This window comes from Euwallacea similis, chromosome 1, assembly GCF_039881205.1.
Source record: "Euwallacea similis isolate ESF13 chromosome 1, ESF131.1, whole genome shotgun sequence".
Taxonomy (NCBI): Eukaryota; Metazoa; Arthropoda; class Insecta; order Coleoptera; family Curculionidae; genus Euwallacea; species Euwallacea similis.
Window position 1 is genome coordinate 8831968 of NC_089609.1, and position 560403 is coordinate 9392370.

The window sequence follows — 560403 nt, forward strand, 5'->3', positions numbered from 1 at the left end:
CTTGAAAATGAGGGAATCAATCGTTTAAATTGGCATGCTCCGTCTCCTGATACGAACGAACATACTTGGGATATGCTCTCAAGAGCTATGAATTTTCGAAGAAATTCTCCCAGAACCATTCAGGAGCTTGATATTGCTGCTGCAGAAGAACGGCAGCATGTTCATTAAGATCGTATAGTTAACTTTGTTCAAAGCATGCAGTGACACCTTCAAGCTTGTAGTGATGTCAGGGGCGGAAGTACACATTGTTAATTTTTTTTTGCTTTAAAAATGTTGAATGAAAATGTTCTTTTTTTGCCTTTAAGAATTGTTTTTATCGTTGAAAATTTAATAGTAAAGTAAATATGGTAAAAACGAATTGATTTTTAATCAAAATTCACTAATTAATAAATAGTTCATACATTTTTTGCACCACGCAATAAAATATTGAAGAATCAAGGTGATGCAAAATTTTTGAAGCTATGGTTTTTTAAAATTGTTTCGCGTATCGTTACCGTGATTTAATCGGTGAGCTGTACGCTTGCAAAAAAGTGGTAAAGTTTTTTGAATATTTGGAAGCTATTGTATCATTATCATCCAATTTACGTGTCTAGTATTTTTGCGAAAGACAGGCTGTAAAATTTTTTGTATATTTTTGTATCGATATCGTTTCTTAAGTGATTAAGTCGAATGTTAGCCTGGTGACAAACGAAATATGTATTTGTAATCTGGAGTTAATATCGGGGTAATTGAACATTCTTTTCGTCCAAAGATTCGTGAAATACATCGCTAAAGTAGTTGACATTTAGTGACAACGTGGATGTCGTGTAGCTAATATTTGCTGCCTGAAAAAGGGTATCGTGAAACTAATATTTTGTGAGCGAAAGTGCAGGTCGTGCAACTGTCATGTAGTAGTATCGTGCGTTGTAGTGGGTGTCGCTACAGACTTTTTTTTCGTTTTGTGGTAAATGTCGAAGTTGAGGTGCTCGGAGGTATGTTCCTCCCGCAAGGCTAAGTAAAACGAAGTCTTCATCCGTGCTCTCTCATCTTAAACCGCCACATTCAACTGAGGCTTGATATGGGAAACTGCAATAGGATGTAAGGTCTAGGGCCTTGTTGGGGGAGCTCCTCTGAGTGAAGATATACCGCCGTTGGTGACCCCGCGCACAGAATGGGGTGATGGAAATAGAAGATCGGGGTAAGATGTGATTCAATTTTAAACGGGAAAGTCTTTATTGTTGTTAATTGTTGTTTACAGGTGAGTTTTCACAGGTCAACGAGAACGACGTAATTGGAAAAATGTCGTTGGATGTTGCCGAACTCACGATCGGGCATGAGAGTATAATATCGAGGAAAGGTGGGGGTTGTACTATAAATTAAAAGGGGATGTTCTGATTGTTGTTCTTGAGGTGTACGGTAAATTTTGGCAAGGTCATCATGAGAACGACGTAATTGAACGTTCTGAAGATGTACAATTCTAGTTCTTTTCACATATTGCAGGATGAAAACAAGCAACTTTTGTATAACGCAAGTTTAGCTGAATCGCTCTATTTTTTTTGTCTTATGGAACCCAATACCAATAGTTTTTGGAATCCCCTGCATGTGTCACATTATTCTATGCCTCACATCTTAGTCGGATTATATGACACGCCTTAAAATTGATAAGATAAGTGTAAGTTCGTAGAAAGGTTTGTGATTTCAGTGTTCTAGGAAGTGCAGTTAATGTGCTTAAAATCACAGGGAGCCTGTGCAGGTAGGTACTCATTCTTTTCCCTGTTCCTCTATTATTTGTAGCTTTCACTTATTTGCACCTTAAGTGTGCTTACCGTAAGCAAATTTTACAGTGAAAACGAATTCTGTACTTGCAAAAGTATTTCTGATTTTGTCCTTAGAAATGCTACATATACAAGAACTATGGCCATTCTTCGATAATTTAGTTATTTTAACCAATTTTCTTTGTAATCATAAAGGCTCCAGAGATACAAATAACTGTTATAATTGTTGGAGATATATCACGTCCGTAATCTTAAAAGCGCAATGGGAATCCCGCTGCTTGGTTCGTTTGCGCTACTCGCATTAAATATATTTACATCATTAGCCAAATTGGAGGGCGATAACATGTGTCTCAAGATAGTAAAGTAAGTATAGACACTTGTACTTAAATAAATTAATAAATAAATATGTCTATATCCAGTTATCCTGAGGAACAAGTAGTTGTAGACGAATTCCCATATGACGAAAGGATTTGTCCAGAAAATTCCTCTACCTGTGTGAAAATAGAAAATCGAACAGTGAAAAAAGTTCAACATATAATTAGATGGAAAGAAATTATGGATTGCTGTGAAGGATATAGTAAAAATTTAGCGGAAAATCTTTGCGTACCTGAATGTAATAATGGCTGTTTCAATGGTAATTGTATTGCTCCCAATAAATGTCAATGTAACCAAGGTTTTGGAGGAGAGAACTGTGATATTAGTAAGTGTAGAGGCCTATGAGAGTTTTATGTATGGTTCAATAGTGCATATTTAGCTTGTCCTAATGGACGCTATGGTCAGAATTGCAGTAACATCTGCGATTGCCCCGTTCAAGCTCACTGCGACCCATTCAATGGTAATTGTCATTGCAATCCAGGTTTTACTGGCAACTTTTGCGAGGACCAATGTGTCTCGGGAACTTACGGCATCAATTGTACTGAGAAATGCAAATGCGAAAATGGGTATTGCCATCATGTGACTGGTAGCTGCCAGTGCCATCCGGGTTACACAGGATATTCGTAAGTTTCCAGTCTTATACACTGGCGAGTTTTACTGATGACAATTAGAATGGTTAAATATTGTGCTACACCACTGTCAAGTGGGTTTACTCAGCTCACTTTAATTGGTTTTCTCTCTGATATTTAAATATATCCAAGGTCTATTCCCTAATGGTTCTCCAAATGTTTGGTTGTAAAATCTCCTCTTTGGAATGAAAAAATCCAAATTAACTCCTCGAGACACCATATGCAAAATTGTGCGCACTTATTTCCAATATATTTTTCAAACACTAGACGTAATGAAATAAAAACGCATTTTTTTCGCTAAAAACTTCTTGTTAAGTTGAGGAGGTTTGTTCAGGATATAGTTAACTTTAATATAGGTTAAGTTGAATTGCGGAAAAGTGATCAGTCTGTGTTTTTTTGGAATTTTAATTTTTTTCCTCGATAACCAAATGTATTTGCAGGTGCGACAAACCTTGTCTAAATGGATATTATGGAGAATACTGTGGGTTAAAATGCAACTGTCAGAATAGTAATGAAACTTGTAACCATATAAGTGGCACCTGTATATGTAACGACGGTTGGATTAAGTCAGATTGCTCCCAAAAATGCCCGAAAGGCTTTTGGGGAAAAAACTGTATTCAAAGATGCCATTGTTCGACTGGGTTTTGCAACCATAATAATGGTACTTGCATATATAGCCCTGGATGGGCCGGAATTCGTTGTTTGGAGAGTGGGTTTGTCTATCAAATTCATGAAACGGTAATTAATTTAGCTGCTTCTAGAGTGTGAGGAGTGTACCGGGCTTAAACTGTGCGACCCTGGGGATAACTGCAATATAGTAAACGTATTGCTGCTTGCGATAATTATCGGTTGTATTGTTCTGGTTGTGATTAGTATTATTGCAGTTGGATGTTACTACATAAGGAAAAATGGTTGGGTTGGAGGTAGAAACGTTGGATGTGTTCCAGGTATTTACAAGATAAAGCAGAATGTGGGCATCAAAGCTGCCTAAAGCTTCTGAACATTTCGTTAAACAGTGAACATTACACAGAACTCCACGGCAAATAAAATACGGACGAGGCTACAGACGCAGCTTTAGAAACCGGTTCCCAAATCATCTCTGTTCGGCAAACAGTTTCTAATATTCCCGTTACTTGTCGGTTTTCCTGTTTCTAAAAGAAGATTGACAATGGCAGAAAAGACATGGTCATATTGTTTTCGTAGACCCAGAGAGTCTTAAAATTTCTATATTTAATGATCTTTATGTATTGATTTACTCTATCTATCCTAAAGATAGAGATAGTTAACAATGTATTCTGATACAGTTTTTGCCATGTAATCCGGTGGTATCTTCGTATTTTCGGCACTAATATGGCTGAAAATGGGCTGATACCCCTTGTACTATTAGGTATTTTAAATTGTCGGTTCAATACCTTTCAACAAAGCGTATTATTTCTTTTTGAAAAAAAATGTGAAAAAAAGGTTTTTTGAAAGGTATTGGAATTCACCACAGTTCACATTTTTATACGAGATCTTTTAATTTTGGTAAATTTAATTGAATATTTTTTGAAATTATTCAAAACTTTTTGAAAATTAATTTTCGGCCATACAAAACAAATCGTCCTTGTAAATTTTAATTTTTTTCGAACTTACTAAGTAATAGTTACGTTAAAACTGACAAAGTCAATTGCTTTACTAGAAAAAAACAACTTAAAACGAGTACCATGTCAAGAGTCTATTTTTGGAAGTAAAAAGGCGACGAATCTTCATAAAATATTTGATAAGTCATCTACATCAGAAATACGATAAAACTACCAATTTAAAATAACATCGTTATGTGATTGATAAATACACATATTTTATTTTGATAATTGTATTTGTTATGTTAATATCGTATAATATTATCTTTAACAACTGATTTTGTATCTCGTAGCTAGCAATTTTATGAGAAATCTTTTCCGGTTCACTAAAAGAGAGAAAGAATCATTCCAGGATCAGACAAGGATTGAAGGACAGCAAAGATTATCAATTCAAAGTAGCAAAGTAGCGACAGTTATAACATTTGTCGAAAATTCACAGAAGAATAATGCTCCCAATGATATTATTTACTCGGAAATAGAGCCAGAGTATGATAATTCATCGGGTAAGATATTAATAAACCTCCAACACTTTTTTTTAACTGAAATAATCACATGCCGCAGTATATTGTATTATAATAAGGAATGTGATTTTTTCGCTATTTAGAATACGAGTGCTTAAACCATACGGGCCCGATTAATCCATATAACTCTGCTCGCTATATGCGCCTATAATTGGAAGAAAATAGAGCTATTTAATGGAAGCTGGCAAATAATAATAAGTATAACTATAAGTTAATTTTTAGTTATAAATAATCGATTAAACTATTAAAAAAAAACACAGTCAATTATTTCAATAATTTGCTTTATTCACTAATAAACAAGCTTCAGATAACCTTACTTTAATAAAGAATAACGGTAACTCAAAGCGATGTATAATAAATACATCTGGTAAGTCGTCTGAGGCATCAGACGCGTAAGACCTTCCATTGCTTTCGCAAAAAAAGAAAATAAAAACAGACAAATAATAAGTACAGCTTACGTTATTAATAATTATCAGATTTACATTATAATGACTGTGGCATATTTTGCAACAAACTGGATCACAAAATATAACTCCTTTATGCAGACCGATCTTGCTGCGGCAGAGGAGAATTGGGAGTGGCCAATAAAATGGTAACATTCTCTATAATAGTTTCTAGTAATTTGTTTGTACAATTATAATAGTCTCGTCCGCTTCCGTCAAAATATACTACATATCACATCGAGTGTAAATTTGATCTGACTTTTTACGGCCTTACCAAAAAAAATATACAAAAATTTCACAAAACATAAAATAAATACAAAAAGTGAGTCGTTTATATGTGACTTTATACTATACGTCTCGAATAGAAAGGATAGCTCTATTATATCAATAAATTTAAAAACCTTAAAAAGGAACAAAGTTTTGTACACATACTTGGTTGCACTGGTAACTTTTACGTACAAAATTGGCATTCATACGGTTAATACGACAACAACGATAAAATTATATGGACATTTCTTTTGAGTCGCCTTCAATACAATTACGTAATAAATTATAATAATACAGCAGATATATACACATTACAAATATATTATATAAAATGTACAAAAAACGGTACAACGTACGAAAAAGTCTTAAAAATGGGTTCGTTTCTTTGTATCTAAAACGGCAGTGACGTGTTTCGAATTAAGGTAGGTAGGCATGGGATTAGTAGGTATAATAAGTATACTCGTTATTGTTTTGATTGCTATGTTTCGTGAATAATTATAACAACGTTTGGAATTGGATTATTGGATTATACCTAAACATCGGCGCAAAGTCAAGGGAAGATTCTGTGGGTCAAAATGAGATGAACAAGTTCGTATGAACATACATATATATGGAATGAGTTTATTTCTGAAAAACACTATGTTGAAGTTTAAGTAAAAAACATGGTTTTTTGCTATTTGGAAAAAAGTTCTTAGGGCTGATTCAAATAGAGTTCATCCAGGTATTTCCGGAGCGAGCCCACGAGGCTTGCCTGTCGGAATTTTATACTATAATAGTAGGGCCCAAAAGAATCTGCATTTTCCGTATCTATTTCGAATACAACTAAAACTACAACTTCTCTGTCCCTTGTATTTAGTAGTATAAAACCTACAAAAATGTTTTAACATGTATACCACCAACTAGGATACATAAATCTAATATTTTTCGAAATGAGTGCGAAACCTTTTCGAAAACACCAGAGTTGTTCTTTAAACACCCTGTATTTCGGAAATGAAGCGATTTTGAATATACATACATATGTTTAAAGTAACTTTTATTGATGGGAAGGAATGTCCTCTTAACTTCGCGCCCTGTGTTCTGGAAACACTCTGTATTACGAATAAAATGTCCAGTTTTTGATTAAATAGTAAAGAAAAATGTGAGGTAAAGAGAGAATTGAAGCAAGAAGGCAAGAAAGTTGAAATAAGAATAAAGTAAGGAAACAAATAAGATAATTTTAGGCCTCAAAATCAAACTATTAAGGGGCTGATAAGTGCATTAAGAACTTAAAGGTTTCATGGAATTTATACTCCTAATAGAATTAATTAAACTTGTATAGTTTGGGCTTTAATTAAGACAAATTTATTACATTTAGAGAACTCTTTACCTCAATCGTGTTAAAAGCCTTGGAAACTCTGATCCTAGATCGGTTTGTGGTATATTTTCCTTAATTATGTAAGTCCACTATGAGCTACGTGGTGACTCATAGGGGTTTTGAAACCGACTAGAGCGCTTTCTGTACTTTTATTGGTTAATTTCAAATTCAAATATATTATTTGCCATATTTAGTTCACATTTGTATTGGTTTCGTATAATTTTAGACAGACTTTCGTCAAATTTCTACGACTTTGCTATTTTATACACAAAAATCATGTTAGGATTAAGTTAATTTACAAAATCGCATTCGATTCATAAGCGTATCAATTTAAGGTCTCTATTTCCAAATTATTGCATGTCTTAATGTCTAAAATAGTCACTTACACTCTCCAAGTTCTCTTACAATTTTGCTCGTTTTTAGAAATAAAAAACACCACAATTTAATTTAAAGAAAGGTAACAAACTAAACAAAGGTTTGTTATTTGTTATTACGAAATACATTTGCATAGAAGAACAGAAGAAACGTAAAACCCCAGAAGCGTAGAAAATAAAGTTTTAAAGAGAAAGAATAAAAAAAATATACATTTTTCAAATATCATATTATTCAATTAATGTTATTTATACTGGAAACTACTGTAAATACGTCTATGAGTCGTATAAAAAATGTATTAAGTTGTTCATAGTCATTGCGTATTTTTCCATTTACTGGGTTTAACTGTCTTAAATTGTGCTAATTTCATTTGGATCTGTCAATTTGTTGTATGTCATTTGACAGCAATGTTAAAACTTCGGTAGTGTCAAATTTCAATCTGGCAATTTTGATGTCAAATATTCGATGCACTCAGGAAGGCTAAGGCTAAGCGAAGTTGATGCAGACAAAATGAAGGCTTTGAAGAATCAAATCATCGATTAACCATACAGGAGATTGCTGACAACCTAAATGTATTCAACCAATGAAATTCAATCAAGATGTAAATCATTTGAAAGAGATTCGATGCATTAGTAAACTCGATGCATGGATACCATAAGAACTTAAGGTACTCTATAAACGAGAAGAAAACTACCTGTTTTTGAAACGCATAATAGGTGACGAAAAATGGATTGTCTATAACAATGTCGTACGTAGAAGATCTTGGAGCAGGCGTAATGAGTCAGCTCAAGATACTCCAAAAGCGGGTATTCACCAAAGAAAAGTTATGTTATCCGTCTGGTGGGATTACAAAGGTGTCATCAACTAGATAAATTGGATAGCGATAAAAGGGCTCAGGATTGATAACTCCTGAAGGTGTTATGTTTCATCAAGATAATGCTAAACCGCGTACAAGTTTGATCACCCGCCAAAAATTGTTTATGACTTAAATGGGATGTTTTGCCACCTCCACCTTATTCCCCAGACATAACATTATCGGATTATAAACTGATTGGATCGCTGCAAAATGCCCTTAATGGAAAAACCTTCGCAGATGATAAAAAAGTAAAAAAGTATTTGGGCCCGTTTGTTACCAAAAAGACCGTACTATTTTTATGAGCCTGGTATCATGAAATTGCCCCAAAGATGGAGAAATGTTATTGAACCAAACGGACAACGCATACTTGAATAAAGTTATCATTTTTAGTGAGAAAAAAAATGATCTTTCGTTTACATTGTGAAATATGCAATGACTTTGTGGACAACCCAATAATAGTATTTTTTTCACTCATTATCATTACAGCAATATTTATGTGAGCGTAAAGGCCTGCTGCACATGAATTTCTCAAGGAAATGAACCGTGAATTCATAATGGTGTTGTTTAAGTGGGGAAAGGAGCAGAAAAAGCCAAAAGTCTAGTTTAATACCACTGACCTTTCGCAATTTATTATTGCATGATCAGGATGATCTAATTAGATTTCAGTTTTTCTTATGCTTTACACGTAACGTTAACTTCAAAGATAATGTCAGTTTAATACGTGAAGATTAATCTATACGTTTCGTAAAATCTGTAGCAGTATTTACGTGCTCACGGAGGCGTGCTGTTTCAAAACTTAAAGGCAAAATAGTTAAACCATAAAACCAATCAATATGTCGATTTTACATCTGCAATCTAATAACCCATATTGGCTATTAATTTATTAAGAATTCAAGAGATTTAAGTTTTCTTTACGTTTCCTGAAATTTGAACAAGATTGACATAAACACAGAGCCGTACGGTATGGAAATCCTGTAAAGAGTTAGACCATGAAACTGGTCGATACATAGATAATCTAATATCTGGAATATCGTTCCGAGATGTTTTAGTGAAAATGTAAAGCATATGATGTTCAGAAAGCACAAAAAACCGGAAGGAGGAAAAAATAATTGTCTTTCATACAATAATTTCGGAAGTACCAGGCACTATACTAATTTAAATAATGAAGAAGTTAATCATCACGATAAGCCACACAAAAATCTAAAAATTGCAAGCAGTAATACATATCTATGACGGTCGACAACACGTACAGTGGTTCAGAGAAGTGCATATCTTTAAATATCTCATGTTGGTCTAAAATTTTAATACAATGCCTTTCTTATACAGTTTTTTTTATTAAATACCTTAATAAATATGTTTTTTTTTAAATTAAAATTCCCAATTGTATGCCGGCAGTAGCTTAAAAGTTTGTGGTAAAATGAAATCTCAGGATATTCCTGAAGATGAAAAAACTGTATCTGGTGAAAATAGCAGGAATAGTAGAAAATCACCTCTGATAAAAGATGCTAAGGAAATTTGACTGAATTGAATGTACATATATATATACATATATAATCCACGCTGGATTATCAACTGCAAAAGTCAATATTCCCAAAAAGTAAATGTTTGGTGTGGAATAATCTATGACAAACTTATCGGTCCATTTTTTCTTGAGGGCAATATGAATTCTGCAAGTTTTTTAGAACTATTGAGAAATGAATTATCCAATGCGATTGACAATCTTCCACTATTATACACAAGTAACATGTACTTTCAACTTGATGGAAGTCCTATACATAACGCGAAAATTGTTCGGCAGTGGCTAAATACAAACTTTCCCAATCAATGGATCGGACGGAATAGTCCATTAATACAATGGCCACCCAGATCACCGGACCTGACCCCTTTAGATTTCTTTTTGTGGGGTACTCTTGGGCAAAAAGTATATAAAAACCGCCCCAGAAATAGAGAAGAACTATGCATAAGGTTGAGACGCGCCTGTGAAGAAATTACTCCCTTATCTCTCAGAAAAGTAATGAGTAATACTAGAAGAAGATACGAGAAATGTATCCAGTTGAACGGTAGCTTAATCGAAGCAAGTGTTTTTTAAAATGAATTAAATCTCTTTTCGTTACAATTTTTTTTTCACATTGAATCATTAATTAATTTAAATTAAATAAAATTTAATTGTTCTACAACTTTTTTATGGATAAACATTTTTTAACGAAATTTGAAATACAGCCATTTTGAATAATTCTAAAGTTATTACTGAAGCTAAATTTAAAATAAAAAATTCCCTAATGTCTTTTCTTAAAATTTCGTCATAAGAAAGGGGCAAAGTAGACCTTAGATTTTAAGCGAGCGTAACAAGAACTTGTCACAAAATAGAGTTTTTGATGCCCTACAACATATAAAAAAATGATCAAAATCGAACCACAAATAAAAATTTTACAGGGGTGTCCCGCTCTTAAGTGGGTCACACTGTATATGACTTTTTACAATTTAACGACAGCTGTGACCCACTGTAATGGGAAGATGTGTTTACCTACAAATATTTTTTGTGTGATCTATCGTGATGACTAATTTCTTCATTATTTAGATATAATACAGATATCTTCCTGATTTACATATTATATGAAATTTTACTACATACAATTTTATATATAAAAACCAGAGACGTAAAGAGCGGAGGTTTTTAAAAGCTTTATCGAAAGACAATATTTCTATTCAGGCCATCAAAGACATCTTTATCAAACATTTAGTAAAGGCCAATGAATATTTATTCTTTTACTTCGATTGTGTGTTCATGTTCAATATTTATTTGTTAAATATGAATACATTAACATTGAACTTGACCATTGGGGTTCACTCACAATTGTTGATCAGAGATTTTGAGAAGAAATATTGAATTGATTGCCTTGATACCTCAATTATAGGTGTTTGAGAATCTTGTTTGAGTTGGTAGCTAATTAGGATTTTAGAAGTTTGACATAAAAACAGCATTTCTTTATGACTGTCTACCCGAGAAAACGTATAGGTTGATTTCAAAATGGGGGAAATCTTTCTACCAACAAAAAAAGCACTTTTCCGAAATATCAATATCCTAAGGGAAATACGTAGCATTACAGTTTTATTTAAAAAATGAAAAATCTTCAATTTATCATAAAACAAGCAGATATCTTTCCAAGATATCCGCTTGTTCATCATTGTCTCAAATCTTCATGGGTGGAAAACTAAATAGTCTTATGCATAAAGTATTTCCCGATTTTATATAAGAAATGACTAAGAAATAATAAAAAAGTGTGCAGAATAAACTTAGATGGGTGTTTAGCAAGGGCGATTCTGGGTGTTTTCGTTCTTATCGTATCTTATTACTTCAACGGTGATTGAATTTGCAAGATCATTGAGCTATAAGTTGAGGAGACCGAAAGGGAATTGGTCAAGAGGTACACTATTTACTTTAACTCTTGAGGCTAGATTCACCTTTCTTGCATGTTCATGGGTTGACTTTTTTATGATTATTATTTTAGTTGAGTTGGAAGTTAGTTTGTGAAGATTAAGAATGAACCTTTTGTTCTTAAATGGGAGTTTTTTTATTACTATCAAATCACAGTTAAAAAAAGATCAAAGGAAAGAACTCAAAGTGAGATAGAAAAAGATACTTGCAGGGTGTGCTACAAGGGTTCAAGACGAACAGAATTCCCTATAACTCAGTACTTTACAATCAAATTCCAAACTTTAGTTAAAAATTATCACATATTAGTTTCCACGCATATACACGGTGGTCAAATGAATTAAACAATAAAAATCTTCTAAAGGACACCGCTGTGCTTTAACGATCTCAACAACGCACATTTAATAATCGTTTCGTGACCACTCAGTATACAAACTAGACTAAAAATCGAGGAGTCTGTCCATATAATCTTGGCAACGTGCATCATCATTTACCCTTCACTACGCTTTACTTTTCTTACCCTTTTATATATTTTTTATGTAAATATATATCCTTATATTAGTAATTTTTGATGCGAGATGCGCACAACAATGGCATTGTAGTCTCATGGGGGAGATCTATTGTATCTAGATGGGCAGTGCTTTGACGCATTTCAGACTTGAAAACTGGCAGTTTTGAGTAACAATTGTAGCTGCTGAGAAAATGATGTGATGTGCGATAGGGCAACTACAATGCCATTTCTCGCATAAACAAGGCAACTTACTCAGACTTATGTAGCGGGAATCCGCGGATAACTTTCGTGACCACAGGAATCGATTCCTGGACATTTTTTACCCAGCTTACTCACACAAAGGTTTCACCGCATTAATCATCATAATATGGCTTTAGTTTATGATCAGATTTGTACTTCATCGTGTTCAGATGTCTGATAAAAACAATTAAGTATAGTTTGAAAATAAGTAAACTGGGCGATACGAAAAATGCATTCGTTTGGAAGTCTTTTCTCCTAAATTAAGGGAATATGAAGTCGTTTTCATTATTAGTACAATGAGGGGGAAATAATAACAAAAACGAATTTATACATCCAAGAAATGAGAATTAATAACCATTACTATCTTTTATGAAACGTCTCTAATTTAAACATCAGTCTAGCGTAACAGGGACATTCGAACAGCAGGCCACTTCCGAATTTTCGTGTAGTAAGTCATGTATTTACAATATTTGAGTCGTTTTGTTTCTTCCCTAATTTTGTTTATTAACATTTACCTAAATTCCAGCTCAATGGCGCTACTACCTCTGAATAGCCGAATTAAGTAAAAAAGGAACGTAAAACATCTTACTCTCTAATAGTAGGGCTGCTGCAGACTGTATCTAAAACATTTATGAATTTATTTATCAACTCGGTCCTTTACTACTTATACATACCTCTGGTAATCTAACTAGTAAGTCTTGAAATCTGGTCGTTTGTTGAGGATACATGTGTTGCGTGTAAACGCGCAGGCAAGTCATGTACCGTTCATGGATCGTTTCCAGTTCATTGCTACTCGAACCGCTGGCAGGTTTAGCTGGAAATAACATTCTAAATTTCACCCATCTCTGCTAATTAGCCTTTTCACCTTGATTAAGCATGGTAATAACTTTAAGGCACACATACTCCTCCATGGTGAGCTTGATCTGGCGAAACATGAGCGTTACATGGGTGATTTTCTCGATCATCAGGCCCACGTCCTGTCTTAACTGCTCCATGGTTATCTCACGCCCCATCATGGACGTCAGGCAGTTTTGGAGGGTGCACAGATTCGTTTCCACCTTGAAAAATTATAAAATGGCAATCACAGAACGTTTATAACTAATGGTCATCAAAATGGTAATATGAGTCTGCCCACAGACCTTCGATGACTCAGTGAGAGTGGAAAAAGTGAAACTTCTAAGGTCGTACCGTTACAACCATCAGCCAACCAGCGACGCATATAATTAGCCGGTGGCAGAAAGAAGACTTTTACTTTCAAAACATCTAGATGTGTTGTGTTAGAAACGAGCGATACCGCCGATGCCATCATCAATTAAGCTGGTTTTCAGACGTAACGGTACCAATGATGGGAATTTTGCTGCATATATTGAACATTTACAGAATAGTCTGAATAAAACGTTGATGTTTTGTGTGTTTTTTGCTTGATCAGGAATTTTCCATTACCTCAGGTCATTTCATCTAAGCTCTTAGTTTGTCTGCCTGCCATTATTCCATACAATCAAATTTTATTTCTTGGTAATATTATTTTTTATCATTCCACGTAACTGGAACATATTGTGCTTATCTAATATCTTAGATTATAGCTATTCTTAATAGATTCATTTCTATTCAACCTTACTCTTATTGCTTAACTCGCTTTATTAACACTTGGTCTTGTTCCAACAGACAATAGCAAAAGAGAAAGTTCTCTAACTATCAAAAAAGAAATTAGCCTGCTACGACGATTGCAGCATGTTTTTACCATGTGAAAGGTCAGGATTGAACGTAAGAATTTCATAATTATTCCAACCACATTATTATCTCTTCCATTGTGTTTTTTTCGACCATATGACGGTGTGTAATGGGAAAATTAATCTAAAGTTGAAATACACATAGTTAGCACCGCTCTAAAAAGGAATAACATCATCATGGAGCCATTTCAGGGGGCAATAATACTCTGAAAAATAATTTTAAAAATTCTAATAAACCGTGGTCAAAAACGCATAATTTCCGATATATACGATGGCAAAATTCTTTTAAAAAAATTATTTGTTTATAAGCATCCAAAAATATATATGTATAGTGTTCTATTTGAAACAATTGAGTTTTGGGTAGTGAAAGCTAACAACAGTAAAATTCACATTTTTTGTAAAATTGTAATGAATCTCTGAATCCTCTTCAGGCTTCATAATTACCTGAAAATGGCCAGAGATAAATGTCCAAAAACATACTGGGCATTCTTCTTAAAAAATAAAGTTCCGTAACATGAGATTGTTGGACAGTGGAAAATTTTAAGTATTTCACTACTTAAAGTTTTTTTAGTTTTCATTTATTTCCGCAATTATTAGCCTTCTCCCTTCTCTTGTGTTTATTGTTTTTTTTATAGCTTAAAAAGTTAAAAAAACAACCCAGTCATTCCACATTATATTCCAAAATTCGAACTCCAAATGATACATATTGGGTATATTCAGAATAGGTGATTACGCTACAGATTACTTAGATGCATAATTAGAAATCTTTCCTCAGGACTCAAATCATTCCAGATATTCGCAAAACTTGAATTTTGAGTTGTATACAAATTTAAAACATACATGAATTTTTAAAGGTGCAATTTTCCAAAATGTCTATTTAATTTTTTCAATTTCAATATTTTCGAACTTTTCTAGATTTTTTAATTTAAAATGTGAACAACAATGAACCGCTTTATTAACTCCTTCCGACCTTATTAGAAATGCCAAGAAACCAATTTATTAAAGCAACTATGGCCCTTGAAGGGGGTATGATTACATATTTATGAAACCATAAATTAAACATGTCATCGCAGTTAAAATTTCGAAGTGAATGCGTCCCCAATAAACGACCCAGAAGAAGTGCATTTACCCGGACGTCGTCCTACCCTACGACGAAGTAACCTTTAACCCAGTTTCCGTAAACTGCGACCTTATAATCCGCTTGCCTCTAGTTTGGATTTATGGAGCCCTTAGTTCCAGTTGAACTTTCTTCTTTAATTTCAAAAGAATTAAAAAACTATTAAGCCTATATTTCAGATACTCGACAAGAGAGCTTCTTAAGCAAGAGATACTCGACAAGAACAATACTCCAAATCCTTAAATTTAGGCGTAACTACTCAAAGTTAGTGAAACACACACATTCCTAACGCACCAACGCACCTCGTTATGGAATTTACATAAAAAAGGCTTCTCAGAGCTTTTGCTAATTATCACTGTCTTTATTGGTAATACGCAGCGCCATCTTTCTTCCATGAATCACTTTTTTTCTTTCACCACCCACGCCGCTGCATGGAGCCACTTGCAGCATTGCACCGCATGACTGAATGCATTTTGGCATAAAGCGATTGAGTGGACAGATCCAGATCCATAACTCTCTGAAACGGGTTTCCTGGACGCCGCTGCGTTGCATAATGCACACGCCGACGATTCCAGCAATAGAAAACAGGCGAGACGTGTCCTCAAACGAGTGCGTTTACCCCGACGGCGTGGTTTCTAGGACGTAGACGTTGACCCAATTCCACTCCAAAGCTACGTCCAATTTAAAGTATCTAACGGCCATTTTTATGCCAACGTATACGCTCGCTTGTTCGATTTGCAAATAATAGACGATGATAATTCGAAAATGTAGGTCACGACTCACAAGGACTTGTTTATCGCCCAGCCGAAAGGTGAATAACAGATAATTAGGACGAATCGGAGGCCTTGGACCTCAGATTCACGTTGTGATGCGCTTGGGGAAAATAGAGAGGTATATTTTTTTAGTGGTCGATTATTGTTTACAAAGCAGATTTCGTGGGGAATCTGGACGTTGCATCGATAGTCCTGCTCATTCTTAGCAATGAGTTAATTGCAGCCGGGATAGTGCCTGAGCGCATCGATAACTAGGTCGAACTGGAAAGTGCGTCATTTACAAATACGTATAGCCGTAAGCGTTTGCCTGCGTTCTTTAAATAGTTGCATTTCAGTGGCGTAACTACCGGTGTTCCGTTCAGATGAGTCTACATTACACTGAGAATGCACACGATACTACATTACTTTTCAAAGTATTGATATTTATAGAGATTTCGAAGGCATGGAAACATTATAATTCGATATTTTTCCGGTATCTGTGGTTATGACTTCATATTTATGGCATAATTATCATTTGCCATTCAATATGTGATTAAACAAAGTACCAAGGGCGTAGTTCTATAGGGACATGTGAGAGTGAATTTTTGTACAACATTTTTTGTCGCCAATTTCTTGTACAAAATTTTCATTTTCACTCTGACCGGTTGCTATAGAAGCAGGCCCCCGAGATGTTCCATCTAGTTAGCGATGTTTGATTGATATGTATTCTCATGATTCAACTGGGCGCCCTAGAAGAAAAGGAGCCTTGTTTTGCTCTCCCTTTTTGGCAAATGAGACACTAATCCATGGCAAAATTGAAGATAATGCCTGGGACTTCTTGTATATACGAATACTTTCTCACCTTAAAATCGAATAATTCAACCAAAATAACACTTGTTTATTCAATTTCTAAGTTAGTGTTATTGTACTGGGCGGCTGTATCAAATGACACACGTCAAACCGAGTGACAGGAGGAAGACTCTGTTTTTGCTTTTCCCTAACCTCACATGAACAACAATTAGGACTATAATATCAAAGAGTGGTTCACGTTGTATGACAATTTTGGCCGTGGTTGAAATTGCAAATTTCGACGGACAAAAATACCTTTTAAAGTTCTTATAAAACTGAGAACCCCGCTTAAAAAACTTCACATACCTCCTGATTGAAATCGGGCTCAATGATCGTGGTAGCCATCTGCACTTGCTGCTCCGAGGCCGCCTTTTGGATTGCTTGATAGGCAGAGGTGGTGAGGACTAGAAGCTCATGCCATTTGTGCGTGAGCAGTCGCGTGTGTACTTCAACAGGAAGCTCCAAATAGAACGGTAACCTAAACACTCGTCACACGTGAAGATCAATTGTGCAAACACACTGACCCAATACCTCTTGGTCCACTGCACCAACTTGTAGACGATAGAGTCGCCGATGTTGCACAACTTTTCGCTGAGATCAGTGTTGTGGTCGAGCAGCTCATCCAGATTTCGCAACGTGGCAATATCCTGGAACTCATCACAGTCGATCAGGGTTTTTATCATTGACAACGCATATTCCACAGAGAAGTTGCGATCTCGCGAACTGGACACTGCACTGTCTAGCCGCTGACGCAGCCGGATCACCTCGCTAGGGTTAGTTAGGGCAGTTTTCAAGATGGTGCCATTCACTATTAAATCCTTCCGTGAAAAATGACGTTAAGAGAATTTAAATTTGACAAACCTAGGTTGGAAGGTATCCCTGCTGGTTGCTGTTGTTGTTGCTGTTGCTCGTTCTTGAATTGCTGTAGTTGCATTCCCTTATCCTGAGTCCTCGCCACCGCTTTGCTGGTCTTTTTATGCTTCTTATATTTGACTTTGTACAGATTATATACAGCTCCGCTATTTCTTCCTCCGGGCATTCGGTCTTCTCGGACAGCTGCAAAATGCAACTTATAGCATAGCTTATAGTACGTTACTCGATTTCGTTCAAGGATATGTAGTGCAAAATTCTTTTTTATAACATGGTTTAATCTATCGAACGCCTCGGACAGGTCCAGGAAAACTACTCTCTCTCCGACAACGTCAACAATTGAATATTTTGAAGATTTTTCTTTGGGCTTTACCTTTTAAGTTGTGTTAATTTCACAAGCCTTGAAAAGGGTTTTATAAGGTATTTCAAAGATCTCTCTTAGATTTTATATTTTTTCGAGTTTTTCGAAATTTGCGGGAGCCTCAGGATTCCAAGATACATTTAAAGAACTTAGAACCTTCTTAGAATTTTTTAACTTAACTTTTAACATAAAACTTAGAATTTACTTGAAATCTACAGAAAAGCTTTCTTGAAATTTCCATTCAAATCTGAAAGGAAGGCTATATACAGGATGATTAAAAATATTGTAGGTTTGCAATATTTTTCCAGAATAGGATTTTTTAATTACATTTTTTTAGTAGAAAACTATGTTCTATACTTATCTCCAATGGTTTTTGAGAGAATGGCCAGTATAAATTTAGCAACATTGCCATTGTCATCATTAAATCTGGCTAATGATCGAGAAGAACTGGATATTGCAAACAATAATTGCCGACATCACTCTAAGAGTGGGGCAATTTTTAACCGGAAAGCCGCCATGTATTAGTGTCTCTATGACGATATTTTTCGATTTCTACTCTTCGAAGAAGCATCATACGCAATCGGTACTTATAAGACATAAGGTGTTAGTGTGAAAACACTACAAAACTATATAAAAAAAACGATGCTACATCAAGTTCTTCTAGATCATTGAATCGGCCATTACGTCATCTAATCTCTGTAGGAAATTTGGTAATTTTTTGGTAACTTAAGCTGTTTCTCGAATATTTGACCGTTCCCATGCTTTTAAAAGATACAGTATAAAAAACTACAGGGTGGTCCACTCTATTCGAGAAAGATAATTATTGCGGAAAATCTTTCGAACTTCTTGTTATAATTTATGAAGAAGCGAGAGGCCGATAAAGGCACAAACGAAAATTAAATGCGGTTTTCATATTCAGACTATTTATTAGTTAGTTTAAACCTTACCTTGCAAAACCATCCCCTGCTCGATGCATTTCTTGAACCGACAGTACTGACACCTATTCCTCTGCGCCTTGGTGATTTCGCAGTTTCCATCTGCCACACACGTATACACTCTCCGGTTTTGAACTGTCCGTTTAAAGAACCCTTTACACCCTTCACACGTAATAATCCCGTAATGCAGCCCGGTGGCCTTGTCCTCGCAAATCATGCAAATCATCGGCTGCTCCTCCTCCTCCCCTTGATCTGGCTGGTCACCGGGGGGCGGCGCGGTAGACTCCCCCAGCCCCAGAAGCCTTAAAGGGTCAGAGGTGCCCGGAAATAAGCTGGGCGGGGCCAACCCAGTGGGCGAGGTAAGATTGAGGGCTTGAGTCTGCTGGGCCAGAGGAATCTGACGTAAATCTCCTGCCCAGAGCCTCTCCATGTTTAATGGAGCTGTAAGGGATGAGGATTGTGAGGGTGGCTGGGGTGAGAGCAAAGATCGACTCACTGGGAGTCGCCCCAATCGATTGTCCTGGCCTAGATTTAAAAGCATTTGCGCTGCACTCTCCTCTGGATTGCTTAAAGGGCTCCCGCCAGGGTTCCAATTGGAAGTAGTAGGAAATAAAGGAGGTTCCACTCCAATTGGAGAGGTGGGGGTGGTACACAAGGCAGGCTGCGACCAAATCATCGTCCTCACTCCCCCAGCCTCTCCCATGATCACTGTAGGCGTCTGCCTCACTGGGGTAGTCCTCGCCATGGGACTTCCAGGCGACCTTAATTCCGGCATGTGAGGTGGAGAGGTAGTAGCGCCGAAACTTCCTCCAATAAGCTCAGGCTTAACTCCGTTTATCCTTTGATGTTTGAGCCATAATTGACTCTGAACTAATTGCGATTGCTGACTGATGATCACCCCTCGTTGGCGACTGGAAGTCGACGGAGACTCCGCCCCTAAGGGTGCGATATTCCTTGGGGGGCTAGGCGTGGTCGGGTGTAGTAAGAGAGGCGTATGTTTAATCACAGGACTAGTGTTGGCAGGTCGACCTGGAGAACTATGAGGGCGTGGCGGCTGGGATGGACTGAAAGGGGGAGCAGGCCGTAATGCGGGAGGGCTCTGGCTCCTCAGACTTCGAATCACGCTAGCGGTGGTGGGTCCAGAGGATATACCGCCCCCATCGAAAACGCCGGAATCCTCTAGACGGTTTGAGACTTTATCCAGCGTCGGCTCGGGCTTGACCATCGAGTGGGCAGGAGGCGTGGAGTCGGGGCTGGGCGGGTTGAGGGCGGTTTCCGACATTTTGGGCGACGACGGAATGACGAGATCTGGAGACGACGTGCTGGTATCGGCGACCGATTCGCCTAGAAGCGGAGAGAGTCATTGCCTAAAAGGAAATTTGATGATGGCTGCCTACTCTAGTTTTGTGAGCAGTGTTGCTAAAGTGTCTTGGAACCAAAAGTCTGCTTACCGTCACTGCTGCATCTTGAATCAACCTTTCTCCTTTTCAGCTTCAGATCTTGGAAAAGGCTCATCTTGTCGAGCTCACACGGGGTACGCGTAAGGGTCATAATTCCTGCAACAAAATTTGCAAAATGTTGATCGATACTTGAGACCGGCCCTAGTCATAACTAATGCGTTTACAAGAAGTAATTAAATCTAGCCTGGTTAATTTGACATTGAAGATTAAGGGGAATAACTTGTTACAATGTCAGGTTTTAATTATGTTTCAACATTAGACGTGTATATTGCAAAGGTCAACCAGTCAAGAAATTGGGAAATATGTAGTTACATACGTCTATTTTCGATTCTTTGAGAAAGACCTACAGAGAGAGATTCCTTTAAAGAATTTAAAACTCATCAAATCAAATAACAATAATTCATTTTGAAATGTTCGCTCATAATTTAAATCGACCGCGATCGATACTAACTTGACCATCAATGCCGCCATGTTTGCATCGAGTACAACCTAACCTTCAATACCAACATAAAATAACCTATACGTTGGCCTAGGTTATTATTTCCCACAATGTCAGACAAGCTTCTATGAATATTCTGAGAATTTCAGACTCATCAAATAGCTATGCAGTGAGTTTCGTATACCATGGGTCCAAAAAACTCGTAAGATAGTAGGATGATTCAAATATGACCATGTATTATTGTGAACTTGACAACCGGAACAAAATGGTGAATATAAAACTGGTCATCCTATAGAAATAAGTTTTCTCTTATTTACAAAATTTGCAAACAGTCATTTTGTTAAATTTTCTGAAATTTAAAACGGAGGTCAATTCCAGTAAAATGGTTGCCATGAAACGTACGAAGTTTTTCACATTCAAAGATAGTGTTATAGCCACAAATTCGCGATACTCTTTTTAGAAAATTTTCTTAAAGCCTACATGGGGTCGACTGAAACAAGATGATGTATACGAAAAGTATAAAGATACTTGAAAAAAAAAACCGTGGGATTTTTGTCTTTTTGATATTTGCGGCAGATGAGCTGCAGTGTTTCATGAAAAATAAACAAAGAAACGACGGCCAACAAATCAAAACATGCCTTCCGTAAACTTTTATCACTAACCAATTAACAATCAACCTTAAACATATTCCCTTATTTGCAAAAAAATCATCAGCCTTGCTCAAAAAAAGTCAATTGGATATAGATCTGGAGGCCTTGACGGTCAGAATCTGAATAAGTAGGTGAGCGAATAAAATCGTTAATTAATTATTTGTAATAAAGGACACTTTTAACCGAAATTTCCAATAATTAGGCGTTCGTATGAAAATCCTAAAGCGTTAACTGAGGTAAAAATATAGCGAAAAAACGAAACAAACAGGGAACGAGTCGCTATTTGGGTTACCTTGTAGTAGTAGTTTATTCCTGTTCCCCGGTCGTTGATCCGGGAATAAATGGGTCAGCCGTGCGGTGAGGAAGTGTAGAAGGCACTTAGTGAACCGTTGGAAAGAAAATCATACTTCTACCGGGGCGGTTGGAAAACTTGGAATCGTCAGTTATGGAACTAATTAGGAATTAAGGACAAGACCATGAAACCGTGACAATCATCAACCAAAAGCTATTTGAAAGCGCGACCGTCAGCCGGTCAAAGCACCCGAACCTTTTGCGCAACCACAGAGGTAATTCGAAATTTTCGGGCACAATAAAGTAAAGCGCCCCGCGCGGGGCCAGTGCCGAACTTTCACTTTTTTGCATCACACGCATTTCGTAACGGTGCCCGAAACCGAAACCAAGCCGATTTTGGCAATATCAAGGTTGAACATTGACTTTGCCAGTTTCGAAATCGTTTCGAAAATCACATTTTGTTTTTGGACAAATTTGCAGCGTTGTCGGCTTATGTTTTTCCTAAGCCAGGAAATGTGGTTGGCAACGCTGTCGAGCATGTATACACAATTTTTACTTTCACCTTAAGGTCGATGACATTTCAAGCCAATCTAGGACAAAGGCAAGTGGCGTAATTTTTTTTATTTTGTCTCTGGATACCATAAACAATGTCACTACAGGGTGGCCAAAACACGATAATTTTCCTGTATGTATTCCATTATGTTTCATCGTTATAGTGTGGATTTAGTTACGCAATTTTCTATTCTACATTGATAAAATAGAAAATGATGAAACAGAAAGATGGCGATGTTTGCACTTACTAGTTGTGTAATAGAGGAAAGCTGTGGAAAGTAAATAAGGCAGGAAATTTGTTTCACGCGTTTCTTCTGTAGAATTGTTCCATCGTTGTTCTCTAGGATCGTAAGAAGGCTAAATAGCTTCGGTTTATAATTCTTGAGGAGGCTATATCACCATTCACGAGAGAAAAGTTGAAGATACCTACTAAGAAGATAAAGAAGTAATAACATACAGATCAATCTGTCGTATGCCATGCCTAATGGTTGGAATTCCTGAGGTCGCTTTGTCAACAGATCTGCAGGAAGAGATTGAACGCATTCAGGAGGGACAGATCTACACGATCAACGTGTAGATTATACTTTAATTCAGAAGATAGTCCAACAGTTGAACAGAAAGTCTTATTAGCAAAGAGGTTTCTGTGCTTTGATTTTGGTAGATATTCGAAAAGCGTTTAACTCAATTTCTTGGAGCGGCTTCATTCAAATCTGAAGTAAATAAAAATAGACTCACTAGATAGGAATAACAGTACCACAAGTGCAAATAATGCAAAACATTTGAAATGTACGGTGTTCTCAAAGGCTCCGTCTTGGGTTCCACATTATGGTACCTCTATTACGACGAAGTATCGAAACTAGACATGGATGAACGTGTAAATCTCACACTTCCTATGCGGATTATCTGGCAATAATCCTAGTAATAAAATATGACTGAATTGGAGGACAAATGTCCAAGAACAGTATCTTTTGTTTTATAGATTCTAGAGGACACTGATATAAATGTAGTTGTATTGAAGCCCAAGCTGATGAGAGTTCTTGCTAGATGGCATACGACCAAGGCAAAAACTCAAAAGGAAAAGGCGGAAAATTGGAAACAGAAAAGGTGTTGAGGTCTGGAAGCATGGTTAGATAAGAATAAGCGCGCGATTACGTATATTTCATAATCCGTAAAAAGAGGGCATACAATTATGACCCATACGATAAGGACATTGCTGGAAGTCGGAGGCTACAAATACTCTAAAATTAAACGAATGCCAGACTTTTCTTGTGTAGTATTTTTTAATATTTCGTTGCCTACTATAGACCCAGTGGCGGTACTAAACTATTTCTTCTTTTTCGCCTGAATCATAATTCATACTTCAAATTGCACAAAAAAAGACGAAAATAATAAATTTGAATTAAATCGAAGCGACACCTCTCATCTTGGCTAATTGCAAAGACCAAAACTGCGTCATGAAAATTTACAATTTCGGGTTTATTTCACAAAATCCACAATCGTAGAAATCGAGTTTCAAACCCCCAAAATATGCAACATTTTTCTTTCTTGCATTGCTTTTTTCAGTGCCTTCATTGGGGTAATTAAATCCCATACAGGATCTATATCTCATAAATTTCAAACTTTTCAAAACAATTTCTAGAGGAAATACGAAAGTTTAGCCATATTTCTAATTTTGAACGCTGGTATGTCGGGACAGTTGTAGAAAAAAAATACTTTAATTGTTTAGATGAGCTCTATTAGACCAGACAAACAGGGTTGTAATATCGACGTAGTTCCTAAAGTACAGAGGCACTTTGACACACATTTTAGAAATAGAAAATATCTACAAAAACCAATCCGAACTAACCTGAACTGACCTTATATAAAAGATACAGACTCAATATAAAATGTTAAGTCGATTGAGCTCAAAAAAAGCGAATTCAGAATTTCACAATTTTCCTGAAAATTTTGAAAAAGGTGGAGGTACTCTTTGCTTACTACTTTTATGTAATATAAAAGGCTGTATCATGTACGTCTAACTTCCTCCTAAATATACTAACATCGATACAAGTGCCTATTATATCATCAAATTGCATAACGAGTAATTATCCGCGAGTTGCAGTCATCTAACGCGGCGTACTACAAGTGCCTGCATTGCAAATCGGTGACGTAACTAATGAAAGTATCCAATAAGAATGCAGTTCCAGCTATAAACCAGAAAACGAATGCATTTGCAAGCAATTTCACCCATTATGTAAGCGGTTAATGGATAATAGATAAATAGATGCAGTGCCGCTGATCTACTTTCCGCACGGCGGCCGATCACCTTTCAAGATCTAGTGCTACTTGGATTTTGTAACGTGTTACGTGTGTAGTAATGAGAATGTAATTAGTTGGAAATATTTTTTGACTGTAAGGAAATGATTATAGTAATCTGCTTGATATAGTTTAAAGTATAAAAGATAATACAAAACTAGGATTCGTTGCAAAAACTAGATTTATTATTTAGTGAGAAATGATACTGCAAAGAGAAAATGAAAAAAAAATCGAAGCAAATGAGCCATTATGACCAATTGATCTTCAATCGAATCAATAATTGCAGGGTCAAGAAGTCAAATATTTATTTGCAAAGAAGTAGTTCTAGTTTCAACAAAACCGTTCTGGTGAAAATCTTCCCTGTGTTAGAACACATATTCAAAATTTAGCTTTTAAAAGTTGGGGAAGCGCTATCTGTTAACAAAATAGTCTAATCGTAAGGGAGGTTAGGAAAATAATAAATGACATATGACATACAGAAAATTCATATGGAGTAAACACATAAAATAACAAGATAATGATATTTTAATAAATAAATGTTTTTTAATAAGTTACGCTGTTTATTTAATTAAAATAAACTATAGTTCCGTATAAAACAAACTAGTTCTTCTAAAGAAAAAACAGTACAATACTCTGAAATTAGCTCATTTGCATTAATGTTAAGTTATTAATTAGTAATTTGTCTGAATTAAATTATCATGAACTTACAGTAGCGAAATATGTAAACAATGCATTATCCGAATCTTTCTTATTTTGTTACCTTAAATATGAACTACATAAATGTAATCAATTTTAAGAATATACCTCCATGCAAACTGTCACCGTATTTTTATATATGGAAAGTATAGTCCCACAATATGCGAAATTCGCACGTGTGACTCCGTCGTGAACGTGAAGGTGATGTTAAACCTTTATATTACTAAAATCTGAATTATTATTGGAAACTACTTGAAATTTGATATATAGGTACGACCAGCTACAAATCAGGTTAATTATCGGAATCACTCAGAAACTACAAAAAAATCAAAACATACGGGATGACGAGTGAAATGTGATGTGTAAGAAAAATTATTTGCTGCCCTGAACGATATAATATATGCCCGTTTTCATTAAAAGATTTTAAAAGTGAATTCCGGCAAACTTTCATGTTATGTTATGAAATCTTAACCCGACAATACTCTAATCTAAAAGTACAAATATTCTAATCTGAACTTTTATGCATCAAAAAGCTATTTTGCAATAAACTCGTATCTCTAACGGCTTTTGAGATATTTTCAATTTAGTGACTCCGTGTATTTTCAATATTTATTAATATGAGAAAATCTTTGTTTAGTTGAGTAAAAGTGATCATTTACAGATGTCTTTAGTTACCGTGTACTTTATTTAACAACAATGTCATGCTTAATGCTTAATTGCATAGCTTTATCTACATCCTGAATATTTAAAAAAATTAACTGAAGTATATTTTTCAAATGTTAACCAAGAACATCAGACTTTTCAAGTCTTAAAACAAAATTTTATCGATATTGTTATTAGTATTATTATTCAACGTTTGTCCGTCTCAAGTTGTTTTAACTGAGAAAAACACGCAATTTCACCCCTACTTGTGTGCGAGGCCTTGTTCCCAAATAAAATAAAAAGAAAAAAACAGATTGTTGCTTAACAATCTTAGATAACACATTTGTTTTACAACACGCTCATAAAACTTAATTCGTTAACTATGCCACTGACCTGGCGAGCCACTGTACTTTTCAAGGTCTATTCGAAAATCTCAGCTCGATCTTCATTTTTGGCTTGGTCCAGGGACCTTCGATATGACGCGCTAACGATTCACAATTGTTTGTTTGCAGCCATCTCGGTGTTCCAGAGCCACCTTCGACAAAACTGCCGAAATAATCCAATGTGAGAACATGCACAAAACTGCAGTTATTTCCATTAAATGGAAATGCAACACCTTTCCATTCAAAGCTGTTTGACTTGAAACAAGTTGTATTAAATCTCAATCATTACAGAAAAACCTTTGGAATGATTAGGGGATCGAGTTCTGTTTAATCACGTAATTATTGCGGGAAAACCTCTGGAATTAATAAGAAAAATGTTGATAATAATCTCTTTGATTATATGGAAACTCGGAAGTCTGTTGTACGCTTATTATTGATACATTTTAATTTGATACCAGACGTTAGACTTTGTTTTCGTAAATTACGACTATTAAACATCAAGGTATGTTTTATGATTCGCTAATCTACTGGATTTATTTAAAAAGTAGGTTATCACTCAATGAACCACAATTACGAATTGTTGATTTAAAACTCGAAACAAATGGTATAGGCAAATTTCTTCTCAGATAATGACAATTAACGGTCGTTACTTAACAGCAAATAGTAGATTATGGTGAATTTACATACTATACCCGTGCAATGAACCTCGGGAATTATTACTGATCCGGAATTAACTGGAACACGCGGATTTTTGGCGCAATAAACGTTAGAGAGACGTCGATTTTTCAGTGCACCAACATTGAAAACACGCTCAAGGAATAATCCAATAATCCACTGCATGAACACGAACTTAGTTTTTCACAAAGAAATAAGTAAACATTTTATCGATTTGATACATTTCCGTGGATTTGTCGTGGCAGCCGAGAAGATTCACTTGTTATTTATCGTAACGAAGCTCATTCAGCTTCGAGGACTGAAGTACATTGGCGAGATGAAAACATAATTAGAATCCCACGCAAATAGCGAATAGTTCAACAATAGCCCACTGAGTGCAAAATGAATCATTCGAAGGTGCAACAGCAGACGTACAACCACCAAAATTCTTCCACTTACCCAACGAAGACATCTTTTTCCATTTATCGAGAATCCCGCCAGACCTGGAACGATGCTCAATTATTGCTCAGTCGTTGCATGTTTGGCTCAAGACCCATAGAGGTGTGACGAACGAAACAATCGCGAGTCGGCCGTGTAATATTCCCGCGTAAATTCTACTACATAGATGTGTCTGTCAGATATAAATAGATCGCACTTGGCCAGTCGGCCGACGACGGTAAGGTAGAGCGCTATAAAATCGACTACAGCGACAAGAAGTCGCGGAATGCACATCCGTAGCCGGCTGCGTAACGGTAAAGTGTGTACTATGCTGTAGAGGACGGAATAACAAAACAAAAGCGCAGCGCGCTACCTCAGGTGCAAAGTAGGCCACAGACTGCAGCGTGCGAGGCTGATGCGAAAAGATAGTTAGTAGAGAGTGAAACCGGCACGAACACGCTGCGAGTGGGGTACCACCGTCATCTTCCTGCTTTCTGCCAGCTTATGTGGGAGGTTATGTTTCCTTTCTATTTCGCTTTACGTAACGGCTCTAATAACGTCCCGATCGCCACTATATACTTTCTATAGACTCCTGTTACTAAATGGTCTCGAAGATCGTGTAAAACAGAGATTTGGATTTTAAAACGCCCTCTATGAGCAAAAACAAACTGCGGACTGCAGAAACGCAGATTCTGAATTTTAGAGCGATTTTTATAGAATATTGCAGATTTCATCAAAGTCACTTCGTTAACCTTTAAATTTTGTAAATTGAACACTGATGAAGGAGAAAGAGAAGGGACGTATGGAGTATAGATTGGAAAGTTTAAAACGCCCTCTATAAGCTGAAGCAAACTATAGACTACAAGACCGAACATACTGAATTTTAGAGCAAATTTAATTGAAATATTCCAGTTCCTTTCAAAATTATCTAAAAAAAGTCAAACAATTTTAGATTTTTTGACAACACCACCATTTAAAAATGCATTATCTGAGCCTTGCCAAACTTGAACAAAAAATGACTTAACTCTAACAAGACTCCAAATACTCAATACCCAAAGATACCAGACACAATCCTCATGTCGTGCATGACAAGTCACAACCACTGCATGTTTTTCCGGAATGCTCTACAAATTTGGTTCTTCCCATAACGACCATAAAGAATATTTCAATACTCGGACAGAGCAGAAAATCAACCTTCGAAGAAGGAAACAAACAAGAAAACTTATGATCACAAAGATGGCATTTTTATAATGGCTCTAACCACGCCGAAAACGATATTGAGCTCTGTTTCATTTTTAATAAAATCATTGTCATGAGGCGTATTTTGCTACTACGCCCTGGCTCTAAGTAACGTTTTTCGGTATGCTAGTAGAATTGTTTTATTACCGCAATTCGAATGACAAGAGAAAAGAAATATTTTTCTCTTTATCCAACATTACATGATAAATAGTTATAGCTAAATGATTATAGTTGACATTTCGGGCTATGGATGCGATGGCAGGTGAACAGGCAGTAAAGGCAATTACAAAGTTTCATAGACAAAACGATTTTTTAATTAATTTGTGAGATTGATCTTTAGAAGTGTTTACCTCATTGCATATACATATTACAATTTATCTAAAAGGTTTCTGTTACTAAATAATGATTTCAAGGGGCAGTTTACTGACCTTACCTTTGTTAAACCGATAGGTCGCACACTAGAGATGCATGAGTCATAAGACATAGGACGTGTCTTATTCCTCATGCTGTATTCATATACTATTGCTTGGAGACAATAGTGCGAATCTATTCAATTTAAATAGATGATGTACGGAGTACCATATATCAACAATCCTCAGTTATTTTTTAACGCTTAAATGGAGAAGCTTGTAAGCATTGTGCAATGGACTTTTTTGGAAAATAATTTGTTGTTGTTGGTTGAGAATAACCTCACTTTCTGAAGCTGTCAAAAATTAGGATAACGTCAAATATTGAGCATGCATCCATATTGAGTCTTCCCGGGGACGCACTATGATGGTGATATTGAAAATGATGGTGATCATTAAAAAAAACTAGTAATAGATGGTGAACTGTAAACGTAAGAGTTAAAGTTGCTATTTATCATCGAACATCTGACAACAGATTGATGAGTGAACACATCCAAGACATGTTTCTGACATTTCAACACCTGCTTTAGTGTTTTTTAATGATCACCCATTATTTCTTTTCAAGAGTGATTTCCACACTAACAACGCCCTTACGAGATTGGTGTTGCATTTTTCTCCTTAAGCCCACTAGATCAGTGTACCAACGACTTTACCTGAACGATAATTTCCATGCAAACCGGGCTACTGACCAATACGCTGTCTTTATTCCAACACGTCCATGGATACTGATTTCCATGAATCCTGTTAGCAAAGGACACTGATCTATTGGTTCTAATGAATTTGCCTTCCTTTTAGCAGTTGACAGAGGCTTACCTTGTCTACATGGACTTACCTGAAACAAAAAACAATTTGACAAAATGTCATTGATTACATTTTGAAATAGTAAAAATTACGTTAACCGCTAATTTATGATGGCGCTTAGACGACACCAACAAAAATGTGCAGCGATACGTTCGCCCCTTTACGTGCGTGCGTTATCAAATAAATTGAGATAACACGACGAATTGCCGGAAAAATATTTAGCAGACGATAGTTTGTTTAAAAGCTGATATCGAGGTCTATTTTTAGATTCTCGCCGCCATTATTACGGATCAAAATTTGATGACACCTGTTTAATTTATCTATTATTAGTCTTGTGTTAAATTAAGGTGCCAGTTGGCGTAGACACCTATCGTCTATTAATTTGATTGGTGACATTGACACTGTGAGAAGGATGATAAGAAATGACAGGAATTGTGACCACATGCAATAATTTTTCTATTTATTTCCTTGAGAAATTATGTTAAATCGCTTAGGTCACATTTAATAAACCTGGTAGGAAAATTGCCAACATAAGAATGCGAATAAGAGTTTTAATATTAAATAAGATAGAAAATACTATTTGAGAGTATGACTTATTGCTCGTCTGTGAAACTGGAAATATGTGTTCAATGTTCGCAGATTTTCGAGTCAGCTAATAAGGACTCTGGTCACAGTTTGCTGGCACAGTAGAAGAGCTTATACGTCATCACAAATCAGCCTAAGTTCTAAATTAGTATCTTTAAATTGCCGCTGACGGCTAATCTCACTAAAGTCGGTCCGAAGTGAGAGTCAAAGTCAGTGTTACTGTCAATATCGCTTTGGCAGGAACAAGAAGAAAGTCTGTAAGATGTTTTAATAAAAGTAAACCTTTGTGAGAACCCAAATCACCTAAATCCAAAACCATTTACTATCTCGACTCAAGACGAAAACAAGTTGTTTTCTATCCGGTACGTCAAGGTTTGGCCTCAAGCCTTGACACCGCACTCTATACCAGTTTTTGTTCTATTTTTTAAATTGTTTATTTGTTAATTTGTTAGGGAAAATAAGTAGGGAAATCATCGTTTTCGGAACCTGCAAAAAAAGTTAAAAAAATAGAAATTAACAGTATTAAGGAACGTAAAATATGTAACGCTGATAAAACACTCTGTAATTTTTTTTACAGAACCTTATTTTATATTCTTTTACAAAAAAAATGTCTTTCATCGTCACACAGAAGAGATGCTTTTTGTCAAGAAGACTTTGGAAACGAAACAATTACGCTTCGGTTGGCTGTGTTATTGGCGTCTTCGCGTTTCCTCTCGTTTCGCTTGGAAAAATTATCAAATTTTGACTGAAAATGTGAAAAAAAAAATTAGAAAAGTTTGTGCGCAGTTGAAGGTTAATTAAATAGAATTGTAATGAGTGTTCGTCCGAGATTGTACCCGGCTGAAAACAAGTAAGACCTCGAGAGAGCTCTGCTTGTTCTTCTCTATCTCCTATACTTGCTGAGATGTCCTGGATAAATATCGAAATTCGCGTAAAAATACGGGGGTCCCTATTACATACATTACCTTCAATCAATCTCTTAAAATTATGATATGGCTCATGTCAAGAGTTGTCATTTATATTTTTTACATCTTTTTTTGTGTATGATGTGTCGCATACCGGGAGGGATTGTTTGAGCAGTGAAATTGCACACTACCCTCGGTTAAAATTAAGCTAAGAATGACATTCACCCTTAGTTAAGGGCTCCGACGAAAACCTTTGTTAAAGTTTCAGTGCCAAACCTGTCACCATCTTCGGAGCCTAGGAAAAAAGAGTAGAAAAGACGAAAATAAACAGTAAACTGAAATGTGCGATACATTTCAGTAGTGTCACACAGATTTATCATCGAAACCTTGACAAGGGTGCGCGTCCGAGCCCTTGGTGAAGGGCGAAATCTCAGTTTTAACTGAGAATAATGTGCAATTCTACCTCTACTGATATTATACTTAATCAAAATAAAACAAAATTAACAATCCGCCTCAAGCGTATCATACATATTTATATGTCGTACCATTGCATCGTACTTGCCACTTTATTTGTCTGTATCGCGATTGGCCCGATTTCAATGCAAGTTTGCTCAAGCCCGATACGGATTTCCTGAAATTTAGGTCGAAAAATGTTGGGCTTTGATAAGAAGTTTGATGCGTTTGATGTGCGTTCAAGGCTTAAAAATTATACTTATTGTTGCTGCTTGATAATGAAGACCTTACGTTTCATGGTTGTGTAACAGTCGCCATTTTGTTTCCAGGGAAGTGGAGGTTAAATCAGAAAATAAAGAGCTGTTCAGTTGTTAGAGAAAGAACAAAAGAAAAAACAACGGTATTTTTGTGTAAGAGTATGGCAGTTATTGAATTTGACATGCGCTTTAGTCCTGTCCTAGATGACGGTTAACCTGCCATGACGTTTTCTACTGAAAGTGAATCAGTGAACTTTAAATAACCGAGGATCTCACAGCTCTTTTGTATGCAGAAAACGTCCATTCTCTGTCTTGTGTTTTACATTTCAGAACATGTACAGAACAAGAACGGAATGCATAAAATCTGGAGAACCACCATTGATAGGTGCTTCAATGACAAGGACTTGAGATGTTTCACCCCAGAAACAGGAACTTGAGACACAAAATCGCGGAATGTTAAACCCACTATGAAAACAAAATAGCAGCTTTTTCCTATATCAAGCAAGCCCGGGCCATTCTGGTTTACATGTATTTATTACACTTCAATTGGAATTCTGAAATAATCTCGCAAACTGCTTATTATTCAACATCATGAAAGAATGTCAAAATTCCACAAAAAGTGTCTCTCTATTTAAGAATTTCCGAATCAGATTCTTTCACTTTTAATTAACCTTTTTCCACCTTAACCACCTTTTCTAATGAACGATTTTGCGGGCTGTTATTTATTATTTCCGACCACTTCTTATCCCAAAATCTTTACTTTTCTCCCTAGTTATAACATTTCGTCACCGCATTATAATTTTTTCACGTTGAAATTAAAGTGCTATTGACTCTACAAAAATTTCACTTCGCTTTCATTGCCATCACGTTACGACACTGAAAATTGTTTATTGTATAGGATTCCTGCGCACGTGTATGAAAATGGGGTTAAATTCGTCGTTATTTTTGACCAAGTTCACCATTATGCATATTTTTGTATTCATTAACTGATTATGATTCAATTCACGGACAATTCCAGAATGACAGTTATGACTAAGCGCATGTTGAAAAGTTGTTCCAATAGAAAAATAAAAAATAAGATAAGACCGAATTAGTTGAATGTGAAATAGAATAGATGATGTCAAAGTATGCCTCAGTAAGCCCGAAAAATCTCAAAATGCCCCTGCGGTGTAACCATGTTACCAAGCTTTTTTTACTTGGAACAAATTCAGCGCTGTCCGCTCACTTTGACATTGACAATGGAAACTGCTGAAACCCTCGTTTGATGAAATCTTGCGCATATGCTGTTTATATCATATATCATATCATTTATATCATAAATTATCCATCTAACCTTCCCAAAATGTCAAATTCCACTTCGAAGCAATTAATAGGTCTTTAACCCTGACTTTTTCTTTTCCCAAATCTCCGTATGATCAGAGTGGATGGGGCGCTTGCCCAATCATCTCATTATGAATCAAGGAGCGAATTTCAAAAACAAAATCTTGACCGTGCCTTAAACCTTGAACGCGACGGTACCATCGGCCATCCGAGTGGTACCACTGCCGGTGCCCACTGCGATGTGGGTCAACTTTCTCCTCACCGGGTGAAGTGAAACCGTTCTCAACGGCGGCGGCAGCACCGGTACCCCACCGTGGTACCAATTTTTTCGCGCAAAGTTCAGGTGAACGACCCCGGTTCGTATTTGCACCGAGCGTTGCGTAATTTCGTGGCCTTCCTGATACTTATTCTAATCGCGCGGTTGGCGTTTCTATTTTACTTTTAAGTAGGTTCGAACGCACTTTGTATGGTAACAGAAATGTTGGAAAATATCATATAAAAAAATCCCCCATCTTGGACAGGCACTTAATTGGGAGTTGAACATTTAGACCGCTCATTGCAGTTAGAATAGCCAATCATGCTCGGTGATCGATTGGAAATATACATAGGTTAGATATTTACCATGTGAATGACTGACGCTGGTACATGGTACCACATCAGAAATGCAATTCTTAACCATAGTTTCAATGCTGGTTTAGCAATTTAAAGTTTAAATTATTTTATTTTAGTCCTATGATTATCTAAAGTGGCACAAAAGCACTTTTCTCATCATCACATCCATACATTAATTGCATCATTGTTTCATCAATCAAGAAATCAAGAAACAACTTGTCCAATCAATTATTTCTATACACGATCTAAGCTGGGCAAACAATAGAAAAAGTTCCCCTTGAGATGAGTAGGAAGGTACCGCAGTGCCGTCAATAGTGCCAAAAAGAGAAAGCAGGAAATGGCTGTTCTTGAAAGTGAAAGTCGCTCAACTCGGTTCAGTAGCTTTCACTAACCCGAACACTTCCTATAAACACACTTGTGTGTTTTTAATAATGCCCGCACACGATTGGTAGCCCCGCAATCTTGCCCGCATCCGATTGGCTGACGAGGCATGATACTAGCGGATACATTGCACTTTGGTTGTATAACCGTTTTAATCTTGCCCTAATAAAAACAAGCACCATGTGAGAGTGAGTTTACGTAATGATAGGTTGTTTGTCTATCAAGCATTATATTGGAATGACGTAATGCTTTCGATTTTAAGGTTGAGAGAACTTAATGATTAGGATTGTACGGTAGCTTGGTGATAAAACCATTATAAACCATTATGGTAGTTATTGCGACCTAGTTGAAATGCTTCACAGGAATTGATACTCTTGCATCCCTTATAGATCATTTCAGTTTAAGTTGGTTCAGGTTAGTTGTTGAAATTAAGGGTTAAGTGGTAAGAAATGGGCAAACCTAAGCATGCAAACATATCATATTATTTGCCTGTTAAATGTCAAAATAGACTAGTTCTTCGTTAAACATGTTAATAGAAAAGTACTACAGTCAGTATGTTGACACTGAGGTGAGCGTCTCACTTAGCTCACGCGCCTATGCATTCGCTCAAAAGAGCCTTGCTCATTTGAGTATGAGCGTGAGTATCGCTTGACCGATACTATGAAATAGGTTAATTTAGAAAAATAGCTGGAGAGGGTTACTTCCTTATTGGACTGTTCATATTACTGCGAAAATACAATTATAGTGCCACTTATATCGAACTTTTACCAAAAAAAAAAACGTATGTCAGAGACAGTTTTGATATATTCCACATCTATTAGAAATGTGAAATGAGTCAATGTCAACCGTTGTTATTATACATACGGTCTTAATTGGTAATACACAACGGAACTATAAATTTCTCGTAAATAATAAGAATATGCATTAAGGTAAAAAAGTAACTGGAACATTTTTTGCTAAGTTTTTTGCCAAGAATATAGTACCTATCTATCTCCATTCGAACCTGAAAATTGAGTCTCAATTGACATTATTTAATACAGTTTTTTTACAGGGCGATCCGCATGCCAGGGCTATCTTTTTTGTTGTTTTAGTTAAAATTATCGCGTCATAATGTATATTATGAATAAAGTTTTTAATTTTTATGAATTCGTACCAATGATCTAGCAACAATGCATGAAGCAAATAATTGCCGAAATTCCATTAAACGTAAAGTAATTTTTTGACCGGATCACCTCTGTGTCCTTGTGCCGTCATTTTAAAGATTTGTCATGCATTGATGCATACAAGATGTGAAGGGTCCTGACAACGTGACTTCGTCCGATTTTGCAGGCTTGGATTTGCCAAAAAGGGGCGTTAAAACGATATTACGTCCAGTTCTTCTAGATCGTTGTTTTGCTCCAATTCTTATTTCCTCTTAATTCGAGATATGTGTAAATGCTATCAATTGTCAGAATCGTCAAATTAGTAACTGCACAACCCAAACTAACCTTAAGACCCAAATGGCCAGCCTCGCTTGAATGTAAATGTGCATGATACTTCCAAAAGTGGTGTTCAACCTTTTCTGCATGGCTTTGTACAACTTTCAGCAATGTCAATAAAAATTGTATAATTTTTTTCTACAAGGATGCGATAATATGGCTTTACGGCACGCGTTTGCAAGCTGAATATAACGATTTACCGCACATGTGCGGTAAAAAATTTTATCCCACATAGTGCATAAAATATCTCCTGAATGCGGATGTTTTTCACCATTAAATTTTTTATCGTTCCCGCTCTTCGTCACCATTCTTTTCAGGGACGCACACACCTTCTGTAATGTTCAAATCAGACAAATTAGAAATACAAGAAAATGACCAGATACGTCGATTATTAGTTATAAAAAGCCCTATATATACTCCATTTTAGCTTAATATTCTCATACACAGTTTTGATTCAAGGTATGTCTTTACATCTGCATTTTATCCACACGTTCCTTCTCCGCACGAAGTCTTAACACTGCCATAGACATGTTCCGTTTTACCTTGATACTTTGAAATTGCGCATGCAAGTATCAAAGTAAAAATAGAGCGTGTGTAGAGCATTTTTTAAGGGGAAAGAGCATCCCGTCAAATTTAATGTTTTCGGGGTGCTACTATAGAAGGGAGCTAACCACACTGCCAACTCCCCTGAAAAGTTAAATGGGAAGATGAGACGTGCAACGGCTCAAACTAAAGATTTTAATACGCTCTAAACGAATTTTCAAAATAAATTTTACTAATTACGCCACTCCATATTTGATCACTGCAAAATGCAGAATTTAATATATCGTTTCCCAAAAATTCACATGAATCAGTGGCGTTTGAAGTTAAGGGCAAGTTGGCAAAGAAAATAGGTACTAAAACTGTTTTTAGATCTGCTCTCAAATAAAATGATCCCATAAAAGTTACAGTTTAGGATTTTGCATTATTTTAGAGGGACTTGGCACTAATGCAGTACAAAATTATAACCTTTGAAGGGTAAATCCAAAGAAGTTTTAATACCACTGGGGAGCGTTCACAGTGGTTATTGATCGCATGCCCAATCTAGTCGGCGGGTAAATTGAATCCTTTACAGTGATTATCCTCTATTTACTTCGTTGAGCAACGGATTCACCAGATGCATCAGGCATACGCGTGATATCGACAGTGAATGCGCCTTTGGACTATACGACAACCCAAAAACTCCTAGCTAAGTAATAATTCACAAACTAATTTTAAGATATTCTTGTCGACGGCCCGCGTTCATATGAATCATGTCTCTGTTGTTTATGTCATTATGACATTAAAGGCGAGTTCGATTGCTCTGTTTAGTATCTGTCATTTCTCTAATATAATATATAGTGTAGCTCGGATAAGTCCTGGCAAATTTTGATTCACTTTTCTCTATCGTTCTAGGCGCGTTGGAGTGAAATGCATGCAATTACTGATCTCGGGTTGCATAAATATCACTGACAGTTTCAGTGACACTGACACGCATTTGAAATATAAAACTCGGCAGTCGTCAAGATCGTCATATAGTTCTTTTTATAATAGACAGGCGATTGTGTGCTTCGTTTGAGAATAGATTAGAGAAATGACTTTTATGGAGATTTGTGGGATAAAGTCTCTTTAAGTCCTCTCATAAGAGGCTGCTGTCGACTGGTCCGAATAATGCAAGAGCTGATATCAAAAGTTGAGAAGTTGATTAAGGCCTATTGACGATGATATAAAGGCCTACGGCTTTATACCTTATTCAAGTTCTGCGTGCAATTAACTCACCCCGAAGACCGGTTTTGACCCTATTAGGTCTTGTCAATTCAGTTTATCTTGAGACAACGTATGCAGAAATTGACCTGCAAGAAAAATCCTGCCAGCGCCACCTCCTTTTTGTTGCATCTAGACTAAATTTTCGAATATTCGATATAGCAGATGGCGCTTTTAGATCTCTCTGCTACAGACACAACACACTTGCCATTTATATTGTTGATTTCTATGCCTGCGTCCAATTGACTGAAGCTCTATTTTTCAATACAATGTTATTTTATAGTTAGTGTACTATAAATTTTCCTTTTAACTCCATTTTATGTCTTCTTTCCTTCATTCTAAAGCGGTACGAATTGAACGTTCTTATACCGCTTCCAAGCTACGCTACTGAAAGTTTCCGACACGAAATAATTATCAATTAGACAAAGATGGCGACAGCCTTGTTATTCGTCTAGATATGAATGGGAAAAAATGAGGTATATACTACGTAAACGAACGCACGTTCCCGCTTTGGCCAGTGGGTTCTCTTTGCACCAGCCCATTAGCTAAAAATATCTCGTAGGCCTTCGAATTAAATTTAAGTGCATCATATCATCCATTTTGTTTGATGCACGACTCCACACGTACTTGAATTCCAATTATTACGAAACAAAACTATTGCTACCAGTGGCGGTGCAAGCGACTGAGCAACTTTCACTCTTTTATTTATTTCGCCATAACTTTTATTATTACCGTTACACAATGCTTTCACCGGTACTTTTCAATGTAAAGGTCAGAGATTCAGCTTTAGGTCAAATATTGCGCAACTTATCACGTTAACAATAGAAATTCAATGTAACATATTAGGTTAGAAAATCAACAAATCACATGTCATTTGTTAGATTTGTCTGCTGTCATTGTCAATTACATATACAGGGGAGGAGGCTTGATTTTCTGAATTCAAAGATTTTTTGCCTTTCACGTCACCCATCCTCAAATCATTCGCTGTAATTTACTGTCTCATGTGTTTCGCCTTCTTCATCAGCTTTCCCAGAACAATTTTCTACAGCATGAGGTTTAAATTTAAAACCGTATGCACAGCTCATTATTGTTCTAACGAGCAGCGTTCTAGGTTCTAACCTAGTTAGAGGTTAAGCTAAAGTCGAGGTTACGAATAGATTAATATGGCGGCATAGACAGCGGCTATTTACTACTTTTTGTGAGCTATTTTCATAGACAAAAAACTGTAATGAAGGATTTTTTGAATGGCAATAGATGGTTGAAAGCGGGGCTCAATAAGCGCTACATGATGGGGAATGTGAAGTGAATCTATTATCCCACTCGACCTTCCATAAGTATTCGATTTCAATGAGAACGAACGTTGTGCCTGCTCTCTCACTCCCATAGCAATGACCTGCATCTAGGCCAAATGTTGCAACGCGGACGCCATTATGGAAGATTATATTATTTCTAGTCGTACATAGTCGTGTTGCAGTCCTAGTTACGTGGACTGTTCAATAGGCGATTCGTCTTACAAGCTATGACCAATTCTGACTTAAGACGTAATACGAGTAGACTTTGATCATATAATTGACACAATAATTAAAGCAAAACGCGTGACCTAGCCCTTTTAAATTCTCTGCTCCCCTAGGCAGATCCAAAAAGGATAAATATAATCCAATTCCGCCACGTTGTCAGTTCCAGCTAAATATTTTCAACGAACTGTGGCCTTCTACAAAACTGATTGTAATTAAAAGTGACCTTTTTGGGTATCTGTTCAATCAACACCCTAGAAAAACATAGAAAACAATTGTGGCATTTCACTAACCGAATGTTATTCTTTAAGCAGAATGTCGCCATGCATTAGTGTCTCTATGATGTCATTATGTCGTCGGAGATGTGTCATGCGCTAACGGATGCATAACACGTCTTAATCTTAACAAGACGTGGTGACGCCATTTACTTCGATTTCGCCGCCACGGATCAATTTCATCCCTCTATAGTAAGCTTCTTATCACAGTGGAAAAATGGCTTCCTTTGGGAAGATTGAGGCCTGCAAACAATAGAGTGGTCTGCCTAGTTATTACATCATGCACTCAGGGCCACACCGAGAGCGGTGCTCGACGCCTTGCTGGGGCTGCCGGACCTTCCAATTTGAATCGACAAGGAGATGCTGGCTTCCCATACGAACGTAATGGATCTCCGAATAGCAAACCCGAGAACGAAACACGAAGCAATTTATTGTACTGTTAAATAGTGCCACTTTACTCAGGTTTACAAAAGAGAGGAACTAAGTTGACGAAGTCAACGCGACAATTTAACCAAGAGGGTGTGGAAGAATCTGAGCAATATCTTGTATCTAAGAGTCAGGAGAGAGTCCTAGAGACCGATTACAAATTGCAAAGTTTTTAAATATTGAAATAAAGCCTAACGCTCATAGGCGTCCTACAGCTAAAAGGGTGTTGTCGGTTAGATCACTGTTCACCCCGCTAATGCGTAACATTTATATGAATAGCAAGACTGATTTGTTAGAGCGATATTGCAATTGAGCTGATTTAACGAGACTTAATCATACCCAAACTCTAGTACCGACAAAGAAAGGCGGAGGAATTTCCATTACACAAGGCAACCTTTATCTGAAGATAATGGTCATCGAAATTTAGCTACGTTAAGTGTGTTATAAAAAAATAGTGACTCATATAGGCTTAGCATGAGGGTACATTATACGAAGATTCAAGATTGCGAATACTAGGCGAAGCTGGTTATCATGGATTGCGGGGCTCGTTCGACGGGACATTGAAATCCTGTAGGAAGAAGGCTCGAATGACTGAAATAGCTGTTTAAAGGAATGTTTCAAAAATAATGGAACTTCTTTAGTCGTCATCGGATAACATACATTTTTTATATATTAATACATCAGGAACGACTGATATAGAGTGACCTGGAGTAGGGGTATACAAAGTTGGTCGCCAGAGGGGCGAATTCTTTCCCTTGGGAGACTACACAACGGTCCTCTAGGCCAAAGTTTTTTTTGAAATAAAACAAAGAGCGCGACGAGAAATTTACATCTAATTCGACAGTCAAGCGGTCCAACGAGCTGTCAACAGAAGCAAGATTAGCTCAAAGCTCGTTGACGTTCTTCAGGAACTAACGATTGACCTCAAAAAAACATTACGCATTTTATATGCATTTATACTGACGCAGTCAATAACGCATTTGGATCAAACGTACGCACCTGACAAAAAAAAAATATTGAGGCCACGCATGTGCTAACAAGTGCTTATAAGGAACACGGAAAAAAGCACCTTTTCCCTTTCCGACAATTCAATTTATTTTATTAGAATTTTACGATTGTTATTCCAGTCAGGCTAACCTTTGCCTGAACCTTGAATCAAACGCAGTGCATTAAAATGTGGGCGTTAATAGTCAATAATAACTCAGCGACCGTGCAAGATCGTGCATTCTTTGTCAATGAAACAGATATTGTTCAGTTCATTATTATTAGCGATGAAGAACTTCCTTGTTTTACTTCTTATTTGGCTGCATTATACTCACAACACAATAATTCTGTATTTGGCCTGATGTTAACGTGTCTTTGCGTAGAGAAAAGTAAAGTTTTGGACATTGCCCGGTATTAAAAAATAACGCTGAAAACGCACGGCCGCGGTAGAGGACGTACATTGACCCCGTGCTGCACTGCATTGAGACGGTTCACCGGAGGAGCTCGGGCGTAAAATGATGACGTAATCCAAATACGAGGGATGCAAAAAATATACTCCTAGAACATCATCACACGTACTGATGATCATCAAGAATAAGCAATAATAAAACATATTTCAATAGGACTTTCCTTCCGTTTCAGGGACAATATCGTCCTCACGTTCAAAGTCAGATTTGAGACACCCAATACCTATACAAAAAATATCAGATACCAAAAATGAATGAAATAACCTAATAAAGTTCTACAATAAATTACCGCTAGTGAAAGTCGTATTACGGCGACCAGATGGAACAACCATGAGAAAGTGCTCGAGTCATTCGTTATCCAATGGCGACAGCCGCCATTTCGTCTGCCCACCATTAGAAGAACTAGTGAAAGCATAGCGGTTCTAATACCGATCGTTGCCCTCGCGAATTTCCGTTTTTAACGCTAAAATTGACACTTCGGTAAAGAAATGAGAACCGTTTTTTGTTCCAGAACGGATCAAAAAATGATGTGGACAAAAAAATGTTTTGAGCCACACGTTTTTTCTCACTCTTCTGTTCCTTAGTTCATTAAAAGATATTTGTACATTATATAGGTATAATGTTATATATAGGATCTTTTTACGAAAACATGGCTCTTTTCACATTTTCACGAGGGATTATGAGGTTGAAGTTAATTAAATTCACGTAATATAAGGTAAATAGAATTCCCTGTATATCATGTGCTAAATGAATTTCTTCAATTAAATGATTTTTAACAGAAATAATGTTCAACACTAATCTTCCACTGTTTATTTTCACACCATTTGCAAAATTGTTCCTCTTTTACTGTTTAAAAGTCGATTTTTTCAAATAGAACGCCCTATATATTTCCCGTTATCCATAAACATGAATTCAATTGAATGATTTTTAATATATATGTACGTCCAATACTTATCTCTCATCATTTCGGAGATTTAGATCGTTATCAATTTGTTTCTTTGAAAGTGACCAAACTTATGGGCAATGTTCGCATCCATAACGTCACTAAGCCTGTGGTTTGTTTTGGTGTCGATTAATGTAAATATTTCCCTTCGCTTCCCTAACCGAAAGTCTGGTTCAGGGTTTATCGGTCACAACAATATAATGTAATTTTTATGGCGGTTCATTATCTTTTAATATTATTAATCTGAGGGAAAGATTTACAGGCAGTTTAAAAAATGTACCTTTTCGAAGCATTGAAACGCAGTTTCTTAGTATGTAACATTCAATTTATCATAAAAATTAACCCTGATTTTACCCACCCTGTACATAGGAATGAAATTATCTTTTGCGTCCTCTTCCAGAGTACTAGAGCAATTTCATTTATTGAATATCCCCGGTAGACATGACAACAATAAATAAAATTCGAAAATAAACAGTTAACAGAGTTTAACGAACCTTTTCGGGACTTAATCAGTCCACAAAAATGTACCATGGATCAATGAATACGTTAGCATATTATCAAAAATAGATTTAGAGCATTTTAGCACATACCTTGATGGCATCGAAAATTACCTCAACTACTGATTCCTTCTAGCGATAAACCACTGGGGTCTGAGGTGATAAATTACATTCTTGAGGTTTGAAATTAATAGATTGACCCCCGTATATAAACCGTTTTGCGATTTTTCCGGCCGAAAAGTAGGCTGAGCCCGGGCCGGGAATTTAAGAAGGGCCAACCAAACAAAACACAATCGACAAGGTCAATGACACCGCCGATAACGCGATCCACATGTGCCGCGTCTCTATCGTCGTCTCTGTCGGACGCATGGATCCAGAGTGCGTGCGTCCGGTCAAACAGCCGACTATCGGTTATTAACTTTTTCTCTCGGCGCGAATCCGACCGTTGACGTTTTGGCTTATTTTCGGGAATATGAAATTTGCTGAATGGAAAGATTTTATAATTGGATATTGCGAGTATAAATAGCTGGGATTTATTAGGATGTAAAAGCGCAATCCATCGTAGGATATTCGAGAATGTAATGGAAAGGAAGGGTGAACAAATAAAGACCGTTGGTAATGCCTTTTTTGTTGATGCTCAGACATCAATTGAACGGGAAATGACAGTCATTTGGCAACTTCAAAATCAAAAAAATAAATTAAAAAATAAAAGGAAAAAAAGCAATAAAAGAAATAAAAGATCGTAGATTAAGTATTCCTAACCCACCCGATGCCCTAGCGAGCGAGAGAGAGATTACCCCTGAGAATTGATAAAGATTGATAGAGGCAGCTAACACTAACATGATGACAGTTGACACAGATATCTTCTTACCACCCTGGTACGGACAATGATAAACGCTACTGGTAATACCATATTCTCAGGGTGCCCTTAACAAAGTAGTATTATTTTCTTATTTTCAAATGATAATAAACCTTAAAAATTATTTTGCAAATTTTCGTATTTTTTCAGATTTCTTGGGAATCTCTTCTTACATTTCCCTTTATTCCGAATGTTTTTTCTCCAATTATATAGCTATCAGAATTTTTTGTCCCATTCTTGTCTTTCGATTCTAAAAGAAAAATATCACATAGAAATGTTCAGTTCTCTGACCCCTTTATAACTTCGTAAATTATTTAGGTCATGGTACCTTTCAACTTATAGAAAATGTCGCTTTTTTCCTTCCTCCAACATCCATTCTTCCAAATAAGGCAGATTTTTATTCTAACCCTGCATTCAACTTGACAAAATCTTTCAGGAGCACCACTATGAAACCATCTTAAATCAAAGCGGAAAAGAACTCTCAAAGGTCTAAATTCGCATCCATTTGTCTTGGCAACCCAATGGGTTTTAGATCCATTAACCAGCTGAGTTTTGCAGCACTCGATAATTCATCTTCATAAAGTGCTATTCTGTAAAAATGGTGGAGAATCTTTGAGAAATTCCTGGGTGATGAAAAAAATCACTTTTATGTATGATCTTCAAAATCACTCCCATTGCCCTTCAAGCGAACCCTGGAAAGAACCATTTTATTAAAAAAGATGGAGGAATATTTAGACTTCTTTCCAGGGATTTTAGGACCTCTCGTACTATTTCTTTCCATATTGCTCAGTTATCAGAAAGGTTTGAATTAGTTCCAGGCCTATAATTTTTCGATTTTTAATAAAAAATAAAAAAGTGGTAGTATTATATAAAATTTTCTGAATTATTCAGGGCGTTTCCAGTTCTGAAAAAACGCTTGATTTTGTTCTTGAAGTCCAAATTATTAAAAATCTTGAATATTTATTCCCTTTTCAGCCGCCCATACGATTCTCGATGGGTAGGGACCCATTTCGAATTGAAATAAATTTTAAAGCCTCTTATCATTGTACATTCACAAAATTCCATATTGCACTGTGCCCCACATGTGACCAGCATTAATTTCTTCTGATTTATTGTCAAGATTTCAACAAAAAAACGTTCAATTTAAAGTTCGCTTCTAAAATATTTATTCGGATATGAACTTTGCCGACTCGAGAAATAATACATTGCATTTGATCAAGGAGCATATCTATTACAGTTTCGAATACCCCACTGGTCAACCTCGAGTTTGGGACACATTGTATAGGGTGTCTCATATAAACTTATCTATAGGCTTGAATACAATCCGTAAAAAAATTGTCGGTCAACTGTATCTTTTCTTATGTCCACTAATTCGATCGATTTCTAGCAGAGACAAGATAAACATCCTGCTGAATTTTATCAAAGGAAACGTCGAGTTTTAAATCGGCCGATTGCAATCGGTCGTTTATACTGATTGTACCCAAATCTGTACGTAGTTTTAGCGTGTCATTGGATTTTGTTGCTAATAGATGAATTTTCTGAGGATTTCAATGGCCAGGTTAGTTAACTTACATATTTTGGTATTAGTGCTGAAGAATCCGTATCTAAGCAACTTTATCAAGGCATTTCTACGAGGATTACCCCTATATACAATAGTAAAAATGTTGAAGTAACGGCAGATACCTTCTGGATAAAGTTGTTAGGATTTTGATTCATAAGCTCTTAATAATGTCAATTCTTGCGTGTGTTAAGAATTTTCTTAGTTCTGACTAAAAGTTTTTTATTTCTATTTTAGTGCTATAAGTTTGTGAATTTTCCATGAAATTACCTTAATCTTTACTGGCGGCAGCTCAGCAGCCCCAAATCTCAATTTCCACCTCCTCATATTCACTCAAACTCACTACCACTCACTATTAAATCACAACCTTTTTTGAAACTAACAAACTTCGGTGTACAAGAGGAAAGCATCAGTGACCGTTTGCAATCGTTTTCACGTCCACTACACCGCATATCGATTTCAGCGGCTTTTTCAAAGTTCAGCGAAAACCCTTCTTCTTTCCAGTTCGGGGGGCCTTTTCCCAACCCCATCCAACAAAAAGCCGAAATTAGGTCAACAGCACCATCCACCATCAACCTCGCACGTATATTCCCCGTGGAGACAATTACTTTGTTTCGTGTTACACGATGCATGCGTACTCGTTTCGGCTTTTTCTATTGGGAGTAAACTAGAAGGGTCCTCGTTAAAAACCAGTTCTGGACCCTGTATTATTATCTAATAGGGCGGTGCTGGTTTTTCCAAGATTTACCCTCATTTCAATCAGCCATAACTGACAATTTCTGCATGGGAAATTAAGAATTGTTTTGTAGTACCGCCCCCCATGAGAGAGAACAGCTTTTACAGGAGCGTTACCATGAAACCGTGTTTTATTATGACTTAACCACATAAATCATAAGTTACGTAGTTTAGCAAGCCACAAAAATTTTCAAGTTCATTGCGAGATCGGAGCAGCGGGACAAAAGCACTTATCGTTTGGCATTAAGTAAATGTTCCAGATAGTACTTGATATGCACATTACGTATAAAAATAATCAGAGTCAATGACCTTCTCTCACTTGTAAGAAAAATAAGATAATTCCGTTCATTTTGAGATCGTCAAAATAACGCGTCTGTGTCTAAAAATTAGATGGATTTTATCATTTTTTTACGACACAAGTTTCTCTTGATTTAATATTTTATTTGATCCAAATGATGTCTACTGCATTCGACATTAAAATTGAACGCTTTAGATGTTCAATTTTTAACCCCAAATCAGGGACAAACCAATGAAAAGTAAAAGAAATCTATTAGTAAATCCATCAGTGGAAGATTTTTAAGAATCACCTGATTATTTGTAAATCAATTCAGTAGCAATACTTTTATTATTCGTATATTTCGGATTTTTTGAAATTGCCATTTACCTTTATTATCCGAAACCGCTTGAAAGTCATATTACCCGCTAGATTCGGAATAGAATAATAAGATTAATCTAATTTTCCAGTTTATTAAAGAATTCAATTCGCCATGGAAAGCAGATGTCCTGCCTCTGATTGAGTAAGGTTAAAAATTATTAAATTTGTTGAATTTTTCTAACCTCATTCATTTGTCAAATTCGGCTGTCTTTGCTATGAGGGCGTTTCGAAACCTAAATAAACCGAGGAAGTAACAAATCATAACCTCAAATTGCAACACATATTACAGATATATCGAACTAAATGCCACAATTACCCGCCCTGTGAGCTTCGCATTTTGCCCACCAGAAGCCGCATTTTTAGAGTTTTCAATTGAGCCAATGTAATATGCCCCCTGGTTGCTTTGTGTTTAACTTTTCTCGAGTATATAAACCTGAATTAACCTGGCAGTAGTGTAATTATAGTGCTTGCAGAGAAGTTATGGTCATAATATACATAATTTATGCACATTCTCAATTATCCATAAGGTTTTTCCAAGGGTTATTGGGCGGAAAAATCCAGTATTAACAACGGGGTTTAGAGGAAGAAGTTTTGTTTTCATTAATGCATAAGGCCGCAGTGGGTACCAAACTCTAATATAAACAATGGCACCGTTGCATTTCTGAATTATTTTGCGATGTTGGTACAGCTTGCTTCTTAGTGTCATAAAAATACATAAGGAATGTTGGAGTATTTTCACACAATCGACTGACTGTTGGTTGTTGGTAGGTAGAAATCAATAGTAGACAGTCTACGTTTCTGTGCACCATTGCTGGAATTTCTCCTGACAGGTCCCCTTAGGGACATTCTCCTGGTGATGAGGCACAAGAGAAAAATGTCTGGACCTTTAGGGTCATTAAGGTGTTGACAGCCTCTTCCTTTGGAATGCGTTGAACTGCGTATATTCAAACCATGACATCGGCAATTTAATACCCTGTCTTTTACTAATTGAAAGTCATGGTATTTAATTTAACTTGGAGCTCATATCGAGGCTCATATACAATTACAATTCTAGACAAAATCCTTGATTGAAAATTGACTTGAATACACCTCGAGATTGGGAATCCCACAGGTTCCACGTTCTCAGTATGGTAATGTTATGTTGAGCAAATATCTTTTTTTGTTTAACATTTCGGTCTCTTTGTGGTCTCTTGGTTTGGTGTATGTTTGTATTAAGAAGAATCCACTCGAAAGCACATCCCATAGTTTAAATACGAGGACATGTGAAGTAAATGGAAAGAAATATGGAAAAAGTTGTCCCTGACGAAAACAAGAGTATACGCCGAAACTACCCTTTCATAGTCTGAGGAGTATTAGATATCAACATACTCTTTTCCCTCGTTTATTTTGGCACAGAAACGATGTTTGTTTGGAAAACTGGTACTACGAGCCCCACGTCCTACCTCCTCCTGTAGGTTCCCGATGGGATTGAGGTCCGGCGATTACGCCGGCCACTGCAAAACTTGGACATTGAGCTCGTAAAACCTCTCTTAAACAAGCTGAGATTATTGTTTCGGATCATTGTCCGGTTCAAATACAAATCGTAGTGACATCTCTCACTCAGCATAGGGCAACGTACCATCTTGGAGTGTATCCCTGTATGACAGTCGATCTTTAGTCTCGTTTATGAAGTGTAAGGGACGTGCCCTGATACACGAAAAACAGACCGAAATAATACAATATCCATACTTCACTGTTGAACGATACGCCTCAATCTATCGGAATTGAAGATTTTATGTTAAGATTGATCGCTAAATAATGTGTTTTTTCAATTTTTAACGGTTTAAATGTTAAGAGGTGAATTTCCATATTAGGAGTTTCAACAAATCTTCTCGAGACAGATATGCACGGATCTCTTTGAGCCATTCTTCGAATTCTTCCATTTAATTCTTCTTAAATCCAAAATGCAGTTTTTCGAGGGTTTGTCAATTTCGGCAGAATTTCTATATGATCTTTTGCATTATGACACTCAATAATTTCACACGCACAATTCGTGGCCAAAATAAACTGCCTGAAATAGGAATTCATACTTTTTCCTTCCAAAAAGGCATTCGCTAACAGGTTTTTAGTTTTATCTCTTGAAACACTACAAAACTTTCTTTTACTATAAAAAGTGCTTTACTTTTGTCCGATATTATACGTCCACATTTGCTATAACCCCGGGTATAAGTAGGATAATATAGTCTCGCATATAACATGTCTAAGGTCCAAACTATTATAATAACGTGCCGTTAAGTTTAGCATCAAGTTAGTTTCTATAGAAACCAAGAGTATTACTAATATTCAGGTCCTATTTCAACATTTCTGTAGCAATTAGCTTTCAGTCAAAGTTGACGGAGCATTAATAATTTGGCCCTAAAAGAAAAAAACTCGATGGAAGCAAAACTTTGAGGAAAAGTTCTCCCGTGGGGTACCTACCAGAAAGCTTACTTTAATGGCCGCCTTTTCTTTCATCTAAATATATAATATTTTCCAAGAATTTTCGTTGCTAATTTATATTAACACATTTATTTATGATCACCCAATATGGGCAATAAAATTGGCTAATAATGCTTGCAATCATCATATTATTATAGTTTCGAATCGAAAATACCTTGAAAACCACCTATACACGTAATGGTTGTAATGACATTTGGGCGGTCAGTGCGCAAACGTAAGCGCCGCCCACCATCACTGACCTACATTACGCGGGGTCAATGGCCTTTCGCTGCCAGCACACGGGCGACATGTATACACTATCCCATTATCACTATACCTTATTATAACCCATCTATGTCCTACTATTAGATTTAAACCACAATGCTACGTTATTGATGGCAGATGGGGTACTTACATTGTTTTCGGAAGGTCAAGGAACTTTATCTGGCCCAGATAATTGTTTGGCGAGATGTTGGTAAGCCCGCAGGAGACAGTTTTCCAGATGCCGATGTTCTGAACATCCCAGGAAATAAAAAAGGTCGCATTTTGAGTTACGCCTAAAAAGAGCCACGCACTGTGAGACTTATCCCGAAAAATTGCATAAAAATGTCCTGCAAGCGGTCAGAGTCAGCGCACCAGCCCGAGTGTCATTATTGTCATTTCGCAATAAACAAACGAAAGTCACTGCCGCCGCCAGTTCACTTTTCTTCTTCGGTTTCACTATTGTTATTATTGTCGAGTGGCCTTTGGCCGCGAATCCAGCGCCTCCTCGACCGTGGGGGTGCGTGCTGAAAGGTGTGTTTTCCGCACTAGTTTGTTATTTTTCCGCAGGATTTTTTTAGGGAGAAAAGGAGGTTTTTACGAAAAACACCGTGCACTGTGTGAAGAGTTGCGAGTACGTAGCTGTGTTCGGCAGCCGGGACTGGGTGCGAGGTGAATGACCTGCGGCTTACGACATCAACGGGAGGTGGTGGGGAACACGAGAATTTCGCTGCCGGCGCGCGGTCGCTCACTTTACGCTACACGTTGCATCTTTCGTTTCCGCTTTCGTAACGGCGATCCCGGAGTCACTCCGGATGGATCACGATACGAGAGATCCCCGAAATCAACCCCCAAGACAATTCAAAAAAGCTCTACCTTCCATCTTCGAGAGACAGAGAGCACCACGAATAGAAGTCACAAAGATCTTCTGCATTTAAAAAGCATTGAGAGTTGTGACGTCATAGGGGGAACGTAACGGACGATCCAAGGTATCGTCGAATGACGGATGCATGGAACTGAAACTGCACGCTCCTGGCCCGTGCATCCGTCATCCCACGGTGCGTTGGTTCGAAATTAAATGTACAATCATCAAAAGCGTACGGACACGGGATGCAATGTATAATACGGTACAAGAGCATAATTATAAACCGATCGGAGAAGGAACTTGGCGGAACCTTTGGCAGCCACCTTGACATTTTTTCCATTGTTTCTGGAACCATCGGTACTTTTTTCCACTCCACAACTAAGCCAGCCCCGTATCTTTTATTATAGCTAGATCCAATTTGAACCAAATAGGACCCCAATGGACAGATTTTCTGCTAATAATCGTATTAGAACATAATGCAATAAAAGTTATGTTCGTGCATCTGTTATGCAATGATTCGATATCGCAGGTGAAACATTTTTTTCCTTGTTGACGGTATCGACGTTTTACATTATTTGCTTTTGGTTATTTTTCAGTCAATTCACGTTAAATTCAGGCAGTTACAGTAATTTATAATTTTCGATTGTTGGATAACTGATATGTGTAACACACAGTGTGAGAGACAGAAAAACTAACTTTTAATGCTGGTTAAGATTAAATTCGTTATTGTCAACACCTCGTCTTCCTTGGAGCAGAAACTTTTATAAATTTGCTGTAGTTCGACGTTTTAGATCTTTCTGACCTTTCCAGATAGTCATTATAAAATATAATCAATTGGTAAAATAATTAATAATGGAACGCGCCCGGTGAACGCTTACCATCCCAATCATTGCGCCAGAGCAGTTAACAGGAGGAGCCGCTTGCGTAAAATGGGGCATACTGGAGAAATTGAAAAATTAACACACGTTTTATATCTAATACCAACAAATTTTTATGTTATTATTAAACGTAAAAGTTTACAACCGAAGCTTTCAAAACATCTTTCAAATCGAATTTTCATGTTCCTCATCATCCCTTCTCTGAAAGGCCTTACTGCTCTCGGACAGCCGCCTGGTTAGCTCCCGAAACGCCGAACTTTTATTGGTGAAACTCGGCGCCAGATACAGCAAATTCGCCCTGTGCACTTCGCTCCTAAATCTCCTCCCTTTCGCTTCGAATTCCTTTATGTCACTAATGCTAATCTTCTTAGACAAATTTTTGTCCTCCGACACTTCAAACGGTCTAACAAACTCGAGTTTCAGAGTTTCAACCTCAACGCTCTCATCAGGCTTCATTACTTGTCTAAATTTCTTTATTTTTTTCTCACCTTTTGAGGCGCTAAAAAGTTTGCGCAGCTGCGCTTTGAATTTCGGTTGAGTCATAGCGTAGAAATAAGGATCTACAGCACTTGCGGTTTTGCAGAACAAGGCTGGAACCATGGACACCAGAGGGGTTACTAAGTGCTTCTGACCGGAAACCCCTAGAAACGCTACAACTGCATAAGGACTCCATGAGAAGAACCAGAGGAAAATTACTACTAACACTGTAAATGCCAGTTTTAGTTCTTGCTTGCGTAGGTGCTCTTCCTTCATAAACCTAATGGAGTTTATATCCTTGAAAACTTCCTTAGATCTATTCAAGACAACATTTACAATCTTATAGTAACTGAAAGCGATGATAATCATTGGCAGAGCAAAGGCTGCTAGGAAGAACACAAATATGTATGATTTAGTAAGGAGGTCTTCAGTCAAATAGGCAAAGCTGCAGCTGATCAGGTAGCCCTCGTACTCGTACTGGTCCAGGCCGATATTCAACAGGGGTGCTGTAGAGAAAAGAAGAGCATTGACCCATGAAAGCACCTGAAGATATATTTAGTGCTTTGTCGCAAACTTATGACAAATCTTAATATGTATATGATACCTACGATGCAAATGTAAATTTTGGAACTAGAAATTCGTCGAAGGGGGAATCTGATTGCCTCATATCTGTTATAAGAAATTATTGATAAGGTACCTATGGAAGCTGTGCCGCTTAGGCCTCCAATAAATCCATAGACGTTACAAGCTTAAACATTCGCTAATTTTCATGTGTATAAAACCTAAAAGTGATACTCACCGAAATCTCCTAAAACTGGGCTGCTATGAAAGGCGTTGTAGATAAAAATTGGCATTTTCAGCATCATTAATATGTCACTTACAGCCAGATTGACCATAAGGACATTGGCGCAAGTTCGCAGGTTCTTATACCTAAGTTTTATTAACTATAACAAACATTTTTACATGCACGGTTATACATGTACGTACCTAAAGAACATAAAAATCACTATCCCGTTTCCGAAAATTCCTACGAACATTATAATAATATACAAAATTCCTAAAATTGTAAAATTTGCTTTTAGAGGTGGAGGAAATTGCAGCCAATGAGGGTTGATTTTTGACATGATCAAATTTATGAAATGTGTTTTTTTAATCTTTTTGTATGACACACCGCATTTACTGTAATAAGCTCTTTGACATTTGTAATATTATTCATCGGTAGTGACTAAAGTACTGGACAGATAAGACTAAAAACATTTCATAATTTTTAAGTAAAATATAAAGTAAATCCACAATTTCCTTAAAAGGATTCCGCAATAATGGTCGATTATCTGACCCTCCCCAAAGAGTTTAAATTAAAGTGAAATGTCCGTTGGGATATGTATGTCATGCACGTTTTTCAATGTGATCAAATTACCATTAAATTTTTGAAAAATATATTAATAAAGGTTTCATGCAGGGCTTAGATGTAATTGAGCATAATGTGACTAATTTTTCTTCACCATACTATCAAGAAGTGGTAAATCTAGTAGAGTAAATGTATATTAAAATAAGTGATTCTAGAAACGATCTTAAATTTTAATTAAATTTGCAATAAGCCAACATAGCGTGATTAAACTAAATAATGCTAACTTATCTAAATTAATAACATGCTGTTCTGATGGCGTTAAAGAGAATCCATTAAAATGCAAAGCTTATTCCATTAGGTAATGGGCTAAACAAAGACAAATTTACGTGGAGAATTGTCCGCAAGAAAGAGAAATAGACGTACATCAATTTGCGCTTATATAGGTTGCACAAAAACTATAGTTATTTAAGAGTATTTTGCATGCATGACATTTCTGAAACAACCTGTGGCACAAAGTTAGTAACAATAACCCGAACTAAGCTAAACTAATTTGAACCAATCTGAGCTAATCAATAACTCTTCTGTGTCGTGCTCTGTATACATGTTTAAATATGAATACAGAATGTTCTTCCTATTTATGCCCATGCAGCATTGAATTGCTGCAAAAATACACGTAACTGGACCTAATTTGCAAATGATGGCAATAACACAGTCATCATCAGGATTAATAAAAAGAGATAAAATTAGTTCAATACCGGTCAACAACAATAAGCCGGTCGACCCCATGTTCTCCTTGTTAAACCGTAATAACACATACAAGAGGGGGACCTATAAAAAACCTCCAGTGTATCAGGTTCATGAAACAGAGATCAGTGGTGGTACCTGCTTCTTCGAAACCCCGTGTCCATCATGAAGTTTTACGTTGTTCTTTTGGTCGTTCTTGGTAAGTGAGATTACTAGGGAGGTTTCTTTTTGTTACTTTGAGGAAGGAAAACATTTGTTTGATGTTTTTTTAGACTTTGATACTCATCATCTCTAATAATCATCTGAATTATCATCATGGTTAGCGCAGCAGGCGCCGGCTTCGCAATACAAAACAATTACCGAACAAAACATGCGATTTTAATGATCTATTTTTAAGCGATTACATATTCCATTCTTTTAGCCTTTGCATCAACTCAGCGATGTGCTCAAACCAAGTTTGCTCGTGTCACATGTTTAGACACCAATTTTTCCGATCTAAATCCTTAAACAATTCTAGGATCCGCTGATCCAGTCATCATCATCGAATTATCCAATAAAATGCTGCAAATTATAATCATTTAAACGTCAATCTGCGACGTAGTTATTTATTCGGGGTATTACTGGGAGATCCTTTTCTAGGAGATCATAATTGTTCTTCGTTAACTTTTATTCTTTTATATTATATAGCTCTACTGAGCCTTGCACATGGAGCACCGTCCAAAGGCTCCACAAAGGCTTCGCTTAAAAAGAAGCAGAGCTGCGTTAAGGACTGCGGAGACACCTATAAGCCCATCTGCGCAGGTGACGGAGGCAAGAACATTAGTTTCGGCAGCGAATGCGTTTTAGCCAATTACAACTGCGAAAATCAGAAGGGTATGTTACACCACTTAAATAGCTTAGTTTCTTTGGGTGGTGGGTAGGATATTATGGAGGGTTATTTATAGCGTGACGCCATCTATACGCAATTAAAAAAGGTGGTTCTGAGAGAAGTTGCGGTGGACTATCTTATATTGTAAACGTTGCAAACTCACATAATTATTTTTGCAAATCATTTGAATCGTTTTACGTTTTCCACGTAATTTTTAAGGTCCCTATACAGAACCAACGGAAGTACTGCTGTTAGTCTTAACGCTTGGTTTAACATTGAGTAATTTCTAGATCAAGGTTGTTTGAACGTTATTAACGACGATTTTAATAAATGCATGTTTCCTATTTTGTGTTATTTCATAATATTGCGTTTTTCCAGATTTGAAGTTGGTTTCTCAGGGAGAATGTCCAGGAGGTGGTGGAGTGCGCCTTTCTTAAACGATCTATATTAAGTTTATGAATTATTTGTCTTCCTGTATTTTATAGCAAATTTATACTCTTAATGACATATATAAGCTTACATTATTATTACACAACATATGTACCAATTTAGGGACGTCATTGAAGAATAGCAATATTTTGTCTATGTTATGTTAGTTTTACGGGATTTATTTTCGGATTTCTTGTTGATATAAACACTCCTAATTGGCTCATTAAGCGTATGTACAAGGTGGCCATAATGTTTCTGCCAAAATGGGCTGATTTGGAACTATGCTAGATTTCTTACTATCTGTTGTATGTTTTACTAACTAGAAATATACGTAGTTACAATTTTTTTTTGTTTTTTGCAAACAATTGTTTGTGTAAAAAGGATTTTGAAATCTATCATTGGCCACACTGAAGACTCCACAACGTTGTTGCTTATAGATTTGTATAGTGTTATTAATACGTGCAACTAATTTTGGTTTGCCAGATAAGAACCAACCGAAAACGTGATGTTTATACAAGGCGTGCGGAAATAATGTCGAAATATGCTTGGAGGTGATTTTAGAGATTCAAATATAAAGAAAAAGATCTTCTAAATATACCCCAAAAATTGTTTCTTAAAGAGGGTGAGAACCCCTTAAAGGGGGAACCCTGAAGATGTTTTTTTCGCAATATTTTCGAAACGGTTTGAGCTAAAATTATAAAATTTGGTATACTTTATAAAGAGGGATTGAGGAAACATTTTTTGTGTTAACAATTACAGATTTTAGTTAGTGGCGTCACATAAAGGAGGTCTCCTACGTAAATGTTGCCCTAATTTTATTGTTGCTGACATTTCTTAATTTGTGAAATAAAATTACTGAATCGCAAATATTTTTAAGTGAAAAAAGCCCTTTTATTTCGTCTCATTAGGATAGACCATTTTCCATAAAAATAAGTTTTTATTAACCGATGTGCTATTACATAGACATCGAAATGCATCTTAATAAACATAATAGGCATCCTTGTACTAGTAATATCTTTTTATTAACCAGCAATAACAAGACTAATATTATAAAGGATTTAACACTCATTCACAACAAATGTTGAAAATGGCGTTCGTTCGTCTCAGTGCGTCCTCTAATTCTTTTCTTCATAGATTTCGATATCAGTGTAATCGTGCATCGATTTATAAAATTAAAAATATAAAATTTATAAAATTTTTTGGAAAACGGCCTACCCTAACACGATGAAATGAAAAGACCTTTTTTACTTAAAAATATTTGCGGTTCAGTAATTCGATTTCAAAAATTAAAAAATGTCAGAAACCAAAAAGGGGAATATCTACGTAGAAGACCTCCTGTTTGTGATGCCCCTAACTAAAATCTGCAATTTTTAACACAAAAAAGTTTTCCTGTTTCAACTTATTAAAGTATACCGGATCTTATAACTTTAGCGCAGATCATTTCGAAAATATTGCGAAAAAAACATTTTCGGAGTTCTCCCTTTAAGAGGTTCTAACGCCTTTAGTGAACAATTTTTTAGGTATGTTTAAAAGAACTTTTTTTATTACTTTACTCTCTAGAATTACCTCCCAAAATATTTCGACGTTATTTTCGCACACCCTGTATACAGAGTAGACGATTATAACAGCAAAGGCGCAGAATTATTTCAGATTGAGAATGACCGTTATTTGATTATCCGAGTGACCATTCCAATTTAGGCGCATGATCCTTCTAATCAGACGCCTCAGAAATTCAAAAAATCTGACTATGGTCACATTCTAAAAATATCGAATCATCGATTGTGTTCCAAGCGAATTTCGAGGCAGTAAATAAAAGTGTGTGTCGTAATAAATCAATCAATTCGTCGGAATTGGTGCAGGCCAGCCATCTGTAGTAAGTACCAGCGGCATTAATTGCCGGACCACCTAGAAGTGTCGTCGATTTGGTTCCGATAGTGTTTCAGATTCGGTATTTAGTGGGGCTGGGGCTTAATTTGGTTGCTTCCTTTGGACACAGCAGACTTGAGAGTTTCATTGGGAGTTTCGAGTAATTTTCGGTTGCTTGGTGACACCACTGCATTGCTGTTACCAAGGTTTTTTGCGCACCCTTTTCAATCTGTGGTACCAAATTTTTTGGGGACTTGATATGAAGAGGATCGTTGTGGCCTTAGTGTTTTTGAGTAAGTTTTTTATTTTCTTTTTAATTTTGAAATAATTTGTCGGTAAAAAACACCCACTTTAGGGAAACTAAAAAGGTATTCTCCCTGTGTAACTGAATAATACGTACATCGAGACGTTTTTCAAGATAAAGTTCATATTTGGTGATAAAGTGGATTACGTCATAAAGGTCGTAGTGTAGATTCGCCTTAATGACTGGTTACACTTAAATGGAGAATAACATGAATAACACACATAAGACACATGAAATGTATTTATTCATAAACGTGGGCGCACATCTTTAAAATGAAAACTCTCTCCCAGGTGCAACTCTCGTCACCATTGGGGAGGCAGCTCCTCGAGGAGGTCGAGGTCCTGCAGTAAACTGCATGCACGCTGTAATGGACGATTGTCACCTCAATGGGGGACCAGTGTGCACTATAGACGCGTCTGGGATTGCTGAGACCTTCGAGAATAAATGTATGGCCTATGTTATAGCCTGCCAAAGAAACACATGTAAGCCTAACTACCTTAAAGTGCAACCATAAAATAGCTAATGTTTATGATTTCTAGTCTTCGTTGAAGTGAAGCCGGGGGAATGCTGAAGAAAACGTCGCCTCAGATTTTCTGTACAATAATATGTAGGTAGCTAAAAATTAATAGACCTCAATGTGCTCAGACAGGAAAAGATACTCCGTACAGTATTTATGTAGCTTTATGCCTTTATTTTATTTCTTGCAGTACTTATATTGTATAGCATGTATTTTTATATAATTTATGTTACAGACTAAGAGCTTACATGTAAACCAAATTATTTAAGGAATATTCAATATAGAATAAGAATAATATGTAGATAAAATTATCGTTACATTTATCCTTCACCATTCTGTCATGAAACTACGAGGCTACCCAAGTACTAATTTTTTAATGAAATTTTAACATATTTTATTGAATTATGTATTGATACATCTAAACCATTATAAACAAAACTATAAACATATCACTATAGTACTTATGATACAAAGTACCAACTTTATGTCTTTAGCACGTAGACCGCAATTTATTCTCACAATCAATCACTGCCAATTGATAAAAACTATACAGGGTTCACCATTACTCCGGCATCGGTTCCTGGTACCTTTATATAAATTTCAATATAAAATGTTTAGTACTGTACTTATTTATATTGGAAAACTGCATGTTTTAATATTTTTGTTTATACAGGATGTTCAGTTTTCTGTAGGAAGCATAAAGCTATATATTATAATACTATAAATATAACTTTATAATATATGATACTTTTTTAAATAACAACCCATAGTATAATAATATGTGATTTTATGTTTCCCAGTGAAAACTGAACACTCTGTACAAACAAAAATAGTATTAAATCATGTAGTTTTCCAATATAAATGAGTACAGCACTAAATATTTTATATTAATATTTATACAAAGGCACCAGGAACAGAGGCCGAAGTAATGGCGAACCCTGTATTTTTTATGTGTTTTGCATTTACTATTCTCATCAACAGAAGGGTTTTCCCATTTCGATTTGCATATATCCTTCTCTTAATCATTTTGAATTAAACCAGTTACGACATCGAGAGCGGAACAAGAGAAGTATAGTGGTTCCTTCCCCCATTAATACTAGTCAATCGAGTTTGAATATTGATTGGTGCCAGTGGGCTATTCAATAAATGAAGCATTTGATTCATCTACAATATTTGAAAAACAAGTACAATAAACAACGCTTTTCAAGTATAGTTATTCTGATGGCCAATTGAATGGATGTAAATTCATACTAGTCATGGTTCAACTGTTTAATTGAATACCTCTTAAGGTTTACCCGTTTCGCTTTATAAGTCGGAACCTGTATCTGAACATCAGGTTAACAGAAGAAGATAGTGGGGCCGCAAGATTGAGCTTTTTAGTGGTGAAACTGTGCTTCGTTATGAGGGTGCTATTGTATGGTAAGTTAGTCTTAAGAAATCAGGGAATGTTTGTAGTTGCAGGAAACTCATTCAGTTTTTGAGATCTTAAGGCGAAATTTCTGTTAACTTTAAGCTATTTTCCGTATAAACGTCGTTAAAATAGAGAAAGAGACAGAAAGAGTTATAGCGTTGATCAGATTCTTGGTTTCTATAAAAAAACTAGCTTGCTTTTAATTTATGAGAAAAGCGGGAAATACCCCAGTTTTACTTAAATTCTAACATTATAACATATTACAATAGGCTGAAATCCCTAAGAAGTAGCTGATAATATATTGAAATCGGCTGAAATTTCCCTAAAGAATGAGGGTTTCCTCCCACTGTGTAATATGTATTGCCCCCGAATGACGTCAGCACCTGTTTAAAATTACATTTATCCCGAAGGGGATGTCTCGTAAGTAACATACTTATCTGTGTAGGCAACCAGGTATACTCACGCAAATAAAAATTGTGAAAAATTTAATATGGCAGATAATGAAAGTTAAATTTTGGGCACATGTGATTAAGCGAGGCTTTTTCCGACCACAAAAAAAGGAAATTCCACTCATTTAAAAGACAATTTGATATGTTTCGGTAATTAATTCGCTTTAGTTTAAATTAAATAATAGATTTTGCGGTTAAAAGCTGATGATTCAGGATATGATTCTTTTAGCAACGGTGCAACCTCTAAATATAAGCAAAAATCCCATGTAAACCCGTCATGGCTGCTCTTAGTAGAAACATGTTTTTCCCATTAATCATATGATGTTTTTTTTTTCTTGAAAAGGTCGTTAACGTTCTTATTTTGCATAATAATTTTTTAGCTGTGTTCGTGGCATTGGCCAACGCAAGAATATATCCAGTTTTCCTAAGTAATCCCCAGAGTTTAAATCTCTTTGGCAGATACAAGAGGCAATCCCCAGGGCTTGAAAATTCCGGTAAAAGCGTTTCTGTTGATTTAAATCGTGAAAAAAATAAAAAAATTTCAGGAAACGGCATATTTTTTGACAACGACAATGTGTTTAACGACTTCGTCTCCGAAACTAGAGGAAGGTTGCGACCATCGAGGCCCAGATCGACCACTCCTCGACCATCGCAAGGTGCCCGCTGTCATATTCATTTTAGTAAATGCATAATAATGAGTCGCTTTTAGCTTTTACAACTGTGGCGGTTCCCGGGATGGGTACCACTCGAAGTGCCTGTGAAGACCTTTGTTTGACCACGCCCCAGTACGATCCCGTATGCGGGGACAACAACGTTACTTATATGAATATGGCAAGGTACCGATGCGCTATCAGGTGCGGTCAAAGTAAGTGCCTATATTGTATGGATATTTCCATTATTTTTAGCAATAATGATGAATTTTGCAGATGTCAGAATTGTGGCACACAGGGCTTGCCCCAGGGTATAATCAATATTTTAACTAGTTTTATACAATTTTTTTTTGCTGAAAAAACGAAGTTCCAATTTCAATGATCACATTTAAGTTTAATTGCGCCTGAATTAAATCACAAATTGTTGATAAAAGATATTAAATGGTTTTGATGCTTTTGAAGATTGATGTAATTTCTGACAATTGCTTAACAGCAACTAATTAACTTGCAATTAGCAAATAGGACTAATATTATTAGTACTAAGATACCAACACCATCAAGTATTTATTTCATTTAATTATAATAAAATACATACTTTTAAAGGTACTTAGTATTAATATCCTTCCCGTCTTACTCAATTAAAAGTTGGGACTCACAGGATAAAGATCATCATAAGGAATATTGCTTGTGATGGTGTTAATCAACAGATTCTCCATAATTTCACTTATCGCGGTCTCTATTACTGGTTTCAGCTCCTCGAATAATACATCCACGTTATTGTTAATGGCTGTATTGGTAGCTGCAGCTGGAGAGAAATCCTGGTTTAGCTATATACTATAAGGGAGTGAATTTTTTACGTACCAAGCTCTTCATTGCTGCCGAAAAGCCCATCTAAATGAATTTTCGGGTTTTTAACCTCGATAGAAGTGTTTGTTATTATAGGTTCTAAGTGCACCTTTTTGTCAGCTAAAGTGGCCATTTGGTACTTTTGATAAACGATAACGTCGCAAGAATCTGCAAAATTAGTTGCACTTAATATTTCAGGTAAAATCGACATGCCTTCAGTAGTGAATCAAATGGTCGCCAAAGTAGCTGCAATAGATTGTATGCAAATTTAATTAACTTGTTTGGTTTTCACGCTGTGTTAAGTGTTAAGTGCTATTCTAGTACGTATGTACATATAATAACCATATATCACCCACCAATTTCCGCAGAAAATTTTCCTCTGCCTTCAATAGGTGCAATTAGAATTTTGCCCGCAACTACATAATCGCCTTCAATTATCATATTAGCAATTTTCGCTGCACAAAAGAACTGGTGAGTGGACACATCGAAACTTAAAGCAAAAATCACCAACTTCTCTCGTTCAATATTCAATTATGCACTTACTCGAACTTATCGAACTTATATTTCGTCAGACCATGGATTATAATATTCTTCAAAGTGGCCTTAAAGTTCAACGCATTGGTGCCCTGCTGCAGCTCTATTTGGGGGATCATTAGATGTTCCATTGAAGGTATTTTCAGCTCTGGCACCCCTTTAGCTGCAATATTAAGGTTCCAAGTTTCGTTGTATATTTGTGTTTTACTTACGTACCCAAGTATGGTCTAACTTGGTTTGAGGCGTTTAAGAGACATTGGTTTAGCTGGGGGTCGTTACGGAAACACACCGGGAAATATTCGGCTATTGGAAAAGCTCAAACTGTTTTTACTCACAAAACTATGAAAAAGATCTTTAACTTACGCCTTCCATAGATTTTCTTTACCCGCGTTTTAGTGCCGGCGCTATCACATAACATCACAGTCAACACTACAGTCAGCACTAACGCCATCAGTTTGAACGTGAACGTGTGATTCATGTTGAGCCGAGGTTTTTCTTGGTGCTGTGGCTTGACACAATCAGAAGTGAAACAGCTACTACTGTAAAATGGAAAAAGGCCAATATGTTATAATAAATTTATAGTCGTTATTGACCTTGATCAAAAGTATGGGTACATTTTTAATTGGATATTGGATTTTAAATGGTGTTTTACCGGTCTAATCATAAGTCAATTTCTTAAATATAATCAAATGTTAATTCACGACCTTGACTAAAAGTATTTGGACACTGTTAATATTGCAAATAAGATCTTAGGCATGCAAAAGGAATTTACACAGGTAAAGCTAATGAGGACTTCCAAACTCTACTACATTTCAATTTTCTATCCTTAAAACAGTGCCTAAGAATTTGATAAATAAACAATTAAAAACGATAATATTTCAGTTGTCGGCTGGAATTTGTGTTGGTGCGTTTCATTCAGAAGTTCTGTGCGTTTGTTATTGTATTTTCAAATTTAAATAAGTGATTGACCTACGTCTAAAACCGCAGAAGTCGATCTCGAGGCACGAGTTGGAATCTCATGTTTACATGCGAACAATGAAAATCTTACCGCGACATTGCGAAGAAGTTGACATGTTCAATTGGAACTGTTCATGGTACCCTAAAGCGTCTTCAAAAATGTGGCACACACAAGAAGAAATCAATACCAGGCGGTGAAAGACTTACTACTGTTCGGGTCGGATGTCTTGGAGAAATCGTCAAAAAGCATCTTCAGACTTAGTGCTCGAAGTTTTGAAACAAATTGGATTTAGCATATCTGATCGGATGGTGAGAAGGTTAATCAAGGAGGTCAGCGACTACGAAAGTTCGCTGGCTTTTTGAACAAACTCGGGAGACAAGGTTCAAATGAGCTCAAGAACATAAAAATTAGAAGTTTGCAGATTGGGAAAATATTCTTTGGTCTAACGAATCAAATTTTGAGGTACGTCAAATAATTATTGCATTTTATATTTGAATCTATCTAGATTTTTATGTGCTTTAGAAGAAGCGTCACAAGGCATTTTGCTGTAGGAGTGGTTTCCTCATTCTTAAAGATTCTTCCAAATCCAGGTACCACGTTTGTCTGTCGACGAGTTCATGAAGAATTCAACCCCAAATGCATAATTGGGGCTGTTAAACTGGAAGGAGCATTATGATCTAGGGGTGCATGTCTGCCAGTGGCGTCGGCGAAATATATCTTTATGAAGGGCGTATAAATAGTGCCACATACGTACCAACTCTCGAGGCGACTCTTCAACCATCGTTCGCGGAATCTTTTGATGACTTCAGCGTGGAAGGCGTCCAGCTTCAACAGGATAATGCACCTTGTCCAGAAGAAGGCTACTATGAGGTGGTTGAATGAAAACAGCATCCCATGTCTTCCACGGTCTGCCCAGTCGCGAGACCTCAATCGAGCATTTGTGATCACATTTGAAGAGGGAAATGCAAAAACATAAAGTAGCTTTCAAAGAAAGTTTTTTCGAAACTTTGGAAGTGAATTAGAAAAATATTAATTTTTATTAATAAAAATAGTTATTCTTTCTAACTCTTCTTTGGTTTTATTTTAAATTGACAGTTTTTAACATTTTTAGCAATTTCTTGAAATATTGAAACACTTTTGGCCAAGGCTGTATGTAAAATCAATTTTGTTAAGATGAGTGACGTACTTAAGATTTGTTTCTGAAAGAAAAAAAGAAAAAGATTTGATAAGAACATGGGTCCTTTGTCGCTTCCTATCTAAAATATAGGGTGATAACAAAATAATTATTTTTTTAGTTTTTTACTGATAAGTCCATTCCGGCATTAAATATTTTTATGAAAATTGGAAAGTGTAAAATAGGTGTAAGACACATCTTGTAAGGGGAAACAATGTTTTAATTTCACCCGTGGTGTGCCTATGAACATTTTAAACGAAGAATATCATGCGCCACTGTTTTTTTAAATAAAAATAATTATCTGAATGCTCCATATTTCTGTAAAAAAGGTCTTTTAAATATTTTTACACATTAACTGTTTTCATAGAAAAAAATTGAAAAACATTATTTTCTAACTAATATTAAAACTACAAGACTAAATTAAATACATTGAGTTACTTATAAAAGAACAGTTAAATAAGATGTTGAAAATGTTCTCCACCTGCAAGATTGCATGCTTCAGTCTTTTTTGGCGTATTATTGCAGACTCTTTAAAAAATTTCTGGCACACTTTTTATCGTGTTAAATGATTCAATTATTCGATATCTCAGTTGCAGATTGCTGAGTTTTATTTCCTTCCCATGAAAATGGTAAACGTTATGAAAAATATTCAAGAGGTTTTTTTTGTTTTTATTTTAAAACACAGTGGCATATCATATTTTTCGTTTGAAATGTTCAGGATCAAATTAATGAGAACGCTACTGGCGAAATTAAAAACATCGTTTTTCCCTTAAAGGTGTATCTCTACATCTGTTTTATATTTCCCAATTTTTATAAAAATATTTAATGCCGGATCGGACTTATTAGGAAAAAACTATTAAAAAAAAATTTTACTTCAGACAGAAAACGAAATCGCACCCAGATTCATATGAAGTTTCTTTCTTAAAATCATCTACAAATTCACCTCCTGAAATTTTGACATACTACAGTGAAACCTCTCGTTACGGACACCTCTAATAGACGGACAACTCTCTTGAGTGGACACTTTTTGTAGGTCCGGATTAATTTCTATTATTTTTCATATGTTCATAACTCTTTTGACCGGACACTCTCTTGGACGAACGCGGACACGCAAAGCCGGTCCCAATTTATATGAAAAGCCTCTCCTGAACAGACAACGGTGAAAACAACTTGACCACGTATGTGCAGAAATTCCATTCCCCAGTTATTCGTCGTATATTTGCTTATTTGTTTTGTTGACTCTTTATTCTATAAATGTTAGATCATCCCAAGAATGAGCGAAGTAAATACATCCTCAGCAGTCCCTCTTAAACAATATTTTGGCCAAAGGCTGATAGCGACATTTACGAGGTGTCGATTTTGTTGAAGAACGTAGGGATCTATTTGCACTAGAATTAATATCTAAATTAACTTTATACCTACAGGATACTTTACTAAAGACAAAAACTCGACAAACCACTCTTTTGAAATATTTCAAACCGAAATAAACTTGTTTTTATGTTCTGTTGTTAACTATTTATGTTTTAATATAAATAATTTAAAACTTTTAATTTTTTTAAACATTTTGCTACAACTCCCTTAAACGGACACTTCTTTATGGTTCCATAGGTGTCCGCCCGAGAGAGGTTTCACTCTATTATGAAACACCCTGTATAATAAAAAATATAATAAAACGACTAATATTATAGTGTAAATAGTAACAAATATGCTCATGATGATCGTAATCACAGGAGTATTTGAGGTTAAAGAATACGCATGCATATTATCAATATTCTCTAGAACCCCAGTTATTTTTGCCAGTTTCAAAGTGTGGTACTATACAACATACGCTTAATGAATTCATTGAAACAGTTAGAAAAAAGCATAATTTTAATAATCTCTAATGTGATATACGGAGTGTTTCCGTCATTGGCTATCTCACAAAAGATTAATTTCATTCTAGGCCTGTCAAATTGCTGAAATTTTCAGCTGAGTAAATATTCGGCTCATGTTACACCTCAAGTGGTCAATGAAACACCCGGTACAAATCAAAGTCTCACTACTTCGTCGATGAGAACCCATAATCATCATCAAAAGCAAGTGCAGCCTTGACAAACCAAATTTTTTCATTTGACAAAATTAAGGCGTATTTGAACTTCGCCTCGTTCTAGCTCTGCGTTTAATTAACACGAGCACTTCATAGACCGGTTTCCGGCATATTAGGTCTGGTCAGTTCTGTTTTTATAGCTTGAAGGACTGAAATTTACCATGGGATACATCATGGTAATCAGAAAAAAGACGAATTTAAAAATGTGAAAATTCAAGGTGACACATAAGAAAAATTGAAGTTGATGATGATTGCCGAAGATCTAAACATCGAATTTGACCAAAAACGATGAAGTGTAAATCATTCTTGAATTTGAAACGTCTTGGCAAATAAATTGGGGGAAATTTCAAGTTTGAAATAAATTCAGTTTTTTTTTAATATCACCGAAAATGATCAAAATTCTTTAAATTTTGAAGCAGCATAATCTTGAACTTTAAATTGTGAAACTTTGCCCCAATTTCTCCAAAATCTCTATAGCTCTCTATAGTTCCAGAAACAGGTATCGTGGAAAACAACTAATTCAGCAATTATCAGTTTGTTACTAAAGGGAAAAACGTTTTAATTTTTTCGTCAGGTTATTTGGTGAAGTAATTAACAATGATTGATCCTTTATCACTGCAATTTTTCCCTTCCCACAACATGGCGATGTCATATTTGAAATCCGATGTTTCAATTTTCCACAACCATCATCAACAACCGTTTATTTTTGTGGGCTCCATTTTGAATTCTCACATTTTTGAATTCAGAGTTTTCTCTGATTTCGATGATGTATCACATGTTAAAGGCGAACCTTGCAGTTTGTCCTCATAATAGACTGAATTTTAGTAAAATCAACGTTACTGTTGTTACTGTGCGTCGTTTCTTTAGGCTTGTAGATCTTGATGTTTGATAAGAAAGTTTTTGTAACTTGTATGTAATGTCTCAAAATACAGAGTCACAGCAGCTTGGCTATCAGTAATCCAGTTCTGGGCTGATTTCAAAATAAAGAAATATTTTGTATTCATTTTTGTATGGGGTACAATTTTGTGTGGAAAAAAAAACAAAGTAAATATAGCACTTTTTTAGATTTATTATCACCATTCACAGTACAAGAAATAGATAATATAGTAAAACTCATCACAGCAATATACACACACAATACCTACCGATAGAAGTAAAAAGACAATTATGGGAAATTACCCATGTTCTGTAAAGTTTGTTCTAACGTATAATAATATAGATATGTTAAGAGACCTTATTGCTCTGTAATACACACTATACAAGGTGTCCAAGATAAGGAAGGCCATTAAGGGAATCTTCGAAACGGTAAGAGATACAGATTTGGTTAAATGAGAGAAAAGTTGCGTAATCAAGGGCCTAAAAAAATTGGGTTCAGAAATCGCCAAAATATTTTTTGGTTTTTGAGATATTTGGGAAAAATTGGATTTTCCGATTTTACATATTATGTTTTTCCGACGGTCATATTAAACCTAGACCAAAACTGAGGGCACTTCTCTACAACAACTTTTAATGCGCTTTAACGTGGCATTGTCAGTTTTTTAATCCGACGTTTCGTCATTGCGGAACCATCATCAACTTCATTTTTTTAAGTGCGATCCGAATGTTCTGATATCAGATTCTGAAAGCCCTTTTTATTCGTAATTCAATGATGTATGACACTTTGCAGTTTAATTGCGTTTTAGTCTTTTTTTTGGCCCTAAACAAAAAAAAAATATTGCGCACCTGTACATAATTCTTTAATTTTTAACAATAAAAAATTAGCTTTTTAACTATTTATTGAAAATAGTTAACTCATTTAACAGTTAATTAACAGTAATAGAACTGTTAATCGATATAGCTTTTTCATTTTTAAAAATAAATAATTAGCCTTTTAATTATTTATTAAAAATAAATAGTTAACTAATTTAACAGTTAATTAACAGTAATGTAAATGTTAATTTATACAGGGTGGTCACTTTTACGACGCATTCTATGGGGATTTTCGAAACGGTTAAAGATACAAGGTTGGTTAAATGGAGAAAAAGTTTCGTATTTTTATGCTCTGCAAAAAGGTGAAAGCAAAATTGAAATATCTTATGTAATTACTAAGATATCAAAGAAATACCAAAAAAGTCGATTTTCTTTTTTTGTCTATAACTTATTTATTTTTCATACAATCATTTTGAAACTTGGGTGTTCTATATTTTCCGTCAGTGTCTTCAATATGGAAAGGTCAAAAATATCCTAGGCCTACTAGTTTACGTGAAAATAATACTAACTTTCGATTTTCTTATGGACGCCATATTGGATTTTCGCATTTTTGAAAAACACGAAAGATTTCCGTTTCGGCGAGGTGCAACACAAGGGTCTTCTGAACTATTTTACAATAAAAATTAAAATATTTAAATATTTAATGAAAAATTCAAGTAGCACTGAATTTGTCAAGGTCATAATTGGTTACCAAGTTACTGACTGTCTTTGACACATAAGTCAAGTAGTCAATAATACAACTTTTAAATAAGTAATAAAAAAAATTATCAAATTTATTTTCGAAAATCAATAACACAAACTTTAACATTAACTAACATTAATTAACAAAGAAATTAATACGAGGAGAGAAAATTATATAAAATGTTCAAAATGACCGCCACTATGAGTAATACATAATGCCGTTCGCTCATACTACATATTTGAAGTAGCTCTTCTGATAACAACTGGGTCAATGGTCCGAAAGAAATTTGTAATTGGGTTTCTAAGATAAGATAAGCGTTTTTTGAATGTCTTATGTACACATTATACATGTCTATTTTCTCATCTTTGGAGAAATATCATCCCATTTTGATAAAAATTAAAATTTACTTAATTTACAGAAGAACAAAACTCACTTTTTTACTAAATTTCTTTTTAAATAAAATTATGTTGACATAACAACCAATAATATTGGCTACTTGACTTATGTGTCAAAGACAGTCAGTAACTTGGTAACCAATTATGACCTTGACAAATTCAGTGCTACTTGAATTTTTCATTAAATATTTAAATATTTTAATTTTTATTGTAAAATAGTTCAGAAGACCCTTGTGTTGCACCTCGCCGAAACGGAAATCTTTCGTGTTTTTCAAAAATGCGAAAATTCAATATGGCGTCCATAAGAAAATCGAAAGTTAGTATTATTTTCACGTAAACTAGTAGGCCTAGGATATTTTTGACCTTTCCATATTGAAGACACTGACGGAAAATATAGAACACCCAAGTTTCAAAATGATTGTATGAAAAATAAATAAGTTATAGACAAAAAAAGAAAATCGACTTTTTTGGTATTTCTTTAATATCTTAGTAATTACATAAGATATTTCAATTTTGCTTTCAGCTTTTTGCAGAGCATAAAAATACGAAACTTTTTCTCCATTTAACCAACCTTGTATCTTTAACCGTTTCGAAAATCCCCATAGAATGCGTCGTAAAAGTGACCACCCTGTATAGCTTTTTCATTTTTGAAAATAATTAATTAGCTTTTTAACTATTTATTAAAAATAAATAGTTAACTAATTTAACAGGTAATTAACAGTAATATAACTGTTAATCGATATAGCTGATTATTTATTTTAAAAAATTAAAAAACTATGTATAGGTGCGCAATAATTTTTTTTTGTTTAGGGCCAAAACAAAGACTAAAATGCAATTAAACTGCAAAGTGTCATACATCGTTGAATTCCGAATAAAAAGGGCTTTTAGAATCTGATATCAGAACATTCGGATCGCACTTAAAAAAATAAAGTTGATGATGGTTCCGCAATGACGAAACGTCGGATTAAAAAACTGACAATGCCAAGTTAAAGCGCATTAAAAGTTGTTGTACAGAAGTGCCATCAGTTTTGGTCTAGGTTTAATATTACCACCGGAAAAAAATATGTAAAATCGGAAAATCCAATTTTTCCCAAATATCTCAAAAAGCAAAAAATATTTTGGCGATTTCTAAACGCAATTTTTTTAGGTCCTTGATTACGCAACTTTTCTCCCATTTAACCAAATCTGTATCTCTTATCGTTTTGAAGATCTCCATACTGGCCCCCCTTATCTTGGACACCCTGTAGACAAAATAGTATAGAATAAATTTTTAAAAATATAGGTAAAAAATCATAATTAGTGAGTATGTAAAACTATGACAATCGGTACTACACATTTACAATATATCGAGTTTACCGCTGTTTAAGTTGCACACTCCATACAGAAATATAAATAGATAATTTCATTACCTAATGGAAACTATATAATTGTTTTGAACAGATGCCGACATTATATACGATATCAATTCATTATTGAATATCTCTCACAACAAACAAAAATATAATAAACAATTATCTCTATGTCGATTAACGATTTCTACAGGACCATTATTAAAATAAAACGGGTGTTGAAATATCAAAAGGGCACATTTGGGATCAACTTATCTGTTACTCAGACGTTTGATGGTAAATAATAAAATTCTTAATCAACGACATTTTTGAGGCTGTTTTTTATGACCATCCGTTACAATGTCTATTCAATTTTGGAAGGAGAAAATTACCTTAAATGCTACCCGTTACTTCTAGTTACTTTAAAGCTACATTTCAATTGCCTTCTTGGAAAAAAATCTGACTTTAATATCAAAAACACCATATACTTGGCAATAAATTTTATTTTAAATAAATTGCTTTAATTTTTTCTATTTTTTTATTTAAATAAATTTTTATTAAAAGGAATGTATAAATGGAAAATCTCAAATAACTTTAATAACACGTCACACTTATAATAAAGATATATACAGACAATATAGAATTCATGGTCTCAAAATTGGCACGATATGATTTTCAGCAACACATGTCAACAAATGTAAAATCACAAACACGTATGAGCATGCTTAGAAAAATAGTATGGATTGTCAAAATCTTGTATATTTTGGCACCAAGAACGGAGCTTATTTACACCACTTTTTGTACTTAGGTATACGGAGTGTCTCAAATTCAACGGTTTTATGTATGACGTCTGAAATACAACCGACTGGGAAATCGAAATTTGCTGATCCCCTTACGGAATGAATGTGAAAAATTGAAATATTCAGTTGCTGTGAAAGCCTTCGAATTTGGGACAAACTGTAAGATCTAATTCTTAGGACGAATATGTAAATGTTCCCATAATTTTATCAAGAAGATAATTTCCGTCGAAATAAATAACTCTGATATTGGTATCATCGTTTCCATGGAAATTCTCTTGTGGATAAACTTATTAGGAATTAGATATGTTAACCTTAGGGTGCAACTATTATCATGCTGTTAACTTTACACTAGTTTCCATAGAAAACAATAGCCAACAATTAAAGTTGGTAACACATCAACAGTTTGGGCCTAAGAAACTTAAATTTCTTTTTCAATTAAAATATTTTTTATAGAAAAGTTTCACTTGTGGTAAAATACATTCGTAATGTACGTAAAGTACGTAAAATAAATCTTTCGAACTTAATTCAAATGTGTTCTGGGCTTCCAGCTAGCTATAGCCAAAAGCTAGAGGATGTGGACAGTGTTGTATTTCTTCCTGAATTTTTAATATAAAATTGCGTACATTGATTTTCGATTCTAAAATGCAGACGTAAGAAGCTCGCTATTAAAAAAAAACCTGATCATGTCAGACACCAGTGTCTGTTCCAGGCTGGCTTCGTAAGGCCACGTAGATAGTGTTATATTACATACCCCAATGTCTATTAATAGACTTGTTCTAACCCACAAGGAAACTGTTTGGGAATAGTTTAAGCCCCCTTCAGGGGAGGTGCATTGTTCATTTCAAGTATAAGTCTCCAATATGAGTTGCCCAGATGAATTCCTGCACTATTCTGGGGTGGTTTTCTGACCAGTTAAAACAAACCTAATATTTTGTCGTGCAACGAACTCAAATTATAGATGTAACATTCGTTGGGGTGTTTGTTGTGGCCTACACCTGGCTTGGGCAGAAAAACTATCGTAGAGCTTTATTCTTCTGGTGATTGTTTTTGTAACTGCTATATGATATATGGAAATTCGCTACCCTTATTTTACATTGATCGATTGGGACTTTATTTCTCTTATTCACACCACAAAGCCATAGCAAACAAAAGTGATTAAATTTGTAGAAGCTCAAACCCATCGTCTGCTGGACTGAGATTATCTGCTATGACTTCTTCGGTCCGCCATTTGTATCTGTAAAATGTATTTGATCTGGTCCTTTAATTAAAAGTAATTCTTTCATAGGACCACGGCAGACGCTGATGCGTGTAAGGTGTATTGTTAGGCGATTCTGTGAGAGAACTCTCGATATTGGGCCTGGCGCTGAATGTGTTAAGAGAAATTTAATCTTTTTTTATTTGTACTCTTGAAAGCTTACGATTTCCAGTGAAAATGTTCTATTAATATCTTTATACTGACTGACCGAATGATTAATAGAATTTCTGCATTCATGTTCGATGATGTATAAACTACAATATCACTTTCTTAAAATTTCATCACTGTTATTCGACTATAATTGTCGATGATATGATTTGTTACATGATCAAATGATAAACTTAAAATTCTATTGTAAAATATATAAGTGTCCCCTCATAATTTAATTAAGCATAAAGAGTTAGTTTTAATACTCATACTTTCTTACCTAAAAGTGTTCTAATTGATCAATTTCAAAAGTAACTTAAGCTTTCAATTCTAATTTTTCCTTTGCAAAATGACATCAGAAAACAGTTCTATGCTAATTAAAAATATGTTTTAAAGTTACTCTGTATCCGATTTATCTCCTTTTATTAAATCTCTTGAGCCGAAGGGCGAGGGCATTCGCTGATAATGAGGTTTTAACGTACTTACCGGCCTCGTGTAGTCTAAATGGTCATATTCCGTTTCTGCAAAAAAAAATATTGTCATCAGTTATACTTAATACACACGGGTACTAATGGTACCCAACTTAGGCGCGTGCACCACGTGTGTTATTTAATCCAATATGAGTTCAGCACAGAACAATCAAACTATGGAGGATGGCTGAGTTCTCAAAAAAAAACCTGTATAAATAGCAACGACAAATCTCGTGAAACATAGAACTGAAGTCGGGGATACCATTTAGGTAAAATATACATCTTTCAAGAAAGAAAAGAGACAAGGAAATTAATGATTCACAGATCCAGGAAATGCTAAAACGCGACATCCTAAGCCCATGTCTTCAAATTGGAAAATTTCAATCAAACTTGTTCTTTTTGTAATGGGCGAGTATGCAAATGTTTTAGAGATGACTCCTCAAAAAAATGTATACCGAATATCCAACCTTGCTACCCATTAACCCATAACTACAGACGCGGGATGATTTTAACCTATGCGTTTCTGTAATTAGCTATTTTAACCGTGCGCACTATTTACACAGCTCTACGTCTTAGTATTTTTTCAACTTTAATATTAAAATATTTAAGAATATTATTTTAGAAAGCTGGTATAAATATTATAATAAAGTAATATCTATTAAAATATGTTTTTTTTGTTATTTCATTTAAAGGTATGACCATGTCTGTTGTTATATTACATATACGAGACGTCTGTAGTTAAGGATTAAACCACTTTCAAGCGAGAATGAAAATATAACAAAAAAAAACCATGCAAATTGTTAATATAAAGAAAACGGTGCCAAAAAGACAAAACAAATAAGTGTGGCATTTTAAATTAAAAAGTTCGCTACAGCCAACTTACATGACGACTGTATTATTTCCATTTGACGAGGCCTAATCAAAAAGAAAATTCTAAATAATTTGTTATCACCATTACATATACCTCCTTTACGGTTGGGAACTACTTACCGATGTCTTTAACATCCTTTTGCTTGATTTCATCATAGACGTGATCCAGTTTATCGATACTATGGTAAATGTTTGGATTTGTGGCGTCTGCTTCTTTGTTTTTCAGCCTCCTCAGTTCGTCAATGTTAGTACCATAAGCTCCTGAAAGTATAAGAATTAAAGTAAAGCCTAGAATAGCGCAGCTTTAAGCACCTTTAGGACCAAATTCTTCATCGTCAGTGGAGCAACATGCCATTCCCAATCTAGCACGTTCCATGTTTGAGGGCTTTTCCAGATTGTTAACTATGCGCTTTGCGTTATTGAGCAATGTTTCGTTGTCACGTTTTATGACTCCTTGATACGTGTATACCGGGTTGTCAAAGTGGTTTTGGTCTAAAAATAAGAGCAAGCAATCAATGTAAGAGCAAGACGAAATTTGGGTAATGTTAAAATAAACCATTATTAACTGAAATTTGTGCAGATGCCTCCAACTACATTTTCATCATAATCCCCAAATTGTTACGAAATTAAGTGATTATAGGGCAACATAACTTTTGACATAAAAAAAGATTATTATTTTTGATATTTTTCGACTAGATGCTCTTTGACCTCGAAAAACGTGATTTAACTGCAGTTATATCGCACATTTAATCGTTTTTGCAGCTTGAAATACTTTTCTCTATTGAGTGAAAATACAATATTTTACAGACAAATTACAGTAACTTTTTATGAATTTTTTCTCCAAAACTTTATTGTTTTATTGATTTAAATAGGAGCTTTCTATTGAATAAACGATGAGCTTTTTGACAGCTAAGAATAAGTTTTTAGTGCGTTTACATCTTGTATTATGTTAACCCTAGAAGATTGTGGTTTTTTTCTCTGCATAAGAACATCCCATATTACTACCAAACTTTTTAACTATGTTTACAGCGTTCATTTTTGTGCAGTATTAAAATTAATGGTCTTGTTGTGCTCTAGAAGATGAGTTTTCCCATGCGGGATTGTCAAATCTTTTTTAGTTCCCTTTATAAAAGGCTAAAAAAGTACTAAAAAATAAATATTCCTCAAATTGCATGAACCTTAGCGCTCAAATGAGATACTCAGAATGTAAATGAGAGGAAACTCCTGGATTTTTATATTTACTCAACGAAATTTTAAGATATTGCGTGTCGAATTATCCTCGAAAAATACCTATAGCTGAATAAGCTAAAGTCTCGTTCGTCACGACATTTTTGACATTTCATCCACTCACCGGGAGCAAATCCAGACGGATTCGTTATGTACTGCACATGGGCAATTTCAGTCTTTAAATTGGATACCCTACGTTTGTAATAGAAGATCACCAGGAAGACGATAGTGGCGAAAATTGCAAACACCATAATAACGGCCACCACAATTCCGGCATTGCTGCCTTCAGATTCTTTGTTCAGCAAACGCAACAGATTTGATTCATCACATTTCGCTCCGGTAAAACCGTGCCGACATATGCAGCCCTCAGATGGATGACAGATGAAGTTGTCGTTTTGGCACTCGCAAGGCTGCATGCAGTGGTCACCATAATAGCCCTCAGGACAAACTATGAAAGAAGAGAAGTCACTACATTAATGTATTGCTAACTTTACCGGGAAAATAGTTTCCATAGGAACCATGAAAGTCACTAATATTTGATTTCAATGTTTTTCGAAAAAAGAAACTTACTTTCTGTGCATTGGGTTCCGGTCCATCCTGGTTTGCACCTACAAACACCATCGTTCCTCCTACATTCTCCCCCGTTTTGACACTTGCAGTATTGACTGCAGTTCATCCCGAAGCTGCCAGGTTTGCAGGGGGAGGTACAGTGGGGACCCATCCATCCGGGAAGACACTGGCATTCACCTAGTGTAAAAAATTGGACATAATTATATTCCATAAGAAACTCAACTTACCAGTAACATGATGACAATCGCCGCCATTCTTGCAAGAACAATTTTGATTACAGTTCTTCCCAAAAGTGTGAATCGGACAGGGATGATCGCATGTCAAACCCAAATAACCTGGTGGGCAAATGTATTCCCCGGTAACGTGATCGCATGTCCGATTCCCTGGAAAAATTAATTAAGACGAAAATGTATTTAAACTTGAATGTTAGAATTAAGGTACCTATGGACACCTCAGGACACTTTTGTTTGCATCCGATGCCGTACCAGCCGATGTCGCAGGCCTGCGTACAATCCTCACCCTGCCACCCCCGGGAACAGTAACATTTGCCACTCTCAGGGTCGCAGGAGCTGTTGTTTTTGCAGTTGCAATCTTGGTCGCAATTGGGGCCGAATTTACCCTCCGGACATTGGGTTTCACATTTCACACCTAGGGAGATTTTACCAATGAATTTTCTATTATACAGCTATATTCAACCGTATTAGGCACCTTTAAGAAATTTCCTTTTTTTTTAATTCCTTACTATTGAATGAATTACTGATAAGCAATACTCTCAAATCATTAAAAATGGTAGAAATGAACCGGTTTGAACATTTTGATGGAAATTTTGTAAATTCCTTTAGTTTTTTTACACAATTGTCGATTTTAGTGGCTGAATCTAAGCGAAAATCTGAGCAAATTAAGTGTGATATCTTAAAGTGCGGTGGTTGTAGACGTTTTCTTCTAGTTGTGTTAGTAAATTGTGATGAAAAATGCCTAAAATATGAGAATTGTCTGTTGCAGAACGAGGTCAAATTGTTCTTTTAAATTCTCAAGGGTTTTCACAGACGGCAATAGCAAAAAAAGTGTTCCCGATGTGTTGTACAAACTACGCTAAAACGTTTCCAGGACACCGAAAGTTAGGAAAATAAGCCGAAGACGGGGCGCAAACGGAAAACAAATGTCCGAATAGATCGTTGTTTAGAAAGAATGGCACTTCGAGATCGAAGAGCATCTTCTATAACGCTAAGCAGTAATTTATAGCTTCACTTCGGGGTCGCAGTGTCTGCAAGTACTGCGAGAAGATGCCTTATTAAATGTAATTTGCATGGTCGCGCGGAAGAAGCCTTATTTAAACAAGACACATAAACAAAAACGTCTGGAATGGGCCAAAAAATACAAATGTTAGACGATGCATGACTGGTCCAAAGTCATTTTTTCCGATGAACGTAATGTAGAGATATGTTTGTTCATCGTTGTCTTGATAATAATAGGACATACATGGCCACAATTTTGTATAATCCTAGTTTTTGGAGTAGGGCAAACCTAAATATAATTTTTACTATTTTTGTACAGTTTTTTGGACAACCTGGAGCACAATTTGAGAGGCATAGACCTAGAGAAGCATATCATCCAGCTTGTGTAGTGCCAACTGTAAAATTTGTTGGTGGAAGTATCATGGTGTGGGGTTGCATGTCGGCCCTGGACACAGGAGAGATCTTTTTCTGCGAAGGGCGCCTGAATAGTAATTGCTATATTTGAATGCTGAATAGTAATTGCTGATTGAAATGCTGCAGGAAACACTGAAACCATCTGTATTAAAAATGTTTGAAGATTATCCTGCTGAGTATATTTTTCAACAAGACAATGTACCTTGTCACCGTGTACAAGCGTCATCTCGTCGGTCTCGTGAAAACAAGGTGCATGTGTTAGACTGGCCGGCATAGTCACCCGACTTATCGCCAATCGAATATACATGGTCTATTTTAAAGAAAAATGTTACCAGTTATCACTGTGAATCGAAAGAACGACTGCAAGAAAAAATTGCTGAAGAATGAGACAAACTTTCGAAAAACCTATTTAGTGGCTACAATGCCAAAACGTATCAATGCGGCAATTAAAGCAAAAGGTGATGCCATCCGATATTAGAACCTTTAATAAAATATTGTTTAAATTGCTCCTGCGTTACTTGTTTTATGTTAATTCCGATTCTTGATTTTTAAAAGAGCGAACTGAGGGATGCCTAATACTTCTGCACATGGCTGTATATTTATCAGAAATATTTTTTTTTTGTGAAAACAGTTTAAATATGTTCACTTTGCATGCCCAACTAAAAAAATTGTTAACCCTCAGGGCAGGACGCCCAGATTTAGTACATAAATCGGGGCGCCGGGTCTCACAAACTTTAATCAAAATATATATATTAAAAATGCAGGCAAATCCAACTTTAAAATTTGTTGAGCATGCACTAAGACGCAAGATAAACAGCTATTCAAATCGTCTGATGGCTACTGCCTTTGACAAAAATTTGCCGAACGATAATTGGAGCGTCGGGTCTAATAGGCCCGGCGCCCTGCCCGTAGGGTTAAATGGGTATTGTAACCGAATTTTATACAACAAACAACTAAACATAGTTAGAACATTTATGTTATTTTTGCGTTAAGCATTACGAAATCTCGCAAACGTGACTAGAAACAAGCACTAATTACCTTTCCATTCGGGCTTACAGATGCATTTGCCAGTGACTGCGTCGCAGCCCAGATTGTTATCGTCTTGACACTGACAAACCTGCTCGCAATTGACACCAAAATACCCGGTTTGACATTTGCTTTCACATAACGGTCCTGTGAAACCGGCTGCGCAAGTACAGGTTCCTACGCAAGAACACAAAAAAACAAAGATGATTGCATGCAAAAAAAACTCGTGCAAGAGCAAAAAATATACAGCCTTCAAAAACATTAAAGAAAACTTAAGTAAAACGTCATATTCAGCTTTCACATCTTTCTACATAAATCAAAATAATAATTATTAATATAGCTAACCATTGACGGGGTTACAAGAAGCTCCATTCCTGCAATCGCATTTGTTTTTGCATTGCATACCGTATTGGTTAGTACTGCAGGGCCGGTCGCATTGTTGACCCTCCCAACCAGGTGGACACTGGCACTGGCCTGTTTCCGTAGAACAGGACGCCCCATTTTTGCCTTCAAGACATATTTGTGATTACTTAGTATTGAATCAGAAAAAACAGACATACAATCACAGGGATGAGCACAATCCATCCCGTAAGTGCCACTAGGGCAAGGTTGTTCGCATTGTTTCCCTGTAAAACCGGGTCCACACAGACATGTCCCGTTGACTGGGGAGCACTGAGCGTTGTTTTCGCATTTGCAAGTTCCAGAGCAGCCATTTCCGTAAGTTAAAATAGGGCAAGGTCTCGAGCAGTCTTTGCTATTCCAGCCAGGTTTGCAGTCGCAATCGCCCGTCCAAGCGTGGCACCTGAAAAGCGAGATTAACCTCCAACTGATTGGTCTAATCTAGATCATACAATTGAGTATTTTCCGAATTGCACTCGCAAGACTTCTGGCATTTGGGACCCCACAAGCCGTCAGGGCAGGAACGTTGATCACAAAGGTTTCCGGTCCATCCTTGGGAGCACACGCAAGAGCCATCTTTATTGGAACATTTCGCCCCATTTTGGCAGGTGCAGTTGTTCTTGCAGTCTTTGCCCCATTTACCTTCAGGGCACACGTCCAAGCACTACAAATTGCCCAGTAAGTAATAGAAAAAATATGAGTCATATGAGTCAAGTTTAAACTAAAGTTTGGTTTTTGATAAGGAGGTTTTCTAGCCAATGCCAGAGTCTCGTTAGAATAGACTTTAGTTTAATCCTATGCATTTAAAATTGGTCATAAATGATTAGATTTACCCGATCTCCAGTAAATCCTGGCAAACACTCGCAGGTACCGTTGATATGATGACACGAAGCCCCGTTGAAACAGTCGCATTTCTGCGAGCAATTATCGCCCCAAAAGCCGAAAGGACAGCGATTGGCGCATACTTGTCCAGTCCACCCTGCCTTGCAGAAACAGCTGCCAGTCACTGAATCACAAGTGCCGCCATTTTGGCAAGGACACTTCGATTTGCAATAGTCCCCGTGGGTTCCGATTGGACAGAGATCGTCACAACTAGCAAAATATTCAGAAAACTTAAATAAAAATGAATATTTCCTTCATGTATTTTATTTGACAGAAAGGTTATTATGACATCACAATCTAACACCTTTTCGGAAACGATGAGCTAAGTCAGATCGCTCCCTGTCAGATAATTTTCAGCCAATACGAATCTTTGAAAATCAACTGACAGAGACCAATCCGATCGAGATTTTGGTTTTTCGAAAACCTAGAGTCAAACTTACAGTGGCCCAGTGTAGCCGGGGTGACATTTACACTTTCCAGACACGTGATCGCAATCGCCGTTCTCGCAACGACATTCTTCCAAACAGTCCTGTCCGTAGCTACCTTGGGGACACCTTTTCTGACAAAATTGTCCTATCCAACCTCTGGAGCAACTGCAGTGTCCATCGAACGGATCACAAGTTGAGTTGTTTTCGCATTTGCACTTGTTTTGACACTCACGGCCCCATTGTCCCCTTGGACAACCTACGGAAAGCGTAATGGTGAAGATTATGTTTAGAATTTTAGCCACAGAAGTAAGAACCGTGATTTGCAAGCAAACTTGGTTTGGGGTCTTTCTGCTGTTTACAATTGATTATTACAAAGGCAGAGAATGAGATTGGACATAAATAGCTACAAAATACAGCAGATAATAGAAGAAATAACGTAAAAAATTGTATTTTTTATGCAGAGTAGAAACAGGCTCTATCACTAATTGTTCAAGCTGTTAGAGTCTGCTTTGTCTCTATATTTGTATATCGCTTTATGATTTGCTTTTAGCATTAAACAAGGAAATACAAAGAGTAAGCTATGAGATTATTAAATATGTAAATAATGCGATTGTACACAATATTTACAAGTGACTGAAATAAATATTTCCTAGAAATGTTTTAAAATTTCGATAAATGGGGACATATCAATAATATATGATTAAAGGGTATTTCTCAATAGTAAATACATACATTCAATTGTATTATTAATCACATTTCTCCGATCACCCTTTGTTTAGCTGAACATTTCTGCAGTATCCAACAATTGATGTATAGGGCAACAGCCCTTATAACTTCCTTTCAAGAAGACGCTTTCAACAGACCCTTGGCGAGAAAAAACAGGTATTTCGAAGACCCATAGCGTCAGTTGGAAATACAATTTGGTGATAAAAACAATGAGTAGGTTTTCTAAGTTCAACTAACCAGTAGAACTCCGAATTCCAATGAAATCTTATAGCAATTTGAAGCGGACAAAGCCTGTCTAATTGATCTCACTTACTCAAAGGAGCCAGCGGAGTTTAGGGAGAGACTATCCTTGCATCCGCCAGTGAGATAACAAACTACTCTTCCCGATTCCAATGGAAATCAAGACAACAAAATTATAACTGAAGGGAAGCAAGAGTTATTTTACGCGATTGCAGGAGGCATTTTGTAGCTCTAAAAAGAGAAACCCGAATGCTGAAGTAACAAAGAAACAACAGCGAAGAAAAAACAGATGTCAAGTGGTGGAGATGTGAAAAGAAAAATCACAAATAACCAAAATGCCTGCAATTGGCCAATGCTGCCCGCAGTTAAGCAATGCTAGCATACAACGTCGGGCAACCGAAGAATGCGGAAGACAAGAATAAGACCGTTACACTCGCCAAGACCTTGGAAAATCATCTTGGAGTAATGCATATCAACGTTAAATCCACTGACGTAACTGCATTCAATTATTCCCAAAGGCTTACCGAGTTGCAGTGCTGTGAAAGAACACCATCCAATATGGGTTGGACGAGAATTACGATTACCAATGAGCCTTCTGTTTGGCAATCCCTTAGAAAACTCGTTCACCGTTGGAGACTACATCTTTGGAGTACAAAGACATTTCCAAGATATTCATTATCGAGTACAGAGGAAATTTGAGGTTTGAGAGTGATTGAATAAGGACCTGCTACGACAGTACAGCTAATAACAGTGGCTTCCAGGAACGAGATCAAGAATGGGGGACGAAAGGGGGAGTCCCCCACGATGCAAAAGCCATCAAATGGACTCTAAAGACTATCGTGGAGAAACTGAAAGATTCAAGTAATCTTTTGACTTCAGAAAGGGCCTGGCAGTAAACTAAAAGGGGGGCATTTGCGTGGTGCGGTTCGCGAACATTCGCCGGCATTTTCAAATTTTCTTACATCATGGACGTAACTGGTTTTGAGTAAGGAAAATCTGATCCCTTGATACATAAATACTCACTGATATCACAATTAGGTCCTCCGTAACCGGTCTCGCACTGGCAGGTCTCAGGGGCGGTGCAGGACCCGTGCAAGCACTCAGTGGAACACACAGGAAGGCAACGGTTTTCAGCTGCATTTTTGGCGTATCCTTTGCAACATTCTTCCACCGGCCGCGTCTTCACCAATTGCTGGTCTTTGTAAACGGTCCTGAACTTGATTTTGTATTTGGAGCATCTTGGAGGAACGTTGAGGCACCACACGAACTCCCTAACTTGGTATGGTTGCTCTTCTGATACTCGTACACTAACAGTATAGCTAAAAATGATTTAAAATGTGTTTTTTTGGTGGTAAATGAAAACGATGTTGTTCTGAGAGAGTATAAGTAGCGTAAGCGGTTTTTGGAGGTTTAACAACTCTTGCTGATCAGGCTAAAATTCCCCGTTAGACTTGTGTGTCTGGCGGAGAATTTTAGATGTGAGAGAGCATTTCATTCAATTTCTGACAACTTTGCAAAAATAATTTTTATTACATTAAATTAAACTGGTTCACAGTTATACCTTATCTCCATATAAGCTTACGTGAAGCAACATTAACATGGTTTAACTGATAAAGCTGTGTTCTTTTCAAACGTTTTTAACAGCACATATACAAATGTTATACTTAAAGCTGAAGGCCTTGCATTCTGATTCATCCACTTCATAGATTGCTCATCACATCGACCGCAAACTTCAGGAAGTGTCTGATACTCTGCGTACCATTAACGCATAGTATAGCTAATAACATTTTTTGCTCTTACTTGATCGTATAATTACGTAAGTTTATTAGCCTAAGCAAATCGCCGTACTAAAATTACGTTCTAATTGCAATTATGTATGATATGTATACTCGCTGCTTTACTTTCAAGGAATAATGCTTATTGCTTATTCTCACTTGGTTGTTAGTAAGCCGAGTTCGGACTTAAATTAAAAGGAAATTGTCATTAAAAATCGCGACCTTGATCACCTGGTAGCCACAGTCTAAAAGGTCGAGAATATAATGGTGATAAACAATGAAGTGAAACAATAAGGCTTTTTCTGGTGACATGTAATTTGCAGTATGAAACAATGAGGCTATGAGTAGCAGATTAAGCAGAAAAATTACAAAAATGAAATGTATTTAGGAATTAATTACTATGGGTACACTAAACGTGGTATATGGGAGTACCAATGGAAGTATTCCAACGCGACGATAGTGAAGTGATAACATATTTATGTACAAAGTTATATTAACATTTGTTTTTCGTATATAATATAGCGCTTCGAGTGAGTGGGCTTGGTACCTATACTATTATCAGTGATAAAATTTTGGGGAAAAACTACTTCACATTAAACTTGTTTAATATTTATACATTGACGCACGCACCTATTACAATTGTATAGGATGTTCCTAAATATGAGGTACATACGAAAAAGGGCAATTTTTTTAGCTTATTTCATGATTAAAAGTTCTTATAAACATAGGTCCGCAAACGCTTCGTTACCGATCAACAGGATATTGAAATTTCAAAGTTTTTTTTTTTTTTTAATTTTATTTCCTGCAGTTTTTGAGATGTCTAACTCAAATTTGAAATATAGGTTACCCAGTGTGACTAACATCATTGGCTATAGCAATGGTTGTGACACTCTACAGGGAGATATTTTTTCAGGGGTCATGTCCCCTTTTCTCCCCCTTAGCTTTTTTGCGTTACCCCTTTGGTGGTTTCTAAAATGTAAAATGAATTTCATATTTCGTTCAGAAACTTTTTTGTCCCTTGTAGTTTTCTCATATCTGCGACCGTTACCTTGTTTTTATTGATTCATCAATTCCCATGTGAAATAGTAACTTCCGTATGCATATGTTTATAAATAAAATATTTAAATTGCAAACTGTAGGGTGTAAAAGTGTTTTAAATACTCTTTTAAATTAATCAAGTAAGTCCTTTAAATACTTTTGTAACAATGTCGAATTTTACGAATTTTGAAATGGCTGAGATGCACTTCATCTATGGCCTTGCGAATGGAAATGCTCGTGAAGCCAATCCTCTACACATGAAGCGCTATCCCAATAAAATGATACCAAGTCATAGAATGTTTACGGATATTCATAGGTGTCTGATAAAAACTGGAAGACTTAAGGAGAATAGCTGAATGATGTAGGTAGACTACAATGTTAGAACACTACACATCGAAGAAGCTGTTCTAAATGAAATAGAAGAACATCCAGACATTAGCAGTAGAAAAATCAGTGAACATTTAAATTGTAATTATCAAGTTATTTGGCGTGTCCTATGTGATTCTCTGCTATACCCTTATCATATTCAAAGAGTACGGGCGCTCCTTCCTCGAGATTTCCCTTTAAAGATTCATTTCTGCTAGTGGTACCTTAATAGCTTAACAATAAATCCCAATTTTGATTGTAAAAACCTTTTTACCGACGAAGCCAATTTTTCAAGGAATTCCATTATGAATTTTCATAACAACTTCATATGGGCAGAAGAAAAACCACATGAAATTGTAGAAACGCATTTCCAAGAACAGTTTTCATTAAATGTATGGAGCGGTATAATTGGAGATCATTTGATTGGTCCTTTCTTTTTACCCGGTCGACCTACTGGTCTATCATAAAAGCATTTTTTGCAACACGATTTGCCTTTATTACTCGAGAACTTACCTCTTTTGCTCAGACAAAAAATGTGGTAGATGTACGATGGCGCTCCAGCTCATTTTTCTATTTCGGCTCGAGATAATGTATGAAAACAAGTGGATAGGACGAAGTGGACCTCAATCATGGCCCCCTAGGTCCCCAGACTTAAATAACTTAGATTTCTTCCTATGGAGGTATTTCACATCTCTAGTGTATACAACGTCAGTAAACACCGTTGATAATTGACGAAATCGAATATTAGATGCATTTGAAACCGTAAGAAATATTGATGTTCGAAAGAATGCGGGCCTTAATGAGAAGAAGAGCGGACGTATGCATAAGAGCTGGAAGAGGTCACTTTCAACAATTGTTGTAACGTAGTTTCCTTGTTATGGTTTTTCGTATTGTAATAAATTATTACTACAAAAACGGAGTCATCTCAGCTTTAATTTTTAACAGGTAGTGGCGAAGGAATTGTCAAAATCAATAAAAACAAGATAATAAAAAACAAGGTAACGGTCGCAGATATGAGAAAACTACAAGAGACAAAAAAGTTTCTGAACAAAATATGAAATTCATTTTACATTTTAGAAACTACCAGAGGAGTAACGCAAAAAAGCTAAGGAGGAGAAAAGGGGACATGACCCCTGAAAAAATATCTCCTTGTAGAATGTCACAACCATTGCTATAGCCAATGATGTTAGTCCCGTGGGGTAACCTATATTTCAAATTTGAGTTAGACATCTCAAAAACTGCAAGAAATAAAATTTAAAAAATTAAAAAATTTTGAAATTTCAACATCCTGTTGATCGGTAACGAAGGGTTTGCGGACCTATGTTTATAAGAACTTTTAATCATGAAATAAGCTAAAAAATTGCCCTCTTTCGTATGTATCTCATATTTAGGAATACCCTGTATATTGGCGTACCACGCAAGTTTACCAAGCCTTTGCTTCGCTATTTGTTTTGCAATCTTTGATTTGTGCGCGAGTGTTCCTCTCGTCTTGTGAAACTACTAATTATGAACGCAAGATGCCTGAAATTATCTGATTTTACATGACCGTTTCAAGGAATTCCGTAGCTTCAACTGACTCTTCAGAACTTAATAAATTTTTGATGAATTTTTAGATAAAATACTAAAATATCCATATTTAAATCGCTATTTTATTAAAAACTGTTGATTTTAGTGAACAGTGTTATGTTAGGCTTAGGACGCACTTCCAATTAAAAAATTGCAACTTGCTCCATTTATCCTGTGACTCCATTGGGTAAGTTAAAATGATGACTCGCACGCATCTGCTATTATTTAATCGCAGCATTTTTTGGTGCTTTGGCAGCCAAAGTGAGTTTAGATTTGAATTTCATCTACAGAATAATAATAACGTCGAAACATCTGAATTTAATTTTGGATGCTGTCGACGGTGAACAATTAATATCAGCGGTAGAAAACAAACCTGCACTTTATAAAAAATAATTAAAGGAACGAAAGTTCCTTTGCCGATGCAGCCTTCCTCCATCCAGTGTTTTCGTAAGTGACATGAGGCCCCATTAATCCAAACAGTTCATTAAAACCAGTTACACTCATACCATAAAAAGTAGAAAGAATTTTCGAGGATATTCCATCAAATCCTGATAAAGTGTGTGAAACTACTCTTTCAGCAATCTGCTGCTCACAATTGGATGCTCGCAATAGCGCCTTTGGTTTTTTTTCCGGTAGTGAAGAACAACAACGATTACAACACCTATCTCTTCGAATTCCATTTTGCTATTGCGGTGCGACAAAAAAATCGCAAGTGCACGCTCGGCTTAAGGCTTAGTGCGATTGTTTAGTCGCAGAAACGAAACACACACTATTAAATATACAGGGTGAATTGTTAACCATGGGACAACTGAAAGCTGGAAATACTACACGTTCCAATGGTGACGATTGGAGAAAGCATGTCTTATTCGAAAATTGATAGTTTCGAATATATACAGAGTGTTGCGTTAATAAATATAAAATAATGTTGAATAGATTCTTTTCGAAGACGGATCGAGATATCGAAATGAAACAAGAATACATAATTAATGGAAAACTGATTGCTCTTTCTTGTTGTGAATCAAGTTTTATGTTAGACATTCAGGGTAAAAAGTTATTAACTGTAAATTCTAAAAAATTGACTATTAGTGACACCCTCCACTAGCAACTTGGAAATTACAAAACGTGTCTTATTCGTCACCTAAAAAAACATAACTTTACAAATTTTCAAATGTTTAACCTAGATATTTTCAGAATAATGGCAAAAAAATAAATTTTAATTTTAACTTTCGACACCTTATATACAGGGTGTAACAAATTCGAGTCTGCCTATGAGGATCTCGGAAACGGTAAGAGGTACAAAGTCGGTTAAAGAGAGGTAAAGTTGCCTATTTTGGGGCTCAACAATAATCTATTTGCGAATTTTTAAAAAATCGATAAAAATATAAATATCCCATAAAAATCGAAAATTTGGATTTTCGTTTTTCCCAAAGAACTCAAAAACTATTATCGGGAGAAAGCTGACAATAAAATATTAGAGCACTTTTTGTCTGGTTTTCTACTGGTGTGATAGGTATTTTTATTGGACGATTGGTTTTTTAAATATTATGAACTACTTTGAATTTTCCTAAAAGCGCCATCTTGGATTGTTATAAAATTGGAATCTACAACATCCGCCAAAACAAACAATACCGAAAATAAAAATTAGATTTATCTTTTAATCTCTGTAATTTAAAAGTTCGAAATGTTCAGCTTTTCGATGGAAACAAGATTCGTATCGATTTTCCAAGTTACTAAACCTATTTATAAAAAGTGATCGATGTGATTGCTGAAAATTAGAACAAAATAATTTTCCGTTGATGTGCAATATTCGCCGACGGATTTTATGAGTGAAATATTTTGTCTTTCATTATGCCCCAAGCGTATGCTTCAAATGGCATCAGATCAGGTGAATGAGAAAGATATTTCAACTCTATTATCCGAGAAATTGTTCTGTTATCAAAATAGTGACGAAATAAGTCTAGAGTGTGCGCAGTTGTATAGTTCATTGCATCATCCTGTTGAGATCATTGTGTGCGCACCTGTAGATTTCGTGTACAGCAAAAGTTTTTTATATCCCTAACAATCGGTACAATCATTTTCTCTCTATAACGCTGTTTGTTAACAGTGAGTGGATTTTGATGATCGTTTTCAACGAAATAAGACCATTTATTCCATGATCAGATATCGCGCACCAAATAGTAACTCAAAGACCATGGAGTGGTTTCTCCACAATCACATCAGAACGTTCAAATCCAAGGAATCTGGTCGTTTGTCGATTAATATAGCCGTTAAGGAGAACGTGACTTTCATCTGAAAACCATATGTTTTTCAAGAAATCCGGATCCTCGTAAATTAAGCTCAACATGCGATCGCAGTAAATTTCTCTTGCACGTTTCTCCGCAGCGTTTAGTCGTTGTTCAACTTGAATCCGATATGAACAAAAATCAATTAATTTGAACGTTCGACGTGTAAACGTTTCACTGATGTTGAGTTTATATGCAGTTCTTGCAAGGCTTCTCTGAGGTGATTGCACAACTTTGTCAAAAACGCGTCCTTCGTTTTCGTTAGTACACACTGTTTTTTGACGAAATAAAGAACTTTAACGTTGACCAGGACACTACCAGTGCGACGAAAATTTTCAATAACAGGTAATATCACGCTTTTATTGGGGGGCTACTTTATTAAAGTTTTGTCGATATTTTATTGACACCTGATGAAGGCTTGGGCCATTTTTGCGACCATTTCCGTATGAGCAGAAATAATGCCCTACCAAAACATTTTTTCCTTCCGTGGTTAGAACGATTTTTAAATCAAATTTAACTGCAGGGTACTACTAATATGTCAAATTGACATGACAACTATGACAAATACGTATAATTAAAGACACTCCACAACACCTTTTGTTTCGGTACTGTTTATTTTAACGGATACCGTACATGAAGTTTCCTTTCCAGTGATATATTGTGTTTATTTTAGTACATTTTTTATGAATAAAAGTCAAAAAACTTTTTCCATCTAAGGAGCTTTGAATTGCGTTGCCATGTCAGGACAACAAACGTCAGACCATATTTTGCTGATTTATTCCTTGCTTAGTTCACTAATTTTATTAAACAATGAAGTTTTCAAATTAAGAAAATGCTAATTTAATTAGGATACAGTAGAAGTCGGCTATAACGAACCTTCAAGGGACTTGGCCTGTTGTTCGTTATATGCGACTGTTCGTTATAGGCGTTATAGACGACAAAAAATTGTTGATTTAAGATTTCTATTTTAACCAAATGTCAAAATATACATTTTTACGTAGAATTTCGATTTCGTAGAATGCGATTTTCTCAAAAACATTACAAGATATCGATTAAAACAAGGTATACCTTTTTTTGTAGGAAAATTATGGAGAAATCAATTCATGAGACAAAAACTGATTCGTCAATTCATTAAAAAAATTGATGAATTTAAATGAAAAATTTTGACTTCTCCTGTATAAGGAAGACACATGAAACATTGGTTTACGTATGAAAATAAGCATAACTATGAGTTATTTAAAGCGTCCAACTTTCAATGTTACCATGATAATGGTTTGAAAGGTACAGCAAAAATACTTTTTTTAACTTCTTACTTTGGAAGCTAATAACTTGGTAACGAAGGCCGCTAGGGATTTTTTTATATGAAGTACTAGCATTATTTCAGCCTCTTCTATAACCTCTAGAATTTATGACATGACCTTTCCGGACACCCTATACTATATAGTATTATATGTATAGTTGGCAGCATGGTTATTGCCAGTGCATAAAAAAAAACAGACCGCCGAAATTTATAAGAATCTTTCATTGTTTCGTTATAACCGAATTCAAAGCTCCCGAAAAAAAAATTGGTACGTTATATCCGAATTTGTTATAATTGAATAATAATACATTAACTTTAAAGTAACTTGGGCGGGACTTTTTTATTTATTCGTTATAACCGAGTGTTCGTTGTAGCAGAGTTCCATTGTATTTTATTCTTGTCAACGAAACGTGTTTCGTGCATCGAAAATGTATCTTCAACAATGTCCCGAGAGAACCTAACCACATAGGTATGACTTATTCTAGAATATTACATAAAAATCTTTTTTATGAGTTATGTACAGCGTGGTCGAAATTGGTCTGTTTTGACATAGAAAACCTATTTCCCGATTAGGTAAATCAAAATAACCATAGGAAAAATTTGAGTAAGCCACTGGATTGCACTTTAAAAAGTGCCTTAAGAATGCGTTTACCGAATTGAAATATTCTTTGAAATATAAAAGTTTTGGGCATTTTCCAAATGGCCGAAAATTGAAAAACGCCCTATATTTCAATTGGCAGTGAAAATATCATCAGGCGGTTTTTGCCATTAAACATTTCCCAGAAATCGAGCCCAAGACATTTAAGTCGATTTTCCTCTATCTAATCGGGAAATAGGTTTTCTCTATTAAAACAGACCAATTCCGACCATACTGTACACTATTTTTGACCTGTTAAGCAATTTTGGCTATAGCTTATGTGAAAAAAGAGCGAAACGCATTGCATTAACATTGCAGTGGTTCGTTAAAAAATTTCGTGTAACCTTTTATGTTGGTATGATAAACAATACTTAATCATTTTCCAAAATTAATAATACTGCCTTTATCAGCATTACGCTTATCCTTATCTATAGACATTTTTTGACAAAAAAAAATTATATTTGCCTAAACCAGATATAACTAAAAATGATCGTAAAACGTAAATATAAATGAGATTAAAATCCTTAGGTCCCCATACAGTACATTAGTGTTGGATTTCTGATACAAGTGTTCCCGTCCAAAATTCAATAGTCTTTATGTTCTCAAATTTATTGTCTGTAAGAGTCAAGTTTGTTCAATTTATGACTCCTTTTCTTAAAACAGAAGAAAGAATAAAGTATGGATTTTTGGGTCTTTTGTTACTTGAAGTTAGTATTTTCACCCATGTAAAGACCAGATAACCGGGACAATAAATCAAGAGAATGGTTGCAGTGTTTGACCCTTTTAATACAGATGGGTGGTAAAAGTGTGAGTCTTTAGGAGTTAGCTCGTTACAGATCTTTTGACCGTTAACGCGTGCCTTCTGACTGTAATAAAGAAATTAGAGTTCTAACAGAAACGATCTGTCTTAGATTCTTTTATTTCTATACCCCATAATCGAACAATTAGGAACGCAGCTGTCTCATTAGAAACGTTTAGACTTCTAACAAGTCCAAAAGTTTCAGTAACAACAGTTATGTGAATCATCCTATATGTATATCTCTCTTTAATTATCATTAATAGAAAAAGCAGTCAAAATCTTTTGTATTCATGCTTCATTAACTTACGTTTCTTGTCTGGTACAAACGTTGGGCCCCTCGAGCGCAGACGATGATTCTCTGAAAAAAGCGACGAGTACCACGAAGACGTACCACAACATTTTCTTATCCACAACTGATTTAAAGTCACTTCAATTTCATTTCATAACACTGGTAAAAGTTCTGGTGGTATACTGAAATTCTTACTCAGTAATATCCAGTCCAGACATCATCTGTAACAACATTAAAAATAATTGTATTTCGTCGGTGAATCACTTGCTAAGCATAATATACTATGTATAAAATATGTAAAACGTAAATAACTTGTGGTATGTGCATAATGTGATAACACTCAAGGTTGTTCTTTGTTCCATAGTCTTCCCCGGTGGGTAAACGCACTGAGAGCCCAGTTTATTGAAAATGAACTTACCAGAATCTTGGACAAATGCAAGGAGGTTAATCCCATGTGGACTTTGAGAATGCGATTGCAAATGGGTTGACTTGACCACGGTCCTGTAAGAAGAACATTACTAATGGAGTATTCACGTGATTAAATGTATAATTACATTTACATGAATCATTGCGTGAATTTCTCTTGAAAGAAAATTAAAATAAGTCGAATGAATTGAGTCCGAATAAAATCACTTGATTTGCGTTATTAGTTAGCACTCACTAGGTCACCGGCTATGACGTTTGACCAGTGGGTTGTTAAACAACAGTTAAGGTTCTTTTTAATTCGATAGACGCTCGTAACTTGGGTATGTAAAGTGGTTCGTTAACACGTTTTAATTTTTGATCATTTTAATGCAAACCAATTGCACGGTGGGGCATTGTTGGCGGGTTAGTGTTGGTTGGATGAAGAACCTAGTCCTAATTTGAATCAAATACGGTAATGGAGATAATTACGGCCACTTTTTAAAATAGGAAGTAAAAATGTTACAATTGTTTTGTTGCAGAGCAACTTATACAGGGTGCAATTTATCATCATAGAAATATGTTGGGGGGAATAGTACTCTGCAAAATAATTTAAAAAATGCTAATAAATAGTTCCATGGTCACAAATGCACCATTTTCCATACACAGGGTGGCAAAGTTTCACGTTTTTTCTCATATTTCGCGATTTTTTCAAGCATGCCGTGCGTTTAATTTTTGAAATTTAGTACACTTACTTTAAGATCCTCTACAAAAAAATATCTGAATTGTCGGTAGCTATATGTATATATTTTTTGGGGCATATACTACTTTATGCTGCATATATATTTTTTGGAACACCCTCTATGAATTCTGATACTAAATTTAAATTGCTTTTTCAATTCTTTAGCTCTTTGGTCTCTTACAGTATTTTCGTATTTTTCACCATATTCGTAGAATTTGCAAAAATATCTATAGATACACATTAAGAATATAAAGGAAGTAAGGGAAAAAATCATCTGGGACGGTTATCAACTATCTGAAGCAAATAGTAACATTTAATTAAATGTATTAAAATAAAAATAAATCTAAACGAAAATAAAATTACAAAAACTATTGAAAACGTTCCACCTTGTACATTTTATATTTGTATATTTTTGACTATAGGTTTATTAGCGTTTTTCTATTATTTTGCAGAGTACTATCGCCTTTTGAAATATCTCCATGATGACATGTTACACTTTGTAGTCAGAAGTTAAAACATGATATTCTTTATCAATTTTGATCATTTTCAACCAATAATTCTTATTTGTTTAAAACTTACCTCAAAAATATAGCAACTTCTATCAATTAATTTATTTACAAATTCAAATGCATAATTTTCTAAAATAAAAATCAATATTTTGTGTCATAACTGCTGCTTTTTAGAATTTCCCGGCATCTGTTGGGCATAGATTTAACCAAGTTTGTAATTATAATATTGTCAGTGATTTTCCAAGCATTTTCCAGTTCATTGTCCAAAGTATTCAGATTAGAATGATTTCTAGACCTAATTTTTTATCTACAATTTCCTAGAGATTTTCTATGGGATTTAAGTCTGGCCTTCGAGATGGCCATAGCAATTTTTTTTATCAAAACTAAGCTGTTAAATATCGAGATATATGTTTTTGATTATTATCTTGTTAGAAAAAGTGTAGGGGCATAATATCATCAGCAAAAGGAACTGCAAAAAACTAAAAAACTATGAGATTAAAAGCAAAGGTACTTAAAAAAAAACCTTGATATTTGGAAGAATACTGAAGCAAAATATACAGAAAAATAATTAGCAGCAAGTATTATGGAATCCAAACGAAGCCCAACCAAATATTAATTATTACTAAATTAAACTTTTTTTTAACCGTAAATGGTCTACTTACAAATTCTCTTGTGAACCCGATTCTGTTACTTGTTATCATAAAATTGTATTTTTGTAATATTAGCATATTTGTTAGTACTAAAATTTAGATTGGGTTAAAAGGTTGTAATTCTATTACACGTTCCTATTAACAAGTTATCTTGTTAATAATTAATAAACGAATATCTGCCACTTAAAACAGACAATTAATGAGGTACGAATATACCTGTGACCGAGTATGTACTAAGGCACAACTTCGGTGATTTACTGAAGAATTTTGGTGTCTCTCGGTTTAAATTTACGTGGGTTATTTATAGTTTTGGCAACGTGCAAACAAAACTTACATATATTGTTCAGTAGGTATTCATGTTTTAGAATTCAGAGGCAAAACAATGGAATCAAATTATTTCGAGATTTGATTTAAAAACAAAGCAGTTGTTACTGCATTGTGTTTGTCTATTAGGTATTAATTTTGGTTTTATTACGCATTCAGACGCCAATTCACAAAACGCTCTTAATTAATTCGAAAAACTACACAAAAATCATTTTTTAGCAAATGAATTGGTCTTACAAGAAACGAATTAAAACTCACGCATGTTCCCCGCAGCGGATTAAACGTACTTACTTGCCATAAAGTCTGACTCCCGCCTACAAAATCAGGAGCCAACGCCAAAAACGCTCAAGTGCAACGGTTACAGAACCATTTGGAATTAACTTTATCATAAGTTTGATGATAATATATAAATAGCAAAATAACGACATCAATAAACCACTTAATAAACCTGACTTATTAACAAATCCATTATAATTTTAAATCGACATGGTACAGTATTTGGAATATGTTATGCTAAAAACGATTCTGTTTAGGCAAATCTATTGTTCACAACTCTATATTAATATCCTATTCGATAGTAAAAGTCTAGTTCCGCATGCGGGCCTCACAGTTAACTTAAATTAAGGCCTTCATCACATTTTCCATTTCTGTTTGTCCATTATTGCTACTATCAAAAATGTCTCAATTCCAATTTACAAAACTAGATAATATCATATAACCAAAATTATATACAAAATTAGATAATAAATGACATGCTTTTAACTAGCCAACGAGGACGTTGGCTCTCCAAATTGTGCTCGTTACTGTTCGCATTTGTAAACCCAGAACCCGGCATATAATTGTTTTAAGTAGATAGCAAAACAATCTAATATCCTCCTATCTTTTCGGGCAAGTTCATAATTGGGGTGTGGGAAGTTCCTTGTGTCTCCTAGGTGCTTATCAATACTTTCCCTTTTTAATATCTCATCAGGACAAATAAGCATTGCTAATGCTAGTAACATTTAGAAACCTTCAATTAATGTGGGCCGAGTCAAACAAAGTAATGCTGCTGTGAGCGACTTATTATCGAGTATACTACAATAAAACAAGATAGTATCCTTATAGCTAGATAGGTTCTTCCCCAATTCTGTCAACAAACTGAATTAATCAGAGTTCTGGTTAAGTGCAATTTATAACAATCAGATGCGTTTGTAGAGTAAAAAGGAAGTGCGCTGCTAAATTTAATTAGTTTGGTTGAAATGAGTCAGCGTAGTCTCAATTTAAAGCTGTTTTGTGGGACAGCTTTTGATTTAAATTTTTGTTAACATTAGCAGAAAGATTTGGCTTTCTTTTAGCGCATTGAAAACACTTCGCACAGGACAAAGATACGATTTTTTCTGGACAATTCTTATATTGCATTGACAAAGTACATTATTAATCTTATCACAAACTTTGTGAACCACCACTTAGACTTAAGCCCATAATCAATTTCTTAATCCAAATCAAATAAGACAATTACGAAATCATATATCTTGCACATCTCCCTTGCAGTGCGCGCAACAAGGATGGAGTAAAGAATTTTGCATAAACTTCTGTTCACTGGATGCACATAGCGAATGAGCAGCTCCAACTAAAGCGTTGCAAACAATGTCCTGAGACATCAAACTAACTGGATTTTTTAAGATTTTCAGGGCTAATTTTTCATTCTTTGAATACAAATTCCTATTAGCTTCTTCTTGAATGGGCTTAACATCTAAATATTTAGCAATTTCGTTGGATAATTTCAAATTGATCCTAATAAAATCATCTTCTATGAGCTGCAATTTTGCACCTGAAAGCTTCTCTAGAGCAGCATTTAAATTGCTAAAAGTCGTCAATGAGTGTTTGTGATGCTTCGAGTTATCGCTCAACAGAAGTTTCACAATTTCCTGCAAGTCGTTGGTGCGTTTGGTAAGAGCTGACTTCCATCTAGCTAGTTCCTCGACCATTAAACTTGAGGCCAGAAATTTACTCCTCCACACCTCACATTGCCCACTAAGCCACTCAGTTTGTTCCTGGTGTGATGTCAAATGATTTGCAGAGTTTAATAAAGCCCTTGCTAGAGAGAGTTTGTCTTCTGTTAGGTGTTGCACTCTAGATTCCAAATCTTCACCCACAGCTGCTACAAGCAAAGTCTTAAGTTCACTATTAACTTGAGCTTGGAATTTCAACTGATTTTCCAAATGAGCTTTAGTTTCCTTTAAGTTTTTAATATCAACCTCATAAGCCTCTTTCTCTTTCTCCCATTGCTGCCAAGGGATAACTTTATCCTCCTGCAAGGCCCTTACTTTGAGTTTATTCATCTCAACCATCCTCATCTCTGACATCTGCTCCACAAGCTCTTGGATCTCAATATTATTCTTTGAAGACACTTGTTTAACTACAGGTTTTTTAGTTCTAATTTCTACATGCCTTATGGGCTGCACAGCTGCCTTGTAGGGCTCATAGGGCACAAATTTAGGCTCTTTAGGCTTGGTTAAAACAACATTTGTGACCATCTTTTTGTCTCGGGCCACATACTTGGGCACTAGATTAATTATTTTTGACTGAGGGTGCACAGGTATCATTGATTTTAGAATTTTGCCATGCACTTTGGAGGGTAGCTTTACTTCAGATAGTTTAGTGACATTATGTTCCATGCCATCACCTAAGGTTCTAGTTGGCAAACCACTGTCTGAGGGGTTCATTTTGCCTGAAAAGAGGTAGGTACGTCCATTACAAGGGCTGCAGGAGAAAAAGCACTAGAGAGGCGAGAGTTTCATGCGACTATAGTTTTTATTTGAGTGTCTCAAGATATAGTCCTGTCACTTACAATCCTTAAACCTCTTAACAAAGTCCCGTAAAATTACAAAAAAACACTTACCCTATTAAGCAGAAAAAAAATCTAATTTAAAGAAAAATTAGTGTTTATTCCTTGTTCACTTTATAAACAATGAGCAGTAATCAAACTCTTGAGTTATTAGATTATCTCGGGGGTAAGTCAATAGCCTGACGCTGTACTGGATATGGACACTATTTTGATTGACTATTTAGAATCACAAAACATTAGGGCAGTGGTAATTGGAAAGTATTGCAACCTCGTTAAGACAGCGAGAAACTTATGCGGAAACGACACGAATACTCCCCGAATACTAGAGAAAAACTGAAATTAAATTAAAAGGAACAAATTATAACAAGGATCTGTCAACGTTAAAAACAAGTATTGCTCTTATTGAAATTATGTCGGAACAATCGGATAGCCTCGACATAATTTTGTTACTTACACAAGTATGAGTGAAATAAAGAATATTTCCGATCGTACTTCACTCTTCACCATGCTCAAGACCCTCTATCGTTGACTGAATTAAAAATGGCCGTCAATATTTCATTGTCAGAACTCCTTTGTAGCTCCAACTACACAAAAGCACTTAAACATTAGGTGACAGTGAGTTGTGAGTGACATTTGACATTGATTTGTTTAAATTATCAACTGTTCACCGATGGCTGACATTTTTCTAACTTTTTACTGAAATGGTTAATATTCTAACATTAAAAACGTTAATAATAGAAATTGTTAAGAATCATTACATCCATCAGAAACAATGGCATTAACAGAGAGCGAAAAGAAAGCAGACCAGAAAAAAGAAAAACCTCTAACCAAAGCCGTAATCAGACGTTTGCCACCCTCAATGACTAAAAACCAATTTCTCAATCAAGTCTCTCCAATGCCGGATTACAACTACATGTATCATGTAAAGGAAGACATGAGTTTAGGAGAGAACGCATTTTCCCGAGCCTACATCAACTTTGTCTGTCCAGAAGATGTTTATAACTTTAAAGAAAAGTTTGATAACTATGTATTTGTTGACTCTAAAGGGCACGAATATACAGCTGTAGTAGAATATGCACCATTCCAGAAGATTCCAAAGAAGCGAGGAAAATCTAGAATGGACCCTAAAAGCAACACAATTGAATCAGATACTTATTACTTGGAGTTTGTTGCCAGTTTAAATAAACCAGAAGAGCCAAATGAGAAGCCTGAGTATTCACTTCAGTTGGCTGATAGGAGCAATAGTAAGAAGAGTGATGTTACAACTCCATTGCTTGAATATATAAAAAATAAGAGAGTGCAAAAACTGAAAATAAAAGAAGTGAGAAGAGAAGAAAAGGAGAGGCGCAGAAAGGAATATGAAAAAAGAAAAGAGGGAGGTAAATATTATGAAGATAAGAAACAGGAAGAACGTTCACCTGCTAAGGGCTATGGTAGAAAATCTGGTAATATAAAATCACCTAAAAGTGACTCACCAAAGGACCCAACAAAATCGGATACTTCTAATGAAAAATTTAGTAAAAAAAATGAAAAATCACCTTCAGAGAATAAATCAAAAGAAAAGAAGTCAGAAGAGAAGAAGGAGAGAAAGGAAATAAAGCCTAGATTTCCAAAAAAAGAAAACCCAGATAATAAAAGGGATAACTATAATCAAGGTAGCTACAGTAGACCTGGCAAGCACTATGAGGAGCATAAACAGCAAGAGGAAGCCAAAGCTCACCCCAAAAAAATTAAGAAATATAGTGAAAGGCGCGAGGAAAGGAAATTAGAGGCTCAGAAAGCTGAACAAAAGAAACTTGAGCTGTCGAAGGACTTTAAAGAGAAGCCTGCTGACTGCTACAAAGACAATAAACCTACTGAAAAAGTTATTTCGCCAAAACTAGACAAACCCACAGACGAAGTAGGCGCACTTGTTTCTAAAGATGCAGAAGGAGGTAACAGGCAAGATATAGAAGACAAGGTGGATGGAGCATCATCTTCCAGGAGAATTCGGATCCGAAATAAGGACCGTCCCACTATAGCACTGTACAGACCAGGAATGCTTTCAAAGAGAAAGCAAGGTGATGATGATAATGGTAAAACAGAAATCAAGGCAGAGCCCAAAAAGGAAAATAACTGATTATGTTTAAGATTATTAAAAATTGTAAGTTTCAGTTCTTCTGGCATTTTTTTTACCCATTTAGTACCCATCTGTTAAACAAAGTTGTGGTGAGCTATAGTTTTAGTATAAAAAAGTAAGTTCGGGCAACTCGACCTAACCTGTACATCTCAAGGGTGTACGATATATCTATGTCGGATGGTATGCTTAAGGAAGGACATCTGCACTTTTGTTGATTGGAGCAGGGTGGGGATGGGGTGAGGTTAGGTTTTAGATGTAGTTTTAATGCGGTTTTAAGTAGAAACTAAAATAACGGGAGATGGATATTGTACCCACAATAACCCTCATACTCATGAGCCTTAAAGTACACCTAGCGGTTATTTATTTATCTACTAATTAATAAAATATTCAACTATTATATTTGCAAGTCGGTGCTTCAAATGGAATGCAGAAAAATGGAAACAGGTGTCCAGCTCTTTTCCAGATTAAAACCTGAGAGCTCCAAAATCTTAGACGGTATCAATCCCAAATTGTTTCCAGAAGGAGGACCATTGGTAAACCAAGTGATTGAAGTGCTCCATCATCAGAATGTTAATTATACAGATTTCCTTGTGGATTTTATTGTAAGGGCCTTATTGCCATCAAAGCTGGACCCTTCTTTTAAAGAGTCTCAGGTCATCCTCTTACACACAGACTGCCAAATAAGTCTCTTAAAGGTGATCAAGTTCATTGAGAAAAAATGTGGGAAGAATAATGGCATTGTCGAAGAGTGTCTTAAGAGACTGGTTAAAATAAACTGTTATTCTGCAGAGGAAATAGAAACGACGTTTTTCAATTTAGAGAGAATAATTGGTAACTGTGACAAGCCAGGTTTGGTAGTGCTTGATAACTGCTTGTCTCAATACTGGATTGCCAAGTTCGAAGAGAGGATGTTGAGCTTTGACAAGCACTCTGAGAAAATTGTTAATTTGCTGTACGAAAAAATTAAGGATCTCAATGTAGTTTTGATGTATGGACGACCCTTTTGGAGTGGAGGGGACTGCATTAAACCTGGAGCTCAAGTCACTTATTCAATATACATTGTTGAGAACGAAAAAGGCTTTGAAGCCCAGGTTAAAAATGTTGAGAAAAGCGTTTCTTACATTGTGCCATTTAATGTCAACGCTGGTATAGATTTTCTTTGAATTATGCAATAAAACGCTATTTATGTAGATAAGTTTATTTTGATAGCATAGACTGAATTAGATTAGCAGAGTGTACTACTTAATTTTAAAATATACCTTTTGCTCTGTATTGTTTAACTTGTATTCAGTCAACGCGCTTAAAACAAAGCTAACCATTCACAATCTAACAACTTGTGCCATTCAATCAGTTTATATATCATATATAAATTACTAATAATAAAATGTACTCCCAACAAAACAATATAAGCTAATGTGAAAAATTACTCTAAATGAAACTAACAGTAGAAATTCTGAAGAATCACATTTAAGTAAAACACTACTCAAACGGGTGACAATGTTATTTAGTTGCACGAAAAAGTAACGTTTTAGTTCATACCTATATACCCTTTTAAATGCGTTAAAATCGAGAAATGTGGCTCAGGTTAAACTCCTTTATGACATGAAGTACAGGCGGTAAATCAGTGTTGCTGCTAATCCTAACACTACTGGAGCTATCCATGATTTCCAAGAGCTGAAAAAAGAGCGAGATGACAATTTAAATTGGCTATTTTTTAATAAAGGGTTTTGTTTGAGAGCGTCGTAGGCATTTATACTATATCTGCATATACAAAGAATCAAAGGCCAGCATGTCGAGGTCAGACAATTCGAACAATAATCACCACTGCTGGGAAACGTTAGTTACTAAGTTATTTTGTCGACTCTACAGACAGTGATACAATATTTATTTTGAAAAAATATATTGAAGATACTGAAATTAAACGAATATGAGTGTTTTGAAAGCGTGTAAGTTAATATTTTACTCAGATGTGCCGCTCTTAAGTAACAATAAATATTTACCGAATTTTACGTGCAACTTAAATGTCACAGCTTAAACGATGCAGTTAAGGAAAAACGGCACAAAACGTGTTAATTTAAATTTGCGAAGTCAGCATTCATTTAGCAATTGTTTTTTACTTAGTTTAACATTTCAAAGCAATATTTCAATGAGTTAAACGAAACTACTTAAAAAGGGTCTGTCAAACAATCGTCGCCGAAAGAAACTTAATTCTAATCCATTGCAGAGATGGATACAGCTAAAGAAACGTGGCCAAAATGGTAAATAGATGTCCATCAACTGTTCAACGTATCATTGAGCGTTACCGCAATGAAAATAGAATCGCGAATAATTTCCGGGTGGCCCCAAATAAAATATTTACCGAACGTAAAGAACGATGGATTGTTTGAGAAATAACTAATAATCCTAAACACAGTTGTTCAGAATTGTGTGTCAAGGTGGAAAGGCGATTTAGGAAAAGATGTCCAGAAACAATTGGACACATTTTGAGAAAAATTTACATGCACGGTCGAACTGCCAGAATTAAACGGTTTATTAGTCAAAGAAATAGGAGGGCCCGTTTGGAGTTCACCAGAGAGTAAAAAATGCAAAGAATAAAACTATTGAAATTCAGTAATATTTGCTAATGAAACTGAAATTAATTTATTTGGGTGGGATGGAAAAATATTAGTATGGGGAAAGTCTAGCAAATGGCTGAACGTAAAAAATTTGAAAACTGCAAGGAAGCATGGTAGAGATGGACTTATACTGTGGGGGGATGTATGTCGTCTGTAGGAGTAGGTAACTTGTATTTTATTAAAGGATTTATAAACCGATACATGTATTTAGACATACAGGATGTCTCATAAAAAACGAGCGAAGCTACAAATCAGTTATTTATAAAAAAAATTTGATTAACTAAAAACCAAATAAAATGATACTGTTCAGACTACTAAATAGGTTCAGATGGAGTAATTGTAAAATCAGGGCAAATGTAACCAGCATGCTTATTTCGAAGAATTGGATCTCGTGGGAGTTTGTAACAATCGGAATTATAGTTTGTGATGTTCACTTTATTTTATTTGACGTTTCAGGCGCTAAGCAACAGAATAAAGGTATTCCAATATTTTATGTCAAACAATGCCAAAATTTATGGAAAACACAGTTCACAGATGGTTAAACATAGCCGTGAAAAAATCGTAAACTGGAATTATAAGTTGTAATTATTAAATGTAATATAAATATTTTGCGCCAACAATAGTATGCTTATGTGAAATTATAAATACGCATAGAGCACATACAGAGCGTTTACAATTGCCCCATAAATTTATGAAATTTGGGGTAATTGAAAACAACAAAGTGGGGCAATTGTAAACATAAATTAGCGTATGTTCGATTTAGTTTTTTTTATATTTTACAGCACTGGTTCGAAAATATGTTAAAAAAAACCAGAGGCCCTAGCTGTTCTATTAAGGACTTAAATCGAGCTGTGTCAGACGTGATCAACAAAAACAAAACTTACTGACAAGCCCAGGAAATGTACAAATATGTACAATGTTCCTATAGCCGTTATTTAAAAGTGAAATTTGAGGGACGAAAAATGTTCTATTGTCATATTGTTATACATTTTTTGAAAAATATTGATTACATATTTTTTTACAATTACTCCGATATTTTCAACTTGCTTCATATTTGAAGGGGCAATTGTAAACTTAATTTATTTTTAAAAAGACAAACAAGTTTACATATTTAACAATAGAAATTAACATAAAATCTGATAATAAACTGTATTAATAATACTGACGCCTATATTTAACGTTAAGTTGCAAAAAATAGAGATTCAAACTTCGAAAATCGTTTACAATTACCCCACCTGACCTTAACGTTAAAGTTGATTTATTTTAACTCAACTTTTTAAACATTTTTTAATAGAAAGTACTTTTCTGAATTTGATGACGTATGAAAAATTAATGATGAAACAATTTTTAACTGAAAAAAATCTGAAACACTTATTTATTTAAATACATCACTACTAATACGTTGCCTTGAATGTTACAAATAGGATTTTCTTCTGCATTCAACAACGCATCTCTCCGCAGTTTTCACAAAATATCATTTCCAAAGATATCGCTTGAATTGACTTCTATCATGTTGACATCTTCTGATTGCGCCATGCGCAGCATTTATTACAACATTTGGTGCAGTTTTCTGGCAGGCATTTATAATCCTTTGTCTTAAAATATCGACATTTTCTAGCTGGGTAACATAAACTTTATCTTGAAGATAGGCCCAAAGCCAAAAATCCAACGGAGAAAGATCCGGTTAACGAGCCGGCGGTTTTATCTTGTCTCTTTTCGCTGGGTCCAAATGGGCTTTACTTGTCCACGACACCCGGTATCTTTGCACAGAATAATATTTTATAACATGATAAGATGGGATGAAATGCAGATGACCATAGGATAGCGCAGATGGTCCCATAACGATACAGATGACTATATAACTCACATTGTTCAAATTTTGTTGTTAAAAATTGTTTTAGCATTAACTTATCATACATCGTCAAATTCAGAAAAATACTTTCTATCAAGAAATGCAATAAAATCAACTTTGACGTTATTTAGTAGTCTGAACGATATAATTTTATTTGGTTTTCAGTTCGTCAAAATCCGTTTATAAATAGCTGAGTTATAGCTTCGCCCGTTTTTAATGAGGCAGCCTGTATTAAGTCATCTTGCATCAAGTGCTCACAAACTAGGACTCAACAATAACTATCGTTTTTATCACGATAACGACCCCAAGCATACATTATATTGGGTTCGCAATTGGTTGCTTAAGAACTGCCCAAATGTCATTAAAACACCACCCTAATCATTAGATTTAAAAGTAATCGAAAACTGATGGTTGACATTAAAAAATAAAGTGCACAATCACTCAATATCTAATAAAAATAAATTCAAAACAAAAATTACTGAAGCTTGGAGCACCTTTCCTCCAGAAGACACAAGAAAGTTGATAGAATCAATGGCTAGACGCCTACAAGCAGTCATTGATAACAAAGGAGGACCGATCAAGTATTAGGAATGTTCCATTAACTTATGAGGGTTTGTTACCCGTGTTAATTTTGTAATTTTGTGTTTTACATCATTTATACTGTGACGTTACAATCGAACTTAATGTTTAAACTTATGTTTCGTTTATTAAGTGTGGCACATCTGAGGCAAAATGTCAATTTACATACTTTCAAAATGGTCATATTAAACTCAATTTTATGATGTCGTTTTTTCAAAATAAATATTATGCCCGTGAGACAAGTTAGTTTCTCTTAATATGGACTGCATCATTTAAGCGGCGAGTCATTTTAAGTTTCTTTACCTATCTGACGATGAGGACTCCGTCTCGGTTTTCCAATCTTCAGTTTTCTTCCTCGGCAGATCAGGGTTCCTTTCAGCTGCAACTATGGTGCCAATTTTGTATTTCTCCATCATTTCTCTTGCATCACTCGAGTGTCCAACATCCTCGAATGCTTCAGTGGCTTCTTTGCCTGCCTGCTCGATGAGGACCTCCTCACCTCCGGGGTGCTTTAACACAGAACTTTGTTATTTTTATAAATTATGCGGACAAACAATTTTGCGAGTGAGTGTTGTAGTAACTTTCAAAAGCATCTTTGGTGCAAAACATTGTCGAAAAGTATTTTATAACAGGCGAACTTGAACCTGAACATATGCGGAATTTGTTAAATAATATAAGCGAACAAACTTAAGGAATTTCGATTCAATGATGGGATTAGATAGTTAGAGTCTCGGAACAGGTGGACAAATTTAAATTGTTTTCGTCATCGTCTCATTACCAAACATGTTACGAAAAATCATGACGATATTGAACGTAACATTCTTTGGTATTTTTTGTGCAATACCATTAAGATGATGTATCAGAGTTGTGAAGCTTATGTCTTGGCTACATGAGCCCAACAAGTCTGGTGTCCCGGGCGAAATTTTCAAGCACCGCCCTCCTACTCTCAAGAAAAATCACCAACTAGGAAAGTCCGCCGTCTAGGATCGCGGTCCGACCCCCAATCCCCTCAACCGAGGGTACTGCATGAATATGTTGTTTAAATTACTAACAATATCCATAAATAAATTCTCCAATAGTCAACAAACTGTTATCTTTAAATTCAGTTTACTGTTTAAATGATTTTTTCTCCTAATTTGACCCATATGCAACTATCAGTATAATTATGCCATAAGTAGCATAATGAGCTCTGTTGCCGCCTACATTATCGTTGGGTCTCCACGGATGCTTTTAATGCTACAAATTAGTACCTATAACCGTTAATAACAAAAAAGCCGAATATTTATCATATAAGGGCCACAAAACCGATGCACAGGCAACTCTACCTGGAGGATAATTTCCTTGGAAACTAAGAAACTGACCAATGTTCCACGTTTCAACGCTTCCACGGACATTACCTTCTTGTTAAAGTTGCCATGACTTCGATCGATTGGCCCTAGAATATTCTGCACCGTGGCAAATCCACAGGTCTGTTTCAGGTTCACTCCGTACTGCCACGGCAGACACCGGTGTCTGCTAATGTTTCTTTGCGCCAGGCCGCAGGGACTGAAATCGCAGCTGTAAAGCTAGTTGTGGCCTAGTCAAATATGTCTCCGAGATCAACAAAAAGTTATCGTAGAGCTCTATTACTCTTGGTGGATGCTAATATCGAAGGCGCAGAAAAGCCACTCGAATTTCCTAATTAATTTCAATTAATCATATAGTTAACATTCAACGTATATAGCTGATAACACGAAACTGAGAAACAATTAAATTTCACGTAGTTAAATTTAAATTTTCAAATTTCGTATTAGCAACATGTAATACAGAAAACATCGAGGTAATGATCCCACGTGTAGGATCGAACTTTCCCGATCGTACCTTATGGACTACACGAAATGACGTGGCCCTCTTGAGACTTGTGTCGAGCGGGACTTTGGTAATTGTTACGCTGATGTCTTTTCCGATCTTTACCCAGGACGGTGGCTATGACCCTTTGAGATCCCAGCCCTGTGCGCACCTGGCTGAACGAAGTTTTGAGTGGACACAACGCGAAGATGACCATTCCACGTACTTATTTCAGGTCCCGTCGAGGGTTGTGCCAGGCAAATGCCGTTTGCTAAATTAACGAGGATTGATCAAGATGGCAAAGCTGGTTCGAGAAGGCAGCAAGACAGAGAACCTGCTTGCCGTGGCGCGTTCTACCAGCAATTTAGGTTCGCGCATTTTGCCGTAGGGCCACGGCAGGGAAGATGGCCGCTTTGCTGGACAGCCCCTCGACAAAACTCTCAGAATCGTGCGGTGCTTAATGCGTTGAACGAATATTGTTAATCGTACGAGCTTTGAAAGGAGACCCATTATGAAATATCACTCACTCTCTGTCCATGCAACTGAGGGAGGTTTGCTTGCTGTTTAATTAGTCCCTCTTGCAGGGTCAGTCAAATATGCGCTTCTATCTACCTATCTATTTACAAATCGTTTGGCAAAAATATCGGGAACGCCAGTACTCGGTGCTCTTCATACAGGGTGTCCCGAAAATCAATGACAAAAATGGTATTACCAGATTATTTGGATGAAAACATTAAGATTTAGGTCAAAAAAGTTTCTTATTTAGATGCTATTGGTGGTCAAAATTCTTGAAAAAAAACCATACTTTTTGCTATATCTCGAGAATGCTTCAATGGATTTCAATGAATCCCATTGTGCATTTATTCATTAGTACAGGGATTATTTCCATGTTACATTTATGTCTTTTCGTAATGTGAAAGTGGTAAATTCTTAGCCATCTTCGTACCAAAATTATCAGAACTTTTCATTGGGTAGCTGCATCGTATCGGTTTTTTTTCTGATGATATATTAGCCCTTTTTTCCAACTTTTCTGTCTCTTGGAAATTTCTCGTACGGTTAACATTTCACGTCGAAAAAAAATTATTTTCTTTTGCTCATACAGAACACCAACTTGCCATTCCTTCGATAATTATCGACACTTGTCGATGTGAACGCTGACGTCACTTATGGAAAATGTCATAAAAATTAATCAACATTTTTTTGACGTTTCTTTTGAGTTGTTTCTTTTAAGACCAATAATGGCGTTTTCTAATGAAGAAATGACTGATATGGTTAAAATTATGGGTTCTTAAAAGAATTTATTATTCTTCTTAAAAGAAACAACTCAAAAGAAACGTCAAAAAAATTTTGATTAATTTTTATGACATTTTCCATAAGTGACGTCAGCGTTCACATCGACAAGTGTCGATAATTATCGAAGGAATGGCAAGTTGGTGTTCTGTATGAGCAAAAGAAAATAATTTTTTTTCGAAGTGAAATGTTAACCGTACGAGAAATTTCCAAGAGACAGAAAAGTTGGAGAAAGGGCTAATATATCATCAGAAAAAAAACCGATACGATGCAGCTACCCAATGAAAAGTTCTGATAATTTTGGTACGAAGATGGCTAAGAATTTACCACTTTCACATTGCGAAAAGACATTAATGTAACATGAAAATAATCCCTGTACTAATGAATAAATGCACAATGGGATTCATTGAAATCCATTGAAGCATTCTCGAGATATAGCAAAAAGTATGGTTTTTTTTCAAGAACTTTGACCACCAATAGCATCTAAATAAGAAACTTTTTTGACCTAAATCTTAATGTTTTCACCCAAATAATCTCGTAATACCATTTTTGACATTGATTTTCGGGACACCCTGCAGAGAAGCTTCCACTGCATACTGTTTTGGTACGTGACCGTAAATTTGAAGTTCAACAACGCCACACAAACATACTACACGCCACACGTTTATACTAACCTTATGTCGAGATAAAGCTTGTTTTGATGCATAATCGTTACATCATAACAATTACTTGCATAAAATATACTTAGCTCGTTATAGATAAGTAAGATAAGGTGACAATTAGGCATTTTACCTATTTTAAGAAGTACAGGGATCTGTGATGGAATCGGGGCCACACCTGACTCCCGTTTTACGTGCTTTTTGGAAGATATCGGGAACCTATAACTAGTCAAAAATGCCAATCCCCAACCTCCCTAAAAGTCGGGTTGCTGAAGATCTGACGAAGAAATAGGTATAGGTATACAGGGTTCTCCTTTACGTGCACATACATTCATGGACCCATTTTATTGTCAAAACGCTACACAAACTATCTATTATTAATCGTCAAAAACATAGCTTAATAAGCGTCATATTCTGCTTATAAAATCGTTTTCAAGTACCATCCAAAGGTCAAAGTTAATTATTAGTCCAATGGCCAGGCCACATAGAACGAGCGTTCTTAAGTCACACATATTTACCTAGTAACGCGACATAGAACTTCAATAATGCAATTTTCAAGCCAATAATGGCACTACTAGCAGTTCTGCCGACTCATTTGCGACCCAAACCCACTAATTACTTGAGTATTTACCTCGTTCAAAAAAGGCGTCACATCGAATATGTCGTTATGGATGCGTACCCAAACGCTTTTTTTATTGTTATGCTCTTTCAACTGGGCGGTAGTGTATTCCTGGGCCATTTTTTCAAATTTTTTTGCTTGCTGAAAACACTGTTCGCGAAGCAAACACTAGACGATTGATTGACTTCCACCACTCAACTGAATTGCGGTAGTTGCGGCAGTAAGTGCGCTCCGAATACTTGACGTGGTGATTAAAGCACGATATGCGCGGTATGTACTACTTGCTACATGCTTCTACGCAATCATGTTCGGCTTTGTCATTATGCAGTGAAAATTTTAGAAGGCATCGCTTTTGCTTCTAATGGTAAAACGCAGTTAACAGTGTGCGGGTTAACAAGCAATGTTTGGAGTTAGATTGTTCTAGTACAATGACTTGAAAATACAGTGATTGAAAAATACGCTGATTTTATCGTCATTATGATATTGGTTTTAAAGTGACAATACATAATAATGTGTAATATTGTAGAGTCAGGCTCAAAGTGGCGCGGGTTTTATGCTGTACAGAATACTTGGAAATGATAGCGACAGCAAGATCGATACTTCGTTTGGCATTGTACATAGAAATAAAAGAATAAATAGTATATACCAGGTCTACTGGTATGAAATGAGCGCTATTTTGTGAAAATAAAACACCAATTTTAACAAGGAAAGAAAAATAAAATTTATTCAAAATATTGACCATTGTTTTCTACACATTTTGACCACCTTTCTGGCAATTTATGGATACCACGCCAATAGAAATGTGCCTCTTTGGCATCAAACCAATTAGACACCCAATTTTCTACTTCTTCGTAGGAATCGAAGTGCTGCTCAGCCAATGCGTGTCCCATCGATAAAAACAAATGGTAGTCCGAAGGAGCCAAGTCTGGTGAATACGGCGGATGGGGTAGCAACTCCCAGCCAAGTGTTTTGATGTTATCCTGAACCGGCGTTGCTTTGTGTGGGGGTGCGTTGTCATGGAGCAAAATTACCTTCCTGTGTCTTCTGGCCCATTCTGATCGTTTTTCGATCAACGCATTGTTTAAATTAATCAATTGTTGTCGGTAGCGAACAGTATTAACGGTTTCACCAGGTTCTAAAAGCTCGCGATGCACCACACCTTTCTGATCCCACCAAACACACAGCATTGCCTTCTTACCGAATCGATCAGGTTTTGCAGTTGATGTTGATGGTTGTCCCGGATCAACCCATGATTTTTTCCGTTTAGGATTTTGAAAATAAATCCATTTTTCATCTCCAGTAACAATTCGATGCAAAACTGATTTTCTTTCGTGCCTTTGAAGCAAAATTTCACTGGTGTTTTTTCGGTTCTCCATCTGTCTTTCATTCAATTCATGCGGCACCCATTTTCCACATTTTTGGATCTTTCCCATAGCTTTTCAACGATCAGAAATTGTTTGTTGTGCAACATTTAACATTTCTGCCATTTGCTTTTGACTTAAAGTGTCATCTTCATCCAATATTGATTGCAGTTCGGCGTCTTTAAACTTTTTTGGTGGTCTGCCACGTTCTACATTTTGCATATCAAAATTGTTATTTCTGAATCGTTGAAACCATCTTTTGCATGTTGCTTCTGATAAAGCATAATCACCATATGCCTCGACAAGCATTCGATGCGACTCTGCAGCACTTTTCTTTAAATGAAAGCAAAAAATTAATGCTTTCCGCAAATCATCATTTTGTGGTACAAAATTCGACATTTTTGGCACAATGAAATAATATAGTGTTATTTGTTCAAGGACTTGATTTGTACTAAATATGTTTGTCAGTTTGTACACCAACCAAGCAAACAAAAAAAAAAGGTTTGTTTACAACAAATGCCCTATATCGAGACATTTATATCCTGACGCTCATTTCATACCGGTATACCTAATAGTATGTCCCCGGATGGGGTTGCCAAGAGGAGAAAATTTCTTACATTTTACGAGAAAAATGTATTCTTCTTGAAAGTTTGTGCTTGTTCAAAAACGGTTGAATCAGTTCTCACCGTTTGAACTTTCCTTTTCGTTGCAGAGAAATATCAAAAAATACCTAAACAAGACTAAACTACCTTAAAAAAGTATTATAGATTGGAAAAAATATATCAACTTCTACCAATTAATTTATTTAAGACCTCGAATGCATAGTTTTATTGACAAAAATTAATATTTTGGTGCAATAACCGCTGCTTTTTATAATGTTCTAGCATCTGTTGGGCGTAGATTTAACCAAGTTCGAAATTACTGTATTGTCGACGTTTTTCCAAGTTTTTTCCAGTTCATTATCCTAAGTATTTAAATTAGAATAATTTCTAAACTTAATTTTTTACCTACAATCTCCCGGAGATTTTCTGTGGGCTCTAAATCTGGGCTTCGGGAGGGCCACAGACATTTTTTCTTGACCAAACCAAGCTCTCAAATATCGAAATTTATGTTTTCCATCATTATCTTGTTGGAAAATATGGTTTGGGGGTATAATATTATCAGCAAAAGGAACCGTGTGCGTCTCTAAGATATTTCGGCATACAATCAGCCAATACATCCCTCAATTTGGTGCAGTGGCGCCATCCCAAAGCCCGAAAAACAACCGCATTACCAACTCTTCTCCATGTTTCACCTTGGGGCACAAAGTTTGAAATAAGTCACGTATTAATCGGAGGGCGTACATAATTCATGCCCTCACCTTAGAATAAATTGAACTTTAATTTATCGCTCCATATAATTCTTTTTATTCATTGTAAATCCAGTGTCGATGAGATTTGGCAAATTGGAGTCGGGTTGGTCTGTTTTTTTTTTTTTAAGAGAGATAAGGTTTTCGGCAAAAAGTTGCGCGTCTTTCAACCTATTTCTGATAGTTCTTGTTGCGACGTTTACTCCATAATTCGTCGCAATATCCACAAGGATCTTCTTGGACTCCATAAAAGGGTTTTGCTTACACAACTTACCAATTTGTTTATCTTTAAACTCCTTTGTTTTTTTTTTTGTTTTTATTATTATACGCGATACAATTGATTTGTTTATACAAAATCGTTGAGCTATTTTAGATTGTTTTTCTTTATTACACAAAGCTGAATTACACGAGTTCTGACATCTGATGACAAACTTTTCGTTTCATCCCCTATAGTGAAACCACCTCAAACAACTGCCAGAAAATTATTGAACCCAATATCATACTCAAGAAAATGAATTCTTTCAATTTTAGACAAAACTTGCTATATTTTTTCACTAGTAAACAATTTTTTTGCATTAAATTCTGGAGATAAGAGCAGTATACGTTGAAGTATGTTTGTATAGATTAGTTTGTTGGAATAATATGGGGAACATTCTCCATAGTCAATAAATGTTAATTTATTAACAAAATATGTAACATATTCTTTGATGGGATTGTCAAGGGGAGAAAATTTCTTATTTTTCACTTTACGAGAAAATTGCATCCTTCATAAAAGTTTTCGCTTGCTCCAAAACGGTTAAATCGACTTTCACCGTTTCAATTGTCCTTTTCGTTGTAGAGAAATGTCGAAAAAATAGGTCAATATAGTAGAACATTTTTCTGTCTCAAAAATTTAATTTTGTTTTCGTGGCAACCGTAATCAGGACTTAAATTAAATGACAATATTGTCGAAAGAGAGATTTTAGCTAATACAGTGCTATGGCAAAGGTGTTGAAGCAATTCGTCGAATTATCCAGAAATTTAATCAAAATTTTCTTTTACATTTCAAAATGTGGTGCACAAAAATTTATCAAGAAATTCTTGACTACTGGTTCCGAATTAGATGGAAAGAAAACTTAGATAGCTCGAAATGATCATGACGTTGCGAATTTTATTGGAATGAATTCGGTTCAAATAATCTAAAAATATTTTACTGCAAAAATCATTTCAATTAGATATACGGTACTGTCCCGGGCCAATCGAACACGAGAAAAACCAGTCGAATTGTCTACTACCCAAATCATGTCCATATTTGTTCCCCCCTCACACCCGCACAATGACAAGTGCCCAGTTAGTACCGTAAATAGATCAGTACAATATTGATACGTGTGGAGTGCAGACGGTGGCGGCCGCATTTTTAATAAAATACGTCAATCCCTAAAATGAAGTTAGAATTACATCTTTAATTCTTTCTTCGAAACGAAGATTTTCTCTGATTCATCGAGTTCAACAGGACTCTGACGTGCACTTGGTGAAACACATCCCAATATCTCAAAATTATGAACAATTAAACGTAATGTCGACAACGAGGGAATTGGTCTATTTTCTTCCCGAAACATTTCCGAAAAAGATTGCCTAATTTGGCAATAAGTCTGAACTTGGTAATACCATTCAATGATTTGGACTTTTTCAGAAACACTATAAGTAGTCGGTATTTTTAAAATCGTTTCTATTCAGAGAAAAATACCTTATCGTTTCTCTATCTTCGATAGATCTTCGATAGTTCGAAGTATAGTAACTGCCGACAATTGGCCCTCATTGGGCTGGAAGCATTATAGTGGGAAGAAATTTGGCGTCAGTCAATTCGACTGGTTTTTCTCGTGTTCGATTGGCCCGGAGCAGTACTGTAGATAAAACGCATACACAAAAAAACATTGAAATAATTGAAAATTAATCTCTTCAAATTAATATTTAATCACGCTTTAGAGCCAGGAGATCAAGCAAAACGCTTTAATTTCTGTTTGTAGATAGACGCTCAAATCGTGGATAATCAACACTTTTATTAAGACATCGTATTCTCTGATGAAACTACGTTCTCTATGATCGGTATTGTTTCGTCTCGGCAGGAAAGTACTGAAGCCACCACAGTTCCAACTTTTGAATCTCTCGTAATCGGAAATATTCTGCTAAAACGATCGTATGATATGCAATTTCTAACCATGGTATAACTGGACCACATTTTTTGTACGTGAAATTTTTATTTGCAGCTTCCTCGTTTTTGTTGAATTATTGTGATAAACACTTAATAAACAAAAGTTTTGTTTACAGTTGCCAGTATTTAATTTTTAGGCCTATTTTTTGATATTTCCCTGTAGCAAAAAGGAAAATTGAAACATTGAGAACAAATTCGATCTTTTTGGAACAAGCAAAAATTTTTAAGAAGAATACAATTTTCTCACAAAAAAAAAAATAAAAAATTCTTCTTTTGGCGACCCCATCCTAGGATATACTGTAGGTAAATAAGGAAGAAATTCTCAATGACAACTTTTAAGTTTTGACATAGAGTTGCATTTTTTTAATGAAACACCCTATACAGGATGTAACACACATAATCACAAAGATATTTCAAGGGGCAATAGTACTCTGCAAAATAATTAATAAATTTTAATAGTCCCATGGTCAAAAACGCACCATTTTAAATGTACAGGATGGCAAAGTTTCATATTTTTCATAATTTTGTTTTCATTTAGATTTATTTTTATTCTAATAAATTTGATTAATTGTTACATATACTGTGTATGGTAAAATGGTGAGACTTATCTAAAGTGAATGACTGGTGAAATGCTAAGATTTCAGAAACTAGGAAGATTACAAATCTAATCAACAGATCTTCATAAAACTGCACTTAGCCATATAATATTTTTTTAATTTATGTACTAAGTGGGCTGCAATAAATATTGAGGCACAGTAGATCTTCTAGGTCCCCAAGCAAGGGCAGGTATAGGTCAATTCATATATTTAATTTAATCTAATCTAGTCCCCACACTTCTGACATTTATATGCTTTGAACAGTCATTATTTCATTACACACAAATATCAGGTGCTAAATTTAGATTATCAGGGAAATAAATATGTAAAAAAAAAACAAAATTTAACCGATAGTTCAACAACTTACCTCATTCAGAAATTCCGTAACATCATAAACATCGTTGTTGATTATAAACCAGGTGCTATTCTTGTTGTTGTGTTTCTTGATTTCTTCGAAACTGTATTCTTGGACCATCTTCGAAAGATTTTCTTTAAAAATTAATTCAAATATTTCTATTAAATATTGAGGAAATTATTAATTTTTAATTAACAGTTTTATTTCTAGAGAAAAAAAAATAATGGATGCCCAAGCCAAAATTGCAAAACGTCATTTATGACATTTGCAGTGACAATTGACCATCAGATGTCAGGCACGCACAGCAGCTACTCTAGCCAATCACTATTGAAATTTGCGTCATGTGATTCTCTCAATGACCAATCCTCATGCATCATTTTCCTGCACCTCGACCAATCCACGTGCAAGTTTTCCTGTGTAAATTGTCCTGTGAAAATTTTTTATATTGTAAAGTCTCCTCGGATTCCATGTTCTTTCCATCCGCCATGTTTGTTCTTTTTACTCGTGTTGTATGATTAAAATTATCGAAATTTAATTGAAAATAGTGCTGTGAATCCGCTCTGAGCGAAAGTTTTTTATTCTAGAGGTGGTACATCAAAATGATGACCAGCTTTCAGCAGCAAAAGTTCTCACAAATGCAGCAACAACAAACGACTCCACCCTTACCTCCCATGATGCCATCAGGCCCCACTAATCTGGTACTCAGTTACAGCAAAAACAATCTTACACATTTTTACTATTTTTCCTTAGCCGCCTCACTCGATGATATCTCTGCCCCATATGGCCTCTCCAGCAATGATGTCACCTTATGGACAACCCCCATTACCACCTCAACCAATTTTTCCTCAGGAACTCCCTATTTCCCAACCCATGATGCAACCACCACCTTCCCCACCTTCCCCAAAGTCACAAACCTACATGGAGCCAGGGCCGGAGTTATTAGATCCTGAACCTCAATATGATGATCCACCTGCTCCAGGCACTGAGGAGCCTCCTGAAGAACCACCTCAAAAGACACTGAGATTGGATAGTAAGTAGTATGTGAATGGCTCTGGTATTTAGGCAGTTTCTGGTTGGCTACACAGGGCGTCAGTACTAATTTTCTGTGTGTCTGATTGAGATGTTCCAGAAAAAGGAGGACAGAATCGTTCGGCCCCTCTAGATAGAGCCTTAGCCTGGAGTCTAGTCCCTGGCAATTGTGTAACAGTCAGTTACATGGTAGGAATTGTGACACTGAATAGTTTCATTTTTGGATGAATAAGGAAGTGTTATTGTGTGCTTTTAAAGTTAAAAACAAGTTCTTGCTTATTCACCTAAATCTTCAGTGATAGATGCCATGTAAAAGGGAATCACTCAATTGGATTTTAGACAAATCTATTCTTTTTTGTGCTTCCAGATATCATATAGGAGTTGTTTGATAAAGTAGCAGAACCACTGGCTCTGATGGAACTAAGGCGTGCTTCCTCCTGTTGTTGCTATTAACCATTTATTTCTCTATGACCAAATCAATATTTTATTTAACCTTTTTGTCATGCTGCAAAAACCAAAATTTTATAATTCAACACTTTCATACTTTCCATGATTTTTGGGCAGTTATTAAAATACAAATTTGATATTTTGTGCTGTAATTTAAAATCTACACATTGTTGTTCTTTGAATGTCATTTTTATTTATGAAACAAGATGGAGATTTTCTCCTATATAAAATACATATAATATGTAATAATTCAATGTAAATGAAAATTAAGGATGATTCCACTCTCTTAAAATATTATAATAAAGTCAAAAGTATGAAAATACAAGGACAGATCGCGGAAGTATTTTAGTGTATGTACATGCTGAAGATATTTCTGAGGTATTTTTGAATGCAAAATTTCATCAGCAATTTTCCTCTTGGTCTACAAGAAATGCTAAAAATTGAATGTTGTGGACCTTAATTTAATATAATCAGATTTGTATCTTAAAAATTGTGGAACCTCCTTATAATAAAACATCTACTTATAGGCAGTTGTTAAAACCTCTAAATATTCTATTTACTTTGGGGTTTAATGCCTTTCCCTCCCTGCATTTTTATCTTATTATTTCATATATCTATAGGCTTCTAGCAGTGGTGTAACTAAAGCCTTATAATAAGCCAGGCAATAATTGAAACATATGGTAGTACCACTCTAAAATGCTCAAATTTTCTTGCTTTTAATAATTAAATTCGTCAATAGTTACGCCACTGATTCGTTTGAGTACCAGACAGAGGTGTTAATGCTACATGTTGAAGAACGTTTCATTTTTTTATTATTTTAGAGCGTTGGCGCGAATCTGCGACGGTCGTTTCTAAGAGTAGTTTTTATCTGCCCATGGTATTGTTGAGTTTTATTGGAGACTGATTATAATGTAATTTTTATTGAATATTGTAGCAAATTTATTACATGATTACAAAACGACTCGCTGCAGTGATCTGTTAATCATTTGTGCAGGAAAATGGCTTGTGTAACGAAAATTAATGCAGATCACTCGTTTTGGAATCAATATTAATCAATATTTTCTGACATACTTATAATAATTGGAAAAGGAGTTTTTTCTACTGCATTACTAATTGCTAAACAAGTTCTAAATATTAATCAGCGTAGGATCCCAATAAACCTAACCATAAAATCTACTTTTCCAATCGACTTTTTCCCCTCTCTAACATTTGCCAGATTTTCACCGACCTGCTTTGTTTTAGGTGATGGCGTGGATTATATTTATGACTTAAATCAGACTGGAGAGGTTGTTACAGGTAATTGAAAGACATATTTCAAGGCACAGTTGAGCACCGAGCACCGAATAAAATTTGCAGGTCCGGGAGCAATCAGCAATTCCGTGGCCGGAATCCTTGGCGGAGCCTTGCCGAAACTTAGCTCCGATCAAGCTGATTGGGTGACGAAAGCCAAGAAATACGCGATGGAGCAAAGTATACGTATGGTTCTTATGAAGCAGACCATTGCCTACCAGCAACAGGTATGCTGAGCAAGTTTATAGGAACTTTGATGTATCTGACTGTTTTTGTTGTTGCAGAAAAATAAGACGTTCCAACGCCATCAAGTTTTAGTTTTAATGTGCAGGTGAGTGTCTTTTCTTCAAGAATATTTGTAATTGTTTAAAATATGATGAAAATTTATAATGTTTGACAAGTTGTTGAGGATCCCATTGCATTCTCCAACTATGCCTTTTTAGCTGATAAGATCTGATTTTTTTTTTTTTCAATTTTAATCATTTGTAATGAAAACAGGTTCCTAAATTCTGTCTGTTCTGATTTTTTAGGGTTTATGTGGGATCCATTAGTTTTGAGCTCAAGGAGGATACCATTCGGCAATCGTTCCTGCCCTTCGGCCCCATTAAATCAATTAATATGTCCTGGGATCCAGTCACACAAAAGCATAAAGGTAGAGTTATTATTTCGTTTCTATACATGGTGTTCTATGTATTCCTACGTACATTGATAATTGAAATCTGATATTGTAAAAGTTAGAAGTCGGCGAAATTAGGTAAAAGTAAGCTCTGGAGGAGCTCTACTGAGCTTGTCACATTATTTGTATCGTCTTCAAAATTCTAGTAATATTAGCTGTGAAACAAACTGAATGCTAAGCTTGTTGAAGCGGTATTCTTGATAAATTAATAGCAGGTCATTAAGTTGGCTCTCAATAATGAAAAATCCAGGACCACAAACCAGAGTCCACCATCCAGGGTACAACAAATACTTGTTTTTAAACTGTTGTTTGAAACAACGTTTAAATAAGAACTCTTCATCCCGGAAACGAAACGAAAAGTAGAGCTACAGTCTGAACGGTTTAAAGACATGACAATATCAAAATATTGCCGTTTAATAAATGAGTGTGGGTATGAAGAACAATGCCTTAATGCGATTCTTCTTAACGATTTCGGGCTCTATATTCCAGAGTCCCAGTTTGGGGGACACTAATTTTTTTTTGCATGTTGCGGCGGGTGTCAGAATGGGTCAACGTACCGTTTTCTTAATTCTTTAAGTTGACATTTAAGCATTTATTGAATTTATTTTGCTACTCTTACACAAATGTTTTAAGTTTTTATTTTGAATGATTTTTGTTTGTTTGCAGGTTTTGCTTTTGTGGAGTACGAAATCCCAGAGGCGGCGCAATTAGCGCTTGAACAAATGAATGGGGTGATGATCGGAGGGCGGAACATCAAGGTAAATGTTCGTGTTCAGTTTTTATCTTTCCTTATTATTAGTTGGTTAGGGGCGAATTTTACCCATTACCCCCGAATTTATGAAAAATGGGTCAAGTGCGCCGCATTGAGAAATAAGGGAGTATTTGGGTGGAATCTCGTTTAACTTTTTTGTTGGAATTTGGGCGAGAATGTTTAGTTTTTTGTAAGTGGTACTGTTTTAGATGACCTTTTATTGTATGAGATTCTTTTCATAATGGGGCTTATATTTTTTTTTTATCCAATTGAAGCGCACGTTTTTTTTATACCTTGTGATCTCGTGGCTGATTTAAATTTAAAAGAAATTAAGAGGGAAAAAATACAAGCCCTTTTCTCCCATTAAAAATTAGGCAACTCTAGGAAATAAATCTTACATAGTTTCAGATGACAAATCCAAAGATGGTAGTTTCTTATTTTTCTTGGTCGGCTCTTAAACAAGTAACCGAGGGTTATTCAGGCAACTGGATTTTGACACAAATTAAGCCTCTCTCAGTTCATTCTGACAAATACCAAGTTACTTTCGAGGGTTGTCAATATCATTATGCCTCGGCGATAACCCTCGCCGGCAGTAGGGTTAAGGGACAGTGGTCGCAGATATTTACCATATTCACGTCACGAAAACGAGCTTTTATTTTAATCTCAAAAGAAACTTTTTTAAATAAACATGAATCTATGAATAAGCAATTATATATAGCTCAAATGACGTGAGTATGGTCCGCTAATGTGGGGTCTCTTTTCTATTATAGGTGGTGGGACGACCGAGTAACATGCCGCAAGCGCAAGCGGTCATCGATGAAATCCAGGAAGAGGCCAAACAGTATAATCGTATTTATGTCGCCTCAATTCATTCCGATTTGAATGAAGATGACATAAAGAGGTTAGTAAACGTGTCACCGCGTACAATACAGTTTTTTGTTAAATTTCTACCATCTTTTGAGACCATTTCAGTCAATAACGTGCAGTTCTAAAGACAAAAGCTTCGTTCGTATTATATTATATTAAAAATTGGCCTAACGCTCATGGGAAACGATTAAATTCCTTTAAAAAACTCGGGATTAAGACGCAATTCTGAAATAAATTACGCTAAGAGTAACTTCCTTTTTGTACTATTATAGTGTGTTCGAGGCCTTTGGCCCCATCGTTTATTGTAAACTGGCCCAGGGCTCCACTGGAAACAAGCATAAAGGCTACGGTTTCATTGAATATGAAACCGCTCAAGCCGCCAATGAGGCCATCGCTAGTATGAATTTGTTTGATTTAGGGGGTCAGTACTTAAGGTATATTTTCCTTATAAATCTTTGCTGCCTTGTTTCAATGGAAACATTTTCAGAGTTGGAAGAGCCATCACTCCACCGAACGCCCTTCTTGGGCCCTCAACTGGATCTAACGCATTACCTACTGCTGCTGCTGTAGCTGCCGCGGCGGCTACTGCTAAAATTCAAGCAATGGATGCTGTTGCCAGCAATGTTGCAGCTTTAGGTAAGTTTTAGGGTTTATGTATTGATTCACCTTGATAATGTTCTTTTTTTGCAGCTCCAAATCTTTCAAAGTTAGCAGCTCAGCCCGCAGCAGCCTTACCTTTGCTAACACCAGCAGCAGCGACTTCAGCTCCCTCCGTGGTGGCTCCGGTTATTACTTCCGTAGTGGGTCCTCCAGGACTGGTGACCCCCACAGTTGTAGTACCACCACCAGGGGTCGCAATTCCTCAAAAGTTACCTAATAATGTGATTCAGCCTGCCCTTGTACAACCAGTAAGGACTTCAATAATGCTTTAGTATTTTTTTATTAAAGGTACTTATTCTAGGTTTTGAGTGGCCCTGTACCTTCAGCACCGGTTCCAATAAGTTCCGCCACTGCGCCTCCAGTTTCCAGTAGGTCAACAGTGGCGCACCAACAGGAAGCCATGAAAAGGGCTGCTGAAGCCCAGCTTAAACAACAAGAGGAACTACAAAAGAAGCTTTTAGATCAAAACGAACCACAGACATTGCAGCAGCAAGAGAACATGTCCATAAAGGCAAGTTAATATTATTGATCTTATTGCGAGCGTATTATTGGTGATTTTAGGGTCAAAATGCCCGACACTTTGTAATGCAGAAGCTGATGCGTAAAGTGGATTCGAGAGTAGTAGTACTACGCAACATGGTCGGTCCCGAAGACGTTGACGAAACGCTTCAGGACGAAATCCAGGAAGAGTGCAGCAAATACGGTCAAGTGGAGCGGGTGATTATTTATAAGGAAAAACAGAGTGAAGAGGATGATAATGATGTTATAGTGAAGATCTTCGTGGAGTTCTTCGAAAGTTTTGGTAACTTTTTACATTTATTGTTTTGCGCATTTCATATTTCTTTACGTTGCAGAGGCGGAAAAAGCGAGAAACGCTTTGAGTGGTCGTTACTTTGCGGGTAGATTAGTGCAAGCAGTGTTATATGATCAGACTCTCTTTGAGCATAGTGATTTTTCAGGCTGAAACTCTATTTAATTTAAAACCAGCGTATTGTGATCTTTCTATATAGTGTGGACGCGAGTGTAATAAACTTATGTTATATTGCGAACCCGCGAGAACATTACAATTTAATAGAATTGATTATGAACGTTCATTTTGTTGAATGGCATGACTGTACAGCAAAAAAGATTTTTTAATGGAATTGGTGTTGTGCTAAGTGAAAAGACTTTTAAAGAAGTGGACAATTTACATCAAAGTTAAATTACATTCAGACAAAGAAATTTAAAATTTTGGAAATAAATTGTTATTTTCGTGACTTAATGCGTGAGAGTCATGACTACTTCATAGCCGCTGTTTACACATGATTTTTCCTACCACTAGATTTAATTAGTTTTTATAAAATTACAATAAACCTACTTAAATTACGCATAAAAATTCCGAAATCCAAAAAAGCAGCTCATGTTAAATAACATCAACGGTGACATTCCATCGGTTTCCATGATAACCATAATAAAAAAAACAATGAATATGATTGAGTACACTGTGGCTGATTGCCTTGCTAGGTAAATAATGACCCATGTATGTCTCGTTGTATTGTCCTGTAAGTGAATTGAAGACTTTCTTCGAAAAACGGTTGAAGTTTACTTTTTTAGTCTCTTTATGGTCAATTTCACCCCCGTGTATCTGTAATAGTAAGTTGCGACCAATGGGATAATTGCAAGACAGATTTGCTTACAAATATTTGCTTTGTAATTTTACTGCTTCCTTCATGTTCATTCTACCTATTCTTATATACACGTTAAAAATTCTAAACTTAAACTCTTAATCTGTTGTTAAATTTTTTTAGAAAAAAGCAAGAAAACATTTCCCAGTTATATAGCACTCTCAATAATATTAATTGTGTTAATGACACATATGTTTTTAGGTTATTAGTAATGTCATGACGTAAGTTCTAAAAATTCTAACTTCACTGAATTAATTATGTCTCTCCTAAGTTTTAAGTGTTCAAAAACACGAACTGAGGAATAAATTTTGCATTTAAAACTATCACCCTCTCCAACCTGCCAAAATAATATTTAAACGGACATGCTGATCGATGCTGATATTGATTTCACATAGAAATTCACATAGCCTTGACACCAACACCCAACTCTAAGTGCATGTTGGCCCTAGCTGTAAATTTCTCAATTCGCTCCCACGACCAGCTGATTTCTGTCAGGTGAATGACATCATAACTACAACAATAACAAAAATGTCAAAATTTTGGAATATTTTAATTATTTATCTAACAATTAAATAAATATCCTCATTACCACATCGTGACAAAGAAAAATGTCTTCTTCACACATTTGTTGAGTGTTTTGTTTTATTTTACTCTAACCATGACGGAATCAACTATTCTTTCTACTGTAGCAAACTTGCTGCGCCCCGTAAGCAAAGACGTTTCCAGGGGCAAGGGTAAGTTGTGCCTTTCCACTGTTTATTTGAGTAAACTGAATAAGGCCTTTGACGAAAACGCCCCAGAAAATTTAACTTCATCATTCCACCTTACTGAAGCTAAAGCTTCATTGCAAGTTGACTTACAATTTTTGCTTGACCTCGTAAAAAGCACTATAGCTCTTAAAGTGATTCCTGACCTTGTTGAAGATGAGGAGAGCAGTACTGTGAACATAAGTAGATTTAAAAATATTAAGACTTTGGAGATTCATAAAATTGATGTAAAGAGGTTCCGAGGGATACAAAAGTTGAGGTCGCAGATAGAGCAGCTGAGTTGTCTGTATAATTTAGACAATTTGTCAGACATTTTGGACAAATGTGGTGGAGATTTGAGCCACAGTTTTAACTGGGGAGAGCTGAAGAGAGGGAACTTTTCCCATAATCAAATTCAAGAAATTGACACAGTGTTTGAAGTTACTCCATGGCTGCAAACGTTAGATCTCAGCCACAATCACATAAAGTGCCTAAACATAATTGACAACCTTCCAAATTTAAAAGAACTGAACTTATCATACAATAAATTAGAGTCTGTTCCAAAGTTTAAAGGAGCAATTTGTAAGAGGCTGCATGTAAGTGTGTTTTTTGTCAGCTTTTGATTCAGTATTTACCACATGTTTGAATTAATTTCAGATCCTATTATTAAACAATAACTTCATTGAGGACATCACCTCACTTTCAACTCTTGCTGACTTACACCAACTTGATTTAACTCAGAATTGTTTATTAGACCACAAGTCTCTCTTATCAATATCACAAATGCCCTCTTTATACTCCCTTGACTTGAGGGGGAACCCTATAAGCTTCCATTCCATTCATCGCACCCTCACCTGTAATTATTTCAACAAAAACACAGCCACTTTAAATGTGGTTTTGGATAATATCCCTCTAACCAAAATTGAGAAATCGATGGCTGGTTCTCACAGCCCCATTTCTCAATCCTCTCTGGGAAGTAGTGGCAGCTTCCCTTTACAAAACTCCTTAGACAATTCTTTGCCCAAGAGACAGAGGAAAGTAGTGCGAACTGTTACTATTCAGGATAGTCATGACATTCAGAGGTTGCCAAATAAAGTTGAGCCTGTTATTCCTTCACCAAGGAATACTGACAAAAGTCACCTAGATATTAAGAAGAAGGTAAAAAGTTTTATTGTAAGTGTTTTAGTGGTGTAATGTTATTATTGTTTTGTTCAGATAGAACAGGGCCTGCAAGAAGGCACACAGCCTTCCAGTGTAATATTTGAAAATATTTTAAATTACCCCAAGAATGTGAATTCTTTGGAGTCAACAAGTAACCAGGTATCATCCCCTAATAATCCTGAGTCGGATAAAGTTTCTGCAGAAATCAATGAATTTGTTGAGGAGACGACAAGAGATGACAAACTTTCTCCAGCTATAGAATTTAATACTAATCTGGAGGATTCTGGTAAGTGAATTAATTTTGGATTTATTTTTGTATTGACTGAAAACTATTGGTTAACAGAGTCACTCTCAGATGATGATGATGATGATGATGATGATGATGACATTCTTGAAGGTCAGACCTTTGTAGCTGGAACTCGGGCAGAAGCAGATGACTTGTGCATTGCAATCACTAAGAGCCACCTTTCAGAAAAAGATATTGTTACAATGACTGAGAGGGAAAGGTGTGTGTCATTCACCCATTTAATTCTATATATAAAATAGCTTTTCTTGCAAGGTTTTTTAAGCAAGGGAAACTTTTTTGTTGTAGGTGGAGCTTAGATGTATTAAAATCCTTCAAACAAGGTGAGGACTCCAGGGAAGTTAAAATAGAATTTGACATTATGCGCAGAGACAAAATGTTTCGGGTTTATTACCTTGAAGAGGCGGAAAAGTTCATTAAAGAGCTCTATGAAGGAATGCTGAGGAATAAAATACCTGAGGATAGGATTCAGTATCAGTGCATGAAGTGTAATGGCTTGTTCTCACGGTCGAAAAAAGGTAGCAGCGTTCTTCTTGAGGAGAAGGTCACCTGTCCCAAATGTGGCAGCAATCATGTTATTGAGTCTAAGTGAGAAGATGGAGAGTACAGGGTGTTTCAGGAGGAGAAGCACATACTTCAGTATATTATTCTACTTTTAATTTTTTTTTCTTTTTCTTTTTGAGAGTTTTTGTTTGTTGTTTTACGGGAAGTCTTTGTTCCTATCTTTTCTGCGTATAGAAGGTAAGGAAAAACTAAATTATATGAATGTGTCAAAATAACTTAATTCGGTTCACTCTGAAAATTTGCGTGCATCGTCAGCATCGGAAAACATTGCTTTTAGCGACTTTAATAACGTATACCTTTTTTAAGCAAAAGAGGCGCAGGAAAATATTTTTCCAGCTCAAAAAGACATACGCCGTAGCGCAAAAAAATTGCAGCGATTTAAATGTGTCCTAATGGTTGTTTGTGGCTCCTTCTAGAAATTACACTAAAATCGTCAATAAATTTGAATTTCCCATCCCAAGAAACCTTCGGATACAAAATTCCGTGAAATTAGCTCGAAGTACTCGGAAGTTATTAATGGAAATGTAATATCTTTGTTCAAATTTGACACCCTGTAAATCCTAAGCGAAGCGTTTCCGAACCTAAGTTTATGGGAACTTTTTTGCTTAAAATTAAACATAGAATAATATACTGAAAGTATGTGCATCTCCTTCTGAAACACCCTGTATATGTGTTTGAAAGAACGTGATCTCATAATAATGTAGGACAACATGTATACTATTTCTCTTTTTTATAGGTTGTATCGTTTAGTTGTTAATGAAGATACCATATGCCTTTTAGGGGGTGCCTAAATATGTAATTTTAAGTTTTAATTTGACCGTTGTGTACATCAATTCTATTATTTACATATATTTATTTTACTGTTTTAGGACAAGTAGTTGTTTTTATTTGCCATTACCGCCATCTATTACTGATTAGGATAGCTGTGTGATAATCTTTAGGTCACATCTGACATACCAATTCAAAAATTTTAATGTTTGTTTGTTTATACCACTGTCTCGTTGCAGCGATGTATTATTAGCCGAGTTTATGCGTTAAAATTAAATTTGTATTTTCACGGAGCGAATGAAGAAACGTTTCTAGTTCACATTAAATTTAAATAAAAATCGGCCGTTGAAAAATGCGTGATCAGCTGTGTGTCAAACATCAAAATAATCAAATGTCAAATTAGTTTCCCTGTTACTTGTTTCCTTTGTTCGGTTTCGAAGCCAAAAAATCAAAATTAGCACGTTTTTAATGAAAATTGTGAATTATGTATCGTCTGTTGTGCCTGGGAAATCGAATATGCTAGAAGAAGATACATAGCAAGGTATTTTCCGTTGAAATTTTTCTGTTGTAAAATTTTCTTTCCTCTGAGTGTGCGCATGCGTCGATTATAGATAAAATCCTTCTAGGCGACGTTGTCAGGGACCAAATTTTTTCGAGTTTAACACGCTCACACACGCGATTTTCTTAAAATTTATATTGGTATGTTCTGTTTTTACGAGTTTAACTTTTTATTCGGAGCATTTCCTTTGCTATTTAGGTAATTTTGTACCCAAAATTATTTCATATAATTTTATCACCCTAGTGGGAGCTAGCGCTCCGCCTTCCTATGATTAGCGATAAAATTTCATCGTGTTGACACGTTAATTCAACGATATTAGCATCAAAATTCCTAATTTTATCCAAATTTATGTAGTTCCACAAAGAAAGAAATTGATTTTTCTTTGTACGAAATACTCAACAGACAATTACCTGATCGGGCTCCCGTCGACTTGGCACCGTCGCATTTTCAGGTCTGGAAAATTCGTTCTCGGTGTAACAGTGGTCCTACATTTTTCATTATTTTTTGGACACAATTTCATCCAATTCACACGTTTTTAGACTCTGACCGAACCTTCCTCTTTTATCCAGCGTTAATTTCGAGGCCGAATTTGTTATCAAGTCTTTACGTGTAGTTACAGAAGACAGCCCAGTCAAACCTTAAAATGACTAACAAAATGTAATTATTTGTTTGCCGTTCAAAAAATAGTTTGACCACTTCCAATTGGTAAGTTCTTCAGTGATATTAATCCCGCGGTTAGAAACAGGGTTTCCCCATTTTATTCCCTTACTGCTCCCAGAATTTAGACTCTTAAGATGACTTCTCTTAGCAGGGGTCCAGCAAATTAGATCAATTAATTATTATTGCAAGGAAAATGGTATTTGTGTATTCTTTGATTATACCTGTACTTATAACTCTTACAAGATCATGGAGAAGGTTGTTTTCAGTCATATGTTTCTTGCAAGTTATTGATATAATGGTAAATTTATTTTACATTATACAATAGTCAAAATAAGTATTTCCCATGTAAATTCAGAATTTAATAATCAATAGTACAATTCCTTACATGCCCCAACACACTCCCTCTAGATTGTATTTTGAGCCTGTGTCACACCATGTTACGCTAGAATTTCCAAATCAACATGAGGGACTGTTAGCTTCATGTTCGAGAGCAAAATTGTCAACCAAGAAAAGAGTATTAGAGGTTTGTGGGAGAAAAGAAAAGGAGGTACAAGATTCCATTAAGAATATTTCTATTTATTCATCTACCAAGGTAATTTGATGAAACTTTCTGCTTCATAGAGTTGATTTCTGCTATAAACAATTATTACCAGCTTTTTCAAAACAGTAGGATTTTCTTGTAAAATTGTATACAAATCAAAGAAATCAATTTATCTGGTACAAGTACCTCAATTTAAGATACTGCTTATTGCTTTCTAAGCTTGATAATGCAAAATATTTTTCGCTATTCACCCGAAATATATTTTCCAAGGCTTACATAGAAAGCTGAAATAAGGGAATTATGTATTACTGAACCTCATTAGCTCATTTCGACCTTGTTTAAGTCCTTATTATTTTATTTTTTTCAATGTAAGTTGGCAATCTCCCTTGACATTTCATACGAATGTGGTCAAGGGATCATCAGTTGTTTCCATATGACAGTTTTCACTTTATTTAATAACATTTCCTGATGGAAGTGATCCAAGCCAGGTGCAATAAAATGTCCATTATCCTCAGCTTCTTGACTTTGTTGGAAGCAATAAAACGTCATGTTTATTTCACAGCAATTAATTGATTTCTTGTACGTCTGGCAACGGTGTAAAATCTACAAGGTGAAGTTGATAGTCTCCAATTGATTTCTTGTATATCTGGCAACAGTGTAAAATGGTGAAGTTGACTGATGGAATGTCAAATGCAATTTGTTGTGTTGTAGTTGCTGTCGTTTAGTAATTTAATCCCCTTAAATGCAGTTAAAAATACACGATTTAAATGTAGTTACAGACTAACTGTACCCCTGCAACCACACCTTTTGAGAGGTGAGGGATCTAGAGTCGCGTTTAGGGTCTAAAAAACGGTCCAAAAATTTTTGAGGTTATGTTAGAAGTACTGGCGGTCACCCAGAAGTAGGTGGAAGGAAACTGTCTATTGCTCTTCTTTTCGCGGTTCGTAATTCGTGTTAAACATAGAACGCAGCGGTAATTTCTTACTCATCTGGTGAAAGAGGAACAAATTGGAGATAAAATGGAGCAGTCAACAACAGAAGTGATTAAAGTTTACTGGAGAAAATTCAATAGAGTCAATAGAAGTTCCAAGTGATAATTGCATTAATGTTGCAGGGGTTTTACTCGATGGTCACCAAGGAGTCTTCCAGGCGAAGCCCCAAAACAGTGGAATGGAAGAAGCATGATGGGAAAGCTTACAAACAGCTCATAAGGAAAGTAGGTGTGAAGCCTATGAATTGCATATTGTTTTGCATAACTACAATGTGAGAATGTGGGAGAAGCTCATGTTGATTTGTGAGCCAAAATCAGAAGTTTCAATCTATTTATTGCAGCAGAGGTTTTTTAAGCTGCAGTACAGAGGCTCTGGTATAGCAGAATGTCAAAAAATCAGAACTTTAAGGAAAACTAAAGCAATTTAAGAGAGGAACTTAGTAAAAATATGAAGAAAGTAAATTTTGATGTCACTTACAGGACAAATAAGTTACCATGTCAGCATGGGAGTGGATAGGAAGTTCCAAGCAGACGTTAAATGAACTTCCATTTAGACTATTTATGGAAGAAGAAAGGCATACAAAAGATATTTCTTATAGTACTTTGTCAGCCATAAGAAGAAATAACCATTCAGATCAAAAAGAGCTGGAGAAAATCCAGGGCATAAAGCTAATACATTTACAAGATGTTCAGATATAATGGATCAATCTGACCCTTTCACATAGGTCTAGTTTTCAACAATAAAGTCTAGAGATTGTTGTCTCAACAATGGAGCAAGTGACCACCTGTATAACAAGGGGCCTATTTTTGAGACTTCACTCAACTATGAAAATTCTTGATGGATCCTCTTTAAAAATCCTCTTTAAAAAAGTGCTGAACTAGTAGAACAAGAATGGGTTTGAACACAACTGAGGGAAATATTATATGAGCTTGAACTGGCTTTTTTTAGTGAGCAAAGCCTTAGATAAAAACATACAAATATTATCAAATAAAGACACTTGTCAAATTATGGACAAAATAGCACATATAAATTTCATGTTTTTAAATTACTAAATATGAAGTGTTAAAATTAGAGGAAATCTGGAGTCCTATTTGTGAAAGTTGTTTGTAAGAGAAACAGTTCAAATTACAATTACAAGAAGCCAAAGAACCTCAATCATTCAGATTTGTGTGGCCCTTTATAAGTTGATTCCGTAAGGGAAGTCATGCTACTGCCTATTGATGAAGGATGACCATTTGAATTATTGAACAATGTTTCATAAGGAGAAAATCAAAAACAAAGGAAAGAATTCAGAATATTTAAAAATTACTGGAGATTTAAGTCACAACAAGGTTAAGACCTGAAGAATTGCCAATAGTCTAAGAGTTTTTAAATCTTGAAGTCAGAAATTTATTAGAAAGTAGAAGAATTCAACATGAAAAGGCTAGTAGCTATAGTCTTCACCAAAATGGTAAGGTTGAAAGGAAAGTTATTCAATCATCTCTGCAGAGCGTCCCCGACAAAGTTTCCTATCAAGCACCTTCACCTGGCCAAGTGGGAGGTTGTGGAGATGGTTCACAGGTCTAGAATTTGTAAATGGACATCCAGATGTCCATTCACAAATTTAACACATTTTAGATGTTTTCACCTTTGTTAGTTTTGTTGTTATCGGTTATGCTCCCTCTTGCCATATTAAATTTTAAGTTATGCAAACTAAGGATGATATGGTACTTTGTCACACTATTGGGCCACCCTGCACATATATTACTGTTTTATTGACGTTTATAGAATTTCCAGTCTGCAATAAAATTTCATTTTTGCTGCAGTTCTCATCCTCGTGTTTCACCTCAAAAACTCACCTATAAAACCTGCCAATCAACATAAAGTAGAATCGCCAAAATGGTTTCGACTCGGCAAATGTCAGTCACTGGTAGCAGCTCTAGTGAGGGCTTCAGTGGGCATACAAGTACGAATGGTGGGACCTATTTATGTCAGTTGGAATTCGGACCTGCGAAATTCACCAGAAACAACGTTACCACTACGGGCGGGTACAACGGGGGGGCGAGCACCTCCACGTCAGGGGTCGTGCAATGTTATAGGTCAGTTCTTGATTATTTTAAGTAATTTTTTTCCTAACATCCTCAGTTTTAGAGTGCAAAACGCCCCAGTACAGACTGTGAGATTTCTGGATTTACCCCAGGAAGTGATAGAAAAGATCATCGGCTATTTGCCATTTAAAGAAATATGTAGGATGCGTCTGGTTTGCCGACGTGTTGATCAAATCTGCGGCTACATTCTGAATGCCACGTTTTCCAAGTTGCAGAGTCAGATGTTACAGCGATTTCAGGAAATCAAGAGCAAAATGCCGCGCAGGGAATCAGCAAGGCGTAGTCATTATTTAGCCTCAGAGAGCGACATTATTGAGACTGTGCACATGCGTTTGACCTTGTTGCAAATGTCTTTTGGGAAGCACATTGAACGGAAACATTGTTATTTCTTCCCCGGAGAAATTTTGGACGAGGTCTATTCCATTTTGCATTACATTAAGGTAGGTTTTTTTGTATAAATTATCAGAGACAATATAATAAATTCGACGAAAATTAACGATAATTTTTGAGAAGTTTGCCCAAGTGCAAATTAAATTGAAGTTTCATTGGCGTGCTTACCGAATCATAGGCGAATTACAACGGCAATTTAGACGGGGTAGAAAATACAAAAAGGCGTAAAAAATATTTAAAATTAGTACTAATTCAAAAAAGAGAAAGTTTTACTTTTTCTCAATACAATGAAGGTTGTATATGTGCTTCAGTTATCTGTCAAATGCGACATTTCAACAATGCAATGCTGGTCTTTCATTGTTACACTAAACCAATTACTAGCGAATGAGACCGGTAATTTTTGCATTAGTGTATTTATTGCGATAATTTCCGGGGGTGCCTAAGCAATGTTCCAACCAATTAAAATATTTTAATCTTGCGATCTATTCTTCATCAATGTGATTCAAGAAATTGTTTTCTTAAATACAATGTATGTAAAGAGAAATAAATTCATAATTTTTGGCGTTTCTGCATGTTAGTGTAAAACCCTGTACTTTATAATAGACCACTTCGAGGCTCGATTTACCATACAAAGTCACCGACGAACTGTTTGATTTGTCGACCATGGCAATGGAGTACTTTAAGGATAAAGTTGAACCTAATCTACCTGAAATCGCGTACTTTAGCACCGACTTCCTCAACTTTTCCAGTAACTTTAGCAGTAAGTGCCTCTTTATTATTCATTCTTTTGTTCTATGTGTGTATATCCCATTCATCAGGCTCCAGTTCGAGCAAATACGGTCTTGAACCTTCGAATTTATCCGGCGAACATTCTAACGCTGACCTCAATGATACCGATGTCTTAGATGCCGAGGTAAATGCTTATGAAGAAATCAAAATTTGAGTTGTAACAGAATTGTTAATTAGGAGTATGTGGAGATACCTCAATCGAATATGGTCCTACGCAAGCGTATCCGTAAGATTAAACAAGGAATGAAGCGATATAACAATCAGTTGACGGTATTGCGTCAAGAGTTAAAGATGTGCAAGAAGAAGACGGCAGATCAGCAAAGGCAAATCACCGATCAGCAAAAACAATTAGCTGACCAGCAAAAACAGACCTTAGAATACGCCACCAGGTATTTAAATAGGACTTGATTTGGAGAGTTTACACATTATTTTTAATCTAGACTGGACGAATATGACAAAAAGACCGAAGAATTCTCACGCAAATTTAGCACCCTCCTGCAAGAACTGAACAAATGCAAGACGGAATTGCAATATTGGCGGTGCAAATCGCCCGCGACGCCGATTTGCAATGCGTGCGGAACTCCGGTTCTTCCACAACCTGAGGAACTGCAAGTTTTAGTTAACCAAGGGATTAATCCGGAGGGTCTAGGTAAATATTCCCCAAATTCTGCTGTCTATTAACGTGTATAAGTGAGATTTTTTTTAGGTTTACAATTGATCTCAGATGTGGGAGCAACGAGCTCCGAACAGGACACAAGGAAATCCAAGAATGAGGATTTAGAAGTTGTTAAGTTCGTAAAAGCGAGCGAGGCGCGCGGCCCATGCAAAGAAGTTTCAGTTAAAAATAAGAAGGTAAGGATGAGCAGAGTAGAATAAAAGTAGTTTTTGAGACAAAACAATGTTTGAGTATTCCAGTCCAAAATCAATTTAAAAATTTCGATTTCCCCAAGAGACTTATATGAATGTTTTGCGTAAATTGCAGCATTGTGTTCAATAATTGTTTGTCGATAAAATGGTCTTGCAATTCTGATTATTTTGACATAATTGACTTTTAAGCCATAATGTTGACTTAAATAGCAGAAAGACCAAATGATGGATAGCCTTTTTTATTGGAAATATAATTATGTACAGGGTGTTCGTTTCTGAACCTCAACTATGAGGATTTCGGGAATCATACAAGATGCGAGATCATTGAAAGGGTAATTCAAAATGATTGACACTTCATCATAGCAAGTTTTCTTCCTCTACAACGTGGTGATGTCATATTTGAAATTCGACGTTTCAATTTTTCACAACCTTTTTTTTTTCTTATAAACTTTGTCGTGAATTTTCACATTTTTGTTTTTCATTTTTGTTCGGATTACGATGATGTATCACATAAAGTTTCATTTTTTTAGTTTCCGGATAAACGATCTATGCAGTGCTCGTAGAATTCATTCTAATTGAGTATTAGACCATGAGAAGCCTTGGATGCAGCACGTATTGCGACCCCTTATCCTTCTGGGTGGGCTTTCTTTTCCTTTGCAAATCGAACAGTTTTCTTTATATATAAGAAAGTTCTACCCCTTTAATGATCTACCTAATTTTTATTGACAGAGTATAAACAATATTTCACTAAAATCTGTCAGAAATCCTGTTTTTGATGTAAGTATCGAAAAGGCTCTATGTCGTTACTGATGGTTTAAATTTAGTAACATTGCCTCGCAAATAAGTCACCTAAATTGAAACAAGCGAATAAACCTATGATGACAACGTGTACTTTTTTAAATTTACGCTTTAAAAACTTTTAAATTTTAGGGAGAATCACCGCCATGTTCGTCCAGTCCCGCTTCCCGTAGCCTCAAACGTAAATCATCCTCAGAGGAACGTGAGGACGAGGCCGGGCAGCCCAAGAAGACCAGACGGTTCTCGAAAGTGCGCTCGAAACGCGCCACCACCACCAAAGCGTAAAAATTACCACCGTGCGAGTCGCGAATCCAGGTCAGTCACACGTCACACACGAGTCACCTCCTAGAAAACAAAAGACCACAATGTCAAATTTCTCTGACAAGGTGTTTTAGCTAGCGGAGGGTGCAGCCGCTATCAGTAACTGAGTCGAAACTTATAACAATTATTCTTATTATCATTATAAAGTAATTAGTACTCGTAGTTGAGAGAGAGGGAGTGGGCGGTGTTAGTCCCTCTCCGCCGACACGCCCGTTTTTTCCCCGTCTTGCCCACTACCAGATAAAAGCTTCTGTTCAGTAGTAAGTGTGTATAGGCGCAACAGTTAATGCGGTACTAATAGTCAAAATAACGAGGAGACTTTTGTTGTGCTCGCCGTGTAAGTGACAAATGCGTCGTTACCACATACTCGTTTCATTTATGTCTGGCAAAATTGTCATGAGTCTGACATATCGCGTCAGCGTTAAAATAAAAACATAATGGAGGTGATACAGAACTGGGTCTCGCTAAAACGATATCGCCACTATTTTTATTTGTAGAGTATTTCGGTTTTTTTCTATTTCCTGGTTTTCCTCACCTGTCTTTGGCGAACACACAAACGTCACCTCGATTATATCAAAATAGTCTAGAGAAGTGTTGATAAAATAGGCTTTTCCAGTTTGTCTCTCCCCAATTTCCTGCCACTTAGAATTTGAATTTAAGGTGCCTATAATCAAAACTATAAGGATCAAAATAAGGTTTTTGTGTTAACTTCGTGCAACTCTGTTTATAATGCGTAGATATGAAAACTGGCAGGTTAATCGGAAGAGACACAACAACCCATTGCGACCTTTAAGAAACCAACTCTATAGGTGTAGCTTTAAACGGTTCTCAGCACGCGGTTTCTCAGTATTTCCCGGCCAATTTTTCGTTCCGTACACTACCAGATTTGTGAATAATAGTCCTGCTCTTGTATTGTAGGGGAACCCTGGAGATTTGCTCGGGCGAGTTTTTCGTCCTTTGTATTCGCAGCTAAGCCACTCGTCCAAACTGGTAACAGATTTCCTCCATTGTGCGCAGAAATTCCATTTTAAATGACAAAAGAAACAAACGAGAATACCCACTATTTATTAGCGTGTTAGACAAGTACAATAATCGATACACTCAGCTTTAATAAATATTTAATGAATTAAAAATGGTGAACGACGATCACATTTGTATAGGATTTAGTGCGTTTTCCTCGTGGGCCATAATTATCGTTTCCAAGTCAAAGCCACTAAGGGTTAAGCTTAACCAATGTGTATGGTAAAGTTCGATGCACAAGTTTCGGTTCGCTCTTACCAGATTTACTGACCGATGATTTTCATTACTGATGTAATACTTAAGTACCTAATTTAGCATGTAAAAACTTATATTTTATGACCTTGAATAGGTTTAATTTAACAACGTGTATTTAGATAACGTACGGTGGATGAGGAAGGTATTATTGTGCAGTGTAGTGTAAGACTTACAATGTAACCGGAAAGCCGCCATATTTGCGCATGTAAATTACACAACATTGCAAATTTTCCTCCAAAACCGATTACGTATATTAAGTTAATTTTTTCTCTAGGTTTAAATGTATTTTTTCTTATAATATGTAGATTTTTGTGTAGGCGGGGTTTGAAGCCGAAATGGGGCTCCGATGCCGGCTTTAATAGCTTAGGACAACGGAGATTCCGTTTTAATATTAGTTTCCGTAATAAATGAAATTTATTTATAATATCTTCAGATGCCGAGGTCTTTGTATGGCCCGGTACGTTGTTTGGATTCAGTGCAATATAAATAGAGGAATCTTCGTTAATTTAATAATAACAGCGAGTCCTCTGCGGGCCCATTTGGCTCTCCTCTAGCCCCTTCCGAATTCCGAATTAAATGTGTTTGAAATTTGTTAATGTTGTTACTTAAGTCGGGGAAAATTCACCCTCTCTATATGATGGTCGCAAGAGTTTTCGTTTCATAGTAATTCTTAAAAGTTTTTTTGTTAGAGGGCAATGGTCATACCCGTTTTTTTTCCACTACTAGCTTTAAAAGACTGTTATTATTGTGTCTATTGATTAGCTGTAGACGTTTACGTTTTCTCGTCTTTTTTTCTAAAATAATCGGTCGAATAACACGTTAATAGTAACAAGCATAAGTTCATTGACTTTGTGAGCTAAACGACTACAAAAGTCATCACCTCATTGTTGTTCTATTCATAGTTGCAATGTTATGATTCAAGATTGTCTTTTTGTGTTTCGAATTTAATTTATGCTCAATTTGGACAAATTTATTGTAATGTTATAAAATCTGGTTAAATCTATTAGTGGAAAAATCGTATATGCCCCGCGGTTGTGAAATACTTAAGGCCCTAAGCGCTGCGCGCTTCGAGATTTGCACTTTACATTCGGGTCATAATAACGCACTTCACAACCTTGGTGTGTAATATGTTATCATATTGGAAGTTTTTCAATTAAAATATCGCACTTAAAATTGAGCTGCCTTGATCCGCCCTCTAGAAGCAACTTGGTCTATCCTAATATTTATTGCGGTTTCAAGTTAAGTTTCAATTCTAGGGGTTTGTTTTGCATAAAATAGAATTTATGATCAGTCGAGAAATTTGCCACAGCGGCAGTTAAAGCAGTTAAAACTCACGTTAAATCCCAATCAGACTGTCAATTAAAGTAAACATCAACACTGTTGTGGCATTTAATTTATCACATCGAAATATTAGGGAAGACCCTGTCAGTGTACGCATTAGGTACATAAAAAACGTTCCCGAGCACCCCGAGTTCTGTTGACTGAAAGTGTCCTTTTTCGTTTTAAGAATTCAAGACAATTAGCCGTAGGAGTGATAGATCGAACTTATATTTAAAAAATTGCAAAAATGACAAAAAAAGTCTATTTTAAAAATTAAATGTACGATGTACTCCATATATTTTATTTACTTAATAAATTATTTGTGTGAATACGTATTTTTATTTTTTTTAACAATAAAAATAATCAGCAGATAACTCCATCTGCAATGAAATGGTACAGTCAAAACTGAAATTGGACAATCGATTTTTTGGTCCGAAAAATTCCATGATCTGACATGAAAATTTTAGTGAAAAAAGTCAAGTTACTCCGATTTGGAATATATGTGTATTTGGTAGCAAAGTAAAAAGGATTACCAGGAGCTAAATATATATCCTCGCACTTCTGCTCTCCTGATACGAAACATCGATTTCCAGTAAAATTCCGCTGTATTTAACATTTCATATCAGGAGAGTAGAAGTATGAAGAGGTATATGTAGCACATAATAGTTCTTGAATTGGCCTTCGACAAACCAATATGGTTCATACACATACGGCGGAATTTTACTGGAAATCGATGTTTTGTACGAGGAAAGCAGAAATACCTTCAATGAAATCACGTCAAAAACATTGTAATTATTTTAATACAAAAAACAATGGCATAGTATTAACATTGCTAAGGCTTCACTAGGAACCTGAATAAGGTACAAATGGGAAACAATAATTAATAACCATATTTATCATTAAGCTTAGTCCGGCCGTCTCCACTCTGATCACTGGGAGGAACCCACATGTTATAATCCTCTTTTCTGGCATCCTCATCGTATCCTCTTTGTTTCTCTATTTCAGCCTTATGCTGTCTTTGTTCAATCCTTTTCTGGTTTTTTCTTTTCTTTTTTTCATCTGTTGTTTCTTCTTGCAGATTTCCATCTTCATCCTGGTTAACTTCAATGCAATCTTTGCTGCAACAAGGCTGTCGCTCTAAAGCTGTAGTAGTCTCTTTGGTTCCAATTTCCAATTCCTCTCTTTTTGTTTGTAAACTGGTCTTCAGCACTTGAATGTCTCTGTCAATCTCCATCGAGATCGTTTGCAAAGCTTGACCCATTTCCTTTACCTTTCCGACCATCTGCAACAAATAATGTTAAAAAGCATGTGCTTAGCACTGAAAATCATTGATTAATTTAATTGTGTGAATTAATTTAAATCCAAAAGAGAATAACCATATGAAATAGTTACCTTAAATTTCTCTTCAGTCATTTCATTCAATTCACTTAACATCCTCCCGAGTTCCGTGGCAACTTTGTGTTGTAATTTTTCACAACGCGATAACCTGAGCTTCGACATCCAGTTCATTACCTTCTTGGTCTTGACTGAAAGTATTTTAAAGTCACAATGAGCGCGATTCTCACTAGCCGCCAATTGTTGTAGCTGTTTCAGGATTTTCATTAATTTCTGTTTATGAACATCTGAGAAAATTTAAAAGAACAGAATTAACAAACAAGAAAACCGAAAAATAATCACCAGCGACTTGAGGCAGATCCGTGCTCATAAATTCTTGGAATTTCTTAAAAGTATCGGTCTCGTTGAAGGAATTGATCGGCTTGAAGCCTCCTAACTGTTGAAAGTATGATTTTATGGCATCTTCGCTTGAGAATTCTTCTGATGATTCGGACGATGTGTGGTCTGGATTTAGCATCTCTTCATTATGAACGTTGGCAATGGAAAGAGTTGAATCAACCAAAGGAGTATTATTACTGTTAATAGGTGCTTCACAATTTGTCACATGTTCCTCAGATTCCTCCTCTATTTCCTCCTCAATTTCTTCGGAAGTGGCTGCACTATTCGAGGCCTCGGCTACGCTTAAAGGCCTCGCAGGAAACTTCACTGGAACTATTCTTCTTTTGCCGAAAATCGGCAATTTCTTATTACCAGAACCTCCAGAAGAACTGCTGCTTGGTGTTGGATTCAATTCCGGCATTGCTGCCGGTCTCGCTATATTGATTAACCTAATTATGTTGGCATGCTCCTTTTTCAAATTGGTAAGGTTCAGTCTTAACGTAGAGATATTTTGATTGTTTGCTCGATTCTCTGTCAGCCCCTTCATGTAGGAGTCTAAAGAATCTTCTTCAGAACCCCCATTGCCACTTCCTTCTTCATTGGATCTGGATTGTCTTTCGTTTAGTTTTTTTTCTAAGGCATTTATTGAAAGTACCAAGTTCTTCTCTTTTTCCACCTAAAATTTATTAAGTACGAAATAAGATAAGCATAAGTCTTAGTTATTTAACTTATGATTTGAAGACATAAATATATGTACGAGAACTAGATTAATTTTAATTACTATAATGCTTGATTGTCCTTTGCGTATTAAGTGAGCTAATAAACGAGGTAAGCGGCTATATCTTAAAAAAATTAAATGGTAGAAGTTGGAAACAAAACATCTTAACAACGAATGTTATCAAATAAAAATGTAATAGTTATTTGCATATTAATAAGGTATGAGCATATTAATCACCAGAGGGTTTTTTTCACGACCAGATCGTAGACTGAATTGTGGTGAAAGTCATTTTGGAAAAACAAAATTTTGTCTTTTTAGCGAACTGTATGTATCTTGTACACATTGCTAATCTAGTTTTTTATGGCCAATTCAGTGGTGGTATTTCAGAAACGAATTAAAAGTTCAGTTTTCAGTGCCATTCTCTTGAAAATGGCCAACTTTAGAGGTAAATTTAATATTAAAAAGAAAATTACTTGATATTAAGGTTATATGCATAAATTGCTTCAGGTATGGGGGTTGCCCATGTCACGGACTTCGATTAAAACTAGTAACGCGGAGACAGCAAAAAATATGTCACAACGCAAAATGACAAAATCTTGAATAAGAATTTTGTTTCTAATACCACAGAGTTACTGATATATGGCTACTTACCAAACTTTCAAACGTTTCTACTTTTTCCGGCTGTTTCACCTTCATACGTTTCTCACGCTTCTTCTCAATTGTTCCTGTGCGATCCAGAAAAGTATCTTCATCGCTGTCATAGTAGTCATTCTCTTCCCAATCCCTGGTTTTTCGCTTTTTCGATTCTATGATGAAATAAATTATATATATCAAGAATTCAAAAATATCATCAAAAATTACCATGCATGGCTTGCCTTAAAACCCCTGCCCGATCCAACATCCTACAGGCTTCCAAAGCGCACTGCACCACTGCCTCTTTTTTCTTTCCCTTGTGCAGTACTTCAGCGACGATGGGTCGTCCCATTTCATCATCCAAGGGCAGCTCCACCTTGCACAAAAATTGACTAATGCCCTGCTCAGTACAGTTGTATTCCAAGTCATAGCCTTCACGTTCAAAAAATCCTCGTAATGCTTTCTTGGGGTCGTCTAGATACAATTCCTCATTGTTAGTTGAGGCGTAGGGATTCTCTTTAATGTCATTCTCTTCTTCCGCGTCATCACCTTCAATTGTAATACCAGAAAATGAATATGTCTTTTTCTTTGTTTTAAGAAGGAAATTACCCATTCCCCAGTTCACTCCCCGTTCTTCCTCACGTTTTTCTCTCTCTTCCCTTTCCAATTCTGCCAAACGCATTTTCTCTTCATGTTCTTTTATTTTTTGGATTCTCAGTTGTTTTAGTTGTGTAACCGAGAGATCAGATTCCTCTTCCTGATCATCAGGTCCCGTTAAAATAAAAGAGCGTTGACTGCAACCCAGACGAATCATATGCCCCACCTGCATGATAAGTTATAATTTGAAAAGTTTTAAAATCTAATATAATAATAATAAAACACACAATTACAAGATAATTACACCCATTATTGGAAATAAAATTTACTAATATTTGGAAGAATATGTTGAAAGAAAAATAAAAGGGATGTAGAAAGAGAGACCAAATAAGTAAGGAACAACTCACCATCAATGCAATAATAATCAAAAATGATCAGTTAAAGAAGCAGAAAATTCACGTCGCTTATATTAATTAAAAGAATGCATTTGACTTGATACCTCATGGCAAGCTGAAAGAAATATTAAACATACATCATACATTTTTTGGACCACACTTTCATCAACTAGCATTGTCTGCAACAAATATGCAAGTTTTTACTTATTTAATTAATTTTGTATATTTTACCAATTCTCACATCCCCATGCAATTCATTCTTATGTGAAGTACCCTGTATATGAAAGTTAAATGGATAAACTTCAAAAACAACTCTATTAACAGTTTTAACTCACATTATATCAACTATTTTTACCTGTAAATAACTATTGATCAAACAACTACTTTTCTAAACAAAATAACCTATGGAAACCATGCAAACCCTAAACATCTGACAGTAGTTGGCAAATTAACAAGAGATATGGGGTCAAGAAAACAACTAAAAGAAACAAATAAAACCCTCCTCAAAACCTTTGTCAAATGTTCAAGTGACAGACAATCAATACGTAAGTTGAATTTCACGGAATTTGAAAAACAGTTTAACTTTAGCTCTCAAATGGAATCAGTCCTGAAAGCCAATGTCAGTCAACAGATCTTGGAAAACATCAAGACCATTTTTGATAAAACCCAGAATATGCAAGTAATCACCAATGCAAAACATAATGAAATACAGGCCAAGTTTACTGATTTAAGAGACAAGTAAGCTATGAAATTTGGTGAAAGAGATTTTTTACCCTTAAAATTATGCTAGGTTAAACAACAGCTTTGAATATTTGCAGAGAATAAAGAATAATATTGAAAACATCAAATTCTTTTATCAAACAAAAATATTTGAAATGCAGCATACTTTAATGCATCCTGACGATTATTTAGAACTGTCTAATTCCTCTCAGAAAACCAAGGAAGAGGTGACAAAACAAATAGTGGAAGTTAAGAATAAAATTCAGAAATTACAAGGACACATTTATGATGAAAATGAAGAACATGAAGTTGTTGTCAAAAGTTATCAGGAAGCTTTTGATTATGTCACTGCAACACTCAAAAGCATCAATAATGGTGATTACAGCTCCTTTAATTCAGTGAATGTTAAGTAGAGCCAATAAGACATTATACATATGTATTTACCAAATTATATTTTCCCCTTTTTACTTACCTTTAAAGGAGCGTACATTTTGGGTTTCAATTTGTTGCCTTTTCCATTCAGGAAAGTTCCGTGAGTGCTTCCTAAGTCATAAACATAAAATCCGGGAGGGTCACTCTCTGATGGGTTTTCTCTGTACTGGAGCACTGCATGATATCTGGATATTGTGGGGTGCTGCATACTAACATCACAATGGGGCAGTCGCCCAAAGACCCAAAATGGCTTTTTCATCAGGTCAACGGTTTCAATTATACTGCCATTTTTCAACACTTCCAAAACATAAGGCTTACCACTGGCCTCTGGTAAACCAGACCACTCAGGCTCTTTATATGGAAAAACTGGGGACTTGGTTTTTTGACCACTGCTAGACACTAATTGAAGATTTTAGAAGTGTAAATAGGAATTAATAAGCATGTATACCTTCAGCTTTTAGTTCTTCAGGGGTAAGCGATTCTTCAGTGACAAAATCTTCTATCTTTTCATTTTCTTGAACTGGATTTTTTGTTTCCTGAGGTTTCGAACTTGAAGAACTTAAGTACTCAGGGCTCGGTAATTTTAATTCCGGGGTGACTGAAACTTTCTTAGGCAAACATCCACGTTTGCCTATAAGTAGTGTGGGTTTTTTAAATGAAGATTCCGGCTTTGGATTGCTTGGAACGTGGACATTTTCAGTTTCTTTTTCGCTTATTCCTTCCACCTGGGTATCCATTTTAGATCATTTTAATTTAAAAGACAAATGAAAAATTGCAGCCGGTGACAGGTTGTCAAATCCAACACGTTATTATATATAAGCCTAGAACCTATAATGGCAATAGTGCATTTATATTTTCGGGTAGAGCCATCCAACACAAAATGGTTTAATTTATCAGAATTTCTATTTTGATATTATGGGCCATTAAGGATCAGTGGACACCCACGTCGTAAATTAATATCTGCAGACGATTGCATACATTTTAAAAAACAGAACAGAAGTGATAAACAGATATTTTAAACGATCCACAATATTTTTATGGTGACAAGGAGAATAAATGATTAAAAAAACTATCTTGATCCTAAAGTTAGCTTAACACATTAATTAATAAAAATAAATTAGAGTTTTGAGTTACTTAAAATTCAAGTTAACGTTTAATTCTAAGCTTGGATTATTTAGGGAGACGAGGCTAGAATATAACAGCCGCTAAAAGTCATTTGTTGTGCATTTTACAATACATTCATGCATGCAGCTTCCGATTGAGGTAATTCGATTACTGTTGCGCTATCATCACACCGCTCTTCAAAGAAACCGTAGCTTTGGTCATGATGAATTACAAAGAACAATTATAATTATTACAATAAACTAGTTGAGGTCCGCTCAAAGTTTATTGCAAAACCAGCGTCTGGCAAAAAACAAGAAGTGTACAAAATGGCCAATTATTTCTCACTATTTCAATATCGCTATTGCCATATTTCCAATTTCTGGCTCTAAATCACCTTTTCTACCAAAATATAAGGTTAAGTTTCAATGTTTGGTTTAATTTTCAGAATATATATAAAATCACCAAAAACAACAAGAAAACGTTTAAATGAAAACTAATTAACACACCCGATATGGTGAACAAAATTTTGCAACTAATAAACCGCTTTAAATCTAGACATTTCGCCTCAAATTTATCAAATCTCCAAAATCAGATAACAAGCATCAGATACCTCCAAACTTCCTCCGGTAAGATCTCAATAAAGTAGCTCAATATTAAGCGTTTCTAAAAGAAGTCTTTTCTAAAGTGTCTTCAATTCTATAGTGCAATTTCATGGAGAATACGAGTGGCAAGACCCAAAATCTGAGGATGAAATGTAAGTTAAGCAGAGTTTATAGTCATGTAAAGTAAGGTAAAGATAATGAAATATAACAGATGATGTACACTGGATTATTTGCATTACTTACATAAATGGATAATAAGCTGGCCAGTGTGATTAAATATTTAACTTTTTTATATGTAACAACCTTACATTAGATAAATTTATAAACTCAGCTTACTTTCCTTCCTTCAAAATATTCTTCACTAACAAATGTCTAATTTTATCTCAGAGTGAATGTAGTTTTCATTACCAAAGATGGCGACCAAGTCCCTGTTCGTGGTAAAATTGGAGACAACTTACTATACCTAGCACACCGATATGAAATACCCATGGAAGGGGCATGCGAAGCTTCTTTAGGTAATACATGTTTTCAAACTTACCTTTCAATAGTAAATTATCATGTTTTAGCGTGCACAACTTGTCATGTCTACGTGCATGGGAATATGTATGATAAATTGCCAGCACCAGAGGAACAGGAGGATGATTTATTAGATATGGCTCCATTTTTAAAGGAAAACTCTAGGTTAGGTTGCCAGATAATTCTGACTAAGGAATTGGAAGGATTAGTGGTGGAATTGCCCAAAGCAACTCGGAACTTTTATGTAGACGGACATACTCCCAAACCTCATTAAAATTTTAGCTAAAACTGAAATTATTTTTATAATTATGTGATCATGTCTATTACTCATTAGGAGTTACCTATCTCTTGTTGACAGCAGGGAATATTTCGTTGCAGTTTGAATGTAATATACTTCCTGTTAAAACAATAATTTAACATTTATTGGAAATCCTGAAAAAAAAATTGCAATATTTGATTGAACACATTTACCATTACTTGTATTAATGGGGAATTAACTATAAAATAAATTCAGTTAAAACACACATAAAAACAAAAGTCTGCGTTCCACTCACGATCAATGAGCTTATTTGGACAATAAATAACATTTTTCCTAAATATATTTGCTACTAATACACTCTCATATTTTTACATTACAAATATTCGATAAATTAGGCACGACGAGAAGGCATTTAATTTGTAGTAGAAGCACCTTGGGAAGAATGATTACCACCTTCAGTGGTAATCATTGGAAGCACTTCCCTCAATTAAGTGGTGGCGTAAAACATTGACCTGGATGACTTTTCATTACAAGCTCTTTGTATAAAGGAACTATTTTTGTTAATAATAACTGTTATAACTAACGTTAAAAGGCCTTGCAAAGTGGTTAATAATAGGTCTCTTTCCTGTACCAGCCGTGGGGGTTGTTTCGTATCCTCCACTTTCTAAATTCGTCGAAAATGAATATGAACAAGGCGAATGGGATCGAATAACACCACCTGAAAATACATATAGATTTAATATTTATTAAGGATTAAAAAATTAAAGAGAAATGCCATAACTGATAATATATTCCTTTCAGTATGGAAGCATGTTTTTATAAATTGTAACGAGTTTTGGTAACAAATGGTCATTTTGTTGCCTTATATTTTTTGTTTGTTCACAAAAATCTGACTGGTGAATCGACACAGCGCTTAAATATTTACTTTACTTACCATCTGAATAATACTGGATAGAACTTAAGGTAATACATGTGAGGCAGATACGTCAGCATACAGGCAACCACCGTTTCCACCACTAAACTGACGTTGAGTACCATGTTGCCCATGCCTAAAATAATCCAAAAACATCCTTATAATCTAAAAGCAAACTGAAACTCACCTTGTTTGAAAATCGAGTTAATCCTGGTTTTGCAGACAATCAAATCAAGCCATTGAGTAACAACTACCGAAATCATGAACGCTGTATAACACGTATATTCCAGCTCTTTCCTGTGCTCGTAAGTCCATTCTTGTCCATATGAGTCAAGGAGATCATTAATAAACGGAGAATCCCATTGGGAGCGCAGACCTAAGGTCTTAAGTTCGGAAACAAAGGAATAAAACTAGAAATTGTCGATTACCGAACAGCCTCATGGGCATGAATCCATGCTCAGCCATAATAGCGAAATAAACAAAGAATCCGCCCATGGCTTCCACCATTCCAATATGCCCGTATGCCAGGAAATATAATTTCCTAGTGACAAGCTTATCTTTGCGAGGATTTCTAGGTGGTCTTAACATGATGTCGCTTTCAGCCCTTTCGTAGGCCAAACTGATGGCCGGCAACATGTCAGTCAGTAAATCAATGCAGAGGATAGCCATGACACCTAAGGGGAGTGGAATGTTTAAGAGTACGAAGGCCAGGAAGGGCAGGATCTCGGGAACGTTTGATGCCAGCGTGTAAGCTATGGATTTCTTCAAATTGTCGAAGATTCTACGACCCTCCTCCACTCCCGTTATGATCGAAGCGAAGTTGTCGTCCAATAAGATCATGTCAGCAGACTGTTGAGATACTTCTGAACCAGAAATTCCCATAGCAATGCCGATGTCGGCTTTTTTTAGAGCTGGAGCGTCGTTTACTCCGTCTCCAGTTACAGCAACTGAAAAAATTGAATTAAAACTTCCTTCATCTCCCAAGCTCCTTCAGAATTAAAGAGTACATTAAAATGTGCATTAAATTCCCTTTTACTTCTTCAGGATTTAAATGCGTGAGAAAGTTACTAAAACTTACCGATCTCTCCAAGCCGTTGGCATCCCTCAACGATATGCAGCTTCTGTGTTGGAGAAGTTCTGGCGAACACAATTTCCTTGAAACTATACAAAATACGATCCAGTTCGTCGTTGTTCATATCCCGCAAGGCTGAGCCATGAATTACAATGCCCTTGTCTTTGAGATCCGGAGGCAGAGTTTCTATTATGTTAATATTGAAGGCTTCTATCACCTCCTCGCAGGAGATTATCCCCACTTCCCTGGCGATTGCCTTAGCGGTAATCTGTAGAATTAATTACTATAAAAGAATTGAGACTAAGGAAAGATCTTACTGGATGATCTCCGGTGACCATAACTACCCGAATCCCGGCACTTCTGCAGCGATCCACAGCGTCTGGGACCTATTTCAAAGGATTAGAAAAAAATCTAAGATTTGTGATAAGAACATATCGACCTGCGGCCTGGGAGGGTCGATAAGGCTCATAAACCCAACAAATCTGAGATCTTTCCTTGGGAAATTTGCAGGTTCTGCACAAAACTCGAAGTCTTTAGTAAAAGAACTGTCCAAGACCAAATCGGCGAAGCCTAACACTCGCTCTCCTTTTTCTGCCAACTCAGTGCATGCCTTATCGCATATCTCGCGAATTTCATCGGTCATTTCTTTGTTTCCCTGATCGGTGCAGATGGTGGAGCATCTGTCCAAATTTACGAGGTAAAATACAATTTCAATTTGCGACAAAAAAATACCTGGCTAAAATACGTTCGGGTGCTCCCTTCATTACCAACAGGCAGCATCCCTCTTCCATGGCGTGGATACTGATCTAAGTTGAGATAATGGTAGTTAAGAAAATAGTGCTTTAAGAGTATACAGTGTGTCCCACGTTTTTGTTATTAAAATAGGGAGCGTTTGAGTAATTTTAGTGTTTAAAAGTTTTTACAATTATTATTATTTTACCTTGGTGAAGTCTATGGATAATAAAAGAAACGTTAGCGAAAAATGGTCTTATGATTTATACCCATTGTCCGAATGCGCCCATCCAACCCCAATTATAACACTCTGGGACACAACCTTTGCAATCATTGATTTTTTTTTTCTTTTGCCAACATGAGAGGAATATAATTTAAAGTAGAATGATCCTGAGCAAATTACCACATATTCCTCTTTATTGCTTAGAAATTATCGTCATGAAAATGCGGCGAAATTAATTATTGTAAAGTTGCGTAGCTTGCGTTCATCCGCCATCAAGAAAATGACAATGGCGATAGACGAAACCTTCTGCTTACAAAAAAATTAGTAATAGGCAACATAGCATTTGGGATATTCTGTACATGGTGTTATTGAACTTAACAGAAACACAAAATATTCATTCTTGCAAAACTGCACAGAGAAAGCGCATCCACCAAATGTCAAGAATATGCTTTTTCGGCATATTTTTAATTTAAGTTTGTATTTTCATTGTTTACGCAGAAGTAGGTACAATAAATATGAAGTAAGTAATAACGTTACAAAAAGGAAATTGGCAAGCAAATCCGCTTTGTGATCATTTCACGAATGGCAATTGATTATTATAAATTGATAAAGAATGAAATTGAGCATAGTCACAAATTAAGGCAGATAATAGAAGAGATCAAACAAAAACTAGATTTCGTTTTGAAATGTGTGTCAACATATGAAATAAATGGATAAAAAACTTACCCATTTTTGGACAAAGTGACTGTAAAATCACTTTCTGCAGGTGCGTAAGTGCGCTTCCTTATTTTTAGTTTTCTCGACAATGGCGTCGAACAAAATCCCCTCTTACTAAAAAACAAATAATATGCAACATGGCGTTTGGGAAATCTTTTATATGGTATATTATGTTATAAGGAACTTGACAGTAAATACAATATGCATTTTCGCAAGGTTGCATTAAGTAGGCGCATCCACCAGATGTCAAGAAGATATCCCGTTTCCATATTTTCAGTTTTCTTGGCAATAGCCATGAATAAAAACATATTTATTAAAAAAAACAAATAGACAATGTGGCGTTGAAGAAACCTTGTATATGACATAATTACATCGGTCATTTTTGCATGAATGCAATTATCAAGATAATTCTTGTAATAGTTCTAGAAAAGTTGTAACAAACTGAAATATTTCAATATTGCGGCCGTGTTCTTCTCTAATTTTCGACAATTTTACACTCATCTAATTTAAACTGAAAAAGGCACCTTTGCACTGCATGCACTCGTGCTCTTTTTCAACGTAGTTTGCATTTGTACATTTTAATATAATTAATAACAAATTAATGAAAATATTGATAATTTTCGTAGCATTTAGAATTGCATTCATCAAAAATCAGGAAAAGTACTATTAAGGTCCAATTTTATACCTTAGATTTAGGCCTTAGTTTTAAACCAGAATAGCACTTTAAAGTTTAGATTTGACTTATGTACGTTCCATTGTTTATCTGTCTAAATCTTCAATTTTAACTGCAGGTGAAATTTCAACCAAAACTATACAACCGGGCATAAATCCGATATAACCACTGGACTGGCTGGCCGAATCAGGCTTCAACGACCCGATCGGGATTGGTTGGAGAAAAGTATAACAAGAATATGAAAACTATAATTGTTAGTTTTTATTATGTTGATGAGGTGAAATGAGTGATTAGGCACGTAACGCAATAAACAGGTATATGCATTAATGTCAATGCCTAATTTAACTTTATTTTATAACCAATAAATTAAACTGGGTGCTGAATCAGTTTAAAATTTAGGACAAAAGCTGCGGTGGCCGGATTATCCGGTTCCGTTGCATATACCGTTATACACCCCTAATTCACAGCAGTTCAACATACTTTTATCCTACTCATATTTAGGAAAAATAGTTCTCATTAATTTAATACATTCGTCACGAATTTGGGACACACTGTATCAACCATAACACACTATCAGAAGTCAATCTAGGCGAATCACTGATTCAACCGAAGAACCTACTTACCTGATATTTCGTTGTGGAGCTGAAAGGAATCTCCAACAACTTCGGGTTTTTGTGTCTAAAATCGGTAGGACTCCCATGCGTCTTGCTCAACTCCACAAACTTCAAAATGGCTTCCTCAGAGGCGTCCCCTCTTACTTTCCTGGCTTGCACTGGTAAGTTCTCTTCTCCATGTAGGAACTCGGCTCTGTTGCACAAAGTGGCGCATCTCATCAATGTCTTAAACCCTACACAACCCTTAAATCTCCGAAAACATCCAATAAAGTCTCATTACCTTCGACTTGATTATAATTTTTGGCGTCGGTTTGTTCGGGTGTGCTGTCCGCACAAGTCACCTTATTGTCACACCAAAAGTGACAAACGGTCATTTTGTTCTGGGTCAAAGTCCCAGTTTTGTCAGAACAAATAATCGAAGTGGAACCCAAGGTTTCCACCGCTTCCAGGTTCTTTACCAGGCAATTTTTCGCTGCCATTCTTTTGGCGGTCACAGATAAGCAAACTGTGACCGTGGCAAGGAGACCTAAACGAAGCATAAATTGTCATAAAAAATGTTTGCAGGAAGTCAAGTTTCAGACCTTCAGGGACGTTGGCGACAATAATCCCGATAAGAAACAAAGAGGCTTCTATCCAGGAATAATTCATGGCCAAAGCGGCACTTCCGAAAACCACGCCCAAGAAACACGCCCAGACCGAAATGATTTTCATGAAATGTTCCAACTCACGGGCGATGGGGGTTTTGTTGGGCTGCAGACGGGCCGTAAGACCGGCGATGCGGCCCATGACGGTATGGTCACCCGTTTCCACTACGATGCCTGGAATATCAAGTTGCTACGAGGCAGTTTAAGGTTGTTGTCAGTTAAAGAGACCTTTGGCAGTTCCTTCTACAGCGTTTGTGGAAAAGAAGGCGAAGTTTTTAGTTTCCAAGAGATTGTCGCTGGTGCAATCGGTGCCTCTGGGTTGCGGTTCAGACTCTCCGGTGAGCGCCGAATTATCTACCTACAGTGGATCAAAGTAATTTTGCTTAGAAAAAAAACGCGGATATTTACATTGTTGTAATAATAACAATAAATCATCTTATGTAACCACAATAATCGCAAAAAAGAAAACATTCCGAACGAGGGCTCTTTGCAAGACATGGATTCTGACAGGTAGAATCTCACCAATCAGGTTAGACAATTCGACTGAGAAAACGATCCATGATCGGGTTTCTCCGCGTATGCTCGTGAAGGCCATGGCCAACAGGAACCGTTCGTGATTAATTTGGTAAAAAATATCGAAAATAAACGCCCACCAAAACAATATGGTGTTTTAACAGCTGACTGTGTTGTTTCTTCGCGGATAAGCGTAAACTTTCCGCTTCGTAAACAACGCATTTTACAGCAATTTAACGGCAAAATGCGCTCGAAACGAGAGATTAATGGTTAATTGTTACAAACCTCATTCGGCAGGTTAGAATTGGTGGAGAATAGTGATTTCTAATCTCTCAATTGCATGGCCGCCTTAAAAAACTTTTGACTACAGAAAATAAACAGCATGTCCAAAGTGTAATAAAATATAATTATTTTGTGTTGAATGGAAGTTTTGTTTAAATTGATTTCTATTTAAATCTATAGCAACACTTGCCTTGAAACCATTACTCTGGATTATCCGGATATCAGCGGGAATCCGGTCTCCAAATTTCATATCCACCAAATCCCCCACGACCAGGTCTTTCGACACAATTGACATGGTCTCTCCACCTCTGATGACAGTCGCCTTGGGGGGCACCATGTTGGCGAACGACTCCATAATCTAATTAGCAACCTATTAATAGAATAACAAGGCCTGCAGATCACAGTACCTTCTGGCTTTTGTGCTCCTGTGAATACATGAAACATCCCGTCACCACGACCACAACAACTAGGACTGTGCCCAAAATTAAATTGTCCGTGTCCGTTTCGTTCTGCGATAGTTTTCGAATAAGGCACGCTGCGAAACAAAGGGCGGCTCCTATCCATAGTAAAAGAGAAAATCCTGGAAAAGGCACAAATCAAAATATTTAAACAACCAAGAACTAATTGATATTTGGGCATTTGCCAAATAAATCAATTGGTTGCGACTCTCGGAACATACTAGACCGACATTTACAAGCTTATTCGATGGCAATATGGCGAAGCAAATCAATCATAGGGCTGCCAACTGGATGTTGTGTTGGTTCCGGAAATAAAACTGATTGAAATGTCAACTTTATGTATTGTTAATCAAGGGGAAACATTTTGAGTAGACGAACTTTTGACTTTGAGAAAAATATGTTGGAACCTTGTTCAAATTCAATAATGAAAAACCTGAACTAGAATATTTGAAAAGCAAGATACTTTAAATGCACTCACCAACACCAGATATTTGGATAACGATAGTCACTTATTTATTTTTGTCGATAAAAAAAACCATTGTGAATTGTGGATGACAAAATGACTGTTAAAGATGGTTTTGTCTGTTTTACACATCATCACACATTTACATTACTGTAAAACGAAGATAAATACAAAAAGTCAGTCATATTGACTGTCTTGAGGTAATATTGGGTTTGGTATTTTTTTAATTAGAGCTACTAACCTTCATAAAATGACCATAAAGGACGAAAAAAATCTTCGACATTTAAAGCGCTTGGATGATTTAGACCCGAAGGGTCTACAGAGTTAGCTATCTTTGACGCCATAATATAAAAATTAATGATTAAACTAGACATCAAACCTCAATTAACTCGAGTTAAATGGTCGTCTAACCCGACTCAAACATTCGTGGCTATTATTATTCGAAACAAATTGAGTTTTAAACATTTCAAAAGTTTGGTAAAATGTGTGAAATTGAGTTTCGCAACAGGGTATCTAGAATTTTTTTTTATTTTAAAACTTCGAAACACAACAACGCTCGCGTAGACATCCGTGAGGTATATAAAATGTATATAATCATTACTTTTTTCTCAGGAAACTTTTCAGTTTTAAAGCATTTGGGACAGTTTAAATAGTTCGCATCCAAACCCTAATGGTCGCGAAAATAATCCTCAATCGGGTTTCTTCGTATAGATTCGGAAGGACCGTGGCCAATAAGAACGATCGTTGAATGATTTGACTTAAACGGACACTTACAAACTCGCCATAGTAATTTTAATCTTGCTCAATAAAACGACTGTTCATTGAGGAAATTTTATTAAACTTCATCTCTTTTAACTTCGGAATCTCTAATCTAGGGCATCATAACTTACCATGAGTGAGTGTCCTAATGAACTTAATATATTCTGGAGTTTTGTGAGAAGGAGTCAAAACATTCGGTCCAGTTTTCGTAAGAACTGCAGCTGCTTGCTCCACCGTCAAACCCTTCTCCCTATCAGTGTTGAGTCTTCTGCAAATCTCGCCTGCGTAATGTAAAGTTTATTACTTCAGTTTATCTAAATATAAATCGAAATTAGGTATTTTAAGCCTCTCTGGTGCTTCCTTAGACATCTCCCACGTATCTGGAGACCTATTTAGCATCGGGCCATGTGGCCTTCTTGCCGTTTAAAAAATGAAATAAATAAAAAATATCTTGATGCTTCTCAATTAATAAACAAGTTCTATCAGTGTATGTGCGCTATAAAGTGTGTTTTCTCTGAATATGTCTGCTATTACTCAACACTTCATGTGTTTACTCTAACGTCTATCATCGAAATTTGAAATATCCTGAGCCATTTTCAATTATTGATTTAACCTTAGGAATTAAAGAAAACTATTCCATCCAATTATTAGCTATTGAAGATCCTGGAGTTTTAATCACATTTAGACATAAACGGATCTTAACTGATGTCGTGTTCTTTGATTTAACCTAATCAGACCTGGTTTCCAGCACATCTCAGTGCATTTATGGCAGACAAACTTTTTTATGTTTGGAATTTTACTTAAAACCAAAGATGCTGGCTACCAAAGAAGCTTTCAAAAAATATTGATTTTGTGCAAATCGATTTCTTGGAATTTGCTACAGAAACAGAATTATTAATAAGTGGCCACTATCGATGACGCCAGTCTCACAATTGGCACGGTGGCCTGCCACTGGAACGTCACAGGAGCAATTTACGTTTCATTTACATATTATGTTATCTCTGCCAGAGCTTGCAGATGTTTCGATCCTAATTTCTATAGATGTATGCAATTTGGGTATACAACAACGGCTTTTCATTATACTGCCATACAAAGGAAATATGTAAAACATGCAGAGAAAACTCTAAAATCACAAGGGAATGCGATACTAGGCTTGAGATATTTTTGTTAATCATTCTGTCAGTTATGAAATCAAAATGCAAATTCCAGCCCATCTTAAAATAAGAATAACACAAAACATCAAATGTTTAACCGGTCTAAAGAGAATTTTCACAATCTGGCAACAAGGGGTACGCTTTAGAGGCAAGGACACGCCATCTGCAGTCATGGATATTTTAGGACAAAAGAGTATTACGACGTTGCCGCTTCTTGGAGAGCACAAAATGTTTCTTGGAATGATTGAAGAAGCCCTCGTTGTTATTTTGAAAAATTGACGATAAATTTGTATTTTTATAGGGGCGAGGAGGCTAAAACAGAGCTTCAAGGTGCTAGACGAAGGTGTTTAGGGACGTTAAGTACCGTGGCAGGTGCTGATTCAAAACGAACAATTCTAGAAAATGTGTCATACTTTTTAAATATACACATACAAAAAAATTAAGGAAGTCAGTTACTGGCACTGTGTAATGCCAAATGTGTATTTATAGTTTAGTAAATGTAGTAGGATGTGGGCATAGTTGCCGTCAAAACATTTGCCTATTCCAAGAGACTAAATTCATTCATTAGACCCGTTTACGCAATGGGTGCATTTTTACTCCAGAATCTCTAGACAAAAAAATAAAAAAATATATACTACATGAACGTTTTTATATCAAGGATTCATTAAGGGAATCTCTTCATATCGGTGATCTTATTTATTTTACTAACAGCAATGCATTTCTTATGGATGTTAAAACGTACAGGAGGCAGGAGCGTGGGTAGGTAATGCCTTCTCTTCTCATTTAAAATACATAGGGCGACCATTAAAAACTGAACTGTGAACTTTAGGAATTCATGTTCACAATAAGTCTGAAGTGTTCGTGCCTCAAGCTCCGTTTTATTAAATTCAATTCTCGGTATATTGTATACGACATAAGGAATTAAAAAAAAAAAACGAGAAATATATTTTTTTATTGCCATTTTTGAGACAGGAATGCGTTTCTTATGGCAGTTACGAGGGTTAGATATAGATGACCCCTATAAATCAACATCTCGTCTTAACGTGTCGTTTCTGAATTTGGCCCTTAGTCGACTTATGATGCAACCATTTCGGCTTCTGTTTAGTTATCAGTGATCTTTTACATTGGTGGTGAGATGAATAATGATATCGTCTAATTATGAATTATCATCATCACAATTAGCTCTTTTATCACCCACATACCTGCCGATGCAGCATGTTGAGATTATTTGGAAATAACCGAAAACGCATCATCCATGACGTAAAATGTGGGGAATTGATCACGTCTCTTTAGTCTTTTTTGGATCTACGACTGAAGAAGCTTTTGAAATCGTCTGAAAGGGCGTTTGCCAAGTTTAAAGACACGAATGAAAGCGCCAAGTGTTGTACCTGCCAAATGGCATTCAGGCCATTGCCAAGTGAGTGCAGTTTCCAAGATTTTTGGAAAAATTTACCACATCTATAGGTAACTCTTTCAAGTCCAATAATTTTGATGGTGCGAGGCATGAGAAGACCCCAACTTACCCAGTGGAACCGTATGGTTGTCGGTGATAACCTCCTTCCTGAAGTTTTCTAATCGGGCCAAAGAAATCTCCTTCCGACTGAGAGATTTCCTGCGTTCCACCTTCTTCTTGAAGAACGGCATTTTGGGACACTGTTCACTGGCAGCACTGTTGCTTATTGCTCAAACCACACCTTCTTTCTTGCTTTGTGCACTAAGGGTGGCAAATATCATAAAACGAGCGCGATTTCTTTACAACTCATGATAACAACAGAAGGCGAAAGACACGCATCAATCGAAGCGAAAAACCCAAAGAAAGAAGCGCCCAAAAGTTAAAACCGATCCCGTGGCCTAATTTCTGCCTCGACCACCATATCCTTCAAGTCTTCTAAAAATACCATAAGTTCGCACCGACTAGAACTGGAAAACGCGTATTTTCAGAATAACTCGGGAAAGTCGGTGAAAATGCGACCGAACGGCGCGAAAACCCACGGGATAAGACGAACGATAGTTCGGAATTTAGGTTTCCACGAAGGATGTATCAATTTTTCTAATAATAATTTATTTATCAATCGATCGGTTGATGGAATTCATAGGTTTATGCACGAACAGTTACTAATCTGAAACACACCAGAAGTTTTATCACCTATATGTGTGATGGTTAAATATTGATGATTCAAATATTGCCACACGTTACCATTTGGTCTCTTCATTAGCACCTTAGTGCTTAATACTTTGAATGAATTTGCTAGTAGGTGGTTTTGTTACGTCACCAACTGATAATGCAGAATACACAAGACCTCGCTTCTCAGCCTCTACATGGTTTTGAAAACGATCGATTGAAAAGCTGAACCTTGGAATCCTTCCTTATACAACATGGCACAGTATGAGCCGCACATGACTCCAAGATTCTTAATGGACAATCTTCCCCATAAAATCGAGCACGGCCATTAAAACAAAGAGGTCAGTGCTAGAACGCGTCCCTTCGGACTTCGGGACTGCAATTACGCCTCACTTAATAGATCATCCAGCCGGTCCCACTGGGCATAATTTATTAATCTATTTTTAAACATAGTCCAGAAACATCCCTTCTCCATGTCATTATAACGGACGTGACCGGGAAATAAAGGTGCGGAAAATCGATCAAGTGTCTACAGGGAAATCAGACATTCTTTGGTTATGTGGGAAATAAATATGTATGGGAAAGGTGCAAAGATAAAACTTCTGCAAATCAAATATTTATTATTAACGATAAAATGGGATCTCACTCACACACTCACGCACACGCACACGCACACACTTATAATCGTAACGCAAATCTGAGATCGAATTTTCCGAATGCACACAAGACACGTTGAAGTTTCGCTTGTGCCGGTATGTGCAAACATCAATTCACAGATGGTGTGCGGTTCGATTTCGGGTTTTATACCTCACCATCAATTTTAGTGACTAAAAACCATAGGCGTACGTAGGCAGTGCAGGTTTGAAAAGTCTTGAGGCGTGATTTCGTGTTACTTTGAATTGGGATTCAAAATGAAGTTGTCAGATTTTTTCCATTAGAAGGCGGCACGTTCGGTCCCTGTTTTTATGGCAAAACGTCAGCTTGAGGCCTCAGTTGTTTCTAGGGAAAATATCGTCATGATTGGCTTGAAACCAGTGGCGTTCCAAGATGGTAAGTGCATCAAAAATAAAATTTTGAAGGGAATTAGTGTAAATGAAGTCATTAGAATTTTCTTTATTTAAAGGAATCACCTTTCACTCCTGGTTTCATGGTGGAGTACCACTTTGAGGCCTTAATTATTCCCAGAAAAAATAGTTTCTTTTGCTTTTAAAGGGGGCGGTTCTGCCATTATTCTTATGGTGGAACGTCGTTCAGGTCTCACTTATTTCTAGAAAAATTGTCAACTTGGTTGCTTTAAAATCAGTGGCGTTCCAAGTTGGCATTTCAAAGTTAAAACGTTGAGATTACTGTAGATAAAGTCTGAATTTCTTTCTGGGTTGAGGGGGCACCATTTTTTTTCGGTAGATCGCTGGTTTCAGTTATTCCAGGAAAATTCGTCTATTGATTGCATTAAAATCGGTGGGGATCCAAACAATTTTGGAGACGTCTCACGTAAACTTCTAAAATACCTGAAATTTAAAGATTCTCTGCAATAATGCCCACAAAGGCATAGGCAATTATCAGAAACCAAAGGAGTTGCATCCAGAGTTCTCCTCAATTTCTTCAATCAAATGCAATTTTGAGATATAGTAAATTATCAGTAATATTCTCCCCTCTTATGAAAAAACTCGCAAAAAGCGGTGACCCACAAGCGTAAAGTGCTGATTGAGCCATTCGCTATTTATCATCAAACACCTGACATCAACAATATGTAACAGATGGATTTATCCCAGACACGCCATTATTATTTCAAATGCCTATTTAAAGTCTTTTTTAATTATCATCTTTTACAATTAAAACAAAATATTGACGACCTCATAGAGAATATTCACCCCGTATATTATTCGTCCATCGACGTAACACAAAACTAGGCTGGCAAATTAAAAATTTCTTTCGTCTATGGTCGACCACCAGGTCGCCGGATCCTTGCTGGGGGCATTTTTTGGCACCAGTAGCGGCCCACGTGGGACAGAGAGAGACGCGAGCCCGTTTTACGTACCGAGTGTGAAAGAGATGAGAACACACAATGGGTCATCAGTGAGAGCCTATTTAGATGGTCTTTGTATGGGGTCCGAGGTTTGATCGGAGTCAGTGAAGGCGCTGCGATAGAAAATACTATTTATTATCGATGCCATCTGATTCACAGCGTGATTGTTACTAACTTTGAACATTGAACGGTCACGTATTGTTTACAATCTTTCTCAAGGAAATGAACATATGGCAACAATTGTTACGCGCATTGCGGATTATGGCCCGCCACTGATCGTCATGTAACATGTGCTTTTTTATCCAACCAAATAAAAAAAGAGGCGACACCCGCTGCCAGTGGTCGGACCCATGCAGGGGACAAACTAATAACAGTTCACTTCACCCATAGAGGCCCAGTAGTTTTTTAGACCCTCTGCCTAATACATCATCAACTGTCTCTTACCTGAGATACTCCAGTTCGGTTAAAAATTAATACAACTGTGCTAATTTGTTATCGGTACAACCCAGATGTCTTCTATGGTAAGTTCATTTTTCGGATGTGAATTGGCGCAACATTGTGTAAATACTTCACAGTGCGAGAAGTCCAAAACCAGTTGAAAATGGAAAACAACTAGTCGCACTTATCATTATTTGGTTATTTACATAAGGCGCAGTTATTAAGGGTCGCTATCAGTACCACCAGCAGAGATAAGGCTGATGATATTCTTCGGAGAATCGATGGAGGTCGGTGCGAAGTCAACCTTTGATAATGTTTTTACTCGAGCTATTCGATTGATTATTACTTCCGAAGTAATGCTTGTAGAACGTTTTTCTTCTGTGAGGACGTTTTAGTAAATTTGCCGAGATAGGAAACAGCTATTTTAAACCCCTCGAATGCTACCGTCAAAACAAACAATTAAACCTGTGGTATTTGACGTCAAATTCAATATTAAACACGCTTTTTCCCACTGGTTATCTGCATTTAATTGCGCCGCCACAGTATCTATAGCGTCTGTACGAAAACTTTTATCTGCATTTTTGATTGTTCTATCGCGCCGCATGGGGCAGACAGAAAGTACTTATAAATCCGGTAATAACTGGTGCTGTGTAAACAAAAATTCGCCACTAAAATTATTCTACAAATGCATGAAATCGCGTGAAAACATTAGCTATTCAGATTTGAGGTATTCGCTGATATTGCAGCACGCTACTAATTTCAGAGGTGACGCCCTACTGCGAACAGATTGTCAAGGAGGTGCGCTAATTAGTTAGAATTTTTCCGGCGAGGAAAAGTTCGTTTTCAGAGAATGACCCGGTGGCATGACAAAACCATATATTTTTTCACTTAACAGAACCATCAAATCACGAGCACCGTGCGTGCTTATCAAGGATGAATTACGTACTTTCAATATATTATAGCCGGTAAAGTAACAGCTTCACCTCAGAGCCCCTTTTCGGTGGTGTTCAGAAAAACACCTAAAAAATCATCAAATTACGACACATTACATCAGACGCCCAAAAATAGCATCGGCTAATCCCAAATCCATCATTGAAAACACCCAAACACAAACATCTTATAATCCCCAAGAAATTCCCGTCTCGTCTTAAGTCCACAGAAAGCTTAAGTCCAACAAAGCGGCGACAGAAAATAGTCCAAGTGATAAGAGGGCCAACCGATCCGGTTCGGCCCGGTTACAGGGTCAAGCACTAAGCTTGTTCTCCGGCTTATCAAACCCCCATGACAAGGAGAAGCATTGGTACCGGTTCGAACCAGATCGACAGACGTAACCGAGCCATAATGTAAATAGGATCGCGACTTTGTCCCCCCCCCCACCCCTTGTGTGGTTTGTACAGAGATGGATTTAATAAGTAAAATAAATTAGGCAAAAATTCGAGAAAATGCTTGGCCAAATTTCTCCATTTTTTAAATAATTGTTTAATGCGCAAGTACACTACGCATACATTGACAGTGGGCGACAAGCTGCGCAGCATAGATGATTAGGCGTCTATTATTAAAATAAGTATGGAAAATTTCTGTTTTGGTCTTTCTATTCTGAATTAAATCGAAAGTTTTCGAAGGACTCCGCAATCCTGAGCGAATAGTCTTTTAAAATTCTATGACTTTCCATGAAATTTTGTTGAAGTAATTTATGAGAAATTCCCCCCTCCCTCTTCTTGATGCTCTATGAATTTTGAGGGAGTCGTACACGTTCCAACATTTTTCAGGTGTGAAAAATAAACAAATAAAATTAATATAAAATAAAAAAATGAAATTAAATAAATATTTTTTAATCGGTACTGTTTAATATACATCCCGGTCCAAATGCGGCTTACACACATGAATATCTTGAAAACTGCAAGGAATAGAAACATGGTTAAATTAAAAAAGTTGAAGGAAATTTAATTCTAAGTCGTTTTGGAAAAGCGTACCGTTTTTATCATTGACATCGATGATTGAGCGGATGTTCTTCAAGAAGTACCTACGGGCATGCGGCAGACTAAAGAACACACAGCCGGACTGAATACCAAAAAGCTGAGGATTCTTCGCTTCGAAAGAAAGAATATCCGCTTTCATGCGCGCTAGAATGTAGTACTTGGGACAACCAATCGTACTGTTCAACGAGATCAAGACACTCCAAGAGTCTCATTGGCTTCGTCAAGTCGCGGGGACTACTGTTATATATATATATATATATATATATATATATACATAAATCCACTTAAGTGGGACGTGACGGGCCCACCAAAGTGACTTATGCGTGTTGAACACTTAAGTACCTCCCGCTTTTATCTCATTTATTCAACCAACCTTACGTTTCTACAAATTTCCATTTCAATTCATCAGAACTGGAGTTTTCCAGATTATAAGTTTTGCAAATAACTTTAGTTGGATCGTTTTAGTGACATCGTGAAACTGAAAGTTTATTAATAAAAGTTAAATATTATGCTTCTTAAACCCCTGATTTTTAGGATCAAAACTGGAATTTTTTAATTTCAAAGTTTTTAAAAAATTTCCATCGTCTTCAATAAAAGTCATTTGGGAACGGAGCTAACAATATTTTTACGTTACCCGTATATAAGATCTGTCAATTGTTTTGAAGAACTGTGTTCGAAAATTTTCACTTGAGTACTATTTTTCATTAAAACACATTTCACATTTTTTTCTTTTTAAACTCTTTACTTTTCCAGGAAAATGAGAAACATAGTGTGTTACCATCAAATAAAGAACTAAAAACTATTCTAATGAATCAAAACGAGAATTTCCATCATCTCAATAATTAGTATGCAAACCCAGCCCTGCAAAACCAAATACACCAGCCTTATCAGTCACGACACGATTAAGAGCTAAAATGTATTTTTAAGCTCATAACCAGTTTAGCTTCAAATATGCTGGATTTTGACAAAGCGGTTTATTGCATCGCAGACGCTCAGTGTATAAACGTTTATTAAATTACATTGTTTTGTTCTATTACTAGCAATCATTTAGCTATAAACACGACAACAATAACAATGTTTCTGCCCTTCAACAGAATGATCGTGGGGCAACCGATCCACTACTACTACTACCCCTACGAACATTCCCCACCGCTGGTGGAATCGAGCTTCCATCAGTATTTCCCGCATTCAATGGACCACAATGAGGACTACCCCATGATCACATCACCTAGTAACAGTACTCAGGTAATAATTTTTTTTTAATCTGCTTAGAAAATATACATTACATTTTCATTACGTGGCAATTTTTGCAGAGCGACAGTGACAATTCAGTATCCAGCATTGAGGTACCTTCTCATTCCATTGAAATACCGAAAAAAGAGGAGAAGAAGCAATGCTTGTGGAAGAATTGTGGGGTCATATTTCAGTCATTAACTGAGTTGGCTAATCACGTATCACAGTGTCATTCAGCAGGAGGGCCTGATGGGTTGTTCCATTGCGGATGGGAGGGATGCAGCAGGAACAACAAAGGGTTCAATGCTAGGTAAGATCGGAAGTTCCTTTTTTTACATCTAACATTACTAAAAACTACTTTTGCAGGTACAAGATGCTGGTCCACGTGAGGACCCACACTAACGAGAAACCTCACAAATGCTTCCAGTGCGATAAATCATTTTCTCGTGCAGAAAACCTCAAAATTCACTCCCGCTCTCATAGCGGGGAAAAACCGTACATCTGCCCAGTTCCAGGCTGCGGCAAAGCTTACTCCAACTCCAGTGACAGATTCAAGCACACTAGGACCCATTCGGTGGAAAAACCTTATAGATGTAAAGTCTCAGGTTGCCCCAAACGGTACACCGATCCCAGCAGTTTAAGAAAGCACGTCAAAACCTACAAGCACTTTGCATCTGAGTCCATCAACCATATGGAAGTAAATCTTGATGTTTCTTCCAAGCGGCAAGAAACGAAAGAGAATCGATCATATTTTGAAGCACATGTAGAGAATCGAGTGTCTGTCATAACCGCTGTCAACAATGTCAAAAACAGCGATAGCTACCACAAAGAGTCACCAACAAATGCGCCCTCTGATGAAGACATTATAAGATTTAAAGCGGTAATTGACATTAAAGATGACAGGTACGGCTTCGTGGAGAGGTACGAGAGTAAAAAGCTGTACAGACCTTACGAACTGGACGATGAGAAGGTATCCATGGACGTGGACAGGCCTCTGGATCTCAGTATTAGGAGAGATATTTAAGTCACGTTAAGAGTTAACGAATAAAGGCTGTAATAGGGCTGCTTGTGGTTGGTTTGTGTGTTTTTTCAGTATTAAGTGTGGTTTGAATTTTTTTTTTTGATCGAGTGTTTTTAGGCTTAAGGAATTGTGATATTTAAAGTTAATGATGTAAATAATATAATATTTGATCGTAAAAAGTCTGTTTTATTAATCGGTGGTTTGTTGAGAGATGCCCCCCAATTTTATAGTTTTCCTATATAATTCCAGGGTTTGATGTATAATTATTTGGCCCTGGAAGATAACATCGTTTATAACTTTCACTTCTACACATTCATAAAAATCATTCATGCACACTTCTGTTTTAATAAAATGTTTAGAAATCAACAAAAGTTCGGTTCGTTGAAATTTTATCGGTCAAGAAATTGAATTGATCGCAAATTGCTGATAAGTTGAAGTCTTTGTGAAACGTGTTAATTTAAAGTCAACTTCGCTGGACTACTAACGTTATGGTGTTTTTAGGTGTGTTTAAAATATTAATCTTCAGTGGTCAGTGATTTGTGAAGTGTTGTAAAATGTTATATACCGATTTTTGAATCTGTACCATAAGTTAAACACAGTGCTCATGCCAGTGCAAAAGACAAACTGGAAAGAAGACAAAGCGCCATGCCTATCAAACAAAGAAACCATATTGCTTTAACGGCTTTCTTTACAATTTTATTTGAATCTATCAACAATGATATCGCCCTAAGATTGGCTGCGTCGCACCTTTCACGATTCTTATATCAAGAAATGACTATAGTCCTCTTCAACATAACAGGAAAGCGCAACCGGACAGTAAAACGTATTTACGGCATTCACAATCAATTCATTCACACTTGCCCATCCACTCCTTTTTTCTCTACTCTGTCAATGCAAGATTTGTAGTACATTTCTCTGGTCACTTGGATGCATACACTGATTTGAATTTCAACAAATACAGATTGAAAAATTCATTGTAAGAACAAGATTCCTATTGTGATGAAAACATCTCACATCCTAAAGATACCTTATGGCTCTGAAAAATCATGGTTTCTTATTTTTCACTTTTATATTTCTGAGCAGAAACGAGTACTTAGAGAAATTTCGCATAAAATTCCTAAACGGAGTCGAGATTATATGATAAGATAGCCCAGAGCTTACTAAAACTGTTAAGTACCTTTCAAATTGAATAAGATAACTAGTCAATTCAGTCTCTCAATAATTGAAACTGAAAAGTGGTAGTGTGTCTGTAAAAATGTGTCGAGTGTTTGCTTTCTGTACCGCGATGTGACGTCACGAGATTTTTTCTGTATCCTAAAGTTCAAACTTCTGTAGTTCAGGAACCACCAATTTTGGAAATACAGGTTGCATGGTGCCTGAGTAATAAAATTAATAAAATTACCGATTGTCATCTCAGTTGTTTTTTGCGGTTTAAAAAAGAACTGTCAGTTAATTAGTGTATTTAAGCATACTAATTAATTAATTTGTCCGTAGCATAATATCCCCTTGAAGGCTTTTAGGAATGACGATAGGACAGAAATAAGTCTGAAGCTACCTTACGCAGATTATTGCCCCTTTTGTAGATGATAATTAATAACGCTGTTTTGAGCGCAAAATGAAATGGTTTGACTTTTATTTACCATAGCTGAGAGGTTTTATTGAGCTAGGAATTTCAAGACATAAACTGATACTTATATATTAATATTAGATTCATATCACGCGCACACGTGGCACCTCGTTGGGTGAGTTGGCTCTAGTGGGAATATTTAAATTGAAACGCTTTTCTAAGGGCAAAAAAATCATCATGCAGTTTGGCGGGGGTCAGTTCTACTAATGGTTAACCCCTCGGAAATATCTAAGTGCATTTTCCTAACAATATCACAGACATATCTACACATACTACAATACCAAGGCACGCTCGAGAACACAATAAATGAGTTTAAGTTTGTAATGTTTAGCGTGGACGCAAAAATAAATACAGTGAATATGAAATAAAAGCGCAAAATGGAAATTTATCAGTAAATCTGCTTTGCGGCCGTTCTGTCGATTGCAATAAAAGATGTGAGAGAATGATTTGAAACGAAGGCAAACACACACAACTACTATGAGGACTAATAGCCCTATCGACATTGATCTACATTGTTTACCTCAATGAGAAAAGAATTTATAAAAAACACATATCAAGCGCTAAAAAATAAAGGCGTTATTAAGATAAAAACAATTTACAATATTTCAGATTCGAGTAAATAAGAAATATATTAATTGGGATAGTTGGCGTGTTCATGTGACTTGATGAAAGCTTCTAGAGTCTTGGGCACCTGGTCCACATAGGGGATATTCAACTTGACAATTTGCGAGGCGCACATACACTTCAAACTAATATAATTCACTAAACTAATGTCAGTCTTCTCAGCAATCATACAGTTGTTTGCTATTAGACCTACAATAGCATGCAAAGGGGTATCCCCTTGCCCATCAGGCTGATCCAAATGTGCTCCGTAATCGAGTAAAAGCCCAATCAGCTCAGACGAATAATTGTAAGCCATCGCTGCCACGTGAAGGGGAGTACGACCCAAGTCGTTTTTCGCGTTCACGTTTGCACCGCACTGCAATAACAATCGCACAACGCTCTCCCTTGGGAAAATCATAACGGGTTCCTCGTCTAAGAAGTAACTGGATCTTATGGTGTTTAATCTAGATACGCAGAGGTGTAGTATGGAATCTCCAGCTGTGAGGCATTTTATGTTAATTTTGATGAGGCCTCGTAAGAGGTCGCAGACTAATTCCTTGTTGGAGGGTGTTTTCGCTGTTTCGATCATTAAGTAGATTAAGTGTGTAACGCACCTAAGGCAGAAATGGAAAAATCAAGTTTGAAATATGAGGAAAATGGGACAATGTGATTGAAGAAAATAAATATGAAATGCAGAAACATGCAGTCATGTACAGTTTTTCCGCGAGAATGTACAAATGTGTACTCCCCTTAATATGTTTATTTGAAGACACAAAAATGTTAACTTTTAACAGGCTGCATTTAATTTTACCGTAAATCTTGAATGATCATTGTCATGTCATTTAATAGCTTTAGTGGAGAAAAAAATACAGGGTATTTTCAAAAAGTTCCCATTTTCTTGTTTTCCTGTATTGCGGGTGTTCGTCATTCGATTTTAACGAGATAAACTGACCAAAAGCGCATTGAGCACAAAATTAGTAGCGTAGAGCTGTAGTTCATAAAATTTCGCTTCGGATTGCGCGTAAAATAATATTATAATTAAAAATGTATGTATCGCTCTGGCGCTTCGATCAAAATCAATAAATAAATCACAATAAATCAAAAACAGTTATTCTGGCGGTTTTTTTCAGTACCTTCCAAATATTGAATCTGAACGATGCCTGCATGATCTCTCAACTGTGTTTGTTTTCTCAAGGTGTTCTAGATGAACAACTTTTTATTTTGATAATAATACGATTTCGCATACAAAATATGGGTATGCATTCTGTTAAAACATTGTTCACCTTTTTGTCTAAACCATTGATATTTTGTGGATTGTATTTTGTTTTTTTACATTCTTAGTTTGCTGTATAAGGCCTAATTTTAAATTTATCATCTTTAATGGTTTATCCATATGTGCACGTTATGTCTGGTACAACTTGATTTTAGCACTATTCCAGCGTAACCTTTTCTTTAACGAATTAAGTTTTTTCATCATCCTACATCGGCTAATTTCATCGCATATATTGTCTGTCCGGCGGTTAACTTTGAGTTGGACAACATAGTGATGCTGTAATTATTAGGTAGGTAAGACAACCTATATATTTTTAACTAATTAAATAGCATTATTTTTTAAAGTGTAAGAAAGGACCGCGACGTTTCACATTGAACCAATCAGAAGTTTCCTACATATTTTACACTTCTTTACACTTGGCGTAATTTTCAACAAGATTTTTTTGAGCAATGTATAAAAAAGTTTTTGAAGTCAATTTACCTAACTCTGTTCAAGAATATCTGCGTGACTGAAAAACCTCTTCAAAAAGGTCTTGTATTTTCTGTCCAGTGAAGATGACAAGTAAGAAAAATGGCTCTATATGAGTTAAGCATGCAAAACAAGGATTTTTCAACAAGCAGTTTACTAGACAATTTCAAAAGATATATGCAAAATTAATGAATGTCAGGTCCAATATTGACTGACAATAATGTGATTCTATACCCAGCACAAATGAGACCAAAAATCCCAGAAGCAAAGAAAATACATGAGATCAAAATAAAAACTTACTTGACAGTTTTCTCAAAAAAATCTAATTGCCTCTTGTACTGTGGTTTCACTAACAATAGCGTCCTAGTGTCCTGAAGACTGCTGCTCAGGAGCTTAAAAGTCTCCACAATATCATGGAACCGTTGCTCTGTATTGTTAATCTCATTCTGTATGGATTTTACATTAAAATCAACCATAAGTTTCACTAGAGCCAAGGCAGTAAAACATGTATCTGTGTAGAGAATTGTGTCTTTTTCAGTGCGTACTTGTAATGCCCTACGCCATATTTCTATACATCGTTGATACCGCATTACATCAGCGTAAGATGCGCCTCTATACATTAACCTGCATTTTATGTCAATAAATTTTTTTAAAATAAACATAAAATATAGGGACTTTACCTAAAAATTGTGTCTTTATGATGGGTGCCTAAAATTCTCTCTGCAACTAGCAGACATTGAATCCTGATTGTGTCCAAATCCATTGTCAAAATCTCCTCCTCAGTCTCAAATTCCTTTTGGTTTCTATAACATTCCTGCAGAGGCATTACAGGTTGCTTTGGATGTAATCCATTCTCATCCCTGATTTTGATGGCATGTCGCCAGTATTGTAGACATACAGAAACATCACTGAATTCATCTACGAATGTGGCTCCCAACAATTCTTCCGCATCACAAATTCTTTGAGGCGGAAAAGTAAAAGTTCTAACAAGATATTCATAAATCCAAGTTGCACCTTTTAAACAGGCCATTTGAAGTGCATCATCTCCATATCTAACTTCATCAAAAAAATATAATAGCTTTTATTAATATAAAAGCACCTAACAGTACCTAGATTTAGCATTATAATCAGCTCCATATTTTAGTAACAACTTGGTAGTCTCCAATCGGTGCTCTTGAATAGCATAATGCAGGGCAGTTTTATTTTGGATGTCTTTAGCATTCACATCAGCCCCATGCTTCAACAAAAAGTGACACAAATTGGGGCTTTGTACTGAGTTTATCAGACAAGTGCCTCCATTGTGGTTGGACTTGTTTATATCCGCCCCATGTAAAACCAAATATTTAACCACTTCAAAATGAGTCATAAAACAAGCTGATCGTATGGGAGTGGACCCACTGTCTGATACTGCATTTACATCAGCCCCGGAGCGTATGAGAAGTTTGACTATTGGCAGTTTCCCTACAGGAAATACACAAAAAAACTGAGGTAAGTAAATGAATAAGAGTTTAAAAACGCTGAATTAATACCTGATACTGCAGCACACCACAAGGGAGTAACTACATGATTAGATCTGTCTTCAACTACTTCATAACTGCCTCTTTGCTCCACATCAGCTCCGCAAGTGTTAATCAAATATTCAGCAATTTCTTGCTGGCCCTTTTTACATGCTTTAAACAGGGGAGAGCAGCCTTGTTTTACGCGATTTACAATTTCTTTTCTTCCTTTGATTGAAAACTTTTCTAATTTGTTTCTCAAGGCGAATGATAATCTGGCACCTGGATCGGAGTTGTTCACTTCATGGACTAAATCATGGAATAGGGTGTCTTTTTCGCTGACAGAATCAAGTTTTGTATATTTCCACATTGTATGGGAGTTTAACAATGCTATTTTTGACACAAATGCTTGAAAAGCAGCCACTGCCACTGAAAACTACACATTACGTTTCATGGTTTTTTGGGTTAGTAATTCATACTTACATGGCGAAAACAGGTATAGAGTACTAGAAATTTTTTACTTGTATCAATTATTGGAAATTCAGAGACTATTTTTCAAACAATAGTTCTGGAAAAACCTAAATTGTAGTTATTTTTCCACTTTCCAATCTTCCACTTCCATTTTGAAATTCGCTGTCAACAAGCTGTTATTGGTGGTGTTGAAAATTGAACAGCTGTTTTTTTCTTACATATCGCTAATGTATCAAACAAGGATGCAAATAGAACGAACTGCAAGTCAGTCTTCTGAGCGGTAACGAAGAAGTGAATAAGAAGTCACGTTATATATTCTGTTACGCACAATATAGTCTTAACTAGACTATTCCAGTTCAGTGTTACCTAATAGAGAAGGACGTAAACATTCATTACTTCTCTTGTCCGAATACGTCACTCATTGGCATTAACCATTTACAACCTCAAAATCAAAACGTCGGAATAAATTATTTTAATTTTTTTTATGTTAAAAAGCATTTAGAATTTCAGAAATATAAAATAGTAATTATTTAACAGAAAAACAAAAAATGACGTTATTGAGCAAACTTAGACCTCTATTTAAACATCTGAAATCAGTCTCTAGAGCTGGTAAGGGAATGCTACTTACTTTGGGGCTTATGTAATGCTTAATTTTAGGTTGATTTTTTGCTTTAACAACACAAATTTTTATACAAATACTTTACAAAGATGTTCAATTTGCAGCCACAAATCGCCAAATGTCTGAGCACCGAACGCTTTCTTTGGAGCCTTCAAGATTCCAATGGACTAAATTCAAAGATTATATCCATTTCTATGTTTTGCTGGGAATAATCCCTTGCTCCCTTTTTGTTACTGGTATGAATGTATTCATTGGTCCAGGCACTCTTTCTGAAATTCCTGAAGGGTACACTCCAAAGTACTGGGAATATTATAAGGTTTTAAATTACTTAAAACTTAATACCATTCTTAATTAAAAACCTACTTTAGAATCCTGTTACTCGCTTCTTGACAAGATATTTATTCAACAATCCTCAGCAAGACTATGAGAAATTTTTGACCTACATTTTTGTCGAACATGAGAAAATAAGGCTAAGGTATGGTTAAGTTTTCTTTTGATTGAAATCTTAACAGCCAACTTGTAGGCAATTGGAAAAAGAAATTGTGCAAAAAATGGGAGAACGCTTCGATTATCAGGCCTACTACTTTAGACCACCCGCAGTTAAGTATTATAGGCTGGTCAGAGAAGGGTCTGATGAGGTTGAAAAGCTGGATGACCCACTTCCCAAAGAGTAATAGATATGTTATGATTATATCTTGTAGATATGTATTGTAGATTATTGTTTAATTAAGGATTGATTGATGTAAAATTACTAAATTAACAAATACAGTGATAAACTCGTGAAAAAATCTAGGTGCATTAAAACACAAATGATGTTTCTGGCAAGATTTCAAGCCATTTTTACATAGTTTTCATACAATTGGTCTGCTAGTGAAATTACTTCCTCATACTTTTCACAGTGTTTCATTATAGCTTTGTTAATTACATCTTCCCCATAGTAAGCCCCAGCTATAGCCCCAGCCATACAAGCTATAGTGTCAGTATCACCTCCTAATGTAATTGCATATTGCAATGTCCGTCTGAAAGGATTTTTAGTCTAAAAACAAAGTTTTAATATATCCTAAAATTTAAAAGAAACTACTTATCTTACGTTTATTTTTGGAATTACATGTAGAGCTCTAAGAAAACAATAAATTGCTGTAGGGACAGACTCATAAGCACTGATCCCATTACCAAGGGAATAAATAACTTCATCATCTAAATCATTTGAATGTTCCCTATTTAAAAGTTTTCGAACAACTTTCATTTTCTCATAAAAGGGAGTTTGATCTTCCCTTAAAATGTTTAATTAGTTTTGAGGATTATTTGATTACAAAAACATACAAGTCTTTGTCATCATCAGCTGAAGACTCTATATCTTTAATCCTGGTTAATAATGAATCAATATATTTATCTCTATCGAGGACCGAATCGGCAACAAATGCCTCACAGATAGCTGCGCTTTGCAACAAAGCTCCATTTATGGCAAGAGCATTAGAATGGGTAATTTTTGACGTCCTAACCACAATATTTGTCATGCGTTCGTCATTGCAGAACAAAAGGGGTATAGGGGCAATACGCATAGCACTACCATTACCATATGACCCATTACCATTAAACTGATCTTTGGCAGGCTTAAAAATGTCAGTATACTTTGTGTTCTTTAGTTTATCAAACACAACAACCACATTTTGGCCATAGCCTCTATTAGGCTCTTGAAAGAAACTGTTGACAAATAACCGAGCCAAATGTCGTAAGGAGTCCTCATGTTCAGGATCTGGTTTGTCAAGTAAATATTTGACTATGCTTAACATCATTGCTGTGTCGTCTGTATATTTTTTAAAGGGACCTGAAAACGAAGATTGCCTATGAGATATTCTTTATGGATAAATGTATAGAGTTAATGATATAATGATAATAATAAAAATAATTCATTGGTGTCAACGTACAATATAGTATTTAGACAAGAAATTCATACAATCTCTCACAAGTAATAGCTCTTTAACCCTTTGCTTCAAATTAGAGTATGGTAGATCTTTATGTGATATTGGAAGTTTGCTAAACAAGTGTATAGCAAGCCATCAGGGCCATTTCTACATCTTAACAGCCAGCTATATATTGGCACTGTGTAGTGTTGTTGCGAGTGTTCTGTTCATACATGATCCTCTGACATCATATGCGTAAGGCGTTCTATTGATTTTGATACAAAACATTCTCCTCAAGCACTCTTGGGATTTCTGAATTCTCAAAAGTACAGTTTACTTTATAAGGAAGGCTAACAATAACTCTGAGAGCTCGTCTTTGCAAGTCAAGAGTTCCATCGTCTACAAATTGCAGCTCTGTGCAAGATTCACATAAGAGAGGAGACAGTGAAGGATATGCTTGCTTCAGTATCTTTAAGAAGACTCCTTGGTACAAGTTCACATGAACACAAATACCTTTACAGATACTTTTGCTAAGGTACTCTATGTGTCTATGCTAAGTTAGTTTCATGTCCAAAGAAAGTGACTAAAATCTCCCACTCTTACCTACATTAGGTGGCAGGTTTGTAACTACAAAAGACATAGACCTCATTCAGAAACTATCCATTAGAGTCAAACCATGCCTTCACATGTGATTCCACTCTTTTCAGACACATACAAATTTTAAGATGATCTGTGAGGCTTAAATCTATCAAACATAAGTTGTAATCATTTCTTAGCAAAAGGATTTTATTATCTATGCAGTTATTTTTGTTCCAAATATTCAACTCCAATAAATTTGCAATGTTTGTAAAAAACCTGATCCCACATCACTAATCATTGACTCAGAGATTATTGAATTACCCACAATATATATATATCATCTGCACTGACCCCAAAATCTAGTAATTTTGGATCAAACAATAAAGAAGCAGAAGGACATGATGAGTAAAACTAAATTAAAATACATTTAAACCAATAGTAAAAATCTTTCATTTAGGATGCTAAAATCGAACCACAATTAAATCTTTTGACCAAGGGAGGATTCATACTCTAATGTTATTATCTCACCTCATTACATTTTAGTTGAAATTTTACTTACTTTTGAAGTTTGGATTTTCCATTTTATCAAAATACCTTTGAATAATGATTTTATCGCCACTAGATATTTCCTGGCCTTCAAATGGGGCACCCAGACAATCCCCCATCAGAGATCCCAAAAGGCACCCTCTAAACTTTTTTCTGGCAGTGTCTGCAGACATTTTCAAGTTTAATGTTCTGAAAATATGCGTCATAATTATAAAAATTTTCTTCCTGGAAAATTTTTTAATTTTCTAACCTTTTTCGTTGTTTAGGTTTGAATTCATTTCATTTTTCCCCATTTTCGTCATATTTGAAATATAGAAATGTAAAATTAGTAAACACTCAACCTAGAGTAGATATTGTCTAACTCTAGTGGAGCTTCTAGAAAGAGACACAAACGTAATCGTACTTATCCTCGATATTAACTCATTATAAAAGTCACTATCAACAATGTCAATTCTAGTGTTTCATTGTTTGTGGTTACTGTCGTGGGGAAGTCGAACTTCAACTCTCGAATTTAATAATTAAATTATATTAATTGTGTTGCTTTTAAAGCTTTTAAATCATCAAACGTTCGAACTACAAATTAATTTAAACAAAAATGGTAAGTTAGAATATTCGCCATATATCATGGTGCCTGTAAAATTCATTTTTTTAAATTTGAGGTTAGCCTCGCTCACATTGCATGTCCCCGGTCACACATCTGCATTTTAACGCCTTAATTTTACACTTACAGCAATCTCAAATTTTGCTTTTGAAAGAGGGTACGGACACATCGCAAGGAAAACCGCAGCTTATATCCAACATTAATGCCTGCCAGTCAATTGTAGATGCTGTTCGTACTACATTGGGCCCCAGGGGCATGGACAAGTTAATTGTCAGTAAAAGCAGTAAAGCCACCATTTCCAACGATGGTGCCACTATTCTGAAGTTGTTGGATGTGGTTCATCCCGCAGGAAAGATTTTGGTTGACATTGCCAAGTCACAAGATGCAGAAGTAGGAGATGGTACTACTAGTGTTGTGATCTTAGCTGGGGAATTTCTGAAACATATAAAGTCCTATGTTGAAGAAGGAGTTCACCCAAGAATTATCATAAGGGCTATGAGAAAATGCCTGCATCTTTGCTTGGGAAAGATCAATGAAATTTCAATTAAAATCAATAAATCTAACGCCTCAGAATTCAGATCTTTGCTGGAGAAATGTGCTTCCACTGCAATGAGTTCAAAACTTATCAGCCAGCAAAGAGCCTTTTTTTCAAAAATGGTGGTTGATGCTGTGTTATTACTTGATGATCTTTTGCCATTAAATATGATTGGCATTAAAAAGGTCCCAGGAGGAGGATTGCAAGAGTCCCTTTTAGTAGCTGGAGTTGCATTCAAGAAAACATTTTCATATGCCGGTTTTGAAATGCAACCTAAAATCTATAAAAATTGTAAAATTGCTCTTTTAAACATTGAGCTAGAATTGAAGGCTGAGAGAGATAATGCTGAAGTTCGAGTAGACAGCGTTAAAGAGTACCAGAAGATTGTTGACACAGAATGGAATATTTTGTACAATAAGTTGCAAAAAATTCATGAGTCTGGTGCTAATGTTGTTTTATCCAAGTTGCCTATTGGAGATGTGGCTACACAGTATTTTGCTGATAGGTATATTAAAAATATAAAATAGTGAATTTTATTACACAATAACCAATATACCAAATCAATTTCAGAGACATGTTCTGTGCTGGACGTGTCCCCGATGAAGATCTGAGAAGAACTTTAAAAGCTTGTGGTGGTGCTGTTATGAGTACTGTTCACGATCTGAAAGACTCAGTATTAGGGAAATGTGACTTGTTTGAGGAACGTCAAATTGGAGGTGACAGGTTCAATTTATTCAGGGGATGTCCCAATGCCAAAACTTGCACTCTAATTCTGAGAGGCGGTGCTGAACAGTTTTTGGAGGAAACTGAGAGGTCATTGCATGATGCAATCATGATTGTCAGAAGAACCATTAAAAATGATGCAGTAGTAGCTGGTAAGTTATTTTTATACCCTGATTTAAAGAAATGTATGTAATAATTTTCATTAAGGTGGAGGTGCTATAGAAATGGAGCTCTCCAAAATGCTCAGAGATTATTCAAAAACTATCCCAGGCAAAGAGCAACTGTTAATCTGTGCCATTGCAAAAGCTTTGGAAATTATTCCAAGACAATTATGTGACAATGCTGGATTTGATGGGACCAACATCTTAAACAAACTACGTCAGAAGCATGCTCAAGGGCATCGCTGGTATGGTGTAGACATCAATCAAGAGGACATTAGTGACAATCTTGAATTGTGTGTTTGGGAGCCAGCTATTATAAAAGTTAATGCTTTAACAGCAGCCACAGAAGCTGCATGTTTAATTTTGTCAGTGGATGAGACCATTAAGAATGAGAAATCGGGAGGGGATCAACCACAAATGGGTAGAGGCATGGGAAGGCCCATGTAGATTTTTGTATTAACTCTAGATTAACATTTATTTTCACTTAATCAGTCATAAAATTATCCGGAAGATGTAATTTTTTTTATGAGAAATACATGGAAACTTTGTTTTTCTGTATGTTTATTCACCCAGTACATAAAACACTTAATAAAAATTTACAAAAAAATTGTCTTCACTTAATAATCCCTTTGTGATTTTGTTATTTATTGAAATCTAAAAAACACAACAATTTGTACATTTTAGAGTTATTATCAAAAATACTCTTAACCATTACAATTTGTACTAAACTTACAAAGACCATGGTTGCTAAAACAATAACTGAGTATGTGTTCACTTTAAAAAAAGTTTGTTCTCCAATATTTCTATCTTTGGCTTCAGTCATCTTTATCAAGTCCTGCAGTGTCCTGGCCTTGGTTAAGTGATCCCTCACTGCTTCCACTGCAGCATTGAATAATTCCATTTGCTGGAAATCTGCATTTGATACAGAATTATCAAAACTAATATCTGAATTGTCCCACTGATCATCCTCATCACTGTTATACACAGAGAGTTCAAAAAACACAGTTTTTGTATTGAAGGCACTGAAAGTATTATCGAAGCAAAATTTATAGTCTCCAGCTACTTCTATTTTAACATCATGGTTTTTCTCAGGTTTCTTAAAATCAGCCACTACAATTCTGCCTCGAGGTTCCACCATAGTGAAAGATATGTCTAAATCACCATGTCCTCCATCAATTACTTGATACTCAATCTCAAGCTGATCAGTTGCTTTCAATGTTTGGAAAAAGCAGTCTTCTTTCAACGGTTCTACGTTTACTGTAATACCTATATCCCAGCATAGGATTGAGGGAATTGAGATGCTAAATAAGAGTAAAAGGATACTGGCCATTGTTGGGAGTGGGATATGTGTGTTGATTGGTGATGCTAATTTTGGCTTTGATTGATTAAGTGTGATGAAAGGATATTTGGTATAGTTCGTATGGTGCTATGAAAGTATGACATATTACGTGCTCACATTACTATAAATTCAAGGATATTGGACTTTATTAAAAAAATGTTATATAAAAAAGAAGATATAGTTTTAAATTTCAAATGATTTGAGGTTAGGATTATTAACTAAATGTCAGGGTTTACGGATATATGTCTCTCTCTTTCTCAAAGTATTCGTAGAACTAGGATAGAATCACTGAAGTCGAGCAGGTAAGTCCCACACGTCCTACGCCTGTAGTTCCTTAGCAAACTGCTGAAAAAATATATCGAAAATAGTAGAAAAAGATCTACAGAACAAAATAACGACCGAACAATATTGACCAGAAAAAATTTCAACAGAAATTACATCGAAGAGAAATTCAGAGAATGAAAAGTGGCAGAACTAAAAGGTAATGATTAAAAAAAATTAAGTAGGCAATGAAATATCAGAGATATTTTGTAAACACGTTCATCAATTGCAAATTGATTGAAACAGCAAATGGCTTAATCAACGTCAGTTTGAGGTTTTTGGCCTACTGCAAGTTTTTTTTAATGATCACCCAATGATATTTTAATGATAATATCGATTAGCATTATTAAAGAAAATACATATAGAATTAAAATATTTAGAAATTAAATCTTACAGAAGCGGATTATCGTAAAATTAAATATTTCAGAAAAAGTAACAAAATCGTCGAAATTCCAAAAACAAACTGCGCACGCCTTTTGTTAAGTCTCGTAGTTCGGTATTGCGGTAAGGTAGAACTATCTAGAAGTTATCTCTTCAAACATAGATAGATTTGGCCCCCACAGTTTTTTCCCACTTGAGACCTACGTGAACACTTCTAATGTGCTGAAATAATTAAATTCCCTTTAAAACGATGTATCATATTTCCATATCTAGATCTCTATATTTCGCAAATAAATGAAGTTTTGTATATGGTCTCTATGTACAGGGTGTTTCAATTTGGAGTGTTTTGACAGGAAAAACCTATTTCCTGAGTAGATAGAAGAAAACTGATTTAGGTGTCACGGGCTCAATTTTTGAGAAATGGTTAATGTCAAAAACCATTTCCCGATATCATCACAGTCCACTAAGATACAGACGGTTTTTCGATTTTTGGCCATTTTGAAAACGCAATTTGATAGCAATTTTCATAGCCAACTTATGTAAAAAAAATTAATATGTTATATTTCCGTTATTTTCGGTAATAAATATTAAAGTATATCGTTGAAAAGGGTTTAAAATTGTCTATTTTGTTAAGCCATGGCCACTTATGATTTGTGTTTGAAAAAATGAAATAGCAATTTGTAGGAAAACGGTAACCAGCAGAAAAAGTTTGAGCACTCTATTAGATTCCTCTTAAAAAAGTGTTACAGTAATGTTTTTTTTTGTGCAAAACCAATATATTAATAAATAAGGAAGTTATTGGCGATTTTCAAAATGGCCAAAAACCAAAAAACCTTCTGTATCTTAGTGGGCTGTGATGATATCGAGAAACGGTTTTTGGCATTAACCATTTCTCAAAAATCCAGCCTTACTTAAATCAGTTTTCTTCTATCTACTTAGAAAATAGATTTCTCCTGTCAAAACATTCCAAATTGAAACACCTTGTACATATCAAATTATTTGGATATTTTTAAAGATCGAGCTACAATTTCCGAAATCGACATGAAAAGTAAAATGGCTCACATGCGAGTCAATGGCGTGCGTAACAGATTAAGTCTTAGGATACGTTTATATTGGAAGAGATTTACTTAGTGGCTAGAGGCTAGCAGAGCGCTAAGGGGTTAGCGCCAAGAGTTGTGCTGCCCATATTGAATTTATTTTTATTGTAGTGTGAACGCGATTTGGTCGAAACGGCGATGACAAAATATTGAGATTTTTTGAGTCTTCATAGAGAACGAGAAACGCACACTTCTACAGAGTAGTGCGAATTTTATCCAGTAGATCCTTATGGTATGTGTGAAAAGAATGAACTTACTAACTAAACTTAAAACCAGGCCAATGCAATTGACCTGCTAAAAAAAGGTTCTTAAAAACCAAAAAAACACATGTGCAAGCAACAAGAAAGAACTTTTACCAAAGACTATCCCAGTCTGACATCATGAATTACGGATTACCAGATGGGTCCGCATATGGCCCTTCTTAGAAAGAACCCAAAAATCGCTAAATTCTTGTAAAACGAACAAAAGGCAGGCAGAAACAAAACATTCAAAGTACAAGCAGTGTCGCATCATAATTTCAACATAAAATTGTCCAGAAAATTAATGTTGCTTGAAAATTCGGCTCTACTCTACGACGCACCAAGACCTTATAGGTCGTGTTCGGTTCATGACTTTGGCAAAACTTACTAATATGAACGAATAAAGTCTTAACCAAAAAGACAATGAAATTGGATTGCGTTCATACTAATAGTGCTTTAATCTACCCCGATATTTATTATGTGAGTGGTTCAGTCGTTCGGCAGCGGGTAAATATACCCATAGATAACCGACACACTATTTTTATTATTCACCGCATACAGAGCCATGTAACAGAAAAAAATAAGTCTACAGGTAGTAATTACTTATGTACTTACGTAATACAGCAGATATCTTACCGATATAATTATGTATAAAAAACTCTTGTCATATCCAACTAAACTGTGGGCCAAAAAAGTTTTTATTGAAAAAGTCTGACAATAAAATTCGCGGAAAAGCACCACCGCCTCTTACATAAACTAACTTAAGTCGAACTGTCGCACTTGCCACGACCTTATATGTCTCTACTATTGGTCTGGCTAATGAAAACAAAATCAAGTTATTAGCTGTTAAACTGTAGCATTAGTTGCGCAAGACCATTTTTTTCTGTCAGTCGCAAACATGTTCGAACAGCACGTTAATATCAAATTCTGTGTTAAATTAGGCAAAAGTGCAACTGAAACTTTAGAATTGCTAAGAGTAGCGTATGGCGAGGCTGCCATGAAGAAGTCTGCAGTGTTTGAATGGCATAAGAGATTCAAAGAAGGACGGGAAAACGTGAAAGATGATGTAAGGCCCGGGCGTCCGAAAACTCATCGAACGTGTGAAAATATGAAAAAGGTATGACAACCAGTGAGATCTAATAGACGGCTGAGTATTGCAGAAGAATTAAATTTAGGCAGGGAAGCAGTAAGAAAGATTTTGACCGAAGATTTAGAAATGAGAAAAGTGTCAGCGAAGATGATTCCAAAAATTTTGACTGACAAACAAAAGTAGCGGCGATTTGACATTTGATCTAAATTTTTTTCTCGTTTAGAAGTTTTTTACAGAGTGATTACTGGAGATAAGTACGACCCAGAAACAAAACGACAGCATGTAATGGAAAACAAAAGGATTCTCAAGACCAAGAAAAAAGCGCGAACATCACGATCACGAATTAAAACCATGCTGATTTGTTTTTTTGATCACAGGGGCATTGTCTACTTTGAGTTTATTAAACAAGGGTAAACAGTAAATCAACATTGTTACTTAGAGGTGCTGACAAGATTACGCAATGTTATTCGTAAAAAACTTCCCAAACTTTGGCCAAATGATTGGCTCCTTTATTATGACAATGTTCCAGCACATGATGCCATAACCATTCGCTCCTTTTTAGCTAAGAAACAAATCACAAAGTTGGACTATCCACCTTGTTTCTCAGATTTGGCTCTCTGCGACTTCTAGTTTCACCCAAAAATGAAAAGTGCAATAAAAGGACGCCGATTTTCTGATGTGTCTGACATTCAATGTGGCCAGAATACTAAAGAGCATTCAGGAAGACGAGTTCCAAAAATGTTTTGAACAGTGGCAGCATCGTTTAACAAAGTTTATCGCTGCCCAAGGGAAGTACTTTGAAGGCGATCATAGAAATTAGTTTGTATAGATGCAAATAAAGTTTTACGAGTTCATTCCGGGAATTTTATTGTCAGACCTCGTCTTATACTATTATACATTTCCAATAATATAATTTCTTCTATCAATTTCAGACCATTGATGGTAAGATCCTAATCAGTCTGGGTGGACGGGCCTTATGCAAAGAGAGCAAGCTCACATCAACTCGGCGGGCTCAGCGCCAGGTACTTTCAGGTTTTTCCCATTGCTCATTCATCGGCCTTTTGGGGTTTGCTATCTCCCCCTTCCTCCCTAGAGGTTTGTTATCCAAACTGGGGGGAAGAGGCATCCAGGAAACACTGCACAACGAGTGCGGACAGGTCTTTGATCTCCCCACCTCCCAAACTTTTTTTTGCAGGTGAGGTGAATTCGTTGAGCATTAACCGGAGGACAGTGGTGTTATCGCTTTTATTCAACCTCCGAGTGTGGAATTCACTCTAACGTTTTTAGGGAATGCCCACTAAACATGTTTCCCGCTTTTCACCCATTGTCCATTCTGGAACAACTCTGGTGAAATTACCTCGGTTATTGGCTTCTTTGGAAGTCCGGTTATCTCCTCATTTTACTGATGATCATGTCGTTCACGTTGTTCCAGTCTTCTTCCGATATTAGCATTAGGTTCCACACAGTTTGCATTGTGACCTCTTCGTCGTACCTTTCCGCCGCTGTTCCTTCTGTTGCATAGTTCTCACAATAGAAGGTAGTATGATAGACATCGTGTTTTTCCTAGCAATAGCAACATGTGTGATTTGATTTCTTTGCTATTGTTGTCGAGATCCGCACCGAAAGTGCTATGCCCCGTCATTGCCTGCGTGGCAAAGTAGTTCGTCGCTGACTATTTTTTTGATGAATACCTTTATCCAGCCCTCGTTGGGGTTTTATCTTTCCTGCCACTGCTCCATTAGCTCCTTTCTATGAGTCGTTTTTTCCGCTATTGTTTTTTTTTTTAGGGCTTATCCCTTTCCATTATTTGCAGATCTATTAGCAGGAATCTTACGATTGCTTCCACGACTGCTATCGACATCGTGCGACATACCGAGGAGACCATTATGGCCACTCTTTTATTCACGCCGTCCATGAGGTGACGCTAGGTATTTATTCTGATAACATCATTCCGCATACGTACAACATATAGCAACGTGGAAAAGACGAGGCTTGTCATTAGTCGTCTCTTTAATTGTCGGGAATCATCGATGTTTGGGGCGTTTCCTGCCATCAGGTTGAAAGTTTCCTTCCACCTCCTAACGTTTTTTTTCTCACGAGGAGGAATCTTCTTAAGAAACCCGATGTGGTCTTCTGGCGACCAAGTAGTATGGGATTTGTCCCGGGCAATCTCCCCGCCGCTACTTTCGGCTTTATTATGGCTAAATGTGTCGTGGGTAAGAATCGCCCCTGACATCTATTCATTAAAAACGTCTTGGGTTTCCTTTTTCTCCTAACAAGAACCGCCACAAAGGATTATTTCTGATGGGGGGATTTCCTTCCAGTTACGCATTTTACTGCATGTGTATTTTCCCACGATTTTCTCGTTATGGTGCTAATTATGTTTGACGCACCTATCGTCCTTTCATTTCTTAACATTAATTTCCCGACGTTCTCCTTCCCATCTCGTTAAAATCGAAGCGGAACACATGTCTCGGACTCTAAACCTTTGAGCATTCGAACATGGTGTGTCACTTTCTTCATAGTTCCAACGTTTGTCAGTCTCAGATTTCCCTATTCTTTTCAAATAGGACACGAAGCAACCATGTCCCGAAATAGCTTCGGTCATATAGTAATTTATAATACCTCGCATCTGGCACAAACCACTTCGTCCAGTCCTCGCACATCTTCCAAAGATTTTGCCATTCATTCTCCACCCGTCCTCTCTCAAAGTTTTTACACTTCTCTACTTCTTCACTTCCTATATTCGCTCTCTCCTTAATTTTTAGGTTTATAGCGGGTAGTTTGGTAATTACCTTTACCGCCGCGGTTGTTACTGTACTATACTTCCATTTATTCTAATCCTAAGTGCCAAACTACACAAGCATATTTTCCACAGCGTTTTAAACGCGAAGATTATCCGTCCTAAGAGAAACTGTATCTATAAGCGAGTTAAACTAAATGAACGACATATACAGTAATGGACAAAAGTATATAGACAAACGGCTTTTATACAATACTTCCGCCATAATTAGTTTTATTGAAACCCAAATATAAAATAATTATTTTTCAGTATCTAAATCTTTTGAAATACAAATACATATTCTAATTTTCCACAAGCATTGAGTGCTGCAAAAAAATCATTGAAATGTCGAGGCACAAAAATATGTAGATAAACATAAAATACAATTATTTTAAAACTAATCGACTGAAATACCGCAAACAAATTATATTATTACGTTATTACAGGCTTAATATTTTGTTGCGTAACCATTATTTTTTATTACTTCCTGACACCTTCGTGGCATGGACTGTGAAAGTTTATTGATGTAGGAAATATCGATTGCTTTCCACTTTTCCTCCAAAGCTGTGAAAAGTTCCTTCCATCCTTACTGGAATACTTTTTATCCCTAAGTTGTGTATCCAAATATTCCCACATGTTCTCAATGGGATTTAGATCGGGAGACTGTGATGGCCATTTAAAAACAGCAATTTGTTGATTCCCGAAAAAGTCTTTAGCCACCTTAGAGGTGTGTTTTGGGTCATGATCTTGTTGAAACGTTGATTTCAGGGGCATATGATCCTTCATATAGAGTAACATCACGTTTTCAAGGATATTGACATAAAAATCTATCCATAATGCCTTCAACTCTATACAAAGATTCTATTCCAAATCCCGAAAAACACCCTCAAACCATTACAGATCCGCCTCCACGTTTAACAGTGGAAAGTGTGTATTTAGGATCCAATCTTTTACCACTAGGACGTCTCACATAGTGAATACCATCTGATCCAAACATATTGAACTTGGATTCACCGCTGAAATATACTCTTTTCTACTCACTTACAGTCCAATGAAGATATTGATCGGGGCAAGATCTTATCCATATATATTTTTACCACCTCATAGTCATACCAATTAGTGTGAATTATTAGTGCAGGGGAATAAGGATTGCTTATCAATACGGTGCCATGAAGGTGTGAGAAAAATAATGGGTGAGAAGAGTTATGAGCGTGGGAAGAGTGTGGAATGTGTATGCATTTCGATAATGTAAACACTGCCCTTAAGGGTGATTAAGAAGGGTTTACGTTGGCAAAGAAAGAAATTTATTATTAGGTGAAGATGTTGGGTATTTTCCCAACAGATGTCGACGAGCAAATTCCAAACGGGCCATTCGATTCTTCTTGGATAGAAGAGGTTTTTGCTTGTGCGACGTGCATAATAACCGAGGTTATCTAACTTTCGTTTTATGGTTCTAGTGGAAATCTCCCCCTGACCTGAAGTCCCTGTACTAGAATTTCTTTTTTTATTTCTTTAGGTGTCTTGAACGAGTCTTTAGAGGAAATATATTTTATGAGTCGAATGGCTCTGGGTCCAAGTTTTTTTTGACCGTCCACTTCTCTTTGCTGCTTCAAGAACTCCTTTTTGCTGATATTTCTTAGTAATGGCCCAAATAGCTTTACGTTCCACATTTAAATTTTTTGCAATATCAATTTGTCGCTGACCAATTTTAAACAAATCAATAATTTTTGTTTTCAAATAAAAGGAAATTTGTTTACCACGCGGCATTGTTCCAAATAACTCAAAAATATTTTAAACTATAAATCGAATGCAAAGCACAATAATGTTTAAATTAAACTGATGCAAAATATTTCTTAAAGGATGTTGTCTATATACTTTTGTCCCAAGAAAAAATATATTTTGTGTGTGCCCTCTTGTTTCTTTTTAATATCAGGTACAAATTTCATATCTTTCTTCATTGGTATTTACAACTTTTAAAATGTAAATAAAGGTATTGATACTTTAATAAAATATTTTACTAAAATATCTGTTTGTCTATATACTTTTGTCCATTACTGTACGTTACGTTTATTTTATTCCCGCCGGCGTGAGCGATTAAAACGCTCCGACTTGCGTTGATATCGCCACCGCCGCAACATGCAAAATTTTGTTTACTATAAAACGAACTATACGAGCAGGTGAGTGTATAGTTCTTGTGAAAAATCTTCGACTTTTAAAAATTTATTTACGAAAATAAAAATCGTCATGGATTATATGATATTAAAATTAAAGAATGTTACGATTCGAATTACGAAAATTAAACAATGAAACGAATAAATTTGTAATTTAAAATGTCAAAATGACATCTCATGTCACAAAGAAGACGTCATTGAAAAGACAATTGAAAAACCTTTCAAACAAGGTGTCACTCAACCCCACTTTCTATTTAAGATTTTTGTGAGTGAATAGCACTCTGCTCAAGGCGTCAAAGGTAGAGGTTTGGAAATAAGTCTAAAAAGTCCCCTCGACAAATAAATTGACGTGATCAAGTGATTTTTCTTTTAATGAAATTAAGAACTCTAAACTTGAACCGTTTCGTTTTCGTTGGCCCACCCTGTATGTTAGTTTTTTATGAGTGTACTCAATGGAAAAACGCTCTATGTTTTGATGCTTTAAACTCAGCGGAAACATCGCCGCGGAAAATACGCTCATGTAGTTTGGCACTAGCTTGAACTAACGTAAACTAAAAAATAGTTGACATAAATATAAGTAATATAAAAATAAATATACAGTGGTGGATAAAAGTATTGGCACAGCATGCATTTTTTTAAATATAGCCTTATATCTCATAAATAAAAAGGATATGTATCATACAGATAATGCCACATTATATCTTCAACTTTTAACTTTATTTCTGTTATAAACTAGAATTTAAAACGCTAGTGTGGAAAATATTTTATTACGAACGCAAGAGTAACACGTAATTTTACGGGGACAAAAGTATTTAGCACTCTTGATATTTTCTCCCAAATATTTCTAACTCTGACTGAATCGAAAAAAAAACAATTGCCAAACGTTGTTCATATACAGGGTGGTCAGTTAGTGCGGTCTCGGAAGATTACAGCTAAACTATTTAATATTTTGAATTTCTTTTATTGCGTTGTAAAGAACTCGATTATGGGTACATTCTAAAATTGTTTTCGTTTTATTATCGGAGTACATTGTGTTATACAGGGTGTTCTAAATAAGTGAAAAATATCAAAATTATGTTTGTTTTAAATAGAGCACTCCATATATTAATATCGTTTTACATTTCTTGAGAAAAATGAATGTAAGTTTCATTAAGGTTTACCTGTCCTAAATCTTAAGAATTTCGAAATAATTAAGTTTTTTGTAAAAAAATCATGCACATTTAAAAACTTTGTTTTGAAGCAAGTTTAAACTGGAGCAAGCCGAAATTCCCTATAGCCTTAGGCATGAGACGTATTTTATGCCAGAATTATTAAGATTGAAGTGTCTCATACAGAGCGCCCAAAAAATAGCTTGAAAATTGTATTCCCTTTGAAGGGCAATAACTTGCTTAATTTAAATGGAACACCCCGTATTTTATTACTTGAAATAAGAGATAGACATATGATTAATCGAAAACTGTTACACCTTCTTATACTTAAATGAACAGGTTTTCTTCGAAAAATAAAAAAAAATTCTCGTTGCGTACCACCTTCCTGATGCATCGCCACAATCATACCTTGTTCCCGATCAGTAAGCAATTTTCCGTGGAGCATGGTAGGAATAATATTCGCAAATAAATAAAATCAAAGATTATAAACGAAAATCTTGAATTCGACAAGTTCTCCGCAATATACAGAATGTTAGTGAAATAACTTTCGTAAATTTAATCAGTGATTAAGAACATCGTTTTGAACAAAAAAGTTCCTTACAACAGGGGTCGAAAACCTAATAGTTAAAAAAAAAATGTCAAAGTTGGTAACCGAAAAGCTATGATAAGGTTTAAAATTTGAATAAAATGTGGAAAAATGTACTTGACACATGTTGGTTGTTTGACATGTGTCAAGTGTGTTTGACATGTAACAAAAAAACTTAAAATTATTCAATAATAACATTGCTAAAAGCAATTGAAAACTTAATTAACAATTTAAGCGGTAACGCTGCACTGAATCCGACTGAGAAACAGAAGTTTGTTTTTGTTATGGTTGTTTTTTATGACCCTTATGAGGGTCGCTCGCCCACTTTGCGGGTGAAGTGAGCATTGGAATGCGCAGTAAACAGATTGACTTAGTACCTCAATAGTACACGAGTTATGTAACCATTTGCGTTATGATATGGTCATCTGTACTTTATCCCATTTTATGTGACATATAATGCTAGGCAAAGACGCCTGACGCCATGGACATGTGGAGCCCATTAGGAACCATCGAGAAGGGACAAGACAAAAACCACCTTTATTTTTAAAATTTGTCATGGACTGTATGTCTTTCCATATTTTTAATATTTTAGTGTGATTTCGGTCTTGCTGAATGCATTTTCTGTCGGTACACGCAACAGATTATCCGCAAAGTTAATTTGGGCGAGCTTTAAGTGATTTTATTCCGGCTTATTAACAATACCTAAGTGACAATGTATTCTGTACGCGAGTGTCATGACATGCTTTTGATCTATGTAGAGGCGTTACAAAATTCTGAAGAAGTTGGGCGCATTTACGGTAATCGTTATCCAAAAAGAAAACTTCCAGCTCGACAAACATTTGTGCGAGTTTCCCAAAATCTTCTGGATACAGGGAGTGTTGTTTCTTTATATCAAGGACACGAGGTCGACAGAGAGAAGTTGGTTCTGAAACCGAAGAACAAATTTCAAACCTTGTTCAAAAGAATTCAACAAGGAGTACCCGGAATAGAGCATGCATGGACTCAAATGGTGAACATTTAGAACATTTAATGTACCAAAAACAATCATAAATTTGTGTTTTTGAATGTAATGTGAGTGGTGTAAAATGTGTAACGTGTCATGTTAAGCTAATTAAAGATGATAACAATAATTTCAAGGTAAATGGCTTTTCAAAGTAATAAAATAAGGATCACATAATTTTTAAATTTCATGAATTTAGTGCATTTTGTTAATTATATACTGTAAAATCTACCAGACCCAAAAAACATGTAAAAAAGCAAACCCACCTCATACTGCTACTTAGGCAAGTATGAAAATGAAATGTATGAAAAAAACGCGACGTTGCCAATTCTCACAACATGTTTTTTTGATTTTCCGGGAAAATGGTTCTATTTACGACCCCTCTTATAAGGATTTTTTTTGTTTAAAATGATGTTCTTAATCACTTGTAATGTACTCTCCGTGTTATCATAATTCTCACGGAATAATTTTAAAGCAACTAAACATATCACAGAACAATTAGGTTGCTTGTTACATTAAATTGTTATTTCCTTGTTCAGTATAAGTAATTAACTGGGTTAAAAGTCCGGATCCCGTTGCAAACTACCCTTAATGACATGATAAACAGTAGTATTTAAGCAACTTAGAATCCCTTAGTCGGCAGTTCCTGTTCAGCAGTCCTTCCTCATCAGCCAGCTTAAAAAGAAACCACCACCAGTACTTAGTGTTTTCTTGTTCTTGTGTAATAGAGAAGTTGAATAAAAGTGTTGTATCCAAAAATCGCGTATAGTGCCACACGGCCACATTACACAATGGTTAAATTTACGAAAGTTATTTCACTAACACCCTGTATGTCTAAGTGTAGCCTTTGGTCTTATAATTGTTTGTCACTCGATTACCGGCACTGCAGCAGGTTCTTAGCTAGATCTTCGCTACAGGTTGTGACTTGTTACTGCAATCAACCCTCATGGATGCACTTTTGGTCGAAGAATTCAAACACGACCTTATGTTTTAAGTTTCACCAAATTTGGGTAAAGTTTCTCCCCAAAAACCCACGCTCTTATAGTTGTTTGTCAGACTGTATAGCATTATCCGTTGATTGAGAAATTATATATAATGAAAAACAAAAAATACAAAATAAAACAACATAAGGAAGACAAACCTATGTTAAAAAAGATGTGGGAGAGTGCTAGATATATGCACCTTTTAAGAGGGTATTTTTATCATATCTACTAATTTTCTTGGTGATTGTTATATGTCATTGTTCTAAGAAGGGCAAAAGGTAATAAAAGACAAGGTAAAAAATCCAGGTCCGTATTTAAAAAAATTAAGTTGATGATGATTCCTCAAAGATGAAACGTCGGATTTCAAATTTCACAACACCATCTTGTAGGGAAGAAAAAGTGGCAATAATGAAGTAACATCTGGTTTGGAATGTTTTTTCAAATAAAGTTAGGAAAAAATAAAATTGATATAGCAAAATTTCGATTTTTTCTGGATATCTCCGAAAGTATTCGGAATTTTTCCACATACGAAGTAGCATTTTGTTGGGCACTAAATTGCGCAACTTTGCCCTAATTTAAGCGACCTCGTATCTCTTATAGTTTCTGAGATCCCAATGATACGCCTCGAATTTGGACTACCCTGTACAAAGGGCGTTCGAATTTCAAGTAAAAGTTTTGTTCGAATTTGGAGGAATGTTGAATTTAAGTTTATACCTCGAGTTCCACTCTAAATCTAACCAAAAAAGGAAAACAGGGAAAATGAGCAGAATTTGGTTTCTGTCCATTTTGTTCCAGTTGACCAATCAGAACATAGATTTGGTAGGTTCTCACAAATTTGGTATTCTTAGGTTGAATGAAAAAAACAGACCTTAAAAGGTTTTTGCAATTAATGTCTTAACACATGTGACTTTGCGAAGGGCCAGATTACCGATTAGGACTAATGAGTGGCGACAGAGTCACGGTGTGTCAAGAGTACCCGGGAATATTTTTACCTAATGGTTTTCACGGTCAAACCAGAACATCCCTCAAGTTGAGCGACTTATGTATACAGGGTGATTCACAACTTGTCTATAAAATTTTAGGGAAAGGTGTGTCATGAAAAACTAAGTCGATTTTGTAAGAAAATGTTTTGGAAAATCCTTAAAATGTTTTCGGAAAAAATTGTTAAAGTTTAATCATTGTCTAACTGGACGACTGTAATGTTTCTGTTTTTCTGCAGAATTTCTTTTAGGTTCATCAACGTTACGTATAATTTATAGTTGGGTCTCCCACGTGTCAATGGTTGAGAGCTGAAGACATGGATGATCCAACTTAAGGGTTCTTCCAAAATTGCTTACACATGTAAGCTCGCTTCTTTTATTTCGGGTGAAACAACACATATCTTCAGCTTCCACCCATTGACATGTGGGAGACCCAACTATAAATTATACGTAAGGTTGATGAACCTAAAAGGGATTCTGGAGAAAAACGTAAATATTACAGTCATCCAGTTATACAATGGTCAAACTTTAACATTTTTTTCTGCGAAAATTATAAAGATTTTCCAAAAAATTTTCTTACAAAATCGACTTAGTTTTTCATGACACACCTGCCCCTAAAATTTTATAGATAACTTGTGAATCACCCTGTATTGGTTATCGGTTAGATTTGAATGAGGCATATAACAGATGATTTGGATGGGTATCCAACAACTGTAACTGTAAGTAAATATTTTCTCTGATTGTATTTTATTAGTCACAGATGGGATTGTATAGAGCATCTAATTTTACACTGGCACACCTCAATTGTTACGGGCGTAAAGTGAACTTCATTCGCACCGAGTACTTCAGGATTTTGAGGAACTCAAAATGCAAATACATATACGACAACATAGTAGAAATGATGCTTTAATGCTGAAATAATTGGTAGTGTTTACACAAAACCCATATTTTGCTAGGAATAATTTAATGGTGTTCATACTGTAATGTGCCGGGTTGGAATAACTATACGCGAATCAAAAATATAACACTTTATTAACTTCTCGATAATACAAGAGCGGGAGCGAGGCGTAAAGACCCTTTTTATGTAAGTGTTTTGTGAAGGTTTCTGCTGAACTATATCTTAACTGCTTGACTGCCCTATTTATATACATGATATCTACATGGACTTTGCTAAAGTACATCAATAAGGGTAGTTTGAACCCTAAACAGTACAGAGACTTTGAGTCTCAGCTAATTACAATTTGATGGGTTGCTTATATTAGACAAAGGAATTGTGTTTCTACGTAGACATGCATTCTAATTAAGTTCTAATATTGTCCTTAGGTTTCCATGAGAAAATAGTACAAGAAATAATGTAAGAGGTTAATACATATATGATATAATAATACGTATGCGTAAGCCGGGGTGCTTTACAATACAATCTAAATTGCACGAACGCCATTAAACATAGCACTGAGTAAATAGTGATTATACTTGATAATTCTTCTTTTTTTTGGTAAAGAAAGTGTCGCGTGTATCTACTAATTATTGTGAAAATGTTTATTTTGCATTTCATTCATGCAATCTAAATTGCATGAACGCCATTAAAACATTAGAACAACCGCCATTAAAACAATTTAGATTGCATGAATGAAATGCAAAATAAACATTTTCACAATAATTAGTAGATACACGCGACACTTTCTTTACCAAAAAAAGAAGAATTATCAAGTATAATCACTATTTACTCAGTGCTATGTCGATTCGGTTCACGACAAAAGAGATATGAAGGGACTGCTGCCATAGTCAATTGCATAGAATCCATAGTTCCAACAATGGCTATAATTCGAGCGTTGTGCTTCTTAGTGCAACTTTTCTTTGTATCAGGAGATTATAATATTTTCACTGACTTGTATCAGCAAGCAGAAGCCCTAATTGCCGGTGCTTACCAGCCAGTTCCCGTAAACAATAATGCTTACTTTGAAGGGCAACGCAGTAAGAAGATCCATGGTAAGGGCAAGTTATGTCTTCCTTGGCGCTTTAAAACAAATTTTTATTTGCAGAAGCTGGAGTCTACGATTTTATCATTGTTGGAGGAGGAGCTGCTGGAAGTGTCTTAGCAAATCGCCTCACAGAGAACCATTTCACAGTACTGGTGATAGAGGCTGGAGGGGAAGATCCTGACGTATCAGCAGTTCTCGGTTTAGGCCCGTATATGATCCTGAGCAAATGGAATTGGGGATATAACACCACTACCCAATCTAACGCCTGCCTTGGTAAGTTAGCTAAATCACTTATCTTATCATCTCTAAGAGTTTCTTTGTAGCGTCGATTGACCAGCAATGCCTCTACGCCAGAGGAAAATCTTTAGGAGGATCCACCAACATTATGGGGGGATATTATGTTAGAGGCAACGCAAAGGACTACGACAAATGGGCAGATGAGGGTAACGAGGACTGGTCTTATAACGATATCCTCCCTTACTTCCGTAAAGCAGAGTTGGCTAATTTTAGCGTCGACGTTGAACCCCAATATCACGGTTTTCACGGACCACAAGTCATTGGAATTACCGAAGATGTTCCCGGTTTAGTGAGTTGTTTTTTTACACAATATTCGCGCAGAATTAAAATTTTTCTGAAATTTGACTATTGCATAGTCGAGCAGTTTATTGAACGCCTTTGGAGAACTAGGCCTAGAAGAACTGGACTACAATGGAGAAAATCAAATAGGTTACAGTAGGCCGCAACAATATTTATCTTTTAACATTCGCTCCAGCACCAACTACTCCTATATCAGACCAGTCAGGCATAGAAGGAATCTGTTCATAACATTGAACGCTCTTGCTACCCGCTTGATTATCAAAAACAAAAGAGCTCATGGAGTCGAGTTTGTTAAAGGAGGACAAACCTATAGGGCCTTCGCTTCCAAAGAAGTTATAGTCTCTTGTGGTTCAATTAACACTCCTCAATTGCTGATGCTGTCCGGGATAGGACCGTCAGATGAGTTGATGGCATTAAAAATCGACGTTATTGCTGATCTACCTGTTGGCAAGAATATGCAAGATCATGTACTTTTTGATATTCTGGTGTTTAAGTAAGTATAACTGATATTGGTTTATGCCTCATATAAAGAAGAATAAAAAAGTAGGGAACGTATACTAACCAAGTTGTAAGATAACCTTCTTTCAGGGGGTTTATGGTCAGATGAACCATCTTCAGGTTTCATTTTGAAATTTCGACTTTTTCCTTCCTCAGTGTTTAATGCAGATTGTAACTATCTCTTTCATAAATATCTTCTATACATTTGAGCCGAATTGTTCAGTCTTTGTTGCATTTTTTGGGATTAACGCCTCACATACAAGTTGGGATTGTTAAAGTGGCGGAATTGCATCAAATCAGTGGCACGCAAAGTTTTCAGAAACTCCTGCTTTTCCGCTGGGTGTAGGACCACATTATCAATGTTCTTGGGAGGAAAACTTCATAGAATCCTGTAAATCGACCAAGAAAGATATTTTTCATCATTTCCATAGAATGAACTTCCTGCCAAGTTTAAACAGATTTCCCATTATTAAGTGCAATCCAAACTGTTATTTACTATCATCAGTTGTAAAAGATGCCAAATTGATACAGATTCTTTTACAGTGTATAGTATTGTTCTTGTTGATTCAGTTAATATTGGTTGACATTACATTGAATTGGTAGGGTACGTGGGAACATACTCGATTTATGCAGAATTTTCTGTAACCATTGATTCTTTTGAACCAATAAATTCTTCTAGAACCAATAACACATACTACAATCTAACTTTAGAAGAACAATTAAAGTTGTGGTATCAGGCCAAGAGGCCTCTAACACCCGCTTTCGGAGGCCTTTTGGTGTCTTTTTTCGACTATGACAATGACACAGTGCCAGAAGTTGAGATTTTCGCTTTACCTGCCAGTAGCTCGATTGGTGAAATATTTAACAGGTAGGTAAAGCCCATTTTCCTACAAAAAGATAATGAAAAATCATGTTTTGTCTATTTCTCTAGAGCATCAGATGTTTATGCTGCAGGTTTCGAGAACTTTAATGCCCTGAGCGATTTTATAATAGGCATTGCCCTATGTCATCCCGTCTCTGTGGGAGAAGTCACTCTGGCTTCAAGCGATCCTCGCGATTATCCCTTAATAAATCCTAATTATTTGTCGAATGAAACCGATATCGAAATTATCTATCAGGGGATTCAAACTGTTTTGCAACTGAGAAATACAACAGCTTTCCAGGAACTCGGAGCAGAACTACATTTAATGCTCATACCTGGATGTGACGACGATTACAAAAGGGAGAGCAAGGATTGGTGGTTCTGTGCTATCAGACACTTTGCCTCGACTGTAAGTTAATAGGAAAATTCTCTTCGGGCCAACATTATCAATGTTCGGGTAACCGCCAAGAAGATAATTTCACACATCAACGTGTTGTTCTAATTTTAGCGTTGATGTGGAAATTGTTTTACTAAGTTACCAGGAGGTTGATGTGTAGGCTCTAAAGGGTATGAAAATGTGAATGTTTTTATGAAGGTATTTCATCCCACTGGAACGACCAGAATGGGGACCACCTCTGAAAATTCTGTGGTTAACTCCGAACTGAAAGTTCATGGGCTTCATGGGTTAAGAGTGGTGGATGCAGGAGTGATGCCAAGTCCCATTTCAGGACACACAGCTGCTCCCACTGTAATGATTGCAGAGAAAGCAGCTGATTTGATTAAACAAGATCACCTGTGGCATTAACTCAAATATGTTATCCAGAATTAGGAAATAAGGAGCGATTGCATTACCGTAAAAAGAAGATAGTTAAATTGCAAATTATAAAAATTTTCTAAAATATTTAGTGTGGTGCCTTCGCAAATGTATTATGAAATAAATAATCCTTTCTTTTCACTCAGGGTCACCTACTTTTTCAAACCTGGATTTCTGTTCTGATTTTTTCCGTTATCATTTTCTCTACAGATCAGTATGAAATTTCATGTCAAAGTGGTGAAGGAAATTTTCATTTCTAAACTATTTTTAGTAGAAAATTGCCCCTTGGCAATTTTCCGTGGAAGGCGAAAAAGCTTCTACATTGAATAGCGAATTTGATCTTTCGGGTAGAAGTAGTGAGATGTCAGTGGTCAGTCAGTAAAGGAAGGCTCTAAAAATGAATCAAGGTGTACTACTTGATCTGTCTAGTGAAACTAATTTAAATGAATATTCTCTTGCCTAAATTTTAATGAAATATCTAAAAAGCTATCAAAGGTGTGGGGAAATTCTAGAAAAATCATTGAAGCTTTGACGCTTTGTATATCGAAAACTGTGAACTTTCGAACTCGTTTCACCTGTGTGGTTTTAAGCTTAGAGATTAAAACTACAATTAAATAATTTTGTGAAATATTGTACTGAAAGTGCAACATAATAATACAAAACGTAAACTGACGATAAATAAATATTTTTATTAATTTTTATATTTTATCTGATTCCAAATTCAACAAAGCTTTTAACCAAGAATATCAATATTCAAACATCACGCGTTATTTCTAATGAGTTTTCAGGGTATATTCATTAAAAATGAGCGAAACGTATCATTTAATTTTCCGTAGTTAAGCTTATATACAATACATATACGTATATGAAGTGTAATATACGTACATACGTATACGTATAGTAACATATGAATCTTTTACATTTTTTACAAGATTCTTGCTGGAATGTCTTCGACATCTGGTACATGTTTTTATTAGATACACCGTATATTCTTTCTTTTCGCCTATTGATTTCATAGTTAGAATGGTGAGCTGTACGCCCGCAAAGAAAACTAAGATTTTTGAATGTCTTGCAGCCATAGTATGGCCGTTATCTTTCGGCCTATGACAGGGACCTTTGGAAAACACCGATCATAAAGTTTTTTGAATGTTTTAGCACCGATATCATTTCTTAGATGATTCAATCCATTGGTAGTACAACAAATAAAATATTTATAATGCTGAATAAACTAATAATCAGGTATTCTTTGTTTGAAAGATTCATGAGATACGCCATTATAGTACTAGAGATAAACTTTTTTCTTTTTTTCAAGCGCGTTTTTCCATCAAAGCAAAACAATAAGCATAATTAAATTCTAAATTATAAAAAAAACATCCGATTTTGGTCGATTTTTGTCTGAATTGCGAGCGCTAAATTTTTAAAACTCGACCTGTTACCCATTTTTCAATTAGATAGCGCAGAAAACAGTTTCTCGAAGATTTTTATTAGCGTTAACTACAACATTATGTACTTTTATAATAATATATATAATATATATGTGGGATTTTTTTAAATTTGAAGTTATCAGAAAATTTTATTCTCGGAAAAAGTTTGTACAACTCATCTCATGGGGGAAATCCGAAAACGATAAAAGTGGCGCATGAGTAAAGTACCTTTATTTTTAATTTTAGAGGAAACGTGTATTATGGAAAGTTGTTTAGAATTAAAAGATAAACCCAACAATGAACTTTCAAGCTTCTATTTCATAAAACACTTTTTCGGAATTTTTTATGATTTACTCTGTGTGGACAATAAAACGAATTCATTTAATATGCTAGTTTCGTTTCAGAGAGGATTAAAAAATACAAATATTTGAAAAAGTGTTTTATGGAATAGAAATTTGAAACTTCATTGTTGAATTTATCTTTTAATTCTAAACAATTTTTCATAACGCACGTTTCTTTTAAAATTAAAAATAAAGTTACTTTACTGATGAGCCATTTTCATAATTTTCGAATGGCCCCCATATAAAATGAGGTATACAAATTTTGTAAACTGCGTTTTGAGTTTGCAGAAATGCACAAACTTTTAACGAGAATAAAATTTTCTGATAAATTCCAAAAAAATCCTATATGATGCGTACTTTCTGTCAGTCACTGTATATGTAATATGTCTACTATATACAAAACACACATATATGATGATTCGCAAGGACCGTTTCATTTAATTCTTTGATCATCATCAAAGGCATCTTGGCACATATTTGACCCGGAAATGTCTTTTTTTTAACATTTTTTATGTCTTAACGTGTCCTTTGATTCACTATACCAGTACGTACAGTATTTAATAGTGGTTTTTGGATTAAGCAAGAGCTATGAAACCATATGCATCGTTATGGGCCTATCTGCACACTATCTTATTTTATTATCTTATCTTATACATCAGCAGGCCACAACAATTCTTGTATTACAACAGTTGTTCCGGCACTACCTTCTACATCATGTCAATTGCACCTAGATCAAATCCTTTCATAACATAAAATGTCCTCGCCACTCGATTGATCATCAATAATGCAACAACTTGTGGGGTAGAATTCACTGCACAAGAGCAAACTAATAGGCCCCTTCTGTACCCCTTTACATTACCCAGAAAATTCAATTGTCAGTTCAGATTTCAAGGTTCATGTATTTCAAAGGCTTAGAATAGTGGATCCTGACGTGATACCAAGTCCTACTTCAAGACACTTAGGGGCTATCATTACACTTATAGAAGAACAAGACCCTGATTGGATTAAAAGTTATTACTTGAGGGGTTAAAGGTCGCAATGGAGCAAGAACACTGATTTTATCAAGAACAGTATAATTAGGTCGTCAAGGCTGTTTTTAAATGAATACTGAGGAATATTTGAACGAGTCAAGTAAAATGTGTTCTGTCTCGTTTTTATTTGACCATGGTTTCTCCTCTAATGACTCATCCATGCTCAATTTTTTGGTATGTATAATATCGTGCAGAATTTAAAAATTCTTGTTATTTTTCCAGTATGCACGTTTATCTTGGAAATCATGTATATTTTTTGCTGTTTGGTTAATGTAAAAATTGACTAGGATATTTCTGTGGCTTCCATATCGGCGAACTGTTAAGGACTTTAGGTTATTCATGTTAAGGACTGCAGGTTATTGTTTCTTGGCGTAGTTTGCTTAGTTAATTTGTTTTGTACTTTCATCCCTTAAGTTACGCCCATGGGCATCGATACGTATTTGAAGGATTCCATCTGGGCGCCAGACCATCGTACCCATCAGGCCATATCGAAGGGCTCTTTATGGCTGGGAAATACGCTACTAGTCAAAGGAAGCTTTCTAAATTGGACCTTTGCCGCGATCCGCAATTCGGCGGATCGCAATACTTCAATGAAAGCGACTTGTATAGGTATTTGCCAGATGGCGGCGATTTTATGACCTTAGGGGCGACCATTGCCCGTAAGGGCTTCTGGTGTTGGTGCGCCCCTGGTTGGAGTTCCTCGGGTTTAGTACTTAAGGGATGATTGCAGTAATTTTGCTCTCTTTGACCAGTGCTCGCTCTAGACATGTGATCGTAAACGTAACTCGTAATCTTCCCAACTAAGCAAACTCCCACTTCATACTTAGACCAATACTTTAACATTATTTATATAAGTGAAATTTAATACAGTCCACTTTCGTAAACCAAATTGTTGTTTTCGTGGTTTTCGTTTATCGAAGGAACCTCAACAGCGAACTGATTTAAATTTTTACTTAGCGACACTTGCGAAAAGTTGCGAAAAACAAATTTCAGGTAAATATCTCGTAAACTTTAGGAGAAATAGATAAAAATTATTTTGAATTTAAAACTCTGTTTATATGAGGGGAGTGATCTAATTTTTTTTACCATCAATCAGCAAAGAACTTGTAGATATAGTACAGTAGTTGACCCAAGTGAATGATAACGTAACGGTAGTAATATAAGAAATAGAAAACGCATTTAAATTTTTCAGGCTTGGCGCAAATGGATTTTTTGCAAATTTATCAGACGATCTATGCGACGAAAATTGTTAACAACTAAAGTTTTTGTTGTAATAAAATGGCAAGAACGTACATAAAAACTTTATGTTAATACAATAACACATTAAATGGTCTATAGGAAAGTATTACAATAACCCGTATGTACAATTTAACAAGTTAGGAAATGCATATTAAATGGTATTATTAACTCTATTCGATCAGTTACTAGCGGAACGAAGTCGCTTCTGTACACAAGTCTTGTAGAATTACTTACTAAAAATACCTACCTCCTATTATTATCGGCTTAACTTTATCTTAAGTAAACGCCTTTCTAGGAAATTATGTCAAGCCATTTCGATGCTCTTACAATTCAATTCAGGTTAGTTCATATTGGTTCCTCCAGTTTCCTGACAATTCAATTTACTTCTTTTCTCTAATGCGCTACACTAGGGGAGCCTTATGGAGGGGGAGGGGGGGGGGGGGGGGGGGTGATGATTTGGAAGTTCTCGTAAATAGAGATACGTAACAATTTGTCAAGACTGTCGACAAATAATGTGTTAATCAGAGACGTGATGGTAACCGAAATAAGGAATGAGAGATGCGGTAAATAAAGTTTTAATAGAAGTCTAAACAAAAGCACTAAAAATGTAAAAGACTTAAAGAAAATATCTGATCTTTAGTTGAAAAAAGAAGTTGTTCTTACGATCTTTTGTTGTGTATTATATGTTATTTGTGCTGTGCATCACTAAGATGTGAATATTTCCAATTTAAATACCATATTTGTAAAGCATCAAAATTGCAGAAAAACTTTGTTCTTCAGTTTGTTGTCAGTTGTCTAATTTTATTGACATTTTTGTAAATTTTAAGTATCAGAAAAGAGAAGAGGTGCCTTCGGAGTAATGTCGCTTAGATGCAAACTTTTCTGAACTTAAAATAGAACTTCCTCGACGAGACGTAATTTAGATGCGTTTTTTTCAATTATAACAACAGTTTTCAAAATTTCATAAATACTGACATGACGTCATTCAGATAGAAATTTTTCTAAACTTAAAAATAAAAATGAGAAAAAAAAACTTTAAAAATATTCTTTCTTCATTTGTTCAACTGGACCTCAAACGAAGTACGTATACAGACAAGTCTACAAATTCTTGCAGCACTTTCGTTGCTATCACAAGAGTGATTTCTTGTACTACAAGCTTTCCAGTGACTGTTAAACGTCAAAACGCAATGAAAAGAGATGACCACGCGTCACTCCCTGGAGACGATAGCGGTTTCGGCCGAACTGCCCATGCTTTCACCCCCCAAATCGAACGTCTGCGTGGTCTTATCCAACTTTCATAAGTCCGACAGCGAATTATTTATCACGCTCATCTCGATGGCCCCATTGCAGTCTAGTTTCGGGCCCTGCTGAGTTTGGGGCGGTCCTGGAAGGGAATTAGATGATACCGTACGCTCCAGAATCTCGCCCCAGTACTTTTCAGAAAGGCCTTCGAGATCACAGTCGGGCGTGTGTCCTAGATAGTTCGACGAAGGCGAGTTATTGCAAAAGTGCTCGAATTGCTGCTTTTTTTTGTCGTGAATTCGACGACAGAGGAACTACAAAAAAAAAGATCTGCGTGATGGGATCTTCAACACAATTTGTGCTTACCCCGCTAAAAATCTCCCTACATATCCTCCTAAAATGATTATTGAGCGTCCAGTAAATGAAGGGATACCAGAAATTATTGCTTAAGGCCATCCAGGTGGCGATGAAGTCCAAAGCAGGAGGTGCCCTGGATCCGGTGCAGGCGGCTACTACTTCCTGGATCGTCCAGGGTGTGACTAAAACGATGAAACCCAATGACATGGCTGCCATAGTCCGTGAACATACGAGGCTCAGTTTGCGTTCTTGGTCTATTAACTGAAATTAAGAAAATAGTCATGCGGTGAAATTTAAAAATGTTTTTACGCAATTTAAACTAAAAATTGTACCATCAAATATATCCACGCACAAGAGGCGCAGAAACTACTATTTCCACTACAGGAATTGAGGAAATAGGAAATGAGCAGGGTACTCATCAGGAACATTGAACAAAATTTGTATTCCTTCATTATGTGCATATTATTTGTATCAGAACCTAAAAATATTATCATCCATATCAGCAATGTATGCAATTTCCTAAACCATTAGTTTGGATGCACAAAATACATACCCATACAATTTCCCTTGCATGTAAACAAATCGCCTTTCGATTACAAATACGAGGGCAATTTATAAAACTGCATGGAAACATGTGGCGGAAAATTGCGGCAAATCATATGCTATCAGGAAAATTTACTCTCATCATCTTGAGCAAATCGCCTTTGTATTTTACCCCTAATAGATCGATTATTAGATTGGTTACTATATCATGCACAGTCCACTAAACAATGGCGACCGAAGAGAGAGGAATTCTCTACAACACTGTTTCGTTTCGGTTTTTGAGATTTTGCAAATTTCTCCCGAAACACGGCCAGAATCCCCGTCATTGTCTCATAAAAATTAACGTAATTTTCTCAATAGTGTTTGTATTGAACTTTTTCATTGCTGCGTATATTTACACAGGCTTAGAAAGTAACTTTTTTCCCGCATTATTAAAGCCTCATCACTAACGAACATTTTTTTACAGGGCACTTAGAATTGGATGTGATAAAATTCTCAGTAGTCTGCCTAGTTTCTTTCGCTGGATTAATGTGGATAAACATCTTCTGCGTCAAGAACCGGGAATTGCTTTTGACCCTCGCAGAGAAAGTAGTTAATTTTCAAACCTTCAAAAAGCCACCTCAGTTCGAGAAGTTTCACAAAAAAATGATGTTTTTTTCAAAGCTGCACTTGGTTTATATAACTTGCGCCTCGGCTTCTTATTTTATATTCTTTGCTCCCATACACGGGCGTTCTTGTGACAAAATCAACAAAACCAGGAACTTAACCGAGGTTTGCACTCTACTAATAGCTCTACATATACCTTTTGTGGAGAATCAGAACCTGGGAAAATTTCCTATAGTCTACATCATCAACTCTATTATCTTTTTTATTGCCTTCTATATGTATGTGGTAGGGGGTACTATCGTGTGGCTCAATGTAGAGTTGGTTGAATATATCCGAATCCGGATTAGACATGTTAAAATTTTGCTACTGAAGGCTATGAGAAATACTGATCAAGTTGAAAGAAGAAGGGAGCTTCGATACGCGTTGAAGTACCATGTAGCGGTTTATCAGTTGAGTGGTTTGGAAATCGGGTGGTTTTAGGATAATAAGAATTTCGTTGCAGAATGGGGATCCTAGCTGATAAGTTCTTTGGTATAGAACTGTTTTTGCATGTTGTATTGACGGGTGTGAACTTGGGAGTTTCGGCCTTTGTTATGATACAGGTAAAAAGCTGCACTAAGTTGTTTAATTCGAAAGAAAAACACTTTGGTTCCCCGACACATATAGACACAACGTGTAATTACGAGTAAATCCAGCATAAAGATATAAACAATCATTCGAAAATAATGGTCACTAGAAAATAGCTGAAACGTTTTTTTTTAAATAAATAAAATGTTTAGAACGAATTTGACAATATTTACTCATCAGTGGTATAGAAGTGTTGTTAGTTGTAAAAATATTTTCTTAAATTTCCTCTTGTTAAAGTTTACCTTATAACAAGGTCTACAGGAAATCGCTATTCGAATATTTCGATATATTCGAAATTTTGTTTTCATAGAAATAATATTTTTTTAACTAGATAGAAGAATTGTTGAGTTTTAAACAGAATATGGATTGCAAAACTTTTCTAGAAAAAAAATGCAATAATTTCGACTATCTCAAAAATTGAACAAAAATCAAGGATAACTGTTTAGCGTTTAATAAAAAAATTGTTTAAATAAAAGATATTCATTTTTTGAACGTCTACAATGGTCTATAAAGAAAATACGGGATTGCTATTTAAAAAAAATTTCCCTCGAAATGACCTTAAAATGACGTTTTGACTAAAAGTCACTACCTTCATGACATATCCCCTTCTTTATCGGACAAATTTTATTTGAAACTTTTTTCCGTATAACCCGTTTTGAGTAATTTTGAATCACAGGTTTAAATGGGACACCCTGTATATATGTAAATTAAGATTATAAATAATATAAGATATGTGTATAAGATACATAAAATATATATGTCAGAGATTTATTAGTTTTTAAGTTCTGTAAATGTAACATTATAAGAGACAATAAGATGAAGGGCAGGCTGACAGCCTTCTTAAGAAAAAGCATTGTCGAGCGAGGTCACTAATACCACGACGCTCTTAAGTGGCCATGTGTGCTAATTATTTGGGTGACACTAAACTATTGGTTCCTTTGTAATAGGGACTAGCAGGTACTTTTCCCACGGTTCTGAAGGACTCACTAGAACTGGGAAAGTTAAGACAACGGGGACAAAGAACTGGCAGTTAATAGATTGACGAGCAGAAGAGCGGTCGTGGGGTAGTGAATTCGCTAGTCTGTCTTTTCATTCTTTAACTTTTAAAAAGATACCTTTCCTCGAAAATGGAAAACGCATCAAACGCTATTCCGACATATAGGGTGGGCCACGAGTAACGCCTCGGAATCTCATGACAAAGCCAAGAGATTTTTTAATTGTTTCTTTTTTGAGATGTATACAGACTAACTAGAGCTACATTTTAAAATGATTTTCAAAGTATACAGAGTGTCCCAAACACATGTAATTGATCAAAGTTGCATTTTTTTAAATGGGATCCCCTGTATATTATATAATTTTTGAACTTAACCATTAAAATAAAATTAAGTTGTATTAAGGTTTATGGTATCTAACTCTAGCAGTTTTTGAAATAATTCAGTTTTTGTCAAGATGCAAGATAATTTTCAACACCCAATCTCTTATCCCATATTTAGGTTTTTAAAACAAAATTTTAATAGGAAGCCGTCAAGGGACCAAATTTTATACTGTAAGTTTCAAAAATTCGGCGAATTGTACAGGGTGTTCTAAAAATAGCGCCAAATTCGTTCAACTTTTAACTGTTAATAACTACTTTAATTTAAATGGGACACCCGGTATGTTGTGTTACTGTTAGATGCCAAATTTACTTATCTATCGAATATCACTAGGGTTCCCTATACCTAGCTCTACTCATTTTCGCAAAAAACATACATTTTTATAAAAATTTGGATTATTTTTTATGGGGGTATGTAAAAAATGAAGTTTATAAGATTTCTCCTACCACGACTGATGATACGAAAATAAGAATTAGAAATGTTTTTACCTCTATTACGCCACAAATGCTAGAAAATGTCAGAAAATCTTTTGAAGAAACAATCAAAATATGCATAGAAGAAAATGGTCATCATGTAGAACACCTGATATAAATTTTTTTAATTATACTTAGTTTTCTGCTTTTTGTTAATATTGTTAAAATTGTAAAAAATATACGCAAGTAAATAATTAAATTCCATGAATATCTTAGCAATTTCATATGGCATAATGTTAAAATTGGGAATTTAGATATTTTTATAAAAATGTATGTTTTTTGCGAAAATGAGTAGAGCTAGGTATAGGGAACCCTAGTGATATTCGATAGATAAGTAAATTTGGCATCTAACAGTAACACAACATACCGGGTGTCCCATTTAAATTAAAGTAGTTATTAACAGTTAAAAGTTGAACGAATTTGGCGCTATTTTTAGAACACCCTGTACAATTCGCCGAATTTTTGAAACTTACAGTATAAAATTTGGTCCCTTGACGGCTTCCTATTAAAATTTTGTTTTAAAAACCTAAATATGGGATAAGAGATTGGGTGTTGAAAATTATCTTGCATCTTGACAAAAACTGAATTATTTCAAAAACTGCTAGAGTTAGATACCATAAACCTTAATACAACTTAATTTTATTTTAATGGTTAAGTTCAAAAATTATATAATATACAGGGGATCCCATTTAAAAAAATGCAACTTTGATCAATTACATGTGTTTGGGACACTCTGTATACTTTGAAAATCATTTTAAAATGTAGCTCTAGTTAGTCTGTATACATCTCAAAAAAGAAACAGTTAAAAAATCTCTTGGCTTTGTCATGAGATTCCGAGGCGTTACTCGTGGCCCACCCTGTATAATAAAATCGTTATTATTAAGAAACAATTTCGCTCATATAGAATCTTTTTTTTTAATTTATAGTTTGAAATTTTAAACGTCTGCGCAGAAGTAGCTACAATGAATATAAAATGAGCAATGAAATTATTATACAGAGTATCTGTAAAAGGTCTTTACAACGCTCTATCACAGATTCTTCAAATCAAAACAAGACGATTTAACAATATTTACCCTAGTCCAAAAGTTGATAATAACAGCGCTAGAGGGCGTTAAAGTTGAAAATTAATAATCAATTTTTTATCATATTTTCCATACTGTACAACATAAAAACGTGAAAGTTACCGTAGGGGAGTTTTTCAAGACGCCGAATTTATATCTGCTGACAAATTACACTTATCTGGTAGAGAGTGCCTCTTACAGCTCACAACATGTATTTAACTGATAAAAACTTTTTTGCCTCCTCGTATAAATGATTTTCGAATGCAGTAGTGTATTTGGTAATCGTTTCTAAGTAAAAAAGGTACACCTTGTTGACGTTGCTAGGAAGAGCCGTTTACGAGATAAATACATTTGAGTAATTTAGGTCTTATTAAGATTTTAGATTAAACAACTTATTTACTACAAAAAAGGTACTTTTGATAAGACTTTTCATAATTCGCAGTAGTTTTACAAGAAAACTTAATTACAAAAACATGAATGCAAAGAAATAAAAATATCATGAAAACTGTTCAAAGTGTTCACCATTTGCACGTATACAAAGATTTATATGTCGAAGAAAATTAAAATGTACTCTTTGCATAACTTCTTTGTCGTTTCTAATATTATTTATTTTATCTTGAATACGTTGCCGCAGTTGTTCTTCGTTATCGACAGTTGTCATGTAAGCCATGGACTTAAGATGTCCCCATAAAAAATAATCCATTGGATTTAAGTCTGGAGAACATGGTGGCCATTTTATAGGGACGTCATTAAATTGTTCGTGTAAAAGCAAGTAGTTTACACTAAATACCTGACAAATACATTTCTGTAAGTCATATTTTTATCTAAAGAATATTTGCTAAACTTTTTTGTGTTAATTTTTTTCTTCGATGTATAAATCTTTGTAATTAAGTTTTCTTGTAAAACTACTGCGAATTATGAAAAGTCTTATCAAGAGTACCTTTTTTGTAGTAAATAAGTTGTTTAATCTAAAATCTTAATAAAACCTAAATTACTGAAATGCATTCATCTCGTACACGGCTCCTCCTAGCAACATAAACAAGGTGTACCTTTTTTACTTAGAAACGATTAACAAATGCACTACTGCATTCGAAAATCATTTATACCAGGTGGCAAAAAAGTTTCAATCAATTAAATACATGATACGGGTCGCATGTTGGTACCCTCTACCAGATAAATGCAATTTGTCAGAAGATATGAATTCAGCGTCTTGAAAAAGTCCCCTACGGTAATTTTCACGTTTTTATGTTGTACAATATGGAAAACATGATAAAAAATTGATTTTTAAATTTCAACTTTGACGCCTTTTAGCGCTGTTAGTATTAACTTTTGGACCAGAGTAAATATGGCTAAATCGTCTTGTTTTGATCTGAAGAATCTGTGGTAGAGCGTTGTAAAGACCTTTTACAGACACCCTGTAGAATATGAATATTTTCTCAAAAAGTCTAGTTTACGACTATTACATTGATTCCAATTTATTATTATAGTACATCAGATGGATAAATAATGAAATTAATCATAAATAGGTGCAAAATAAATCAGCTAATTGAAGAAATTAACTGAAAGATATGGTTATAAAATGTTAGTCATAGTAAACATACGAGATAAATCGATAAAAACTTTCCTTATTTTTGGACAGAGTGACTGCAAAATCCCTTACTGCAGTGGGCCTGATTACGCATCTATCGTCTATCCAATTTTTTAAAATACTTTAAACTTTAGGGTGGAAGTTTGGAGTCTCTACTGATTTTCGTTGGGTGGCTGAACGCCATTATCATGGGCTGTGTTGCAGGTCAACATCTGACCAACGAAGTAACCTGTTCGTCTCTATTATTTCTAATTTTTTGAACTTTCATTTTCTTAGGGCTCGGCCATATTTGACGTTTTATATCACGTGAACTGGTATGATTTCGACATCGGCCTCAAAAAGGATTTGGTGTTCTTTTTACTGCGGAGCAACCGGCCAATGTGTATCCGTGCTGGAAATGTTGTAATGACCAATCGTCTTTTGATCCAGGTAACCTTCAGAAGAGAAAGTTACGCTCTTTTAAATCAGACACAATAATTTTAATTTTTAGATCCTGAGAACGGCTTACTCTTACATAACATTTTTGAGAAACATTGCTCAAAACTGAATTAATTTGAAAATAGCTGTTTATGGATCCATTGATGCATTAGTTGATACTTGAAATTCATAGAACCTGGAGCCATTAGAGGTACTAAATATATGATCAAATAGACATCAGCAGAATTAAATTATAAGATTTTGTTGTTTTCAATTGAATTATAGATATCCTTGTGGATCCCAAAAATGGTACTACTTTTTTACGCGGCATTTTAAGATTGTTTTTTGAATGTACCTTAATGGAGTGAAAGTTGTCACATCCATATATTAGGTCGTGTAGTATGAAATGAGTAGATTCTCGAAATGCCACATTCAACTGCGAATAACTTCACTCTAAATCTATATTTGGACTTGACTTTTTTATGTGGAAAAGGCACATTCTTCCTCTTTCGATCAGAGTTTAAAGTGTTAAAAATTATTGAAAACTTTTATTTTTATAAAAATTTTTGTGCAGCCATGCAAAATAGTGAAATTCGTGTGTTAATGAAATATGAGTTCCACCGTGGAACCACAACAGCTCAGACGGCTCGCAATATTAATGATGTGTTTGGTACTGAAGTCACTTCACAGCAAACAGTATCTCGTTGGTTCATGAAATTTCGTTCTGGCAATTTTGACCTGAACTAACCTGAACAAATGAACCACGTGGACGACCTGAAACTCAAGTGGGTAACGATTATCTGAAAGCCGTGGTGGAAGCGAATCCACGTCAAAGTGCAAGCGAATTATCGTTAATATTCAGTGTAACCAAAAAAACAATATTGACTCATTTGGCTGAAATTGGTAAGGTGAAAAAGCTGGACAAGTGGGTACCGCATGAGTTGAGCGACATACAGAAAGAACGACGTCTCGAAGCTTGTTCTTTGTTGTTCTTTGTTGTGCCGGTATAATAACGATCCATTTTTGAATCGGATTGTTACTTGTGATGAGAAATGGATCCTATATGACAATACCAGACGTTCATCGCAGTGGTTGGATCAAGATGAACCACCAAAACATTGTGCGAAAAAAAATCTTCATCAAAAGAAGCTTATGGTGTCCGTTTGGTGGTTCAACGCAGGTGTCATCCATCACAGCTTCATGAAACCTGGTGAATCGATTACGGCTGATGTCTATTGCCGACAACTGACCGAAATGATGAGGCAACTGACGGTTAAGCACCCAAAATTAGTCAATCGAAGCGCACCGCTATTGTTGCATGACAACGCTCGGCCACACACCGCACAAGTCACCTTGGCCAAGCTACAGGAGTTGGAATTGGAAACTCTTCGTTATCCACCGTATTCACCCGACTTAGCACCCACTGATTACCACTTCTTTCAAAATTTGGATAACTTCTTGGTAGGGAAAACATTCAACTCCGACGAGGCTGTCAAAGCTGCCTTCCAAGAGTTTATCGACTCCCGGCCTGCAGGCTTTTACAGCAGGGGAATCAATGAACTTCCCGTTAAATGGCAGAAGTGTATTGATAATGGTGGTGCATATTTCGATTGACAATAAAAACATTTCATGTGAAAAAAAATGACTAAAGTTTCAATTCAATTCTGCTCATTTCATACTACACGACCTAATACTTGAAATTTCTAAGTTTTAAATATAGCCATGCGATATTAATACTCTTTTCCTCAGCTTGATACACACTGAGAATGTCTTTCGAAGAATTTTATTTTTGCAATTCGAGATACAGTTGTGGACAAAAGTATAAAATGTTTTAAATCCATCGTAGTTTTATATCAAAATAATTGATTATTAAAAAATAAGCATATAGAGAAACCCAAATATATATTTAACAATATTAGAAACAAAAACAAATAAGTTCATTTCTACAAATATAAAAAAAAAAAAACAATAAATTATACTAAACAAAAGAATGTAATATTTCGTAAAATCCAATATAATCAATACAAAACTTTAAATAAACTAATATTTAGTGGCATATCCTTTCGAGTCGATAACAGCCTGACATGGACGTTGCATAGAATCGATTAAATGTTCACAAATGGAAACAGGAATTTTCACCCATTCTTCCTGCAGGACTTTCCACAATTCGTTGCGATTGGACACATTCCTATCTCGAATTTTTCGGTTTAAGTGTTTCCAGAGACGCTCAATCGAATTAAGATCCGGTGAATGAGATGGCTACTCTAATGCGGGGATGTTATTATTATTCCGCCAATGTTTTACTAATTGGGATGAATGTTTGGAAACGCTAAAGTTAAGACATATTTTCATCAGCAAATGGCAACGTATGATTCTCAGGGATGGTTTTGTATTGAAACCGATCCATAATTTTCTCAATTTTGACCAATACGCCGGATCGAGAAAAACATCCCCATAACGTTATGCTGCCACCATCATGTTTCACTGTAGGTTTTCGATACTTGGGGGTCAAACCTACCCCCCACAGGTTGACGAACATAGCTTTTCCCATTAGAATTAAAAATATTAACTTTAATTTCATCACTGAAAGGACCAGTATTCCACTTTGAAGGTGACTAAAACAAATGTTCCTGAGCAAATTTAGTTCTTGCTCTTCTGTTCGTAGAAATTAAGGACTTTTTACTGCGATCTTTCCTACTAATCCCATTTCGCACAACAGACGACGTCAAATATGATCGCCTATATTGATGTCACTATTGTCAGTGATTTCCTGTTTTATAATCCTGGAGGACTTTCCAGGATCTACAAATGATATTTTTTTTATCCGTAGATTGGCAGTGGCATTCGTTGTTCTTGGACGTCCAGGTTTGAGACCATTTTTTACATGTCTGTAAGTGCCAAATTTTCTTAAAATTTTGGAGACAACTCCTTGGTTGATTTTCAACGTTTTTGCAATGTCTTTTTGGTTGTAGCCATCACATGACAATTGGACTATTGATTTTCGAAAATCTTCCGAAAAATACTTTTACTTTGGCATATTTCGTATAAAATGCGCCAAACAATCGGACTGAATAACTGACAATGCCCCCATAAACAACAAAATTATATAGTATTCCATACTTTTGTCCAACAAAAAAATGTTTTTAAAAACAACAACGTTCCTAAGCCAAATATTATATGGCGAATTTAGGAACGTACCTTTACTTTATCAACGAACTTTGAAGACGAAAACAAAAGTGGTCACCAAAAAAATGTTTCAAAAAATATTCCATACTTTTGTCCACAACTGTATATGTATTGCTTAGTCGCAGCTCCAATCTATCCTAATTGCAACAAAGTTGCCAAATATACTGCAAATTAATAAATAGACACCGCACAATACATTTTCCCCTCTTTTGAGTACATTTACCATGTGAATTTTTTCTTAACAATTGAATTACTGTTTACATGTATAGTTGGAAACTATTCTTGCAGAATAAACGTAACCAGCCACACTGGAAGTTCTCTCTAACTATAAGCTGCTCACACTGAGTTGGAGCTCTTGGTTTCTCGTGCAGGGTACATGTTTAATTAGAACGTGTCTCTCGAAAATTTTGATTAGTTTTCTTAGACATTAATTTATTGTTAAATTATTGTATATCCTTAATCTATTAATGGTCGGGGCCCCTGGTGCGCCGTATGTTTAGGAAACGCCTTATACATTACGTTAAGAATTTCATAAATAAATAGAGTTACTTTAGAAACTTAATGACTACCAAATTGAGTTTACATCCCAGAAATGGCTAATGCCAAATTCGAATCCTGATTTCGGTTTCTCAAGCTAAATACTCATATACGTGTATGACTCAAAAGACAACTCAAGCATTCATAAGTTAAACAGACGGAAATGTGCTTTATAGTCTCAGTGTCTTACATTAAGCAAAAGCGCAAAGTATGAAATTGTTTCTACTCCGTCGCCTCCTTTGAGTTAAATTGTTACTTCCGGCTTTGGTTTCAGACCCTGAAAGCACTTAATACACATGGTAAATTAAAGCTAGTATGCGAAATTTAATGCTGTAAGCATGTAGGTCAATAAAATTTCCTATTTTGTGCGCCAACGTTTTGTTCGCGGTATTGCCACATCTTTTCCTTGTATATTTGCTCTCCAGAGAGGCATGTAATTGAATTTATCCATTTAGAATATTGAAATTCGAAGAAGGTATAATCACCGGTGTAAATTTACTCAAAAGTTCTGGAGAACTTTACGAGAGGCTTTAATGTAATTTCATAAAAACTTCTATCAAAGTTTATAATAAGCGAAATCGGAACAAACATGAGCTGGAAGTTTTCGCCTTTATAATTAATTTTTTTTTACTTAACACTCAGAAAACCCTAAATATTTCACCGGAATCGCAGTTTTAGGAACATTATTGAGAAATTCTTATGATCCATTAGCATGAGAAAGGGAAACGAAATTACATTCGAGATTCCCCTGGCGCACCTTCCTGTTTCGATATTCGGGAATGGGGATTTTTATGAACTCTTTATTGTACTAAAATAAACATGACGTCCGGGCAAACACTTCTTTTCGGTGAAAACGTTTTTGAAAAAAAAACGAATTAAGCTGAAATTGGAAACGTTGGAGTTTTCAAATAACTTGAGATGACAAGAAAGGGGATCTATGTGTTCGATTCCTGAGAAGTCTTGTTTATTTTATCAAAGTAAATTGGTTTTGGTTCAAGCTCACTTTGAACTAGAGTCTCATTACCTATAATGAAAACGCGAACTCAAATACCTCTCTTGATTAGAGAGGAATTAATTAGAGTTTCTGCCCTCAGCCAAACAGCTTTAGGCAAAATCTACTCAGAGTTAATAAACTTCCGCAAACAATAATTATTGCTTCCCTTATAAAACTTACTTAATTTAAATTTAATTAGAGATGGGGCATCATCGATTAATCATCGTGAAGTTCGAGAATGTCTTTTTGTGTGTTTGGTACAAAACATCATAACAAAGGCCAATTCAAATATATTGCGTACAAGTTTCCATACTTGAGGAAGAGATAATAACCTAAAACGGCACAAAATAAGGGAGCTGCACCAGAAATAGCGCCTTTTTGGGTTTATTCACCAGTTGTTTTCATCCCTAAAAACAAATGAAACCCCTTACATTGCCAATACGGCTGGGTTTTCCTCGTGTTATTGCGCTGATAAGACAAAATGCAAATATCAGCCACTGAGAGGGAATGATGCTCCCCGTATTTCCCGCTTTTGCCGCAGCAGATTGTTTAAATATGGTAAAAAACGAAAAAGCTTGTTTTATGGGGAATAAAGCTGAGGTCGGCATATCCCATATAACTCTATCATATTATGCAAAAGAAAAACCAAACCGATCAAAGGGAGTAGACAAAAACGGCAAACTCGCAGGAAACAAAGTACGTTTTCGTATGTCTACTGGAAAAAGGGGCTGCCAAGGCACAACAAAACGTGGGATATCTAATTCCAGCTTATTGGCGTGGAAAGTCGGCCATATCAGTACATTAGAGTCATTGCATGTGGACAGCAAAAACGATAATCGTGCAGTTTAAATTCAAAAGCGAAATATAACTCATTTACGGCCGCAAACGGGAATTTTAAGGTATTGAATTGTAGATTTTGTAAGGAACAAACAACAAAATCGATTCTTTTAAACGCTTTTAGTCTCAATCGCTCTGCAGATTACTACGCCAGGCCACTTATTCTTTTCCATTCAAAAACTTATTCAGCGCATAGGGGGGAATCAAACACCAGGATTTAAACATTTTTAAAACGCTTAAAAAACTCGATTACATTTCAAAAATTGGTAATGGCTTATCAAACATAGATTTAAATGGGTAAAAGCAATATTTGTTCAAGAGTCTTCGGTTACAATGGGTCGTGAAGATCGACCACGCCACTGATTCTTTGTAATTCGTAGTTACCGTATTTTGAGGAAAGTAAGATAACACTTGTTTTATCAGTCAATAAGCCAGTAAGTCAATGACGAACGTAATAAACAGACACAGCGGCTTACCGAAACCGTAAGGCAAAAAAACAGAAATAAATTTATAATTTTATTTTAAAATAAATTACGTCATTAACTTCTCATAAAACATTTTCCAGGAGAACTCACTGGCGTGTCGACTTCGTGATCGAGACTATTTTCAGAAACGTTAATGTTCTCTTCAAACTCTCCAGGTTTTTGGCAAATATAATAAAAAGGTACAGTGTCGTACCAGAGCTAAATTAAAATGCGCAAGAAAAGAAGTATTTTAGGAGAAAAGAATTCGGGGTTGCATTTTAAAATAAGCTACGTCACTGTTTTTTGAAGAATCCGAAAGCTCTAAAGTCCTATTACACTGCCAGAACTGACAATATTTTCAAGGTAACATCAGTAGCATCCTATTTAAAAGGACAAAACAGGACAAAAGACCTTAGAGCCAATGTTAAAAAACATAAAACTAACTCAAGGAGGCATGCATTCAGATTAAAAAAGAATCCTCATTATTTTCATGTGTTATAGTATAAGTCCCTTCGGAGACGCCCTTGATATTTTTTATATCTATCAGAGAAATTGAATGATATAAAATCTGCAGCAGTGTACATGCAAAACTTACAATTCCTCGTATTATAAAACTATAAACATTCATTACTTTATAAAGTAAAGCATTGTCGCGAAATAGATGGGTGATAATAATCAATTGTAGCCCGTCAATCTCCAGTGCCTTCGAATTTCTAATAGTATAACACTCACTATCCTCTCAATCTCACAATCACTGTATAAAGGAGATTAGTACGAAAGTAGCACTAACTACAAAGATGGAATTAATTAATGAAATTTGTCTTGATAATGGCGACAAATTATTATCGCAGAAATTCATCATCTTATCAAGCTCTTAGCCCCCATCGTTGTATAAATTTAAGCGGGCATATATCAACATACACAGGGTTTTAAATCCAAAGAGAGTTATGCAGCTTTCCGACAGATTTTTCCCTCTTACGAAAATTAAAACATTGTTAATTCTCAGCTAATTTAAAATTCCAACCTGCCACTTACCTTTTCTATGCTACTGGTCTGTTGGACTTCAGCAGACGAGACTGTGCTGCTGCATCCGATGCTCGGTTTCTTAAATCCTAATTTATTTACATCGAAGGCTGATCCATAGCAATACATTAAAATCATGGTGGTTGGGAAGTAAAATCCGCAGGCAGCCAGGATACGTAATGAGGCCTTTGGGTAGAAGGGCTCGCAAGCGTGCATTCCCGTAGCATTGAAGTAAAATCCCCCATGTTTGATCACGAGCACGCTGAAGAGAGCCATCGATCCCACCCACGTTATGCTGATGATTATGATAAACCAGGCCTGCAAGGAAAATCCATATTGTAGTTTTCTGTCTTAACATATTATAATTTGGAATTCAGCGCACAAACATAAGTCATTTATTCCTGGGTAAGTTTGACATGATGTGGAGATGGAAAAACTGTTTATTTATTAATATTCTGACAGGGTTTTGTGTATTGGAGAGGAATTTATGCTCCGAGTTTAGCAACATCAATAAAAATTCGCTTCGCACCTGAAAGTTGCCACTTCAAATGATTTGCTTCCATCGTGGAATGATTCAATTTCAAGTGACTCCAAAGTGTTTAAAAAACTCCGAAACCCTGTCGTTGACGTTTATAATAAACGAGGCACTAATCGATTTTTGACCACTGAAAGCTCAAAAATGAATAGTGGAGACACAAGATTACCATAATTTATTTCGGATTTTCGGCTGACCTATTTGCCAGTTTTCCATAATTTTCCTGGAATAACATAGAAAGATAAAATATAAAATTTCGGTCGGCAGGACGAAAACGATGCGAAACGGGTACGGACAGATAACGTCCTTAATGGGCCATATGTTAACGTGGTTTGCGGTTATATACGGTCAAGGGAAAAAGCTTAAAACAATGTTTAAAAAGGGAATTTTTCATCGATATAAGTCAAGCTTGTATAAAAACGTTTAATGTTGAATACGTACTATTAGTTTCAACCATACTTGAAATTAAAATAAAGTTTAATTAAAGCTTACCTGAGAGTTTTATGAGTGGTGCTATTTTTGCCTCTTTTGCGGTGTAAATTATTTATGGACATGCACAATTTGGTTTTAATTGGACAATTAGGAGTTATAGAAAACTGCAAATAACCAAATAAATGCAGCAAACACACGTAACAATGTCCTGCAAGTCGCTGTCATGCCACTTGCAATTCAGAGAATCATGCAGTTTGGGAAATCAGATGTCCAAGAAGGTCCACGACTCCAATAAAAGGCACATTTCCCAGAAGAAGACAACTTTAAGGCTATCAAAACTCGGCCCTATCTAAATGGCTTTGGCCTGCGATATAGATTATGCTCCATATACGGAAATGAATCATTTGCGGTGTATCCTAGTAAAGAGTATACAGTGTGGAAGTTGTGTGGATGGAACAGTCCGTATAATTATTAAGATGCCAAACATATGCGGTCAAAATCCTCGGACACGTCGATTTTTATTTTTATTTTTTGGTTTTTTTGATGGTAAATTCATGTACACAAGGTAGTCTAAAAATCAAGTACAACCACCAGTTTTGTTTTTTCAAATGAAAAAAGCTATTTTTTTATTTCATTTTTAAATTCTATGCAAAATTTTAAGTATGTTTCATGTACCATGTCTTATACCTAAACGCAACAGGTCTCGAGAAATTTACGATTAGTTAATTTTTTTTATTTTTAGAAGGTTAGAAAATTATGAAAAGAAATAAAAAAACAGGTGTTTCCATTAAAAACAAAAAACAAAATTGGTGGTCGTATCTGATTTTTGGACTTCCTTGTATACATGAATTTATCATCAATAAAAGCGCAAGAAAAAATAAAAATAGATCTGTCCGAGGATTTTGGCCGCATATGTTCGGCATCTTAGTTATATGGACTATTCCATCCAAAACTTTCACACTGGATGTATACCAGGGAATAAAGAAAAGCGGAAATAGAAAAGACCTCTGGGTTTAAGCTTAAAGTTCCCAATATCGTTAAAATTAAAACTAGAGATACGATAGGAATGATAATTATTTATTCTATATTGTTTGCCTGTAGTAGAAATGGGACTCACTTTACCACTATCCATTTTCTGAAACAAATAAGCCGCCGGAGTAATTGTAAGTCACCAGAATGTCAAGAATTTAGCATCTAGTTATTTTTCTAACTAAAATATTTCCCTTGAAGTGTCGCAATCTTTCCTCAACGTAATCCAATTTAGTAACCTCAACTACTGCAAATGTAAGATATCTATAGCAGTATTCCCAACGTCAAAATAAAGTGTCTTGACAAGAACATGGCTGATGTGGCAAAAACGGTCACGGAAAGAAGTTAAATTAATTCGCCTATTACAACGCATGATCATATAATAAACAAATAAATGTATCAACGTAACATGACAAGAAATATTAATAAAAAGGGAAGATTTCCACATTAACATCCCGGTTGTTTTCTTCGGTACTCACATATAATTTTAACGATCGATATACTTTTATTTAACAGGAGCTCCCATACAAAATCCCATGATCAACTAAAACAAACAATTCCAAATGTGGACTATTCACCTTAAAATTACTTTACTAGAAGTACTCTATTAATTACCCACTCTATGTTTTGATGAATAACATACAAATATCACATTTAAGCAGTAGAAGCGCAGCAAGTTTATTTGTGGACATCAACGAGGCATTTAACAGCATTTGGTACAATGGTCTAATATTCAAACTTTAAATGATAATATACCTACTTTATTTTATTCAAAACCTACTGGAAAACATACGACTAGAAGTACGAATTGACGACACTCTTTCTTTTCATTTTTCTCCGAAGCAAGGGCTCCCTCAGGAATCGTCGTTTTCGCTCTTCATTTATAATGTATGCTGCCATGATATGTACAACCATGGCTTAAAGGACAAAACAGCATACATATTACAATACGATGACGATATTGTACTTATTTTATAGGACAAGACGACTGAAAAAGCGGTAAATACACTTCAGACGCTAATGGATAACGCAATGGCATGATTCTATAAATGGAGACTATTTCTCGCAGAAAATAAATTTTCTATTGAATTACTTTCTAATATAATTGAATATTTAGAACTTAAAAACTTCAAAACTTAATCATAACTTGAATGAAAACGTTTTAAAATTGAGTAATAAGTAGTAGAAACTGAAAGCAACGCGTAGAATAACATAAGGTAGTGTACTATGGGTTGCCTACAGATTGTGGTAGCTGCTGTGGCTTAAAGAAGTGCCGTTGCTATCGCTAACTTTTTATTTCACAATTCCAAGATGTCAATTATGATGATAGGATCAACTTTTGGATTAAGTACATATTTTTCCAACCAAATGTTTAACCAATTACCATACCATTATTGGTTCACCTAATTGTGCGTAAAGAAATTATGCCCTCGGAACCTTTGCGGACGATATAACGATCAGTCAGAAAAATAGTGATAGAATTTGTTTTTATTTCTGATTTTCATAGTTTTCAAGGAAGGAAAAACACACGTTTCATCACACACATGCTATTTGGATACCATCTGCACTGCCTCTATGTGTTTCTCGCATTCTAAACACATAACAAAATTTTCCGTTTTTTCACCAATACCTCCAGGATCCCCTACTTATAAAATACAGCCACGCTCTAGCGAGTACAGTGAACTATTATTTTAGACGGAGCACTCGAGGATATTCTCATTTAATAAGACGGGAGGCTCTTAACTTTCGTATTTCTGAAACGTAAGCCTGCAAGGCGCTTACTTTAAAGGGGTAAAATAAATAATTCAAATCCCCAAAATAGCTCCCGCTGCCTTTAAGTAGCAGAGGCGTTGTTTAAAGGCTCTGTATACCTAGGGGATGCCTCTATAAGAATCTTTTATTAATGTAGAAAGATCCGATAAGTGAGTTGCAGAGTATAAAGATTTGTATCTGAATTAAAAAATATTTTATAGATAGACATCTAAAAGTGCTTTCAACTAGAATTATGGGGCAAGTTGGGTCATAATCTCATTTTGACACCATCAACGCAGATTCCATGCATCAGGGCTTTATCGATGAGTTTTGGCGCCAAACACGCCATTAAACCAGAGCAGGGTTAACCCGAAAGGCCCGCGACGAAAGTGATTTGTAATTTAGTTAACCCCATTTTTTGTTCTTTTGATATATTATGGAATAATCTTGGAGAGAGATTTACGACAGGAACTGAAATTTATGACCGGCGAATGTACCAATAAACGAATAACTTGGGAGTTTCTTTAACATTCTGGATAGTTCGATTTCTTGTTCGCTTCTGTCGGTTTCCGCATTTAAATTCTTCTAAGAAACATTTATTTAATTAAGTCCAGCTACAAAAATCTAAATTCGCGCAAAAGTTTAGTGATTATGTGATCATTACAACGACAAAAACTGTAAGTTGCCCTTTGTCAGTTGTCATGTCAACTTATGTGTAATGGCAACTGTCATGTGAACAAAGAAACTCCGACCTAAGATCAATAATTTCAAATATCATGTAGTTGATTTTTGAAGTGTCACAGTAAATTCATTTTTGTCAGTTTTTACGTTAATTACGAGTATTGTCAGAAGTGTCAAATATCATGCGGAAAGGAAACTTCAGTCTAACAACAGTAATTCCAGATTCGATGGCGTTTAAAATTTGACTTTATTCGGGGTGAATTTCGAACCATTCATCAAATGATTATTTGAACGTCAAAGCATGTTAATTGTGTTTTGTCAGATGTCTTGTCAACCCATATCAACCAAAAATGCGGTTTAAATTCGAGGTAGAAATTTTTTTATTTTGCATCATTTATCAGCTGATTATTGAAGTGCCAAAGTCTGCAAATTGACTTCTAGCGTGTTAACCTATTAGCAATTTAATATGCCAAATGTCACACCGTAACGCAATTTCATAGGTGGGAAAGTGTTAATTTCATAATTGTAAAGTAGTCGAAAGGGATAAAGCAGATTGCTTTTACTTCGAATGACATTGTTGCTCTGATTCTTGCGTTTATGACGATTCAGTAAACCTATCATTAAATAAGAATGAAGTTGTCTCTGTCAGTTGTCAGTTACCATGTCTTTGGTTGACACAAGGAATTACAGACATGACATTAAAGTGGAGTTTTCATCTATTAATTGTATTATCATTGCGTCATTGAGATTTACGAGAAAGGCGATAATGTAGGATTATCATAAATTTTATTAAGGAAACCCCCTACGTTGTGTCTCGTAGGGAAAACTAATAAAATTTTTCATTAGTTCAGGTTAATCGAGGTTAGTAGGGCATGAAATTACACTTCCTAACGTATGCGACAAAACTGTGCCGGTACTATCGTGATTCGCAATCTCTAGTCATGAATAGTTTTAATCGAATTACTAACTTATGACATTTTGGGAATATATTGCCTCTCTTGCCGTATAACCGTTTGTCCAAGGAACAACTTTGATATGGAGTTTAATACAATTACCACGTGTAACCGGGACTTTCCCTTACAGTGGACAGCAAATACCTTTTTAGACCACTGAATCATTCAATTAGTTAACCCTTTTACGCCAAAATCAAACTATGCAAATGGGAGCCCCAGAATTTTCCTCTTACATTCCAATAAGTGCTGCGTACGATCTAACTAAATAGTTTACCAGGCTGCACGGACCGAAAGAAGTAGTCGAATGCTTTAGTTGCCACGCACAAGACAATGTGGATTCATCCCCATGGGGGTTAATATTTTTTTCCCCAAGTTCCTCCCGACTAAATGTGAGAAAGGGTCAGGGTGACCAGCCGTTTGTGAATCGATAAGGCAGTTTGTCTGAGATAAATCCGCCCGCTTTAAGGGCAGGCGAAGAAATACGACTAACTACAATGCACTTTTGTTGGATCCGTTCCCAACGAGTTTGCGTTCAACATTTTTGATTAACTCCCTTTGTTCTCATTATTACGATTTTTTTCAAGAGAGAAAATAATCAATTCCGCGTTGCAGGAGATAAAAAAACTTATTGTTCTAGCAGTTATACGCAATCATATCATTCTCGATCGTAAAATGTTTAAGATGCCCTATTATGGCACTAAATCGCTTGGCAATATACTGGAATTCAATGGAATCTCTCTGAGGAGACGTTGCTGATTTGTGTTTTACAGCTGCCAAAGCAGTAAAACTTAATGGATTTCAATTAACTTCCCTTCTTGATAGCCATGTTCTTCATCAAACCCTACACGACTTCTTCTATATATGTAGATGACCAAATACATACATATATGAGTTGCATAATACCTGTAATGCAGCATTATCGCCTTCAGAAAACCATTGTTTCAGTAGGCTTTTGCACCAGCTTTAGTGTATTACGAGTCAAAACTTTCGGAATAGGGCTCGAGGCTGTTTAGATACCTAGTTATTCGACTGTTCTCGTTAAACTACTAAGGAACTTTGTGGCAGGAAGTTGCCTATTTGAATCATCGCTCGACAAGTTCTGTCGCGTAAAGGGCTTGAACACACAGTTTGAGGACAATAATTTAACTAGGCCTGGATTCCATGTCTCAAAATATTAATGAGCTTTTTTAGGGAAAATATATGTAAACGAAATAATCAGATTTGACAAAACTCTCTAGGTATAGTATTACACTTTTAGGATCACGATTTAACTGCCAAAAGTGGGCTCCCATCATTTTTCCTCTCGATTCTTTCAAAATATTACTGATTTTATGCAGGGAAAAGCTTGATTCTACTGATTCAGCGACTTGTTAATGTCATTTGATACGGCCTCCCTCACCGAAGTAAAGCTCAGGAAATCCATTTATCTTTAACATACCCTGGAAAACCGCGTAATTTGTACCGGTTTGAAAAAAGCCCCTGTCGATTTCTTTATTTCTCTTTGGGAAGTGGACTTCCTTTCTGTTGAAGAGAGAAATCGAATATAAACGACCGGAAACTTCAAGGATTTATCGTATATAGAAACTGTAAAAATTCTCCTTGTGTGGAGAAGCGAGTAAAAACAGAATAAAAAATGTGGAGAATATACAGAAAATATGGAATTTAGGCTATTGAGAGTGTTGTCACGATACTATGGATTGGCTAGTTTGACCAGATGAGATATTGCAGCCATAATTTTGCGTCTCAAACTTGATAGCCAGGGATTTAGAGCCTCAATTGAGGTATCCAGAATTTATATAGCATATAAATCAAGTAGAAAATAGCACCTGAAAAATATCGAAATTTACGTGAAATTTTTTAAAGTACAATTAATGCAAAATAAAGTAATGGAAAATGATATAGAATGTTGAAAAATGTGTGTGTCTTCCTATAGATCAAAATACATGAATGAGAACAGAAAATTCCCTTTTAGAGCAAATAAAACTCAAGTCGGCCACGTTACATGGTTTTCCGATATTGAATGTGTAGGCAACCCGTCACACAGCTTTGATTTACTCCATGGCGGATAGTTAAAGTTGAGTTAGCAGAGTGTTTCGTATCTCTGTCACGCATGAATTGAAGACACAAATTAATATTTCGGTTGACAGTTCGTAATGACTTTTAATTCATATGCAGATTTCGATATTTCTGTCTCCGTCTTACTTATTTATTACACCCGCTATAACTAACTTATGCAGTCGCAGAAAAATATCCAAAGCTAGATCACTAAAGCGCTTAATGATTATGATGATTTAAGATCTACTTCCAAAAATATCACTCGGATATCTTTAAAGTGATATTGTATATATACAGGGTGTAACTTAAGTGATGTCATTAATTTTAAGGGGTGATTCCTTGTCATATTTTATGAAAAAATGTTCATATAAATATGTGCCCCAACTTACACCATTTTCGAGGTACAGGGTGTCAAAATTTTATTAAAAAATCGATTTTTTAATAATTATTTAAAAAAACTTTGCTGATTTTGATGAAGCTTGGCATGTTTATTAGCATTAATAGGGGACTACGTTTGATGTTATTACATTTTAAATAATAATTCCAGTGACGTCGCAAATGGTTACCTGATTGATATTTATGGTGTGATTATTGTACGCCACCGTTTTTTCTCAATTTGATATTTGTATCAGATCAAATAATTAAAAATACAACTTTCTTGTCCTTTGACTTTTTTGGTGACTTAATTTTTGGAAAAAAAATAAAAACTTACTTGACTTTGAAATCACATCATAAATATCAATCAGGTAACCATTTGCGACGCCACTGGAATTATTACTTAAAATGTAATAACATCAAACGTAGCCCCTTATTAATGCTAACAATTATGCCAAGTTTCATCAAAATCGGCGCAAAGCTTTTTGAATAATTAATAAAAAAATCGATTTTTTAATAAAACTTTGACACTCTGTATCTAAAAAGAATGCAAGTTAGAACACATTTTTAAATGAATATTTTTTCATAAAATATAACAAGGAATCACCTCTTAAAATTAATGTCATCACTTAAGTTACACCCTGTATATAATGTTTCACAACTGCGTGTCATTATTGAAAGTGGCGAATCTATGGACGATTTTAGACCAAAAGGTCATATAAACAGATACACAGGGTGTCCCATAACTGACATAGGGACGCAAAGCAGGTGGAGATAGTACATGTAAAAATGAGACATTTGGTATCAACTTGTCTCTATCAAATACTGATAGTTAAGAAAATACAAGATATTTTAATCGACCGGGTATTTTTAACAAAATAAGACAGTACTTGAATAAGGCTCAGCAAAAATTTGTTGAACTTAATGGAGGTCACTTCCAACATCTTTTGAAATAAATAATTCGTTTGATGTTTTATTATTCGGTTTGTTTATCACTATTTTGTTATTTTTAGTTAAAACGTAAAATTTAAATAAAAGTGTAAGTTTTTTTTGCATAATTTATTTACTAAAATATTTTTTTTGTGTAAAAATATTTAAGCTTTCATAATTTTCAATAAAAAATTTAAAAAAAACTTTACATAAAAAATTATGGTAACATTTATGTGACATGTTGCATGTAGGTAGCGCCCCCTTAACGCTACAGCAAAACCGATGATTACATCTTGTGTATAGTATAAAAATGTCCAAGTCCACAAAATTTCAATAATTTATCTTAAATGGTTCTCAAATAATATATAATTTTCGCAAAAAAAAAATTTTTTTGCGCACCTTATATTACCTTGACTAGCAATATTTGATACAGGCAAGTTGATCCCAAATGTCTCATTTTTACATGTACTATCTCCACCCGCTTTATGTCCCTATAGTTATGAGACACCCTGTATACAAATAGGGTATACTGATAAAATCGTTTTTTTTAAATTTTTGGAAGCGTTGTTGCAAAAAATACATATAGTTAACGCCAAACTAAAAGTCTCACACGTCATCTATGACGAAATAATATAGTCACATTGGCTATGTTTATCTTGGAAGGGTGATTCTTAACTTATACGCATAAACTTGGGAAATTATAGCTGAGGAAATATAATGATTAATAGTGAAATAAAATGTAGTAAAACACTTTTAATTTCGGATATATGAATTTATTTCAAATAAAAACAAAAGAAACTGCATTTAATTTATCATAGTAACTGTTCAAAGTTATTTCTATGGTATACCACTCCATGGTTCCATGGTATATACAATTGAGCTCATCGAATCCTTGAGTTTCCATACACACGATCCAAATCAGGTTGTAGCCGAATAAATAAATAATAATAATAAACTCGAATATCACCACAATTGAAAACAAAGTACTGCAAGAAATACCAAAAATATCGTCCTGACTTGTTTACCTCTTAGTTTTTACAAATAAAAAATTTTACCTAATAAATTTTTTGTCTCAACTCAATGGTATATTCAAAAACCACAGAAATAACATCGAACAGTAACTATGATAAATTAAATGCAGTTTATTTTGTTTTCATCTGAAATAAATTGATATCTCCGAAATTAAATGTGTTTTACTACATGTTTTTTACACTATTAATCATTATTTGTCCGCAGTTATAATTTCCTAAGTTTATGTGTATAAGTTAAAAATTACCCTGCATATCAAACTTATTTAGTTATCGTTATCATACGAAGATAAAACGTATTAATTATTAAAAACATAATGAATATGGTCATATAGGTACACATACAGGGTTATTCAAAAGTCTCTCATAAAATTTATATCTTTTTTATGAATGATTTTTTTCGAAAAACGCTGACACATGTAACCTCATTGAAATGACTGTTCAACTTTTGGTGATAACATTAATTTATTTTTCCAATGATCATGTTTACATCTCATAAGAATTACCGAATTTTAGTTAAATGACTTCACATCAGAATTTCTGACCATATTTTATTATATTTATGTTTATATTTTATTTCTATTTTATTATGTATATGCACCTATATGACTATATTCATTATATTTTTAATAATTACTACGTGTTGTTTTCGTATGATAATGATAACTAAAAAGTTTGACATATAGGATGAGTCTTAAGTAATGGGACACAGAGCAATGATGGATTTTTGACATAAAAATAATACAATTTAGCTAAATTTATGTTATACCAAAAATTGATAATAACTGAAATACAGGATGCCAAAATTGGAAAATAAAATAAAATTTTCTTTAATATTTCTGGAACAGTTCGGACTAATTTCACGAAATTTCTTATCTAGAGGTTTTTTGAGATGAAAAATTCAAATTTATCGATGATTTCGGTGTATCTTCTAGAGGGTGCCACAATCGACAATTAGGAATCTGTGGCAACCGGTGCGTGAATGATCGCAGTGGGGAATTACCTCAAAGGAATTACTTCTTCAGGGAATCACTATGAAAAGGAAAACGAGTAGATAGGAACGAACTGAATAGGGAATAGAGGAGCGGTGTGAAAGGTGGTTATATTTGAGAGTTAGGTTGATAAGTTTGTTAGATTTTGTTAATGAGTTGTTCTTATTAAATGAGCTTAAGAATCCTATGAAGTGTTTGAATGCTTACTGGGGTACCACAGAGTCATTTAAACCATTTCAACTTTTTTGTACCACAGTGTATGTCATTTTGGACTCATAAAATTTGTTTCCCTACCTTTTCTACTTAAAAAAGTTATACCTTATTGATGTCTCTAGAAGTAACGGTTTTTGAAAAATTCATTTAAATTACTTAAATTCTCATTTCTTCTACTTGTTGACGTGTAACAAGATACTTTTTATATATTGTTAAAAAAGTACAATAATAATATTAGAACAATTTAATACCGTAGTTGGTCTTTTATTAACATATCTACATAAGCTTCAAACGAATATTTTAACAATAACTAAAACAATTAAAAATTAAACATATTTTCCTGTGACAACAAATGCTCGACGTGTCCACCATTTACGTAGATACATTTTATAATTCTTTTGCAGAACAGCCTCTTTATTTTAAATAGAAATTGTTCATTCCGAAATAATGTTGCTGCATTTTGAATTTTGTTTAATAATCCTTTAGGTGTATTTATCGTATTTTGGTAAACCGAAGATTTCATGTAACCCCATATACAAAAGTCCATAGAATTGAAGTCGGGGCTCCGTGGAGGCCAGGGTATTTGAAATCCACGTCCTATACAACGATTTGCAAAACGTGTATTTAAGAAATCCCTTACTGGACGGGAAAAATGTGCGGGTGCGCCATCTTGCATAAAAAACATTACTTGTCTTAAATTCAGAGGCACATCATCAAGAAGGTTCCCTAATTCATTTTGGAGGAACTCTAAGTACAGAGGACCATTCAATTTAGATGGTAATACATACGATTCTACGAAATAGTTGTCAATAACCCCGCACCAAATATTTATTTTAAATTCGTACTGAAAGTGGAGTTCAGTAGTTAGGTGAGGGTTTTCTGTGTCCCATGCGTGTTTGTTACGGTAGTTAATTATACCTCGACGGGTAAAAATTGCCTCATCCGTAAAGAAAACCTTATTTAAAAACAGGAGATCTTTATTCTGGCGCATACGACCGAAGTTACAAAATTACAATCTCTCTTGCATATCGACTTTACATAAATTTTGTACCGGCGTAAAATGGTACGGATACAGTTTTTTTTCATGAAAAATTCGCACTACTGATTTTTGGCTTACTCCTGCACGTGCTGTCATACGCCTTGTACTTACCCATTTCCGAAGTATCGACAACGCCTTTTAGAATTTCTTCTTCTTGCTCTGGTGCAATAATTTTCGGGCGTCCAAGATTTTTTTTTATGTTGTAAGGAACCGGTCTCACCCAATCAATCGTAAATTCTTTTAAAAGTTTTAAAATTTTGTTTTAGTCAATTCGGATACATTTCGAAATAACGTTGAAAAGCTTAACGCCCGTTATAATCTTCCTGAGTGTATACACACAGCATATCTCTCATTTCACCATTAGAATAATTATTATGTCTCGGCATTTTAATTAAATTATAAATTTATTTGTATACTTTACAAACACAGTGCACTGAAACTGAAATTTTGTTTGATATATATGTGTTTTCATAAGTCATATCATTCATTTGTTATATCATAGACTACTAAGACGAAGTAACGACGTAATTACTTTAGTTATTGTTAAAATATTCGTTTGAAGTTTAAGTATATATGCTAATAGAAGACCAACTATGGTATTAAATTGTTTTAATATTATCTTTGTGCTTTTTTGACAATACAAAAAAATTATATTTTTACACGTCAACAAGTAGAAGAAATGAGAATTTAAGTAATTTAAATGAATTTCTCAAAAACCGTTACTTCTAGAGACATCAATAAGGTATAACTTTTTTAAGTAGAAAAGGTAGGGAAACAAATTTTATGAGTCCAAAATGACATACACCGTGGCATAAAAAAGTTTAAATGATTTAAATGACTCCTAATCGTCGATAAATTTGAATTTATTATCTCAAAAAACTCTTAAATAAAAAATTTGGTGAAATTAGCCCGAACTATATTTCAGAGATATTAGAGAAAATTTGATTTCATTTTTCAACTTTGGCACCCTGTATCTCAGTTGTTATCAACTTTTTGTATAACAGAAATTTAGCTAAATTGCATTATTTTTATGTCAAAAATCCATCATTGCTCTGTGTCCCATTACTTAAGATTCACCCTGTATATTGCTTCCGAGATTAATATAACCAGTGCGGCCACGTTATTTCGTCATAGATGACGTGCGAGACTTTTAGTTTGGCGTTAACTATAGAAAGTAAAATCTGATGTTGAAACAAAAGATGCATTCGCCATTTTGATTAGATTATAGCATTGCCGTCATAACTTTCATTGCGGTTTTCTTTACTTGAGGGATTTTTAAACTGAGATCCAAAAGCTCACATTTTATCTCTCAATCAACAAATCTTAGGGGTAAAAACCTAAGTCTTTAACCGAGCTGCCAGAGTAACTTATTACAAAGAAGTAAACGGAATCATTCTTTCAGGAGATATTAGGAATTAAGTATGAGAAGAAACTCTTGTAAAAAAGTTTCATAAATTTTTCAAGATTATACGTGTATTTTGCAGCCAATTATTAAACCTCTTAAATGTCCTGCAAAGATATTTCACCTCAACGTCCCTTTTTATCCGCGGACATCCATTAATAACCGAGAGAAGCAGCAATTCACTGAACTTTCGGTCCAAGAAAGTGGACATTCATATTAAAATAATCTCCCAAAGATAAAACTGTATGGATACCCACACCCTTATTTATCATCCATTGATTTATAAACGGCCGACTGGACCCAGTGACACCCGACGATTACAAAAAGCCAAAATGGTGGTTGATTTGTGGTGAAGAGAAGGGGGGTAAATGATCGTTTCATCTTTGTGTCTTCTCGTTGGTTTGAGATATTTTCGCAGTTTTTGTCACAGTTAAATGGAGCAGCTAAACATCATTTCCTGGTCCTACATTAGGGACACTATGACCCTTGGATGAAGGTAATACTCGAAGTAAGAAAATAATTGGGTTTTAATAAGGTTCAGCAGTCTTATTGACTCCTTCAACTTCGGCAACTGTAATCAATCATTAACCGGAAAATTAGGTTAACGACGTAAAATTGTTAGGGAAAATATCTTAAATGTTTTTCGCAATCGTTCCACCATGTCTTTGGCGTTTCCATGATGGATGATAAGATAATCGGTTTGGAAATGTGACCCTGAAGGATGTTGTTGACTTATATAGAAAATTGCGTTTGCGTATCATGAGAAAACCTAAAATTATCAAAATAAAATAGCAACATCGGTGCTAATTTATACATCAAACCAAATAATTCTCTATAGACTAATGATGTAAATTTCAGTTAAATATGCCCATTTATATAAAGCAAAATCGTTTAGCAACAATTAACTATTCATTAGTATTGAAAGTAATCGAATTTTAATGGAAGCTAAACATAATAAAACGGCCATGCACATTTCAATCTTTATTAATAGTTTCGATATGTGCAAATATCCATATGTTGGAAAACTTCAACGTTCTAGCTAACCCATGTTGATTTTCCCCTGAATTCCTATTTATATTCCAAATTAGGTAGGAATCTTTAGACTGATATTCCCTTTGAAGTCTAAAATTTCTCTGCAAACTACTTTTCCCAGAACATTCAAGGAGTAATAATAACTTATTAAGCAGGCAATTGCCCTAAGAATGTGGAATGAATTACAACATACCCTGGAAATTAATGGCGTAAGTTTTTGGTAGATTTCGCAACTTTGTTCGTCATTAATTATCAATGGTTTAAAAAGTCCCGATAACCTCCTATAAATCCCTGTCCGCTCACAACTTGCCTGTAAGGATTAACGACTATCTGCGCTCTTGAGATGGCCAATAAATATGTCTTGTAGTTTTTGTTGTTAAATTATAAGGAAACGTCTCTCCAGGGACAACGCGAGGCACAACAATGGGCAGCGATCAGGACAGAACAATGATAGATTATAAGACCCTTATTAGATCTATGCTAGAATCGATTTATGTATCTCTGGTTACCTGTATAAGGGCTGTTTCACGGTTAAAATACGCGATTCAATGATTAAATCTGAGAAAAATTATTTCTGATTTTGGTCTCTAACCTAAAGATGAATTCTGCAGCTAACAGCATCAAAATTGCGGTTCTTTGTTGGTATTTTCTGTGAGTGGATATTTTATGTTTTTTTTTTGTTAAAATTTAATGATTTTTAACGTCTATTCCCGCAAGTCGTGGTGAAGAAAATAATTGTAACTTTTGAATTATAAAAATATCAGGAGAGTAGTTGCGATTCAAAAGCAGTCATGATTTCTTTCAATTACACACTTTCAGATCGAGACTTTTTACATTTTGTAGTCTTTGTAAACCTGGCATGCCATTATACACTGCTAGACAAGAAATCCGAACAAGCTTATAACAACAGTCTTAGAAAACAATAATATAATTTTTTCTTTTTTTTTGACATAATTATATTAGAAAAAATTTAGGAAAAATGAAATACATGAAAAAATAAAAAAGAAAACATTTTAATTAAAAAATAACAAAAGAAACTAAATTAATAGTAACTTGAAGAAAAATTAAACTGCAATATGTCGTACGGTTCGATCATCTTGACTTAATGCAACAATTTGTGCCGCTATTTTGGGCTGCATTTTGTGAACTAATACGATAGACACTGTTTAACATATAGAATATCTTTGTTTATTTCAAAGAAATCTAAAAAAATGCTAAGAATGCAAAAAAACCGACCGAATATTGCTTTTTACACAGAAATCAATGTCTGAGATGATTCTGTTTACGTTACTTTTCTCAAATCAATTTTTCAAACGAATGCTAACAGCAATAATTTTAAAAAATACAGTAAAAGAATGTTGGATTGATGCTCTGTCTTATTTTAAAAGTACTTTACCATCCAATTTCATGTTTTTCTCTTTGAAAACTTAAATAATAAGCTTGTCCGGATTCTTTTGTCCAGCAGTACATACTCGTGATAATTTTGCAGGAAATAAAGTAAAGCTTATTCAGCTTCAATCTAACCGATAAACATGAAAAAATCAGAGACAAAGTTTCTGAATTTAACGGTGACGATTTGATCAATATATTGAATATACCGATGTTTTCATTGGAGGTTTCTACATATATGGCTGATATGGTAAAAATTCCCGTTTGCAGAGTAGAGTAATAAAAATGAACTATTTTACATGTATGCGGCAAAAGGTTTTATTAGACAAGGAATTATGACAAATGCGGCAAACTTTCCCTTTAACGCAAAACATTCCGCTATGAGCAGTAAAGTTTTAGCCCTGAAGCAATTGCAATTCCTAGGCTATCAAATTGCCTTTTTTAAGATTAATATTTTAATGAAAGACTTACAGTTATTAACCATTATCTCATTCTTTTGCGATTATAAAAGAAGTCTCTTACAGGATTTCTTCTGAGATAAAAGAACCAAGACAAATGACAACATCCCTGTCACACCGAATAGAGTGTTAAAAATATCCTTTTTTACCAAACATAATATTTCTCCTTCATCAATCTTACGGATATTATCTGGGATAATGTCACCGGAGATACATCAAGTCTTTCATACGGCAAGGTCAAGAACATCCCGGGAATAAGGAACTTTGCCAATATTTCTCCTATTTATATACCCTGAAATTCTCAAACAAGAAGTCTCTTTCAAACGTTTAAAACTCTAATGTCCGACTCTCTAGTTTTATATTCTGAAATTGCTTAACAGTTAAACCTTTCCGCATGAGCGCCCTCTCTGAATGGCCCTAAAGAAAGCGGAACTCCCTAATAACACTTTTATTAATGTCGTAGTTTCACCTGAATATTTAAGCTTGGAAATTCGAGTTAAGAAAACTGAAAACTTCCAAGCATGGTGCTGAAGTTAAAAGTCAGTACATCCACTTAATTTGTTTAATTTCAAATTCGCTTTGAATCGGTTTAGCAAGTTTTTGCAGTAAATTGGGTGACAGGAAAAGCCGTTTTAAAATGGGGGTGGAAACTTACCTTTCTGCTGGATTGTTTATGGTACTCTTGCGGATGCAACATGCAGTAGTAGCGATCCATTGCCATGCAGATAAGGATGACGGCGCTTTGCTGGCTTATTGCGCCCCTGAGTAATGCCTGTAATTGAACAAACACTCAACGATGGATTTAATTAACTAGTTCTATAATCTACAAATCAAAGAATTTGCTGTAATTTGTGTAAAGAAGGAAGGAGAAGTTCAGGTTAAAAAAAGTCCCGACTTCATTGTAAAGAAAGTTGCAGTTGGGCAAACTTGCAAAAACTCTTCTTAGGTCAATGGGAGTCCAAAGTTCATTATTAAACCATAATTTGATCTTTCAGCAAGAGTCGCTAAAAAGGAATAACTAAAAGAAACATGATGGAATCTTGCTATTATCACATTTACTTATTTATGTATTCAACTGACATTATTTAAGGATATTTTATATTTGAACATTTTGTACTTTTTGTAGAAATAACCTTCTCTTTCTTCACTTTGAAAGTCCCTCCTCTAACCGCGTAAGCATTTCTTCAGGAGGGGGGAAAAATCATTTCTCAAATTTTTTCTCTTCTCTGCTCCTCCTCCTCCTTGCTGTTCATTATCGTCAAGTCGTTATCGATACCCAGCATTTTTAATCCTTTATTAAAATCGTGGTATTGTTCTTGGTTAGTCGGATGTTGCAACTTAATTCCACAAAATATATTAGAACTATTGTGAATTCCTATAGTAAAGCCTTGCCAGAAAAGCCTTTATATTACCTAAAAGAGCGCGAAATTCTATTTTCAAGGAAATATTTTGCTAGGAAATTTTAGGTAAAAAAATGCATTTTTTTGAATCATAACTAAGCAAATGAAGTTTTAATGTTATAGAAATACAGGCAACCCTTACATTTTTTACATTTGACGAAACTTACTAGAAGAATCTGTTCGTTGCCGAAAAAACATGAAAATCTCTTTTTAAGAAGATCATTGGTAGGAAAATTTAAGATGTGGAGACTGCTTATTGCCGCACAATAACGGAGCAAAGGAAATTTACTAAAAATGTGGGGAAGTCTCCGAATTTCCGAGATGTACAAAGACTTATAAGAAGATTGTTTCAAATGTCAAAAAAAATCTTTCAGAAAATCAACGAAATACTGTAACTATAGAAGTAATATTCTCGAAGTTATTTCAACCTACTTCCTAAATAAAACCTACATCTTAAAGTCAAAAACTTAAACCATAACTAGCCCTTTATCGTATAATCGAACCCTAAATATCCCATAAACCCTACGCGAGGCTGTAAAATCCAATACAACATCATATTCTTGAGCTTCTTAGCTAATAAAGAAGCTTAAAAGCAATACACCGTTGTTGAAGCTCTTTCGAAATCGAAATAAACAAAAGTTTTCAATGAATAAATAAGAATTTGAGTTTATCTTGATTTAAAAACCGTTCAAGCTGCTGTTTAATGGAAGTCTGGCAAACGTTGCTCCCTTAATAAATAAGGTTATCTTGGCAAGCGTGCACCATACAAAACCGAAATTTAAATATTGCGCTTATGCTGCCAAGCAGCCCGTTTTGCTGGGAAATATTCTTCCATACTTTTAGACCAAATAATCTCAATTAACTCTTAATTGCTTGAAAGAGGTTTCAATTTCGTGTACAGGCATAATAATCTGGTTTATCGTGGAAGGGCTTGTTTTATCGCGCATACACGCGCATTAACACTCCTGAAATGGCAGTGATATATGCGAGCTTTAAAAATCCCTACTGTGCAGCTACTTTGTTCGCGTGTTCCCTAATGGTGAAGGTTGTAAATGAGAGGTATGCCCGAATTAACCAGAAAAGAGTGATTAATTTTGTAATTGCAATAAGTGGAATTTCTCATGGAATGTACGAAATAAAGTGCAAGAATTGCGTGTATTTGCCAACAGTGTAATTTAAGAATAGGACCTTTGAACATAGTCGGTTCTTTTTCATGTGACGTCGTGATGACACAAGCTTAATAAAAACGACATGCTGCACAATCTTTTGACTCCGGTTGGAACAGCTGTGTTCGAAATTTCACGCAAAAGTAAGATATCACGACTGTTAGTTTCACATTATAAGCTCTCGTAAGACAAATTAGGTAAAAATATGCCATTAAGCTTAAGAATGAATAATTCTCAAGAATTATTCATTCCTAGAGGGAAAAATGCAGGATGCTTCCTGAAGAAAAGTCCATATTTGCACGATCAAATTTATTTGATCAGGATTTGATTGTGTAGTCTACAAGGCGTATCTTGTTCCACGAAATTTAAATAGGCCTGTCAAAGCTTGACGTAATACCTCATCCGGTCTCCAATTTCATGCACTTCCCCCGTTTTATTCGAAAACTCCAATTTTCCTTTATTACCATACACCCTTACAAATGGCGCATTTTCTCTATTGTTACAGTTAAATTAGAGACGTCAGAGTTATTACATATACACCCTTCGACTTAATTCATTAGTTATGCCTCTCACATTTTCGTGCCAAGCTCTTTTAGTCTCTTTTATGGGGTTACGTGAGCAATGACTTAAAACAGAATGAAAATTAAGTGCCACTATAAAGGAGCAAATGGGGAAACAAACAATAAATTTGAGTGTGATACTGTCGGAATTTGTATTCGAGCATTTTAGGAAAGGTAGTTTCGAGGAGCAAACTTTTGAGATGGGTCCCAAGCAAATGACGAATACAAAGAAATTCTTTGATTAGGCCAGGAACTAAAAACTCCAAATAATTTGAGTTTAACCAAAAAATCCCCATTCACTAGTGCGGCTTAAAAACAAAATTTGGAACGTAGTCTACCCCTATTCTTGTGACGTCACATCGTCATATGCTTTGCAGAGAGGACACATAGCGCCGTTGTTATTTTAAGTCACTTTGAGTTCAGGAGAAATAGCTGCGTTTCAGATCACGTGCTAATATTACCTTTCTCATGAGCTGTATGAACTCAATTTTAAATTTATATTACGGACTGAAGGCACCCCCGCAATGCAAGTCGATAACGTTTTAAGGCAGTGAAATATATTCAGCTGTCATAACGTAAAATTCAATTATTTACGGCCCACTCGAGGGTGCTGATTAATGCTGTCTAATATCTCCATAGACAGTTATAGGGCCAATACTGCAGAACCATGTTTTCGGCTAATTTTCACTCTTCCTTTATTTAGTAGTGCGGAGCCGTGATAACGGTTCTATCGCCTTTGACGTCCCATTTCTGACGATTAACTTTGTGATTGATGACCATCCGTGGTGCCGGAATTCGGGCTATAACTTCTTATCTCATTCCTAAATCATAAGTTGCTACTCTGGCTTTTATTTAACTGTCAATTAGACACTGATTAACACAAGGATAACTAAAACAAAGAAACTTTGTCTTGAACTCTGAAACATATTCATCTAGCGCCCCCGATTCTTCATCCCTTTGGGAATATGGTATGTCATGCAGTTAGCTATTAACTTAACTGTCAGCTATGGGGATTTATCAACGCAAAGGGCGCGAATCTAGAGCAGACTCTGGTCAAAATAAATAGGGCGTGAGAACCGTAAAGCAGCACGATTCACGATACAGAACTGTAAATGGTTTAAAGTGATTTAATGCCAGTTAATTTTATGACTGAAATGCGTGGTTAAGATGGAGCTTCAGCTCCCAGTAATTAGGGCTCTGAAAATGGATTTTATCTGCGATTCGAAGATATCTCACAAATTTCAATGCGGAAGTAATAAAAATCGCAATTTTTCAGCTTGTATCCAATAAACATGCATCCGTAGCCGCGATTGCAATAAACCCTGTTCAAATAATGGCCCTCGCATATATCAGAAATGCAATTCAACTGACTTACGGATAACGTGGTTTATTTATTCTGTGACCATCAACATTCGGCAGAGCTCACATCCCATAAATCCCGCTATAGAAAAAAGCACACAATGTATTTAAATTCTTGCAATGATAACCATTGTCGTATAAACCAAATAACCGTTTTCAAACTGCGCCAAACTCTAAAATTTTCCTCTAACTTTCCCCGGGAAACAACCTTAATAACGTATGCCGGCTGCATTAAGGAATAAATAATGAGATTAGCGGTTATGAATGCATAGTGGTTGCAAGGTATATTCAAATTTCAAACACAACCAAACGGGGATCAAACGGCCTTTAATTAGCTTTTCCCTTTAATAAGATTAACCTTAATTTAATACCCGACTATTATGATCCGTAATACACCTCTTTGTATAGACAGATGGAGGAAATGAGTCCCGGCAATAATATCTTAGGATTCCTTCGTTTCCTAATAGTAAGGAATCCTTAAATGAATACATCCTCCGTATTTTTCCTATTTTTTTATTGTTGATATCTCAGGAGTTGGTGGAGTTATTGATCTTAAAGAACATATGAAATTCCGACGAAACTCAATTTTCCAGTGGCTGTGATTTGTCCTTACATCAAATGTGTTCGTTCTACGCTTCCGTTTCTCCACCAATCAGATCGCAAAATTCCTGTACTTATAAACCATATTTAGGCAATCTATTGTATTTTGGATGTTGTAATTTTCCAAAATGTTCTTTCCTTCAAAGCTATTTCAAGTGGGATTATTCACGACATCAAAAGCGTTCCATGTACGCTTCTGTTTCTCGACCAATCACGTTGTAAATTTCAATATTTTTAATGTATATTTAAAGTACTACTCTCAGTACTACTGAAGTTCTATACTACTGAAACTCGTTGATGCAGAAGATTTAATCTGAATTTTACAATTCTCCTAAATTTCTTTCTCGAAACTTATTTTATGGGGAGTTTTTCCAAATGCATTTGCTCTACGCTACTATTTCTCAACTAATCAATTCAAAAGAAATTCGGCATCTATAAAACCTACTTAATGGATTACTGCTACCGAAATTTGCTGGCGCGGGAGATTTATCAAACCATGGAAATAACCCTACAGAAAGTGGTCCCATCTAGAGGTAATGATTGCATTTGTGACCATTTAAAATGACTGCCTGTAATGAAGATATTATCTCCATTCAGAAGTAGTGATTATAGTCTCAAATTATTAAAAATAGCTCCGAAGCTGAGCTCAGTATTAGTTGACATTATCCAATATTTTCCAAACGAAAAGACACTTCAAAGACTTTTGAGACGTAGAAATTTAAAGACAGCGACATCGTGAGCACCAAAAGAGGCTGTATATAAGGCTAAAATTGGTCTCATCTAACTTGTAGAAATTCACGAATTTACGTATATTCTTGACAATATCGACTTGGAAAATCAATAAAAGGAACATAAGCCGACTCGAGTAGAACATTAATTCCAAATTCTCCCTATTTCGTCTTTTCTTGACTACGGCATGTTCAAAGTTACTCCCAAAATTACCGCCTTTATATGATTTTGGCATTGAAAATCAAGTAGTTAGAGAAAAATATGCATCCACTAGAAAAGAGGATTACTTCCGAATTAGCCTTTTTTTGACTAAAGCAAGTTTAAAAATGCACAGACTTTATTTAATGGAGCGAAAGTACTAAAATTTATAGACCTTCAGAGGGCATTTACCAAAATCACACTTTAATAGCCGCATTTTCAAAACCTCGAAATATATCTGACCATACTATATTCCACACAAATCTTTGAGGTAGGTAACTCTCTTCGGTCAAACGTCCAAATTCGAAGAGAGTATTAAGTGCCCTCTGCGATGAGTGGTTTTAAACTTAATCAAGTTTGGTAACTCACCTGAACTTGGCAGACAATTTCGGCATAGGGCCAGCAATTACGAAGGGACGACAGAATGGCGAAGGGTGTTACACATAAGCCCATAGCTAGGTCGTTGCAGGCGAGTGATGTTAGCAGGTAGCGAGGCTGGAAGGAAAAAAATATTACCAGTCTTGCAGGCAATTAAATTCAATTTTTCCAACCCTTTAGTTTTGCTGGAGGGTGGAATTAATTTGAACAATTTCGAGTTGCAGCTGGAGCGATCAACTTCAGCCGGAAATAACTTTTTATTGCTTCGCAATTTCTCAGAAAAATTGCGATTTCGTTGAGATTGCTGCTGCTAGTTAACCTAAGGAATGAAATAATTCCAATGTTGTCGCCTTGAATGTTCACACCTAATTTTGAAAATAAAATTACAAAAGTTTGGTAACTTTCCTCGCTGCGCTCGTTAAAGAGACCATCAAAGTTAAGGTTAATGTAAAATTGTTAATTTTCCGAGTAAGCAATGCTAATTTAAAGTTCAACCGAGGATTCAAGTGTCAAAAGCGCCTGCAACTAAGGCCCCTTTTTTTAAGAAATAAGCCAAAAAAAGTCCCTCATACTTTCCCTGTTCTGTAACATAAAAGTTAATTTTTATCGCTTTTGAACACCGCTTCCTCTGCCCGCTTTGCCCGACATAAATCTTCATAGAATTCCAGCACTTTACTGCACTTCTTAACTAGGAACTTGTTCTAGTGACGTTATTAGAGCTTTTGCGGTCTAGTTTCTTTTCATTGAGACGAGAATTCGGAATTTAAAGCTAAGAAAAAGTGCGCACTGAAGAAGCAATTATTGTCATCAAACGATCCCTTAGTCCTATAAACTTGCCATAATCATGCATCACCATAAACACTGAAGTTCATTTGTCCAGGGTCGTTAGAGGCCTGATTGAGGTACAAGCATAACTCCAACTCTATTATAGACGTTTACTTCCAAACAATGACCCCATTTCACTGCGAGGGTAATAATTCCCCTCTATAAATGAATATCCTGATTTTACGGGTGTGGATGAACGCGTTAGTATCCAAAAGCGTGTTCTGCTCAGAAGTAAAACTATACGAGGTATGAATGGATGCCAAACATTATTAGACAATTGAGTGTGAATGGGTTTTATAGTTTTAGATTCAAGGATTATCCAGGTCAAAATCAATAATCTATCTCCCCTACTGCAGTGTGCATTGGAATTATTTAATGTTTCCTTTTTCTTAAATACCCACATTAAATCAGTATTGTTCATGAAAGCAATTAAAATTCACCATATTAATTAATTTTTAAAATGACGGCTCTTCGTGTACCATTTGTTTTTCAAGATGCTAAAGAGTGACGTGCATGTTTTAAAAAAAAGCTACACGCAACGTTACTATTCATGTAATTTCTTTTTGGATTTTTAATGGATGCCGCAGACAATCACATAAATCAAAATAATAAGTATTTAGACAAGGCTTAGTTGTGCTCCTTATGTATTTCTGTTAAATTTAACACCTAATGAAGCATTTGCAAGTGGCAGCACGGCAATTTATAAAATGGGGACCTGGCGCGTCAATAACATGTAAATTGTTTATTACATATCATTACAAATTTAATGTACAATCCTGAAATGTTTGTCAATTGTAAAGAATACAAGGAATTCCGAAATCGTAAAAATTCCACTTTTACGTTTTTAAAGTAATTATGATTTTTTAAAATTATATATAATAAAATAGACACCTTCGAATGGGGATTTTCTTTCAAAGTCGATCAAGTTGTGCCCAAGATTTTTAACGTCCAATCCTGCAAATTTTGGCGAAGAAAATAATTAGAACTCTTAAATTACAACATGAGAGACGTAGTTGTGTTAGACACTTTCAGAATGAGGCTTTTCCATCTTTTATATCCTTTGAAAATCCCACAATGTAACATGCAACTTTTGAAAAAAAGCTACACGCAACGTTGTCATTCATGTAATTCCTTTTTGAAGAGAATCCAAATTACTTGATTAGAAGCATTAATCATTATTAAATTTGTATATGAGTACTACGTGACAAAGAAAGGTAAACACCCATTAAAAACCATTTTATTTTGATAATTTTTTGCATGTTGACTTATCTTAAAAAAAGAAAGAAATGATCAAAATTTCAAGTTTATCTGTTAATTTTTTTTTAGTTTCCATGGGTCGTTCCTTAAAAAAATAAAATTTTGTTTAAACATTTTTGTTCACATTTGCATCGCAACTTTTGTGAAGTGTGTTGCAATCGGTCATAATTTTTACTCATTATGCCTAGAGTGCGTAGAATTGAACAGATCCGTCAGCTTAGTGACTTTGAGAGGGGGCGGATTGTTGGGTTGCGCGAAGCAGGTCTGTCGGTCAGAGAAGTGTCTAGAAGAACTAACAGATCCTTAGGAACCATAGTGCGGTGTTACCAGGCGTGGACTCAGGAAGGCCGTGGGCACAGAGCCAGAGGCACTGGGCGACTCAGAGGAACCACAGAGCGCGAAGATCGTCGATTGCGACTTTTGGCTCTTAGAGACCGATGTAGCAGCAGTCGAGCTATTGCAAATCAGTGGTTTGAAGAACATGGGAATAGGGTTGGTATGCGTACAGTATATCGCCGAATACGAAGTTTTGGCCTTTTGTCCTATCGTCCGCATTGGGTGCTGCCTCTCACTCGCGAACATCGATCTAACCGCTTACAATGGTGTAGAGAGAAGATTCAGTGGAACCAAGAATGGACTCAGGTGATCTTTAGTGATGAATCCCACTTCTGTCTGGGGATGAACGACGGTCGGGCAAGGGTGAGAAGGCGACGGGGTGAAAGGCGAGATCCACAATTTGACAGAGAGCGTCATGTCCACCGTACTGTAGGCGTTATGGTATGGGGTGCTATCGCATATGGTAGCAGGTCACCCCTAGTTTTCATTAGAGGCAACATGACTGCCTAACGCTATATCCAAGAAGTGTTGGAGCCATATGTGATTCCATATTTTCGAACTATCCCGAACGCTATTTTCCAGCAAGACAATGCTAGACCTCATGTTGCTAGGCAAACAATAACGTTCATGGATCAACATCAAATCAACCGTTTACCCTGGCCACCTCGATCGCCGGATCTGTCTCCTATTGAACATGTCTGGGACATGATTGGCCGCAGACTGTTGAATTTACAGCACCCTCCACAGACTTTAGCAGCCCTTACTCATGAAGTTCAGATTGCCTAGAATGAGATACCTCAAGAAGACATTGACAATCTTATTAGATCCGAGCCCAGGCGTATCAATGAGTGTATAAGGAACCGCGGATGCTCAACACACTATTGGAAAAAAAAATGAAGTTCTTCCTCTGATCTTGCTAAAAATGTAATCATTGAATAAGTATGTGGTACTGAACACGTATAAAAAAAATTATCAAAATAAAATTATCTTTAATGGGTGTTTACCTTTCTTTGTCACGCAGTATATAAGTACCTTAATATAAAGGAAATATTTTCTAGATATTTTCAAATTCCACGATTTCGATTAACATAAAAAATGGCAGTTCTACATATAGCATTTGTTTTTCAAGACGCTAAAGACTGACGTCCATCTTTGCGAACAAAAGCTGCTCACAACGTTGCTATTTCTGTGATCTAAACGGATTTCGAATTTAAGTAAAATGATTGAAAACTTTTGACTTGAACTGTCGTTACTCTAGGTAATAAAATCAACAAGGAGTGGCTATATTCTATATGCATTTCGGTAAAATTTTATTACCTTTCTAAACAAAAATTGTGAATGACAGTAGAATAAATTTGGAACTTTATATATAATTGTTTCCTGAAATGGCATCACCGATTTCGAAATTTTTATCTGAGTTTGAGAATTTTTATCATTTGGTTTACATGGTTAAAGACGCACTGTTGCCTAATGACTTATTAAAATAATTATTATGAAAAAACAAGGAACTCACTAAGCTCAAATAATTATTGAGAGATATTGTTTTCAGTGTTGGAATTTCCATATTCCCAAAAATATAAAATTATAAATGATTAATTTATCTCTCGTGCAGATACCAATCGATAAACTGTTATATAATTAATTTCTTGAATTGGGAGCAAAGTGAAAAATTAAAACTTTTACCATCTCATAAAACAAAAATATTATTCTTACCTGAGAATGAATATACTTCGAATATCGTCGACTATTAATCACTGATATGAATAAAACATTGGCGAAAAGAATTCCAAAAGTGAGCATCAAAACCACAAAGGACTGGATCACATCACCAGCGGAAACAATAGTCCAAAAGGTGGTGTTCTGGTATCTAGGATGGTTGCAGCTGCTATTGGAAAACGATGGAGGTACCAAGACGGTGGGCTTGGTAACCATGTTACTTAGGGCATTATGCTGAATTTGAATACTGAAAGAACTCTTTTTAGCTAAAATTCTCAACAATCCCAATTACTTACCTAGCGAGGCTTATACCAATCCATGAAAGTCTTCAACTTTGGAATTTGCTACTGGAAAGGACAAAGTTTCCCTATGAGGGCGTTTCCATGTAGCCAATTTGATGCTCGTATTGCTGGCGAATTTCGTTCATTTATGGGATTCCTGAAACAATTATTAGTTTGTACCAATTTAACGCAGATCGTAATCTAACTGATCAAGTTAGCGATACAATGTACTAACTAGCTCCTATAACGCATCTGAAAGTTAAAACTGGCATTTAATATGTGGGATTTCATTAAAGCCCATGTTTCATTTAATAAGCTTCGTTAAATAAATTGGTAAATATTCCGTTCACTAGGTAGAAATTTTCACATAGGAAATTGAAAATTCTGTTTTTCTGCAGGTACTTCAAATAGCAACTCAAATTAGGTGTAATTGGGTAAGCCTGGTCGGTCAAAGCGGTAATGAGTGTAATTTATATGCATATAGGTTTTATGAACCCTGATGTGCACGTCACATTCAGGATTCATTGCTGATATGTTCATATACATCAGGTTTAAGGAGTTCGCTGGAAGGATCTTTAAGACTTCCCTTCACCGCCACCTTTTCTGTAAGCTAACAGGGGCATCAGGACACATCGAAGTGCCAAAAAAGTTTTATCCCCACATATATTCCATAAATCCTTTAATATTTTACTCATCTCTTTAGTTTTTGTAGGGAATAAACTCCCCGGTAGAATTGTGCTTTTAGGCTGAGATATATGGCTTACTATTAAGAAGCTCCGGCTTAGGGATAGTATTAACATTTCCTAAAGGATGATAACATCAACTAGATATTTAGACATTCGAGATATGTACATATATGCATCATCTCTAACATTTTATCAAATCATCTCGGTTTTGACCATTTAACGACACATTTACAGATAAGGGCGAAATAATATATTAATTAACCTTACAAATCTGTCTTGCACATAAAACCAATAATAGAAGCAAGAAAAGAATAAAATCTAATATAATTTTATCTCTTCCAGATTCTCTCTAAACTTGGATCAATTTTCAGCTAAAGCGACAATTCACTGCAATCTCTTCTGGATTATCGTTCCATAAAATAAATACGTGGTTTCGTCTCTGTTTACACCGTAGACATTTATTTTGCTGAAAGAGTGGCCAGGAAAATTGTATAGACAAAATAAAGCTTTTCTTTTATTGGTTTGAGGTTTATATGTTTGAGAAGATTGGTTCCTGGACACTGAATAAAAAACAACGTTGCCCAAATGTAAAAAAAAAAACATTTAATTCCTGAATATTGTCCTCTTAACAATCGTAGAGTGAAGTTATTTCCTGAGCATAAGCGAATTTCAGAGCGGCATATTAATGAATAAAAAAAATTCTGAATCTGGAAAAAGCCGGCGAAGCTTTCTCCAGACTTAAAAACAGCCGTATATAACGCACTTTTGCTCTAAATTTTTGTTACAGATTACTAAAGTTTCTGGTTCATATTTTAGAAACTTTAGAAAGTTTAAATTTCACATAACTCATAAACAAAAAATCATTTTCACGACATAGAATTATTCGGAGCTCCTCTATGATATTTTCTGCAAATTCTTTTTCAAAATAAAATCATTCTTTTCTCCTCCAAAGGGATTAAAATTTGTTGGCAAGAGTACATATATTTTTGAAATATTGAAGTTTCCATTCTAGCGGCACCTGAATAGGTACTTATGAAAGAGGAGCTTTGCCAGTGAGTTGCCTTGAGCTATCTTGTAGTATAAAATAAAGTGTTTGCTAACATTCTGGAACCTGACTACCTAAGTACTTTCACGGATACTCCTCTGTATCCCCCTGTTTATTTCAAGCGAAACAACAGACAATAAAAATTTTATCCGCACGTATATTTGACGAAAATATTTATATCTTTTCGGTGCAAATTTTGCTTAAATAACGAAATCAAAACTATATAATTCCTATCTATTTGATAATAACGTCATGTTTTTGCCCGCTAGCCAGAAATTACATTCCCATTTAAATGCGATTATTACTCCCTAGTGTGACAAAAAATTACGCGTTAAAATTTGACTTTAATAATAAATAAAAACCCGATGTGGAAGGTTTAATAAATAACGTTTCATATGAATTATATTAACGTAACGTTTTAGAGCGAATTAATAATAATGCCATTTCATTAATGATAGAACTGGTGGGCATTACACATTTCAGTACATAGCTCTACTGTTCATCATTTTAATATTCATTTTTTGCACTCTCGAAAAAGTAAGTATGAAGTTTGGCAAGGACCTTATGAGCAGTTATTTGGATATTGTTGTATTTTTATTATTGCAAGAAACGATGTTGTGTTGTCGCTATTGCAGAATTATCACACTTTCAACAAATAATGCGAAAAATTGAATTGTAATTAATTGTTTATAGTGAATAAAAAAATTTAATTTTCCGTAATTTTTCACAAACGAGGCAGTCATAAAATTGTAAAGCCAAACCAGTAAATGTTTCCTGCCTTCAAAAACAACAAATACATTCTAATTTCCTACCTTCACTTGGAAAATATTAAATCAATTTACTTTTATTTTTCAGGAACGGGGCTAAAACATAAATTCCTAATTCCACAAAGAAAAACAATTTATTTGCCACTTGGACAAAACGTGGTGGTCCGCTTATAATTCCAAAAGCGGATATATTTTATTTTCCTTCTGGACACGTGTTAAGTCTAGACGGAAGTTTATTCTTTTGAAGGTGCTTTCCCAACACCTATAAACCATTTTCCTTTCAGGTTTTTCGTTCGCTTTCTACCCATTTCCCAGATAAATAACAGGAGTGTCTCTGAGTATTATTTATGATTCATTTATTCAAAAATAAAAATTTAGGCAAAGATTGGAGATGTTAAGAAATGGTTGTGAAACGATTTTCTAAAACACCTCGTACACTTCGTGACACAATCTCCGAATTCTTGGGCGACGAAATACTTTGAAATTTCAGTGTCCAGATTCCCAAATATTGACATTTATATATTTTTATTTAATAGCTAGATATTAGAGCGAAATATCGATGAAATGTCTAAACCTAGAATATTTTTAGCAGTACATTTTCGTTAGAAATTAAAAATTATAAAATAGAAAAAAATGGCAATTTTTAAAATTTCTTGATGCATTAAACGTATTGAAAAGATGCCCAAATACATTCGTTTTGTCACTCTAGTTATAGTCAATCAAAATCATTCTTCGACGTCATATATTTTAAGATGAAAATCCGCATATCAATCTATCTGACTCTTGGATGTTGCAAATAATGGAGGATTATGAAATAGAAGATTGTGCAGTGTCCCACCTATCAGCCCAAACCACCAAACCACCAAAGCACATTCCATTTCTTACATTGGCCGTCTTAATTTTTTTTTAACTAAAGCATGCACTAAAACGAATTCGCAATAAATAATCTATAAGGGGTACAAATAAGTGTCTGCTATTTGATATCAAAAATTAGGAATTTATTGTGAAAGAACGGTGCATTATGTTTTATGCAAAGTATTGTCCATCGCTAGCCACTACTTTTTACCATCTTTCTGGCAGCATTCGAATACAACATCGGAAAAACTCTTTATCTTTTGAAGCTATCCATGAATCGACCCAGTCTTTAGTATCTGCGTATGATATAAAGCGCTGCTCAGACAGAGCATGTGCCGTCGACTGGAATAAGTGATAGTCGGACGGGGCAAGGTCTGGTGAATATGGCGGGTGGGGTAGGACTTCCCAATTAAGTGTTTCCAAATAGGTTTTGACCGGCACCGCAACATGCGAAGGAGCATGTTGCGATTATGTAGGAGAATAATTTTGTCGTGTCTGGAGTAGTAATGGGCGCGATTTTCCTTAAGTGCTCGGCTCAATCCCATTAATTGTGTTCGGTAGAGTGTTCCAGTAATGGTTGTGTTCGGTTTGAGCAACTCATAATATACGACACCAAGCTGATCCCACCAAATACACAACACAAGTTTTTTTCCCATGAATATTTGGTTTGGCTGTCGATGTTGAAGCATGGCCAGGTGGTCCAGATGATTTTCTCCTCTTTGGGTTATCGTGATGAATCCATTTTTCATCGCCAATGACTATTCGATGCAAAAAAACCTTTTTTTATGCCTGGCAAGCAACATGTCACTCATGCCAAATCGGCATTTAACGTCTTTCGGCTTCAATTCATAAGGAACCCAACTCTACACTTTTAAACGATGCGAAATTGCTTGTTGAGTCTCTTTTAATGTAAATGCAAGTTCTTTTTGTGTCTGGAATGAATCTTCCTCCAATAATACTTCCAATTCCGTATCTTCGTACACTTTAGGTCTTCCACTGCGTTCTTTGTCTTCCACGTGAAATTCACCGTTTCCAAATTTGTGAAACCACTCGCGACAAATTCTGTCACTTAAAGCAGCTTCACCATATGCCTCTACAAGCAATCGATGCGTCTTAGCTGCAGATTTCTTCAAATTAAAGAAGTAAATTAAAAGTTCCCGCAAATGATGCTTATTCGACGCAAAACTTGACATTATTGAACGAAATTAATTATGTGATGCTGATAAGGAGTCACTAATATTTCAAGGTTAGTTCAAGTTGGTTAGTTGTTACTAGATGACTAAACTTGCGATAGTACATTTTACATCTGACAATTTCAAGGTAATCTTCTGATGGAGCCATGTTTTGTCAAGCAGTGAAAACTTATTTGTACATCTTATATATCGCAGCTAAAATTTGTATTTTACTTCAAATAAACCGCACATTTTTACTCTGCTTTTAGCCACTTTCAGCTACTTTTTTTGTAAAAAATCATCATTTTTTTCAAAGCATTTGGCAGTATATGACTAGATTTAATCGAGTACAACTAATTTGTCACCACGGGATTCCAGTGCACAATCTTAAAGAAACTATAGTTCCCAACCCAAATTGGTTCCAAATTTAATTTTATCGCACTCTACGGTCAATTACAATAATGAAGTTTTTCAAATTCGACATTTTGACGTCATTACGCAACTTTATTTCATTTTTCTATTAACATATTCCATTAACATAATTGCGTTTTGTTGTTAAAAAAAGCTTTCTCATGAAAATTCAGTTGAAATGGACATATGTATGCGTCAGGGTCATTTTCTAGAGTTGGATGTAACCGGGGTATTAACAATCATATTTAGTATATGAAACTGGATATTTTGGTCCTTTCAGAATTGTTTTTAAAAGAAGTTTTCAATAAGCGAAACGAAAAACCCAAAACAAGACAAAACAAGTTTAAACTGTTCTAATGGAAGTTGCTTGTTGTGGTAATGTGACGCAAAGCCTTGCGACTTCATACGGAGATTTAAGTTTAGAATATTTAGCGTTTAGGCAGAAGTAGGCACGACAAGGTAGTAATAAAATATTTCCATCAAACTCATCGCATTTATTTCTGCGTATACGTTGAAAATTCCAAATTCTATTTCTCGTAAGAAAATAAATTTTCTATTCAGTCCATATAAGTCTTATGATAATTGCATTATTGTAGTTTATGGTTCTAGTTCAATAATATCTGCGAACTTTCACCATAACTTAAAAACTTCCGATCACGTGAAATTCGTTAAAAAGGCAAACAACCCTTGGAAGTCTATTGGAAATTCTGTCTTCAAATTTATTTTCCGTTCTGGCGGAAAAGAGGGCAATTTTTACAAAGTTTGGGAGTCCAAACAAATTTTTGCCACATACTGGAAATAAAGGCCTACTTTAAGACCCACGTCGATGGTTAAGCTACAGACTGAAAAAGGCTTTTTCGTGTCCCAAAATGTTCCTTCAAATCGACTGTAACTAGACGAAAAAACATTTAGACAAAATAATTTATTAAACTTAAGACATTTATCGAGTTTACGTGAAGATAGCGAATAAAAGCAGCGTCTCAGCTGACACCCCATTAAATGTGCCCTTTTAGCTGATTTACATTCTTCACAATTCCACGCTGTTCTGCTTTTCTGCATTCTCTCCCTCTCATTTCCTTTCTTGCGGTAGTTTGAATAATGCGAACGTTTGAGCCAATAAAAAGATAAATTGGGAAATCTCGGGCGATTACGGTTTCCAGAATGTCGCTCTGAGTACCATAATTAGGGCCTAGATCAATCACAAATTTCTGCGCTAACCATAAAGCTGCACTCTTTTGGCTGACAGTAATAATATAATGTTTATGCCCCTAAAATTATTAAATAGGTAATATAAATCCATAAAGCCGTATCTGCTCTGCACATTATTTATCCATTTGGATTTTATTAGCACCCTACATTCTCAACGCATAAGACGATTTTGTTTCGACATAAAATCGTCTTCTTTTCAATTCTCAAGATGTATAATGCCAATATCTCTTTCTTATTCCTCTGCATTGTATTTCGGGTTATTTTTCTACCGAAATTTATGGAAAATAACATCAATGTTAGGGCCTTAGAGACAATTATCGTAAATAAGCCTGATTGCGGAGATGAATAAATTGTAAGTGATATTAATGGGCAGTTCATATCGATTTTCCAATGGGTCGAAACTTCAGCCTTTTTTTCCATAACGGAATCAACAAGTTAACTTCGAATACCTAGTTGTTAAAGAATTACTTGTTTTGGCATTGTCGAGATTTAAATTTTCTTGGATTGAGTTTTGTTCCACAATTGCCTAATAAAATAAAATACAAGTTCGACGGAAACTTGGTCCCACAATGACTATTTCTTGAAGTAATTTTCACAGTACTGAATTTCCGAGCCGGAAAAGGCATAATGGATTGAAAATCGAGTCGTTATATAGTCTGGAAATTTTAACTCCTTTATAATTTCATCTTTCACTGTTAAATATCCGGCAAGGCTCTGGGAAATGTCGCTTTTTCTCGTCTAAAATACAATAATTACAAAACAGATATTTCAATAAAAATCTCTGGTTAAGAGAAAATTCTCCTCAAACCTTATTGAGATATTAAGTTCTAGCAGGTTTTATCAATACTGATATCAGAGAATATTTATGTGCATTTTTACTACACGTTTCACGTTTTCGATAAAGAACCGAAATGGAAAAGTTTGCTTAAACCGAACTAGTGCACGAAGATATTATTTTATATTGCAGCTTTCCTTGGAGTGTGATGGATTTTATATTCCTGAAAAGTCGGTTTATGTCTCGTATGAAAATGGGGGTTTATAGGTGAATAACACAGTTTTCCCAACTTCGAGTTTCACCTGATGGCTATTACACTCTCTGTATAAATTTTCATAAAATCTCTCTATAGAATTAAAAATATTTTAAAAATTAAAGGCTACATCGCTAAGGGAATTTCGTTTCATTCACTCTCTCTTTACACATTACCCCTAAATATAAACACCTAATTTGCCCTGAAACTAGAACATCCATTTAATTATTTCGACCTTCAAAAAAAAGTACAAAAATCGCTTTGAGGCTGTTCAGATGGTGTCACCACTGTGGCTCTTTTTTCCAGCACGAAATTTAATTAAAAGGTTCGACCCTCTCCACCACATTTTTTCTCCTCTTTCCTTTAAATAATTGAATTTTCCATTTTCTTTCGAATAGTTTCGGAATAGAAATGAAAACAGCTTTGTCCAGGATTTAGTAATTAGTAATTTGGACTAAGGCCAATATTGCGCTTACGAATTAGTCATTATTTCGTTCCTTGGGCATGGAATAATGGAATTAGACAGATTTTATTAATATTATTAAAATGTTCCTTAATAGCTCAAATTGCGAAGAAGGGGACAATAAAATCTTAAATTCTCTCCTTCCTTTACTCGATTCGCTTTGTTATCATTTTTTCCGTTTTTTCCATTTCGTTTTCAATTTCAGGACATTTTGCTATGCAGCTACTTGCAAGAAATTACTGCCTAGTCTTTCAAGTTTAATTGTGACTTTCCAGCAGCCCTTTATATTATATGTGATACTGTCAAGTTTTTATTTGATTTTGCTACTAAATTTAAACTTATATATTTTCTTCATCTAGCAGTTCTTACTCTATCATTATTTAGTTAAAATGTGGTTAAATTTTGTCGTGTATCTTTTACGATCTAATAAATTTTAGAAGTGTGTTACCCCTTTTTCTTTTGTCGGAATGTTTGCTTACCAAAGTGCCGGCCAATTTAATTTTATATGTCACAAATGTCAATTGTCATTTTATATTTTAAATGTCATTCATTTTTGTTATAATTGAAGTTGACGGTAGCATTAAAAAATGTAAAAAAAAAAATTTGACTCGTCCGACTTGGACAAATATTCCTGCCATAAATTACCGATCGGACAATTGCTGTCCTACTCTACAAGAAGCCTTCACGAATTCAATTTAAATTTGTTTCAATTTTCATGGAAACTTCCAGTATATATTAATATCCGACTAAACGTATCATGTCACCAGCCAATCAAAGATATCATCAATTAATATTTAAAATGAAAATTGAGTGTGAAATGTAGTTGTGAATATGTCTTCAATACTAATATATGAGAGCTGTCAATTATTTTGAAAACCTCGAAATTTTGACTCTTGATACTACATTATCTGCTTAAGAACGCCAACGATTAATTTGTGCTCTCTCCCCGACACGACTTTAGACCTACATAAATAAGTCTCGTAGACTGTAAAATCAACAATTTGTTAGTCAAGACTCTTAAATTTCTCCCCTCAAGTTTAAAACAAAATTGCTTAATTTTAAGGCGTTGCTCTTCATTCAATATTTCAAGTATGAAAATAACTATTTAAGTTTCTTTTATCCTACCTTACAATCCACTCACTGAACACCAAGCGCAGAAACTGTATTTTTAGGAGCGAAAGCGCGCGTAAAGTTTCTCGTAACGCAACTGTTCCAGTTTTCCTGGATGAGTTTGCTCTGTTCGCGGTCCAGCGCGACTGCAGCATCCCAATGTGTTTTGCTCTCTGATAGGGTCATTGAAGCAAGCGCAACTGGGAATATCTTGTTTCACCACAACCCTCGATTTCACTTTGATTTTGGTCTTTCTTTGAAAATTTCTTCCAAAAATTATAATAGATTTGCTTCGTGATATAAACGAGGCTTTAAAAAGGAACTAAAGATAACAGTATTCTACAGAACTTTACCGGAATAATAAACATAGAAAATAATGACGGCAATTCAGTTGCCGATTATCCAGGCAAAGCACACACTATTCTCTGTAAAGCACTTCTGAACTTAGAGTTTAATAACAAACGTATAGACTTTTTCGCAATTCGGGGGCGGTAGTTTTGTAATTAAATTATCTGGCCGTATCATCACAACTCAAAAAGAACACTTATAAAGTTTAACAAATATATAATAAGGAATCGAGGAACCATTCCATCACCAATTCAAATATTTCCCGAAGACCGGTATTAATGGAATTTAAACAGAGGGTCGGCCGACGATTCTAACTTTAAACGGACATTTAATTCCCTTAATTTTATACCCGGTTTGTTGAATTGAGCTTCTCATTCCTTTTGATTATACATGCATTAAATTAAGTATTCCTCCCCTTCATCAATCTAATTATTCGTTTCGCATTGTAGCCGGCTAATTCATTACCTTTTATTATTTAAGGGAAGTAATGAATTTTCCTGAGAATGACCGCGTGGAAAAATTTAACATTCTCATTACCTCCTCAACTTCGTGAATTTTGTTAAAATCAATTGTTGTCAGGTTGTTGGAACTCGACGCAAGATATGACTTTTCATTATTTACCTTCAGATCCATTATTTGAACGTCTGAAAAATGAGTGCAGGATGGAAAATTATTCAACTTCCAGCGAGTTTCATTTGTAATTTAGCTTTACCGAAAATAAATCCATCACTAGATTTAAGTCAATTGAACAAACTGTATTTTTATTTTTATATGCATATTGTCTTTTTTGTTTCGTGTGACGAAAGGTAATATTTCCTAACAGTCCACGGTCAATAAATAGTGCTTAAATTCAATTCGAAGCTTCCATAAAACAAATAACAATAATTCTATTCGACATAAACATGGCAATTCATCCGAAACTTCCTTAATTAGAGCTTCGGCGTCCTGATCCAGGGGCCTAAAACTGTCGGTTCTCTGATTTTTATCGGAGTCAGTTCTCTGTCGACACAGGTAATTTCGCTTTATTTGTCTGATGTGTTCCAATCTGGTCTTAGATTGGTTTTTTATTTCTTTTTCCTTACGTTACAACTCTTTTTACATACCCTAATCAGTCTACACGCGGGTAAAACAAATAAGGATAATTTGCTGTGAGAAATGTTGTTTTTTGGAATGTGGTTGGAAATATTTTTCAATGGTTCTCTATGAGTGATAGGAGTTGTTTTGGAAAGCTCTGTTAATAAATATTGCATCTTCAAGAAATTTCTTATAACAATTTTTAATATAGTTTTGACTAGCCTTACCTATCCGAGTTAATGACTTGCTCGTAGCTTCGTACTAAGGACGGTTCTGACAAAGTGATAAAATATTATAAAGAATTTTGCAATTACTAACAGTTTTTGATATTTTTTACTCCATTTGAGAACAACCTACACCAATGACTGTCGTATAACTTTCTAGTCTAAAGTTTCTTCTACAGAGAGATCATTTAAATTTCATATCTAGTAAGCTGTGGAATTTGTTGAAAAAACGAACGTATGTCGATTATCGTTTGTGTATATTTGGTTATCTAAGTAACCAGATCATTTGCTAATTTTTCATGCCGAAACGCTTCTTCCGAAAACATTTAGCCAATCATTATTTATTACTTGATTATTTACCATTCGGCCTTTGCATTTTTCGTTTTCCTTTCTCCGTTATTTTATTAATTTTATCCGTTTTATAAAAAATTGGTCTTTTTTAACATCAAAATATCGTTTGTTTAAATTCGTGTTCTTGTACCTACCGCAAAATGGTGTTCACGTACGAACAGAAAACATTTATGATTGAAGCTTATTTTCGTAATGGACATCAAATTAATGGAAAATGGATTTATGAAGTTCAATTCTGTTTTCGAGAATTTCGTGAAAAATTCCCTGAAGTTGTAACAGATGAACTGAACTTCGCAAATACACTGAAGTATGTTGTAAATTTATTCCGTGAAACCGGCAACATTCAAAGAAAGTTAGGTAACGGAAGACAAAAGAAACGAACTCCTGATAATGTAGAAAATGTAAGACAGATAATGCATGGAAACCCGAATACTTACTTGAGGAGATTGTTACAGCAGATCGACTTATCTTGTGGTACCTGTAACAGAATTCTCAAAAAGGACCTAAATTTGTGAGTGGACAACATTTTCAGCAATTATTATGAATTTTTCGAACAATTGCGTTGTTAAAAAATAGCCTTAATGTTTATAGTTGAAATCTTGAAAATTAAAAGTAAATAAAGCAACATAACCTCATTCGACTCCTTTATCAAAAATTAATTTTAAGGTCCTTTTGCGGTATCTGATCAAGCTACGACCTACTTTTTATCTTCTATTTCTCTTGTGTAAAATTCCACAACTGGCTAGATATGAAATTTAAATGATCGTTCTATACAGGATGATTCACAACTTATCTATAAAATTTTAGGGGCAGGTGTGTCATGAAAAATTAAGTCAATTTTGTAAAAAAAATTTTTTGGAAAATGTTTAAAATTTTTTCGGAAAAATTTGTTCAAGTTTAACCATTGTATAACTGGACAACTGTAATGTTTTAGGTTAACCTACGCCATAGTATTTTGTTGGATATCCTCTCAATCTTACGTATAATTTGTAGTTGGGACTGCCACATGTCAATAGTTGGGAGCTGAAGACATGGGTGATTCGACTTAAGGATATTTTTGTTTCACCCGAAATAAAAGAAGCAAGCTTACATGTGTAAGCAATTTTAGCATCATAAATTGTCACCTTTAAGTCGGATCATCCATGTTTTCAGCCCCCAGTCATTGACACGTGGGAGACTCAACTATAAATTATACGTAAGGTTGATGAACCTAAAAGGGATTCTGGAGAAAAACGTAAATATTACAGTCATCCAGTTATGCAATGGTCAAACTTTAACATTTTTTTCTCGCGGAAATTATAAAGATTTTCTAAAAAATGTTCTTACAAAATCGACTTAGTTTTTCATGACACACCTACCCCTAAAATTTTATAGGTAAGTTGTGAATCACCCTATATAATCCTTCAAATTTGTTTGTATAAGAAATCTATAAGAATTTTTGACATTTTTTAAATCGGCTTTAAAAACAAACTACGGCAATGTCTCTTATGCATTTTCGTGCCCTAAATTTTTCTCTATGCTCAGTATAGTTAGATTATTTATTCCCGGATATAACAGTCTCGCAGCAGAGATAAATTTGCAGCAGTTTTAGAAAATCGACAAGAAATCAATAGAACTATTTAACTCCCTTTGAAAATGAATCACGCCAATGACATTTGTGCAGTTTTGTACCCTAAATCTTCCTCTATAAATTTCCAAAAGGAGACCATTTATTCCAGAAATAAACAATGTCGTAGTATCAAGGCGGGTTCCAAAGAAACTTTATATTCAACATATGTAATTTGCTATTTCAATGTGAAATGCATTGATTTCATTTGGAAATAATCTCCATCAATTACTTTTATAGGAAATGCCTATACAGAGTGACCCCAAATCCAACATATACATTAATAACTCACTTCAAATCTCAGCTTACTTACCCTATTCTGACCTAAATTTATGATTTTATACGTAGAACTAATTAGATTTAAAATCCGCTACATTGGTGAAACCTTATAAACCCAATATTACCTTTCTACTCCACAGACACAAAGTTTAGTAAAGAAATCGCCGTTCAGAGCAAAGAAATTATAGTGAAAGTTCCATAAAGATGATGAGTTTTTTGAAAATCACTTTATTTTACTTTCTGTACTTTATAACAAATCACATAAGCTGTGAAATGAATACGACGAAATTGTGCATTGAAAAGGGTGAAGTTTTTTCCGTGATGTGTGCGAATGAAAGGTACTAATTACTAAATAAAACTTATAACTTTGGTTTATCAATGTTCAATACACGTTTTACAATCTCAGCTGCTTCTTTGGCACATCCAATTGCCAGGGTAATTCCAGCTCCTCCATGGCCATAGTTATGTATCACTTTCAGGAATTTTCCATTAGCTGTCTTTACTACTTCTTGTTCTAGTCTCACTTTATATCTCGATGGTCTTAAACCCACCACTTCATTTGCGAACACACTATTTTTTATCGATGGAGTGATCTTAAGGGAATTTCTCAAAATTCTATTAGTGTCTGCTTTGTTTGGTGTTGTATCAAAACTAGATTGTTTAGTACCTCCTACAATTTTCCAGCTAAAGTTAAGAGGATTTTAATTGATTGACTCTTACCGACAACTACGAAATCTCGGTTTAGTATGACATAGCAGGAATTCTTCTCCTCATCACACTGCACTAAATAAGTGCAATATTGCCAGGGCATTTTCACTCGCATCACTTGACCCCTAAAGGGGACAACCGCCCCATCAGCTGAGAGGAATCGAGCCCCGAATCCGGTGCAATTTACAACTGCATCGAACCCTTCCAGTTCGTTAAATCCTTCTATACGTCGTTTTGTAATAGTGCCCTTCTTTCCGACGAATTCTCGCTGAATAACAGAGAAATTAAGCTGTGCAATTTCGAGACACTCAGAAGAAAAGTGTTTTGGTTATTATTGCCAACTTCAGTGGAACATTATACCCGACAATACCGGTATTAAATATGCGTCAGATAGAGGTCCTAAAAGGGAGGAATTATGGAGCAATTTCTGCCCAAACTCTGCTGTCTAGCCAGAACAAAGGTGCTGAATTAAACTTTAGTGTAGTTCTTGTGTCGGAACTTCATACCAAATATTAAATTATTTGCATATAAGACAGTTTGCATTCTGGCTTGCTCGAGCCGAACTACTTCTAACTATGCGCCGTTTTCGCAATATGCTCTCGAGGGCTTTATTTCATTAGCTACAAATTCTTGCAAATGTTTTCAAGATACGAAGAGGGTTTTTTTTAACTGTTAAAGGGTCTACAAACCTGCAAATAAGGGAGAAATATGGCCGGTTCCCAAGTGAAACCGACGAACATAAATCCTCCTGTGAAACTTTGTCCGTACTGTTTACTCAAAGTTTGCAAATGACGGTCGGAGAGTTCGCTGTAGCCCAATGTAACACTGACCCATTTGGGGATGGAGTAATTCTTGCTGTTGAATAGGTTAACAATGGGTTGTAAACAAATGCCAGCCTCGTGTGCTTTTCCTTGAATTTTTTTTAAACAATACCTTCCCCACATATTGCGAATTATATATTTCAAAAACCCCGCAAGTGCAAAATCAAAGCTACCTTACAGGGACAGGAACTTATCTCTAACTGAGTTATAAGTACATACATCAGAACTAATAATGAAATCGTTTTTTCTGAAAAAAAAAGTGAGAAACGAGTGCTATATAGAGCCGTTTACCTTTAACATCCAAAAAGTATAATTTTTAGAAATTTTCATCTTTTTTAAATGAATAACAGTCCCATCAAAAGTGAGAGTGCCTTTTTTGAGAAACATTAGCTAAAAATTAGTACAATATTGAGAGGTTCATTTCAAAAAATGAAGAAGTTATATTTTTTAGAAATTCCGTTTTATTTTGAACTAAGCGACAGCTACTTTATTAGAGCTATTACTGATACTATTGATAATATCATCGTCTTTTCTAAACAAAGAGTTCAAAATGACTAAGACGTAGAGAGACCTACTATTAAAAATAAAGAAATTATGATTTCCTGAAATTTCAATTTTCTGGAACTAAATTACAGCGATGTCAGAACTGATAATGGCATCGTCTTTTCTAGAGAAATAGCTCAAAATAAGTACTATGTCGACGAGTCTATCTTTCAAAATAAGGAATTTGAAATTTCTCTTTAATTTCATTTTTTTGGAACTGAATTACAACTACGTCAAAATGGAGAACTGCAATCACTTATTTAGTAAAATTTGCTGAAACGAGTTTTACATCGAGGGGTCTAGTTTCAACATAAGGATATTACAGTTTTTTTAAATTTCTATATTTCTCGAACTTAGGGAGAACTGTACTGAAATTGATAGTGGCAAGAGTTTATCAGAAAGACATAACTAAAAACGGGGAACACTCTGATGTATTTAACTTTAAAGATAAAAAAGTTATAAATTTGCATTAAACGTATAATGAATCATCTACATCACATACCGATTTTCCTAAAAATACCACTTGCCAAGCTTCTGAAATTCATAATTCATAAATGCATATACAGGATGTTCTTTAAATATTAGACAACAATTTAGGAGGCTATTCTTTGAGTAATTTTAAGAATTTTTTGTCCTTTGATGATTTTTAGGAAAAATGCTTTGTTCCCTAGATACAAGGTCATAAATGTTTATTGACTAATTTTTTCTTTTTTATTAAAATGGTTAAAATAAGCGTAGCAAGATAGTGTGACTCTCGAAAACAATACTAGTAAACACGTTGAACGTCATTTAATTTGAATACGTTTCCAAATTTGTCACTTTTAATTTTTTTTAATTATGAATACCTATATGAACGCTGAGAGATCACTGACTAACTGATGATTTCATGTATGGACTTGCCGGTGGAAATTCGTTACGGGTCAGGCAATTTTACATTGAACGATTTCCAAATCGTAAATGTTCGAAAGAATTCATCTACGTGTTCGGGAAACAGGTACATTAAAAGGAAATGAAAGTGCAGGAAGACCAGAGACAGTAAAAACGGTAGAATTGGAGAAAAATGTGCTAAACATAATAGAGGAAAATCCAGGTAATTCTGCTAGAAATATTAGAAGTGTTTTGGATGTTAATAATAGGACTGTGTGGAAAGTTTTGAGGGAAAATTTGTTGTACCCGTACCACATAAAACGTATTCAGGCTCTTCTTTCTACTTCTATTTTCTACTATTTTCCCCTGAGGATTGCATTTTGTCAATGGTTTTTGCACACATTGGTGCAAATTCCGCAACTACTGTCGATTCTTTTTACCCATGAAGCAAATTTCTCGAGAAATACAATAAGAAATTTTCATAACAATGATGCATGGGCCAAAGAAAATCCACATGAAGTACTAGAAGTTAATTTTCAACACCAATTTTAGTTAAACGTTTGAGTTGAAATTGTGGATGATTGGCTAATTGGGCCAATATTTGTACCAGAAAGAGTCACAGACGCAGTTTATCGTAACTTTTTGGAACAATCGCTTCCTGAATTCTTTGAAGATGTAACACTGGCAACTAGAAATGCAATGTGTTTTATACACGATGGAGCACCAGTGCTTTTTAGTATGATTGCTCAAGAATTTTTAATGGAAACATATAGAGATCGCTGGATTGATCGTGGTGGACTTCACTTATGGCCAGTTAAATCCCCAGACATGAACCCTCTGGACTATTTCCTATGGGGTAATTTAAAATCATTAGTTTACACTAATCTAATGGGAAACCTGGAAGATTTGAAAAATCGCATAATAGATGGGTGCAATTCATTAAAAAACAGTTCTGGTATTTTTGAAAGAGTTCGGCTGTCAATAAGGAGAAGATTAGAAGCAGGCATCCAAGCTGGTGGCAGCCATTTTGAACAATTATTGTAGCTTTTAATAAATTTCACGAAAAACATTTATCATTTTGTATTTAGGAAACAAAGCATTTTTCCAAAAATCATCGAAGGACAAAAAATTCTTAAAACTACTTAGAGAATAGCCCTCTAAATTTTTGCCTAACATTTAGGAAACACCCTGTATGCAGTCACTGTTACCTTCAGTCCATAGTTTTTTAACTAGACGAAAAGTTTCCCCAGACCATCTAATAACATCTTCTTCAGAGTTTTCTGCTAGCAAATAAGGTTCCCATAAACCTGCCGCTATGTCACTAGTCGTATTAGGGCTGAATTTGTCGGCAAATATAGTGACTTTGACATTTTCAATCTTTCGTTGTATCTCAAGGGCAGATGTTAGTCCTATAACACCACAACCTATTACAGCAACGTTAGACATTATTATACTGAACTAGTTTATCATATTTTAAGGTCAAATAAGAATGTTATCTAATAATATTTTTACTCGTAAAGTGTGTTTATGTGTAACTTGAGATTATGATGTTTAAAATGATTGAAAATTGAATTGGTGCTTTCAACGAAAGCCGTAGATAAGGGTAAAATATTTGTATCTGTGCAATTGAGGGAGATTATTAAACATTTAAAAAACGTTCATGTAAACTGACATATGTAAAAAAAGCCCTGAAGCAACTGTGAACCGCAAACGCCAAAATCGATTTCGATTCTGTACTCTAGATTGCCTGTCAATTATATTCTAGGTGCAACATCCCGGTTATCTTTTGAAAAAGACCAATAAATCTCGCCCTCGCCTTCGTCCATTTTCCGGAGAAAATGCTGTTTTCACATCAGGAAAATATAAGATGAAAGTTGACAGTTTACTTAGCAACTGGAAAAAGGAACATATTTCTCAAGAAGGACGGTTTCAAATGCCACTTTGGTTTTAAAGTTTCATTATGATATACTGGTCGTCATTTATTAAACTTATAAATTTATCCCTTCTCCTCAAAGTCGGACATTTAACTCTTATACGATCTTGAGTGTCATGTATTAAGTACTTTTAGAGAGAAAGTATCCACCTCAGTCATCCCAATTACCTTGGAACAAACGAAGGTTAAAGAACCGGCTAACGACAACTTGACGGGCAACAATTCAGACAACTCTGGATTGCAGTTCCTGGATACTCCCAAAGGAGACGACTTAAAAATCCATGAGTTGCAGCTCAAGGATCAACTTCTCCTTTTCGAGCCATTTTCCAGCTTAATGGGATATCTGTTACCGAGTGAATTTCCCATTGGTAAGCTTCGTTTAAATGTCGTTTAAGGGCTGTTGGGTTTACATTATAAGTACCCTAATTAATTCCATCTTGGAAAAACTTGTTTGAAAATCATTAAAGTTAATTAAAACGGTATGTTCCACAGAAATGGCAATTCCAACAACCAACGAATTACTATTAGGCTTAAATTCCAGAAATTTAAATGTCATAAACTGATGAACTCGGCCCCTGGACGGAAATATTCATGTTTGCTTTTCCCGGATTTTCCGCTTATTAAACGTTAAATATTTGCAGATTGCTTTTCCGGGAAAACCCGAGTTTCCAGGTTTGTGGATGAGTCGCGCGGTGACGTCAAGTAATTGAATTTTACATATCTTCGGGAAAAAAATGGTTCTCGGATATGACTCCTGAACCACTTTTCCGGAGAAATCATATTTGAAACTCTTTATTTGAGTCTTGGAGGGAATGAAATCTTTTATACAGTGCCCTCGGCCATTTGATCGACGCGGGTGAATAGCCACATATATGATGTCAAGTAGATTTCCAGAAGGTTTCTCTCTCTGTGTTATTTTCGCAATTCTCAAAATATAAACGTTTTGAGAGTAAATATAAAGCTTTTGTGGACAAGTGGATTAAAGTTTACTGAAATTAAATAATTGTGATAGTGTTTAGAGAATTAGAGAGCATCAAAATTTGAAACTTCCAATGCCATAAAATTTCTGATTTTTCAGATATATTCCGAGAAGTTTTCCAGCAGTCCAGACACATCTGGATAATTCAGGTAAAAACCAAACTTCCAGCTAAGCTCGACACTTTAATATATGACATTTAGATCATAAAGTGGGAAATACTTCTCGTCGTCTGGATAATTTTCTGGACAATACTCTCTGTTAGTCTACCAGTCGGAGTTGTCGCCGCCTTTTTGACCCCTTTGAATGTAAGCGATCCCGAGGCGTTTCCTAATGCATCTCTGGTTAGTTCCAGACAATGGACCGAGAAAACCCTTGGGTGTTTACTGCACTTGTTTCTGGTTTTAATGTTGTGAGTATGGAGCTCTTACAAAGATAACGTCTCTAACGTGGTCAAATATTTATAGATGCCCTTTGATCCTAATCCTTGTCGCTAACGAGCAAATGACCAACTCACTGTCAAAAGCTCCTCATGCAGTCAACATAATCTATGAAGATCTTGAAACTTTCATAAGAAATACCCACTTGCAGATTTCTTTTGCCACTACGTCAGCTACTGATCTGACCATGGAAGCCATCAGGAAGGAGTTAGAAGGTAGTGATTCTTAATAATTAAAATCTGTGTTGAACAAAATTACATTTTAACCAGACTAAAATGGAATATTTATCACGTCTAATGGCCCAAGAACACGGATTGTATAAGGGCGGTAATAAAATCTGAGTAATGGTTGAACTTAATGAGTTCCTATCTTGAGTTTCGCAAGGGCTCGGCTTATCCGGGGATTTCCTTTCAGATTGTATCGTATAACACCAAACTTTCTACTGCTTTTCTTTCTACATGTAATTTAGGCTTATTTCAATTGCAGATATGGATTTGCGCTTGGGAAGGCCCTATCAGCAACGATTGTCTTTAGAAACAGGGTTGGATTTGGCTCTCATAGGTCTGCAGGAACTGGCAATTGGTTGGTAGCAATCGAAGGATAAAACCCGTTTCTATAAGATGCACCCGAAGGATAAACCCCTACCGCAGTTTTTGTAGCTTCACCACATTGCAATTTTGCAGGATATGCTTTTAAATTTAATACTTTCGTATTTTTTGATACTCTTCTAGCATTTTAAGTACATTTAGTGCATCTCCGATACATTTTCTCCTAAAAGTAAAAGTAACGCTGAGGGTTTTCTATAGGTAGTAACATCTACGTGTTTTCTCTATTTGAGGAAAAAAATTAATTGAGTAAAGTGACATCAAAGGCCTACAGGACGTTTACTAAAATATAGATCAAATAAAGACAAGGCAACTAAATTATTGAAAAATTGCTGGAAACTAAAAAATATGTGCTCATGATTTTTTAAATTGTGCAACTTCTAAATTTCCCTTTAACTAGAAAAATTAGTAATTTCATGAAAATGAAATTAGAGGCATACTGGACATCTACTTAATATACTTAATATTAGTGAAATAAAGCGAAAACTTCCCAATGTTTAGAAAATTTCTGGAAAGTGAAATCTTAAAAAAATGCTCATCGATTTTCAAAAATTTGCAACAAAATGACTAAATTATGGAAAACATATGGGAAAAACGATGTACGTAATCTTCTAAATCATGCAACCTTTAAATGTCTTCATCTCTCGTAAATTAAAAAAATAATAATAACTTGCGACATTTTATATCAGAGGCGTATGGAACATCCACTGGGATGCGTCCGACATTGGGGGGTGCTGAGGTTTTTTCTACCTTTGGTCACAGAACCAAACGATAATATCAAACACGCTCCTGAAATGTTGGCGATATAAAGTCGATAAACCTACATTTTTTGAAAATTCCTGCAAATTAAAAGTTGAAAACGACACCTATGTTTTTTTACAAGATGGAAGCCCTCAATGTTTCCATTGATTAAGGAAGTTATCAATCTAAGACAAATAGTTTAACCATTTGTAGTGAGTAGTGACGCAATTTATAACCAGATCAAAAATCAAATCAAATAATCCGAACTAACCTGAACTAACTGGACAACAACCTCTTGCAGAAGCTTCCAAAGTATCTCTCCAAATCTCCGACTTGCTAGCAGACTGCAACTTAGCTATCCAACTCAGTGCAATCCTCCACACTCAGCTACAAGACGTGTCCCGTCAATTCCTAGCTATTCAGCAGCAATGCGTACCTAAAGACCGTCCTTTGTGCTTCGCAGTTCAGTTTTCAGGGTACGATGTGCCCTTGCAATTGGATAATGTAAGTCTAAGACACTATAATTATGGTAATTTTACTCGGTAATACATAATCCAGGCTGCGCCCCTTATCTACATCTATAACGGCTTCTGTTCATATATTTCAACGTTATCCTGCAAATGTAGGTCTGTTGCCAACGTTATTATGAACAATTTCCATTAAGGAGTGCACTCGAGTGTGTGTCGTAACCCCACATTATCTTAGGATTATCTTGGATGAATGAATCCATTTAATTGATTATTTCAGGTGACCAGGGACAATAAAGTGCTACAACTTGCCAGGATTAGCAGTAATGAAGGAACGTTTAATTTCAGCGTAGAAATTGCTAAGAAAGCTTATGGACACGTTCCTGCAAGAATTGTTCAAGAATCTGTTTCGTTTGTGTCAGGTAGGATTCTAAGGAATATATACATAATCTGGCAACCGCACTTTTATAGTGACACCTATCGTGTGCCATTTGCGCCTTGGTATTTTTTTTTAACAAAAGAGAACCACAGTGTTGCCATTTGCATTTACACTTCTTAAATTGTCAAAATTTCCAGATTTCAAAGAAGTATTAAACAGAAAACGGTCGCAAGTTTACAAATCCACACACGAGCTGGACATCGTGGCCAGGAATCTTCTAGAAGAGGTAACCGAGAGCCAGAAAGCAATTTTCGCTCTCGCCAACGACGTCGTTAAGTGGGATTTGTGGCGTTGGATGGCCATATTAGGTAATCCTTTGCATTACCTTATACATAGGGTGATTGTTTAAGCTCACATGAAAACTTAATTTGAATCCAACTATCCGACGGTGTTTTAGGCATTATTAAATGCTGTTGGAATGCAGGAGTATTATTGATAATATTAATTACCTATTCTAAATTAGTAACAACATGTAATCCATAACTCGAAAAGTAATTGTTAATTCCCTCACATATAGGTAAATGCAAAAAGGCCTAACCTCTGATTTATTAGCGCATAAAATGATGCGATTAATCACGTGTGGGACATTTTCATTAGTGTTACTGAAACAGTGTTGATGAATGAAATATGTTACCGAATCCAGAAACCACGTTTAGGTTTATAACGAGTCGAATGTTTGATAAATCGTAAAAGAGAACATGACAAATTTGACAAAATTAAACGACGATTCTGTAACAGAATCCCAACCCAAGATGCTTCAAAAAGTAACTTTGCAAGGACCTAGTTCCCTTAAACCACTCAACTTTCATAAGTAATGCATATGTTCGTTCCTGCCTGAAAGAAGTAACAACCCCCGTGTTATCCGGTTTAATGGCTCTTGCTCTAGGTTATAAAATTCCTATTCAGGAGGAATATTTGCTTTCCAGCGGGCATGAAACCTTAAATGGAAACTTTCGTTTTCTTGAGACCTCTTGAAAGAAGCTCAATCTTTAAGGAATATTAGATGAGCGAGGCTTGTTTGGTGTTCTACAGGCTTACCCGACAATAAAGTGATAAAAACCTGCTTTTAAATAAGATTTGAAATATTTCTAGGATAAATGGGAAGAAAATCTATGCAATTCCATTATTCTTCTCAAAACGAGGGTGCCGAAGGGATATGATTTAAACGGAGATTTGCATAATGGTCTCGAATTTCACCCGGACATTGTTTTTGTTTTTTTTTTTAGGCTGTGGGGTAACATATCGCCCAAAAACAATGAATATTTTAACTTGGCTCTAAGGCTGTAGGAATAAAAAAAACACATTTCAGGTACGGCAGCAGTAGTTTCTTTGGCTTGGGGTCTGCTGTTATTTGGAGCCCCTTGTGGCTGCAAGTTAACATCAAAAAATGCCTGTTATTTGAAATCGGGAGTAGCGTTTTGCTGCTTTGGTTGCCTTTTGGTTTGCGCAATAGGCAAGCAAACTTCCCTTTTTACAATAAAATTCCAACACTTTCTTTTAGGAATGATTTCACTACTAATTGGAGGACATGGAAATACTATATTATGCCATCCCCTGTATGACCATCCCCATTACAATATTGTCAGTAAATTCCTGGATGCCGAAGGCCTGTTGTATCCTAAAACTGGCCTCTTTCAAGCTCTTTCTACTGAAAATGGTAGTATTAAAATTGCCGAGGTTTTAAAAGCTTGCCAGAGAGATCAACCAGCATACCATACGTTCCATCTCAAAAATCATTTAGATGTGGATACGATTTTCAATTATAAGAAGTGGGAAGATTTAAATGTTTTACTTGAGGAATTTGCGACTGCTCACACTAGAGTTGAAATATTGAGTCCAGGGTTGCAGTTGAAATTACAGGTATTTTGAAATTTGTACAAGATCTCCTGAAATGTATAAAATAACGAGGTAATAACCAGATTTCTGTGTCGAGAAAATAACCAAAAATTCATACAACAATAGGTTCACAGCCATCACACTTTCTTGTTGAAATAATTATACAGGGTGTCTAAATTTAACTTTGTAGCTTGGAAAATGTTTCACATTATTATAAGTTTTCTAGTGTATTTATATTACACATTATGTCCTCCACAATAGATTTTTACCGGATATTGCTTTTTCAAGTGTCACCTCCTTTTACTTTTCAAAATGTTTCTTTTCCAAAGCTGTAAAATCTGAATATAAAATCTAAGAAACTGTAAGTCAATTAATAGAAAATCCCATCTATTATTCAGTATTTTTGTAAATACCTTGAAAGCCAATAGAGACCATATGAAGTTGTAATCTTTTACACTCTCGAAATTTTTATTCTACACCAGAAAAGCAATACATTATCGATATTTAGAATCAGTTTAGAACTTTATTTGTAAGGTGTACATAAAATATCGAATAAATTCATTTTCTCGGTCTAGATTAAAATAACAAAAAATGCTTGGACACGTCGACTTTAATTTACAATTCCACATAATTTGGTCGTATAATATTAGACGTGACATCATCTTTGTTCCGGATATAATATCAGTGTTAATTTTTTTAAATAGTAATCCTTGTTTTTAATCGTTTTATGTGAAAAAGCACACTCCTTTATGTACGGGACTTAAACTTTTTTACTATGTTATTATACAGGGTGTTCCAATTTATAGTAGCAGGACTTTAACAGTCGATAGAAGACCTTTTCTTAAGATGAAAATGTTATATAAATATATATTGAAAACGGCTCGGTTTTTGAGATACAGGGTGGCAAACTTGACTTTTTTTTTTCATTTTTTTAAAATAATTCACTCAAATATTAAGACACAGCCATGAAATTTGATATTTTGGGATTTTTCGCAGTGCCGAATTTATATTTATTAAAATTTTCGTCAAATTTACAGAGGGCGCCATATGAAACATACTAGTGAATATTTAAATTATGGTAATTTTTTTGTGTCTCCTTGTAGCAACTATTTTTTAATCAAAATGGATTCGCCGTTCATTTTTTTCTAAAAAAGGTACTCTTGTTATAAATTGCTAAATGTTTTCGAGATATTTTCAATGTGGTCCTTAGCAGTACGACTGGCTTCCACAAGGGAGTTGTGATTTGATAGTAAATCATTTATTTTGCCAATTTTTATATGTTTAATAAATGCTAAAATATTTTTTAAATTCATTTATCAATGTTATTAATTATTATGACTATTACATTTAATATTATTTATTTATTAACATTTTAATATTTTGGAAAAAAATTAATACCAAACACTTTTTAATTGTTAATTAATACAAAACAAAGAAGTAATCATATTCCAACTAATCTGAAACTAATTTGGCTCTAATTTAAAGTAAATATTCAAAGTGAAAACTTTCTTTGTTTTGTATTAATTAACAATTAAAAAGTGTTTGGTATTAATTTTTTTCCAAAATATTAAAATGTTAATAAATAAATAATATTAAATGTAATAGTCATAATAATTAATAACATTGATAAATGAATTTAAAAAATATTTTAGCATTTATTAAACATATAAAAATTGGCAAAATAAATGATTTACTATCAAATCACAACTCCCTTGTGGAAGCCAGTCGTACTGCTAAGGACCAAATTGAAAATATCTCGAAAACATTTAGCAATTTATAACAAGAGTACCTTTTTTTAGAAAAAAATGAACGGCGAATCCATTTTGATTAAAAAATAGTTGCTACAAGGAGACACAAAAAAATTACCATAATTTAAATATTCACTAGTATGTTTCATATGGCGCCCTCTGTAAATTTGACGAAAATTTTAATAAATATAAATTCGGCACTGCGAAAAATCCCAAAATATCAAATTTCATGGCTGTGTCTTAATATTTGAGTGAATTATTTTAAAAAAATGAAAAAAAAAGTCAAGTTTGCCACCCCGTATCTCAAAAACCGAGCCGTTTTCAATATATATTTATATAACATTTTCATCTTAAGAAAAGGTCTTCTATCGACTGTTAAAGTCCTGCTACTATAAACTGGAACACCCTGTATACATATAACAATTTTTTTGATAAATTCTCAAAAACATATTTTTCTTTATGGTACCTAAAAATAAAAGAAAGACATCCACTAAACGGATCAGAATAGTATTTTGTTGATTTATTTGGTAGGTTTATTTATTCATTTTTATAGAAAAGGTGCTATTATTCGTTTATTACATAACATTTTCATGTTTGTTAGTTATTGTTTGACTTCGTGAAGGTTTAATTTCAAATAAAAGTTGTATCACAATACGTTTATCCATAAGACAATAAGAAAATCGTAATCGTGACTAAGTTGCCGAATGCTACTAAATGGATTTTCTCGTACAGCTATGATAGTAAAACATTTAATTTTTTATCCCACTAATCACAGAACGTCCAGCATTCGGCTTATCTTCAACAGAATTAATATGTCGAAACTTTTTCTCAATTTTGCTGACTACTGATTGGTTTATTGGTCTATCCGGATATTTGTTGTTAAATAAAATATACATCTGATGTTGTGCTCGCACTCTACCACACTGTATAACGGATGATTCACGGTCGATGATAGATTAGACGTTTTTGGAAGACTGATAACACGATCTTTCTGAAAATTTGCATATATAGATAAATGAATTTGCTCTATCGACTTAAAATATTTTCAGTAATGCAGCGCTGCCGGTTATATTAGAAAGTACTAACATCTCCGATATTTTAAATGGAACACCCTGTATATTTTTTCATTTTTGGGTTCTATATTTCGCTCCAATAATTTCTGCATTTAACTTTTTTAACAACGTCGCCTGTCAAACTGTTCAAACAATTGCATAATTTTCATGACATCGCAGAGCCACCTTTGGCAAATATAATTAAATCATTCAATTTAAAGACAAAACAGCATTTATTTTCGAAACGTGATGGTTTAGGTATAGCGACATAACACATCATTTTAAAGGAAATTGAATTGTCTTTCAGCATGGCTAGTATATACAGAGGGTTCCATTTGAACAAACACACTTTAGACACTTTTACTGTCTATCCGTAAAACCATTAATTTTGAGCCACCCTGTATAAGACAAAACATTCTTATTTACATGTCACAAATTGATGGACCTTTCACAAATTATATTCCAAATTTTGTCCTTCTGTGAATTCAAATCACGTTATAGAAGGGGTTTTATTTAAAGGCCTCACTTTGAACAAAAAATAAGAAAACTAAATAATATTCAGAAAACCGCTAGAGATAGGTATAGGAAGTTAAATACAGAAATTATTGGAACGAAATATAGAACCCAAAAATGAAAAAAATATACGGGGCGTACTATTTAAAATATCGGAGATACTAGTACTTTCTGATAGAATCAGCAACGCTGCATTACTGAATATATTTTAAGTCAACAGAGCAAGTTCATTTATCTATATATGCAAATTTTCAGAAAGATCGTGATATCAGTCTTCTGAAAACGTCTAACCTAACATCGACCGTGAATAACCCGGTATATTAACTTTAACACCCGGTATTTCATTAACTAAACGTTGGTGGATCTATTTTCATATGACTTTTATGTTATGTTCTTGACCTTGGGTTCTGACGTTAAAATATTTTCCTTTCATTTCAGGATACCCTGTATATTACTTTTTATGGTAAAATAATTAGATTATTATCATATAACAAATAACAACATTACATGCATTGTAAAAAGGAGAAAATACCCGCATCGGTGGGGAAAAAATAGTCACTTCTAGTTTTATTCTTCTTATACATGTAAGAAAAAAAATATTCCTTTCTTCGGAAAATAAAAAAAACACAAATTTACGCAAGACTTCTTTATTCGACCAAGATTGGGAATAGAATGCACCCCCCCCCCCCCCCCCATACAAGGTGTCGGAGACATCCCCGTGTATCTGTTTATCTTCAAAAATAATCGCTCAACCTTCCACATTCTTCCCACGCTTACATCCCTTAGTCATTCTCTTCACACCCCCATATGATAAACAGACCTTCTTTATCTTTTAAAGCAACGATCTACTTTAACTAGTACAAGTTTAGTCAATCTTCAATGGGACATTCATAGGTGTCTGTGACATACCACATATGCCCAAGGATAAGACATAGCACCATCCTTGTAAGATAACAGGTTTATTGCTCTTGCATTAAATGAATTAATAACCAACCCCATATCACTTTCTTTATGAAAGCTCACATACATATGTTTTTCTTCAAACCGTGTTAATTCTCCCTCTCCCACTGTAAGATCACAGACATTACGATATATTTAAACAAGTGTGCATGAATTTGAATTTGCAATTACAGGAAAACACAACAACGTTCTATTTCCCCGTAAAGAAACGGTAAACTGCAAAACTTCCCAGTCACTCCTATACACGATTAAAATACTTAGCTGCGAAAGCAAAATTTCAATTACAACTTTACCTCATCCACTGAAGTCTTTCATCAAACATTGAATTAATGTAAAGTTAAACGTGCAAACTTACCAATATCATGAGCACATACATGGAAAACACCCGAGACACTTTCACAACATTTCAAGAACTAAACAGGTATAAATAACTGGGAAACCGTTTGAATAAAGCTTTTTAAGTCAATTTCGCCTCTCTATAATCGCCATTTGTCACTGATTTGTTTTTGTTTTAACTGGGCAAACTGTAATTCAAATCAGTGGCCATTCGGAAGTTTTCGGTAACTTCCCCAGTTGCGAAGCTCGAGTAAAACAAAAGCGAAATGTTATGCAACCAAGCATATGGCGACAGACAGTGTCGCAAATTATTAAGTAAAATACAGTTAATTTAATCAGGAAATGTGTACATTTTAAAATATTTTGTTAAGCGTTTGTTATTTATTATGTGTTCAAGAACTTTGTTTATCACCGAGAATAAAGTAATAGGTCTACATTGCATTTGTGTATTGCCAAGTCGATTTTTTTGGGATCGGTATTATTATAACTTTTGCCCATGTCTGGAAAATTGTTTTATTTATAATACAGTTGTTCAGATGGTTTAATATCAACTCGCGAGTTTCTGGACTTCTTAAGCTCTTCAAAATTTTACTTATTATTTTGTTTTTTCCCACTGCTGTTTTGTTGATATGAAAAGTAGTGTTTTATTATATTCGGTGTCTATATTGTTAAAACAATAATTATGGCAGCAGTCGTTCAAATTCCAGTTATGTTCATCACACTTAGGATTTGTTGAAATATCGAAGGCCTCTTAAAAGTGCCCGACAAATGCGTCAGCCTTATCTTTGTCTGTATACTTCATGCTATGCTCCATCTTCGTTGATGATACCAATGATATTTGTTTTTCAATTTTTTCCTCTGTCCTGTCGATATTAATCTATCATGTCTATATTTCTATTGAAATTTTAAGAGTCATTTTTAATTCATTATTTTGTGTGTGTCTAACTCTTTGATTAACAGCTATTTTAGACTGGTATATAGACCAGAAATTCAGTATGCAACATACAGAGAAATCATTTAAATTTTATATCTAGTAAGCTGTGGAATTTGTTGAAAAAACGAACGTATGTCGATTATCGTTTGAGTATATTTGGTTATCTAAGTAACCAGATCATTTGCTAATTTTTCATGCCGAAACGCTTCTTCCGAAAACATTTAGCCAATCATTATTTATTACTTTGATTATTTACCATTCGGCCTTTGCATTTTTCGTTTTCCTTTCTCCGTTATTTTATTAATTTTATCCGTTTTATAAAAAATTGGTCTTTTTTAACATCAAAATATCGTTTGTTTAAATTCGTGTTCTTGTACCTACCGCAAAATGGTGTTCACGTACGAATAAAAAACATTTATGATTGAAGCTTATTTTCGTAATGGACATCAAATTAATGGAAAATGGGTTTATGAAGTTCAATTCTGTTTTCGAGAATTTCGTGAAAAATTCCCTGAAGTTGTAACAGATGAACTGAACTTCGCAAATACACTGAAGTATGTTGCACATTTATTCCGTGAAACCGGCAGCATTTAGAGAAAGTCAGACAGCGGAAAACCAAAGAGACGAACTCCTGATAATGTAGAAAATGTAAGACAGATAATGCATGGAAACCCGAATACTTACTTGAGGAGATTGTTACAGCAGAACGACTTATCTTGTGGTACCTGTAACAGAATTCTCAAAAAGAACCTAAATTTGTGAGTGGACAACATTTTTAGCAATTATTATGAATTTTTCGAACAATTAGACTTGCGTTGTTAAAAAATAGCCTTAATGTTTATAGTTGAATTTTTGAAAATTAAAAGTAAATAAAGCAACATAACCTCACTCGACTCCTTTATCAAAAATTAATTTTAAGGTCATTTTGCGGCATCTGATCAAGCTACGACCTACATTTTATCTTCTATTTCTTCTTGTGTAAAATTTTACAGCTGTCTAGATATGAAATTTAAATGATCACTCTGTAGTTATTCATTAGCGAAATTATTCGTATTAATAGACTTAGTTTTAATATTTACTGTCATGATATTTTGACCTTTTTCAGATACTGGCCTCGAATACAGCAGCAAATTTCACATATTACAGAGAGATAATCTCTGCTTCATTACGAGGGAAAGACTTGGGATCATTCGCTGATCAACTGAATAATATTGCTAGGCAATTGATTGATCCTGTTATAAGTAGAAGAGTTGAGAATTTGGTAATATTTTCGTCAAATTTATAGCGCTTTTCTTGTTACAGTGCTCAAATTGCATTGTCCTCCTTCATCCATCATCCACAAACCTACACCGTCCTTAATATTCTTTTTCTCGAGCGGTAGTTGAAACAGAGAACCATTAAAATCCTGAACTAACTTAATAACAAACTTATTCATACTTTTTGCCCTGCGAGGCAGCTCCGCAGGATCTATTCCATTGTGACTTCAGTTATAATGACAAATTGCCCGGGTCCTCAATTTTCCTTTTTGCCATATCTTGTTATCTGTAGTTAAACGTCCCTGCTTTCAGGCCTTTTCCGTGCGCAACGTGGCACAGGACACGATGCAAAGGCGAAACGACCTCAGAAGCAGGATTCTATACAAAATAACCATGCTAGAAGTATTGCTGCCACCGTTGAATAGGCGAGTCGATCAATCACTGTCCCATCTGAAAACCATACAGTTTTTCCTGGATCATCAGGGGACCAACCTATCCGAGATGGTAATTAATGCATTGTTTTTAATTCAGTTGTTAGTAATAAAAGTAACAAAAGTTTATTATATCGCCCTAATTAGTCAGCATATATTTATCTCCTCGTTTCGCTGCATATTGAAAGAACAATGAAAACTCATCAAGCTTCCATTGAGAAAATATCCCACAAAAGGCGATTCGGGGAAGTTCAAATAAGACGCGACTACCGAAGCCAGGACCTAAATTGGTTAAATGGGCCTTGGCACAAAAGAAAATGATTTACTAGCTGGACGGTTTGCTCTTTCTGATTGTCCAGAAAGAGGCAAATACCAGCGACGTTGATTGATCACGTCACTTTTATTAACTCGGAACGGTATTCAGAATGAGAAAATTGAAAGATTTCCGGCATTTTTTCGCTCGAGGAAAGTCAGCTTTTTATAATAACCCCCAGTAGCGGCTTTATTAGGCCATATTTTGCGTTTGTTTGTAGGTGAGAAGAGAATTTATTGGGAGGATTGGAAACTACTTAGAACAGCTGCATAAGCACGCCTTGAAAAAGGTGACTAAGGAAATCGGAAAATGCCGCCCCTTGTGGGATGTTTTTCACGCCTCCAGGATTTACATGTGTAAATTGACGTTTGATCCTTTGGTAAGTATTTTTTGATCTTATGGACTTATCGATAAAAGAGAACAATTTTGCAGACTGCCATTGCCTTTGGAAGTTGTTTTCTTATCCTAGTATTTATTGCAACTAATCCAGTTGCAATCAGTCTCACTGGTTTCTATAAAGAAGCCAAGGGAGTAGACATGTGCCATTCACTTACTTCTTTGAGGCATCGGTACGTCTCGAAAATGTTTAATCACTATTATATTAACTCTTCATATGTCTTTCCAAGAAATTCTCGCCAAAGTTTATTAATTGAGGATGACAGAATATGGACCACTCCATGTAGTGCGTAAGATATGGCATTAAGACCCACATTATAGATCAATATACTATTAGTCTTCATTATCCATAGATCTCCTGAGAGGTCCGAAAATATCCCCATAACGTGGACAAGCCCTCTTTCACGGTAAATATTATTCAACTCACTAATTTGTGTTCATAATGTTCTTAATTTTTTTAGAATTCCGCAAGCATCTGTTTCTTTATCACCACCAAGGTCACAAAGGTAGGAGATTAATAATTATTAACAAGGTCGTTATTTCTGCCTTTCAATTTCATGCCTGAAGGTCTGTAATATTACCATGTCATCCCATACCCCAATGGGCCCCATATTATTATCTTGAATCGGTCTTCAAGGATGAAGTTTGAACCTTGCCCTAGATTTCGGATTCTTAATAAGCGTGCGACGATTAGCCTTTATTTGAGTTCTTTTATACCTATGCTTTCATTTTTATAATTAAACAACATTCTTCCAATTTTCTTTTTAGCAAATTGTCTGCCTTCGTTTCCAGGATAACCGGTGCCAGGTGAGCTTATCCTCCTTAATTCTACGTGTTGTTAACAGGTAACAATAAGAAGCTTTCGTATCGTTTCCTTTCGTTGTCGGTAATAGGGCAAATTCTATAGAAATTGACTTTGCAAGCTTCTAATATTTGAATATTTATTCTGAAGAAATTTTTAAGCAATTGAATACATTTGAGGGAAGAATTTTTTTTTAATTCTTAGGAACAATCACTCGCATCAAGTTCCATCCGTTTTAAAATCACGCGCTCCTCGAAGGTAATTAACAACCACTAGACTGAGTTTGTCTATCGTGTATAATCTTAATTTGTCTCAGGGATAGCGAGCATCTAGTGTCAATTGAACCAATACAGTGGAGATCAGGGTTGGTAAATTTAATTTTAGACTTATTTGGACATCCTGTAATCGAACTTTTCTAGATCAACACCTGGCAGTTGGATTTAAGTGCAGAGTCATACAATAGTCATAAATTTACATACAAAGTTCTTTTATTTTTTGCCATTCTTTGTATTATTTTTATTTATTAGAAATCAAAATGCAGGCTCACAAAAATTTACTCTGTAGGCAAGCATATTTTAACTGAAATATAGGCCATTATTATACAACAAAGCCACAATTTCGGGGCAAACAAGTGAACTTTACAATAATGAATCAAAGTGCAGCCACGCCCTGTTATTCCGCTTAAACATTGGGTAATTGAAAACATTGATTGACATTAAGATGTGAGTTATTAAGTAGCCCCATGTATAAAAATTAGATAAGTTATACAAGCATGAAGAAATTTATTCTCGAAAGGAATTTGCCATTGAAGATTAAATCGGCTCATTAACTCTGCCAACTTCTGTAACACGTTAATTCGAAAAGAAAGCTTTATTTGTCACAATTATCTTAACTCGGTTTTGCTCTGAACTGTCTCATGAAAGTTGCGTAACTATACATTGCTTTGAAAGCCTAAAATCGATAAATTTCTGACTTGAGATTATATAAGATTCTTGAAGAATTACCGCCACTGTAGCTGGAGCATCCATATGCATGAAAGGTCCAATGTTAATGGTCAAAGGTTTCTGCGCCCTCATTATCATTATCAGCAGTATTTTCTTTACTGGCTCGCTCTGATCCATCCAGTTGCTCTCATAAATGACGTGGCCTATATTCACACTCTAAAAATTTAAATTTTGATAAATCTAAGCTAAAAATAATTCTGATCCTCACCTGTTCGACTATCCCGTTTGCACTCCATGCTGTAAAAGACATATTAATCATTACATTAGCGATAAATAGGCAACAGTATGGAATTTCGACAGCTTTTTTTACCTAAAAATCATTAAATAATCATTAAAAACCTTATGATAAATTAATGTGTTTTACTGATAAGAGTTGTAAAAGCCCCCCAGCTCCATTAATTGACTCCATAATGTAATCCAGCAACAATATGCCTCGTATCGCTTTATTCAAAGTATCAACAAACCTGGGACAAATAATAGTATATTATACACCAAGGTTGTAAAGTACATTATTATGTATCGAACGTCAAGTTTAAACGCTGAACTACACGTATCGCTGATTAAGACGTGACGTTCTTAATTAGCGCTCTTATTAAGTTTTCGTTAAAATAACTGGTAGAAAATGAAAATCAAATCCACAATCGACGTTCAAAAGACTGTAAATACCGGCGCAATATTTGTGGCGCATTTCTGTTTCAACCTTTTGTGAGATTCTCATAGCCAACAGAGATACTTCGGATCTATTGCGAGAAATTGAAATCATATTATCTCAGAAGTATATACAATGCAGCTGATTAGTTCCCTAGGTAAATAATGAGCCATATGCCTGTCCTTATTCACCTGTTGTTCAACTGTTTATCGAAAAAAAGCGAGAAAATCTACGTTGCAAGCGTTCAGCACACTCAATAATGGTGTGTTTTATAGCTAGTAGAGGAAAAATTTAGTTTTTTCTGTTTTTTAAAAGTTGTTTATGAAGCCATATTCAAATTGGAGACAAATATAAAGCTTGAAAGTGATAATATTCTCTGCCGCACACTTTCAGCTACAATGTATGAGTTTCTATAATAGGTTGATTAAAAAGTATCTATAATGCTCCTATGTGAGATAAGAGTTTGTAAGCCTTCCATGCATCGTTTAATAATGTACGGCTCTATATGTTTCATATAAATATAATAGTATGAGATACTCTGTAAAAGCTTTATATGATATGTTTCTTATTTGAATTACAACTTGGATGACAATATTTCAAAATCTGCATAATTTAAATATAAGACATGCTAGATGAAATATGCTTAGAATTGATCGAAAAATACATTAATATAAAAGGTACTACATTTGAAATAAGAAAATCAGGAACAGTCACATATTATTGAGACGTTCTGTGTTATTGAATATGGTATTATGTGGTTACCCCATCTTAACTCATATAGACTAATTCAATAGTAGGTAATAAGTGAAACTTATAGAAAGAAATGCGTTAGAAACAAACATATATTAACACATTTTTGGACGTATATATATTTAAAATCGTCATAATCTACAATAACAATAAAGCAGGCCGATGAGAAACAATTGAATTTTGCCGCCATTAACAGACCAATAAGCAAATCTCTGCACATCATGTGAGTCGCGACAAAACAAAACAAAAGAAATCTTAGAAAAAAGATACGGGCGGTTTGAGAAGTTTGGAAGAAATGTTCTGATGGTTTGTGTTGAAAAGTGACTAAAGTAAATAAGTGAGTTTAAAAGAATTCCTATTAAACAAATTAAGGGTAAGTGACAGTTTTTAATTGACTGGAATTGATTTGTTCATCAAAACTTGTGCATAAATGGCGCCATGATATCTCATATTGCTTCCTGTCAAATATTGTATAAAAGTGGATCAGTTACAGTCATTATTAGCAAAAAACAACCTTCAAACACGTTTCGTAATACTGTTTTGTGTCTGTTTTTGTTGTTTTTTACCAGAATCGAATATAATTAAGTCAGACACAAGAGGAAGGTCCCCACATTTCAATTTTAGTTTCATTGTTCTCCGCGCTGTGGGGCTAGTGAGTGTCCACTCAATTTTTCCCGGAGAAAGGAGAGTTTTCGCATGCAACTTTTAAATCGTACAGATTGTGATGGGAGAATTAGAATGCAGAATTGATTAGTATTTATTATAGCTCGAGTTTAAAACCATGGTGTATCAGGGCCAAAAAGTAGTGTTTAGATTCGCCCCAAATTGAGAGTAATGGTGCAATATCGACTTTTGCCGAGATTTTCTATTCTTTTAATCTAAAATTTTTGAATTTAATTCTTCCAAAGATCAAGACTGAAAAATTTAAGTATTCACTATCATTAAAAACAAACATTTTTTTTTTGCTGTTATTGATGAATTCTTAGATCCAAAAAACGTACATAAGCACCTTTAACTAAAAAAACTTCTCATTGCTGATTATTTTATCCCTCAAAGGTGAAGATAGGAGTTGAGTGATTGAGGTATACATACTCATATAAAAGCGAACACATGAGGCAGCATATTATGCAATGTAACACGTCATTAAAGTTTCATGCTCCGATTCCTCAAGAGGGAGACAGAACTTCTAATTACATAACATGTTCACCAACTCTTGATCTATTAATGCTTTTTATGTATATATGTATGTGAATAAGCTACAATAATATTTCTCATTTAATCACTCCCTTTTTTAATATCATTATTTGCAATTTCTCATTTTTATCATTATTTTGACTGGTATCTGCACGAAAGTTTGAATCTATACACACACACACACACACACAAATAAGAACATTATCCATTGAAATAATCCTAACTCAATAGTTATTACATCACCAAAAACGTTTGATTGTTTAAAATGAGTTTTAAAACAGCCATATAACACAATTTCCGAGCTGTAAACTAGAAACTTAAGTTTTACACCTTTCCAAGGCAAAAGTATTAGAAGAAGGTTTCGTTTTCGTTGTGAATAAAATAAGTTTGGGAAGACTGTAATTGAAGGTACAAAAGTTACACAAGTGTGTGTTTACCTTAAATTGCACGTGTACGAAGTTTAGAAAATGCATTATTATTTTACTCCTTTCTTACTTACTCAATTAAAAACTGATGTTCAACAATACACTCCTCTAAGACATTTTGATTGACTTCTCCCTTTGAGCAATTAATACATCTCCTCAGTTTAATCTGTAATATCTTCAATTGTGATGCTGCAAAAACCATTAAACTTTGCAAGGGAGCTGCTGAAGCAGAATTAAAGCAAAAACCGAAACCTGCTATTATTATATTGTAGGATGTAACAAAGAGATCGTGTTTGGCCTCATCAAATGGGAACCAAATTTCGTACATGAAATGCTCGTTCGGTAACAGTCCTACCCAGTATTTCTTGTAGACGTTTACGCTTATAAACCAAACAATACCAGATCCGACGCAGAAGCATTGGCAAAAGCTCGCGAGTCTGAAGTACCTGATATCCTTCAAAAAAGATTCCATAATTTCCTTGTCCTGACTACACAAGATGGCTTTTTCTTTGCGGACAATGTCCACAAACATATAGGGAATTTTGTTTTTAATGTAAATCAGCACTTTGTATGTAATTTCAATGACTAGGATTATAAGAGTAATGTTGATGTAAAGGTCTTCCAAGATGTGATCTTGCAGCATTTGTCCTATTCGGAATATCATTAATAGGATGTTTATGACAAAGATTAGTTGTACTCCCACTGAGTATACTGAATACATGTTTTGAATATTCAAGTTTGAGGAAAGAGTTAGTTTCCATATCCCTGCAATTATCATAAATATTTTCGATATTTTGTAGATGCTTTCACTTGACATTTTGTTCGAGAGTGTAGCCTAAACAAGAACTTTATGAACTCTAAATTATAAGTAAAGAACAGAAATTTTCGATGTTTAAAAATTCATAATATTTTTATCTATATTTAATTGAGAAGGACAACCTACTTATTAGGTTTAATAAGAATTAGATTTTTCTCGATGAAAATAAGAAAATTGCTCGTACTAGCAAATTACTTTTGTAGGTCAAAGTATAATAATTTGTTTTTATTTACAAGTTTCACTATTTACACTCATAGCATTCAAGTTTCTCATTAAAAAAATAGTAACCTAACCTGACCTATAACGGTGATTTTAGTTTGCAATTTTTATTTGGCCCTTTTAACCTGTATCATAAACTGTGTATACATGTAGGCTCCCTTTGCTGTCTGCAACAAATTAAAATTTCTAAATAGCATTAATAAATGAAGCGGGAATTGAGTACTAGCAATGCTGTCTCTGTATTCATAGGCTTAAAGGGTCCAACATCAATAGGCAAGGGCTTCTGAGCTCTCACAAGCATGATTAACAAAAGTTTCTTTGTTTGCTCAGTTTGATCCATCCAATTGCTCTTGTATACTGTGTTTGCTACATTTTGGCTCTGAAAATTGATTTTTCTATACAAAAAGGGAAAATATATACAAACAACAATATAACATTTCTAAACCTGTACGATGATTTCATTGGCACTCTAAACAAGGATGCTCATATTGATGATCAGTAGGGATAAGTACATTAAAGTATAAGGGATTTCAATGGTGGCTTTGACTTATTACAGTTAAAAACAGGTTTCAATATTGTTGATATTGCAAATTTTACAAAGTAAAGTTAAAGCATGGTACCGGCGCCGTGCATTGATTCTAGGGCGAATTTGATCAAAATTGTGTATTTTATGGCTTCATTTATGTCTTGAATAAACCTAAATTAAATAAAAACTTACTATGATAAGAATCCCCATCTCCTAAGAACAATTTAAAGTCTATAAATCAAAAGCTGTAGAATTTATGTACTCCCAATATACAGGGTGTCTGTAAAAGATCTGTACAAAATCCTACCACATATTCCTGGGGTGAGAACATGTTGATTTAACTTAATTTATCTAATTCAAAAGTGGACGATTTTCGAAATACAGGGCGTCAAAGTTAAGATTAAAAAATCGAAAAAAATTAATTACTTCCTTTGTAATGCTACTATCTGAACGAAATTTTGTATCAGAGAGTTTTTGGGGGCGAGAAATTAGAATCTGTTAACATTTTCGATTGTAGGTGGCGCTGTCAGCGCTAGATGAACTCTGTTTAAAAGGGCTTAACTCTTTTAACCATCGGTATAAAATGTATTTATGACTAAATTTGTGTTTTCCTACGTGTTTTAGGGAAAAAAGGTGTCTTGGTAGAAATCTTCACAAGCACTCCTTGAGATATTTAATATTTTAAGTTTACCGCATTTCTAGTGCAGTAACTATTCGTACAGTTGAATACCTCGTAAACTATTTGTAAATGCAATTTTAACTAATAAATCGTGCACTTAATAAGTAACTGTATTTTTTTTTATTGTTCGCTTTTATTAAATGTTCGAAGTGATCTTATCCCTACAAAGATTAATGCGACGTAAAAAGTTAAAATGGGCCTTCTTAAGTTATTTGAAGTATTTTTTTGTTGATAAAATCCTACTTGCTCGTCTAAAGCAGGTACGTACGGCAGTAGTATGTTGATATCTACAATAGTCAAAACGTATCAAGGTTGTTAATAAATTTTCAAATTTTGTGCAATTTCGTGTTTTAAAATGGCCGAAGCTTACACGTATGCTGAAATGACTGATATTAGTTTATGGATTTTGTCAAGGGAATGGCCGTGAAAGTGTGAGGGTGCATAGAGAAAGATTCCCAAATCGGCGCATACCGAACCACCAAACATTTGGTGCGGTCGAGAAGCGGCTTTTATTATTTTTTATGGGGGACTCTAAAGTCCATGGTATACTTAACGCCCGTAAATAACGAAAAGGATTTGTGGAAACGAATTCAAAATTCAGTGGATATTTTAAGAAACGACGAGGGTCCATTTTAACTTTTTACGTCGAACTAATCTTTGAAGGGATGTTAACGAAGATCACTTCGAACATTTAATAAAAGCGAACAATAAAAAAAAATACAGTTACTTATTAAGTGCACGATTTATTAGATAAAATTGCATTTTCAAATAGTTTACGAGGTATTTAACTGTACGAATAGTTACTGCACTAGAGATGCGGCAAACTTAAAAAATCAAATATCTCAAGGAGTGCCTGTAGAGACTTATGCCAAGCCTTTTTTCTTTAAAAGATGTAGAAAAACAAAAATTTAGTTGTAAATAAATTTTATACCGAGGGATAAGAAAGTTATGCCCTTTTAAACAGAGTTCATCTAGCGCTGACAGCGCCCTCTACAATGTTCATTAAAAATGTTTACGGATTCTAATTTTTCGCCCCTAAAAACCCCCCGATACGAAAGTTCGTTCATATAGTAGCATTATAAAGGAAGTAATTAATTTTTTTTTTTTTAATCTTAACTTTGATGCCCTGTATTTCGAAAACCGTCCACTTTTGGATTAGATAAATTAAGTTAAATCATCATGTTCTCAGCCCAGGAATATGTGGTAGGATTTTGTACAAACCTTTTACAGACACCCTGTATGTTTAGAATTCAAACAATCTACAAGGATAGTTCCAGAAGTATCCGATTTAACACTTAAAGAAAACAAAATTTAAAAATATTACATTAGTTCTCAACATAGTCTTCGTTTGAGATTGATACACTTTTCCCAGCGATGCTTTATGGTTTCTATATCCTATTTTATATTATAGTAAGAAGCTTCGAATGTTTTAAAGTAAGCATCAATCTCGGACTCCACCTCTTTATAATATTATTGGCAAATTTCTTTCCACGGAGCCATTTTTTCAAGTTTAGAAATAGAAAGTAATCTGATGGGGCTAAATCTGGCGAATAGGGTGGGTAAAGAAAAAGTTCGAAATCAAGTTTATTGATTTTGGCTATCGCGATGACAGAAGTGTGGACTGGTGCGTTATTTTGATAAACAAGACTTTCTTTTTCACCAAATGCGGACTTTTTTTAAAATTTCTTCACTCAAACGCTGCAATAGATTTGTATAATATTTTCCGTTTATTATTTTTCCTTTAGGGAAATGGTCAATAAAAATGATCCCACTTGCATTCCAAAAAACTGACACCATCACTTTTCTTGCAGATGGAACGGTTTTCGTCTTCTTTGAAGCCGATTCTTTCCTTTGAGTCCATTGTTTTGACGGCGCTTTTATCTCAGGTGTGAAATGATGGACCCATGTTTGATTCATAGTTATGAATAGACGCAAAAACTCGGCTTTATTGCTGCGAAACTTTACCACACACTTCCTTGAAACATCCTCATGGCGCTGTTTTCGTTCAATTGTGAGGAACCATGATACTCATCTTCTGCACAGCTTTCTCATATTCAATTGTTCGGTTAAAATACGATGTAAAGTACTTTTTAAAGTACTTATCATATCTACTAACTCGCACAATTTTAGCTGACTGTCTTCCAATACAGTTTTGTGGATTTTCTCCATAATTTCTGAAGTGGTCACCTCATTGGATCGACCACTGCGCAATTCGTCTTGGCAATTCGTCCGACCCCGCTTAAACTCTGCCACCCAATATTTTACAGTTGTTAACAAAGGACCAGATTACCCCAGAGTAAAATTTAATTCCACTTTAATGTTGGATGGACTAAGACATTGCAAATGAAAATATTGAATCACTTATTGGTAACAAATTTTTTCCATATTCAAAAAATCTCTAAAAGCATTAATTAAAAACGGTTCCAAAACAAACACAAACCAACGTAGTATTCTCAATCTTTAGACATAAACTTTTTAAGATTAGGTCTTTGTAATATAAGACAAATTTTTAACAAAAAAATCACCATCCAAAGTGCGACTGGGTTAAGGACTTACCACCCTCGTAAAATCCTTTTTTTTTGGCCGATTTTGACGTTTTTTTTTTTTTTTTTTTGTTAATTAGATATTCAAAATGCGCATTTATCTAAAGGACACGTTTACTCTTCACCTATACTCATGGTAAATTGCATGCATTTTAATGGGATCAAATTTCAAGAAGCATTATTAGGGCTTTTTTTAAGATAAAGATAAAGGCAGATGTCAATTAGAATGACCTAAAACCCACCCGTACCGATTTTCATTTTTCTGCTGTACAGGATGTTCAAGAAAATCAATAAAACATGTTCTTTATGTAAATAAGTTTTAAAGTTGGCAAGAAATATATTTTAACAATAAAACTGATTGTTCTTCTGTTGTTCAATAAAAATGTATTGTTAGTATTAAAGAATTTTGAACTGTTTAAATACTAAAAACTAAGCTTTTTACAATAAATTAAAGTTAATGTCACTTTAACATATAATAATAAATTATTAGGTGTATACCTATGACTCCGCGTTTTTATTTCTAGTTCTATTTTCTTTGAAAAAATATTTTTTTATTTAAGGAATTTTATTTCATTTTTTACTCCGTATTACCAGCTTTCTATTTATATATGATAATTGCTATATGACCTTTTAAAACTTTTCAATTAAGGTTTAAATATGTCCAATTTTGTGCCGAATAAACATCATTTGCGGGAAGCTTTGCTCTTCCTTTTCCATCTTAAGAAAAACGCCACTGCCGCTCACCAAATGCTCGTTGAGGCTTATGGCAATGGTGCTGCGTCTATAAGAACTTGCCAACAATGGTTTCAGCGCTTCAAATCAGGTGATTTCGACCTCAACGACAAGGAGCATGGTAAGCCATCGAAAAAATTTGAAGACGAAGAACTGCAGGCTTTGTTGGACGAAGACGCCGCGCAAACGCAAGAACAGCTCGCATCTTCCCTTAACGTCACGCAGAAAACGCTTTCGGTTCGTCTTCACGCTATGGGAAAAATTCAGAAGGAAGGAAAATGGATGCCTTATGAATTGACGGAAAGGAACAAAGAGCAACGAAAAACGACGTGTGAGATCTTGCTTGAACGTTTTCAAAGAAAGTCTTTTCTACATCGTATCGTGACCGGAGATGAAAAATGGCTTTACTTCGACAATCCAAAGAGGAAAAAATCATGGGTAAGCCCGGGTGAGCCAACAACTTCAACCGCAAAGCCAAATATCCACGGGAAGAAGGTATTGCTCTGCATTTGGTGGGACCAGCGCAGCGTACTCTATTACGAGCTTCTCCAACCTGGCGAAACAGTCACTGCCAATCGTTACGTCCAACAACTAGTGCAGTTGCGTAATCAACTCGCAGTAAAGAGGCCAGAATGGGCGGATCGACACGACAAAGTCATACTGCTTCATGACAACGCAAGGCCTCATGTCGCTCAACCAGTCAAGAACACCTTGAAGGATTTCAAATGGGAAGTCTTACCGCACCCGCCATACTCGCCAGATATCGCCCCGTCGGATTATCACCTTTTCCGTTCAATGGCTCACGGTTTGCCAGAGCAACGCTTCCAGAATCGCCAAGAAGTCCAAGAATGGCTTGATGAATGGATCGCTTCAAAACTGACGAATTTTTTTTACGATGGAATCTATAAACTGCCTAATCTCTGGGAAAATGTTGTCATTAACGATGGAAATTATTTTTAATAAACATTGGTAATAAATTTATACAGTTTCAAGCAGTTGAAAATGCGTAAAAAAACGCGGAGTCATAGGTATACACCTAATATTAACTAGGACAAAGCAGTTTTTTGGGATAAATGTTAGTATTTTCAGTTAACCCTCAAATTCTCCCATACTATCTATATATATTTTTTAATACGTCGACGATTATTTCTCAATATATCATTTAATGTTGAGTTATGCTCCGACAAACTCCTGTAATGCGTGTATGAAGCTTTTCCTGGGCCCAGAGTCTTGTGGTATAAACTTTATTTTTTATTGTTGCCCAAAGGAAAAAGTCCATAAGCGTAATATCCGGAGATCGCGCCGGCTAACGAATAAGAAAACTATTTCCTCTGATCCAGCGTTTGGGAAAATTATTATTTAACAAATTTGTCACATTAACCACATTATGAACGGGTGCTCCATTAAATTGGAGATGTAAACTGTAGCGATAATTAAGAGGAAACTCATTAAATGCATCACTAAACTAATTTCGTAGAAATCTCAGAAAATGGGCAGCATTTAAACTTTCGCTGAAAAAATATGGCCCAATCATCTTTTGATTCACAAACCACAGAAAACGTTTACTCTTGAGGAGTATTGTCCTTTACATTCAATTATCCAATTCGGATTATGATCACTCCACATTATACTATTTTGTGCTGATACTACACCTTTTGTCGTAAATGTAGCTTTATCGGTGTATAAGATATTTTTAAAAAAGTTAAGATCTTCTTAGTTCACATTCTGCAGCCTTAAACAGAACTCTATTCTTACACACATATACTATATTATATATTTTTATATACAGTGTGGAAGTTTTGAATGGAATAGTCCATATAACTAAGATGTCGAACATATGCGGCCAAAATCTTCGAGCACGTCGATTTTTATTTTTTCTTTCGGTTTTTTTGATAGTAAATTCATGTATACAGGGTAGTCTAAAAATCAGGTACGACCACCAACTTTGTTTTTTTTTTAATGGCAACACCTATTTTTTATTCCATTTTTGAATTTTATGCAAAATTCTAAGTGTGTTTCATGTACCATGTTCTATACCTAAACGCAATAGATCTCGAGAAATTTACAATTGAACATATCAAAAACTATAACTTTTAATTTCTTTTCAATTTTTTTACCTTTAGCTTCCATTATTCATTTGTACTATTGTTTTTGGGACATCCTGTATATCAGAGTGCTACCATATAAGTATTTTTTCTTAAACTAATATTTATACTATGAATATTTTTTGTTACGGTTTTTATAAAGGTTTCGTTTGTATTATTGCTGGGTTTGATCTTCTCTTCTTACCGAATTAAAAATGTGTTTCATTATCAGCCTATGAATCGCTTCGAAAGATTCAGACCCACTGAGTTTCCAATCAGAATTAAAGCACCTCCTCGAATTCAACTGCAAAATCCCAAGTTGTGAAGAGACAAAAACCATAAATGTCTGTAGAAGAGTCTGAGAGGCACAGTTGAACAAAAATCCATAGAAGGTCAAAACTAGGTTGTAAATTGTTACGAGTACATCAGGTTTTTCTTTATTAAATGGGAACCATAGTTAATACATAAAATGCTCATTTATTCCCTTTATACATATATTCCATATACAAGTTTAACATCACTCCCCAAAAAATTCCAAACTTGCTAATGAAACATTGACAAAAGGTGACTAATTTATAGTATTTTACCTGACGCAAATATATTGAAACAATTTCCTTATCTCGACTATTAAATATCCATCGCTCCCTCTTTATGACAACGTCAAATATTTGAGGAACTCCATTTTTGAGGTAAATCACAATTTTGTAATTTATTTGCAGAATTAAAATGACCAATATGAGAAATTCGTAAAGCTCTGACAAAAAGTAAATGCCCCATATTTGAATTAATCTGATTATTAAGAATAGATTATAGGTTATGTAAATTACTTGAATGAAAGCAGAATACGTAGAATAGATCTTCTGTAATTTTTTTTTTTTGATGTAGGAATTTTCCAAATTCCAGTGGGAAGCATAAAGAATTTGGTCCGTTTGAAAAGGCTAAATGCCATTGTCTGTATAAATTTTACTGAAAAAACTATGTAAGTGTGTTCTATGTTCTAGAAACACTAATAATTGGTGTTGAGGATTAGAAGAACTTTTCTAAGCGAGTAAATAATATTTTCTTTAGATTTTAAGTTAGTTAATAATTTAAATTGATGCCTTCCTTGGATTAAAACAAAAACTCTTAAACAATAGATGCAAAAACTTTCTGACCTATTATTATCTTGAAGAGAATCATGAAGTTAAAAAAACATATGTTATAAAAGTTTCAAGGCCTCTTAATAATAATAAAATTAGCTTCCTTTATTAAACAGGGTGTCTCAAAAAATACTTGAAAAAATATTAATTCTCCTCTAAGCACTATGAAACTTAGAACAATATATTGGGGACACGACAGCTATGGCTTCAATTTCAATGTAAGGTAATAATAACCGAAACAATTGACATTCTGTCTATAATAGAAACGGTAAAATCAGTCAGCTATGCTCCAACATTCAATTTTAATTTTCTTGATACGCATTTATATTATTGTAATTTCTTTGTGGCGTTAGTACATTAAGAAGTATCTACTCCTTGATTTTTGATTATATTCTTGACTACAGGCCTTCAAAAAATTTCACAAAACATGCAAATTTGTCTTGGTAACTATTCATCTACTTTGCTCTATGTCTTGTATGTGCTACGAGTTGAGTATAACTATAAGCTCCTTTCGCTGTCTGCAATAGGATCACATAAATTATATCACACTAAAATTACATATACGGGGTGTTTCTAAATTATGATGCTAAATTGATATGGGAAGTAGATTACGTCATTTCATGCCAGAAATTCTATGTAAATATGAAACATATTTTTTTTCAAAGGACTTTTGCGATTTTATTGAAAGTTGGTACACAAGATTATCTCCGTCAAGTGCAACAACAATTGATGAATGCATTATTTTTAGTTGCTATGATAACCAAATAACAGGAGTGGTCTAAAGATTTTTCCAGTAGATTTTTTGTGCATGAACAAAATGCATATTTGGTCAGTTTTTCTTAAAATTTGTTCAAAAATATATAAAAAACGGTACTCCGATTTAAAGTCAATGATGTGGACAGTTTTTGAGAAAAATGACTAAGTATAAGATACTGCACACTGCTTATCCACCATTGCTTTGAGGTTTCGGATATTTACTTTGCCATGTTCTTTTATTATTTTCTGTTGTCAGTGTTAGTCTTTTAAATTCCTGCTATGTTGCTCGTTTCTAAATATTTTGTAATTTTTTTTACAGCAATGGCTAAAAGATACACTTTCCAAAAACTTACTGACATGCTGACATTATGACTTTAATTTTTGGCAAATCTAATAATAATTCTAGGGTAGCTAAAAGATGTTACCAAGAAATGTATCCTAATAGAAGAATTCCTTCAAGACATCCGTTTTTTCCATTGGGAGTCGCCTTAGAGAGATAAGAAGTTTTCGAAACATTAAAAATAATACTGGCAGACCGTGCACAGCAACTGTAGAAAATCAAGAATAGATATTAAGGCGTTTTAAAGAAGATAATACGTTAAGTACGAGAAAACTGGATGCTATGCAGAATATGTATATCTCCTTTTGTAGCGTGAAGGGTAGCTAGAAAGCAACTCCTATATCCGTACCACTTATTAGAAGTATAAGAACTACTACCGACGGATTTTGGAAGGACAACGTTTTGCTATTGGCTGGTCCCTCCATAACACAGAGCGTGAATTAGATTTTGCGAAAAATATTCTCTTTACTGATGAGTCGTCATTTACAAAAGATGAAGTTTTCAATTCAAGGAACAACCACAGATGGAGTGAAGGGAATCTCAGGGAAACAATAGTTAGCCAATCTCAACATAAATTTAAAATAAATTTGTGGGTGGGAACTTTGGGAACTACAATTTTGGGTCCTGTTGAATTACCTCAAAATTTAAATGGTTCTCATTATTTAAACTTCTTAACTACCAACTTCCAGAAATACTGGAAGATATCGATTTGAAAACACGTCAAAAAATTAGACTTATGCACGATGGTGCTCCCACCCACTGCTCCAAAAATGTTAGGAGATATTTAAATAACACTTTTCTTGCTAAATGGATTGGTCGTAGTGATGATGCTTTATATAAATGACCACCAAGAAGCCCCAATCTAAATCCTTTAGATTTTTTTCTATCAAGTAATGTGATGGAGAAAGTGTACATACAGTAGGCTAATCCCCAATGAACACTTTTTGAAGGCAAAGAATTAGGATTGTGTTTACAGAGATAAAAGAATAGAAAAGTACAGGAAAGGTATAATTTAACTTCCTCAAAAAGGTTAGGGCTTGTATTTATGTTGATGGAAAATATTTCGAACAATTTATACTATAGTGACATTTGTTAAGTTCGTTGTGTTGTTACTAGTTTTTTGTAAGTTTTAATTTTTTTATCTAAAAGACTGACATTAATAACAAATAATAATAATAAACCATGGCAAGCTGGATATCCAAAAACTGATCTCAATGAGCAAGTGAGTAGATGAGTAGTATACAATATCTCATATTTAGTCATTTTTCTTAAAAACGGAGCACATTATCGATTTTAAATTGGAGTACTGTTTTTTATATATTTTTAAGCAAACTTTAAAAAAAACTGACCAAAAATGCATTTTGTCCACGCATAAAAAACTTATTAAAAAAATCTCTACACCACTCCTGTTATTTGGTTACCATAGCAACTAAAAATAATATACTTATCAATTGTTATTGCATCTGACGGACATATTTTGTGTACCAATTTTCAATAAAATCACAAAAACTTTTTGAAGGAAAATAATAGAAGTATATTTTTCATATTTATATAGAATTTTCGGCATAAAATGATGTAATCTACCTCCCATATAAATTTGGCACCATAATTTAGAAACACCCTGTATATTTACATACCGTCAAAGCTGCCTCCGTGTCCATAGGTCTAAAAGGTCCCACGTCAATGGACAAAGGTTTCTGAGCCCTCATAAGCATAAATAACAAATTTCTTTTTATTTGCTCACTTTGGTCCATCCAGTTGCTTTCGTATACTGCGTTTGCCACGTTTTGACTCTAGGAATGTAAACAGAATGATTTCTAGTGCAATAATTGAACCTAACCGACCTCCACAATCAATTCATTGGCACTCCACGCCAGGGCACTTAGGTTGGTAATCAATAAAATCAGGTACATTAGGGCATAAGGGATTTCGATAATTGTTTTAACCGAAATAAGCTGTAGAAGGGCACCCGCCCCATGGATTGATTCCAAAGCCCATTCTAATAAGATTGTATTTTTGATGGCTTCGTTTAAGTTTTTAACAAATCTAAAATTAGTCAATTTTCAAAACCTTCTGTACACCGTTCTTTCTTTACCGAATTAAAAACGTATGTTCCAATATCAGATCGCGTAAAGAAGTTTCATCCTTATTTTTTTCCTCATCAGAACTAAAACACCTCTTCAAATTCAGCTGCAAAATTTGTAAATGCGTAGTAGCAAACACTATCAAAGTCTGCAAAGGAGTCTGAGATGCGCAGTTGAATAAGAACCCACACAACGCTATTACTACGTTGTAAATTGTCACAATTAAATCGTGTTTTTCTTTACTAAATGGGAACCATAACTCGTACATAAAATGCTCATTGACTCCCTTAATATATTTTGTGTACATATTCATGGCCGTAAAATAAAAGATACCAAACGCACTGCAAAAACACTGACAAAAAGTGGCGGTTTTGTAATATTTCACTTGATTCAAATATATTGAGATAACGCGTTTATTCCCACTTTTAAGAATTCGTTCTTCCCTCTCGATAACCTCTTTAAACATGTGAGGAATCCCATTTTTGAGATAAATCATGATTTTGTAGTTGATTTCCAAAATTAAGATTGCCAATATTACGGAACCGTAAAGCTCTGACGTCGGATAATTGCCCCATATTTGAAACAATCTTAAAATCAGCGATAAGTTGTACCAAATATAAGCGACTTGAATGAAAATTGAATACGTAGAATAGAGTTTTTGTAAATAGTGTTGCTGAGATAATGGAATTTTCCATACTCCTGTGGGGAGCATGAAAAATTTTGCCACTCGATAGAGGCTAATTGTCATGTCCTAAAATACAATATAATTAGAATTTTGAGATTTTTGTATATAAGATAACTTACTGTAATTGACTTCTTCTAACTGTTTCTGGCCAAGTGAAATGTTGAGCCAATTTCCCCCACCAAATCGATGTTTTTATAATCCGCCTTATGAACGTCTTATAAATTTATAATAGTAAGATCTTTGTTCTGAAGCAGTAATTAGTACATAAATAATCACTATTTATGACAAAATAAGCTGAAACATGGTGCAATTATCCATTTTCTATCTCATTTTCCCATTTTTTAATTTGATAGATCGATTCGAGGTCAGGCTACAGGTGCTTTAGGCTTACAAAAATGCCAGAAAATTCACATAGAAAACCATGATGAACGTCCGAAAATGTACAAAGTCCTATTAAGACCTCAAGAAAATGATTTTTTCCAAAATCCTTCTCAGGAAAAGACCACTCAGAATTTTTTTCAATTTGCATCAAAGAAATTTCAAAAAAAATCTATCAGAATAATGCAGCTTTCTGTAAAACTTATATCACTTTAAAATCAACGAAGAGTAAGGCAAAAGATCCATTTTCATATATTTAAATACAATTCTCCCTTAATGCACTTAATGGCCTAAAATGACCAAAAGCAGCCAACTTCTTTCTTGGCATCCAAATCTCCCACAGACTCTTCTCCTATATTTTCCCCATTTTTATCGGTATTTTTGTCTCATCTTTAATTGCGAAATGCATTTTAATAATTCTCAGTTTCTACCAGACCGATGACATTTTCAGTGTAATAAACCAAACAGCCATAACTTTCGATATTAAATTCAAGGTAATCCAACCGTCTGCGATTCCTTTTTAGGGACACCATTGGGAAGGTTTATCCATCATTTACATTTGCTCTAAAATACCAAAAATCTGGATGTTTAAGGGGGATTTTAAGGTGGTAATAAGTCAGTATGTTTTTTTTAACACAACATTTTACATAGCACTACAATGATGTTTGCAGTAAATAAATATATTCAGGATTTTGTTAATGATACATAACAAAAAAGTTGTTTTCCGTAAGAAAATTTATCGTTTCTAAATTCTTTTAAAAACATCATAAATATATACACGTGTGATGAAACATTTGTATGAGCAAGGCAATAACTGCTAGATTTTTCTGCAAATGGTTGAACACCTGGTCAAAGGACCTTCAATATAATTTTAATTTATTATTATTTTATAAATATGATACGATTAGGTAAACTTTGCTAATTAATAGTTATACCTGTTCTCAATGGCTCGTACTGTTAACAGATGTGTTGCATAATGTTGTTTTATCATTATGGCCGATTGGGATGATTAAAACATGGTTTTGGTTCTAAATTTAGATTTATAAATGTCCAATTATCGGAAAGATTCCATAGACTGCGAGAAAAAAATTGTTCAAATTTGGGATATAAATATTCATTGGTGATTAAAGTTTGTCAATTTGTTATATAATCTTCGAGCAAAATTGGTATAAAAGATTTTGGGACTGACTAGGGATTTCATTATTGCAAAATCGAGTAGAGAAGCAAATAAAGAAAAATGTCATTAAAGGTAAGTAAGTTGAGTATTTTTGAATATTCTGTAAAAATGTCTTGTATTAAATATTTAAACAATTAGTTAATCATTTTTAAGTACATTCAAATCTGAGTAAATTTAAGAAAAAATGACGCTCTTCAATGATTTCAATAAAAAAAATACAGATTTGATAGTCATAAAGATTCAGATGCTTTATAATGTTAAATTTATCTCGTGATTTTCAGTTTGTCATCCTTGCAGCCACCTTGGCCTTGGCTAGAGCCAGCAACTTCGAATCATCTTTCATTTCCTCTCCAGTAGTACCTTCAGCCTACTCTGCACCCATTATTAGTAACTCTGTTACACCCTCCTTTGCTAGATATTCATTCCCAATTAGCCACTCTGGTCCTGCTTACTCATCGTACAGTGCCCCGGCTGTGTCTGCCTATAGTGCTCCAGCAGTTTCTGCCTACAACGCCCCAGCTGTCTCTGACTACAGTGCCCCAGCAGTCTCAACCTACAGCTTACCAGCTGCATCAGCTCAAATTGATTCAACCTACAGTGCACCAAGTGCATCAGTACCAATTATTTCTTCCTACAACGGCCCAGCAGTTTCGACCTATGGCACTCCAATTGCTTCAACCTTCAGTGCCTCAGCTTTATCTGGATATGCCTCTTCGTACAGCTCTGCGCATGCAGTACCGGCTATATCTTCATACCGTGCTCCAGCTTTAGAATCTTACGGATCTTCTTGGTAATTAAACTTTGTGTAAATAAAATATCGTAAAATGTGTTTATTGGTTTTAATTAGTTTTTAATAGTGAGTTTCATCATGAAAATAAACGTTCATTAACTTGGTATATGTCGGAAGAATATAATAATTGAATAATAGACAAGGTTTATATAATTGATGGAAATCTCCTATGAACACTATTTAAATTAATTTCAAAAAAAGTTTGATTCAAGAAATCAAATATAGTGAATCTTTGAGGAATTTGGAAAAATCTCAAACAAATCCAAAGAATTTTAAGAGTCCTGAAAAATTATTACACTAACAAAAGAAAATTCTTAAATAAGAGAAAAAATACCCGTCAAATATCTTGAATTATTCATGGAAAAAAAATGTAATGATTTCTTCAGCGAAACGTTAGTTTCAATGAGTCTATACTATTCGCCTGTAATCGTCAAAAAAAGTTCCGAAATTTCAACAAAATCTTTATTATTAAATTATGTAACTCGAATAATCTAACAATCAGCCACCGTAGAGCCATAATCTGTAGAACCTAAAGTTGGAGTTGAATAAGTAGAAAGAGCAGGAGCAGCCCCATAAGCCGCTACTGCAGGAGCAACATATGCCACTGGTACTAGCGCTGAGTAACCTACAGGAGTTGCTGCATAATTAATAGACGATAGTACTGCATATCCTGTAGCAGGTGCATAGCTAATGGCAGTTGAGGGATATGCAGGAGTTGTGTAGGCTACTGGATCCGAGTAAGCTACTGAAGCTACACTGGCGGCATAGCTTGAGACAACTGCACGGTTGACTCCAGTAGTTACTATGGGATAGGTAGGGGCTGGGTAGGCGGAAATGATCTCTGGGGGGGTTGAGATTACTCCTGCATTAACTATAGTGAGGATAGCTAATAGAATCGCGAACTAATAAAATTTAAATTATATTATGATATTTATTTTTTTTAATTATAAATTTGCTTACTTTCACTGCAATTTTTTTTCTGTTGCTATTGTTGTTTTTGATATGGAACTGATACATTTTGAGATCAGGTTCGGGTATTTTATATCCTTCTGCTGTAACAGTCGTCATTAAGATTAATGCCTCCAAAATTTGTAATCCGTAAATGTTACGCATCTTGAAACTTGATGACTTAAAGGTTTCTAGTTTTTTAATGACTGTTTATGTAATATTAAATATTAAATCCCTATGTAAGTTACTTTTGTTCCATTTCATGAGAATAATTCTAATAAAAACATTTCATAAAAACACTGGAAATTTTAGTTTTGTCAGTAGACACATACTAAAATAATTATACCACATGCAGGAAGTAAATTAATTTAACAATTATTATCATTCAATTGATTATATACAAAAAAAACTTAAAATTTACGCTTCCTGTTTAACGAATTACTACCTAATTAATCAACCAATAAAACGATTCTTTTGTTTAATTACTAAGTCGATATGTTGGCAAATTGATCCAGGCTATATCAGAATTATATGTAAGATGAATTCTCAGTAGCGCTGCCAAATTTTTTTTTGTGAATATAAATTATATTGAATGTTTAGTATTTCGACCCAAAAAAACTGGGTAAAGAGTGCATATTAAAGTGTAAAAAGCATACATTAGCAAAAATTAATTAATATATCACCGGCTTTTACGATTAACCAGTAACTCTGTAATATGGGTAGTACCTATATTTTTAATGAACGAGTCGACCGTGATGCGTGCTCTGCTTTAGCCTACAAGATTTTTTTGGGCGAAAGTTGATTCCACGCCCAAGGAGATTTGACTGCTGTATCCTTAGCAAATTTTGTATAAAATTCGAAGATTTGTGCGGAATTGTATCAGTTTTGAGAAACAAACCGAACGATCAACAATGGCTTTCAAAGTAAGTGCTGCGAGAAAATAAAACATCAGACTACACGATAATTATAGACTCAAATGATACTAATCAATTTTCTCCACTAGCTTGTCGTCCTTGCCGCCACTTTGGCTTTCGCTAACGCTGGGTTTCTCCACCAACCCACTGCTCTTTCCTACTCAGCTCCAGCAATTGCCAGTTACGCTGCACCTGCAGTAACCAGTTATGCTGCCCCAGCCATAACTAGCTATGCTGCTCCAGCCGTAGCTGCCTACTCAGCCCCAGCTGTAGTCTCCAAATCGGTCAGCTCCACCTACCAGAGCCACCCAACTCAAATCGCCACCAGCTACGCCGCAACTGCTCCCATCATCACTAAGTCCATCGTCGCCCCAGCCCCAGCTGTAGTGTCAACTTACTCCGCCCCAGCCCCCGTTTTGACTAAAACTTATGCTGCCCCTGTAGCCACCTATGCTGCTCCCTCAGTTTCCAAATCCGTGGTTTCAACCTACACCACTCACTCAGCACCCTCTGTAGTCTCCACCTACTCTGCCCCTATCTTAGCTAAGGCAGCTCCAATTATCAGCAGCTATTCTGCCCCAGCTGTAGCCTACAGTGCCCCAGCTGTGGCCGCCTACTCTGCACCAATTGTAGCCAAGGCTGCTCCAGCTCTGGCTTACTCCGCTCCTTCTGTAGCTTATTCTGCTCCCTCAGTAGCCTACTCCGCTCCATCTGTAGCGTACTCTTCCCCAGCTGTAGCTTACTCCGCTCCTGTGGTAACCAAAACTATTGCCCAACCTGTGGTGTCCAGCTACGCTGCCCCCGCTTGGTAAAGAAGATGTGATTGCGTTGTAGACAATTTATTTATTTATTTGTAAACACGTTGGCAGACGACTTTAAAAAATGATTGTAAATAAATTTGAAAGACATTTGTTGTAAACTATCGTTTTATTGGTGTTGTAGCGTTAAAGAGAAGTTTTTAGTTCAGTTCGAAATCCTTTGCAGTTTTTCAAACTCCTGGTAAATTTACCGGTAAGATAATTTCCATAGATACAACGAAATCACAACAGGCCGTTGATCAGTTTCTCTATTTCCATGAAAATTATCTTGCTATCAAATTTACAAGAAATTTAAAAAACCGAGTCTGCTTACTCTATTATTGGAATTATATTTCTCCTGTACTTATTATTTATTTACCAATATCTTCAGTTTTACGTCTCAGCATACATCCGCAGCATACAGATACGTCCTAAAATTTTCAGGAACTTCATAGTTTTCTTTAAAACTTCTACGCATATTCAGAAAAACTTTTATGTACACCGAGAGCTTTATTCGGGTTTTCTCTAGGAATTTACGTAAATTTGCCACGGTATTCATGTTTGAGAACTAAAACCGTTTGAAAAATTTTTGCAGATTTCAATGAAATTTTGTTTTCGAATAGAAAAATATAGTTTTAAGAAATATAATTTGATTTCCAAGGGGTGCTCAAGGTTTTCCAATAATTTGATAATCAACAATCTAGTAATATCATTTCATTTATTTGTTTCATTTGTGATGCAACAACCATGAAAAAATCAACCTAATCGGCTGTTTATTTCCTTTAATAGATTATACAAACTTTCTTGTCTCAAATTGGTCAAATGCAAAACGTGATAACCCCGCACTTTTCATTTGTTCTTTCACTATCTATCAATGTAAGAAAGAGGAAGATAAAGTTCTGAGGTTTCATTCTTTCCACTCCTCGAGCATAACAATTAGAACAATATATTGTTACCAGTAGTAAATAGAATTGTTCCATAAGTTTCTAGAAGTTTTCAAATTAAAAAAAAAAAAATTGTTCATTCGGTTCCTCCAGAGAGAAGGAAAGAGAGAGAGAATAAATTTTGCTAGAAGTTTGGAGTTGCCTCTAAATCTCCTAAAGTTAACATATTACATCATTATATGTTTCATTTGGCTTCATATTTTTCAACTGTTTGCCACAGTAAAAAGATGAAATAATAGTTACTTAATTTTTTTTTCTAAATTAGGTAAATAAATTAAAAGTTTTTGTTATCGAAACCGCTGACTAAACAGGTGTAATTTCGTAATTAGTTATAAATTGAAAGCAAGTTAGTTACAGTTACATTAAATATCATCATCCTGCTAAAATGACACCAGTAACAACAATAGTTTGTTATACTTCTTCAGATACAAGATGGGCTCCCTATCTAATCTGAATAATCCCAAAATCGAAATCAATAAAAACCAAAAAAATAATTGAAAACACTATATTAAAAAAATAATAAATACAAAACTACAAACAGCCAGTCTATTCCAGCAAGTCTATTCTCCTTTAATAGTGATATTCAATGCCATATCCCTGGAAATTAGTGTGGGCCACTAAACCAGCAGGAGAATAGGCCACTGCAGCCTTAGCCACAACTGGTGCAGAGACAGCCTTAGTTAACAAAGGAGCTGGAGCTCCGTAAGACAACACTTGGGCGGGCGCAGAGTAGGTTTTAGAGATAACTGGAGCAGAGGCGAAAGAGACTACTGGAGCAGGTGTTGCATAAGTCTTGGTAACCAGCGGGGTGTGCGCACCATAAACAACTGGTCCTGGGGATGCGTAGGATAAAATCGAAGCAGGCGCAGCATAAGACTTGGTAATCACTGGGGATGGTGCTCCGTAAATCACTGGAGCTGAAGCTCTGGTGATATATTGAGCTGGTGCACTGTAGAGCGCGGGAGAGATGGCATCGTTGGTGATCCTGGTGTCGTATTTGCGTACGCTAGAGTAGGCACTGTCTACAGCTTTCGAGTAGGTGGAGAGAGACTGGGCTCCTCCAAGGGATCTGGTTAGTGATTGTTGGGTGAGCCCTATGTGGGGTGTTTGGACCGCTACTGCAGCTGGGGCAGCATGGTAAGCGAGTGGTTGCGCTGTGAAAAGGAAAAATTAATAACTTAGTGATGGTTGAGCCATGAAAAAAGTACCAGCAATGGTTTTAGTGACAGTCAAGGGGGCTGAAGATTGTTGGAAATATGAAGAGCTAACAGCTGGGGCTGGAGAGTAATGGAGCTGTGGCTGAGCGAGGAGATCTCCTGCATTTGCACAAGCGAGGGTAAATGCGAGAATAACGAACTAAAAATTTAAAAAATATGGATTAAAATTATACTGAAAAATTAAAACTTACCTTAAGGGCCATGATTGCTGAACAACTATAAAGGAGTCACAATGAAAATCTCAATAGGACTAACGTCTTGCTTGAAATTTCACCCATTTTATACTGGCTAATCAAAACCCGAAATTCACTCATATGGTTCCCACCCATCATGCAATTCGGCACAAGCATCTTTCCCTCTCTCAGTTGTAACGGTGACATATCACTTTCCCTTTCTATATGGTGATCTCGTTACAGGTTACCCAGAAAGAAAAATGAATAAAACAATAATTATTATGCAACATCATACATTACCGCTCGTCTCGTTTTAAGAGTCATTCTCCAAAGGTATTAAAAATTCATGTACTGTAGAGTAGACTGTGACTGACTCCCTACTTTATGGAAGAACCTCATGGTCCATTTGAGGTATTCTGGGTTAAGGTCTAGGTTAGGGCGGGTTTGCGTTCGCGATAATCGGTGTTCTTTTAATTGAACATTTAACTCGACACAATTCTTATGTAAGTTCTTGTAAATTATTCGAATGGTATGCAATAATTATTCCTCTTGTTGCATGTAAGCCTAGATCATTAGATTTTTATCTATTTGACCCAAACTTCTATTCGCTAACCTAGGATTTTAGCAATGTTAAGTGTATTTTAATTGCCAAGGCAATTTATGATCAATTTATTATTTTGTTAAAACATAAAAAATAAATGTCACTCTATCACCAAATGATGGTTTTATCACCACAATTTCTTGCAGACACCACCCAGAATTTTTACCATACTTACATAAACCGGTTACCCTAAAACCTTGGTAAAAATATTTCACTCTCGAAGCCTCTCTCCCAACACAAGGTATCGTAAAATCTGTGGAACCGCCAACATGTATAATCGATCCCAATTTTAACATAGGTATAATAAATCAGACCCATAACTTTTCAATACGTTCACTATAAATATTTGCGGCCCTCACTGTTTCGTTATAATTTCAAAATGTGTAACATGATTTTGTAATAGATCCCAAATTATTCAAATGTATGTTAATAGATCGTCATTGAATGCGAAATTAATCGATTCCAATTTGATTCACTTGTAATCTCTTAGGTGATGTAACTCTTGTATATCGATTTATAGAGTGTGAGGAATCTAGGGTCTAAGTGCGAGATAAGTTTATTGCTTGATTTCAAGGCAATAACATTTGATTGTCATTTTCGCAGAAGTTAATGGAGCATTCAGTATTTTAGTATCAGCACAAAAAACCGATAAATGGGTAATAGGAAAAAACATATTAATAAGGATTAGCTTTATTCCCTTCAATAGCAACACGTATCAAATCGTTCCCCAAAAAATAATCACTGGCTACGATATTAACTTCGTTGAACCACTCGTCTCTGACCCATTTGGTCACTTCTTTATTGACCTTCTGGGCCAATTCCCTCAGGTTGTTTTTTCTGAAAATAACATCCCAAGGTTGGGGCGTTAACTCGGCCATCAAGGCCCACATGGGGTTGGTGTTGCTTTTGTGTTGGTACAGGGCACTGTAGAGATACTCTTTGAGGGTTGGTAGCTGGTTAGTATCTCCCCAGAATTGTTTAATGGGATGCCAAAGCCAGGGAGTATCTAAAAGTGAAAATAGGGATATTTTCTTGCACAGATGACTAGATAATTAATATAGTGTGCTAGAGCGAGACGTGTGGGAAAATAAGTTTTCCAGTAACATTTCCAGTCACCATTATGTCCAAAATCTATTAGAAAATTAGTCAAAAATTCGAAAAGAAGTTTCTTGTTGATAATCGTATTCATCCATGTTTTCAAACAGCATTTGAATTATAACGCCACGATCCCATTCCACGAAAATGTGGAGTGTTAAAAATTAATTGTGTCCAATATTGAGTTGACGGTTTGCATTAACTTTGTTCATTCCTGTTCAAACACACCAAACTTTAGGAAACGATTTAAAAACAGTCATGTGCGAAATCAGCAGTTAACATAAAAAAAATCGATGTTTTAAACCATTTAAAATTGCATTAACAAGAAAAAACAACTTTCAAGACTGATATTTCAATTATCCTTCGTATGGATTTTTTATTCAAATAAGCAAAAACCCGTTTTAAGCTTATGGAACAACTGTTCGTAAAATATTGGTCCTATTTGTTCTCATATAAAGTGGAACCTTTTTCAAAATTTTATAAACATAGACCCTCTACATAGTATTAACACTGTTAATTAACTTTGTAATTGTGTTTCTCTTTGTGTACTATAATACGTATCTTACGATTGACTGTTGATCTATCCGCATACGAGATTATAATGCTTTTATTCTGCGACCAAATTTCGTTCAACGTAGGCCCACTCCCCGCCTGCAATCCTGACGGAATAACTGCGAAATCTCCTAGATAAGCATGTAGAATTTCAGTAAACCTATTATGTAATGCTCTGCTAAAATTAGTGGGAAACGGGAATCTGTGGAAATCAACAAATATGACCTCCTGTGGCGCCAATTCTGCAAACTTGCGAATTTCCTCCAAAATCGGCTCTATTTTCGTCACCTTCACGTGATCATGGTAGATGTAGAACCTGTAAACTCCTATGCATTATTAGAGTCTCTTTCAATATTAATAAGCCAGGAACTTACCCTCCTTCTGGAACGAAACCAATCCGCAGGTCCAGATATCTAATTCCGTAGACTAACTGCCGCCATACACTTTGGTCTTGATTTAGAACGTATCCTTCAAAATAAGAGATTATCCCTTTGTGAGATCCCGAATTGTGTGTGCCTGGAATGAACAAGTTTCCTATTTTCTTCCTGCCAAGATATTGCCTGGAATTGTAATTATTATAAGTTCTAATAGATATTAATAGGTTGTGTAAGACCTGTTGTCAAACATCCATGTGGGCTGAATTTCCAGACATCTCGAATCTATAATCATTTGATACTTCTTGGAAGATATCCAGAATGGTAGACAATGGGGTCCCTCATCGGCTCTCACTTCGTTTCTGTCATATTCCCATTTACCTGGTAGCCATGGGTCTCTAAATTTGATCCGGGTTTTGTAATATCCCCCAGGATAGTCCAGAGCTCTTATTTCCACCAATGGTCGCTGGTCTTCCTAAAGGCAGAAGTTCTATAGGAAAAAAATAATTATTGGAAAAAATATGTACATCTCTAGTGTTTCTGTTAGTCAACAAAATATAATCTGGATAGGTGAAATTGTTGCAGTTCTTGGTGACCCAATTTAGTTCTAAATAGTTGTCTTGCAGAGGTGAAACCGTGAGGTGGACTTTACCGCAAGACGCTAATGTCGTTTCAAGGGCTGAAAATGAGGAGTATTAAATAAATGAGTAAGATCAGAAACCGACAAACATCATTATGAAAGGAATTGTTTTTTTAACATTCATTGAAGTGCAAGAAATTCTTATATGTGTTGACATAACTAACAGCAGCTAAACCAGTTTTGGACCAATTATGCCGATTATTTAATATCATTCGTTGAAAATTAAAAAACAATTCACACATATACTGTCTGGAAGTTATAATTAGCTCTTCTTATCGTGCTATTTCATATTAATAAATACAAAATTTCACGAGTAATTTTGATGATTAGAAACGTTTTTCTTGTGACAAATTGATTCTATGTAGATATACATATGTACATATTTGTATTTTTATGTGTTGGTTTAATGTTTAGTTGGATTCGCCTTAACGGAAAGACAAAAGCAGAACTTCGTAAAGCTCTCTGGACATAATGAAAGAAGATTGAAGAAATTACATTTTTTATTGACGACGTGAAAATATAAAAATTAACTTTGTTATTTTTCTAATTTTCAAAAAAATTTAATTTTAATAAAACAAAACCTTTTTTAATTAGCGGTCAATACCTACTCTCCGGCACTGAAGCAAACACCTTGACCACTTGCACTACCAACATATAGTATCCAATGAAATCAAAAGTGCCACGCATTCTGGCTCTGTATCAAACGACATCACTTTCTTCAGAGTCTAATTTTGATTAGAAACAAATGCACCAAGTTCTCAAAGCTCAAAAACGCGTATTTCTTTTTGAGAAACCGATTTACAACACGAACCCAATGGTCAACCTAGTGTCGAGGACCTAAATAGGTAGATAACTAAACTAAGTGAATTAGTATAGTTTTATTCATTGTTTGTTGCGTCGGGACTGTACGGAACTGAGATGAGTATAAATTATACCGGGGTGTGAGATAAATTAGTGTGCTTACTATAATAGTTTCGATATCCTGAATTTGGAATCTTCGTAGAATTTTATTTTATTGAGAAATGTATTCTAGAAGTACCATAAAATGCAGTGAAGTAATACGCTAATTTCTTCATTTGTAATCGTTTTTGTAACTTGTAAACTTGCGCAGGTATTTGCCATTGAAAATATGCTTACTAAGAATCGCGTTCTCCTTTGTTTCCTTCCAATCCTTGCTGCGTGCGAAAAATTACTTTTACCTATTCTAGTAACATTACTACTTTTTACTGTTACGATTAGAGGTAAACATTTGTGTAATAATTAAAGATTTATCATTGACCGGATATCTTACATGATGGCCGAATATCAAGTGAGTCATTATTCATTTACAGCGAAGTGTGGAGTCGAGAGACTACAAAGGAAATTGAGCGTTATTAACTCTCGCGAAATCTCTATTATAGATAAAATTGAGTTAATCAGGAGTAGGATTTGATTCAGGTTTGATCAGAATCCTTTAGGGACCTCACACTCTAACATTAGAAATATGTCATGATTGGTTATTTTAGGTATAATGAGACCACAGATAGTTGATAAAAAATTTATTTGCAAACCTTACGTCCGTTAAACTTATAAATTGTTCATTTTCTTAAATAGTGAAACAAATCAATACAAAAAATAATAATCTAAAAAAAAAAACAAAGTTACACAGCCTTAAAACTAATATTGCAAACACTATGTACACTGGCAAAAATGCGCAAAACAGACTTTACTTGGTAAAGAACAATAAAATCTCTGCCTTTTCCCTCTTTGACAAATTTAAGACAAATTTTTGTCTTTGTGCTAAAATTATGAAAACAACGTTTCGATTTCTATATAATTAGGTCACCATCACACATCAATTCTCATATAGACAAAAATGTGGAAAAATGTTTTGAAAAGATAAGGAACTATCATAAAATAAATATTTATCAATTTTCTCTCAAGCATTCAACAGAATTTCATATTATTAATATAAATCTTTCACCCTAATCACTTAGATACATATATCACAGACATGGCACTGTTTTGTGCTTTATCCTCCCCCTCCTCTACCTCTACATGATCAATAACCAATGAAGTTTCGCCAATGGGAGCAGCTGCATCTACTAAAAATTCAGCGCTCAGCGACCCCACTCCATGCTCAGTAAAATCCTCCTCCTCTTTATGATCTCCGGGACTTCTCGATGGAGACCGAATTCGACTCCTCCTGAAGCTACTTCTCAAAATTGAAGCAACTTCCGCAGCGGTGAGGGCGTTGGTGGAGGCCTGCAGATTCCTCAATCTCTCCAAAGTGGACATTCTGGTGTTTCCATCCAGAGCGTCTGGCACAATATTACTGGCATTCATTTCCACGAATACAGCGTTATAATCTGGTGGAGGTGGTTGAGTTACGCTCTGGACACTGGGTCTGCTTCTAGATGTTCCAGCAGCAGAACTTCCTTCACCCAAGGCGTTGGCTATTCTGCGCATGCTGCGGTGAATACTTTGGCGTAAAAATTTTGCAAGACGGGCTCCAGTGGCTGTGGTGTAACTAGGTGGGGGGGTGTATTTAGGCGGCGGATCTTCAGATTGAACGGATGGTGAGTTGGAGTTGGCAGACGGGTTGGTGATGGGTGGGTCCTCCATGTGCTCCCCGATGGGTGGTCGGTAGAGAAGCTGGATTCTCTGTTAGGAAAAATTCAATTTAATGTCAACAATGAGAAAATCTCGCAAGATGTAACACGAAATACTAACATTAAGAGATGGATCTTCCAGCTCCTGTATAGTGAATGCATGTAAAAGGAATTCATATAAAATCGCGTGAGGGGAAAATTTTCTGGTGCAATACATACCTCCAATATATCCGAAGGGCCATTGTTCAAGTATCGATAGCTCTGTATGACAGCCACAAAGGGTATACAAAGCACAGGCAAAAGCTGCATCATCGATCCTACTTGACGGGCCCACAATGGCCAATAATCCAGAAATGGAGCGTGATGCCAAACGAACATGTCTCGGAAGTTTCCATTTTTGAACGTTGTTATGCATAAAATCTGAAATTGCCAGAAAAAAAATTAGTTACATTCTATAAGCAATTTTATAACATTATTACCATTAGAGCTACTGGAAGAATTACATTCCAAGTAAAAGATAACAATGGTGGAGCCCAACTGATAAGACAACTATGACTATTAGGAGTGAAAAGGGCAGTCACCACAGTATCACCACTATAAGGCCTACCCCTCACTAGGAATACCGCCAATATCTGCATTATTATTACTATGGTTAGCCACCATATACTACCCAGAGTGTAATCCATGAAATACACCACATAAATACCGAGCTGCAATAAAAAATTAAACATAAAAAATGTTTGGGGAAATTAATTAAAGTTAGTACCTCCGTAGCCATGGGGAGTCCCAATATGAAACCGCAAGCACAGCTGAAGAACGTAATGGTAGATTCCCATTTCTTCAAAATTTTGGGTTTGATGGCCATTATACCAGTAATGAGGCAATGCCATATTGCTAATTGCTGAGCGATGCCGAACATAATGAAAATGAAGTAAGTGAGCACCGCCCAGAATGGGGAAACTTGATCGGCGCCCATTACAGCAAAAGTTGCCGGTAGTATTTCAGTGGCCAATCGAAGAACCTGAAAGGAGACATTATCAAAAGCTTAGCCAAAATGAAAAACAAAAAACCCAACAGCGTGAAAAGAAATTGAGAATACAATATCTCTTTTAGTTTTTAAGATAACGACTCTTTTCGTCAATTTGAAAGGGTTCGTAAATTAAGGGATACTCTACTGGAATAATTATATATTAAGACCCAAAATCCATGAATCGAATTTTGAGTATAAAAATACTATAACTGTGTTTAAAAATAACTACGTTATTGGTCTTTGAAGACATGGTAGTCTCGAGTTTCGTTTACAATGCCTACAATTTTTAAAAACTGGAATTTTAAAAACCTATGTTTACAGGCTGTTTGTATAAATTATATAAGTCTATACAAACCAGGTAATAATGTCTCTTAATTTCTGCGATACACGTATATATTTTTATCTATTTTTGCAATTTTAAAATTGACGTTAAAATGAAGACGCGCCAAACTGTATTTCCAGATATCCAAGACCTCAATCGAGTTAATCAAGTTGAATATAATATAAGTATTATTGAATTCAACCGAAAAATAACACTTCGAACACAATTTTTTCTGAAAATTTCTAAAAGGACCTCTATGTACTTGCTGTCACTTTTCACATTTTGCGTATATGTTGAGGAATTACCTAAAAAATACCTCAAACCATCCATAACCTTTAATATAACTATAATATAACTATAACCCTGCACAAAATTCAAATTGGATATGCAGTTTGAATGTTCCATACCTGATATCCACTTTCATGAGCGCCATCAGAACCTGGTCGAATAACTTTTTCTCCCAATATAAAAGAATTGTGTCTCATATATCTCACTGGCGTATTTGATATTGTGGGTGGCAGCGGATCCTTTACATATCTGAGGAACTGGTACGATGATATTCGCTCTTAAAGTGAAACAAAATGAATGCAATAGTTGCATTAGTACATAGAACATTATTGCCTACCAAATGAACTAGGATAATAACTATATCCATAAGATTTGAGTATCTGAACGCAGGTGTTGGCCAAAAAGGCAACGAGCAGCAACACTGAAATGGTCATCACAGCTATCAGACTAGAGTCGCGTTGAAGCAAGTGCTTGTGCTTGTTGTGTGACGCTATTTGCATGGTAGCAGCCCCTAGGAGGCCCCAAGTAAGGAAAGTTTCTTGGGCTGCAGCTAACCAACTCTATAAACCCCCCATAATAGCACTCTATAAAAGTAAATTTTAAAAATTCTTACCCTAGAATTCAAAAAAAACTCGCCCCATGAAGTCTCGGGGAATATGATATTAACAAACTCTGGAGGCATCAGTCCCAAGATTTTAGCACAAAGCACGAAAGTACCGAAAACTGGCAGAAGTGTGAACATGTAGATAACCTGATGAAGAACACATTTAATAATTAAATCTTTATAAATAGGCTAGAAAGTACCTTTCCATAAGAGCGCAGTCCTTTGCTCAGGGAGACAAAGATGATCATCCAAATAACAGCTAAATTGAAAGCGGACTGGAATTTGATGGTTCCATATGCAACTCCGCTGGGCAGATGATACCTTTGCAACACAATTCCGCTGAAATAATCCGGTACAGTCTCCGTTAGCTTGTAGGTACCATTAATGGGCGTTTGTATATCTACAAAACCAAAACACGAAGAACGGTTATCATAAGTAAGCACCTTCAGGTGAGTTTTGGTTAGTTAATCTAATAGTAGTAACTAATTAATCAGTAAAAGTTAGTCATATAAAGATCATACCTTTTCTGTAATAAAGAAACGGCTCCGCCCACCTGTACTTATCCAGAGCCGTAATGAATGAGTCCCGAAAATACACGAACATCCATGACACGCCTATGATGCTATACAGCCCTGTAAGCGCCTGTGTAATTAGTAACGATACTCCAACCCCTTGGAACAAGGGCGATATGCGCCACATATCGATGACTCCCGTGCCCAATTGCTGCCCCAGGCATAGCTGAAGGGTGAAGAGTGGTAAGCCGAATACTAGGGATAACAGCATGAACTGGAAGATGAAATTGGCTCCAAAATGGATTGTCAGTACTGCGAAGCGGGATATGTTGAACAAGCCCAAGGTACAGCCGAGACAGGCCATCATTGAGCTCATGCTGTGGGGCCATTTGCCCAAGGGGCTTTCGGCCTCCGGGATTTCGTTGGTGCGTTGATGATCACATGACCTGAAACAGAGGGGATATGTCAGGAAACTTTTTTTAACCATTTGGAAGTGAAATCGTGATGAAATAATAGAAGCTATGAAATTTCCCTGACATTGTTTTGCCGTCGGAAAGCGACCTCACTTCCTTGGATTTCACCGTTATGGATTAGTGTCTCATTTCTCAAAGAGGGATCCTAAAACTTTAAAAAACTATTCTGCAACCAATTTTTTGGAGTACTGGATTTGGCGTATAATGATGTAATTCACGTTTCCTGTCGACACTGTACTATATTTTTTCCTACGAGTGTGTGATAAATCATCTTTACCATACGAATTTGCAAGCTAAAAAAAATGACGTGTCAGTGAGAAAAATCCTTGTGTGCAATGTTGTAGACTCAATTTTGTTCAAATTTCTGGATGCCACAATTTTCGTGTTGGTTCTTTTGTCCAGCAATTTAATTTCCCTCAACTACGATGCATCAATAAAACCATTGTATGTTCCCATATAAATTTAATGGCCGTACTAGCTATCACCTGATGCCATAATTAATTGTCAATCCAAGCGTATTGCTTGGCATTCTAACTTACCTGGCATTTCCAGCTAAATAACACGTAGCTTGGGAAAAACCTTTTTCACACAAATCGATTACTCAATTTATTCTTATTATACTTTCCAGACCGACGCACAGTGGGGTATTCCATTAAAAAACATGGACATGTGTCGAAATAAAAATTCTATAATTATTAAAAAAAGGTAGAAATGTCAGTTTTCGTTTTATCCGAAGTATCAACGCTGACGCCATTGGCTTCTAACATTTTTTTGCTACATCACTGAAAATTGGCAAATTATCAATTAAAAATTTCAACTTTTATGTCTTATTCTGCAATAATTCAAGAAATAAATTACAAAATTTTATAATTTACTTAAGGTCAGTGCGTTTAGAGTTTGTATAGAATGGTAGAAATAAAAAACTAACCAAGAACCTCTAAGAGAAACGCATTCTAAACTCAAGTTCACAATATGTTTCACATCTTAATTCTTTTCCTCATATTTTTACTTTCAATTACTATTTTAGTCAACTTGATTTTTACAAACTCAATCCGATAATTTACGTAATAATTGGTCTGTCTCATTAATCGTTACCAGAAATTTACATGTTTTGATCATTGTGTGCTCGCGCACATTTATCTCGTTAGGAAATACATACTTATTTAAATTGCTAACAAGGTTACTTATTGTTTTAATGTAAAACAAGATTTGCGTTGCTCCTACGTTTCTTTGTCCAAGAAAATTGATTTTTCAAGGGTCTAAAGTGGCTCAAATCCACAAAGCAGGCCAATGTCCAGTCACGCAATGTTTTTTCCCTAATAGAATCAATAATGCTCCACATACATTAACACTCAAGAAGTTGCACAAACATGCGAAGAAATTGTAGGTGTTTCAAAATGTCGTGCATTTTCCTGTAGGAAAAATCTTCTGGTTTCTGTGACCTCCAGGAATAATATCACGCCACCTGATCTTGTGACTTTTATACCTGCTAAACGAACAACCTACATTTGATAAACCGCTGTTTACTTCTCTTCAATGGTACTATTAAGTCATGTCAGTATTTATAGTTAAGCTGCAAAGCCCAGTTACATGTCGCAGATGGCTGACGAGAGGCACTTAAATGACCACATTAACAGTTATCGCATCTATCAACAGAAATGTAATAACATCTTCTCATGGTGTTCAAATCAATTTGTTCAACACATTAATTTTAACTTACGTTCTCAGAAACCTCCACAAGAACCTCACCCACTGCATCTTCCTCAAACGTCCTCATGCAGCATTAATTTTTCTTACTACTGGCATTTTTCTGTTAGCACGAAATCTCACAATAATTGTTGTAGTACTAACCCATGATCATTCATGGTTCATCGCGATGGTTCTTCCGTTGAAGAAATGACGTGGTACCGACACCGAGCAACATACCGTATTACGAACTCTATAGCAAATAATAACAAAGTCGGTGCACCAAACAAATCGGGTACTACCTACTATGGTTGGGTGGAGGAAACTAACCGTTATGAGATCGGTGACCCGGTATTCCACTATTCCAATGTTTTTCTCTTGTTTTCGATTAGAGTGGTTATTGGTGGTTTTTTACGTCATTTCAAATTGGGGCAAAAAGAAACGAATGCAAATTTCTTCGAAAAGTTAACATTTTCTGAAACTCAAGGAAATGCCTCTAGGCATGCAGCTAGCAACACTATTCTTTGCTTTTGTTTTCAAAATAATGTATTAGTTTGATAATGCATGACACATTTGTCTAAGTTCTAAGGCCATGTTACTAGGTGGCAATTTTAGTTTCGACCTATAAATTTTATTTGGAGTTTCATAAACTTTATGATACTGCCAGATAAATCTGCAGGTACTAGAGTTTTCGTTATTCAAGTGATCAAAAATGGGGTGATAATTAGGGCCTTCGAGAGAACTTCCAATAACTATTAATGTGCCACTATACAAGACCAACTAAAAGTATTTTTTTGTAAAAAATAATGGCTAACAGTGCATATTTCTTTTGTTAAAAAAAATCACAATCCTAAATGAATGACGGCACTGCCACATATCTAGCTACATTGCCAAATCTAGAGAAGTGCTGGAGTTTGAGGGAATTCCTGGCCCATCCTTCAATGGAATGAACAATCAAAATAATTTTTTCCTAAGAAATTTTCTTTCAGATAAAACCAACCAGAGAGCCTTTCATTTTTGCTTAAAAAATATTAAGATCCTTATATGAATAACACATCTGTCAAAGATCTGGCCATATTGCCCACCCCACAGAAATGTTGTAAATTTAGATTTCCTTCTCTTGATGGATTTTTTGGGAATGTCGAAAATTAAAACGACCGATCTAATTTTATCCCCAAAGTTCCAAAAAGCCAAAAAGTAAAAGATCCACAGAGGTGATGCAACTTGAGAGACACAATGGCTCATTTTTGATGGTATTTTAAGCCTATTTTTGAGAAAATAAAAACACAAAGAGGTAGTGATATTCTTATATGGATGGTGCAACTATCAGGATCTATTTAGCTATTTTGTTAAAAACACAGATTTGCTGGAATTTGCTTTCCCTTAGGTAGTATTCGACATAAAAGGCCAATTTTTGATAAAGCCCTAAAATAAAATTGTCAACACTGCGTTGTTTTTGTTGAAAAAAGTATTAAATAAAAAGAAGTTGCAAAATAGATTGAATGCAAAGTAGTAAATAGTAAAAAAAAATAGATTATTTTAAACATTAAAACTCAATTTTTGAGAAATGAAAACGACAACAAAAAAGCCTTCACCTTCCTTAAGGATGAAACAGTTATGTTTTTGATTCCGAAATCCTTTCAAATGAATGTTTGAATAGGATCTGGCCCATTGGCAAATATTTATCTTTGTACACAGGTTTTAAATATTCTAATGTTGCTAGTAATATTTATAAAAAGATTTTACTATAATATTCAACTTAGCTTGCATTTGCTAGACAATCTGCGCAATGCAGAATTAAGTGAAATTGGCACCATATTAGTTTATGAGTAAAAGGAGGACAAAAAGGAGAGTAATGTGACGAAAAAAGACGAAAATTTAAAAGTAAAACTTAAATCTCAGTTCCATTCATCCAACCATCGTCATGCTCAAACACTGCTCGACGTTCCTCATTGCAGAAAAGTAGTAGTTACAAATGTGGTTTTCAACACTCTTTGCATCAATTACACATTTCCTAACTTTACGTCTGGTTGCATCCATTCCAAACCCTTATGTCAAGGCTGTATAATTACAAGATCGAGTTTCAGACAATCATATTCTGCCGATATCATCTTACAACACTCTATGGTCATGTCACGTAACGAACATTGGTGGTTTAAACCTTGAAAAGCTGAAATAATGAACGAGATACTAATGTGTAAAGTCACTGAAGCGTTTCTTTTATGTTAAGCAACAGTAATACTGTGTGACTACAGCTTTAATATTGTCACCAAAGCGTCAAATCAATACGAAAAATGTCAAAAGGGAACAAAATTCCAAATCTTCCTGCTCCAGTAAATGTTTCTCCAACTATAAATGTTTATACCCACTTAAACAATAAAGAAACCCTAAAGAGCAACCCTTTCAAAAGTTTTTTAGGTACGCCTACCTTCTATCGGGGATTCTATATGGAGCTGTCAAACTTCAAATGTTGAAAGTTATAGAAGCGAATAGCGCTGATAAAAAAGCGAGACGTAGGACTGAAAGAAATATAAAACTTGCAGAGGAAAAACATCTAACTGCTGAAAAGAGTTTGAAGCAAATTGTGGAAATATTCTTTCCGCCCCGTAAGTTGAAGACTCTAAGGGAATTTGATGATGTTAGGGAAGAATTACTGCAGATGAAATAAGTACTACATTGTTAGGCAAAAAATTATCGATAATTTCACACTTTCTGTGCGGATTAGCGATGAAATTGTCAGCCATTGTTTTACTAGTGATTTTGATTCACTATCAGATTGGAAACATGCGATGAAAGCATGTTTTTTTTTTCAAGAATAAAACTTGAGAAAGTTGGTTTGCGGAGGTGAAATTAAGGCGACGTAATGAAAAAAAAGTTCTATGATTTGATCTCAAAGTCAGTTAAATATTTACCGTATAGAGCAATTGTGTGTTTCCAAAACCAATGAACTAACCTAACGTATTAAATCAGGTGTTAGTTTGGTTTGATAAATAAATTAAATTGTTAAATCATTAGTAACAGAAGTAGGTTAAAACCTACCGGAGAGGATAGACTGAGAATTGCATTCATTGAGAAGGGCTGCTTCCAGGGAGGCAAAGTGTCAATAAGTCACATAAGCACCAACATCTGAAGACAAGGAAAAGAGACAATTAAGTAGAGTCGTTTACCTAACATCCAGATTCATGTTCTGGATTCTGCTAGAAGTAGCTCCCATTTACTATATATTATACTATACCACATTAATTATTAATGACGCGTATTGCGCTGTAACCTCTGAGGTGAAAAACAATTTTTGTACCATTGTGGATGGTAATTAGAGCGAACAATTAAGCAATTTTCTTCGGCCGGCAGATATTTGCCTTAATCATTTCACCACCTACTTTCATTTATAATGATTTAAGTAATTTGAAAAATGGTTTCCAGAGATAAAACGATGTAGACGGCAGTTAACGAGGCAGACTTCTGAATAGTAAGTAGTAAGTGGTGATTATCACATACAAACTCTCTGCTTCCATCTTATCATTTTTGTATTTAAATCATTCGGTCCTCTGTCTCGCCACAGTTTTGAAATAATTGCTGGAAACTAGAATCTGGCACACCCTGTATTATAGGCATTCTAATACGGTGAAAAATTAAGCGAAGAACATTAAGCAGTAAACTTAAATAAAACCATTTGTTCATATACCATGTTTGGATTTGTGACCTAGTTCGATGTTAAATTGCCAGATGGCGGCACATTAAATAAGAGACTAAGCAGTTCGTATAAATTTTGGTGTTAAATAGCTCCTAAACCTATTGGCCGATTTGAATATTTTTTTATTTAATTGTAGGTCAATTCTTTAAGAATCGCATCATGTCTGTCCCTATTTAGAGAAGGTCTATTATCATTGCATACTGAGGGAAACAAATATACAGTGAGTTTTTCGTAAATATTGGGCCTCTTAAGGTTTATTGTAGAGAGTTAAAATTGGAACATATTAAATCACATTTGAGACACATTTCTTACTAATATTTTATTTTTTGGTCGACTTCGATATCTGTGATAATAAAGAAGTTATGGACTACTGGACAAAATAACGTATTTTTCCTCGTTTAAATCGCATTATTTTTATACATATTGCAAGTGGGCTTCGACATTTAATTTCATTTAATTCAACATTTAATGCGACTGTTGTTAAGGGAGATGTTATTTGGAGATGACAATTCTCCCATTTACTAATAATACTTTAATATAATTTTCTTGTGAATTCAAAAGTGTCCTTGACCTCATTTGCATTAACCCTAAAATACAAAGGTATCGTAAATATTACAACGCTCGATTTTCTTTGTCTGAATTCGTAAGGTTCCGTTTGATCCTGAGTCGCCTAACTTTCAGCACTTTCCTGATTATTACAAAGCAGAACATCGACGAAATAGTATCTTGGTAGGTAATTGTTTCATGAGTGGTGTGAGCGTCGTAAATTTACGACCCATTAGTATTAACGTGTGATAAAAACACATTAGTATTCTAGAGTTAAATGTAAAACGAGTCAAATGTCTACTTGCAATAAATTAAGAAAATAACATTAACTTAAACAAAACAAAAAAACATTCATTTTGTCTGGGGATTCGCAAACCCTTTCTTATGAGCGACATCAAAGTGAACTAAAAAAAGAAATGTTAGCAAAAAATGTGCCTCGAATATGATTCAAAATACAAAAATTTTTAGGCATTTTAGGCAATAATCTACAGGAATCTCCAAAATTTAGGAGAAAAGGTATGTTTGTTTCAACCGGTATGCAATAATAATGCTCTTTTGCTAAAAATCCAGCAATACGGTGTAATTCACAAAAAAGTGACTTTCTCAATAAAAGGATAACGAACATTAGACAATAGATGTAGAAGTCAATTACCATCAAAGTTGTGGTATATTTCCAGTGGTGCGATAATTTTCTTCAACAATTTATATTATAAAATGTTCACTCGAATTTTTAAAATCACCGTACAAGAGCAACTCACCGTCTTTGAGTATTATTGTTCGCTGACTCCTCCACCTCATTATTTGCTGCGTCTAAAGGCATGCGGCCTAGAGTTCCACCACCACTAGAATCCGCACTGGTACCACTGGAAGACACACTTCTACCTCTCCTAGAACGTGACGATTCCGAACTGCTCCTCGTCCTGGAATTTGATTGATGAGACTCTGTGTTTCTTGACCTTGCCCTTGATGTCCGTCCTGAAGACACAGATATTATATTACATTTACTAAACTTCATTGAACTAACTTACCACTTGAGCGGGTCAATGGTGGCAGCCTCGAAGGAGCGCTCACAGGCCTCACCACCGTCCCAGCCTCCAATTGACCTCCGCTGTCCTCAATGCTAACAGCGACTGCTTCAGCTCTATCCACGTTGGGTAGAGTGAGTTGTTGAAGTCTTCGCATTGAACTCCGCAACCAAGTACTCCTGCCAGTACCGCACGGTTCCGATGATACCGTTTCGTGCAGGTCTGAAGAACTGCCTGCACCACTTTGTCTGCGTAGTGGTTCAACAATGACCGTTCCAGTACAGCAATCGGCAGATGCATGGGCATGACGTTGGCGATTTACGTCGTCATCGGACAATGGGTAGCTTTTTGGGGCGGTGGACCCAGCTGAGGCGGACGTCCGGACGAGGGTGGATGTAGAGGGCTCGTTCATGGACTTCCGTCTGAAATTTATACAGGTGTTAACGAAAAATGATAAAAACTCTCCTTTGGCTTGCAGTGTATTAATTTGTGTTGGTATTACGGAGATTTTAGATGTTCAATTTTCGCACCTAATTAGCCGCGACCTTTCTTCCTTGCCCAAGTTTACAGAATTGCTTCTAAGTGCTCGTTTCCTTTGCGTCAGCTGGGCGGGTAAGGCACACGCCGAGGAGGGTCTAGGCAATTGCTCATGTACCATGAAATTACCATTGTTTTCGGTGTCGACGTAGCCCCGATTCACGATCCCGGCGGCCACAAACTTCCGGTAGTTTTCCTCTATTTGTCTTAGTTTGCTGCGCGCCAGTTCCTCATCAAATTCTTCTTCCTGCTCCACCTTAAAAACCTTATGAATTTCCTATCCGTACGTTTATTTGAAACTCACCTTAGTAGCATCCTCACTGGAATCCAAAGAGTCGTCAGAAGCACTGGATTCGGAGTCATCGATGGCGTCATGAAGATAGTTATCCAAATCTCCTAGACATTCTTCAATGACATATTGAGTAGCATCATCTAAGCCATGAAGTGAGTTCCCATTGGCCACATCTTCACACTCTTCTAAAGTGGCATTGAGCAAATCATCCAAATTCTTCAATACTAGCAAAGCCTCGAAATTATCGGCTGGTAATGTATTTCTCTCATCAGCATTTCCATTATCATCAACCCTCTGACAAACATCCAGAAAATCATCGCATTCTACTTCCTCCCCATCGAGACTATCTCTGTCATACTCATCTATGTTAATGAGAATATCTTCAACATCCACACTCTCTCTTCTAGAGCGTGGAGTTTTGCCGTTGCACTGAGTTAAGAGCTTTTGCTCAAGTGCCGGAAGCTCTGTGTCTATGAGATTGTCAGTTTCGTAAGTTTCTGTAGCTGCAACTTGGGCTGGAAGCACGGATGGAGGTCCCACGTGAAAGTCGATTAAGTCATTCGAGGACATGTTGGAGCAGTCCTGAAATAGACAAGTAACATCCTTGAGTTTCTAAACCGAGGATATAAATTTTGCATTACTTTAATAACCTGGATTGTACGGGAAAATCGTAATTGCAAATACGTCGTCTTCGGGTCGTAAATAATTTATTAGGTTAGTTCGGGTTAAAAATCTTGTTGTTTGTGTTCCCGCGTATAGAACAATGAGCGTTTTCGATGTAGAGGTCATTAATAATAATTTGGACAGGGTTGATTCATCGTTTCATTCAAGTTAATCTACCTAATACAAGATACGGAGGTCATATTTATACCCATTTTCGCGATTTTCAGAGTGTCTCTAAATTTAAGGGTGCCTGAAAGTACATAACTCCATAAATACTCTAATCGGACAATACGGATTCTGTGTAGGAATGAGTTAATGAATGAAGATGGCTGGAGGCACAAGAAGTGCCTTTGCCAAGTATATGCCTCACGGGAAGGAGGAATTGTTTTTAAAAAATTCTCAAATTAATCATCTTTGTTAGCTCGATAAGCTTTCACAAACCGTGTAATTTGTAATATCATTTTTATTAAAATTTTTCAAACTGCATTTTCAAGGCTGCAGGGTTTCAAATGATTCAAGTTTAAATTAGAATTCATATCAATAGAATAGAGCGGATAACGGCACTTATAAAATATAAAAATCATCTTACAAATTTTCAATGCTCAGCAACTTCTAGAAAATGATGAAGGAATTTTGAAAGTTTTTGAAAAACTTTTAAAGCTATTAAGCGAATTTTTAAATATTTCTTGGAGTGATTAAGAACTTTATGATGCGAGAGACCAGCGAGGCTTTTGAAATCTTCTATAAACTCTTTTTAGCAGCTTGGCAATTTCAAAGTAATTTGCTTTTATTGAAAGGTACTCATAAATTAATGCACTAATTTCATCCTCAATCAACTCTCTTCATCATCAACCATAACAGCAAGGAAAAACAATATTATGACGGCGCCTTAAGACTGGTGCCACCTGTAGATCTAACCCGACTCTTCATGTCTCATAATTTAATAACAGAATGACACGCAACGATCAAGTTGATATTGTGTAGTAATATTTTTTTGGCGCCATTATCATGGTAAAAACAACTCCTCTCTCTAATTTAACAAAAATATCTACCTAATTGGAAAGAAGGAATCTCCACTAGGTAAAAGCACACCTGATGACTCTTAATGCAGAAATTTGGTAAGATCACGATTGAGATAAAAATGTTCAATTCCGGAACTAATCAGATTAACTTACGAAATACGTTATGCATTAATGTCACGCTCTGTGAATTGAATCTTTAGCTTATACAATACCTGTAAAATGTTAATATTATTACACCTAATAATGGGTTTTTAAATTATTTTTGCTCGACGAGGAGTGTCTGTAGCTCGAACATTTCCTATCTTGACTCAAAATTAGTGAAACGGTATAATTATGTGTGGGTCCCTATTATTTGTAGTTAATTTGTCTCAATTGAGGCAACAATTATAACCGTAAAATTCACAGACAACGGGGCCACTACAGGAGACAATGAGGTAAAGATCTTATGAATCAGATAAATATTTCAAGGCTGTCGGAGAAAATCAATCCTAAGCATGAATTTCCTGCATCATTGTCATTATACCATCGATACAGTCGATTAATTCATTGAATTAAAAGGAACCGTTAGTGTCACATCACACTCAATCAGTGTCAGGCACCTTGACCTCCATTAAATCTGAGAAAACTTCTGGAAAAGATATAAATAAGTAATTTTTTGCGTGGTACCCTCTATGGTGGATGCACTGAAATTGGAAAAAAGGGACTAATTCAGATTTAATACGTTCCTATATATTTATTTATTGCAACAGACAGTCGTTCCTTTAATTGTCCAACGCGAATTGTTAAGCTGAGTCGTGATGAGAAAACAAAAGGGGTGTCCCATCCGACATTTATTGTTAACATAAAATTTGAATATGGAACGTGATGAGCAACACTGCAAGTTAAACAACTGGAGAAGAATTTGCATTGGTAATGACGTAAATTTTTTCTCTTCAGACTCATCAATAATAATAGAACATTTAAAACGCGTCTAAATTTAGATTTTAAACAATAATTTTGTTGTTTTTTATTCGTGATTTTATACGTTTTTGAATTTAAATTGAAGATGATTTCAATTTAATACATGCTTAAAAGTGTGTCACCTTAAAAATAGAACTAATAGTCAACAAAGGTCTCTCACATTGTTGTTCATGCAAATTATAGTTAGTTTATATTCCCAGACAACAGGTTGTTTGTACAACTTCACTGTTTCAGTGTTATTGGCCGTAAATTTGTCAGAATACATTCCTCCTTACGTCCTTGACTAATAAGAGTGTAAAAACACACATGATAATCCAGTCAGTTGCATTCTTAAATTCTTTTAAATTTTTCCAAATAATCCGAAAAATGTTGGTAAAAAATAAATCGCATTTTAAAGTAAATAGTTGGTGTGCAAACTATTAATTAAATCGATTCGATTCGCAAGTAATGAATTGTGAAACTTTAAAACTGTTGCAAATTCCATTGCCAATAACTACAGATTTCGCGATTGGGAGAAAGATCAATATACACGAACGTAAATTGTTATAAATTAAAGTCTAAATTAAACGCCATAAATGAAAAATGCTTCTCAATGTACCTATGATACATGACACAATATATTGGCAGACAATACTCCTCGACTTTACCATTATGTGACTGCAGACTAAAGCTTAGGAGAAAAAGTATTCATGAAACCACGATATGAAATTGTAATGGGGAAGGTATATGACCTCGTTTAAAGTGTATGAAGGCGTCTATTGATTATTCCGACGGTTTATTATGTGGGCATGATAGCCCTAAAAACGTAATTTTGGTTTCTCTTAATTAAGAAGAGCCTAGAGAAACTTTTTTTTTATTAATATTAAAACAAAGACATTTTGATTGCTTGAACTCGCATCGATGCTGTTAGTCTTGTGTTCACAAATCTAAACAAACGAGGTACATGCCCGTTCAGTGACCTAAAAATGTTTCTATTATTAGGTTTTAGAAGCTTTCATCTTTAGAAATGTATCTATCCTATATTGACAGCAACTTTTGTAATTTAAGTACAAATTATTTTCAGGGGGCGAAAAAACGAAGTCATAGAAATTAAAATGAAGAATGATTGCATCGGGAAGTGATAAAATAAGAAAACTCATCAATAATGTAAGTGTTTCTATAATTGTAAGTTAAAATTGTAAAAAAGTTATTAAATGAAACTGACTAGGAAACTACCAGAAAAACTGGCAACATGATGATATTCTTTCGTATTCCGACAGTACATTTTATTTGCCAATAATGTCAAAAATGACCAGCACCTGCTCAACAAAAACCATTTTCGTGTCTGCCCTATTTTTTTAACCTCGAATTGATTTTTTTCTTTGAGAGCGGAAATTAACCATCAAATTTGTGCAGCCAAATTTTACAGACTTTCCCCAGGACTATACGTTAGTTTTGTTGCGTGTAAATTCATCACTACACGTCTCTATTTCACATCTCGAATTTTTCAATTTTAAGTTTAGTGGAAATATCTTTTTGATGCCTTATCTAGCTGGTTTGAAAACTGCGTTCATATAGACTCCCAAAACTCCGTTCTTTTTTTCAAATTAAGCATCCTATGTATGGACCACTAATTTCCAAATTCTAGAAGTCAGTGCCATCAATTCGTTGATACGTGCTCAAATATTTATTTCTTCCATCTTCCGTAGGTAGTTATTCGATTTTTTTCATGAAACGCCCTATAGATATTTTATAAGCAAAACATTTATGGACCACATTTGTTACTTGAATTTAGTTATTCCTCAAGTAGTTTTGAGGCTTGGATCTCCCCCGTTTTCCCTGGATTTCCGGTTTTTTAGGTAAATTTTGCATAATATCTAGGAGCTTTAGCAGCTTAGCCATGATCATTTATGTATAAAAAAGTTATGATTTCATATTGCTTGGTTGCTCCATTTTCAAGGAAAGTATGCTCTAGGTAAACTTATCAGCACTTTAACAAATTAGGTCCCCAGTCCTTATTTTCCTTAGAGCCAAATAATTAATGTGCTATTAGCTTTAATTTCAAACGAATTTCCATAGAAATGTTGCTTTAAATTAAGCATTGGTTATATGTATGTGTCGGAATAGCGTTTGATGCGTTTTCCATTTTATAGGAAAGGTATCTCTTTAAAAGTCAAAGAATGAAAAGACAGACTAGCGAATTCACTACCCCACGACCGATCTTCTGCTCGTCAATCTATTAACTGCCTGTTCTTTGTCCCTGTTGTCTTAACTTTTCCAGTTCTGGTGAGTCCTTCAGAACCGTGGGAAAAGTACCTGCTAGTCCCTATTACAAAGGAACCAATAGTTTAGTGTCACCCAAATAATTAGCACACATGGCCACTTAAGAGCGTCGTGGTATTAGTGACATCGCTCGACAATGCTTCTTCTTAAGAAAGCTGTCAGCCTGCCCTACATCTTATTGTCTCTTCTAATATTACACTTACAGAACTAAAAAAAACTAATAAATCTCCGACATATGTATATTTTAAGTGGTTAATAGAAATTAGCTTAATATCAAGGTTAACCACACATTAATAATTTGACCCTTAGGGCCAATAGGTCAAAGTTCTGACAATTTTATCTAAAAAATTTTCCATGGAGACCAAGAAAGGTAACTGCTCCAAAGCAGTTATCTGCACTTATTTCTTCGGTTATTCGAAAACCACATCTTCTTTGTGAAGTTACCTGACTTTGATGTTTCGACATTTAGAGTCTTTAGTTCAATAAACTGAAAAGATTACCTGAAAAATAATTTTAATGAATTTAGTTGAAACCACGAAACTAACCAATACTCTATCTGTATTTCAACTTTTCGATGGGTATAATGCTTTTGATAAAGTTGTCACAACTTTGATCTATTACCCCTTAGAATATTCAAACTTTTCAGACAAGAGTATTTAAATAAATCTAAATTTTAAAACTGATTTTGCGGATAATATCTAGTTACTGGTCATATTATCTAAGTTTTTAAACAAAAGACGTAACAACTCGGAAGGCAAATGACCAAATATGAAATTAATGTCTTGTCAGCATAAGGACCAATAATGTACCTGTATTCGACGTGTTCATTTTTTGCGATTGATATGTTTTATTTATTATAACGCGCCATGATATTGTGAGTAGGACAATTCATGTTTAGTTATTGTTCGTATAATTTTTGTAAAAGATTTGTGCCTACAAAACAACCGAAAGCCTTTTAAAAAGCTGGGTCTTCATTGTGCTTTAGTTAATTAATGTAATAAGGCTATTGAAGATTCGTTTTTACAGAAGTTAGTAATTTTTTATTTTAATAGCGTCGAGTGCTTATGATTTCAAGGTAGATAAAGTGTTTTTTATGTGTGGTTTCATGAATGTTTTTCAACTCGAATTATTAAAAAGTAGTTTTTTCGGCATTTCTGATAAACATTCAAGTTCTTAGCTTATTTTATTCTAAATTGAGAGTGCCAAGTTATAATTAATTATACAACTGTCGCGACTGTTAAAGTGACAAGCGGGAATTTAGTGGATGACCTGTAATGACCACTGTTTATTTGTTTTATCATGGTGGTATTTGAGCAGAATAACTTTTTTGGCTTTTTCAATTCAAGAAAATATATCATCGTCTTTAATTAAACTAATTAAGCAAGCTTTTGTATTTAGGGGTTTTAGAGGCGACAAATCGATCAATCTATATTTTTATTATGTGGATATATCAACGTAAGAATACTCAATACATATAATACGTTAATATTAAATTCAAAAATGCACTTTTCACTGTGCAGTGCAACTTAGTTGACCCAAAAATTTTATCAAAAAGTGAGGTGCAGTAATTAAATAATCTTTTCTATATTTCTAGTAGGTTAATATTTTTACAGATTCTTTTTATCCGACATAAGTTAAAAATTTCTATTATGCATTCCCAAAATCAAGTTAACATCAGACAGTTCGTGCCTTGATATGATGTCTTGGCACGATATTACCAGTTAGTTTTGCTGTTGTAATTTGTTCACAAGTGACAAGGTTTGGGCCTAAATATACATATGCAGCTTATAAATGACACCTTCCATATTCCATATTCCATATACAGGGTGTTTCCTAACTACGTGTAAAAAATTTAAAGGCGTAATCCTCGACTGATTTTGAGTCAAAAAAGTTTAATAAACATATGTCCGCAAATGCCTTGTTTCCAAGATACAGGGTGTTGAAATGTGACAAGAAAAAGAGATTTTATTTCCAAAATGACTCAATTTGGGTGTTTGAATTTTAGAAAAGACAATTTTTTGGGAGAATGCTTTAATGATTAATTATAAGAATTGCTGAAAATGACCACCATTACTCATAATGCACGCTTCCATCCTTCTTGTTAATGATTGTCTCACTCTCTCGAAAACTCCTGGTGTGTTGCGTATCGTTTCACATCCGGTAATTATACGTTCCTGAAGTTGATCTAGAGTGTTTATTGGGACAGCATAGACAAGTCTCTTCAGATCAACCCAAAAGTAGAAGTCCAGAGGATTACAATCCGGGGACCTTGCTGGCCACGACTGATTAGGCTCTGGGACACCTCTGCCTATCCATTTATTTGGAAAAGTTGCATTTAAGTGCTCGCGGACGCGTAAAGAAAAATGTGCTGGCGCACCGTCATGCATAAACCACATTTGAAGCCTCTGTGCAATAGGTACTTCTTCCAGTAAAACTGATAAAGTATTTTGCAAAAAATTTAAATATGTTTCTCCATTAAGATGATGCGGCAAAAAGTAGGGTCCAATCAAATAATCTCCAACTATACCGGCCCATACATTTAGAGAAAATTGATGTTGGAACCGCTCGTCCACAATTGAATGAGGATTTTCATCAGCCCAAATGTGATTATTGTGGAAGTTGATAATTGCACTTCTGGAAAACGTCGCTTCATCTGTGAACAATACACGAGAAAGGAATTGTGGATCTAATGCAACTTTTTGTAGGATCAATTGACTAAACTGAATACGTGGAGGATAATCTTGAGGTAACAAGGCTTGTACTCTTTGTATGTGGTACGGGTAAAGTTGTTGCTCTTTTAAAACAGTCCACACTACTTTATGACTAATATTTAAAACGGCAGCTATTTTACGAGTACTCGTTCCGGGGTTTTCTTCAATACGTCTTAAGATTTCTTCCTCCACTTCTGGTGTTCGACGTGTTATTGGCTTTCCTCCTCCTGGAGTTTTCAAAAGAGATCCTGTATCACAAAGACGTTGAAAGAGGTTTTTAAAGGTTTGGTGGTTGGGAGCTTGGTGGTTTGGAAACCTTTCCATGTAAATGCGCCTCGCTGCCAAACACTTACCATCAGCAAGGCCGTGAACAAAAACCATATTGGCCATTTCTTGATTAGTGTAATTAAGCATTTGAAAAATTTTCAAAACTGAGGTATAATCTGATTTTTGGGACACAGAACTAAATTCTTTCACTTTAGAGAGTAAAACACCAAAATAACACTGACTATCTTGTTTATAGTAGTGGAAGTAGCAAAAAAAAAAAACAATAAACAAATTAGTAAATACCACCAAACCTTTAGAAACCTTTAAAACCTTTTTCAACGGCTTTCAGTCAACACCCTGTATCTTGGAAACAAGGCATTTGCGGACATATGTTTATTAAACTTTTTTGACTCAAAATCAGTCGAGAATTACGCCTTTAAATTTTTTACACGTAGTTAGGAAACACCCTGTATATATATACTATATATATATATATAGTATATATATAACATATACGTATATATCGCGTTGGTCAGTATGTGAATTGCACCATCCTAACAAGTTTTATTGTACCCTTTAAAAAATTTCTGAGGTTTCCGAATCACATCAAAAGCATTGAAAATTCTTCCAGTTAATTCTTCAACATTTATTACTGGTTATCACTTTGAACATTTATTGTAATTAGATAGTATTAAAAGCAATGTTAGAAAAATCTCAGATTTTCTTAAAAAAAGCGTTTGAAATCGATATCATAATAATTGTTATTTTTCTGGACAACCGTTCAATTTAGGGTATTTTACTAAGAGTACCTTTTTTATGCAGAATTGATTGGTCTTTAAAATTCTTGAACTCTTTTACCGATAAATCTAAATTTAAAAACGTTTTGGGTGAAAATATGTAATGATACACTTATAACTAGCGCCTTCTATAATGCACAAAATTTTAATTACGTCCATCAAATTTATCGGATTTAGAAACAAAGGTACACCGATTTTCATTTCAATAGTTACAGTAGTTTTAAAGTAAACTAAAAAAAAGAATAAAAAAAGTTTAACTTTAACACCCTGTATCTCAGAAATGACGGGTCTTAGGACAGTCGTTTATTAAGTAAACTATACTTATTTTTCAGTAATCTATTACCTGTATCGATTTGTCACCACAGTTCCGAAACACCCTATATATATGTATATATGAATATTAATACACCACCGCATGCACAAGTGAATAAGGTAAATTAATATCGGCAAGGAATTTTTAATTTAGATTAGCACATCCATTGATAAACATCATTTAACCATGTATATCTTCCTCGTAAGTACGACACAGTATCATCCTTGAACGGTCGTAGTTATGTAGCTATACTCGTAGTAGTTCCGCTCTGCTGATGAGGTATTTGAAACGATTAATAAGAGCAAATATTGATTTTTATCATTAAGCAGCCTGTGATTAAGATTTCGGTGTTTTCAAGGAAAACCACAGTCTAATACCTCAGATATATGTAAGTCAATACCCACGTGAATTAGTTTTCAATCAATTACGTGTTGATCTATGATATTTTCCTGCATGCCCTTGATGCCTACGCCCGGTAAACACATAAATACCTATCATGTTTCCTAGTTGCATATAACTCTACAAGAATTTTGAATAAAGTTGAAAATTGCCTCATATTATTAGGAGATTTACATATGCTTGGTTTCAAGGGTTTCCCTGGAAATGATGTCATGGCAAAAACAAAACCACACAAGACTTTTTGGTAGCTTTCAACACATAGATCTTCTCATATTGTAGTTTATATGAGGTTGGGTTATTAGGTATAGACACTGACCTGACTAGCCGAAAAATGTGGGTTACTCGTATCAGCTTATTGGGTTTCTTTATGACTCATTAGGAACGGAGTCGACCTAGAAACAACCGTCATTGTTATTATTTTTATTGTAGAACATTTTTAAACAAACAATGACTGTTTTTCATATTCCAACGTACCTTCGTTAATGAAAGCTTTTTAAGTGATAAAAACAAAACATAGAGGCATTTGAAAGTTGAGCGAATTTAGTGCACCACTATCAAGTCGTGGGATTGTAGTTTTATATAGGAAAAGCGTGTCAATGGGAACAATGGTAACGTGTGGGTGTATTGAAATTGCTCCCATGACAATTTATTTTTAGCTTATGAAGTGATTATAAAATTTTTGAAACTTCAAAGAGTCATTTAAGTTAAAGAATAATCAGAAATATAATCTACAGAATCACGTAATCATGGGCCTATGAAATTAAAATTGCATCGATTCAATCTATTTCCAAGTACGCGGTCGAGCTAGTAATTGACCGAAACCATGAAAAATTTCGCCCTATTTCATAAAAAACTGTATGATTATCCATCGCATCATGTCTGAGAGAAAATAAATACCAAATTTTTTTATAATCCCACATCTTTAGACATAAATCTTGATCGATTTTCAATATATGGGGGTTTTCCGAGGGAATCGCCAAAATCTAAAATCAATTTACTTGTAGAATTATGAAATCGATTATATACCGGGTGTTCCCTTCAAATTTTGTAGACATTTATTGACCTCAATTATTTGCCGATTTAGGTGTTTTAAGGGCCGACATTAACTCCGTTAGTGACGGAGTAGAATTTGAAGAATTGAGGCTTAAGGTAAATAGTAGAAGGTATTAAAGATGTAAGCGAAATGTTTTATTTAGTTCATTACAGAGAAGGGCTTACTTTTTTGCTAAGAGATAAATTCCGGCAAGTAATTTTATGAAATTCGATTAACGTATTTTGTATATAGTTTTTTCTGAGTTAAAACTATGACTCCCAAATTCCCAGAAATATACAGGAAGACGTTAGGTCACTACTTAGTAACCATTTCGACTAAAAATAACGTAAGGCATGTCAAAAACTCCTATTAAAAAGCATGGAAAATGCACTATTATTAATCCTCCTATAATTTGAAAATCAATAAAGATGGGTATAGGATTTTCTATAGATAAATTGACTTTAACGAGTAGTAAATTTAAAAAATCGTATAATATATAGTGCTATATTTAAGAAGAAGTAGAGTTTTAGCGCTTCAAACGTGTTAAAATAATTATTTATGTAACCAGTTTTGACCCCATGACTGAAATTACTTGAAATCAGATAAATATAGTTAAATACGTGAGAGTAAACATATCAAGGTATTGTTTTTCGTGGCTGATAGGTTCAAAGTATTTAATAATATCCAAGGTCTCTAATAGAAAAAAATGAAGTTTCCATATCTTACACGAATATCAAAAACCTCCATTAAAGAGCATAGCAAACGTATTCTTTAAATTCCTTCCTCCTAAAAACACATTTTTAAATCATAAACATCAGAAAGATCAAAATTGACACAGATAGATATTCTGTACCTCAGGGGTAAACTGTACTAAATCCAATTTCTCTCGAATATGAATTTTCTATACTCAGTCATTTAATGTTAAATGTTATTGGAGTCACATTCGATAGAAATTTGACTTACTACAGTTTACCCCTGAGGTACAGATATAGAATAGTGTATTAAGAAAAAGTTCCGTATGATTGATGGTTTCAGAACAACGCCATAATATACGCGGTGTTGCATGAGAAAAATTCGAGTTTCCAATACTTAAAGAGCATCAAGATTAATACTCTGTTTAGCCAACGTATGTACCTTATTTTAATGAAATATAGCAAAGTCTTTGTTAAATAGTAATAGTGTCAATTAGAAATATACTTCTTATTCTCACAGATGTTCTTATTTTTTTCAGATTTAATAGCAAATTTCGACGATTCGAGAATAGCTCTGCTATGCCATAATACCTATTTTTCTTTCCTTGACCAACAATGCCCTTTATTCGAAATTTGGTGACTCACCAAATATACTTATACTTTCAGCCTTTCAGCACGGCTGTTGCCTTAGCTACGCGTGTGAATGGTAACAGTTACTATACACACACCCCATTTTACACCCAATAATAATAATTATGAAATGCATTATGTATTTTAGGTTTATATTATTTTCTCGTTAAACAAAAACTTACATTAAAAAACCAAAATTCCTCGAAAGAGTTGTTGAAAACGGTCAAAAATCAAAACCCAGATGAACACTCTTGCAAAGTTCCTGCACTCTAATGGTGCAGTCACCAATAGAAAATGTGGGAAAACTACTTTTTTCAAAGTTTTCTTGTAATCAAACGCAATCACGCGAAACTCGAAGGTTTTCGAACGATTTTACCTCAGCTGGCAACCGAGTCTCCGATACTGAAAATCATGTAAACGAAAGACTCGCCTGTAATAAAGTTGAACAACGCGCACTGGGGGAAATAAACAATCTTGGTGGGACATAAATCTAAACAAAATGCATCAGTAATCATCTCGTTATCACTTATCACGAACGAAAAAAAAACATTCTTTAAGTCTAATTATCCGGTTTTCAAAATATTTCTTCTTGAAGTTGAAGCACATATTTAAAGCGATTTATTTATTTTAAAAAAGACATCTCGAGTAACGATAACACATAACTTTGTCCTAATACGCAGAGTACATGACCCTCTGTCCTCTATATAAGTTAACTAAAGGTTAACGTTTGGCATCATTGGGGAAACTGGCTCTTGTCCGTTTTCTTCGTTGGTCCGACCGTGAACCCCGCAAGAGCTGAGGCCTAAGGCGGTACCGCATGGGTTTCTTTTAAGGCCTGGGTGCTTTGATGGAGGTGCAAGAATTTTTGACACGGAAGCGTTTCTCAGGACGTTGTTCTATAGCCTTGAAGATATGGATTTCTTTTGTATTGACACCTTCAATACTCGATAAAATAACCATTTCAATATTACCTTTTGAGTGATGACTCATATACTTAAATACATATATATTTTCATTTACTAAGAAACAAGTAAATTTGTAACAACATGGCAACATCTGTTCGTTCATAAAAACAGTCGTATACAAGTTTAAAATAGTGGTGGTGAGATTCAGGTTAGTGATGAAATATAGGTAAATACCTATATACCATTTGCAGAATGTCTATTTTCTGTTTTTTTTTATTTTTACGTCATGAGTCTTTGAACCAGATTGCCCTTTTGCCCACAGATATTGAACAAATTCCATTGAAAATATGCCGGTACACATAGTCGTGGCTTAGTATTGGTATACTGTTTACATACGGTGGTATACTGTTTAATCCGCAAATTGGTATACCTTCTACTAAACGTAAAAGATCTGTTTCGAAATCTTATGAAACTTTTTCCTTACTCCTAGCTTTAAATAAAGTTTAAAAATTTGCTTTAAATTGAGCAAATTTCTGTAAGATTTGTCATTCACCTTCTATCAAGAAAGATATTTATAATTTCTTGCTATATCGTATATATAACAGTGCTCGACTTTTTATTCATAACATTCATTGTCACAACATGTTTTAAAAAAATGTTTTGTATGTCAGGTGCAAGATGCAAGGTACCCCACTAACTTACATTCCACGTGCTAAACTCATGCAGTAATATGCTGATACAGATATACTTCATATATACAGCTAAGCTTCCTTATTAAAACATTAGAGGGCCATTTTCGATAAGAAAGTCTTCAAATTCATTTTTTGAACTAAATTCTGGCAAATATTTGACGACCCCGCCAGGTAAACGGTTTTTGGGACTTGCCTTGAATTAATTTTTTCTTGATACATGTAGTTTACATGTCATAGGCGAACGCACACAAAAACAATGTCAGGACTAAATTGTAAAATTACAAAAACTACATATAGTTTAGAAGAGATATAAGCAGAAAATCTTTTATTCAAGTAACAAAAATAATAGCTATAAATAAGAAATTCCTTAAATGCAATATTTATTAATCCAACAGCTGCACAGGGCTGTTAAGAAAAATAAACCACTAACTTTTCGGCCTTCTAATACAGTAAGGAAACATACCCTGTTTCAACCATTTGCGATACTAACTTATATTATTATATTTGTTGCGTTTTGTGATGAGTATTATAAAAATTTGCCTTTTATCAACAATAACACGCTAATGCAATTTTTTATTTCTATGCAATAGGGTTTCATAGAATTCAAATTTTCTTTCAACACGTTAGAATACATGGCTAAATATAACATTATGTTAGACATTATTTATTATGTTCCTAAATCGCTTCATAAGCTGTATCTACAGGAGGACTGCTGGTTCCGTTCAGAAACTCTTCAAGTTCATCCCTAGAAGACACCGCTTCAGCTCTGGATTTCCGTCTATGCTTCTTCTCACTTTTCTCTTTGTCTTGCTCTTTCTCCCGATCCTTTGACTTCTTCTTCTTTTGTTTCTCCTTCTTTTCACTCTGAAAATTATCATCAAATTCTGCACATAACAAAAAATCAGATTACTTTATCTCTGTGCTTTTTCTCTTTTTTGACAGAACTAGACGTATGAGTGTCTTCACTCTCGCTCTGAATGCTTAAATTTCCGGAACTCGGGGATTTTTTGGACGTTAAGAGTTCCATGTGGACGTTGGAGGAAGTTACAGACACGCTATCGTCGTAAATGGCACTGGCACTATTATCGAAGGTCTGACTAACCATAGACGTGTCTTCGCCACCTGAGAAAATCTATTAATTATTGTTGACTGATTAAAAATGATGGTTACCTTCAGGAGAGCGACGCCATTTGGAATCCGGCGCCACCCAGCCGTCATAAACGTCTGAGGTGAGTTCGGATATTTCAGAATTAATGGTAGAATCAAACTCGTCATTTGTTTGCTTCATGTCATAGTCCTCAGGTATTGTTTTCTCAATCTGAAATGCAAGATTTTTTTTCTTTAAGATATTCCCACTATTTTATCACCTCAAGTTCACTGCTGCCATCAGACTTTCCAGCTTTTGCTGCATACAAAAGTTCATTTTTTTTTACAACTCTTGCCGGTTTTGATAAACAGGCTTCATCAGGCTCAAAGTCCTCCTGCAGCTCGGAAACCAAAGGATTTCCTGTATCTGTGTCCCTGTGGATATTATTAAATTTATACTAAAATATATAGGACAAAAATACTCTTATTATTACGAATCAGTCTCTTCAGTCTCTGCAATTTTAGAATTATTGAAATGCACATCATCCAAAAACCCTCCCAAAAGTCCACCATCAGGGCAAAATTCATCTACTGATGTTATAGGGACGTCCAGTCTTCGAATGTCTGAAAGACCATCTACTGCTTCTTTAGACTTTGAAGGAAACCCGCTATTCATGCTAACACTTTTTGAAACCTGGGTAGAGGCTCCAACAGGTGATTTAGTGGGGTTTTGAATGGCGTTGCCAAAAGGAATGGGTTTCCCTAATTTATTTAAAAAAGGAAGTTTAATTAAATAAAAAAATTAAAATCATCTAACCTCCTCCAATTACAATAGAGCAACTCTGAGATCGCTTCATATCAATCACACCAGGGGACCCTACACTTGGCTTTTCTATCACAGTTGGAAGAGGAATGTTGGCATTAGAATCTGCTATTTCCCTACGTCTTTTCACTAAATTTTCTAAAAACTTAGCATAATTGGCCTCATCAGATTCTGCATATGTATCAAGTTCCTAAAACTGAATATGCAACACTTCAATATAAGACATCCAAGAATCCATACATCAATTGTAGCAGTAGTCTCCATCTCATTCCTTTCAATCTGCCTTAGCAAAGCCTCTTTTTGAAGCTGTAGAAATGGGAGATTAAAAAACTTGTGCAACAATTTCAGGCCAAAACCATTTCTCATGGATGCTTCTGTATGTCTGACTGGCGCAGTTCGGTCTCTATAATTTTAGATATTAAAATAAAATTGGTTTTTAAAGAGTTATAATTAACATACCCAATAATTGACTCAATATAAAAATGAACATGGTCAGCAGTGACAGTTCGATGATGAGACATATCGCAGTGGTTAGACAAAATTATAACAGGAATGTGACCTAAATTAACTTTTTTTACATACACAATTTTTGGTTATATAATACAATTACCTGGAACTTTTGGTAATTCTCGCTGAATATAATCAAAAGTCCAACTTTTAGTTAGATCTAATATCATAATTACACCATTAGTTCCTTTATAAACATCAAGAAACTCAGCATCTAAAGCAGCCTCTTCAGGAATTTCTATTTGTACATTTTCCAATTTTAAACCATCAAAATGCTTTTTCTTTTTGCCTGTGAATAATTTGAATAAAATCCCTTAAATGACATTTTATTTACTGAAAAACGTCACCTTTATCCACTACGTCCCATACTTCGACTTTCACAATATCATCAGTTGCCTTATAATTCCACTGAATAGATGTAACTTGAATTTCATCAGTAGGGATATATTCCTCTATAAATTTCTTGCCTTGAAGCCTGTGGAACAAGCAAGTTTTGCCCACATTTCTGTCCCCTTTAATAACAATTTTCACTGAAATAAAAGTCTCAAATATAATTTGTTTCCCTGGGAATTCTGCTTACTGTTATATTGCACTCCTTTAGAAAATTTCTTCTGTAATGAAGATGACATGGCTTGAACATTAGGGCTTTTTAGGGGCCAATTGTTTGCAGGCCCATCACCTTTGCTGGTGAGACGTTTAATGGCCGAAAACATGTTGAGTTTATTTGTAGGAGTATAGGACTAAATGTGGCTTGCCATATGGTCACACAAATCGGGGAATAATCTATTTTATTGCGAGTTTTATATTGATTTTTGCAACCTACACAATTTTGTAAGGCATTCCTATATTTATAATAGTCATTTATAAACTGTCTGTTTAAAGGTAAGTTAAAAATATAGTAAACAAGCAGATAAAGGTATGATTTATATTTTTGGTAATAATTTGTTTATTTATTTAATTAGTTGTAATTTAAGAATTATTATTTTCCCGAAGAAAATACAAATTACAAATATTTTGAAAAAGAGACTATTAGCACATGACAACTAACGTCAAAAATTGATTGATACGTCAGCTATCAAGTTGAAACAATTAATTTTAATCCGTAAAATTAGATCTGGCAATATTGCGTCTAATGTTTGAATATCTCTTATATTTAAATTCCTGTTATATAAAATAATTATAAAGTGTGGGGAATCCTTCTATCAACAAATAAAGCTTCTAAAAATAAGAATTTTTTCCTTAACACTTCAAAATATCAATACCAAAGTAAATACACAATATTGAAGTTTCATTTAGAAAATTAAAATTTATTCATTTAGGCGAATTCATCTGAAATATTTGAATGAAATTTTGTAGGTGTTGTTTTTCTACCCAGAGACCTAATAATATACCAAAGGAAATTGTTTACTTTTTTAAGCCTTATTAATGATAGAAGTATTTCTCAATTTTGGAAGCACCTTATATAGCCATTTATCGTCTATATGTATTAATTTCGTAGACAACGCAGTTATCATTTATTACATCGGACACAACAGTTTATATTTAAAAGATTTTTATTGAGAACTTAGGAGAAAATGGAGCGCAGTAAAATATAATGCAACATCGCTGCATTTATTTTTCGCAGTTCATAATTCAATACAGGTGGTTATGCTGATGACAATTGACAAATTTGTGGTTATGTTGAATGGCGGTAAAATTGTCAAAAATGTAACTTCTTTATTTGCGCATTAAAAAGTGAAATTCCAGATTTAAGCTTCTCAGAAAATTTATTTAATTTTTAAACGAAAAAAAATTGAAATTGATAGTGTACAAACTAGAAAGGACTGGTAAGTTTGGGAGCATACAGTTAACCCACCACACAAGTTTGCTTGCGTTAAAACTGCATTTACTAACTGTTGGTCCCGTTCCTCCTTTGCTGCTGATATGTTTTCTTTATTTGCCAAGATTCTTACATACATATTTATGTTGGCGTATGGCTCAATTATCCCAACACAAAGCAAAGGATAGGAACAACAAAACTTAACAATCAAGTTCAATTGTCCTGTCCTTATTTCCTACAACAATCCCCTGACTTAGAAAAGGTTATGGACATAAATTCGAGGGCTTCAGAAAGGGGTCTCCACCAAACCTCCCAAATCTTTCAAATAGACATAAATATGTAGCATAATACTTCATTATAGTACATATCCACTGAAGACAACAGACAATTTATATCTGATGACAATGAGACCCACCAAGTGAAATAAAAAATGTAGAGAATACTAAATAAAAAATACAGTGGGAATCTTTTTCAATAGCTCCAAATCAGCTAATTTATTTCTTGAAAATCCAGTTCCTCTTGAAAAGGAAAGACAATGCTATATCCCTGCATCCAAGGTCACAAATAAATAAATTACATGAGAAATCTCATTTGATCTTAAAAATGAAAATGTAGTTTATATAGAAAAACTGTAACTGGGATAAAGCTTCAAGAAATTAAAATGATGTGAAAGACAACCTTCAAAAACCTCACAAAAGGGTGAGGTAACTTATATGAACACAGAATCTGTGATCATAATTTTTTAAAGAAAGATAATATCAGCCAGCATTAAAATTGAATACTAGCCTCCTTTGTCCTCTGCCTATTTTGAAATGTTTGGATTTAAAATAGCTTTAAAACCAATCCTATATCCTGCATGAGAGCTACATACTTTAAGACCTAAACATGTTACCAAAATAAGCATCAAAGACAATAAACTGTGTAAATGTGCATAAATAGGTAACATTAATCAGGTAGTTTTTCAGTACTCTATGGGAACTCTTCAAAATCAACAGCTGTATAGAAATATTAACATCATAACGGGAGCGTCAACTAAGATAGAAGATATTATCAGCAAACCACTGGAGACGGCGATCACCATTTTGATCAGATTTATTAAGAAAAATAATATTAAATTATAAATCTGACAATACAAAGGGGTAGAAAAAACTTCTAAAACTCAAGTAACCTGAGGAGGTCACCCTTTGAAGAACACTCTTGAGAAATTTCTCAAAAAGGGAAAATTGGCGATAAAAAGATAAACTCTTAAATAAACCTGGTGGGATCTTAATGCCTTAATAATCACAATCTAAAAAAACATTTGTTGTTCTTACGTTTCTTTTTAGAAAATTGCTTAAAATGTCTGAATTTGCCAAATCAAAAAATACGAAATTAGTAACAACAAAAATTATCAATCTTCATACCCTCGAATCGTTCATATCAGAAAGAGATAACTTTCAAAATGTATTTTATATGTCCCCAATCCCCAAAGTGTGTCAAGAGTATCCCTGTATTTTGGGCATTGACGAAGCTGGCAGAGGTCCAGTACTAGGTAAGAACTTGCAGTGCAATGAACTTACAAAACAAGAAATTAATTTGTATCAATAATGTTAGGCCCCATGGTATATGGAACAGCCTTCATTCCAATAAACGAACAAATGGTCCTGGAAGAGTTGGAATGTGCAGATTCTAAGGCTTTAACAGAAGAAAAACGTGATCAGATTTTCGATAAAATATGCGAAAAATCGAACAAAATGGGTTGGGCAGTTGAACTTATCGCCCCTAATTCAATTTGCAATAGTATGCTTAGCCGATCAAAACATTCACTTAATCAGGTGATAATAAGAATTTTAACTCTAATGTCTGTGCATCCTATGAACTGGTGTTTAACCAAAGGTTTCAATGGATTCCGCAGTGGGTTTGATCAAAGCAGCTTTAGAGCAAAAAGTAAACGTAGAACATGTATTTGTCGATACGGTGGGAAAGCCAGAGAAGTACCAGGCATATTTAAAATCTCTATTCCCTAATTTGAATATAGTAGTGGCAAAAAAAGCCGATTCAACTTACCCTGTGGTGTCGGCAGCTAGTATTTGCGCTAAAGTGACCAGAGATCATGCTCTTAAAGTGTGGAATTTCACAGAAGGAATTGACGTAAAGGCGTACGGCAGTGGTTATCCTGGAGGTGAGTAAGAGTTGGATACTATGAACTGTTAAACGTGATTGATTTGAATAAATTTAGATCCAGTTACAAAAAAGTTTTTGATCGATTATTGCGACCCAGTGTTTGGGTATCCTCATTTGGTGAGGTTTAGTTGGTCAACTGCTGTCAACGCACTGGAAAGTACTGCGTACCGTGTCGATTGGGAGGAGGTAAAGTTTAAAAAACCTTATTATTATAAATATTTACATTAGAATTTCTAGATTGATGATGAAGAAAAACCACCTCCTCAAACCACTTCTATAACATCATTCTTTAAAGTGGCAAATAATAAAGAGAAGGAAAAACCAAAAAAGTTACACGAGTTTTTTACCCAAAGATCCCTCAGTAGAGACGTCCAGTTTTAGTTTTATTTCATGATTAAGGGTTTGTGTGAAAGTTTGAATTATGCACCACATTGCAACAACATTTTAAGCTTCAGAATTTGTTTTTATTGTGTGAAGTTCACACTGAAGCACTAAGAGGCAATATTTGTCACTGACAAGGTTCCCTAACTTCTTGTGGTTGAATTGAGACTTTAAATACAAAAAAAATCTTTTTAATATTTAAGACATGTTAATTTTAAGAAATATATAAAATAGTTCAATAAAATGAGTACTGTACGTTGCTTCTGTATGAACTAGTGTTTACAAATCTCTTCAAGAGAAGAAAAACAATTTTATTATTAAAACCAATTCAAACAAATCACTTCTGTTCTTTTAAAAATCGGTGATACTCCTTCAATCTTATCGCCTGAATATTGATAAATCCTGTCGCATCCTGAGGGCTAAACCCTGAATGTTTGTCCATAGAAACTAAATCCGCGTTGTACAATGAAGTTTTCGAAAATCGGCCTAAGATGTAGACTACAAGAGCCACCTTGTTAGCTTTAATATAAGTTCATAACTGGAACCTTTACCTGCACCTCTAAACACTTCCAACTTAACAGTACCTTCCACAATCTCTGCGGCCAAATCCAAACATTTCCTAGTGTATTGACCCTCAGGGGAGAACCAAAACCCATTGTAAACATAGTCAGATAGCTTGGTTTCCAATATTTGTTTCACCCTAAAGACCTCTTTGTCCAAGCAGAAAACTTCCAGGTCTGTATGGGCTTGGTGCAGTATTGTTACTCCCGGAGTTTCGTACACTCCTCGTGACTATAAAATTGTCAGAATTTTTTATAAATTATTTTGTTAATAAAATACCTTCAGGCCTATAAATCTATTTTCAACAATGTCAATTCTTCCCACTCCGTGTTTTGCGCCCACTTCGTTTAAGGCTAGGAAAATGTCTAATGGTTTGTTGAAAGTTTTGTTATCATCTATAGTTAAAAGCACGGGAATTCCTTTCTTAAACGTTATTTCGAGTCTATTCATAGAGAGAAAAAAGTAGCGATAATATTCTTTATTTGAGATGTAAAATACCTGCTGGGGGCTCCTACAGATAAACTCGGATCTAAGGTCATTAAATATAAGTCCTTTGGGGGTTCATGATTTGGATTTTCTAAAATCCCAGATTCATAGCTAATATGCATCAAGTTTGCATCCATACTCCAAGGCGCTTTGGGAGTTACAGAAACTGGTATATGGTTCTCAGCTGCAAACTTTAAAAGATCTTGCCTGCCTTCGAATTTTTTGACAAATTCCTCGTCGCGCCAAGGAGCTATTATCTACAACTACTTTTTAAAACTTTAAATACAGTTATTGTTTAATTACCTTAATTGATGGTAACAAACTATAGCAAGACAATTCAAAGCGAACTTGGTCGTTTCCTTTGCCAGTCGCTCCATGAGAAATATAAGCCGCCTGGTTTTCCTTTTATATAAATTAGAAAATTTAATTTTCTCTGTAATTTGATTTCATATATTTACTAACCGTGACGCATTTAATTAACCCTTCTGATATGGCCGGACGAGCTAACGACGTTCCCAATAAGTACCTGTTTTCGTAGACAAGTCCATAGCTGATTGCAGGCCATACGTAATTTTCAATGAATTCTTTTCTGATATCTTCCACCACCACCTTTGAAGCTCCAATTTTCAGAGCCTTTTCTTTCGCTGCCTCGAAGTCCTCAACTTGCCCGATATTGGCCATATAACAAATTACGTTGAAGTTTTTGCTTATCAACCATTTTAGAATGCAACTAGTGTCCAAACCGCCCGAATAAGCTAGAACTACTTTCTGTTTGGTCATCTTGAAAGAGGCAAATTATTAATGACAATATTTGAAATGGAGACTTAATTATGAGATCGAAAAAGGTTAATGTGGTTCGTCAGATAATGTAATCGCGCTTGGAAACATAATGGGTAGGGAGAATAAGACATTGATGCGAGAGTATTATTATTGATTGAGAAATTTTGGTAATAAATTTCTGTAAACAGATGCTTTGAAAGAAAACGTAAACTTAAGAATTCTATATTTCTTCACCTTTATTCAAGGTATTTTTATTTAAAAAGGTGATAAATCAGACTGCCAATTCAGACACGTTATTATTTAATTTATTAAACATTTTTTAAATTGACATGATTTATTGTTAACAAAATAACAGTAGTTTCCTAAATATACATATATGCGCTAGAAGAACACAATTTTCTTCATAACTATAAGAGATGAACTACGTTCTAAATTTCTATCTACCTTATTGAAAACTTAAATTAGGGACCTTTAGGAGTGCCTAGAAGTCCCTTTTTGGTTGTTCTTATACCCGACAAAATTTCGGGTGTTGTTGCAACGATACAGTTCACAGTATAGCATAGAAAGGCTGACTTCAATATAGTTAAATAGTCACGATTTTTAACATTAACGCTAATTTTATTATTGCAATTATCTGCTATAATATTAAGTATATTTAAATAAATTACCAGAAAGCTACTTTTAGTTATGCCTAGGAATGATAATAGTTCAATGAAAACAAATTATATAATAGCTATAGCACTGCTAATAGAATTCGTAAAAACACAAAATAACAGTAATAACAAACTAAGTAACTCATAGAAGAAATATAAAGTTATATTTAGAATTTTTTATTTACATATTAAATGTGGATGATAATTAACAATTTGTTTGCTATAGTGTAGATGGATTTTTCGAGTCGAATTAAATCAGTAGCAAGTAACGATAAGAAACAAAACGTTGATTAAATGGAATCAAGTGTTGATTTTGTTAGCCACACTTGGGTTCAAGATTGAATATTCGGATTAGTACGTAATAACGAAGAATTCTTCTGCAATTATAATTTATATGCGTTATCGGTGCATACTTTGAATTAAAAACAAACACAAATCACTGAAACGTTTTTGAGTCGCATGATTTAAATACTTATCCGTTTCCAAACAGTTACATCAAATCAAAACACAATTTCTTTATTAAACAAGCCCTATAAAATTGGTCTTTCGACTAAAACTGAAACACCAAAATCTAGTTTTGCAAACTAGTCAAAACACGTCAAGGGAAGTTGGTAATTGTCCATGTCTGTAGGATCAGTCCATCAAGTGTTTTCGGCAAATGAGACTAGATAGCTCGACGAATCATAGAAACACTTCAACTAAAGCCCCGAAGGAAGAACGTGCCGATTGCTTTTATTTTCTGGTATTTGCACTTTTCTCAAAAGAATTTAACTAAAGAGAATTTAGTTGGTCGTAGTTTGTCTGACATACTAACTTAATGGAAACAAATAAATATTTCGGTAGAAACATCACAATAAAACAAAATACTGGAGAAACAAATATTTCAGTCTACCTTCTGAAAGGTGACTTTCTTTGGTGTGTTCTAGTTCGGAGTCAACGCGGTTAGCTGTTCGAGGAACGCCCTTGGTGTCAAAATGTGTGAAGATCCTACTATGACCTCCCAATTTTTCAACGCGTTGGAAACTTCATATGCACACCGGATTTCTGAGAAACAAACACCTCCCACAATGAAGACTATCAAACGAGGCACATTCTTCACTGTCGGCTGGCTGCGGTCTTTGTGCCAGTGCCCATATCGGGCGCTAAATGAATTTTAGAGTATTCGATTATTGCACACAATACTTAAAAAAGTATTACCTGGCTGGTGGATGATAACCAGTGCTTTGAGCTCTCCCGGCAAGGTAAGGGAAATGTTTCTGATCCAATTTGTCCTCGATACAGTCCTCCATGACGTCCTTGACTACCGGTGTCCAGCGCGACATTTGGTAAGTTTGCTCGGTAATTCGTTCCTTACGCGGGACTGCGTAGGGTTTTTTCCTATTGCCTCCCTGTTAATCCGAAAATAAATCTGCATGATTAAAAAAACAACAACTCTTACATCGTTGATGACATTGACGCCCAAATACTGAATGTTTGCTATAGTTTGCTTCTGTGTGATTTGTGCATGAGTGGCAAGTTTCTGCAAGTTCTCCTCAGTAATCCCATTTTTTGCAATTGCATACAAGGCAATTATTCTCATTTTGTCGTATTGGTCCGTGATTTTCGGGTCCAACAAAATGGGCACGATGTTCCGCATATGATCTTTGATCTTTTCGCCTTCAGCATCAGTTCCCATCGCCAAATCCTGCTCCACTTTGCACAGTTTATCCACATAACCCTGGTACTGCTTCATGCAGTCCTCCGCCAATTGTAAGTGGGTGGCATACTTAGACAGCTCCTTCTGGTACTGCGGCATTTTTTTAATCATTGTGGATAAATCCTTCATCGACTGCTTATCGCTAGCAGTCATCCGTTTTGAGTCTGTGAATTTTTTCAAGTTCTTCGTCACACTTTGGGAGACCACAGCAATATGTTGATGACGCAGCTCCACCCACATTTCGTCATTTTCATCCAAGAGCACTTCTTTCTTCACTCCACCAGTTGCTTCATATCTAATAGGTAAATTCAAGAAAATTATTTAAGTAGAATATGATACACTATAAGCCCTTACTCATAAACATCATTTTGAATATTAAGCAGATCGTAGGCCATTGCTTGGAATGTCAATTCGTGTAAAAGTGGAGATACGCAATCGAAACCTCTGTCGAGGATTAATAGTTGTGATCTTGCTTTTTCTGGACCTTCGCCCATGGTCGGCTCGTCCGCTTTGTAGGCGTCCAGTTTTTGTTGTATCAGTTGAGCCAATTCCACATTCTTGTCCCAATCACTAGCAAAAATATTCTATTTAGAACTGCATTCACACAGAATTCTCTGCATTTTCCAAAAACTGAGGTCATAAATACCTAGGTCATTCATTTTAAGATATATGGCATAAACGGCATTTTTAAACCAGAAATTGAAGATGTTTAAAAAATCTCTTTAGTGTATATAGCATCGGATTTACTACTACTGTAGGGTGATTATCTTATTATGAAATCACAGATCAGAAAAAGAATTATAAATGTGCGTTTATTAATACAAAATGAACAGAGGACAAAGTAACTTATGAATTTGTGATCACGGACGCGATTCCTAAGTTGCCAACGACCAACCGAACCCAGAAGAAAAGAGAGCTTGTACATGTCCTGCAAATCCTTAAATACTAAAACCCATGGTGATAAACCATTGGCGTACCCTGGCTAAGGTGCCATCTACACTACCCGCCACATTAAACTGTGGCGTCTTAGCTGGGAATTGGAACTGCAAATATAGGGCCAATGGAATCTATCATGGACAATTCAAATGCCGACAAAGTATATTACAAGCAGTTCCAATGCCGATTAAGTTTATTGCGAGGATTTCCAGTGCCGACAAGACATAGCACGGGAAGTTCCCACGCTCAAACTAACGCCTACCAGGATCGTACCTCGGGGGTATTTCGATCTTAAGAATAATTCCCACTATCAAATGTCTACCGAACTTAAAGTTAATGCCCATCTACAACGGTACACCAAACAGTCAACTGCAACTTAACTACAAAACCCTACATGTTTATTTAGCTGCATACAGGTGCTACATTTGACGAACAAAGCCCAAAACATATCAGATTAAATTCGCAAAACATCGCAAACTTATTTTCACTCAATGGAATAAAATATCTCTTTTGAAGAGCAAAAATTGGATATTAATTAAACATAGTGGAAAAACGATTTTAAAATATCATAATTTTCCGAATTGAATTTGTTAATATTTTTTAAATTAAAGTATCTATTACCACTTAAACGGTTTTCTGTTTAATTATCTGGACGGTTCTCCGGATTTTGCTCTACTGTAAAAGATACGAAAAACTGCATAAGATATCCGAAATTCGAGGTTCACCACTGGGAATTCGGCATCTCTGAGACATACGGTCTTGTTTAAATGGGTGTAAAGTTGCTTATTTAGATAGTTAATTAAATTTCAGTTTGCGAATTCCGAATACTTCCGAACAAAAAAAAATCCTGAAAATTGCAATTTTCAGTTATTTATTCCTGGCTTTATTTTTGTACCTCCCAAGGTTTCCAAAATCATAATAGTGAAATCTCGCATTTGGGACAACTTATATATGTATGTATACAGAATGTACTAAGTTAGAAAACTTATTTATTTTTACGCAATTTGAAGCCAAAAATAGCCCTCCAATCGTACTTAAATTTGCAAAACTCACCTGCGATAACGAACTGAAGGATATTCGCCCAAAGTAGCGCACAGAGTGGCAATTTGTTCGGCCATTCTTTCTAAATTAGCGCTATATTTCTGCGAATAAGCTGGATTGTAATAGCACTGAAAAGTTTCCGCGCAATCGAGCGAAAACACCTGAAAACATATAATCTAAACATCAACAATTTCTTGTGTAATATCTGCATCTCTACTACAAAAAACCAATTACTATTGGTTAACATTTATTCTAAAAGCAAGACATAATTCGCACATTGAAGCAGTTAAAACACTACAAAAACCCTAAGACACACACCTGTGATTCATAGGGCAAAAAGGCAATGTTGATTTCCTTTAGAGTCTTAATTTTCTTTGCTGCCATAGACTTGCACAGCTCGTTGAATAATTCCTCAGGACATACTGATAATAACAATATCAAGTTTTAATTTATAAATTTACAAACTATGATCAAAATAAAAAACCAACAAAAATCGGGTCTAATTGTCTTTCAACGAACGTCGCTCTAGGGAGTCTTGACCTGGATCCAGACATAAAATCAACACCAATATTAATATACATATGTTAGACAATTGCTTGTAAAGTTAGTTACTATCCCAAAGTACCAAGCCACAAAGCAGTTACAAAATAAAATATCAGAGGACATGTACCTGCGCCTCATTTGGAACAAAGGCTATGTTAATTTCTTTAAGGGTTTTTATATACTTGGCTACTCTGTGATGGCTTAAATCGTTAAATAACTGATCAGGACAGGCTAAAAAAATTAACAAAAGAGAAAAACCAAAGAAAATATAAGAGGAAAATCAAAATTATATCCTGCTTAAAGAACTTACCTTCAGTGAAGAAAACATGTGCTGCTTTATACATTATATGCTTGATCCCATCAAAATCTCTCATAAGGGCCTCCACTGACTCTTTTGAAGGTGTTATAAGATAAACTCCTTCCATTGCAGGTAATGGTTCCCTTGTTTTGAAAATATCTTCTACCACTGAAAGAAAGATTCAGTTTGTAAGATGTTTAAGAGATACTTAATCAATGAAATTGGTTACATGTAATGCCTTCAGCAGAAATATCGTGCATCTTGCAGCAGGCAGAAATCATTCTCATAGCTAATTTATCAACCACCAAAACCCTCCACTCAACTTTACCCCCTGCAGGACCATTTTTCTTTTGTGGTTTGTACTTGATCACTTCATTCATGATTTCTGTGGATATAAAAAAAATGCAAACATATATATATATTGAAGAATGGAATACCATTTTGATTTTGACAAGATATAGGAATTTTGACCAAGTCTTAACTGATAAAGTCAAGTGAAATGTGGTAAATGCCTTAATATACTCTCCAGTACTAAAAATGGAACACCATAAACTTATACAATTTTTTTTCTTGATACCAGTGGCTGCCATGGGGAATTTTTAATTAGGAAGTCAGAGCAAATATATTTTGTACTCATAAATAATGGGTTAGGCAGGCTACATGCAGACAATTTCGATGAAGCAAAATTAAGTTTGTACAATAGAAAATACCATGTTTGAACTTTCTGTGAGTGTTTCATAATTTTTAAGTGGAGTTCTGCTATGGCTCTGTGATAATAAACATGTTCACATATGTGGTAGAAACATTTGTGGCACTACAATTGTGTCTTCAAAACAAACTAGTACAATTGTATGGGCACATGTAAACAAGTACATGTTTATTGCTAGAGATGTTGGTGTTCTTGGTGTGAATATACCCTAGAAAGTCTTTAAAGAAATATAAGTTAATTACAGAGCCATAGCAATCCCAAAGGCAATTATTAAAAAAATTAGGAATTTTATGATGATTTTTTACTCAACTCAAGTATAAGGACATATTTTACTAAACTAGAGCAGACACCAAGATAAATTTTACATTTACAATTTGAAGCTATGCCGCTTAGTACAGTAAAACATTTACAAACACTGGTATCTTTTGTAACCTTATATAGCAAACCTAAAATAGTGTTTACCAAGAAACACAATTTATGTATAACAAAATTGGGATTATAACTCATAGTTTCACATTGTTCCCTTTGGCTTTTTATACATTATAAAAGAGTAGTTATTATTATATATCATGTAAAACGCACATAATAATATTTTAAATTTAACTCAGGTTGCGAGGCCCCAATAGAATTCGAAGGGCATTGAAGCCAGTCCTACTCTGAATATTTATTGATGTTTCTGACGTCACATTTACATGAGTCAGCCAGTGAATCAAAGCAAAAAAGTTTCAAAAATGATCGAAATTAGAACTTTTTCACCATTGATACAATTTTATCATAAATTTTCAAGAAATTATGTTATAAAATTATTGATGATAAATAGCTATCATTTTATTGATTTGATAGCCCAGATTTTCACCATAGATATGCCTATTAAATGGGTTAAAATTACTTACTCTGCCCCACTTGGCTTTTCAATGCCATGGTTGGATATTAGATTTAATTCCTGCTGATTAATTAATTAAGAATTCGTATAAAAACCCTTAAATTTTAGTCAACTTTTGCGAAAATGGGACAAATACAAATATCGATTATTTTGGTTTTAGCTATTTGACATTTCCTAGAACAGACAGATGACTGATGTCATAGGTGACTTTTTCAATAGAAAGAACTTTCAAATTCATCCATGTGTAGGTAAAGTTTATATATTATTGTCGATATCGATATTTATTATCGCTTATTTCACATTTTATTAGAATTAAAGTTTTACTTCATAATTAATCCCTTAAAAAAGGCTGCTGAAGTTTTCGGATTTCTTGTTTTGGCCGGGTTTTTGAAATCCACTTGATACAGTCCAAATTTAATTCTGAGAATAAAATTATAAATTATTAACATATTTTCTAGGAAAAGTAGCATTCCACTCACGTATACCCGCTGGTCCATTCCATGTTGTCCATCAAACTCCATACTGTATATTTAGCAACGTTACATCCTTCCACCTTAGCTGCATATACGGTAGCATTGATATATTCCTAAAATTCACAAAATGATCTTCTAGATATTAATAATACTAGGATCTTTACCTCAAGAAATTGAATTCTCTTTGTGTCGCTGATATTTCCTGTAGTATCACCTATTCCGTTCTCTGTAATATAAACTAAAGGATTATTATATTCCGTCTTTATCCAGGTAAGCAACTTGATAAGCCCCCATGGCAATATTTCTTTGTCTGGCCAGCTGGAATTGGTCTCTTTTCGAATGCCTAATTAATAGCAATATCAATTATAAATAAAAAATAAATAATTAATCAATTAACTGACTTTTATCTGCATCAAACGAAACTTGGTTCAGAGGGTACTGTTTATTACTGACCATCCATGTATGGTAGTGATTCAAGCCTAGAAAATCAGCAGAGCCTTTAAGGAGCTTTTTCTCATCATCTGAGAAAGCGGGAAGTCGGGATTCAGTGAAATTTTGCATCAAACTTATTGTGCTTATTCTGTGGCTCATCACTAAGGGGTAGTCTCCGGTCGCAGAGAAAATTGGGTGGACAAACCAACCAAACTAAGTTTTAGTTATACAGGGTGTAACATATCATCATGGAGATATTTCAGGGAGCGATAGAACTTTATAAAATAATGAAAAAAATAGACCTATGATCAAAAAGCACCATTTTTGATATACAAAGGGGCAAAGTTTCACATTTTTTCTTAAATTTTGTGTTTTTCTCATATACATCTTGAGTAAAATTTTTAAAATTTCATACACCTACTTTCTTGAAGATCCTCACCACATGATGTCAAAATCGTCAGTAGCCATATACAGGGTGTTAGTTTGGGTCATACACTATTTTATGCTGTGTATCTTCTTTTGGAATGCTATGTATGAATTCTGATACCAAATTTAAATTCCTTCTTCGATTCTTTAGCCTTTTACCCTCTTGCAGTATTTTTGTATCTTTCACCGTTCCGTAGAATTTGCAAAAATATTTATCGATGCAAATTATGAATGTAAAGGAAGTACGAAAAAAAAATCATCGTATGCAGTTATCAACTATGTGAAGTGTTGTGATACCCAGCCGGGGTTTTGTACGTGAACGACACCACGATGTTTTCTTGTCAGGATAGAAAGACCTCACTAATTATTCTTCATTTACCAGTATTTCAAATGAAGGGAAAATAGAGTAAAATGCTTTATGCGGAACAAGATGATGTAGAAATAGTCCGTTTCGGAGGATGTGAAATGAGAAAAGCTACTATTCTGCCTCTATACTCTTTTGTATTTTTATATGTAGGGAGCCATGTACATGCAACTGATAATATGATTTATTATTAAGGGTTGTTGGAGTGAATGGAACTTGGACCTGATACATTGACTTAGACCTTTGGCCGAAGTTAATCACTCTTAGATGACTTACACACACTGATAAAAGGGCAGTGGTTTAAGTACAGACAACGTAATTGTTTTGTATTATCAATAAGAATAAAGAGGTACGTGACAAAAGCAATTCGTAACATTTAATCAAATTTCTTTAAAAAAATAAATAAATCTAAACGAAAACAAAATCATAAAAACTGTTGAAAATATGCCACCCTGTATATCGAAAATGTTGCGACCATGGGTCTATTAGCACATTTTTATTATTTTGCAGAGCACTATTGCTCTCTGAAATATCTCCATGATGTTATGTTATACCCTGTATATGTGTAAGATGGGTAACAAAATTTTAAATTTGAGAACATGTAGCACTTACCGACATTTGCATTTCCCTATCAGCAGCATCCTGATCATCCATATTGCCATGCCTCGGCTCCGCCCAGCCGGAATCGATCGTAATTCCCACTTTTCCTGACAATTCAATAATTCGATTTATTGAATATAGCTTTCATTGCTACTTTACCTTGCTGAGAGTGTGCGAATTCTGCCTGATAGATTCTATAAGCCTTAGCATGGGCTATCAGTACTGTTTTCCCACAGAGATAGGAACCAATCCCTGGCGATATAATTCCTGGGGCTCCATCGTTGTATTCATAAGGGGCCACGCATATGCTTGCGGGTTCGTTTATTGTTATCCACGTTTTGACCTTAGAGCTTAGAATTTTATTGTCTTAATTAATATTGTGGGAACATTTTTACCCTATTGCCGAATAGTGCGAAGGCCAGTCTTGCATACTCAGCAAAATAGTCGGCAGTTTTTGGATTGATCCATCCTCCCAGGTCCTGGATAGGCTGAGGAAGGTCCCAGTGGTAAAGTGTGACCTTAAATTTTCCCTTAATTAGTGTTCTTGATGGTGTTGTATATGAAAAATCTCACCATAGGTTCGATACCTTTGCTTATTAGTAAATCAATGAGGTTGTTGTAGTAGGCAATGCCAGGTTTGTTTATTTTATTGTGGAAACCATTGGGCAGGATTCGAGTCCATGATAAAGAGAATCTGTGCTTTGAATCTGTCAATATAGAGTAACGTATATTTAAGAGTAGTTAATACCTGTAAAAATCGACTCCCAAATATTCCAACAGCTCTACATCTTTTCGCCATAAATGATAAGAGTCGCACGCCACATCCCCATTTGTGCCATCTTTTATTTTCTTGGAGGTGTGGGTAAAGCGATCCCATATATTTTCGCCCTTACCTATTACTATGGGGGTTAGCACAGAAGTTTATAGGTATATAGATAAAATACCTACCGTCTACGTTCCACCCTCCTTCAATTTGATACGCCGCTGTGGCCACCCCAAATTTGAAACCGCTCGGACGCGTAAAGTTGAAATTAGCCGAGCTTGGTACGCTCAGAAATATTGAGAATAACATCCAAAGAATGTAATTCATTATGCTGTAGTTATGTTTTGAATTAGAAAGGATATAAAAGGTTCTGTAGAGAGATAGTTTTGCATAAGTAATAGACGTTTGTCAGTTCAACTTAAAGAAGGCTGATGATTAAAATACGAGTAATCTTCAAATGATAGCATATATGTAGTAAACAACATAATTTTGAACAAAACAATCATATATTTGTAAGATGAAGATATAAAGGCCATGACCTTTAGCCTGTTTGTGTTTGCAGGAGAAACACTTTCAGCCTTTATAGATATAATATTCTAGTGGATGCAGAATTGTGATTATTTAGTTTTGAGACATTTTAAACATTAGTCACTTTAAGGTTGCATTAATTATTGATCATTTTACCCACTATCTTACCACTGAAATTAAAGAGAGTGTCTGGTGTAAACGTAGCCAATTACTGTGTGCGTCTTGATTTATATACCTGTTGACCAGTTGGCATGTATGTTGGGTTATCTACATCACTTGTACAAGACTTTTCTTAAATATAGACGCAAATTTAATATTTTCTCTGGACCAAAGCAAGAAGAAGGTTTCGAGAAACATATCGTCAGAATCACATAATTTCCGAAAGACAGGGTGCTGAAGTTTAAAAAAAAGAATCGGATATTACTATTTCAAAAAATTGCTTATGCCCATTAATTAAAATCTTCACCGTTCAATAACAATATTATAGTAACGAAAATTTTTGGGACGTTTTTGATTTTGAATACTGTATTCCAGATATGAAGGGATTCCAAACTTAGGCTTATCGGAACGATTTTTCTTATTTTAACCCAAGAAATATGTATTATTTACAAATCGACATAGATAAATCTTGTCTATTTTCCCCTTTTCGTTTAACAATCATTTGATGGAGTAAGTTCACCCTTCCATAGGATGGTTTAAGAAAAGCACTCATGCACAGGAATGGGCTGAACCTAGATGAAGCGTATGGAAACAGGCGGGATGGACTAAGAAGTCCGATATTTACATTTTTTGGACTCCAGAGCTCTTCCAAACTCTCTCAGCGAATAAGAAAGTTTAACTTTGACATATTTTTAGGACTATTAAGATCGTACTTTAAATCTCTAAGCATCTACATGTGTAATAATTGAAGAACAGAAATGCGAAGTATAATTGTAAGATCAAGTTACTTACGTGCTAGGAAATTTGATCGAAATTATACGAACACTCCTGTCCAAAATTATTACTCTCGTGCCTGTTGTTTCCTCACCTACATGCAATCTCGAAGCCCTCCTGAACTCCAAACAAGAATGACTATTTACGTGGACTGAGAGTGAAACTACGAAGAGACCAATTTTGAATATGATTAGGTTGAGAATTCCTTTTTTCATTTTTTCTATAAACTCTGTAAGGCTTTCGAGAAGCAGACTATGCCACGCATGTAATAATTTCGGACATGAGTGCTCGTATAATTTCAATCAAATTTCTTTACAGGCAAGTCATTTGGTTTTACAATAAATTGTAATGTTATAAGTACAAGTTTTGATGATATGAGACGACAAAAATCCACATTCAAACTGCATACAAATATATATTATAATAGCACAAAACTCGAATTTTCCGTAATATGGCACTCTATGGAATTAGAACTAAAACACCTACATGCACATAATATAGACACTTAGCACTACTATTCCTTCATTCCGTAATACTCCAAAGTGATATCTTCGTACATTCTATCATCTCCCACGTCCGTTTCTGCAAGACTCAACCCTAATTGATTAGGATCAATATCAGTGATAAAGAAGTCACTGCCTAAACCGCATTCGTGCACTATGTCTTCCTTGGGCACTGGTGGGGATAAGAATTCTGAAAATTTCATAATATGTAGATATGATTATGCTGAAAACTGATCCAACCTTCTAGACCAGTAACTCCTTCGGGAATGTTCATATATTCCACATGAATATCATCGTTCACGTGGACGTTTGGGTGAGAGTCTGCTTGCACTGGTTGTTCGTTCTAAGGGAAGCTTCGTTAAAGAGAGTTATATGACTAAAGAATTATTATTTACTTGGTCTTGTGATTGAATTTCCTCTAAGATACTTTCAGTCGCAGCTTGTAGCTCTTTGTCTAAGTTTTCGGTTTCGTTATTGGATGTGTCTGCTGCTTTCGATAAACGAAGAAATTCGTTTATACGTTGTCTCTAACAGCATAAAAATAACAACATATACTTCTCCTCCACCATATTATCATGAAATGTATTTACCATTTGCCAGGACTTAGTTACATCCCTTTGAGCTATAGTCCAGAAGTGCCCAGCTCCTTGAACTGCTCTTTCGCCCTTACGAAAATGCGGGTTTATAGACAAGTTGTGCCTTACCGAGTTTTTCCACCTATCGTCATTTGCCTTGTAGAATGGAAAATGATATCTAAAATTCAAATTACATGTGTGTTATGGGCATTGAAACAGAACAAATTGTATAAGGGCTGAAAGGGCATTTATCAGCCATGGATGAATGGGCACAACTCACAACTGACTTCCTTTAACTATTTCTTTTACTTTAAAATTTCGGGGAGAATAAAATAAGCGTTTTGCCTGGTTTTGATCTTTGATTCCCCCAATCAAATATATTCGCCGATAATAACAATTTCAGCCCTTTTAAGGGCACTAGAAGGAACGCAGCCATGCTCGTACCTGGCACGGTTTATTGACGATCTCGGGAAAACTATTAACACGACTTTTGCCCTATTGTAGTTCAGGGAAATTTATGTATCACCTAAATGGCCGGCACAAACGGTAAGAGCAAGAAATTCATAAGATTAAGTAATAACAAAGGGTGTTTTTGGCCAATAGAAGTTTGTACATTAGTTATTATGTTCTTGGGGATGGTAAGGCCGTGGGATCTCGTCATCGATATGGTTGTAATTTCTCCCCTAAAAAAGCTTTTTTAAACGATTTCTCCCCTCGTTCGGTGATCGGTCACCGTGAAATCGAACAGAATCGACCACCCTGATAAAACAATTACGATAATTGCCGGTCTATTATCACGTCGTGTGTGGAGTTCCGGATCGCTGATCGCAGGTGCGATGTTTACTTCACTAAATTGAAGGCGACTTTACACACAAACCCCCTTTTTCGTAAAAATAATCAAAAATTTCCATTCAAGTACCGTTTTACATACAAAATAATGTTTTTACTTACGAAATCCAATTGTATATTCCGGACACTGTAAGCTCTCCTGTTTCGCTCAAAGCATGCTCTATCATTTCCGTGTATGTGAATGGCGGTTTTCGATGTAAATTATTTGCATACTGTTGCATGGTTTTGCAGTTTTCCTAGAAACAAAATAATCGTCATATATGAAAAGGTTGGCTCCGCAGATCATCATAAAATCACAAATTTTCATTACTTTTCCAGAGGTGACAACTACTAATTCTGTATAGTGTTACCACATATCAGAGTATTTCAGTAAAGCATTAAATTGCTTTGGAAGGTTCTGTGGCAACAAAAATTTAAAAAAACAGATTTTTTGTTAAGACCTTTCTAGACCTAAATTATTAATTCTTCGCGAAAAATATTGCAGTTTCGTATTATTGTTTAATATATCGTTACGATTTCCGAAGTCCGAATGAATTCAGTATAATCGTTTTTAACGTAAATACTATTTACTTACTCGACAAATCAGCACAACTGCAAATCGATAATTAATAGCCCACTAACAAATCAGCTATTTCGCTATTAAATACCTTAATATCGTTCGTTACAATTACTTTACTCTTATGGCTGTACTAGTCTTAGACTAACTCACTCTTAACAATGCTCCCTTTATTGTATAGCTAAAGATCCTATGACTAGAAGAGTCTACAATTACATCGCCAATTACCACACAGTTACTTTTAGTATATCTCAATTTGTTGCGATTGAAACACTTAATGTCCCACCTGTCCGTTATAGTGGCATTCTGTTCACTAAAGTTGGACATTGGCTGCGACATCCCTCATCGCCTTGTGTAAGTTTGCTACAGATATGTATATCTTCATTGTTATCGCAAATTGGCATTCTTACATATGAAGAACCAGATGCCACCCGTAACGATTCGAATTCGAGGACGTAAATCAGTGAAGCACTGATTTGATCCTTCGAATCTGAGCCTTATTGCTATCCTTGGGCCTTAAGAAACATAGGTCGTTTCTGAATTATATTTGTTTTGCTTCGCTACTGACAATGATTGAAGTAATTCTGCTTCTTTATTATGAAGTCCTACCACCAATGAGGTTGCTTTCTGCTATTTAGACCAGGCACATTGACCTTAACAGCTGCTTTTAATTGATTTTTGCAGATTTTCCAGACTGTAGATTCATCATAATTAGGTGGTATCATGGACTGTGCTAAAACTCTTTCAAGAATTGCCACCTTCAATATAGCGTTCCAGGAATTTCCTTTCCAGTTTGAGTAATTTCTTATTAACTGTCTTCATTATTCTGTTTTCTAGCTATTGCTCTGTAGCTATGACATGGTTTATTAATTCCTCTCTGAATAGTTTCTGTTCTTTGATCAGCTTTATCTCTTTTTTTCTACTGTTGCATAAGGACAAGCAGCGCAACAAGTTGACCTGTAAATGCTTTATGCTGGCTTCTAGTCACTAGCATAAAACACGCGATGTCCGGGAGATAAGCATGAACTTACAATTCAACACAAGCAAGTCCTCGAATTTCCTACTAAACGTCTACTTCATACCATAGTACACTCGCTATCATCAGAAACATTATTTTTTAACTCGATAAACAAACACATTTGTAGATCGTTAACTATTATAAAAATTCACTAATAAATCACTATTTTACTCTAATCACTTTAATATCGCTTGCTATCGATTCCTTCTTATAGCTGTACTAATCATAGACAGTTAGTGTAACAACGATCTTAACAACGGTCTCCTTATAGTCACAGGTCTTTAGCCAAAGATCCTCTGACTAGAATATTCCATTATCCATAGAATATTAACATAAACAAATATACCAGAATATTTAAGATACTTATAGGAATTAATCACTCGGTCGTGCCCCCACGATAAATTCTTTTTTTGCCTCTCTCTTATATCTACTGTGACCATATATCAGTAGTAACAATATTTTTAGTGTATAAAATTTTAACACTTACGCTAATAACTACTTCGTTTATAGAAGTCTGAGGGGTGGTTATAGGAGGCTGAGGAACAGTACTCGGCGTATTGTTCAAGTTATCTGATGAAACGCCATCTGAAAAATACAAGAAGACTGTGCCGAGGTGACTTCAACTTTCTGATATAAAATATTATACAGAACACATGCAATTTTTTTTGAAAGCACAAAATATTATTTTCAAGGAGGCATCACAATCAGATGTTCGGATTGAATATGGCGGCGCAAGAAGCATTTTCTGAAAATTCAAAATGGTGTTCTCTTTTAAAAAAAATTGAAAAAAATTGAAATCACGGCCATCCTTGATCAGCCTGACAATCAAACCTTCTTCGAATAGGAACTTAAGATCCATTTTGAAGATTAAGAAGAGCTTCTGCAGAATGTAGTGACTCTTCTATGGGGTCAATTGAACAATAACGCCTCTAAAAGTATTTAAAAAATTTAAAAAAAAGGCTGTGCATGTTTATGACATTAAAACTTCGCACGATATCGGCTAAGCTCGCATTGACCTCACGTTTTTCGACAGTGTATTAAGAGTTTTTGCACAATAATAAATAATTTTCAATTGCAGCCATTACCTAGAGTCTGGGTCAACGGCGATTGCACGGTAGCATCGTCGGCCATTGCACTCAGCGTGGTTTTTTTTTTTCGCGTTTATTTTTGGATTTAGTTGTGTATTCTGTCTGTATAGTTTATTCTCTGGTGATAATTTACATATGTGTTTATTCTCTTTTGCTTAAATGGCCTCCCAATCACAATGACCACGAGCCGCCACTGCATGCGGGTGGGTTTAATGAAAATGGTGAACTTTGTAATTCCAGTTATCCAGAACCCTTATTCCCAAGTGTCATTCAGAAACTTACATGTGGAAAAGGTATCATAAGCACTCAGAAAATTATCGAGTTTTGCGTTTCTGTGCGCATGTTCTTTTTATTTTCACTTCACGGAAATTAAACTCACTTGATATAAACCAGGCAAGACGAAATTTTACACGAGTTCTTTGGTAATTATCAGCACATATGCTCCACAGAAGAGTCTCATATGGCAAATGAGAATAATGCCTCAGGGCTTACGTTTTAGAAGAACACTGTCAGGATTTGCGGACGAACATCCGAATTTACGGACGAAGGAAATTGTGAGGATTTGTGAAAATCTGTTTAAGGGTTAAAAAATTCCACAGGATAACTTCAGTTCGGTTCGGTAGTCATCTTAAGAAAAATTATTGTTACACGAAGAATACTTCTCACGGTATATGCCTGTCTCTCATTAAATAATTTCAAAATTTTCTCCGTTACGCCACTGATTTTCAGAGAGTGTCTGTAGATGGTTTGGAGCTGAAGGGCGTTTAAAAAAAATGATTGAGCTTCCCACTTCGACCCCTCTGAGGGCGGTGGAACAAGGCGCGTGGAGCGGCAAAGTATCAAAGTCGAAATTTATCATTTTTTTAAACGCGCTTTCGTCAAAACAAATAGGTTGTCACGACCTCTTAAAAATGCCGAAACTTTGGTCAGTTATAGATTTATGTGTGCAGATTTCTAGAGTTTTTGGGTGATGTGTGAATTAGTAAAAGTAAAAGAAAAAGTTCGGATCTTCACGAATGAAATGCCCGTTTAAGAGATGTAAGTCGGGGTTCAAATTTCAATGTAAAACTCGGCATAATTTTAAGCATTTTCTCTAAGTTGTATAAGTCGTCTAAGTTTTCGTTCGTCGTGGTCGCATAAAATTCAAAGGAAAGGAAAAAACTTATTGAGAAGTTTCATAAACCAATCGAGTTACATAACTTTGAATTTTTTAATTTTTGAGGCCCATTTGTGGTCGTTTTACTACGTTCCACCCTGTACCTCCCAAACGCACTGAGCTATGAACTTGGAAAAAAATCTGAAAAGCTCCATATTCGTCTACGCGAAGCTGCCAAAAATTGGAAATTATCAAATAGAATTTTAAATTGTGGCAAATTTTTGAGTTTCACTTTGCAAATTCTGGTTTTACTTCCAGTATCCGAATTCTCCGTAAGAGCTTATTTTGTATTGAAAATCAAGTTAGTTCCAGTTAGATTTTCCAAAATATTGCTATACTGTGCTGACATATAGATGTATATATTGTTATTTTTGCTAAACTTTCATAAAAATACGATTTTTAAAAATTTTCCTGTAAGTTTTCTTGTGCGCCAAAAATAAAAAGTTCGGAGCCCCTAATTGAGATTACAATGAAAGGTCAATTTTTAATTTCTAGAGTCATGCAAGCACGATTAATGTAAATGAACCAATTTTTATTTTATTTTTTACTTTTGACGACCTCGTACGATACTGAATAGTTTTTTTAAGCATTATATATCACTGATTCTGCGAGAAATAATCTTTCAGATACAATATATTTTGTTTTAATAGGGTGAGGTGTTTCCTAGATACAGAGTCATTAAGTAAAAAAAAAAAATTGAACAGTACTCTGCAAATTTTTTTTTATTATTGAAAAAATGAAAACTCGCCAAACACGTCCCGAGATATCGGTCGATGCAGCTAAATGACAGCTCTGAAATAATCGAAGCTTCCAATTGTTGTGAACTAAATTGCTAATTAAAAAGTACTCAGTTTCAATTAGTAATTTTGAATGGCATTTTTATTTACCCTTTAAGACATTGAGATTTTTTCCAAGATGAGTGATCGTCAATGATTCTAAAAGAAACGACTCAGAGTAGTTTTTGTTTTGACTAAAGCGTTTTTGAACTGCCAGCGCTCAAAAATGACTGAAAAATTTGCCCTTTTGGCTAAGCTATAAACATGAGTAGCTTAGATGCACGTCCTTAGTCGGTGCCATTTTCTCTTCTGCGCTCCCTTTCTCTCTCTCTTCTGCGCTCTCTTCTTCTCTTTCTCTCTCTATTAGCTCTTTGAGACATATGAAATTTGCCGCCCGCAAGAAGGTTAATACGTCGAAAAGAGTTGCAAATGGCGTATATCAAATAAATTTTGACGACAATTATTTCCTGGAAAAAAGATTATTCGCCTCTGTTCTTTGCCCAGGTCATCATGTTGGCACTGTTGGCAGACATGGGAGAATCACCGAATTTATTTATCAAGATACGGTTACGGTAACGACGATATGGAAATGAAAAATAAACATAAACAACCATAAAAAAAAAACAACTTCAAGCTCAGTTTTTCGCATTCCCCAGTAAAGCTGAACTCCCCACTTCTTCACACATTCTCCACTTACCTGGAACTGGGGGTAATTCTCTGATTTTGTAGTTCAATAACCAGGACAAACTCCCATCCGCATAATCCGACTCGATGCCGCTGTCTGATCCCCTGGGGCTGACCAAATCTTTGGATGACTCCCCATTGGCACCAAATTTTTGAAGATGGAAAGAGGAGAACTCCTGACTCTGATGGATATTATGCATTATTCCCGAGGACGCATAATTGCCCGGTTTGTCCCAGATTCCATTCATCAAAATAACCTGTTAGTAGGTAAGTATGAACGATCGTAGTTTTTAGAAGTTGAAATTAGGCCTAAGGGACGTACCTCCCCTTCGGACTCGCCGGAAATCCTTTTAATTGCAGTCCGGGGGAAATTATTCCCGCTAGTTTCTACGTGGCTGAGGATTTTTCGCGCTTTGGAAAGGGGTCTTCCGTGTTTTTGGGTAAAGGTCTGCGATACCACCCGACCCACGTCAGTGGGGTCGTGGTACTCGATTTTTATGTTACCATATAGATCCGAGTCGGACATGGTGTGATCTGTATAATTCATCGTTTCGCGAGGAGAAATAGGCGCTCAGAAATGCACCTGCTTATTTTGACAGGAGCGCGTTTGCAGATGCGTTGAATAACGCGAGATTGACTTCAGGCTGTAAAACTAATTTGTTAGCCCCCTGTTTGCGAGTTATTGCAGATTTAAATTTAATAAAATGGCGGATTGTTTCTTCGGAAATTTCGTGAGAACCATACTCTAAATGTTGCAGTTTGACAATGTCAGAGGTGGCCCAAAATGTTCGGTTCTAACTGAAGGGTTATGTCAGATTATATGTCTATCACAGTCACACGGTTTGACGCAATCGCACATCGGAGGAGCTTTTCATTGGGGTAAAAGTGGCGCTAGCTCCGTTATATATACTGTTGTTTTGATTTTTGCCTTTCTGCTACAGAATTTACGTATGAGTATATTTGAGAAATTGATGTGATTTAAGTAAATAAACTAACTCAAGATATCCATAAATATACACACAATTTTGCACAAATTAAAATAATGACATTCAAAATTTTGGAAAATGTTTAAATCGTTAAATCGAGGATTCTTCGGTTGAGGTTTGTCAGGAATAACTTCTTGTTATCTTTGTTCAGCTTACACAGTAAAATAAGACACGTTGCGTACAACTTGCCGGTAATTAATCAGGAAATATCAGTCGAACCATAATCGTGACTGTAACTCTGTGACAGTACTGCTTTTTTGTCGGTGCAGTGGCGGCATCTACCTAAAGGTTACCGAGAAGTGCGGCAAAGAGAAGATAACGTGTCGCAACTTAGTGGAAGCGAGATGCAAAATCCGATTTACGTAAGACAAAATCTCTTCATTCATCTCTTATTAGGTTTGTTCTTTATTCCTGAACTTTTTGTGCTATCTTGCACCTGCTACATCGAATGTTCTCTATCGCAAATTCAACAGAACTGAATGTGTTTTCTTTTACTGCAATGCGTTTGAAATTTACCGCCGTACTGTACTGAACTTGATGCCTTAAATATTCAGGTAACGTATCTAATTCAGGAGATGTCAATATTGTCAAGAATGTACACAAAAGCCGCTTTGTAGTACGTATGATAGTGTGATAAAGTTTACATGGTCTTAAAAGTCAGTATTTGAAATACAACCGCATTATAAGCCGCTTTTCCGCTGTAATAACGGATATAACTCCCAAAGCGTTTCATCTATACATATTTGAAATATTTCATTTGGAATGGCTTTTTTAACGTGAACGGCACAGTTTCCATTTTTATAGAAAATTATGAAATGCTTTTTTGTTACAAATTTTAATTCAGGTCCGTTCCGAGTTTACAATTTATAGTTTTTAAGTTAACGGCAAGAAATGATATATGTGTTTTATAGGTCGAGAATGAGCGCATTTTAATCTGGTTGCGTGTCAATATCTAACAGAAACTTAGCAAGATCATTGGATTGATCGAAGCAATCCTCATCTATGGTCTGCTAGATTCCCAGACTTAGATTCATTTTTTCTTTGGGAACATTTCAAGTCGTTAGTTTATGCTACTCTGGTAGAAAATCAAAATGTCTGGAGAAACGAAAAATGGGAATCCTTTGTAGATATTTTAAAATTCTATAGAAATCTTGTGAATTACCTTTTAATTAAAAGGAAAAATTCTTAGAACTTACATCCGAAATATCCATGCAGTCCATCGCAACAATACGCTTTTTTTAATTATACACTGATAACAACACTCCGTTACACTGCGGTAAACCTAGTTCTGAACGAATCAAAATGTTGCTAAAAAGATTAATCGGATTTGAATGCTGTTAAGGGGATGAGACTAGACGCAAGCGTCTTTGGAGACGCCCGCCCCTTGACGAATAAGGTTCGTTAGCGGCAATAGTTAAGGGAGGGACCGCCCTTTTGTTACCCTTATTTTGATCGAGGGGTTGCGGCAACTCATCAGAAAAATAATTTCAGTTATGTTAATTTGTTAATTAAAAGTACGAAACTACGCTTATTGTATTTGATATGGCGTAAATGTTTTGGCCCTAATTAAACAAATAATATTTTCTAGATTGTTGGATATTTTCTATTAAAACTACAAGAAAATTTGGGACACTCTATACCTGTGTTAAAAAATGAAAGAAATGTAATTTTGAGGGAGATACGCTATTGAATTTTATTAGAAATTTTGTCTAGTTATTAGAAAAATTGTTCTAATAATTTTCCAAAATAATATTAAAATTTAATGACGTAGATGTCGATAGTTGTATCGATAATTTTCAAGCATATATTTCCCTTGCTCTAAAAGTGTACTTCGAGCAATTTTTGTACGCAAACGCCTATATATTACCACTAATACAGAGAACATTTATAAGGTAGTGACACAACTTTAGTCGATTATGTCAACATCCTGTTTAGTAGTCAAACGAGAAAAAGAGGCAAAGAATGTTACGTTATTTTGAACTCGTTTTAGCTTCTTTGTTGTCAAAGTCACAAAAGTAAACACAAATCAGCTGAATTTGTTTTATTTTCTTAATTTTTTTACAATATGTGCTTCTTTTTACAATAATTATTAACAATCTTTTAATGGGATTTAATAAACAATTAACAGAAATTAGACAATAGTTCCATAGTGATGGCTGCAAGTAGGGAAGGTTCGCCAACAACTCCAGCTTCGAGTAGGAGCTCACTCTTTTCTCGAAGCCCTTCAGTGTCTTCGGAACTTCATTGGCCCTCCCTTTTGGTAGGGAGGCCTACGAAGAGTAAACAAAGACCTAAAGGTAACAAATAGTATAATTTTTGTCTTAAGAGATCAATTATTATGTTGATTGCATTTAGACAAGTTTGTAATGATATTAATATAGTTCGTAGTTATAATAAATATTAATAATTAATGAAAAAAAATGTAATGTTCGCTTATAATGAACCTTAGGAGTCTACCAGAAAATGTTCAATTAATATTGACTGTGTCCTCATCCTTGAAGCTTCTACTTTACACTTAGTTTTTTATGAGGTTCATATCAACTTTAAAAAATTCTCCAATAATTTTTCCCCTGGTTATATTATGTCTTCTGCAAAACCTCTTGATCTAACTTCTACTATATTTAGGTTTCTCATATTTTAGAAACTTCATCCAAGTTCTTTAGCTTTCAACTGCCATGTGACTCTACTTATAGTTACTGATGATTTTGACACCCTACAAAATATTTCAATTATTTTTCTTTATTTTTCCAAATTATACACACCACAAATTATAATATTGAGGTAATTTTAATTCGTTTGCTATTGAAATTCAACAAAAACTACATATGCTACCAGTTTAAATAATGCCTAAAGATTTTAAGCAACACTCACTGTTGGTTTATCTCATCCCATTTTCAAACACATATTGCTTTGTTTTTGTACTTCCCTGTGGTCCCTTGTCAATATAATAATTATTATTTAAGTACCACATTTAAGAATTTTCTTTGATATAGCGCCATTTAGAATTGCAGTATATAATATAGGGCAAAACTAACTCCTGTGCACCTGCAAAGCCTTTTGCACTGCATGTGCGGACGAGCGATTTTGAGAAATCCCGTGCATTCTGGGTAAAATACCAATTTAAGTTCGCAAGAACTGAAAATTAATTAAACTGATTAAAGTTTATTTTATCGGAAAACTCGGCATACTAGGTACGTTATTGGAGAAACATCCAACATATGGTTTAAAGCACTTTGGTAGTTTACAATTTTCCAGTCGCCCGTACCATCATGGCATCTTCTTATACACAAGTAAACTGGAATCAAATCCCCCCCTTGTGCTGTATCATCCCTGCACTTCGTCCTGACTTTTAAACCTTTTCCTTACAAACAACAGATATTAAAAAATAAGGAAAAATGGAAGAGTCAGCAATTTCACATTTTCAAACTTAGGCGTAAAATCATCCTTGGAAACTAACAGCCTTTCTTTGTATATCAAAAATCCTATTTTTTCCCACCCCAAGTCCCAAAACCAAGAATGCACAGACTATATGGGAATGAACAGCGACAAAGTTGACAGTATTCAGTACATTCGCAGTTAATGCGTTTCTCAACATGTAGAGAAACTTGCACAAGCTCCCAGGAAGGGCTTCAAAATACTCACTCTATTATACAAAACCTATTCCCAAAAATTTAACTTTCTAAACTTTCAGAACACTGAATTCACGCGGTGGGAAGTTAATGATTGGAAGATAAGAACTTATATATTCCGAGGTATTTCTAAGGTATTTTGGGGTATTTCTAAGCTATTTCGAGGTATTTTCCAAGTATTCTTAAGGTATGTTGATATACAAAAATTTCATCAGCCCTGCCTTGCGAAGCTTGTTTCTCCGCAATTTCATTTATCAAAAAGCAGTAGACAATTTTGCTTCTAGTGAATAAGCTACAGGTCTGTATGGCGGTAATAATAGCAATTATTATATATACCCTTAGAACCAACGAATTGCAATAGGTTTTTTTCTACAGAAACAGAGCTGCAAGAAAAAACCAGTTGAGTTATTGATTAAAACTGCAGGCCACCGAAGGTAAATACAGCGCGTAGATGCGCGGTGCACCCGCGCTGTGAAAACTCGCGAAAATCAATATGAGAATGATTGTAGTTGTTGCAGCAAAACATTCCCATTTCTTCCAATTCGTTTGTATCTTAAGCTTAGTGAACTAGAGACTAATTTGAGACATGAAGGTTCAAGAACTGCCGGACAATGGTAGCGCAGCCGTTGCTGTGGAACCGGAAATGGCCGGTGCCCAGGACACCATTTACCTTTGCAATTTCCGCGTTTCCGTGGATGGCGAGTGGCTATGCCTCAAAGAATTGCAGGATGTTGAGTTTAACATGCAAGAATCAATTCACAAGGTCTTATCACCTCCTAGTCCGGAACCTGTGCCCCTTTTCGGTAGAGTCTATTCTACATTTCTGCGTTGCTCCATTAGTAAGTAAACATTGTCAGAAGCATTTTTATTTCAGGCCGAGACCCAGCGGTAATAGAGCGAAGCAACTTGGTAAACATCAGTAAGTTGGTTGTGAAAGAGCTGATTGAGCAGTCTCTGAAATATGGACGAATGCTCGATTCTGATCACATGCCTTTGCAGCATTTCTTTATCGTGCTAGAACATGTGCTGCGGCATGGTCTCAAGCCAAAGAAGGTAATCGACGAAGACTGTATGAAAGAGTGTGCCAATTCTCTTTTCTAGGGTTTGTTGGGACCGAAAAAAGAGTTATGGGATATTTTGCAAATGGTTGAAAAATATGCGCCTGAGGCGCAAGATATAACTGCCAGTGTTAGGGATTTACCTACAGTAAGGTAAGTTAGATGGTCCTGGTTTAAACAATACTAAAAAATTGTGGTGTTTTATAGGACTCAAATGGGGCGGGCCCGTGCCTGGCTTCGCTTAGCTCTAATGCAAAAAAAATTAGCCGATTATCTAAAGGTTTTAATTGACTACAAGGACGAGACTTTGGTAGAGTATTTCGAGCCTGACGCCCTCATGTTAAGTGATGAAGCCATTATCATAATCGGACTTTTAGTGGGCCTCAACGTTGTCGATTGCAATTTATGCGTCAAGGTTTGTTATTTAGCACCCAAGAAACTCAATTGTGAATCTTTCAAACATCCCAGGAAGAGGACTTAGATTGTCCCCAAGGAGTAATAGATTTTTCCCTTTACTTACGATCCTCCAATCACATCTCCAACGATTCCGGCAACGACGAGCAGGGCGACAACATGGTCACAGTACTGGATCAAAAAAACTATATCGAGGAACTCAATAGACACTTAAAGTATACCTTTTAATTGTCTAAATTCCCATTTTTGATAGATATATCTACAGCGCTACTGTTGCAAATCTGCAAGCCAAAGTAGAAGGTTTGACCACAACTAATGCCTTAATGAAGGAGGACTTGGCCATAGCCAAGAATAACCTCATGGCTTTGTATGAGGATAACAGGCAGTTGAGAGAGGAGTGCGGCAAAGATCCTGCGGGGTGAGTGTTGCGAGAATATTAAATAGAAAGGTTCCTTTTTATTTGAGAGAAAACCACGGACTTGCGTTACGTCACCGGGACCCACAAGAGGCTGCCTTTTAAGTATTTTAACAATGCACAATTTAGCATTATTAACAAATCCTGCTTCTTTAAAAATGGAAAAAGAGGCACGATATTTTGAAATTTTATTAGTTCAATTAGTTCAGGTTTAGGTTGATCAATTGTTCTGTTGACTGAGTATTAATGAGTTCTTTTAAAATGCGGTACATAGTTTATAGTCTTAACACTAGTAATCACTCCAAGGTTGAAGTAAATCTCTCATTAATTCTAGCAGCTGTGGTGAAAATATTTTTTATAAGAGATGTTTTCCTTAATTGGAGAAGATTTATCACCTCTCGTTGAGTGACGAATATCAATAAAAATGTTAATTTTTGGCTCCCCATGACGTTACAATAGCCTTGACTTAATGGAGCGATCTTTTGTTTAGTTATCTTGAGCCTGTTGTGGTCTGGTTAACTTAGTTAAATTTGAGGTAATATAGGTATTCGATGAGTTTGAGCGGGGCAAATATAGTACCTGCCAATGTCAGTGAGAAGAAGGTGGCGACTGGGGAGATGGAGGAGTTGAAACAGAGGCTGGAGGAAGAAAGGAAGTTGAGACAAGAGGCTGATCATGAGCTAGAGATCCAGGTGAGTGTTTTGTAAGATTTTCCATAAAACAAAAATTTACTCAAATCCGTATTGAAAATACCTGGAAAAATACTATAAATATTTTTAACTGTCATGGCTTTATCTGGACTATTACAGACATGTTTGAAAGCCGAAATGGAGGTTGCAATGAAACTACTCGAAAAAGATATTCACGAGAAACAAGACACTATTGTTTCATTACGACGACAGTTGGATGATATCAAGTTAATCAACTTGGAAATGTACAAGAAATTACAGGTAAGTTTATCTCGTACTGATACTCTCCAGAACCATTTCATGATCTCGAGCATATTTTTCGTCGCTTAAAAGTAATTTGGAAAATTATAGGAATGCGAAATGGAGCTGACCCAAAAAGGCGAAATGGTCAGCCGTCTTCAGGCCAAGGCGGGCCAAATCGGGAAAATTCTCAATAATCTCGAAAAGTACAATCACTTGCTCAAAGACGACAAACGGTCGCTGGAAAAGCGACCTGCCGAAAGGCGCGTCGTCCCAAAATTCGACAAGGAAAACTTTCCTAAAACCTCCGAAAGCTCTAAAAATACTATTGAAAAGGACAAAACCAAAACTGAGAATAAAAGTAACGAAATTATCGAAGAAAAAGATGAAAATAAAGCTTTGTCCAACGATGTCAATGAGGCCAGATTGTCTTCAGACTCAACAGATTCCTTTGTGAAGCTCGATTTAGAGTCTGAAGAGAAAACTGCCGCCTAGAAAGTGTTGTGCTTGGCAATAGTGTTTTTACTGTTTTCTACCTTGGCGGTTTTGTTGATGTTCTTGTTGTTTGTGCATTTATGCGTTTATGTTTTAAGGGAAAGCTTTTAATTAACGCGAAATGGATCACTTTTCATTTAAGAAATCCAGAATTTCAATAATATCTTTAATTGTTAAAATCTACCAAAAAATGGCAACATGTCAGCAGTCTTTTGTTTTAAAATAACCACGGCTCCCAATTGAGTGACGCCGCCTGTCAATTTATGATCCACGTTGCCAAATGTTCAAAATTGTTTGTAACATCAGGGATTTGCTTATTACCATCCTCCACTTTTGTTATTATGTGAAACTAAGAATTGGCTTATTTCAGGATTGTGAGGCGTCTTTAAATCATAAAACTGAGTTAGTAGGCAGGCTAGAGGCTAAGGCACAAACTTTGACAGACACTGTACATTCTCTCGAGGCTAAGTAGGTACATTTTTTTCGTCGTATATTAACTACCCTCGAGTGGCAGCTTTTGTACATATTTACTGCTTTAACGCACAGGTGAGAGCTGCCTTTCGAGAGCTGTGCGTAGCTCGTAAGTGTGTAATAATTTATTCCATAATCATAAGCCAAAGAAGTATTTTATAGTAGACTAATTCCAACGTTACTGATGAAGAACTGTTGGCAAACCTTCACTACGGCAGCTATATGTTAGATCATAAATTTCAATAGTGATATTAGAGAATTATACTTCTTATAGCTCATAGAGTATTTAGGTAATATTTTCGACGAATGCGATGTATTTTGGCATTGTATTATATTCTTGTATTATGTGATCCAATTTGGTGATGTTGTGCGGCGAAATACGGCCGAACTCAAGCGTCAAGACGTGCGCTTAATAAATGATATTCATAATTCCAGAGATACTTTTATTAAACTCCTCACACAACACACAATTTTTGTTATATACTTTAGTTGCTACTAGTTGTTGGTTTGCCAGTAGTTTCTTATGCATCTAACCTTTCTTTAGAAGCTTATTTATTTTCGCTTTTTAACATTTTATTTCACACTTAATACGAAATTTAAGATTAAAAGACTGCGAAGCAACAAGATTGTCCATGGAGCAGGTGAAACGAGACCTTCACCTGCAAGCGGCGGAGGTTGAAGAACATTCCAATACTGTAGAAGAAGACCTGAAAGTGGAGCGTGAATGGAGGATTTCGTTACAGGATACCATGCAGCAAGATCGGGAGAGGATTTCGAAACTTCAACATGAAAATGGCCAATTGAAGATCATTGCAGACGTACTAATTCAATTATTAAAGATTAACAAGAATGTGGGTTTGTGTTTGTTATAGAAATACGCAAGTCTGCAAGAAGAGTATTATACCTTGAAAGATAATTGCTTGGAACAGGAGCGTACGTTAGAGGAACTGGGGGGAAAAATAAGGGATAGTAAATTGCAAATTTCTGAGCTGAAAGAGGAGGTGAACAAGACCAAATCGGATGGAGCGTGGGCATGCGATAGCACTGCCACGCACTGCAAATCCTGCAAGAAGGAATTTAGTCTAACTCGCAGAAAAGTAAGTATAAATTAACTTCGTTTTTCTTCTTGCATAACGAAAGGTTTTAGCACCATTGTCGTAGCTGCGGTGAGATTTTTTGCAATGCATGTTCTGATAATTCCATGTCTCTTCCGTCCTCCGCAAAACCTGTGCGAGTTTGTAATGAATGCATAGTGATAGCTGGAAAATATGGATATGGTAAGCAGCCCTAATCTACCTACTTAAGATAGTGTCGTTTGCCTTGAAGGAAACACGTGTTGAAATTAAATAATATTGTGAACAGTTCCATAATTTTGCAAATTTAAATGTATAAAAAATATAAGTTCAGTGACTTGTACATTATGAGAATGATATAATATATTAATTTGTATGTTACTTACTTAAAGGTTTTTTATTTTGTGGCTCTTAAAAAGCGATTGGTGCTTACCCCCATTCACTAACTACTATTACATTATCCAGCTTTTAATGTGTTACTAGTATGCGTCATCAGCACACATTTTGTGTGATGTAGGCTACTTAGTGCAATAGTAATATTGCCAAAAACCGTCGTTACAAGATATAGAAATATCTTTTCTCACAGAATGTCGAGATTACAGGATTTTTTTTTCATTGTAAATTTACTGCTTAAATTGCTGTAAACAACTGCTTCCTTCAATTAGTAGTAAATGTAGCAATTTTAAACTAATAATTATTGCTAATACAAAAACAATAATGTTTCTCTTTATTTGATAAACAATCCTAATTTTACACATTCTAAATGAGGTTTACTTACAAAGAAATAGTGCAAACGGGTCTAATGGACTTAGAAAATTATGAATATTAGCATGGCACCACTTATACTTCACTAAGGCAAGAAAACTTTTTAATATCTAAATAAATTCCTATTTTTTTTGTGACGCCTTCTAGACATAAGTAGCTAAATTAAGTTTTGGGTAGTTACTGTCTCTTATGAGTTATGGCTGACGCCACCAATCAGTGCAAAAAGTAGGGTACGCGTCCTCTCTGGCAGAATATCCATATTATAAACGAAGGCATCCTGATGTGCTTTTTGTAAGTTTAATTTAATAGTTTATTATTATTATCGTAATATATTCGGATGGTGGAACGTGTTTTCTGTCATTTGGTAAAGAATGTAAGACGACTAGTATTCATCTACAAAATATCAATTTTTATTAACTTCGATTTTGTGACTCAAAAATATTTATGATATATATCGGACAAAATTAATTGATTAGGAAAAATTTTCTAAAACTTCTTATTTATAAGCTCCTTGTTAAAATGTATTTACTTATCTTGTACATAAGCAACAATAAAATGATTCGAATAAAAAAGTATGTTGTTAGGCTTGGTTCAATATTTATTATTTGCAAATGTTTAAAAATCCATAAGTTCTTCTACGGCAAAATTAAATTGATCATTTTAGTTTACCCATGTTTTCCTGAAATTCGCCGTCGAAAAATTGCGCATTAATTTTACACCTTCTCTAAAATGCCTAGTGGAAAACTTTTTTCTGTAGATCTCAAAGAAAAAATTATTGAAGCTATAAAGCTGGAAGAAGTAAAAAATTAATAAGTGAACAATTCATTGTGTCGAAACAAGTTGTTTCACTTATTATTAAAAAATTTAGGCTTCGTGGTTGTGTAGTGAACCTAAAACGGGGTAGTCGAACAAAAAAAACTACAAAAAGAATGGATCGCCGGATAAAAAAATTGAGCCAGTAAAATCCATAGTTATCAACATCCCAAATTTCAGCCGAATTAGTGAACTCTAATATGTCATCTAGAACAATTCAGCGACGGTTAGTAGAAGGTGGCTTTCCGGGAAAAAGGTCAGCAAAAAAACCTTTACTCTCCAAGAAGAATAGGCAGGCAAAAATAGGTATTTGCTATGCAATATTCAAATTGAAGAGTGGAGGACTGGAAGAAAATTTTATTTATTGATGAATCAAAATTTAATTTATTTTGAAGTGATGGCTCAAGATTTGTTCATCGTCCAGTTAATCAAAGATTACGTCCCAAGTATGTTTTGACCACAGTAGCACATGGAGAAGGGAGCATACTAGTATGGGACTGTTTTTCCGGATTCGGCGTAGGTCCTATTAACAAAATAGACGGAAACATGGATCGATTTATCTATTATAATATATTGGAAAATGTGATGCTTCCATATGTAGAGTCGGAAATGCCTCTTAAATTTATTTTTCAGCATGATAGTGAAAGAAAGATACCGCCAAATTGGTTAAAAATGATTTGTGGACTACAAAATTAATGTTTTAACTTGGCCTGTTCAATCTTTGGATCTTAACCCAATAGAGAATCTTTGGGAAATAGTAGAGAAGGAAATTCAAATAAAAACCATCACTAACAAAGATCAATTATTCAAAGAAATATAGTCGACTTGGAACTCAATAGATAGTGAAATAATTTGGAATCTCATTTCTTCTACGCCAAAACGATGTCAAGAAGTTATTAAAAACAAAGGTTATTGGAGAAAATACTAAAATTATGTTTTGTATATTAAGATTGACCATAATTTTGTAATATTTTTAGAATGTTTATTATTTTCATTTAATAGTAAATAAATAGAATTATAATTTAAATTGAATTAAATACTGGCTATGTGAACAATATAATATAGAGAAATTTAATATTTCCTTGTTAAATTATTTGCTTCTTTTATTAATTCATAGTCAATTTAATTTGTCCGGTACCGTACATATATCAGGAACACAGAAATACAAAAAGGTATGATTAATTTTTAACAGTTTTCGACCAAACTTTTGAAAGGCCAGTGTGGCACATACACGTACGGCATTGTTTAAAAAAAACCAGTGGCGTACATAACAATTTTACGCTATAAAAATTAAGTGAAATTTATATGGTTCGATTCTAACGAGATATAGTTCTCCACTGATTTTTTGGGGTTTCGTGGTTTCCATGAAAATTACCTACCAGGCAAATTTGCCAATACATTACTTTATTGCTCTTTAATGAAATAAACAAGTGACTCACTATTTTATACTTTATTTTCATAATTTCCATACAAATTATAAACAGGATCTTTAAAATACTGTACAACATACAGAGCAAAATTTTATATACTTTCTGATATGGCATTTATAGATATGAATTAAAACTTCACATTACGTAATGACAGCACACGATTGAAAAGTAAAATAAATCGGGATTTTCTATACTACGAAATTTAAGAAAGAACTTTGCATATGAACAATAACGTCTACATCTTTTCTAGATGAAATACTTCATACTTCCGAAAGGTAAAATAAATTGGGATTTTCTACGCTACTAAATTTAAGAACTTTGCATGTGAACAATAAAGTGTAAATAAAATACTCCATACTTCGGATTTTGTCACAATAAATAAAAACAATAAAACTGAGTTACCCTGCCTAACTTAAATCGTACGTTTACCATCACTAAGTGTATAAAGAGTTCGAAACGAAAATAAGCCATACTCTGATTTATAGAAATATAGTACTATGTACAAATTTCGCATATTTACATTCTGACACAACTTTGAGTCGATATAAAATAGAATCTTTAATTTTACTTATTGTTTATAGAGAGTCTTATAAATTTAATTTTGATGGTCATTCTAGCTGCCCGAATGTTAGTTTCAATCTTGAAGAAGCCAACGAAATTTTATTGGAACTAGTACAATAAAAACAATGTAATAGTGATTTACCTTCATAGAAGATACCATACAGAGGCTTCATAAAGTGAATACAAACTACGTGGGCAAATTGAAATTAAAAATGTTCATCAAAGCGCGCGTAATATCCACCGTGTCCTACGCCTTTACCCTTGCTGGAGCAAACTGATACGACAGGAACAAATTTCGTTGACTTACTGAACATTGACTCTATCAGTTGTTTATAGTTTTTACAAGACAGATAGCGACAATATTTAACAAAATAGTGCCCGCGCAGCTTGTACTCATTTCTGAAGATTTTCTTTACAACATGTGTCAGGCTAACGGGTGAAAATAAACCACGAAAATTGTCCTATCATTTAACTTACCCGATACATTTAATAAGCTACCAAAAATCGCTCAACATTAGGTACATTACAAAAAAATCTTTTAATAATTTCATTTCTAAGAGATCAATACATTGCCACCTGAATTTCAAATTAGAGAGTGTATATTTTCCTAATTGCACGAAAATTATAATCGGCGAGAGACGTAAAATATTCGGGAGGTGCTGGATGTGAACGCTAAAGAGTTGTTGCATATTTACTGCATTTGCATAGCGTGGACCAATATAGACCAACGGATAAATTAGATATTTGATACGTGTGCACTATAGGTTGGAGTATCTTTTTAATTCAAGGCGGGACCAATTTTGTTTAATGTCTAACAGAAAATAGCTGTTAATGCAAAATTTTCACGAATCGACATGTGATCTAAGTCCAAAATAATTTTCTTGAGAGATACTCCTATTTTCTCTCTCGTTACGATATAACTAATAATGAATGAAAATAACGCAACTACTCGACTAAGTGTGGTTAAGTTTTATGGTTCTTTATTTTTGAAGATTTTTAATGTGCTGTAAACGGTATTGTCAAATTGTTTATGGTTTCCTAGAATGAATACAAAATGTAAAATTTATCAAAAAATGTTTAATCCATCTTTTCTGTTAGTTTCTTTCTCTTTAAAATATAAGCTCATTGTTATCCCCAGGTGGTTCAGGACAATCTATACAGGAATCTTTTAAGAAAGTGTAGAAAATTAGCTCATGATCGTATAGAACGCTGAAAACTTGATGTTTCCACGTATTATTACGAAACCACTTTCAGTGTATGACTAGCGTGAAGAATAGCTATAGGAAGTAAAGTGGCATTTTTTGTAGTAGCTTTTGATTGTGAGCTGTTCTGATGCGTAATTGCTTTAGGTCCAGTTGTACATCGCGGTTCAAAAGTCGATGCAGTTAAATCCGACTGGTACTTGAACTAACCTGAACTGCACCATAAGAACAGCATTATTGTCACCCAGTGTCTCAAATGGTATTCTTATAGGATGGTTAAAGTACTTTGGAATCTAATTGCACACAAGTGCAAGTTTTAAAATGCAGGTTTAGACTTAAAAGGTTCTTCTTACTTTTCCAGTCTCACTCATTCACACTCACATTTGATGACTTCAGCGGAATCTTCTTTCTTCAGTTCTTGGTACCATTCCGAATCATGTGTAATATATAGATCATACATATTTTGGTAATCAATTTATCGGTAAGCAGCCAACTCCGTATTTAAAACAATGTTAGCATGCACCCTTTCAAAGAGGGGCTTATATTAATAAAATAATTTATTAAAAATAAGGAAACTGACTGCTCTACCTGGTAGCAGTCTTGTAATATTTTTGAGAGTGTCATGGAAAATCAAGTAATCGAGTGCTTTTTATGTACTTAATCTAATTCTTAAGAAAGTGCTACAATTGGGCTGCAATGCAAACTAAAGTGTTGTTTAGTGTTAAATGTGGTGAAAACCATATTTAGTTAACTCTAGAGCAAATTCAAGGTCCAAAAGTTTAATCCCCAGTGTTTACTTACACCACAAAGAAGTATTAGTGACATCATTTGGTTTTTGGACTAAATATTTGATCCACGCAGCAAACGTACTGATTGTAAATAATTCCGATTGAAAATGACAAAAACTAATTCTGGAAATTGTCATCGAAGATGTACCCGTCATCTTCATCACCGAATGTCGCCCTCACTCTAAACTAAACTGTTGACATCAAAACTCTCTGGATAACTGAACCTTAAACCAGGAAGCAACCGCTTTCCATAAATATTTAGAATTTGAAAATACTGCGTATTTCAACTTCATCGATTACCCTATCAGTATTTTATACACAATATAAAATGTTAAAAATTATCATCACAAATAGCAAACTCTTAATTTACCTTGTTAAACCTAGATAAATTCTTTGCCTAATATTACTGAAATCTGATTTCCTCGTCTCGAAGACTTTTGTAAGTAAATTGTACGGCATGAGTGGTTGGAAATCAAATTTCAAGTGTACGAAAATTATTGCAGGGGTACAAGTAGTTTAAAGTTCAGAGACGTACCTAAAAATTTTCATGTATGAACTAGTATGTATAATACTTAAAAGTAAAAAATAAATAATTTTCCTTTGCTTCTACGACGGACCGAATATAATTTCTGTTATTGCAACAGCCACGAAAAATATAGATTGCGGGGACACACACGCGGGGCTCGGTAAATCCTGAATAATCGCTATTTGGAGAAATATTTTCCAATTTCTTCTTCATTCGACATATTTTACCGACTTCAATCGGAAAATGATGACTGATACCCCAAACAACAAATATTTGCCTATAGCGATTCATCTATACCAGTTAGCATTTGCTTAATGCCGAATGCTCGCTAATTGAGGCTCGCCGAATCCCGGATGTGTGGAGCCGGCTTTACAGGAACGAAATAAGTTTTAAACAAACTTTTATACCCCCCACAGGAAAATACTTTCGAGGGAGACACACATGGCAAAAATCTCGAAATTTCCTTAGCTAAAACTCGCTACAAGTAACCGACATTAATACTAATATTGTAAGTGTGTAGGCACTGAAGTGAAAGGTTACGAATACGGTCCGGCGCACGCGCTAGTCCTTCACCAGTCGGTAAATGTGGTGCTGCGCCCCGTGTTCGCCTGTCGCCACCTCGAACACGTATGCCGTGCAGAGGAGGGTCTCTTGAGTATCTCTGTTGCTGACCACCTGAAACGAAACCCAACAAGCACGTGAGACGTCTCCATAATCCAATTATAGTCTTAAGTAAAGGCGATTGAACACTAACGTCAAAGGTATGTCTGAGACTTTTTGCGTCCTCATTGGTCACTTCAAATAAAGGGCATGGCATACAACTGCCGCGAGGATAAGTCCACAGAAATAGCCCATAGAATGTGGCCACTGAGGACGACAATAATTATTGGCGGTCTTCTTACCTGAAGAATTGTGAAATTCTCCAAGACGCTGTTCATCATGTATTTCTCAGGCAAGTGCTTCAATTTGTGAATGAAATTGATCATGTACTCGCACATGGGACTCCTGTGTATCCGGTAAACGAATCTGCCGTTCTCATACCGCGCATATTCCGTCTCCACTTTCTCCACTACTTGTTTGCCGAATGAACACACCTTTGTCGAACACGTGATAGTCATGTTTTCGTTGCTTTCGTACCTGAAAATTAACAATTATTATTTACAAATATATACATATAAAGATAATCCGCATAATCTGGCAATACTAATAAAGCTATTTAAAACCCGAAGTTAAAGCACAGCAGTCACATTTACTTCGAAACAAAAGAACGGTGTCTTGTTGCCATTTTTTAGGGACCGAGGACGTTGATTTTTAAAGTAAACTTTTTGTTATGGTGAATTTTTGATTATCCTCTTGTGTTAAAAAATAAATTTTGTGAAACCTCTTCCACAACACCAATAATTGATTTACCACTTGTTTGCACGGTTACAAGAAACTAAATTATTCAATGAATTTAATAAATTTTTAGACTATGACATCGGCAAAATTTTTAAACCGAGAAGTTTGACATCTTTTGTAATGGAAACGTCGGAAAAAATGTCGAAGGGTACATAACATAAGGGAGACAGACCGTTGGCAAAGATCAACAAATATAGGGCAAGGGGAAACCGGCAGCAAAGGCTCTCAATTCGGTAGGGCACAAAATAGAGAAGTCAAACTCAGATTAGTGGTGTTAGCACTCTTCTTTGACATAAAACAAGTATGCAATAAGGCATGAACCGACAACATTTGAGATGACTTTATAGCCCCTAGCGCTTCAGGATAACAAAGTGACAGCAATAGAAAAAAAATAACTATAGCACGGTAATGACACTTAATTACAGTATCGCTATCGGGGCTATAAAGTCGAACTAAAGACAGCAGGAATAGATAAAAGTAAAATATTTGGTGGGCTTGTCTCCTCTTTTTGGCAAATTAGATATGGCTGCAAAATTGGAGGAAGTGATGTTATCAGGACTTCTGACGTCTTATATGTGTGCCGATTGCGCTGACGCATCGCTGGCATCAAAATGACGTAATAAGAGTATTAACACATGGCAGTCCTTTTGTCAAAAAGCATCACCATTTTTGGTGGAATGTCGGCAATTATTTGCTCTATCCAATCTTTCTAAACCATTGGTTTGAGTGAAATGGTAGGGTTAGAAATTCAGTACATTCCTAACAAAATTTTACTGTTGAATTTCTAACTACATTAATTTGCCGAATTTAGCCTGTCCACTGTCCTTTATATAGATAAAATTACATTTCTGCATTCAATGGCAGGCCAAAATTATAATAACTTGGATTAGCACATAGGTATATTTACTATATCAAAGAATTTTTATATAATTTTTGTAGCTAGAAACAACCAGTTCACTGCACTATGTCTATTTTTCATTTGTTTTTCCTAACACACTTATGCGCTAACATTTATTTTCACGCCTACCAATTTCGCGTGTTACGTTTGCTTTCGTAGGCGATTGTGGGAAAAATCTATATTTTTCCTATTTTACCAGAAAAAAGTCCAAAAATTCGGCTATTTCTTTACACTTAAGATATTCAAATTTGATATATCGAGAACAGGATACTCAACAATACTAAACCAATACTTACGAACTAGTCACTCCATAGAATGCCCCCGCCTCGTCCTGGATATTGGAATTAAGGTCTGCCCAAAATTTGACCAAAAAGAACGCGTTCTGTGGTCCCTTGTCGTACAGTTCTTTAAGGCCGCCTTTTTTCTCTGGGAATTTGTCGTAGATTTGTCGCACGTCCACGGCTTCGAGGAGGGGATCGGTGTAGGAGAGCGCAGGCCCTCCTATGTGGACGAACAGGTGTTTGGGGTACTAAAAAAAATTACAAATTATGATGGTTTTTCTAAGATGCTAGAAACTTACTGCCTCCTCTCTATTTTGAGACTCCATGAAACCTGAGAATTCCACCAGCCTGAGCTTATGGGTGGCGATTGCCCGCCCTTCCCAAACCGGCGGAGGAGCCGTCTGCAGAGCCCCAACATCAGCAGCTGAGACGGCTGTGGCTGGTTTCCCAGGGTAAGCTGCCTGTCCGAAGGGCTTAACACTAAAAAGAACACTTTTAAATACCGTTACAATTTATTACAAAAAAGTATCCTTACTCTTGCGAGGTTCCGGGCTGCAAACCAGGCTGCCAGAATTGCTGAAAAGGGCAACAAAAATTCTATTATTTAACTTGGCTGATGTTGCCAGCTCAGTTAATTTTAAAACGGCACAACCATAAGGTTAAGTGGGACAAGTGTGGGTTTCCACAAATGTTCACTTTTGACATTAATTTGCAACACACAGCAAGTAAGCGTATAGGCGAGAGCCCTGGTTGTTATTATGCGATAAGCTATTTAAACTATTCGGCCTGTTCCAACCCCAGATAACAACAAATAATGTTTTCAAGTCGGCCTAACTATACCGAGTTTTACTATTTATTAATCCGCCCATGGTAATTAAAAACATACATAAAACCTTCGGAATAGGAGTAAATCGGGTCCGTTCATGTGGAACCCAATCTTTCATAACGTTATTCATTTTAGTATGAATTAAGGCTTGTTGCAACTTTCCGTATTAATTATCTTAATTGCGGTTGGCGCTTTTTGAATGCAAACGAGAAATAAATTTTCAATTTTTCTTCATTTTGAATGCGGCTTTGAAATAATATTCAAAGATCTACAAGAATATTTTCGCATTTGGCAACATTGATCACACTTTGGAAACTTCAAGCCATATGCAGACATGTACATGTTGAAACAAAAGAATAGTGCCTTGTTGCCATTTTTTGGCATGAGTAGATTTCAAAGATCGAATCTATAAATCAGAGCTGCAGGGTGTTTTTGGAAATTTGACAGCTGAATTGTGTTTCTGAAAGCATAATACATAGAACAGAAATTTTGATTTACGCCAAAGCTCTTTGCAGTAACAAACGACAAGATTTATTGGTATCCAGGCCTCAACAGTCGAACACAAGCGATCGTAGCAGGGCAATAGCAAACACAATTCTGAGGTTTTCCTCATGTGAATATCGCGTTTAACCAGCCTTATATTGCGAGCGGAGAAACGATATTCACCCCCATATTCACAGACAACTTACCGCCCCTCCGTGGAACGGCATGGGGTGTGTGTTTAACCCTAGGGGAAGCCCGGCCGACTTGCTGTGCATTGCAGTAGCCGAGACTATCTGCGCACTAGACATGTTTGACATGGTTTGAAGAGTCTTCTCCTTGACCGCATGGTCCTACCAAATCAAAGCCATCATTGTTAGGCTCAAATGGCATTAAATAATGCGAGAAATTAAAACACTGTTATACGACCACTTTACCGCTGCAACCAGTAATGATAGTGGCACAACAGAAACTGCATTAAAGGTGAAGGTACTTCGGTTGAAAATGGCAATCAATTTCGAATTATTCTGAAGTAACTTTCAAGCGCATTTATTGCCTTTTAATTTGTCACTATATAATAGAAATATGAATGAAACAGAGCGTGCAATTATAAACTATTATTAAAGCTGCAGATTAGGTTAATGGGAAAGCAATAATAAACGTGTTTGATCGGTTTTTAATGAATTGCTTGGAGATAGCTAACAAAGATTGTAGGTATTTAATGTCTTTTCGGGACATCGTCAATATCATATCAAATTGGGAATTCCACAAATGTAAGTTAACAATTTTGTTCTTTACGACCATATTGATGCTTTAAATTATACTCCAAAGCAGGACACCTACATATAGTCATATTTCTATGGCCAATCCTATTACAGATTATTAATTACCTCTGCACCATTAGCATCAATTAATGTGAGCACAAATGTCAAAAAACAAGCATAAATATTTATTTTTAATAGAAATACTTTTATGGTGGATTTGGGCACTCGTACCAAACTCAATTATTATGACGTGTGGAACCTGTTGAAAAGGCGCAATACATACTCTTTGGAGTTCCAAAAAGCACATAAAACAAAAGCCATATCAATTGAATCAGGTTAGATATAGTTCGTACAAAACTAAATTCGTTGTATAAAAAAACTTGCAAGTAATATCGGACCTATTCGTTTATCAGTCTCATCGGTTTTGTTACTACTTATGTCTTTGTACAAAAATACGCATTAGAAAAAGTTTAATATATAGTATGAAGCGTGTCGTTCAATAAAAGAACGCCCAGTATTTAGTCAATTTTAGCTTACGAACAGGTACGCCATGCTGAAGATTGTTATTGTAAGATATTCAAAAATATTTGAAAAACTAAAAGAAGCATTTATTTTCATACACGACGTTTTTTTTTAAATCTAATTCTTTATCTCATAACTTAACATATTGACAAGCGACATTAACAAATTTGACAGGATAATTCATTGTTATTCATTTTTGTTTATTTTCCGCGGCAGGTGACGCTGTAGACACACGCGGCTTGTTGCATTCAAAAGGCTAGACCTGAGACTACTTAACTTCGAAATTTCAAATTTTTTGTTTTATTCAATTTTGACCTGGAAATTTGAATAAACTATAAAACATATAGAAAAAGAGGCTTATCTCTTGAATAAGTATATATATGTGGACATGCGCTGGATACTGTATGTAAGAGACCAAATTTGAGAGTCTTTAACGTCAAAATTTCAAATTTTTTATCTTATTGATCTTTATGATCTGTATTTTTTTAAATCATTTAATTCAAAGTAAACTACGATTCACATAAAAAGAAGAGGCATATCTTTTAAATAAGGACAGACAGACATTCGTTGTTTATTGTATTTAAGCATCACATTCGTGACTTCAAAATTAAATTTTTTTTCCAAATTCAAAATGAAGTACAAAGCAAATAGAAAACGAGACATTCCTTGAGTAAGTACAGACATAAACGACCGGCTTATTTCATCTGGGAGACCACATTCGAGACTACTTAAGAATTTAATTTCAAAATTTCAAATCTTTAATTTGATTTTTCTCTGCTTCAAAAAGTTTTTAAAATTCTTGAAATGAAAAATAACAAACTACAGATCATATAGAAAAGGGAGCGAATCTTTTGAATAATAGCAGATATAAAACTGTGCTTATTGTTGTACCTGATAGACCAAACTTAAGGCTATTTACTTGACTTGACACTTTTAAAATTTTCACGAAGCTCAGTGATAGAAAACAAATAAAAATCCCTTCATTGTTTTCCTATTGTTAAAGCGCCATTCAAAACTGTTTCGGGTGTGTCTGGTTGCATACAACCGATTCACTTGCAACACTACTCGGCAAATTCCATGTCGCACAGTGAGAGGAAATCTATTTTGTAGGGCAATCTCAGGTGAATGTGCCAAAGGGCTAAAGGGAAACTAATGGAAATTAGAATTTTACTTAAATTTTTTACATCTGTGACTCAGGGACTTGCTAGTTAACGACAATGTCGTTAAACGATTGAATTATTGCTTTAAACTCCCACTCAAAAAGGTGATTTATTTGAAATTTGATCACCGTATGCATTTTGCTTTTCGGGGGAATTTTTGAGTGTTTTCCAGTGTGAACAAAATGTTATTTCATAACGACCAACGACTTACAGTATGGGAATACCTTAGAAAAAAATCTACAGTTAAATAATCGCCACAAAACAACTTGTATTTACATTGATGGCAACGACTTAGTCCCCTTTAATGCCGTATCTGCAAGCCATTGCATCACTGGTTTTTATCTGCTCGAGCCCGTCAGCAACTAATTACGGACATTAACAACAAAGAACAACAGGTTTTTGTCTCATATCAGTCATTTAGCTAGGTCTTAATGCGATTTAGATACGTTTGCCTTCGATGAGTATAAAACTTCGAGTTTTACTTAAAGATTTAATCGAATAAACACAGTAATTGCCGCTACATAAATACTTACAACTTTAAGCTTAGCCTGGATTTCCCGTAGCTTCCGCCTCGCTAATACTTGTATGTGCGAGCTGACTTGTTTTCTTGTTCTCGTCTTTCCAGTCCGCAGTTTAATATATCGGGCTATAAGTTCGTTTCGACCTAAAATATACGCAACTGTTTATCGCAAATTGTTATTATCAAGTCAGTACTGTTAGCTGCCCACATAAAGGCGAAATTTACGCAAAAAAACACTTCCTAGTAGGTACCAAGTCTGTCCAGGTTCATTAGGTTCGTCTACACATGACCGTTAAATACGTGATCCCTGCCAGCAAATGGAAACATTAAAGTTAATAATGCAAGGTACTTAGAAGGTACTTAATGGCGTGAGTCAGGTAAAAATTTCAAGCAATGTTTGCTCGTATGTCAGGCAATTGTAAACAAACCCATGGAACACTAATGAGGGTTTGGAGAAAGGACAAACGTAGAAATTGTGTAATTTAATCTTGCACAAGCCTATAGCATAAAATCCAGAACTTAACAGGCCTTAACAGAATCAATTGCATGACAATTTACGCAAATATGGGAGAAAATAAAAACTTGACCTAAAACTATAATCTGTTTGTACTCAAAGAAGCTAATATGATATCTGAATATTTGAATTGGATTTATCTGTATGCGCACGTGGACCATCATAGACGACTAATAAAGAGAGGTAATTAGATTGCAAGCATTTCAATTAAACGATACCTGCAAAACAATTGTATCAATAATTTAATATACCATCGACAAAGGCTGTATTGTTCGCGATATTTCAATTTTAATTATAGCGCGTAGGTCAATTAGGGATAATTGCGTATTGTTAAAATTTTATTGGAAATATGTTGGGAGCTTATTCAAGTGATATTTGCGGTAGCTAGATAGAAGTACCTACGCACTTCAGTGAAAGATGTAATTTTGCAGAGTTTTGAATTTTTGTTCATTCGAAATGGTTAGAAGCAACGACAGCCTTCACATGTGGCGATAGAGGAAATCAATTTTTAAAAATTTCTCATGTTTTCTAGAATTATTTTTACATCCTCAAAACAATTAATGCTGTTCGACTTCTTTAGTCAGGTACGCGTTAAGGCTCTTTACCTGCTACTGTATTTTGCCATTATCTCTTAAGAGGCCCTTCCCATTAGTCAACTGAGGTGGTCCCAATCCCTGATATCTTCATCTTCTAATAACGCGGCAGCGTAATGGCGAAATCTACCCTACTTTATATTTTCTTCGCCGGCGGCGGTGGCGACCGAGCGCCCCTCGCTCTCTCACTAATTGCACATTCTTGGCATAGTTTGGGGCTGCGCCGCCCCCCTTCGGCCGGGGGAGCGGAGCGTGACATCCCTTGCCGTGCTTTTGTTTTCAAATACATATCCCGGAATTGAGGTTGTTTTCGGTTTATTTTGCGCTGACCACATAAAATGAACACAAGTTACGTGGACGTTGTACGGTAATAGAATGGGTCCATTTTTCTTCGGGGCCGGACTTTCCAGAATTGCTTTTGTTTATTTATCGTCAGTTTGTCTGGAATTGGTTTGCCATGATGGAGGCAAATGATACGAGGCCCGCCTCTGGACAGCTGTGATAAAGGTTGACCTTTGGATTCAACAGCTAAATGCTTCACAAAGGGACGAACGTAATTCCCATTAGAGGAAAATTAAACAGTCATGGAATAACAGTTTGGATTCGAAATTCCAAACGAACGTCCACCTTAAGTGTCTACCCAAAGGAGTTTTTAAGACAATAATATTTCTTCAAAGATGTGTAGCAATGTACTTTTTACAACGCAGCAGGAATTTTGAACCAATTAAAGAATAAATTTGAGGACCTATTTTCTCTCCACATAATCGATTATTACGCTTTTGGATTTTTTTGAGTGAGAAGATGAAATTAATCCAATAAAAGAACTCTTAAGCTATTAACCTACATTAAGTCATCGGCGGAGCGCCAGCACTCTTAATATTGTGGTTTTTTTAAAGAAAAGTATGACAAAACTCATATTTATTTATCGATTTACAACGGATTTTACGTCTCTGGGTTATTAGATATAAAACAAAGAAATTTATTCCGTTTAAGAAAAGCTTTGAAGCTATTAAACTCCCTATAGAAAATCATTGGCATAGAGCCAGTATTTTTGTTTTGATTTTTTAAAGGAGCCGGTCACAAAAATAAAATTTGGAATTCCAATATCGGTTTTAAAATATACATGCACGCCTCTGGAGTTTTATTACACAAAACACCAAACGTATCCAGTTGAAGAACTTTGAGACTACTAGAGTTCGGGGAAGAGTAACAAAACTCGTATTAATTGTAGCGCTTTGGGAATTTACGTCTACGTCTCTGGCTTTTACTGAGTAGAAAACTATTTTTTCCTGTTGAAAAAGAACCCTCGAATTAGTAACTCATGCAAAGGCATGGGAATAGCTCAAACAATTTTAAGATTAATTCCTTCTGATATAAATAAAAACCCAACAAAAATTGAATTGCGTATGCCTGGTTGCCTATCTTTGGCTCACTTTCTAACGCTGACTCACTAAGACAATGCTGGGAGTTGCACCAGTAAAGATTTAAAACGACACAGTGGGAGGAAATCTCTAAGACGTTTTCAAGTGATCCTTTCAAAAAGTACGGGGATATTGATTGACATAGTTTTTTTCTGCGATCTTCTGAGATACTGATGCATCTTGGATAAGAATAACAAAAAAAATGTAACACCTTTTTTACTGAAGAAATATTTCTTTTCGAACTTTGGTTCTCTACATAATTTTTGGGGCGTTTTTGCAAGTTCTTAAAATTTAGGTTTTCTATTGTTCATTAGTAAATATTTAGTTTATACCGAGGCGAGAATTAATAATTTAACCTTTTGAAAAAAAAAAAACGCTTACAAAATACCACCTCAACAAAGGAAGAGAAAAGTAGTTAAAAAATAGCTATTACAACATAGAAAGAAAGAAAAGTTGAAGCATTTATCTGGAAAATGAGCTAAAAAATATATTGGTTCAAGCTTGAGGTACTTCCTGATGCAGCCTCAATTAGATCAAGGAAAATAAAACAGAAAATATATTTCAAGGGCGTGAATACCGTGAACTGAAAGCAGCCTGAAAAGTGGAAACCTAAAGAAATTTTTTATTAATTTTGATTTATTTTTTCAAGTCCAAAGCCCCTGCTTAATGTAGAAAACACCTACGAGCCGCAGTGTCGGGAGACACATTTCCAATGTAGAAAACTAAAAAGATATGTAAACTACCGTTAAAATCGATGGATTTAATTATTGACTAAGCGGCGCTTTAATGACGTAAACACAGGTAAACATACACGAGTATTAAACTAGCTCGTGTTACATGCAACGCACAGGTACCACTTTGCTACCGTAGGGACTGCAGGAGTATGAATCAAGATTTTTAAACCTCCGGGCGGAAATTGACGCGAAGTGAGAGAAGAAAGAGGAGCCAAACGGCTATTAAATAGAGCGTCATTATTAGAGAGAAAGATGTAAAATTATTGATGTTTTAATATTTTTTTAAGCGTCAAAAGCAAAAAAATCATATTTGCAATAACGATTATTAAATTGCACGTTTCCAGATGGAAATTACTTCATAATATCCTGTGATAGGGCTTTATCGATTACATGAATAGTTTAAACTTGGCTTGTGGCAAATAGGTGGTGATCGATGAGAGAAATTGAAAACTATCAATAAAAAGGCTGAATTGGTAGGTAGAAGTGTTTTTATGCTTATTTATTAGGACGGAAGTTTATTTCTTAAAATTATCGAGTGATGGCAGTACAGCAAATCTGTTACTCACCGTACATTTTTCCTTCATCAGATAGAATAATTTTCCGTCGTCCACACGGGGGGTAGATGGCCAGGGCTTCTTGGAAGCTTTGTTCGATATCCGGACTCCAGACGCCCTCGGCGTCGGCGGCCGCCATCTCCTTTTCATCCTATAATTACGATAAATTAGGACAACATTTAACGCGACGTTTCCATTGTCCCTGGGGCGAATATTTACAACTGCGTTTCGGATTTCTAGATTGCTTTTTGGCTAAAAATGTACTACTTACATCGCTGAGGTCTCCCACGTCCAGATTCTTGGAATCCGGCCCGCCATTAGAATCGGCCGGCGGGCCCGCCACCGGCGTCCACGGGGAGGTAATGGTGCTGCCGGGAGTCACCACGCTGCCTGGAATTAAAAAATAACAATAAAATAATAATTAGGAAAAATTCTGGGCGATTTGGCAAATGTATGCCTATGCAGGAACTTTAGTCGTTTTGTCACTTCCAAAACCTTTACAGTCTCACGTAAAAACATTCGCTTTGAATTTAAATTTTGGTTAAAAAAAAATCTGGTAAATTTGGCGAATGTGCGACTTTTGCTATTGTTATTAAAAGAACGCCCGCCATTTCATCGTAGCGAGAATCTTGACACTAACTATAAACATCTTTAGTTCAATTTCTGTATAGTATACTTCAAGAGAAACCTTAACGACAGCAAAGTTATGGCGGTTTCGATCAAAAATGGTTAATAAACTTATTTACGATGGCTCGAAAGGCTTGCCGCTCAGGTTGCTCCCGAATCCGTCGGCGTGGCGCAACTCCTGTTGATATTAACTTATTACATGTTCCAGGAATTTAATTTCTTACCTTACGTAAAAGGCTTTATGAAGCCCGCTCTTGTTGCCTGTTCCCCGCACAATTTTGCAACGAAGACGAAACTTTCTTGCTCTACCAGCCATCGATCGAAAAATTCATTATCTATTGTGTGTTGAGTTAATAACAATTAATAATGCGAGTATATCTGTTCGTTTTGCACCAATATCATCAAAGTAGTCAAGACCGCACATCCAAGCTGCAACGTTGGAACATCTTTGACTGATTAACAATATGAACCACGAAGCATCCGTGGTGAGCTTTCAATTTGACCCCGTCAGGGTGTTATTGAAGTTTGTGGCATATTTGCACAATAACTGATTAACCCCAGCATACCGAAAACAAACATTCCTATCGGTTAATACATGATATAATAGCCGATGATTACATCGTTTCAGTAATTTTATTATTGGTTTGATTTAACTAATTAGAACCTTCGCTTTAATTGAAATGTGAATGATTCATTATTGCGGGAATGATCTAAACACAAACACGATGTAAATATAGAAAATTTAATTAACGGTTTTGTAAACATTGTTAAATAATATGAATCTTTATTTATTCAAGTGTTTTAAAAGTAAAACAGAAACTAATGGAATTCAAAATGGTTGCTGATAAGAGCAATGCCATGCATAGTGATTGTTAAGGTATTTTGTGTCTGTGTATTGATAGTGACATCTCTCCCAGCCACCATTTCAGTTACACAAATAAGTAAAAAAACGTTGACAATGTCATGACAGCCCACCGCGGCCATATTTTCTGTTCATTATTTTGATTGAAGCCGTAGCCGCCGTAGTTAAAATGGCGGACAACACACTATGATGAATTCATATTTATGTAGTTCTCATGTCTGAGATGCTACCTATGAAATGTTAGACCCGTTAAAAATCAACATTTGGTTGTGCATCTTCGATTCTTTGGCTCGCGTCATAATGCTGAATCATGGAGATGTTACGTTGGTAGTGATGTCAGTGACGACTTAAAGTTACACGGTGGGAGGAAGTGTCTATTTCGCAGATCATCTTTAGGTAATTCTTCCAAAATATACGGGGGATTGTTAGTGAACATAGTTTTTTTAATCTCGTATATCGAGCATGTCCCTCAGCGGCCTATTTGAGCGTCCGCATAGTATAATAATAGTCACTATTGTAACTACAATTTTAATTATTACACAAACAAATAAAAGACCCTGACAATGACGGTGGCATTACTCCCAGCGGCGATTTTGAATGTTCATATTGCCATTGAGGTTGTAGGCAAAATTACACTCAACCCGGCCCGATGACTTTCTATCTATGTAAATGCGATATATGAGAATGTGTACAATGAAATGTTAACCCAATAAAAACTCATTTGCATATGCCTTCTTGTCTGTCTTTGTCCCTTTGATTCACCTCAGAACGTAGGATCATTGCGATTTCACGTTGAGAGTTAAGTTAGTGAAGACTTAAAGTCATACAATGGGAAGAAATGTTAAGTCATCTTCAGGCGATTGTTTCAAGAAGTGCGAGGATATTGATGAATATTGTTTTCATCAATCTTTTGCGTCAGTTACTTATGGACTTCGGATCAGAACTGAAAAAACAGCTATTAGCATAATATTTTTTCTTAACCCTATGTCTCGTTTTATGATTGTTAACTTTATTTATTTCAGTATGTATGGCAGTGAAATCTTTGCTAACAGTCGTTTTAACAGCGTTTGCAGCAATTTTTGTAGCCGTCATTTTGACTAAGGTGTTGATTACTCAAATAAATAAAGAACAATGACGTTTATAATGACAGTGACATTACTTCCAGTGACCATATTGCAAGTTCATTATTTCCATTGAGGTTGAATTCAAAATGGCAGTCAACACGCTATGATGATTTCATATCTACGTAGAGGCGATGTATGAGATGCTATCGGTGAAATATTATCGACTTCTGCAGTGGACCGAGAGCGAGGCAGAGGAGCCCCCAAAAAAATGTTTCGGAATCCGGGCCCGTTTTGGCTGGCGGCGAGTCCGAATCCCAAAAGCGGCCTCCGAGCCAGGGAAACGAGAAACGCGTGGAATGACGCTCCGCCAGGTAGAACACGCCCGGGAATTCAATCGGCCGCCATTATTAATACATCCCAAAACAATAGTGTGCCAGTGTATACCAAACACAGGAGCGTACCTCCAAAGGACTAGCAGACATTGCCATTGCCGTTACGACCGACGTTTCCACCATATCGACAGCCACTGGCAACTGACTAAGTTAAAAGCACGGCTAGTTGATGTTTTCAACCAATGTTGCCAGATATGATATAATGTTAATTATGTCACTGACATGTCATGTCTAATAAAAATGTTAAAAGTAAAGTAGTGAGAAAAGTCATTTTCGAGTGTAATTTATTAAAACAATTGTTTGTTTTCATGTTCCTCCAATAAAAAATATGATCAACTACGTTCAAAAATGTGCGTTCTAAGATCCCTATAATAAAGCACGCTATATGGGACATACTGCTTATTCCCAAAACTAACTTTATACAGGGTATTTCAAATTCGACCCTCACCATTGGGATCTCGGAAACTAGAGGAGATACGAAAAAGTTTAAATGGGGGCAAAGTTGCGCAATCTAGTGCTTGATCGAATACGGTTTTCAAAATTTTAATTTTCCGAGTACTTCCGAAGATATCCGAGGAAAACTAAAAATTGGAGAATCCATTTTTATTTTTTTTAGCGTTATTTGACAAGAAAGGTTAAATCCGTAAGCACATTTTCATTGTCACTTTTTCTCAGCTACACAATGACATATTCAAATTTGCGATCCGACGTTTCGTCTTTCGGCTACCATCATCAACTTTATTTTTTCTTATGGGCGCCATATTGGATTTTTCGACAAAAAAATAGTGCGTTTCATTCTGATTTCATTGATATAGAACTTCTTATAATTTACTTTTTTAAAAGCCGAAATATTTAAATAAAAAGAAATATTACATAGTTGGCCTTGACTCCATCGAAAGACTTTCTTTTGTTCGCGTTATATGACAGAACTTCTCAAACGAATTTAGAGCGTGTGCAGATTTCCAATGAAAATGAGTTTCCGAAGTGAAGAAAAACGAGATATGTTAAGACTTTATTACAAATTTGATAGAAACAGTACGAAAACAGCTCAAATGTATTTTGAGTTATATCCGGAAAGACAACAGCCGCATAGAACATTATTTAAAACTTTGGATGAACATTTAGCTGAGTTTGGTGCTTTTGAAAAACCTAAGATGAAGTATGGAAGCAGAATGAAAGAAGATACTAGAAATAATCTACTGGCAAAGACAAAACTAAATTATTATTAAATGTTACAACAAGTGCTCAAATTGACGACTTTTTTGTGGGGCACTTTGAAAAATAGAATATATGAGAATCGAGATTATAACACAATAGAAGAACTTAGAGAAAACATCATTACACAATGTAGAGTAATCAGAAGGAGAAATATTATTAGGGCTGTCACTAATTTAAATAGACGTGTTCGTTTATGTATGCAGGAGGAAGGTCGTCAATCTGAACACTTGTTGTAACATTTAATAATAATTTAGTTTTGTCTTTGCCAGTAGATTATTTCTAGTATCTTCTTTCATTCTGCTTCCATACTTCATCTTAGGTTTTTCAAAAGCACCAAACTCAGCTAAATGTTCATCCAAAGTTTTAAATAATGTTCTATGCGGCTGTTGTCTTTCCGGATATAACTCAAAATACATTTGAGCTGTTTTCGTACTGTTTCTATCAAATTTGTAATAAAGTCTTAACATATCTCGTTTTTCTTCACTTCGGAAACTCATTTTCATTGGAAATCTGCACACGCTCTAAATTCGTTTGAGAAGTTCTGTCATATAACGCGAACAAAAGAAAGTCTTTCGATGGAGTCAAGGCCAACTATGTAATATTTCTTTTTATTTAAATATTTCGGCTTTTAAAAAAGTAAATTATAAGAAGTTCTATATCAATGAAATCAGAATGAAACGCACTATTTTTTTGTCGAAAAATCCAATATGGCGCCCATAAGAAAAAATAAAGTTGATGATGGTAGCCGAAAGACGAAACGTCGGATCGCAAATTTGAATATGTCATTGTGTAGCTGAGAAAAAGTGACAATGAAAATGTGCTTACGGATTTAACCTTTCTTGTCAAATAACGCTAAAAAAAATAAAAATGGATTCTCCAATTTTTAGTTTTCCTCGGATATCTTCGGAAGTACTCGGAAAATTAAAATTTTGAAAACGGTATTCGATCAAGCACTAGATTGCGCAACTTTGCCCCCATTTAAACTTTTTCGTATCTCCTCTAGTTTCCGAGATCCCAATGGTGAGGGTCGAATTTGAAATACCCTGTATATAGTGATGTTGTCATTCCCTTTTTTCTGCGTTTAAATCGCATGTAGTCATGGGGGGGGCTTAAGAACTAGTCGGGTCGTAAGCATGTTTATGCTCAATTTTGAAAATCTAGTTAAAACCCTCTTCAGGTCATTTTTAGGCACACTGACAGATATGATGGGAAACTCTTCCGCAGGCTAAATATAACCAGTGGCTGCCAAAGCTCAGATCCAATATATGCAGGTTTGTTCCCCACGTCGCCACTTCAGGGAACATTCAGATGAAGGCCCTCTTAAGAGCAACTCTGATATGATCTAGACACTTACCGGTCCATTCTCCTATGGCTGGACTCCTTTTCTTGACCGGCAAAGGCACAATCATGTCTCTAGTTCTCATATGTTCACACGATCTAACCTCAAAAATAGAGGTATGCGAAAACTGAGAAGGTAACACCTTTACAGGGACTGCCATGTTGGTAGCTACATGTACGGAGTTGGAGTTCAAAAAGGAAGATCACAGTCGAGGGGTTTGGGGCGGTAAGCAGCCCCTTTGAGTTGGAGTGATTCCTACGGGGCTGATCGTTGAGACTACGCTCTGAGAGGCTATCGGTAGACGACTTGCAGATTCTGGATCGAGGCGTTGACAGCGATGGCTGTGTCCAGCATGCATTAGAGCTTCCGTCCTTGATAGCCGTCTTGCATGAAAGTTTTTAACTCGAAAAAGTTCGTTGATAAAAAGTCGGAATAGGAACAAGTTTCTGACGTGATTAAATCCGCAATCCACTACAAATTTAACTAACATTTAAGTAATCAAGTACTGTGATATTTTTGGGTGGTTATTTATTTAGTCATATAAATAATCCTCTTTAGAGATTGAAGGATTTTAAATCTTCCACTGTGACCCCAAAGAAATGTGAGCGAATTGCCATTGTGCCAAATCTCCAGGTTCCGCTAGGGATAATTAGTTACTTAAAATATGTTGAAGGTTAGGATGGACATTAGATCCTAAACAGTCTCAGGTACAGACAGCTAGTGAAGACAAAATATTCTCTAATGTCACTCATGAGTCGAATAATCGTCATTTCAAACGACGTAAACGAGTAAAAAGAGAAGAATGCACTACTCGACTTCTTTGAAATAACGACATAAATAATAATAATCAATGCATAGTTTTCCCATCAGTTCGCATAGGAGCATTAGACCTATATAGGAAATACACGTAATTCTTGTAGCCATTTTCTAAATAGCAATAAAATACGCGTTTTTAAAGCCAATAAACAGTTCGTATATCTCTCATGTTTACAGTTTCATGCGTAATTACGAGAAATGTAGGGCTTAATTTAGAAAATGGCCTGCTAATAAGTATAAATCTCCGTATAAAGAGACGCGGACAATTTGATCGCCATGCCTCGTGTGTACTACCGGTAGCAAGTAGAAATTAAAAAAATAATAACACAAAGATATATGGAGTGTAATGTAATTTACTTTCCGTATAACGACAATGTAAATGTCGCTAACTGCTTAGAGCATTAAAAATGTAGGTACATAGACGTCATTAGCAAGCATTATTCTTAGAAGGAATGATGATAACTGCAATCAATAATTAAATATATAAAGTTTACAACACATGGAAATCTTGATAGGAGTCTCGTGTGTAATGTACCTAAACCCACCTTGAAGGAGAAAAGAAAACAATGGTTCAGTTATTTTCGGTCTATCGCTCAGTGCCTACACCCACATCTTTCAATGTTTATTATGTTAATGTTTCATCACATAATCACTTATAGGTAATACGGAAAACACAGTAGAAATATGTATATTTATATTTTGATTATTTAGATGAATCAGTTAGTGTTTACATATGAGGTCCCCTCCCCAGATCTGAATAATTAAAATCATGCTAAAATTTTTAAATCAATCAAAACAACGGTAATTCCCTTGATTCGTTTTGGATTCTGGATGTTATGCGAAATATTTGCACATTGGTCCGATATTGACCAGCAGGTCCAGTTTGTTCATATCTCCCGGAATTTCAGATTGATTCTCCGATCACTTGGGCTGAAGCCAACTCATGCCCGTTGTTGCTATTAAATGCGTGGTATCAGGATTGATTCATGTGCCTTTCGGAGTACTGTTAAAGCGGGAAATCAAAGAAAGGAGGTTCTGAAGAGGCCACATTGGAGGGTTTAAGGCGGATTATCCTGGGGCAATAATTAGAGATTCGTTGGTTAAAACCCCTCGTTTAAATCTGTAAAAATCCACATAACAGAGAACTTTCTATAACTGAGTTATCAATTTTGTTAATTTCCCCAATCAATCTAGTGCCCAATCAAATTAAACAGCCAGCAATTTTGCCCGTTATTTTTCCATCCTCTCTTCGATTCTTTCAATTTAAAAATTATTTTTATACATTTTTACGTGTAGGATTCACGAAATTCATTCACAGGTATTTAATTATTATGCCCCTTTGAAACCCTATCCGCACTGCGTTTAATCAGTTCTATGCGAATGCACAAAGAGCATCTCTCTCTCTTTCTCTATCTCTCTTTCTCTCAATGTAGGATTTAATTGCAAGAATTAAAAGGTTTTGTTGTCGCAAAACCGCGATTTTTGCGGCTTTAACACGTGAATTGAAAAGGGACGAGAAACGTAAACTCTCGGTCAGAAACAATGGCGTCTCTTATGGAGCCATAAACCGACAACTCCCTATCATAATTCAGGTTTAAATTAGTGCTTAGGCGGTTATCCATTGTATGTTAACTACTCTTTATTAATGCACGGGTACATGTTAACAACGAAAGGCACACGTGTTCCGGCATTTGGACAGTTCTTCGTTAAAAGTTTCGGCCTACGTTCCCTTGACAAGCCGTTCTCCATTGGGTTTCACTCTTAATGGTCAACTACTTAATGGATGCGAATGAACAACGCAAATACGTAGAAATTTTGGTTTTATTACTCAATCAGATCAGCTTAGAACTTCAGACTGAGAAGAAAAACTGATTTTAAGAACGACATGTTCCTGGACTTAAGGAACTCTGGGATTGGAGTTTTCTCAAAACGATTTATCGTGTTTGACAACCTGATAAAACTATGAACATCACGAAAACGTTGTATCAATTAGTGCATCTTTACCGACCTGATTTTTTCAGAAAACTCATAATTTTTTTTAGATGGTTGAAAGACTTGAACTGTTCAGTTTAATCGGGCAATGCAGGGGTGAACACTACACATTTGGCGACCATGAGAGAACAGAGAATTTTGAATTCTAAAGATAGAAGACTGGGCTAAATGACGTTGCTTTTCCTGGATAGTAAATAACCAAGAGTAGTTTTGTTCGATCGAGTTAAAAGGCCTGTTCACAATGGAGTCCAAAGGCGAACTGAGGAAAGTTCTACGTGCTGCCTTTATTAAATTGCAAATGAGTTTAATGTCTGTGTGATATTTTTCACTGAGTGTCAGTTGATTTTAGTAAGGTGAAAGTATCCTTTAATTCACTACAACATAAATTTGCGAGGCTGAAGTCCATCTACAGAACAAGATATGAAACTCTGTTAAAAGATTATGTTTCAGAAGATCCACTCGATGACATGGATACTAGCGACGCTTATGAATCAAAATCCTTTAGTATATTCCTGCTGTAGCAATATCTATTTACCACGACCTCGAAATACGTATATGTAGACCAAAAGGCAGTGATTGTGCCTAATATTTCATCGCAATGAATTTGCCGTTAGGTGTAAATCTACGCTCCCTATACCATTCAAGGTATTTAACGGCGATGTTTGGGATTGATTGCCTTTTTAACCACACTTCTCAACACTTTATATTTGTCTTAATTCTGAAGTAAAATATTTACACGATTTATCTGTCAAGTAGTAAGATCCAATCTTGAAAAATTTGGAGCTACATACAGGGTGATTCACGTAATTGTTTCAATAGAAACTTTTAGACTTGTAACTATTTTTAATTTTTCATATTTTGGGGTTAAACTAATATAAATACACTCTATTTTAAAAAAATATATTCAAAGATATATTACTTCCGGTTATACCGGAAATCAAAGTCAACTTCTTTATTTCAAATAAAATACCAGATATATTTTTGCAATTTTGGAATTTAGGGATTAACCTGATTAAACTCTTATTAGATATTCTTATGCCTAAACATAATCGTTTCGAAGATATTTTGATTTTTAAAAAATCTTTCTAAAACGCCATTTCTTCAAAATATAAAATTCTTAACTATTATTGAAGCTAGGTTTATGAAAATTTGTTAACATTATAACCAGACATGGTAGATTAGGTTAACGAGAAAAGTTTTTATAAATATTATTATTATTATTATTATCTTTCGTTAAATGTACGGAAAGTTTTCCCTAAAACTTTGTTACGCTCTCCATGAACAAAGAATACATTTAAAATATCACTATTTGAATAACTACTTTTAAAGTTCAGATTCTAAACTGCTGAGCAAACTTCAATGGCTAGTGTATGACAAGTACATTGACACATTTTAGCAAGAAGCAGCCATATTCTTTTTAACGCCAACTAAGATATTTCGAATTATTAGTGTCTAATATTAAAAGATCGCAAATTACAGCAAAAGTGTTAATTTTAGATATAGGAACACTTAATAGATATCGATTCAGAATTAAATTTAAAATCTAGACATATAAAAATATGCGGGGTATTCCATTTAAAATAAGCGACTTTTTTGCTTTCAAAGTTCTTTAAATTTGACATTATTTTTTGGAGATCCTGTATAATGTTTATAATTTTTTTTATTAACCTAATCTATCATGTTTGGTTAACATGTCAGCAAATATTCATAAAGCTAGCTTCAATAATAGCTGAGAATTTTATATTTTGAAGAAATGGTGTTTTGGAAAGATTTTTCTTTGAAATCAATATTTCTTCGAAACGATTAGGTTTAGGTATAGGGATATCTAATAAGAATTTAATCCGGTTAATACCTAAATTCCAAAAATGCAAAAATATACCTGGTGTTCCATTTGAAATGAGGAAGCTGACCTTGACTTTCGATACAACCGAAAGTAGTATGGTCTTCAAAATAATTTTCAAAAATAGAGTGTATTTATATTAGTTTAACTCCAAAATATGAAAAATTAAAAATTGTTACAAGTCCAAAAATGTCTAACGAAACAGTTACATGAATCACCCTGTATATATAGGGGTATTCGCATTGATTCGTACATGTTACGGCATCTAACACCATCTGATACTAGCAATGATCTGTCGTTCATTTTTACATATAAAGACAAGTCATTCGTTACCAATCTTTTAAAAGGTAACAGCAAAACTAAGACTTAACCTAAAATGACCGACATCATCGCCGTATGTCTGCGACCGCCCAGTACAGTACCTAGACAATTCCGTGTCCGAGGTAGCTGAGTGTGCAATAGATGTGAGTACTAAGAACAAAATTAATTATACGACAAAATTTGAATCATTAACATTTTTAAGAATGTTGTTTCACGTTGGATAGGGTAGACGCCACAGGATAATGTCTTAAGTCAATTTAATTCTAGAACTTGTGATTTGGCATATAAACACATTTAAATTTTGACACGGCAATATTTCTCTTGAAACGTGATCTGTTCACGATTCTAAATAGTACTTCACATTGCCGTGTAATATTTATTTGTACTAACTTTCATTGAGAAAATTTAAGAGTTGAAAGTTGTTTATCCAAATTTAATTAGCTTTCCAGCATATTAAATTTTAGTTTTAACAAAAATCACCTCATATCACCTTCGATTTTCCAAAATAACGTTTTAACTATCACAATTTACCATTAGACGAGATTGTCTTGATGTCAGATTATATTTTTCTGATGTAGAAGCAAATTTATCACTTGAAACATTCTGACCGATTCTTCGGCCCCTCGAAACCTACTCTAAAGTATTTAGATCGAAAAGTCCAAGAAACTGTATATTTCTTTTAGTAATTTTAGTATTTAAAGAGTGATATCAGAAGTAGGATTTCGAACGCAGTTATAGAAAACAGTTGACTACCGCTCTATACTCGTAGTAACAAAATATCTCCAACTACATTCTAAATTTCATATTTTTATTATGATTTTTTACTGCTGAAGAAAGCAATTGAATGATTCCTTATAACGCCATTCTAAAAATACATCCAGCTGCGATCAAAAATGTATTTTTTTTATTAGTGCGTTCATGATTTTATAATTATGCGGTTGACCGAACTAATCGAGATATACCATGACAATAGTGTAGATCGTAAATTATATCAATCAAAAGATTTTATACATAATACGTTACTTCAAGGTCTTAGAAACATGACAAATTCTGACTTTTTCCCTACAAGACATTAAGTGGAATTTTTCATCGAATAGAACATCTGAGCATTTTATTATATAATTCGAATAAATCTAGATTACGTGATTTGGATTAACTCTTATTAATGAAAACCAAGAGCAAGTTTGATCTGAATTACCAATTAAAACGCATTTTGTATAATTTCAAGTTACTTTTCCAATATTTTCCACCTCAAATAACAATGTTTCGACTATTTTTTAATTTTGTGTATCCTTCATCTTAACCTTTTGCATACTAATTTCGCGTATAATCACAAACAATGTCCATAAGGACCATGTCAACGCAACTGTTTTTAACTGTTTCACCTTTAATCACGCCTGAACATCTAACCTAACCAGAATAGATCTTAGCTAACTTGACCAAACATGTATGAACCTGATAATAAAGAATTTTCACTACTGGAAAATGCTTGACATTTTTTGTCAAATGGTTGGAGCGAATTTTCCTGATTAATAAATTAGCTCCTTATGAATGAAACTGTGGTTCCTCGTGTGAATCACGTCAACGGCCAGATTCCCGCCGAGTTGAGTCGTAAACAAACCCAACGCTCTTTTGCCCGTCTCAAATCAATGTTGCCAATTGCCACATTATTAGCTAAATATTAAAGAAAACCATCACAAAGGCTCATTAACTCCTAACCTATTTTAATTTACAGTAATTAAAGAAAATTCTTAATTAATGCCATAATGCTTTTTGAGTTATAATTTTGTGACACTCATTGGCAACACTGTTTAGTACCCCGAAAAAATGAACAAAGCAGAACCTGATTCGCAGGTGAGTTTAACTACGCCACGAAGAAATGACGGACAGTTCTTGTTCCAGGTACAGCGGATGTTGTGTAACGCAAGCCAGTGGTGTAGGCGCCAGACAAAAAGGGGGCCAGATTTAAAGACGATATGTGTTAGTACGTACCTACAAACCGCTCTGTTAGAGTGCTCGTTATGCAATGCACAATACCGAGATAATCTGCCATATTCCATCACAATGGTAAAGGTTAATGGAGTCAGCGTGATAAAACAAGACAAACGAAGCGAGAGAGATGAGACGCCTTCGGTGAGAGATTGGTTGGACAAACAGCAGCAGTACCAACAGGAGATGGGGAGAGTCAGGGGCGTAGTAGCGAAAGCAAATATAACAGAATGTAATTCTATATTATTTAACGAGGGTTTATGACTTATGTGCTTGAACAGCTGATGGAGAAGGCTACAAGACACGCCAATGTATTCCATTAAAATCGTAAAGACAAAACGAGTTCTTGCATGAGTCACTGGCTCCGTTAGATCTCGAATGCACCATTGGCTGTGGGTCGACCCATGGGGGAGGTGGCAACGTCGCTGGATGACCACCGAACCCGGCACCGTTGAACCAGCACGGGAGGTGTCCACTCTTTCTTTTCCGCTTACCGTTCGCCGCCAGTACCAATATCACTTAGTTCCTACTGAAATATAATTTGCACTGGAAATAGTCGAACCTGTTCTGGCTTTGCACGTATTCAATCAATCGATTCGCCAATTAAGTGGCTAAACGATTATTATTAATGACGTTCAATTTGATCGATTAACGGTTATATAGGTCTGTTAGTTTTTATTTGTCGATTCAAATCCAAGATGGGGTGAACAGCAACGTTTGTATAACTTATGGGAGTTATGGATGTAAAGGGTTACTAAAATAGTTCACTAATTTTGCCCGATCATTTTTTTAAATTTACATACAATGAATTGAAAAACAAAATGTTTGCTAAAAAGAGCACTTCCAACAACTTTTAAAGATCTTAACAAGTGCTGTATTCATGCACAGAGTGATTAAAAAAATAATAAAGAACGTGAACCTAAATTTTTCTATTAACTTCCATGAAGAAAGAAACAAAATCTGTTTCTTCCATTTATCTTAATTGTCAACGTCTATAAGGTTACAAAGCGTCGACAAAATTATTGAATTCAAATAATTGATATGAAAGTTATAAAACTTCGAATTTGACAAAAAATCGGGTGAGCCACTTTTTTGAAACTAAGTGTACATACTTAAAGAAATATTTCCTACAAATTCATTGATGTAGAAACTCTACTTTGATAATTAGATTTTTTCAAAATTCTCACTTCTAATAAGGTATGACCTAATTGTGGCTGTGCGAAGTCGTCAAACCTGTCTTCACTAAGCAACTGTATCTACACAAATTAATTTGAAACTTTTTTCATTTGTGGAAAATACTCAGAAGTGTATTTTCTTAGAAATTTAGTGCCGTAGGAAATCTATTTTGCCAATCATCAGTTCCTATGATACTACTTCCTTTTGTTTGAATAATACTATACATATACATATATTCATTTAATTGAAAAACGCTACACCTATCTAAGTTATCCGTATGGATTATGGAATACCAATAAATGACCAAAGTAACATTGAACCATTTTACAAAAAATGGAACAGATATACAGTCAGCGGCAAAAGTGAGTACACACTTAAAAGTTGTACAATTTATCTCGTAGTAAAAAATATTTAAAAAACCTTATTTAAAGTTATGAATACGGTAGAATGTTCGTTCTATTGTCTTCATAATTACCGCTTAAAAACATGTTTATATACAATTGGCAACAAGGTAGACTTTGGGGAATCACAGGACTCCATAAAATACGATGCAAAAATGAGTACACAGTCTGTTTATTAGAGATCAGTTAAAATTAAGTGGCATGCAGTGAAGAAGTAATTCGTACGATTTGTTAATTGTTTGGCTGTTAATACAATATCCAATAAGTAACAACATGGCAAAACGTAATGAAAATCATAAAAGAACTGAAATATCAGAAGATTTACGCAAACTTATAGTAACATTGCGGCAAGAGGGCAAGTCTTTTCGGAAAATTGGAAATATAGTGAAGAGACATTACAGAACTATAAAAAAAATTTGGGATAAGTATGAAGCTACGGGTAGTGTGCGCAATAAACCTCGTTCTGGACGTCCACGGAAATTAACACCTTTTGATATACGCGATATAACAAGGACGGTTAAAAAAAATCCTAAAACCAGTGCAGTTCAATTAGCCGCGGATATATCAGAACAGAAGGGGACTTCTATAAATGTTAGTACTATTCGACGAGCACTCAATTCGCAAGGTTTCCATGGTCGTATACCCCGTAAAAAGCCAGCTATTAGTGCTAAAAATCGAACCCTCAGAGTGGCCTTTGCAAAAAAATACTTATCAGAACCACTAGAATTTTGGAACACGATTCTTTTTACAGATGAAAGTAAATTTGAGATATTTGGTCAAAAAAAGAGGTCAAAAATATGGCGAACGAAAAATTCTGAGCTGGATCCCAAAAATCTCTTGAGCACCATCAAACACGGGGGTGGTTCCGTAATGGTTTGGGGTGCAATGGCAGCCTCTGGAGTAGGGCAGTTGGTTTTTATTGACAAAATAATGGATAAAACAATATATATGAATATCCTAAAAGCTAATTTACAGCCCAGTATTGTCAAATTAGGTTTACAGAGGTCATGGGTATTTCAGCAAGATAATGACCCCAAGCACACTGCCCATGTGGTCAAGGAATGGTTGTTATACAACGTTCCAAAACAACTCTATACTCCACCCCAGTCTCCAGATCTCAATCCCATTGAAAATCTGTGGGAAATATTGGACAGGAAGGTGCGTTCTAAACAAATTACAAGCGCAACTTCTCTCAAAACTGCACTACTTGAAGCATGGGATACAATTTTGCCTACTGTTACACAAAATTTAATTAATTCTATGCCCAAACGATTAAGAGCTATCATCAAAGCCAATGGTGGACCAACAAAGTATTAATTTTTATCGTTAATGTTAACAAAATGCATTGGAATACGCCGATTTGTAATATTGTGTACTGACTTTTGCCTCTATTTTAAAGCTCTGTTATAAGACAATCATCTATAAATCGATTTGTAATCCATTTAGGTAATTACAATTATTACCATGTTTTAATGTAACCACATATGTACCTATATTTAATGTTTATAAAATCTTTTTCATTATTTAGTTTATCTTAAATACATTATTCTTTGAATTTCTATGGTGTGTACTCACTTTTGCCGCTGACTGTATTATTTCGAACGCAGTTGGTTAAAACAATTGACTGTCTTTGAACATAGTTAATGCAAAAAAATGTTAATTACATTCCAAAATCTAATTTTCTGTAAAAGACACATATATTTTTGTGATTTTTGGATAAGAAATTTATTAAGTATTTAGATAGGTATAACTTGGATTTCTTGATGTCTGTTTATATCGCATTAGTTTCTATTTAAATCCACTGAACGTACAAATTTCAGAAAAGGTGGAATTTAAGACAGTTTTCTGTCCAAATTTTTGATTGGAAAAAGAATAGTACAAGAAGAAAATATGATGTGAGAACTCTGAATCATCAATGTTTAATGAAAGGAAAAGAAAAAGTTCCAATTGTTTAGTTTTAATCACACAGATGTAGCACGTCCCCGAGTTGGCTATATTTTCCTTTTTTATGCTGGACAACTTAAAACTATTTAAGGATGTAATGGAAAATTTCAATAAACAACGATCCCTGACAACATCCTTACGAAAATACAGAATGTGAGAATTTGATTAAAATTTACACACACAAAACGGTAATAACTACATTAATCAATTCTAACCCGAATTAACTTTTATTAAAGTAGTCACAACTGGCTTGTAAGAAATAACATTAAGCAGGACCTTACCGTAACTCATAAGAAGAAAAGAGACTAACCAGAACTAGTTTAAAACAAACCTAACAGAACTCAACAGATAAAACATAAATTAATCAGAACTATTCTGAATTAATCAGATCAAAAAGAGACCGAATGGAACTGCAAAACTGATCTTAAGGAACATTAGGAACTAATGCTGACTTGGACTGGACAGGACAGAACTGGAAGTTAAAACAGTTCCAGATTCTTGTTTAAAGTGATTGCAATAAAGAACAACTGGACTTATTGTTCCTTTAATTTTTCATTTCGTCCACAGATATGCACAGGTACATACTTGAAATGATTATAAAGAAATTATGGGAAGCCTCTAATATGAGCCATAAAAATCTATGAGGGCGACATGTTGTCTGCCAAATTGTTTAAAGTTGAAACTGGAAATTTCGGGAAATTACATTCCTGGAATGAAAAATAAACCAGATCGTTTATCCTTTCAAAAAATAAAATTCACATATATACGGGATTTTCTACGCATTAACAGCTCTCTTAGCACTAACTAAAAATCTAAGGCGAGTTTTAGACGTGCCACTTAACAGTCCTCAAGATAACAGTCTCGAAACGGAAATTGTGTGGGTTGTTTACCGACGAACTTTATTATTTAGTTTGGCAGGTTGTTCGCAGTCAGGTGGTCTATTTGATAGATGAAGGGGTCTCTTTGAAATTTCGAATTCTGTAAAGTTTATACGTGTAGCAAGTCGAGCGTATCATCACCGCAACAAAGTGGAAAACCTTTGTGTAAGCAAAGAACGCGGTGCTTCTAATGTAAACGAGTCGACATTCTCTTTGCCGAGCTCCCAGCCCCCGAACTAAACTGCTTTGTAACTCTCGAAGAAACTTTGATATAGAATCATCTTTAACGTTTATGGGGAATTTACTGAATTGCGCCCTTTTGTTCCCTGGAAATCCAAATGGTTCGTCTACTTCATTACCTTTTAGATTAAAATGCAAAGCAAAAACCAACTTTTGCCAGCTGCGCTTTGTCTCATACATTTTGGGGTAATTGGAGGAACGTTTGTCTGTTTGTTTTGACAGGAATTAACCTCGAATACGTACGACCAATAGTTTACAAGTTTCTAAACTTAAGTTGGTTTATTGGCACCTCTCAGGCAGCCTAAACGCTTTCCTAAAGCGAACTCCATAAATCTGTAAGAGTTGCGATTTGTTTCGCCGTCCTAGTTCAAAAATATAAACCAGACTTAAAAGAGATATACGCACGTATAGTTTACCAAACTATTATCGTAATCCAATTATTTTGTTTCAAGTAAATATAATGGCGATTGCAATGCATGTGTATTTCCTAAAAGTGAAAATTATACGAACGGTGTTGCTCAATGTTGAATCACGAAATCAGGACGATATTATTTTAATGATGTTGCGGGGAATTGTTGATTTACATACATACACTACTATTATTTACCATAATCTACACAAATGTTTATTTCTCCGACTAAAAACTGGGACTTCCGAAGAATACGCTTTTTCGAGAGCCATTGCCCAACAACTTCAATCACTTTACGTAGCGAACATCAAACTACCCAGATAATCCTCGACACCCAATCAGCTGTTAATTACGACTTTCCACCCTAGTTAATCTGAGTGGAGGTCAAACCGGATCGCAGATTATAGTGGCCACGATATCTTGAACGCATTGTATTAAACTGGTTCAAATCGCGTCAAATTATGTAATGAAGCGAACGCGCTCGAGTGGAAACTTTACCGATGGAAATTTGAAGTTAATGTATGTATCTGGAGAAACCAGAAGTCACTCAATCGGCCATATTTAGAACTATGACGTCAATAAACTCTAAAGAAAATATAATTGAAAATCTCTTGTAACGTAGTTGAGAAAAATTCTTCATTGCTGGTATATATCACCGTCAATTCTTTCTGACGGCTGCGTTCGAAAATTTCACTTCCACCACTATCTTTTGAAATTTTAACCATGAGTGGAAATTTTGTCGATGAAAATAGGAAGATCCTGCATGTATCAGGATAAATTAACAAACTCCGAATCGATCGTATTTAGAACTGCGACGTCATTAAATCCAAAAGAACACATAAGAAAAAAGTGCCTTGGAACATATATAGTTGAAAAAAGTTGATAATTAGTGAAATATCTCAGTTGTCAATTGGTTCTGGTAACAGTGTTCGAAAAATCACTTTTGCGAATTTATGAGATTTTGATCATGATGTATCTGAACAAACTAGAACTCACTCATATTTACAACCACGGCATCAATAAACTCAAAAGCTGTCTTATTTAAAATTAAAACTTTAAACTGAAAAACATTAACTGGAAAGTGGAACAGTCGGAAGAAATTTTTCATTGCCGGTATATGCCAGCTGTCAATTGTTTCTGATAACTGTGTTCGAAAATTTCACTTCCGATGCTAATTTACAAATATTTAATCATGAGTGGACACTTACCAATGACAATTAGAAGTTAGTGTAAGTATCTTGTGAAATTAACAATAATTGAATCGACCTTATTTAGACACATAATGTCAGTAAACCCAAAAGGAAACATAATAAAAGAGGCATCCTTGAACACAGTTAAAAAAAAATCTTCATTAGTGAAATATGCCAGTCGTCAAATATTCCCGATGGCTGTGTTCGAAAATCCCACTTTCAATATTACTCCAAACAAACATCCAGATATTTTCCTTGATCATCTTTTTCCTTTTTTTTTCTTACAGATAGAAAACGCGTTGTTTTACATACTTTCACGGCAACATTTTATACACACATAAAGCCCTAACCGCAAAGTCGGGTATGCATGTCTACCTTGGCGCAAATAACGCTGAGTTGTACGCGTTTCCTTTTTTTCATCGTATACATGTAGGTTCGTGCAGTTTTGAAATTCCCTCTACGAAACGGGCACATAAATTGCGGTTTTCCGCCCCCGGGGGGAAAGTTGCGTTACCGATACGGCACTGCACCGGGTCGAAGTTACCCGGAAAATTAATATTATCAACTTTTAGTCATCGGCGAACGCGAAATTCCTGGTTATGGAACGATGTAAATAATAAATAGTAACGACAGTGCTGGTCAAAAGTGAACTATCAAATGTCAACAATGACTGGGGAATTGATGTTCACATACCGACGAAACATGTATACTAAATATGTTCGAAATTACGCATTCTTTAAGTATTCAAATTCAACACCCTGGACAACAACATCCTGAACATATGCAGTTATATTTTCCAGGTTACACCGAAATAAATCCAGTTATAAGGTTCACGTCTCGGATATCGTGCGATAGACACAAGGTAAATGACAAATGAAAGGTGACAAACATAGAAATGTTATAAGGGTAAAAAATAGAGTCTGAAAAGTAGAATCTTAACTGGAAATGAGAAAAATATCAACGAATAGCCGAAAACTTCTGGCCATTATTCCTATAAAAATAAACGAATTCAACTCAAATTCTGAATTTACTTTAGTAGCAAAACTATCTTTTTCCGAAGATTCAGTTCGTAACATAGAGTGCCGTAACGAGTATCTACAACCTTATGAAATATGCGAAACACAGAAGAAATAAACAAAAATACTACACACTAAGTCATCCATTGCAAATTCCACTTTCCAAATCGAACACTTACCTAAAACACAAAGATAACAATATAATTAGATAAAATTTATTTACCACGGTGCAAAATAAAAGTAATCGCTCGTATTCGAGTGGTTTATTTAGTCTGAACCGCCTGGCCAAAGCTAATTAATCGTCCTTTTGTTATTTAATACCCAACAAACCGAAAGAGACGTGTTTAGGTTCCGTTTACACTTCGTGTAGATCTAGCTTAAGCATTTTAGAGGGAAAACGATTTTCAATTAATATTTTTGGTATTTACCATTTAAGTTTTGACATCATTTGAGTATTCTAAAAATCCATTATTATGAGATAATAGATTTAAATGCCATTTAAAAGCAGCGAGAGATAAATATGTCTTCCTTGGTTGGCATGACGCGCAGAACAGGGAAGGGCATGACGATTTCAAGAACCTGCGCCCATATTGCAATTAGGTTAGGTAATGGTTTATTTAAATAAAGATACTTTGTCATGTCATTGACATTTTATCAAAGGAATTTCGTTGCAGAAGTGTGCTGCGTGGAAAGGTCTTGTATACCTATAGTGCAGATACCGTCACATCGAATTTATTCGAATACAGCATAAAATTAATAATTCTTGAATCCAGACGGATTTAATTTTATGAACTTTAAAGGATAATTAGATTAAACTATAAGAGAAAAAAATCAGTAAAAAAATTACAACAAAAATATTAGACTTGGAACGCAGCTGTCGATATATTTTCATTGCGAGTATAGAAAGGATCTCCATTGTTTTGCATAGTCACGTTCGGAATTACATGTGATATGACTTTTTAAAATTTCGATATTTAAAATTTTTTTATCTGACTTTTCGATTTTTAAACTCTCGAGCTTCCAAAGAAGGGCAATAAAGCTGCTAAAATATATGTGAGAGAGTTTATACGCAAATTAAACCTAAACAGGAGAGTATGAAAATATACAAAAAGGCACTTCGGGATTAATTAAAAACAACTCTTTTGTTTTAAAGTGGTATCGCAGGTTATACTGTCTCTGTAAATTCAAAATGGCAACGCCTTGTCACCATACAAGTAGCCAATCAGTTTAAAGGCCTCCGCCTCAAGTTACATACGGTAGTTCCAGCTCTACCTTTATTCTTCGGGCAAGAACCGAAATGGCTTTTCGGCACGCAAATCGCATTTCGTAAATATTTCTTGGCAATTACGGAGCAATCCATTCCAGCCCGCGGTTTTATTTTGCGTTACTCATGATTAGCATTATAAACGTTTTACCGGCCCCCGATAAGATTAAAACGAGCCGTTTCTCTCTCTCTCTCTCTCTCTCGCTTTCTCTTTCTCTCTGTCACACGCACAAACACTATTACTCGATCAATACCTCTTATCTCCTCTTATGGCTGTGATTAATTATTGTTCAAATCGGATTCATCAAATTTTTTTACAATGAATATCGTATGTGACACATTTTTTAAAACAATGATTGTGGAAGGCGTTAGTTCAAGTTATTTAAATTTAAAATATTGCAAAATTCCGTTTTTTTATGAAGCGCTATTTTACGCAAATTGTATGCAGTAATATTGGCAATCAAGGTAAAACACACAGCTAATTTACGGTTTTCTAGGAAGTTGCACCAGCAAATTAAATTACTCGTAGTGGATCTACTGCACTAGTTCTATACAATTAGCTATCGCAATTAGGCATCCCATTTTCTTCATTGTTTTTAAGACCGCTTTATTCTTAGAGTGCAATATCCGAAGGTCAAAGTTAGCCAATGGATAAGCAACTTACCTAAAGCTGGTAAATTGGTAAAGAAATCGACAAATATAATCATTTAATTAGTGTTAATATCCTGAATAATGCTTATTATAATATTCTGGGCGTATGCGTTTACTATATATAATTGGTATATAATTGGAAAGTTTGAATAGTACATTCAACGGAATTATCTAATTTTTGACTTTGACTAGTTTGCAACCGTTCCCTGGGCGTTTTTTGCCAGCCAGCCAATTGCCGACAATCAAGGTCATAATTATTTAAGAGACAAAGTTGTAAGCAATATTAACTGAATAATTGATTCTAATCGACAACAAGAGAGATGTCCTAAATTTGGATATTCGCGAGTAAACAAAAAGTTGAGCATTTTGTTATTACTTGGCAATAAGATATGCTAGATGGGATGTAACTGCATGGGAAATCGTAGAACTTCACTCAGAAACTTGCGAATCTTCCAGAGATTTGACTTAAATTAACAAAAATATTCAAATATTAATGTTCTTCAATTGAGAAGTCTTTTAAACACTAAAAAGTGTGTTATGAGCTCAATAGTTTAATGAATTTCCCTATATGACTTCAAGTCTGTCCTGAATAGCCGAAATAAAAATTCTAGTGCATTTTTGGAAAATATTTTAAACATAGGGAAAACCGTATAAAAGTTCTACTATTTTACTCCAATTAGGAAACCATTTGGAAACCTGCAAAAACTCCCTCTGGAAGTTCTCGCAATATGTATCGGAACTGATAACTCTCAAATCCGTACCTAAAACCCTGTTAAAATTCTGTAAGTATATAAACTGACTTCTCACAATCTTAAAAACCACCTTAAATTCTCCAAAAAACCTCACGAAATATAGAATAATGTCCTTGGAATTTTAAAATTTTAAAATCGGTACTGCGTTTCACTTTCAGTTCATTAAAATAGAATCTCAAAAAATCTTTAAGAACTCTAAATCCATGGAAGCTAACAATATCAAATGTCTGCTGAAAACTTTAAAAGAAATCTTCCTGAAATTCGTAGAGATTCAATCTCCAAACAGTCAAAAAATTACCCTGAATTTTCTTGACATCTGAAAATTCTTCTTGTCTTGAGAAACCTTGTAGAAATTGTTAATGTTCTGTCAAAAAATACGATCCACTTAACAATTCAGGACCAAATCAGATAATTAATTCTATCAGTTCTTTCCTCGACTCTAATCAACAACATTGATTCAATGCGTTCATTTTGGTTCAGGATTCAGTTGTTCAGTTTTATGCGTAGTACGGACACAACTATTCACCTAGAAATTCTTCGAACTTGATAACTCTGAAATATCTCTTACAATCGCTGAAAAATCCACCGAAAATTGGCAGTTATCAAAAAATTTTGCACAGAAACCAACATGCGTGAAGAGATTTTGAAATTCTTCAGAACTCTTAGAATAAAAAACATTTCCATTCATCAAGCAAATGGCAGAAAAGCCCATAGAAACTTTACAGAAAAAGACCTAAAATCCGACGCAAAACACTAGCAACGGCTAATTAAAAAACTCCATTTAATTAAACCAATGAAAAACCAAACAAATCAGCAACCCTTGTATTTGAAAGTCCCATTAATTTAAAAGCTAAAATCATCGAAACAACTTTTTAAATTGCGTATTTCTTGACTCTCGTTCGTAAAGAGAAAAACTCGGATCGCCTGAATTATGAAATATTAAGAGCCCTACATTCATTCGAATCAACTTTCGACAAAAGCAATTGAATTCAATGAGAAGTTTGCAAAACTGAAAATGCCAGTAAAAGTTCATAAAGCTTGAAACGGCTGCGAATTGTCGATGGTCGTTGAGGGCGGCGGTTGCAACCCTCATGACAATCGAGACAAAATTAGTTTTTGCGTTTTATAGATTTAGAATGTTTGCTCAAAAAAACCTCGACTTTCAAATTCAAACTATCATCAATTTAACGACATTAATCTTTACGACTAAACCGAGGATTAAACATTGGCGTTATGAAATAAGATCTAATCGACAATTTTGCGTACGACATGTTAAAGTAGCAAAACTGAAAATACTTTCGTCTATATGCACCAAATGTTTTGGCCCACTGTCTAGAACTAAGTAGTTCGCAATAGCAACAAGTAGTCAATTCAATCCGCCCAATTCTCTGTGGAATTTCAACGTTTCCAAAAAATGTCATCGAATAACGGACCACTGTTTTAAATGGAACTTTGCCATTTTCGACTTTATTATTTCATAAAAGCTCCGGACGGAAGCTCGTTGAAGCTGCGGAAAGTTGAATTTAACGAAACAGTAACGCTTCCATTGGACTGTACTTTCTGTTTATTTGTTTACATTACTTTAAATAGACGGTTAATCACTGATTACTGCATTAAATTTAGTCAATTTACGTAAGCTCGTTTTTACACAATGATCCATTAAATTTTCGAAGTCTCAGTTTCACGTTCGGATTGTTTGAATGCGTCAAGATTTATTGGCGAGTAAGCGGTACTTTTCCGCGTTTTTGTTCGTGAAAAATCGATTATTATTGTTTATTTTTCGTAAAAATAACGTTGAAGTCTACGTAAGTGCGATAATGTAAATTAATCGATTTTACATAAAACGTTAGTTTTGGTAATAATGGCGTGAATTGAAGGTAGGAAAACTAAAAAACGTTAAAAAAGTTCTACTTGTGTGAAGAAAAGTTAATAAGCAGGTGTCTATATAAATGATGTAGACTGAACAATTTCTGCCATTAAAAGGCCAATTCTTCATATTACCAAAGTATATTCAAAAACTTGAAAAAAAACCGGCTTTTTAGCAAATTTTAAACTATTGCTGTGGGTATTTACATTTTTCGCCAAACCAACATACCAGAGAGTAGCATTTCCTGATAATGCCGATAAGTATTGCTAATTGATGGTTTTCCGTGCATGCTAAATACACTGGAATTTGGTTTAAAGTCATTTCTAAAATTGTTTTCACTACTATGACCCAACTTTAGTCAATAAATTGAAGTCAGGGAAAGGGATTTCACATACCGAGGTCTGCAGTGATTTTATGTTGGCTTTGTGACAGTGACAGATATGTATTCAATATTGAATCGTATGAGATGTAATAAAGTAAAAGTTTGGCCGAATTTAGACATGGAAAAAGGGCGCACTCAATGTAGCCTTCGAAAGTTATCTGCATTAGTTGGACGTTGCAAAAGGGAATGATAAAACAAAGACAATGGAAACACTCGGCCTTTTTGTTACACTTGGTGCGCAGTTTCTGGGTACCCAACTACCAAGGACGTCACATGGAACTTGTCAAAAGTCATATCCTTCTACTTCTCTCAAATAAGTTATTACAGCCGATACATTATGATGTTACGTTCCACAGATAAAACTTATGACCTTGTTTTTTTATAGTTTTAGATATCGGCGAAATCCGTTCTTCCCCGAAATTGTCGAAATGATTTAAAATGACCACCGAACAACTACAATTACCTTTACAAGGAGAGTAACGTTAAATTTCAATAAAAAATCAGTGACATAACTTACTTATGTATAGGAACAACAACATTTTAAATCGTACTAAAGCCGCGTGCTGGAATTTAATTTTAATGTGTTTTTATTTCTTTTCAGCCTCGCATGGTACGCCCAAATTTTTTAATCAACAGACTAGTAAATTTAAGAATTTCGAAGGATTCTTATAGTTTTAAATATCAGTGGCGTAACTTGACTATAAAAGTAGTTATAATTTTTTTTATAACTGAAAGGTAAACGAAAATTTTTACCTGCTTTAATCTTCAGCTGATACGCCCCTGTTTTCGAATTAACGTATATTTAAGAATTTATAAATTAAACTTAACGTTCGATAATTTGAAATTAAGATTAAAAAATAATAAAACTGGACAAATATGCTATTACCCCTGATATAGAGGTCTAGTGATGGTCAGCACCATTTGTAAAAGAAAGAAAGGAAATGACCAACTGCTTGTGTACAGGGTAGCCTTCTTTATAATAATTCCAAGACTTTAATAAACGATAGATAAATATACAAATTTGGCACATTTCTCCTAATTTAATTCTGTACAGATAGAGATCTTTGTTCCATTATAGTACCTAATTAACCCATGTCAAACAAAGACAGACAGATGCCAGCAGCCTCATTCTTTCACCGTCAAAATCGCTAATATTGGTTTCATCGTAGCTTAGCAATTTTGCCTCCATTAAAGTCAAATTACCGATTTTCTGCTAACTTTATCCCAAACATAACTGTTACAGAAGCATCTCTTTTTCTTTGCAAATACACCAATTATTGTGATCAACAAATACGCCTGTTGGTTTTAGTGTAGTCGCAATTGCGACTTGACTAAAACCGCAATCAACCAATTACAAGCAAAAATATCGACGTAACGAACTTCCTTTAATCTGGTTGTAGTTGCAACGCGATACCCAGAAGTGGGAACCAGCATTTGGAACAGATGGTTATCAAGGATAAAATCATTACGAGCGGCGAACCGCTCGTTCGAGGTTCCTAGGAAATATCCGAAGAATTTCGAATTAAATGGGGGCCTTTTGATTTCAGCCGCCCCTTCGTTCCAACTGCCCATCTATATGCAGGTAAAATTGATTGCGTGCTTTCAACAGTGGGAAAAGCTTGGGATATTTATTAAACCGACCATAGCGACGCTTTTGTCAGAATGACGTTTTCGTGACCATGCTATCGCCCCACGAACAATCCAGGTGTCTGGTTATCTGTTAGGCGACCACAAATTCCCTTTGAGAAATTCGAGAAGATTCATGTCCATGGAAGCAACCTACACAGTTTCCATCCCAATGGAGTTCGAAGTAGATAGGAAAATTGGGGTCTCACGTAGCCTACTGATGAAGACCGTAACTAGCAAATACTGGTCAACTTAAACGTCAACATCACTTCCACACTAGATTTCAAGATGAAACGAAACGTGGCGTGCAAGATGGCTAAAAGAATGTAAAGGTTACTTAAACGGCAGTTTTAATTATCAATAATTGAAGAGTATTTTAGAATCAATGAAGAACTAAGAATTCATGGAATTTTCCACGACCGTTTTGAATTACGTAAGAATGTTCTTTTGTAGGGTAAGTATCGACAGTCAAAATTTACGAATCAAGCACAGAATGCATTAGATTTACATATTTTTGTGCTAATAAACCATAAAGAACACTCACATTTTACTTTTCTTGTAAATTCACTAGAACTTCCCAGGAAACATACGAAATGTAAATGGAATATTAAGGGATCAGAATGGAAACAATGTCCTGACAATTCACAATCTCCGGCTGTTTAGAATGCCATTAATTAATATTTGTTTTCTAAGAATAACTGGATATTATACCTTCATTTAATTAAAAGTTTTTATAGGGTCGGATTAAGGACGAAATATTTTAATGGCGCAGTTGATTAAAGCATTAGCGTTATTCTCCTTCAAAACTTGCTTATTAATATGTCTGACACAACCTTTTATTGGATAATAATGTAGATGTGAAACAAAGGTGGCGATTGTTCTATGATCTAGAAAAACTAGGACTGTGTTTTAGAGTTTTAAGGTATCTTTTAGGTGTGGCGTCACCATGATCTGTTATATAGCAGCATGGTACATCTCTGAAGTTAAAATAACGTCATATGAAGGACACGAATACATGATACCCTTTCGATCAAAAAATTGCCTCACTTTTAGTACGATGCTGACAGTTCCCTACTACATTCAATTCTTTTAGTTTATTGACAGTGACAGAAAAATCGTCGCTATCTTAATTTCGTAAATAGAGGACATCTTTAAAATTCAAAATTTTTCACAAATTCAGGGGTGTCACATATTTTCTCCCATGTCGTATCAGCTACATGTTTCTCACATATCCATTGTATAAAACAAAAACTTCATTGGAATCGCAGTTTTTCCTTACTTCTGCTTCATGTTTTCGCGAATTCCAAAAGTAAATTATTTTTCATTTTAATTTGAACTATTTTCCCCATTATATTAGCCATTGGTTCTAGATCTCATAACTGTGTTTCGGCGAAACTGGTTTATTTTGAAATTTAATGATTTTTAGTGTGTGTTTATGAGACGCAAAAATCGATACATTTTCAGATTATTGGGATTACAAATTCTTTATATTTTTTTACATACGTAACACACATTGTACATTCATTTTCATTTTTAGCCTGGAAGAATAATTTTTTCTATTTCTGGCCGGACATCATCCACCCCTAGACGAAAAACAAACAAACAGAGACAACTAATGGGTTGTGTTACGAAACCGTGCCACTTTGTCAGTCGCTTTCGTATAGTTCAGTCCATTTCCAGTGGAAAACCCTGGGAGGGTTGAAACTGAAACAGAAAACCGTAATTTTTCTTCCCGACAACACGAGATAAAAAAGGAAGAAATCCCATAAGCCGGCACATACGCCATTCTGGAAACGTATCGCACTTTAGTGTAGAAAATTAATTTCTGGTAATTTTTAGTCTCGTCCCTTTCCAGCGGGTCGCGAAGCGGGGGTGAAAAAAAGCGGTGATTTAGTGGAAGGGTGGCGCGTAATAAATGTCGTGCAAGTTTTAGGACTTGATCAGTTGTGAAAGAATTTAGATTTAAGGGTTTAATAAGTGTTCCCGAATACTTCACGACCTTTTTCAATTTAGACTGATCCGCAGGGGCGGCGGGATTTACACGGAAAGTTCGCAGACGCGCTTTGAACATTATGTCTTGCACACATTTACATTTTATTACCTTCCATAGATCATTAATTATAACGGATCTTTTATAATTAAAATACGCTTTCAATTGAGGCTCAAAATGTGGAGGCACTGTTAGAACAGCTATAGCTACCCCTCTGTATTAAACCCTACACATGTTTTATGATCTTCGATCGAAAGTGCATTCATTATAGTGCGTATCGGCGTTTTAAAATGATAATTTTATCTGTAAGCCGCACCTTTCACTGCCAGTGGAATAAAGTAACGGTGTTGACAAAAGACAATAATTACCTCATAGGAATAACAATTACTTGATTGGAGCTGGCTGAGTCACAGTATGAGGCGAGTTTTCACAGTGGCTTCGGATCGTGTTAAGCGATGTTTACACTAATGCGATCTGTTTTTCTGAGGGAATGAAGTGTTTAGGAATATTGATTTCCTATAGAAAGAACACCATCTAACACTAAAGCGAGGTGGAACAGTATTTTGGACACTCTGTAACAAGTTTAAATTTGATGTGGTACGAAAAGGAGACTATATGTTGATATATGTAAAGCTCAAACTCCTGCTGTTACGCTTATGTGTTTGAGAATATCGAAATTGACATATAAAGGGTGATAAAATTTCACATACAGGTACTTGAGGGGGGAAGGTACACGTTGATATTTCTTACAGTGTTGCCAGATTGCTGTAAATTTCAATATGTAACCGGTATTTCGCACATTGTCATACTCAGTAGTGTATAAATTTAAATGTAACAAGTGCAATAAAATCTTTTTGTGCTTTGTAGGTTATAACTCTTTGTAACGTTGCCCAAAGCGCCCCCTTTATTATCTGTCGGACGACATGGAGAATTAAATCTAAGTTAAAGAGATGGCGGAAAGATACATAAAAGAAAAACACACAGATTAAATAATAATAAAATGCGGAATAAGCCCGGCGATTTTATCAAATTGTGCCCAGGCAAGCGTGTGGGTCAACAAATCAGATTACGAGGAACTCACTGTGTTCGCATGGAGCTTTGTAATGCATTTTTCCTTTAAAATTAAAATTACAATTGCAGGAAATCGGAGAAATGCCCTTTCCAGGTTTTGGAACTTTCCATACTCCAGAAATGGACAACACACTGACTGACCCGCATAGAAACGGCATTGACAATGCAGTTTCTATTAATACCCATCATGAATAATCGCTTATTCATTTCTGCTTTTGCTATACGTCAATTAATTAAAATCGGCCAGGATTGACTTTGGGCGTGATGTATTGTTTAAACAGAATTCAGAACTGATGGGTTTTGCAATACGTTATGTGGTCAAATGGCTTGTGGATGAAAAATGCCCATGTAACGGTGATTATTACAGAGTTTACCCTTAAATTTCAGAACTGTTAAAACTATATCCAGAGTGTTCTAAATAAACTGAGCAAATAATTCATCATTCAAAAGCATTTCTCTACATTTTTAAGCATAGTGAAAAAACTTGGGACGCTGTATAGATGAACTTACTTACGTAGTCAATACAACTGTTTAGGTCTCGTGCAGTGTGGACGTATGGACTTACCTGAAAAACAAACAAATAAAATGTTACGAGAAGTAAAAATCTGAGAAGTTAATTGAAATATTCTATTTCTTACTGTGAAGTTGGATTAAGAGTAGACATACTACCAGTGTTAAAAATAAATAAAGTTGCATGGTACCATTCTTCAGATTTCCATAGTATTTTCTTGAGAGCGGCACTATAAAAACAAGGTTTCTTTCAAAAAAAAAAAACGAAAAAACGTCATGTAAATGTCTAGTAATTTCACACGTAATTTCCCTTATTGTAGGTTGAGATAATAAGCTTAATTCACAACAGTTATACAGGTCAATAAATCGCATTTAATATTGCAAAACACGCAGTAATAGCATTTTACCTAAAAAGGTTTTATCACCTTTTTGTCACAGGTTTTGCATTGCAAATGGAGTTATACTACTTTCTTAGAAACCTTGGGTTATTTAATAACTGCGTGCCGTATATGCGCATACAGAAACGCTTTGATTATTGAATATTGTTCCTAAGATTGATGAGAATTTCTACTTCAGGAAAGCGCCTAAAGTAATTACGCAATTAAACCAAAAATAAAGTCAACATTTACTACTAAAACAAACTACCGGATTTCTAATAATAACAATTAACAGGAAAGTGAATAATGCGTAATAAAATACTATTCTAGTAGTTTTTTTGATTAGTGAACATTAATGGCATTATTTTGGTTTGCATACTGCGAACTAACTAGTTCATTAGAAATTTTACTTAATTTAAGGTTTGAAGCGAAGATAATGCTTAAATAAGTATAGCAATTTAGCATTTCTCTAAGTGGTCGATAAAGATTTTCGGCGCCATCTTTTTAGGGCACTAGAAACTTGGTGCAATGACCCATCATAGATGGAGTTTTTCAGGGTCTGTGAGACCATTAGTTCTACGTTTCTCCTGCAATCCTGTCGCTTTTGCTCTGGAGATTACCGTGCGTCACAGTCCGAAAATAAACCTAAAACTCCTTGAACAGTTCGTAAGAGCGATACCATCACGAATTTAGCAGTGTTTTAATACAGTTTTCACTACACTCAAGTCCTCAAGTGTGGACAAATCTTCTATGCATCAAAACATAAAATCGCTTTTCCTGCTACGTATTGATTTAACTCAACATCCTATTTCAGGTTCATAAACGTAGGGTATTCAAGGGTAAATCAATCGAAAATATGCAGGGATTCGATTTAATGCCAGCAGTGTTCCATTATTAGATTTTTATTGTTCCATTGCGATTGCTTGACATTTGAGATATTTTTAAGGCGACTACTTGGGCTTATTGCTTGTTACTGTTCTGTAGTTATAGTTTGGCATTAAGCAAACATTTTGTGCTGAAAACTGCAGAAAAGTACCATTATCTTAAGCGCTGTTTAATTGTTATCATGAATATCTACACTGGTAGCAATTAAAAGTATTAGAAAACGTTCATATCGATGGTAATTAATAGTAAATGTCAGTTGATTAATAAGAAGGATAAAGCTGATCATTTTCTCAGCGCGGTTGTAATATCCTGTGGCATAACGGTACGGAAAATAAAGGCTTATAATATTATTAGCATTAGTATCAATTAATAAAAACCAGTATGATAAGTAAGACCTACCGGAGACCACCTGTTGAGCCTAAATAAATCCTATATACCCGTACGTTCAGACAATTTATTTATTTTCGATATCTATTATTATTTATTGGATAATTATTTACGCGAGGGCTTTACAAATCAATAAAAAAAACTTTTCAGTAATATTAAAAGGACGATAACGGTGCGATAGAAGAGCGGAAATTGGCAAGGGCGCCATCTGCAATCCGGAAATGCACTTAAACATTTAAAGAGGTGATAAGAGATGCCGCCGCATTTAGAGATTAGAGTTTAGTCATAAATATAAATTTAAAAAACTTGGTTAAACCAGTGGCAGGACGGTTTACATTATTTTTTGAGGATATTATGGAGACGTATACGTAAAGAATATCCCTAATGCACGTACATCGACATCGACGGTGTGAATAGAATTATTCTATTAAAATCAGTGGCGTAACAAGTTACATTTGAGAGCTGTCTCTATAGTGGTTTTAATATTGCTCTTATAAAAGAGTTCGACCATAACATCCTTTTGAGTTCATTACACATTTTTGGGCAACAAGATTTAAAATTTCTAACAGTACGCCATTGATTTCAGTACATAAGTTTGTTAGTCGTTGGTGAAAAAGTCAATAGCATAGTTTCGATTCTAGACATGTCATTCCAGCGGTTCAAAAAAGAGCTTTTTGTTAGATTTCGTTTTCTTCTAAACCTACACAAAACGCCACTGATTTCAAGGAAATAGTGAAGACAAACCAGTGATGTTTCAGACCCAAACTTACGAGAAACGTCACTGCAAAAATATTAATTTCAGCTGCAAAAGCATAGCTATTGCAGGAGATATTATTAGCTGATCAACAAGGAACAAGCCAACTGAATTGTGGATTTGCCGGAGACCAGCAACGGACACAAAGATTCTATCGAAGCGTAGCAGCCATTGATACTTTTAAAGGTTACCCGCGAGTGAAATTGATGATTCTGATGCTGAGGGAGACAATTTGAATGACAATTATATCCCAGATGTGGTAATTCCTGATGAAACTGAGGCAATTATTAATGAAACATGTGCAACGAAAAAGCTTGAGTAGCTTTAGGACTACTACTTACCTTTACGGGGACGTAAAGGATAAAGATAGCCCGATGTGAAGAACATTTCTAAGCGTGTGCATCGATATCAACGGCATGATTAAAAAAATATTATTGACGAGGGGGTGGAAGTTTAGGATGTTTCGTGGAAGGGATGGAGTCCAGTTTAGTAACAGATATTCAGTCGATTCTGGAAAATGACAACAAACACTATAACACCTAACGGAGATGTACCTAATATACACGGTGTTGATTTGAAAACTTCCCACCCCTATTATCTCGAAAACGGAGATTTTTAAAATTCGCTAAAACACGACGATTTTGTTAGTAAGAGGCAGTAATTTTCATATAGAATTCACTGCGCCTCTTTCAACACTCTACTCCCTAAAGCCACCCTCTCGAATATCTTAAATAGTAAAGACTGTTAAGTGATACATCATTTTAAAGCGCTTTTTATTCTCTACATTTAGTACTGGTACTTGGTACCTCATTTGTTACGTTTGACTGTTGTGTTATCAATTGAGGCGTATTTGATTATTCTAAATTCAGTTTTCCTATTAGTATTTTGATATCGTTGAAACTAAAAGTTTTATTCAAGCACGTCTCACGATTAGAACATTGTTGTAATAAACTTCTGAATAGTCTTTGTAAATTATAAAACAAATATTTTTCTTATTACTAGTCTTTAAAAAAAAACACGTTTAAAATTGGAATTCCTCTTTTTAACACTTTTAGTTTATTAAATGTTCGAAAAATTCTCCATTATTTTCCAAAGAGTAATAAAGCCTATGTTGAAACTCTTCCCTGACATTTTCAATACTGCTTCTTGAATAGCCCTGCTTGCCTCTGCGATTCTTATTTTCAAATCGCCAATATTATCAGGTGGGGTTTTATAAATAACTGATTTAATATGCGGCCGTAAAAAATAATCTAACAGCGTTAATTCTGATGATTTTGCAGGCCATTCTATCGATATCCTTCTACAAATGTATTTGTTGAGAAAACGGTCAACTAACCATTCTCGCGCTAGGCGAAAATAATACGGTGGAGCTCCATCTTACTGAAAATGTATTTGGTCTTCTTGCAAGATGTTACCACTAACTTATTTTTCCAAATAAGTTATTATTAAAGAATCAATTACGTTTTGAAGTAGGTTTAAGTACAGTTCTCTAGTTAAGTTTTTATCAATAAACAATGGTTCTATAACGGTATTTCCGAGAATACCATCTCAAACATTAATTTTCTCTGATCACTGTTTAGCATCCTCTCCAAAAACGTGAGGATTTTCATCATTCCAATATCGATAGTTTTGTTTATTGACTCGACCATTAAGAAAAGGGGTGCATTCATCACTTAAACAAATGTTTATTTAAAAAAATTGGCTATTATTAAGTTGATCATGGTTTCGCAAAATTAGATTTTTCTATCAAAATTGTCGTCAGAAAGTTCCTGTAGACTTTACATTTTGTAGTGATGAAATTTATATCATTTTAGTATATTTCATACAGTTTCATGTGACATTCCAGTTTGACTTGCGACCGTACTCAGTGGATTGTTTGGTTTTGCAACGAAGGTTCCCAGAATCTCTATTTAAGCAGCTTCATTGAAAACTCGCTGAACAGCCTTTTTTTGTTTGCAATAGAATCCGTTTTAGTGATTTTTTTATTAAGTCTAAAACGTATCTGTGATTCATATTTGAATTAGGATTTCTAGTATTAAAAACTTCCGCTCTTCTTGCACATCTTCCTTACTTCTCATAAATAAAAAGAATTCCAGTTCTTTGCTGTATTGTGTAAACCGTTTTTTTAAATTACTTATAATGACACACGAATTATCGCAATAAATTTTAACTGATTTGAATACATAGTAATATCGACCAATACTACAGGTAAGTAAATATTATCCATGCGAGATAATATCAAAATTTACCGAAACAACATTCCATTGCAAACAAAAATAAACAATAAAAAAATTCATATTCTACGTAGATGTTTCTTTTCGAGGACCGAGGAAACTTATTAAATTGATAAGCATTTGCTTCAGTGATTAATACATCTTTTCTTTTGATGGTCGTCTCGGCAAACAATAAGTCAATAGGTTAATAAATAAATTTATTACAACAATTTTCTAATCGTGAGACGTTTGAATAAAACTTTTAGTTTCAACGATATCAAAATATTAATAGGAAAAATGAATTTAGAATGATCAAAGACGCCTAAATTGATAACGCAACAATCAAACGTAACAAATGAGGTACCAAGTACCAGTACTAAAATGTAGAGAATAAAAAACGCTTTAAAATAATGTATCACTTAACCCTCCTCTTTACGATTTAAGATATTTGAAATGATGGCTTTAGGGAGTAGAGTTTGAAAGAGGCGCAATGAATTCTACATAAAAAATATTATCTCTTGATAACAAAATCGACGTATTCCCACAATTTTTAAAAATGTTCTCCCGTTTTGAGATAATAGGGATGGGAAGTGTTCAAATTGACGCCCTGTATACATAGATTATTTGATTTTAAGTATTTGCATTTTAGATCAAAAGGAACAGTTTCTTAGAAATATCGCGAATACAATATTTGTCTACATTTATCACACTGACGCAGCTGAACAGAATTAGGTATTTATGGAACCCTACCAGCGTCAAATCTAGCTATGTGACACTGGTAGTGGTGTTTTATGGTACCAATTTTATAAATATTTGAATATTTACGTGCAAAAATGCAAATATTGAGATGTTTCAAATTATTTCGAGGTTAAAATTATTGTCCACTATGGTCACAGTAAGAAAAAAGGATTTACCTTAATTAACAGAGATACTGCACTTATCTGCGAGCTGAAAGTACCAGTTTACAACACATGTGTAGTAAGAATTTTTGTACATAAAAGATTTGATTGCATTCTAATATTTAATTGAACTTACCGAACGTAATAAAGTTAATACAAATATCCTTGTAGGAAAATATTGTACCTAACACGTGCGAAAGTGGTTTTACCGCGCTCCATTGCGTTTCGCATCGTTCGGCCAACTGTAATCAGCCTGCGGTAAAGTATCATTTTCCACACTCGTTAGGTAACTAACTATTGAATGTTTCTTTATACAATGTAATCTTTAATTCGTATAAATAAGGGTGTTATTTGGTTTTTAAATTACTGTTTTAATTGCCCAGGAGCCCTTTTATCAGTTTAACACATGTAAATAATACGGTATTTTGATCTCAGCATCAAGTTTTTTTGTTATATTTTGAGATTCGTATGTTTTTATTTGAACAATAAAAACGCGGATTTTGGTTGGCAATCACCACTACAACAAATTATGAAACAGCTAACTTGAACCATTAGCTCCTGATTTAGCTCGCCTCCTAGTTAATATTTCCAACTAAAAATATTAGAGATACTCATCGACAGTTCAAGTTTAATAGTTCTCGTACGCAAAACGATGCCGTGAGAACCAGAAAGAAACGTGTTTGGTCTCGTAATGCACAGACAGTGAACCATTGAGTTTGTGGTGTTTGGAGAGTAAGAAAAAATGTCGCGTTTCCGAGTAAAAGGCAACAAAAAAAAACAGTGAAAATTTATCTAAAAATAACTAAGAAAATTATTTCATTCACAATCATCGGTTCCTTTACTCGAGTGTTTAGGCGAAAAACCGTTGCCAGATTAGATTATATTACAGATACATACACCTTCATATTTACTGCCTTGAAAAGGTTTTTAGGATTTCGCGTCGACCTTCATATGCTTTTGTCAATATCATCACGTGTAAAAGCACTTGAAAATTTTTAAACGTTTGAGCTCGTTGTCCCGCACCGTCAAGCAAGAATACGACAGGTGTAAGATGATTCAGATAGGTAATGGAGTAGAACTGAACAAACTACTTTTCCGAAGTGCATCAGGGTCACTTTTTGCTCGCTCAGTCGGATAGTTATAGAGCTTTAGTCTTGCTGACTTCGAAGGATAACAATTATTACCTTTCGTGTCAAGCCTAATAGACCTCTTGTGTTTACACACGAAGGAGCGATGAAGTTAAACAATATCGCACTATTAAACAAATTAAGAATTGTTAATAAGGCAACTTACCAGTAAAATCAAGTCCTAGTGTTAATACCTATAGAACCCGAGAGTACCATGCACCGCTGCAACTACTTATCACTTCCTGGAATTGTTGTTGCCAAATCTAAAAAGGGGGGTTATTGAAAAATCAAAATTCCTCAATATCCAGATACAATGCAAAACGTGTTTTGGCGCTTTCTATCGTGGGGAATTCATGCAAAAATAGAAATCAATCAGGCCAAACAGGAAATGTCCCCGGTTACAAAATGTCTTCACTTGAAGATGTCCCGTTAGCGCCAGACCGCAAGTAGTCAATGACGTAGTCCGCAACGTTATTATGCAAATTTGACCTTTTTTCATGGTGCCAACTTAACCATAGCCCAAACGACACATATTAAAACTCAAGCTAATTTCTGATAAAGTAAACACGCACTTCATACGGGGAAGCCCTTTAATGAATTCATCGAGGCGTCATAAAACCCAAAGCGTGTCCTTCTAATCCCTTGCCAAAAGACAGGTGGTTGGCGTACTGCTGTCTTAAATCTAAATTTATGTATAAAACTAAATATCCTGTCCGAGGATAGAAAATTTCCGCATTTAATGCATGACAAACTGAATCGAAACCGACTTAATCAATAGCAACTAAACAGGCACTCAACTCGAGCTAGCCCACAAGAAACAAGAAAAAAGAAAAATAGAAGCGGATAATTAGATCATGGGTACTTGAAACGGCTGCACCTGGACGTTGCGTAACAGAAGTAGTACTTTGCTTATATGCCTTTGCAAATAAACCACAAGAAAAAAATCTCACTCCACGTTTGCACAAAAACTGGTTTCCAAAGCGGTATTTGTCTATAAAGAAGGGAAGCGGACGATTTATTGCGGCAGTAAATGGAAAATTGCAGGATAAATCTAGCCGTCAATAAAAATGGAAAGTATTACCGATATATCGACAGTTACAGTGTAATTTTATTTTACAGATGACGTTGCCTGCAATGTGAAAACTTACGTTATATTTGTATCGAATGAGATTGAGACGTGCGTGCGTGAACATCGGAGTTTTCGCAGAAGCACATTCAAAAATTGTTAGGAGTGTTCACTTTTTGTTTATATACATAAATTTTAAACGCTTTGTTAAAAATCACACAGCACCAGCTTGATCTCTGTAAACTCCCTCAACCACTAACCTGAATTAATTACTAATGACACAAATCATCCCTAGGTGATATCACAGAAGAAACGTTATGCATTTCGCAACATAATACGCAGGGTTTAGGAGAAAGACCATTTTGACGGCATTTCGCGAAAAAGGACAACCACGTAATTAGCTTACAGTCTTTGATATCATGTCATATGCTCTTTAGTGATTGCAGTGATTGGAGTCAAAACAGTTTTCCTCCTCAACCCAGCTCATACACGAACATTTAAAATCCAAAAAAATCTCCTAAAAAATGCTTCTATATCCAAGTTCAGTCGATTTTGGTCCGGAAATAACAGCGCTGCAGCGCTTTATTGCAGCAGCTGCATTGTTGCGCTGATTTAAAGCAATAATCTTCAATTTTCTCATAATCGAATTAACATCTGATCGTTAAATCAAATTTTCAGACAAAAAATAGCTAGTGATTTCAAGCTTCAAGTCCTGCAGAACTCGACCGTTGCAAACTTTGAATGCGCCCATTAAGGATTATTCAAAATGCGTCATTCTGACGTAATTCGAATATGAAATTGCGTGAATGGCCTTCGTATTCGAACCAATCGAAATGTAACAAAAACTTGATGGGATTAAGAGATGGGTGCATTCAGCAAATCACAGCGCCTTATGATAATGGTTGCATTTCGTGAAGCCTTAGTAACTAAATTGAAAGTTACAGCTGCAATTGAAATCAAATTGTCAGGCAAAAAGCAATTAGCGAATTCAAGATCCAAGTATCGTAATTTGTTTGAATGTGACCATTAAGAATTCTTCAAAATTCAAATTAATAGGTAAAGAATAGACCCCTGGGAACGACAGGGACATATATTTGTATTCGTTTCTGAGATTCTGGGTCATTTTGTAACTATATGTATATCTCTAGACATTCCTTAACCTGTATCACTAAGATTCCTAAATCGCAAATATGACATTCAGAGTTTATCTACAGGGTGTGCCAGCATTATTATTGCCATTTATGCTATAGCAATTATTTCAAAACTTTGTTAAAAAAGAAAACCTCAATAGAAGGAAGATTTAGACATTTTTGCGAACATTTTCAGAAAATTTCCAAAGGGGTATCTTTCCATTAATTGCCGTTTAATCTTTGATTGTCGACATTTTGGAAATTTTAAAAATGTCCCATCAAAACCCAAGAGCGTGCAAAAATCGCAGAGAAACTAAACTCAAGTTAGTTCGTATAGGTATTTTCGAAAGGTAAGAAAATCATGTCAAGGGACTATACTACGCCAATGGAGTTTTGGATAGTAATGTACCTTGATAAAATGGTGCTCTAATTCAGTTGAAATCAGAGTTCTACATATCTGGAGCAATAATCGGTTTAAGAATTTAATTTTCTCTTAATTTTATCAATAAAATAATGTGCACTTAAAACAATCATGGTACGCGAAAGAAGTTTTGCAAGAAAGTAATTCTAAGTATCAATTCAAACCTAGAAAATCTGTGACTTTAATGCAGAAAATCATAAACCTACAACCTACGGAAAGAACTAAATTTTCCCATAAATTTGCCCGTAACTTAGAAAACAAAATTTAAACAATGATGTCAGTGCCAATGAAACTAATTGGTAAAATTGTGCTTGAACATGGTAAAACCCAGAAACATATTAAAAGTGGGGTTAGTTCAGATTAGCTATTTCGGGCTTGCAAATAAAGTATCTAGGATGGATATAGAGTGCAAATCATCAAGATTTAATTGAAAAACAACACTTCGAAATTTTCCGCAATGAAAACAATTTTTCAACTTCCAAATATTCAAGCACTTCTCTCAGCAAATGAGGCGATGGAACCTCAACGAAGGACACATCAAAACCCGACTGCATTTAATGAAACTGATGATGAAAACCTGTTAAATCACTCTTATATCAATGATCGTCAGACTACTCCAAAGTCTCATTGAATCCACTCTCCAAAGTCCAAATAATTAGATGCTTCATCAGGTATATGTAACACGTAACGGAGATAAGCTTGTTACGATTTATCCACAGCAGTTCCATAACATTAGCAGCATTGGCCGCAAGTCGTTTAACAAGACAGTGCTAAATTTAGACTAAATATCAAGACACTCACTCAAGGCAACAAACACAAATAATTGCCAAGAAAATAAAACGAACCCGATCCTATTTTCAGAGTGGAGTTTAAAGCTGGATAAACTCAGACTAACGCGTTATAGGTGGATGGGGAAGGCACTGCATTTGATTATTGTGCGTGTAGGCATGGATGGATATAATATTTTCAGGACAAAGTTAAATTTTTGAAACAATTTGATTAATAATAATAATAATCGTTTTTTTGTAGCATATAAATATATCGCGTTGATGTTTACTTCATTTAATATTAGTGCAAGTGCTTTTCTCAACGTATTTCATTTTATTTATTTATTTTTTTTCGTTATTACAATATTATGGTGTAATTCGTCAAATGACATACTTCCTGATTACGGTTAAATTGAATTAAAATAATACAAAAAGTAAACAACACTGAACCCATGACACTACCTTGTGGTACTCCAGCAATACTCTACTTCCATCCCCGTCCAGAGCAATACCTTATTTTCTGTTGGTCAAGTAGGATGTGATCCAATTTAACACAATTCCTTTTACTCCGTAAGAGTTGAGTTTATCAAGTATTATATCAATATTCCATGTATCATAAGCTTTTATTAAGTCTAGAAAAGGCTCAGACCAAACAAGGCATTAGACGGCAGATGATGCATAAGTGATAATAAAAACTACGCCGATGACACAATCTTCTTTGCAACTGACAGATACTTGAAGAATGAAATTACTTTTTCCGAGTTTAAAACGCAACGTTCATTCATGTCACTTTGAACAATAACTATTATACTCCCAAAACTGCGATGGTGTGACATTTTCGATGAATTTTTCGAACTGGTTGTGTATAATGGTCGATTTGGGTAGGACGACTTTTTCGGTCCATTCCTTTTCAGGTAATCGCGTACTCTCATTTAGCGCACCACCCCTTTTTTTCTTCTTCTCAAGAGCGATGTAGCAATGCCGTTCGTATAAATCTGTAATGAAGAATGCCACCGGCTGCATTTTCTGCGAGTTTCTGCGTCTGAAATTCTCTCAAAGGCATCTATTCCGTTCCTTTTTAGCCTGCTTTTGTATGTACAAGAAAGGAGTTTGTTTCAGGTAGCGTGGTAGGGACTTGTTGCATTAAATTGTGAGGGAAAACAGGTTATCAACCCTATGAGTGCGGGCGACCTTGTTTCAGAAATAGGGCAAATAATAATAAGAATTGAAAAAAGCAATATCGACTTGGTTGACGGAAATTTATGCTGATGATATTCAAATATCAGAGGTAAGAATTCTTCAAGCACAAGCAACTTAAAACGGGCCTCAGAATCGACTTTTTGCGGTCAAAGCGCGACTCTTTACATCTTTGCCGACCACTTAAGCACATGAAGGAAATTTATTACCTTGATTCTGATGAAGAGAAAAGGATCACTAAAAATAGGAAATCTACTAAAATACTTATAGGTCATCTAATTATGAACGCGATTCTTGGCAAATATTGCAAGCTCGACTATCAGAGGCTTCTAAAAAGTCAATTGACAAATGTTTTAATTGGAAACTCCATCATATAATTTATTAAAAATGTTTGCATTGGATATCAACTTCTGGAATGAGTAGAATGGTTTGGTTTCACGTTGAAGAATTATTAACTACTAATTGCAGGTGTAATTTTTGTGGGGAGAAAAGGGGGCAAAATTAAAATTTCACCACTCAATTCTACAGACTAATTGTCGGTTTATAATCCAAAAGAAAACAGTTCCGAGGTGTATACAACGGATCACCGAAAGTTTCCATTTGGGCGCGCTGGCCGCGCTGATAAATGACCTCAGAAATAGCCCGAAACTATCAACAACCCGCGGTTTTATTTTACGTGTTGTATGGCCTGTTTTATGTTTCGAATGTTGCGAACTAAATGTGAATTTGCCATTTTTTTAAGCGTCGATTTTGAAAATTTATTCAGCTTCTCTTCCGACACGTTTAGAAGCCAAAACAATATAAACTGGTACTGAAGCAGAGGGCTAAAATTGTATTGAACTGATACTTAGAAAAAAACAGTCAACAATAAGGACGAATATCGAAAAGTACCTGCGTATATATATATATACATTATAATGGACATTGCATGGGGCAGCGTGCATAAAACAATACTAGAACTTTCAATTCCCGCATATCTAAACATTCTGATCAATTCGTAATACTTCTTGACGTCTAAGTGTTAATTAGTTGTAATACTGATGCATTTGTAATAAAAAATATTGTATAATATTTGTGTATAAGAGCCTTCAAAGCCTTTGCACCATACAAAACACTCCACTGGGCGTCGTGTTTTACAATGTCGCACGTGCTTTAAAGACCTTATTACACATTTATACATATTATAAAATACTATAAATGCGAAAAGTATTACTTTACAACACAAACCTATAAATAGCGAAGTTTCTTCAGCAAGACAAAGGAAAGTTTTCCATGGCGGTAAAGTGACTTTGCTGCACTGTGCTATTTATCAATGGCGGATGGAGGTTTACTTATGTAACAATACCTTACATTGATGTTGTCAATCTCACCTTGTGTTACGTAAAAACGCTTCGATTAGATAAAAAAAAATTCGGATTACCGAATTTATGTGTGACAGTTGATAATTCACAAATTACTTTAATTTGGGCTTCAATTCTTATTTTATCATAAAGACATCATCAACATCTTTATCACGAAAGTCGGCAAACAAGAGATTAATTTGCCAATGTTATTAAATTAGACTTAATACCATTGCCGAAACATGTTTTAGGAATTTACTGGAGAATTTAGAAAATTTCATAGGTAGGAAGTTATTACTTATAAATTGAAAGGTGTATTTTTTTCATTAAAAATCAACAAATATTTTAAAGAAAGAGTGGCAAAAACGTAACCTTGCAGGTCAAGTATGACTGAACATACAGTGCTTTTAAGTGGAGAATTATTGAACATTGATGTTATCAAAAATTGCAACGCTGCAGCCTTGAATTCTTACTGTTTTTAATAACAACAATTACTCTTCTTATTATGTATAAGTAAATATAATCGCGCTGGAGCAAAAATTTGAACAATTTCCTTTTAAGACTGAATGCCTGCCATCTGCAATAATTACCATCATTGAATGCAAGTTTGAAGGCAGGCTTTTAATTAGGCTAAAACTATCTCATTCTGCCCTATAAACATGAGCCATAAACTTGTTCTACATAAAATCGGCACGAATGTAAAATATTCGATTAATTAAACAAAAAATTCCATTAAAAAGTTTATAGGAGTAGGGTTATGTGACGAGCATTCTTGGTTCGATTTAATTAAGATACGGCTATATACAGGGTGGTTGGGAGAAAATAGAATAGGTTGGTGAAAATTGCTGTGTCGAAAACAAAGACATCGATCTAATGAATATACACTGTAAACGACATCTTCTAGAGAACTACACAAGAATTAGTATTCTGCCACACATGACAAATATCATGGAAAATGTGACTCTAAGGAGGCTAAGCGAGAGTAAGAAAGGACTAAATACTACCGTAGAAACACAATTTAGGTTCCGGAACTACCATTTAAGGGAATTTGAGGTGATGAGAATGGTTGAAAACGTCACGGATAGCTTTAATAGGAACCTAATAGTCCAGGAGTAATACTTCTAGACGTCAGCAAAGCATTCGACAGAGTTGGCATAAAGGCCTACCATTCACTTGATAGACTTAAATTCCCAATCTCACTCGTCGAACTCAATAGATCATTGATCAGAAACAACAGGATCCAACCCAAAAATTAACTCTGAATCTACAGGGAAATGCAAGTATATCTAAACAAATATATTCGATAATCGTGAGTAAAACAACACATACTTAAATTCATTTAGAAATAAAAAAGAAACCTTCCAGCATTCTGGAACTAAACACTTAATTATCGAGATTTGTGTCGTAACAAGTGTTAAAATTTATAATCTATATATAGATGTTATTTAACCAATTCCCTTTTTGTCCCAGAACACTCAGTGCTTTAGAAAAGGGTGTTCCCTATAATGGTCATGAGGTGTGGTACCTTCTTCAGTATTTCTAATACCCTAATATTTTTTTAATTAATTTTGTACTAAAAAACTTGTGGGACCTTTCCAGAAACTGAAAAAATTACAGTTTAATCCAAAATATTGAGTAATAATAAGAAAGTTGAAAAAAAGGAAAATATTGTACCAAAATTAAAAACTTCGGAATATGTCGGTTTAGACGTATTAGAGAGAGAAATAGCGGAAATGCGAGGTCTTTGTCGTGGACATGGTAAAGGCCAGGGAAATGGAAAAAAAAACTGCATAATCAATCAATGCACCATATGGAGAGCTACTACCTTTACGAGGCAATGACATACAGTATCGGACAAAATTAGAGCAACTCTGTAAAATTGGTCTTAATTAAAAATATGTTTTCTGAAAATCAGATTTTTAATTATAAATGTAATATGAAAGGTATTTTAGAACTGATACATATAAATCAAAAGTTAATAACAATCCTTAAGGAAAAAATCAAAATAAACATACATTCTTTAAATTAAACCACGACAAAATTAAAGCAACTGAATAATTATTTACAATAATACGCTTTTAAATTATCACAAAACGGCTTTAAATTAATATTTAGTCCAGTACCCTTTATTCTGAATGACTTCTTCACATCTTCTGGGCATAGAAGAAATAAGATTGGTTATTATATGTGGATCAATAGACTTCCAAGCTTTTTCAATTTCTTGAAATAATAAATCTTAATTCGATATATTTTTTTCTCGAATTTTGTTGTCTACAATCTCCCACAGGTTCTCAATAGGATTAAGGTCTGGTGACTGGGCTGGCCACTTCATTGTTTCTATTTTATTTTGCGCAAACCAAGCCTTAATGATTTTAGCCGTGTGTTTCGGATCGCTGTCGTGTTGGAAAATAAATTTTAATGGTAGTTCCCATTCGGCATAAGGCAACATAATATTTTTCAAAATGTTTTGGTAGACGAATCTATCCATTTTGCCCGTAATTTTATAAATTGGACCAGTCCCAATAGCGGAGAAGCAACCCCAAACCATAACGTTCCCCCCTCCATGTTTAATTGTAGTGTTTACGTATTTTGGGTTGAGCCTCTGTCCATCTGGACGACGTACCCATTGAGCTCCATCACTTCCATATAAGCAAAACTTCGATTCATCTGAAAACAGAACTCTTTTCCATTGTTGCGGTGTCCAATCTTTATGATATGTTGCAAATAACATCCTATCATCTCTATTTTTTTTTGAAAGTTTGGGTTTTTTGGCTGGTCTTCTTCCTTTTAAACCCCCTTCCACTAACCGACGTTGTACTTTCCGAAATGACAGGTTTTCCTCCCCTACTTCTGATATTAGCTGGCGAGGGGACATTTTAGGATTATTTTTACTTAGTCTTATAAGGCGACGATCTAATTTTTTTGAAGTTTTTCTTTTCCGACCACCACGTTTCAAGTTTGTTATCGTTCCTCGCTGGTTATATTGTTTGATGGTTTTTGAAACCACATCTTTTCTGATGCCAAACACTTCAGATATTACTTTTTGTGATTTACCACTTTGATAGGCTGTAATAATTTTTTGTTTAAGGTCAACGGAATAATGAACACCTCGAGGCATATTTGCAACTATTACTCCGAAGATAAATCGAACAATAATGAAAAATGAACAAAATCTAAAACGAGTTGCTCTTATTTTGTCGCAAACAAATTTAGTGCATTCCATTTATTGTTATTTTTTTGTATTAAAAATTCATTTAAACATTTGTATTCCATGTAAAAAAGGGTAAACCACTTTAGATTTAACAATAATAATAAAAGAATTTATTTTGGCGAAAATAATCTAAAAATAGATTAGAATTTTAAAAGTTGCTCTAATTTTGTCCGATACTGTATTCTCAGAAGAATAATTCCATTGCCCTGACTAAGGTAAACCCGAGGTTTTTGGAGGGTAGGCGATTCGGAGAATCCCACACTACCCCATCGCCAAAAGACTAGGCCAGATGCCTTTAAAAGATTTTCCTCGTGACAAAAAAAATTCAGATTAGTTTAGAGTTTTCGATTTTCTTTATGACAACTTCTTCAATCTCAACTGTTCGGACTATTGCAGGCATTGGAAAATCTGTTATATCTTTTTGAAATTGTTAATTTCGCAAAATCTTACGTGTAAATTTTGAAGTTTGAACAACCTCAGTGGTGAAATCGTGCTTGATATATTCGTCTTGCACCTTAAGTATTACCGTGAGCCATTCCGCAGATAAAATGCATAACTACCATTGCTACATAGGTAAATCGAACTATTTTAAACACAACCTACAATTTATCACTCAAAAAACTCGCTATATTTAGCGATAAATACGAAGAGGACTTTTTTAGATAAAAATTAATTCAGAATAAATTTTCTTATTCAAAAATTAAATATAGTGAGTTGCAAAAAAGTCGTGACTGTTTAAATCACAGTATCTAACGCCCTATATCAATAAACAAAAAACTGGTAAATATTTGAGTTTCCCTTTATCAACTTTCCCGGTATACAAAATAACGTTAAAATGTCGCATTACTGTCCAAAAAACAAAATTAAATTGTGAGTTCGAATTTTTTGTCCTGAGAATTTACCTCTTGCAAATCCATGTTAATTTGAACTTTTCATCTTAAAATTCTTGAAACACGCACTCCTTAAAGTTTGTCTACGTACTTAATTAACACCCTGTATACAAACGAATACTCCTCAATACGTAATTTTCGTTGCCTTGAAACATTGCAAAAAAGAGCACAGGACTTATCGGTAAAACCTGGAAAACTTTCGTAAAATTCCGTTTTATCCAGTTCTGAGCCGTATTTTCGTAATACTAGACACCTGTTACGAAATGACATTAAAAAAAAACACACAAAATTCCAATTTAGCACGCTATTGCTCTGCCCCTCTTACCCGACCAACGTCCGAGAAGGTGCGTTGGAAAACCCAAACATTCCTCTTGTAAACATTCTTCAACTTGAAACCATCTACGAGCAACACCCCGCCTTCTACGATCCCCTAAAGCCCAAAACTACATAAAACTCTACAATTACGTGATACGTCTGAAAAAGGACAAAGGTATATAATCTTCCCATATCGATCGCAAATAGATAGTCAGGGCAAAGTTGTATTCCATGCTTAAGAAGAAATTCAAACTGATAAAGAAGAACAAGATCACACTGATCAAGACAATCATTTGACAGCAGCTGATATATGCATCAGCAGCATGGAGACATGCGACCGAGACGCATTCGAAGAAAACAGATATTCCAAGGGGCCACGAAACATCCAAATGAGCTAATTAATAGAGCATTGGACTACGATTTGTAAGTTGTCATCCTACACAAAGGACTTAAACATCACAGCCATGTGACAACAGATGACCAGGAAACTGACTCTAAGTGACATCGATTTAAGAACATAAAAAAAAATCAAAAGCTGAATAAAACCTGTCTGTGGCTAACTAGTTCTGGCTGTAACCTCTGGGCAAATCATTTCCTTTAGGATCAAGCCAAATCCTTACAAAGCGCCAATAGTCCAAAATACTACCATTGGTGTTTCAGTATCAAAATTTGCTCCACCCTATACTTATAAGTCAAGCCAAAGTCTCGTCCAAAGATTCTCAGAAACTGGAAGAGATACAAAATTGATGAAAAACAAAAGACAAGGAAATGTGTCCCAAATTCAACAAGCATTAACTGAATGCAGATTTTGGAAACAGGACTAAAATTAATTAAAACTGCGACTTGGCGTACAAAAGTTTTTGATACGTCACTGATTTTAGATAAAAAAATTAAATGAATAATTCAAAATTCGTCCTTTCTAATTTTGAAAGGCTGCGGACCTAGGAATTACTTACTGGAAAATGGAGATTGTTTCCTCTTACTAACGCTTTTGGTATCACTGATTTCAATATATTCAACTCAAAGAAAATTTCGACGCGGGGGAAAGTGGGGATTTTTAACAGAATCATTTTCGTTTTTAGAAAGAACCTTGCTATCGTTTTGAGTTCAAAAAGCCAATTAAACAGTTCATAACTCGAAGATACGCTGAACTTAAAAACACTGAACATACAGCTTATTTTTGCCCGAGATCCTGAGGTACAAATTTGGAACTGTCTGTATGTACCTAGCTCTGTAGCAAATTAAATATTATTGACCAGAACCCAATGAATGTTTTAATATTATGAACTTTGTAACGCCTTTAAAGGGTGATTATTGCACCCAAAAAAGGCATTATAGGGACAATAAAGAACTTGAGCCCTAGTATTTATGGTATTCAAAAGTGATAAATCATACCCTTCAGAGACAATTACGACTAGTGTATTTGAGGGCGGATGAGTCAAGAAAAAGATATTTTATCGCAGGTGCATGCTGGGTATACAAAGTGGATTATAACTATGGATAGGAATAACAACCATAAGAAATAAGAACAATCAAAAAATAAATTAAATAATAAATTATAACAGTTTTTAAAATAAAAAAGTAAGAAATCATTCAAATACTTTTATTATCAAATATGAGTTTTCTTAATTTCAAATTTCACGCGACTAGCTTGGGAAATTCTTGCTTAACTTGCTCAGTTAAACAAGAAAAAACGAACAAAGTTCAATTGAAACATTGGTGTCCATGGGAACGACGGAGCTATTTCAAAGCCTGCTCATTATATTTCTCAATGGTAGATTTACCATTGGGTCGTAATAATTTGGTAGAAATAATAAGGGGATAAACGTCGAATAATTTAAATATACCTAAATACATGCCTCCGGTGGCAAAACTCCGGAAAGGGTTTGAATGAGTTGAATAATCCACTTTGACAGCTTCTGGTAACTTTTCTACCTCATCACTTCAACTGTTTGTATCTGTTTTTGTTGTTTTTATACGAAAATATTACACTACACTTTGCACTTGAACAAAACCACCGTTTAATTTAATGGAATTCTCGAAAATGGTCTCAACAACATAATTTGAACATAATCGCGACCGAAATTAAAACGTAACTCAGCAGCAAACTGAACCGCGATTTAAAAACAAGAATAAAATAAAACAAAAGAGGAACAACCATAATGTCCACTACCACTGCGATATTGTCCGATTCCACTGAGGACACATTACAACTGAGATTAAAATCGCGTCCGTAATTGCAATGAAAGCACCGAATCGTTAATGCGGATATTGCCAAAAATTCGTCCGTTTTCTAATTACACGGAAACCCACAAATTAAATAAACAAATTCGGGCGCTACAATCAAAATTCAAGTGTATTCGCCGAAATCCACCGATGTTGTCAGTCGTCAGAAGTTCCGAACGGCAAGCACGACAAGTATGTAAAGTATTGTAGGAATTATAGGCACATTGCAGGACTTTCGGTTAATATTTTTCCAAAAACACGCTCTGCACTGTATGAAACGGACGTTTATATAAAAGGGTACTTACCAAAATTGAATCTTGGGCCCTCTGCGGCGATTTTCACGCTAATTAGGACGGATTTTGGTCCGTTAATACGAAGAGTTTGTCTGTTTGTGGTATGCCAGGAATGGTACAAAGAATCTAGACAACGCGAACGCTACGGCGCAACGGCGAGCGCGCATAGCAAAGCCTTTGGGAAGCCAGTTCTCGTCATCCATCCCACTCTCCTGACCAACCCAAATGATTAAAAAAAGGAAAGTACAAATACTATCGACCTCTGCTAGCAATTGCATGAAACACTAGAAGTTTTTCAATAGAGTCCTGCTGTAGACAATGTAAAGATTGATACTTAACCTCGTTTTAAATTTTATTATTTGTTATTCACAGGTCATACATCAGTATCGTATTATAAATAGTTATTCTGCTGTTGTTATTAAATTTTACTGTAAAAAAAAACTAGATACAACCATAGTTAAATAGTTCTTATTAAAATTCAAAATGAACTTGCATCAGGCCTCTGTGGCTGACGTCTTAAGGTGCACTCAAAGAGACCAGGCTTTTATTGATGACTTGGAAAGTAAATTGCACTCCTTCCTGAAGTTTTTTGGAGCTCCTGTCTACCACAAGATCAGTAGATTAGTCCCCTCAGTTGCAAATGTATGGTATTACTACATGACCTCACTGGGGAATCTCCAAACATTGGGAGAAGAATACACAGGCATTGTTCGGTTTACTAATGGACAGCAGACACCTTCGGGGTTAGTAAGTATTATTACAAATTAAAGGATAAAGAATCTACTCTGTTATGTTTGGTTGGAAGTAGGAATTGATATCAATTGTCAAAAAGAAAAAAAATGCTTATTTACTATACATTGCCAAGTAGTTGAAATATAAATACATCAGCTGTTACCTATTTGTAATGTGTTTGATGATAAATAGGAAATTACTTAATCAAGGCACAATTTTTATAATTAATCACTTACTTGGAGGGTTTTTTAATGTTCACCAGTTGCTATGCAACTAAACACAGTATAGCTAAACTTACCTTATACAAATTTTGACATTTTGTCATTAATCTTGTATGGATTTTCATGCCAGATTTGTCAAACAACATAATGTCTTAAATTATTATATGCTTCAAGCTATTCTTATTTTTTTTACAATTCAGGATAAAATTTCATGTAAAAATGATGAAGGATGAATTATTTTCTTCTGATTAAAGAGGCAAGTTACTCAAGTTATTTTAGGCTATTTTCAGTCCTTAATTTCTTTACAAATCAAGTTGAAATATGTTGTCAAAATGGCAAAAAATACAGTAAGTTTGAGAAGAATCAGTTAAGTCTAATGCCTAAATTATTAAAGAATCAATTTTCCCAAATTATTTAAGTTTTTTATTCTTTTTTTCTTTATTTCTCATCAATTTAGATTCAATTTTCATGTCAAAATGGTGAAGAAAATACAGTGTTCTTTATATGGCTAAATGGTGCTTTTCAAATTAAAAAAATCGTTGAACTCATTGACTTTAAAACTGCAGGTTTGGTGTTACTTAGATGGTTTGTCTATTCTATCTCCATGTTAAGCCTGTTTTGTACCAGAGAGCACACTGAATGCTCTAATTACTTTCTCAATATTAAATTTGGGGCTTTGCTTAAGTACAATGTGAGTGATGCTATTTTTTGTATAAAATGGCATTTAAGTGTCTAATCCTATTCCTGACCAAACTTGACTTAAACTGCAATGTTATCTCTTGAATAATCCTTAAATCAGGTTTGTAGATATAAGTTTTTCTTAACAATCCACAATCATCTTAATAATAACTTCTGAAATACCTTATTATTTCAGACGCAATTAATCTGGCTAATACTATACATTGGAGGTGAGCCTCTTCTAGACAGAGCCCTTGCTTATACAGAGATGCAGGTGGTTCAATCTCTGAGCTTGAGACAGCAAGCAAAGGATATGCTACTCAAGCTTATTCGGATTTTCAGATCCGAAAAATTAATTTTCAAAAGAATTCACCATTCATTTTTTTACATTAATAGGAAATATTATTATATAGCAAACCGACTAACAGGAATTAAATATGTGAGTTTAATTTGCATCTTTTAAATCAAGATTAATTTGCCTCCTTATAGGTTTTGCTAAGAGACTGGTTCCAGAATGATTCGTTCTCAGGCACCTTTAAACTACTAGGGGAACTAACGCTGTTCTATATTTTATTTAATACGGTGCAGAAAGTTTTTTTTAACGACAATCTTTCTGTAGGTAATGCAAGAATTTCGGAAAAATCAGCGGAGTCATCGAAAAATTGTATATTATGTGCGGATAAGTTAAAGAGCCCTACTGCCACTCCCTGTGGCCATATTTTTTGTTGGGACTGTTTGTGCGATTCTCTGAATTACCAAAGAAGCTGTCCTCTGTGCAGAATGGAAGTTGAACCAAATAGGATAATATTCTTACAGAATTATCTTTAGAATTAAATTAATAAAAAATTGTATATAAATGTTATGCAAACGAGGAAATATATTTTTAACTTTTTTCCAAAGAATGCTTTGAAGAAATCCTCTGAGACTTCTATCGGAAATATTATATGGGTTGTCCAAACACACAAAATTTTATGACAAACTCAGCGTTTTATTAGTAAAATATATTTACATAATAATTGATTACTTTTCCACGATTTTATCTTGAATCAAGCGCCGCTTAAAACTCAGTATCCAATGTACTAAATAGTGTATAAAAATATGGCATATGCAACTGTTTAATGCACAATATAAACTTTACACCTAGGAGACTGACAAAGTATATTATAATATCGTTGAGTACTCATCATATATTATAGCCAATAAAGGCTATCATGATCCATCAGATAAGGCCAGCACTAATTTCATTTCTTCGCCTGTGCAAATAAAAGTAATTTAGAATTTCACAGCCAGTAGCAAAACATTTAAGCCGAAATTCCGAAATTAACCAACTATAGACGTCTAAGCACTGTTAATTAAAATACGGACGGTATAAACGATTATTCAATCAAGATTGTAGGGTTATAGGCCCTGGTACTGAGAGCTTTTAATGATGAACTATATAATAAATAAAGCCATAAAAAATCCTTCAGAGCGACGTTTTTCATCTACGTAATTATGAAGAACTTCAACGGAGACTGCAATACTACCTTTATATTCGATATAGTTTAAAGTTTTATTTACATGAGCTAAAAGCTCTTTTATCCTATAAGCAGATAGTAATAAAAAGTACTTAAGTAGACTTCAGCGTAATTTGTTTAACAAAATAGTACGTATCTTCAACCTCTTCCATAATTCACTGTATGACCATTTGGACAAGAACCAATATTGCAACCAACTCTGCAAAGAATATTTAAATCTTTAAACTTTGAAAGCATCTGACGATTGCGGTTTCTTCTTCGGCTGGTACCCGTATAAGAATATTGAAAAAATCACGAACCCCGCTCCAAAAATGAACTGTAAACTCAGCTGAAAATCAAACAAATAAATCGAGCCGATGCATGAGATTACTATTGCCAAAGACGTAGCGAAGCCCTTCAGAATGTTATCCGCATATTTTACCACTACGGCTACTATAAGGCCTCCGCAAGCTTGCAGAACTACCAAATAATCGACAAACTTATCGTATCCAAAAAAGAAACCTTTTTCGAATATTTGCCGACCGTCGTAAGTGTAACACGAAATTAGACCCAAAGGAATTGAACATAGAGCTAATTGAACGTTCCGCATCCAAACAGTTATATCGCTGCCTTTGAGAATCTTCTCGAAGTAAACTCCTGCAAATCCTGAGAGGGCGCACGCAGAGAGAGCTGCCATAAACCCTGAAATTCCTCAGAATATTTGATTTTGTCAGTTTTCATCAAAGAGCAATCTTACCAATAAATCTGCTTTGACCCTCAGTGTTTTTAGAGGTACTTTGCTCGTGTCCTTGAGCCATCTGCACCAGTACTACCCCAATAATCAAAGTTAGCAATGAAACCCATTGTGTTCTCAGCAAACTTCTTTTAAGGATAAACACAGAGAATAATGCAGTTGTCAGAATTTTCAGTTGATATGTTACCTAAAGTATGCCTTAAACTAAATTACCTTAAATGCACTCAGTTGAGTAAATTACCTGATAAGTGGCGGCATCTAAATGCGATGCAGACACATATAACAGATTGTTTTGCACTAAATATACAAATGAAGGAACACATACTTTGAGTGTGTCGATAGGTTGCTGGATTATTTGCCTGTTTATTGTGTCTAGAAGACCTACAATACTGCCAGATTCTAGATACACTAGAGCTATGCAGGTAATGAATTTTACTACTTCGGACATAAGAACAGCTAAAAGAAAATATTAGGTAGTAGTACCTAAATATGTAGATTTTAAAAAGTACTTTGCATGAAATCAATTTTATCTTGCCATGCTTAAAATGGCAAAAAACAGTAATTACTGAAAACAAGATAAAGATTGTGAGAACAATACAAACATAACCAAATCTTTATAATACCCGTGGAAGTCCTTAAGCTCTTAAATAAACAGCAAGCATTGTTACATACCTGTTGATGAAATGAACATATCCCCATCGCGAGTTCTGCCATATCTCATACTAAGTCCTAGGATGGCATTTTGTAATGTTAGTGTCACCAAACTAACATATTTAAGGGTATTATTTGAGTCTATAGCAAAGAAAGAAGACATTAGAGTTATTTTATGAAGTTCTATGTGAAAAAGTTGACATTTGTGTGCCTAAAGTCATAGTTAAAGTAGCTCAATTTATTAGGAAAACAAAATTTTTATAATTTGCATACATGCATATATATATATATATGTGGAATTACTAAAATATTTGCACTTTACATTCAAATGCAAATCAGAGATACTATAAAATTTTGTTACAGAAATTGGCCTTAGAAGGAATAAAAGTATTGACATAGTATGTTTAGGCTACAGCCAGGAGGAAGCCAAATTAACTTTTTGGTTTTCAAAAAACCTATAGATGTATACCAAATGATTTAGTGAAGTACCAGGATCTTAAAGTGAACATAGAACTCTTACCTCGTTTTTGCATTGTCACAGCTTCTTTACCTAAAGAGTCTTTTCCTATGGGAGTAGTTTCCTGAGCAGTATTGGCCCCCGCACTGTTAAATTTTTCTTCAATTCCCTTCTATGGCCAAAAATTTAGAGAACAGCCCCAAGAAAAAAATGAAATGGAACATAGAACATGAATTGATACTTAAATTAAAAATTAAGAAAATTATTTTTAAGTGCACAATAGGTAAGATATGAGATTCGGCAGGAATTAAGAATTTAAGACTGTCGACGTTGCAGGGATTTGAATTTTGCCACACATTTAAAAACTAAATAAATTAGCACCGAAAATAAATAATAGTTGTTTACGTTTTTGACCTTTACCACTTGTCATTTGAATAACCAATATCAAATTCAGCTGATATTTGTTTTACGGCGAATTGACAAAATCTATTGCTATCCTTTTTTAAAAAGTGCAATTGAAAGAAATGAGCAGTGAACCGTTGATTGCGTATTTTTCCCCTAAAAAAACTGCCGTCTTTAAGCAACAATGGCGGATGAGCGATTCAATAATCGTACTCGTGTAACCTAACTTAAAAATTCGAACAAAATTGGTCTGGGAATGAAAATATTTAAGGGTTAATACTACAAAAATCTTTACAAAAATGATCCGTAGTGACCTTATAAGACGACTATTGCAAATAACCCCAAAATCCACACTAATTCGTCCCAGTTCATCCTCCCAACTCAACATTGAAAAGTTGGAAAAGGATACTACTGAAACGGCTATGGGTACCTCTTTATTTGCGTTGCACCAGGGCTTCCTTAACATGCTAATTCAATTTATAGTAACTGAAGACGAGGAAACTAGACAAAGGGAAGAGGAATTGCAAAGGAAAAGGAATAAGTCGAGGCTCAAGGAGCCAGACTACAGAATGTTGCACGAACAGAACCCTTACCCTGAGCCGGAGATTTGGCATCACGGAACCCTCAAATATATAAGGAGGACTTATGGTAGGTATGGTGCAGCCTCTGGTGTGAATCCTTCAATTTGTTGGCCTGTAAAGGTAAGTTATTTTATATAAAAAGAAATGTGTAATTGTCTTATAGAATTTTAATCAGAATTTATAATAACAATATTCACTTAAAAATTTAGACCCCTCCTAATAAAGCAAATTTATTACTGGAAATCACATCATCTTCATCTTCACTGGATGAAGTGTTTTCAGTTTCAGATTTAACATTCTGATCTTCATCACTGTCTTCGTTCTTTACTTCTTCATCACTTGATTCACTATTATTAGTTTCAGGAACAAACTCTCCATCTCCCTCTTCTTGTGAAAATGCTTTTATCCACCTTACTTCGTTCACTCCAACATGTTTTTCCCAATATTCCTTTTCCTTTAAATAACCAATAGGCCTCAAACACAAACATATCTTCCCATCTAAAGCCATCCTTAGTATACTATTGGCTGCTCTATAAGTGTCAAGCCGAGCTGCCCTTGCAGTCAGGTATACCCGTTTTTTAGCCCAACCATCACATATGTCCATTGGAGACCATGTGTTGTCATTATAAGGGTGTTCAATTCGCAACATTTTAATTAAGTCTAATCGTTCTGCTAAAAACCTGATTGTTGAATAGGGCTCCCTTAATTGGGCTATAGGAAAGCTGCCCATCAATACTTGTAGGGGTTTAGGAACTTTAGATGGAAACACTAATCCTGGACAATCACACAAACGCACTTGCGGAGTGAGGAAGATTGTTTGGAAATGTTTTGTGTGACCAGGAGTCTTTGAAATGCTCACTACTTTTTTGCCCATAATTGCATTCATTAATGATGATTTCCCCACATTAGGCTGTCCAATGCAACCAACAGTTAATATTCCCCCTTTGAATTTTTCATATTGATAAAAACCAGTTTCATTTTGTTGGTGTAAAGTTTCTCCTATTTCAACTTTCTCATCATTTTCAATGTCCTCATGCATTTCAGATTTAATTTTATTTTGCCAGGTAGTAAGATTTACTTTATCTCCCACTAAGCTTTGGCAAACATCAAATAATTTTTGAGTGCCTTCTGCTGCCATATGCAATCGTCCTTTTCTGCGCCTAATTTGAAGACCTCCTTTATCAGCTTTTTGACTCACTAAATTATAGCTAGGAATGCTAGTGAACATACACACTTTGAGCAAAGGATAGTGTTGTTGGAAATAATGTTTCCATGCTACAACTAAAGAAGCAGGAACCAGGTCAATTTTGTTAAGGACCAAAATGAAATCTTTGCCTAGGTCTTTAGTTACATAAGTGTATAACAGGGGTGGGAACATAGTGGCTGAAAATCTAACATCCACAATGAAAAGGATTATGTCAGATAATTCTAATACTCTCCATAGCTGTCGCCAGGTCTCTAAATTTAGCTCAAAATAGCTGAGATCTTTTAAGTCATAATTGACCTCGATTTTATTAAGATATTCATGGAAGTATCTGTTTTCTTGTGCCTCTAATTGTTCCTTGGACAAATTAAAGTTCCATGCAGGCCTCTTTGGAAAATCCAAGGCATCTTCAAAAAAATCACTGGCTTCAATTTCTAAGTCTTTCTCCTCTACTGGAACCAGTACTTGCCGGGAAAACTCTTTCATTTGCTTTATTTCCTCATTAGATTCAGAAAAGAACTGAAGTGCATACCTGTTGGGCTTGGAACCATGTCCTTTAGTTGGCTGATAGTTTAATTTTCTCACACTGGAACTGGATTCACTTTCATTGTCGCCACCAGGTCTTTGCAACAAAGGTACTTTGTTTTCGCCTTGTCTTCGCTCTCTTTTGGCTTTAAGTTGTTCTTTCTTAGCTTTCCCACTAAAAGGGGTCTTTCTACGTCCTTGAGGCATTATGACTGATATTGAAAGAAGAGATAAATAATTACAGAATAGTGAGAGAATTACGAATACATCGCTATTAGCAGCAAATCCAGTAAACGTAAAATTTCTGAACAGTTAAAAGGAAAGGCTGAATTCTAACCTCAAAATGTGAAGTTGGCAGTTTGAGGGAGTAGTTAGAGTAACGATACTTTAATACGTTCTATTATTACGCATTAAGAGCGCTTCGAGCTGTAGTTCGGTGTAATTAGAACAGATGCGCAACTGCCCGTATACAGGGTGTTCTGAAATTAATACATGATAATTTAACAAAAGTTTAAAATTTCATTTGATATTTTCCCCAACCCAGATAGATTTGTCAATTCATCGTCAAAGCTTACAAGATTATATTTTTTTGTAATCAGGGTTCTTTTTACCACCCCAAACTTCTTTATTGTACGCCACTACCTACTCACTTTTAAAAGCTCAGACATTTTTATTCAGAAAACTGGAAGTTTACGTACATTCTTGCAAATAAATCGAAAACAAGTGAAGACTCGAAGACAAAGCAAGAAGCCATTTCTTTTTTAAATTGAATAAGAAATGTCAATTTCAAGAACGGTTAGTGGCTTATCATAAAAAAGTTTAAGATAATGAAAAGAAATTTCACCGTAGAGAAATATGACTCTCTTATGAAGAAAAAATGATATACAGTTTTAAAATGTAACATCCCGTATCTTAGAAATGCAGAGTTTTCGCAATTATGTTCATAAATTATTTTATAATATTTTTAGTCTTAGTATACTCTATTATATTAAGGCATACTAATTTCAGAACGCTCTGTATAATAAATGTGTTGGGTTCCTTGCTGTAAAAATTAATTAAATAGGTGTTTGAGAACAATTGATTAAAAAATTATGGTACACGAATTGACAAACTAACTGCATTAGAAAGTTAATTAGAGACGATGCTTAATTATTATTAATGGGGATATTTCGCATTCCTGCACATATACGGGATGTTGCAAAATAAGTCTGCCAATTTCTTACTGTAGATTCTTGTGAGCAATTTCGATCACAGAACCTAAATTTAAGAAAGAAAGTTCGCACGAACGTAGATCCGTTCTCGCTTCATGTCTAAAATACAAAGTGTTAAAAAAATATGATTTTTAAAATTTTTTCCTAATAAGTCCATTCTAGCATTAAACATTTTTATTAAAATAGGGGAACTTAAAATAAGTGTAGAGGCTCACCTCTCGAATATTTTTCATAAAGTTAATCGTTCTCGTCAAAACGAAAACATTACTTGCTAACTATTATTAAAATTGCAAGACTAAATTATATAGTACCTTACATTACTTATAAAAGAACAATTAAATAATGTGTTAAAAATACCCCTCATCTGCGAGAGTCGCATCTCGGCTCTTTTTCGCATATATTTATATATACATATATTCTTTGATAACTTCCTGATGTATTTTTTTTTATTGTGTAAAACGAATGGATTATGCGATTTCTCAGTTGCAGATTGTTGCGTTTTATATTTTTCCATGAAAACGAATACGATATGAAAAATATTCAAGAGATCTTTTTTCCACAGAAATATGAAACATTCAGAAAATAATTTTTTTTTAACCAATGGCGTATCATATTTTTCGTTTTAAGTGTTCAGTGTCGCATCAAAGGGGGTCGCCATTTGTGAAATTAAAAAAATTATTTTCTCCTTAAAAAATGTGTATCTACACCCATTTTAGACTCCACAAATTTCATAAAAATATTTAATGCCGGAACGGACTTAAGAACAAACTAAAAAAATAATAATTTTTTATCACCCTGTATTTTAGGCAGGAAACGAAAACGAACCCTTGTTCGTATAAACTTAATTTCAATCACAGGAATCTCCAGCAAGCAGCAGTTGGCAAATTTATTCTGAAATATCCTGTATATATGTATACTACATATGTCATACTGTATGTAATTATATATTTTTTATAGTACAATTTTGTCCAATATGTTAAGGTTTAAGAAATTTGACAAATTTTGTATTTAATTTCAGCAAGAATTGGAAGATGCAAAAGAATATGAAAGTGTAAAATATCCATATACTATCCCACAAATTGTTGCCGAAGCCAAAGCCAAAAGGGAAGATAAAGAGCGAATGCGCCACCAGAGGCAGGAGGATATCGTTAAAAAGATGTTAAAATTAGAACAATGGAAACAAGAATTGCATGCTAAGATCCGGAAGAAGGAAGGTGAAGCTATGGAAGCCAAGGTAAACTGGGTATTAGATTAAGGGTGAGATTATGAACCTGGTGCTAGTTTCAACGGCAGATAACTGTCATGGAAACTAAGAAATTCTTTGATATACAGGGCGATTTTCTAAGGGCGGATAAGCGTTTTGGTACGTTGTAACATTGAGGAAGTTTTAGAAAAGTAAATAAAAAAAGTCTTTCTGCTTCCTTTTTTAGTTATTCTTTAAAAAAGGTATCGGAAATTTTGCAATATACATATTGAGAATAGTTAATATGATGCTGATATATAAATAAAAGCACTGCTTGTTTTACCGAATACCCACAATACCGTTTTTATTTTTTTATGAACATTTTCAAAACATCGTTACCAAATATATATTTACAGCGTCTTGATGGAAAAATTCCGATTTTTAAATATAAAAAATGAGTAAAGAAAATGTTATAAGCAATTTTTATTGCAAATAACAATTTAAGACACATAATGTTCTATAAAAAATTATATGAAAATGCAAAATTTTGAAAAATGGAGAAAATGTGTCCTCAAATTTACCTCTTTATATTTTGGTGGATCCTATAGAAGGAATTTTATTTGTTATTTTTCTAAGACTCTCTCGATAGCCTCTACAACGTACCAAAGAACTTATCTGCCATTAAAAAATCATCCTGTACATTATGACGAACTTTATCATTTAGGTGCGTTACTCACCAATAAGTAATATCAACATTTTAAGTCTACACCAAAAATCGTCTTCATTTCACTAGTCTCGCAATAGCAATAATAGGTAAGCTATTATCAGCTGGCTTGCCAGCAATGCAAGCCAAGTCAGGTGACTTTGAAGAGTAAAAAAACGCGGAAAGAGAAAGTAAAAGGCCAACGCGTTCAGATGATGAATTTTTACTTGTTAACACCGACGGAAGACCTGGTTGGCGTCGGATTTACTGATGTTAACTAATTCTGCTATATGGATTGTATTAATTTTTTTTAACTGATTGTCACCAACCGAAATATTCTCAAATTGCAAATTTATAAATTAAAAAATTTATCTTTTTGCTTCTTCAGATAAGGAAAGAAAGATTAATAGAGGAGGTTAGACGACATTTCGGGTACTCGGTTGATCCTAAGGATGATAAGTTCAAAGAATTATTGGAGAAGAAAGAGAAGGAGCAAAAGAAGGCGATGAAAGAAGCGAGAAAAAAGGCGCGGGAAGATGAAATTTTGAAAAAAATTCTTTCAAAGAAAGCTTCTAGCGAGCAAACCCAAGAGGACGCTACTGGAAACGTTGAGAAAAATTAGTTATTTTTATATTTCAGTATTATAAGAAAGAAAATAAAGTTGTTATAACATGTTTTTTTAGTTTCCAACTCATTTTTTTAAGGCACTAAGGCACTTGGAATAAAGTATAAGATAATCAGTAAAGTCAATTATAATGCACAAAATTTATTGTATAAGGTCATCATCTTTATATTTCACATCAACATTTTCTTAATTGTATAAACACACGGAATAGTAGTAAAGACTTGGAAGAAGCCCACATTACATTTACCCTGTTTTAAACAACCGTTCACAATATATTATCTAACATATCCAACTAAAACATTTTTGAAAATAATTTCTATAAACGAGAATAAAAGCCATTTGACACGTATCAAATGACCGTCCAAATAACTACCTTTATTCAGCGAATTCAATGAGAGTGCATTTACGCGGCTCCAGTGTATTTGACATCTCCCATTGAAATCTTCATTTTTAACCGAATGAATAGTACTGTTTGAATGGTCACATGTGTGGATCGACGCAAAATGGTGTTACAAAATAATATTAAGGAGTATTTAGGGCAATTAAAGCCAAAAATATAAATATAAATTCAAATAAAATAAATTATCATTCACATAAAAATAACTTAAAGTAAAACGTTTTTGTGCCAAATGTAAGAACTAATAATATTGCAGACATTGAGCTAATTGCAGCTCAAAAAGAGAACTAACATGCTTTTGGTCTTGTGTACATGGTGACAGTAATAATCAGAGTTTCATAATTAACTATCATGAGAGTACTCTCAACTATCTAGTCAATTACAATTACAACAGCAACTATCACAAAAACTATGATCATGGAAACGAGTCTCCAAATATACATGCATGATGCACAATTTCTCAGGATTAAAATATAGTATTAGCAAGTGTACATATAAAATTAACCTTAACCAGTAGGTGTATTGAACTAAACCTTTTCCTGATGCATTTTCCAGTACTATTCATGTCATACAAACACTGGCAACACTGAACATGTATTTAATACAGAAAGATCATTTAGCAAAATAGCCAAATATATTCTGGATAATTCGTTTGCTTCTAATTTTTACCTTGAGCACTGCATAAAAGCAATGAAGTAAAGAACATTATCTACTGTAATGTGCTATCCTATGTTTTTTGAAGTCTATCAGTTTTGCTTAGATCTAAGAAAATCAAAATGGCACAGCTGAGTAAACTTTCTATGATAAATATATGTTTGGTGTCCTTAACAAATATTTTAATATTTATTAATTATTAGATTATTTTATACATATACATAACACTTAAAGCATTGTATAAATAAATTAGAAAGAACAGCATGCATTGGTCTTTCTTGCTGTCTTATAAAAAGCTTTGGATTGTATACTCAACCCTTCAGATTTTGATACCAGATCATCCAACTTTTCTCCTCTATCTAAAACTGCTTGAATATTGTTGTGCAATATAATCTTGGTTTCATCCAATTCCCCTTGGATCTTCGTTAAAACATCTGCTTCCCTAGGATTCTGGTATTTGGCCAAATAGATGTTAAGTTGAGGAAAAGCTACATCTTTATCTTGCAAGTTAGGCCAGTTTACTGAGGGAATTTTCTCTGCAAATTCATCCAATATTTTTGTGAGTAATGTATGTGATACCCTCGAAGGATACTCTTGGTCAGATATGACTACACCTGCCAGGTTGTCAGCTCGCACATATACATGGCAAAAATAGTCTCCTTCTTTCACAGACTGCCTAGAAGCCGTCAGTGTTCTTTCCACAATGGTTTTCCCACAAAACAACATGAACTCTTGGACAGGACCTCTTTGAAAGAAACTAACACTTTGCAGATCGAACGCAGATTTCAGCCACGTCGCATTATGTGTTCCTTTGTACAACACAATGAGGCAATACAGTTTCACCATAGCTCTTTGTTGGAAAGTCTTAAATTCTAAGGAATATACTCTGAGGATACACTGTTTTGGGTTGGGTGTATGAGTTCTTACTGTCTTATTTAGTTCGCGACGTAGTGTTTGTTACGGGAAGGTTAAGGAGAAGTTGAATGTTGACTATTTATTGGAAATTATTAAAATCTCGATGTTTGAATGGTTTGGTGAAAGGAGAAACAATTTTGGGGTCGGACTTGGAAATGAGGGAGGAAAGATTCGTGAAGTGTGGGTGGTCAAAGGGCATCTGGTATATTGTCATTGTCAAATTAGGTGTTTTTTAAGTTTCAATAAGGTAAATATGGCAACGTCGCGGACTTAGAAATTGAACGCCATTTTGTTGTATATTTTTTAACTAACTTGTCAGAATCGTATCGTGAATATGAAGTTTTAACCTTTTGAGTCCAATTGTTTTGCCTCAGATTCAGAGCAAAATTCCTCTTTAAAATCGGATTTCAGTTAGGTACTCAAGCTTAAAAATCAAAAGCAATTTTTATCATTGAGAGGGCCATGTTTTATCTCTGTGGTAAGATACATTAATTTTTTTTATTTGCTCCTAGTATGTGTTTCTGTGCGTTAGTGTTAATAAATCAGTTTGATGAAAAAAATCAAGGTTTTGCATATTAAATAAATGCGCACCTACTTAAATCCAGTACCTAATATTAAATGTTAATTTCTCACATAACAATGTATTCGCAATACTATAGTATCTACTACCTCACATCCTGGGTGATTGTCTTGCAACTGAAGTTGGGAAGCTTATGAAATTCCATCCATAGTCTCTATGATATAACTCGACAGATCTGTAGTCGATATTGCAACGTGTAAGTGATAATAGTCCGTATCCATACTCAGTCATTTACTCTGAGCTAGTTTTCCCATTAAAATTCTTGCAATATTTAGAGAGAAACAACTTCTTAACATTAGAAGAAATGGCGACCATTACAAACATCGAGTTTTTTATTTCCACATAAGGTTTCATATTTTGTTTAGCACCTTCAGCCATTTTAAATACGTCATATAGATGCTAATAAATGGAACATTAAACGCGGTCTCCTAACTAAATTATAATTAAATGTAATATCACACCCGAACTATCGGTAAAACGAAAATTTTATTTTTTCTCATATTTTTACATACGTTATTATTATTATTTATTAACTTATTATAGGTATATTTCCTTATTACACTTATTTACTACATGTCAAACTCAACAGTAATTCAAGAAAATGTAAAAAATATTCGTTAAAGATGCAAATTTATGTGCTATTGGTGGTTAATCGTCGTGACCATTCTAATAATTTATCAAAAACCGCAGTTTAATAAGCAAATAAAAGATCTTTGCTATGCCCCAGCTTCTCCAAATTGGGGGTGCAGGCGAAATTAATCATTGGGGGAGGACCGCACATTAAAGTAATGGTGTCATTAGCAGCCGGGAATAAATGATCGCGAAGCATCTCTTCATTGATGAAACCACTGCTGTATTTCCAGCCTAAAACATAACAAAATCATCCATGAACTCAGTAAGAGAGGGAAGATTATACCAGCATCTGGTCTATCCAAAGTATACCACAATTTAAATTGATCAGGAAATTTATTGCAAACTTCTTCCAGTTCCGTCCTAAGCAAAATGTCATCCTCAGTTTGGTTAGCATATAGAGTTGAGATTTGGGTTTCATCATTTGAGTCCTTGGCAATGTGTCTTATCAATTGAAGAATGGGAGTAATTCCTTTAATATCACTTAGGTAGTAAAAAACATATTGTTGGTTTGACTTAATGGCAACTCTCACCCACTCCACCAGCAATGAGATTAACTTTCTTTGCTTTCACAGTAACAGGGGGATCTTTTCGCCCCTTTTTAATAGAGAAAGTTCCAGGACTGATGTACTGAAGCCTGCCTGAAGGTCCTCTGACATCAATAGTGTCTCCAATTTTCAAAGATTCCAAGTGTTGTGTCATCAATCCCCCATTGGGGAATTTTGGGTGGACGTTTTTGAAATAGACCTTTATACAGTCAAATTTCTCAATTATTGATTTTTATCATTAAAGAGGTTTACCTTTATAACTATATCCACATAGCCGTGGTCGTCGTCAGATGATACTGGTGTATAAGACCGAATTACCAACTCATTGTTGACTTTAGCATATAAGTGAATGTGTTGACCAACGGGCAAACCTGAAATTTTGCTTATGGGATTGCAATAATACTTGAGAGTTTTTGGGTTCTACCAAGAACATGATCCTTGGAAGGCAAGCCAAATCTGAAATTCCTGGTGTCATGGTTAATAATGGTTTTCTCTATGAGGGGTATTGAGTATTTAATTTCAGGATCTTCAAGTAATACTTTTCTAGGCTTACTACTGCTTTTTCCTATAAAAAATTATTGTTAAAAGTGTTTTTTTTTTAAATTCTTTTAGTTTACCTTTTGAGGACTGATTTGAGAAATACAATTTATAAATGACAAATGATGTGAGAACGATGCCTACTCCCAAGGCAAGGGGCAGCACCTAAAAAGAAACGTTAATTATTGCTTTAACTTATTATACCCTCTTTATTGCTCCATTAGAGAAAGTCTCATCATCTTGTATTAAATTAGTTATTTCTTGTGTATTCCCATACAAGAAATCTAATCTGTTCTGAATGATACATATTTTAACAGTGCAAAACTCTGTTCTCACAGAGAAACTAAAACTCAGTTATATCTTCATATCCGAGGCACAAAAAAGGGATTAAAGAGAATAATTACTAGCAAATATTGTATAATTTCGGCCAAATTTATCAATTTGGGTTTCAAATAACTCAAATTTGAATAAAACGTGCTAATATGACCTAAACGGACAGAAAAGAACGAAACCGGTTGAATGCAATCATTTCGTCACGAAATTTACTCAAATCGAACCATTTTGTCAAAATAAGATTGAAACGGCTAAAAACGACCAAAGTGAATGTGAAAGAGAAAGTGAACAATTTCTCCTCTGTATATCTTCAGTTGAAATACACTTGAGAAAAACTGGTCTTTACTCCAATAAGAAGAGCCTCCGTCTAGGTTCACATTTAAAACTTTATGAGTAACTTGAATTAAGGATCTTATGTAAATTTGTAAAACAAGAAAAATCTTTGACTAAATATTATTAGCCTAGTTACAGCATATAAAAAACAAATTAATGTATTTAGTTGAGCAACTGAATAAATTCTCACAATGTGAGATTATATAGATAATTAGGTGTTTAGTTTAGGAAAAGCATTATATCTATCATGCAAGTTAAGCCAGTGCACTAAGGGGATTTTCTCTACAAATTCATCCAGTATTTTCAAGAGTAATGTATGTGATATTCTTGAAAGATACTTTTGGTCAGATGACTACATTTGCTAAATTATCAGTTTGTACATACACATAGCAAAAATAGTTTCCTTGTTTCACAAATTAACTGAAGGCTGCCAATATTCATTCTACAATGATTTTTGTGCCAAATAACATGACTTGTTGAACTAGGCCTTTTTGAAAGAAATTAATGCTTTGCAGATGGAATGCAAATTTTACTCATGTTAAATTATATATGCTTTCATACAACACACTGAGGTCAAACAGTTTTGTCATAGTTCTCTGCACAAAGTTTTAAATTCCAATAAATGTAATCTTTGAGTGTACACTGTTTTGGATTGGGTGTATGAGTACCGTCTCATTTAGTTTACTGCATCAGTTATCTAACAACATACAATATTATATTTTAGGGACCCACTTGTCAGTAATGTAAAAATGTCTCTTTGCCTTGACTCTGCTTGATATAGTTGGCAAAAAATAATATTATTGTTATTATTATTATTATTATTATTATTATTATATTATAAAGGAATATTACAATATTTGACTATAACCAAACTCAAATTCCGTTGCAGAAATACTGTTAACTTGACCTAGTCCTTTACAAACAGTTTTTAATTTCATACCTGGCTGTTCTTTGGGTCCTCCTTGGTCATGTTTTCAACTTTATGTACACCGTAATTTGCAAATTAACATACACTCCGCCAATTATCTTCTAATACTACGTGTTTTAATCGAATTTATGGCTCTCTAGTGTTTATTGTAATCTTATCTGACCTTCAAACCTTCACATTTCGTATTATTACTTTAATTTGTGATCTCCAGGCCAGTGTACATTGTAGGACATTTCTTTATATATTTAATTTGTTCATTACACTTGATATCGATGTTATTTTTAGCCTTTTAATAGTTCACGATAAATCAGTATAATAAATTAGAGAATTGGAAGATTATAGCAGTTCAAAGCACAGGCAATACTTACCCCATTTAAAGAGAAAGGTGAAATAGCCATAATTAGATGATAATTAATTAGGGCAATTATCTTGATGTTAATAAACTCGCACGTTTTTAGGAGTTTTAAGCGTTTTAGGTTAGGAGATTTTTCCAAGTCCTGCCCTGCCTAAACATTGACTACGCCAATTACTCTTACTCAACCGCAATACTCGAATTCACACTGATGCATTCGTATTTTCTAGACAGTTCCTATTAGAATTGAGATGCCGTTTTTTCATAAAAAGTAGAGTTTTTAGTTATCTAATGGAAGCAACCGTTTTCGAATTAATAAACAAATGCATTAATAATTTAACATTTTTAATTAAAGAGAAAACTAAGAAACGGTTAATCGTGTGAAAAAAGTGCAAGATCGGCGTTAGAGATTAGCACCAGTGGTGTAGAAATTTTGACAAATAAAATTTGATTGGTAGAAATGGTATAGTACATAAATCTAAGGAGTACAGTTATGAACTCACTGATAGCATTATTGCCATATTTCTATATTCTTAGTTTATATAATAAGTAGAATGTGTCAACTGTCCTAAGCTTAACACGTGATAATTTCAAATTTATAAGGTTAAGTTATAAATGTTTCTGAATTTTAAAAAATTACTTCTCTCATCAAATTAACAAAGCCAACGTTTAAAAATGCAACACGACGACGTAAGTAGCATTCTCATTAGTCCTTTCCAAAATATCAATTTAGTTAACAAGCACTAAAACTTCTTATTTACAGGTAGTTTGGAGTATTATCAACAAGGCATTTTGTTCCTACAAAATAAAGTATGTATCCAACTACTACTTAGTTCCTAGGAACTTCCATTAAGTGACCTTAATGCCCCTTTGATTTGCAGTACAAAGACCCAAAAGCTTTGCCGGAATGAATATAATTTAACTGGTTTGTGTAATCGCTCGTCATGCCCATTAGCCAACAGCCAATATGCCACCGTAAGGGAGGAAAAGGGCATTATTTATTTGTTTATGAAAACGGCGGAAAGGTGCTTAATAGTAGAATAAAATTCTTTAAAGGTAATGTTATGTTAATTAAGAGCACTTTAGGTCAGCTTTTCCAAGAAAGTTATGGGAGAAAGTAAAATTGTCTAGGAATTTTGAAAAGGCCATACACCAAATTAACGAAAATCTCCTATATTGGCCAGGGTTTATTAAATCTAAGTGTAAACAAAGATTTGTTAAAATTACCCAGTATTTGATACGTATGAGGAAGTTGAAACTTCGTCGGCAGAAGCTTCTAGTTCCATTACAACGCAAGGTGGAAAGAAGGGAAAAGCGAAGAGAAGAAAAGGCTCTTATAGCTGCAAGAATTGAAAAGGGCGTTGAGAAAACTTTGTTAGATAGATTAAAAAAAGGAGTGGTGAGTTAAAAATTACTAGAGGATGTTTAAAGTAGTTGACTATCATGTATTTTTTGTGTTTTTAGTATCAAGATTTACACAATATACCTAAAACAGCATTTGAAGAAGCGGAAGAAGAAAATGAGGTTGAAAATGAAGAAATTGAAGAGGAAAAGGAGATGGAAATGGAAGATGACCGGCTGGAGTATGTGGCTGCAGACTCTGAGGAAGACAGTGATTTGGTAACATTGTTCATTTTGTTTTATGACATGAGATAAATAGTTTTTTTTTTAGGAGAGTAACAGTGGATATCCAGAAGAAATTGACCTTGATAGCAGCTTTGAATCAGATGGATCAGATATTGAGGTACTCTTTCAGAAAAGCAACATTTTCAAAATTATGATTACCATATATTGTTTGTTAGGACATTATGTTGAAACCATCTACGTCTTCATCTCAATCAAAGAAAGAAAAATCACCCATGAAACCATCGTCGCTCAAAAAGGGAGGGAAGCCAAGGGTAGAAATTGAATATGAAGTTGAGAGTGTGACCAGTCCTCAAAAAGTTTCAACTTATTAAAAATAAATTATTATAATATGTATATAACGATTGCTACTTTATATTCTTATATATATCTAATAATTAGAGTAGGTGCCCCAGAAATTAAAAAACAAATTTTATTATGAGTTAATTCAAAAAAATGAATTTTTCGTTATAGCGCCATCTGTTAAGCATTTATAAAAGTTGGTAGAACTTAGGATACATTTTTTAGTTTTCTTCCACTAAGACCTTCTAGTGCGAGAATCGCTTCTTAGATGGCGACAATACTAAAAATTAAGCGAAAAATTCGGCGATCCAACTTCTACAAAATTTGGTTCCGCAGTAGGTGTAGGATACAGTATTAATGTCTGGTCAAAACTGGAATTGGACTTCAACTTTTTTGCAAGAAAAAATCAAGTTGCTTCGATTTGGAAAATATTTGGTACAAAATCAAGGATTGTCAATAGCTAAATATATCACCTCGCATTTTTGCGTTCCTGTTATGAACTCTTAAATTTCCGGTAAAATGTACTATAGTGATTTTTCAAGTATGGATGAAATGTTAAGGGGCATTTCACTAACACCACCATATAGTTGAGGAATGGCGCATTCTCTATTATATTACAAAGGAGAAAATAAAACCCAACACAGATACAAATATTTTCTTAATAACACAAACCTAAATTTATATAAATATAGGTTGAGTAGGTAGAGCCGCTAAAAAATATTTTTTAGCGGCTCTAACTACTAGCATTATTAATGCAATTTAAGCAATATAACATATATGCTATATTGCTTAAATTGCATTATTATGCTATAATGCTATAGCATTATTAAGCAATATAATTAATGACGCTATTTTTTAGCCGCTGCAGCTTCATCCTCTTTCTGGAAATTCTGCAGGACTTCCTGTTTCTTGGTGGCAATCCTCTCCTCCCTTCTCTCTCTTGCTTGTTTGACCTATAGAAAACCAATAATAAAAAACTGAAATTATAAAAAAAACTTTAAAATGCAGACCTTTTGCCTCCTGGCATTAGCTTGATCAGCCAGCATCTTAGCGCGAGCCTTCTCTGCCTTTTTCTTGTGAATGTATTCCATTAACACCCTCTTGTTTTTGAAGACATTACCCTTGGCCTTCATGTACAGGGAGTGATACAGGTGCCTGTCAATTTTCTTAGCCTCTCTGTATTTTTTTAAGAGTCTTCTCAGTACTCTCATTCTTTGAATCCACAGTTCCTAAAAATTTTGTTTTTAATAATTTTTGCAATGACAAAACTGACAAGCTCAACAAACTTTTTGAGGCATACGAGCATTGGCAGTACCCTTCCTTTTACCAAAACCACAGTGCCTTCCCTTCCTGCGAGCCTCTGTGTTTTTACGCACTCGGGCCCTAGAGTGGACTGCCACTGGTTTCTTGATGATCAAACCATCCTTAATCAACTTACGGATGTTTTGTCCTGTACAATATTACAATGTTAATGGCAAAACTGCCTTAAAGAGGGATTGGTACATACTTGAGTTGGTATTGGCAATCTCGTTGATTTCATTGGGATCTAACCATACTTTCTTTTTGCCGCATCGCATAACCGAGGCTGCCAGCCTCTTCTGAAGTTTTAAAGAACTGCAAAAGTATTATTTTCAATGTAAGTGAAGGCATTAATAATAACAATAATAAATAGACCCAATAAAGTGTAAAAAAGGGGCAATGTGGTGCAATGGATGTTTGACATATCGATTAGTAAACATAGAACAATGGTTTTGGGGTTTAATTTGCAGTTTTAAGGGTAGAAAATATGTAGAAGAAGTGAAGTTGATCAAGGGGCGCCCTTAATTGCATTGCAATTGGGGAAAATTGTATGAATAAAGGAAACTTACCTCATTTTTACACGTCTCCCGCAACGTGCTAGATGGAAAAAAGAAAAAGAATTTGTATTGACATATGAAACTTGCTAATGACAAATAGTAATTGACAGCAAACATCTTTCATTTGTTGGATTATGTGGCAATGTTGCTAGTAGGGTGGCTAGATATTTTTAATGATATTTAATTTAATTTCAAAGAATTTATGTAAAATTTATTCAATATATTATTTCTGTATCATTAATTTCTAGATTTATTTATTTTATAATTGTTACACTATCCGTTTTTTTTGTTTTTTTGTCATACTAAAGCTGTGTAAAAATTCTTTTGTGTATGAATTTTTCTGGGGCTATCGCTTTCTACTTTTATTGTATACTCGTTGGTAGATTAATTTTCACATATATTGGTAGATTAATTTTCATGCAATGTATACATATTCTATCGCATTTAGTTGTTAACTTCACATGTAACGTAAAGTTAGTCAACGAATTAACCTCACAGTTCTGACAAATAAAAAAATTGTGAATTTGATTTAAGTTTCCCAGTTGATTCCTTATTGAATCCCAAGTTTAATTATTAATTAAGTTAGAATTTGAAGCTTTGCGAAAACAGGTAAGTCTCTGTTATCAGAACATTTACCGCCTATTTACTTAGGCCAATCAACAGTTGTAAAGTCTAGCGCAATATGCAGCATGTTATTGCATCAGAAATTTGGTTGGGTAAAATACCTACCTAAATTTAACATATGCCGGTAATTTTTAAACAAATATTTATAAGAAACCCTGAGAAAACGTCGGATATTCTTTTTGTTTGCAATTGTAACTGAACAGCACCGAAGGACAGTATTGTCTTAAGTATTCCTCATTCCAAGTATGTTGTCTACTCATGTCAGCTTTAAATTATTCAAACCTGGCCATTGGCAAATGCTCCTAAGAGTTTAATATATACATCTTCATTTAAGAAGCAGAGATATACAAGATTTGCATATGTACATATATACACATGGGGGGAAGTGGTAAAGTTTTACCATTGATGATTCCCCTAGTAATGATCACTATTTTAGATATGTAAAAACTAAGTTAAGATATGAATATAAAAGTAGTGTCTCTTGGTTTTAAAATGGCTGGCAGTTGAAAAGAATTGTCTTATATTTAAATCTAAACCTGTTAGGGTAACAAAAGGCCAATTCTGACCTATACAGGGTGGGTCAAATTGGAAATTGTTTAAGGAAATTCCTATATCTAGCCAAGATAGGACAAAAATGATATTTGTCTTACTGAACTTACTGGATAATATGCTGTTTAGTCATTTAAAGTGGCTTAATACCATTAATTCCAGGTTCTTGTCGAGCTGTACATGACATAAATTTATGACTTAATAAGAAATGTGTATTTTGATTTTAAATTATCTTCCTTTGTTTGCATATAATGAGTCAGGGGCTATATTGGATTGGTGTTGAATGATGTTTATAAAACTATAACCCATCTTAAAGGGTCCAGTTAAGTGTTATTGTAAAGTCAGTGATAAAGTTTTCCTGCATGTTCAATTTCAGTTTAAAGATTAATTAATAGCACTGCATTTGAATGTTACAATGGAAAGGCAGGGTTTTAGGTTTTTTCGACAAATTAGTTAAAAAAATAAGTAAAGATTTCTAGGCACTACAGAGGTTCTAATACAAATATACCAATTTTCCTTATTTTTCTACAGGTATTTGTGATCTTACTCATATTGTATGACCAGCAAATAAAATGCCAGGAGACGCTGAAAAAGGTATGAAATTGAATTATCTAATTGTAATTAAAACTGCAATGTAAACTGTTATCTATTAGATGTGACTTAAATGTTAATTAAGAAAGCGAGGAAACCAAAGTAGTTTAATTGCTCCTTTGATAATTAATGTACATTTCACTTTGTAGACGTTCCTTTATAAATACGGTTAAGTTCAAAGAATCAACAATTGTGTAACTATGAGAATTTCTGTTCCGTGAAACGTATTTGCCAATTTTTGAAAATTTAAAGAATTTTTGATAGTTTTAGGGCCTTCTGAAAAAAAAAATTTAACGCCATTTTTTCAGTTGCAAATCTGTTACATCTACTAAATATTTTCATTATTTGTTACACTAATCAATCAAAATCTCACAGCCATTTATACTTCTGAGAAACTTGGAAATGATGCTAACGGCGATGGCAGTGAGTCCTCACCATTTAAAACCATTTTGCAAGCTATGAAAGCTGCCGGCCAAGAACCTTTTCCTACCATTTATGTAGATGGCAAAGAAGAAGGGGTTAAATACGAAGTAGCAGCAAAATCACAATTAAAAAAAATTCAAAAGATATGGGTAGGAATTTAATTAATATACCTAATTGGAAGTTTTCTGTATATATGATTTGTTAAGGTTCGGGACCAGTATAAACAGGCCGATAAAAACAAACAGGAGCAGGAAGACGTTGAGAGGAGAGCCAAGAACTTGGAAGAAGCCAAGAAGGTTGTAATACAAGAGGACAAATCTTTGCCTGCAGCGCAGAAAATTAAAATCTCAAACGGTAGGAAATGTTGTATATTATATATATAGCCACAGTTATTAATTCAAACACTTTTATATCTAGGAGAAAAATACAGAGAAAAGCGCGTCAAAATTTATGGATGGGTCCATAGAATGCGCAAACAGGGCAAAAACCTTATGTTTATAACCTTGCGAGATGGAACTGGTTTCCTGCAAACGATCTTAAGTAACGAGTTGTGTAACACATACAATGCGCTTATATTGCAAACTGAATCCACAGTTTTGCTTTATGGCACCCTCAAGGCAGTTCCGGAGGGAAAAACTGTAATTAACTTTTAACAGGTATCCACAAAAATTGCAGCATTTCAATAATTTTTAGGCCCCTGGAGGACATGAATTGCATGTGGATTTCTGGGAATTGATTGGTCTAGCTCCGCCTGGTGGTGCAGACGCGATTCTCAATGAGGAGGCTTTGCCTGATGTCCAAGCGGAAAACCGACATATTATGATTAGAGGTGAAAATACCTCCAAGGTTTTAAGAATGCGATCGGTGCTTCTTCAGGCGTTCAGGTATATTAATTAACGTGTTATTAAAACCATAATATACCCAGAATTAAAGGGAACACTACTTGGATCGAGGCTATTGTGAAGTAACTCCACCCTCCATTGTTCAAACTCAAGTTGAAGGAGGTTCCACATTGTTTAAATTAGACTATTTCGGGTAATTAAAAAATGTTTCGTAATTTTGAGGTTAGTGAAATTGTTGGTTTTTGTAGTGAAGAAGCTTACCTCACACAAAGCTCTCAGCTTTACTTGGAAACTTGTTTACCTTCCATGGGGGATGTATATTGTATTGCTGAGAGTTTTAGAGCGGAGCAGAGCAGAACAAGACGGCATTTGGCAGAGTAAGTTATTTGTAAGAATATGGCAACTGGTGTTTTTGTAGTGGTTTGCGGATATTTCGCTTGCGAACTTTGATAAGTTTTCGTACAAAATTTAGCAGGAAATCACTTGGAATAAAAAACGATTTTTCGTGAAGTTGAGCACTTTTTTAATTTATTTATATAGTATATAGTAGTATTTATATCTGCTATGTTCCTATGATGGAGGATCGGATTTCTTAGGATTTTCATTAAATTTTTAATATATTTACCACCAAACTGTACCAAAAGCTTTGAAAACAATCCAAGAAGTTTCAAAACCATCTTTAATAAAAATTAGTTAGATACGCATTCCAATAGATTGCGCTCGCAATTTCAGCTTAGCGAATAACTTAACTTTATATCAGCGCTATCTAGGGAGTACTCAATAAAACTATTAAATTCACTTTATTGTGTTCCTATCTCAGGTATACTCACGTAGAAGCTGAGTGCCCCTTCATCAACTTCGAGGACTTACTAAACCGTCTTGAAGACCTCATTTGCGATGTCGTAGAAAGGGTGCTGAAATCTCCCTATGGGCACATCGTGCGAGAGCTCAACCCCGACTTCCAAGTTCCTACGAGGCCCTTCATGAGAATGAACTATTCCGAAGCCATTGAATACCTGAAAAAAAACAACATTACCAAGGAAGACGGAACTTTCTATGAATTTGGAGAGGTATTGCATTGCTGCTAATTTGCCCGAAACGAAACTTATTATTGGCATTTCTTTAGGACATTCCAGAGATGCCCGAACGTAAGATGACGGACCAGATCAACAAACCCATCATGCTGTGTAGATTTCCCGCTAACATAAAGTCGTTTTATATGAGTAAATGTCCGGAAGATGCGCGATTGACTGAGAGCGTGGACGTTCTTTTGCCCAATGTTGGAGAGATTGTCGGTGGCTCCATGAGGATTTGGGATTTGACGGAGTTACTTGAAGGGTAAGTTTATTTTTAATGGTAAATATGTTATAAAAAATATTTTTCGTAGTTACAAGCGGGAAGGAATCGACCCCACTCCATATTTCTGGTATACCGATCAGCGTAAGTACGGTACTTGCCCTCATGGGGGCTACGGCCTTGGCTTGGAGAGGTTCGTTTGTTGGTTGTTGAACAGGTACCACATTAGAGAGGTGTGTTTATATCCTAGATACTTGAATCACTGTAAACCTTAAATAACCTTATTCTCGGTGGTGTATTCGTGCATTAATAAAGAAAATTATATATTTCGTTGAACTTATGAATACGCACTTCTGATTATTACTCTAATAGCTTACATAAAATTATACACTTTATTGCTTAATTTTGTAAAAGAAATATGGCCAGGTATTAAATTATTGATGTTCTTTATATACTTTCTTATGTTTCTTAACTAATAAAGACACATCCTATATAAAATAAAATATTGTTTGATTTTCCCTCTCTTAAAAAACGCCACAACACTAAGAATTAACGGCTGGTAATTAATGGCTTTTGCAGCTTTAATAGTTGAGCGGTAGGCGGCACCTATTGGAGGCCTGTGTTTAATTTCTTTTAAAGTAAACAGTTTCGAATCGATTGCAGCAACGTGTTAAAAAGAGCCTCAAACGTTTTAAAAGTGGGTAAAAGACTTCGAATCATATCCAATATTAGGTAACATAGCTATAAAGCAAATAGTAAATAATACTAAACTGATTTTATGAAGAATTGAATTCGACGTATTTTTTACGTTACATTTATCAAACGTAACCGTTTGTCGAATATAACCATGCTAGATTTTAAACCCACATCTGACCATGCCAAATTTTTTTAAAGAACTGCTAAATATGATCATTATAAGACAAGAAACAGATGACACACTATATTATGGTAAGTAAATATTTAACTATTTACAAAATTTGCAGGCTGATTGATAGTAAATAACAACAAAATATTTTTAGAACAATCAACGTTCTTTGTCCGCCCTCTTCGTAACAACCGCGTCGTCAGTGTCCACTTATCAACTGTTGTCTTTCATATTGTGGTGATTAATGAGATTGACCAATTTGAGTTACCACTCGCAGTTCAACTAAATGAACTCACGGGGTATATTTTAATACATTCAAAAACAAATCTTGTAAGTGTTTTTCGATGATCAGATATTTTTATTGCAAAGGTTATTGTAGAGCGACACCTCATATACTGTCCATGCATGGTTTCCTGATCTCTCAGAAAACAGGTCAGTTTTAGTAGCAACCAAACATGCCGGACACGTTATTTCATGGACAGTACCAAATGTTGTTCATTTGGATAACCAGTTGGTCTTTTTTTTCTAATACCTCCAGAACTATGTAATTTGGCTCCTGATTCAGGTCTCCTGAAAGTGATATTAACATAAAATTTATTTCAAAGATTATAAAATAGATTTCGTGAGGAATCCAGTTATAATAACGATTTCATTGTTAATTAATATAGTGCGGACTAATGGGTCAATAACAATTGCTTTGATCATGATAATGAATTTCTCGGTTATCATGAATCAGGAGTACAAAATAGAGGTATCACCAGGACTCGTACAGTTTTTCCATTTCTCTTAAAACTCTTCAGACACAATATTAGTTACAATCGCTTCCAAGATGTTTGTCTATGTCAGTGCAGCGCAAAGTTATAATTGCCTTTTTCATGTTTAGATTATTTTAACATTAATTTTTCATCGGTGTCCAGTAATAGTCATTGTCGTTGTTCAAGCAGGGGAACTTATTAAGCGATCAACACGGAGGGAACTGTTTCCATTCTTGTAAGTTGCACCATCACTTTTAAGTCCAAAAATGTATGTAACTCACATAAAAACAGTGGCAGTCAACTCTTTTATTTACTTTAGTTACAATGATTTGCAATCGTTACGGCATTTGTACTAATAGACACATTTTTATGAGGAAATTTTAATTTTCTGATGGTGAACGTTGATTGAGTTGTGCGTTTTAGTGTTAGAGGATAAGGAGCTGTCTTTAGATGATAGTAATAGTCAAAAATACGTCAGAGACGATGCGACAAATCTTCGAGAAATAGAACACAATTCAGCGAATGATTACTCGCGTGTAGTCACTGTGGCCATTTTTTATATCATCCCATCCATACAATTTGTGCTCGCTGATTAGCGAGTTGATTGAAATCAACTGATGGTTGATTTGCGACATGTTAGTGACAATTGTTATTATTCTTTAGGTAATCAACAATACGGAAGATCAAGACTTTTGCTACTACAACTTCTAGTGTTCCCATCCTGCTTTTCGAGATTTTTGAATCCTAAATTTCCTGCAACATTGGATATATTATATTTAATTATATATAATAACTAAAATCTAGGTTGGGAAGATAATTTTGATCATTTACATATTTATAAATTTAGAGCTTTTGAGTTTTTTGAGATTTTTCAGGGTAGAAACATATCTACTACGCCATTGTTTTTAACGTTATTTGTTCTTTTATGGTCGAAAACGCTTCAAAAGTGAGTGTGCACAAAATCTCAAGATTTATTGAGGGACTAATCCTATTGAATTTGTGAGTCCTGAATTTGGTTCTCCCTGTATAAGTATGATTTTTAAAGTTAGAGAAGACTGGTTAAAAAAATTAAAACGTTAAGGAAAAAATCCCATCATTCATTAATCAAAATTGTAAAAATTTGTAGAGATTTCGAGAAACAAAGTAGGTACACATATTGATGAATATTGAAACATGAATCTCATAACTATTAAATGTTTTTTTTTTATGTAAAATCAGAGTTTTATCAAATGGGATTTAAAAGTTATAAAGGAAAAATCCTTTTAAAACAGTTGATTTTCAGAAATCGCATTACGCCACTGCTATAAGCGAAAATCAGGATCATGCCAGTACAATGTAGTAACAAGGGAATGAATAATTAACAAAATCAAGTTTTTCTTACTCATTTAATTAAATAAAATTAATAACTCAATTGTATCTTACTAAACTTGAAACATTTAAGGAATTTCTAAAAACGCTATTGATTTTCACAAAAATCGAAAAATTATAATGTTTTGAGTTGTAAGTCAACTTAAAAAATATTAGAGGTGCACCAGACGTGGATAAAAACGATCTAAATCATAAATTCCTCAACAGCTTTTTATTTTTCTCATTTTCGGTTTATGTATATTTGAAATGCTCTTCATCTGGGGTAATCCTGGGTACGACCCTAGTATTGGTAATACCACCAAAAAGTTCAAAAATTGATAGAAAATTTTATGAATTTGCATAGTCTATAAAAAACAGCAAAGCATTTAGGTTTTGAGTGATCCGAACGATTCATCTTCTCTTCACTCTTGTCAAACTTGACAGATTTTATAGATAAGTCTATGACTTTCATGTTATAAGAAACACTTTGGCGTACTTAGCTGCTATACAAATTTGCCAAAATGCAAAAATCAATAGTCACAATTTTTTCCAAATTTTTAGTCGCAGCTTCAAACTCTATTGAATACGACTCTAATTTTTATTAATACAAACATTTTTATTTATGAAATCTCCCATAGCCTGTAAAAAAATGACGTACTGTGGGTCTTCACCCATTTTTTAAGAACTAGAAATTGAAGAGTTAAAGTTATTTTTTATTTTACGACCCTGATGAAAACATTACAGATAATGTTTTCATAAAATTGGCAGTAGTGGAAATCTACTAGCGCACCGAAATTATCTGAGCTGTTACAAGATTATATTAAATTTGGAAAATTTGTGGAACTACTGAGAGAATCTAAGTACGCCGCTGATTTTGAGAAATATTGAAAGATTATAATTTCTATATAGTTTTTTTAACCCGATTTGAAATAAATCGGAAACGTACCTACATAACATTCAAAATGGTTGAAATGTTAAAGAGAAAGTTGTAATTATTCTTTCTTATGAAATTAATGGAAACTTTGAAAAATCCAGTACGCCATTGCTTTTCATGAAATATTTTTCAGCTAAGGTGAATCAAATTGCTAAACTCAACTTCTAAACCTGCCTTTGTATATTATGTTTCTCGTCAAAATGGACTAGTTTTGAATAGGCAACCAGGCATACCCCAAATTACGTTACGGACCATAAATTATTACGGCAGCAAATTAAAAAATAACGATGTTTAATCAGTTAACGTGTAAAATTTACTACTACTTTTTCTATTCAGAGATATGAAATACTGCTTCATCCAGGGTTGCATTATACAATGGACGCTGCTTTAATAGCTAAAGGGCTACTCTCTGGATGTTACCACATTTTTCCTAATCAATCAAATTTCCAATTTGAAATGTACTCCCGCGGATTCCTAATATTCTAGATACAACTTTCACGTATTTTACAGCCATCCTCATTATGGTTAAATTATACAAAAATCGTCATGCAGACATTAATGCTCAGGCACATGCCACCTTTGCAGTAGCAGGTTTTGCAATTTTATATAAGAAGGTAAGAATTTGATATAAAATTGTTGTAATTTTGATATTAGAGCATTTTCTTTAGGCATTATTGGGAGAATGAGTGGTTTCAATATGCTCTGGGGAATTTTTCCTTAATTCATACATTTTAGTTTTCCTTGTTTTCTTATCCCCGAATATCTACTACATGGGTGCTATCCGAGTGAGTCTACATCGCGCAGAAAGGAGCGTAGAGCCAGGCACGTGTGCATACCTCAACGAACCGGTACGTAAAATCTTATATATAAATAGTGATATATTACTTTATAGATATTCCAAGGAGAATGTTGTCTTTAGAGCGTGCGATATTAGTTTTATTGGCTAAACCCATGAATTTAGGCATTTTTATAGCATGTTTCGAACACTTTTTAGATAACGATGGTGACCCAAATTTTGGACCCTTCTTACTGAAGCTGTTAATAGCCAGTGTTCTGATGTATGTAACCTTTTACTCTGCTATGAAGGTACGTTTTAAACACAGTTAAAAACTAAAAAGGAAATTTGCAAAATTCTTCAGTTCATCGACAAAGAGAACATTGGCTTCGGACCGATCTTACATGCAATTCTCACTATTTGCTTTTGGGGAGTTACTATCAGTTTTTACCCGAATCCGGCCACGGAATGGGTAGTAAGTTTAAAATTGCTTTACTTTCATTTAAAGAAAATTGATCTAAAAGTGACCCCATCAGAGTCGAGAAAATACAATCAGAAATGCGTTCACTTTGGGTTTTTTGATACGCACGACGTGTGGCATTGCTTAGTGCCCTTGCATTGTCCTTTACCTTGTACTTTTGTATCTCCTTTCTTTGGACAACGATTTGACTCGTAAACACCGAAGCGGAATTCTCGTATTTTAGAAAAAATCAAAGTGGCTAAAGGTAGTCGAAGGAAAATGAAACCACATTCTAATGGAATTTTAAAGTCCACTTCAGACATATTTATTAGCCATCGAAAACTCTGTTTGCCAAACCGAAGTTCTCCAAACAGATTTTCCGAGTTGGGCAATTATTTTGATGATGGATATTTTGCGATAAACTCGTAATTATAAGTAAAACTATGTGTCGCAAATCGGGTATTAAATAAAGTGCAACTAGATAACTACTATAGGAGACGTATTTTTATCAAAATTTCCCGTGAAAAATTGTTTGGAAGAGTCGTGAGAAGTTACACATAACACTCAGCGCCATTTAAGGCCAGTCAAGTACATTCTATTGGACAGATTTCTCATTTGCTGCGGGAAATTGAAAATTAATTGCTCTTGGACCCTTATTAGTGATGGCAAAAAAATCTTATTTGATTATAGTGTTACGTGTAATCATAGCAGCTGCCCTCTAATATTTAATGTAATAAGGAATACTAAAACTATTTACATAAACTATTAAATTAGCAACAGGCGTATATCACAAGAGAAGATGTAAACCCTTTTGAAAAGACCTGTCAAATTTCTCTTCCGTTGTTTATTACATCATTGACCATATTGGTAGCTACTCAATAGTCTTATTAACAAAGTCATTAGTATTGCTTCCATACGAGGCCATGATTGTACTTTAATGGAAAGTTATGAAAATATGTTTATGTATTATGAAGCCCTCCCGTAATGCTGTATAAGTAGTAACATTGATGGCTTTTCGGTTTACATCCATTACAAAAAATAGTATTTATACTCTTTTATTTTAAAATTTAATTCTAGATTTAGATCACATTTCTTGCTACAGAACTAGTGAAAGAGTCGAGCGAGATTGTTATTTAAAAATGTACAAGTTTTGTTAAGCTTATTATGTCATACCAGCAAGATATTTTGACTCTAAGGTCCCTTTCATTGCTTTTTCACTACATATACATAATAAATATAATTTTAAAAAGGTTTAATAAACACTGAATATTTACAAAATTGCAATTTATACATTATAAAAGTCAGCAAACCTTAAAACAGTGCTATTAGTAGTAATTTAGAAAAAACCTCATCTAAGTTTAAAACAGTTTTTAGATTATCAAATATATTACAATTACTTTTTTATGCTTAACTTCTTACTATAGATCTTTGCTAATAATTGAAAACTGAAGGATTTTTTATATAGTTTTTAAGTACGATATTACATAAGTTAAAAAGTCTACTACTAAAGCTACGTCTTCAAATCCCATTTGCAATGCATGACAATAGACAAATTATAAATAAGATGGTTTGACATTTTTCCCAGACCGATCACTCAATTTGATTAAATTTGATGACAATAGATTGTTGTTTTTTAATAACAAAAATGTCGTGGCTTTGTAGGGGCTCTGCTACCCTGAAATGGCCAACTCTGAAAGTTGTTTTTGTGTGTAAGTGATCTGGGCATATTTCAAACAAATCATAAGTCAACACACAACACTTAATTTTGATTTTCGAGTATTTAATAGTTTATACTATACATTTGCGGATTTGATAAAAAAGAAAATTTCAGAATAAGAGCCTTTTGGATATTTAAGTAAAAAGATGCCTAAGGAAATGTTTAAACGAGAACGTTTTTATACACTGCTAAAAAATCGAAAACTCTACACAGCATCTAGACATTAAACACGTAATTTAATGTCAAAGTTTATTGCCATGTTCCTATGCTTATTCTCAATTTGAAATATTTTAAATACCAGGTAAGGAAAACGTTAAGGATAAGCAATAATTTCAAATCATTGTGCAAATTTAAGTTCTTTCGCTTGATTGATGATTTATTTTAATTTTAGATTGCTTTGTTGATTAGTGGCGCGATTCTATAAATAACCTTACACCGATATAAATTTATGGGCTCATTATTCAAGTTGCGATTGAAAATTTCTGGTCACGTGGACGATGAAAACGGGATTCTGTAAGTATCGATGTTAGCTGAGCATTTATACTGCTCATTTATCCTAACATTTATTTATTGTACTTAACTTGACATGAATGCATCTGAACTAACCACCAAAATTGAGTCCGAATGTCTTTGTCTAAGATAGTGATAAGCCTTGTTTGGACTATTTGCAACTTACGTCTTAGTTGTTTAAAATATCAGCTGAAAAAAATTATCAGTATCTATACGAAATATTAAGATAGTTTATTATATTTTAATTTTTCAATTTATTCGGTGTTATTAAAGTCAAACATAAAAGACTGCAAAATACCGCAGAATTTCAATATCAGATAAATTGAGGGAACAGAAAAATAATATAATCGATAGAAATTAAGCTTAAAATAGATGACGACTGATGTCCCTAAAAACTCTAAGTGAAGTAACTGCACATGTACAATTTGATTATTCCACGTCAGTAAATCAGCCATTTTTTAAATAGCTCGTGATGTGCAGTAGATATTAGGTTGGTGGGAATGAAATGCACAATTTTATGAAGTATCAAATTGAACAACAGATAACTGTGATATTTAAAAACAACTAATATCTCTTTTTTTTGTTAGAAAGGTACATTTTCCTCTATTAAATGTATCTTTAGATGTATGAATATCAGTTGATTTGTTGTTAAAGAAACAGTCCTTATAAAGCAATGAATAAGTCTAAAATTCGTATTAATTTGCGGACATATGTTTATTAGACATTTTTTACTTAAAATCAATCGAAGATTACGCTCTTAAATTTTTTACGCGTAATTAGGAAACACCCCGTATATTATTAATATGGCGAGCTGTTTGTACTGTATTTGTTTCATGACGAAATCCATATTCGAAAATAATACGAATTTTAGATTTATTCATTGCTTTACAAGAACTGTTTCATTAACAACAAATCAACTGATATTCACATTGTTGGATAATGTTTTCTTTCATAAGGTAAAACTTATGAAAGTATCACTTCCATCAGACACATAAATTATTTTTCGATAGATATGTTTGGTCTAGTCCCTCCAGGATTATTTATATAAACACACAGGTTCGATGTATGAGTGTCTGGAGCGATGCTTGATAAATTCATTCTTTTTCTACGTCTTGATATAATAAGACACTCTTTTAAAATCTATCGGACCGCGCATATCAGAAAATAGAAAATCATTAGTAATTAGTGTGTTTTCTTTTATCCTCATAACCCAATGCACATATCTAAGGATACGTTTAATAGAGGAAAAATGTACCTTTCTAACAAAAAAAAGAGATATCGGTTATTTTTAAATATCACAGTTATCTATTGTTCAATTTGATACTTCACAGAATCGTGCATTTCATTCCCACCAACCTAATACATGCCGCAAAACTGTTTATGGTTCTTTTTCGTATTTTACCCATATTATCAAAGAGAAATGTCCTCTATGTCTCCTTTTTAACGGAGCTTTAGAAAATGATTAAATTTTAAGTAGAGGAATAGTGAACTTTAGTGGGAGATAATTAATTTTTGATGAAATGAGATTGGTTTGCTAAATCTAATGACATGTTCTATATAATTTCATACTAATTAGGTACATTTTAAAATTAGAGGGCTGATTTAAAGTATATAGCCGCTTTGAGGCTATATAAGTTTAAAATGCAAAATTTCACTTTCTCTTATATTCTCTAAATTAGTCAAAATCACGACAATCCATTGGCTACAGCCATAAAAAATAATTATAGAATCGCACCATAAATGTCGGAAATGAAAAAAATAAAATTTATTTGCTTAATTTTTAAAATTTAATAATTGAAAATCGTCAGTACCATTGACAGTGTTGTCAATTTTATAGTATTATATCGAGTTTAGACGTTTTGGCAATTGTGCTTCCAACGCCTACTATTGAAATTGTGCTTGTAATTATCTAAAAACTGTACCTACAGCAAAAAAGCGTTTATTACGGTCTCTAAACTTAAAGGCACATATTTAAAACTGGTATTCACACCTATTCTTCAATAAATTAGCTATAAAGCTAACCTGAGAGTTTTGGATAATGTAGAAATATCTTCTGAAAGCCACTTAGCTCAATTGTCCCCAAATATCCCATAAATACCGCCGTTTAACCATCGTAAAGTGTGCTGAGTCATGCGTTAAACCTTCCACGGCACATTCACTCTGACTTTTTTTTTTCGAAAAAGGTTAGTTTTCATGAAAATTTGATGAGTTTTCTTGAAGGTGGCGAAAGGTGCAGGTTTGACAACTAAAACAAAATCACGTAGGTGTCCCCACATTCAATTTTTTTGCTCGACAGCCTACGATATACACTGCTCAAAAAAACCTAAGAAACAAGCATGATTTTGAATATATCTCTGTTTCTTGATAAGCCAATAGGTATAACTCAATAACTCTTGGAAATGTCTTTCTCGTTCCAATCGACCTGTCACCCGCCAAATGCGTTGTAGGTCAGACCGAAATCCAAACCTAGACTCGTCCATGAATAGCATTTAGATTGGCTCATTCAGTTTGGCCCCATTATTGGTGTTGCTCCGCTTAAGCCAAACGAAGAGCGCGATTTCTTGGTCGTAACGCAGGAGCCCTTATGGGATGGCGAGAGTGTAGACCGGATTCATGTAACCTGTTTCTCGCAGTTTGGCACGAAGTTAACACCTTGTGAGCTACGCGTAGATCTCCAACCAAATCCCTAGCTGTAGCAGTTCTACGTCTAGCTTGCAGTGTTAGAAAACGGTCTTCTGCTGCAGTTGTAATTCGTGTACGGCTAATGTGCCTTTCAGCCACGTCTCCAGTTTCCTGGTACCGCGCCCACAATCTGGAAATCATCGACCGAGATACAACAAACTCAGCCGCAACATTGATCTGTAGTTGACCAACTTCAATCATCCCCACTGCTCGCAACATTTCTTCTCGTCAAGTGCCTTCGTTCCATCATTCATTCACAAGAACACAATCCACTAATTTATTCAACAATAGACTGAAATTTTTTTTTTTGCCCAAAAACGAATAAACATTAACATTATTGTTAAAAATGTCAATACGTATTTTTAGGTTTTTTTGTTTGTCCGATAAAAAGGCCGATAGGCATATCAATTTTTTTATTACTATAGCTTGCAAAAATTGTAAAAATAAAATAACAATTTTTGTTTCATAAGTGAACTAAAATTTACAAATTTAGCTATTATTGCCGTTGTTCCTTAGATTCTTTTGAGCAGTGTATTTCTTGAAATATTAAGGCACGCGCATCAGCATAAATTTTAGGAAATATACAGGGTGTTACATTAGAAATTTTCCAAGCATTTGAAATTTTTGTTTTTGGTTTATTTTGATATTAATTTTTAAGATCCTTAACTGTTTTCCTTGTATTAAGTATTACTGTTCAATATACACGCTTAATTATGAAGGAATGTTTGAGGTGTGATATGTATAAAAGTTATAGTTTTATCCTTTATATTATTTTGGTCACTTTACATCATTACTTACCTTGTGGGACATATAAATATTGGCCTTTAATATCAGTTATTTATTAATCATAGAGAGTTAGCTTAACCACGTCATTTATATATCTTAAATGAAATTATGGTTTTTAGGGCCTGTTTACTACTTGCCGGCATTATTTGGCCTTCAAACTTTGTATTATACAATATTTGCTTTAAAAAATGTTTCCACTTTCATGTATGCATAATTATGAAAGTGGAGCCATTTATAAAAAAAAAACTAAAATCTATTTAGAATTCGAGACATACACCTATATAAAGTATTTACCTCATAGTATCACATCTTTCCCTTAATACCCTACTCCTTATCCCTATTATTACTAAAATACTTTATTAGAAAAAAGTTGTTATCTGTCAAAAAGGTGGTGATATTGGTGTTAAGAGTGAAGACAATTTTTAGAAGAGTTTTAATTAGTTATTTATCATTATCTTTGATATGTTCTAACACCATTTTTCACGATAAATTGTTATGTGGGTTAGACAGACGTGCCGTCGTCACTGGAGATGAGTTGGAACTGCTCCTGACCTGGAATTTATTTATTATCATTTGTAGTGCGTATATTTTGAAAAATTTACTCAGTAAATAGGCCGCTAGGTCAATATCCTCGTTCTGCGTGGCAAGTAAACGGGGTGTATTTCCCCGATGATCGGCAATGTCTAGTTTAGCCCCCCTGGCAACTAGCATGCAGCAAATGTCCCTCCATCTATAAACAGCCGCTTTGTGAAGAGCAGTTTGACCCCTAAAATTACGATGTTTGCAATTCTGTTTTGTCAATTTTGCTATTAAATTTTTTTTTTATAACTTATGAATATATAATTTTTTTCGATTATTAGTGGTGACCTAGAAATTTTTATTCAATTTTAAATTGAAGTCTGTTCTACTGAGATGTAATCTCTAACCGATAGTCTAACATCAGTCAATAAAAGATATTTCAGGACTGTAAAGTATTTGTTATTCGAGTTAAATGGAAAATTTGTATTGACTCATAATTTTCAATTTTTTAAAATTCTATAACTAACTGAAGTTTTTGTACTGTTGGTCTTCTTACCAGAAAGTTAAGTTATATAGAAAATAATTTCCATTCTAGTTTTATGTCTTAAGCATTAAAAAATCGCCCTAAACAACAATACTTACAAATTAATGTCCTTATCATTAATTATATGCGGGGCATTGCCAATGATGTATTTCACTATATCCTTATATCCATATCTCGCTGCATAATGAAGAGGAATTTGACCAGTGGCATCACGTGTCCTTAAGGAATAGCCTTGCATATGCAGTTCTCGCAACTAATGCCAAAAAAACTGGTCATTCAATAATTTTTTAATTAATTAGCTGTAAATACCTTTGTTAAATTCCCACTTTTGGCAGCTGCTATGAGCTCCTCATTAGGTTTCTCTTCTACGATGCTGAAAAAACCTAAACATTTAGTTGTTCTGTTATGTGAATTATTAAATAACGCCAATAACATCTGAGTGGTTTTTATAATAGGAATTTCTACTTAATACTCGAAATCTACTGGAGGCTTAAGGTGCAAGAGGTCACTTTGCTAGATGGTAGACGAGTGTTCAGGTTACAAATCCGAATACACTCTAGAAGCGTAGGTATTAACAAGGACACCAAAAGAAAATCTACACACAGACAAAATTTCTTACCTAAAGGCACTACATGATTGTTGATTCAAATTGAATAATCGTTCCGCAAAGCTGCATGCGCAGTATTGAGTAAACGAGTGGTGGAACAAATTCAAAAAAATTACTTAAGAAAATTCATTAAAGCACTTTTATTTAAAAAAGGTAATTGGAAGAAAGTTGATAACTAACAATGAGTTAAGGAGGGTTACTCCTAATTATGCAAATTCATAAAACTTGAGATCAATGCGCACTTCTTGGGGGATGATAAAATAACGTTTTTTTCATTAAAAAATTATCTAAACGTAACCGAAAAAGTGTTCATCATCTCGGTAGTTTAACCAACAATTTGTGAAAAAACGTTTAAAGTGCAAATTTTGACGAAATATGTAATTGAAAAATCACCTTCGAATTTTATTCCCGGTACAAGTCGGACACTCACTAGTGTTGTCATTTATTTGGTCGTCCGAAGTCTCGATAGCTTGGTTTTCGTCAGAGGCAATGGGTGGGTGATCACTGGGTGAGTCAAGACTACCTTCATCACTGGAAAAATTCAGATGGACTAATTAAAGAACAAGTTAGTTTAAAGGTCCTCGTCCTAAGCGACTCTGGTTTTATCTTTATTATAATGATTGCTACAAAACAGCGATAAAATTTCTATGAAACTCAGGAATCTTGAGATCAAGCCCTGCAGGTATTTATAAGATTGCCAAATTTTTATAAGATTCTTCAACAGCCTTAAAAACTCAAAAATGTTCTATTGAAATTTACATTAGAAAAATTTGGGAAGCCGAACTCTCTTTAAAAAATAGGTTAAAAATTTACAAAGGGTACCAAATATTTGCGCAAATTTTGTAATCTTTGCCGAAAATCTTCTAAAATCTCTGAATATGTATTTGAATTAGCAAAGATGAATATAATTTCCACTAGATAGATCGGTATTCACCATATTGCTAAGAAAAACCAACATTATTTTGTCATAATGGTGAATAAATCAAAATGGCTAATGGATTCTGACAGAATTCGACATTTTCCTCGAATAATGTTGTACAAACTTGGTCCACAAAACGGCTAATTCGCCCACTGTTTGCAGAAGCAATCAATCACTTCGTTCTCATGTTTCAAGTCAATACGTCCAAACGAGGACCCTTAAACGTTTCAGTTATTTTTTAATTCCAACCCGCGCCATATGCGCTTGACAGTGCCAAATTACATTTACCCGAAATTAAATATTCACCTTATTCGCATCTCAGGAATGACGAGAGATGTTTTATGATTAGAGCTCGGCGAGGGGTTTGCGGTCTCGTCTTCCGGGGTTTGAGGAACCGTCCCACCACCGCATTCCAGGATGTAGAGGTTTTCCGAGGCAATGTCCATGACGTAGTGAAGGTTTTCCTGCGCCCGGTCAATGCGGAAGAACCTCTCCGCTGTACAAGCTAGAAAAACCCAGCTCGTAAACTAGTTTCGTGGTCTAAAAGGTGTTCTTTTAAAAAGTCAATTAGCCCGGTGAAATTAAAAATGCACCGTCATCTTTAATATCCCCCTTGAGTCGTTTTACGCTTTTCTAATTAAAAGATAATAGTTTCAGAGTTATCCCATTAATTTTCCATAATGGTGCGTTCCCTTCGAACGAGAATTGAAGTAATCTATATTTCCGACGTGAGGGTATATGCTAATTAAATTAAGTTTCGATTTAAAATTCCTTCTACGTTTTACTGCTGGAACCCAACGAACGCTTTCACTAATTGATTACCCCAGATTACGCGTTTCAGATTTCATCGTTTTAATTAAATAGTTCGCGTAACACCTGAATAATTGTTTCTTTCATTTTTTTTGTGGGGTAATGGCGCTTCACACACTAATGAGGAACGGTGCTCGTCCGGGCCCTTAATAAAGGGTAAATATTATTCTCAGTTAGTTTCAACTCAAAATAGTTTGCAATTCCCCCGTTCCAATAACCCCTACTAATATATGAGGTGTTATTCCTCAAAAAAAGAAAACACGAATAATGAACACTCTTTAAAGGTTTGACTTACAATCGACAAAGCACCATTCGGAGCTGTTTACGGGGTCCTTTTTCTCTTCGAGCAGGCGGTTGATGAGGGTCCTAGCTTGTTCCAAGTCTGAGGTGATGATTATTTCGAGAGATCCAATGTTGATAGCTGCAAAAATAGATGATAAAAATAAATTATAGACTGATGAAGGGGAGAAATTTTCGAATAAATATATGTTTTGTGAGGTTAAGTAAAATTATAATTTTCCCGACATTTAACAAATTCAATGAAACGAATATTTGCGAACTTGTGCTTGGTGACACAACACCTACAATCGAATTATGGAAATGGTGTCAACATAGGTAGGTACACGTGGAACTCGTCACATCCAGGCTGCATCAGTGCGCAAATTAAACACCACCACCGCAAACCTCCGATATGTATCATTAGAATTGCTAATTGCCGTACTGTCGCTTGGCGTTGTTATTATTCCAAAAGTCGTGCATTTAAGATTGGGTCTTAACAATACACCTTCGAGTGTTCAACTTAAAAGATAAATCGACAAAACACACGTGTTAATATAGGCACATCACATACGAAACTTTGCAAGAAGTTGTAGCAGAAAATGGCTTTTGTAAGTTGAATTCCCCAAAGAACCACCTGCAACTTTAATCGTCTACGACATCGTTAAACTTGCTGAACTAAAGGAGCGTTTAAGAAGAGCAACAATGCGAGTTTGCAGAGGAAACTTACCAGCTTCCGTCAGTTTATCTTTGTCGTAATGGTGCTGCTCGTAGTCAGGCATAGAAATCTTATGAACGGTGTACTTCAAGTTCTGTAACGCCGCTTGAGGTGGTATTACTTTACCGGACTTTCTTTTGGCCAACATGGTCGCTTTATTTAGGTGACTGATGGAAATTATTGAAGGTTTCAGTTTGCACGCCTCTCCGTCCACCTAAATTATTGAGAGAATTTTAGAAACAACGATAGATAAATCGCGTTTCAAGCTGAATTCTTAATGAGCAATAAAATATTGAACTTTTTTTTAATATAAGTGATCTTATAATTGTTACCTGAATGCACATTGAAAGTTTCCCTACCCTATATACATCAATAGACATTTGATATTACTTAGGGGACAGATGCTTGACAATCAAACAATTGACAATTATTGGTTGAATATAAGGCACTTAAGTATGGTTTTCCATGATGGCGCTATCTGTAAGATGCCAACAGAATCTCGACCTTATTTCTCGGCAGAATAGTGAAGAACATATACCACTGTTTCAAATTATTTAGATAAATTTGAAGATTGAGGCTTTAATGTTGATTATTATGAATAGAGAATGTCAAAAATGGCAGTTAGGAATGTGATCTAGTGCAAATAGAAAATAACAATTTATTGGTAATATTTGTGGATTTTTTATAATTTACTTTACATTGGTCTTACCTGCATAGGTATGGTTTTTGTGGTCACAATTTTGGCGGAACGGCACTGAGTAATGCATGTGCCATGGCCACCAGCTTGTAGCAGAGGCTGGAAAAGAGTAATATGCTCAATAAAGTTTACTCATCAATCTTCATATAGCCCATTTATTTTAAACGTTTGTGCAGAAATTCTTTAACTTGAAATTTTGAGAATATCTTTTCGAGATTTAACTTAATTGAACCGAAAAATTGTACGACCATATTGGTATTATTTTCTACTTACAAGCTGATACGTTGTAAGCCCTAGAACTTCGATGAGCCCATCTTCAGTACTCGGATCTGACGTGCCCATCGTTTTACTCCAGGGTTTGGTTCCGCCGCCATAACTATAATCAAGGCAACAAAACAAGGTGAATACAAAAAACATCATTTCTTAACGTACCAACTTTTTGAGCAATTTAGTAAACTTGTACCTGGCAATATTCAGGAAAACTATGGCATGCACTCGCAATTCCTTCAGCTTCGGAGTAATGTCGTTGCCGTCACATTCGAGTGTAACGTAGTCGGCTAACCCTTTCCACTTCCTCCTTAACAAATCTTTGCCTCCCATTTGGCCGTAAAACATTTTGTTTCTTAGTCTGGAATTGAACTTTTCAGGATGGGCCTCTGGAAAAAGCACAATAGTTTTAAATTATAAATAGTTTAATTAAGTAGTCCACTCATAAAAACTAGGTATTATCTACCATTTTTAATATTCGAAGTTCGTTACACAATTATTACTAATTGTAATGCGATTATCGCGTTTTAAGAGCGAATCGGTCCTTGTGTTTTCCCTCGTTCTCAAAACTTTCTTTGCCGAGATCCTTTTTCCCATTCTCTCGTTCCTTTGATCCTTTAAGGAGTTTGAGCGAGTGGGCGCAACTTCGTTGTTTGTATTATGGCTCATTCACCACGATGATCAATAAATTATCGCTTTGACGTCAAACTGTGGCGGTTTGGAGAAATCGCGGTCTCCGGATAAGGAGCTAACCGTCGCTTATTTTCTTTCCGATTGAGAGGCGAAATTGCTCTTTAAATATGCCTTCTATGCGCTTGTCGACTTAGATGTTTTATTTACCAATAGCTAAGTGAGTTATGAGGAGGATGGCTATAGCGAGGCGCAAAAATGGATGTCAGAATTTAAAATAAAATTATTTATAAAGGTCTGACTAATGCTCTAATAAATGAATAATTTTTCCTCAAAATCTTAAGGTCAAAAGGTCAGCTTCGTTGCCATTAAAACTTCAAACAAACTATTAATTATTTTCGCCATAGGATTAACCTGATTAAAAAATGGCATGATTAAATTTGCAAAGAATAGTATAAAGGACTCTTAGGTAAATGATACTTTATAGCATAGAAAAACAAAAAATAGCATCCAAAACCATGGGTAGTAGACCTCAGCAAATATCAATTATAGACAATGTCTTCACAGATTACAAAAAAAGGTAGTCAAAACCTGGCGCAGCATAAATTGAAATTGCCACTCTGGCACTTTAAATCTTATTGCTACGGTTTCAGCAAGAAACAATGAAAGGTATTAGACTGCGAAGTCTTAAATGTACCAATAACCATAAATTAGCATTCAGAAGCAATTTCTGTTGAGGGTTAAACCGATCTTGGTTCAATTGTCACAAATACAAGGTGTCTCACAAAAAAAACCAGGCGATGCTATAACTCAATTATTTATGAACAGATTTTGATGAACTAAAAACCAAATAAAATTGAAAAATTTGAACAAAATGAATTATGTAGCTATTTGAATCCTAAATTTTGACGTTATGAGTTATATAACTATCTGTATCGCCATGAGGCCACCTGCATTATTCTGTGGTCATCTGCATTTCATTTCATCTCATCTTATTGTATTATCTTGTACAAAGATGCCTGGCTCCATGGACAAGTGGCGCCCAAATGATATTCAACGCGAAGGAACAAGATAAAACCGCCTTTAATCATTGGAATCACATCATTCTTCCTCATAATTTTCTGCGAGTAGTTATCCTGCAAGTGTGATATTGTAAATTAGTTCTTTATAAAAAATAGTTACTAATGTTGTTATTGGCGAAAATGATCACATATCAATTTCAGTTTAAGTTATTTAAAAATAAACGGTGAATTTACAGATATGCTTGCAGTATATTTCCAAAGCAATAAGAACTCCGGTGAAGCAATTTTTATTCTACCCCCTTTCTTAATAGAAAAGTACGTAATCGCAATAAATTTAACCGTTAAAAAAACCAATTTACGACGCTATGGGTTTTTCAAAAGTTTGAAAAAAATAATTGCAAAACTTTGATGAAAATGTACAACTCAACGTATTGTTTAATGTTGAAGAGAATCCAAAAACATCAGTAAAAGACATTATTAAGGCCTTGAAGCTATTTTATCTCGTCCCTTCTCGCTGGATATCATATGGGCACCATTTATCCATGGCGCCAGGCGTCTTCGTACTGGATAATATAATAGGATGAGATGGAATGAAATGCAAATGACCACAGCATAACACAGATGGCCTCATGATGATATAAACAGTTACATAATTTATAATGTCAAAATTTAGGATACAAATGGCTACATAACTTATTTTCTTCAAATTTTTCATTTTTTTTCAATTAAAAATTGTTTTAACAGTAATTTGTTATACAAATTCAGAAAAATATTTTCTATCAAAAAAAAATATATGGAGTTTTATTTGAAATTTTGAAGTCGACATCTGAAGCAGAAGAGTTAAGTTAAAAAAAAACAACTTTAGCGTTATTTAGTATTCTGAAAAATATAATTTTATTTGGTTTTAAGTGGATAAAAATCCGTTCGTGAATAACTGAGTTATAGCTTCGCCCGATTTTTTGGGACACCTTGTCTATATAATGTCGGTGCCTTGTGGGACATTAATGGTGTATCACGACTTGTCGTGGACTTCAAAAATTGCATTTTTTTTAAAGAAAATTGTTATATTTATGATTAAAAATTCTGAAGAAATTTTCCGTTATTTGGCATTAATAATTTCAATTAGAAGTGCGTGAAAAGGGAACAATTGAAGTTTGTGATGACGTATTTGAATATCCTCAAGAGTGTGGCAATATGGTCGAATGTTCGAGTTGTATTGTTTTGAAAATTGTTCACCTATATATTTGATTGAATCAGAAACTCGCTTTTATTGTGTGTTCTCCGGAACTGTTGAGACTTACCTCTCGCTTCGTGAAATTCTAAAGCAATATGCGCGTCCACTCCCAACGAATAGTAATTATTGACCACGCTAAGGGGTAGTGTATCCTTGCCATCATTGTTCTGCTCTGTATTGGGGTTGGTCTCAACGTCCAAACACCAGCGATCCAAAAGCACCGTATCGCTGTGGTTGATATTGGTCAATATTTTAGAAATTGGTTCATCTGTGTAACCCTGTATTAAAAAAAAAACAAATAATAAAATCATCAAGTATTAAGGGTTGCATCTTACCCCTCCCCATCCCAAAGCCCTGGCTAAATCATTACCAGTACCCAATGGGAGAACCCCTACAGGGGGTGCTGGTTTCATTTTAATTTGATCTATTACACTCAGCACCCACCCCACTGTACCATCCCCGCCGCAGGCCAATACTCGTAGATTGGGCACTTTCCTGAAAAGCTCCAGTCCGAATTTGGGTCCTCCCTGTGTCAGATCGAAAACCTGCGGATTTATTTTCATATTCAAATCGCGATTGTTTCATCAAACAAATATGTGGGAAATTTAAATGTAGTAAGGTAAATAAATAACGGGGCAAGGAAAGTCGGCTTTTGCCAAGCGAATCCCACGAGAGGAGCTACATCGTAAAAGTCCCAGTTGTAGGTAGAAAAATGGAAAACGGATTTCACAATGTTACAATTTGGTTCGAAGTACCTTAACTCGGGTTTATTAAGGAGCGAGTTACAGGGGAATTTGGGACAAACACACTTACCTGCCTGGGATTCAGAAGCCACTGGAATTTCTGCATCAATTTTAAGCCTTGATTGCCTCCGGATTTCGGGTTAATGAAAACGATCACAGGGGTTACGGTTGTCGATGGAATGGGCTTGATCACGAAAGTTCTATATTCTTTATCCTGAAATTAGGAACAAGTTTGTTAGTTAAAAAGTTAGTTAAATAATAAATCGTCAAGTTCATGGACATAGTGAGAGTCAGACAAATACTAATCGAAAACTAATTCTACATTACATATAAAAAAGTGATAAAATAGGTGGAAATCTTGGTTTATTAAGATTAGACAGGAATTTCTTTAAGAAAATAGCTGCTTTGATTGTTAAAACTATCATTTGCCTCCACTGTGCGAATATTAAATCAGCACCAACAACTCACATTCAGCGCCATCTATTCCGCATTATGTAGTCGTCTTTATTCTTGATCCTTCTAGACCGTAACTGTGTAGTACAGTTTAAGCCCTTGTGTCGGAAAGAGATATACTACGTAACCGTTGACATTAAATTAGACATAGGCGAAGATAAAAGTGGGGGCAAATGAAAGTTTAAACAGACAAAATTGCGAATTTTTGTTTAATTATGAGATTAGAAATAGATAGAGATTTTGATATTGAATGAATTTGTTGATGGTTGTTATGTTTTCGTTGTGCGATTATCGAGTCGAAGCTGAAAAAAATTCAGTTGTAATGAAAAGAAAATTTCACAGAGAAAAAGTTTTAAACAAGTGAAATGTTTGAAAGGAAAAGAAAGATGTTTTGCAAATTAGAAATTCTTTAAGACCAGCGATATCTTAGTTTGGAATATCTGCGTACATCACTTTCTTCTTCCTTTTATTCATTCTATCAACACTTTTCGACATACATGTTTATTTTTTTGTATGTTTTTTCGTTTTCTATATTTGAAGGTGTTTCTTTAACAGTTTTTTTAACATAATATAGATAGTTTTTACCCTTATTTACCTAACCCTGCCTATAAAGCATTTCAATTAACTCTGTTTTGTGGGTGTTGAAAAATATATTAATTTACTTTAATGGAAAAGCCTCAATGGAACAATAATTAATAGCCCTCCATATTTAAGCATAATCACACGGCCAAACCTCAAGGGGGAACTCTGAACTAAATATAATTAGAACCTGAACTTCTGCCCTTATTGCTATTTAGCGAAGTTGTAATTGAATAATAAGCCGATTGTGTAAAAGCGTATTTTCATGTAAATGTAATCAAGATTTTCCCTTACTGTTATATAATATGTTCAAGACAAGGTTATCCTTAAAAGTGATATGAGTTGATTTTTGAAAAAAAATCGAAATTTTGAACAATCTGTATATCTGTTCACTATAAGATTTTTTGCTTTTTATAATTACCTTATTACTAACTCTTCTTTTATTTGATCCCTTTTTCTTTGGCACTTTTCGTAGGCTTGATTTAAAGCTCCCTTTCCTTGGAAGTTTCACGATCCAAGAGGGAGGAACTATAATATTATTATGTACACCTGAAAAAAAGCAAATTGAGAAATCGTTAACTGTTACACTTAGTGCTTCCACAAGTTTCACATATAAACTCGGAGATTGTTTTGCATATGCAATTTTCAGCGTGGGAAACTAAACATGAATATCTATAATACTATTAGGGAAATGTGATGTTGATTCCTTAAAGCTTATTATCACAAAGCGTCAAAACTTGCGAAATTTCAAGGAAAATAAAGTTCAATGATTCTAGAAGTTATAGTTCTAGACATAAAGCACAAAGGCAAAAGAAGTCGAAACCTGAAATATTCAGAAACAGCTATAGAGTTCCTTTGAAATCCTCAACGTTGCATCTTAATGTTGCAAGTAAACATTGAAAAACGTATTACATAAAAGGCATTATTAAAGCAAAGAAAGTACCGAGTATGAAATTGCCAAAGCGAGGAAGTTTTTCCGCTCGTGTTTTTAGATGGATGACGCTGTTTTTAGGAAACCTACTATTTACACAGTTTTCAAGAACATTTTTACGACTCTTTTCAGAATATTCTTTTAAAACCGAATGGCGTCAGAGGTTTCCTTGTTTCCACCCTCTACCCTCATATTCATGTATTAAAACCAGGTAATCAGGGAAATGTAATGAGAAAATATGAGAAAGTGTTGTCATTAAGGTGCCAATAACATTGGAGGCCAAAGTATGACGGTGGAAGTTATTTTACAAATAAACGCATTAGAAAATTGGACTTACCTAAATTACATTCTTCTCCTATTCGTTGAATATTAAAACAAGATTCCTTGTTGTGGTAGGCTACCTTGCACCACGAACAGCATATTGCTACTATTTCTTTGGAACTAAACGATAGTTTTGATTGGAATGACTGAAACAAGACATAATTCATCCTCAACAAGTAACTGCAACATTTTCGTGTTTAAATTCAGTTTTTACTCGCTCCCTAGGATGGGTTTTATGCCTTTCATTATGAGGGACAGGAATTTAAAACTGCATTAAGAATTGCATAGTGCAAACAGGCCTTAATTTAGAAACAGTTCACTTGGGGCCTGTGGAGCGCTATGTCTACCGAGAGAAACATTAAGGAAACCTTTTTCATAAGGAGCTCTCAAAGGGACTTTCAACTGCTTAAAGAAGCTGCGGGAGTTTATTTGATACATTCAGGCAAACTCGAAGGGGACGCCCACAGAAGGAAAAACGGGAAATTATTAAAATTGGGGTAAAGTGAAATTAAAAACTATAGAAAAACAATGAAATATCATTGCTATTTTGGCGAGGCAAAAATAGGTTCGAATTCAATTAGAGAGTTTAATAAGGATCTATTCAGAATAGTTTGCTTTAGGGTGTTTTTATTACTAGCTATTTACCTTGAAAAGAGCAAGGCTTTTGGCCGGAAAATGAAAAGCCTGTTGGAGTTCTTGGAGGGTAGAAGATTTTAAGTGATTAAAGGGCTTTTGTAAGTTTATTAACCTTATATTTTCTTGCTTATTGTGGTGGAAAAAAGACGTTTTTTCCTTCCCTGATACCGATAAACGAATTAATTGGACAAGTGCCCATAAACCATTCTTAACTATTTAAGATTCCACAGAAAGAGATATCCCAAGAAGAGGTTATTTATCTTTTTTTTTAGAGAAGACACTGACAAATTGTCCTGCCTGATATGATAAACCGCTTTTTCTCATTGTTTTATAAATCCATGTAATTCTTTATACAGACTATTTTTGAAAGCTCACGTCTTAGACTGAATATTTTACCTCAAAGAAGCAAACAAGAATGAAATTCTCATATCACTTTAATGCAAACATGACCAATTTAGAGCTATATTGTGACCTAATAGAGGCAACCCACTATACGCTCAGTAACGTTTTTGGCGATTGACTAGATTTGTCTCGCAAAAAACAAATCTTTACGAACTTACTTTAGCACATTGTTGGCATTTGCCTTTTTCGGACCGCCGATGGACCCAATGGTGTTGTATGGTGGTTTGCTCCCGATACTGGCGCACCCCCACATCCCTGAAGCTTGGTTTACATGTGAAACGTTGCCGATCCATTAAGATGCTAACGCAATCTTCATGGCACACAATATTGCAGGCCGAGCATTTAAACCTGCCTCCGTGTTTCTGGAATAGAAAAAGCTTTGTTGAGAAATTTCCTGGAATGTCTTACAAAATAGCTCCACGGCTCAAAGGAATTTAGGGCGAAAATAATGTTAGAGGCAACTTAAACCATTTATAACGTTTTGGCTGCGACAGGGCCTGAAACATCCCCGAACGTAAAGTTGGGATTTTTGGCTAATGATATCTTGAAGGTATAATGATGATGAATATATTACGGTCTATAGCTGAACACGTCGGAAAATTAGTGGGGCGTAAAGGGTCCTAATTTTTAGAATGTCATTAAATTTATGATGGCTGCGGAAAGCACTTGTCCTTCACCCCGTAAATGGGTGGTTTATGCGGTAATTAAATCGGGGTTCATACAGCTAAGCCGGTGCAACATAAAAATGCCATTAGTTCTTCGGCAATTAAGCGATTTAACGAGTTTACAATAAAGCTGCGCATTGGAACTGGAAAAAACATTATGCAGCTTAAGTTTTGAAAACAGCCTATAATAGTTGTTATTTTGTTTTAATTAAGGGAATGCCCAAGATGAAAATACCGTATATATGTATATACACATATATCCCTCGAAAGTGGCGACATTCATTATTCCCACTTCTATTCTTATAATTGTTTTTCATAATAAATAAAGTGTAAAGAGGGAATACAGGTAATAATTATCCTCTTATAGAGCAAGTATTAATTGGTACTTTCAGGATGCAGCTAAAATAATTATAAATGTGCTAGGGAATATTGAAACTAGCCGAACGAGCTTAATTAGGAAGTTATTTAACGTCGTAGTTTCTGCTGTAAATGTGGAATTATGCTTTAATTGATAATACCATTGAAATCCTAGACTTGCAAATGAGAGTAACTTGGAACCCTGGAATAGGAACAGTCCCGAAATCAAATTGAGCGCTTGACATCTCCACTGTAAAGGCATAAAATGACGTTGGAGAAAATCACCTAAATTATGATAAGGGAAGTTGTGGGTTTTCATTCTATATGGTGTTGCATTTGAGACTTGCCAAATAAAGGGTTATCATAAAAAAAAAAAACTTAAGTAGACGTTGACGTATCAGAAGAATGCTTTGAATAAACTTATTAGCTGGTATGTATTTGTTAGAAGTTTGATGGAAATAATAAATGGCATAATCAAGTCCTTGCGTTTACAGTTCACCATCTACTGTGTATTTTTTTATGATTATACGTTATTATAAATGCTAAACATTCTTGACGAGATGGTGGATAGCATTATTTAAAGCACCTACCAAATTTGAATAAGTTCTTCTACTAGGTTTCTTGCAGGAGTGGTGATTCCGATTTTAGAAATAAGTTATTATATTTATGATTAATTATCGCTATTACAAATGTTAGAATGTGCCGAAAAATTTAATTGAACATATCTTGAAAACGGTTAGAGAGTAAAAATATGAAATAGTATAATTATATTAGTATAAAGTAATAATTTTGAGTTCGAACACGCTAATATTATCACGACAATTTCTCCACGATGGGAATTATTTTTGTTATTTCCGGATTTTAAAAAACAAATGTCAATTCTTTATTCAATAATTTTACATATGTACATATGTATGTATGTATATGCCACGTTCTTGTCGAGGGTAGGTAACCAAGCTTACGCTTTCTCACGCACACCACGATATTGACGGATGATGATGAAGAACCATCGAGCAGCCATGGCCTTGTACCAAGCAGGACCATAGAACAGTCGATACCCGAAAGGTTCTTCACAAATTCTTCATGGAACAATCTGTAACTCTGCACTTGAAGTATGCATTATATAGAGTGGTTTAAATTCGAGACTTACCATCGGAATCTCGAAATCCGTAAGAGATACCAGGTCGGTCAAATATTGGCAAAGCTATGCAATCGATCGCTTAACAAAATGCTTTTGCGTTTTTTATGGATACATTAACAGGTTCAAAAAAACAGCTCTTTGTTATGCGGCATAATAATATCTAGCATCGCGCCGCACGACGGTCGTACTCTTTCCCTTGGCAGTAAAAAGGGCCACTAATTTCCCCTCACTATTCATAGGGCTTTGCCCTTCTCTCTGCTTTATTACTACTGCTGTTATTATGTCAAATTAACTGAATTCAACGCCTTCTTTACTTGAAGCCCTTCCACTTTCCAAGGTGACACACATAGTAGGGAGAGTTCCATGTTTAAATTCCGTTCGTTCCAAACTAACAGATTTATTGCAAAACTACTCACTCTCTGTTGCTGTCATCCTCTCTGTTAGTTTTCCATTTGGATATATAAATAATGACGCCAGTTTCAAATCCGTCCCCTCTGAATTCCAAACGATCGCCTAAAGCCCCGAGATGGATATGGATCAAATCCACCGATATTTTATGCTTAACTCCCTGTGCTTTTTACTGTTCTATCAGAACACAAAACTCGTATTTGTCGGTGTTCTTTAATGTTATACGCTTTTCCATTTCCAGGGCTTTGGAAGGACGAATGGCAGGCGATTTTTATTACTCCTTGTAAAGTTCGAACACAACGCCATAAAAGTTGCCCGAAACACATGTCCTCGATGACACAAATGGATTTTATTGGAAAATCTCTCATTATTTGTTCGCAATTCAATAGGAACCTGGATCAGCTTAAGATCAAACATTGAAATCCGGATTTACTGTAAACGCGAATTAATGACTAACACTTTCATGCTAAAATGAAATTTCACAACAATTTCGTTGCTAATTACCAGTTTTAAGCTCTGAGGTAACTAGGAACTAATTATATTAAATCCTGCAGGGTGTCCTCGGCTTAAGACAGTTTTTCTTCGAGTATGTGCACGGAAAGTTCCACCATTAAATTACCCCGAAGGTAAAACATTACGATATGGCGCACATGAATAAGTAAGGGCTATAAATGTACAACCTGAGGTGGAATTGGCACTTTACGGGCCCTCAATTTGGGGACCTTATTAAAATGATATTATCCGCAGTTCTGTAATAAAAAATGAGACAGAAATCCACGTGTATTTTTTGGCACGTGTCGCTGATGAGATATTGTAGACGAGGTTGTGTTGATCTTTAAGAATTGCAATGGACTTATCTCCACTGCAAGCGCAAATAATAAAGTGAAAATTACAAACAAAATTTTAATTGAACTGCGAATTGCTCTTCTCAGATGGTGTTGTTCTAGGCTTCCAGGACTAAAATGAACGATCAAATTATAACTGAACGGGGCGGGTATCAATTTCTGGAAGTTTTAAACTTCCCAAAGTTGAACGCGTAGGAACTTTGGGAAGAATAATTATTTCTTTTATGGAAATTATTTCGCTTGGAATTATTGATATAGACACCGACATTTCCATTTACTTCACGAACAAAAATCCTGCATATGCTAGACTCCATCGATAGATCTAATATTGCCAGTAAAATCGGCATCTCTCGAAAATTGAGACTTCGATATTACTTTCGGTCTATGCGAAAGCGCCTCAGGTAAATCTCGAGGATTTATTGCAACTCTCGTAACTTCGAGCAAATCCTGATTCATTGTCTTCGTGCAACATTAGAGATTCATGGGGCGGATAAAAAAGTGAATCAGGCGCATAAATTGTAACCGTTTTTTAACCGCACAAGTGTACTATTGGAGCCAAAATTGCTTTGTCCCTATATCTGCGTTCGCGACGGTGACAAGATTCTGATAAATCTGAAGAATTATGGTGTAATTTCGGCTTGAATTTCAGTAATAGAAATGAGTTACTTTCGAAGACTCGTTCATCAGAGAGATTTACAGCGGAATTTTTCGAAGAGCAAATAATAGGATATATGAAAGCAATTTATCTTATTTCTTGGTAAATGGTGCTTACCAGACATTCAGCGTCTCCAACATAACAAAACTCCACCGATACAGCCGTGGAAACCCACAGGTGGTCCCCGATTGTAGCTGATTCACTCCAGTCTGGAGTGCCCTTATGCAGTCGCTCTGCCGGGCCAGTCGATCTTCTGTAACAATGAAATAACCATCATTCCCAATTCACACACATAAAAAAATCTTTTATAAGTCTCTGCTCACAACCGTAAGTTTTTCGACTAGCGTGCACCGCATACATAACACAACAGACCCTAAAACCTCCTTACTCAACACAATCTAAACACAAATTAGATCTCTCAGGAGCTGATAATTACCCATGGAGTGTTCATGATTCCTCTTTCAACGGATCCGAACTGAAACACTAATTCTAAGGAAACTCGAGACGAAAGCTGTGCTGTTTCGTTTACCAGTTATCTCGAGATAATTACTCAATTAGGACTAATTCCTGCAATCCAAAGGAAAATCTCTGCTATTCTCGTAAGTTTGATACAATTAATGACATACACGAGGTCCAGAAGGAATTTTATATGGAAACTCTGATTTTTGGGGTTTTTTAATTATGGGAAGTAGGAGCAAATTAAATGTAATTTCAACAAAAATGAGAAGTATACTTTAAGGTTATTTAATGCCTCAGAGGCGAGGAAAATCTATATCCGAACTTCCATAATCATTTTCAAAAAATGGAGATGAATGCCAGGCTGAAGTTAGATTCACATTTACAGCGGATCCGATGAATATTGAATTCTGAGTTATATTATATTATAATAATTTTAATTTTATACAATGCCCCGCGTAGGAAATTCAGTCTGTTTATAACTGAACTAATTTCAAGACGAGATAAATTTATCCCCACATTGAAATACAGAAATCAGAATATCGCATATATTTGATTTTGCACACTATTCCAGGACGGCTTAAAGAGATACCAAGACACCCCCTTAGACATTCTCTGAGTCTCATATCTGAAAAAACTTTGATAGGGAATGAATCCATTATAATTTTAACCCTCTATAATTCCCGGCTAATACCAAATAAGGTGGATATACACAGCGTTTGAAATGTGATTCACCTTATAAACTGCCTGAACTAACCTGAACTAATCTGAACTAACTTCGAAGGGGGGTGAACGTATTCTCATATTGAAATATAAAAAATTGGAATGCCACATGAATTTGACTTTGTACCCTATTCTAATGCGACTTAAAGGGATACAAAGATGCCTTTATAGACACCTCATAAGTATCATATTAGGAAAAAAATTTGTCATGGAATTAATGTATAATATTTTTAACATTACACAATTCCCGGCTAATGCGAAACAGGGCGGATATACGGAACGTAGGAAATTCGGTTCGTTCCATCATTTAACTAACTTCGAAAGGGAATGAACCTCCCATTAGAAAATTAAAACAGTAATATAGCATGAATCTGACGTTGTGCACTAATCTAGTAGAGCTTAGCTGTTTGCCAGGACATGTCCTAAGGCAGCTTGTCACTGTCATAGCTGAAATAACTTTGTGAGGGGTTGAATTCACCCCATATAGGAAAATAAATCGTGGAATATCGCATAAATCTGACGTTGTGTACGATTCTAACATGATTTAAATTTGTGTCAGGACAAGTCTTAAGGCATCCTGTTACTGTTGTACCTGATCACTTAGTGAACGGTTGTATTTACTCTCATATGAGAAAATAATGCGTGAGGAATCTCGTCAATTCACCCTAATTGTATTTTGATTCTGTTTCACATCATGCAAACAATTTAATTTTTCAGTTCATAAGTGGTGTAAAAAACGCTGAAAAATAGAAGATTGTTGGTTGCAAATGATGTAATGACCTAAACTTCCTATCTTAGAATTCAGAAAATATACCTGGTGTGACGTATTTAATGGCCGTAGATCTGCGTCTCTCGCAGTGGCAACTTTTATCATTAGTTATATTTTATTCGGAGTTTCTAATACATTTAAATATTTCCAGTTGTATTAGATTGTGTGTATTTAATTCTTTGCATTTTTATTAACTACATTTAATTCGACTCTAACTTTTAAATTACTTTCTCGCACATTTTTAACTTCCCCACGCAAATGTGCGCGGAAAGCGTTTTCCTGCGTTACTTTAAAAGATGCGAAATATGCACTACTGGTTTCCAACGATCACGTTGATTATTGATTATCTTTGATCTAGATAAAAAAAAAATTATTGACCTATCAGCAATGCGATTCCCCTCAAAGTTATTTACGAAAACATTTGCCGATTTTTTAACGTCAGAGGACAAATTTGAGAAATTCAATTTTGGTTGCTGGTCAGTTAAAAATATGAACGAATGTGCAAAACTGTGGAATTTATTTACTTTTTTGCATTTATTCATTGTTCGTAGCTAATTCCATAACCATTTACTTGTTATTGATATTTTAACCCCGAATCTTTCTGAATAGATTTATATTGCCGTTATCCGAAAACATGAGCGATATATCTGTGATTTGTGGATGAAAATCTCATCAAATATCATAAAAACTTTCATTTTCCGAAACGCAAAATGACGATGTTTGATATGTGTATCCTTTGTGTACATCGAATTGTGCAGATCCTTTCATTTTTGCTAGTGACAGTCACCGAAAATTAATAATTTTGAAAGGCTTTGTAAACATTAACCAGCAGACATTAGAAGGAATGTACCGTGGATGTTTTATTAAAGTACTGGACAAACGACATTAAAAATTGGATTATTCCACATCTTACAACAATTTAACCCACTTGGGGGTACATTCAATGTCCAAATTAAGGTTATTTCAGGTGTGACAGTGATTAGGTGCATTAGGAGATCTCTTGGCATATATTTAAGCGCTATCATTAATATTACAACATAGACCTTCATTCAACTGATTCATTTTCATCGGATGTTTTTATAGGATAATTGGGTTTAAGCGATATTGGAAATTACACTTGTCAAAGAATGACCCCTTAAACATGCATTTTTTATTAGGAGATGGGGCTAGAGAGCATAAAACACACAGTGGAAGGAAACGTCTGTTTAATAATTTTAAACGAGTTTATGACATTAATTACTCGGCTTAGATTATAGAGACTTTAGTTGGTAGTTGAACGAAGAGCATGTAATTACTTAAGTTGTTAAATTCCCCCACGATCTTGTTAATTTTTATCTCCCCGTTTCAAATTATTTATCCTCACCTGTTTTTGTTTTTATGATAGACCGATTTGCTCCTCACTAATCCCCGTTTTTTGCGCATGTTTATAGAATTTTGAATGATACCGCTCACATTCTCAACTTAAAAAAAAAATGATTGCTCCTCTCTTCACGGAAAAATATGAATTTTGTTGAAATTTATTTAGAACTGAAAGTTTTATGTGAAACTAGTACGAAAACTAACTAAACCGGGAAATCTTCGTTCGACATGGAAGGCACGGGCTGAACACCAAATGGACGTAAATGAAATAAACAAGTTATTGGAGAGAATAGTTTTAAATAGCAGTTGCTGATTGAAAATATTTATGCAAGGCGAGATATTTTTAGAGGCTCCTGGCGGAAATGTGAAATTTGACAAAGCAAATTCCAGACGCCGTATGGCAACATCTGAGAACTAGTTTATTTGGACTACCTATTGGCGTTTCTTATTAAGTCACAAACGAGTTACGGCTCCATTTCAAGAATATATAGTTGAAAATGACGCGTATCCCCTAAAAAACTCTTAATAAAACTTATAACAAATTGCCTTGTTCCAGAAAAAAGTACAGACAGTTTATGTAAACAATAGATAATCAACCATTTTAATCGATCTTTGTGCTGTAATTTGCGTTCCCCACAATTAGAAGGAACATTTAGGGAATAATTTGTGCAAACAATATAGTCGATAATAGAGAAAATGGAGTCCTTAATAATACAAAACAAATTTCAACAATATACGAGTATAACTGTCGCCCTTGGAGTTTGAGTTCCCTGATGTTGCCACAGGAATTTTATAAGTTGCCAAATGCTCAAATAAAGCAGTCTCATAACATGCATTTATAAAGCCCAAATATTGATTGAAATTAAGCACTTTACACGTCGCTTATATCGGTTGTAATCCGATCGCTGGATGGGATATTGGCAACATCTAGCATACGGAAAAGCCGTCAATTTTCGCAGCACATTTTTCGCGCACCATCGCGTCAAACTGAAAGGAAACCCGTTCGAGATGCCTGCACGAAAAACTTTTATTTAAACAGCTTATCTACGTATACACGAAAAATCTCTATCGAAAAGTCGACGACACGTTGCCGTTCTTGTTTTGCTTATGAAATCGGCTTTTGTGCTCTACGAAATATATCACGAAAAGATGTGAAGAAGAGAAAAAAATGAAAAAAAAAAAGATTTCCTTTTAGATAGTGAAGAATCGAAATATGTGGGAGGATTTAATTAACATTTATCTGGATTTCCTTTAAGAAAATATTTGAGGTAAACGCTTAGTATAAAACTTAATTAAATTTCAGAATTTTTTTTGCCAAATCTTTCAAATTTAAAGCGAGATAAGTAACTTTGAATTTAACAAATTATCATGAACTTGGACTCAATTTTGTAAGTGTAAATTAAATTATTTGATTAAACTCATTTACGACAATTTGAAACGAATGTTCCTGAAATAAATTTCAGTTTCTGTTAGGGAAATATAACAAACCGGAATTGGATTTATCTTCTCATGCTTCTCTGTTAAAAACAATAAATACCTACCTATTTATTAAACTATTATATCTATCACAACTGATCTAGGTTAAGTTGAATTGAATACAATTCCCTATAAATTTCAACAAACTTGAATAAGTTTTAAATGAATTTTGTAGTAAATTTAATTAAATTCATTTGAGAAAATTGAAACAAATTTCGAGCGTTCAGATTAAATTTAATGAGACTCTTTCTCCAAAGAATTTTGACACTTCTTAATTGAATTATGCGTAGTGTAGAAGTAGGATTAATATTTTATCAACACACTTTTGCAACAACCAACAACCCCAAAAGAATTTGACCCATATTTGTAGTTGTAGATAAAATTTTATTAAGCTTGCTTTCGAAGATTTGAAATCAATTTCGACCTACTGTATTTAATGTTTAGTATGCGGTAATCAGTAATTTGTGAAATTAGGCCAGTATCCGTGGAAGTTCAGGTTAGCAACCATAATCACAACAAAACTGTTTAGGGTCAAATTGTTAATTTGCCGTTAACATTAAGTTTAATTAAAGTCTAAACCTAGCATACGAAAATATTTGACAATCCCTGTTTAGATTTACCAGAAATGAACTAGGTTGAATTGGATTTAACTCAATTTCTTATAAATTTCAATGACCCTGAAATAATTTTAATTAAATATCATATTTACAAATTAAATTTAATTAAATTGTCTTGCAGCAATTTGAAATTTTCCGGACTAAATTTAATTATGTTCACATCTGCAAACTTTTTTGATAATTCTGAATGTAATCCCGGATTGAATAAATGAAATTTGGCGAAATTAAACTTGATTTATCCATTCATGTTTTTCCATGAAATGCAATATTTAATAATCAACTTGTTTATTACCAAGATTGAACTTGTATGCAATTAAATTTAAAAGGCTTTTACCGGTAAATTGAAATCACCTCTGTATTCATTGAATGTGGAGTTTTATTAATAAATTGGCAATAAATTTTAAAAAACCTTAACAAAATTTGACTCAAATAAACTTAATTAAGAAGATTGAATTTAATTAAATCCTCGGTCCCCGAATAATTGTTTTAAATCAAATATAGGATAATTTAAACAAATTAAAAGTTCACTCAGATTTGTTCCATACTACAAATGCATTATTAACAATTTTTAAAATTTACTAAAATTAAGCAGCTTTGAATTGAATTTCAGGCGATGTAAGTAGTTTGAAATCAACTTTAAAATAATTCAAAATGGAGTTGCATTAAATTGCCGAACATTTGCGTAAATCTTAACGAATTTGAACTGAGGTGCTGAATCATAAAAATAGGGTTGAGAAAATCCAGTAGACAAGCCACTTAAGAAGATTTCGACTTTCATATACGTATAGAACTAGTCTAAGAAACTACTAAAGAAAATAAATACCAATTCGGATTTTTCAATGTTTTCCCTAGACATCTTGGTGGTGTTATTCTAGTATGTTCAAGCTAATTTGGTTTTATGATTGTGCCATGTTTACCTCACTTAAAAAAAAAATAATTAATACATACGTTTAATTGTCCAGCATATAAACAGAAACTTTGTTGTGTTTATTTTTCGTCATATCCGAGCAGGAATGGGAAATAATGTCTAAGACTTTCTGGGTATCGGGCGTTTAATTAAGTTCCCCGAACATGGGCTTATGGAGCTTCATATATCTTAGAGGTTTATTTGGATTTCAGAACAGAGCGGGGAAATTGACATTGTAACACTGTTAAACTGTAAAGGGTGGAAAAGGAAGAAAGCGTTGTTAAATTGGAGAGAAGTTATAAAGTTTTCATTGGGTTGAAACCGCCATGAAGAGACGTAAACTTTATAAGACAATTTAATAAACCTAAATTAGTTATGAAAAAATTTGAGAGCGTCGTCTCTTGTTAGATTATTGAATTCAGTAACGAAATAACATAAACACCGAGGTATAATCTCTAGAACAAACATCTTAAAATTAGAATCCGGATATCAGACAGGATTTTATGCAGTGGAAATATTATGCTATTACGTACGTTTTATATTCTTCCATTTCGGTGTAATATACCCCTACATTACAGGGTTTTTACGCAGAAATTATAAGAGTAACAATGACAAGGTAATAATTTTGCCTTTTCTCTTACATTTGAGGAAACCTCTTTCTACCAATGAATTATTAACGGAACACTAAATCAATATTGTGACGTGGGAAAGAGTCAAAACTGTAATCCAGAGTGTAATATATTGCGGCCTGCCATTGTGCCAGTTCGAAAGAGCTTTATTATTTACTACCGAAGACTAAAGACTCTCTGGGATTTATCTACAGATGGATTGTGGCATCAGTTTTGTACAAATAATAGCAAAAGATCGAGATCAGCTATATCTATTAGATAATGACTTTTTTACTTTTTTTGTGAATTGTGGATATTCCAGGGATAGTATCAATTTTCGCTCTTAAAGCATTTTGATTTTCCTAATAGCGAAGCAAGAAAGTAGTGGATCGATATGCGGTAAACAACCTGCCAATCTAATTCAATTATTTACTCAACTAGCCCGTTATGCGGATTGCCAGACTATAAAATAAAAAGTCAATAAATAACGACTTTCCAATTTATGTTTGATGTTACTTCCAGAATTAATTTCCAAAAAGTATCATAATATTTGGGCGAAAATATGAGGTTTAGATAGGGGAGATTAAAACGTTATTAACAAGGGAAATCATCTGTTTAGTTAGATCAATGAATCAGGAATATTCGACCTCGATTTGGGAATTTAAAGACCCAATCATCAATCTCCATTAATAGCGATTATCGATATTTTACGCTTGGTCATGCTGTAACGATTAAGTAATATGGGGTAGACACATTTTTGTACATACAGAATTTGTCATAAAACTACACTAAGGAATTTAATTACAATGCTAAGACAATGTTTTCATTTTCTGCTTACCAAAACTTGGTGTTCTAGGTGGAGTAGGGGATCAAAAGAAACGCTCGAATTCTTCAATGGGGCAAATTTGCTTTCTCGCAAAAGTTTTCTGACAACGTTCTAAAAGCAGTTTAAAACGCATTGTAACAAATGAGTGAGGAACGATTGCTGCCGGAACTTTGGAAGTTACGTGTTAATCTTAAAGTTTAGAATTTAGTTCTTTAACTGTTTGTTGTGTTAAAATATCCATAAGCAAAAAATGCCGGAACGTATGTCATAGGAGTTTGACCATAACAACCGGAGCAAATTTTAAATATTCACAATATCCAAACAAACGCATCGGTTCATAATTTTTTCACGCTTGGAGAGCCAGAGAGGGTAAATTTAATTCGGATGTTTCCTTGAATAGTTCATATTAATCGGTCCTTCGTGAATTTCGTTGTTTTTGCGTCTCGAAAGAGGGTTATATCTCTTACTTTCTTACCCCAATTATGTCGTGTCCCAAAGGTACGGACACCGACGCAACAAGGATCTCCTTTTATTTTGATATAGAACCGAATAGATCTCTCGAGGATGGAACGTACAGGGCACTTGTTTTCTTTTGACAAATAAATTGGACCTTTTTATTGCTGGTCCTTTAACCTTGTAAGGTTCTGTACCTACCTCAGTGATAGTGGAATTGCTCATTAAAATTAACCAATGCCAGGTTTTGTAACGTTATCTCAATCCATTTGAACATATAAATGTAAACAATGGATGGGGGACAATGATCTGTATTACGTAAAATGAGGACACTCAACTTTGTTCTATTTCCAACTTTCTCGTCGATATTTTATAGCATCTTTTATTACAATATGTGACACCGAAGTTTGGATTCGGGAATACCGACTTCATGTTTAATATCGAAGAAAATCCAGGAAAAGTTTCCAGCAAAAACCGAAAAATGGGGGATAATAAAAGGCGAAACAAAACAAATCTTTATTTACCCGACCCAAACTTTTTATATGGAATATTGACAAAAGCCTAAAATTCTTCAATATTCCATATATAGGTAGGTACCTGAAAACATGCTCCATGCGTGATCAATCCTACCTATTGGTTAAACTGGAAGCCGCCGGGGGCGCCGTCATCGCCAGAGCTTTGTATCGCGCTTGCTCGTCAGTGGGCAACACTATGTCAACGGAGCGCGAACGCAACGCCACGTTAGGACCCACTGGTACTTCCAAACTCATCCCCGAATGTTGTAATTCTTCGGTCTTTTTTTCAGGTACTTTGGAGAAACATGAATCCACAGAGGCTGCTCTATCACGTTTTAAGTCTGGCACCTAAAAAGATCAATGACAGGTTTAGAATAATTATCAAAATTAATTTTCACTCTATTGAATCGAGGATTTAATAGGTGTACAAAAAGAAACTGAGCATTTTTTGGCGAAATTAAGCTTCATTAAAAACATAGTTATTGAAAATATTAGTAATCAAAATAATTTCCATAACTGTCTATGGTCTTTTGCCATTTACTGGGTAGACGATGGATGCCCTCGTGATAAAAGCTTAGTGGTTTCGTCGAAAAATAGTTATCGAGCCATTTTCGAATATCTTCAACATTCAAGAATCGTTGGTCAGCTAAATGAGACTGCATGGATCTGAACAAGTGGAAGTCGGAAGGAGCCAAGTCTGGAGAGTACGCCGCATGCTGGAGTATTTCCCAGCCTAACGAGAAGATGAGTTCCTGGGTCGGTTTAGCTGTATGCGGACGAGCATTATCATGCAGCAATATCACTTTCCGACTTCCTTGGCCCGTAAATGGTCTTTTTTCCTCCAGAGCATCGCTTAATTTGATCATTTGGGCCTGATAACGGTCAGCTGTAACAGTTTGACCAGGTTCCAGAAGCTCATAGTAAATGACTCCTTTACAATCCCACCAGACACACAGTAAGATTTTCTTGGCATGAATGTTTGGTTTTGCAACTGATGTGGATGGCTGGCCTGGGTCAACCCATGTTTTTCTGCGCTTAGGATTGTCATACAAAATCCACTTTTCATCTCCCGTAATAATATTATGCAGAAAATTCTTCCTTTTATACCGAGAAAGCAAGTTCATGCAGATGTCAACTCTTCGATTTTTATTGTCTTCGGTTAGCTCATGAGGAACCCATTTTCCTGCTTTTTGAATTTTTCCCATTCCATGCAATCGAACTGAAACTGCTTGTTGAGTTACTCCTAACTGCTCTGCAAGTTGTTTTTCAGTTTGGCATGGATTTTCATCCAGTAAAGTTTGCAGTTCTTCGTCTTGAAACTTTTTTTCGACACCCGCACGTGGATCGTCCTCAAGACAAAAATTTTCCTCACGAAACTTCTTAAACCATCTCCTAACAGTTGATGCACCAACAGAATTATCTCCCCAAGCCGAATTAACCATTTCTGTTGTTTCAGCAGCATTTTTGTTCAGTTTAAAACAGAACAACATTGATATTCTCAAATATTGCTTGGAAATATCCATGTCTCTATTTACGTTTTGTGCACTGAACTACAGCTCCTAAACAACTGAAACTTTTATCATATAAAAAGTCATAAATAAACAATACCTGCTTACAATTGCAGGCGAATTGAACGTGTCTAAGTATGTTTTTTTATTGCATATAACTTCATTGCTCAGTTTCTTTTTGTACACCTATTAAATAATTGAATTACCCTTTACCATATTATCAAGAATAGCAGTGTGTTTCAAAGATAATAGTTATTTTTATAAAATATGTAATTCACAACATTTTCTATCATTTTTTTTCATCATTCGTGCATTTATCATATAGTCAGGAAAAGCACAGAAGCTTGGTAAAATAAGGAAAAAATTGTCAAATTTTTTTATTCCCTAAATTGTAAGTTACACATTTTTTATAACTACTTCTTTCAGTAAGTTTGATAAGATTTATTGAACTTGAAGAACAAAATAAGTTAATACACAATCGTAGAAAAAATGTATCAACCTAATACGTGCGAAAGGAACTTTCCCGCACTGGACACCGACCGAAATATGCTCTGCGTCGTTTAGGTAAAGTATGACTTCTCAAGATTGTTAGGTAAATCACTAGTGATTCACAAAATTACAAATTACCATTATTATTTTGGCCATATGCTTCTTTACCATATCGTCAACAGTAACAGTGAAGCTTGACCAAATTCAAAATTTTAACTAATTAAATGGCAAATTAAAAGTGTTCCTGCTACTATTTCCTTTGCTATATTGAGATGATAAAAATTTAATTGTCAACGTTTTTGCTTCACTGTATTAAATTTTTTTTTACGCCTGGTTCATTTACCATATTGTCAAGATCAACAGTGAAGCTTCATAAAAAAATCATTTTTTTAAAATCAGTTCCTCTAGCATATTGTCAAGATTAAGAAAGATCGAAAGTAAAATTTTGTATCTAAACATTGCTGAGCAGAAACCAACCACCTAAATGATTCGATATATCGATATTGACATTTGTATATTTGCGAAACTCCTTGTTATTTCCAACGCAAACTATGTACTATATTTTCATGAATCATTTATGTGTCTTTTCAACAGTTCCGCGCTAAGAACTGGATTCTTTACCTTCTTAGTCCTCAATATTTTGATAAAACTTCCTTTTTGAGAAAAGAAAACTAACCATTAATGTCAAATTTCATTAATGTGAAAAATGTGGGCATTATACAGGAATAAATTACGGCACAAAAGACTAGGAGTCTGTCTATATCCATCCTAATAACACCAAGTTCCATATATTGACCGGACCTGCATCAGGCAATTTATAATTTGAGATATTTACGTTTATAGATGTAAAACAATTCACTGGGAAGAAATGTGGTCCGTGCTCGGCGATCCGTAAACAAGATTTAGCCCTTATAAATTCTTGCTACTGTCAAACCACGTGGAGGGTGGAAAATCCACGCGGGAATTCTTAATAACACAGTTTATTGAATTGGATTAATTAATAAAGGCATTTCAGTCACTGTTGGGCAAATTGGTTTGCTTTCAGGTAATTAAAATTTGTCACCGGAAAGAACTTTTTCCCAGAGCAAGTTATATTGGAAATTGCATCATTTAAGACCCAAGTTTATAAAAACTTAATGCGCACCATTACTTTTTCTTAATTAAGTCTTTGCGAAGTGAAATTTTAGGACTTTTCCGGTATTAAACTAAATGAGTATTTTTAAGATTATAATTATCTTCAAATTTTAAGATTAAGACATTTTTATCGACAAAATTAAACTCGCAAACGAGATTTATTATTACGACAAAATTCAGAGATTAACGCAGTTTTTAACACTTAGACCTATACAATCAGAACTAAAATTGCAGAAACCCCTAAGGGTGTAACTATACCTAATTAACGCAAGAAGAGCACAAGTTGAATGTCAAGCCTTAATCAACCCCTAGAAATCCCTAGTCGTCTAAAGCCTCGTTTCTATGACAATTTCGTGTCAATTCCCGTTAATTCACATTGACATGTTTGCTTGAATTGGGGAAATTAAATGAAATATATGGCGAAACGTCAATGTTTTAGGTAACGTTACCAAAAGGATAATTTCCATAGAAACCATACAAGGGTTGGGGATCATGGTCTAGTGGCATAGTCTCCATCAACATTATTGTTCTAGATAAGTTTGTCAGTACTTTGATCTATTGGCCCTTAAAGTTCTTACTTGCAGATAGATGTCGCTCACTACTAGGCCAGGAATGGTGGTATGGGGCATGTCTCCCTCGGATTGTGCCCCCTCTGAAGTGCCCTCCGAATACGCTTCTGAGGGAGCATCTGACATATTTTCCAGGGAAGTCCCTGTAGGTTCGGCGAAAAAAGCCTCTTGTCGATGAATTGATTTACGTCTGGAATAAGGAAATTACCTACATTTTCTTAGTGTTCAAATTAGTTAGACACAAATAAAAGAACAAATACGATTTTACAGCAACAGGAAGAAGATAAAGTTTTATATCAGCATGCAGAAAGTAATAAACGAAGCTGAAACGCCTTATAAAAAGTTTCTTGGTTGTTATTATAATGTTTTACGTGTTAACGTTGCAATTTCAGCTAATACAGGTATAATGTCTGATAATGGCTATTTAAAAAATGAAACACTGATATGTCCATATTCTTTCTTACATACGTCGAAGAATAAGGTTTACGAATTTAAAAAGTACACGGTCCTTAAGAATGACCTCAAAATGTTAAGACTGTTTTCAGCTATGTTAATAATTATGCGTCCTTTTGATGCCATTTCTGATTTAACAAATTTCAGTAGAAAAACCGTTGAATTTTCTGAAATTTAAATGCAGTGACTTTGAAGCTCTAGTGCGAGATTTTTTTAAAATACACAAACAGTTGACAATTACGTTATTAACTATAGTTTTTGATAGAAAATCATATTACTGATTACTTTTTTGAAACGAGTTGAATCAAAAAAGTCTTCCTACCGCCATATAACTTTCACTTCCATTTCACCATTATCCTACTTACCTCGATTGTGTGGGTGTTAAGGGTGCCTCCGACTCTGGCTCCGGAGGAAAAAACTCTATCACAGGCGAAGAAGGAATCGGCGGTGGTGACGAAATAGTCTGAGATGGCAACAATGTAACTGTCAACACAAACTCGGGAGGATCAACGCTGTTTTCCCTGCTGTTGTCCGTGCCCTTGCTGTAGTCCGCACTATTTTCCCGGCTGTAATCCGTCGTAGTATCCAGGCTACAGTTTGTGGTGTTCCTGCTGTATTCCGTGGTAGTATCCCTGCTGTTGTTGATTTCGTCATCGTCGTCGGAATCCTCATCATCGTCGCTAGATGAGTCGGACAGACAAGGAAGCCATTCCGGAGGACCTGGAGGCAGCTCTTCAGGGGGATGTAATCGCTCGTGTTCTTCTTTACAAATACAATGTATGCATATCTGAAATAAATAAAAAAAGATAAATAATTCAGCTTTTCTACGAGGACACGTTCAGAAACCGGCAAATAATTGCAGACAACCCTAATTTCGAGGCGCTGCCTCCATAAGCTTAAGTTTATAATAAGGAAGCATTACGCGTGAGAGAGGTCTCTGTGTGATGCTTTCAAAACGTATAAATTTAAGAGGCGACTAAAAGACTTTTTAAGCTAGAAGAAAGGCCGTTACCTGAATTTTCTTGGCGGTTTTTATCTCGAATATACGAGTTAGTCTAGCGAAGTCCTTATACTCACTACATATCGAAATATCACGCTTGGCACAAATGAGCAGAGAGGCGAACTAACAATTGATGTCTGTATTATTGTTTAGGTCTTAGTGAATGAATGGCCTTAAATCAATATGAAATACAGAGGGAGGATCGATAAACACAGAACTAAGCCCCAACTTACAGTTCCTTTGCTGCCGGACGATCTCCGTCTTTGGAACCTCCTGCTCGGCACCTCAAGAAAATTCCCCGATTCCTCAGACCCCCCCGAATCTACACTACGTGATCGCTGATCAATGTGTGGCACCCCCAGAAAGCCCTGAGACTCTCCTGCACACCCTGCATCTTGCAGACGTTTCGTTTCCAACTGAATTTCGTCAAAGGAGGCGGACCGGATCTGAAACAAAACAAAATAAAATTATTTGTGAAATAATTTGAAATCTCTGTTTTATATTATTATCTTTATAATATTGTAGTCCTCTGCATGATGCATGTCATCCCGCAGCATTTTAAAACAAAGGAAACCGAACACGTGGGTTTACCTTAATATGACAAAAAGGGACAAGAATTTAATGGAGATGGACAAAACATATCCTACAGGATCGGTATGGGGATCTATGCAGTCGGTAACCTAGTTTTTTGCCTTGTCCTTTGTTAATTGGAGATTTTGATTAGTCACAAACAAATTTAAATGCAAAACATTACTTTTTGTTTGGCCCGATTGTTGTTTTTTGCATATTTAGGAGTTTTAAAAGCAGGATTTCAAATTTAGCACACATTTTTTTACCTGTTTAGGTACTTCCAGACTGCTTTGCATCTTCATTTCTGCTCCCGTAGGTGTTCGAGACCGTTTGAATGTCGTGCGCAAGCGTTGCATGGTAGTGATGGCCAGAAGCCCTTTAAAGGGCTACTGCTGGTGATTCTGGTACTGGAAAAAAATGTTTGATTACCACATTCGATTGAAATTCTAAAGTATTATTATTTTCAGATTATCTTCCCCCCTCACCCTGGTTTCATTACTAATCGCTAAATGGCGCAAGGGATAATGCATTTAATAGTTCATATTGCCTTCCAGTAGATGGTGCCACTTGAACGGTAAAACTGTATTTATAAAACAGTTAATTACTGTGAATGAAGGTTCAATTCTCGCTGTCTAAAGGGCAATTTTCAAAGGTTTTAATGCAAGTACTTTCATCTAAAAGGAAAAATCACCAATCCTATTACCGACTTTTAAGTTTTTTTCGGTCTTATTTTGAAACCTGCCGTGTGAAAAGCGGACGGATAACGACTACGGGGCAATCAAGTTTTATTTCGTTTACACTTCAGCTTTGTAGGAAATAAATGAGCCAACTTTTGAGAGCCTGCGACAGTTCACGGCTTTTTCGGACAGGAAATAAACCATCTACTAAAAAGATGGTCGGTCTTTTTGCGCCACTTCAAAATCGCCTTAATTGTTCATTCAACGCCCCGTTTCTGTGCCTCATTAATAGTTTAGGATTTACGAACAATGTTTGACTCTTTTTGTTTGCCATGAAAAAACAGGCTTTTCCTCTCTGGAAATGTGCACGTGTATTCGCGTTTTTCAATTAAAATCTTTGCTGTCATTTATTATTTTTTTAAGCACAGGTCGAAAACTATAAATTACACAAAATGAAATTCGTTTTAACACATAACTACCAGTTCGTTATTAAATGTTTATTTTATTGTTTACATTGCACCACGCGAGTTTCCGTTGTTAAAACATAAATAAAATATTTTACATTGTTCCAAACTAATTTTGCGCTCCTTGTCACTATTCAAGGAACTGGAAAAAGGGGCAAATTTAAGACAACCGCATTCCTTCCACGGTGAATAGAGTCGTTAATGAATGCTTGACGGCATGATGGATGATCGTGCAAAAAGGAACAACCATAAAGCCCATGAAAACGGGGCAAAGACAGCCTACAAGAAATAACACAGAAGGAAGGCCACTCCAACGATATTAACACCAAACAAGTGATGCGCCATTAGAAATATGTCAAAGTTTTGCAAATTAATAGGCTGTTCCAGACATTATGTTCTTGGATTGACCTTTATTAGCTGATTTTCAAACAATCGGAATTGATCTCCGACAATTGCCCGCCAACGCGTTTTGTTGACAATCAACTGATGGGAATCAATCAATCTAGATCTTTTTTCTAATAAGGTTTAATGTTACACTCTCATTTCTGAAGGTCGCGTCTATGGTACCTCACATCCAAGTAGATTTAGAGCTGCAATATACATTTCCTAAATTAAAACAATTATCTCCAAAGTATTAAAGAAAAAGTTTAGTCCTAAGAAAAGCATTAGCGGCAAGATGTAAACAGGCTGCAGTATGGCCCAGAAATTTTCCTCTAAAGTTGGGATAAACTGTGTAGAGGAAAATCCTCTGTTTTAGAGGTTATCAAAACTTGGGCTACTTGCAATCCTGTATGAAAGGGTTCAGTGGTGTTTAATAATTCACACGGCTATGGCGTAAGTTAATTAGTGTAAGTTTTAATTAGTTCTGTAAACAAATTAATGGCCAATTTGATGCGAGGCAAAACGAACAGGAAATTTTTCATTATTGAACAGTTTCAGCGATATCCTTTTCATACAGTTCGAGAGTTATAAATTAACCTATCCACACCCTTATCACATTTTGAAAAACTTTTTGTATGAGCAAGACAAACACAACTATACCCTTTGTACATGTTTGACAGAACGACCTATGTAATCCTAGGAATAACGCACCACAAATACTTCACAGTACATCCAGGTAATATGTAATGGAAATTTATGAGTGACAACTAAAGATAGAATATGCTGAGTGATGGAAGTACAGCAATGACGTTTCCAGATCCACCAGTAGTAGTCTTTGGAATTTCCGTTCACTAATTAATGTTTGTGTTACTTTCGCATTATTACCACATAAACTCGCATTCGTACTATTTTGTGAATTAGAATTTGAGAGGAGTTTTCGCAAAACGCGCAACAAGTTCTGTTATATTTTCCAGGTTGTATTTAACTATAATAAAATAAAGGTTTAAGTTAATAATGGTGATAACGAAAGGGGCAGAAATTTGTTTATAAGTTTGAAGGGTAAAAAATTGGAAATTGTAATAAAGGGTGTCAGCTTGTGTTCGACAAGGGCTGAAAAAGTAAAAGAGGAGTCACAGGAAGAATTCTTAGAGATGCTCTTTTTTCAGGACCTTCTAGAAGCTTTCCTTGGAGGTTATTCAACATTCCAGGACTTCCTCAGATAGTTTTACTTTTTTCTGACAAGATTCTTCAATTCAATACTACTCGAAACAACGAAAAAACACGACGAAAATTAATCCACTTGACATCGGATAGCTAGCGCCAACTGAACCTTTGATGATTTTCAGGCATAATTACTGTGTGTACTGTGTTTTGACAACGAATTTTATTTTTTGCCGGTTTTAATACAGAACATTTTATTATAGGCGTGGAAAAATATCAATAGCAAAGAATCATTCTTACAAAGATATCTAGTCAAATAACGTCGAGAAAAAAAATGCAAATTTTTGTTTTTTCCCTGATATTTCCGGAACACTCGGAATTTGCATAACGTGATCCTACAGTATAAAAATATGTTTTCCTTCCAACTTATACAAAGAAACTTTTCACCATCGGTTGAGAGAAGTCACATTTTTCGTAAGTAGTCTGGAAAATAGACTAGTTGGAAACCTCAAAGGAAATAAAAAGTGTCATTTTAAATAACAAAATTTGAAAAAAATATCGACCCTTTTTGTTTTTCAGAAAATAAAATTGATAATTTTCAAAGAATTTAGAGAAAGCTTGAAGGTTATATTGACTGTTAGTACGAGTATATTAATGTTAAACTTATAGGATTTTGCGAAGAGTTTTGACAAGATTACTCCTACAAGACAGGTTCTGTTATAAGTTTCTTAGCTTTATTTAATTAAAATAAAGTTTAAAGTTAATAACGAATATAACGAAAGGGGCAGAAATTAATTTATAAGTTTGTAAAGCAAAAAATTAGAACAAGGGGTGTCAGCACGTGTCCGAAAGAACTTGAAATAACCTTGGAAGGAAACTATATGCCTCCCACAAGTTCGGTAACCTTTTGACCTATTTATAGCACGTAATCTTATGCACTGGATCGAAGGTAAAGTGGTCCTGAATATTAATAAAACGTTCCAGGAATTAATGATTTCGAAGACCGGGTTAAGAAACTGGAACAAATAGAATATAACTTATTCATAATATTAGAGAAAATGGTGACTAATTTGCTACGATTTTAATTATTTATTTATTAAAATAGAATTAAATGAATTAGTTGATTGTATCATCCAATTAAAGCATAATAATAACAATAATAATAAAACCTATTTTAATGATACATTCGATAACAAATTCGGTGTAAATTGATAAACTAGAATTAATTTAATTTCAATCGCATTTCATTAGACTGATAAAAAATTCACTCACTCGATATTCCGATATAAAACCAAATATTTTCCCTATAAGCAATTACTCATATTCGTAATTTTCAGTATTCCTTTAATTACTGAGACATTCAATTATAAATATGGCAATTATTTGGAATAATGTCCATGAAAATTTGCCTGCAGCATAAAACCCTGGTGCTTTAGTTTATGTCAAATTCGAGCTTTTTATGATTTTAGTGCACTTTTATGACGTTTTACAATTCCGGTTTTATGATGATATTAAAATGCAAAAGCTCAAAATAATACGCAATAATTTCGAGCTATGCCCGCTATCAGTGTCTCCTAAAGAATTTTATTATAATTAAAACGACTGTCTTATGTCCCCATTTTCTAGGTTTACGATCTAGGTAAAACTTGAATTTGAACAAATTTTCTTGTTGTAAATGGCTGATTTATATAACGTTCAAAAAAGTGATCGATGACAACATAACACGCATACAATACCTACATATATATATGTGTACCTATACTCCCCGCGGTCTATTATATTAATGGCATAATCGATATCGCTCATCCTTTAGTAGGGCCTAGAGGGAACTTGCACAAATATGCGCCGTAAAAGGGGGCTCTTATGTGTTGTCGAAGTGCACCTATATGCAGCCAATTTAAGAATTTAAGGGTTCGCTGGCGTGTGACAGCTTTCTTTATAGCTTTCCTATTCTTGTTCAAGTTGTCGATAAAACTTCCGTCTCTTGGTTTGCATATTTCATTCTCCAAATTTTACCCATTCGTCTACCCTGTAAGCTTTATTACTCTTCTCAAACGTCATTGTCGCTAGTTACAAGAGAGACTCGAAACTAATGATGGCGATAAGTTGTCCCTGCATAATCAATCCTAAACATATACGAGGACCGGGGTTCACTCATTGTATATGCAAAAGTTGAACGTGTACCATATTGTATATGATAAATCGTTTGTTCAAATTTCAAATTCATAAATAACCAGTTTGTACATTTAAATGCAAGCTTTGGATTTCGTTAGAGCCATCAAGGGGGCATTAGAGTTCTCCCTACCTGGAAACTAGGACTGTTTTGCGGTGGAATATAACCGTTCCTGTAAAGTTTAATAATCTAGTCAGTGTAAAATTCATTTTAAGGGTCTAACCACCGAGTTTATCTCTTCCAAAAACTATAAAACAAGTATTTAAGGCAATTCGGAACATTTTCAATATTTACACAAAGACATTGCGAAGCTTTATTGGTCGATTGGTTGAAATTGAAAATTTAAACTTAGAAAATATAAAAAAGTGACAATAAAAGCTTATATTTATTTAGGTCTTGGGTATAGCTAAACAACAGCAGACTTTTATAAATTTACTTATTTTAGCCGTGAGGAATCAATCTACATTGAATAGGAAAGTCATCTATCAAGGGAATGCTTTCTTCCTAGGCCTGTTTCGAATGTATATTGAGAACTTCAAATAGATCATACCTCTTTTAATTAGCGCTAATTGGTGGCTGCATTCACTATTACGACAGACCTTTAAAACGAGTTTAGAGAGCCCTTATTCATGCGACATTGTTCAGTTCTCCTTATAATTTACTAATCCTCTTATGATTCGATGCTTTTGCTTTTTTTCAAACATTTTGGGGTGTTCTTATTTGATCGAATCAACTGATTTGGTTCGATATATTAAAGTGAACTTATATGTAGGATCGCGCCCCTTGTAGATAGGTGTTACTGTTAAACGGGATACATATTAGATAGTAGGAATTAACTGTAAGATTGTTATACCCCTGGGGTACGACTCTGGTGGGCATTAGTTGGGGCATGGGAACTTCCCATGCCATGCCTTGTCGGTATTGGAAATCCCCGCAATAAACCGGGTCGGCATTGGAACTGCTTGTAATATACTTTGTCGGCATTTGAATTGCCCTTGATAAGTTTCGTTGGTCCTATAGTGGCAGTTTCAATTCCCAGCTTAAGATGTAACGGTTTAATGCGGCGGGTGGTATAGACAGCACCCTAGCCAGGGTACGCCCATGGTTTATCACCATGGGTTTTAGTTTTGCAGGGCATATACAAGTCCTCTTTTCTTCTGGGTTCGGTTGTCGTTGGTAACTCAGAAGTCGCGTCCGCGCTCGCTAAACTCACAAGTTACTTTATACTCCTTTTTGTTCACTTTACATTAATAAACGCATACTTATAGTCCTTTCCTATCTGTGATTTTATTATAAGATATAAACACCATCCTATATCTACAGTAGTATCAAAACCCGATACTACATATATGTCAGAAATTAAAAGAGATATTATAATACAGACTAATAGAGCTTATCGAGACAATTAATTTGAAGTATTATTTAAGTAAGGGCTCCAGGGGTTCCCAATATGTCGGTGATATCGGTGCTTAAAATCTTTCCTGAATCTACTGTAGTCTTTCAACTATTCATGTAGTATGTGTGCGTTCGTATAGTAATTGGTTGGATGGATTCTGTAACCTCGGTACTGTTTTTAATATGAGCTAGTGCTTTATCAGTATTTAGTGTTTCTAATTTTGTAATTATAGAAATTGAATATTTTCAAATTTCAAGCAGTACACCATCATTCTTCTATAACATTATAGTTTAAAATGTACTTTTTACTTTGGAAGTCAATGTGGAATTGAACCCTACATACATGATTTTTAAAAAAATCAATATTTTTGCAGTACGTCACTGCATTATTGTATAATAATAGTTTAAAATGTATCGAACCGTCTGAACAATTGAATGTTTGAATTAGTAAAAAATCACGGGCAAAAATTACTAAGAAAGAATATTAATACAGGGTTGATAATAAAATTAAAATTTTCAGATTTTAATTTCAAACATATTTGAGATACGCTACTGCACTTTTATATAACAATAGCTTAAGGTCTGTTGATGATTTTGGGAAATTAAAGCTTTGAACTAATAGAAAGTTAGAGGCGCACATAGTGAGGAACGGGCTCCTACAGGATTTTTCACATTGTAATTTTAAAAATAGAAATTTCCTAAAACACTACCTATATACCAGTGTAATTCTTTAAAACATAAACAAACCAGCATACATTTATCTCATATTTATAAAGTTTTTGTTTGAATTTAAATACATCTCTGATACTGCTCGCACCGGTAGCATTGCATTGTAACATTACATCATTATGATGAGTGTTGTAATTTAATCTAATAGCCCAATAAAAAGATCAAACTTGAATAGAAAAATCTTATCCGAAACAATACCTATTATCCAACGTAGCGTAAAACAAATCGTAAAAGGGGATAACGACTGCCTGGAAATAATAACCCTCTTATCTTAACCCGGCACGGAAGGTTTAATGTTCATTCCTTAATGATGAACTAGTAGTCTCAATACAACAATAATACGCCCAAACTGAACGTTAATGTGAGGTTTTAAGGGTTGAAGCTAGTTATTGTTACGGAGAATCCTCGGGAAGAGTTAAATGAAGGATTATAAGTTAGGTCATGTAACATTATGCTAAGCCTACAGGGACCATATCGGCTTTATATAATCGACAATCCGGTCACGAAGACCTAAAATGGATAGAAGTTTTGTGGTAATCTGGAAATAATAGAAAAATTTCCATTTTAGACACGAATTGCATATACAGGGTGAGTCATAAGGAACTGTACATACATCTACCACGGATCAAGATTACTAAAAGGAATATCGGATAAGTACATATTAAAAAGTTGCTCGAATTTTTTGTTGTTATTATACAGGGAGTTTTACATATTTTGTTAAAAAATAGTTTTGGTTTTAACTTTTCAATTAAAGTTTGCTTTTTTTTATTTTCTGGTGAAAGAATACACTGTTGTGTATGAGTAAGATAACGTATTCGGAGTTTAAAGAATCCAGGACCGTCTTTGAAAAATGTAGTAAGTTTTTTTCAGATGAATCACTCTGTATACGAATTTTCTAAAAACCACTATGCACATTTGCTAAAGGTTAGACGAGCTAATAGTTGTACCCAGTCAACAAATTTTTCACACTCTTTATTGTTTATAAAAAAATTAAGTCTATGGAAATGATATAATTTTATATATTTGCATATACGAGTACATACTATCCTTATCTTGAATACACTGTATTTTAAAATTAAATATTATAATTAAAAACAAAAAGCAAGACTTTGCAATATTTAATGGAATCATAATGGGAAAAAAAATTTGAGATATACATAACATTTTAAAATTAAAATAATGAGAGAAAAGAAAAAGAAAACTTATTTTTACTACTGTTGTATTGATTGAGATAAATGCATAGAATCTGGAATTTTCCATTTTGAAAACATCTTTAAGTAATAATTGATAATAGTAAATAGCGAATTTTTTGTTTTTTGATTCACTTTTTAATAATAATAAAAATAAATTTTCTTTTTCTTTTCTCTCATTATTTTAATTTTAAAATATTAGCTACATACATATGTGTCAAATAATTTTTTTCATTATGATTCCATTATACACTCACTTTCACATGAAATGCACCACCCAGTAATAATAATAATTAAGTCTTCTAATTTTGGCAAAATAATGCTTCATAATAGAGTATCAAATGATCAGACTTTCAGTAAAAAAGAAAGAATGCTAGTGGTTTTTTTGCCATCGACCTATTAGATTTTTTATTCAATTGTAAATAAATAAAATAATATTTACATGGAAATATCAGTTTATTTTGTTGTTCAACTGTGAACAAGACATCTCAAAATGCCCCCAGTGAGACAGCGTCGAAATTTTTCCCACGTTTCGGATTTTGATAGAGGGCGAATTATCGGCATGAAGGAAGGTGGACTTTCTTTTCGTGAGATTGCCCGAAGAATGAATCGGAACCACACCACGATTGCGAGAATATGGTCTTCGTGGTCTGAAGAGAGGGTTCAGCGACATCGTCCAGCTGGACGTCCTCCCCGTAGCAGCAACGTACGTGAAGATCGACTTCTTAGACGGATGGCCATTAGTGATAGATTTCAAACAACAATGTCTGTTGCAGTAGATTGGATGGGAGCTCTAAATCGTCGGGTGTCGATAGCAACAGTTTACAGGAGAATTTCGTCTTTTGGCCTGCATTCATACCGCTCAAATCTACGACTGCCACTTACCGCCCAACACCAAGCTTCCAGATTGGCCTGGTGTCAAGAACGAATTGATTGGAATCATGAGTGGAACAATATCGTCTTCAGTGACGAGTCGCGATTTTGTTTATGGATCAATGATGGTCGTAGAAGAGTCAGACGATACCGAGGTGAAAGAAGAAATTTGCAATTTTCTAAAAGGCGCCACACAGCTTTAACACATAGTGTTATGGTCTGGGGTGCGATATGTGTTGGCCGAAGATCTTCTCTTGTGTTCGTTCCAGGCACCCTAAACGCACGTCGCTACATTGACAATGTTCTGAGGCCAGTATTAGTACCTTTCATGCAAACTTTACCAAATGGCATTTTCCAATAGGATAATGCAAGACCACATAATGCAAACATTACTCGACGATACCTGGAAGAAGCACAATTGGAAATACTGCCTTGGCCTGCACGATCACCGGACCTATCGCCCATCGAACATCTTTGGGATATGATGAGTCGCCGTCTTCGAAATTTACCGAGGCCTCCAAACAATGTGGATGACCTACGACATCATCTTGAGGTAGCATGGAATGAAATACCCCAGGAAGATATTGATCATTTGTTGCAAAGCATACCGCGAAGAGTACGTGCTTGCATTGCCATACGAGGCGATGTCACTTATTATTAATTTTTTCATTATCAAATGTTGTATCTTTTAACTGAAAGTCTTATCATTTGATACTCTATTATGAAGCATTATTTTGCCAAAATTACAAGACTTAATTATTATTATTACTGGGTGGTGCATTTCATGTGAAAGTGAGTGTATATTGCAGAATCTTGTGTTTTGCTATTAATCGTAATATTTGATTTTGAAATACATTGTATTGGAAATACGGATGGTAGGTATATCCGAATATCTAAAACTGTAGCATTTTCCTAAACTTCGTTTTAGACAATGAAGAGTGTAAAAAATTTGTTGACTAGGTGTAAATATTAGTTCATCCAACATTTAGCAAATGTGCATAGCGCATTTTCGAAAATTTGTATACGAGGTGATTTTTTTAGTCTGAAAAAAACCTACTTAATTTTTTGATGACGGTACTGGATTTTTTGAACTCTGAATACATCATCTTACTCATACAGAATAGTGTACTTTTTCACTAGAAAATGAAAAAAAATTAAACTGGCATTACAAAATTATAGACAAAACCATTTTTTGATAAAATGTGTAAAACTTCACATGCAATAACAACAAAACATGAGAGCAACTTTTTAATGCTCATTGGATATTCCTCTTAGTAATCTTGTTTAATGGTAGAAGTATGTAGAGTTCCTCATCCCTCATCCTGTATAAGGAAATTTCATACATGAAGCACATTAGCCATATTATCAAGAGGTTTTGTGACGGTGATTGACTGACATTAACTACCTTACATTAATGTACTAATGCGAAACCAATTCGAGGAAATTAACTCGTTATAATCTCACACGGATTAATCAATATTACTCCCCGCAAAATAACATAGTTTTTCTTGCCGGCTTAGTTCTCCTGTTGTAATCCATTTCCAAGTCGACTACTAATTTCTCGGCTATAACCCTAATGACACATCTTCATCCATGGAATATTGCTTGCCATTCCTTCCTCGAAACTACAAATTACCTCGTTTACTTCAACAGCCTTGGAAGAGCCGAACGCATTTACCTGTCCCAATTTAGAGTTTGCTTCCGCTTGAGATGGAGCGATTGTGTTTTCGGCCTTGGAATTACGAAATAGACCGTTGTTTAATGAATATTGAAACTCTCTACAAATTGTTTTTACAGTATTGATTTAGCCTATAGGGTGATTTAGGACAGGAGTTTTATAATCTCAAAGTAGGACTCAAATTGAAGTTCAGTAAGTTTCTTGTTAGGCTTCGATTAAATGAAACGTACTTTCCCAACTCAATTCGAAAGCTGTTTCATATTCGCTTTTCTATATAACTAAACCGAATGTTAACTTTTAGTGCATCCGTTTAGTTTAAAACTTGCATGCACCCAGAGAGTCAAATGGTCGATTTCAATTTAGCTTATTTCTCGTGAGAAGCAGTATTATTAAAAAGTCGTATTTTGCTTCAGGAAAGCACTTAGCAACCCAATAATTTAGGTCACTAGTGAATAATCGAAAGGTATTTATTCTACCCTTATAGAACAGTAATCCTGTTTGGGTTTCGGTCGTTTAATGATAGGGGCCGAATGGTTGCCAAATGACTAAAACAAACGGCACAAATTGCCTGGGTTAGTAATTTAGATAAGGTCGACTAAATATACATCGGAGCAACTTTTTTCGAAGTTTATCATCTCAAATTTAGATTATACGACACTTTTCGTGGAAAATTAAGTGCGCGAATTAACGTTAAATTGGCGCTATGGACCCTTTCTGCAATAAACGAATTTATTCGTTTTCCAGTTAAAATGGGAATACCGGAAAATGCCGGTTAGTTAGATAATATATTAATGGAAACAGCTTAATATAGACTCAATGCGTTGGAGGGCATCTGTATGTTCAAATATTTATGTTCAATACTAACACCCCCACTCGGCGACGATAACGTTTACATTACGAACAATATAGGGCACGTTGTGGCATGAACTTTAAATTACATTTCAAAGATATAGCAATTTAAAACTTCTTTAAATTAAGAGCTTTACGCTAGTCTGTCTATAAACATCATCTGTTATTTTTTAGAGTATCAAGAGGCATCTTTCGAAGACAATAATTTTCTCAAATGAGTAGAAGCACAGAGATTGTGCTACAAAAATGCATCCTGATATCTGACTTCTATCCTTTTGATTACGATATATTTAAATTGTAGTTTTTTTCATTAAATCAGGTACATGTTTCATATGAGCAATTTTTTAAAATGCCTGTTACGTTAAATGTCAAATTATTAATATTCTGTTGAAAACGACATTGAAACGTTAAAATTAAGAATGGATATTGGTCAGATTTTTGATTTCTATGGAAATTAGTTTGATCTTACACTCCACAGCACATTAATAATTTAACCTTTAATGGAGTCCGCTGTAGTCAGGTAAATTCAATATTTTTTGCTTTACTTCGAAATAGAAAAATGCCCTGTTACTATTCGCATGTTCAGGACAGTTCAATGGACAAATTACCATCGGGGTTGAATTGTGTGGCTATATACCGAAAACGTGAAATAACATTTGCTTTTCGGGTTTTAAACGAGTAACGTCAAAAGCACAATTTTTGAAGAAAATTATATCTATTTCGGAACATTTCGCTTGGAATAAAATCCTATAAATAACGGCAAAAGACATTTGACAAGGGAATACATCGGAAACCCTTTATAAAAGCGAAAGTTGGAATTCTCTCCTGGCATTTACGAAAAAACGCTTTTCAATAAAGGGATCGTATACACAAATATTCTAATAATATTTTCCCTTTCAACCTGTAACGTATCGGATTAATTCCGCATCATGGATTTCCGAGAGGAACAAGAGGAGAAACCTCGCACCTACCTTAATCATGATCATCCCCAAGGGGAAAGTTCTTTGTGTAGCTGTATTCGAGTTGTTCACGTCATTATGCCGAGTTTCGTGGTGCACTACTGATGACGTCGGGAATCTGAAAGAGACGTTCTTTCGTTAATCAGAGAAATATCTAGGTCGGGGTGTTCGAAACAAAGCCATTAATTCGAAATAGGGAGGAAATTAAGCGAAACCATTTCGCCTTGCCCTGAGGGCAAGGTGAATTGCTTAATCGAAATTTAATTCCAGCAAATTGTAGTGAGAATGTTCACACTATTTTAATTTTAATGGAGTCGCCCCCGGGGGATGTTTGGCCAATTTTGATAATCTTTAGAGCTGTAGTAATAAATTAGACCTGACATGGGTAACATAAATCATATTGATTAAACTCGACAGGGGGCCTTTCTCTTTGTTTGCTGCAGGGCCAATTTCGTATTCTGTTACTTACCAGCTTAATGAATAACTGTTACATAAATTACATTTTGCTTCGGATGAATATAAAATTTACAAGAGTGGGCTCTAATCTAGTTCAACAATATCCAGTTAATAAGCATTAAATTTGGTTTACAAAGGTCACTTTCAAACAATATTTAAAGCTTTGTTAAGTTTTCATTGAAGAGGCTTACACAATACCTACGTACAGAGAGCAATAAATATGCGTATTAAATATTTTACAAAAATTAATAACCCAAATAAAGGATTGTGATATGACGTTGAAATTACTATGTTTTCATGGAGTGTTGAGCTTGCTGTGAACTCATTTGTTGTGTAAAATATTTAATGACAACACATTCAATACTTCTACTTAAAAACGTGATAAATATCTGCTAACAATAACGTGTATAGGTAGGCGGTAGTCTAAATTTGAGGCACACCATTGAAACTTCGAAAGCCGTAAAAAATACCAGATGGGTTAAATTGGAGCCCGGTTGCTCAATTAGCTATTCAACCAAATGCATGTGTGCGAATTAGAAAATTCGTAGTGATTCCGGATATATTCAAAAAATACCGAAAATTTGCAAGCTGTTTTATTTTATCTAGCGTTATTCAAGACATTCATCAGACCATCCATAAGAACGAGCTAGAGAACATCGGCGAGTGCCCTAGCGCCCTAAATTAAAGTACGGATTTTCAGTCTTACGGCACAGCGGTCATGCTAAGCAGCCACAGCTTTCTCAGCGCACACCCTTGATATTGTCTCGAATTTGTCGTGCTTGGCATTATTTCTAAAGCGCATGAAGCATCAAGTGTATTTGCCTTCTCGTAACGCTTGCGTAGCGCAAAATAAATTGGCTGCGTAAAAGCATTATTGAATATTTTTTGAATACGTATAAAGGATATTTACTATAACACTGGGTAAACTTTACAGACTTATATAATGTGGACCTATATCCTAAACGAAAAGTACTTCCATTCTGAGATATAGGGTGTTAATATTAATTTTTTTTCCCTTACATCTCTCTGAGTTTTTAAATTATTTACTTGATATTATTCTAGTATACAGGGGATTTCAAATTCGACCTTGACCATTGGGATCTCGGAAACTAGAGGAGATACGAAGAAGTTTAAGTGGGGGCAACGTTGCGTAATCTACCGCTTGATCGAATACCATTTTCAAAATTTTAATTTTCCCAGTACTTCCGAAGATATCCGAGAAAAACTAAAAATTGGAAAATCTATTTTTATTTTTTTTTAGTGTTATTTGATAAGGAAGATTAAATCCGTAAACACATTTTCATTGCCACTTTTTCTCAGCTACACGATGACATATTCAGATTTGTCATCCGATGTTTCGTCTTTCGGCTACCATTATCAACTTTATTTTTTCTTATGGGCGCCATATTGGATTTTTCATTAGAAAAATAGTGCGTTTCATTCTGATTTCATTGATGTAAAACTTTTTATAATTTACTTTTTTAAAAGCAGAAATATTTAAATAAAAAGATATATTACATAGTTGGCCTTGACTTCATCGAAAGACTTTCTTTTGTTCGCATTATATGACAGAACTCCTTAAACGAGATTAGAGCCTGCGCAGATTTCCAGTGAAAATGAACTTCAGAAGAGAAGAGAAACGAGATATGTTAAGACTTTATTACAAATTTGATAGGAACAGTACGAAAACAGCTCAAATGTATTTTGAGTTATATCCGGAAAGACAACAGCCGCATAAAACTTTGGATGAACATTTCCAAAGCATCAAACTCACCAAACTGACCAAAAACCTAAAATGAAGTATGGAAGCAGAATGGAAGAAGATTTTCAAAGGTACGAAACTCAGCTAAATATTGATCCAAAGTTTTAAATAATGTTTTATGCGGCTGTTGTCTTTCCGGATATAACTCAAAATACATTTGAGCTGTTTTCGTAGTGTTTCTATCAAATTTGTAATATAGTCTTAACATATCTCGTTTCTCTTCCCTTCTGAAGCTCATTTTCATTGGAAATCTGCGCACGCTCTAATCTCGTTTGAGAAGTTCTGTCACATAATGCGAACAAAAGAAAGTCTTTCGATGAAGTCAAGGCCAACTATGTAATATTTCTTTTTATTTAAATATTTCGGCTTTTAAAAAAGTAAATTATAAGAAGTTTTATATCAATGAAATCAGAATGAAAAGCACTATTTTTCTATCGAAAAATCCAATATGGCGCCCATAAGAAAAAATAAAGTTGATAATGGTAGCCGAAAGACGAAACGTCGGATGGCAAATCTGAATATGTCATCGTGTAGCTGAGAAAAAGTGGCAATGAAAATGTGCTTACGTATTTAATCTTCCTTATCAAATAACACTAAAAAAAAAAAATTGATTCTCCAATTTTTAGTTTTTCTCGGATATCTTCGGAAGTACTCGGAAAATTAAAATTTTGAAAATAGTATTCGATCAAGCGCTAGATTACGCAACGTTGCCCCTATTTAAACGTCTTCGTATCTCCTCTAGTTTACGAGATCCCAATGGTCAAGGTCGAATTTGAAATACCCTGTATAGTAATTTTAACACTCTGTAGGTACTCTGTTTTCGCGTGAGGGGTTGCCAGTCTCCCATCGGGCTCCTTCCCAGGTGGCGGATAGGGGAATGCCCCCAGAGAGGAGGTACCGGGAAACCGGGGCGGACCAAAACTGGCAGAAGGAGATGAAATGGAAATGGACAAGGAAATAGGAAAGGAAGTTACGGAGCAGGGGAGGGATACCCCAGTTCCGGTCGGTGATGTGGGTGCGAGAGAAGGCCCCGCCCGACCGTCAGCCGACTACTTCTCAGTCGCGTCGGTGGACGACCAGGCCGAGCGGCGGATGGTTACAGGGAAAATGCAAGGACGCATGCAGGAAAAGGAAACTAATTTGGTGAAGGAGAGAGAAGGGAAAGAGAAAGCTAAGGGTAAAACAAGGAAGTTGCTGTTGCAGAATGTGGACTATTTGAATAGCTACTTAATTAGAAGGAACTCTACAAATGAAGGTGGTGGGCTGAAAAGGAGGATGTTGGATACTTCCATGGAGAGTGGGGACAAGGGGGATGCATATAAAAAAAAGCGCACAGAGGCGTTCATACTGGAGGAGGCTATGGAACAGTTAAAAGTATTGGTGAAGGAACTCGAAGGGAAAATGGAAAAAAACACACAGAGAGGAATAAAAGAAATAAGCAGAAGGATGACAAAACAAATAGAGGTGCTGAACAAGGACATAATTACAAAATGGATGGAAAAACATAAATAAGAGACGGTTGACAAGATGACATATGACGCAGACGTACAGACGGACGACATAAAAATGACGAAAGACTGTAGAGAGAAGGGAACACAGACAGGGGAAGAGAGGAGGAGGTGACTACGGTAGAGAACATGCAAACATACGAACAATTTAGGGAACAAGAACAAAAAACATGGAATAAACATGCATACAGAAACACAACAATTAAGGTAGGAAATCCACTGGAGGCAGACAGGGGTACGGTCAGGGTGATTTTTGTGGAGAGGGATGATGAAGGAATGAAGAAGGGTCTGCAGGCGGCGTTTGGGAAGAGGTATCTGGAACTGAGGGAGAGTGGGGAGGAATTTGAGGTTATGGAACAAATGTACAGATTTAAAAATCAAACAAAGGAACAAGCGGGGAATAAAATAGTAAGGATACGGCTAACGGTGGATGATGAAGGGGTATGGAATAATTTAAAGAGATTAAGGGAGGAAACTATGGAAGATAGGGAAGTGGCGATGCATGGGATAAATAATATGAACATAGGGAAACTTAGAAAAATGACAGAAGCGATTTTTAACGGCGATGGGACAAAAGTAATAATTTACATAACAAAGGAAGCAGAGGAGTTGGAAAAGGAGAAAAGAAATGAAAAGGAAAATAAAATTAAAACATATGCGCTGATAGTAAACAAAAAACCGGGGGAAAATACTAAAGAAGCAATTAATCAAATTAAAGAGTCAATAAAAGATAAGGAAGGAAATAAGGATATACGTGGACTTAGAACAACAAATAAGGGAAAAATAATAGTAACATTTGGGAACGATGTGCAGAGTGCCAGGGAAATTAAAAGAGTTATAGAGGAAAAACAAAAGGTTAAGGTGGGGATGATGGGACCCGATTTAAGGAGGAAAACGGCAATTCATATAAGAGGGATGGATGCCACGACAACAAGGGAGGAGGTGATTGAGGCGGTGTGTAAAAGAGTGGAAGGACTTAAGGAGGAAGAGTATAGGGTGGGTCAATTAAGGAAGAATTTCGGAGAGACACAGGCGGTAACGGTAACAATGGAGACGGATAGAGCGGAGATGCTAATGGCGGAAAAATATATTAGGATAGGATATGTTAACTGCAGAATGGAGAAGAGAATTGATGTTGAAAAATGTTATAGATGCTGGGGGCTGGGACATGCGGCGAAGGAATGCAGGGGAGTGGATAGATCGGGAAATTGTTTTAAGTGTGGACTACAGGGGCATAAACAGAGATCGTGTGGAGGAAAAGATTGGTGTGTTTTGTGTACAGTGTCGGGACACAGGACGGGAGCGGGGAAGTGTGTGGTGTTCCGGAAGGCATTGGCGGACGCTAGGAGCAGGCAAGAGGAGGATGAATGAAGGAAAAATTCCACCCCCCCCCCCCCTGAAGTAATGCCTAACGGCGGTTCCGGGGGGATCCAGGGTGAATAGGGGAGGTTTTTAGTGGGTAGGCGCCCTCCCTTCAGGGAGATGAATCCCACATAACCCGGTCGCCAGACCACCAGACCACCAGACCGGGTACCTATGAAGGTTTTCCTTCCCTATACAAAACAAAAAAAAAAGTTACTCTGTTTTAACACTCAGAAAGGGAGGCAAGAAGATACATTGTGCACATTACATATTATTATTATTTTTGTTAGTAGTATGTACTAAAAGTCTACTAATTTAGATTTATTTAGGAATTTATTCGCTTTGACGCTATGTTGTTAAAAATTCTTTTCACATGCTACAGCGGTCGAAATAGCAAACACATGTAGTCAACAAATTTTATAAAAAGCTACGGAAAAGACTCTTTCCTCAAGTGACCTATAAGGTTGATGGAAACAACGATGCTAAAAAGCGTATTCTTTTAGCAAAATAATAAAACTCAAAAACTTAAAAACTATTCAAATCTCGTGTCAGCACGCCAAATACAGAGAAATGAAATAGAACTTTCCTGTTATATACCTTAATACTTCTATTTCCTTCTGACATTTTAGATTAGATAAGGACAGGGATATTGCCATCATACTGTCTTCTACGATATTACAGTACTCAGTTAATCATGAAAATGTCTAGGATCACTCCAGACTATAATAGGTAACTATAAATATCCACTTGAAGCGTGGTTGAAAATGACTAAAAGCTGATATTTTATGTAAATAATGGACTTAAGAAAGCATTGACAGCTCTATAATATTTCTCAATATTCAAGAAACCATTAATCTATTTTGACGAGCTTTTAACTATCGAGATTTACAATTATAACACTGATCTGGCACATTAAATTCTACAACCTCATTTCGCCTCTTGAGATTAGTTATGCGTTACGGCCTAATTTGTCTGAGTGCTAATATTGTAGATTTTAATACCTTCTGTGGCTGGTTCGAAGGAAAATCAGTTTAGTGGCCGCAACCTGACTTCTACATTCAAATCAATGAAGCTTATTATTATTCAGTAGATTTTCAACTACAAAAGCACTTACCAACTATTTACACTTTGTCGGGCCATAAATCGAGTTCTATCCACCATTTAGTATGAAGGAACGTCGGCCTTCTCGAGGGCAAACAACATCGGGATAGATTCTTCATTTCGATGATCTACTTTAGTTTCAAGTAATCTGAAATCAATAAGAAAACCCAAATTACTAGTATTTGATTCTTTCAAATACAAACACATGTCCAACAGTATTTTGATGGAGGTACGAGTAAAGTATGGCGTGTCAGTTAAGAGCATGCTCACAATACGTATCTCAAGTTTCAATAGACAGTAAAACCCGGTGGCCCAAATAGGGAGAGCATTAAAAAGCATTTCGTTTCCTTCTCGAGATAGTTTCAATTGTTAAAGCATGAAAAACAATGTAACTCTCAACCGCCGAGGGACGAATAATGGACTAAAAACGATTCAGATTTTGTGTAATTCCGCGTGAAATCGTGTCCTCCATTCTTGAAGGGTTTTTAGTGCGGTTTGATACCTTGATTCTTCACCGAGAATAGTTTCGAAAGATTTTAAACTGAGAATTTCTCATGTTCTTAGAGAGAATGGAACTTTGGAAAATGATTGCATCATTACTAGAGACAGCATTTCTTCAACGCCCGAGTAGAGATTTCTCAAATACGAGTAAAAGGGGCAAGAACTAGCTCAGCCTCAGTATGCGTGGTCTTATAACAAAGTATTTGTTTACTCTTAACCAAGAACAAATATCTCGAATTAATCAAATTACTCCAATTATCTTACAGGTCTGAAAACTTTGAATGTGATTATTTCATATTAAGAGATGAGCGATTGGAAATCTGGCATCAATGCTTATAAGAACATATGATACTGTATGTTGGGTTGCCTGTGTGTCTTTTAATCATAAACGATTCGAAAATCTACGAGAGCGATGTTGCCGTACTTTTATTTTTAGTTTAAATTTTCAGTCCGGGTGACAAAAATTGTTTGCGTTATCATACAGATATCTCGATAATGGTAAAAGTTGCTCATTGATATCTATAAAGAATTATTACCCCTTTAAGCTAGAAAGTAGATAGTTTATAAGATATTCTTAATATTAAAGATGATTTTTCATTTTAGCAAGGGGCAATTTGTCCATAAATTATATTTATTTTCCCTCGTTGTACTAGAAATTCCCTGGCTACCAAGTTTTAGTGCAAATGCGAAGGATCAAAAGTTAACCTCTAAACTATGAAACTATTAATTGAAATCTTAATTTGACCCTACTTGCTCTACTAACTTTCAAGCTCTATCTTCAAGACACAAACATTCTAATTTAAGTTTAGGGAGATTGTTTCCTCTATCTATTGCTTCTTCGATATTTTCACAAGAAGCTCCGCTTCCGAAACGTGCCAGTGAACTTAGTGAGCAGAGACAAATATTTCCTCAATACAAGAGTCTCTTTTATTGCAGGTTGACTTTTTTCGTTCGCTATAGGAAAGTACTTCAATACAGTGAAATGCGAAATTAGATTATAGTAAGAAAGAGAATTGATATATTACATCAGGCCAATGGCTCACAGAAAAGTAAATAACACTAATGGCATCGCCTTGGAGGCGCCTCCTTTTTTATAGCTGCAGGATCCAGTTTTCATCCCTTTTCTTTCGCGTCGTTGACAAAGAATTCACTTATACAAAAAGGCCGCTAACGAGCTGAATAAAAAGAAAAGAGATAGTTTGGTTGGTACATACGATAATGAGAGAGGAATAAAGCCAGAGAGAGATAATGTAAATTACGAAAAGAAGATTTCATGAGTCTGCTAGTTAGAAGACTGTCGTCAGATGTCTAAAAAATTATTTTTCTACTTCCAAGTTACAATTGCCAACTCATCAGGAAAGATTCCAATTGTAAGAAGTTTTTTTATTATTGGAAACAAAAAAACAGACATTTCTCTGAAACAAACTGCGACATCTGTCCCTGTTTTTCTTATTTCTTCATCCCCAAATATTTTTCTTTTGATTTATTTGACAAACTTCACCGCTATGCCCAAAGCTAACAAAGAAAGGATATTAGGTGGGAAATAGAATGTTTCACTCAAAACATTTCCAGTTGAAGTTACAAATTATTACGGCTATAGCGTGTAACACGTAAGCTTTGAATATTCATCAAACGTGACACATATTCGTACTATACACAAAGAAATTAACATCTATCAAAAGTCTGTGTACAGGTTGAAGAAATCATTGGATTTTATCAGAACATTTTACGCAGAAATAGTACGTAAAATTATTGGCTTGTTTGCCTCAATTGGAGTCAACGACTTCGCATTAACTTGACAAAGCTTTCTCTGAAGTTTCCAGTCTTCTTTTTCTATCCCCAGATCTCACGCTGATGTCGAATTCAATTAGGCACCAAATAGCAGCTTTATATAGAGAGAGTGCCAATGTCAAGTAGTGTTAATTCAGTGGGTATTCTTTTAATAGAGAAATTTAATTTAGACGAAATGTCAAAGGCACAGTTTTTTTCGGTAATGAACTCGGGAAAAGTGCCTTAAAAATTGTATAATTAAAATGATTATTACAGCCAAAGTGGGACATGAAAGAGCTAACAATTAAAATTAAATTAGCGAGTTCCTCCAACATTGTTGTGTAATGGGCAAAAGTTGGCTTAAATCTGCGTTTTACGTCCTCCAGGTCATATTAGGATTATAATGAAAGTCACATTATAAGCCAGAACTGGCAAAGGAGTTTCAACAGTATGGAAAACGAGTCAGATTGTTGACAAGTTAACTAAAGGACAAGATTATTAAAATATCAAATGTCAGATGGATGACGGTTATGAATTTTAAAACAAACAAAAATCTCTTTCAGTCTCCGAGAACACAATTTGTTTGTTTACGTAGATTAAGGTGATATTTGAATACCATAAATCAAAACAAAAACTAATTAGTGTACCAGGAAGCGTTGTGCGATCTGGAATTATTTAATCGCGGTATTAGTAATCAGCAAAACCCGTTATCCTGCGATGGAATTTCAAAGCCTTCAGGGTTTAATTGAAATTTACTTTTGCCGGCCAGATTTGCGTTCAGTAATTTCAATTCTCGGCTGTAATCCGACTGAAGCTAAATTTCGAAATTCTAGATGAATTGGAAAGTTTGACGCAAATTGAAAATATTCGCATGATAGTTTAGTCGGTAAAACCGGAATCCCACACGGTGTTCTAAGATCTTTCTATCACATGTACTTAATTAACATAAACATACTCCAGTTTTGTCACGAATATGCGGCAGTTTTTTGCTTTTTAAAACGGATTTCTCTTCCATTTACTCTAATAGCGTGGCTCACGTAAACATAAAATACTAATTAATCCGATTTTATGGAAACTCCTGGAAAAAAACATACATTGTCGGAAGGTCCGTAATGAAGCAAATTACCGAGACCTGGCGCATAATTGAACCAGTTTAGCGTATTTAACATGAGACAACTTGTTTGAGTTACCGTGAATACTAATGAAGAAACGCTTTACATAAATTTGTTGAATTATTAGAGCAATAATTACCCACATTCACATAATCAACCCCTATGATTCGGCATTGGTTCAATAGTACATCGTTACCGATTATACAACCTGCGAAATTAATATCTCTTGATATCTCCATTCCTGCATTAGTCCAACTACACTAATTAGTACTTACACACCCATCGGTATGTGCGAGTGTGTTTGACATGATTAAGCGCAATGTAAATATCGATTTTATAATATCAGCGATTTACCTTAGCAAGGGTTTTGTAAAAGAAACCCAATTAAAAACAAATTTTAATTAAAGCTAACGCCCCCTCTTTAGTTTCGGCTTGCAGCATCTGCAAGAGAGCTCTTCGTAAAAGATTGATAGTATTATGGCTAGAATAAGAAAAAGGGAGACTCAAAACTGAAACCTCCTCTTTGAGGCAAAATTATGTATTTCATCTTTCAGCGAAATAACGCCGGATTTCGCATTGTTATTAAGGCAAAGGCGGATATCGTATTTTACCATACTGTACCCGACAACACAATGGCAGAAGAGATGTATATCTGGCTTTATCGATTTCGATGTGTGAACGCACTGGAAAAAGGGCAAGTTTTTCTTGTTTAACGTCATGCAATGTATCACTTAATATCGAGTTCCATTCATTTTTTATAGCGCTTAATGGCAAGGATAAATGAAATTTTCAGGACTGGATCAGACAGAAAGAATGGACTTGTACGGGACAATGCCAACTCGCTGCTTTTCAGCCAAAACACAAAAAAAACCGTTTACCAATCCTGAGATCTCCACGATACGGGGCGTTCGTTTTTTCGCCTTTCGCCGCTAATAATTTTCCGATATTTTATTGAACAAGTGAAACATGCGGTATAGGTTCCAAAATGCAGAATTTTAATATTTGCACCAAAAAATGAATAATCTATCGGTTACACAATCAGCATGAAACATTTGCCTAAAAAATGTAATAATTCAAACTAAAAATCCAAACATAGCAACGCAGCTTTCCTAGACTTAGCGGTTTACATAGCAACAGGCAAGCAATCCAACGTACATTACCGTATTTTGCTTAAAACTTTGATTCCAGAATATCTATGTATTATTTCCGAATTAAAAGTTTGTTTTTCTGACAGTTTCTACACTTTCTTTCAAGATGCAGCACCAGTGCAAAACAGTCTCCAAAAACAAGATTAATATGATAAATGGAGCTAAAATTTGAATACGTGAAGAAGAGAAAGATGAAATTTGCAATGGCATTGGATAAATTCAGGCTGCGCGGTCGGTTTTCCAATCAATTCGTTAACTGTATATACAAAGGGCAATAAATTCCGAATTGTCACTAGGCGACGGCGAGCAAATGCCAAGAACAAATATTGTTCGGAAGGGCATAAGGCCAACCGACACGAACGCAAATTGAATATTTTGCTCGAAATGGCGCCGATGGAGTACGAGACATGAAAATTGAGGCAGTTTGTTTTATTTTGATTAAGGCTTCTTTTGCTCAACACAAAGTTCCAGTGCGAAGATAACCAGAACACTGAAACAAATATTAATTTCTCACGATGTGTAACTTCTAACCTCCATGATTGAATTACGTTAGGTTCAGGAAAGCATTCCACCTCGAGGGGGTGGAGAATTCGATGTTAAAAGTGAAACTCCGACAATAAAGCAAACAACCGCCTCTCGACGAACCCAGCATACAATTAAAACAGTGTAAATGCAAATTGAACATTCAACAAGACCAACAGAACAATTTTTTTTCTTCTATCTCAACTTTCTAAATTAACTATGTCGAATAATGGTGGTAGCTTACCTTCGAGGGTGGCCGGTAGTAGCGCTGTTGATGGCCATGGATTTGAAGAAACTTTGAGGAAGCTGGAAATAATATATTTAATTAATTTTATTTATAAATAACACACAAAAGGGGAAAAGGTAGCCCTATAACATTAACACCAAAGCTTGTGAATATTTGGGAATATGCCATTTTTTAAAATTTTGACCATATCACAGAATCTCTCAAGATTTCTCTTATAGAGTGTGCCACAAGATCTTAGATACCGCACTATTTCATCCGTCAAAACTTCTGTTCTGATTAAACTAATTAATTCTTTTAACTCCTTAAAACCAACACTCTTAGCTCACCCAAATGCAATTTTAGAATCCTAAAATAACTCAAAAAGCCTTCCAGTTTGCGGGCTTTTAGAATCCGCATTTGAATACTCTTTGATATACAAAAATACCCATTCAAAACGGTAATTAACATCGCGAGGCTGATGCGAATATTTTATCTCGTTTTTAACTGTTTTTGCCTCGTTGCAGTGGCATTGTGTATGGAGCAGGTATGAGTTTTCGCTAATTGCAATTAGGGACGTTTATAATGGATGACGCGACGAAAAGGTAATTTTGCGTTTGTTTTTGGTTATAGAAAAGGTGAAGGAAAGTTGAATATTAAATAAGAAAACTGTAGAGAAACCTCTGGCGAAACCCAAGAAAGTCAAATAGCAGGCGTATTTAAACAGGTTTGCAAATTATTAAAGAGACAAATTTAAAGTTCCTAAACCCCGAGTTTGTGTATATTTTTCATATTCCGTAAATGAATAGTATGCCAAATAAAAACTTTTATTTTATTAATATGTTTTATTTTATTTATTGACGAAGATAATTCTTCTCCAATAAATAGGTAATCTTATTAACCAAACCAAATTATTAAAGTGACTGTCAAAGAGAATTGATCAAATTTTTACACTAACAGTGTTTGGTAAATTCTATTATTTGAAAACAGAGTGTTCTACTACTGGATATTATCCCACATAGTCATTTTAATTCTTCGCTATATTTATCAACAAATAGATAATAATAATGATTAAGAACCAGAGGCATATTTTGAATGTAATAAAGAGAAAATTAAACAGAGGTTATTAAAATTCTTAAAGATTTAGTTTGGAGAAATCTTATATTTGGAACAATAGTTTCCGCCACTAGATTCATGTTAAATTATCTCGTTAATTTTCAGCTATATTCTCCAATAAATGAACAATTCTATTTACCGATAAAAACGACATTGTACGAGAAATTATTAGACCACGAATTTTTAGGATTTTGTTTTGACGAAAAGATTTGGTGTAAGAAAGTGCTAAATGCTTCTGAAATTGAACAGTAACAAAACTTTAGAAAAATTAAAAAAGGAAATTGATTTTGTTAACTTCTTTTACATATCTTCAGAAGTAATCAAGTTATTAAAATTTTTGCTTTATCCGCCGTATTTGATATGTTATTGTGCTTGGAGAGTCAGAAGTAGTATACAGGGTGATTCACGTAACTGTTTCATTAGAAACTTTTGTACTTGTAACTAATCTAAATTTTTCATATTTGGGACTTAAACTAATATAGATAGACTCTACTTTTTTAAAATATTTTGAAGGTCATATCATTTCCGGTTATACCGGAAGTCAAGGTCAACTTCCTTATTTCAAATAGAACACCCAGTATATTTTTGCATTTTTGGAATCTAGGGATTAAGCTGATTCAATTCTTATTAGGTACTCCTATACCTAAACCTAACCGTTTCAAAGATATTTTGGTTTAAAAGAAAAATCTGTCTAAAACACCATTTCAATAAAATTTAAAATTCTCAGCTATTATTGAAGCTGACTTTACGAAAATTTGCTGACATGTTAACTAGATATGGTAGATTAGGTTAATGTGAAAAGTTTTTATAAATATCACACAGGGTGTCCAAAAAATATGTCATATTTAAAGAACTTTGATAGCAAAAAAGTCGCTTATTTCAAATGGAACACCCCATATATTTTTAAATGTTTGGAATCTAAATTTAATTCTGAATCGATTACTATTAAGCATCCCTATACCTAAAATGAACGCTTTTGCTATAATTTGCGATTTTTTAATATTTTACACTAATAATTCTAAGTATCATAGTTGGCTTTGAAAAGAACATGGCTGCTTCCGGTAAAATGCGTTAATGTAATTGTCAATTTAATAAGTTTGCTCAGCAGTTTAGAATCATGAACTTTAATAATACTTATTCAAATAATGATATTTTAAATTTATTCCTTATTCATGGAGAGTGTAACAAAGTTTTGGAGAGAACTTGCCGTACATTCAACGAAAGATATCCGCATCTTCCGAAAATCACAAAGAACAAATTTAGGATATTGGAATCAAATTTTTTAAGACATGGAAAAGTCGAAACTAAAAAGTCTTATTCTAGACCCATAATAAATAGCGAAGACAATGAAATCACCGTTTTAGGATATTTTAATGCAAATCCGAATTTTCCTATTCGAACTGCTTCTAATGATTTAGGTTTGTACTTTTATTGTTATTAATGATGGCAATTGTTTATCTTCAATTAATGATTTTTACAGATTTATCATATTCATCAATTCAAAGAATTCTAAAGAAACATAGAATGCATCCTTATTCTTATAAAATTGTACAGTCGTTTAAACCGGGAGACGAAGTTAGAAGAAGTAAATTTTGTGAAATTATGCTTGTTCATATTCAGGAAGATTCATCATTTTTGTCAAATATTATATGGACAGATGAAGCAAAATTCACAAAAGGGGGGCTTATAAACAGAAGAAATCTTCATTATTGGGCAGAAATAAATCCTCAATTATTCAAAGAGGCCCGTCATCAAGATAGTTTTAGTGTTAACGTGTTTGCCATGATTATGAATAATGAAGCAAGATATTTTATTTACAATGAAAATTTAAACACTTCAAAATATTTAGATATATTGAGAGGTATTGTCTCCGACTTTTTAGACACTTTACCTCTTAATATGCTACAGACTGTTTGGTACCAAATGGACGGTGCACCGGCTGACTCTTCCCATGAAGTTTATGAAGAGATGAATCGGACATTTGAAGACCGGTGGATCGGATGTAACGGGCCATGGAAATGGCCACCAAGGTCACCCGACTTGACGCCCCTAGATTTCTTTTTATGGAGTCATATAAAATCTCGGGTTTATGAAGTTTCCATAGAAAGCAAACAACATCTTTGTGATAGAATTCGAGAAGCTTTTGAAGACCTTCGCCCCATTACAATTAATAAAGTGACACAACATGAAGTTAAAAAAAGAATTTTGAAATGTTTAGAAGTTAATGGAGGTCATATTGAACATTTATTTTAATTTAATTTTCTTTGTTTTGATTTATTATTTTTTTATTTATTGTGGGTCTAGAATAAGACTTTTTAGTTTCGACTTTTCCATGTCTTAAAAAATTTGATTCCAATATCCTAAATTTGTTCTTTGTGATTTTCGGAAGATGCGGATATCTTTCGTTGAATGTACGGCAAGTTCTCTCCAAAACTTTGTTACACTCTCCATGAATAAGGAATAAATTTAAAATATCATTATTTGAATAAGTATTATTAAAGTTCATGATTCTAAACTGCTGAGCAAACTTATTAAATTGACAATTACATTAACGCATTTTACCGGAAGCAGCCATGTTCTTTTCAAAGCCAACTATGATACTTAGAATTATTAGTGTAAAATATTAAAAAATCGCAAATTATAGCAAAAGCGTTCATTTTAGGTATAGGGATGCTTAATAGTAATCGATTCAGAATTAAATTTAGATTCCAAACATTTAAAAATATATGGGGTGTTCCATTTGAAATAAGCGACTTTTTTGCTATCAAAGTTCTTTAAATATGACATATTTTTTGGACACCCTGTATGATATTTATAAAAACTTTTCACATTAACCTAATCTACCATATCTAGTTAACATGTCAGCAAATTTTCGTAAAGTCAGCTTCAATAATAGCTGAGAATTTTAAATTTTATTGAAATGGTGTTTTAGACAGATTTTTCTTTTAAACCAAAATATCTTTGAAACGGTTAGGTTTAGGTATAGGAGTACCTAATAAGAATTGAATCAGCTTAATCCCTAGATTCCAAAAATGCAAAAATATACTGGGTGTTCTATTTGAAATAAGGAAGTTGACCTTGACTTCCGGTATAACCGGAAATGATATGACCTTCAAAATATTTTAAAAAAGTAGAGTCTATCTATATTAGTTTAACTCCCAAATATGAAAAATTTAGATTAGTTACAAGTACAAAAGTTTCTAATGAAACAGTTACGTGAATCACCTTGTATACGTTCATTATGAACATATAAAAAAATCAATTAAATTTATTACTTAAGTGGGACTCTAAGGCATGTCCTGTGTAATTGCAATCTTACTTATGTGCGAGGCTTTATTTCGAATTATAATAAAAGAAAGATCAAGCAGATTACTGCATAACAATATTCGATAAAATACCTATATTACGAACATCGTCATAACACTTAATTTGTTATTTACGGCACTGTTAAAAATTCTACTTTTTGTGAATTAAAATCGCACCATAACAGAGGTTTCCCTAGGGCCTCAATTTGAACAAAAAAATAAAAGTGTTATTTAAAATTTCGAAAACTGCTAGAGCTAGAGCTTATTTTATCTCTGTAATCATCTCTTATGGTTACAGAGCTAATGTAGTTAAGGCATCAATTTGTCAGAGCCTGTAGCTGCATTTTTGCTTGATTTTCAAGAAGTTGTTACGAGTTTTATATTGGCTGAAAATCAGATATGTATCAAGGTAAATTTTTAAATAGAAAATTAAAGAGAAGTCTAAAATTTTAAGTTTTCTAGAGTTTTTGCATTTGAAAGGAAATGTTCTAACACTCTCAAATATGCTGTCTCAGAAAAAACTGATTAAAAATAGTTAAAAAAACGTGAGACAAGGCTTTGGGTCACAATATGACTACCAATTAAACCAGCATTTTTTTGCTTTTATAATTTTGACAAATTATGTTAGTAACTCTGACCCCCCTAGAATTATCAAAGATGCACGTGCTCTACCCTCCTTTATTACAGTCACATTCCCTACAATTTTATCACACGTTTCTTTTAAACGGTCATTGGCTTTTAATCACGTTTCATATTAGGGAAATACACTTCTAATTCGAACCCAATAGGAACCTCTTAACTAACTTAAGATTTCGTCAAAGGTTTGGTGTTGAAAGTTTTGATCTCCAAGATTATCTTAACTCCTAAGTTAGCAGATTTGCGCTTCGGCAAGTGGAAACTTCCAGTCTCCCTTAAGGGCATCTGCCTCCGCCTACTTATGAATATAGTCTCGTGTATTTGCAAATCGGATGGTTTACAGTCTTCTAAGGGAGCGCCGAGGGCGAGCACTTTATATTTATATTTAATTAAGAGCCCTTGAAGGACGCTCTAGTGATTAATTTACAATGTTTATATTTCGAAAAAATTACTCTAAAACTGGATGAATAATTGATATTTATGGTCTTCAGACGAGAAAATCCAATTAGGCGTGAAGAAATTCTGTAAATTTCTCCGGAGACGTATTAAGCCGATCTGAAAACAAAATTAGGCCCGAATGGGAAATTATCTTAATTGCAAGGAAAAATACCTTTGTTTAAATATTTGTCAAAGGAATGGTACTTTCTGTTAGGGAGGAAAATCTTTTACGGGACAATCAAAGAATAATGACTATAAATGCTAAATGGCCAAATAATTTTCATAATCAACACTCTCATGATTATTGTCTTTTAAATATTTCCCTCTAGATCGATCAATCCTCCCCACTCAATAAAAAAAAAACTTGATCTAAGCCGAGCTCCACAAAAAAGTCATCGAGACCTCTGGCACGTATTTTAACGGGAATTTCGAAACTTCCAGAGGCCTGGAACGACTTACTGAACCTCCTTTCGAGAATACGTCATCGCAAATTGATTTCCGGGTAGATGCAAAGTCGACACCCCTAAACCGTTTTATAACTCGGTGATGTTTCGACGCTTTATGTGTGTTGTCATCTCCCCTTTACGGTTTACCGTTCGGAAAATTACAAGTTCGGAATAAATGATGATCCTTTCGTTGAACAGGTGACGTATTCGTTTTGCTCTAAGCGTGGGTATTTTCCCAGGAGGGGACTTAATTAACTCAGGGCTGTTTAAGATTGACTAAAAATTTTAATTAAACGAGAATCACATTCTAATGAATTGTGCATAAATTACTCAAAAAATCCTTTCAAAGACTATTTTGCTTGGAAATTTAATTAACTCGGTGCCAACAGAAAACCTGTCTTGGACTAAATTGCTCACTATACAAAGGCACAAAACCTGTGCATTATTGTGGCATTTCAGAGGTTTGCGCACGTGGCTTCTATTAATACAAATGAAAAGCTAAATTTGGGCTCTTATTGGCGCAATTAAACCTACCAAATTTTACCATTATCCATATATACAGAGTATACACAAGGTGATTAGTTGGGAATAGAACATGGCGGAACCCAAGATAGGGGATACCAAAATATGACGATTGGACCCAATATTACTTATTTCAATGTTACGTGTTTCAGAATTACAGGGTGTTAAAGGTTGAAATTTTATTTTAAAATTGCTCAATAACTTTTTGTATTTTTATAGTATCAAAACAAAAATTGGTCTACTTAAGTTTTGTAAGATGTCAAGTAAGAATTTTTATTTAATTTCTATGTCCTAGAGCCCTATACTCCTAGAGGACGCTAGTTATGACTCACTGCTTCGGTATATTTGGTCATATTTCTGTATGAATGCAACTGATCAAATTCTATTCCACATAATAAAAGAACGTATATTTTTACTCATAAGCTAGTTCGTGTCGTACCATTTTAAATCCTTAAAAACGATGGTGGGTGCAAGTGCGCCAACATTTCAACAATATTTTTCCACATCGATGGATCGTTGAAATGAATTTCCGTGGCCCACGAGAAATCCAGACACAAAAGTCAAATACCATATCTTTATTTTAAAAAATAAATAAGTAATTTATTAACTTGATTTTATTGATTTTCAAATAAATCTTTTGTCGTATTAAAAACAAATGAAAAAATAATTCTTATTTAAGCACCTGTTCAAAATGACCATCTTCCACCTCAGTACACTTTACTATCTTTTTTCTTAAAGATCTTATTTTTTTAAATTGCACATCGCCGTTATTCCTAATTTCATCAGCTGCTTGTTAAATTTTTTGCCACAATTTCCACGAGTATTAATTGTCCCTTTGTATATAAGTGCCTTCATCCTTGATCATATTGAGAAGTCCAATGAGTTGAGATCTGGACTTCTCGCTGGCCATGGAAATTCACTTCCACGACCGATCCATCGATGTGGAAAAATATTGTTAAAGTATTGGCGCAATGGGAGAGAAAAATGTGGATTCGCCCCATCTTGCATGAACCACATATTCTGGCGTAAATATAGTGGAACATCTTCGAGAAGTTCGTTAAGTTGTCCTGGCAAAAAGTTTAAATACAGTAAGCCATTTAAATTGGCTGGAAGTTCGAAAGGACCAATAAAAAAGTCACCTATTAGACCACAGCAAATATTTATCTTAAATTCGTGTTGGAAATGTGTTTGTCGTACAATATGTGGATTTTCAGAATCCCATAATTGACTATTTTTCCAGTTGAAAATTCCGCAGCGTGTGAAAGTTGCCTCGTCAGTAAATAAGATTTTATTGAAAAAATTTGGATCCTCGTTTTGTTTTTCCTGCAAAAATCGAGTAAATCTTAAACGAGCAGGACGGCCTTCAGCGAGAAAACTTTGAACAAGTGTTAAATGATAAAGATGGAATTTTTCTTTATGTAAAATTCTCCAGACAGACGATTGACCCATTCCTATTGTTGCACTTAACCGGCGTGTTCTTAATTCTTTATTTTCAGCAATTCGCTCTAAAATTTCCTCTTCCTGTTCGACCGGGATAATTCTTCGAGCATAATTGTTTTGGCTTTAAAGGCGAAAAGAGCCTGTTTCTCCCAAACGATTATACAGGTTTCTAAATAATTTGTGGTTGGGTTGTTGCCGGTTGGGATATAATTCAGAATAACTCCGCGCTGGAGCACGACCGTTAAAATTCACTTGAGCAAAAACACAAATCATTTCGCTCATCTCACTAAAAGAAAAGTCGTTATGTCTTGTCATTTTTGCTTTTCAAATACAAGTTTTGCCCTTTTTAGGTAAACTGACAAGAAAATAATCTAATTACTTTGACAGCCTAAAGAAACAATAGCTACAAATAATACTTTATCATGCTAGTGATCCACAGCCAGCATCGTATTTAAGGATTTGAAATGGTATGATACGAACTAGCTTATGAGTAAAAATCTCGTAAACGAAGAGAGATATCGGGATTAAACAAGAATACCTTTTTTGAGTAAAAATAGACGTTCTTTCATTATGTGGAATATAATTTGATTTCAGTTGCATTCATATAGAAATATGACCAAATATACATATATACAATAAGCAGTGAATCGTAACTAGCGCCCTTTAGGAGCTACTTAAAAATTAGACCAAAATTCATACTTGACATCTTACAAAACTTAAATAGACCAATTTTTGTGTTGATATTACAAAAACGTAAAAAATTATTAAGAAATTTTCAAATAAAATTTCAACCTTTAACACCCTGTAATTCTAAAACATGCAACATTTATACATTTAACAAATATTGGGTCCAATCGTCATATTTTGGTGTATCCTATCTCAAGTTTCGCCATGTCCCATTCCCAATTAATCACCCTGTATATAGAGGGGAAAAATAATTAACTTAGCGATGTAATGCCAAGAGGACGCCCGAAGGCTCATTTATATTTATGTATATCCTGTGTGTATACCCACCGCTATCTGACCTTAATTTCCCGCAATGGAAGGAGATGAGACATGAAACGAAAACGATATACCGCTCTATGTTTTTTTTTCACTAACGTTAATCAAATTCGTAAACTGAAGAAATATTTGTTTGAGACTGTTTTACATTGAGGAAGTTTGCCTTTTTTATGCAGCTTACAAACTAAGTGAAATGCAGTATAATTATATCCAGAACAACCGCATGTCCTTCTTAAGGCAAGTGTTTCATTTAAACTGCTTTACCTCAGATAGTTAATAATCGCAATACTCCTGGTGTAAAGTGTTTATAAAAGTTGAATAACTTGCGACCTCATATATGGACAAATACCGATTTGCGGATAATTTAAGTAAATCTTTTAGGCATAATAAAAACAGCGTTGAACGTGAACTTTTCATTTAAAATGTATCTCTAAATTGCCTTGCATTTATCTCTTTGTATTTCCTCTCTAGGGCGCCGAGCATGAAACTAAGACCTTTTCAATTACAATTCCAATTTGTTCTTATTTCGCCTTTGCAGGAATCAGCTACGGTTTCTTTGTCGACTAAATGGCAGAAGAATTACTATAAAAATTTCAAATTTCTTACTAAAAATAACGTTATGTCGACTACTTGAAAATGTTAACTAAAACGTCCAATTATTATTGGAAAATTCCTTGCCTGAAACTGGCAATAAAAAAACAGCGTTTTTCCCCATGTGAAATTCAAATTGCCAGCTATTTATATGCCCTATACATGTAAATTTATGTATTTTGTTTTTACTGATTAAGCGAGTGCAATTTCGTGTTGCCGCTGTTTAGTTCTATTGTCCCTTATCCTTTGTTTTATGGTTTCAGTTATTATGGTTCAGTAGCGTGCCATTTGATACCCACCAAAATTTCAATAAATGATTATCAAGCAATGGAATATCAGCCTTATAGAATCAAAATATCCAGGCCTCGGGTCCGAATCAATCAGACCTCCAATTATGTTTTGAGAGATTAAATTTCCTTCTAGGGAACTAATTGTAAATCGGAGACTGAACGAATGAGGTAAGTGGATAATATTAAAAGCAAAAAGAGACAACGGGACTGATTTATTGTTGGTCTTTAGCTTAGGCGATATTTAGGTACAACATTTAGAAGCTAGTGGCATTTATCCTCCCGAAAGAGAAAATAATTAAGAAAATTGAAGCACACCTGGGTAGTTGTATGTAGTTCATTATTGCAAAAGATACATAAAGAGCAACGAGGTACATAAAATTATTAGTTTTAGTATTAGTTATAGCATAAGCATTAGTTAAAGTACACTGATTTACGGTGACATCTATATGATGTTTCACTTGAGACATTAGAAATGTGAGTAATTAGAGCCTTGTTAGGCAACGTTAACTCGAAGTATCATGGACAAACGTTACAATTTTTTACGCCCAATCACAGCTGTCAAACTCAAAGGTATTAGCCTATATACACGGTCAGAATGCTTCATTCTTTCGTTCTGCTGTGCTTCGCCAAGAGCCAAATTGTTGAACTACTGATGGCAAGTCTAGAAGTAGCGTAAAATTCCTTTTAAGGTAGGATTAGAGGTTTGTCATTGATTAGTGTCCACGGGAATTATACTGCCGCTAAACTTATCATCAGCACTTTAATAATACGCCCTAAGCGTCGAAAACCAAATGTGTAATGTTAGCATGTACGCACTACCAAAATCAATCACACAAAACCACACAACGTCACTGAGATGTCAGCTTCATCCCTCACTGTGAAAGCTCTTCTGCACGTAACTCGACCATCATCCCGAAACCGTGTATAGGAACTAATCTTGATAAATCATTCAACTAGCGCACATTAACAGACCGTCATAGCGCCCATTAAAATCGACACACAAAAGAAAATTACTCCCGGAAAATCGAGTTGGATAAACGTTTCAAAAGGGGGAAATGTAACAGCAAGCTGTATTATACGTGAGATAAATAGACCTTGACCTTTCCAGAGTTCCACTCAACCATAAATTGCAATTAAGGCTCCGAGTTACGGAATTTCTTACGCTTTCTGGAGGTAGAGAGAAATCCGGTGTTGCTGCGAAATGAAACAAAACATGGCAAAATTGCCATTTCACGTTTCTCCTATTTCAATTATTGCGAAGTTTTGGCGTTCTATTTTAGTGCTATAATAAGCAATCCAATGGTTATCGAGACCTGCACTAAAAGAGTAAGGAATCACTTGCTTCATATATGAAAATGAATACTGAAAGTTATTTCCTAGTTTTTGTCTGTTTTGATATGTGGAAAATTGTAAGTTCAGCAAAATGGTTTATTTTCTTTACATCAATTGAACAACGACAAACTTATATATGGAGCATACCGTATAAGAGCGAGGAGGAAAAAGAAATTGCTGATTTTCATGGGTCATTTTTAGTTGCTGCTTTCAGAGATCGCCATTGTCTACTTGCTTCAATTTTAAAGTATGTCTTTTTAATTAGGGTTTAAACCAAATAAAAACGACGTTTAAATTTTTTTTCAAATATACTACGTGACAAAGAAAGGTAAACACCCATTAAAAGCCATTTTATTTTGATAATTTTTTGCATGTTGACTTATCTTAAAAAAAGAAAGAAATGATCAAAATTTCAAATTTATCTGTTAATTTTTTTTTAGTTTCCATGGGTCGTTCCTTAAAAAAATAAAATTTTGTTTAAACATTTTTGTTCACATTTGCATCGCAACTTTTGTGAAGTGTGTTGCAATCGGTCATAATTTTTACTCATTATGCCTAGAGTGCGTAGAATTGAACAGATCCGTCAGCTTAGTGACTTTGAGAGGGGGCGGATTGTTGGGTTGCGCGAAGCAGGTCTGTCGGTCAGAGAAGTGTCTAGAAGAACTAACAGATCCTTAGGAACCATAGTGCGGTGTTACCAGGCGTGGACTCAGGAAGGCCGTGGGCACAGAGCCAGAGGCACTGGGCGACTCAGAGGAATCACAGAGCGCGAAGATCGTCGATTGCGACTTTTGGCTCTTAGAGACCGATTTAGCAGCAGTCGAGCTATTGCAAATCAGTGGTTTGAAGAACATGGGAATAGGGTTGGTATGCGTACAGTATATCGCCGAATACGAAGTTTTGGCCTTTTGTCCTATCGTCCGCATTGGGTGCTGCCTCTCACTGGCGAACATCGATCTAACCGCTTACAATGGTGTAGAGAGAGGATTCAGTGGGACCAAGAATGGACTCAGATGATCTTTAGTGATGAATCCCGCTTTTGTCTGGGGATGAACGACGGTCGGGCAAGGGTGAGAAGGCGACGGGGTGAAAGGCGAGATCCACAATTTGACAGAGAGCGTCATGTCCACCGTACTGTAGGCGTTATGGCATGGGATGCTATCGCGTATGGTAGCAGGTCACCCCTAGTTTTCATTAGAGACAACATGACTGCCCAACGCTATATCCAAAAAGTGTTGGAGCCATATGTGATTCCATATTTTCGAACTATCACGAACGCTATTTTCCAGCAAGACAATGCTAGACCTCATATTGCTAGGCAAACAATAACGTTCATGGATCAACATCAAATCAACTGTTTACCCTGGCCACCTCGATCGCCGGATCTGTCTCCTATTGAACATGTCTGAGACATGATTGGCCTCAGACTGTTGAATTTACAGCACCCTCCACAGACTTTAGCAGCCCTTACTCATGAAGTTCAGATTGCCTGGAATGAGATACCTCAAGAAGACATTGACAATCTTATTAGATCCGAGCCCAGGCGTATCAATGAGTGTATAAGGAACCGTGGATGCTCAACGCACTATTGAAAAAAAAATGAAGTTCTTCCTCTGATCTTGCTGAAAATGTAATCATTGCATAAGTATGTGGTACTAAACACGTACAAAAAAAATTATCAAAATAAAATTATCTTTAATGGGTGTTTACCTTTCTTTGTCACGCAGTATATCTCTGAAACGACCACGAATTTTTCAAATCTCAAAACAGCGTAATGTAAACGATGAAATTGTGCATTTTTTGCAATTCTCGAAATGTCCACGTTGAAATTCACATTTTTCGCGCGTCATCATTAAATGCATAGATGGCTAAATTATGACAAAATTGCACATTCTCCTCAAAAACGAAATTTTGGCTTAAGGTGTACAGAGTTTCCAGCAGTTTTGGAAATATTCAGGAAAAATTTAAATTGAGAAAGATCATCAATATTCGCTAAGTAATGAGATGAACGAAGAAAGACTTATGTAGACCACAACGTGCAAGAGATGGATAGGTAGATAAATTTTGTTTTATTACCGATTTTTCGCTAATCTGAAGAAAAAGAACAAAGTTACAACTTTCAACTCAGATCGGAAGCATTTGCTACGTCATACATCCTGTGCGCCGAAGCCTGCAGCCCCTTCCACTGCTGCACACACAACGCGCACTTTAAAGACGACAGACGATTCAATTGTCGCCTCAGTTATTGTCGACCGTCGAGAATATACGAGATGTTCCCGCCGTTATCTCATCGCTTCTGATAATGTATATCCACCACACACGTAAAGAAGAAACTTTTTTAAACGACAGCTCCAAAACTCAGGAAACATTTTTTAATATAAAGAATTTGTTGTTCAACCGAAACATATTCCACTCATGTGCCTGCTACTGACGTCATCCTGTATACTCCTCTAATAAATCTTTAGTTTTATCTGCAGATCGTCAGGGCTTCAATTTGGGAATACAACTACAGAACACACAATTATCGTAGAGTATGCGACTCAGAAATCTTTATTTATTTAAAGTACTTCCCACTCGACACTCGATGGAAGATTGAGACAATGCTTATGCATTATACATGACCCATTCTAGCAGAGACAAGCTTTTCATATACATATATCGGGGACTAAATTCTCTCTGAGGTACTCGAATTGCGTATTGTGTAACGTTACAATATTATGCAGTTCGGAATTCAATCGGTTCGCGTTAAAAGGGCTATAAAATCGGGATAAATGTCCAGTTAAACCAATGACAATTACTGTATAATCGTATCGGAATAGAATAAATAACTCCAAATGAAATTAAAATTGTTTTGGTGTGAAGAGATCAATTATTGTCTAGTCAATGTGCAAAATATCACTTTAACCCGGGTCTGCTATAATTTAATGTAATTAAAATTGCTAATGGGTTTAATGGAATTAACTCAATATTTGCTCATAATTTCGGTATGTTTTATAAATTGGGGTTAATGAAAAAAAATTATTTTCCTTACACCCCTCTGAAGACTAAATCCGCTGCCGTTGTAAAGCATTAATATCACCTCTAGCTCATTAATGAAGGTGTAATTCCATTTGCAAATCTCTGCTTTTAGCGTGGGTCGACTTAAGTTCTTACTTTAAACTCTATTTCCAGGAAGTTTTAATTTAGGCCCTCAGAAGTCTCCCTTCTGAGGGAAATTTTCCAGCAGTTAGACCAAAGGTCCCTTCTTGGAAGCCATTGCAAGGAAACTCGATTCAATGGAACTTTTTATGCAGTCTAGGCTGCGTTAAGGAGAGTTAAACTGGAAGTTTATTTGCCCTTTTGATAGCTCCAAGAATTTTATGCTGAGGAAATAGGAAAATGTTTCTCTTTTGGTCCGCAAAGCCAAGCAAAGCACTTTACTTACGTTTCAGGAAAATCTATTGTGTTGCTACATTTCAACAAATTGCAAAAAAATTCTCTCTCTCTTTCTCTTTTTCTGTTTGTTACTTTTCAGCATCGCTCAATCTTGATTAGAAGGGTTAAAGGCATCATAAAGTTAACCTTGATTAACTTCGTACAGTGGAATATCCCGTTGAAAGTTTTTTTAATGAGAAAAGGTTCATTTAAATTCGCCTTTTCGCCTTTCAAGCTCGGTTTAAATTTTACTTGACCCGTGAAAAATCTCATTGAAACGCAAAATTTACATAGGGGATAACCTTAGATATAACGGAACTCTTTGTTCCCCAGGCAGAATACAACATTGTATTTTAATGAACGTCTGATTTTTAAAGCCGAGATTAACATCGAATGCTAAATTAATGATTACAAGAGGTATGTCGTAAAATGTTTACAAAAGAGCTTTTAGATGAAAATCGTTTAAGTTTTAATTGTATTTTTAAATTCAATGGCATCTAATAAAAGAAAGGAGGAAAACATTAAATATTTTTCTAAAATTTTAATATTTTTCGAATACATCCTAGTCATTGGATTTTTTCAAATTTTGAAACGGTATATTTTTGAACTAGTCTTGACTCCTAAACTAATTTATATCCACCACCAGCTTTAATGCATACCTAAAGAAACATGAATTGGTCTGACCCACCTTTGATAGTGTAAAACCTATGAACTAACCTGAACCTTTTATGTAAAATTAAGTTTCAGAAAATAACCCGAACCGACTTACATTTTTTTTTTAACTTAAAATCCAATATGGCTGAATTTAATAGCAGGCATTTTAAGGCTAGAGAGGCATCATTACGTATGCCTCGTTTCTTTTTTAAATTCCACAAATTTTTAATATCAAGAACTTATGCCTGCCGTCTGCCAACAAATATTGCCGTACACTTGTATGATGTCGGTTTCAAGTTGGCCGCAAGATGACGTCAAGCCATCAGCTCATAAAACTAAGTATGCACGTGATGTCATTGAGTATTCTCTCTTAAAAAAATTTTGCGAAAACCATGGAACCATTAGATTTTAAGTAGCACATTACTGTACTCCTAAACATTTACTTTCATTTTAAAACCCATCGAACCTAAAAATTGCCTTTTCTATGAATAATTCAAACTCGGGTTAAAACTCCGCGCATGCACCGTGAACTTTTATTGAAAAACTACGGGGATGCGATAGATTTTATATGCACATTTCTACAGTGTATAATGTGGGCAGATTATTATTAGCGAACATAAAACGAACATAACCGAACGTTAAACGGGGCTTCGTTATATAAAGCAGCCATGCCGGCTAGTGAAATTACGTTTATGGAAAAAAAAGGGCGGGTTTAGTAAAATTGGACCGTAAAGCATAGGGTTTTAGTCGATTTTTATAATATAGTTTTAGGGTTATGGAGCTGGTAAATAAAAATTTGCTACCTCATAAACAGCAGAAAAGAGGCATTCTTTCATTCAATGGATTTACAATGAAATAAAAATAATATTGAAAATGAGCGATGATTGTAGGATGTTATGCATGGATTTGTTTATCGTTTGTATTTAAATTTCTCTATCAGAATATACCTATTTTTCCTTTAAACCCTATTTAACTTTACCTTTTGTATGCATAAGCCTTGTTCCAGCTTCAAACTTTATATTTACTCTTTCACCGTAGATGTGCTCCTTGTACCTGATAAACCTACTAATATGGAGCCACGTGCGATGGAAACTTTGTTCTTTCGGATTATTCCTCTAGTTGACTCCTTTTCTTTTAAAGCAACTTTCCGCTATATGAACCGGCATTCCTAGCTTTATCCCGGAACGAAATAAAACAAATTCCCCGGATTCTTTAGAACCGCGCCTCGTATTTCATCCTCAAAAGTCTTGCGTTTTGAGCAGTAAATATGTTACCGTGAAATTGCTGGTACGTGAAACTCTGGACGTGTGAAAAGGAATTTAGTTTTGAGATAGATGACTCTAAAGATATGCGTAATGTACAAAACCAATAGAAAAAGAAACATTAAGGAGTTCACTTTAACCATCATAAACGCGTTATATTCTCCACGCAACAAATGCATTAGGCAGAAAGTAATATTTATTTTATTAATATCTTTCCCGAAAACTGTGCCCTAAAAATACACCTTAATAACGTAGTAATATTATTTATGGGGTCTTGAACGATGCAGCAAATTGGAACAAATCAATGAAATGTTTTTTTGCAATTTTCCACCAAACTTCTACTCGGAAGAGCTTCGCCCCAAAGAAACAAACCGTCGTTATTAATCAAAAATTCTAGGCTTGCTTTATATTCAAAACGAATAAAGGCTCCTCCGCTCTATTGTACGAAAACACGAAAGAGATATTATTATGTTCGAAAGCATGTTCATATTTTGCCTACCCTTAGACAAAAACATGGGATTAATATTCACGCCTGCATGGCTGAGCACAATTATTTTGTTTAGAAAATTAGTTGGGATTTTCGAGGAGGAACTGTTGGAAGTTTGCTGGGGTTAAAGTTACAAAATGCTTTGGAAGGTCTACAATTTGCACAGCAAAATGGTTCCCCCTACAATAGATGCTTATACTACAGTTTACGGTACCACAGAGCTTTAGGTTTGAACTCGCTTATTCTCCAGGAAATCCCGTGCATATTGGTGCATTTATGGGTAAATTTTTAAGATAAATTTTTTAATAGTTATTTACATGACAAACGAAGCAACTCTTAATGCACGACTGTGAAATATAAATAACAAAAAAAAAATTCCCTGATCAGGAATCGAATTCTGGTCATCCCAGGTGAAACCCGATTATAATATGTTGACTTTCATAATGGATGGTACAAAAAAGTATATTATTGAACAAGCTTGTAATGACGACTACCATCTCCAAGGGAGATTAAGGAGAAGTTTGCTTTACGAACGAAGCGAGCAGAGCAAATCTCCTTAGGGAATGATGTTCATTATATACGAGCACAATACTATAATTTGCCTACGGCTAAACATCCGTATTTTCCGTAAATTAGTTACAAATTTCATTTAAATAATTCCCTTAGGAGTCATTGCTATTTACCCTTTAAAGTCAAATCATAATGCATAAACAAGCCATAAGTAAATCAACTTTTTGTGATTTTCTAAGAATTTTCTCGTTTCCTGAATTTAAACTAGGTTTCAAAACACCGAATAATTAAAAACCAACTTCACAACATTTTGAAATTTCACCATTTAGTCGCCATATCGAAATTTCAAATTCAAGACCTATTGAACCTTGATATTTACGTCCTCTTAAATACTGTGACGGCCTTGACGCATATGGAAATTGTATAATATTAGGCCTATTCCGGAGGGAGACATATACATATATATTGCGGGAGCTTGTAGTATTTCTAGATAGATAGATAGATAGATAGATAAATAGTCCATGATAAAATATACATTCTATCACGATCGATAGCATTTGTTCCACTGTACCGATATTCAAGTGTTTATTAATACATAGATGTAAAATTTCTATATTTTTATAAAACCATGAACAAGCGTTTTCCGGTCATAGCGAGTTAGTATCACCGAATGTTCGGATACTCTTCTTTTCAAGACATGGCGGTATCCCGTTTTCGTATATTGATGGTTTTCTGCTCGAATAAACCAAAAAATGACGTGTTTCAAAGATATTACCGGAATTCGGGAATTTATAAAATAGCCGTCAAACTAACTAAAAAATAACCGACAATCTTTCTAACTATAGTTAAGTCTTCTTTCTAACAGTAATACACGTAATAAAAAAAAATATTGAAAAAAAAACGAGTAATTTACATGAATTGCGACAACAAACAAAGAGCCACTTTTGAGACGAATGGTGCTAGGTAAGTGCCTTAATAAAGGGTATCTGCTCTCATACTTAAACTCAAACATAGATATAAACAAGAACATGGCAAAAAAACGTTCTATGACGGATGGCGATTGTCCTGTAGACTTGGATGTCATAAGCCTATTTGCACAGGTCCTAACATGTATACTGTCATATTTCTTCTCATATCATCTTCCGCCTCGTGAAAAATAAATTTATCTTGAGAGGAAAATATTTCTGGACTTTTCATTAACAAAGGAACCATGCCAAACGTGAGACAATTTTTCAATTTACAATAATATGAACTGAATCTAAATGGATAACTTTCAAAATTTTTAATAGAAAAAATCACAGAAATTGATTCTTAATTCAAGATGAGTTTATACATTCATATACAGAAACAAAAACTCATCTATATTCAGCAGAAAATAACTCTGGATTTTTGAGGAAGTTGAGAGAATTTTGCCATTTTGAATAGTTTGAACCTTTAGAAAGAAACTTTCATGTTTCCTGATAGAATAAATTTATAATAGAATATAAAGTCCAAATTTACATATATACAGGATATCAATTTGAAAACTTCCCACACATATTATCTCGAAACTGGATAGATTTTTAAAAATCGCCGAAACACGTCAATTTTATTATCGCAGGGAAACAATTTTTATGCAAAATTCACTGCGTCTCTTTCAACCCTCTACCTCCTCTCAAATATATTAAATGTTAAAGGGGGTTAAGTGATGCATCATTTTAAAGGACTTTTCATTCTATACATTTTGGTATCTCGTTTGGTACATTTGCCTATTGCATTATCAAATTAAGCGTCTTTGATCATTGTAAATTTATTTTTCCTATTAGTGTTTCGATAGTGTTAAAACTAAGACTTTTATTCAAACACGTCTTACGATTTGAAAATTGTAATAAATCTATTTACTAACCTATTGACTTATTGTTTGTCGAAACGACCATCAAAAGAAAAGATGTATTAATCCCTGAAGCAAATGTTTATCAATCTAATAAATTTCCTCGGTCCTCGAAAAGAAACATGTATGTAGAATATGATTTTTTATTGTTTATTTTTGTTTGCAATGAAATGTTGCTTCAATAAATTTTGATATTATCTTTCATAGAAAATATTTACTTATCTGTAGTACTGGTTGATGTTACTAGGCATTCAAATCGGTTAAATTTAATTAATTGAGATAATTCGCGTGTTGTTGTAAGTAATTTTAAAAAAGGTGTGCACAATTCAGCAAAGAACTGAAATTACTTTTATTTATGAGGAACAAAGAAAATGCGCAAGAAGAACAGCGGAAGTTTTTAATGCTAGTAATCCTAATTCAAATGTGAGTCACAAACACGTTTTAGAATTAATAAAAAAAATTACTGAAACGGTTTTTACTGTAAACAAAAAAAAGGCTGTTCAGCGTGTTTTAAATGAAACTGCTTAAATAGAGATTCTAGGAACCTTCGTTGCAAAACCTAACAATTCATTGCACACGGTTGCAAATCAAACTAGAATGTCACATGAAAATATACAAAAAGCACTGCCATTAAATAGATTTCATCCCTACAAATTGTAGTTTCTATAGGAACTTTATAACAACGATTTTGATAGAAAAATCGAGTTTTGCGAAACCATGACCAATTTAATTAATTATAACCAATTTTTTCAACAATCATTTACTTCAATGATAAGTGCACATTTTTTCTTAATAGTCGGGTCAATAAATACAACGGCTGATATTGAAGTGATGAAATTCCCTAAGTTTTTCCAGAGGATACTACACAGTGACCAGAAAAAATTAATGTTTTTGCTGATATTCTCGAAAATGCCGTTAGAGAAGCTTTGTTTATTTAGGAAAACTGGATAGCTATATTTCAACTCACTTAAAAACGTAACTAATCCTTTAATGACAACTCATTTAAAAGATCTAGTTGGTGGAAACATCTTGCAAGAAAACCAAATACATTTTCAGCAAGATACCGCAAATACCGCATTATTTTCGCCTAGTATGATAATGGCTGGATGATCCATTTCCCGACGAATGGATTGGTAGAAGAGAACCGATAGAATGGCGTGCAAAATCACCAAACTTAACGCCGTTAGATTATTTTTTATGGAAGCATATAAAATCGGTTGTTTACAAAACGCAGGCTGATAATATTGACGATTTGAAAAGAACATTCACAGAGGCATTCAAGGCTATTCCAGAAGCGATATTTGAAAATGTCAGGGAAGAGTTTCAAAACAGGCTTTGTTATTGTTTGGAAAATAATAAAGAACATTTCGAACATCTAATCACCTAAAAGTGTTAAAAACAGGAATTCCAATTTTGAACGTTGGTTTTTTTTAAAGACCGGTATTAAGAAAAATTATTTGTTTTATAATTTAAAACGATTATGCTGAAGTTTATTATAACAATTTCCCAATTGTAAGACATGTTTAAATAAAAAAGTTTGATTTTCATCGCTATCAAAACCGTAATAAGAAAAATTAATTTAGAATGATCAAAGACTCCTAACTTAATAACTCAACGATTAAATGTAACATATGAGGTACCAAAATATAGTGAAAAGCCCTTTAAAATGATATATCACTTAACCCCCTTTACCATTTAAGATATTTGAGAGGGTAGATCTGGTAGAAGGATGAAAGAGACACAGTGGATTCTAATATTAAAATTGTCCCCCTTGATAACAAAATCGACGTGTTCCGGCGACTTTAAAAAATCTATCCTGTTTGGAGATAATAGGGATAGAAGTTTTCAAATTAACACCTTGTATACATATATATTATATTTGTGAGCCAATTAGTATAATAAAACATGGAAATATAAATTATGAAAAAAATTCCACAAACCTATAGAAAGGGGATCACAAGAGTTCAAAGTTATCAATTCTGTTTTTGCACTTCTTGTTAGTTATCTAAAGCCTTTTCTTCTGTGTAGTATAAACAACCAATTGAAACGTGACGTATTGTGTAAAATGGGATTCTAGGTGATTAAAATATCGAAAATTATTAATCATTCCAACTAATATAACGTCTCTTTACGAGCTATCGAAGTCTATAAATCATCGATTTCATTAAAATACTGGCACCTTTCATCATTTTTCCCCTCGCACATTTAATTTAATTTAAATGCTAATCCGAGAAATTATGAAGTGCGTGCAGTGATTAGATTAGCAAATTGTGAAAAAAGTTAAATATTCTATTAATAAAATTCCCTAAAATCAAATCTCAATCACTTTTCACAGAATATGTGGAAGAAAATTGAATCAAAATCCCAAATTTTCTCACAATTTAAATATATAGTTTTATGGACATTACAATCGACTTTACATGGATATACCTGATATTTTGATAGAAATGTTCCATTAAAGCTATGAAGTTCAGATTTACTTTTGTAGGAAAATAGGTTATTATATGCATTCATCCATCTACGAGTATATTGAAACTTTTTATTTGCGCCCTATATAAACTATTCACTCTAGCGTCTATTCATGCTTCGCTGGCAAAGAATTCATTTTGAGTCGGTTGAATGGGCAAGAATGGTTAGAATAGGGATATCAGCGTGCCGATATCGGGGGAATATACCCATCACTCTATGGCTTAAACTATAGTTTGGCTTAGCATAACTGCCATTTCATGGAGGGTTGAAATTTTTTTAACTTGTAAAATCCCACCGTCGCGTATAAAACTAAAATAACTGCAAACAATTAGCATTTTAGTGGAACATCATTCTAAATTTTAATAAAAGGGCTGAACGCTTACGAGTCCGGGAGTGAATTGTTTTCCATGAATTTTCATACTGACAAGATTTAGATGTCCGGAAAGAATGCTATTTTTAGGACAAAATCGCCGGTTATCATTAAGTTTCTAACTTTTACGAAACCCATTTTTCACCCTACTTTTGCGTCACAGATAGGGAAGTTATATTAAAAGTTTTAAGAGAAGGAGGCTGCTTAACAAAAAAAAAAAAACACAAATAGTACACAATAACTACGTACAGTTACGTAGAAATACCGCAAAATTAATTGTCTTTCTTAAAAGAAAACAAATGAATTTCGGACAAATTTTTTCTCTAAAGTGACTCACCGACTCATAATAAAATGTGACGTTATTTAGTGTACTCACATAATTAATTTGTTTGTTGTTCTTTAACTTGTCGGCCTGCGTGTGCTGCATGGTTAAGTATGTTGGGTTAATAATGTATTTCACACATTATTAACCTCCCAGCTACTTGAAGCCACAATATAATATTGCTTTCCTTTTAGCACCGGTTATTTACAACCCTAATTAATTATGTAGGCTCCAAGGCACAATAGGGGCCACCCTACGTACAATATTAATATTTTAGTCGATGCCATGAAGCCTGAAAGCCCTGAGGAATCTTGTATGTCAACATTCATAGTATTATTGTAGGTAGTCCACGAGTTTGACTCTCATAACACTTCTCATTATGTTGAGCGATATAGGAGAAGAGTTTTCTAAGTTGTGTACATCTGAAGGGCTTAATTGAGATTTGTCGAGGCACTAAACTTTGCAAATAGGAAATTGAAATATAGATCCAGTAATGCAGTGGTGAAGAGAATAATTGCTGACTACTAGGGGAGTAATGGAAATCTCTGCTTAATGGAAACAGTAAATTTAATTGTTTGCTAATGTTGGTCGTTATTCTTGGCGCAGCCAGCTCGGAAGTTATACAAGAAATTAACGATACATTGGATTAAGTGCAGCTGCAAATGGACTTCATCAACAAAGAAGAAAAATGTCGGTTAATCCGGAAATAACGAAGTCACGAAAACCCCCACATTATATCAACTCGCCCCTAATTCGTCTCGTAAAGGTTGACATAGGAAGCTCGTTTGTGCATTACGGGGTTGGATTATCCGTCTCCATCCCCATTTGCAGTTCAAACAGTTTCAGTGATTCACAGCAGAGTGACCCAACATTCCGATGCGGTCACTTTGTTCTTTGATTAACTCGGACATTTTATGTTTGCTGCGAGGAATCCTAATGCGGACTTTTTAGGCCTCGTGCAGAATTTTGGGCATTAAGGACTTAAATACAGTACGTGCTTTAAAATAATGACTTGTTTTCCATGTTATGGTCGATCGACAAATTCTTGAATTTTTATTAGGACGACAGCAGAATTATCATACTTTAATAAACTTCCGGGTTCGGCTCCGAATTTATTTCAAATTCAAATAAAACCCCATTACCATATTTTCATTTTGGCTGGGTAATTAGGTAAGCATTGCCAACGGATGGAGGTAAACAGAGACGGATATAATAGGTGGAATGTTTCGAGCTTTTTACTTCAAATGCGAAATTAACTTTTCGGCGGAATAATGGAGTGTATAAACAACACTGCCATCGGAAATTGCAAATTCCAAAAAATGTTTGCATTTAATCCGAATTGTTGTGGAGTGTTCTTTAGGTGACATGCCACTATTGCTGAAATTATATAAATCTTCTATCGAAGTTTCGTTCTTGAAATTTCTGGAAGGGGAAATGCTACATAAATCGGTTTTGAGCCCCTAGAGCCACGGTGTCTTTTCAATATTCGTCTCATTTATCAACGTTGTCATAGCGGATTGAGCCATCATAATATCCTGTCGATTCCCAATTTACTAGGATGGTTAACTTGGAAAATTCTATGAAGGTTTATGCTGTAAAAGTTCAAGACTTACCCAAACCATTAGTTCAACAAAAACCCTCATTAAAATCCTTGTCCTCAATAGGAAGTTTTATCTAGACGTGAGAGCTATAATAGAGAACCTCAAAGGACAAAATAATGTAAAAATTTCTTTTCAGAATCACTTAATTACAGGGTGGCTATTACTCAAAAAAAAACAGCTACACATTTTAATGATTCAATGGAAATTTTCCAAAAAAATATCTAATACCCACACTAGCTGGTAATCTCTTCTGTTGTCCTGTCCCTCTGAAGAAACCCTACATTTCAATCTTCTCTCTCAGAAACAACACACTCGTGATTGTTGTTTTAGAAATGAACTTAAGTAAAAATATTAAATATGTCCACGCATTTTTCTACATACAAAAACGCCGACAATCGCGCGAGTTTTCGCCCTTAGCACGCAGAGGGTTGATCTAGAACGAACGCGGGGGTCGACAACACTGGCTGCCGATGATCTCGTGACGGGACACGGGACTCGTGTGAAGAGCTCTTCGTCCTGCGCCTTGTCAAGGAACCCGAGGGACAGGACGGATGCGAACAGGTGAACAAGTGATGGATTAGCCAAGTGGCCAAATCCAGGAATTTCTCATATACTCGTTCGCTAATTGTTAGCAGAGCCAAATTGCTTTTTAAGAAATATGTCGTATTTAATAAAAGATTATGTGTGTTGCAGCTCGCACGATATCGCGGTAATTAAGTTTTCAAAAACGAAAAACTTAAAATTGAAACTTCATAAGTTTTAGGCAAGATAATAAATGATCTGCTGAAAACTATGTCAGTAATTAGTAATTGCCCTTGCCGAAGAGATCCTTATCGTGGTCTCTGATTTCTCGTAATTTAAAAAAACGTCCGCTTAGGAGGAAACAAACTAAGCTAATTATTTGTATTTACTAATTAAACTCTAAAATAATAAATAATTAAGAAGAAAAGCTCACTTCACAACAAGCTTTTTAAATTAAAGCCGAATAGCATGATTTGGTAGCCTTTAACTCCAATCATCACTGCCATCATTGTGAAATTAGACAGGTAAAAGTAAACCAAAGTCGTTTCTTGTTAATAACCGTATTAGAACTGCAACGTTATTATTTCATGTCACCATTTTTCAAAAATTTTGGATATGACGTTATCACTTAACGTAAAAATTGCCCATTTATAAACCATTTCAAACCTTAATAGCAAAAAATGGCTCAAATCTAACGTATTTCTGTCCTTTTCTGCTAAATAGAATTAATGCGCGATCATAGTATACTCGATTTGCATTAAACAATAATGAAATTTACTCATATGAACTAATTTGAAAATACTTCCATCTTTCTATTTATATCACGTTGGTGCATAGATACAGAGATACGTAGACATAGAGATAAAATTATACAGGGTGTTTGTTAAATATGTAGCGCAAATTTAAAGGTATATGTGCTGCGTGGGTCAAAACAAAAAAAAAGGTGGTGTACACATATAACAAAAATTGCTTCAGGTCTGACATACAGGGTGTTGAAATTTAGATAAAAATATTTATTACTATTTTTTAAAACATGCTTAAGGTGGGTTAATTAGCATTTTTGCCGTTTAACAATAATATGATTTTATGTGTGTTAGATCTACTAGGCATTACTATTTGTGGGCAAAATTCTGACAGACCAGCCTAGTAATCATGTTCCTGAAATTCGTGAATGAATTTTTGTAAATTTCATATTTATTTCCAATAGAGCTATTGAAAATACAACATTTATGTCCTTTGATATATTATTGTATCTTCTTTTCCGTGTTTGGGATTCAAAATAAAACCCAATATACATATATGAAACCTTCACAATCTACCAAAATGGTGTAAAATGATTATCACCAAGATACATTAATTCAATTTTGTACTAAAGAATTGGCGAGCCCTTACAAAAACTCCCGCATACTTGTTTGTTTTTTTTTTTAATTAAAATGATTTTAGACATATATTTTTAAAAAATTTGAGGAATATTCCCTTAAATTTGTGCTGTATATTGAGGAAGCACCATCTATAAGTTTGTTTTAAAGAAGTAAAGACTTGTGTCAAATACTGAAACCCTATTCCATATATCTAGTATTAGTCTGGATTTTATTATTTTGGCTAAAAAATATTTGGCTATTTATTATTTGGCTAAGATTTTAGTACGAAATTTAAATTATTCCATTAATAATTTCTACGCTCTAAATTATAAAACCCAATAGATCAAAGTCTTGACAACTTTAGCAAGAGAAATTCATTCTCTCCTGGCCCCGACCAACCGAGAAACGAAACAAAAATGATGAGATTGAGTAAAACATGTGTATATGACATAATTACCCCGATCGGTGACTGAGTCGAGAGGGCTGGAAGTTTGCGAAATAAGAAAAGGGAAAAGCAACAACACAACCCACAATACATCAATCTCACTGTGAGCTTCTCACTAGTGCCTGTAGAATGAGGCTCTAAGTGGACATCAATCCTCAGTGGAATCAAGAAAGTAACCAATACATCAATTTAACTATGTAATTGAGATATTAAGTTTGTCAGTATTCTTATAATTTAGCTCTTATATCACATCAGTAACTGAAAAGTGTTGTATTTTATCGCAGCAAATATTATTACAAGCAATTCTTATTTACTCACTTCTACAAATTCCTGTCGGTTCGCAGGAAATCATTATACGGCTGAAAACTGGCATTTTCGGTAATTCTTCACAACACTGCAAATTCCCTTGATAACCAGAAGATATATTTATCAGTACGAAACTAAACATTTCTCGCCACTAATTAATGTTAAAAACTCACAAAATAACCTCCAAAATTGTAACTTGTGAATTAAAAATAAATGACGTCTCTCGCAAACGTAAAATTGAAATTAAAATGGCCGCTGCCACCGCCTATTACTAATACTCAATCGTTAAAACTAACCGGAACTAATGTTTTTGTTCTTTATTATTCAACTAATTGAAATGCGATGGTACTGTATCCAACTCGTATTACCCAATATTAGAATTCCTTTTAATTAAATATTTAAAATTCAAATCTCGTACTGTTATTGGTTATTATTTTCATCCGTAGCGCAAGGTTTTAATTGGCCGGTCGGTCTAATCGGTTAAAAGTGATGCAAAATGGCGCTCAATTCGAATTTTTAATCCCGTTATAACAACTATCTTGCTATTGCTTTAATTATAAAATTGTATAATCCAGTCTTTTCAAAAAGAGTTATCTGCTGCCTGGACAACAATACTATTTTCAGAAACACACATTAAAAGGAACGTGAATCAGCTCCCATATTTCGTTCCGTTTATAGACTTCCAGGAAACCGGGACGTAAAAGTTAGCAAAGCAATCGTCTGATCCGATCTGTTGTTACAATCGCCTATACCCAAAACATCCCAAAACCTCTTTGGAGAGAAAAAAACAAATTATCATGTTTGCAAAAAGGACGACTGTCTAAAATACTTTGAATTAGTTTCGATAGACTGACGCGAAAGTGTTAGAAAGTTTGCATAGTTACTCAACATGCGTCTATAGGAGGATTGTATGGAGACAGTTAAATGGACGAAATTTTTTAGAATTTTATAAGAAACTAATATCTGGTTTTAAAATTGTTTTCTCTTTACTGCTTTTCGGAAGTGGAAAAATATTTCGAAAAAAGGAAACGCTCCATTTTAAACTTTGTTTAATAGTTGTTAATAATAAATTAATTGGTAATTAATGGACTATCCATCAGCGAAATTTTAAATTAACAAAGAAACAGGAGCGCTCCAAATGCGATTTGTAAAAACTAATTAAAACTAAATGTTTTTCACAAAAATATTTTTCCTAAACACCTCTGGAAACATGCTACGCTATTTATTTTATCAAAGATAAGTATTTGAATTAACTAAATCGCATCATAAATTTATATTATATGATGTTTATAATAAATATATATAATAAAAAGTTAATAAATAATAAAGGTTATTTATTAACATATCATCTGTATTCGACACTTGGCCGGACTTATCACACTTGCAAATTGAACTAGAAGCAAAATAACCTGATATGTTAATTCAAATTAAATTAAAATGGAGTGGGCTGTACAAGATAACTCACGTAGGCCGTTGGAGACGTTTTTGCTACATCGTTGTGTAACAATATCATTAAATATCAAGGAAAAAATAAAAACTACCTATTTCTCACACTGTTGAAAATCGCATCCTTTTTTATTATAAGAATCTGTGACGACTTTTTTTTTGTTATTTCACATAACCCTTTGGATTTGAAACTTTTGAGTGATATTTCGCGAGTTAAAACCTATTAAACTTAAATATCCCTTTAATCTGAATTAACCTCAACTACATTAAGTTTCTTTACTGTTTGTTCTTTCTACTGTGATCGTATGTTGTAGAAATTGAGGATAAATTATTTCACAGTGTTCGAATTTTTGAAACATTTGCATACAAACCAACTTATAAATTTTCTGTGTGTTAATCTGAACTAACCTGAACTCATGTACTATATAACATGCATATATGAAACTGTTTGCTAGATCCAGTCTGATTAGTAAAGTATTACATTCTCTTCATGATTTCTAGAAAATCTTCAATATTTGACATAGGTATTATAACTTTATATTGGGCACACTGTAATTTTTTACGTTTTTCGCGTATCATTTCCGTAGTCTGTTATTCTTTTTGAATGTTTAGAAGTCATTGAATCGTCGTTAATGCTGGAAATATGAGGGGTACCTTCACAAAAGGCAAGCTGTAAAGTTTATTGTATGTTTTCCTACCGACATTGTGTCATAGATGATTTAGTCAAGTGGTAGCATAACAAACAAGATGGAGGAATAAACTAATAACTGGGGTTTCTTTTGTTTGGAAGACTCGTGCGATGCGTCACTAGTGTAGCTGGTAATTACTAATTGAAAGTGGATGTCACCATAAACCTTTTTTTCCTTTTGTGGTAAAGATGGAAGAAGTGGTGCTCGCAGGTGGGTTTTTCCATCAAGGTAAAACAATATGCATAATTGAATTCCAAATTATAAAGGAAACACCCAATTTTATTTCATTTCTCTCTAAATTGAGAATGTTAAATTTCTAAAACTCTGCCTGTTACCCTATTCCGGGAACAAGCAACCCAAGGGACCTATTCCCGAGGATTTTTATTTGCGGAAGAGCAGAATTGGAATTAACTATTTTATCATGCGTATTTACATATTGTTATTAATGGTTACAATTCCAATGAATTCTTTGAAAATAATTCATAAGAATTGTTCCATTTAATTGTTTGATTGAAAGTATTCTAGCACATTGTAACCAAAGAAATTCTTCCATTTTTAATATTCTTTAAGGGTTATAACACATTTTTTGTGTATTCATGTTTTCATTGAGTTTTGTTTGTCTTGACATGTCTTTTGATTTGATATACCTACCTGCAATACATGGTATAAAAATGTCTATTTATTTGTATTTTATATGTGTGATCTATTTTTATTTATTATAGAATGTTTGAAAATATTACTAGGATAATTGTTTTCACAGAAGACAATGGGTATACTATTACCATCCAAAGCTTTTGTTCATAATAATAATTCGTTCTCACAGAAATCGTTAATAATTCCATGATGAAGAACTTTCGACAAATTTTTTTGCACGTGTTTCCTTCCCACCCTAAAGTTGAAACTAAATATTTCAGCAAAAAGTTAATTAAATGGGATTCACTACACTGCAAGGCGTAGTCAAATTCATTTAAACATTTTGAAATAACAAAACTTTGAAAATGAATTAAAAAAATTTACTCATGTGCGACGATAAGCAGTTTATGAATCACTAGTTTAAGATTAATTTTATTTGGCATGTTTGATTAAGAAATCTTATACCTATACTGGAATATGAAAATGCAAACAAAGCTTCACTAAATTCAGTACAAACAAATCGACGCGCGGTTTACAAAAATTCGTCGTTTTGTCGTCATACGAGAGCAACGCTTTTTGTCAAGAACGCCTTGAAAACAAAAGAATAACGCTTCGGTTGTCGGTAATAATGACGTCTCTGCGTTTCCTCCCGTTTCGCTGGTGAAAAATATCAAATTTCGAATGAAAATGTGGAAAAAATTTGGAAAAGTTTCTGTGGAGTTGAACGATAATTAAATAGAAACGTAATGAATGTTCATATGAGTTTATGCCCTGTTGAAAACAGCTAAAAATCGTACTGTTAAAATTCAATTTTATTTCACATTACCGAGAATATGGTGTTGTTTACGTTCGGGTTTCCGAAGAAGCACGATCACCGTGTAGCATTCCTAGATGGAGCTTCAATTGTATTTAAGAGTTTCAACTATTCTGAAGAAAAAGTCAGGGACGTATCTGAAACTGGGCAATGAAGTGCATGTTATGTTAAATATACAAAGCAACTGAATTTTCTCTCAAAATATTGATTCCAGATAAGGAATTGATGTTTAATTATTATACCTAATTTAACCTTCCTCATTTTTTCATTTTATTTTATGTATTGATGATTACTCCAAGTGGTTTTTATTAGCGTTTACTTTCTTTTTATATGTCCTTCCTCAAGTATAGACAACTATACAAGATGTTTCTATACAAGGTGTTTCTGAACATGGTGCCATAAGTTCGACTACGTATTCTAATTCCTAAAATATAACAAACATTTCATATATACAACGTATATCGAAAGACGGTTCATTTTCTATACACAGGATGTGAAGGGTTGGTTCCTGAGGATGGTTCTTTCCTATAATTTTTTGTACTCTTTCTGAATCTCTATAAATAAATTGCCACACTTTTCCAGGGGCCGATAATATAGAGGGAATGCTTAAAAAGTACCTACATTTTTTCGTACTTAAATTTATTGACGACTTTGTAGGAAAATATTAAATTTAAAAATTTTGACATAAAAAAGGCATTCTTATTGAAAGTCGAAATCTCCAACAGTTTTCGAGAAAATTGAAATTTAACAAATCGATGAATGCTAGGTTCTATTAAATAAACATCAGATTTAAAGTTCTTTTTTATTCACTTTCTTTAACATTAATTGTAATTAAACACTATTTCAGTGACAAGAAAAAATCACTACACTTTATTAATAAATGCTGTCATGTGCGGAAATGTCAAAAATATATTTTTGTTTCGTTTCAAGACTAATTGAGTTTTAAATCTGATGTTTATTTAATAAAAATAGAAACCATCGATTTGTTAAATTACAATTTTCTCGAAAACTGTTGAAAATTGAAATTTTCAACAAGAGCGCCTTTTTATGTAAAAATTTTCAAATTTAATATTTTCCACAATCGTCAATAAAATTAAGTACAAAAAAGTTTAATTACTATTTAATAACGACCCGCCTGTAGAACGCGCCCCTAAAAGATTTGGCAATTTCTTTATAGAGATTCAGAAAAAGCACAAAAAGTTATTATAAAATACAAAACTTCATTAATTTATCTCAAATATTTCGAAAATATTAACAAAAAACTATCCTCAGGAAACAACCTTTCACATCCTGTATATCGAAATCAAAGCGTCTTTCGATATATGTTTATATAATATAAGGTTTTCATCATATTTTGAGGTCTAGAATACGTGATTGAATTTATAGCACTATATTCAGAGACTCCTTGTATAATAAAAACTTATCTAGAAGTACTTTTATTTACAATATAGAATACCTTGTTAATAATATATGATGTAAGGAAAAACGTTCTACACTTGTCACTCGTCACACATGCATTCAGTTTCATGTGCTTCGACGAGGCCCTGAAAATTAATTAATTAATTATTAAGATAGATATGATATATATTTAAAAACGAATTGAATAATTTGTCATCAGTAGTTTTCAAGTTATGTATGATAACTTTATGACTTCTTATGAATAAGCATATTGTTTTTTAAAGACCCTTTTCGCCGATGTAGGTGCTTGTTGATGCCATTATTATTATCACATTTTAAAAGTATAGTATAGAGCCCCTTAAATTAAAAATGTTTGTTACACCTGTTCTCAAAAGTTTAAACAAACAACAAATGGCGATATATTTTTTCTTGATACGCCACCGAATTCTACGCCAAAAAGTTTCAAAATCTCTTTTGACTTGGTTTGAGGACTATTCGGCAAAGTTTCAGATTCAGTGTTCTAGTTTTTCAAAGAATTTTCTCTTTTTCCGGGAAACGGTAAAAGTGAAATCAATTTTTATACTAGATATGAGTTTTTTTATAAGATTCTCTAAAACTTTCCCCATTTAACCGTACCTGTATCTCTTACAGTTTTCAAGATCCCAAACATGCATGCCCTATTTGAACATACTGATACACTCCTCAATATTTGAAATAATTACTGTAAAAACCGAAATATGCACATGAACCTTTCAAATATATAACAGAATTTTATTCATATTTCGTGCATCTAAAACGACAAGTCGGAATATTATTGCTTCACAAGGCTTTAACAATAAAATAATTAAATTCACTTAAAGTTTGCAAGTTTTAATATGACATATGCAGTGTGTGTGTGTGTTGAATTTCAAATTAGGACCAAATGAGCCTGGGAAGATTTGGAACTGTAATTAAGCCAATTAGTGGCGAACACTTCGTACATGCATACATAAGTAGGTATTTGTGTATATTTCAGTAAACTCACAAGATAGCAAATAATCTTCAGATTCGGCAAAAATTAACTAATTCTGTGGATTTATGAGTTTATAAACTTACCTTTAATAGCAGCTTCGTTGATTCTCTTGAAGGCGTGTGAGTGTTAAAGAAGATCTAAAGACAAATCTCATTAACATGGTGTTTTATGATAGAAGATGGAAACTTACCTGATTAGTTTTGTGTATATTGTGCGACAGTATTTTAATATTGAGATTAAGTATTTAATTATGAGTTTTTTGACGTTTTAAAATTCCCTTTTAGGCTTACAAGAAGCCGTAAAGTTCCTGGCATTGGTTAAATAGCAATCCGCTACAATTTATTATACGTGAAAGCAATTCTCTTTAGAGTCGTTCCTTAAATCTCCTTTTAGTCTAAATATCCCTCTGCTCTCTTTAATTTGGTTTCTTTAAATTTCTTCCTTTTCAGTCGTTTTTGAACCAAATTTTTCGTTTTTTATCTCTCATTCAGTATCAACTCTTTTTCTTCTAGTTTTATTTTCCCATATTTTCTTCTCCTGTAATCCCAATTTCACCTATATTATAGAAATTTGCTTCTATTTAATTAACACATAATTCCGATTTTTACTACAAACTAAAACTTCTCTGTCCTGTGTAATAACTGATTAGGGCTTACCTGAAACAGAAGAGACAACATTCAGTAATAATGACAGTAACACTTTAAGACAATTACTGGACAACTACAAGCAGACTCTTTCTGAAGCATAACTTAACTGAAGATGAGACTTTCATGGCTATTGAAACATTGCAAGACGACATAAACACAATCAAGACTCACTTCTTTATTACGGGCCTCGGTTTAGGTTTTTCTATCATGCTGCCGTCAAATTTTACATGTAGCCCAATATTTGCCAGTCTTAGCAATCTACCAATAGGGTTAAAAGGAATTAAATTTTTGAAGAAATTCAAGAAAGAAGGCATCGGTTTATCAATCCCTATAAGAAAACCTACCCTTGGCCTTCTTCATCATCTTTCTCCTCAGATTCCTCACCATCTTCCTCTTCATCGTTTAGGGCCTCTTGAGAAGGAGGTACCTGAAGAGTATTTCCGCTCTTTGTTAGCTCAACAGTCATTTTTGCTGAAATTTGGTTTTAACGGAAGATTCGAAGGATGCTTCGCGGTGACTCGAAAATAAGCTACTACCTATTTTTTCTAAAACGAATTGTTTCCCCGGAAATCGAAATAAGACGGCCTTGCACGCGTATAACCTAAATAAGATTAAAGGCTTTAATTCTCGCCGAATCCTGTTATAAAACGACAAATAATGCTCATCAATATTCTGCGGAGGCTTCGAAGGGTAATCTCATTATATTTGTAATATAACGAGTCCTGGCACTTGCCGCCCTGAGCTATTTTTGGGTTTTAATCGCGTTTCGAAAATAATTACTCTTGCCCCTGACATCGGTGCCCATCTACAGCCCGAAAACTGAAAATTTATCGTTCGTAAAATAAGTTTAATTACTTGCCTCGATTGAGTATCGCAGCACATCAATCACAATCCTCAATTTCAAGCCAATCAATGAGAGACTTTGGATTCAAATTTTAGATATCTCGGGAATTTGCCTAGAAGAATACGGCCAAAGAATCGTTTTTTAAATATGTATTATTTGGTTACAAACCCTTCAATATATGTGAATAATATTAATAATAAAATTTCCATCCTGCGGTTCCTTATTGTTACAGAGACTTTGAATGCGAATTTTGCTATTGTCTCCCCTAAAGGAGAGAGGTGTTGCCTTAATTAGTATTATTCAGTGTAACCTTAGTCCTGGGAATATTTCCCCATGTAACAGGAATACTATCAATTAAGGTGAGTAGGTTATTCTACAAATTATCTCTTGAGTTTCTAATTAGAACAAGCGGTTAAAAATAACATATCTCACTGTAATACGACGTAATAGGGTACTATTTTTAATGGATTGCGCCTTTTTTAGAACACTTTAATTAGCTATTAATTAATTATTAAGTATTAAATGAAATTTTGTATTTTTAGCTGGTTTTTATATGTCAGGGGCACTGCCCCCTCTTCATGAAGGTGTCTGCTGCAGGGTTTTTGTTTAGAGAATAAAACTAATTTCAGCACAATATAATGCTTTGATTTGTCTTATCTGAGCTTAAACTGAGCCTAAAATTTACCTTCTAGAGTCACGTCTTCGATGAGCAGTGAGGCGGACCGGAGCTTCAGGATCGACTACAGGGAATCCTTTTGACTTTTCTGAGGTTTTGGGGTCATTCATGCTGGAAGAGAGACATTCTTATAAAAATTAACCCAGAATATCGTATTATAATTTTTTGAATAGAATACTAAATAATTAGGGAAAACTAATCAAACATTGTTAATAATATATCGAAGCAATTCAATGCATTCTCTATTTTGAATATTTGAAAACATTTGAGGCTTTACAGTGTCTATGTCCCGAATGCATCTCTGGCTTTTTAATGAGATTGGGGATTGCCTCAAATCTTCTAATCTGCACGTCTTTTCAAAACTACCACTACTTTTAAATTATTGTCCCATTTAAACTTGAACCGCACTCACTTCTTCAACAATATTTGGCCGGTTAATTGCATTTTGTTAAAAAAATTTGGCCGTTTATAAAAAAAATCGAACTCGTTTTAAAAACTCCGCAATCATCAGCGATCGTTGTTTCAAATTTTAAACTCGCAATACCACTTCTTCAGTACTGCAGTCAGTAATGCTCGAATGCGGCACCAAAGTACCGTTCAATTAAACCATTTTTGTTCCTGTTTATTAATCAATTGTTTAACAAGAAGCTACCGCTATTTTAATGTGTGGTTAATAAGCCAACTGCTGTTAAAGGCGACGTTGCCGAGCTGATTTAGAAATATTGCCGAAGTAGAGTTGATTTCTGGATCTGTACAAATACCCTTTCACATCTCGAGAACCAATATCGGAATTCTAAATCGATAAAGGGAGCTAAAAGAAGGCAATTTTGCCTCGGATCTACCCTATCTAGGTCTCGTTTTACACGTTTTAAATTGCGCCCATATTAATCCTTGACAGGAGTTCAGAGGAATATTGCGGTACACTTATTCCAAGAGAAATCTAATTTCCTGCGACCACGACAGAGTGACATCACGTGCGGAAGACATCTTTCCTCTTTGCGAAATGCCTCCTTATATTAGAGATATTTACACGTCTTCTGGTGGCATTAAGGTGGAGAACAGGGGTGGATTCGGATCCCTTAACGATACTATTATTCAAACTATTAAAAAGGCTGTCAAAATTAGTCTAAATCAATAAAGAAAACTTTTGTAATTGTTGTTTTAAAGTAGTATCTTCATTACTTAAACTGAAACCCCTTGAGATCCGGCCCTGTTCTAGAACGTTTGTGCAGATCAAAGTTTTCGCAAATACGGGATATTTTCTTTGGCCGAAAGGATGCAGCATGGAATAGTAATGATCTAGTAAATAAGGGAATGTTATTAAAGTTGGATAAACCTAGTTTCTCCTATAAAATTGTCTAATGCTGAGCTTCTTTATATATTGTATCTCGCGCAGAGCTTTGAACCAGAACTTACCCATACCGACGACATTTTCTCCATAAAAACATGAATAGAATTTTCAATTGGGGATCAGCTCATCAGAAAAAAATCCTGGATTTAAACACCGTCATATTGATTTGGTCATAACATGCTTATGAAATCACGCAGCATTGCACTGAATTTGTTTAAACCAAAACAGAATTTTCACAGCATTTCAGAATAAAATGATAAAAATGTTACGACAGTCCCATTGTAAGCCATGTTTACGCTAAAGGTTAAGTCGCGCACTGGTATATTTAGCCAGAGGAAAGCCTCGTACCGGCTTAAGTGTGTATCGGCGTGCCAAAAATAAACAAACCTGGATTACTACAAATGTAACTTTTATTTATGATGCTTGTTTTAACTTACCATCAGACGGTTTTGCACGAGATCGTGTAATTGGAGCCTAACGCTAAATCTCGCGAAAACTCTTCTCACTCTTAACTTTTAGCCCTTCGGACCTTATTGTCCAGCTTCTCACCACCATTGTAATGCTGCGCAATCTCAGCCATGGTCTTGCCTTCTGTTTCCGGAAGCACAAAATAGAAAACCAGGAGCCCCATTGCTGCTACCCCACTATAGAACCAAAACATCCCCGGCATAGTCAATGTATCGACCAGGTTCAGGAAAGTCTTGTTGGCCAGGAACCCCACGAAATAACCGACAGCAGCAGAAAGACCAGTACCCGCATCTCTTACTTCATTATAATAGATCTCCCCCATTAACACCCATGGTAGGGAATTAATCATGAGGTAGTTAAAGAAGCCTACTCCTACGATTGAAACCAAAGGTACCCAAGTCAGGGTATCAGATGTGGCAGTCGTTTCTATATAATGGAGTATGTTATTTAGATAGCAGTAAACGCCCACTGTGAAGAAGCAAAAGAAAATGCCTATTAGAGAAATGAAGCTTAAAAGTCTCTTGCCCAATATTCTCAAGAAGAAAGTGCATAAGAAGACTCCTAAAAGATTGACGCAACCTGTTATCATAGTGGCATAATACGCACTTATAGGAACATTGAGTGAATTGAAGATTAGCACTGCGTAGGCCGCAATTGGAGTTACTCCGAAGTTGCACACAGTAAATGCGAACAAAATCAAGAAAAAAGGCCTTATAAACCTGCCCTCCAAATAATACCTGTGATTACAACCCTTATTAACAGATGACTTCTCCATATTATCTAAAATTTCTTTAAACTCTTTTTCTACTCGATCTAAAGTGGTCCACCCTACAAAAAAAGCAATCCGCTTCAACGCTAACATCTCTTGATTTAAACATACCTCTAAACCAGGCCAAACTCTTCTGAGCATCCTCAACTCGGTTCCTATTCAGCAACCAAAACGGAGTTTCTGGTAGGAGCATAAGAGTGAAAATACTAATTAAAGGGATGATGGCATTGATCAATGAGACAGTTCTCCAAGGCAAAAACGTCCCCAAAGTGAAGGAAAGTAAGACTCCTAATGAAATAAACATGGTTGAAGTTGAGGCTATCGCTCCTCGGAGGCTGGGTTCAGATATTTCACTCGCATAGCTCAAAGCCTACAAAAACTACTTTTTACTCTATAATGCATTACCTCTTACTGTGAGTTTACTGGCGATTCTGTTAATCCTCCACAGGTTCCTGTGAGCACTAAGGCGAGGAATATGAACCAGGGCTTATTGGCGAAATGAATTAGAAGGAAAGCTATGAAGAAAGGTATTGAGAAAATGATCAAACATTTCTTTCTTCCAAGTCTATGGGATAAACTGCCCGATAATATACAGCCTAATGGAACGCAGAGATAGTTAAGTGAGGCTACAAAACCATTACTTGTCTTTTTCTTATAAATTCTTTACAGTGGTTTATACCTATCCAGGTTATTCCGTTTTCGTCCAAAACTATTGATTCACCAGAATTTTTTCCAGATAAATTCGGGATTAGAATGGTGGGCATACCAATGGACACACCATATGTGAACAACACTGAGTTTTTAATGATAGTAGCGATAATCTGAGGGGCGTACCTCCTTGATATTGAAACTTCCTCAGCTGCAGGTCTAGGAATTCTATTGTTATTAAATGGGTTTGGTTTTACCTTCAATTGCTGTTTACCTCATAAAGTTTACCATTGCCACCACTTTTGTCACTTATTTAGGTTCTGAATACCGAATGACAAATTAAAAAACAGTGATAATATTTTATCTTTGTGTAACAATAACCACTAACAGTCAAAGCAATTATTTCCGTGGTAGTACGTTGTAAATGGCTGCAACGAAGTAGATATGACTGATCTTCCTAATTAAAGTCATAAAATCATAATAGTTGATATTTCGTAAGATTTTGCGGTCAAGAAGTCAATCTGAAGAGCCAAAACTAGAGCGTATCAAGCGGAAAGTTAGTAAACGAAAGTAAAGTGCACTCATCTGTGAATGAAAATTAAAGATTGACCGAGTGTGTTATTAATTATTATCCCACTAATGGAGGCACTTGACAGCTCTTATCAATTTTTACAAGTATAAAGTAGTGTAAAAAATGATTGAATCGCTGTTTGCTGTCCGGAACATCAAGTTTTCATCATTAATATTCGAATAAGCTTCACCTTCAATTCAAATGTACTGAAATTCAATTATTCAAATAGTCTGTTTTACATTATTCAAATCATTTAAACAGTCAACCTATTAGACTATTCTTTCATGAATTTTCCATTCCTTAATTTAAATGAATAGAAGATATATCGTCTACGAGAAACTATTTAAATTTGGAATTTTCAACATTTACCCAGAACTATGAAAATGAAGCACGAGTAGATAAGTAAAATTACAGAACGAAATTTTGAAATTAAAAAATCTGTGAAGCAGGTGTATTTTCGCACCTGCGAACTACTATTACAGCGTTCACTCTCCATAAAAATGGGTATAACGCTTTTATACATTTATTCCAAATATTAATTCTTCTTCCCTTCATTTTAATGAATAAATTGTAGTTTTTAGTAAACAATAATTAAAATAAAAATTGAAATACATACAAGATGTCCAAAGGACAAAGTTGCGCAAATTTGAAGTTCAAGAACATACTCTTTTCATATTTGAACAATTGTGATAGTTTTCGCAGGGATTCGATAAAAATTTAAATTTTAATAACAGGTTTTTATTTTTTCCTTAGCTGATTTAGCAAGACAATTTAAAATAATTGATACATCATTATTGCAACTTTTCCTCTTCTACAACATAGCGATGTTATAGTTGAAATCCAAAGTTTCGATTTTCACCAATCATCATCAACTTTGTTTTTCTTTATGGGCACCATCTTAAATTTTTGCATTTTTTATTAATATACATATGTATATACATGTTTGTATATACGAGTAATGATTGCGCAGTAAATGTTGAAAATTTGATATAATATTGCCTCTTATTCAATATGACAATCATTTTTAGATATAATATTTTAAAGTATTTATGTGTATATTTTATTAATTAGCATGATTAAATATATTAAAAACTATTAAATAAATATTTGTAAAATATTCAACTATTCGAATAGTCGAATAATGATTCTTTGACAAATTAAATAATGATTATTAGAATCGTTTCTAAGTATTGAGCTAAATATTAGAATACGACAAATATTTGAATTCGGAGCAACTAACTGAATATTAATTATACTATTCGAAACGTTTTCAACTGTTCATTTGTTCAAAGATTACAACTATTCGAATAAATTTCCAATTCACTTTTCGAATAATAGAATTGGTGTATTCAAATAACCGAAATGTCACACATAAGGCCATTGAAAAGTTCAGTGCGTATGAAGCAATGTATAAGAATTCATAAAAACTCGTAGAAATCCAATATTAAAACACAACTAAATTCTGTAAACTTCTCAATAATTCTAACTAAAACCGAGTTTATCCAACTTCTTAATACTTAATTTTTATTTGCTAATCCTTAAGGCATTAATAACAAATTACTTAATGACACTCTTTATCCAACTTCTTAATTCATAATTCCCAATTTTCATTTCTAATGTATAATTTTAAAATTTCCCAACTTTTAGGAATTAAGAACTAAAGCAATAGTTATTCACACATGCACAGAGGAAGAAGGTGAGTCATCGTTTTAGGTTTAATCGGCATAAAATATTTGTAACCACATTTTGGAAAAATGCTCATTGCAAGAATTGCTTTAAATAAGGGATTGACAGAAAAAATGTGAAAATCTAAGATGGCGCTCATATTAAAAGTTAAAGTTGTTGATGGTTGCCAAAAAAAGAAACGTCGGATTTCAATTATGTCATCGTCACGTTGTACAAAAGAAAAAGTTGCAATAATGAAGTATCAATCATTTTCAATTATTTCATCAAAGAAGGTAAGGTAAAAATATACACATTTTTCCAAAATTTAAGCTTTTTCGAATACCTCGGATCGGATGTTTTCAAATTTTGATACCCCAAATTATATTCCAGTTTAACCAATTTCGAATCTTTCACGGTTACCGAGATCTTTATGGTTGAGCCCCAGTAACAAACACCCTGTGTACAGTGTTCCTATATTTAACTTATGCTTAAACCTGTAGGTATTAAATAAGTAAAAGCTTAAAATTCCGTTTTTTTCTGATGTTTCCCAGGATTTTAACTATAACTCCTCGCAAAAAGAGGGAAGATATAACAATAGTAGTAGATCATAATTTAGAATGAAATAATGAAATAATGAAAAATAATAACATAAATTGCACCAAACCGAAATTATCATCAGGACGATTGGCATTCATTATTTAATGTGATATGACTATTATTCAGTTGACGTAAGAAAAAGCTATACCAGGTATGCAATGGTAAGAATCGAAATCAAAATAAGGTCGTAGGAACGCACCGTTTTTTTCGAAGTTACCTATTTCGTTAGGACACCCTTGTGCATCGTAACCACAATAATAAATTTGCCTGTTTATTAACACTTTTATTTTTAACTTTATTATGATTAAATTGAACGTTGAACATAATGGCACTTTTTCGTGCACGAAATTACTATGCCTGCATCCTATCAGAATAGCAAAGCTCGTACGGTTTAAACAGCATGTTCAAGCAGGAAATGGAACTAAGGATAGTTATTTTCCAGCTCATTAATCCCGTAATAGTTACGGTGATTTCGAAAGCTTGAAATCGCATTTTAAGTAGACATTGTTCTCAAACAGTAACTTAATTATTATTGGAAAACAGGTATAATTTTACACTCACACAACGAAAAACCATAATCTCAATAACTAAACTCCTGTATATACAGATTCTAGGGTCTTTTGAGGACTGAATTACACTTACTTTTTGAAAAAAAAACTAAGCGAACCTGCCTGATGGACTGAAAACTGACAACTTACCAATAGCTTCTAGGATTTAAGGCTCTCTTGTAGGTGCGCAGGGTTTCCCTCAAATCACACCAAAGACAGCAAAACGGCATCTTAAACTCATTAACACTAGAACCCAAATTTCAACAAATGCTCCCTGACATCAGAAATCACGACCCGTCACTAAGTTCTCATTTTCATCGTCTAACTATAAAAATTAACACATTCAGATAAACACATGTTAAAGGCAAATCTGCAAACGAACGATGCAGAGCACCATATTTCGACCTTGGTACACCTTCTGATTATGACCCATTGCCGTGAGAACCAACAAACCAACTGTTTCAGTCAAAATAAACTGAGAATGGTGTTAATGGGCTTTTGATGATGGTTCGAGCAGACGACCGTATGACGTAAGGCACTCGCCTCGGTAAAAGAATCAATTTACGTGACTTTCGCTTTCTGCTATAATGATCATAGAATGAGGAATCTGATGTCATTCTTCAGTCGTTCTGAGTCATCATAAATATTAAGAAGTAGCCCCATTAAATGCGAAATTTCAAACCTTTAATATTTAACTGAACCTATTTTACGCAGAGAAGTTGTTTTTTCACCTTGTACCCTTGATAAGTTTTACGTCAAGCTGCGGTAAGGTACCCTTGCTTGATGTGGTAAACCTTGAATCCAATTTTTAAATCGTTGCAAGGTGATATATTACCAATACACAAAATAATTATTAGGTAGAAGTTTATTATTAATAATTCCATTTTTAACGTCTGAAATCGAAAATTCGTCTATTCCCTGCTTCCCATTGCAAGATAGTTCGTTTTAAGAACCCTGTATTTGGCTTGAATTGTAAATTAATTCGTTTTATACTGTCGTAAACGTAACGCAATAGAATCTGTAGGTACAGAACAAATAGTTAAAAAAAATAAAATGAAACGGTTACATTATATATATGTATATATATATATATATATATATATATATGTATATTATATATTTGTGTGTGTGTGTATGGGTGTAGTTTTAATTAAAAACGTTTGAGATTAGTCGATTCAAGTATTCTTTTGCTCAACAAATGAGCCCAACGCTACTGTCACAATTTTCCTTCAAAATTTTTCAAATTTATTTTTTATTTTATATTAAAATTATAATAAATTCCGCTTTCTAAAAACGTAT

General features: G+C 34.9%; 54 protein-coding genes and 1 pseudogene across 77 annotated transcripts; 23 read left to right on the forward strand and 32 right to left on the reverse strand.

The window, feature by feature from the left end:
* The first annotated feature begins 1661 nt into the window (after positions 1 to 1661).
* On the forward strand, positions 1662 to 5714 carry LOC136411308 (protein draper-like). Its single transcript, XM_066393824.1, has 8 exons — positions 1662 to 1732; positions 1950 to 2117; positions 2174 to 2454; positions 2509 to 2752; positions 3199 to 3467; positions 3520 to 3705; positions 4671 to 4880; positions 4982 to 5714. Exons 2-8 carry the CDS (start codon positions 2017 to 2019, stop codon positions 5047 to 5049), a joined length of 1359 nt encoding a protein of 452 aa, XP_066249921.1. The 5' UTR covers positions 1662 to 1732; positions 1950 to 2016; the 3' UTR covers positions 5050 to 5714.
* A 6123-nt stretch (positions 5715 to 11837) lies between these two features.
* Positions 11838 to 28002, reverse strand: Hr4 (Hormone receptor 4). The gene is made up of 9 exons (XM_066395307.1): positions 27510 to 28002; positions 20440 to 20544; positions 19001 to 20332; positions 17684 to 17878; positions 17354 to 17630; positions 17129 to 17300; positions 13240 to 13432; positions 13049 to 13188; positions 11838 to 12994 (listed from the first exon to the last, which is right to left on the reverse strand). Exons 1-9 carry the CDS (start codon positions 27520 to 27522, stop codon positions 12914 to 12916), a joined length of 2508 nt encoding a protein of 835 aa, XP_066251404.1. The 5' UTR covers positions 27523 to 28002; the 3' UTR covers positions 11838 to 12913.
* Positions 28003 to 51247: 23245 nt separating this feature from the next.
* LOC136412324 (opsin, ultraviolet-sensitive-like) lies at positions 51248 to 52971 on the reverse strand. Its single transcript, XM_066395394.1, has 4 exons — positions 52547 to 52971; positions 52359 to 52489; positions 52168 to 52307; positions 51248 to 52102 (listed from the first exon to the last, which is right to left on the reverse strand). Exons 1-4 carry the CDS (start codon positions 52681 to 52683, stop codon positions 51248 to 51250), a joined length of 1263 nt encoding a protein of 420 aa, XP_066251491.1. The 5' UTR covers positions 52684 to 52971.
* A 725-nt stretch (positions 52972 to 53696) lies between these two features.
* LOC136412300 (turripeptide Lol9.1-like) lies at positions 53697 to 89483 on the forward strand. 2 transcript variants are annotated; one of them, XM_066395334.1, is made up of 4 exons: positions 53697 to 53850; positions 54339 to 54524; positions 54898 to 54979; positions 89472 to 89483. In XM_066395334.1, exons 1-3 carry the CDS (start codon positions 53817 to 53819, stop codon positions 54954 to 54956), a joined length of 279 nt encoding a protein of 92 aa, XP_066251431.1. In that variant the 5' UTR covers positions 53697 to 53816; the 3' UTR covers positions 54957 to 54979; positions 89472 to 89483. The 2 variants fall into 2 exon arrangements, with proteins under 2 accessions (XP_066251431.1, XP_066251427.1); XM_066395330.1 differs by lacking the exon at positions 89472 to 89483 and having other exon boundaries at positions 54898 to 55292.
* LOC136412285 (uncharacterized) lies at positions 57789 to 62035 on the reverse strand. Its single transcript, XM_066395318.1, has 6 exons — positions 61889 to 62035; positions 61742 to 61828; positions 61535 to 61688; positions 61348 to 61481; positions 61007 to 61159; positions 57789 to 60950 (listed from the first exon to the last, which is right to left on the reverse strand). The coding sequence occupies exons 1-6, from the start codon at positions 62001 to 62003 to the stop codon at positions 60784 to 60786; spliced, it is 810 nt and encodes a 269-aa protein (XP_066251415.1). The 5' UTR covers positions 62004 to 62035; the 3' UTR covers positions 57789 to 60783.
* On the forward strand, positions 58945 to 60693 carry LOC136412294 (uncharacterized). Its single transcript, XM_066395326.1, has 5 exons — positions 58945 to 59054; positions 59876 to 59989; positions 60041 to 60151; positions 60205 to 60360; positions 60422 to 60693. Exons 1-5 carry the CDS (start codon positions 59036 to 59038, stop codon positions 60460 to 60462), a joined length of 441 nt encoding a protein of 146 aa, XP_066251423.1. The 5' UTR covers positions 58945 to 59035; the 3' UTR covers positions 60463 to 60693.
* Positions 66803 to 96527, reverse strand: drpr (draper). Of its 2 annotated transcripts, XM_066395294.1 has the most exons (18): positions 96147 to 96527; positions 91057 to 91139; positions 90657 to 90859; positions 81610 to 81905; positions 79633 to 79876; positions 79144 to 79402; positions 78763 to 78974; positions 78472 to 78713; positions 78257 to 78418; positions 77924 to 78088; positions 75678 to 75884; positions 75464 to 75619; positions 75237 to 75413; positions 74791 to 75114; positions 73752 to 73931; positions 73560 to 73700; positions 73453 to 73484; positions 72492 to 72620 (listed from the first exon to the last, which is right to left on the reverse strand). In XM_066395294.1, the coding sequence occupies exons 3-17, from the start codon at positions 90746 to 90748 to the stop codon at positions 73465 to 73467; spliced, it is 2877 nt and encodes a 958-aa protein (XP_066251391.1). In that variant the 5' UTR covers positions 90749 to 90859; positions 91057 to 91139; positions 96147 to 96527; the 3' UTR covers positions 72492 to 72620; positions 73453 to 73464. The 2 variants fall into 2 exon arrangements, with proteins under 2 accessions (XP_066251381.1, XP_066251391.1); XM_066395284.1 differs by lacking the exon at positions 73453 to 73484 and having other exon boundaries at positions 66803 to 72620.
* LOC136412400 (golgin-45) lies at positions 94768 to 95970 on the reverse strand. The gene has a single exon (XM_066395479.1). It carries the CDS (start codon positions 95968 to 95970, stop codon positions 94768 to 94770), a length of 1203 nt encoding a protein of 400 aa, XP_066251576.1.
* Positions 96528 to 96806: 279 nt separating the features above from the next.
* LOC136410800 (regulator of nonsense transcripts 3A-like) lies at positions 96807 to 98248 on the forward strand. The gene has a single exon (XM_066393145.1). The coding sequence runs from the start codon at positions 96865 to 96867 to the stop codon at positions 98209 to 98211; it is 1347 nt and encodes a 448-aa protein (XP_066249242.1). The 5' UTR covers positions 96807 to 96864; the 3' UTR covers positions 98212 to 98248.
* A 261-nt stretch (positions 98249 to 98509) lies between these two features.
* On the forward strand, positions 98510 to 99620 carry LOC136412464 (DNA repair protein XRCC2-like). The gene is made up of 2 exons (XM_066395556.1): positions 98510 to 98518; positions 98565 to 99620. Exons 1-2 carry the CDS (start codon positions 98510 to 98512, stop codon positions 99372 to 99374), a joined length of 819 nt encoding a protein of 272 aa, XP_066251653.1. The 3' UTR covers positions 99375 to 99620.
* LOC136410652 (cytochrome b5-like) lies at positions 99394 to 113738 on the reverse strand. 2 transcript variants are annotated; one of them, XM_066392920.1, is made up of 3 exons: positions 113516 to 113738; positions 103561 to 103766; positions 99394 to 99885 (listed from the first exon to the last, which is right to left on the reverse strand). In XM_066392920.1, the coding sequence occupies exons 1-3, from the start codon at positions 113621 to 113623 to the stop codon at positions 99807 to 99809; spliced, it is 393 nt and encodes a 130-aa protein (XP_066249017.1). In that variant the 5' UTR covers positions 113624 to 113738; the 3' UTR covers positions 99394 to 99806. The 2 variants fall into 2 exon arrangements, with proteins under 2 accessions (XP_066249017.1, XP_066249009.1); XM_066392912.1 differs by lacking the exon at positions 113516 to 113738 and adding an exon at positions 107665 to 107875.
* A 213-nt stretch (positions 113739 to 113951) lies between these two features.
* hfp (Poly(U)-binding-splicing factor hfp) lies at positions 113952 to 120479 on the forward strand. The gene is given in 14 exon segments (XM_066392839.1): positions 113952 to 114201; positions 114254 to 114533; positions 116222 to 116275; positions 116336 to 116496; positions 116554 to 116600; positions 116800 to 116921; positions 117612 to 117703; positions 118099 to 118122; positions 118467 to 118597; positions 118836 to 118997; positions 119051 to 119471; positions 119525 to 119734; positions 119785 to 120025; positions 120078 to 120479. Coding segments are annotated over 14 exon segments (2154 nt in total). The 5' UTR covers positions 113952 to 114102; the 3' UTR covers positions 120188 to 120479.
* A 930-nt stretch (positions 120480 to 121409) lies between these two features.
* LOC136410469 (serine/threonine-protein kinase 11-interacting protein) lies at positions 121410 to 124448 on the forward strand. The gene is made up of 5 exons (XM_066392639.1): positions 121410 to 122229; positions 122291 to 122791; positions 122849 to 123080; positions 123138 to 123300; positions 123387 to 124448. Exons 1-5 carry the CDS (start codon positions 121546 to 121548, stop codon positions 123688 to 123690), a joined length of 1884 nt encoding a protein of 627 aa, XP_066248736.1. The 5' UTR covers positions 121410 to 121545; the 3' UTR covers positions 123691 to 124448.
* A 358-nt stretch (positions 124449 to 124806) lies between these two features.
* Positions 124807 to 135358, forward strand: dmpd (F-box protein dmpd). 2 transcript variants are annotated; one of them, XM_066392890.1, is made up of 9 exons: positions 124807 to 124971; positions 128988 to 129260; positions 129313 to 129709; positions 130263 to 130419; positions 130478 to 130572; positions 130626 to 130837; positions 130889 to 131097; positions 131155 to 131300; positions 132246 to 135358. In XM_066392890.1, exons 2-9 carry the CDS (start codon positions 129061 to 129063, stop codon positions 132396 to 132398), a joined length of 1569 nt encoding a protein of 522 aa, XP_066248987.1. In that variant the 5' UTR covers positions 124807 to 124971; positions 128988 to 129060; the 3' UTR covers positions 132399 to 135358. The 2 variants fall into 2 exon arrangements, with proteins under 2 accessions (XP_066248987.1, XP_066248994.1); XM_066392897.1 differs by lacking the exon at positions 124807 to 124971 and adding an exon at positions 125432 to 125694.
* Positions 135359 to 135811: 453 nt separating this feature from the next.
* Positions 135812 to 140989, reverse strand: LOC136412178 (kanadaptin). Its single transcript, XM_066395152.1, has 8 exons — positions 140686 to 140989; positions 140278 to 140636; positions 138703 to 138916; positions 138322 to 138642; positions 138112 to 138266; positions 136707 to 137418; positions 136422 to 136651; positions 135812 to 136311 (listed from the first exon to the last, which is right to left on the reverse strand). Exons 1-8 carry the CDS (start codon positions 140972 to 140974, stop codon positions 135910 to 135912), a joined length of 2682 nt encoding a protein of 893 aa, XP_066251249.1. The 5' UTR covers positions 140975 to 140989; the 3' UTR covers positions 135812 to 135909.
* Positions 140990 to 141833: 844 nt separating this feature from the next.
* Positions 141834 to 142733, forward strand: Fdx1 (Ferredoxin 1). The gene is made up of 4 exons (XM_066395185.1): positions 141834 to 141967; positions 142044 to 142095; positions 142331 to 142458; positions 142510 to 142733. Exons 1-4 carry the CDS (start codon positions 141853 to 141855, stop codon positions 142731 to 142733), a joined length of 519 nt encoding a protein of 172 aa, XP_066251282.1. The 5' UTR covers positions 141834 to 141852.
* Positions 142734 to 142859: 126 nt separating this feature from the next.
* On the reverse strand, positions 142860 to 154071 carry LOC136412167 (sodium/potassium-transporting ATPase subunit alpha-like). 2 transcript variants are annotated; one of them, XM_066395139.1, is made up of 16 exons: positions 153459 to 154071; positions 150913 to 151062; positions 149509 to 149681; positions 149292 to 149459; positions 148535 to 148664; positions 148244 to 148480; positions 147943 to 148188; positions 147672 to 147895; positions 145436 to 145509; positions 145143 to 145383; positions 145021 to 145089; positions 144710 to 144971; positions 144060 to 144578; positions 143819 to 144007; positions 143653 to 143767; positions 142860 to 143436 (listed from the first exon to the last, which is right to left on the reverse strand). In XM_066395139.1, exons 1-16 carry the CDS (start codon positions 153577 to 153579, stop codon positions 143325 to 143327), a joined length of 3030 nt encoding a protein of 1009 aa, XP_066251236.1. In that variant the 5' UTR covers positions 153580 to 154071; the 3' UTR covers positions 142860 to 143324. The 2 variants fall into 2 exon arrangements, with proteins under 2 accessions (XP_066251236.1, XP_066251228.1); XM_066395131.1 differs by having other exon boundaries at positions 148535 to 148660; positions 149288 to 149459; positions 153459 to 154068.
* A 2284-nt stretch (positions 154072 to 156355) lies between these two features.
* On the forward strand, positions 156356 to 160926 carry LOC136412187 (zinc finger protein GLIS2 homolog). 2 transcript variants are annotated; one of them, XM_066395173.1, is made up of 4 exons: positions 156356 to 156604; positions 159595 to 159745; positions 159814 to 160043; positions 160100 to 160926. In XM_066395173.1, the coding sequence occupies exons 2-4, from the start codon at positions 159596 to 159598 to the stop codon at positions 160755 to 160757; spliced, it is 1038 nt and encodes a 345-aa protein (XP_066251270.1). In that variant the 5' UTR covers positions 156356 to 156604; position 159595; the 3' UTR covers positions 160758 to 160926. The 2 variants fall into 2 exon arrangements, with proteins under 2 accessions (XP_066251270.1, XP_066251261.1); XM_066395164.1 differs by lacking the exon at positions 156356 to 156604 and having other exon boundaries at positions 159389 to 159745; positions 160100 to 160925.
* Positions 160927 to 162494: 1568 nt separating this feature from the next.
* On the reverse strand, positions 162495 to 166860 carry m-cup (mann-cup). 2 transcript variants are annotated; one of them, XM_066391686.1, is made up of 6 exons: positions 166705 to 166860; positions 166255 to 166650; positions 165835 to 166186; positions 165406 to 165777; positions 165026 to 165349; positions 162495 to 163598 (listed from the first exon to the last, which is right to left on the reverse strand). In XM_066391686.1, the coding sequence occupies exons 2-6, from the start codon at positions 166589 to 166591 to the stop codon at positions 163013 to 163015; spliced, it is 1971 nt and encodes a 656-aa protein (XP_066247783.1). In that variant the 5' UTR covers positions 166592 to 166650; positions 166705 to 166860; the 3' UTR covers positions 162495 to 163012. The 2 variants fall into 2 exon arrangements, with proteins under 2 accessions (XP_066247783.1, XP_066247792.1); XM_066391695.1 differs by having other exon boundaries at positions 166255 to 166657; positions 166705 to 166859.
* Positions 166861 to 167136: 276 nt separating this feature from the next.
* Positions 167137 to 168060, forward strand: ND-SGDH (NADH dehydrogenase (ubiquinone) SGDH subunit). Its single transcript, XM_066391999.1, has 4 exons — positions 167137 to 167301; positions 167416 to 167627; positions 167680 to 167786; positions 167835 to 168060. The coding sequence occupies exons 1-4, from the start codon at positions 167241 to 167243 to the stop codon at positions 167983 to 167985; spliced, it is 531 nt and encodes a 176-aa protein (XP_066248096.1). The 5' UTR covers positions 167137 to 167240; the 3' UTR covers positions 167986 to 168060.
* A 63-nt stretch (positions 168061 to 168123) lies between these two features.
* On the reverse strand, positions 168124 to 170569 carry LOC136410059 (ADP-ribosylhydrolase ARH3-like). The gene is made up of 4 exons (XM_066391992.1): positions 170354 to 170569; positions 168635 to 169139; positions 168402 to 168585; positions 168124 to 168347 (listed from the first exon to the last, which is right to left on the reverse strand). Exons 1-4 carry the CDS (start codon positions 170544 to 170546, stop codon positions 168141 to 168143), a joined length of 1089 nt encoding a protein of 362 aa, XP_066248089.1. The 5' UTR covers positions 170547 to 170569; the 3' UTR covers positions 168124 to 168140.
* A 351-nt stretch (positions 170570 to 170920) lies between these two features.
* CCT7 (chaperonin containing TCP1 subunit 7) lies at positions 170921 to 172882 on the forward strand. 2 transcript variants are annotated; one of them, XM_066392877.1, is made up of 4 exons: positions 170921 to 170938; positions 171071 to 171981; positions 172047 to 172351; positions 172407 to 172882. In XM_066392877.1, exons 1-4 carry the CDS (start codon positions 170936 to 170938, stop codon positions 172805 to 172807), a joined length of 1620 nt encoding a protein of 539 aa, XP_066248974.1. In that variant the 5' UTR covers positions 170921 to 170935; the 3' UTR covers positions 172808 to 172882. The 2 variants fall into 2 exon arrangements, with proteins under 2 accessions (XP_066248974.1, XP_066248965.1); XM_066392868.1 differs by lacking the exon at positions 170921 to 170938 and having other exon boundaries at positions 170987 to 171981.
* Positions 172883 to 172927: 45 nt separating this feature from the next.
* opm (opossum) lies at positions 172928 to 173814 on the reverse strand. Its single transcript, XM_066392900.1, has one exon. It carries the CDS (start codon positions 173688 to 173690, stop codon positions 173001 to 173003), a length of 690 nt encoding a protein of 229 aa, XP_066248997.1. The 5' UTR covers positions 173691 to 173814; the 3' UTR covers positions 172928 to 173000.
* A 14405-nt stretch (positions 173815 to 188219) lies between these two features.
* Positions 188220 to 191374, forward strand: LOC136410610 (glucose dehydrogenase [FAD, quinone]-like). Its single transcript, XM_066392853.1, has 7 exons — positions 188220 to 188466; positions 188520 to 188732; positions 188783 to 189045; positions 189113 to 189549; positions 190234 to 190422; positions 190486 to 190825; positions 191012 to 191374. Exons 1-7 carry the CDS (start codon positions 188292 to 188294, stop codon positions 191219 to 191221), a joined length of 1827 nt encoding a protein of 608 aa, XP_066248950.1. The 5' UTR covers positions 188220 to 188291; the 3' UTR covers positions 191222 to 191374.
* A 3988-nt stretch (positions 191375 to 195362) lies between these two features.
* LOC136410376 (trace amine-associated receptor 8c) lies at positions 195363 to 246591 on the reverse strand. Its single transcript, XM_066392514.1, has 8 exons — positions 246455 to 246591; positions 237709 to 237850; positions 237410 to 237659; positions 233270 to 233395; positions 227544 to 227660; positions 210606 to 210911; positions 196874 to 197125; positions 195363 to 196821 (listed from the first exon to the last, which is right to left on the reverse strand). Exons 3-8 carry the CDS (start codon positions 237626 to 237628, stop codon positions 196561 to 196563), a joined length of 1281 nt encoding a protein of 426 aa, XP_066248611.1. The 5' UTR covers positions 237629 to 237659; positions 237709 to 237850; positions 246455 to 246591; the 3' UTR covers positions 195363 to 196560.
* On the forward strand, positions 197635 to 203682 carry LOC136413099 (odorant receptor 30a-like). Its single transcript, XM_066396473.1, has 6 exons — positions 197635 to 197818; positions 197874 to 198462; positions 198516 to 198615; positions 203270 to 203359; positions 203412 to 203564; positions 203626 to 203682. The coding sequence occupies exons 1-6, from the start codon at positions 197635 to 197637 to the stop codon at positions 203680 to 203682; spliced, it is 1173 nt and encodes a 390-aa protein (XP_066252570.1).
* On the forward strand, positions 203938 to 205233 carry LOC136410395 (histone-lysine N-methyltransferase SETMAR-like; annotated as a pseudogene).
* A 3909-nt stretch (positions 246592 to 250500) lies between the features above and the next one.
* On the forward strand, positions 250501 to 270740 carry prom (prominin). The gene is made up of 18 exons (XM_066392457.1): positions 250501 to 250659; positions 255329 to 255561; positions 256272 to 256321; positions 256373 to 256581; positions 256637 to 256824; positions 257096 to 257191; positions 258257 to 258459; positions 258703 to 258844; positions 258999 to 259169; positions 260171 to 260721; positions 267346 to 267501; positions 267809 to 268000; positions 268461 to 268619; positions 268673 to 268809; positions 268867 to 268926; positions 268990 to 269043; positions 269098 to 269142; positions 270628 to 270740. The coding sequence occupies exons 1-18, from the start codon at positions 250526 to 250528 to the stop codon at positions 270629 to 270631; spliced, it is 2784 nt and encodes a 927-aa protein (XP_066248554.1). The 5' UTR covers positions 250501 to 250525; the 3' UTR covers positions 270632 to 270740.
* Daao2 (D-amino acid oxidase 2) lies at positions 250549 to 254732 on the reverse strand. The gene is made up of 4 exons (XM_066392549.1): positions 254469 to 254732; positions 251719 to 251939; positions 251042 to 251297; positions 250549 to 250991 (listed from the first exon to the last, which is right to left on the reverse strand). Exons 1-4 carry the CDS (start codon positions 254704 to 254706, stop codon positions 250681 to 250683), a joined length of 1026 nt encoding a protein of 341 aa, XP_066248646.1. The 5' UTR covers positions 254707 to 254732; the 3' UTR covers positions 250549 to 250680.
* Positions 268325 to 327034, reverse strand: LOC136410343 (rab-like protein 6). 2 transcript variants are annotated; one of them, XR_010752229.1, is made up of 12 exons: positions 326607 to 327034; positions 326374 to 326556; positions 326130 to 326315; positions 325979 to 326078; positions 325760 to 325922; positions 325514 to 325709; positions 325191 to 325458; positions 324978 to 325131; positions 324781 to 324928; positions 324521 to 324732; positions 324162 to 324474; positions 268325 to 268334 (listed from the first exon to the last, which is right to left on the reverse strand). XR_010752229.1 is itself a non-coding variant. In XM_066392469.1 (11 exons), exons 1-11 carry the CDS (start codon positions 326737 to 326739, stop codon positions 324286 to 324288), a joined length of 1932 nt encoding a protein of 643 aa, XP_066248566.1. In that variant the 5' UTR covers positions 326740 to 327034; the 3' UTR covers positions 323969 to 324285. The 2 variants fall into 2 exon arrangements, 1 of the variants encoding a protein (XP_066248566.1); XM_066392469.1 differs by lacking the exon at positions 268325 to 268334 and having other exon boundaries at positions 323969 to 324474.
* LOC136410422 (odorant receptor 30a-like) lies at positions 270307 to 274330 on the reverse strand. Its single transcript, XM_066392580.1, has 5 exons — positions 273535 to 274330; positions 270807 to 270906; positions 270651 to 270752; positions 270443 to 270598; positions 270307 to 270389 (listed from the first exon to the last, which is right to left on the reverse strand). The coding sequence occupies exons 1-5, from the start codon at positions 274275 to 274277 to the stop codon at positions 270327 to 270329; spliced, it is 1164 nt and encodes a 387-aa protein (XP_066248677.1). The 5' UTR covers positions 274278 to 274330; the 3' UTR covers positions 270307 to 270326.
* On the reverse strand, positions 284906 to 286127 carry LOC136412600 (odorant receptor 10-like). Its single transcript, XM_066395750.1, has 3 exons — positions 285391 to 286127; positions 285140 to 285341; positions 284906 to 285088 (listed from the first exon to the last, which is right to left on the reverse strand). Exons 1-3 carry the CDS (start codon positions 286125 to 286127, stop codon positions 284906 to 284908), a joined length of 1122 nt encoding a protein of 373 aa, XP_066251847.1.
* Positions 287680 to 288413, forward strand: LOC136412679 (vitelline membrane protein Vm26Ab-like). Its single transcript, XM_066395864.1, has 2 exons — positions 287680 to 287691; positions 287901 to 288413. The coding sequence occupies exons 1-2, from the start codon at positions 287680 to 287682 to the stop codon at positions 288411 to 288413; spliced, it is 525 nt and encodes a 174-aa protein (XP_066251961.1).
* LOC136409125 (cuticle protein 16.5) lies at positions 290253 to 291168 on the forward strand. The gene is made up of 2 exons (XM_066390452.1): positions 290253 to 290280; positions 290361 to 291168. Exons 1-2 carry the CDS (start codon positions 290269 to 290271, stop codon positions 291081 to 291083), a joined length of 735 nt encoding a protein of 244 aa, XP_066246549.1. The 5' UTR covers positions 290253 to 290268; the 3' UTR covers positions 291084 to 291168.
* On the reverse strand, positions 292510 to 293632 carry LOC136408821 (larval/pupal cuticle protein H1C-like). Its single transcript, XM_066389998.1, has 3 exons — positions 293421 to 293632; positions 293221 to 293368; positions 292510 to 293166 (listed from the first exon to the last, which is right to left on the reverse strand). The coding sequence occupies exons 1-3, from the start codon at positions 293430 to 293432 to the stop codon at positions 292583 to 292585; spliced, it is 744 nt and encodes a 247-aa protein (XP_066246095.1). The 5' UTR covers positions 293433 to 293632; the 3' UTR covers positions 292510 to 292582.
* On the reverse strand, positions 294678 to 297543 carry LOC136411561 (PI-PLC X domain-containing protein 1-like). Its single transcript, XM_066394181.1, has 6 exons — positions 297273 to 297543; positions 296552 to 296703; positions 296264 to 296499; positions 296025 to 296210; positions 295665 to 295966; positions 294678 to 295009 (listed from the first exon to the last, which is right to left on the reverse strand). Exons 1-6 carry the CDS (start codon positions 297349 to 297351, stop codon positions 294678 to 294680), a joined length of 1287 nt encoding a protein of 428 aa, XP_066250278.1. The 5' UTR covers positions 297352 to 297543.
* Positions 298188 to 322412, reverse strand: bdg (bedraggled). Of its 2 annotated transcripts, XM_066392435.1 has the most exons (14): positions 322196 to 322412; positions 310277 to 310846; positions 309966 to 310228; positions 309439 to 309857; positions 309169 to 309385; positions 302021 to 302457; positions 301700 to 301899; positions 301509 to 301646; positions 301233 to 301455; positions 301015 to 301172; positions 300022 to 300276; positions 299735 to 299965; positions 299475 to 299675; positions 298188 to 299307 (listed from the first exon to the last, which is right to left on the reverse strand). In XM_066392435.1, exons 2-14 carry the CDS (start codon positions 310832 to 310834, stop codon positions 298633 to 298635), a joined length of 3975 nt encoding a protein of 1324 aa, XP_066248532.1. In that variant the 5' UTR covers positions 310835 to 310846; positions 322196 to 322412; the 3' UTR covers positions 298188 to 298632. The 2 variants fall into 2 exon arrangements, with proteins under 2 accessions (XP_066248532.1, XP_066248541.1); XM_066392444.1 differs by lacking the exon at positions 322196 to 322412 and having other exon boundaries at positions 310277 to 310853.
* Positions 327035 to 327724: 690 nt separating the features above from the next.
* LOC136410409 (ribonuclease H2 subunit A) lies at positions 327725 to 330653 on the forward strand. 2 transcript variants are annotated; one of them, XM_066392568.1, is made up of 7 exons: positions 327725 to 327852; positions 328811 to 329103; positions 329171 to 329376; positions 329439 to 329659; positions 329721 to 330006; positions 330064 to 330194; positions 330246 to 330653. In XM_066392568.1, the coding sequence occupies exons 3-7, from the start codon at positions 329184 to 329186 to the stop codon at positions 330387 to 330389; spliced, it is 975 nt and encodes a 324-aa protein (XP_066248665.1). In that variant the 5' UTR covers positions 327725 to 327852; positions 328811 to 329103; positions 329171 to 329183; the 3' UTR covers positions 330390 to 330653. The 2 variants fall into 2 exon arrangements, with proteins under 2 accessions (XP_066248665.1, XP_066248656.1); XM_066392559.1 differs by having other exon boundaries at positions 328811 to 329376.
* A 26-nt stretch (positions 330654 to 330679) lies between these two features.
* Positions 330680 to 332289, reverse strand: Ass (argininosuccinate synthase). The gene is made up of 6 exons (XM_066392525.1): positions 331899 to 332289; positions 331740 to 331838; positions 331449 to 331693; positions 331230 to 331392; positions 330941 to 331181; positions 330680 to 330887 (listed from the first exon to the last, which is right to left on the reverse strand). The coding sequence occupies exons 1-6, from the start codon at positions 332214 to 332216 to the stop codon at positions 330727 to 330729; spliced, it is 1227 nt and encodes a 408-aa protein (XP_066248622.1). The 5' UTR covers positions 332217 to 332289; the 3' UTR covers positions 330680 to 330726.
* A 210-nt stretch (positions 332290 to 332499) lies between these two features.
* Positions 332500 to 339141, reverse strand: Rop (Syntaxin-binding protein Rop). Of its 2 annotated transcripts, none has more exons than XM_066392492.1 (9): positions 338986 to 339141; positions 337613 to 337768; positions 337396 to 337551; positions 336861 to 336964; positions 336555 to 336703; positions 334920 to 335135; positions 334308 to 334860; positions 334067 to 334257; positions 332500 to 334011 (listed from the first exon to the last, which is right to left on the reverse strand). In XM_066392492.1, the coding sequence occupies exons 1-9, from the start codon at positions 339011 to 339013 to the stop codon at positions 333792 to 333794; spliced, it is 1773 nt and encodes a 590-aa protein (XP_066248589.1). In that variant the 5' UTR covers positions 339014 to 339141; the 3' UTR covers positions 332500 to 333791. The 2 variants fall into 2 exon arrangements, with proteins under 2 accessions (XP_066248589.1, XP_066248581.1); XM_066392484.1 differs by lacking the exon at positions 336861 to 336964 and adding an exon at positions 337213 to 337316.
* An 86-nt stretch (positions 339142 to 339227) lies between these two features.
* On the reverse strand, positions 339228 to 342432 carry LOC136410366 (myrosinase 1-like). Its single transcript, XM_066392504.1, has 10 exons — positions 342219 to 342432; positions 342019 to 342163; positions 341844 to 341964; positions 341666 to 341788; positions 341430 to 341613; positions 341283 to 341377; positions 339850 to 340093; positions 339613 to 339791; positions 339455 to 339561; positions 339228 to 339395 (listed from the first exon to the last, which is right to left on the reverse strand). The coding sequence occupies exons 1-10, from the start codon at positions 342358 to 342360 to the stop codon at positions 339296 to 339298; spliced, it is 1440 nt and encodes a 479-aa protein (XP_066248601.1). The 5' UTR covers positions 342361 to 342432; the 3' UTR covers positions 339228 to 339295.
* A 1457-nt stretch (positions 342433 to 343889) lies between these two features.
* Positions 343890 to 353132, reverse strand: LOC136420062 (uncharacterized). 2 transcript variants are annotated; one of them, XM_066406820.1, is made up of 8 exons: positions 352882 to 353132; positions 350713 to 350956; positions 347483 to 347580; positions 345524 to 345657; positions 344588 to 344750; positions 344393 to 344524; positions 344238 to 344340; positions 343890 to 344187 (listed from the first exon to the last, which is right to left on the reverse strand). In XM_066406820.1, exons 1-8 carry the CDS (start codon positions 352903 to 352905, stop codon positions 344009 to 344011), a joined length of 1077 nt encoding a protein of 358 aa, XP_066262917.1. In that variant the 5' UTR covers positions 352906 to 353132; the 3' UTR covers positions 343890 to 344008. The 2 variants fall into 2 exon arrangements, with proteins under 2 accessions (XP_066262917.1, XP_066262908.1); XM_066406811.1 differs by lacking the exon at positions 352882 to 353132 and adding an exon at positions 351022 to 351321.
* Positions 353133 to 353684: 552 nt separating this feature from the next.
* Positions 353685 to 360498, forward strand: LOC136418842 (RUN and FYVE domain-containing protein 2). 3 transcript variants are annotated; one of them, XM_066405112.1, is made up of 12 exons: positions 353685 to 353982; positions 356189 to 356367; positions 356416 to 356525; positions 356580 to 356787; positions 356841 to 357001; positions 357052 to 357204; positions 357746 to 357893; positions 358011 to 358151; positions 358996 to 359093; positions 359698 to 359914; positions 359969 to 360193; positions 360244 to 360498. In XM_066405112.1, the coding sequence occupies exons 1-12, from the start codon at positions 353838 to 353840 to the stop codon at positions 360385 to 360387; spliced, it is 1929 nt and encodes a 642-aa protein (XP_066261209.1). In that variant the 5' UTR covers positions 353685 to 353837; the 3' UTR covers positions 360388 to 360498. The 3 variants fall into 3 exon arrangements, with proteins under 3 accessions (XP_066261209.1, XP_066261176.1, XP_066261237.1); XM_066405079.1 differs by lacking the exon at positions 353685 to 353982 and adding an exon at positions 355686 to 356117; XM_066405140.1 differs by lacking the exons at positions 353685 to 353982; positions 358996 to 359093; positions 359698 to 359914; positions 359969 to 360193; positions 360244 to 360498 and adding exons at positions 355688 to 356117; positions 358242 to 358958.
* Positions 360499 to 363182: 2684 nt separating this feature from the next.
* Positions 363183 to 426405, reverse strand: scalloped (TEA domain transcription factor 1 homolog scalloped). Of its 6 annotated transcripts, XM_066391891.1 has the most exons (11): positions 426257 to 426405; positions 413555 to 413651; positions 377191 to 377309; positions 376932 to 377070; positions 373117 to 373247; positions 370347 to 370490; positions 369367 to 369407; positions 369131 to 369311; positions 368847 to 369079; positions 367157 to 367391; positions 363183 to 366929 (listed from the first exon to the last, which is right to left on the reverse strand). In XM_066391891.1, the coding sequence occupies exons 4-11, from the start codon at positions 377056 to 377058 to the stop codon at positions 366816 to 366818; spliced, it is 1206 nt and encodes a 401-aa protein (XP_066247988.1). In that variant the 5' UTR covers positions 377059 to 377070; positions 377191 to 377309; positions 413555 to 413651; positions 426257 to 426405; the 3' UTR covers positions 363183 to 366815. The 6 variants fall into 6 exon arrangements, with proteins under 6 accessions (XP_066247988.1, XP_066247997.1, XP_066247980.1 ...); XM_066391900.1 differs by lacking the exon at positions 413555 to 413651; XM_066391883.1 differs by lacking the exons at positions 413555 to 413651; positions 426257 to 426405 and adding an exon at positions 425573 to 426117.
* Positions 388900 to 390091, reverse strand: LOC136410033 (uncharacterized). Its single transcript, XM_066391941.1, has 2 exons — positions 389383 to 390091; positions 388900 to 389064 (listed from the first exon to the last, which is right to left on the reverse strand). Exons 1-2 carry the CDS (start codon positions 389697 to 389699, stop codon positions 389061 to 389063), a joined length of 321 nt encoding a protein of 106 aa, XP_066248038.1. The 5' UTR covers positions 389700 to 390091; the 3' UTR covers positions 388900 to 389060.
* A 225-nt stretch (positions 426406 to 426630) lies between the features above and the next one.
* LOC136408719 (peroxisome biogenesis factor 10-like) lies at positions 426631 to 428771 on the forward strand. Its single transcript, XM_066389856.1, has 3 exons — positions 426631 to 426991; positions 428072 to 428314; positions 428365 to 428771. The coding sequence occupies exons 1-3, from the start codon at positions 426728 to 426730 to the stop codon at positions 428701 to 428703; spliced, it is 846 nt and encodes a 281-aa protein (XP_066245953.1). The 5' UTR covers positions 426631 to 426727; the 3' UTR covers positions 428704 to 428771.
* A 77-nt stretch (positions 428772 to 428848) lies between these two features.
* On the reverse strand, positions 428849 to 431710 carry Ugalt (UDP-galactose transporter). Its single transcript, XM_066393704.1, has 5 exons — positions 431297 to 431710; positions 430798 to 430917; positions 430367 to 430581; positions 430129 to 430312; positions 428849 to 430073 (listed from the first exon to the last, which is right to left on the reverse strand). The coding sequence occupies exons 1-5, from the start codon at positions 431307 to 431309 to the stop codon at positions 429613 to 429615; spliced, it is 993 nt and encodes a 330-aa protein (XP_066249801.1). The 5' UTR covers positions 431310 to 431710; the 3' UTR covers positions 428849 to 429612.
* Positions 431711 to 432107: 397 nt separating this feature from the next.
* Positions 432108 to 437150, reverse strand: Ns4 (Nucleostemin 4). Of its 3 annotated transcripts, none has more exons than XR_010752206.1 (2): positions 437077 to 437150; positions 432108 to 432328 (listed from the first exon to the last, which is right to left on the reverse strand). XR_010752206.1 is itself a non-coding variant. In XM_066391786.1 (2 exons), exons 1-2 carry the CDS (start codon positions 434150 to 434152, stop codon positions 432260 to 432262), a joined length of 1794 nt encoding a protein of 597 aa, XP_066247883.1. In that variant the 5' UTR covers positions 434153 to 434230; the 3' UTR covers positions 432120 to 432259. The 3 variants fall into 3 exon arrangements, 2 of the variants coding, with proteins under 2 accessions (XP_066247883.1, XP_066247890.1); XM_066391786.1 differs by lacking the exon at positions 437077 to 437150 and adding an exon at positions 432428 to 434230 and having other exon boundaries at positions 432120 to 432328; XM_066391793.1 differs by lacking the exon at positions 437077 to 437150 and adding an exon at positions 432464 to 434229 and having other exon boundaries at positions 432120 to 432328.
* A 638-nt stretch (positions 437151 to 437788) lies between these two features.
* Ykt6 (YKT6 v-SNARE) lies at positions 437789 to 439795 on the reverse strand. Its single transcript, XM_066391929.1, has one exon. It carries the CDS (start codon positions 439562 to 439564, stop codon positions 438968 to 438970), a length of 597 nt encoding a protein of 198 aa, XP_066248026.1. The 5' UTR covers positions 439565 to 439795; the 3' UTR covers positions 437789 to 438967.
* Positions 439796 to 440680: 885 nt separating this feature from the next.
* LOC136414284 (NADH-cytochrome b5 reductase 2) lies at positions 440681 to 443935 on the reverse strand. 2 transcript variants are annotated; one of them, XM_066398213.1, is made up of 7 exons: positions 443891 to 443935; positions 442009 to 442093; positions 441816 to 441956; positions 441644 to 441762; positions 441377 to 441590; positions 441130 to 441315; positions 440681 to 441077 (listed from the first exon to the last, which is right to left on the reverse strand). In XM_066398213.1, exons 1-7 carry the CDS (start codon positions 443918 to 443920, stop codon positions 440905 to 440907), a joined length of 948 nt encoding a protein of 315 aa, XP_066254310.1. In that variant the 5' UTR covers positions 443921 to 443935; the 3' UTR covers positions 440681 to 440904. The 2 variants fall into 2 exon arrangements, with proteins under 2 accessions (XP_066254310.1, XP_066254305.1); XM_066398208.1 differs by lacking the exon at positions 443891 to 443935 and adding an exon at positions 443535 to 443658.
* A 474-nt stretch (positions 443936 to 444409) lies between these two features.
* Rbm13 (RNA-binding motif protein 13) lies at positions 444410 to 445861 on the forward strand. Its single transcript, XM_066398217.1, has 7 exons — positions 444410 to 444564; positions 444638 to 444684; positions 444756 to 444899; positions 444961 to 445273; positions 445339 to 445494; positions 445547 to 445618; positions 445677 to 445861. The coding sequence occupies exons 1-7, from the start codon at positions 444550 to 444552 to the stop codon at positions 445830 to 445832; spliced, it is 903 nt and encodes a 300-aa protein (XP_066254314.1). The 5' UTR covers positions 444410 to 444549; the 3' UTR covers positions 445833 to 445861.
* Positions 445862 to 446386: 525 nt separating this feature from the next.
* Positions 446387 to 447690, reverse strand: RpL19 (ribosomal protein L19). Its single transcript, XM_066398228.1, has 5 exons — positions 447669 to 447690; positions 447308 to 447414; positions 447087 to 447250; positions 446811 to 447029; positions 446387 to 446753 (listed from the first exon to the last, which is right to left on the reverse strand). The coding sequence occupies exons 1-5, from the start codon at positions 447671 to 447673 to the stop codon at positions 446649 to 446651; spliced, it is 600 nt and encodes a 199-aa protein (XP_066254325.1). The 5' UTR covers positions 447674 to 447690; the 3' UTR covers positions 446387 to 446648.
* Positions 447691 to 448127: 437 nt separating this feature from the next.
* AsnRS (asparagine--tRNA ligase) lies at positions 448128 to 452371 on the forward strand. The gene is made up of 11 exons (XM_066398198.1): positions 448128 to 448265; positions 449361 to 449423; positions 449796 to 449992; positions 450050 to 450197; positions 450261 to 450481; positions 450537 to 450727; positions 450777 to 450878; positions 450934 to 451062; positions 451506 to 451755; positions 451812 to 452023; positions 452073 to 452371. The coding sequence occupies exons 2-11, from the start codon at positions 449402 to 449404 to the stop codon at positions 452254 to 452256; spliced, it is 1656 nt and encodes a 551-aa protein (XP_066254295.1). The 5' UTR covers positions 448128 to 448265; positions 449361 to 449401; the 3' UTR covers positions 452257 to 452371.
* A 5042-nt stretch (positions 452372 to 457413) lies between these two features.
* rdgA (retinal degeneration A) lies at positions 457414 to 512385 on the reverse strand. Its single transcript, XM_066391774.1, has 26 exons — positions 512355 to 512385; positions 506165 to 506270; positions 493890 to 494030; positions 493287 to 493499; positions 492419 to 492840; positions 491610 to 491790; positions 488016 to 488248; positions 479309 to 479444; positions 475279 to 475482; positions 474099 to 474228; positions 473252 to 473379; positions 471869 to 472012; positions 471391 to 471600; positions 471123 to 471333; positions 468366 to 468558; positions 468176 to 468278; positions 467915 to 468001; positions 467218 to 467419; positions 466507 to 466632; positions 465708 to 465906; positions 464876 to 465013; positions 464495 to 464545; positions 464185 to 464248; positions 463974 to 464128; positions 463415 to 463578; positions 457414 to 463364 (listed from the first exon to the last, which is right to left on the reverse strand). The coding sequence occupies exons 3-26, from the start codon at positions 493977 to 493979 to the stop codon at positions 463315 to 463317; spliced, it is 3834 nt and encodes a 1277-aa protein (XP_066247871.1). The 5' UTR covers positions 493980 to 494030; positions 506165 to 506270; positions 512355 to 512385; the 3' UTR covers positions 457414 to 463314.
* A 41881-nt stretch (positions 512386 to 554266) lies between these two features.
* On the reverse strand, positions 554267 to 556133 carry LOC136409980 (facilitated trehalose transporter Tret1-like). Its single transcript, XM_066391872.1, has 5 exons — positions 555998 to 556133; positions 555755 to 555942; positions 555499 to 555701; positions 555187 to 555445; positions 554267 to 555134 (listed from the first exon to the last, which is right to left on the reverse strand). The coding sequence occupies exons 1-5, from the start codon at positions 556012 to 556014 to the stop codon at positions 554347 to 554349; spliced, it is 1455 nt and encodes a 484-aa protein (XP_066247969.1). The 5' UTR covers positions 556015 to 556133; the 3' UTR covers positions 554267 to 554346.
* Positions 556134 to 560403: the final 4270 nt, after the last annotated feature.

Excerpts from the sequence above, each read along its gene's own strand:
- Rop (XM_066392492.1), bottom strand. The coding sequence starts at position 339,013 with ATGGCATTGAAAAGCCAAGTGGGGCAGA. Across the intron at positions 337,769-338,985 it reads GAAAAGCCAAGTGGGGCAGA|AAATCATGAATGAAGTGATC; the intron begins GTAAGTAATTTT and ends TTATATCCACAG. Across the intron at positions 336,704-336,860 it reads TTTTGCCCTATGAATCACAG|GTGTTTTCGCTCGATTGCGC; the intron begins GTGTGTGTCTTA and ends ATATGTTTTCAG.
- Daao2 (XM_066392549.1), bottom strand. The coding sequence starts at position 254,706 with ATGTCTAACGTTGCTGTAATAGGTTGTGGTGTTATAGGACTAACATCT. Across the intron at positions 251,298-251,718 it reads TATTTCTCCCTTATTTGCAG|CGAGAATTCGTCGGAAAGAA; the intron begins GTTTGTAGACCC and ends TCTGTTATTCAG. Across the intron at positions 250,992-251,041 it reads CCGAGATTTCGTAGTTGTCG|GAGGTACTAAACAATCTAGT; the intron begins GTAAGAGTCAAT and ends GGAAAATTGTAG.
- LOC136409980 (XM_066391872.1), bottom strand. Across the intron at positions 555,702-555,754 it reads AAACGGAATAACCTGGATAG|CCTCACTTAACTATCTCTGC; the intron begins GTATAAACCACT and ends ATGGTTTTGTAG. Across the intron at positions 555,135-555,186 it reads GAGTTTGGCCTGGTTTAGAG|GGTGGACCACTTTAGATCGA; the intron begins GTATGTTTAAAT and ends CTTTTTTTGTAG.
- CCT7 (XM_066392868.1), top strand. The coding sequence starts at position 171,020 with ATGTCCCCGGTCACACATCTGCATTTTAACGCCTTAATTTTACACTTA. Across the intron at positions 171,982-172,046 it reads ACACAGTATTTTGCTGATAG|AGACATGTTCTGTGCTGGAC; the intron begins GTATATTAAAAA and ends AATCAATTTCAG. Across the intron at positions 172,352-172,406 it reads AAATGATGCAGTAGTAGCTG|GTGGAGGTGCTATAGAAATG; the intron begins GTAAGTTATTTT and ends ATTTTCATTAAG.
- dmpd (XM_066392890.1), top strand. The coding sequence starts at position 129,061 with ATGGTTTCGACTCGGCAAATGTCAGTCACTGGTAGCAGCTCTAGTGAG. Across the intron at positions 130,420-130,477 it reads CTTTTCCAGTAACTTTAGCA|GCTCCAGTTCGAGCAAATAC; the intron begins GTAAGTGCCTCT and ends CCCATTCATCAG. Across the intron at positions 131,098-131,154 it reads GATTAATCCGGAGGGTCTAG|GTTTACAATTGATCTCAGAT; the intron begins GTAAATATTCCC and ends GATTTTTTTTAG.
- LOC136411561 (XM_066394181.1), bottom strand. The coding sequence starts at position 297,351 with ATGCGTGGCACTTTTGATTTCATTGGATACTATATGTTGGTAGTGCAA. Across the intron at positions 296,704-297,272 it reads GTTTGCTTCAGTGCCGGAGA|CCCTTGAAACGACATTAGCG; the intron begins GTAGGTATTGAC and ends CCTCATTTTCAG. Across the intron at positions 295,010-295,664 it reads GGATAGATCAACAGTCAATC|ATACTCCCTGGCTTTGGCAT; the intron begins GTAAGATACGTA and ends TTTCACTTTTAG.
- Ns4 (XM_066391786.1), bottom strand. The coding sequence starts at position 434,152 with ATGCCTCAAGGACGTAGAAAGACCCCTTTTAGTGGGAAAGCTAAGAAA. Across the intron at positions 432,329-432,427 it reads AATTTGCTTTATTAGGAGGG|GCCAACAAATTGAAGGATTC; the intron begins GTCTAAATTTTT and ends TTACCTTTACAG.
- LOC136418842 (XM_066405079.1), top strand. The coding sequence starts at position 355,901 with ATGAAGGTTCAAGAACTGCCGGACAATGGTAGCGCAGCCGTTGCTGTG. Across the intron at positions 357,894-358,010 it reads ATCATGAGCTAGAGATCCAG|ACATGTTTGAAAGCCGAAAT; the intron begins GTGAGTGTTTTG and ends GGACTATTACAG. Across the intron at positions 359,915-359,968 it reads AATTGAAGATCATTGCAGAC|AAATACGCAAGTCTGCAAGA; the intron begins GTACTAATTCAA and ends TGTTTGTTATAG.
- LOC136413099 (XM_066396473.1), top strand. The coding sequence starts at position 197,635 with ATGGCGACCGAAGAGAGAGGAATTCTCTACAACACTGTTTCGTTTCGG. Across the intron at positions 197,819-197,873 it reads TATTTACACAGGCTTAGAAA|GGCACTTAGAATTGGATGTG; the intron begins GTAACTTTTTTC and ends ATTTTTTTACAG. Across the intron at positions 198,616-203,269 it reads CGGCCTTTGTTATGATACAG|GGTGGAAGTTTGGAGTCTCT; the intron begins GTAAAAAGCTGC and ends TTTAAACTTTAG.
- LOC136412300 (XM_066395334.1), top strand. The coding sequence starts at position 53,817 with ATGAAGTTTTACGTTGTTCTTTTGGTCGTTCTTG. Across the intron at positions 53,851-54,338 it reads TGTTCTTTTGGTCGTTCTTG|CTCTACTGAGCCTTGCACAT; the intron begins GTAAGTGAGATT and ends TATATTATATAG. Across the intron at positions 54,525-54,897 it reads CAACTGCGAAAATCAGAAGG|ATTTGAAGTTGGTTTCTCAG; the intron begins GTATGTTACACC and ends GCGTTTTTCCAG.
- LOC136410422 (XM_066392580.1), bottom strand. The coding sequence starts at position 274,277 with ATGTCAAGTGAAAGCATCTACAAAATATCGAAAATATTTATGATAATT. Across the intron at positions 270,907-273,534 it reads GAACATCAGTTTTTAATTGA|GTTTGTTGATACTTTGAATA; the intron begins GTAAGTAAGAAA and ends TATTTGTCCCAG. Across the intron at positions 270,753-270,806 it reads GGCTTTTACAACTCTTATCA|GTAAAAAAAGCTGTCGAAAT; the intron begins GTAAAACACATT and ends AATGATTTTTAG.
- bdg (XM_066392435.1), bottom strand. The coding sequence starts at position 310,834 with ATGTCCTCGAATGACTTAATCGACTTTCACGTGGGACCTCCATCCGTG. Across the intron at positions 309,386-309,438 it reads ACCATTGACCCGCTCAAGTG|GACGGACATCAAGGGCAAGG; the intron begins GTAAGTTAGTTC and ends CTGTGTCTTCAG. Across the intron at positions 299,308-299,474 it reads GCCCTTCGGATATATTGGAG|AGAATCCAGCTTCTCTACCG; the intron begins GTATGTATTGCA and ends TTTTCCTAACAG.
- LOC136412285 (XM_066395318.1), bottom strand. The coding sequence starts at position 62,003 with ATGAATCACACGTTCACGTTCAAACTGATGGCGTTAGTGCTGACTGTA. Across the intron at positions 61,829-61,888 it reads AAAGAAAATCTATGGAAGGC|CCGAATATTTCCCGGTGTGT; the intron begins GTAAGTTAAAGA and ends CTTTTCCAATAG. Across the intron at positions 60,951-61,006 it reads CGGCAGCAATGAAGAGCTTG|CTGCAGCTACCAATACAGCC; the intron begins GTACGTAAAAAA and ends ATTTCTCTCCAG.
- LOC136414284 (XM_066398213.1), bottom strand. The coding sequence starts at position 443,920 with ATGGCTATTTCACCTTTCTCTTTAAATGGG. Across the intron at positions 441,591-441,643 it reads ATGTGGATATAGTTATAAAG|GTCTATTTCAAAAACGTCCA; the intron begins GTAAACCTCTTT and ends GACTGTATAAAG. Across the intron at positions 441,078-441,129 it reads TTTGGATAGACCAGATGCTG|GCTGGAAATACAGCAGTGGT; the intron begins GTATAATCTTCC and ends GTTATGTTTTAG.
- LOC136408821 (XM_066389998.1), bottom strand. Across the intron at positions 293,167-293,220 it reads TGTCACTAAAACCATTGCTG|CGCAACCACTCGCTTACCAT; the intron begins GTACTTTTTTCA and ends TCCTTTTCACAG.
- rdgA (XM_066391774.1), bottom strand. The coding sequence starts at position 493,979 with ATGCAACGCTTGCGCACGACATTCAAACGGTCTCGAACACCTACGGGA. Across the intron at positions 468,559-471,122 it reads AGAATTTCACGAAGCGAGAG|AGGCCCATCCTGAAAAGTTC; the intron begins GTAAGTCTCAAC and ends TGCTTTTTCCAG. Across the intron at positions 465,907-466,506 it reads CGAATGGTGCTTTGTCGATT|CTTGTACAGCGGAGAGGTTC; the intron begins GTAAGTCAAACC and ends GGGTTTTTCTAG.
- LOC136412187 (XM_066395164.1), top strand. The coding sequence starts at position 159,575 with ATGTTTCTGCCCTTCAACAGAATGATCGTGGGGCAACCGATCCACTAC. Across the intron at positions 159,746-159,813 it reads CACCTAGTAACAGTACTCAG|AGCGACAGTGACAATTCAGT; the intron begins GTAATAATTTTT and ends CAATTTTTGCAG. Across the intron at positions 160,044-160,099 it reads AACAAAGGGTTCAATGCTAG|GTACAAGATGCTGGTCCACG; the intron begins GTAAGATCGGAA and ends CTACTTTTGCAG.
- Hr4 (XM_066395307.1), bottom strand. Across the intron at positions 17,631-17,683 it reads AGGGATACCTTCCAACCTAG|TGAATGGCACCATCTTGAAA; the intron begins GTTTGTCAAATT and ends AGGATTTAATAG. Across the intron at positions 13,189-13,239 it reads TATTACCATGCTTAATCAAG|CTAAACCTGCCAGCGGTTCG; the intron begins GTGAAAAGGCTA and ends TGTTATTTCCAG.
- LOC136410343 (XM_066392469.1), bottom strand. The coding sequence starts at position 326,739 with ATGTTTTCGGCCATTAAACGTCTCACCAGCAAAGGTGATGGGCCTGCA. Across the intron at positions 326,079-326,129 it reads AGAATTACCAAAAGTTCCAG|GTCACATTCCTGTTATAATT; the intron begins GTAATTGTATTA and ends AAGTTAATTTAG. Across the intron at positions 324,733-324,780 it reads ATGGCGTCGCTCTCCTGAAG|GTGGCGAAGACACGTCTATG; the intron begins GTAACCATCATT and ends AGATTTTCTCAG.
- LOC136412600 (XM_066395750.1), bottom strand. The coding sequence starts at position 286,127 with ATGACAATTAGCCTCTATCGAGTGGCAAAATTTTTCATGCTCCCCACA. Across the intron at positions 285,342-285,390 it reads GAACATACGTTTTTAATTCG|ATTTGTTAAAAACTTAAACG; the intron begins GTAAAGAAAGAA and ends GACTAATTTTAG. Across the intron at positions 285,089-285,139 it reads CCAATGAATTGATTGTGGAG|AGTCAAAACGTGGCAAACGC; the intron begins GTCGGTTAGGTT and ends TTACATTCCTAG.
- m-cup (XM_066391686.1), bottom strand. The coding sequence starts at position 166,591 with ATGTGGAAATATACAAAACTTGATTCTGTCAGCGAAAAAGACACCCTA. Across the intron at positions 165,778-165,834 it reads GATTATAATGCTAAATCTAG|ATATGGAGATGATGCACTTC; the intron begins GTACTGTTAGGT and ends TGATGAAGTTAG. Across the intron at positions 165,350-165,405 it reads CATAAAGACACAATTTTTAG|GTTAATGTATAGAGGCGCAT; the intron begins GTAAAGTCCCTA and ends CATAAAATGCAG.
- AsnRS (XM_066398198.1), top strand. The coding sequence starts at position 449,402 with ATGCCAGGAGACGCTGAAAAAG. Across the intron at positions 450,879-450,933 it reads TTTAAATTAGACTATTTCGG|TGAAGAAGCTTACCTCACAC; the intron begins GTAATTAAAAAA and ends TGGTTTTTGTAG. Across the intron at positions 451,063-451,505 it reads ACAAGACGGCATTTGGCAGA|GTATACTCACGTAGAAGCTG; the intron begins GTAAGTTATTTG and ends TTCCTATCTCAG.
- LOC136408719 (XM_066389856.1), top strand. The coding sequence starts at position 426,728 with ATGAACTTGCATCAGGCCTCTGTGGCTGACGTCTTAAGGTGCACTCAA. Across the intron at positions 426,992-428,071 it reads AGCAGACACCTTCGGGGTTA|ACGCAATTAATCTGGCTAAT; the intron begins GTAAGTATTATT and ends TTATTATTTCAG. Across the intron at positions 428,315-428,364 it reads GACTAACAGGAATTAAATAT|GTTTTGCTAAGAGACTGGTT; the intron begins GTGAGTTTAATT and ends GCCTCCTTATAG.
- drpr (XM_066395284.1), bottom strand. The coding sequence starts at position 90,748 with ATGTTGTGGTACGTCTTCGTGGTACTCGTCGCTTTTTTCAGAGAATCA. Across the intron at positions 73,932-74,790 it reads TCCGTCTGGATTTGCTCCCG|ACCAAAACCACTTTGACAAC; the intron begins GTGAGTGGATGA and ends TCTTATTTTTAG. Across the intron at positions 72,621-73,559 it reads AAAGGATGTTAAAGACATCG|AAACGGAATATGACCATTTA; the intron begins GTAAGTAGTTCC and ends TTTTTTTTGCAG.
- LOC136410409 (XM_066392559.1), top strand. The coding sequence starts at position 329,184 with ATGTCTGAATTTGCCAAATCAAAAAATACGAAATTAGTAACAACAAAA. Across the intron at positions 329,377-329,438 it reads TGGCAGAGGTCCAGTACTAG|GCCCCATGGTATATGGAACA; the intron begins GTAAGAACTTGC and ends CAATAATGTTAG. Across the intron at positions 330,195-330,245 it reads ACCGTGTCGATTGGGAGGAG|ATTGATGATGAAGAAAAACC; the intron begins GTAAAGTTTAAA and ends TAGAATTTCTAG.
- LOC136410376 (XM_066392514.1), bottom strand. The coding sequence starts at position 237,628 with ATGGTTACCAAGCCCACCGTCTTGGTACCTCCATCGTTTTCCAATAGC. Across the intron at positions 233,396-237,409 it reads CGAAGTATATTCATTCTCAG|CCTCGCTACCTGCTAACATC; the intron begins GTAAGAATAATA and ends TTTTCCTTCCAG. Across the intron at positions 197,126-210,605 it reads AGACCAGTAGCATAGAAAAG|TTAATAGACCAAGAACGCAA; the intron begins GTAAGTGGCAGG and ends TCTTAATTTCAG.
- LOC136410033 (XM_066391941.1), bottom strand. The coding sequence starts at position 389,699 with ATGGAATACATTGGCGTGTCTTGTAGCCTTCTCCATCAGCTGTTCAAG.
- ND-SGDH (XM_066391999.1), top strand. The coding sequence starts at position 167,241 with ATGACGTTATTGAGCAAACTTAGACCTCTATTTAAACATCTGAAATCA. Across the intron at positions 167,302-167,415 it reads GAAATCAGTCTCTAGAGCTG|CCACAAATCGCCAAATGTCT; the intron begins GTAAGGGAATGC and ends TTCAATTTGCAG. Across the intron at positions 167,787-167,834 it reads CATGAGAAAATAAGGCTAAG|GCAATTGGAAAAAGAAATTG; the intron begins GTATGGTTAAGT and ends GCCAACTTGTAG.
- LOC136410652 (XM_066392920.1), bottom strand. The coding sequence starts at position 113,623 with ATGGTCCAAGAATACAGTTTCGAAGAAATCAAGAAACACAACAACAAG. Across the intron at positions 103,767-113,515 it reads TTACGGAATTTCTGAATGAG|CACCCCGGAGGTGAGGAGGT; the intron begins GTAAGTTGTTGA and ends TCTGTGTTAAAG. Across the intron at positions 99,886-103,560 it reads GAGTCCTCATCGTCAGATAG|CTCTTGGAAATCATGGATAG; the intron begins GTAAAGAAACTT and ends CTCTTTTTTCAG.
- Fdx1 (XM_066395185.1), top strand. The coding sequence starts at position 141,853 with ATGGTGAACAAAATTTTGCAACTAATAAACCGCTTTAAATCTAGACAT. Across the intron at positions 142,096-142,330 it reads CCAAAATCTGAGGATGAAAT|AGTGAATGTAGTTTTCATTA; the intron begins GTAAGTTAAGCA and ends ATTTTATCTCAG. Across the intron at positions 142,459-142,509 it reads GGCATGCGAAGCTTCTTTAG|CGTGCACAACTTGTCATGTC; the intron begins GTAATACATGTT and ends ATCATGTTTTAG.
- scalloped (XM_066391883.1), bottom strand. Across the intron at positions 377,071-377,190 it reads ACGTGGGAGACCTCAGCGAT|GATGAAAAGGAGATGGCGGC; the intron begins GTAAGTAGTACA and ends TCGTAATTATAG. Across the intron at positions 373,248-376,931 it reads TGATGAAGGAAAAATGTACG|GTCGAAACGAACTTATAGCC; the intron begins GTGAGTAACAGA and ends CGTATATTTTAG.
- LOC136410366 (XM_066392504.1), bottom strand. The coding sequence starts at position 342,360 with ATGAATTACATTCTTTGGATGTTATTCTCAATATTTCTGAGCGTACCA. Across the intron at positions 342,164-342,218 it reads AGGAGGGTGGAACGTAGACG|GTAAGGGCGAAAATATATGG; the intron begins GTAGGTATTTTA and ends CCATAGTAATAG. Across the intron at positions 341,614-341,665 it reads TCGCACTATTCGGCAATAGG|GTCAAAACGTGGATAACAAT; the intron begins GTAAAAATGTTC and ends CTAAGCTCTAAG.
- RpL19 (XM_066398228.1), bottom strand. Across the intron at positions 447,251-447,307 it reads GATTGCCAATACCAACTCAA|GACAAAACATCCGTAAGTTG; the intron begins GTATGTACCAAT and ends AATATTGTACAG. Across the intron at positions 446,754-446,810 it reads CTAATGCCAGGAGGCAAAAG|GTCAAACAAGCAAGAGAGAG; the intron begins GTCTGCATTTTA and ends GGTTTTCTATAG.
- LOC136412400 (XM_066395479.1), bottom strand. The coding sequence starts at position 95,970 with ATGAACCCCTCAGACAGTGGTTTGCCAACTAGAACCTTAGGTGATGGC.
- LOC136412294 (XM_066395326.1), top strand. Across the intron at positions 59,990-60,040 it reads CCCAGGGCTTGAAAATTCCG|GAAACGGCATATTTTTTGAC; the intron begins GTAAAAGCGTTT and ends AAAAAATTTCAG. Across the intron at positions 60,361-60,421 it reads CGCTATCAGGTGCGGTCAAA|ATGTCAGAATTGTGGCACAC; the intron begins GTAAGTGCCTAT and ends TGAATTTTGCAG.
- LOC136412324 (XM_066395394.1), bottom strand. The coding sequence starts at position 52,683 with ATGTCAAAAATCAACCCTCATTGGCTGCAATTTCCTCCACCTCTAAAA. Across the intron at positions 52,308-52,358 it reads CCCAGTTTTAGGAGATTTCG|CTTGTAACGTCTATGGATTT; the intron begins GTGAGTATCACT and ends CGAATGTTTAAG. Across the intron at positions 52,103-52,167 it reads CCAAAATTTACATTTGCATC|GTGCTTTCATGGGTCAATGC; the intron begins GTAGGTATCATA and ends ATATATCTTCAG.
- Ass (XM_066392525.1), bottom strand. The coding sequence starts at position 332,216 with ATGACCAAACAGAAAGTAGTTCTAGCTTATTCGGGCGGTTTGGACACT. Across the intron at positions 331,182-331,229 it reads ATAGATTTATAGGCCTGAAG|TCACGAGGAGTGTACGAAAC; the intron begins GTATTTTATTAA and ends ACAATTTTATAG. Across the intron at positions 330,888-330,940 it reads GGAAGTGTTTAGAGGTGCAG|TCTACATCTTAGGCCGATTT; the intron begins GTAAAGGTTCCA and ends TGGCTCTTGTAG.
- LOC136410469 (XM_066392639.1), top strand. The coding sequence starts at position 121,546 with ATGACGGAATCAACTATTCTTTCTACTGTAGCAAACTTGCTGCGCCCC. Across the intron at positions 122,230-122,290 it reads CAATTTGTAAGAGGCTGCAT|ATCCTATTATTAAACAATAA; the intron begins GTAAGTGTGTTT and ends AATTAATTTCAG. Across the intron at positions 123,301-123,386 it reads ACAATGACTGAGAGGGAAAG|GTGGAGCTTAGATGTATTAA; the intron begins GTGTGTGTCATT and ends TTTTTGTTGTAG.
- LOC136410059 (XM_066391992.1), bottom strand. The coding sequence starts at position 170,546 with ATGACGCATATTTTCAGAACATTAAACTTGAAAATGTCTGCAGACACT. Across the intron at positions 169,140-170,353 it reads GGAAAATCCAAACTTCAAAA|GTCCCTTTAAAAAATATACA; the intron begins GTAAGTAAAATT and ends CTTCGTTTTCAG. Across the intron at positions 168,586-168,634 it reads GCTGATGATGACAAAGACTT|GGAAGATCAAACTCCCTTTT; the intron begins GTATGTTTTTGT and ends AAACATTTTAAG.
- Ugalt (XM_066393704.1), bottom strand. Across the intron at positions 430,313-430,366 it reads TAGATGCCGCCACTTATCAG|GTAACATATCAACTGAAAAT; the intron begins GTAATTTACTCA and ends GGCATACTTTAG. Across the intron at positions 430,074-430,128 it reads GGGTCAAAGCAGATTTATTG|GGTTTATGGCAGCTCTCTCT; the intron begins GTAAGATTGCTC and ends GAGGAATTTCAG.
- LOC136411308 (XM_066393824.1), top strand. The coding sequence starts at position 2,017 with ATGGGAATCCCGCTGCTTGGTTCGTTTGCGCTACTCGCATTAAATATA. Across the intron at positions 2,753-3,198 it reads CCGGGTTACACAGGATATTC|GTGCGACAAACCTTGTCTAA; the intron begins GTAAGTTTCCAG and ends ATGTATTTGCAG. Across the intron at positions 4,881-4,981 it reads AGAGTATGATAATTCATCGG|AATACGAGTGCTTAAACCAT; the intron begins GTAAGATATTAA and ends TTCGCTATTTAG.
- LOC136410610 (XM_066392853.1), top strand. The coding sequence starts at position 188,292 with ATGGCTATAATTCGAGCGTTGTGCTTCTTAGTGCAACTTTTCTTTGTA. Across the intron at positions 188,467-188,519 it reads ACGCAGTAAGAAGATCCATG|AAGCTGGAGTCTACGATTTT; the intron begins GTAAGGGCAAGT and ends TTTTATTTGCAG. Across the intron at positions 188,733-188,782 it reads CCAATCTAACGCCTGCCTTG|CGTCGATTGACCAGCAATGC; the intron begins GTAAGTTAGCTA and ends GTTTCTTTGTAG.
- opm (XM_066392900.1), bottom strand. The coding sequence starts at position 173,690 with ATGGCCAGTATCCTTTTACTCTTATTTAGCATCTCAATTCCCTCAATC.
- LOC136412178 (XM_066395152.1), bottom strand. The coding sequence starts at position 140,974 with ATGGATACCCAGGTGGAAGGAATAAGCGAAAAAGAAACTGAAAATGTC. Across the intron at positions 140,637-140,685 it reads TGAAGAACTAAAAGCTGAAG|TGTCTAGCAGTGGTCAAAAA; the intron begins GTATACATGCTT and ends ATCTTCAATTAG. Across the intron at positions 136,312-136,421 it reads TGACTGAAGAGAAATTTAAG|ATGGTCGGAAAGGTAAAGGA; the intron begins GTAACTATTTCA and ends TATTTGTTGCAG.
- prom (XM_066392457.1), top strand. The coding sequence starts at position 250,526 with ATGATGAGTTTTTTGAAAATCACTTTATTTTACTTTCTGTACTTTATA. Across the intron at positions 250,660-255,328 it reads GTGATGTGTGCGAATGAAAG|AGAGAAAGTATCCACCTCAG; the intron begins GTACTAATTACT and ends AAGTACTTTTAG. Across the intron at positions 257,192-258,256 it reads TCTGCAGGAACTGGCAATTG|AAGCTTCCAAAGTATCTCTC; the intron begins GTTGGTAGCAAT and ends AACCTCTTGCAG.
- LOC136410800 (XM_066393145.1), top strand. The coding sequence starts at position 96,865 with ATGGCATTAACAGAGAGCGAAAAGAAAGCAGACCAGAAAAAAGAAAAA.
- LOC136412167 (XM_066395139.1), bottom strand. The coding sequence starts at position 153,579 with ATGCCGTTCTTCAAGAAGAAGGTGGAACGCAGGAAATCTCTCAGTCGG. Across the intron at positions 148,189-148,243 it reads TGTCGCCAACGTCCCTGAAG|GTCTCCTTGCCACGGTCACA; the intron begins GTCTGAAACTTG and ends TGCTTCGTTTAG. Across the intron at positions 143,437-143,652 it reads TATCCAGTATTATTCAGATG|GTGGTGTTATTCGATCCCAT; the intron begins GTAAGTAAAGTA and ends ATGTATTTTCAG.
- Ykt6 (XM_066391929.1), bottom strand. The coding sequence starts at position 439,564 with ATGGTGAAACTGTATTGCCTCATTGTGTTGTACAAAGGAACACATAAT.
- Rbm13 (XM_066398217.1), top strand. Across the intron at positions 444,900-444,960 it reads TTTATGAAAACGGCGGAAAG|GTCAGCTTTTCCAAGAAAGT; the intron begins GTGCTTAATAGT and ends AGAGCACTTTAG. Across the intron at positions 445,495-445,546 it reads CTGAGGAAGACAGTGATTTG|GAGAGTAACAGTGGATATCC; the intron begins GTAACATTGTTC and ends TTTTTTTTTTAG.
- LOC136420062 (XM_066406811.1), bottom strand. The coding sequence starts at position 351,246 with ATGAATTATACAGATCACACCATGTCCGACTCGGATCTATATGGTAAC. Across the intron at positions 344,751-345,523 it reads GGAATATACAATTGGATTTC|ATATCATTTTCCATTCTACA; the intron begins GTAAGTAAAAAC and ends TTTGAATTTTAG. Across the intron at positions 344,188-344,237 it reads AGGAGTTACTGGTCTAGAAG|AATTCTTATCCCCACCAGTG; the intron begins GTTGGATCAGTT and ends TGAAATTTTCAG.